Source organism: Xiphophorus couchianus, chromosome 21, assembly GCF_001444195.1.
Source record: "Xiphophorus couchianus chromosome 21, X_couchianus-1.0, whole genome shotgun sequence".
NCBI classification, from domain to species: Eukaryota; Metazoa; Chordata; class Actinopteri; order Cyprinodontiformes; family Poeciliidae; genus Xiphophorus; species Xiphophorus couchianus.
The window spans coordinates 4,297,239-4,873,954 of NC_040248.1; the positions used below are offsets into that span (position 1 = coordinate 4,297,239).

The window sequence follows — 576,716 nt, forward strand, 5'->3', positions numbered from 1 at the left end:
ATTCCTGTTCTGCTCGAGTGAAAAAGAGTAATTTAAACTCAGCGTGCAGCAAACTTTTGGTTAAAAAAAATACTTTGCCCCTTTTTTTTTTATCTATCCTTCCAGTTAGTTGCCATACATGAATACATTTGCTCTGGTCTTCTCGCAGCTCCGTCTTCCTGTAAGGTTTTTCTCATTTAATCAATATACTGAACAGCGGGGAGCCAGGCAAAGGAAGGCCCATATCTTCCTTTCTGTTTCACTCTTTTTTCTTCTTCTTCCTTCTGTTGCTTTCTGACAATGGATACATTATGACAAGACAGATATGCAGGAGGGAAAAAAACAACAAAGAAGCTTGGAGCCGTTGAGGGATTTGACAGGGACACCATGTAACATAATTCAAACGCTGCTGTGAACAGCACTTTCTGTTCCAATGTTGAAAAAAAATACTGACATCTGCTATTTTATATATACTATACACTATTTACATTAAAATTGCATTAACATATATTTGTAAGAAGAACCTTATAGAAAGGTCACTGCAATTTTAACATGTTTTAGGTTTTGAAATAGATAAAAAATGTTGCTTCATTGATTTGCACTTACGAAGGACAACAATCTTTTTGATTGTCAGTCTTTATCGCATTTGATTTGAGGATTTAATTGTTATATATTTTTATCAAGAACCAGTATATGGCCAGCAATATCTTGCAAATTTTACAGTGGAATGTAACAGGAAACAAGATTTGCTGATTGAAACCTTTGCTCTACTAAACTTTCTACTTCTCTCAGGTCAGCATTACTAACTTTCCTGCAGTCAAATTGGACATTTATTTCTAATGCTTGAAAACTGCCATCATTCACTTGTCAAATAAAGAGTTAAATATAAAAGAAAGCATGAGAAAACTGCTCTTTTTTCAAAGGTAGTGCAATCTTCTAATACGTTTCTCTTTCCATAATGAGTCACAGCTTGCATAACTGATCAACTTCATTAATTAATTATGTAAATTACAGTCATAAAAAAATGCTTTGATCAAGCTTGCATGCTAAGTAGGCCTACATCAGATATCTTCTAACACAGCACTGCTGCAGCTGCAGTTAGACACACTGAGAGCTTTGTAACACTACAAGACCGATGCTCTAATAAGTCATATTTTCCTTTCTGCTCTGCCAGATGCAACATCAAGAAGCTAATTGGTTCTGGAAGCTTCAGTCAAGTTGTGGATGCACAAAATGGAGTAAGTCACCAGGTCTTCTCCATAAAAATGATGGGGATAGAGCTGCCAGAGTGCCCTGAAGTGTGTGACTCTAATGCGATTTGGCTAATTAAAGTGTTTCAGTTTCCACAGTGGGTGTACATAATGGTGGAACTGGTAAACTACTGGACTGCATGGTCAGCTGGGGCCTCTTCAAAGTGAGAAATGCCAAACCAGGTCCTCTAGAATTTAATTGCCGGTGTGACATACCTGCACAGCCAATGATACTTGAAGTCTAATGATCACCTGCAGCACAGCCCTGGAGCATTCTCCAGTTTGTTGGTGATAGACTTTGGATTGGCCACTTGTAGAAGTACACCATCAGGATTTGATGTTCTAAAGCCTACTCAAGCAGTAGAAAGTTAGCCCGGATAAAATGGTCATACTGATGAAGAATCCCTCAAATGACTGCAGAGTACATGGCTGATTAAGGTTTGGGGAGGTTCCTAGGGAGATTTCTTTAGGGATTTGTGGTTGATTGGCTATAATGTTATTCAGCTGCTGAGCATAATTCAGATCTAACCCGTTGTTGATTTAAAAGTTTGTGACTTTGTTGTGACCTTTTGTGTTTTATTGTTTTATTGTGCGTGTTTTAGCCACTATTTAAAGCACAAGTCAAATTTCCACATCTGTGGACAATAAAGATTATTATTATTAAAGTGCTACATGACTCCAAACTATTTACAGATGACTGTCATGACCAGCTACACAACTACATCATAAAAGATTAACAGTACTGAGATGAAAATGTGAGTCTTTCTAAGTCTTTAATGATTGTTTACATTTTTCTGTTTTTGCTTACATTTGTACTGAACCGAATTTTGTGTGTTGGACATTGTTTATACTGTTTTGTAGTTAATCTTCTTACATTTAGAGATGTCCTTCATTTGAATCTCAACAAGAAGAAAGCTGTTGTTTGAAGGAAATCCAGTTTGAAATTGGACGAGACAGTGTATTTTTGAAGAAGATACTCTGGTTAGAGTAGATTCAAACAGTTTGGGTTGCATTGAAAATGTTGAATCAACAACATAAACACACTCCTCTTGCATGGTAGTGATAATATTATGTTGTGTGGATGTTTTTTAGGGATGCAAGTGGTCAGAGTTGGAGGTAAATGCAGGGCAAGAAAGCATTTTAGAGGCTATGAAAGAGTTGAGACCGGGTGGCATTTTCACCTTCTAGAAGGACAGCTACTGTAGACACACAACTGTTCTGCATAAAGAATGGGCAACAATGTGAGTCTGTAGAGAAGATAAGCTGGTAGAGACATTGAACCGACTTCAGGATGTTTTGGTCTTTACATTAAATCCCAATCCACAGACATTTGTGGTTGAAAGATGACAAAATGTGAAAAAAGTTCAAGGGTTGTGAAAAATCTTGGCAAGGCAAAGTAAATACTTAATGAACAGAGGAACTCACCTTAACATCGATGTTTGGTTGGTGGTTTATTTGCATTTTTAGGTTTTTACAAGTTTGAAAATGTGTTTTGGAGATAAATGCCACTAAAAACCAGTGGAGACTGTTTAGAGGCCACGGCCCTCACTTGGCGTTTAAAGAGTGGTTGTGCATTTAGCATTTTGTTTAAAGGGTCGATGAACTGATTTTTCAGCCCTCTGGAGGCTGTTGCTTAGTTGCGATTCATTGGCCACCTGAGATTTAACTCAATGAAAGAGTGTTGCTCTAACAGCGGCATAAACGAGCTTGAGAATAAATCCCCCATGTGCCTTTTTGCATCCAGCCCTACAACATGAAATGACCTTATACCTATAAATACATTTATTCACATAAAACCACAACTGCTACTTGCTGTTAAGAAATGATACCATGAGCACTCACAGGAAAGACTTTAACATTCCCGCAATTTTTTCCGTAGGAGGAAAAATATCATCCAAACATGATGATGGGATTTCTTTCCTCGCTTCTCTTTTCTTTTTCTTTGAGAGCCTGTAAGGCACATGAATGGATGTGAGAAAGTTTGTTTTGGTGTGTTGAGTTTGACTCAGTTTGGCTCTTTGAGAGTACTTGAAAATGTGGGGTAAGGGAGGCTCGCATGATATTTTTCTCCCCACTTTCCACTGTCAAACATCTGAAGTGGGTATTTTTTACAGCATTTTCTGTCAGGCAGTGGTGAGTTTGGGTTTGTTCTTTCACGCTGATTACACCCAAGGCAGGATTATTTACTAGGATTTAAGCCTGGCCCAGTGCTCAGGGATGCGCTTTGACATTTAGGCTGGCATGCACTAGGCTGCCTTACATAGGCCCCTGGACTATTATCTCTGTGTTTACCGCTGCACTGACCACCAACCAAACAATAGTGCAGAATCCATCTGGAGTTTATGCACAGACTCATCCCTTATTTTTTTGTAATATTTCATGGAGGCTTTAGAAGCAGCTCATATGTAGGCAACACTGACACCACTGAAATAATTCCCTGTGTATACTATCCTACATCCAATTGGAATGCAGCAGAGTGATCAGCCTGTAAATTCATGCGGCTACACAATGAAGACATCATTGATGGCTGACTAGCAGCTCAGAGCTTAGTAGATCAACCATCAATCACATTTCCAAGCTGACAAGGTGCTTGCTCTCTGTCATGGGAGTATCTATCCTCTCTAACAGACTGACAACATAGCTAAAGACACACACATGCTCCAATAATAAGGAGACGAAATGTGTGATGAGGGCTTACAAGTATCCAGGATATGTGGACTGTCGTCTAAAGGTGTTCGAAATATCATTCAAGAGTAGAAGTGGGCGATATGAACTTAGACTTTTATTGCAATATTTTGTGGTACTATTGTGATAATGAGGGATTACTGTTTGATTTTCTTTTTAAAAAGCATTTATTACTACTTTTTTAGGTACCTGTATGGCTGTGACTGCATGACATATAATCCATTGCCCCACAATGTCCTTGACAAACTTTCCCATTTGAAATAAGCTTCTTTATGGTGCCACTTACTTGTAATTTATATCACTAACCTGCACATAGTAACTTCATTTAACCATGTTTTCAAATTTACTGCCATTTATTGATGTTCTTGTGGAACGAACAGTGGGAAAAAATAACATTTCATTTCTGATTAAGCTGTCAGTGTTGTTTATTTTGTTCACCATCAATAACCGGAATTTATCATGAAAGCAATAAATCAAAATTCTTATCAGAAATGTAAATAAAAATAATACAATAAATGCCCACCTCTGCTCAAGAGGGATGGGAAGAAAAAAAAACATGCCCAATGAATTTCAATGAATACCAATTAGAGTTAAAATCATCTCATTTTCTGAGAAAAATATGTAAAATAGGTTGTAAATAACTTAAAAACAATACATTGCAGTAAAACCACTACACACCAGAGTAGGTTATTAGTATTGAGCCACGATTTCATTGTTTACATCAATGCAATAACTGCTCCTGCATGTCAAAAAGAGATCAGTGCTTAAGATGTGGTAATATCAGTAATTATGCATGCAGTTGATATACCCAGGCAGGTTTTCAGATAATTCTGATGGTGTGCTGTGAGGGAGACAGAGACGACTCGAATGTGATGCAGTGAGGTGGAGTGATAAATGTTATACAACATGGATTTGACTTTTTTGTACAATAACACTAACAACAAAAAATAAGTTAATTAAAGCTACACCTGGATCCTCATTTCTCTGCAGTGGCTCCTTTTTCTAACCATTTTTCCACAAAACAAAAGACTATGCAACCATATGTATTCCATATTTCTGAAATATCACGCAGATACATAGTGGCACAGGGAATCTTGACACCAAAATATTTTCAATGTGTTTGTGAAATTCCTCCCAGTTTACTCTAATTACTTGGCATCTCCAGATGACATGCCTTTGAGCGGCTCCATTGGTCACACAGAGTCTCCAGCAGGCATCCCCACAGCTCTCTTCGATGTAATAAATAATCTTACAATATTTCTTTCCAGCAGTACACTCACCGTGTATTTGGCTCAGTGAAGCTCTATTGAAGCTGGCGTATTTTCCTCTTGTTCTATGTTGGAATCTGCTAATGGATTTCTGCTTGTTGTTTAAATAGTCTGTACTCAGCTGCTTTGACAGCTGAATTATATTTTATGGAGTTGAAACCACTTTATTGCACGATCACAGACGTCTAAGAATACACTTTTTTTTTATTTTGGTTGAAGTGGTGTCTGACTATATAAAAATCATCTCTTCCTAAGCCTTATTCATTTTGTAAAACTTAAAAACTTCTTATGGGATGTCAAGGATCTTTTTTAATCTTTCATCCTTTTTATTGGGGTCAAAGTCAGAATCACAGACACATCATCTCAAAGTTTTTGCTGTTCACAATGGCCCCTTCACAGGATGTTGAACATAAGCATAACAAATGTCTTAATTATTTGTGCCTCTCATTGTTGTAGTAGCTCTGTTATGTTATTTCAGATTTCTTCTTTTTGTAGACTTTTTTTCCATAATCTTTTTGGTTGAGGCGTTGCATGTTTTAACGATTACCCCCTCTGGTTTCGGATGCTGTGCTGCTGGGAGGATTTTTGCTTTCGGAAAGTTGTAATGATACGTTACCGTGGCAACACGGTATTGTTTTCGCAACTGGAAGCAGCTAAAGCTAACATATCATCTCTGCCGCCCACGTGACTGTCACACAGCACCAATCTTCAGTTAGAGGCCTGATCAGATCTGTTACAAGACTGACTGCTACTGCTGCTTCTCTGCCTGTAATATTTTTGTTTGCTTCTAACTTTTTTTACCTTCTCATTAGAATATTGAAATTAATATGAGTCATTCTTGAAAATAGTTTGAGGGAGTATTTTGACTAAAAAAAACATTAAAAATAATAAAACAAGAGAGAAATATTAATTCAGATTGATTTTATTCTGAATCTTAAGTTCAAGCAGGTAATTATTTCTCATCTTTGCAGGTCTGACTTTATAGTTAAGATTAAAGGCCGGTGGTTAACCTCAAACATCTGAATAATCCTTATGCAAAGTCATCCTCAAATTTAATGAACTTACCATCCCAGTTTCAATTATACATATTTTCCTAGCTCTTAAGGTGGATTAAAGTTGTTAAACATTTTTTAATTGGATCCTGCTGTATAAATGGTCAGATTTTAGTTATTTTAGGCACTAGTGGCCTTTATTGAATAGGAAAGAGGGTGGAGAGACATGCAACTAATGGTCTGAGATCACAAATCTAACTCAGGACAACTACGTTGAGGACTACAGCTTCTGCAGATGGTACATACGCTTTACCAACTGATCCACCCTGCGTCCTATTTATCCAACTTTTACATAATTGACATGAAACATATATCATAATTCTGCACCAAAAGAAGCTGGGTGGAATAAATCCCGACATCAACACAACCTGAAACTCCTAATTCAGAAAAAAAAAAGTCTGCAAAGCATGTCACATCGTAATCCCTCCACAAAAGGCCACTGATGATACTCGTGCTTTCTGTTTTCTTAGCTTCTGACTTGTTATGATCTTGTGACAATATTGCTGGCTCTCATTGTTGTTCAGGCAGGCTTTTAAAATCAAAATAGCCCGGAGAGGGGCTGCCCAGATTTTCCTCTTGAAGCTGTTACCTCTGGAGATGAATGATATACAGAAAAATAAATGCATGTACCTTGAAAAATAACATCAGAGAAACAAACAGATCTTTCCTATAACAATATTGCATAATGATAACACAAATTGTTTTTAGGTATATATTGTAAAAATAAATCTACACTAAAGGAACAAATATGTTTTCCAACACATAGCAGAAAACATAGTAAATGAAAAATTTTGAATGCAACCTTGGTGACCTTGTTTCTGACCGTCACCCACTGAGAAGCATATTTGTGTCCATTACTTTAGCTGCAAATGTGAAATGTGGCAAACATAACAGCATCTTTCCACCACCAAGGTAATTCTGAAAGAGACATTAGCTATATATTTCACATGTCTAAGCATGAGGTGCTTATTCAAGAGACTGATCAACATAAGGACAGAGGAAAAACAAGCAGCAAAGAAAGCAAGAGATGGCAAATAATTGAAATTAAATGGGGAAATTCAATAAAACAAATTAACATACGACATAGAAGATAAACTGCAAATCTTTCCTGCCTCAACATGTTGAGTTGCTCATTTCAAGGTGTATAATTAATCTTCTCCAAGTTCATATTGTGGTTCTTCCAAAACTGAAAAAATTAGATGTGGAAAAGATGAAAGGATTTTCAGGGTCGAAAGTCTGCTTTTTTAACAATCTGCTTTCTCATTTATGGCCATTAAGGGATGGAATAGAGTAGACTTACTGAAGGGTTGAAGACTTGTGAAGGCTTTCAAGTTTTATTTTTCTTTTGAGGTAAAAAATTTGAGTTTAAGGAACCAACATTAATGAGGAGGCTATGGCTAATGCCAGATGGTTTTTAATGTTTTATTCACTGCAGCGATGTTCTTAGACAGAATGAGGAAGTATGACTACATGGTTAATTTTATGCTCTGTGTATGTTATTTGAATATGGAAGTAGTGTTTGTTTGTGCATATTTTCTGTTGCTTTTGGAGACCAGCTGTTTGATGTATGTGTTAATTGCAATTCTGTGCATACCTGCTCTGGGACCAAGGGTGGAAATTGGCCTGTGGCTCAATCTGGTGCAACTCAGCTCTTTTCTTATGAAATTAAAGTAATTATGCATAATTTCATCAAATGATATGTAGACATAACTGAATCATGCAGCTGATGTGCAGCTGATGTGCAGCTGATAATGATGCCAAGTAGAGAAGCAAAACATAAATGTTGGGAAGGAACAGAGTGAAACACCAAGACTCAAGCCTCATTTAAAAACTGAGAATACTTTGTAAAAGCAGTGCATAAAGTATGTAAACATTGTTGCACATTGTTTTAGTTGCTGAACTCGAACAAAGGACTCATGTGTCCAAAGCGCAAACGCTATCCGTTATGCTGACCGAGCGACTGAAAACTGATCGATTCGAACTTGTACAAGTACCGCTAAGCCCATTTTGCTTACAAAATAATGATAACGGGTAACGAGCTGGACTCGAACAAAGGACTCATGTGTCCAAAGCGCAAACGCTATCCGTTGTGCCGACCGAGCGACTGAAAACTGATCGATTCGAACTTGTACAAGTACCGCTAAGCCCATTTTGCTTACAAAATAATGATAACGGGTCACGAGCTGGACTCGAACCCATGGTGCATGTGTCCGAGGCACAGACGCTGACCGAGCGACTGAAAACTGATCGATTCGAACTTGTACAAGTACCGCTAAGCCCATTTTGCTTACAAAATTATGATAACGGGTCACGAGCTGGACTCGAACCCATGGTGCATGTGTCCGAGGCACAGACGCTGACCGAGCGACTGAAAACTGATCGATTCGAACTTGTACAAGTACCGCTGAGCGGATTTTGCTTACAAAATTATGATAACGGGTCACGAGCTATCCGTTGTGCCGACCGAGCGACTGACAACTAATGCCTTCAAACTTCTACAAATACCACTACATAGGTTTGGCTTTTCATCTTTTAAATTGTGTTAGTGATATCAAAATTACTTGTGTAAAGTAATGTTAGAGAATTGTTAATGTAGAGTGCTTCCTTTTCTAGCAGACTGTTGTGTGTCCCCTGCACAGGAACTACCAGGTGTGAATGAGAAGCTGTACATTGTTGTCCTTGTCAAATAAACAAACATATGAAATATGACTGAAATGTGTCTTTGTTGACCTTTCATTTTCAATTTGGATCTGTAGTTAGGTGTAAAGCACATGTTTTTATGCTAAAGTTACACAAGACTTTATCTCAAAATACTTACTATTTTGGGCCCGTGCAGCGACCGGTCTTCTGGCCCGAATGGGCTTCGGCACAGGCTGTAAGTCTCCTTCGGTGATATACTGGAAATCGTCCGCGGTTGCGGTGCCGAGTTTCTCCGAAACGTCCTCTAAAGCGGCCAAAACTTCCTGTGAAAGACCAGGAAGCGCTGCTCGAATGGCATCGTGGATGTCCTTTTGTGTATCCGTCGTATCTGTTGAAATACAGAAAACTAAAAAAAGGTTGATCTCTGAACCGTTAATATCAAGCCTTTACGCTGCCAAAACACTGTGCTTTAATGGTACAAACCGATTCCCATCTTTTATGCAAGATGATAATGGCCACGTGTCAATCGGTTTACTAATGCGCCTGCATTCTAATCTTCTTCTTTCATCCTTTACAAAGTACATGTGGTAGTGTGGAAGAAATTCTCCACGATACACTCTCATCAGAACATGAAGTGCAGATTCATCCTTCACCAATGTAAGGATGAGTTCAACAAACTCCAGTGACTCATCATTCCTACTGACTACTAATTGGCCCTTCTTGTACGTTATTCCATTATACTGCACGTCTGTGGGAGTCATTGTATCCTCACTGTAAAGTTCTAAATAAAATGGTGAGCCATCTTTTATTTGCAAGGTTGGGAGAGTCACTGTTCCGGCAGAAAGAAAGGCCTGTAACATTTGATGTCTCTCTGAAAGAGTCAAACACAGATGTTTGAAGTTTTTCAGTTGTCTGGCACATCTTTTGAAGTAACTATGTTTGCTCTCGAACCGCATGGTCCGGAGCCCGATGAGTGGACCGCATTTCGGAATTGGCCCTGGATAGTGCTGTAAATAATGATGTTTAGGTCTCGCTGCGTTATCTGGAAACAATACCTTCCTGGTTTCCAAATATTCCCGGATGAGAACATTCAAATATGCAACCTGAGGATTGGAAATTTGCTGAGCACAAATCAGGTCAACAATATCCTTAAGCTGCAATGTTAATATCATCTTGTGAATCCTGCACCTTATCACCAATTAACAGAGGCAACAGTCTCAAGAAATTCCAGTTTTGTACTGCTTGTCCACTGAGTTTCAGTGCTTTTGGAGTGACAGCACAAGGTTTGGAACAAGCATCTGTTGCTTTGTATTTGAATTGTCTGATGCGCCTGTTCAAAATTGTGTATGTCAGCCATTTCTTTTTGGACAATCGTGTATTTGAGATAAAGGGCGACATCGTATGAGAGGACACCCTCGAAGATGTCACGGCCAAGACAAGGGGGCGTGCCTGGTGAACAAACATTAAAGTTCTCTAAAGTATTAAACACTGACCTGAACTTAATCCCCTGCACTTCTGTCACATCCTCTCTTTCCAGCTGTTTAGTGGCAGATCGATACGTTTCCGGAGTCCGCTCTGGTCCGATGATAGCTGGATTTTCACTCTGAAATTCAGACCGAGTAATCAGACAATATCTGCAGAAGTACTGAGATGTACTGACATTTTCCGTAAAACCCCCGATGCGGCGAGAGCCCGGGTTGTCTCCGGCAATGCGATACGGTGCTCCTTTCGCGACTGATTCATCTGCCATAGTTATCCCATTCTCCTCTAGTATTTTCAAGTCAGTCAACAGTTCTGAAAAAACTCTGGAATGGCCAAATTCCTTGAAATCCTTCTCTCTACACAACAAGACCGACTGCATATGATCGGTATTTGATCGGACATGGGGTGGCATATGGAGTAGAGAAAAGTAAACGGCAAAGATCTTGTGCTTTTTTTTTGCAGATCCCAATGGGTTCACAACTTCAAATGCATCTTGATAGAGAACCAGCTTGAGAGATTTTTGGTTTTCTTGAAACAATACGTTGGACGTAAACACCTTACCGTCGTCACGGTCGGAGAGAACGTCGGCTTTTGAAACGCCGTGAGCCATCGTTAGGCCCTGCCGATATTTGGAATCTAACATACCTTTTAACTAGGCCTGTCCCGATAAACGATAAATCAATTAATCGTACGATAAATTAAAACTATCCACGTCATTTCAATTATCGGCATTATCCTTTTTCTCTTTCTGTTGATGACACCGAATGAAAAAAGGCTCAACTCCGGTGCTCTCCACTGACCCTCCTTTCTCATTTCCTCAGTGTAAAGCCCAGCGCACACGACACGATCTTAGAGCTGTCTGCCGATTGTCGGCCCATTTTCAAAACCTGACAGACCACACATTAGCCGACAGAAATCCTAGGTATAACGGTTCGATCGGGTTCGTTCCTGCCGTGTGGTGTCCAACAATGGGCACAAAATAATGGCTACAAGTCCAATGAACTAATTTTAAAACCAGGCATTAATCAATGCTTTACTGCAATCTACCTGCAATGCATGTGGCTAGTGTCAGCGTAAAGTCCTGACTGAATGAAAATCATTAGGAATTAGAAAGAGAGACATACAGAGACTGAACCGCCTCATCTGCAGAGCTGGCTCCGTGGTCGGTGTGAGCCTGGAGTCTGTGGAGACGGTGGTGGAACAGAGGACACTGTCTAAACTCAGTCTAATTTTGGAGAACACCAGTCATCCTCTGTACACTGTTTTCTCCAACCAGAGGAGCTCCTTCAGTGACAGGTTCCTCTCACTGGGTTGTTCAACCGAGAGGATTAAAAACTCCTTTGTCCCACGGGCCATTAGGCTTTACAATGCTGCTATTTGTGGGGGAGGAGGGAGACGGGGTAGCTTTTAACATATTTAAGCACTTTTACTAGACTTCTTTTAGTGGGAATGTATTTATTTATTATATTCTTCTATCTTGTATGGTTGTCTCCAGATGTACGATTTTAATGTTGTGTGGATGTGAATTAATGTGTGAGCAACAGATAACCTTAATTTCCCTATGGGATTAATAAAGTTTAACCTAACCTAACCTAACCTGTTTACGTCACGTTAACGAAGAACAGCTGAAAAGTTACCGGGTTTATCAACTGCGGTAGCAATTTCGCTCCAACTCCTCCTCTTGTCAGTTCGATATTCTTTGCATGTTGAATAAACATTAATGTTGTTTCCACATATCATCTCCAATGTCCGCTGGACTTCGGGTTGCGCCGTGTCAGCTGTTTGGGATTCCCAGACGTAATTTCCCCTCAGAAAGCACGAGGAGAATCCGCGCTTTCCGATTGGCTGCCTGTCACATTCAACAGGCTGCGTTAAGATCCCAGTCGGGAAAAACCCCTGATTTGGATCGGAGCGGCAACGACGATCTACCGTAACACACCACACAATCTTAGAAAGACCAACGTTTCAAGATTGTTGTATGGGGAAAAATAGGAGCAAAAAATAGCACTTGCAGCACTCTGAGTATCTTCATTACTTGTTTCACAAATCACATTTTCCAAATAATTTGTATGTTTCCTGGAGATGTGAGAGGTAAAGGAAGATTTCACACGAAACACAGAGGCGCACCCTTTCACTGGGCAAGTTACTTGGCGCCCCTCTACTATTATGCTCCTTCAAGTGAACAACCAAAGCTTTTATCCCTTCACACTGCCATTTACAAAGTGGAACTGTGCATTTTAATTTCGTTAAACTTGTGTCCAGAGCAACTCTTGGCATGCTATTATGATGACGATAGAAGTGAACGCACTTGAACATACGCCTCGGTTCGTTGCGATGCAGTTTGCGATGGAGAACAAAGGCTTTAACAGATTTAACTGTTTCTGCACACAGGTTGCATGAATACATCTTAAATATATTACTTCGATGGATAGCTTACAGCGATGGCGATACAAAACGGATGTAAGCAATAGCTTTGTGGAGAGGCTAACTTTCCACAACTTCTTTTTCTCCTCGTTTCCCCTGAAATGTCTTTTCAACCAACCGAATGCAACTCAAACTATTTGTTTTCTGAAATGTTCCGCAATATTTCCTTACCTGAGAACGAGAGCCGATCAGACGGAGAAGGTTGGATGATGAAGTCTCTGCACAATCTGAGCGGAATAGCTGGACAAAAACGCCAACCACCGAGTGCGACGGGTCCTCAAATGCAGCGCGCTGATCGGTCCGCTCAAATCCACCGCTTCCAAAGTTCCGCCAGAACTCAAGTTCGCCTGTCCGCGCGGACCAGGTGCAGTGGCCCCATTAATTAAGACTGACTACAGGCTGCCTGCCAGGTCTACAGGCAGGAAACTTGACTTACATGACTTTTGCTAAACCGAATAAATTATATTACAATATAGACTACAAATATCTCTAAAACATTTTCTGTGACTAAGTACAGATTATTTTAATTTATTTGTTAATGAAAAAAATCCAATATTGGCAACAAGATAATTTACAGTACAGAACATTTCGTGGAAAGATATTTAATTTCCATAATTCCATTCAAAAAGTCAAACTTTAATAGATTCCAGATTCAGGACCCACCACTTAAGACGATTGCAAGTATTTGTTTATTTTTACATAATTTAGGCTATCAGGAGAATTAAATGCAAAGGTTACAGCGCTACTACAATTTTTGTTTTCATTTCCACAACAGTATGCATATTGAACAGTTTTGAACTGTATACTTTAGATTAATTATAAATGTAAAAATTACGATATACACTGCTAGGAAAATTATAGTATATTTTTGTAATTGCCACAGCAGTATGCATATTGAACAGTTTTGAACTGTATACTTTATAATTATTGAATACAAAAACTACGGTATACATTGCTAGAAAAATTACGGTATGTTTCTGTAATTGTCACAACAGTTTGCATTTTTAACAGCTACTAACTATATTAAAGATGAGTGCAAAAACTACAGTATGTACTACTAGAAAAATTACAGCATATTACTGTTAAAAGTATTACAAGACTTTTTTTAACAGCAGGGCAATGTAAATTTTCTGATAACCCCCCCCCCCACTAAAAATGACATTTTTTCCTAATTATCTTATTTACGGTAATTACTTGTTAAAGAAACAGTCTAAAACTGATTTCCAATTTACGGTTTTAAATTTTCATGGTTTACTTTATTTAACTGTAAAATTTATGGATATTTTTGACAGTGTAGGAAGTATGGTTTTATTTTCGTCTGAAATAACACTTTGTCTTTTCTAGCTGTCATGGTAACTCAAAGCGGAAAAAAAGAGCCGCATTTGCGCATGCGGTTGTGACGTCAGCGCGGCAGGTCCAAAGAGCTGTCCGTTATCCTGCAATAGCTAGCCCCGCCCACTTCGTCACAATCCTCCGGGGCTGACTACTGACCAGTTCTCTGTCTAACAGGTCCGGAAAATCTCTAAGACCTGGGTATTACCCTAAAAGAGATCTATAAGAGATAATCTATTTAAACTGGTGTCGAAAGCGATTCGTCTAGCTCTAACTACCTCCAATCCAGAAGTTACGACCCTTTTCAGTTAAGAAACAGTCAGCTGAGTAGCCCTCACAGCTGCATAATTCCAATAACCACTCCTGTTAACGGTAGCTCGCTTTCTAAAATATAACTTGCTCTTGGAACCGACTAGACTAGATTTAGTGACTTGGATGTAAGTCCCTGGGTCATTATTTTACTCTCACCAAAGGAAATTATGAAGCCTCCTCTTTACTAGAATCATGTACATTAGTTTTACCTTTATTAAAAGAACTGAAAAAGGAGTAAATGACTCAATTAATTCCAATGTCCACCAACCTCATTAGAATTTTAGAGTATGAATTTATTAAGCAAGCTTAAGCAGGGATATGTGACATACAGATCAATAATCAATTGTATATAATTCAAGAGCAGTGTAATAAGATCAACATGTACAATCATACCCTACTGACTCTTTTCCCTAACCTATGTCGCAGATTCTGAGATAGCTTTTTAGGAAGCAAGTTTGACTCATACCCAGTTGGTGGTGGATCTTTAGCAACAGGAACGTCCGAAAACCTTGGTCTGAATCTTTGTCCTTTGTGTGGAAAATCCTCTTTAGAATAGAAGCAAAGTAGAGAGGGTTCAATTGTTTTGAAAACCCAACTCCTTATCCCTCCGGAACCTTTGTCTTTTCTCCAAGTCTGTTGCAATGTTTGGGTTGAGGCAAGACCGACGATCGAATCAGAAACCCGGGTTGGACGATTGGAACTTGTCTCCCTTTGGCGGCACGAAGCTTCAGCTTTTCCCGTGGCTTCAGGGTGTGGTCTGCTGTTGTTTCCTCGATCTGCTTCTTCGTGTTAGCTCTACTTCGGTGCCGCAGACAAAGAACAAGAACTTCTCCTTTTCCGTCTGCTTATATACAGTTCTCTGCCATATATGTGTATGGGGAGTGTTAGTTTACGTGGTTTCTGCCCCTCCTGTCTGCTGGCTGGGATGGAAAGTACCGTCCTTTCCTCAGCGTGTTGTTCTTAGCCAACCATACCGCCCCACCCATCCTGTGCATCTGGCCATCTGTTCAGAACTGCTTGCGACAGCAGGAACTCACAAGTTCCCCTTCTGCTTTTTCCCTTTTTCTTTTTAACATTAAAACCTATGTGCTTTCCTCTGATTAACTTTTAAACACAGTCAAATATTAAAAACTATGTGCTGATTTCCATTAAGCATTAATCATAATCATAAGCATTAATCACTTCTTTCACTTATTATAAATCATCAAACCTTAATCATTTCATTGTTGTCATGTTATTACAGATCATGATTCGTACACTTCAGAATCATTCAGTGAATCATTCAGTGATTACTTACATACAGTCATTTTACCTATAGTATTCATCCATGTTCAACTTAATCATTATCAAAACACTCAATCATTATAAATCAAAACACAAGATTGCTTTATTTCCTTCAGGCCTTCATGCACCTTTTTCTGTGTGTACCTAGATAGATCTCAAACCTCATACCAGTTTTCTTGACACCCCCTCCTTGAGATCGGACGGTGCATCGCAGAAAACACAAAGTCCGAAGTCAAAAGAGGTCAAGTCCATCACCGCAATCCGCAGTCAAGATGTCCTGTTCGTAGCAGGCAACCGGAGATGATGATGGTGTCCAGGCATCCACAACCTCATACTCCGTCAGATTGGACGGCGGAGAAATCCAGCACTCGGCGTCCAACTGTGGAGGAAGTGGAGATCCTGCTGATCCGGGAGGGCTAATGTCCTCCAGGGAAGACTGCAGAAGCGAAGACAGATCCATCTCAGAGTCTGGCAGTGTCGGTGGGTTGTCACAGAATCCCTCCAACTCAGTCAGCAGATCCTGAAAATCCATATCGGTTGAAGGCGGATCCGGTGAAGGAGATGACACGAAGAGGGTGTCTTCTGTCTGGCACGCTTGGTGAGATGAACTGAGAATCTCAGTTTGGGTACCTTTTCTGTGAGTCGCACTGCTGGTTTGGCATCCGACATCGATAAACATATCCGGCGACACGGGACACGCTGGTGGAAGGTACTCGCCCACTGCCACAACTCGTCCATCGAGAAGGTGTAGAGTTGGCAGGCATTGTCGAGTAAGCTGGTGCTCCCATAATTTCTGGATCACGGGCAGCAGGAGTCCCGTGTGCATTGGAGATGTTATAAGGTCGTCGTCTACTTGGCCAAAGGCAGAGGTCCACACTATTTTGTGCACCCGTTCCAGGGATCGAGATGTGGAGGCCGCTATGTAAGGCAAATCTCCTTGCCCTGTGGCGCAGAGAATTGCCGTTACATCGGTGATACGGCTGCTCACGCAACGGTGACACCAGCGGGAGGACGATGCAACCCATATGAATCCATAGGACTCTGCGGCGATCCCACATCCCACACAGCAGGTTGGTGCCTGAGAAGAAACAGCAACCTAGGTAACTTCACGATTAGGGGTTTCGGATTAACAAGAACACAACAAATATGCGAAAGCGGAGAGTGTAGCTGGTTTAAGCTCGTGTGCCTGCTTGGGCTGCCAGCCAGGGAGAATTAATCACAGGAACCGGAATGTCATGATCTGGAGCTGGTTCGCCCCTATCATAGACATGAGCGGAATCATGGAATATTGCAGCATAGGTCATCATCCATACAACGATGGCTAGGTCTGAGGTTTCCTGAAGCCAGTAGAGGACCACCAAGATCCCCCAAACCGTTGCCCAGAGAGCCAGAACTATCCACTTTTGCAGCCATATGCGCCTGCCCCGACCTTTGATGGACAAGGCTTGGCGCGCTAAGTAGACGAGGATAGATACTGCGAAGAGCCCTTCTAGAATAGCTGTGAGGATCTTAAGTGGGGCGGTTCGAGTGGCTTGACGACCCCCAAAGACCAACTCCAGTATCAGGGCTGTGGTGTCGGTGACGAGCCATAGGCAGACCACAACGCCCCTGCGCCAGTTGATGCGGGTACGGCCCATCAGGTAACAAGCGAAGAGGGATGAAGCTAACCCCCATTTCTGGAGGATGATGGGTCGTAGGATAAGCTTCACATATCCTTGTAGCGCAACGAAGATCCTCATAGGATGTCCCCTGGGCCAGGAACCAGTGTGGCAGTAGAGTACCCAGGCCAGGGTAACCCCTAAGTGCTCAAGGGTACTCACTTGAATTGGAGCAAAAAGTGAGTTGGGGTTCGATGTGTTGGTCGAAGAGTTAGATTCCATGATGTCCGATGGTGGTTCTTTTGGTTCCGGTGCTGTCGGCAGCTGCAGCGAGGATTGAATGGCTCGCAGGCACACGGCAGCTGTCTTTTATGCAGAAGCAGGCTCCTCCTTCGGGGGGAGGGGCTGGTACTCCCTCTTTTTGCAACGACAAAGTGCTTTCAGCCACACCTCCAGGACAACTTTGCCGACGATTAAAGCCACGGCCACTCCCAGTAGGCCCAGGATGTATGGCCACAGCATACTCAGCGCACTCAGCAGCCATTGCTCAACAATGTGGAGGCCCCCTTCCACCACACTAGCAGCCTCTTCGACAACCTCGGTGATTGCGGTCACGATGGTTGCTCCCATAGTTTCATACCAGAAACAGTCGTGTTGGTCCGCTCCTTCGCCACATTTCTGCCAAATCTCCTTAGAGATTGTGCAGGTGAGGTTGGAATACAAAAGATTAGGTCCAATCCAGTCAAACCCGGGGTCTACTTTCCCATCACATATACTCTTTCGGAAAGCATGTCCTTCGGCGATGGCTATAAGGGGGTTTGGGATGAAGGGAACTGGCAGACCCAGAATACTCTTGCGCTTCTGGAGGTGGTAACCTAGGATTGCGTCGGTACAGGTCTTTCCGCTTACAATAGCCCTCCGCCATGTACCATTTATTTTGCGCCAAGTAACTTCTGAAGAGTGAGTGTCATACTCATCGGCATAATGTTGGTTGCAGTAGCTCTCCCAACCTCGAACCTCATGGCAGGGTCTTCTGGCTAAACTTATGACACACTCAAGGACTTGTCGCGTGTTATTTTTACAAGTCATGCGCCAGGGTCTGGGGTTGACGTAGTTTTCAGGTCTCCAAAAAACCCCAGGCCAAATCATGCGGTCCTTAGAATAAACTGTGGCGAGGTACTGGTACTGGATCCAATAATTGGTAGACTGACGGAGACAGGGTATAACCCAGGCTTGAAGTTCTTTTTGCTGAAGTCCCCACCATTCCCAGTCCCAATTCCGAGAATAATCCTCATACCAGGCCCGTAAAGCCCATTTAGCGGTCGGAAGGACGTCAGGATCAGGGCAGTGATACCTCCAGGTGGAATAGAAGGTCTTGCTAGTTTGTACGAGGTCACATCGTGGTGACGAGTGGGTTTTCACCCAACAAGTGTTATTAAGGCTGTCAAAAATACTGCGCGCAACACATTTGTCAATCTTTGCAAAGTCGCCTTTAGGAACGCTCAGAAGGTCATCAGGAGTTGGAAGGGGTTGAGTACGTAAGTTGGCAATGTGAAAGTCCTCTAACCCAGCAAGAGAGCGAACCGCTCCCTCGGGGAAGTCTCCCTCAAAGAACGTTTGGTCTTTGGCTATATACGTCCATGGGAATGTGTGATTTAGCCAGGTTTCAATTTCTGTCCGTATTGAGCGTACAGAGTGCCAGAAATCCGACCGGTATTCCTCTACAGCTGTGACAATATAATTTTGGCCCCTGCATTTGACAAACTTATTCCAGAGGCAGGCATTTAACCACCTAAAGTGGTTCCTATAACAATGCTGCTGGTCAGATTGGTACATAAACCGTGTTGGACCTTGTCGAATCAGGAAGGCCGTAATGTTAGTCAAACTGTCGTTGGGGGGTGGCCTCGTTGCCCAATCGAGAAAGTCGTTTCGGGAGGTGCTGTTAACCCGCGATCGCTCTGTGATGTTGACATCCTCTCTGCAATTTAGGTGATAGTCACCCCAAAACTCCCCTCGTGGGAGCCAGGCCCGACAGCCTGAGGACCTGTGCGGGGCCGGGTATACTACTTCGGTATCCCAGTACCCCTGGTTCGGCAACAGTAGTAGTGATCGACAAGCCATGTTGCAATGCCATTCTGGAAATCCTCGATCCGGATGAATCCAGTTACACCTGATGGTCCGTCGTTCCTTGCGCTGTAGAACCCGTATCCAGCAGAGCGCTCCGGTATTGAGGAAGTCATAGGCGTAGATCTCCCAGGTCCGATTCAGGAGGTCGTCTAGAGAGGAGTCGTTCAATTTGTAGGCTCGGCTTTCTACATACTTTTTGCCGTTTTCTTTGGCGAATAATCCGGTTCGATTCTGGGCAGAAGTTTCGTTGTCCCATGGCACAAAAATAGCCGTGGTGCTTGTATTCCAGCAGTTGAAGGTGGCATACTTGGAATGTCCATAAGTGACCTTTGTATGCGTAAGGTACCACGGTCCAACTCCGATGAAGTAGAAGATCGTAGCGAGAACAGCAGCAGCAAACAGCAAAGCAAGAAGCGTCAGCAGCCCTTTCAGGCAAAGGGATTTTTCTGTTATCGTAGTCGTTTTCCGCAGCAAAGGTTCGTTAGAGGTGTCCGAGTCGTCGTCAGCGTCGGTAGAGCTATCCGAATCCGATGTTGAGTCCAGCCAACCCTGGTCTGTAGGTTTGCGCCTCATGCCGATAGCATCCATTCTGGCCAGATTAGTGATTCTCTGGGATCCGGTTCATCACGCTTTGTACAAATTTTTCTTACAGCCTTGATACAGCCTCGGTGAGCAGGGTTCTTCGCAACCCGTCTGGTGGCTCTTCTGTGTTGCAAGGCTGTAAATATAGGAGAGGGGTAGGGTAAGTCGGGCTCCAGCCCCCTCCACACCCACTTCCAGTGGAACACCCTCCAATAGTGCGGCCGAGGAAACGGGCCTTGGGCGGTGCCGTTTTTCAACGCCTGGTCATACCAAGATTCGTGATTGTACCCTATTGGGGCGGGTACTGAGATGTAGGTGTACAAAGGTTGCCCATGCAAAGTTAGTCTGGTGCGGTACCCCCAGGTTGACGGGGTAAAAATCCTCTGGTGTGGTGGGTTGGGGTAGACCCTGTCTATTTCCAATTTCAATGGAAGCCTGGTGTTATTAAATATATAACATTCTGGATTCATTTCCCTCTTTACTATGGTTTTTGCCATACTTGGTGATGTGGTCCAAATAATCATGTCATTAAGTGAAATTTCACAATACAGTCCTTGCAGTGGTTCAAGGTAATGGGGACCCCACCTTATCCGTAGTTCGATCCCCTGTACCCTGTGATACACTGTATTAAAAGTCCATGGCAGAGATCTTGGGCTCATAGGTGAAATTGATGCATAATGGACCGTGTTATTGGACCCTCGTCCTTGCCAAGCAGGCGGTGCGGTGGGGATGAATAAATGTGGCTTCGTTGGAGGGGGTGACGTGTACTCTTCACTTTCCCCCACCTGTTTGGTGTTCTGAAAATCAGTGGGTCGAAGATATATGAGGTACTTGAGAAAATATGCTTCGGTGAGCGGATTGGAAGGAGTGAAATCTTCTCTTGGCATATCCAGGAGAATAGAGGTAGTAGGGAGTCTCAGGAACGGACCTTTATCTGATAGTCCCGACGAGACTCCAGCTCCTACTTTGAACATTTTAGTTACAAAAACCTTTGTACCTGTCCGTCTTGTGGGTTTTGACTGACGTTGGGACTTGACGACTCGTTTTCCCCCTTCCGGTTTATCCGTTAGTCTTGGTTCTTCTTCCTCCATGGAAATGCTGAAGCGAGCTTCTGCCAGGCGTGGGTCTTGGGTTTCTTCTTAGGAGGCTCCGGTTCGGTGTAGGACACGGTGGCGTAATTCTGCTCGTCTGGCACCACTTTGATGGCTGCTCCGACGGAGTAGATTCCTTTAAAGGGGACGGTGATCATGCGCACTGACAGCTGAATCTGGCAGGAGGTGCTAGGATCGGAGGGCGTACCCGCTCTGTGGGCCACGCCTCCCGGGTGCTGCAATACTCCATCCCGAAACTGGGACTCCGCTGTTATCCAGTACAGGCAAGACTTTTCCTTAGGTCTTACCGCATTGCTGCCCCACCCGTCCACCTCAGTGGTGTAGTAATACATATCTGAGCAGCGTACTCCATCTTCCCTTGGCACGTCCGGTAAATCCACCACAGGAATTGTGCAGTCATTGATGACTTCCAAAATCAGATGTGCCCATGTGGTCAGCTCCCAGGGGCCTGTCCAACCCCCATTAACGGCTTGGTCTCTGGTGTCATCTGGGAGTGCACTTAGTCCCTCAGCTGATGGTTGGTACGCGTGAGGCCGATGTACCCGGAAGATCACAGGGGAGTGGCTGGTGTTCAATGGTGGAAATGACAGGGATGTTCCGGCAGCTTCATACGGCCAGGCAGCATGAACAGAATCCCACAGGACATCATGGGGCCCTTCTTCCCTCCTCCACACCCATGGATCCGCTTCTTCTGGGGTGTTCGGGGGAGCTGAAGGTCCCGGTAATATTATCGGTATGGGGCTCCCGTGATTTGGTTGTACTTGGCCATATGTTCTGTAATATCGCAGCGAGCTGTAAAACCTCGTCACCTGCCATCCCTCAGCCTGACCTGTCAAAGTCAGTTCTCCTCTCCCCAGCTGGTCTTCGCAAGTAGAACAGTGATGGAGATCGTCCCCATCCCAGACGCAATAACAGCTTTTTGGTTCTTCATTCTGCCAGCTCCATTGGGTCTCCAACTGAAGTCGGGGCAGGTAACCTACCCGGCAGTTCCCACAGATGGTGTTGTTCAAAACCGTAACCGGAGAGACGCGGAGATGTTGTAGTATCTCTGCGGTGGCTCCTTGTTGCCTGGGTTTCTCACGGCCCGGTCCCTCCCAGGTGATGGGGAGTGGGTTGTTTACTAAACAAACCGGACAGCGACTTTTAGCTCTTGCCCATATCAGCATCTCTCGCTCCTCCGACAGGACTCCCTTTTTAGCCCAATCCAATTTCTTCAGGGCTCGTCCTGCCCAAATCCCTGAAGGTGTTCTTCTAATTATAACCACCCCTTTCACGGTGGCCAGTCCGATATAGGGTGGAATGGTACATGATTCACTGGCCATTTCACCGGCTTCTGTTTCACTTTAGTCAGGAACTGGCTTGAGCTGCTCAACTCCTTGAATCCCTTTTCTTTTCAGCAATACTGTGTTCCTATCCAGTACTTGCTTGACAATGTCAGTGGTCTCAAACTTGGGTTTTACTGCTGCATTTACAGGTTGCTCTCTTGCTTTGACCCACACGCGCTGTCCCTCTCGGAATGGCACTCTGGGCGTCGGCTTCTCCTTTTTGTCGCTGGAGCTCCGCCCCACTTCCTTCGTGGTGAACGGCCGTTGGTTGAGCTCCATTGCAGGGGCGGGCCTCTCGGCTCTGCTTCTGTCGTTCAGGGCCTGCCCTATTTCCACCGCCTGTGTGCTCCAACTGTTGGTGTTAGCATTTTTAGCTATCCAGCTTTTCACTAACCCTATGGCTCGTTCTACCACTCCGTTAGCTTGTGGGGTATAGGGTGGAGAGTAAACTCGCATTACTCCAAACTTTTGGCACCATTGGTCAACCTGTGAATTACGGAAATGAGTCCCATTATCCGTGCGCAGCTCTTTCGGGATTCCCAGGGCACTGCATACTTGTTCCAGCATGCCGACAACACTGTTGCCGTTTGCTTTCCTGGCTGCTTTTGTAGTTACAAACCCCGACATAGAATCCACCAGCACTAAGAGGTACTTCTCACCTCTTCTTCCTGTTATCCCCATGGGGCCTGCAACATCCATGCAGACTGAACCCCAGGGGACCGTGCTTTTGATGGATAACCCCTCCATCCGCTGCCCTCGGCGACTTGCGTTGTATTGTCCACATACTTCACAGTCCCTTAGCACACGTTGGACTTGTTTCACTGGGATCCAAAGATCCTGCTCCTCCAGCTCCTTACGGGTAGGTCGTACGCCCGCATGTCCAAGGGCCTCATGCACGCTCCGCACGACCTCAACCACGTACTCTTCTGGGACCTCCCGTCCTCTGGGAGTGCTGTCCCACTTCTCGGTACCGACAAAGACGATCTTTCTTTGCTGGACATAACAGTCCACTTCATCATTCCCACGCCAATGAGCTCCCTCATGCGTGTGTGCTTTTTGATGCTCAACATCTATTTCCAGTTGTAGTTTTAGCTCAGCAATCTTTTTCCACAAGTCTCTGTGTGCCACTGGCTTGCCCTTCGCTGTCTCGAAACCATTTTCTTCCCAAATGGCCAAGTCTTCTCTAAGGGCTTGAGCGCAGTAGTAACTGTCGGTTACTAACCTGGCATTCTTGATTTTCCTTTTCACCAGCTCCAGCAATCCTTCCAGTACGGCCGTTACTTCTCCGGCTTGAGCACTACCGGGAGCTTTTCCTTTCTGACGGCATTTTTCCTTGCCGTCTTGCTTCAGAATAAATCCCCAGTATGCCGACTGGTCGGACCCCTTTCTGGATCCATCGGTGTAGATTGTCCATTCCGGTTGTTTTGGCTTCTCAGATGTCTCTGGCGGTTTCTTCTTACTGGTGGGTTGTGCTGGCCCAATCTCAAGCTCCGGGTCCAGCAGGATGTCTTCCCATCTTCCCCACCGTGTGTTAGTTGCTTTAGTACTTTCCACGGTACCTTTTCTTAGATACTTATGAACTTGGCTCTGTGTGATGACTTTAACTGGTTGTCCTTGTGCTAGATCCTTCAGCACACCCCAGTAACGAGCTAACACCGCTAGCTCTTTCTCCTCCTGCGGATATTTCCTCTCAACAGAAGTCAGGGTGTAACTCCACAGGGTAACCAAGCCTCCATTTTCATTACTCACTTTGATCATGGCATCGTCATTCTCACAGCTGATTTCTGCCACCAGTCTTTCTGACAAACTTCTTGGCTCCAGTCTCACAGCTGCTTGAATGGCTTTTCTCAAGTCTTCCAGGTTCTGTTGATTCGCTGCTGTCCAAACCCAGGGTCTTTTTCCGTCCTTTTCGTCCTCCTCACTCTTTCTCAGGCATTTGTACAAAGGCTTGGCATACTTCTGATAATTGGGTACGTGGTCCCGGACGTAGTTGCATAGTCCTAATATTTTCTGTAAGTCATTCTCTGACTGAGGTGGTTGAATGTTCGTCAGCTTTTCTCTGTACCCGTCTGAGAGTCCCAAGTCCGACGTGACTTGGAAACCCAGATAATTCACTTGGAACTGTCCAAATTGACATTTCTTGAGGTTTAGCTTCAAGCCTGCCTTGGTGAGGTTTTCTACCACTTTTTGTAGACTTTGTAGGTGTTCTTCTTCTGTGTCATCAGCAATAAAGACATCATCAATGTACACAGTTGCACCTACGTCCCCCAGTACTTCCATCACTGCTGACTGGAACACGTTTGGGGAGTTCTTGTATCCCTGGGGTAACCTTTGCCACACATAGCTCTTGCCTTTGTGGGTGAACGCAGTTTTACCTTGCGATTGTCTGGCGAGGCGTAGAGAGAAAAATCCATTTGCTAGGTCGATGCATGACTTGAACTTCTTGACTCGAAGAGTTTTCAGCGCTCCTTGGGGATTGATTAGACTGGCTCGGTTTGCTATTGTTCTCCGATTCAGGGCCTTGAAGTTGATAACTGGTCTCCAACCCCCTCCAGCCGATTCAGGTTTCTTCACCGCCTGGATGGGGCTGTTGGTGATCGGGTTGAGCTCCTCTCTGATGATTTCCAGGGCGCTCAGCTCCTTCACTATCTTGTCCATCTCCTCGACTGCTCCCGGATTCAGCGGGTACTGCCGAACAGGTGGATGAACCCCACCTTCGATGTGATGAACAAACTTTGGACCCAAATCCCCACAATCGTTCTTGAACCGTGCCACTTGCGCTGTAACGATGATCTCACGCAGCTTCTCTTTCCCAGCCGGGGAGAAGTCACTCTCTGCGATCTTCTGTTCTGTCACCGTCGGTATGTCAATCGGTTTGTACCAGTCCTGCTGCCCGGATCCGGTTTGGGTCGGGCCGACTTTCACCAACCTTGCTTTCAAGCTCGTCAGCCTTCGCTCTAGTCGGCGATGTGTGCCTTTCTTTTTACTGAGTTCATCTAAGTCTTTTACTGTGAGTAGATTGTAAGGACCTTTCACCCACACTACTCCTTTCCATGTCCCGTATGGCATTTCTTCTATTTTTCCATTAGCAAACTGAACCTTCAGGTGTCCTGCTGTTTCTAGGTCTTTGCGGGTCATAGACACCTCCGCTCCGGTGTCCACCAGGTAGGGTACTCCCTCCACTTTGGCGTAGATTTCGTCCCCTTGCCAGTAGGCATTTTCTAAAATAACCCGCGACCTGGACGCCATTACTTTGGTGACCCTCCGGCCCCGGCTTTACGGGACTCACGGAGGGCCGTCCTTTGCTCTGGGCTCAATTTCCTATATTCTTCATCCGTCAGGAACTGACCTTTCCCTGGCTGATTTTGTGAAGCCGGCGGGTTGGTCGGTCTTCCTTTTGGTCCTGGTGGTTTCTGCTGGAACGGCCGGTTTTGGAAATTGGATGGTGGTGCTCCCTGTTGAAACGGCCGGCCCTGGAAGTTGGATGGCTGTGTGCCCTGCGGGAACGGCCTGTTCTGGAAGTTAGATGGCTGTCTGATGTTGACCCTTCCAGGTGGCTTGGCTGGTTGGCTAGCCTCCTTCTTCCTTTTGTCCTCGTAGTACTGCTGCTCCAGGTCGAATCCCTGCACTGCCACATCCATCTGGGCCACGGTTGTGCTTCTCACTGGTAGTTTCACAAACACAATCTCTCCTCTTCGTCCCTTTGTCACCTCACGCAGTACCTTCACATACCTCGCGGGAGAAACGGTTTGCTTTAGTGTGTGCCAAAGCGGTTCCAACCGGCTTCCTTTGTCCAGCCGTCCTCTAGCCCTCTTCACCTGGGACTCTTCGTCGTCCATGTCCTCCAACACTAATCTCTCATAGTTGCTCTGTGCTGACTCTGTTCCAACCATCGGGTCCGCAGTCACGCTGGTCAGCCACAACTTTTTGGCCCCTTCGTGGTTAGTGGTAGATAGCACAGTTGGCCAGACATCTTTCAAATACTCCTCATTATTTTTGTCTGCGTTTTTACTCCGAATCACCAGCCTTAGATTCTTTAGTTCTGCGTATGCATCTTGTCCGGTAGTAGTGGCCGGTGGCTGGGCTGACACTCCTTGTGGTCCCCGCGGGATCTGTGGTCCTGGCTCTGAAGACGTCACCTGCGGCTCCTCTTCATCAGCCGACACCTCGTCCAGCTTCTGTCGAGTCTCCCTGGAGTACTTGTAGGCCGCTTTCTTCAGTCGTCGCAGCATCACATCATACATAATTCCCATGTATGCGTTCCTGAAGTTGGTGGTCAGGGAATAGTGTGCTGTCAGGGTAGAGCAGGATGGTGTCATCAGGATGTTAGCCCACTCCCCGACTGTCACTTCTACCTCGAGCAGCACCTTGTCTCCCAGCCTGCTGGCCCATCCCGCTGGAATCTGGTACTCTGTCTGACCGACCTCTGGTACATACGTACGCCGTCCGTCTTTAGCCTGTACGGGGCCCCAGGTCACGTCTCTCGCCAGTCTCTCAGAAGAACCCTCGATGTCAAAGGTTTCTATTTCTTTCTTCTTTCCTCGGTGCTGTCCTGTTCGGAGTGTCTTATGCCCTGTCGGTGGTTGCTTTGGGTCGGAGAAGATGCTGCCGTGATCACTCTCTTCCTCTTCTTCTTCAGAATGTTCGATCTCCTGTTGCTCTTCTCCTTCCTCCGAGTCGCTGATGTCCTCATACTGTTGTTGTCGAAGAGGTTCCCTCCTGGGGGAGTTCAGCGGTTGAATCCTGGCTGGTTTCATCGGTCCTACTTCTCTCTGGACCGTCGGCTGCTCATCCTTGACTCTGTCCGCGTTGGGTTGCCTCAGTTCACTGCTGCTTCCTTCGAATGAGAATTCTTTGACATATCTTGCGGCTTGGGACTCTGGCCCGACTGGTGCTTCCCTTAACTTTATCCTGATTGGCTCCATAACCTTGGCCTTGCCGGTCTGGGTGGTGTTTGAAACTCCACTCTGGGGTATTTTTAAGGGATATTTCTTAATCTCCTTTGCTGGGTGGCTGATGCGGCATTGTTCCTCCATTTCAGTTGCCATTCGCACACCTTGCTCCGTACGGAGTCGATGCATACGGGGGTCTACCACCACCACCACCTCTTTGAACACAAAGAAATGACTGTTGGTCTTGGCTATGTTCACCACTCCGTTCTCTGTGACCGCCCTGGCGGTGTCCCCTGGCAAATCTGCCGATCTTAGTCCCTGCACGCTCACCATCACCCTTCTCATGCTTTCGTTGCTGGCGGTCACCAGGCCCCTTTCGAGTCCATGCCACATCTTCTTCCGATACTCCTCCAAACTCTCTCCTTTCTTGTAAACATCAATTGGGACCAGGATTACGGCACCATAAGGAAGACTGTAGCCCTTCATCATCACTACGTCTCCTCTAGTTTTTTCACCACAGGAAGCCTCCAACACCTTTGCATCCTTTTTGTAATATTTCCCAGCCTGGTTTTTAAGGCTGCGTCGGAACTTTCGATTGTGGATCTTGTATTTGTCATTGGTGAACACAATCAGTCCGTCACCTTCAAGGTCCCATATTCCTCCAATAAACTGATAAATTATGAGCCCGGATTGCAGCCTTATGCTGATGGTTTCTGATGGTATTTTGGCCAGCTCTCGGGCCATCCTCCATACATCCGATTTCTGGGTCTTTTTCTTGGGGCGGCCGGGGTCCCACAGCTCCTCCTCCGATTCCTCCTCGTCCTCGTCAGAACTGCTGCCCGCTGAAGTCTCCGTAGGTGGCGGTGGCTGCCTTCTCTCCGTGCTGTGGACTCGGGGATGAAACCCGACCCCCCGATCCCGTTGAGGGGACCAGTCCCTGGCCGCTTGCTCCAACTGCTCCTTGGTGAAGCCGTCGATGAGCGATCCCTCATGATTTTCCTCTCCTGACTGTTCAGAGGGGATTTCGTCGTTTCGCGATGATCCCGGTAGAGCTGGGATGTTGTCGTCATCGTCCGTCAGGTCTATCAGGTCCTGCGGAGCTTGCTTCGGCTGGTTTGTCGGTGTTGTGTCTCTGCTGGGCAGTTGAGAGGGGGCCTCAGCCATCTCCGATTCCGCTTTGTCTGGGGCCTGCTCTTTTCCTCGGGTCTCTTTGAAGGCCGAAAGTCTCTGCAGAACCTCGGCATATTCTTTGTATTTGCGCACCCCACTGGCGAGAGGGTTCACCAGGATCCCTTCGATGCCCGCTGCCAATGTAGCTGTCTTCACTAGGCTGTCATATTTCTCGGAGGGGCTGTAGACCATCCGCAGCTCACCAATCGTCCATCCTTCAAGGAGTTCAGCGAACCATTCCAGCCATTCTCTGATCTCCGATTTCTTGGTTACCTTTACTGGGCATTTAACGACTCCCAGTCGGTGACCATGTTTAAGCTGTGTGCAAAAGTATATCCGAGTCTGCACTAGGTACTTCATTAAGTTCCGTGCCATGTCCTCTTTGATGGTGTAGTGAGATTCAAAGAAAACCCTCCTAATTACCTCAATCCAGGAATCCAATCCATCACCGAGTAATATCAACGATACAGGCAATTGTGATAATGTGGATTGGGAAAGATGGGATTGATGACTCTCTCCATCCCGGCTGATGTTGCTTGCCTCTTGTCCCTTTGCTGGCTCTTGCAGGGGATCCAGCTCCCCCCTTTCTTCTTCATTCATAGTTGTCTTTGTCTTCGAGTTGCCTATCCCCCAAAGCCTCTCTTTGCGCTCTTGAGTAGGGATGGGTCCAGGCTGTGTTGGCTACTGGCTTCACTGTCTGGATATTATCACTTATCCTCAGTAGAAGCTTTCCCTCACCTGCATGCTATACAGTTACTGCAAGGGTTGTGACCGACGGCCTTATCAGTCACCGTTAACTCTATTCCCTCAGAGTTAATCATCCAAGTGAGCTATTCAGAATCACACTTCTGTTTTTACTGACTTGGTTTATTAGGGCCCGCCTACTTGGCTCCGCCCCACGTTGGGCGCCATGTCCGTTATCCTGCAATAGCTAGCCCCGCCCACTTCGTCACAATCCTCCGGGGCTGACTACTGACCAGTTCTCTGTCTAACAGGTCCGGAAAATCTCTAAGACCTGGGTATTACCCTAAAAGAGATCTATAAGAGATAATCTATTTAAACTGGTGTCGAAAGCGATTCGTCTAGCTCTAACTACCTCCAATCCAGAAGTTACGACCCTTTTCAGTTAAGAAACAGTCAGCTGAGTAGCCCTCACAGCTGCATAATTCCAATAACCACTCCTGTTAACGGTAGCTCGCTTTCTAAAATATAACTTGCTCTTGGAACCGACTAGACTAGATTTAGTGACTTGGATGTAAGTCCCTGGGTCATTATTTTACTCTCACCAAAGGAAATTATGAAGCCTCCTCTTTACTAGAACCATGTACATTAGTTTTACCTTTATTAAAAGAACTGAAAAAGGAGTAAATGACTCAATTAATTCCAATGTCCACCAACCTCATTAGAATTTTAGAGTATGAATTTATTAAGCAAGCTTAAGCAGGGATATGTGACATACAGATCAATAATCAATTGTATATAATTCAAGAGCAGTGTAATAAGATCAACATGTACAATCATACCCTACTGTCTCTTTTCCCTAACCTATGTCGCAGATTCTGAGATAGCTTTTTAGGAAGCAAGTTCGACTCATACCCAGTTGGTGGTGGATCTTTAGCAACAGGAACGTCCGAAAACCTTGGTCTGAATCTTTGTCCTTTGTGTGGAAAATCCTCTTTAGAATAGAAGCAAAGTAGAGAGGGTTCAATTGTTTTGAAAACCCAACTCCTTATCCCTCCGGAACCTTTGTCTTTTCTCCAAGTCTGTTGCAATGTTTGGGTTGAGGCAAGACCGACGATCGAATCAGAAACCCGGGTTGGACGATTGGAACTTGTCTCCCTTTGGCGGCACGAAGCTTCAGCTTTTCCCGTGGCTTCAGGGTGTGGTCTGCTGTTGTTTCCTCGATCTGCTTCTTCGTGTTAGCTCTACTTCGGTGCCGCAGACAAAGAACAAGAACTTCTCCTTTTCCGTCTGCTTATATACAGTTCTCTGCCATATATGTGTATGGGGAGTGTTAGTTTACGTGGTTTCGGCCCCTCCTGTCTGCTGGCTGGGATGGAAAGTACCGTCCTTTCCTCAGCGTGTTGTTCTTAGCCAACCATACCGCCCCACCCATCCTGTGCATCTGGCCATCTGTTCAGAACTGCTTGCGACAGCAGGAACTCACAAGTTCCCCTTCTGCTTTTTCCCTTTTTCTTTTTAACATTAAAACCTATGTGCTTTCCTCTGATTAACTTTTAAACACAGTCAAATATTAAAAACTATGTGCTGATTTCCATTAAGCATTAATCATAATCATAAGCATTAATCACTTCTTTCACTTATTATAAATCATCAAACCTTAATCATTTCATTGTTGTCATGTTATTACAGATCATGATTCGTACACTTCAGAATCATTCAGTGAATCATTCAGTGATTACTTACATACAGTCATTTTACCTATAGTATTCATCCATGTTCAACTTAATCATTATCAAAACACTCAATCATTATAAATCAAAACACAAGATTGCTTTATTTCCTTCAGGCCTTCATGCACCTTTTTCTGTGTGTACCTAGATAGATCTCAAACCTCATACCAGTTTTCTTGACAGAGCCCACTGTAATAAACAAAGATGATTTTCTTTTTGTTCCTCTACCGCCCTCTTGTGGTCGCAACTGATAATGATCCATCTAGCACGCAAATGCTAAGATGACGTTCGGCGTCCAAACAACAATGAGAAGAATCATGGATGAAAAAGCCAAATTTCAGCACAAATTTTAAACATTATTCAATACACAACTTGTTGTTTCTATATTCTGTTTCACATCTTTCAGAAAGTAACCGATAATAATAACTAAATGTCTATAATACTTGTGGTTTTCTTTACATAAGTTCTAAACAAATCAAATCATAAAAACGCTGATGACCGCTGACCGCTTCTGTACTCAGAAGCTGAGTTGATGCTTCCGAGTACGATTCGCATATTTAAAAGCGAATCGTGTCCAATTTCCAGCACCGGGCTCACTTATAGAAGTGAGGATTTTTCTGTTCTAATTTGAAAATGAAATGAGAAAAGAACTGGGAACAAAAACAAGATAAGAAAAAAAACCCAGAAGGTGCAACAAACCTTCAGCAGCCTCATCTTGTTTATGTCAGCTAATGACGTCATCATTTACAATAACAAATAGCCCATAAAAGCATCACTTGGACCCAGAGTCTACCTGACTTTTGTCAATTGAGTTGTTCTACATTAAACCCACAGTCCATTTCTTATTCTGTATACCATCTGAGGCCCGATTGTTATCCTGACCGTATGGGTCCGATTTGAAGTGATGTTATTTATTATTTAGCGTTTGGTGAAATATGCATTTTCATATCAGTCAGGTAATTATAAACCCCGTATTGTTAACTATTACATCATAAATATACCATATATGATGCAGTTTTTTCCTATTTCTCTCTTTAATGACACACTTCCACCCCTCCTAGATGAATTAGATGAATCGGTTCATTTCTACAGCAGGTAGAGATAAGAGAGAACCAGCAGGACACTGACCAGCCAATCGGATGTTCTCCTGACTGAGAAAGTGGGATAATATCTCATCTCTGCGGTAAGTTGGGTTTTTAAAGCTCTTCGTAGCCTCTTAAAACATCCTGATGAAAAATGAATCAAACCTACTTTAGACAACTGAGAATCAACAACCAGACAGTCAAGACATAATATGTTAGATATCACTGTTTTAAATTTGTTTTAAATTTAGGTGGGTTTCCTTTTTTTTAAAAGAAAAAAGGGAAAACTAGAAAGAAAATGTATTTATAATAAAGCAGATGTTGAGTTTCTCTAATAAATGAAACCTGGACTCTGAAAACACTGATATAAAGGTCTAATAAAAACACAAGATATTTATTAAGTTTTATTGTTACAGGAGCAATGAAGAAATATTTTAGTAAACAATTATATGGTTTCATATTCTGGGTTCTGACTGTCGTTTGTGCTTACGGGCCGAACGACAGTTCAGATTACCCACCTTTTTTGGAGTCCTTAGAGGGGGTACTGGAGAGTGCTCCTCCTGGGGACTCCCTTGTTCTGCTGGGGGACTTCAACGCTCACGTGGGCAACGACAGTGAGACCTGGAGGGGCGTGGTTGGGAGGAACGGCCCGCCCGACCTGAACTCGAGCGGTGTTCTGTTGCTGGACTTCTGTGCTCGCCATGGATTGTCCATAACGAACACCATGTTCAAGCATAAGGGTGTCCATATGTGCACTTGGCACCAGGACACCCTAGGCCGCAGTTCGATGATCGACTTTGTCATCGTTTCATCGGATCTGCGGCCGTATGTCTTGGACACTCGGGTGAAGAGAGGTGCGGAGCTGTCCACTGACCACTACCTGGTGGTGAGTTGGCTCCGGTGGTGGGGGCGAAAGCCGGTCAGACCTGGCAGGCCCAAACGTGTTGTGAGGGTCTGCTGGGAACGTCTGGCAGAATCCCCTGTGAGACGGAGCTTTAACTCCCATCTCCGGCAAAACTTCGAACACGTCCCGGGGGAGGTGGGGAACATGGAGTCTGAGTGGACCGTGTTCCGTGCCTCCATTGTCGAGGCGGCCGATCGGAGCTGTGGCCGCAAGGTTGTCGGTGCCTGTCGCGGCGGCAACCCTCGAACCCGTTGGTGGACACCTTCGGTGAGGGATGCCGTCAGGCTGAAGAAGGAGTCCTATCGGGCCTTTTTGGCCTGTGGGACTCCGGAAGCAGCTGATGGGTACCGGCGGGCGAAGCGACATGCGGCTCGGGCGGTTGCTGAGGCAAAAACTCGGACGTGGGAGGAGTTTGGAGAGGCCATGGAGAAAGACTTCCGCACGGCTTCGAGGCGATTCTGGTCCACCATCCGGCGTCTCAGGGGGGGGAAGCGGTGCAGCACAAACACTGTTTATAGTGGGGATGGTGTGCTGCTGACCTCTACTCGGGACGTTGTGGGTCGGTGGGCAGAGTACTTCGAAGACCTCCTCAATCCCACCAACATGCCTTCCACTGAGGAAGCGGAGCCTGGGGACTCTGGGTTGGGCTCTCCAATCTCTGGGGGCGAGGTCGCCGAGGTGGTTAAAAAGCTCCTCGGTGGCAAGGCCCCGGGGGTGGATGAGATCCGCCCGGAGTTCCTTAAGGCTCTGGATGTTGTAGGGTTGTGTTGGTTGACGCGACTCTGCAATATCGCATGGACATCGGGGGCAGTTCCCCTGGATTGGCAGACTGGGGTGGTGGTCCCCCTGTTCAAAAAGGGAGACCGGAGGGTGTGCTCCAATTATAGAGGGGTCACACTCTTAAGCCTCCCTGGCAAGGTCTATTCAGGGGTCCTGGAGAGGAGGGTCCGTCGGATAGTCGAACCTCGGATTCAGGAAGAGCAGTGTGGTTTTCGTCCTGGTCGTGGAACACTGGACCAGCTCTACACCCTCGGCAGGGTCCTGGAGGGTGCATGGGAGTTCGCCCAACCAGTCTACATGTGTTTTGTGGACTTGGAGAAGGCGTTCGACCGTGTCCCTCGGGGAGCCCTGTGGGGGGTTCTCCGGGAGTATGGGGTACCGGGCCCTTTGATACGGGCTGTCAGGTCCCTGTATGACCGGTGTCAGAGTCTGGTCCGCATTGCCGGCAGTAAGTCGGGCTCGTTTCCGGTGAGAGTTGGACTCCGCCAGGGCTGCCCTTTGTCACCGATTCTGTTCATCACTTTTATGGACAGAATTTCTAGGCGCAGCCAAGGTGTTGAGGGGATCCGATTTGGTGGCCTTAGGATCTCATCTCTGCTTTTCGCAGACGATGTGGTCATTTTGGCTTCATCAGATCGTGATCTGCAGCTCTCGCTGGAGCGGTTCGCGGCCGGGATGGGGATCAGTGCCTCCAAATCCGAGGCCATGGTCTTGAGCCGGAAAAGGGTAGAGTGCCTTCTCCGGGTCAGGGGGGGTGTCCTGCCCCAAGTGGAGGAGTTTAAGTATCTCGGGATCTTGTTCACGAATGGGGGAAGAAGGGAGCGGGAGATCGACAGGCGGATTGGCGCAGCGTCTGCTGTCAAGCGGGCGCTGTACCGGTCCGTCGTGGTGAAGAGAGAGCTGAGCCAAAAAGCGAAGCTCTCGATTTACCGGTCGATCTACGTTCCCACCCTCATCTATGGTCATGAGCTTTGGGTCATGACCGAAAGAACGAGATCGCGGATACAAGCGGCCGAAATGGGTTTTCTCCGTAGGGTGGCTGGGCTCTCCCTTAGAGATAGGGTGAGAAGCTCAGTCATCCGGGAGGGACTCAGAGTAGAGCCGCTGCTCCTTCACATCGAGAGGAGCCAGTTGAGGTGGCTTGGGCATCTGGTCAGGATGCCTCCTGGACGCCTCCCTGGTGAGGTGTTCCGGGCACGTCCCACCGGGAGGAGGCCCCGGGGAAGACCCAGGACACGCTGGAGAGACTATGTCTCTCGGCTGGCCTGGGAACGCCTCGGGATTCCCCCGGAAGAGCTGGAAGAAGTGGCCGGGGAGAGGGAAGTCTGGGCCTCCCTTCTGAAGCTGCTACCCCCGCGACCCGACCTCGGATAAGCGGAAGAAGATGGATGGATATATGGTTTCATTTCAAAGGTTAAGTTTTAATGTTTTAAAACTTTCCTCTGACAACTCCTGATAGTTTTTTATGTTTTCTAAACTCTAAGTGTTTAGAAACGCTAACATGTTGTACATATGTGTAACTACTGTATGTAGTTGTAAATGATTGTCTCAGAGCTGAATCCTCTTTGGTTCTGATTGGTCCATTCAGAGAGAAACCAGCCGCTGAGCTGCAGTAGCATCGAGGTCCAGTTCTCCCAGTGCAGTAGTTCAATCAGCCACTAGAGGGCGCCGGACGACTCCAGCTCCTCGTGGTTCTTCTTCAGCTGATTTTCTGCAGGTTTTCTGCTTTCTTGGGTTGATAAACAGGAAGTCTGAGGATGGCAGCTTCACCTTCATCATCCTCCTCTTCCTCAGCTGCAGCATCAGTGATCCTAGAGGTCCAGTTCATCTCCTGCTGATGCTTCCAGTTCTTCTGGGTTTCTGCTGCTCAGCTTCTGATCTGCTTCACTGACAGCTTCAACTTTTCTGTCTGGACCAACAGATGATTGATTTGCTGCTGGAAACGGTGATGGTGCAGCAGATCCTGCAGGGGGCGCTCTGGGGCCTCAGTGTTCAGGTCGGTTACAGTCACATCTCCCAGACTCCTGAAACTATTGGTTCCTTCCTGAAATGATTTCCTGCAATAAAATGTTGGCTGGCAATGACCTGAACACTGAGCAAAACCTGAAAAAGTTCAAATCTGACCTACAGTTTTACAGCTCAACTCATGACAATAAAGGTGTTTGTTGTCACCTGAAAGGGGGAGGAGCCTAAGGTGTTGGTGGTTTCAAACAGACCTGGAGCTCAGGGTCTGAAGAGAGCAGCGCTGGCCGGCATCCAGACCAGGGTAGGTTAGGATTCATCCTAATTAATGTGAAGTTTTACTCATCTCTGTTTTTGTCTTCCAACAGGTTGTGGATCACAAGCTGTATGGCAGCAGAGCTGAGTTTGATGCCACCATTGACCTTCTCCTTAAAGAGTTTGGAGTGGAACTGGTCTGCCTTGCTGGTTTCATGAGGATCCTGACTGGGATCTTTGTGAAAAAATGGCATGGTAAAAGTCTGTTCATGTGTAAAGTTTTATTGTGTTTAAAAATAAAATGTATTTTTGTGCTGGTTTTTTCTTTTGTACCCAAGTAACTGTAACTTTAACTTTAGGGAGGCTCCTCAACATTCATCCCTCCCTGCTGCCTTCATTCAAAGGGGTCAATGCCCAGCAACAGGCTCTCCAGGCCAGAGTGCTGATAACTGGGTGCACCGTCCACTTTGTAGCTGTAAGTGTTGCGCTAACACATATAAAGCTCATCAAATAAATCCACACAATAAAAGTTCTTCTGTTCTTCTAGGAAGAGGTTGATGCAGGCGCCGTCGTGGTCCAGGAAGCCGTTCCGGTGTTGGTTGGAGACACAGAGGAAAGTCTGTCAGCCAGAATCAGGGAGGCTGAGCACAAAGCGTTCCCTAAAGCTCTGGAGCTGGTGGCCAGTGGAGCGGTGCAACTGGGACCAGATGGAAACATAGTCTGGAAGCAAGAGCGTTGAAATGTCTCTACTAATGCATGTCTGACTAATGATCAGAAACCATAGTTTACAATAAAGTACATCACTGTCAATTGTACTCCTTACATTTAGGACTCTTACCCGTCACCTCTGCTGGTTTCTATGGAAACGCAGGACCGACAACCTCTCATTCCCAGCTCTGGTTGACAGGCGGGTCTCTCCTTCCAGCCCAAACTGGCTCATTAAACTGATAATCTCCTCTGTGGGGAAACAAAGCCTTTAGTTTCTCATTAGGATTAGTTTTTGCATCATAAGCTATTCTACTGACCTGGCTTGTTCTCGGCGATGGTGACGAGGTAAAACAGGCCTTTACTGGAGAGCAGCTGAGGAACCAGAGGGAGGAACCTGTCGGTGACCCGTCTGCCTCGCTCTCCTCCGGCCCACGCCGCCTCTACACCTCTGCTGCCCACCTGAACGGTTCAACAGGTCATTAGATACTCATCTAAGAATTTATCTATCTAGCTACATACATACATACCTCTTCTGATGGAGTGACCACATATGGAGGATTGAAGAGGACGACGTCCACCTTCCCACTAAGCCTTGGCAAAAGACTCTGCACCTGCAAAACAGAGATCATGTTACTATTTCAAACATTACTAATTGCTTCCTTGGACTTACAATGACACTGTGTAACTCTTTCCTTCATAATGCTTTGCTTAAGTCACACTTTCATTAAAAAACATATGCATAAACTTCTGGAACTTTTCTCCGTGATCTGTACCAGGTCTGTGATGACGGGCTGCAGGGCGACCCGGTTACAGCAGGCGGTTCTGGCTGTGCACTGAGCTGCAGCTGGATTCACGTCGGTGCAGCTGCAAGTCACAAATAACATTAGAAGAGAGCTGGTTTGACTTTACTGTCATCATGCAGCACTGCTTACTTTTTTAGTGAGTTTCTACATTGCACATCTTCAGTTTTTGTAATGACGTTCTTTTCTGAAGCAAACCATCATACTATGTCATTCTTTATCTGCATTAAGAACATGGCACTGTCTCTTCAATGATTCCTATCAAAGTAGGCTTCATTTCACAAAATAATCTCCATGTTCTTAAAGAGCAGATTATGCTCTAACATACTTTAGTGTTACAAGATTAATACGTAGCTCTTCCTGAAACCTTTTCTGGTTATTCTTACTCTATTTGAGGAATTTCTTTTTATTTACTACATGTATTGATAACAGAGTGAAGTGAGGTGAAGGAAGCAGTAACTTTAACTCCATCTCTTTTACTCATTTGGAGTATAGAGGCCCACAGAAAGAGCTGAGACCACATTTGACTTTGAAACATACTTTAAGGTAGATCAATGACAAAATAATATATTTACACCATGGCCTAAACAACTCTATATACAGAATCCTGATGACTCTCAAGAGGGAGGAGTTTGTCTGCTATCCCCAGGCTTTGTGTTAATTGTTGCCTGCCACCATAGAGCTACTACTGACAGTGAGAGGGAAGCTGTGAGGTGACATGAAACATCTCTGGACCAAGTCTATTGAGTCTTAATGTGTGGTAAATTCACTACATATTTATGTATGTAAAAGACACACTCTACTGTGATGACACTACACTTTTATATAATAATAGATAAAAACACACATACATAGACTGCTCTAATCCTAAATACACAGAGAATCAGTTGTGTCATTCATAGTGAATGTGGCGCTGTGGCTACATATATTAACATTAACTACCTACATTCATATTATTATGTTCTTCAGTATTTGCCAATAAACACCACTCATTATTTCACAAGCTGGACTCGAACACAGGATTCATGTGTCCAAAGCACAGGCACTATCCGTTGTGCCAACCACGCAACTGAAAACTGATGGATTCAAACTTGTACAAGTGCCACTAAGCAGATTTTGCGTACAAAATTATGATAACAGGTCACGAGCTGGACTCGAACACAGGATTCATGTGTCGATTCAAACTTGTACAAGTACCACTAAGTAGATTTTGCTTACAAAATTATGATAACAGGTCACAAGCTGGAATCGAACACAGGATTAATGTGTCGATTCAAACTTGTACAAGTACCACTAAGTAGATTTTGCGTACAAAATTATGATAACAGGTAACAAGCTGGACTCGAACACAGGATTCATGTGTCGATTCAAACTTGTACAAGTACCACTAAGTAGATTTTGCTTACAAAATTATGATAACAGGTCACAAGCTGGAATCGAACACAGGATTAATGTGTCCAAAGCACAGTCACTATCCATTGTGCCAACCAAGCAACTGAAAACTGATCGATTCACACTTGTACAAGTACCACTAAGCAGATTTTGCTTACAAAATTATGATAACAGGTCACAAGCTGGAATCGAACACAGGATTCATGTGTCCAAAGCACAGTCACTATCCATTGTGCCAACCATGCAAGTGAAAACTGATCGATTCACACTTGTACAAGTACCACTAAGCAGATTTTGCTTACAAAATTATGATAAAATGTCACAAGCTGGACTCGAACACAGGATTCATGTGTCCAAAGCACAGTCACTATCCATTGTGCCAACCATGCAAGTGAAAACTGATCGATTCACACTTGTACAAGTACCACTAAGCAGATTTTGCTTACAAAATTATGATAACAGGTCACAAGCTGGAATCGAACACAGGATTCATGTGTCCAAAGCACAGTCACTATCCATTGTGCCAACCATGCAAGTGAAAACTGATCGATTCACACTTGTACAAGTACCACTAAGCAGATTTTGCTTACAAAATTATGATAAAATGTCACAAGCTGGACTCGAACACAGGATTCATGTGTCCAAAGCACAGACACTATCCATTGTGCCAACCAAGCGACTGAAAACTGATCGATTCGAACTTGTACAAGTGCCACTAAGCGGATTTTGCTTAAAAAAATTATGATAACATGTCAAGAGCTGGACTCAAGCTAGGCGGAGAGAGGGAGCCCCCTCGCTCAACTCTAAGCAGAGGGAGAGACCCCCAGGGCCCCTCGCTCAAGCTAGGCGGAGAGAGGGAGCCCCCTCGCTCAACTCTAAGCAGAGGGAGAGACCCCCAGGGCCCCTCGCTCAAGCTAGGCGGAGAGAGGGAGCCCCCTCGCTCAACTCTAAGCAGAGGGAGAGACCCCCAGGGCCCCTCGCTCAAGCTAGGCGGAGAGAGGGAGCCCCCTCGCTCAACTCTAAGCAGAGGGAGAGACCCCCAGGGCCACTCGCTCAAGCTAGGCGGAGAGAGGGAGCCCCCTCGCTCAACTCTAAGCAGAGGGAGAGACCCCCAGGGCCACTCGCTCAAGCTAGGCGGAGAGAGGGAGCCCAGGGCCCCTCGCTCAACTCTAAGCAGAGGGAGAGACCCCCAGGGCCACTCGCTCAAGCTAGGCGGAGAGAGGGAGCCCAGGGCCCCTCGCTCAACTCTAAGCAGAGGGAGAGACCCCCAGGGTCACTCGCTCAAGCTAGGCGGAGAGAGGGAGCCCAGGGCCCCTCGCTCAACTCTAAGCAGAGGGAGAGACCCCCAGGGTCACTCGCTCAAGCTAGGCGGAGAGAGGGAGCCCAGGGCCCCTCGCTCAACTCTAAGCAGAGGGAGAGACCCCCAGGGTCACTCGCTCAAGCTAGGCGGAGAGAGGGAGCCCAGGGCCCCTCGCTCAACTCTAAGCAGAGGGAGAGACCCCCAGGGTCACTCGCTCAAGCACGGCGGAGAGAGGGAGCCCAGGGCCCCTCGCTCAACTCTAAGCAGAGGGAGAGACCCCCAGGGTCACTCGCTCAAGCACGGCGGAGAGAGGGAGCCCAGGGCCCCTCGCTCAACTCTAAGCAGAGGGAGAGACCCCCAGGGTCACTCGCTCAAGCTAGGCGGAGAGAGGGAGCCCAGGGCCCCTCGCTCAACTCTAAGCAGAGGGAGAGACCCCCAGGGTCACTCGCTCAAGCTAGGCGGAGAGAGGGAGCCCAGGGCCCCTCGCTCAACTCTAAGCAGAGGGAGAGACCCCCAGGGTCACTCGCTCAAGCTAGGCGGAGAGAGGGAGCCCAGGGCCCCTCGCTCAACTCTAAGCAGAGGGAGAGACCCCCAGGGTCACTCGCTCAAGCTAGGCGGAGAGAGGGAGCCCAGGGCCCCTCGCTCAACTCTAAGCAGAGGGAGAGACCCCAAGGGTCACTCGCTCAAGCTAGGCGGAGAGAGGGAGCCCAGGGCCCCTCGCTCAACTCTAAGCAGAGGGAGAGACCCCAAGGGTCACTCGCTCAAGCTAGGCGGAGAGAGGGAGCCCAGGGCCCCTCGCTCAACTCTAAGCAGAGGGAGAGACCCCAAGGGTCACTCGCTCAAGCTAGGCGGAGAGAGGGAGCCCAGGGCCCCTCGCTCAACTCTAAGCAGAGGGAGAGACCCCCAGGGTCACTCGCTCAAGCTAGGCGGAGAGAGGGAGCCCAGGGCCCCTCGCTCAACTCTAAGCAGAGGGAGAGACCCCCAGGGTCACTCGCTCAAGCTAGGCGGAGAGAGGGAGCCCAGGGCCCCTCGCTCAACTCTAAGCAGAGGGAGAGACCCCCAGGGTCACTCGCTCAAGCTAGGCGGAGAGAGGGAGCCCAGGGCCCCTCGCTCAACTCTAAGCAGAGGGAGAGACCCCCAGGGTCACTCGCTCAAGCTAGGCGGAGAGAGGGAGCCCAGGGCCCCTCGCTCAACTCTAAGCAGAGGGAGAGACCCCCAGGGTCACTCGCTCAAGCTAGGCGGAGAGAGGGAGCCCAGGGCCCCTCGCTCAACTCTAAGCAGAGGGAGAGACCCCCAGGGTCACTCGCTCAAGCTAGGCGGAGAGAGGGAGCCCAGGGCCCCTCGCTCAACTCTAGGCAGAGGGAGAGACCCCCAGGGTCACTCGCTCAAGCTAGGCGGAGAGAGGGAGCCCAGGGCCCCTCGCTCATCTCTAGGCAGAGGGAGAGACCCCCAGGGTCACTCGCTCAAGCTAGGCGGAGAGAGGGAGCCCAGGGCCCCTCGCTCATCTCTAGGCAGAGGGAGAGACCCCCAGGGTCACTCGCTCAAGCTAGGCGGAGAGAGGGAGCCCAGGGCCCCTCGCTCATCTCTAGGCAGAGGGAGAGACCCCCAGGGTCACTCGCTCAAGCTAGGCGGAGAGAGGGAGCCCAGGGCCCCTCGCTCATCTCTAGGCAGAGGGAGAGACCCCCAGGGTCACTCGCTCAAGCTAGGCGGAGAGAGGGAGCCCAGGGCCCCTCGCTCATCTCTAGGCAGAGGGAGAGACCCCAGGGTCACTCGCTCAAGCTAGGCGGAGAGAGGGAGCCCAGGGCCCCTCGCTCAACTCTAAGTAGAGGGAGAGACCCCACGGGGTCACTCACTCAAGCTAGGCGGAGAGAGGGAGCCCAGGGCCCCTCACTCAACTCCAAGTAGAGGGAGAGACCCCACGGGGTCACTCACTCAAGCTAGGCGGAGAGAGGGAGCCCAGGGCCCCTCACTCAACTCCAAGTAGAGGGAGAGACCCCACGGGGTCACTCACTCAAGCTAGGCGGAGAGAGGGAGCCCAGGGCCCCTCACTCAACTCTAAGTTCAAGAATAAAAAGCCTCTACCACAGCTGCTATTAAATCTATTTAACAATATATTGTTAATGAACAGAAATATATGTTTAAAATGATCACTCATGGGAATTTTGAACTTTTTCTTTTCTAACTTTGTGCAACTATCTAGGCATACGCTAATACTAGCTTGCACTTGAAAATGAAGAGGTGATACTTCTAAAGTACTTGGAAGTAACACTTGGATTTGGCTTTATTTGTGTTATTCTCCTGATAGTCCTCTTAATCCTCTTAATTATAAACAATCTCATGGAGTCGTTGCTTCATTTCTAAACTAACAAGCAGAAATGAGTAGAATAGATAAAAACTGAACTCAGAAAAGAACTGCACCAAAAAAAAAATGCTCAGGGTAAAAAAGGCTACTTAAGTTTAATCTGATTTAATTTGTGAAAATTATGTAATATGAAACCCAAAATATGAAGTTATATATGCAAGTTCTGGAAAAATAAGAATAAAAAAGTAGAAATGAATCGCATCATTACAAAATAACAATGCATATCCAAATGTTAGTTAATCTTCCTGTTAGCTAGTGCTGACAGTAGCTAACAGGAAGCTAACACTTGCTAGTGTCAGCACTAGCTATTGTTGCTTGTGCTGACACTAGCTAACAGGAAGAAGTACAGATTTGGTTTTACTTTTTTATATTTGTTTTCCTTGTCCTCTAACTAATAATAAGGTAAAGAAATCCCTTGGCTTTTGAAGCAATCATTCACGGAAGTGTAAAACTGCAATATTTTAAACTTCTTGTAGCAGCTAGCAATGCTACAGATGCAAGAATTGGGGAGTCCTTGTATTATGTTGATGTTTTGTACTAAATCTCGAGTCAATGCTTTACCTAAGAAGTAACAACTCATTGAATTTTCAATGTTTAAATTTCTTTTAACAGTCAGTAGTGCTGTTGTGGCTTATAAACATGTTGAAAAAATAAACATTTAGATGGTGGTCCAAGTCTGTTGAAACAACTTGATTCTATCTTCACCTTATTAGAGACAGAGTGGAAACTTCAGAGTTCCTGCATCAAAACTAAATCTTCACTGCACTAAAACATTTCTGTTCCCATCACTCAAGATCAAGGACAAAAGGCATCTGCTAGCCACAATGGCAATCAAATGTGCTTTTCATGCCATGGAAACAAGGACTCTCACTGAATCACCACCGGAGCCAAATGAAGAGGAAAGTACAACTTGTTAGTCGTAGTGGGAGCTCAATCAAACACTGTCACTCTGCCTTACCTCTCAGGTGTGAAATAACAGCAGAACGAGAAGAAAGTTTGAGCAAGAGGGTTCTTTTTTTCTTCTTCATGAGTCGTTTTGGCTGTCAGCTCCACACCCTGCGCTGCGCTTGCACACAAGCTCCTTTCCAGTCAGTACACTGAGAGAATAGGCAACTCCCTGCTTCTTTGAATTCATCTCACCGGCAACACTCTTGCGATTGTCAATTTCATGCTTGATTAGTTGTCATTACTCTGCAAGAGACAAAAAATGGGGAGGGAGGAATGCATTTCAGGATTAAAATAGAGAGCGAGACCTCCCTAAAGAGTCAGGTCTTTGCAGGGTTGAATGAAAAAGGAGAGAAGTTTTTTGCATGCCTTTACTGAATTCACTGTTTTATTCTCGTCTGCCGTACCTCCTTGAGTGGTATTGATGTTGCCTCCACTGTTCTTAATTATATAAGTAGTTTCAAAATAAGTAACTACATTATACTCATTTCTTCTAGACTTTAGCTATAATAATGAAAAGAACATGTAGCGTTTTGACACTGATATGTTATTGTGATGTGCCCCAGCCTCCATATCAAGTTGTTTTTTGTTTTTTTTCAATCTGTTGCCACATCGATCTAGTGCAATGTCAGTAATATTTTATTTAGAAAAAGATGGAAGCACAAAAGGTCATTCATTTCCCAAGGCAGGCCTCCACAATGTTGTCTCGGTGACAGAGAACCACAGCGGCAATGCATAATTTAATATTTCTGAAATATGATAATGATCCCGATGCCTTGTCTCCCACTGGAAAGATATCGGGGCAGATTTCAAAGCACTCTCGAATGTCAGCGTGGGTTGTGACGATAGGAAGAATTTGCTGTTTTAATCAACAAAGAGCAAAAGGGCCCCAATGAAAATGGTCTTGTGCATCCTTATTATGAAGCTAAGCAGGCTAATAATAAGCATGCACCCAAATCCCACCCATACAGCTGAGCTCGCCTTTACCTCCCAGACTTTTATCCACCCGGCTTTGACTGCAGCTTGGTGACATTTTGCTTTCCCTTTGAGTTTAGTTCTGCTTGTTAGGCTTGCAGATCACGTGGGATCACAGTTTTATTGCTTTGTTAGAATCGAAATCTTGCATCCATAAGCCTTTGAATCAGCGCAGGTCTGTGGAGAAGGGTTTTCAGAACATTTTTATTGAGACTGAATTGGCATCTTCCAGTGTGAGTGCTTTGATATTCAAACTAACAGCAGCCCTGTGCTGCATTTCCTCTATGACACTGCCATGACCATCTGTGTCCAACTTTAATGTCTGTTGGTGTTGGACCCATAAATCCCTCTCCTGATCAAGCTATGACCCACCAGTATGCAACAATCATCATATCTAACTCCTCCATAGCAAACTCTCCGTTCTTAATTTTCTTTTGCTTAAAATAAATTTAAGTCAATTTCAGTTTTAAGCCATTTTCCAAGACAAACATCCAGTTCAGATTCAAATTTCAGTCAAATCACTCAAATACGATCCAGTCAAATCATAAAGCCACTGATTATGTAAACCTGTTAAATTGTTTAACACAAATGGCAAGTCACATTCCAGCATTGGGTGAATCTAGCTTGGCGATTTAAGTGATTTTGCACCAGATATGGTTGTTGGTACCAGACGGGCTGGTCTGAATATTACAAAAACGGCAGATCCACTGATAATTTCATGCATAAAATATACAGTGAGCAGTTGCTGTGCAGATAAAAGTACCTTTCTATTGTCAGAGGGAAATGGGCTGGCTGGTTTGAGATGATACCAAAGTAGAAAGAAAAGTCACAGTAGCTCAAATACCCACTTATTCCAGCCAAATAGATGGGCTACAGTAAGAACAGACTGCACTGGCATAAGCATTAGCATTATGCCCTAGCTTGTTGCAAATACTGAACCACAAATAGGTGTAGGTCTGTTATAGCATGCAGAACCCCATGGTATTACATACAGTCAGAGAAGAACATGCATATGGGGGAATTTTTCTGCAAAAGAAATTCCCTTGAAGATTCAGCAGATTCCCTTAAATTATGGTAGAAAAATTCCCCCATGCATGCATAGAGAAAGCAGTCACTTTTCAACAACAAAAAGTTTTTAATTGCTATGAAGTACAGCTTTCTATCAGTGTGATTACCCAGGTTCCCCTAAACCGCATTCTCTTCTTTTATTTATTTCTTGCGAGTGAGTATGCCTCCGCTTAGAAGTCCAGACAAATACACAGACAAAGCTGTCCACCTACACAAATTGTCTAGCAGTGGATGATTTACAAAGCTCAAACCAAAGGTGCTATGAGTCAAAAGGACGTTCCTGTTTGGAGATGTGCTCTAAAAACTGACAAAGCATGTCTTTTTAGGATTCGGGACTAAACTTAGCCAGCATATTGAAAAAGAAAGACAATAATTGGAAATTCAAGTTCCTTTTTTGTTTTGTTTTGTTTTTCCACCTCTGAACAAAAGAAAATTTGACTTTTTTAAATATCCTGCTAAAAAGATGACAGATCTCTTGTCTTTGCCATTGTTACTACTCCTCCCACACAGGAGCACCCACAGTTCTCTGTCACCAGAAAAAGTATAATTTACATATCATGTGACAGGCCACCATCAAGTCATAATAAAGCTCCAGCTATAAAGGGCTCTCTCCAGTCCCCAAAGCTTCATGAAAGCTGTAAATAATACCAATTAGCGAGATTTTTCTTGGGGTTTTTTTTATAGCTAAATTTTGAATATAATTTCTTTATTGACAGTACCACTACGAGCTCAGTGAGTGGTTTATAATCCAAGCAAAATCACAATATGTACACAACATGGAGCTAATTAATTTGTGTTTATCCAGCCATCGAATTAACAATGGTGGCAAAAATGTAAAGCAGGTGTATACAGCTGCGTCTCAAAAAACGTGAATATCATGAAAAAGTTCAGTATTTTTGCAAAATGAAATCCTGTGCCATAGTAATGGGGATCCAGCCTCATGTAAATGGAAATTTAATTACCACAAGGGACTTGGATCACTAAAATAATTTATTTCACAGCATTCACAAACTAAATTTGAATAAAAATCCAGTAATTATTGGATGAAATAATTAGAGGAAAATTAAATGTTGATCTTATCTCTTTGCTGCAGGCTTAATTGTTTCTAATGATCGCTACGTTCCTCTGATGTGGGGTGAAAGGCAGGTCGCACGCAGGAAAAATCATCAGTGGGACTCACACACCTTAAAGCGTGCGTTGTTGTAGCCAATTTTGAAACTTTGGAGAATGTGAGGAAGCACAAGCACCTGAAGGAAACACCCAGCAGGACGTAAAAACCTGCTGGAACAGAGAAGTACAAGCTGTTCTCTGGGTTACAAACCATTTGGCTGTGAGAAAACTACAAGTTAAAAATACAGAAAATACAAGAAAAAAAAACAAGTTTAGAAGTTATTAGCAACATGTAGTTAATTAAAAACTTAACACTGTTGAATGGATGTAAGAGTGTATTGAAACTGAAAACAATCATGTTCATGCAATAAGATAAAAAAAAATCACAGATGATCACTTATTCATTGCACTGCGTAAAAGAGAATGAAGGAAAAATAAAACTAAGCAGAGCAGTTTAAATTTCTGAGATTCATTTCCAAATTTGTCAATTGAAAATTCGCTTTTCAAACTCAGTTTTTTTTTAGATTATCTCAAAAGTTGTTCTTTATTTGCAGAAATTTATTCCTACTTTTTTATATCTTCAATGTCCCTAATACTCCGTTGAAAAACCCAAAACCAATGGAACTTGGTATCTAAGAAAAATCAGGTTTCTTAACCTGATATTTAAGAAATATCACCTGTATTTCAAATATCACATCAGATTTTCCAGCTTGATATCCTGAATAGTCCAAAGTTGTCTTGACTTATCTGAGTTTGATTCACTCCAGAGTGGTAACAAATATAAGAAGGAAACATTGATGTCTCTTTGACCTCAATATTTAAGCTGTTGGATCAACTGAACATCAACAAAACAGAAACTCTTTTGCTGTCGTGATTAGCAATCTTCCTAGAAGATAAAAGCTGAATAAGGGATCTTTAACGTGCATGATGTTGCTATTTGAAGTCGACTCAGAGAAAACATTCTCAAAGTTTTAAGCACTATGTGAAGTTGAAAAGTTAATCCTTCTCATTGGTGCCCATAATCAGTGACCCAAGACCTCCTTCCTTCTAGGAAGAACCCCAGCGCTGATGGTGTCTGCTGAAAGCACTGTGTCAGCAAGAGGAGCTGCAAACCAGTAGGATGATAGTGTAAGCAAGGAAAATCTACTTAAAGGCTTGAGCTAACACTATGTGGTCTCCGATGCTTTGATAAATAGGTTCAATACACTGCTTTAAAACAAGTTTGTAGTCAAGCAGAAACATAAAGCCTGAAAGGTTTTCATCCTGTGGTGCAACTGACTCAGTATCGAAAGTTATCAGACGTTTGTCTGCAAGGCTAGGGGAAGATGTGATTTGTTCTGCATCCATTTTCCAACCTCCTGCTGCAGAATTCAAGTGACAGAGTAAATCTGAATTAAATTAAACCAAAGTGAAATGATAAAGAAGTCTGGTCTTTGTTTCTGTTTGTCTCGTTGTGCTTTATCTCTCAAAAGGGGAATAACCTTTTCATGCTCCCCCTCCAGGAGTCTTCATCCCACCCATCCTCCTCCTCCATTTTACATCTATTTTATCCCTCATCCTTCTTTAATCTGCCTTTTCATCCCCCTTTTTCCATCTTCTGACCTCTATGTTTCCCATCCAACCTCATCCTTAATATATTGTATTTAATTTCAACAGCTAGAAATATGTTTATTTGTGATTGCACTTTACAAAAAACATCCAAAGCAGATATTCACCATAAAACTAAGTTTAATTAATCATATTACTTAGTGTTTCCTCATTTCTAATAACATTCATTCAATTTATTGATTTTTTTTTCTCCTAAGGTACCTTTGAGAGGGTCCAAACTAGACCAAACCAGGGGATTTCCTGGGGAGTCTCCTTTACTGTGTGTCTCAAATAACATTCATGTTGGACAATGGCCCTGTCCCAGTCCTCTCACTACACTCTACGCCTCTCTATGAAGTGTATACTCTGCCACAGTTCACTTAAGGTTTCTGGTGCGCAAATTACAAGCATGGAAAAATTGAAAATTGTGTTAATACAAGTTATGTCATCGACTTGAGCCTCTTTATCGAAACTGCGACATCCAAAATAGCGATAATGGTTGTTGTTTTGGCATTTCTCCTGCTAAGAATTAAAGTACAAGTACAACAAGCAAGTGAATTTAAATGTACAACACAAATATTTTTGCTCTTGAAAGTGTTTTCAAATGTTTGTTGTTACGACTTCTTGAATACGAAGCAAAATTGTATTGCATTCACACATGGATAGCAGAGCAAAACAAAAATGAACTACTTTACATTCGAAAACTGATTTGTTTTTGCGACAGACACAGCTTGCTCGGTGAACAGTCAATTTTTGGATTTTAACTCAAAGCGTCATGCACTGCAAAAACACAAAATCTTACAAAGTATTTTTGGTCCAGTTTCTAGTGGAAATATCTTAGTACACTTCAAATAAGAGAAAACTAACTTACAAGTAATTTTTCAACAAGAAATATGAGCTTGTTTTCTGTCAATAATTCCTTAATATTGATGAAAAAGTTTGTTCCATTGGATTATTTCACTTGTAACATTGAAAAATGTCTTGTTATAAGTGAAATAATCTGCTAGTACATTTTCATCAATATCAGTATTCAAGTGTACTGAGATATTTGCACTAGAAAGTAGACAAAAATACTTGGTTAGATTTTGTGTGTTTGCAGTGTTGTGTTTTATACATTTGGCTGAAGTATACTTGGATGCAGGTTTAGCCAAAGAGTTAATGGAGGGTCTGAAACGGTTGCAGCTGGAGAGCTCCTTCAGTGATAAACTGAACAAAATAGCATCATCAGAGATCCTTCCTCTCAGCAACTGTTAGACTTTATAACCATCACTGCTCAAAGAGTGTTTACTTCCCAGCTTCTTGTAAAAATATAGAATTATTCTGTTCTATTCCTGTGTGAACCTGAATCTTCTGAACCATCTGTTGCATCATCCTTTTTCCTTCTTGTTTACCAGTGAACTCACATTGCTGTGGAGTGATCCAACTTTAATTCATTCATTTTATATCCCTGTTAATTCAGTTGTTGTAGAGCCAATGACTGAAAGCTACTTGGGCTTGAGTACCGGTAATTATTTTTTAATGGTTGCTTCTATTTTTAAAACAGATAATTTTAACATTACTTGTTGATTAGAAATGATTTTTCCAGCAACAAAAAGAACATTCATGATATTTATTTATTGTTTTCACTTTGAAGTAGACCCTAATAAACAGTGTGTAATAAAAAAAAAAAAAACACTGTCCAAGCAAAGGGAATTAGCCTCTGTGCAGCTGGGTCTTTCTCCCAGCTTTAGTCTCATGCAGGGTCAGCAGGGCAAAACAATCGAGAAAGCAAAGCAAAGCGAAGATAGCTGATAGCCTTTTCTAATAACACCCGGCCACTTGTACATGAGGAAAAGTTTGGCCAAAAGTGGCTTTCTGTTTTTTCGCCTTCTCTCAGCAGAAAGCCAGAGACTTACTCTTTTTATCTCTGGCCTTGCCTGAAAAGATCATTTGCTGCTCAGAACCCAGAAACATAAGCCAGCAGATCCGCTTGTGGCTGCAGTAAGAAAGACTACCCTATTCTCCGTCATGTTTTTCCTTGCACAATTGAATCAGTCAAGGCAAGTGCCTCTCCAGTCTGTTGTATAAACTAAACACCTAGTGGCTCAAACCTGCGCTCTTTTGTGTGCTTCTCAGTGTAGAGATTATTTTCCTTAAACAGCAATTACAACTCCACTCTGCCTTAATGATTGGAGCGGGAAGAGAGGTTCACGTTTTAGTCCGTAAATTGCTTTTCTGCTCCCCCCTCCTTATAGGCGAGCCCGCTGTTTGCTGTTCCCTTGTTATTGTGCTGCAGATACAAAGCCACAGGAACCCAAGGTGGGTCAATACTTTTCTCATTGTGGATGCAATGAAAGCAAACTGTCTCATTATTCTTCCTTTTCAGAAATTCTTATTTAGATTGTAGCCGAGATCCTAGCGGTTGTGTTTGCCGTTGAAGATTTGCACGGCTCCCCTCATCGGGGGCTGAGCACCGCTGCTCTAAAATGCAGCACAGATAGACAGATGGTGGATGCAGCTTCACTTCTTCATCTTATGTGTATGTAGGATTTGATTTGATTCCTTCAAAGCTTCATAATGTTTGGATATAAATGGTCTCAAACAATATATAATCAAAAATATTTACTATTATTCACGCTAAGGTCAATTCCTTTCAAGAATCTAGCTAAGTAGAAGCAAAACATGAACATGATTCTACAAACCTTTAAAATAATAGACAGTGAATTAATTTCTTGTTCATAAAGGAGTCAGTAAATTTCACAACCCTGAGTAACATTTCTGCCCCTGGTCCAGATAAACAAAATTTTTTTTTAGAGTTTCAAAAACTTCATGAAACAAATTTGTTTTGTAGAAAAATATTTTGTATTTCATTTTTAAAATAAAGGCAAATTTTACACAAAAAGATTGAACACATCTTTTCAATTTAGTTGACAATTTTGATGAAAAAAATGTTCTAACCATAGGACAAAAACAGTTATTTCATGAAAAAACGCATTCCTTACATTATTAATGTCATTATTTGGCGACATGATTTACAGGTAGAATTTTTTAGCACTTTTATATTCTAAAACAATTTTATTTTTGTATTTTTAGCTAATATTATTAAGAACCACAGTGGATAGTCAAATTCATGGTTAGGGTTTCACTGCCGGCCCATCATAGTTTTTTATGTGGCCCTCTGGACTCTAGAGAGCCTTCAAGATAACACTTGTGTGCTTTTAAATGTTATTTTATCAATCAAATCAAACCAGTTTTTATTTATATATTCCCAAATTAAATCAATGAAATGACATTCAACATTATTTTAGTAGTACATATCATATACAGAGACAAAAACAGCAAAGGGTGGTGGCAGAACCGTCTCTGCTTAGACAAAAACACTTTCAGTTTTTCAACAAAAGTCAGTCAGGGGATGAGGAAAAGCTCAGTATGCTAACGAGGTGAGTGGCCTTGAAAATTACTCCCATGTTTCTCTTAGCTCTGTTTAATTTAGACCTGGGAAGAGATTTTTCAGTAGCCCCAATCTGTTGTTTAATCAGGATGATGCTTCATTTGCTAATTGCCATTTGTCATTATATTGCAAAAGCTAAGAACTTGATAAATATGCTAAAGAAATCCTCATCAGGCTTTTGCAAACACGCATTTGACTTGAATCCTAATTTGTGTTTTCTAAGCAGTGGCAACACCAAAAAGCCATTAACATTGTACAATCCACCAAACTATTGACAAAGATTTGAATTACATGGAACATCTTCTGCTGTCATTTGCATGCTTAATGTTGAACTGTCATGTAAACACAACATAAAACGCTAAAGGAAGTACAGAATTTAGCCGCCTGCCGGTGCTGGATGTACGAGGCATTTTTAATTCGATAGATTTGCATATTTACTCTTACAGCTGTGTTGTGTGAAAACAAACACACAGACCAGCTGCTTTTCATTGTGGTATTCAGATCCTCTCTCTAGCTCTGTCAATAGCTGCTTTGCTGCTACTTCTTGTCAGAAATTACTGTTTTGCAGAAAGCTAAAGCCTAATTTAGGAAAAGCTGTCTAATAGAAAATGATTTTTCAATTATTTTTGCCCTCTTTCAGAAGAATGTTTGTTAAAGTGACAAATTGAACGTCTGTGTGTGTTGAAAGAGATTTATAGAAGTGGGCCAGGGCTTTTGGGAGCGATGTGAGTCAGACAGCCGAGCAGAAGCCGTCCTGGAAGAGCCCAGAGGAACCAGTGTCCTTCTAAAAGACCATCACCTTTGACCTAAAACAGCAAAAACATAAACGATTGGAAGGAAAGAAGCAAAGTGAACTTGATTACAAATTCATTCCTGACATCACTGCTTCCAGCTGTATGCTGACCAAAATATTGGCGTGTCGACATTTGCTTTTACCCACGCTTGAAACTGACATAAAACTGTGTCATAGCAATATAACTGTGGATATTTATGGCTGTGTGAAAGGTCACATTTTTGTTTGTCTGGAAACAAAAATGTGACATCCACCACCATCTTTGCTGAAGTCATGGCAACCAAGAACCAAACAGTAGTGGTTTAAAACTTTAAAACAAACACTCTCTGCTGTAGAAACACGTGTGTATATCAGCATATTTAAAGGGGACTAAATACATTTGCATTCCACACTTTCTTCCACTGTCTGCCTAAAGAAAATCTCTTTTGAAATAAAATTTCAGCTCGATTTTCTCCCTACTTTTCATGGCTGCACCCTCTTTTCATTGAAGCCCCTTGTGTCCCATTCACAGTCACACACCTGGGAGCAGCAGCCCAGCGCCATCATAATCTTTACTATTACTACCGGCACAAATGGAACAAGCCAAGGATTAAGTGTTTCGCTCAAGGACAACTGGTAGCCAGTAAAATAAGCAAGGGCATTAGTTATTCACTTTCCTGTCAGCAAGATAATCACTTATCAAAACTTTAGGCTGCTTCACACTCCCCTGCATTTATTTCCACTTCAATAGGCTTTGCCGCATCCTGCGAGGATGAAGGTGATGCCGTACGTCATCCCCACAAAACAGGAAAAGCTGAGAAATCTCTATAATAGGGCCAAGACCCGTCCCAGCAGCCCTCCCCTCACCTGCCACTCCATTCTGAGCCCTAACAGAAATCTTTTCACAGAGCCGGCAGGAGAGGGGCAGCGATCCCAGTAACCTGGATTCAGCAGAGCAGTGGGCTGGATGCTCCGATGCAACCAGGCATGTGTGAGGTACTGTAAGGAAGCTCAGCAGGGAGCGGCTCTGCAATACGGAGATTGTTGCTTTCATTCAAGTGGGCGTAGTGTGGAGGAAGTGGAAAGACTGCAGACAATAGATGAGAGGGCTTTTCAGAACACTAAGCTTCCTCCAGGGATGCTGCTCCAGTTTTTGGGGAGTATTTTCAAATCATTATGACTTTTCAAATATGGAATTTTGCCTGTAATCATTTCATACAAGAAGGTTTCAGAAAAGCCCCAAAGCACATTTAGTGTTACTCATGTGTGCAGCCGGAAAGGTGACGGGTGAAATGATATGTGTTTGTTTGTTTGGTAGTCGCTTGTCAACAGGTGTGTTTGCTGGAGTCGCCAACCGAGGGGAGAATTCAGCTTCCAAACTCTGCAGACTCCTCTAAGCAGAAAACATGTAAACTTTTTAAAGATGTTTTGTGAATAAATGTAGGTTTTATTTGTTATTTTAAAGTAAACTAACACTAAATCAGAGTTTCTGTTCCTTTAACTCAGTCCCTAGCATACTTGATTACAGCATATTAAACATTAGGGTTTATAATTTGGCAGGTCATTTCCCTCTAAAATACAACTTGCCTAAAATATGGAATTCCTCAAGGTTCTGTCTTCGGCCCAGTATGCAGTATTCCCTCTAGAATAAATCCTACACAAATACGGTGCATCTCATTGCACCGTATTTGCGCTAAACTGTATTCACATTTAAAACTGTTTTTGTGATCTAAAACGTTTAAGAGTGACAAATAAAAACAAAATCAAAAGAAATCTCTAAGGGGCCAAACTTTTTCACAGCTTATGCATATTTGTTTCTCTGACCTGTTATGTGACATTCAAAACATGGGAATTCACATGCAGTCAGACCTGAGTATTTCAGTAATCCCAGCTGCAGATGTAATGAATCTGCTGGCATTCATTTATTTCCAAATGCCAGGCTTGAATGTTTTTCAGATTTTCCTCTATTTGGACAGAACTTCTGAGTTTTAGGGCATTTTTGTTTGAGCTAAGGTTTGCAGAAGCAGAGCTCAGAAAAATTGCAGAGAGAAGTGGGAGAGAACGAATCGGCAAAAAGGAAGGGGAGATGAACTTTAACAAATAAAATGACTTCCACCGAGTCGGCAGTCGGTCTCTCTGTTTTGTTCCCTCAGCTTCTCTGGTTGTATGCTTTACAAAATCAAAATATTTTCCACAAAATAAATGGTTTGCAAGTCCCAGTGCACAGATGATAGTATCAGTATTCTTTTGAAGCCCAACTAACAGGATCACAGTGTCCTTGCCCCCCCAAACCTTCCCAAAGAGATATTATGGAAGTCTATCCACTCATTTTATTTCTACGGTTCCAAACGCACAAACAGAAACCACATGCTTCCTTTGATAGAGGTACATTTTGTGCTGTAACTCAAATGTCACTCCACTCTGACAGAGCTCACGTGTACTTTTATACGGCAGCAGCTCTCCCAACATGACACCTCAGTGCATTAGACACACTTACTAATATAAACCTTACTGCAGGGTTCAGCCATTTACACCAGGTTTTAAATTGATTTGTATCTGAACTGACTTCGTGAACTAAGATGTACAAACAGTCAATTCAGTTCAAAAATACTTCATTAATCCCAGATGGAAATGAAATGTTGTAACTTGCATAATGCAATTTTCTTAAAAAAGAAAAATAAAAGAGTTGTTGTAGACACTGTGGGCAGGAAAGATCTCCTGTGGCAGTCTGTGTTACAGCTGTTTTAAAGAAGCCTCTAACTGAAGACAATCTGTTGTTGTAAAAACCCAACAGATTACACATTATAATTAACTATTAAACACAAAGACCAAAATAAAAAGGCTATTTGTGTAAATAATAAATAAAAAAAAGTACACCCTAAGAGAAGTTATGGTAACTTTTATGCAGTTAGCATAAAAGTGTGTTAACACAATGCCAAGTGAAAAAGATAACAGAAATTAGGTTAGACAAGCAACTGTTGCTGCTACTGACTTGGAAATTGCTAAATTGAGTAATTTTTCAAGGAGCAAAAGACAAAAATTTCAATCTCTAGAGGTGCTAAACTACCAGAGGCATACTCCAAAAGATTTCCAGCTATAATTGAAACAAAAGATGTTTTTACAATAGTTTTTTAATTCTATTTGGCTAAATACAAACGCATGCTACACTTGTTAGGTTTTTATCTGTAAAAAAGAATCCAAAAACCATCTATTATTTTCCTTTGTGTCCTCAGTTGTGCACTAGTTTGTGTTGGTCTCTCACATAAAATCTCTGCAACACAAAAAACTTGACAACATGCAAATTATTTCAAGGAGCAAGCACTTTTCTAAGTCACTGTATGCGCTGTGTACGGAGTACGCAGTGTCCATGAGCCAGATATTGAGGCGCGTGTTAAATTGATTCCTGTCTGCAGTTCTGGCGATGTAATAGAGGTCCGTTCTGCTGCAGAAAGAAGTAAAAAAAAATGAGATTTAAAGGTCAGCTTTTCTGAGTGAAGAAGACGCTGACTGGCATTCCCCTGTGGGAAACAGCTGGAGTGTTTATGGAGTGATTCAAACCAAAGCTTTCATCTCTTAACATCATCATGGGTGCGTGCAGGTGCACTTTAGTGGGTGTGGGGGTGGCATAAAGAGCACCAAGCCGGTTCTGTTTGTGAGTGTATATATTTAACCCAAAGTGTTAGACATCCACCTCTCCCTCTCATTACACTCAGCAGAGTGTCTTGACCTCGGTTTAGTCCAGGCCGTTGTCAGATGGAGTGAATATGGATGCATTATTAATCTGTTTCTATCCAGATAAACTGCCGCTCAAGACTGAAAATGGACGCGTAAAATGCAGGCGCCGCTCCTCTCTGAACGGTACTTGTTTATCTATTTAGGGAATGGAAGGTCTGTCAGGGAGATTCAATCAAATGAGCAACAGAAAGAGTCGTTAGATGGGCGGGAAAGGTGACGGCAGCAGTAGAAGAAAGAGGAAAAGCATGCTTAAGTGCTGATTACTCATATATATTCATGGCTGAATGTTAGGCGTCGCATTTTGCGGCTGGTTTGACTCCCCTCTGTCAGAGCTGCCTGTCAGTGGTTTATACTGGCACCATGCTGATACAGGAGACGCTCCAGATCATCTATGTCGTCTCAGAGATTCATGCCATGAATCAGATAATCTGTCAAATTGACCAAATTATTGTTATTCATGTGTTTGTTTTCCTTCACGATAATATTCACAATTAAAAAAAAAAAAAACAATGCTCAGAGTTTCAGTGAAACTTTAGCTGTTTGTCTATGTTCCAGCTCTCACCAATGGCTGTCCACCAAAAGATCAGGATGATGAGTACAGAGGGTTGATCTGAGATTCTTTTTGAAAGTTGACTGGGTGAGGAGCTCAGCTATGAAAGAAGGGATCAGAGTTTATGTTGGAAAGTGTTCCAACAAGAACCGGTACCAGGGATAATCTAGAACTCAAAGGGAGACTACATTTGATTATTGGTTGCTCTCCTTATGTTATGCCAGACAAGATGAGTGGAAGATGCTGATTTGGGTGCCTAATGATGGGTGGATGGGTGGATTAAACTTCTTAGTCTTTCTTACAAGGCCAGATGAGATGCGGATGTACAGTGAACCCCCACCAGTTCATTATCCATGGATATTTCTGAGGAACTTAAATCCAAATTATTTGTGGGACATCTGCACATTCACTGATCTTTTTTTCTTAAATATTTGAAAGAAAATACAGCCTGGGAAGCTGAAGTACTTCGCCACTATGCTGCTTGGCACGCTATTGGTTGGCGTTTGCAAAGCAGCCAATCCAGGAACAACATTCCTTTTCCTTTATACTGATTGGCTGTGGTCCCAAAATAAGGAAGATTGAAGAGATGTGGTACGCTGTATTTGCCCACAAAGATAGAAAGTCAGAGTTCAAGTCAGACTTTTATCTGTAAGACAATTACCTGTTGCTATGGTGTTGGCAGCATCATGCTGAGGCGCTGTTTCCCTGCCACCATAAAGCACGTTGACAATCAAAAATGAGGAAGAACAACAAATACGTCAAATCAACATCTTCAGTTAAGTGTAAAATTATTCTTAGCCCCAGCAGATTTAGGCTTAAAGCAGTTTTTAAAATATTTTGCCATAATTTTCTTTGGACTGGGAGGATGAATAGGGTCTAGCAATTATTAAATATGTTTTTTTAGAACTAGCATGATGTAAAGGATTTCTGGAATACATAGACATGCATTTACCAGTCCCCATGATTTAAAATTACATTTATCTTCTGCTGCTGGTCTAATGGAAGGCCTGCTGAAAACAGTAGCTGTTAGAATAAGAACATTTAATACATGCCAAAGATATATAGTTGCTTTATTCACAGGTCAAAATAAAAATGTCCCCTACATGTCCAATTAGATCGTTTTTCTTCAATTTCCTCAATGCCCTGCAGGTAAATGGTGTAGCGTATGTTGTTAGCAGGGCTAAACTCCCTTCCAACAAATCGTCATTAGCCCCATACGTGTGGCCTGCTGACATTACTCGAATTTAGGAGGTTAACTGCTGTATTGACTGCAGACACTGACCCCTGAGTTAGTTATGGCGAGCAAAAACCTGCTGCTGCTGTCGCATTTACTATATTTCACACGTCTGGGTCCAAAGGCCAGGGCACGGCACAGAGTAATGGAAAAGGGAGGGGACACAGGTACTCCCACATGTTGTTGGTTGACGAGACGTGCACCGTGAAAGGCTCTGCGTGTGGCAAATTTTGTAACTGCTGCTGTTAGCATGCGGCCATTTGCAGCTGAGGCGGTGGTAATGCTAATTATGATTAGCTCATTAGCTCATTAGTGTTGAACCAAATTGGGATTCATTAATTGGTTCATTAATCTGCCAAAGGAATTCTCACTTCCCCTCAAGGTGAGCTTTCATGTAAGCAATGCAGCCTCACAGTGTGGGCCTGCTTCACAAAGACCATCCCGGTTTATTATTAGGCTCTAAGGCTGCAGAAAGGAGGCTGAGGATTCATTGAGCCCTCTTATATACGTGAGAGCTTGTGTGAAGAGGACGTGGTCCCTACATAGACCGTCATGTAGCTATGGAAACAGCCTTCTGAAGTGGGGCACATGCAGGCAGGTGAAGTAGCTCCAGTTTTGGCTAACAACTTCAATTTTCAGCTTATTAAATAGAGGAAGCAAGCAGCAGATGTTTGTATCTGTGTTGCAAATGTAAAGAAGGCAGAGTTTAACATTTTGTGAATGCCATCAGGATGTGCGGGAAGGTTAATTTGCACATATGCTGCTGTGATAATGTGCAAAACGCTTGGAGGTGACATGGAACGCTGGTGAAGGGTATCTGTATCAAACAAGCAGCATAAAAGCCAAGCATCTTGAGGGGCACTGGGTGTGTGGCGCTATAGGTAAACACTAGGACTGCTGGGTTTGATGAAAAGGTGTGTGATGTGACTAAGACTCTGAATTTTGTGGCTGAACAGTGTCCTCACAGCATGGAGTCTAGTTCTTTTTTAGAAAAAACAGATGTGACTGTAGCACTTCTACTTGTTATGGCATGTGCTTTATGAGTTCTTCTTGGAACCTGGATCTTTTCTGTCATGTGTATTTTTGGAAACTTTCTTCACTTCAGCAAAATTTATTTCTTTTATGACACAAATTCCCAGTAATCCCAAGTAATATCTTGGGACTACACCTAGTACAAGTCCAATTTGGTTCAAATGTGAATGCCAATTGGTGTACAGGTGACCTATCCAGGGTATACCTCACCTTGCAATTGGTTAAAAAAAAGGTTTCCATTTAAGGAATCTCATCTTCTTGCAATGAGGAATTGACTTTGCAGCAATCCCTCATCTTGAATGTCTTTGTGGTGACAGTGGAAAGGAATGAGAATAAACTGGTTTACTATGCATGTCCATTTGTTGTAGCTGGCTGGAGGTTGAGAGGACAAGAAGAAGAAAGACACAAGCACACTGGACCAGGAGTTCTTTCTATGAAAAAGAACAAAAAAACTAAAAGACAGTATCAACTGTCATTTAGTTTGTCTAGGAAAGAAGTGCAGAAAAACACAAAAGCACTAGAGAATACAGCGAAACCCCGGTATTCATGGGGTTTAGGGAATACAACTGCTCACTAACAGATGGAATCCACAAATACCCCAGACCTTTTATAAGCCTTATATAAAAGTGCTTATAACTATTTTAATAGTTTAAACACCATTAGACATTAATATGCATAAATACACAGTCTTAATTATCTCTGCTTCTGGAGTTACAGCCAATCAGTACCAAGGGAAATGAATGGTTCACCTGGATCGGCTGCTTTGCAGACACCAGTCAATAACATAAAGTAGCATTACACCCAGTTATTTCAGCTTCCCAGGCTGCATTTTCTGTTTTTTTAGATGTGTTCCATGAAAACATCCGCAAATAGGTGAATCTGTGAATACTGAAAGACAAAGAGCACTGTAGATTCTCTGGGAGAAAAACACAAACACACATGGCAGCAATAGCTCTATCAGGGAATTTGAATCCCTACTGTAAATAGAGACAGTTAAACTCAGAAAACGATACGCCAGGTTTATTTTCTATGGAAAAAACCACAAAAGAATTATATAGAGTTAATACAAGCAACAGATCCATCAGAGTGTTCACAGAGCCTAACTCAGATGTAGAGGGACAGGCACACCTTCTACTGAAAGAAAGGAAGAGAGAACAGAAAATTAATATTAACAATAAATGAAACAAATTTAAAATCCTGTTCCCAACAATTACAATCAGGCAAATTAGTGAAAAATTGTCCATATAAAAAAATTGTGTATGGGATTAAATTTTCACTTAAATACTCACTCAGCTTGATCAAGAACAGGGTAAAGACTTAATTTGAATTAAACAAATCTCCAGCAGAATATACAACTACATATTGTAGTTTTTAATGATTAAATTGTTGCTAAATGTTGTGTTCCATTAACTTTTTTGCTAAAGGTTTCTCCTGATTACAGCGACGCATACATGGAGGGGAACCTGTATGGTCCTCACTAGGTCATTGCAGAAGTATGGAGCCAGCTGATTTTGCTTCCTGATAAGGCCTGTGGTAATGGGGACCTGTAAATCTCTCCTCTCAGTGACCGGCAGCAGGCCCCAGTTCATCTATCCATCCTATGCCCAGTTATGAACAAGTCACTAAGGAACTCCAGAAAGTCCTTGGTCTCAAGTGGATCATACAGAAAAACCTTTTTACAGAGGTTCCCAGGGGGGCATCAGGCTCAGATGCCCCTAACCAACACAGCTGACTCTTTTTGATGCAGTGGAGCAGCAACCCTTTTCTAAGATCCCCTGGGAAGACAGAGCTCCACACCGGTAAATCGAGAGCTTTGCTTTTTGGTTCAGCTCCTTCTTAACTGTGATAGACCGGACTAGTACCCCCGTTACTGCAGACAAGGCCCCAATCTGAAGGGGGCAGCCCACCTTTTTCCAGTTGAGAACCATGACCTCAGACTTTGAGCTCAGACTCTCATCCCGATCACTTTACACTCGACTGCAAACTCACTGAAGGTCATGGACTAAAGTGACAACTAAACCACATCCATCCATTTATTTCCTGTGCCCTCTTTACCCCTGTAGGGACTTAGTGTGGGATAGTGACTATCTTCTTCGGTCAACGGATAAGAGGCGGGGTACACCCTCGAGACGTTGCCAGTCCACTCAACAGAACCACATTTTTTGTAAAAAGCATGGAGGAGTGAAATCCTGAGGATCTCAACTAGACACCCCCTTTTAGTGACTAATTTGAGATCCTGTCCATGAACACAGCAAACATAGTGAGTCACGAAGAGCAGACCTAGCAGAGTTCAACCAGAACTAGAAACAGGTTAAGAGATGTGCCCCTTTAAAACAATAGTAAAGTGGACACATATCACTTCAAGTGGTCTGTACATTCTCCCAACCTACTATCTGTCACCTGAATTAGAACATATTTACTGTCTTGAAAAGATGAGAACCGCCTGATAAAGAGCCCTGACTTGTTTTGTCTGTCGAAAATGCTCACAGGTCCAGATGTAATCCTGATCGCCGCACAGGTCTCGGGCTCTGTTGTGATGCTGGGTTTGGCTTATGTTGCTGCTATGGAAACTGCTCAACAGCAAATATGACCGGAGGGAGTCTGTGTAATTCCAGTAAGAGCTGGAGCCAAGACACAAGAACAAGGTGAGCCCAAACAAATCCATCTGTCAGGGGCTGTCTGTCAAAGGAGACTGTGCAATAAATGTCGGAATTTGTCTTGGTGACACTTCTACATGGACACACTGACAACTAAGACATTAAAGCAAGCTGACAGAGAGGCAATATGAAAGGAAAGACATGATATGTTAGTAAATGTTTGTATATAGTAAATGATTAAGACTGGTGCACAGAGGTAGGGTTGGGCGCTAACGGCATTAAGGGGTGGCACCTGTTTCTTCTTGCAGTTCCATCTAGAAGAGTACAATCTTGACAGCAGTCAACCCAATGTAAAGAATGATGATAGCATCCTTGAGACGAGGCATGCCTTTCAATTGAGACCCCTGTTGTGAAGAACACTAAAGCAGCATCCTTCATCTGAAACGCTGTCAGCAGATGGATCCAAATTGTATGGCAAAGGGGCAAATGTCTGTCTTACTCTCCTTTGATCTCAGCCCAGACTGGCAGTCTTGAACTCGTCCTCTCAATGCATTCCCCTCACGCGCACAAACTCAAACCCCTCATAAGCTGCCTTCTGATAAAAGGCTACTTATCTGCGGGACACATTCAATGTTAATGTCTTGACATTAAAAAAAGATTCAATAAGGTTAATTAAATATTGTTTGATATGTTTTAAGAAAAATCTTGCTTGAACGCTGCCGGCTGGCTCAGATGTGTAACTTCAGTCTCAGAAGGTAAGAGATAGTGAAGTGAGCAATCTGCTTTATGCATTGTAATTCAAGTGGAAGCACAAGTTTTTTCCATGGGTCTGCACTGCCCTCTGGATGTTTGCAGAGGGAAGTGTCATATCTAGTAGCATGAAGCACCTTGCTAGTCCTTTACAGTTCACTGCAGCCGCAGAATCTGCTATTTTTGACACCAATGCAAGAAACAGATACTCTTGCATAAAGCTGTTAGACACATTTGCTCATTCTAAAACTAATGCATTGCAAAATCCAAACATAGTCAACCTGGTTGTGCACTGGCACTTTTCCAATGCAGTGGCCTCAACATAAAGGTTGTATTAAGATTTTCTTCAGTCAAGAGATGGCTGCTGATGACCTCGCTGGGAGGGCTGAGCAAATCTCCCTCTATAATACATCTGATCCAGAAATCTTTCTTTGTGCGAGGTGTGCATGCAGCTTTAACATCAAGGGGCTGACAGAAGGAGAGGGTGAAGCTTTGCAGCTTTTGTATGCCTCCACTATGCAGTATTCTGTTTCAACTGTGTGTGAGCATGAAAAAAACAGGAAAAAGGATCATGTGATGCAGTCAGAACAGCATCAGAGGAGGCAGCAGGGGCAACCCTGCCCTGCAACAGGACTCATCTGAAGGGGCACAATGAGGCATGAAGGGTAGTGAGGGTTACATAACAAAAACTGCATCTTTTCTTTACAAGAATAGTGTTGCTTATTGAACCCTATGTTGCAAAAAATTAGCATTTACAGTTGGAATTCCTTGTTAAATGTATTTTATTTAAATTTATATTATTGTGTAATAATATACATTTATTTAGTATTAATAAATTTATTTTGTATTAGCCATAGTTTCTTGTTTCTAATTACAATATTGATCAGCATCCTTCCATGCTGGTCATAATAATAATGTTTTCATTATTATGTTGCTTTTTTATATAACAATCATCACCATAATTAAAATAACTGTCAAAAATAACATTGTCAATTAATGTTATTATTTATATTATTGTCATTGTTCTCACTAATATTTGTATGCTTATTATTAGTAATTGTTATTTTTGTTTCTAGTTAACAAATATTTCTCTTAGTTTTGTTTTATAATTATTATGATTATTATTATTTTATTTTTTATTTTTATCTTTATTGTTGTTGCTGTTGTTATTGTTATTACTACACCAAGCAGAGGACAACCAATAAGCTCATGTTCCACTACAGTTCTCCACAGGTGATTGGTGGAAGCTGTCATCCAATCACAATTCGTCTTGAAAGTGGCGTCTTGGTCAGTTTGGATCTTTTTTTTCACCTCCTCGAAACATAAATCTTAATAACTACCCTAATGTACCTTTAGAAGCACGATATACTTTTACTTGCCAAAATGTTTCTTTTCCATTGCCCTGTCAGGCTAAGTTAATGGCACTTTTAGAGATGGAAAGAAGCTGAAAGTGTCTTGTATTTAGTCGTCCCAGTGGGAGCTAACCAGCGTTAGCATTTGGGCTAGCATGACAACCAGTGGAATTACCATAGTCAGTATGTTTCCTTCTGATTTTCATTGCAGCGGGTAAGTTGAAACTAACACTTGGGGTGATTTCAGCCGTGCGTCGGCTTTATGTAATGTATTTCAACGGTGGATAACATAATTTTAGAGTTCAGGGTCAGGGTAAGTGAGCTAATGCTGCTAGCAGCTGTGTGTCAGCTAACTGCGGTGTCGATGTTCCTTGTGCAAACACAGCCGTAGGGAATCTTTGTTGGTCAAACTGTCCCTAATTCCAATATAAATGCCTCTCAATCGAACTCCTAGTGATAAATATCACACATATGGATTTGATAATGCGAATGTTGGTTAACTTTTTGCTGTATTGTCCTGAAATTCACATCAGTTCTCCGTATATGGCGTTGTGTTGGAATGTTCTTTGTATTGTTGCAGCAAAACTTATTACATAGCCCAATTCAAAAACTTATAATCATGATTGTTTAAACTTATATACAAGGATTGAATAAGATTTTGGAAAATGAATAAAAATTTCTTGACCTACTGAACAAATTTGTATTTTAATTTTAATGAATTTGTAATCTTATATTTTCAGTTTTGTGGTTTTGTCTAGTCATCCCCTATCCTTTTTTTGTTAAAAGGCCTCTACTATGGACTTTAGAAGAAATCGTGTTGCTTCCAAACGGATGATGATGTCGCCTCTTAGTCTGGATCATGATGGTTTCTATGGCAATCGTCAACCACTCCTGCAGGTTATTTGCATTTTTAATCAATGTTCTTTGACATAAAGTACATACGTTTGAACAAAGCTCTCCAAAAATCAATAACTGGTTAATGTATTCCCAGTTTGGGCATCATTTTTGTTTACCTCTTAAAACCCAGACTATTGTGAAGACAATAAAGAGCTGTCAGTGAACCCCTGGCTTTCACAAGAGTTAGGGACCACTAACTCTTGCTTAAATCCAGCAGCTTAAATCCAAGAATACAGTAAACTCATCTGAAACACTTATAACTGCTTATGTTAATTGTTCAAACACCAACATTTACCTCAATATGCTTTGATATTCACATTGGAAACCATCTTACCACTACAGCAGTTGCTAATGTGTAATAATAAAAATTGGAATGAATGGCTCTCCAGGATTGGCTGCTTTGCGAATTTAATCATCGGTATCATTAACCAGCTCCTAGTTTCAACCCAGGACTGCACCGCATTACACAGAACAATGATCCATTTTACCACCATTCACACCAACTTTAAATCTTTTCTGAAAGTATTTGCAGAGTTGCCATGATCTCCATTTTCTTGTTAAATACCTTAAAATCGATCTAGTGAGTACTTACAGCAGGTAGGATAGACCTTCCAACCAGAGCTTTTGTTTCATTTCTTCGTCCACACATAACTGTGATTCGTTTTTCCTGGTAATTTTGCTACGTACGAGTTTATCTTGGTTGTGTTGACCCACAATACCCTGCGGTGTATTTGGTTCACTTCAAGTGGCCTGTGGTTTTTGGCGGACCCGGGTCGTTTCTTTGATCTCCACCTTTGTTCGATGGCACATTCGCATCAGAGCCGGACTTTCTGTGCAAACGAGCTGGAGTTGGATTCAAACTAAACATTAAAGGGACACAAGAAAGGACTGAGTTTTTCAGGTTTAAACAGACCCAAGGTGGTCTCCATGCCAAGTAAAGCAGGTTTTAAAGAATGTGTAATTAATGAAGACTGATTAATTTAGCTTCAACCTTTCTAAGTATGATATTTTGAATTGAAGAAGAGAAAGTACTCTGAATTTTATGGTTCAGGTGGGGGGGGTTATATTCTGCAGGAATGTAAGATAATGATGTTCTGCCATCAGTGAAAATTTAGATTTTGAGACTGTACAGGTGAAAATTCAGACACAGAAAGAAAAGCTTTTGACTAATGTACTAATTTGAAAGTTACCAACCAAATTAATATTTAGTTGCTGTCCAATGACAGAATTGTTTACAATACACAATAGAAAACAGGTTGCTGATTTAGAATTGAGCTTCATTCTGGTTCCAACTAACATCTTTCAACTCCTCACTGAATGGTTCAGCTGCTGCAACATAAATTCAAGAAGCATTCACACATTTGTCTTGCTTATTGACATGTTTGTATTCCAGATTAATTCTCCAATAGCAGAATACTAAGTAATGTTTGTTGCTTTTTAATAAATGTTTTCATTTTTGGGAAGGGCACACATTGGGACCTATGTTCATCTATCCATGTAGGTCTGTCTGCTTCCTGTTTGCATTCTGTAAGATTTTGCTTCATGATTTTAAATAACTTTCTGTAAGGATTCTGTTGTTGATAACCTTTGCTTTCCTAGAAATGTTGTGCCTCAATGAAAATTCCAGGTAAATATGAAAGGTAATTTTATTACAATATTTCATTAACTAGTTGCACTGCAGCAGGTAACTATTTTGATTTACTATTTGAATAATATTTCACATTTAAAGTGTTGCTACTGCAGAAATATTGGCCATATATTCCTAGAGTAGTTTGTTTATTCTTTTTAAAAAATGGGGCAAAACAACAAACTTTAGAAATTCGAGTTTTGGAAATGTGGGAATGACTTAATGTATTTCTAAAAATTCCTCTTTCTAAATATGGAATATGATGAATTAGTGAATTTTAATTTCCAGCAGGCATTTTTCTTTTGATCCGTTTGTGTCCCGTTGTTTTTGTGCCACTTGGTGGCGATATATGATGGACATTTGAATCAGTTGGGTAATAATATAGGTGTTGTCTAACTTTCATAATGTAAAATTGCTAATAGATATAGTAGTTTATTATGCCAGGTTTTTATGGGTTTACTTTTGATTTTTTTTTCTGACCGTGTGTATAGTTTTTAATCATTGTTAGTTTTTGCACAATAATATGTTGGGAGATTTACCCTGGTTTTGCTTTAAATATGTATTTATTTTTAAAATCAAACTCTAGTAGCATCCTGGTAAATAACAGCATAACATCCCAAGTCTGGAAAGCTGGAAGTTCCGATCCCATCACCAGCATCATTTCCCCTCCTCCTCCTGTTTCCCTCGCACCCCAAGCGTTTCTCGAGCGCGCACGCGTGCGAAGCTGCGTGGGAATGGCTGTTTGTGTGACCGAGGGGGCTGGGCCGCTCGGAGCGAGCACTGAGCTGCATGAGTTTGTAATGTCCGCCATGTTGGCCATGGCGTATTGAACCGGGCAGGAACAGCGGAGCGCAGGAGCGAGAGAGACCGACAGACGGCGACTGAGACCCGGGCCTGCCCGGCTCTGTTCGCGCTGCTAACCGGACCTGAACGACTGCCCTCAGAACCGACTCTAAAAGAGACCGCGACAGATTCCTCAATGAGAACTCGAAGCAGACGTGTTGTTACTCCAGGCAGTTCCCAGAGATTTATGCTGCATCTTTTATTATAAGAAATGAGTAAACTGTCGTTTCGGGCGCGGGCGTTGGATGCTTGTAAGCCCCTGCCCGTCTTCCGCTGCGAGGATTTGCCCGACCTGCACGAATATGCCTCCATCAACCGGGCGGTGCCGCAGATGCCAACTGGGATGGAAAAGGAGGAGGAATCGGTATGTTATTCTAAAAGGCGATCTGCCGCCGCTGGATTTCTTTGACAGTGTTTTTCGGCGCCACAATGTTACCTGCGCAAGCTTGTGCAAAATGGCCGCCATTGCTGCCGTTTTGTGCGCACGACAGATCTCGACGAAGGCTTTAATTTACTACACTTTACCTACACCAGGGGAATCATAATATCGCTATATTGTGGTGTTTTACTTAAAAGTAGTGTTTTAGCGGTCTGCTACGCTGCAAAGGGCGCACGAAGGCACAAAGAAGTCACGTGACTTGTGTCGGCGCCACCATTTTGTTGACTTTTTGCTAAAGGCGGGCAGAGGCCTTGGTTTGTGTGCAATTCCGCTGCTTGAACAGCAGGGGGAGACAGTGGGCCTCCGCCTCGGTTTGACATCTAGGAATTGGTGTGTTGACAGTTGCAGCCGTGCCATGTGTGCTGTACTGGGTGACTTGGTGGAAAATGCTGGCAGAAACGTCTTGAAATCTCACATTTAATGTTAACGTGCTGCAAAACTTTATTCAGCGTTTATTTATCGACTTATAAAAGCGGAATTTAAGCTTGCATATAGTGTCTTGGACTTAGTAAAACCAACGTGTAGGGTGTTGTTTATAGCGATTGTAATTTGTGATGGTAATTTTGCACAATATATTTTTTAAAAACGTTTATTTGAAGTTTCCATTCATGTATTTCAATTATATTTATAATTGTGGTTATAGATGGATATATTTTTAAGTGGTGGTAGGAATATTGGCTTCAACTGGCTGTTACCCATTTTCAGCTTCAAGTAAAATAGTTGATCTATGCTTGGGGATTTTGCTAATTTCATATATCTAAATTTCTTATTGTAAAACTTTGAAAGTTATTTACGTTTGATGCTTAAACTTAGTCAAAGCCTGCAGAATATTCTTTCATATAAACTAGTATTGGCTGACCCCGATTATTGGCTAAACTAATTTTCACCCAAAATTATAACTGATTAAGTTAGTATAATGGGTTAGATGCATGACATGATTTACATGTCATGAAAAACAATTTGTAAAAGGGGAAAAAAAATAGTACTGGTATTCTTCTAAATGTGTAATGTATGATAGTAGACTGTTAGGAAATTGGATAGAAATAGGTAGTTCTGGGATTGATTATTAGTATATTAAAAAAATGCAATAATATTGCACAATGTGCATCACTGTTATAATTAGCCTCTGGGTTTTAGCATGTCAGCTACTAAAACAAACGCTGGATATGAAAATCGAAAGCAGTTGGAGTTTATCTAACTGGCCAAATAGGTTATTGGCAGACAGTCTGTGAATACATGGCACTTAAAAATATAATTGCTTCATCTGTGTCAAGTAGGGCCATTTATTGAAGTGATACTCAAACAGACTGACAATCTGAAATGCCAGGCAAAATGTGTCGTCATGACAACCGTCATAGTTTTGTAATGTTAGTCCTTTACAGTTATTTAATTACTTTAATTATTATTTTAATTACTTTTGGGGCTGAATCCTGATACAAGTTGTGTTGTTGTCAGTTGCTATGGTAACGAGTCTACGTGTAGTATAAAGCTTACAGAGCGCAAAAGAATGAGTAGTTTTGAGTTATTATCCCATTGCATAGCACTAAATGAATAATATCTACATCTCCAGGTTTCACTTTAACGGACTAGTTCTACCGCTGCAGCGGCTATGAACGGCAAGTAAAAGAATAGTCTGATTAGGTGGCGAAATAAATTTGTGGTACAACCTCTCGTGGCAATCGTTTTAAAACATGTTTCACAAATTACCTAATTTTGTTTGACATCCTCCATATAAAATCCAAACTGTTTCTCTTTGGAACTAGATTAGTTCATCTGATTTGTCTTCAGTTACCGTCTCATTCACGACTCGCCTCAGACTCTCGCTGTCACCATGTTTGTTTTCTCCATGCAACGTGATTGGTAGAAAATTTTCAGGTTGGGAGTGGGGAGGGACTATTGATACATTCATAGGTTGTAGGATAAACCAAACTCGCAGTGAATTTGATGGCAAAAGTTTATTATTTCAAGGACAATTTATACTCGATAGTTGCGATGTAGCCATTTTAACTATTGTAAACAGAAAATATCACGATACACCTAGTATACTCGATACATCGCCCAGCCCTAGTACAGGCGTCAAATTTTAAACGAGATTATTGACCTACATCCACATGTTGCCCAGTTATGAGGTCTTTATTGGTATTAAAATTTTTTTTTTTTTTCCAAGTTAGAATAACTGGAAAAGCAGTTTTCCAGATGTTTTTATCTCTATGCTAGTTTTTATATAACCTATGTTTTCTATATAAATATTTCATAGCATCACACTTCAGTTTTTCCCCAAGTCAATATATTTTGGTTACTGACATATTCAGAGAATAAATGCATAAAAATGAAAGACAAAATCAATTTTTTTCAAGATAGATTTGTGGTTACAAACATTTAGTTTATTCATTTTTTCACATGAAAATAACAACATTTTGATCCAGTATGGTTTGTAGGAACCTTGTTGTCACTTTAACAGCTGGGAAACGTTTGTTCCTTCAGTTTCATTTCCACTCTGAGCTCGGAGACTTCTCCTTTGGGATGCCACAGCAGACAGAAACACAAGGAAAACACTGACACAGTGCAAAGTCAGCAGAAACCCCGTCTCACCCCCACGCTGGCCCTCTCCCACCTACTGTACACATCCACACGGTGTCATTACATAACAGTGTGACAGAAGAGATAAAGAGGGCAGTTTTACTACAAGGCAGCCACGGCTTGGCTCCCTGACCCACATCCTCTCCAGCAGCAGCGGGGTTGTTTCTATTCTCAGTCAGCTAAATGACCGCACGTGGAGCTGAGTTACTTTGATACTAGTTAGACTTCTTAGGCACTTCAGCAACTGATTAAAGGTGTTAGATGATGAAGCATTAAACGAGAATATCCTAGGGTTAAGACTTTATTTTTTTAAAGATTGTAGGTCCCAGTTATACTGAATCAAAAGTAAATTCAGTGTATTTTATGGAAAATGTTCTATTTTCCTGTCACTATTACCTTATTGATTGACCAATCCAGCTGTTTGTCCATATTTCCAACTCTGCCATCCATCCTTGGTCTGTCTGCTCCTCCGTTTATCATCTATCCATTCATCCTTCTGTCCCTTCACCCATCTATCTGTGTCCCTTCATCCATTCATCAGTTTCTGTCCATCACATCATCTTTCATCTATTCGTTTGGCCATCATTCAGGCATCTTTCCGTCAACACATTTTAATGTTTCCAGATTCCATTTATAGTTTTATATTTTATCCATGTATGGATGAAGGGAAAACGGACGTGAACCCAACAGTGAAACTAGTCCTTAAAATAAATTTTCGCACACAAATTACATACAACATTTTCCCATTTATGTCCTGCTCTGTGATATTTGCCTGTTACAGTCAAAACTGGACGTCTTAAGGAAAAATTGCTCATGCAAGTTGGTGATGAAGTGGAAGCATGCTTCCATGGTGAGTTATGTAACCGTGGTATTTCCTGTTTGGTACCAGTGAAACTCGGCTCCAGCCTGAGGGAACAGAGTCTGGTATCAGTTGGACCGTGTTTGTGTTCAGCCAGTGATGCTACCTGTTTTATTTCAGTCAGGAAGCAACAAACCTCCATAAATGAAGTTTTCTGTACTTTAAATGCTGAAATATATCACTGTCCCCAAGACTTCCTCGGCTTCTCCTGGCTGGCATGCACTGGAAACACCGGCAGGAGGCCACATTTCTGTTGCCATGGCACCCTTTACAAGTCTCATCCATTTTTCTTGGGTATATTTATTACTAGGAAGGTGTGATGTGAAAAATAGATTGTACTTCCAGCCTATCTGCATTTATGACTGAAGAGAAAAATGATGTTACTGCTGCTGTTCCAGGATGTTTACGTGGAAAAAATATTGAACCTGTTGGTGCGACACTTCTGTCAAGGGAAACCTTAAATATTCTTTTTTCTGTTTAATATATACATCTGTGAAAAGACCAATGATACCAAAACATGTGATATTTACGTGTTTTTGAAGAATGCAAGAAAGTATTTGTCCTAGTAGATTGTTGCTTCAGGCAGTATAATTAGAAAAACTGGGCTGTTTGCTTTTCAGGCCTGTGTTCCAGTGGAAACACTTGATGCAATACTAACTTCAAGGAGTTTTCACAGCAACAGTTTCACATGATGCAAGGATTAAAGGAAAATTGCCTTTGAAACCACAGAACATTCTCTAAGGCCTTACATTAACGCTATGTTCTAAATCAGTCATTGGCATTGGCTTAATTTGCTCTTTTAAGGCTAATTGCGATCAGTATTTGCAATATCAGTCATAAAGGAGTGTGGACACAATATTTTATACATTATATTTCATTTTCTATGAGTTCAAGTTCTGCATATCAATACCAGTTTTTGTCTGTTTGATGGATTTTCCCTCCATAGCTAAACTTGATGTTTATCTTTAAAGGCTGAGATGACAAAGCTCACAGATAGGAGGTGGGACGTGTGGAGGGAAAAAAATTAGCTGTTTATTTGTAAGTGCCCTTTATAGATTCTCAAGGTCACCTTTATATTATGTACGCTCAAAACAACATTATTATTGGAATACATGTAAAATATAGCCAGAGGTGTGTTAGTTTGGATATTCGAAAATCTAATCAGCTGTGTTTTGAGACGAGTCTCTAATTTCTGATCGTTTAAAAATCTCTGGATGATTTGATGGAAACATGTTTGCCTTGTTAGCTCCCTTGTCGTGTAGTCATTGTTGCTAATAACTTGCGCTGCTGGGTAACATTGTTGCATAACTGAAGGGAAGATCCAATTTAATCTCTGAATTTTCATTCTTGTCATCTACTAAATTGCAACTCTATACTAGAAAGCTTCCATGAATTCAAAATATTGTGGTTGTTTTTTGAAAAGCTGCATTTGAATTCGGCTGCCGAAGTATGAGAGCTGTTAGTTTAAATGCGTTTGTTTTCACTGAAGCAGCCTATAAACGTCTCGCTCATTTTCTCCTGTTTTCAGACTGCAGTGCAGATGAGTTGGGATGTGTCACTCTTGGATGTAAATCCAAACGATGAAACTGTAGCTGTTGCTACTAAAATTAACCACTTGAGTTTTCCTCCGTATTCCATTCACAAAAGCCCCTAATCTACGCTCGGCAGAGGAAATCCCTGGGCTGTGAAGCGTGGTGAGAATCAAAGCTGAGAAAGATCAGGATGTGTTTCAGGTCAAAGGAAGGTTACAGTGCCTGGCTGAAACTCGCCACGGCAACTTAAGCTTCATTGTCTTTTTACATGCACTATTTATGCTGGTAACACTGGTCTGAAACCACATGGTTTACCTGCTTGTTGATTTGTGAGGTTGGAATAAATGTTGTTTAATTAAAAGATAAAAACACAAACTCTCAGATGTGTTGGTTGAAACCTGGTGGTTTATTCATCTCTTCCTTCCCTTTATATTTTCTTAAATTTCTTTAAAGCTGGCTGTGTTGATTTTTATTGTTTGTACTGTTTTTTTATTCCAATAGAAAATGAAGCCTTTCCCAGATTTTCTCCACATAAATGTTAAATCCCATATCTCTAACCTTTATCTGAAAGAAAAGTAAAATACATGAGGGAACATAGTACTGGTTGATGTGTTTACGGTCTGACAAATGGGAAATTTAGTGTTTTTTCTGTAGAATGAACCTAAAAGAAATGATGACGTCTTTATCTAAAATGGAAACAGCGTTTTAGGGTTCCAGAGGGAAAATGTTTATCAAAGAGTATTCATGCCTGTTACTACCCTTACTAATAACCCCAAACACGGCATAAATAGTGACAACAATGGCGTACCACACGTTTGACTAATAGTTTACTAGTTTTAGAATCAAATATGACACAAAAAAACTCAACTTCATCACTTCACATCAAAGACACTACCTAAGTTTTGTTGTTTGCGTTTCTTGTTTACTAGTAACCCGATATGGAGGCTTCAAGCACATCAGGTCCCAAACTCAATGTTTAGTACCACTTTTAGGTTTGGGGTAGTAAAAACAGTGGGCTTTTTTGAGGGGCCGGGGGACTACTTGGATGGTTTGTCTCCTTTAACACATCAGGATGATACAAACATGTTTGTCTTAACCTGTAATTTTCGACCTGATCTTTTAGAGTTTTAGCCTGAATAATCATGTTTGGTTAATGTGTTTGTGTATTTCTGAAACTGCAGTGAATATTGACAAACTGATGGAGCAGCAGATGAATCTGTCTTTGGCTTGTTCCTCAGCCAGATGTTACACATACTGAGTGCCTGAAGTGTAAAATTGCACTTTGGGATCAAATGATTTGAGTTTAATTTTTATAATTGTTCTGCTGATCCAAGATTGAGCTTTGCAATATATTGACTTGCTAAAATCACCACTGTAGCGTGTGACATTGCATTTTAATGCAGTAGGTGATTATATTTCCAGTTCCAGTTGCCTATTCCCTTCTCAACTGCCCCTCATTCAGTTTTATTTAGATTTCTTCCAAACCACTTTCTCTATAAAGCTGAAAGATGGTTTGTGGACGAAGATGGATCAGCTGTTTTATGAAGTATTCCTATGCCATGTACATTTTTGTTGTAGGGCCCAAAATCCCTAAGCTAAAAGCCAATGCAATAGTTTTAACATAAGAATGGCCTTTTTTCTTTTATTTTCCCAATAATGTATTAGATGAAACAGAGTTACATTTTTGTGGACAACTGTTAATTGTTGATCTTGAGTTATGGTTTTATTAAAAGTCTAGTGTATAATTTTTTACATTTTTGAGGTCAATTGTTTTCATTTTTGGGCATCTCTTCTTGGCAACAAGAACAGGGTGAGATTAAAAGATAAGATGCTTCTTGTGCCATACTGTTTTTTCTTGTTAATATCAAGATTTTATTTGTCTGGGAAAAATCTCATTAAAAAACAAAACTGTCCATCAGCATCTTTGTTTGCAGGCCAGATTGGCTCCATTCTTAAAACTGTGACTGGGCTTTAATAAAGCCATTCAGAGGGCCACAAACGGCCCCCAGGCTGCACTTTGGCCACATTTCCTCTCTGTCACATCTAAACACTTATATGCATCAGGTTCCTACCATGTTACTAATGGATTCGATGATTCTCGTCTAATCTTTTTCAATTTGACTCAAGAAGCTGCTTAATTTTGCTGCTGAGGTGAAACATTGGATTTTTAACCACTTTCCAATCGATAGAAAACTACTTGGCTAAATGCTGACCCACATTTACTTACTTAATGCTGACCCACATTTGCGAATCAAGCCAGGGAACTGGTTGTGAACAGCGTGCGACGTGTAAAATGAGTAGGAGCTTTGCGAGAAGATTTGTTGGTGCAAGATTGGCCCAAAATCACGGCGGCTGTGTCGGCCATCTGTTGCATAAAGCTCAGAAAAGCCCCAAAAGACTCCAAACTACAACTTAAAAAGCTGCTTTTCACTTTCCCAAGGCATTAAGAGTGCCTTCTCAATGTTTATCAATCTATGTGAGTTATATTTATGAAAGGTGGTCTGTTAAACATTATGAAAGTAAACCAGGAAGTTTGTGTTTTAACCCTCTGTTCCCTTCCAGGAGCACCATCTCCAGAGAGCCATCTCTGCGCAGCAGGTCTACGGAGAGAAGCGGGACAGCATGGTCATCCCGGTCCCCGAGGCGGAGCGCAACATCCCGCACTACGAGCTGCTCTACCCCGGGGACTTCAAAATGCCAAAGCAGCTTATTCACATACAGCGTGAGTAGCAGGAGGAGGGCCCGGGGTCAAAGTTCAGCTCTGAATCAGGACTTTGGTTCAGATGTTCAGTAGTTGTTTACTGATAGATGGGGACTGATTAAATAATTATGAAGGTTTGACAGACTGCCAGTAAAGTTCAAAAATGTGGGAAAATATTAATATTTCCAGGTTTTATACCATAATTTAGAAGTTACATCTGTCTCATCTATTTATCCCTCAACTGTCTGCCCTTCATTCGTCTTATTCCAATCTTTCTCTGGCTTCCAGTGTGCATTTGTCCCTCACCTATCTGTCCTCCATTCATTCATGTCTTCCGGTCCATCCACTGGTTTTCCTCTGTTCATCCTTAACCAGTCTGTGCATCCTTTCATGCGTCCTTTGCACACATCTGTCACCCATCTTCTGTTTGGTTTCATATTTAAAGTTTGTGGAAACTAGAAATATCTGCCGTAATTTCACAGTAAAATGAGCATTTTGTGCTTAAAAATATAATTTAAAAAAAGATGGACTGGGAAATTTGGGACGTCAGGCCTGGAAAAGTTTGGAAATTTAACAGCATGAATCTGACATTTTGAGAACTGCAAGTGCAGACATGTTGAGTCACATCCATCTGTTTCAAATATTTAGATTTTTTTTCTTTAAGGTGACTAATACATCTGTTTTTTAATTTCAGATGCTCTTAATCGTTTCTAACTGGAGGTAATAATGTTCCCTGTGTTTCTCCAGCTTTCAGTTTGGATACGGAGCTTCCGGACTACGACCTGGACACAGAGGATGAGACGTTTGTGAATAAGCTGAAGAAGAAAATGGAAATCACGCCGCTGCAGTTTGAGGAAATGATCGATCGACTGGAGAAAGGCAGCGGACAGCAGGTAAAAACACAACACTGCTGGTAGCACCCTGACCTGGATTATTACAATCACTTTAACGGGTTAATTAGGGGTGTCAACCTGGTACCAAAAAAGTGTACCCAAAAAATTATGACAAAAGTTTTGTTTTGTTGTAATTGGAAGTCATTGAACGCAGCACAGGAGTATGAAACATTATTAAACCCAAACATTATTGGTGCAATGTGGCCTCTTATAGCAATCCTGAGCAGTTGATTGGTCGGCGTGACTGAAAAGAAAAATGTTTTGTGGTAATTTGACTGTAATCTGATTGTTTTTAACATAATTTACCTGAAAAGTGTCACAGGGCTGATCTCTCCTCTTCCTCTGCAGCTCGTCAGTCTGCAGGAGGCCAAGCTGCTGCTGAAGGAGGACGACGATCTGATCAAGGAGGTGTTTGACTACTGGAGCCGCAAGAGGAAAACCTGCAAGAGCGGTTCGCTCATCCCCACCGTCAAGCAGGAGAAGAGGGACGGCTCCAGCACCAGCGACCCCTATGTGGCCTTCCGCCGACGGACTGAGAAGATGCAGACCAGGAAGGTTGTACAAAAGACTCTAGTTGCTCTTCTGGGTTTTTGTTACCGTGGTAACGTGCTGGGATTGACGGATAGGCTTGTTGACTACTCTGTTGTCAGAATCGGAAGAACGACGAGGCATCGTACGAGAAGATGCTGAAGCTGCGCAGGGATCTGAGCCGCGCCGTCACCATCCTGGAGATGATCAAGAAGAGGGAGAAGGTTAAGAGGGAGCTGCTGCACCTCACCCTGGAGGTGGTGGAGAAAAGGTCCGACTGGCATCAGAGCCTGCTTTATTTATACGTCGCATAGCTGCCCTCAGTCAGTTGTATGTGAAACTAAACACCTTATTTTTCTGAGAAAAATGTAGAAGAACAAGTTGGCTTAGGAATCTTTCCCGTCAGGAAAGCAGTCAGGTTGTTTCCTTCTGGCTTTCAGCTGCTATGTTTTTTTTAGATATTAGTTTTTCTGTCAATCAGCTTGTTTCCATCTTTCCATCCATGGTTTGTCCATTTATCTATCATCTCATCAGTCTGTTTTTATCTTTTCTTCCATTTTCCAATCCAAACTTCTTTTGATTTTTCCACCTCTGTTCATCAGTACCACAACCTTTACATCCATCAATTTTTCCATGTATTTGTTTATCGATTTATTTGTTTTCCCATCGTATTCCCATCTATCAGTCTATCCGATTTAAAATTTGTAGGTTTGTCTTTGTCCTTCAATCCATGTTTATATATTTGTTAAAGCTTTTGCAGCTTTCTTATTAAAATCCCGCCGACTGCAGAAGTTTCTGCCATAAATTCTCAGTGAACTTCAGTATGTAGAAACATTCATAAGTTCTCATAATTTCATATAAAAATGCTACTTGAATCTAAATATTACTTTCAAAGGATTTTTGATTCCCAGTGGTAGATGGATGAAGCTGTGTATTAATGGATGATTAGGTGGTTGGTTTTTGCCCTACTGGCTCCTAACAGGTTAATTGTTTTACATTAGCAGCTTTAATCAGGATCTGTTACAAGTTTGTGGAAGTTTGGGAATCAGTGCTGACTCTTAACTCCTGCTTCACTGCTCCTGTTAATTGTTGGTTTACTTCTGGAATCTTGTTTCAGTGTAATCAATTTAGAGTTTGTTTATTGAGCCTTACGTTCAGGTCTCTGAGCTCATTTCCTCTCTCCTCCTGGGGAAGATTTCTCCTCTCCCTCGTCTCCAAGGCTCTATCATAAAATGTTTACTTTGTATAAAAACAATATTCTTCCCCTGACTTCCATTTAAGTCGTATATATTTTTCCTCCCTCTGCTGCGATCCGTCCACACGTGAAACCAGAATGAATGTCCTCTGAAAGCAGCTGTCAGGCGCAGCGTAAATTGGAGCCGTCTCCTTGAAGTGGCTCTGATTCGTAGTGACATTTCAATTTCCTGCCGTTCCCCCGATCCGCTTCCTGTCTGTGCATCACAGCTAGTGTTCCCTCCCTGACCGCAGCACTCTGCTCCCATTAGACGCCCGCTCTGCCCACCACTTCATTATGGGATGCTTGTAGAGCGCCGTGTTCTTGTTGTTGGCACCACTAGGAACAGGAAGTCCTCCTCCTCCTAATGTCCTTGGTTTGTCTCTCTCGTCAGGAATGTGATGCCTGACTTTGGCTCAGAGGTGATGGCAGAAGCTCAGCAGCGGGCACTGGTGAAGCCCGTCTACACCATCCCCATCATCCCCCTGTCCAACAGCAACCAGTACCGACACCAGGACCACCACATGGACATGAAGGACTATAAGAAAGTAAGCCAGTCCACCTTCACCGCTCTTAACTTCAATTCTACTGAATTGAATAATTGTATATCTTTAGCTTTTATCTTTATCTTTAGCTATATATTTTCAGCTGATTTTGATTATTAGTCATAGAAAATTTGAGCAATAAATCCAGAAATATGATTTTTATGACCTACATTTGAGCTGAGGAGAGTTCCAACAGACCTGAGTCAGTAGTTGGTCGTCTCTGTAAAGACCTAGTTCGCTTTGGGAGAAGGAAAGATGGCTGACTTCACGTCTCAGTGAAGTCAGCCAAAAACAAGTGAAAAAAACTTCACTTGTTTTTTTCCTTATAATTAAGGAAAAAAATAAAGAGCTAAAGTGGCATATTCTAGTAGTTTCCACCATATTCTAGTACATGAAGTCGCTGCATAACAAATGTTAACTCTTTGGTTTTTACTCATCACTTCACACAACAGTACCTACTGGTCGCTGTTTTGGTTTGTGCTGACTCAGTCCCACATTTTGGCATTTCTAAATGGCAGCCAAGTATGAATCATCAGCGTTCAGTAAACACTTTATTTCAGAACAATCATTTCAGTTTCCGTTTATTTTTACTCTAAAGATGCAAGTTCCATCATTCCTCCTTGAAGAGCGATGATGATAGAACAGGGTGGAGCAGCAGCATGAGTACCTAGGGATTATTTGCTGCCTAATAACTACAGGCCTCCTGTTGGGGGTTCAGTTTCCTCTTGTTAAATTCTCAGTGCGCCCATGGGCAAGGCACTTAACCCCAGTTTACCTCTGGATCGGACGAGCTGCATGTGAATGCCCGCATTTTTCTGAATGTGATTAGTTTATTATAATACTTCATCTGTGCTCCTGCATGTTTAGCTTTGAGATGCTATTTTAGGCTTGAGTTTCTTTGCTGATAGGCTAACTCCTGTTAGCACAACTTGCACACAACAATAGTGTTTTCCATTGTTCTGTCAGATCGATTTTTGAAGCAAAAATTAACCCCAGTGGGACAAGAGAAGCGGCTTTGTCCTCCATCGCTGTTACTGCCACTTGTACTTCAAATTTACACACATACCAGAACAACATTTCTGGCTCCTGTCTCTTTTGTGTATAAAATATATATATATTTATTTATATATATATATATTTATTTTTATTTTTTTACATGTTAAAATTAATATAATTAATCAAAATTAACACATTTGGTGATATTGAACACTATTTGAGACTTATCAGAGACTAAAATATTTTTCTAACTTTATTCCTCATTTGAAACTTGACCTGCTAGTAAATATATACAATTATAGTAGTTAATTGAAACAGTTTTGGCCTCATTTCTGTAAGTGTTATTACAAAAGTAAGTCAATGTGTCACTTGCACGTTCTTGAGGCTTTCAATGAAAACCTCTAGAAATGATTTTGCTGTTCCACAGAAGCTTTTAAGTTAGTGTTCATTACTGCCTTTTCCATAGATGCAACGAAATAAATGAGAGCAAATCTACTTTTATGTGCCAAAATAAACATGTAAAATGGTTTCAAAGTGCAGACATCAGGGCATTTGTCTCTGGTGATTGACTTAACTCACAAACTTTTCTCTGATGAGATTTTGTCCAACACCAGACCCAGAATGTTGTTAAAGGCAGCTTTAACTAGCAACTTGTGGTTCTTTTAGAGCAAACCTGGGCATTGTACGGCCCCTGGGCCGCATACGGCCCTTTGATTGACTCTGACCGGCCCGTGTAACGTTAATTGGAAATTACAAAATAAACATATTTTCTTATTTTACCTGATGCATGGACTGAAGCTGCATTGCTTTTATTTTGAAGTTGTTTTTTATTTACATACATGATGACGCAAAACGTATATTGAGGCATGTGCGTGATTTGATCGTTGTCACTAGCAATTCACAAGAGGACTTTAGCCCTCAGAAATGTCTGCTCATGCTAAAAAAAGAAAGGTAGATGCCGAATGCAGGGTTTTCAACAAAAATTGGACTGCTAAGTATTTATTTACTGAAGTGAGAGGTAGAGCCGTGTGTTTAGTTTGCGGGGAGCAGATCGCCGTGTTTAAGGACTACAATTTGAGTCGGCATTACGAGACAAAACACGGGGAGAAATACAAGAACGTGACTGATGCTGAAAGGGCGCGGACATCGGAAGCTTTGCTAGCTAAACTGCAAAAGCAGCAAGGCTTTTTTACCAAGCTTCACACATCCAGGGATGCAGCAACCAAGACCAGCTTTGTGATGGCTCACAAAATCGCTAAAACCAGTAAGCCATTCTCGGAGGGGGAGTTTATCAAAGAGTGCTTGGTGGACTCTGCAGCTTTAATATGCCCTGAAAAAAAAGAAGAATTTGAGAAAGTCCCGCTCTCCAGGCGAACCGTGACGAGAAGGGTCGAGGACATATCGTGCAATCTGGAGCTTCAGCTGCAACGTGAAGTGGCAAATTTTGACTTTTTCTCCTTGGCTTTGGATGAAAGCTGTGATGTCCGTGACACAGCCCAGTTACTTGTATTTGTCCGCGGGATAACGCCGGACTTCAAGATTACGGAGGAGCTGGCAGCAATGCGGTCGATGAAAGGAACAACTACAGGGAGCGATCTCTTCATGGAGGTGAATGCGTGCATGGACACACTGGGACTGAAATGGGACAGACTGGCAGGTGTCACAACGGACGGTTGTCCAAATTTTACAAGGAAAAATGTGGGACTTTTAAAAAGTATGCAAGATAAAGTGGCTGAAATCGACGCAGATCAGGAATTAATTGTTTTGTGAAATTCGCTTGAATAAATTACATTTTTTGGAAGGCAACCTCATGTTTTCATTGCTTAATTATAACATGTACTCTTACCAGCTTGTCAAAACAATGCTATTTACTGCTTTTTACAAAGAAGTACAGTTCATATTATGCAGAATTGAGATCAGCCTTTTGGCCGGCCCTCCACAATATTTTCTGTTTCTCATGTGGCCCCATGGAAAAAATAATTGCCCACCCCTGTTTTAGAGGAAACCGTGAATTATGGTTAAATATTTGCCTTCTGACATTCTTAGAGAGTCAAAGTAATATGTTATTATTGGAGCTGATGGTATAAACGACAACAAACACATTTCTCTGCTAATTAACTCTAAATTTGCTGAATTTCTAGATGTTTTCTCATAAAACGCTGTTGATAAATGCTCTGGTTCTTTACGGTCTCGTTAGTCAGAACCTCTGTGAGCTCACTAATGCCAGAGAGCAACATTTCCTCTCTACCAGATGCCTGACGTCTGGTGATGCAACTATCATTTCGAGTTATATCTACAAACATTTTTTTTCTCCCCTCTGTTGATTCGTTCTCCATCACAGAACCTCTCCCCGCTCTGTTTGCTTTGTCTCCAAACTCCGAAGGCTGACAGGAATCCGACTAATCACGGTAGAGTCTGTTCAGACGGGGAAGTGTTTTCCCGCTGGGGGAGTCTGGGTGAAAGGTGGCACGGGGCGAATAGCTGCCATCTGGCTCGGCGGCGGCATCTGCCACGTGCCTCAATCTGCATATCAATGCCTGCTTGGCTCACTGTTGTTCCTGCTGACTATTAATAGGCTGTGCAGAGACTCTCCCCTCTGAGCTAGCAGCTATTATTGATTCTGGTTTGAAAATGTCACAGGGTTTGCTCAGTCCGGAGGATAAACGAGTCATTTCTGTGTCTGTCTGTGTTTGTTTTTTTCTAGCCTGAGAAGGCAGAGGCAGTTCGAACCAAAAGGAAATATGAGAAGAAACCCAAAATGGCTCCGATGTTGGCGCCTCAACATTCAGGACCCTCTGTGTTCAATCCCAAGGACCTCAACCAGTATGATTTCCCCAGCTCAGACGAAGAGCCGTTCTCACAGGTACTTAAGACAGTCAAGTACGGTCTCTATTTAGCATTAAAAAATAAATAAGAAGCTGTGATTGCTTTCATATAAACAATTCCTATTCATGTTGTTTTTGGTATGAAATATTACCATTTGAAGTCTTTTTCTCGTAACTGACTTGATTATTATTATTTTTTATAGATCCATTCAGGTTCCTCGGAGGCAGAGGAGGAGAATGACCCAGATGGCTGCTACGCGTTCAGGAGAAAGGCTGGCTGTCAGTATTACGCTGTAAGTGCCCTCCTGTGACTCCTGGCTTGTTTCTATTTATAGCGCTAACAACAGGCTGCCCGCTTGCTGGGCTCCCACACAACAAAACAAGAATGAACGGAACTAGAGATGCACAAACTGAGATTCTTTAGCTAATTTCTGACTGCTATGGTGATAAAGGGTTAGGCTAAAAAATATTTTGACATTTTTCTGCCCTTGAGATAATCACATTTTTACCATCTTCACAAACCATCTTCTATTGTAGAATAAAAATATATATATATATTTTTTTGTTGTTTATTTCAAAAATCAGTGGAAATCTACTTGTTAAAATGATCCAAGTTTCTGATTGTAAATGGTAGTTCACATTTAAAGGACCCCATCATTAAGCATATTGATTTAAATTCTTCTAATTTAAGGCCTGTTTAGCTAAAAGACTAAATTAATTCCCAAAAGGTTATTTCGAGTTTCTCCAGCTTTATAGATTGTGAAGAAAGTTTCAAACCAGTGGATTCTAATCGCCTGTAGAAGTGTAGATTTGATTTCTTCCCATTTTTAATCTTCTGTTCTTCTTCTTCTCCAGTGTCGTCCAGATAAGACTGGCAGCTGGCCCTGGGTCAGCCCGTCAGAGGGTGGGCTCGGTGACCCGCGCTACCGCTACTGTCTGACCTCCCTCAACACGCCGTGGCGCTGCATCGGTTTGGCACGGCGCCGCGTGGGCAGAGGGGGCAGGTGGGTTCACCACTCCATCCTGAGCTTCCTTGCTTAATTGCTGCAAAGAAACACACAGATATGATGACCTTTATCTAAATGAAATTAGCTAATTTTAGCATTCTAACTTATTTGTTGCATTCAGAATAAGAAAAATGGTCCTGTGACCAGAATGTGGGATTCATATACCTTAAACATGTGGAAGAAGTTGCTCAATTGAGACCAAAACAAATATGGTGGAAGACTCGCTTTGCACATTGTCATAATACATGGTAAACATGGTGGTGGCAAAATCATGCTGTGAGGATGCTGTTTGGCCGAGACGAAGCAAAAGATTCAGCTAAATACAATCTGATTATTAGAGGCAGACCATCAACATTTTCATGCTAGAATGCCTTAAATCTACAGATGCACAGAAAAGAATATTTGGGCAGCAACTATCAATTTTAGTTTTATTTTAGTAATCAATTAGTCTAGCAATTATTCTTAAGATGAATCGATTAATTGGATCAAAATAATATCATATGCTGAAGATTTTTCATTTAAACCTTTCTATACAATATTAGAAGTACATTAAAGGTTTCAAATAAATAAATCAAATTATTTATTTTTTTTGTAAAATGTCAGTTTAGATATATATATGTAAAATATACATATTTTTTTATACGGTTTTGACTTAATCACTACTCTTTCAACAATTGGCTCTTTCTGAGTCTGTATTCTCAAATAAACTATTACTAAAACAATTGACAGTTATTTTAATTTGATTAATCACAATACTTCTGATTAATCCTTTCAGCCCTAATCAATATCCAATATTAATGCTGCTGTGATTGCTAATAACTGATTATATATTTCTCCCTGCTGCCTCCAGAAACAAACCACAAGATGGAAACAAATGTTGGTTGTTGATATCAGCCCGGTTGTATTTATTGTACTGATACCAGTATTAGTGCTGATATATTGTCCATCCCTACTTAAATATATGGAATTTGCAGCAATGCTTAACAAAATGTGCTTGCAGACGATATCGGTCCAAACTGAGCAATTTTTTTGTAGAAGAAAGATGCAGTTTTAGCCCATAGAGGGGCTACAGGGAACTTGTAGTTGCAGTGAAATAAGATGCTATTGATAGTTAATTTGCTGCTTTGTGTTGGCGTTATCCATAAAAACCAACTGAAATAGAATGAAGACTGTTTGTAAAGCAGCATTATATGAAAAGGGCATACTGTAGAGCAGAGAACTGTAAGTTGTGATTAGAATACCAAATATTGAGCCGCTTTCTGTTTTCAGTAGGGAAGATGAGCTGAGGTTTAGCGTAGCATCTCTTTACCATCCTCCCAGCAGCCCCAGCTGGCCGTTTGCAACTGAGGTGATGGTCCTAATGCTGGGTTCTGCTATGGGCTGGTACCAGATCGTAGCTGCAGCTGAGACGCATGCTGCAGCTTGGTCTGTTTGGGTCTAGTGCAGCTTTAGTGAGCTCTGTCTCGGTGCCAGGTGTTGTTAACGAGAGCATCTGGGTTATTTATTATCTTGTTCTCAGGCGGGGTTCCGTTTCTGTTTACAGCGGCCTTATCAGCCGACCCCAGAGACTGAGTGATCCTGCAGTCTCTCAATTAAAACGTTCTTCTTGGTGAAAGGAGATATTTGCTCTTGATTTATTAGAAAAATAACCATCTTGCTGTGTTTGGCGTTAACATTCAAAGCTGTTGAACGATTTTGTTCCTGATCTCTCCATCAACGTCTATGGAATATTTTATCCTGACATTTCTTTCCTGTCTGTTTGCTTATACACTCAGGTGCTTCAGATGTCCCATGTTTTCACATCCAACCTTAGACTTTATTGTAGGTTGTTTGAGTTTTATGTTGAAACAATAAAAAGCATAACTGTGCAGAAGTAATTTTTTTTATTAATTGATACTTGGAGAGTTGAAATGAAATTCTCCATTCAAGTCAGAAATGCTGGATTAGGAATTAAACCGTTAATCGTGATTAATCAATTATTGAAATTATAGCTAATTTAGCAATTGATTTATCGTCAGTAGAGTATTCAGACTAAAAAAATACCATTTGCTGAAAGGATCTCATATTTACAGCAATAAATCAAAACTGTACAAAAATTTATATATTTTTCATTTAATATTACAGAAAAGCTTTTGTTTACCCAGAATTCCTGCAGTGGCAGTTTTAGTTCAAATTTTGTCAAATAAATAAATGTCCTGTTAAACACTTCTTGCCATTTAATTATTAATTTGGTTAATCAAAAAATAACCAATAGATAATTTGAGCAAAAAAGGCTGAACTTTTCAAGTGTTGATGTTAGAAGTACTTTTTAAGTATCCATTAAGGGAATGTTTTGTTGTTTATTTTAGGCAATAAACTATTTATTTTCTTATTTAAAAAGGGAATTGAGTCATTTGCATTTCAACATATTTCTAATTTATAAAAACAGCTAAAATGGTGAAAAATGTGCATAATATGGCATTTTTTCCGATTAATCGTCAGAAAAAATCCTATACTGGATCGATTTATGTGAAACCACTACTGATTGCCACTGACATTTCTGGACTTTGACTGGGCCGTTACTACTGTGATGTTAACTGGTTCCTAACCTCCTATTGAGAGCTGTTATTTACATAAACTTCAGATGGACGCTCTCATATGTTAGCATGCTTACCTTACTAAATAAGCATGTAGTAAGAAGCCTTACACGGCATGAAGCTGCCACCACCGTGTTTCATCATGAGAATGTTGGTGTTTCTACCTCATACAGTAGGTTGCATTTTTCATCGACAAGATGAACTTCTTCAGTGTTAGCCGTTTCCCCTTTTTACTATACTTATGGGGTATGAAAACTTTTCAAATGCACCGTTACATGTCATGTGAAAGAAGTAGAGGCTTAAAACAACTTTTGTCCTCACCTTGAATAAGACACATGGCAATTATTGGATTATTTGTTGGGTTCGTGGGGTAGACATGCGATTTCACCCAGGTTGTCCTTCCACTGACTTTCCTGCGTCTTGTTCCAGGGTTCTGATGGACCGAGCTCACACCGACCAGGGCGTCCTCCAGACCGCTGACTCCGACCCGGAGCCCGAACCGCTCTCCTTGCCGCTTCGCAGCTCCAACACCAGTACCTCAGAAACTAATACCTCGGACCCCACCGGGCCCCGGCCCTTGTCGGCGACGCCTGTGGACCTCAGCCGGATTCTTTTGAACATTAAGGCATGCCGCTGGAGGCACTTCAGACCACGGACGCTATCCCAGCACCCCGCCGGGGGAGCGGATATTTCCCGCAGTGGATTTAGGGATTTTGGCCGAACTGTGTCGGGATTAACTCGGACTCTATCTGGAGGCTCCGGAGCCCAGAACCGCACTGGACCCGCCACCACTCCTGTTAATGGTGAGTCTGTTTGTTCCTCTTTTTCTGTTTAATACATTTTGTTACTTTATTTTGGTAAAGAAAGTTTTGTTGGCCTCACAAGAAGCTCGTTTAATCTCACTTAGAACGCAGGAATGTTGCTGATTGTGTGCAAAAGCTTCGTTCTTCCTGGGATAATTAAAAACCGATTTTAGTTTGAGGATCATTAAGAAATAATTGACTGTTAATTTGGATTAATTTGGACATCCTTTGTTTCTCCAGCCTTCACACTTCAGACTGATCTTTTGTTTGTTAATGCTTTAAATGTTGTTTCATATTTCTGCTGCCATAGGCCGGGTTTAATAATTGCTGTTTCTTCTGTTTCTGGCTTTTAAGATGCTTTTTATTTTTTTGGATATTTTCTGAGTTCATACTTTAATGTAAATATGAGGGAGGCTTTGTGTAGATGGAGAGGATTGCAGTAATTCACCTCCTAACTGGATTGGTTTTGCTGCTTAGAAGGGAAAAGATATAAAAAAAAAAAAAAGTTTGGATGTTTAATTTACGCTTCATATACACTAAGAAAAGGGAAATTAATTAAACTATAGCAGCACATTCCTGGTAAAACTGAAGGATGTGTAATAAGTGTCTTGTTTCTGCAGCAGAGTGAAGGGCAGAAGAACTAAAATCAGTTCTTTTTGTCACAAAGGTGAAGAAAATCACGTCTTGTTTTTCTCAGCCTCATGTTGTCCGACCCTCCATACAACCACGGCCTTGGTGAACTTTTTCCTTCCACCTGCAATCGAAACTTTTGTGTGATTGGTCAGAATTTGGTGTTTGCTTATGTAGTAAACAGTCCCAACTACGAAACGTCCAGAAGCCAGTTTTTCAGCCACAGAGCAAGATGGATAGTTTTGATATATATATATATATATATATATATATATATATATATATATATATATTGACATATGACAAAACACTGTGACATTATCACTACACTCTAAACCCAATAAGCTTAAGAGTCCAGCGATGCATTCAACTCCGTTATGTTGCGTTTGTAAATACGAGATTTAACCAGTATTTCTGTTAGAACCAGAGCTAATGTGTCTTAAGATCCCAGTCTGTGTTTGTCTGTCAGTGTAGAATAATTCAGTTTTCTACTGCAGATTCTCAGCATCGATCTATCTCAGTTTTCACAAATAGATTCAAGGTTTCCACAGAATCACTAACTTTTTTATCATGTTCCGTCCTGTTTAGTATTTTAATATTTGGAATCAATGGCTAGCCAATCAGAAGTTGTGCTCTTATTTAATAATTTGGAATAACTTCATTATCAGATTAGTCAGGAAGGGATCTTTATTGGTAGCTTGATGGTCTGATTGTTTCCTCCTTGTGTTATTATATCTCTTATTTCGTGCATTTTAAAAGATTTCCTTCTACTTTCACACGTCCTGCATGACACAGATCTTATGTGAGTGTTTCTTCTCTTCACATGTGATATTTGCTATTAACTGCATGTGTAAATGTTATGACCCAGGTCACTGATTACTTTTATGCTGTTAAGATAATTGAGGTTAATGGTCAGAATCGTCCTCATCTGCGTCTCGATCCATCGTAAAAATATTTATTCTTTTGCTAGTACATATTCATTCTTTATCTTTTATATACCCTTAGAAAGGATTTTGCTCTTGTAATGTTTGTGTTTTATCACGTAGTGCAGACATCTGCAGGTTTCTACAGAAGAGCTGAATGCCAGCCTAACCTGAAGCTCTTTGACCTCCGAAACATTTTTCTGTGATAACCTGAACGTCTTTCCAAGTCAAATAGAAAATAGACAAACTTCTCCTCTGAGCTGAGCTAACGTCTACTTTCAGGGCTAGAAATGTATTAAGAAACTTTGAATTTCTGGATTAAAATGTAGCAGTGTCACTAACATGCAAATCCAAATTTACTCCAAAGATATGTCTTTGGATCCAGTTGATTGTCTGGTTTATTTCAGCATAAACCTGGTCATTTATTTATTTGACGATTTAAAGGTGTTGAAAAGTGTTTCACCTAGATAAAAAGATTTTATCCACTTTCTGCCAATCAAAAACAAAGGCTTAAAAATAAAAATTGTTGCAGTCTGTATACTAATTGTGTAGCAGTAGTTGTCCTGAACTTTAAAATTATTTTTTCCCCTCCTGTTTTCTCCACTTTATCTTCCACCGTCCTTCATAACAAACATGTAAGCAGAAACATGAATTCATGAGCTGAATTCCAGATTTTCCTTTTGAGAGTTTCTGTTTGAAAGCGCTGAACCTGAACTGCTGGAGGTGGACAGACGGAGCGCAGCAGTTGGGCTTGTTTTATACCTGATGATTAAATCACATAAAAGAGCTTCATACTTGTTAAGAAAGTTTGTTTTAATAATTTCAGCTCTAAACTGAAATATAACGCTTAAAGCAGTTCAATCAAATATTTAAACAACTTTATTTTATCTGAGAATTGTAACTATAGAGAAATTAAAGTTTTTCTAAATGATTTTCTCAAATGTACAAAGCTACATCGATGTAATGCGACTATTTAAGTGGATCTTGTGTTAAAATGGCTTTGATTCTTCCTGAATTACAGAGCAGTGTGGCATTTAAAGAAACTTTGACTAGACCAAGTTATTGACATACCACAAATTAAAGCAACAAGGAATATTACTGATGTATGTGACAAAAAACACAAAGGCTTTGCAGCTGTTGGAACAGTTTAAAAAGCCGAGAACATATTGATGTTGCCAAAAGCTACCAGCTTTACCTTCATATGTCCAAACCCTTTAAAGAGTGCCAACTCTGTTTATTTTATTTATTTATTTATTTTTTTATGGAAATGAATTAAGGGTTTTGTTTCCAACTTGTTTTTGGAGGAGAGTGATGAGCATCCAGTAAATATTCTGGTGTGTTTTATAAACCAGCTGGTTTCCTAATCTGAGATGGTATGTTATAATAATATGCAAAATTACTTGCGTTTCCAGTTTGGATTTTCAATATAGAAGTCACACATCAGTTTTCAACAGTTTTGTTGGTATATTGTGACCTGAAATCATAGAAATATTGAGCTTCAGAAGCTTTTATATATATTTTTCCATAAACAAATAAACTTTTAATGCCATCTTGTTACAATTCTTTTATTCGGCTGAAAGTAGGGATGTTCTGATAAATCTGCTCTGATTCCCTTAATTTTGTGAGTTCAGTGATCATTCTATATTTGCATGTGAAGCCGGTCTTATCAAACTCTGCAAATGTCTAACAATTATTTAAAAAATATGTTTTTGCTATTGTTGAATGGGACAGGTATGCTTTTGTCTTGTTTAAATGTTTCAATGTAGATTTTTCTGTTGAACTTTGACCTGTTGAATTAGCTTTGAGTATAGAGTTTAATGTCTAAGTTGAGAGTTTTTGTTTCAGAAATCTTGTTCTGAGTTTCATTGATTCCGGCCTGGGGCTTTCTCACCTATTTTGATTTAAATAATCGATACCAAAAATGAATACTCTGTTCCCGTTGCTCTTTGTTGTGCCTTCTGTTTTGCTTTTTTATGCAGTTAGAGAGAGAAAGCTGAGACCTTTTTCTGGAGTCGTATTGAATTCAGCTTTTCCAGTTTGAAAGTTTCTTGTTGAATAGTAAAACCAGCTGATTAATTTCCTCTCTGCTAAAGGAGACTGCTGGAAAACATTCAGGATTGTTTTTTTTTATCTGCATAACAGATTCTTAAGCAGTCAAATCTCTTATTCCATACTGATCCTCCAAAGCTTAGTTCCCTCTGCAGGAATCAGTACTTTTTCTTACCTCTGCATATTTAGAATTAAAGCTGGAGTTTTCTGGAAGATGCTAAACATTTCTCTCTGGTTCTGGATTTTTGTTTGCAAACACATTTCGACCCAGCTACCCTTCATAAATAAAGATGTTTTCACAGAGTTTGAATCAAATGCATTATAAAATCTACCAATCTTCAGCAGACAGTTTTAATTAAAGGAAGCACAAATTTCCATTTGCAGCATCACCTCAGATGCCTCTTCATTCCATTTTTAACCTGCAAAGTTTGAATATTTTTCAGCATTTATTCTCCAAGATGCAGATGAAAGTGACCACATCTTCTGAGATGGATTGTTGATCACTCACTGATTTTTAAGTTGCTAAAGCAACTCTCTCTGAATCAGTGGCATTGATTTTAGAATCCGTTGTACCGACATGTTCCCGTAAAGCCATTGTCTTGCCATCATCTGGTTCTGATCTCCGCTTCTGTGTGTCTGCAGCGTTCACCGCTGAGCAGTACCAGAAGCACCAGGAGCAGCTGGCTCTGATGCAGAAGCAGCAGCTGGAGCAGAGCCAGCAGCAGAAGCAGCAGCAGCAACAACCGGTCAACAATCCGACAACCACCACCACCACCACAAACACACAGGTCAGTAGGAAGACTCCACCTGATCTCATCTCCTCTGAGCAGATAAAGTTGTACTGTGGGGTGGTGAGGGAATTGCCTGTTTGGTATCAGAGATTCTGAGTGCAGCTGTTTCAGTTCTTTCTGATCACACGTTTTCTCTCTGTGTGTCGCTGGTTTCAGACCCTTGTGTCGAAAACGCTGGACCAGGCTAGCGCCCAGTTTGCTGCCTCGGCCCTGATCACCACAGATCAGCTGCTCGGCTTCAAATCCAAAGAGGAGTTGGTGCTGGCGACTGGAGTCAACGGGGTTCTGACCGGTTCTGGTGGGTTTCAGGCTTTTTGCAGGATGCCATCCATCCATCCCTCATCCAACTGCAAAACCATTTGTTAATCCAACCACCCATCCAACTAAACCATTCATCCATCAAACGTGGGGGAAAAAATTCACCAAATCATTCATTCACCCACCAAACTGATCATCCATCCATTAGTTTATCCATCAAATTAGTAATTTATTCATCAAACCAACCAGACTATCAGTTTCTCCAGCCAAACAACTGTTCATTTGTCAATCCGCCCATGCATCCATTTATCATCTCTACACCTATTCCATTAAAGCCATCTTTTTCTAGATTTCAATATTTAAACTAATCTTCTTTTGCTGTTTATAATTAGTTTTATACTTTAAAAGTTGGCAAAAAGGATGGAGCGCTCTGGGAATATAATGTTGGATTTTTGACATGATATAAATGTGGATTTCAGTGGATTACGCCACAGATGTAAGTTGATGTCTCCTAGCTCTACCCATCCTCCTTCACCTCCAGCACTGCTGGCAGCTCATCATTTAGTCGTTGCATCAGCGTTTAGTGTCAACCAGACTGAATAATAAGCGAGATAAACACTGGATGTGTTGCAGCACTGCTGGAGGTGGATTGCATTAGATTATTTAGGTGTTTCTCTTCTTCTGCTAATGACTCAGTGAGGTAGTTTGCAGATAAACAGGAAGTGTGTGTTTCTCTTGTGGATCTTTAACCGTTTCTTCTGTTTTTCCTCACCAGGCGTTTATAAAAACTTGCACCTCAGCAGCACCGCCTCCACTCTCCACACCACCAACCAGTCGACACACACTACCACGGTCGCTGCCCCGACCTTCCTGCAGCCCTCCATCAACGCCGCCGTCCCTGCGCCTGCCACCGTCGTCCCCGCCTCCATCAACGCCACCCCCAGCACCCACACGGCTGCCACCGCTGCGGCTCTGGGCCTGCTGGGATGCGGTGCCGCTGGGGCCACCCCCACAACCACTCAGGTCCTCATTGGGAACAACATCTGCCTGAGCGTGCAGTCGGCCGCCAGCCTGGCGGGACGCCACATCCCCCGGGGCAACGTGCCAGCCTCTGCCTTAAAGCTGTCCACCTCCACCAACCTGCAGATACCCAAAGTCTCCGGAGCGTCGTCCATGGACATGAGCTCCAGGTGAGGACACTTCTCAAGAGTAAGTTGGGTATTTTGGAGAAATCATATTTTATGAACAGATTAAATTCCTCTCATCAGTTCTAGTCAGAAGAAGCCACATAACCAGGCGAATAAACCTGCAAGAGTAGCTCTCATTGTTTATTATTATTATTATTATTATTAAACGTTTATTGAACCAGATAAAACCCACTGAGATCAAAACCTTTTTTTATAACAGACCAGGAAAGCCAGCACCACACAACAGTGGAAAAAACAAATGGATAAGAACTAAATAAACATCAAAAATACGCAAAGTACAGGAGTTATTATAAAACATTGGCATTGTTCGATTGAATCCCATTTTTGGTTTCTTAACGGGGCAGTATTATGTATTTTTCAGTGCAGGTTTATATATTGATCAAGTAACTGTTAACTTCAGTTGTTTAAAACTGCTTACTTAAAATAAATTTTACTTTATATTTTAACACCTTAAAATTGCACCTCTGTCTCTTTAAAAACTCCCGCTCTTTCTGAAACTCCGTCTTCAGGATGCCATCACAACGTAGCTCCACTGTTAACCCTCTAACAATTTCACCAGCATTTCACTGAGAAGTGGCTCCTATAATGAGCTCAGCAGATGTGCAGTTCCATCAGGTGTTTGCTAATTGCTGCTGGCTAGTCTGAAGGAACTGAGCTCCAAGGAGGAGTGTTAGGCCCACCCAGGCGTTTTACACAGCTGAATGGTTGCCGTGGAGATTTAAAGGATTTCTCAAAAATGCATGAAAGAATCAAAGCAGCATCCAGGAAGGTTTATGATTAGGAATAACACAATATGATGTAAAGCTCAAAAAAGTCAATTTTACATAACACTGTCCCTTTAAGATGGAGCTGAAAGCTTTTAGTGAAACAAGTTGTGACACTTTGAGCTCCTATTGGAAGGCTCTCCAAGCACAGAGGAACTGAAACCTTTCTTTCCCATTCCCACATGTGGAAAAAAGGAGACAAAGAATGTTGTTTGATCGTAAACAGGAACGGTTGCATTTCGCTGAAGAAAAGTTAATTTATAAGTAGGAACCGAGCCAAGAAGAGCCTTGTAAACCAGTCATCCAGAGTTAAATGATGTTCAGAGAAGAGACGCCATCTTTTAATCAACTTTAATTATACCATTAGGTAGATTTGGTTACAGTGAGGTGAGGCATCTTTTGTGCCAAACAGGAAATTTGACACAAACACAATAAATATAACATAATTAAAATGTTAAATTCTTTAACATTAAAAACAATAAAATGCAAACACACTGACTTAAATATGGCATCTTCATTAGGACAAGATTTAAAAAAATGAAATAAAAACATTAAGAAAAATGTTAAAGCTATTCCAGATTAAATTTTAAGAACTTATAACACGAACAAAACGGGTTTTATAGAACCAAGTTTGACATTTTGGCAACCAGATATCTGCATCCAGGTGGGAGCAGGTAGAAAAATTATTAAATCAGTAAATCAGTTTTTTGCAAGTTGAAAATCCAAAATATTATTCAGCTATTCTGAGTCAATATATTTATGGCTGTCATCCTTCTGGAAGGTGAAGCTGTCTGTTTCAACGTGTATAAATCTGTCCCTTAATAATTGCAAAATAAATCTGTATGCCAGTATACATTAACAATATAAGTTGCAGTCAATAAATCATTCTTCTCACTGAGTCAAAAGTGTGTAAGATGTTTCCAAACTTTTTTTTTCTTGTAAAATGTTTGGAATTGATTTATAGTGGGCTGTTTTTTCATCTCATTCCTGCCGATTGAAAAGCACTCTGATGTGTTCAGGGTGATAATGTAGTTTTTCAACACACATCCCACTTTCTTTGTATTTTTGCTGTGTTCACATATACTTGGAAATATGTCAAAATAATGAATTTTACTACTTGGTCACCCACAACAAATCCCAAACAGATCTCTTGGGCTTTGTACTGAGAAGATGAAATGATTGAACATTTAAAAAGTTAAAAATAAAAAAAGCTAAATTTACATATCCAGTTTGAAAAGAAGTAGGAAGAAGCCAGATCTCATTAAATTAGAATGTCTCACATAAGAAATATTTGCACATCTAAATTTTACAAATTTTATGTCACAATTTCAACTCTTTGTCCACGCCATGCTTATTATCTACGAAAGATTCCTATACAGTTACATTCATTAACATTAGCAAAACAACCAAAAGCATTCAGAAGGATAAGGGCCCCTGGTTTAGAGCCAGTTTTGGTGCCGAAAATGAAAATAAACATGTACATAAATAAATAAAAGTAAACACTGTAGTCATGCAACTTCCAAAACATTAATGGATAGGTCTACACATCAGCAGGTGTTAAAACGTCCCATGTGAAATGGCTCCATGTTGGCCCCAAAAATGTCAATTATTTGACAATTGTATATCTTAGTAAAATGTAACTATAGTAAAATACAATTTATATGAGCCTGAGTTTTCTATAAAGTAAAATGTTTATAAAACTCACATTTATTACAAAGAAATCCAAAATCTTTGGGCAACCCCAAAAACTTGTCGCCCTGGGCTACTGCCCATCCCAAGCCCGACCAGGGGGATAACGTCTCTGTTTATCTCTCTCAGGGACAACCACGACGAGGACAAGCCGGCGCTGAACAGTATAGCAGACAACACAGTGGCCATGGAGGTGACGTAGTGTCGGCGTGTCGACGTAGCGCGGCGTTGGCACGACGACGGCGGCGGCTCCACTCTGTAGGTGCTGTGCATCGTAGCATCGGGGGGCGCTAAAGGGACGGCAGGACTGGAAGCGGGCGGAGCGGAGAATCATCTCTTTTTACACTCTTTTTCTTTTTTTGGTTTTGTTACCGTCAAGAAAATATTGACTCATGTAAAATATAAATATGACATAAATTAGTATCTGTACAGCAACTACATATTTGTAATAATCCCCCTCCCTCTTCACATGTATATATATTACTTGAATACAGAACTGTCCATTTGTGATGTTTTGCACTTGGGAGTCAAACTTTAAAGGAAAAAAAAAGAATAAGCCAAGTTGACTTGTGGCGAGTGTGAGAGGAGATGTACAGAGAAGAGTTTTATCACGTGCATGGTGCGGAGCCTGCTGGTTTTATCTATTTATTGTGCTGTGTTTACAATTTGTTTTGTTTTTGTTTGTTGCTTTCAGTTTATTTTTTTTATTTGTACACTGTACCTTTGTTGGTTCCTGTGCTGTTGTGTATGTTTGATAGCTACAGACTCCTGGGTATTTTTGTATTTTGTGAACACAAAGCAGGTCCCCCCCCACCACCACCCTCATATCATTTATTTTGTGCTTCGTTTTTTTCCCCCCTGGATCACATTAAAGTGAGCTGTGATACAGATCAGAGGAGGAGGAGCAACTCTTCCTCTTCCTATAATGTCCCAAACACAAGTAACAAAACAGGGATGAAGTCTCTTCCCAGAAGCTTCTGCTTCTAATTTAAGCACTATTGTTTTGTGACTTTTTGTTGTTTTATATAAATATCAATGCTGCTTTTGTATTTTTTTAAAGGAGTCGTCTGTCATTTTCATGCAAGTGGAGTCTCCTTTAATTGTTTTATCTGACTTTTTTTTTCTTTTTCTTTTTTTTTTTTTACAAAACAAACAAAAAAACTATTTTTGTATTTTGTTTTTCTCCTTGTGGTTAAATTGATTGTAAGATTTTTTTAAGACTTCATTCTTTTGTTCATTTGTTATTTGTTCTTGCATAGGTGATAAGGGAGGTGAACGGGCAGTAATCGCTGTTTCATCATTCCAGTTTTTAATATCGGAAAGAGGAAAAAAAAAATCCCAATGAGGGGTGTTTGTGAGAATTTCTTTTCTCACTTCCTATTTTCTTTCTATTTTTTTCTTCTTTTTATTTCTTCTTGGTAAAACGAATCTCCAGATGGCTGCGAGGCCAAAAACCACAAGTATTTGGTGCCTTCCTTTTGGGGAAAATGTATGTCGTCTCTTCCGTGAAGAGTTAGAGGCACAAAGGCAGCATTACTTAGTAGTGCTTCTTGTCTTTGTCAGAACCTGAATGCCCAGTCCAATGGCAAAATATATCTTTGAGGTTTACTTGTCCCACCTGGAGGCTGAAAAGACTTAAAAAAATGTGACGGAACTCTCACTAAAATAAGAAAATAAAGCCCAGGGCATTAAATGTGAACTGCTTGGACTCCTGTTTTATGTGCCTGGTTCTCTGCTTGTGTTGAGATTGTTGTTTTTCTGGTCAAATTTACTTCAGTTGGCCTCCTGTATTTTACACAAGATCTCCTGTAGTGGTCAGTATTACAGCGGTTTTGAAGAAGCCTCTGACTGAAGATGGCTTGTTTTTGTATTCTAGTTTAAAAATGATGCTCAGAGTTGTCAGATTGTCTCCAGACGACTTAAGATCAAAAACAAAACATTAATATCAAAGAAAACCCATGTGAACACAAAACAAGGTTTGAGATTTTATTTATGTAGGAGGGGAATTTAATTTGGAATATCTCTGACTCAAATATCTTTGCTGACGGATTAAAAAATGAGTAGCATCGTCTGTGCTGCCTGGGTATTGAGCTGTTGGCATGTAATGATCTTCAGTCAGAGGCTTCTTCAGATATGTTGCGAGACTGACTCCTACTGGAAATCCTTCCTGCCCACAGCAACTTTGAAGATACTTGGATGATTTGAGTTGCATTTGTTTTCCCTTTAAGATTTGATATGTTTGAAGTGCCCCAAGCTATAACAATATTGTTGAACAAAATGAAAAATTAAGAGCCTTATGACATTTACCTGAACACATTTCTGTATTTGTTACCTTTGCCTGCTTCAGTTTTGGTTCAAATCAAAACCTAACTTCCATACTCGTTCTAGGATTGTTTACGGATGCATAAAACGCATCAAGCTCCTTGCTGATGCCCAACACCATCGTTCTCTCAACAGTAATTGCTTCAACTTCTCTTTTTGTGTTTTCCGGAGCACTCCCAGGTTGTTTCAGTCTCATTATTCATGCTGCAGAAAAGCAATCAGTCGTCGGTGAGACAGCTGGCCCACCTAGCAGTCTGCAGGGTGGGCGTTAACCCGGGCTCCTCACCCTCGTTACGGAGCCATTTTTCACTGCAGATCCGACAGAATCTCGTTTTTCCTCATCAGCTGCTCTTGGTGGCAACAGAAGCTCTGAGGAGGAAATAAAACTCTCCTAATTTAATTTCAGAGCTTGTAATTAATCACATTTTCTAAAACTATATCGACAAAATAAATGTTTTTTAATCTTAAAACTTTTTACTGCTAAATTGAATAACATCTTTATTGTTTTTAGTCTTATTCAGGTCATTCTACCATCAAAATTGGTGCAAAGTGCTATTGTACTCATTCAGCTTACAAACTATTGATCAGTCATTACACCTTTTTGATTAAATACATAATGCGGACTTTAGCATTGAGATGGTATTTTAGGCTTCAGTAATATCCCAACTCCTTTTAGCATGACTTGAACACAACAATAGTCCTATTCAGTGTCCCTTAAGATCGTTTTTGAAGCAAAAAATAAACCCAGGTGGACAAAGAAAGCGGCTTTCTTATAAACCGTTGTTTGCGTTTGCCGCTTGTGTATCAGATTTATAGGCGTACCAGAAACGTGCAAGTACAAAAGTTCCGACCAAAACAATAACATTGTTGATAAAGAAAAACTAACGTTTTTTGACAGTTTTTTCATAGAACGATAACTTTTGTAAAGATTATTCTTTAATTAAACAGACTAAAGCAAAAAAAAGTCCTTTTATCAGGATGTATTAATAACAATCCAATCCTAAATAATTGGTTCTGCCATCCTTGCCTGCGACAACTGACATAAAGCATTTGTTATAACTACCAGTAAAATCTAAACCTTCCTTTTCTTTTGTTTTTGAGGAGTTCAGAGGTTGTTTTGCCGATGTGCTGAAATTAGCTTTTGCTTATTGATTTCCAGCAACAAAAGCCTGGTAAGCTACCATGAATAAGCTAACCAAGCTCTTTGTTTTGTTTGAATTAAAGAAAGGAAGCTAACAATGAAACACACAGGCTGTGATGTTATCTGTGTTTAGTGCCAGTTGCTTTACCATAACTGCGCCACTGACGCAGCAGCACAGTCAATAAAGCCTGAATAGCTTTCTGGATCAAACCACAAGGGTAGTTTATGCTAATACCCCTCAAACAAAGTTCTGGTTCCTGTGTTTGCTCGGGTTTAGTGTTTCTCTGAGCCAGAAATGAGCTGCCACTTTGATTACACATTCAAAAAAAATATTCTGACATGAGAACAGAGGAAGTCCGTCTCCCCACTGACTGCTGCCACTCGCAGCAGAGCAAATGTAACTGTTGGGGAATGCTAATGAGGTGCACGCTTATTAGTTCTCCTCTATTATGCATCAGGAGGTGTTGGCTATGGAGGCTGTTTTTGTTCTTCACAGAGAGAGGATCTGAGGATGGGGGGTGGCAGATAACTGTGATTAAAGTATCATCAAATAACCTTTTACCAACAAAAAGACAAACTTTGTATTCAAAGTTTATCTTCATGTGGATGTTCACCCTTAAAGTCCCACTGTGCCTTGCAGTGAGGCAGAAACAGCACAAAGGGTGAGCTGGTCAAACTAAAACTGGTCATCAAAGAGAGTTTGGAGGGTTCTTGATATCTAGACAGCAGAAGAAGTCCCTAGAATAAATGATTCACTGTAATGCTCTAAAAATATCCCAGAATGAGTCAAAGTAAATGCAAATATATGATATTGGAAAGTATTTCAAGTATTAAAAGTAGAAGAATAAAGGAAAATGACGTTAACGATCAGCTTACCTTGGCTTTTCTTTTTGATCTCTCATTTGAGGAAGTTACTTTGTATAGTTTCCAGGAATCTCAGTTCAATCATGGAAAAAACTAAATATGTTGCAAAATGTAACTAATAATAATAATAATAATAAGTTCATCTACAGCAGCAATAACAGTATCAGTGTCTCACCATAAAGTGTTTGGATGGAAATAGATTTATTCTTGCACTACTCCCTTTGTGTTTAACCAAAAATGGCAATTATGTTGAGGTGCAAACTTTAACTAGGCCACATGAACACATGAATTACTTCTCTTTGTGTGAAATTCTGCCATGTTCACAACTATGTGTGCCAAACTTTGTAGATAGAAAAAAGAAAAAAAAGAGTACATTTCATTTCTGCCAAAAAAAAATCAGAAATTTTGAGATTAATCACTGAAATATTCTAGAAAAAAACCTGGGAATTGCTCAAAAATGTCAATGTTTTTCAAAGAAATTCTGAGATCAATCTGAAAATCTTAGGTATTTCTAGCAAATAAAAAAATCCGCAAATACTTGAGACTAAAACGCTAATAATTGCCCACTTTAATAAGTCAATCATCAAATATATCTTAATAATATACCGCAGAGGGTAATATGTACAGTTCTCCTTGTCTCTTTTCTTGGAGGTTCAGCCAATCAGCGCCAAGGAAATGAAATAGTGCTCCTGGATTGGCTGTCACGTAGCATGACTCCTGTATATTTTATCTTCCAAAGCTGGATTTTCTTTAAAATATTTTAGATATGCTCTTTGAATCACAAATAGCTCGTTTTTTCATGAATAATTAGAAGTCTGGGATCCACAACATACATCAAAATCTTATTTATGATGGTTATAAAGACCTTTAACAGAAAATAAACATCAGCAGACATTCATTTCTGGTATAAAACAGTCGATGTTCATCATTCTGACGAGGCAATTAGCGCCTCGGACAGCAGAAAGCCAGCCTCCGATCTTTGAAAATTCAGTCACGTCACATCCTCCCTCCCAGGGCTGTGACACGGTAAATGTATTCAGCTCCATCAGCTAAATAAACATGTGATGCTCCACCCGTTATCCTCATTCTCATTTTATTATGGACGTCACGGTGCAGCTGACAGCATCTCTCAGTCTAAACCAGCACGGCAGAGTCAACATTGCATATCATTTCATTTCAATTTCCATCACATTATTTTTTATAATACTTTTCTGTTGAAAGAAAAAAAACAGTTAAAAATACTCATTACGTGGTGTGAAAAATCTGTAATACGTTCTTACAGCAGCCTGTAATTTAATCACACAGGTTGGAAACAGATTAAAGGTTGGGGGGAGGAGGGGGTTGTTTTTGTTGTTGTTGCTTATTTTTGCACTGAAGTCTGAATATGATGTAAAATTATGTACTTGATGAATATTTTATAGTGAAAATATGGGTCAGAACTCTTGTGTTTTGTTATAGGAGATATCGACCCAGTCAGAAATGCATCTCTAAAACAGAAGTAAAGTTCTCAGATTTGCTGTCGTGCAACTTTTAGACACGTTCTTCTTCCTACACACCTGAATCCAATGAATGACTGTTTAGCAGGCCTCTGCAGAGCTGAATGAATGCCGAGGAGGAGAAACATGAGGACAACATTCAAAATACAAGGTAGGCTTGAAAAAAAACCTCTGAAACTTTTCTTATATTGTAGCTTAAGCAAATGTCCAGTCCATTTAACTGGACCAGTTAAATGTTTGCTTGAAGACTTTTGTTAGCTTTAGACCGTCTGATTTGCATTTGATTAGGTTTTGCTTGTTTATTTTTGCACCAGTACTTTGTTGTGTAATATAATTTAATTGCTGGTGGTTTTTCTCCTTTACATTTTTCCGATCAATTTTCATGCACTGATAATTAAAGCTTCCTAGCATTTCTGCACACTCACTGCTAAAGAACTCAGAGAGATTGAATATTTTGATAACACTAGTTATAGTTTACTCATATTTTTCCTTACAGTATACATTTTTGTTATCCTACTACATTTACTTCTCAAACATTTCTTTCTGTTTCTACTCTTTTGTTAGCATGGAGTTTTTGATTGGGTCTGACCTGATTCAATCAAATTATTTTGCAAAGTTTTATTGCCTCAATCTGCTCTCTTTTTGCTGGAAACTGTGCATATTGGTTAGCTATAGCATCAGAGGATTTGCTTACAAACGTCTTGCTTAACCGTTGCATGTCAATGTAATATGGTTAACATTTACTTAACATTTCTAATGATGGTTTGCTTCAAAACTGGTTACAAAATGTATTAAACTGGAAAGGCCTGTCACATTAATGCCTCATTTTCACTGAGGCACAGGTTGGTGATGCTTGGTTTGCTATTTTAGGGGATTTACAGGGAGATGTTTTCACTGCCAGTTGGACTCTTACTGGGTCAAACCCAAACACTTACCATGGTGCCTTGCGGTTGTATGTCTCATGCTTGTTGCAAGCAGTAATGTTTTTCTGTCCCCAAATTAATGGACTGTGTGTGGACCCCCAGTCTGCATGTAGACTAGACTGTGTGATGCTAGTAGATCCACCCTAACTGAACCGTATCATTGTCCTATGGACATACAAATGAAGGAGGCCCAGGAATGGTGTGTTACAGGTTGGTTGTATTAGCAGCTTTTACCATCAAAAACATACAAAATGGCGTACTGATCCCTACCGCATTCTTCATCGGAAACAAAGTATTAGTTTATTACTGTAATTTAGTGGTTTGTTGCCCCCTAGTGGTAAAAAATACAGACATACCTGTTCCAGGGGTAGTTCATGGTAGGCCAACTTATTAATGACTAAAGCCCAGGACTGACATTAATAAACAAAGTGGTTGTTTTATTGTTCTGCTGTTCACAATTAAAGATACGTATCCAAGTTTTCCCTGCTTGATCATTTCTGCTACTCTAACCAAGAATATCACAATTAGTACAGTTGACTCACTGAAAATTCACCTATGATGAATGTTACTGACATGCTATTGACTGGCGTTTTCAAAACAGCCAATCCAAGAGTGCCATTTATTTACTGTAGCACCGATTGGCTGTACGCCCAGTAGCAGAAATAAGGAAGACAGAGTATATTAGCTGCTGGTGTAGTGCTGAAACTGTTTCCACTGTGCGTATTAATGCATATGAATATATATTTGGTGTTTGAACTATTAAAATAGTTCTAAGTGTTTTAAGAGGAGGTTTCCAATATTCCAGTGTCACTCTGGTCTCTAATCCCACTGTAATAACTCATTACAGTATTAATTATTTATTTGTTTCAAATCCTTAGAATATTTAACCCAGCCAAAATCTTTATTTTGCCCGTTTTTACATTTTTATTTGCTGCACTTGCTTTAATCATTTCTGCAACATTTACACACACAAATCACATTCACTTGGTTTATCTTGTTTCATTCATGCTTGTGTTTTCAATCTGTTTTTAAACTGTTACTCTTGATTTTTCTTTAAAGCACATTGGATTGTTTTGTACATAAATGTATGCAATACAAATAAAACACATTTTCGTTGGTCAGAAAGCTTCACATTAAAGGGAAAGTTGAGAGCCAGAGCTGAAGAAGAAATTCCTTCCACCAAATTGAAAATGAATGCAAGAAACATTTCACTGGTTGAAGAAGAGCAGAGCTGAAAAGCAGCAATTTCAGATCAGAGCGGAAAGCCTCGCTTGCTGCTGTTTGTGCTATATTTGCTCGTGTGGCTTCGAGTGGATTCCCATGTGGGCTCCATTGTGGAGCTTTTCAGGAGTTGTCCGCCTGAAGTGGGTGAGTAATATGTTTTCATATATAGAAGATGGGCAAAAATATGAGCCCATGACCCAGTTGGGAACAAAAAAGGAAGCGCTGAGTAGTAGTAGCACTTCATAGGACCCTCCTGACTATTCATAAAACAATATAGAAATGCAATCGGCAGCATATTCAGCCTGAATTAAAGCGAGTGGATTATTATTGATCAGCGGCCGTACCTCCAATTAAAGCGTGCCGAAAGCAATATGCAGAAAATTCCAGCTCAGATGCACAAACGCAGAATTTTAATGATGTTCAGAAAACACAATCTTTTCTCTATCAGACTAGATGAAGAGGAAAGTGACCTTTCACTCATCTCTTCAGGGACGCAAGTGGGCGGAGCTTCTCCCTGACAGAAGATTGGGGGGGGGGACCTTGCTCAGGTTTTGTTGCTAGGCAGCGAGACCCTGCAATGACAGTGTGTCAACAATGAGATGAGAATGAGAAAGAGATTGCGGCTGGTCGCTTCAGATGAGGAAGAGGAGGGGGGGGCGTGGCGGGATGGCCTTCGCTTTAGGGCAGATCTGTGTGTGAGTGTGTGCTCAAGGTGAGGCCTGTCAGAAAAACTATTCATGAATATGCTCTTTAAATTCGCCTCGGCATCACTTATAATTTTCTTCTCCTCCATAATGCGACCTTTATGTTGTATGTATGAGTCATTTCAAGTGTTGGGGTGTTGAAAATCCAATCCAATCCACTTCATGTTTGGTTAATGAGAATGGGCGGGGCCTAATTTCCTCGGTCTTGACTAAGGAAATGTTATTTACATCTGAATTTTAAAAATTTGAACTGATTTTTGATGAATTTCTGTTAATTTGTCTTCCAGCAAAGATTAAGTCCTTGAGATAAACCTGAGACCAATTCCTTCCTCTCCATTCTTCTGTCTCCATTGTTGCTTTCATCCAAGGCTCAGTCTGTACATCCATTTGTCCATTCTTCTCTGCTCATCCATCCATCCATCCATCCATCCATCCATCATTTGGTCGGTCCATCCCTCCATCCACTCGTCTTTCCAGAGCCAGTTTTTATGTAAACATTAATTTAAACAAACAGGTTATCTAGATTTTAATAAACATCTCTAAAACCACCTTCAACTGATTAAAATGACATTTTAATTAGCAATAATATTTAGTCAACAATACTTAGTCATTTCAGTTTCTTTTTCTGGTCTTCTTGATGTGTTCTATGCAGGCATGTTGACCTCATTCTGACCTCCTGTCCTTTATGTGAATAATGGTGTACAACACTGGCTTTAAATCATGAAATGGAAATGAGAGGATTTTGATTTTGGTGCTTCTTCAACTATTGTCATTTGGGTCACATTTTAGTTCCCTTAGTACAGCAAGCTTTGTTTTGGGGTACCAAATGCTGCAAACTGCCACAGGATATTTATATTGACCTTAATTCATACGCACCAAATGGATGTTTAACCCACTTGACAAAATGTGACTTAAAGTAAAATCAACCTACCTAGGTTTGCCATTTAAAAGACCACTCTTTATATAAAAAATTTATGGTGTGACCTAAAGAGAAAAGACTTAAAATGGTTGCATAGTGTCCATATCTTCAGATTGATTTAAAGAAAGCTGAGGTGATAGGTTCTTGTTTGTGCCTAGTGGGGGTAGGACTGATTGGGACCAATAATTGACTGGCTCTTCCAGAGCCCATTACTGGAATCTATCAGAAGCATAACAATGGATTTAACAGACTTATTGGCAACACAGCTGATGTCCATAATGATGGATGGGAACCTCTTGTTAGATGGAGAACAATAAAGAAAGCATCTTGTTTGACAGGGTTTTTTTTCCATCCTGGCTTTCATAGTGTTTCCATGTCAAGGGCTAAAACCTATAATCATTAAACCTGTTGCACAAATGGCTTTGGGTGGATAAATTTTCTAATCAAAGATTAAATGGAGCTGCACGTTTTGTGGGGGTTGTATGACATTTCCCTGCATCTAAATTCAAATTTACATCGAAATTAAACTGGCAATCTTTTTTTCATTTATCCCAACAGGAGAAATTGACGAGAGACGGGGGATCACACATGCTTATTTGTGATGAATTTTGAGGTGGGAGGGAGGGATACAAATGAGTGTGGAGAGACTCTCAGCAGGGATCACAAGTGGTCCACTGTTCCCCGACAGCACCTGCCTCACCGCCTCCCTCCTCTTCATATCCCTGCAACAGAAAGCCTCTCAAAGCCACAGCACGGGGGGACTCAAAGAAAGGGGGACGGTTGTTTGGGTGTCTGTGCATGTACGCATGCAAAAGCAAATACAAGGGTGTTACATCACAAAGAGAGTCTTTGACTGTCCAAGTAGGTAGGTTCCCACCAGAAAAAGCAAAAATACTGTTAATTAAACTAGCACTTTTAATCTTTAGAAAGTAAATATACCTTACTTACCTTACTTTTTCACCCATGCTCTTTGTCAAGAGTAGATGAACTTCACGAAATTTCTTTATATCTTCAGGTATTTAAGGATTTAGCACATCCTAAATGCTAACTTATGGTCAAGCATGCCGTTTGTTGTAGTTTCTAGGCAAGTTTCCAAAATGTGTTGGTAAGTCTGCCTTTCAGATGGCAGCCGTGGTTCTCTGTGTAGATCTCCTTCTGAATCAATGCTGTGACAAAACTCGACCTTGTGAGATTCAAGTGGTTTTCTTTGTTAAATCAAGCGCTTCTTCACTTCACGCCCTGCTTTAAATGAGAACTGGTAAAACCTAAATTTGTTATTGACTGTCCTATTGTTACAAGAAAATCAATGCAAGGAAACAAAGAGGGGTTTCTGAAAGGCAGTTTTTCTGCAGGGATTAATTCCCCCTCATCACTCAGTGGCAAGCTATGTTTTTACAAGTGGCCTTTGTGGTGTAATTGGCTTGTTGATTGGACAGCATTAGTAAAAGTCACTGCTGTCCAGGGACGCATGATTCATAAGGATCCCTGTATTTGAGCTGTGAGTGCGGTTAAAGCAGATGTGTACTGCTGGTTTATTTTATGAAAATAGGACTGAGTTTAATGGTACTTTCAGTAATTGTGAAATCCCAGCCTGAACAGTAGGGATTTCACAGAAGAAAAGCAAAGTCAAAGATGTAAATCTGTAACTGAAAGAAGACGGTACATCCATTGGTTTTCCAAGGCTTCAATGATTAAGCCACACACAACTACAATTAGCTTTAAAAGCAACAACTCGATGCATAAGTTTGGATTTATTACAAACTTTGTCTAATCCATAAAGGGGGTGGATCAAACACTATCCTCACTAATGTCTGATTTAATTTCTGTTAGGAAGTTGTATCTCAATACGGGATACTTGTCGCCATCAACAAGCTTCAAGTGTAACTCCTTCTGGTTTTATTTGAGGCTGCTGGTTGTTTTAGGGAGTCACTGACCCAACATTGAAGCACACTCCACAAATTATATGTAAAGGTTGGGATTTTTCTAAGGGTATTTCTAAAGATTGTCTGCTTTGTCTACTCTAGAACCAGTTGGGATGTTTATTTGGGATTATTTTTCTGTTGGAACACAATTTTGAGGCAATCTTCCTTCATTACTTGGTTCACTTTCTGCCACCACCAAGTCCGATAGTTGTTAGTGTTTTATGATAAATCTTCACTTTAACAAACGTTCTCGTAACGTTCTTGTACCAGACACCACAAGCTTCGTCTCTTTTGCCCAACAGACTTTTTCCAGAGGGTATTTGGCTTCTCCCTTTGGGCAGCTCCATCTTTCTGGGTCTTCCAGTCTTTGTCTTTGCCCAAGATGTAACCAAATGAGCTTCATTGTGGAAATTGACTGTTCCAGCAATGTCCAGTACAGTTTTGATTGAGCCTTGGTGATTCCAGGGTTCTTTCTGGACATCTGAATCTCTTTCTCTGATTGTAACAGTTTGGTCAGTTAAAACTTGGTTGACAAGTCAATGATCTCAAACACAAAGAAAAATTGGTTTGTGGAGTGGCTACCGCTTATAAAATCGACTTGATATCCAAGCTTGTTTGGGTCTTTTACCAAACCTTAGCAAAGTGGTTCAGTGTTTCGGCTGTTTGAACTGATAATCTTAGAATCTGCAGCTGTTTAGACTTTCTTTCAAAAGACTTTAAAACCTGTGTAAATCTCATTCTGTTTCTTTGGATCCTGACTTCCTGGGACTCTTAACTTCTGAGAATTTTATGAATACAAAGAAATCACGTTATGATGGCAAAAGGGAAACTACTAGCTCAATCACAACTCCTTGGTTTTGTCAACTTTAAACAAACTATAACCTTCATTAGCACCTGAAAGCATTTAGATAACTTCATATTTTAACCTTTATGTATTATTTTGAGCTTGTATGGATTAAACACTAAGGTCTTGTTTTTATAAACATCAGAATCCATTGATGGTCTCAGAAATTCCTACCAGCTCTGAAGGGGTTTGAGCAATTAGACCCCATCAATCCTGGACTCACTCACTTTGAAGAGGCAGTTGCTAATGCCAAGTGTTTACCTTATCTAAAGAAAATGTTCAAAAGGTTTTTATCTCTTAAACATTTCAGCTTTGTTTTGTAGACCTAGAAAATACAAGCCAGGCTAATAATAGGAAGTATTTTAAATCCTATTGAGGATATGAAAGTTCTGCACACACATTAAAAAAAAAAGAAAATCTAAGAATCAAAAACTTTTTTTTAATGCCAGATATTGGTTTTGAGCTCATGGAGCAGAGAAGTTGTAAACATGTCAGCTCTTTCTTGACAAGGTTTGATTAAAAAAGGAGACAATCCAAAAGACTAAAACATTTATTTTGAAAATGAAATGTGGACTGTCAGGAAGATGACAAGCACAGAAGGAACTAATAACATTAATTACAGGCCAGTTCCATTAAAAGTCTAACTAGGCCACATGAGTAAGATAGAATAAATGGTTTGGAAGCAGATTTGACCAAAAAACATCCATTTCACACCATGGAGACTGGCAGATGGATACAGAGACGTAGCAACATTTTCTTCATTATTATCTGATGGAAAATGAATATCAACATTAAGAAATGAGGTGACATTAAATGGATAAATAGATATAGATAAACTAACTGAATTTATTTGTGGTGCACTGTTGGAGATAATGTATTGTTTGCAACATTAAAACATTGAAAGTGAAACTGTTTGTACCTTTTGGCATCCTGTTGGTAAGTATATGTATCTCAGCTCTAGATATGTACATATGCTTTGAGGGGGGATCATCTGAAGAGGATTTATAATCATAACAGATGAAGTGTGTACCTCACACACATACACAAGCTTTCCTTGTTAATGGGAAGGACTCTGCCAGCTGGTGCAGCTCACTCACACACACCTAATCCCCTGTTCAATTTGTCACCCCTCCAAATCCTATTCATCCAACTTCCTACCCACTTCGTTAAAGCCTCTTGGTGACGTCTCCATTAGCCCTTCATCTTTGTTTTTGTTTTTTGTTTTTTTTGACCGTTCAACAACCAGAACTTGCTTGCTGTGTCGCAAAAATTTCAGTAGCAGTTGAATCATAATTTCCACAAATAAACACGGTTTTATCCATTGATCAAGCCTTATTTTATTCCCTGCTTAACGTAGGGTAATTTAAAAGTGGAACAACAGTTGCTCATTTTCTTTGGCCTCTCAATATAGCTAATGCCAAGAGGCTAAGCTAGCTTAGCTTGTCTCGTTTTAGCATAAAAAAGTAAACTAGCTTCTCAGCTCAAATTAAAAAGCTTCCTTATTCTCTGCATTAGAAGATGCAAAACTTAACAGAAGCTCTTGGTCCTTTCTGACCAGCATTCTAATGACCTCATAGTACTTTTCTTAAACTTTTCATGGCAGTGTAATGGATTAATCTGTAGCAACTGTGTAATATTGTCGATTTGGACCAAATTAATTTAAGCATTTCTGAAAGCAAGAGTTCTGACTGCAAAAGGCCATGCAGCCTCAAGTTTGATATCCAAAATGGCTGCCATGTCTAAGCATTACAAGCATAAACAATTTATTTGCACTTCTCTCAGTTTGTGTCCCATTAAACAAGAGGCACACAAAGCTGCAATAAATGTATTTGGGACCATGTTGCGTTAGTCGTTGAATACATAAAAGTAGAGGAAATGTACAACCTAGCTTGTTATGCTTGTTAACACAACAAATAGAAAATCCCTCTGTTTTTCTGACTTTAAACTAGAAAAGTGCTTACAACTTTGGTCTAACATTATTACCAGATTTGAGCTCTGACTTCCAACACAAATGAAATACAGAATTATTACTAAAATGAACTTTAACTAAGAGGATGCTAGCTTAGCTTAGCTTTAACTTCTTGATTTTTGGATTCTTATGAATAAAAGCTGATTCTTTGCTTAAGCTATTTTAAGAATTATTTAAAGTTACAAAGCAAAAAGTCTAGAAGCAAGAAATAGTGGTTCTGCCTTCTTAAAGGTAAACTCCAATCAGTTCTCAAGTGAACAAACCAATTAACTGTAATCTTGAGCCACCTTATGTCTGCTGCACTAAGACAATCTCAGTCTGATGGCTAATCTGCCGCAAACTACCAGCGATGGACCAATGGCAGAGCTGGAAAGACTAAGGATGAACTCATAATGCTCCATAATATAATGCCTGCAGGGTATCCAATAAAACCATCTTGATGCCTCCAATGATCCTATCCAAAACAAGGGCGGTAAAGAAAGCACTGAGGTGTGTTAAAATCCATTTATTAAATATAAGCTCTTACTTAACAAACATGGTACATACTTCTGGAATCATTAAAGTAAACATAACGACAAAAACATTTTTTTTTCTTTTGACTGATTCATTTATGTGTATGCAGAAAGAAATGTTTTGAAAAGTCTGTCAGTATAAGATTCCAGTTACTTAACAATGACCAACAGCTCTGAAGTTGCACCAGTTATTCTTAGTGGGACTAGACTGGTTTGCTACCTTTTATGGTTAGCTAAACAAAGATCCTAAAGAATACAATTCAAATCTGCCCTTATGGTTTTTAATATCTATATTCTTATTTAGGAAAATGTTTCACATTCATAGATTAATTTTCAATTTGTAAATAGCACTGGCTTTTAACACTGTTTACATTAGCTTCTTGAGTTTCTCCCTAAAGTACCTGGAGCTTTTTATTTATTGTTGCCGTCCATTTATAGTCATCAGATTTAGACTTTTACTAAATGCTTTAAAAGTTAATTGAATGCTTCAAGATATGTCATGGTGTTTAAAGTCGGGATTTTGCAAAACTCTTGATTTCCATAAAAATGTGAAATAACCAAATAGATTTTATGTTTTTTTCCCTCTACATTTCCAAATCTTGGTTCTGACTTTTAATGTAGAGCATCACCAGATGAAATCTCAGATTTGGGGCTCCACCACATGGAGTTGATTGGAACTGCACCTAAAAGTTCTAATAAAATAAATAACTAAATACATGAAATCCTTGCTGATGCGTAGCTCTAATTTTCCAATAAAGATTAATTGATTTCTCTCTCTTCAACAACAACAACAACAAAAAAAAAAGTAGATTATGGTCTTTATTGTATGATTTCTTTTCACTCCACTTGAGTTTACTGGAGTTGCTTTCTAAGGATTGTAACACAGGCTTTTTTATGAATGCCAATATTATTAGTCTTCACCGTACACAGCAAATATTTTATACATATTCAAAATTATAATTTACTTACTGCAAGTTGTAGTTCTAAAAGTATCTTTTCTTCATCCTCTATATTTTTTTTCTTTATTTATTTTTTAGGGTTTTGAGGAACTTAAGGGCTTCTCAATTTGTTTCAAAACCAGGAAATGTGGAGAAAGTGTAGTTACGGTAGTTTATTTAAAAATACATTTTAAATTGTAGTCAAAATTTTATTGGACTAATTCCTTTTAAAAACAACTTGAATTTAAAAATATTTATATAATTCACAGAAAATTAACAAATCTGGCCAAATTTAATGTATGAAAGGTCTCAAAACTTGTCTTTTCTGATTGCATCTGTATTATTCCATCTGTGATGCTTCATCGTCTGGCAATATTATTATTATTATTTTATTTTATTTTGTCAGGCCTTCACTGTGGTGTGGCTGAGCTTATTACTACAGAGGTACAAATACAGTATAAGGGTCAGCTTAATGATGTGCTCTAAATCAAAGTTTAACACATCACCTTTCTATAGACTCAGACACTCAGTTTATAACCCATATTACAAGTTATGCATTAGCTAGTTCAGTAGTTTGTCAAAGGAGCAAAAAGGGTATTTTTACCCTTTTTAGGTTCTATAACAATTGGAGATTACTGGTTCTGTGGTACATGGTCTGCTGCTATCATATTTTCTTTACCCCAGTTGATATTTTTACCCATATTTACTTCCATGTCATTTCTGAAAAATGTTTTTTTGCTTCTTTGTGGCATTTCTTGATCGTTGTTTAGCTTTGGTTTCGTTTTTATCTTGAGTTATTACTTTTCTCTCTTTGTCACTTTTGGTATTAGGCTGGTGGTCATTTAAGGTAGAGTACATGTCTTCATCGGGTGAAAAACATGTGGCTCAGCTTGGGTAATTGTCAATCCACCTTCTGCACCTGCTACACATTCCTGATGTGAGTAAAGGCGCATTTGTTTGCACTGCCACTAGAGGGAGTCGGAGCTTCACCGCTGTTAACAACCCTCAACCACGTAGCTCTCCAGAAACAGAAATGTACATTCAAATTCAGCATCTTCTTGTGACCCAGTAGATTAAATTGGGTTTTTAAAAAATATTTATTTGGCAAACGTAGATGTATTCAGATCCTGGCAATGAGGGCTTCTGAAACAAAGTACCTGTTACATCCAAAAGCAGCTGGTTTTCTGTGTGTTGTTGCTATTAAGCAACTATTTATGTAAACTAAATAGTGCGTTAGTCTACTGAGGCTTTGAGCTACTCATTATGTCTTTGTTTCATCTTCCACTTCTCCATTAAAGATCTTCTCTGTTATCAATTATTTTTCTTTTCCTCTTCTAGGTATCCTTGGATCCTCTGACTAGCTGTCATTATTGTCTACTCTCATTTCATTTGTCTGTGTGCTTCCTCTCCAGTGTTTATAACTCCCACTCATAGCCTTTTCTTTTCATCCATTGCTTTTCTCTCACTCTCTGACTCATCGTCCTCATTTCTTCTGCCTCCACTCTTGGACGCGTCTTCACCCGGCCCCCCACCTTCTATTTTTCATCCGATAATGAATTGGACTCATCAATGGGAGTGCACTTTATCCATCTCACTCCATCGTCCTTTTTTTGGAGTTCACCGTCCTCCTCAACCCCCCGAGGCTGTGACTCATGCTAAACACTCAAGTTTTGTTTATTTTCTCCCCTCCTACTCATTGTGGATTGGGAAGAAATGCTTCAGTAAATGTGGGGAACGCTGATTCAGTTGGGTATTATCCATCTGTTTCATCGTGTGAACAGATGCGGTGCAGGAATCAGAAAAATCCCAATATGTACCAATGGTCCCACTTTTCTGCTCATCACTGGGGAAAAGATAATTGACTTTCTCATATCTTGAAGAACAGACCATTGTTCTCCAGAGGCCAATAAACCCCAAAAAACATTCCAAACATCTAGTACAAGGACAGACATTTTAATAATACCAAAGAAACCAAATCTCCTTTTATGGCTTTCACACTTTCCAGTCAAACCAGGAAGATTAATGCAAAGTTTTGACCAGTCGAAACATTCTCAGAACAAAATATCTAATTGACCATTTATATAGTTCCCTCTAGTGGTAAAAGCAGGGACTGTTAGCAATTTAAAAGCCAGTGTCTTTAAAGTTAAGAAGCAGAGGTCCCATCCCAGTCCTCAAATTCATCCTCTTGGTTAAGATTTAAATATTCAAACGTCATATTTCTCAATTTTCATGCATCATTTGCCAGTTATATGGATGGTAAAATAAAAGTCTGGGTTAGTACAATGGAAAAATATAATTAGTTCAAATCTAAGATGATTAGCTTTTTTCTGCCCATTGTGGTGTTTAAAAGATGAACAATCTCCTACTTTTTTATTTATTTGTGAAATACACATGTACCAGACATCGTAGACCAACCATGCCAAAGCAAGATGCCCTGCCATGGTGGGCATCTTTCTGGTCCAGAAAGTGAGGCAAAAACCACAACTGGATCCAAGGTCTTGGATTCAGGCCAGTTGAGGTTTAGCATCCATTGACACTAAACTTCTGGTGTCTAGGTTGTACAACAATGCCATAGACACTCACTTTGACCAGGTCTGGTATCGTTTTCTTTTCTGAAAACAAAACAGTGGTAGAAAGGAAAAGAACACTCAAAACTTTCCATTATAGCGTAGCTGGAGGCTTATTTTTCTGCCCAAAAACTCAATATGCATGAGTAAGAGAGATCCAAATGGAGCAGAAAATAAATTTGATGCTTTGGACTGTTTACTTGGAAAAAGCTAAATCAGCATCTGATTCAATCTAGCTTAAAGTTTTGTATCTGTCAGATGGTAATTTGAATATCTTCTCTGGCCTCAGGAATAGTTAGAAAAAAAAGCTGAAACAATTCTGCATATAATTATTTTTTTCATCAATATTTGCAAATTGTCTCAAGCTCTGTCTTTGTTCACCAAGCAAATCTTTGCTTGCAGTAGCAAGTTGTAACATAATAATATGTTGAACTGCCACTGCATTCTTACGCCTGCTACTGAAAAATGTTGCAAAATTAAAACCATGATGAGTTTAAATGTCTACAATTTACAAAATGGGGTTTTGGGCTTTAGTTAAAGGAACTCTGTGTTTCAGCACCTGTGCAGTTTTCTAGAAGTTTGTTCTAGAAAACTGTACAGTTTTCTAGAACAAACAATCTAGTCAGCAAGATTTATACCCAAGTAAAACAAATTTTTTAGATTAGAAATGAAGTGACAACAAGTTAAGGCTCATTTTATATTTGTGGGATTTCAGACAATCTAATTAAATTATATTAAAAAATGTAAGCATTGTATCGTTGTTATATAGTGATAATGTTTTAGTTTTCCCTCTAGAACGGATTGAAACTTTACTTTGTGTGACACCATAACATAGATAAGTGAAAATATTATCCTCGCTTTCCCATTTTATTTTTATATGTGAGGTCACTTCCTGTTGATAAACTAGGTTTATTTTATTATTTAAACGTGTGATGCGACTTTCGCCAGCAGAGGGCGCTCGGTGCCATATTCTACAGTTGCTGACGCTCTGGCCGGCAGAAGAAGTTGGCCATTCACCGAGTAGCACCTGTAACCTGCTGTTTACTCTGTTTTACAGGTAAGCTGGGTGAGTATTGATAATACATGATCGATAACAGCAGTAAAGTCTCGTAAGTCCCTTGTGGCATAACAGTCAAAAAAAGCTAAGGAGGGAAATCATACGTTTAAGCCTTTGTGAAGTTGTTTTGCAGCAGCGTGGTGAAAATGGCGGACTGGTGGTCCGAGGCGGTCGCGGTGATTGGCCGCAGACCATTTTCATGTCTTTCTGAGGTAATAGATAGAAGCTAACTACCGAGATATGCAAGTAGCACCAGTGAAAGCATGAGTTTATGAGTGTAACCTACTCTAAATGAAATAAATGTTATGAGGTGCTTGTCTAAAACCGAACTACTGAGTTAAATGTGGAGTCAAATTGAGCATCGGGCTAGGACGTGGAGCACACATGTTCAGTTGTTTGGCTGTAATTAAAGCCTGTATTATCCATATAGGTATTTTTGGTCTAAAGCTGCACTATATATTTTTTCATTAGAGGAAATGCAAACTACTTTCTGTTCATTTCTTTAAGTTGTTTACGTTTTTACAGTACACATGTATTGTTACTGTTATTGTAAAGCAGAATAATAATTCCTTTATTTAATCAGGTAAACCCCGTTGAGATCTAGATCTCATTTTCAAGAGGGACCTGAAACAAACTTCACTCCCCGTCGGGGAATCGTACCGCATGACAGGCGGGGATACTCACCACTGTACTAACAAGGCCTAACGAAGACGTATAATAAGTTGGCCAGTGCTTCATGGAGCAGTGGAGAGATTATGCACTGAGTAGCTCCTATCCTATGATCTGCTGTTTTCTCTGTTTTGCAGTTTATGCGAACAAAATTTAATTTTCAGCAGTGTAACATTTGCATCCACTTGAGGAGGGGAAGTGCTGACTCAGCAGGGTGTGGAAGCAGGGTTTTGGACAAAGCACACCCCAATTTGCAACAAGTCAGTGCACAGCAACCCAAAGAACACAAACTGGCTTCAAATTCTTATCTGACCCATAACAGGATTGGTGATGTTTCATAAATGATGGTTTTTCTCCACTCTTCTTGTGAGTCAGACATTATTTGTGGCCATAATTGTCATAGCAACACTGGAAAGCCCCCTGATCCAAAGGTTATGGATTTCCTGTTGAAGACTCGGCTTCATTACTTTCCTGCAGACTACAAGAGAAACTCAGGACGGAGCTGAGCACGGTCTTCCACTGACCCTGTCTGACACATTTATCCCTGGAATAGGGTCTATATTTTCCCTTTAGACATCCGCTGCTTCCATAGTCCACCTTAACAGGAAATTGGAGTCAAGAGTTTGTAAATGAATGCTGGTCAATCTGTGTTGAACTGTTTGGAAAGCCTCTGGTACTGAGCAGACTGTGGAGAGGCAGTCGGTGTTCAACTGTATGCTTAATAGAAAAGAAAGAATTGTTAAAAATAAAAGCCCATCTGAGGGCTGAGCATAAAAGGGAAAACAGGTTCCCCATTAAAGCTTTTTGTTCATTATTCATGCTTTATATTTACACAAAGACTACAGCAGCAGAAGTGTGGTCTTGTTGCCAATTAAAACTTCTGGTTTAAATCCAGCCTGCCACATTATTATGCTTACATGTATTTTGAAAATATGCAACTTTAGTCTGTTTTCATTGGGATTTAAGGCTGGGAACTAATGTGGCTATGGAGGCAGGTTGATTTTTGTGCTAACCCGTTTTTGTGCTCATTCAGACATAGTTTTTGGATTATCCGAATGATAAATTCTCAGTTCACATGATTTGAAATGAGTTGTATTCTAGTAGGGTTCTCATGAGCTACAGGCTAACAGAATCACATATCCTCAGTTGTACTTTACAATGGATACGATTGGCTTCATCATATCCATTGTAAACCTGCAGAGGGTTTTGTTGCTCAAAAACACAATGTATATTTGGTGAAGTGAAACTTTTTGAATTCTTACAAAACTGGAGATAGCCAGCTCCACTAAAAGGTTTAGTGTAGACCCATTTTAAAAGCACAAGTTCAATGGATTTGCTTATTAATTTACACTTTTTTTCTCCCCTGTTGTGTTCTAGTCAGCAATTAATCTTTGAACCTGAAAGCTGAAAAGTTTTTTCTCCAAACCCCTGGGAAACCCACCCTTCCCCCAACAAATAAACCACAGCAATAAACTTTAACCACTGTGGAGATTAAAGTTAAGAAAGTGACTGATGTAGTTTCTTTATGTTTATTGTAATTGTTGACGATAAAGATAAGGAACACATAGCCTTGACTGCTGGGAAGCAAATTGTGCAACAATAAGAGAAATTGGTTAAACCTGGAATTTGGCCTTAAGAGGTAAACATTGAATCCAAATGCAGTCATGGTTTCGTTATGAAGCAGTTTTCACATCATGGGGGGTCTACAGAGCTGAATGTTTTCCTTGTTTTTAGAGCAACGCTGGTGGTATTCACCGGTTCCCTTTAACAATGATGTTTTCTCCATTTACTGTACATCGCTCAGCTGTTTCATGACTATTCCAAGAAAAGCCTGGGTTCAATTCAAGTTTACAGTAAGCCTCTTGCACAATGTCACAAGAGCTGTGAAATGAATGTTAAGAACGGGATACATCCCCTGCCAACAGCAGCAGTCCTTAACACAAATTACAGCTGTTTTTGTGTGTTTGTATGGAAAACTGGAGCCCTGTTGGAGGTGTATCCCATTCTCTTGGTTGTTGAGTGTTAAAACAGCCTTCAGACCTCCAGTTTGTTCCCATTTTGTTCCTTCCTGCTTCCATTTTGTACACATAAACAAATCACCGTGTATCAGAACATTTAAAAAAATTATGCATGCAGTTAGGGCTGGACAATAAAAGAAACAATATTTATTGTGATAGCCACCTGATCAGTACCAATAGATAATACATCTGATCAAATATTCAGTCATTTCTCTGAACTCTGATCAAAGGAAAGGCTTTAGCTACTCAACCTCTCACAGCCCACTAAGGAAATTTGGTGGATTCAACTAACTCACTCAGTCTTTGGTTACCTAGCAACGACCTGTTGAGCAACTTGCGCAACAGCAGTTTCAGGTTTCGCCACTGTGCCTCGTAACTGCTTAAAAATAAAAAAAAACAATGGTCTGGAGTGAGAACTGTGGGTTAAACAGGAAAGGTCACCCCATCAGTTTGGAATATTGCAGATATTTAAAACAAAAAACTAAATAATTATCAATATTGGTTGATATGAAAACACTTGCATCGTGATATTTTTCAGCCATATCATCCAGTCCTAGATACAGCCATGAAAATGCTTAAATCTTATGTAAAATTGTATATTTTCTGAACTTGTATTACACCCTGTTTCCTGTGGTTTTCATTCAAAAGATTCTCATGAAATGTAACCCCTTGTGACTCTGATCAAATCCAAATACCTGCAAGCCACTTCCTGTTGATAGGAAATAATTATCAAAGTTGCAAAACCACATTTCCTTACAGTAGATCATAGAATTCATTTTTTGTCAAAAAACGTCATCATTGGGGTATGAATAAAGGTTATGAAATATGTTGTGACAGATGGCAGCATTTAGTACCCCAAAACAAAGCCTGGGCTACTAGCTAAACCAAAGTGAAGGTACAAACTGAAAAGGGGGCAAAAGAATCAAAATCCTCCCTCTTTTCCATTATATAAATATATAATTTATATAATTATATAAACCCAGTTTCTTACACAATCATTCAAATAATGGATGTCTGATTAATAGTACCTTGAATCCACAAATTCAGTGACAAATGAACATGTTTTTTGGCATTAAGTAGGATTCCTAATGATACTACCAGGTAATCAGAATTCACTTTACACAACAGAATGAGGAATCTAAAATGACTAGACATTGTTGACAAATTTCATTTCAGTCAGATAAAGTTGCTTTTGAAGCTATTAGACAATCTGTTCATTCAAATCAATGTTCTACTAAGAACTGGCTCTCTAACTGGAATACTTTCTGGATTAGTTGTGTTTGACTTTTTACCTGCTCCAAAAAGCATAAGGTTGAAAAAAGTTACTTTTTTTTTTTTCTTTGTTTGTTGCCATAAAAATCCATCCAGTCTCCCTGCCTGCTGGTATGAGTGTATTGTTCTCATTGTCGCCATAGCAGCACTCCACGGGAAAAAGCTCTCTCATTGTGCCAGCTGTGGGGAGACTGTGTCACCTAATCTATATGCCATTGTTCTTACACTACTCCTACAGCGGCACCCATGATTCCTGGTTGCTTAAGGACATAAAAAAGGAAAACATTTAAACAGAAGAATGAATCATATGTGAAAAATGCGAGCAGTAGAAGCTCCCTGTGGGGTATTTATGTCAGAACTGACTCACACTGCAATATTTAGTCATAAAACCGTAGCATTTAGCATAGGGTGCTTAAGTCTTTTTATGTATTTGTTTTTTTGTGTTTCTGTATATTAGGCTATGTACATTTAGTATAAATATTAAGGGGAAGGTATTATTCAAAATAGACTTTATTGAGGTATATTTCACGCGTTTGAGGAATCCTTGACACGTTTGGCATGGTGCCTAAACTCGTCCTCTCACAAAGCCCCGCCTATTTACACAAAGCTCCGCCCCTTTTAATCAATACATAAATGCTCATGTATTTGACATTACTTCAATTATTAACAAATTACATTTTAATGTTCTCTAAAGTTACAAGAAACTTGTTCACACTTTATTTACTTTCTAAAGAAAGTTTGTTTCAAGTTGAATGTGTGGATCATCCATGTAAAACAGGGATCTCAAACTCCAGTCCTCAAGGGCCGCAGTCCTGCAGTTTTTACATGTGTAACAGGTACAAAACACTGAAATGAAATGGCTTAATTACCTCCTGCTTGTGTAGATCAGTTCTCCCAGCCTTGCTAATGACCTAATTATTCTATTCAGGTGTGGTGCAGCAGAGGCACAACTAAAAGTTGCAGGACTGCAGCCCTCGAGGACTGGAGTTTGAGACCCCTGATGTAAAGTTTTTTGTTTTTTTCAAAAATTAATAGGGACCCAATAAAACTACTTCAAAATAAGTTGTTGACGTTGGCATCAGATGAATCTGGATGAACTCTGAGAAGAAAGTACTGCGGTGCTGACATTTTGGTCTCTAGTTGCCCTCTAAAGTGGAGTAGTTGTTGGTTTTACTTTTAGCCTTTGGTTTATTTTCCCATCTGAACTATCTTACTCATGCTTGTGCCTCTCTTGCTGCTCATTAAGCTGCTATGGATGAAATGACACAGCAGTAGTCAGGGCAAGCCATTGATCAAAAGAGATCAGTCCACTTGTTTTTCATGAAACTTGTGAAACGTGTGTTGTTTACATTCAACAACATGGAAATTTAGTTTGTGTTGGATACTAATGTAGAATCCAGAAGTCCAGCTGGAAGTACTCTTAAGAAGCTTCTTGACATGAATTATTCGACCCTGACAATAAAAGTCTCACAGGATCCCGCCTAAAAATAAAGCTCCTTGTAACTGTCAGGAACATTAATATTTGAATATGTTAGCAAATATAACGTGCCATTATCGAACATATGAAACCATATTGCTCATGCAGCAATTAGCATTTATTTATACAATTAAAACAGACTACGCAGAATTTGCCAATTAATTTGGGTTTTTATCCTGATTTGGCCCTCTTGCTGAGTCATGTCCCTGTGGACTCATGAATGACTCTTCTTTCCTACAGACTGGCCTCTCCATATCCTGGCAGAAACCTGTGCCTTTCAGGGAAAACAAACCACTGCCATAAGCTCGGTTCATTATTGTTCATAAGATTAAAAGAAAGGGCAGCTATATTTTAAGCTGCGTCCCTTTTTTTTCTACTGCTTCCAAAAACAGCCCAGCCACTTAAAAAAAAACATGCAGCTGGTTTTTGGCAATAAGTTGATGCTTTTTTTTTGCCTGGAAAATGACTTGTTTCAAAAACCTCGTCACAAATCGGAAGGCACTGCCCCATTACCTAGCAACACCAGCAAAGCCCAGTCCTTTAGCTAGCAACCCAAGCTTATTTCAAGTGTACTAAGGCGCTTGCACTAGAAACTAGACCAAAAAAGCTTTGTGTTTCTGCAATGAGGATGCGTGGTCTGCTGTATATGCTGCACAAAGGCTGCTGGAAAAGTGAACAACGAAAGTATTTTGTTGTTCACTTACCATCCAGAAACCACTTGCTGCATTCTTGTTGGCTGTGCAGGAGGCTCCACTGCTGCTTTTCAAAGATGTATGGTTGTATAATTGCGCATCTGTTGCAGCCATTTTCATATGCGAGTGTAAATGTTGTGTTGGGGGCGTTGCCAGCAGAAGCTTAGTTGGATTTAAAGGGCTCCTAAAGCAGCTCATTCTGAATGGAAATCAAAACAGGCAGAACTAAAATCTCATTATCTAATGATTTTGTACAAAAAAATGACATCTTTTGTATAGGTCATAGTCCTAATCTGTTCAAAAAAGCAGAATGTGTCACCTTTAACATATTTATTGAAATTCAGAAACCAGTGTCCCACTGTCTGAGGGGATACCATGAGGAATAGGTTGAGAGATGAGTGATAGTTACTAATATGATGCATGTTGCAAGGTGAAATTCAAAGGATGATTTTACTACCTCCAGAGGATAGTCAGAAGGTAGGGAGGAGTGAGTAAAGAGTCTTGGGGTGTTGGTGTATTTGGAGGAGGTTTAAATTGTTCAGAAACCAGAAACAAATGTAGTGTGCTGCGTATTTTCCACTCCACTTCCACTTTGGGATCACAATGTTGCTTCGACCTTGCATAACCTGAGGATTATCTCATTTAATTTAAGGGAAAACACTAATCAGCTGCCTATTTCAGCTTCCTCTTTATGTGTCCAGTTATGTAGCCAAACATCTTCAGCTGTCACTAATTAGCACTCAGCCTGCAATGACTCTAATTTGTGTACTTGCACTTTAATTTGAACATTTCCTGTGGCAAATAGAACATAATCATCAGCAATGTGTCACATTCATAGAAATTCACTTCTCACCCTCTTATTAATGTCTTGCTGATTCACTGGTTTTGTTCTTTCTTACTTTTTATTTCCGCAGAAACGTGAAGTCAAGGACACAACTCGTTCACCTCAAGTTGATGGTTTTCCAGAAGTACTTTGCTGTTACCTTGGAGATAATCCAGCTCTGCGGTTTGCTTTAGCCTGCAGACACACATGGATCCAATCACAAATACACAAAGTTGTGGACAAAAACACACTCGGTAATCCCTGTGGGAAAGGTATTACAGGGTTGGCAAGTATTTTTTGTTTTGTTTTGTTTGTTTTTTTTAAGAAGATGGGGGTAGGGGTAGTTATTACCTGTAAGCAATATTCTTAAAGTCTATTTCAAAAATCAATCTTTTTACTCTTTATGTTCCTTTTAATAGTTGGGAATTGTCAGCGAGATGAATCTAATGTGTGTAAACAACCAAAAAATGATTATTTTATTATTTGTTTAATACTCTTCCTGTATATGGAAAACCAATAGTGTTTTCTTTTTGTGTAATGTTCTAAAAATATTCCAAACAAAGAGAACAAATGTTTGCAGCCCATTAAAGAGGAATATCCTTTCCTTGGGCATCAAACAGATTAAAGACGGATAAGTAACGATCTTGACCAACTTACGCCCAAATTCCTATAAAGTGTCTGGATTACAGCCAGACGCCTCATTAACCTCCTCTCCAAAGGCTTCCAGATTTATAAACAGCTTTTTTTTTCTCACTTTGCTGGCTTCTTCTCCTCTACACACACTTTGATTAATTTGAAGCTTACGTTTTTAAGCACGGATCTTGGGAGACAAAGGTGGATGCAGCACACCAGAAGTGATACATTTCTGGGGATTTGTCCTTGTTTTTCTTTTACTCTTTAAGCAAAATTAGCTAAATTTATTTAGTTTAATTTAAAACCCTTATTTATGCAGGCTAACTATGCAGAAGGGGAAAATATTTAAAGGTTGAATTGCCACTATAGCACTAACTGTTGGTTAATGACAAACCATAATGCATACAGACTTTTCCTCAGTGTAAAGATTATACATACAGTGGATAAAATAGTTCCTTGGTGTTGGTTCTTTGACCCAAGGCAGAGAAAACATTTTGAGAGCTACTATGGTAGATTACACAAATAAATACTCTCCCTTCTTATTAACTTCTTTAAAATCTGAATATCATCTTAGAGTGGGTCCTTCTTTTGTCCAAAACAAACATTCCTGTTATGATTGCATGGTCCTGCTGTTATTACTATATTGGTTTGTTCATTAGTTCATTTTGCCTGGGGTTTCTATAGAAAAGCAATGTGTGTGGTGCATTGCTTTATATGAAAGGTGCTTATAGTAAAACTTAGTAATAAATAAAACCTGAATCCTAAGTTTTATTTTAAGTTGCAGACTGGAAACTGAATGCATTTACAACTTAATTCTTTGAAAAATTTTTATTTCTTGCAAAAATATAGACCAGCATCAACCGACAATTCCTCACAACTTGGATATCAACAAAAGTTAACTTAATCTGTTTCAGAAAGGGGTCAAGATATCATTTTAAAAATTTCCTATTATCCTACCCAATATTTGGCAAACATTTCCATCTCAGCTTCCCAGCGTGATCTAAATCTACTAATCCAGATCATATTAATTAGTGTCATGATCCTCACCTCTTTGTGTTTCTGTTGACTGCACTCACCTGTTGTGAGACAGATAATCTGTGAAAAAATTCAGCTTCTCTGCCTTCTCCCAGAGCTAACTAGAAACAACCAATCAGAGACAGGAGGCGGGTCCTAGAGATGTCAATCACAATCTGATATGGTGCTGCTCATCCCACCTCCATCGTCCCCCCTTGCTCTCTGCTATACTGCAGCTAGCATAGCCTGTTATGAATGCTCATGCTAGTTAGCATAGCCACCATTGACTGAATAAACGGTTTTCCGTTAGTAAGTTGTTTCTCTGCCTGTAGCACATTTATCAACGTGTACATGAGGATGATTGACAGCACTAAGACCCTCCTCTTGGCACTGATTGGTCGCTTTGAGTCCGGAGCAGAGCATTTCTTTAGACAGCAATAGTAGCTCAGGACAGAGATTGATCTTGTCAGATTATCTGTCTCATAGAAAATTGGTACGACATGGTGACAGTTTTAATAAATATGTAAAAAAATATTTTTTTTAAATAAAAGTTTGGTAATCTTGATATTCTGTTCACTTGTTTTCAGGTTGGACTTTTCCCAGTTGCATCCGTTACCTCAACTCTGATCTCTCTGGATAAAATCTAGCATTTCTCACTCACTGAATTTGGATATCTTCCGAATTTTCCGTGTAGTAGTGGCAGTTTTTTGCAGCCAAGTTTAGCTTTGTTTTAAGACTGTTTTAATGGACTGTAAACTCTCGGGTTGACCCCTCTAATGGTAGTGAATGTCAACACTGAGATCGCTCCCCGCTCTGTAACAGACAGGGTTGTATCTGCAGACAGTATTTGTTATTCCTTTAAAAGGACGAGAAGGTAATTGTTATAGGAGTATAACACGAATTTGATCAATTTCAGCGGGGGGAATCTAAGTCTCGCCTGTTTTCCATGCGTTTAGTTATGTTGACGTTCCACCCACACTTAAATGGAAGGGACAGCTGTCCCTTCCCACTCTGTCCTTATCGACTGCAGAGCCGGCTTTTCCTGCCGCTCACTTCCCCTCAGAGGTGGGCTGGAAAGATTCTGCAGGAAAAACAGGGAACCATAATGTACAGGCTGATAACGAGACAGAGCTCATTAATCATCTTTTATTTATTAAAGCAAGTCTTAATGTCAAGTGAAACCAGCTGCCACGGATTTCTTTGAAGCTCACATCTGAATGTAAAACAAGTGATAAGGCTTTTTTTTTCTGTGCTCATTTATGGATAAACATCTGCTTATCTGCAACAAAACATTGAGGCGTTTGATAATCTGCTTAGAAATGTTGTCCTCTTATGGTTTCAGGGATTCTCACAATATTAGCAGCTCACAATAGCATTTCTATCAAAGTACTGAAATTTCCTTTAAAAGAAGGATAAGAAAACAAAAACAGTGGTCTGTCTGTAGCACAAAGTCCAAATAATTTACTGTTAGTAAAACTTGCAGCTAAAATGGAAACATATTGAAAAATGTAAGTGGTCATGGAGCGTTTGGTGATCAATGTCTTCATATGTAAACAATATTGTCCATAAATATAGTTTGGAAAGGAATTTCTGGGGTTGTTATTGGCCTTTATAAAATTTCCACGTTTTTAACAATTAACTGAAAAGTTTAAAATAGACGGATAAAGCCGTACAGCTGATGTTTGGCTTTGACATGGGGATTCCCTTCACATCCTGCTGAGTCACACACATTTACAAGATGGGGATTATTTTTGTTCATCCAACTCCACTATGACGAAGCAGTCTGCCACAGCCAGATGGTGAGAAAACAATGGCTGGGTTGGAGGTGAAGCCAAAGATTTCCTCCCGTGAGGCAGTCACCTCTGTTGTTGCATGCCATTGAAGTTTATTATGTCCAAGTTGGGCTATTTTTCCTGAATTTTAAACTTTGTTCTCCTTTTTTTTTAGCTCTTTGTAATCTCAAGACTCCTTTTGACAGTTGGTAGCTTCAAAGTTGATTCTAAGACATTCAGTTCTTTTCTTGGCCTTTCTTGTTTCCTTTAAAAATGTGCGCACAACTTTCTTGATACCCACAATTCTTTGACTGCGGTGTTTTGATCGATAAAAGTAATTACAATCACACGTGAATAATTTTGTTCAGGTGAAAAGTCATTTAAAAAACATCCTCATACTACTTTTTGTCTTCTTCGTCATTTCGACCAGTAGTAACGTTCGGTTGTTGATCTCATAACTCGTGTGATGCAGTTTTTGAGAAAGTTTCAATACGGCCAAAAAATAGCCTATTCCTACATGCAAAATTTTACATAAAAATAAATTTTTTTGTAAATTGCTGTGTTTCCATTAGGCAAATCTATATTTGAAATGTCAAATTGCACAATTTTAAGATTAATGGAAATCAAATGCTGTCCTGTGCATCTCCATATGGATGGATAACCATCTGAAACAAACGAATTGATATTTTTGTAGTTCAAATTTATTACAATTTTTCAAGCTTGTCATAAAACCAACGGGACTGGGGATAAAGTCTGGAAACAGTTAATAGTTTTTAATTTTAAATATCTACAACTGTAAGCTCTGTCCTCCAAAATAAATTAGATTCATGCCTCTAAAATTGCAAGGATGGAGATTTTTGTACAGTTCAAAGGAATGCTTTGCATCTGGAGAAGCTCAAGGCTTTTGTGAGACAGTTGGCACCAGCAGCACCCCGCTTATCTCTATCTGCACAGATTTATTTGGTCTGCGAGGCTTACATTCTTGTGTCACTAAAAGTAGGTCCTACGAAGCTTTTTTGTCTGTAACGGCAAAAGAGAGGGATGGAGGATGTAAAGTGGAGATTAATCATGGCTGCTTTGATGAATAAAAACCTCTCTATTATCTTTGCTTTTGGAAAGAGTAACATTGTTTTTCTGAAATTTATGGTCACTTTTTGACCTAATTTAGTTACGTTTTCCTTTATTTTTATGTTTAACCCAATACTTTTTGTAGTTGGTCTTTATTTCCCTCCTGTGTGATTCATAACTTCTGGCTCCATTGCTCTGATTGTAGAGTTTTAAACTTTACAGTTTTTAACATTCACTGGAGCCTTATTGGGTCAATGTGTCAACTAGTGGTTTAATAAACCATAAATGAAATTCTCAATTTGCTGCTAAGATATTAGGATTTCAACTTTAACATCTTGAGAGAGATGTGAAGGGACTGGCATCTACAAATGAATCTTTTAGTGAACGTTGCATACTTTATGAACCAGGCAATGAAATTTTAAGCTCAATAGAGTGGATAAAAGTCTCAAAGGAGTGGATTTAGTCTTTTCTTGAAATATTAATAACAGTAGTAGCTGCTGAGTAGTCCTGAAGGGCAATGGATCATTCACTGGGGAGGCAGCGCATCATCTTGAGTAATCCTATCAACAAATAAGCAAAATGCGGCCAAAGTGGGAGACAAACTCATAATAAGGAATGTCTGAGGCTATGAGAGTAAACATTGATGCAAATCTGCCTGCTGCCAGCTTTAGAGTCATTCACATACAGTTTTGAAGATCATTTTCTTTGCTTTGAAAGAACATCAGTTTCTCCTTCAAAATTTCTTGTTTTCTGCTTGGCCTTTAATTATTTTTCTCTTTTCCCCCCCTAACGTTGTAACACAGTTTTGCATTGGCTACTGCTCTGCAAAAGCACCTTTTGATTTAGATTTAACTTACAAGGAGCCAATCTTTGACAGTGGTATTGATCAATAATTCTCCAGTCTAAAGGTCTTGAAGTTTTTATTTGGACTTGTGCTGCTTCTTTTCTAATTTCTAGTCCAGAGCTTACACCGCCTAACCATGAATGAAGAAGCCTTTAGTTTGCCGAGCTATGGACTTGAGCTGTTCATCTCAATGGCTGTTGACCTAAATAGTAAATTAACTAACCTTTGACATGAGCACCTATTAATCAAATTAGCAGGTAACTTGAGTACCCGTTAGCAAGGGTTACCTTTAGATAGAGTATCATTTGGGTTGAGTAGTCGTTAGCTTAAGTAGCTGATGGCTTCACTAGCCTTCAGAGTAGCTATTAGAAGTGTTGTCGTGAATAACTATTGTCCAAAGTAGACTTGAAGTTGAATAACCCTTAGAACAAAATATCCTGTGGCTTTACTAGCCTGTAGCCTTTCATTGAATAGTTGCTAGCTTGGGTAGCTGATGACTTTAGAACATAGTTACTCATAGAACAGTGTAAACCAATAGGTTTCTTAATCAAACTGGACAGTTAAATTTCACAGTCTAGGTACAGGAAGAGCCCAACACAAAAAAGGATGCTATTGATTACAGAAACCAGGTTTAAAGGGAGAAAACAATTGAATTCAAATCAGGAGCAAAACAAATAAGCATAAAACAATTTTTTATGCAAACAAATCTGCAAAAGATCGACCAATGCTCCACCTTCTACCAATCAAAGGCAACTCTAAACAACTTGATTTAAAGGATGGACGGATGGACCTTGAAATGTAAAAGCAAATTTGGGTGTAAACTCCATACCAAGTAAAAATCTAATAAACTATTTCAAAAGTATTGTTTTCATGAGATAAAAACACATTTTTTTAAGTGGAGCCATTAAAATATTGATGCAGCTGATGGAGAGAATTAGTCGTGTCACAGATACAGATGGCTATAGAGTACAGTAAAGTTATAGCTTCTGCTGTGACCCAGACTTTCCACCACTTTAACAATAACAGAGTCATTAATCTCCTATATCCCATCTTATCTCTCCCAACAGAGGCTAGATGCTCATGGCACAGTGACCACATCCTGCTGTATGTGTGTGTGTGTGTGAGAAGCGGGGAAAAATTGCGGCATTCTGTCCTACTTCGCACTATTCATCTTCATTAGGCTGGAATTATATCATCAGTCTGTGTTATCTTTAAATTGAGACCGAGATTTAATCCATCTTTTTCTCATAACTACTGTGTGTTTATGCTGATGGTGGATATACTGCTCCTTAGATGAGTAAAAATCCACATCTATTTTATAGAAAGTCGTCAGATGATTTGTTACCACAGCTTAAACCGTTTAACCAAATATCTCCTGGGATTGGAAAACGACCAGAAATTTTGCTTTGAAGCAACATCTCGATTACACACTTAAGTTGCTGCAATAAGTTTCCAAAATGACTTGTTAAAAATTGAGCCAGGAGACATAAGTATCAATTACAGATTGGCCACATTTTTCAATGAACAGAACAAATGTATCAAAGTTACAGTGATAAATGCTTACAAATGACAAAAAGAATAAAGAATGTAGAAAACGGAAAATTGTTAGAAGTTTATCTTTTGTGACTTGTAAGACAGGCTTTTCTTTGATTCAGAGATTGGTTTCCTGATTGCAGGATTAATTAGGAGCATGATAGGACTCTTCATGATGTCAGAAAATAAGAAACTGTTGTGCAATTTGTCAGGTATTTTAGAAAAGTTCTTTAAGAATCCATCATATCTTTGGATTTTACTTTTCAGGTCTCATAACTTTTAATACATGTGCTTACATTTTCATTTTGAAATCAGGATTTTGTGTCTTTCTTCTCAAAACTTGTAATGTTTGTACTCAAAACTTCTGCTCTCTTTCAAATATTCACTGTGTTTTCTCAAACCTCTCTGCTCGCTCAAATCATTTTCTGCTCACAAATAGTATCGTCGACAGGCAACCTTTCAGCCAGTAGAAAGTATTATACTGGGTGCGCTTGTTTCCTTCTAGTGGGTGTGCCTGTGTGGCTTTGAAAGCAAAAGACATGAAATCCTGCTTTCAGACTAAAATTGTGCTCTCTAGAATTATGGCAGAAAAATTCCCCCATAGTGTCAGGCAGCCTTGCAATTTACACACAGGCTAACAGCTAGCTTAACAATTGGCTATTCACCCCAAAGATATCAAAGGTGTCTCTGTTCTACTCTGATTATAGGAACATTTTGTGTTTGAACTATTAAAATGGACAGTTAAATGCATTTTTACAAGAAATCTCAAGTATTTATGTGGTTTTGAATACCAGGAGCTCACCAGAATCTCCCTAGTCTACAACCAGGCTCAAAATTATTTCTTTTTACTTTTTTAAAACCAGTTTTATTTTTAGGAAGTTGATTTATATATATAAATAATTTGAAAACTGTCACATGAAGAGTCTGAAAACGGATGCTTTTATTTAAATATCCAAATTTATGCTAAGAGCAAATTCCATGATCTCCTATTTCTCTGAAGGATGTGTAGGAATCCTGTCGGCAGTCGTTCAGGAGTATAATCATAAATTTACACGAGCAGTTGCTCCAGTTAAGGGCCACAGACTTTCAGGTCTGCAGGTGGAAACAAATAAATTCAAGCAGAGCCGTGAATGCAACCTTTGCACCAGTTAACATCTGGTGCAAAAGTTCCTGTCCTTACTGGGAGCAGGACAGGAAGAAATAATAAAACGAGACGCAGAACTCATTGATTGTTCTTTTTTATGAGTCTGTGTGGAAATGCTGTACAGTAACTGGGCCCATGTGTGTTTGATGGTAAAACACCAGCAACCACAGGCATGCCGTTTGATTACAGGAGACAAAAAGCAATGTGGCTTCCTGTGGGGAGCGGGAGGTGCGTGGTGTCTAGGTCCAGATTTATTGCAGGAGTCTCCTCTTGTCACAGCCTCACAGATAATCTCCCAAAACAAAGAATGTAAGGTGTGATGGAAGTGAAGTGGCCAGACGCTGAGCCCTCTGCCAGCATGAAGGCGTACGTCCTCTCATCTTCTGACGAAACGCCCACTGAACCCCAATCCTTAAACTCTGAGCTGTAATGGAAACAGATTTACATAATGCCTGGCAGAACTGCAATGTCTGGCAAAAACATAGCGTGTGTTGATTCTGGTTTACTGGAAAAAGTCTACCCAGTTGAAGACAGAAACTTTGACAAAAATGAGCCCAGTTGAAGACAAAATAGTCTCAGAGAAATGGCTCGAACAATAAAGGTACTGAAAGAGTGATGTTTGTTTTCCACTGAGCTAAAACGTTTAGCAATCCTGACATTAGATGCACGAGGAAATCACAAACCATACAGGATTATAAAGCCATGGGAAACAGAAAATACATGGAGATGTACTGTAGATGGTGTATGATTGGTGTATGATGGCTATTTTTATTTATTTATTAATAAGCTGCTGCCAATTTAACATGAGTTTCCTTCTGTTTAAAATCAGGAGAAAGTTTTTTTCTGGCAGACTCTGCTTCTAATTTATATTTCATGCATTTCAGGCAAAATACTGTAAAACTATCCAATACCGTTCTCTCTTTTTGTTGTTGAATGACTTTGTTCTTTGTTTTCATGGCATGCTTTTTATTTCTTCACTTTCACTTGGATCCAGACTGCATTCCTTCAAACTAACAAAAAATTAATTCAACCTGTAGAACAGTTCACATTTCACCTCAAATGCCACGAGAACATTAAGCTTTTGATTTCTGTAATGATCCTCTTTTGGGACAGAATAGATGTAGAAAATTCACTTTCGCAAGTGGAAAAAAAAATACTGAACCCATATATAGAGAAAACATATATCCAAACCAATTTGGCCCTAAATGGAAAAAATAGCCTTCCCCCCTGTAGGTTAGTAATTAACTACTTTTTCTGGAAAGATTGGTTCAATTCATCAGCCACACTTGGGTTTGATTTGTCAGGAAAAGGTTACAAATGTAATTTTGACACAGATTGTGTATTGAGTAGCAGTGAATATCAGCAAAAAAATGGCCTGGAAAACACTTAGTTTGAAAAGCAGTTTAAATTTTACACCCTTCATCCCAATATACAGGCAAAAACACAAAATATCACCAAGTAGTTTTGGTTTGGTTTCTAGTGCAAATGTCTTGGTACACTTGAAATTAAACAAAACTAACTTAAAAGTGACTTTTCAGAAACAAAACAGTGAAATAACCTGCCAGTGGAACTAGTGCTTTTCATCAATATAAAGGAATTGTTTACTTAAAACAACTTCTTATATCTTACTGAGAAGTTACTTGTAAGTCAGTTTTCTTATTTCAAGTGTACTAAAACATTTGCACTAGAAACTAGACAAAATGCTTGGTAAGATTTTGTTTTTGCAGTGTACAAACCCAGGTGCATCATAAATTATAAGCATGTTTTCTTTTATGACTAAAATTGACATTTTTTTCACAAGATGTGTCAAATTCTTATATTTGAATTTGCATAAAACGCTTTATTGGTTTTGATTGTGTATGAAGTGGATCCAAAATGGAAGCTGGATCCACTTCATACATCATCATTTACCTCCAGGAAGTGGATGATGAAGAGTTTTAATAAAGAAGAGAAAAGCAACTTACAAACTGCTGAGGTGATGAGGATGGAAATAAAGGCAAGAGAATGGAAATAAATATTAATCTAATTAATCCAAGCCAAAACAAAAACAGGAGGAATAAAAATGTCAAGATTTGAGAAAACAAATAGTAAAATGGAGAACCAACAAAGGATCGTAACTTTATTAGGTTTTCCATCTTATATAGATACATAAACAAAATTGTTCAGCTGAAACTCTGCGTTGTGCTGCATGTTAAAGAAATCCCACAGTTTAAATTGTTGCTCTGTACTCTTAAATGGCCTCATGTCTGAATGTTGCTATATGTGTTGTGGTTATTCCCTATCCCTCCTGATGCTGTCATTTCATCACCCTGTCTGTTTATTTTTTTAAATTGTGGATTAATTAGCAAAAACCCAGAACAAGAATCTAACATGGAGAACCAACATTTAGCTTTATACTCTACAAATCTAGAACAAACTTAGAAAGTATTATCTACTTAGCAACCCAGAACAACTGGAAGCAACATTTAGATTTGTAATCAAACATGGAGAACAAACCAACATTTAGCTTTATGCTTTTTTAGTTTATTAGTTTTATAAATTGTGGAGTACTTATTACTTCTGACCAACATTTAGCTTTATACTTTTATACCTAGAGAAACTCCTGTTAGTTTACTTAACAACTCAGAACAAGAATAAAAAATGGAGAACCAACATTTAGTTTTATACTCTACAAATCTAGAACAAACTTAAGATCCAGAGAAACTCCTGTTGGTTTATAAATTATGGACTACTTATTCTTATTCGTATAAAACACGGGGAACCAAAATGTAACTCTATACTTTTGCCTTTTTGTCTTTCTTTTGGTTTGTGGCTGTGTTTGTTTTTCCTTCTAATTTATGTGAAGCACTTTGAACTTCCTTGTTGCTGACAATATGCTATATAAATAAAATTACCTTACCTTACATTTCCTAAATCTTTATAAAGGTCGAGACTCTATCATTTAGACAGTCCTAATCTGATTTTCTGAAGTGCTGAAAAGCTTGAAGCAGACTTTTGTTTTGGAAAGAAACGTTTGTGTAATCTTTGTCACGTCTTTTCTCCATCAGAGCCCCACATCCCACTTCACCTGGTTGTAAAAGAAGAACTGGAAAAGCCATCACCTGCCCATTTAAGGAAGCGGTGGCTGTGTGGACTCCAGCAGGGCGGTGGCCCCTCGCTGAACGCTGAGTGACTTTCAATATGCTTTCTCTTCACAGATGTTTGTGGAGCAACATCACCCACCGTTTGTCCTCAGGCGTGTCCTTGAAGAGGATCGAGGATAATGGGTTGCAATGCTCTACTGGCAGTGAGCTGATTGAGGTATTTGCTCAACACAAAGAACAAAGAACGCATCAGTCAGTAAGACTAAGACCTGAGTTTGGATGGTTAGACACTTTTAGGGGACAAATCCAGCCTATAATTCTCTTTCTGAAAAAAAGGATCTCTGTACCCAAACTAGGACTGTGGTTCATTGTTCCTGCCGACTTTCTTTCTTTCTTGTTTTTAAGTGCTATGAACAGAAACAGAGCACTATAACATTTACGGCCTTGGCTAATTTGCAACACACGATTTAGTGTCTTAGTCATATTTGAAAGTGCAAATGCTTTCTAATTGCACACCAATTAAAGTTTTATATTGTCATTCCTCAAAAACAAAATCCCTATTTTGTCAGAAGCTGGTAATAATTTAAAGAAGGATGCCACATGGAGGTCAGCAACCTGACCTCCATGTGGTCAGGTTGCTGGTTTCCTGTAAACTGTAAACACCATCCCAGCTGAAAGGCAGTTGTGGACATCTTGAGTCAGTCGGTTGTATAATTTCAAATTGGATTCTTGATGATAATCCACTTTATTTACCACATTTATTTTACTTTTTGACCAATTTTTGACAGCAGTGTTTAAAATCTGTAATTCTTCCTCATTTATGATTAGGTTCATTTGACAAAATCTGTTTTTGAAGTGTTTAATTTTCCAGTTGTAGGTCAAGCCAGTCAAACAAAGCCAGTAATCTGTAATTGACCAATTGACCGACATATCTCTAATTCTAAAGATTTTAGATGTTATAAATTTTTGTAACGTAATAACGGTAGCAAAATGGCAAATCTCAGAGAATCTCAAATTATCCAAGAAAATACATACTTCTTTGGAGAAATGTCTATCTGTGTGTCTTGTTTCTTGTTTTCAAATAAAAAACAAAACAATTATACTAGAAGGCTAACAATACACAGCTTTGGAAAAAAAATTAAGAGATCCTGCAAAGTTACCAGTATCTCTGATTTTACTCTTTACAGGTACATGTTTGAATAAAACGAACATTGTTCTTGTATTCTATGAACTACTGACAACATGTCTCTGAAATTCCAAGCAAAAATGTAGTATTTATTTGCAGAAAATAACAAAAAGATGCAGTGCTTTCAAACATCAAACAATGCAAAGAAAACAAGTTCAAATTCATTTAGAAACAACAATATTAAGGTTTTAACTCGGAAAGAGTTCAGAAATTAATATTTGGTGGAATAACCTGGAGGTTTTCAGTGATGGTGTTATTTAGGACATGTTGCTGTGAAATATAATCTCCTCTGCCTGGATATTTAGCTCTTGGCATGTCATGTTACAACAATACGTAATTTCCATTCAGGATAAATAAATCAGTTTTGAATTAGATTGAGTTGACTGCCATGTCTGAATCCGGCCTGAATGTAATCACAGTTCTCCGTGAGGTAAAGGGTGTTGGTTGGTGCAGGACTGAGCTAATGCCGGCCCATTGCGTCACAGAATCCAGAAATATGCCAAAGCAGTCTGAGCCAAGACATGAAGTAATGATCTTCTGCAGATCCTTGACCTTTATTCTTTCACTTCCACATTTTTTTCTAGGCAACACCTGGGGCTGTTTAGTCAGAGAAGAGTTTTCTATTTCACATCTTCCTCAATGTAGGTTTGGTACAGTTTGACGAAATAAAAGATGCTCACGTTAGTTCATGATTGCCTGTCTGTCTGGAAAGATGTGAAGCAAACATTAATCTTAAAAAAAATCTCCTTTACATGAGTTATGTGCATTCTCAGTTAACTAATTGTCAGACTGGGAAACAAAAGTCTTTAGCAGACTCAGACCAACCACAGTTTAAGGCTCGGCTGTGTGTCGAGCAGAGCAGCGAACGTTGCAGATGTTTTGCATCATTTCACTCGCTTTATGGTCACTTAGTGTAATTTTGCACTGATTACATCCTTGTGGTCATTTAAAAAGCCAATTTGTGGTCGGCGTCCTCATTTTTCTCATTTTTAAGGTCAGGATGCACCTCTTCTTGGTTGTCAGATGTAATTTGTACATCTCTCTGTGATTATTTACATCTGATGCTAGTTGTGCTTTTGGCTGCATCATGGTCCCTGTAGAATCGCTCCTCATTTAGGTTTATTCTGCATTTAATTGCGCCTCTGTGGTCTTCATGACATTGGAACACGTTGCTGAGTTTTATATCATCACAAAAGTGAATCGGGTTATCTTGAGAAAATTTTAACTGATCATAAAAAAACAAATTAAAAATGATTGTTTTAATGGAAAGCGTAGTAAAAAACTGTCTTTAAATTTGTTTTTCAGGAATGGTTTGTAAATATTGGCAGATATCAGCTTTGATATCTTTGTGGGTGTGGATTACTTGCTTTTTTGCTGACATCTGAGAATTCAGTTAATTTTAAGGGAATCCCTAATCTTCTTCGTTACACCTTTGTTTTCTAGAATATTGATGTCATATTTCTCACTGTAATCTTCAGTTGGACATTAAAGTCTTTAAAGAATTTGATGGTTGTTATATTCCCATGCAATTAAGATGAAAATCTAATCTAATAGTTTACCGTAAAGTTGAACCCATACATTTTTTTTTAAACATGCATCCTGTCATTTTGCGGCTCATTTGTCACCGCCACTCCCAACATAGTCATTTTTTTTTTTTTAAACATTATTATGTTGTTAGAGTTGAGATTTGAATCTGGTCCAAACAAATCAATGCTTCATGCATGCTCTGAACTAACAGGCCATGAAAAACCGAGTGAAAATCTTAACGTTGCTTTCCATAAAGCTAAGTGGTCCATCTGGAAAAGTTTTGTCATTCAGTCCGAAGAATCGGATTCACCACCAGCTAAGGCGTCAGCTGTCGGCGGTCCGACTGGAAGAACTGGAGTGAGTGATGAAAGTTGAGTTTTTATGATCCAGTGGGTTTTGTCAGGGCAGGAAACAAATTGTCCAGAGTCGGATGTTAATACCAGACGGTTGAACAAAACTGATACCAGAACTCCCACTCTCATGAAATAGAAGTTCCCTAATGGCAATTCCTCACCTAGACAGAGAATCGCTTTATGATTCATATTTATTTTTCTGCAGCTCGTGACAAAAGATGGATTCAGGATGTTTTTCAACAAAGATAGAAGTTTGAGCCGTCAAATGCAACTGTTATTTCAATCCCAAGTTTTCATATGTAGATTATATTGAACGTGTGCGAACAGGCTTCGTTATTTACTGAAAACTTTTGAATGGATTGTAGTTGAATTGCAGAAGCCCTGCCCTTTTAATGAGCCTGTTGACATGTGCTGGTAGACATTAACAGAGGAAGCGCTAAAATAAAGCAAAGCATGCAGAGATTTAAACCTGTGAAGGAGATGATTTATAAAAACATCCAAACTCTCTTTGCTTCATGTAGTCATTGGCACACAGACGAGCATGTTCTCACCTGACTGCAGTGTGAAATATATCAGATGTTTATGACTGAAGCTCTGATTTTATTTTGTGAATGAGCAGCAGGTACGAGAAGGTCGACACCTGTGCACACACTCCGATATCCAAATACAATCCAAACGGAAAAATACATTATAAGTATATAATGTATTTTTCCGTTTTTGTTGGTGGAAAAATGTGTACTGCTGCTGATTTGTGAGCTTTCAAACTTTATGTCTCCCTTGTCCTAAGGTGTAGTCCATACTTTTTCAAATTGCCAGAATTTCAGTCGAGATTCAAACATAGAAACTCCTCACAGACTGAACTTGATTTCTGTTGTTAAAAACTGAGCTGGAAGTCAAATGAGGTAGGTTAGATTAACAGTTTATTCACCCTGAGGGTAACCCCTTAATTATTCCTCAAGTATTCTTGTAAATAACACATAGGTGCACCTTAAATACCACATGAATAACTCCATTATTACTTTGCTACTATCACTGTTGCTGCTGTAGTTACCTTATAAATGCCCCTTAAATACTGTAATCTGTAGTTACCCTCCTAGCTGTCCATATAACTGCCCCCTGGCTGCCTTTACACTGTGAAATGTAAATGTATTTAATTGAAAACGACGGCTGTAACTTGACCGGTCAAGGTTTTGCTAACACTCAAACTAAGTCCAGTGAATTTTTGGGTGCATAGTGAATTACAAAGTTGATTTTAATCAAATAAATGAAGTTGATTTAACTTATTTCTTTGATGTAGTTATGATATTATAAGCTATTATTAGCTGTTTCTTAAAACTGCACAAAGAGTGAGTTGTGTTCAATTTCATAACGCCCTGCCTTAGAGTGTAGCCTTGCATATGATTGGGATTGTTTTACTGAAAAAAGTGAGCAAAATATCACTGCTTTTTATATTTTCTGTTTGAATAGAGAAACAAATAAAAAGCAGTCGTCGGGAGCACAAGTTTAATGAAAACTAAATAAATTTGAGATAACTAGTTTGCATATTTTTAAAGTAAGGAGAAGTAATTGGGTGTATACTGGTGAAGTGATGTATACTCATTAAATGGGCTGTCATGTTTTGGACTGCCTTACTTTCCTATGCAAGCTGCAGCATTGCGCTGGATGAATGAACAATACCTGGCTATTGCAGAAACCTTGACTGACTGTTCCATTACAGCCTACACGTCCTCTTTCACTTTACAGTTCTTGGGAAAATCTTAACACTTTAAGACAAAAAAGCTCAATCCCTTGCAAACATCATGCTGTCGGGAAGCGTTGGGTGTCAGTTCAGAGGACAAACAGTTTGCAGTCAGACTGCCAGGAACAAAAGCGGTAATGTTTATCTTTTAGCTCGACTGTCAGGAAATTCATGACAAATTTGTACCAACAGTGTTTTTAATTATTCAAGATGAGTGTCACTAACCACAATTTTGTTTCATGTATCCCATTCTGAAAAAAAGCTTTTCATTCAAAGAACTTAACATTATATTTGATCTTAATTCCCAGTCTGTTATTGTTTATGCAGGGATTTGCATTCCCTTTGAGCCTGAAAAGGAAAAGAAAAACCTCCTCTTTGTTCCACGTTTTAAATTTGGGTTTAGATGACTCAGGCATGACTTGTTTGTTTGTCTCTTAAGACACACACATTGATGTTCTACCATTATCCCGACCGCTCAGATAATGTGTGACCCCTGAACCCAGAAAACCATAATATCATCATACTAGCTCGTCTGAACTGTACTGTAATCTCTGTACATATACAGTTATGGATTAAAATGTTTTATTAAAAATTATCTGGAAATAATCCACTAATTTAGAAATGTAAATAAATTTGGTTATTATCACTAAACCAGATTTAATATCAGACAGTTTGGGGGAAAACTTGTGTTTTTATTTGGTGCATGTCTTGTTTTGGTGGAGTTTTTCAAAATTAAGTATTAAATTCGCTGTTTGAGTAAAGCTGCTTAATTTGTTAAAACATAACTCATCCTGGTTTTAGCACAAATTTTATGGTGACTCCTGGCATTTATGGAGGAAATTCATGTGATTTCAATAAGCTAGACCTAATGAATGACAGAGGCCTATGATAAAAATGGTGGTGAGCTTTGAGCAGCTTAAAAATGCGATAATCAACTGTTCAAACAAATCCAGAAGGGAGAAACAAATGGATAGCAAAACGAGCTTAAATCAAACCAAAAAAGGGATTTTTTTATGGTGAAGGAAGCCAGTAAAACGAGTCTAGACAATTAAACAACTTGTCTGTTTTTGATTGAAATTGCTTGACATGAAATGTGATATAGAAAAATACCAAGAAGTTCTTTGAAAAAGCTGCTGGGTTACGATAATCACCACCTTAAAAGTGCTGCTTGAATTCCTGCACCGCCAGCAGATGATTTTGCTTTTGCTCCTCAGTTTTGATGTCAGCCGGGGCGGCTCGGTCTGCTTTCTCACGGCCGTCAGCTGAAAAGCAAGGACGATCTGGTATCTGTGACTCACACTGCCGAGCCCCGAGACGGGACCCTTTTTATTCTGTTGCCACCCACAGGCTCAAATCCTTTGCACTTTCTCGTTTGCATTGGTGTTTTCTTTGCAGAGAAACTCCAACCTGTTTCTGTTGTGTCTTGTTCTCACTACAAAGACTTGTTCCGCCGTTTTAATTCTTAAAAGTTGAGGTTTTGCAATTCTTGGTTCCATCCAAGGTATGTAACTTTTATATAAAAAGAAATGAGACACATAATATGTAGAAAGATCAATCTCCTCTCCCTCCTCCTGCTGCTATTATTGACATCCAAAGAAATGCACAGCTCTCGGTCGAAAACAACCAATCAGAGCCAAGAGGATCTGTCAATGATGCTCGGGTATGCGCTACTTGGAGGAGAAACAACGTACTCTTCCAGGAAAACAGTTTGATTTGGTGATCAGTGCAAACAGAAAAAATATTTTCTGGGTTTCAGAGGTTGAAAAGCTTCAACTTCTGAAATGTCCTTGTTTTTTTAAATGTTTTTTTTGTATTTTGTTTTTTCAAGAAATTTGAGATTAATCCCAAAATTTCAGGTTTTTTTCCTGGCAAATTTATGATTAGAAACTCAGAAATTTCTGTTTTTCTAGACTTCTGAGATTAATTCCAAAAATAATTTTTTTTCTAGCAAATTTACGACTTTAGAAAGTCAGAAATTGAAAAGTTTTTTTCTAAAAAATTTCTGAGATTAATCTCAATGATTTTTTATTAATTCCTCTGTTTGTTTTTTTTAGTAAATTTACAACCTTAGAAACTCAGAAATTTCAAAAAAATAATAATTCTGGAAACAATTTTGAGATTAATCTAAAATTTAATTTAATTAAATTTTTTTTTTTGCTGAAAATTTCCCCACCTTTTTTATTTATTTTTTATATCTACAACTATGACCTAACATGCCTAAGCCAGACACAGAGCCAGCTTGGATTTGAAAAACTGCTTTATTTAAAATCCACTAACCTGCTCAAACATCAACTACCTTTTTGCAAAGAATATGCAGAATTTGCACAACACAAAACTGATTTTAACCACTGTGTAACGAAGACACCAAAAGCTTTCAGAATGAAGCTGAGAATTATAGATGCTGTAAGCATTATTTCCCACTCAGCTTTGCCTTTAGAGAGCCATTTGTCGGAGGCAGTGAGGTACCAGCAGTCACTGGAATGTCAGTAGATAGCAGTAGTGGTCAGGCTGCAGGATGGCAGGGGAGACCGATGCCGTCTCTTGAACAGCGTCGCTCATGAACCGTGGTGACTCTTATCCGCCTGAGCTGTCAGATACGAGGTTCGAACACATCCGTATCTGTCCTCCAGTCTGCCACTCTGCCTGCTGCTGAGGTTGTTCCTACATTTCCTGGCAGATCCCATTTGGCACCAGTGAAATGCAAACTTTAGCTGCTGAGTTTAAAACACCAAAATGTCATTTATCAAATTGAATGTCTCCAATTTAAAACAAAACTATAAGCAATTTATAAGACGTCGCTCTTTTGTTGGTCTACTTTGTTCTCAATATGAGGCAATTTGAAAGTTTTTGTTGATTGCAGTTTGTTGTAGTGATTTCAGATTTAAAATTAGGGGAATCACTTTAAATGGCTAGTTGTTCACCTCCAAACTAGCTGCTGTGAACAAATCTGTGAAGGCAGGAAAAGAGACATCAGTCCTGTTCTGTTTGCCTGAAGTTCAGTCATGGGGAGGAAAATGTTTCCATGAGAAGCCCTGCAGTCATGGGAAAAGCTAAACAGACACCATGACTCAGTACCTTGTAGAAGAACCTTCAGTTTGAAGTAGTTCTTTTATGCAAGACCTCATCAGTTTTCACATCATGCCAGAAGAATTTTTGCCGTCTTGTCTTGACCGCATTGTTTCAGTACATTGAGGTTTGTTGGTGTTCGCTTTCTTAGGTCCCACCAGGCTGAGCTCTGGTCTGGATCATTAAAACACTTATTTTCCCTCACTTTTAACCATTATGTTGTAGATTTACTGCTTTATTTAGGATGTTTGTCCCGTTGGTCATCCAATTTGGGTCGGACTTCAGTCATCTGACAGATGACTCCATTTTCCTCTAAGATGCTTTCATATACAAAAGAGTGTATTATTTATACAGCTATGTGAAAAATTAAGAGCCCACTGCACTGAACCCATTGAAAACCTCCTGGTTATTCCACCAAATATTAATTTCTGAACTCTTCCTGAGGTAAAACATTAGTATTGTTGTTTCTAAATGAATATAAACTTGTTTTCTTTGCATTATTTGAGGTCTGAAAGCTCTGCATCTTTTTCATTATTTTGACCATTTCTCATTTCCTGCAAATACTAAAGTTTTTCTTGGAATCTTTGGAGACATGTTGTCAGCACCTCAAAGAACAAAAGAACAATGTTCATTTTACTCAAGCATATTCCTATAAAGAGTACCCCAAAAAGTATGTTTTCTATAATTTTTTTCAAATGCTACAAAGTCTAGCATTTGGTCAATCAACATATAAGATTTCTATAATAAGAAGCTAGCAGATCTAAGCTAAATCTGTTTTAGTTTTTATTTTTAAGTCCATATTCTTTATTTGGGAAACTTCTGCATATGTTTCAGTGAACTGCAGTTCCCATGCTTATTCAGTGTAGGAGTTTGGACTGACTATACCCCTCATTAAAAATGCTTCTGATGTTGCAAACATCAAGTGTTCTTCCCACAACAAGCCAAGGCCACACAAGGAAAAAACAAAAAAGGTTTACAAGCTCTGGTGAAGTGAGAGAAACCGCACCGGTGAAAGGAGGAGCAGGAAGACCGTGGGAGGAGGGCCGGCTCAGCCGGAGTGTGTAAATTTGTATCTGGTGCTGTGAAGTCTGAGGGGAGGGCTGCATTAGAAAGCGGCGGTCCGTGGAGAAATGGGGAGGGGGGAGTCGGGTTTCAGACCCAGTCCTGATGCACTGAAGCTGCCTTTGTTTGACTAGGAACCAGAGGGAGAGCAAGAGTGAGGAGGAGGAGGAGAAGATTTTAGCTTGGAGGGAGTGAAAGAGCGACAGAGTGGGCTCCATCTCTCTCTCTGTCACCATCAAATAAATGAAAAGGGAAACTTTAGTGTGGATTTAAGCTCCCCATCAGTGAAGATGGCTTCCTGGTAAATTAAACACGGCATATTTTCTGGGAATAAGTTGATTTGAAATAGTTGGTTTCAGTTGGTTTTCTCACTCTCTGGATGTGCTTTTGTGCAGCATTCCTCCCTGGTTCTTTGGATTATCTCTCCTCGCTCTCCTGTGCTGCCATCACTCCTCTGCCTATCAGCTGCTGGACGGTATGTGCTCTCTGCTACTGGAAAAAGTTCTCATTTTACCGCGCTGGTGGAAAAAACTACAGATTCAGAAGTTTGCTTTTGTAAAAATGTGCAACTTGACTTTACTTTTTGAGGAGAACTGTTTTGTTTGTGCTTTGGAACTGGAATTGGCACCATGAACATTTATATTACAGAAGAATTACGGAAAAGCATGCAAAGGTGTCAGTTTACACAAATTCTGATTTTTCTTGCATAATCTCACCAAAAGCTCAGTTTTACTTCTATGAAACCACCTCATGTATTTTTAATCAAAGGTGTTAAAGCTTTCTGCAAGTCTTGGGTGGTTTGAAGGTACAGATCATTTAGAGAGATGTAGAGATCTCTGAGGATCCAAATTTGGACTGGTTTTAGACTCACTGCACAAAGCAAAGATTTGCAATGGAAAATAAGTGTGTGGATGGTAAAACAAAGCCTTCATCAAGCTCTGGAAAGTTTGCACTTCATAGGTTGGAACTTCAGCCCTGGCAACAGGGTGAATGATGAAGCACCTTTCAGTGCGGCTGTTTTACGAGGGTTTTAATTATTTATGAGCTGATGTGTTTCTCCATACTCCTGAGAATTTGAACTTCACTGCTTTAAACCCAACACCCTGACAACGGAGTGCGTGACGACATTCCTGGCAGTTGATGTTTTGATAATGTGCTTATGGACTTTTTGAGCCAAGTGTTGAAAAATCTGTAATCCATTGCTTTTAATGAGATGTTTAAAGGAGCAGTTTTAAGTAAAATCTGCTTTTTTCAGCTTTACATCATGTTATTCCCTCATCAAAAACAAATCTGGAGTGTTGCCTTGATTCTTTTGTGCATGTTTGAGAAATCCTTTAATCTCCATGGCAACCATTCAGCTGTGCAAACATCTGTGTGGACATAGCCCTGCCTTCAAGGACGCATCTCCTCCTTTGAGCTGCAGCTTCCGAGCTTCCACCTTACACAGCAGCCCTCCCTCACTCAGCTCCTACAGACTAGCCAGCAGCAATTAGCAAACATCTTCTGAGCTCATTATAGGAGCCGCTTCTCAGTAAAACGCTGATAAAAACATTTTTAAAGGTTTAATAGAGAAGCCATGTAGGTTCAAAAAGAGCGGGAGTTTTTAAAGAGACAGAGGCCCAATTTCAAGGCGTTAAATTATGAAGTTAAGTTATATTTGACATGTGTAGCGTTTTTATAACAACTATAGTCAACATAGTTTCTTGATTATGCCATAAAGCAGCACTATGTGCCTGGAAAACATAATACTGCCACTTCAAGAGTTCTTCTGCAGGATGCTGGAACTCTGGCTTCAGAAAGTTTTCTTGAAATCCCTGTTGACTCTGTTGGTTTAATCTGGTTTTAATTATTTTCCCAGCTCCTGCTTTCGGAGTGTTTTCACAGCTTAAGACACATTTTCGAACCTCGAGCGGTGGATCACTTCAACATGTTCCCAATTAAGCTTGAAAGACGCACACATTTGCTTTCCCACTGCAATAGCAAAACCCTACAATGAGCTTCATTGTGTGATAAAGGCTGGAGAAGATGATGCTGAGTCTATCATGGCTAATACTCCGTCATCACTTTCATCACCATTCTGGAATCCACATCGACATTTTGTGGTTTTTGTTTTTTTTGTTCGGCTATTTTGACCTCAGACCTCTGATGTCACAGAAGCACTATTGTCCAGAACTAGTCAGATGATTGTAGGGTCTCATTAGTCGATGGAGATTAACCGTCCATCTGATATTTTGTACTAAGCACCACTCAGGCTGGAACTTTCCACAACTGGAGGCACTTTAAAGAAAACTTTGGCTTAAATTATGAGATGATTAGAATATGATCTCTAGAAAGAGATTTTGTTCTGTTAAAGCTACAAAAATCAATGTATTTCATAATGTACACAGTGGGGAAGTACTCAAACACAGTACTTAAGTAAAAGTACAAATAAAAACAAAAATGTCCTCTAGTAAAACTAAGTACTTGCTCTAAAATATGCTTAGATTATTGAAGGTAAAAGTAGGTATTCGCTATTGCGATGGTGTAGAAAATAATTACGTTTGTGTACTGTATGTGTTTTTCCTTTAATGCATCAATAATGTTGTGCCATTTTAATGAACAATCCTGCAGATTGTTTTTATTGTGTTTACCATATGCGACACTTGGACTTGTTCTGTGCATCATAATGTCAAGGATAACCTGTAGAGCTAAATGCAATTAAGCCAAACCAAAGGGTTATTTTAACAGCAGTAAGCACATTCTAGTAAATAAAATTTTAATTTCCTGGCTGCATTTTTAAAAAAAAAGTCTCTTTTTGAACCAGTTTACTCAAATAGGTCACAGATTACTTTTAAGCTAGTAAGCAGATAAAAAAAAAAACATAATGTGATGTAAATGTAACATGCAACTCAACACATTATCAAAATGTAATGGAGTAAAAGTTGAAAGTACCCATGATTAAATCTAATTAAGTGGCAAAGTAATGAGTACAGTAACAAAGTTGTGCTTCACTACATCCCACCACTGGATATGTACCAGCACAGCTTATTAGCACATTATTCTGAAAACTAGGAGATTATTAGTCAAAGAATAAGTCAAAAGGATCAAAGTAACTCTGGAGGAGCTGCAGAGAGCCACAGCTCAGGTTAAATGCCAAGTTTGGCGTCCCACAAATCAGAAATATAAAACAATTTTTTGTTAAACTGCTTGAAATAAATTTTCCCACGAACAAAGAAGGAAACTTAGTCGCTCTGGTCATATGACCCCGAAACCGACTTTGCTACATTCTAGCATTAAGAATTCACTGCCCATAACCCTAACGGTGAACACGGTGGTGATAGCATCATGCTGTGGGCACATGGCTGTAAAAACGTTTTCCAGGCTCTGTGTAGCTGTATGTAAAGTTGCAGTGTAAGACCTCAGGGTCCAGTTTCCGTCTCTACAGATGTTGGGTTGGAGCGGTGGCTCCACTGTCAGGCTGTTTGTCTGTTTGCCATATTTACAATCCACTGCCATGATTCCAATGTTTCTTCAAGACGTAGAGGGAGGGAAAAAACGAAGTGTGTGTGTGTGTGTTGGAGTATGCAGGCTGGCTTGCCAGCGAAGGCACCAGGGACAAATATTTCCAGACTGCATGCTGTAAATACTCCTAAAAACAGAGCTGTCACCACAGCAACATTCCCATTTGTGGGCTTGATTTTTGAGAAGAAGGTGGTATAATGATTTCCCTTTGTTGGGATAAAGAGCTAATAGTTTCCTACAGGTTTGTCTGTTAGCAGTTTATCCTGCAGGACAGTTTCCCTGAAAGCTCTGGCTTTAATTTTGACCCAAATGTACAACAACTCCATTCAGACAGGACTGCTACATGTTTTAATTCATTATTGGCCTGATTTTACTGAGTTTATTAGGAAATCAAATGATTAATTACGCATGAAGTTTGGAAAAAACAGCAACAAATAGTGTAAGAGAACTATGAAGAATAAACATATGGAAATAATATATTAACAAGAGAATAAAGCTTTTTATTGGTATGCACAATCCAAAAATGTATATGTGGGATGTTTTTGCAGTTTGGTGTCAACATGAGCCCATATAAAATCACATAAAGCATCCCATTAATTTCTCCATTAATGCAGACAAACACGCTCTTTAGCAGACATACACACCTACACTGGCCAAACGCATAAGCAACAAAGGTGATGCTCTCCATCTGCTCCACACATGACAATTATTTCCAAATGATGATGATGATAATTATCTGGGACACTGAGGGCGCTGTTGGTTTGTGGGGAAAATGAAAAAGATGTTGCGGTTGTTGGTGTTGAGGTGGCTACCCTCAACTGATGAGTGGAGGCTGATGATTATGATGTGGATAATGAGGAAACTATTTGTGTGTGCGCGGTGGAGGGCCTTCGTGCCATTTAGATGTGTCGTTCCTCATCCAATGCCCAAATGTCTTGTAAAAGAATGACTCAGGGTATTTGTTTTAAAGTGGAGCTGCTATCAACAGTATCCTAACTGCAGTCTGATTTAGCTCAGTCAGAAGAAATGCAGAGAATTTGTCACCATGAGAAGTCATAGTATTTCCCAAATTAAGCAAACCCAGGTAACTTGTTATATATGGAAAGATTATCCCACTGATTCCAATTTGGTTGAAGGAATGATGCACAACAGCCACAATATGTGGCCACACATATGGTCAAAGTACCATGAAGACTAGAGCTGGGAAACATGTCTGTGGTTATTTACGCTAAAAATCATGCATATCCAACGTTGGTTGTCAATAATGGACCACAAATCATTTCTTACTGTGTATGTTTTGTTTGAATTAAGACAAAACTACCTGACAAGTAACTTTTCAGCAAATGTAGGAGCTTATTTTAAGTTAATAGTTTCTCAATTGGTAGATTATTATATGGCAAGACATTTTCCCCATGTTGTAAGTGAAGTAGTCTGACAATGGAACTAGTACTTTTTTTTATCAATATTAAGGAACTTTTGACTTAAAACAAGCTCCTTTATCTTGCTAAAAAGTTACTTGCAAGTTGGTTTGTCTTATCCAAGGTGTAATAAGATATTTGAACCAGAAACTAGACCAAAAATAGTTGCTAAGGTTTTATTTTTGCAATGTGAGAACCACATAAAGAGTGTTTTTAAAATCTTTCCTTGTGAACTGAGCATTAATGTGTTTCATAAAAATTAAGGGTATCAATAAATATGATGCTGGGTGATTTTGTAGATTCAAAATAATCTAAACATTTTTCTTTTCTCCTCTGTATGTACTTCCTTAAATGAAGAGTTGGATTTTTATAGTTTGTGTCTGTGTAAGATTTATGCTGCAGCAGTAAAAGCTGAATTTATTTCCAGGCTTTTTGCACATCTCTAAAGGGACACCAATCACCATGGAGGGCAATTTAATGCTAAGAGTTTAACTACTTCTAAGGCTTGTTATCAATTCTTTAGTAGCCTGTAAATCATTCATGATTCAGGAGTAATGGAGCAAAAATAATCATGTTTAAGATGAGCAGGTCAAAGCACCTTGAAGAGTAGAGCTGGGAAGCATGTCTGTGGTCATTTACATTAAAATCATGTTATCAATAATGGGCCACATATAATGTTTATTTTAAAATGGATCTTTCTGCAGTGTAAACGGAGGTTTGTGAGACAGAAGTTGGATGCACCACTGAGACATTGTTGAGACTGTAGTCGTTTTAAAATGAGAGCAATCTGCTGCCGTTAGCTTTGCTGTCAAGTTGAGATGCCGATCTGGCATAAAGTAGCAGATTTGGGATTTTGGTGTTTTTGGCCGTTAATGTCAGAGTTGAATCCAGAAGTTTGCATACGTTGAATAGAAAGATACATCTTTGTTTTCTCACACTTTGCAGTTAAACCAGACACAATAATGAGAGAATATATCAGATTTATTTATTAATGTCTTCAAAACCAGAATTTTCTGTAAATGTTCTCACTTTTTGTTGACGTTGCTTTGAACCGAATGACCTTGGACAAACGTTCTGGGTTTCCTTCCACAAGTTTCTCGCAGTTCTGACCCATTCCTCGTGACAGAACTGGTGCAACCGGGTTAGGTTTGGAGTTTGCCTCCCCTAACTTCTCTATCAGATTGAGGTCAGGACACCGAAACATGGACTTTGTTGCCCTTAAGGCACTTTGTAACCACTTTCAGGGTTATTGTCTATTTGGAAAAGCTTTACTTTCTGGCTATTGTCTTCAATAGCTTCAATATTTCTACATAATGTTCTTTCCTTTTGATACCATCTGGTTTGAGAAGTACACCAGTTCCTCCTGCAGCAAAATAGCCCCACCACATGATGCTGCCACCACCATACTACACAGTTGGGATGGTGCCCCAAAAGGTTTTTGTTTTTCCTCCAAATGTATTGATGATTATGGCCAAACCCTTCCACTGTAGTATCATTAGACCACAGAAATGAAGTTCTTGTATGCATTGGAAAACTGCAATCTTTCGAATAATGGCTTCATTTCAGCAACATTTCACCCCATGTCAATACAGGCCACAAAGCATTGCAGATAATGATGATGTGCTGCCAGCTTCAGCAGCGTCTTCACAAGATTTTTGGCTTTTATTCAGGAGTCAATATGAACGTTTTGGACCAAAATACATCCTTCTTGAGTGGTACCATGGTTAGACATTCCCACCATGTCAACACTTGCATATAATTGATTGAACAGATGAACTGGGAACCTTCTAGCATCGGTAACTTGTTCCCAACAATGAACCAGACTTATGCAGCTCCATGATTCTATTCCTGACGATTTATTTTGACCAGAAATTAGTGCGTTTCAGGTGTGGCATTAGAATACATCCACAGATGAGCCTCTAGTTTACTCATATGAATCAGTTAACCTATCCGAAGTAGCCAAAGCCATCTAATTGTTTCAAGAGACGGTAATCATCCTGTGTGTAAACTCCTGATTTTAGCAAAATGCTAACAACTACCAAAACCTTCATCTAAAACAAAATCCACATTCTCCCATTAATAGTTAAGTTTCTTGACTTAAAACCTTTTCTACATCTTAGTCACAAGCCTGTTCTTTGATATTCAGGTTTGAATCATTTTGCTGTTTATCTGTTTGCTTGAGGAAGGTTTGCAGATGTTGGTTACTCCTCCCATGTTTCTTTGCTTTTGTTCTGACAACTTGCATCTGGATTTCAGTCTTCTTGTTATAAAACAGACCAACACTGCCAACTTTTTTGAACTGCGGTAATAAGTCCATAATGTGATTTACATAACCTGGTCTGGGGCAGTGGAAACCACAAAGCAAAAAGTAATAAGTTATAGAAAGTTTAGTTGCTGATTATCTGATTTAGACTAGCTTGTTATTGTTAGCAAAAGTTCTTCCCATTAAACAGCTGAAAACACTGCATTAATTGCAGTGATCAATAGAGTTCTTGGTAAAAGATTCAGCAGTTTAGTGCTGACGAGATTTAGGAGAAAAGGTTTTTCCATTCTCGTCCATGTGGCCATGATTGTTTCTTGGCAGCAGTTTTGATGTAGGTCATCTGGAAAGCTGGCCTGCAGAGTCGAATCCAGAGAAAAGTCCAACTATGATTTCATGAATAAGCAACAATTTAAAGGAAAAAAGAGAGAAAGCCACTCGAGGCTTTTATAAGCTGGATTTCCCCCTGTGTGCTTGTTTCCATCCTCAGTTCATGACATAATACACAACCGAGTCAGAATCCATCCAGTTTCTACACGAAACGGTGCAGGTTTTAGAGGAAAACATTGAACTGAACTCTGCGCACTGAAGCTGAAACAAAATATGAGCGATTACCATGACAACCAATAAATGTTTGCTAACGCTAAAGAAGTGGAATCAGATGTTTCCTAATGTCTCTTTGTTTTATAAACTTAAATTTTTATGTCAAACATGAAATTCATAACACATCAGTCACATCCTTTCATATATGATCTCTTATTTATTTTGTTTATAATAAAACATCTTTCAAGTAAAAATGTCCATAAAACGCAAACCAGCTCTTTTAAATATTTCTTTAATGCAGAGTTCAGTCATGTTTTCTGCTCAAATGATTCCCTTTTAGAGCTTATCAAATTCATATTTAATAATATTCCCTTGAGAATGTTTTCTTTTTGTCTTTAAGAGACTGAGACAAACAATTGCGGTTATTGACTTTCTTGAGTCGACAAGCTCAAACTAGATCAATATGTTTTGTATTTGTGTATTTTATGCACAACATTTAGAGCTGTTATTTTTCCCCACCACAAAACAAACAGATTTATTAGCATAAAAGTCAACATGTGTTTTCTCTCTAAACTTTGGCAATTCACTTTTCTAAATGCTAAATTTCTCGTTAGACTATTTTGTTGTTTAAATTGCTGTAAAGTTACTTGTAAGTTAGTTTTGTCTTATTTAAAATATAGTAAGATATTTGTAGTAGAAACTAGACCAAAATGCTTGTGTTTTTGCAGAGAAACCTGTAAGAAAATAGCCTTTTTTTTTATACTTTTCAGTGGGAATATACCAATTAAACCCCACACAGATGTGAAATCCGATCAATTAAGTTGATTTTCACAAGAAAACCAACATGACTAAAAATGCAGATACCTGCTTCTTAGTGACAAAATGATCTAAAATGTATAAACCAATCACATAGGAGCCATCAAACACAAATAGCCAAACTTGTCCTGGACAGGAAGAAGTCAATATTTTAGGACATGGAGCCAGTTTGACAGATGTCTACTCAAAAGCATGAAACACAGGATGTGGTAATTATAGGAAGGTTGGCGCATAGAGGGCAAAAGTTTGACGCCACATGTCGCCCTGACCTCCATTTCGTTTGACCTAAAACTCTTGAAGGTGGTCGTAAAGGGATCAGAGGAAACCCTGCGACTCGTAAAAGCTTCATCCGTTAAATGGTTGTTGTGTTGAATCTGTAAATTCCAAATATGGCTTATCTGTGCTTAATTTCTTCTCTTTTTATCAGAACATCCATTAACAAGTCAAAACTTGGACCATCAAAGAGTTTTCCTACTAAAAGCAGCTTTTTTACAGGATGCTGCTTTCATCTCCTGAGCTTTTGAAATTAAGCAAACTCACTGCAAAAACAGAAAGTCTAGTTTCTAGTGAAAATATCTTAGTACATTTGAAATAAGACAAAACTAACTTAGAGGTAATTTTTCAGCAAGATACACAAGCTTGTTTTCAGTAAATAATTCTTTAAAGTTGGGAAAGAAGTACTTGTTCAATTTTCATTAATATTAAGAATTCACTTACTTAAAACAAGCTCCAGTATCTTGTTGAAAGGTTATGGGTAAGTTAGTTTTGTCTTGTTTTGTACTAAGATGTTTGCACTACAAATTAGACCAAGATACTTGGTAAGATTTTGTGGTTTTGCAGTGACAGACTATGGCTTTAAATCATGTGTTTTTTCTATAAAAACAACAAAATTGCTGATTAAAAAGATTCTTTACAGACATAAAAAGATACCAGTAGCTTAAACGTGGCGCTGGTATTCCTTACTCTGAGATGAGTAATCCAACCAACGTTCCCGATCTTTTGAGGGTTTCCTTTCCACAATAAGCATTCTGTTTCCAAGCTGTGAATTTGCTGCACATATACATTCCTCCTTAAAGAAAAACTGGTTATAGATTTGATCTTGTGACATTCTTTTGCTTTGCTGCCATTCATCCAGTGTTTTCGTTCGTGATCAAATGCCTGCTGAGAGAGAAATAAGTCCCAGGCCAGCTGGAACAATGCATCTGGGGGGAAATGTGTCAAAAGGCAAAGTACTGCTGAGTGAAGACTGAAGGGGAGGGAATGAGAGCAAACAATTTTAAAGATAATCTAGAAATCAAAAGTATGTTTAAAATCATGATTTCGACACATTTCTGTGGCCATATAATAACCCTTTCGTTAAATCATAAATTGATGATTAACCACACTTCTTAGAAAACAGAGTTTCAGATCAGGAGCCGCAAAAGCCAAGAAAAGTCAAGAAATCAGTTGTGCAACAAAATGAAGCACTGCAAAAACAAAACCTTACCAAGTGTTTTTGGTCTAGTTTCTTCTGAAATAAGTGTCGGGTGTTTTTGGATTTCATCTATTCACAAACGGTTGTAGTTGCTGTATCAGTTAACTATTTTATTGTCCTACCAAATCCTTTCTTGTCTGAACTGATTAATCCCTCAGGAATCAGCTTGTTTTCTGAAACAGTCCCATGGCGATAAGCAATATATTTGTCAAAATGCGAGCATTTATGGGATGAAAAATCACCTGATGGTTTCAAACCTTAAGATATGGAACTTGTTTTTTATTTTTTTTTAAATCAGTTCTTTGCAGCTTCAAATGGAGCCAAGTGTTCAAGAGGTGAAAGTTTAGTATTGCAGCCGCATTACTTGTATAAAAAAGTGCTCAGTTTCAGGTCCATTTTTTGCAGAGTAGGCTGTGATCTGAGTGTCTACTAAAGAGTCATAAAGTTCTGCTTCAGTAAATGCTGTGAAGTGTTTATGTTTATATTAGTTTCCATTCAGCAGCACATCCAAATCTTCTGCTTATTCACACCAGTTGGAGTTAATTTCCATTACGGTTGGAAGGAAGATCTTTTGTTCTTGTCCAGATTATTTATTGATCACTCTTTCTTTCCTTTGTCTTTATTTTGTGCCTTTTGTTTCCACAGAAAGCCTTAACTTTAGTTTCACACCTGACTACCTTGAGTTTCCCGACTGAGCTGGGTCATAAGGTCGTTGCCCACACAACAGAACCTTTAACCTTTGACCTTTGAGCTCCTCACAGTTTGCTGCGATGCAGTTTGGAGCTGCGTCTCCCGTCTCTGTGATGGACGACTTCTGGAAGTCAGCAGAACAAACAAAGTCTCAAGTTTAAATTTTTCACCACAGAAACTCAGTCTCTTAATTGAAGATTTTTTTTGTTTGTCGTATCTTTCCTGATATTAGATCGATATTTGACTGCGACAGAAAGCTGTGGATGACTTTTCTTCTTATTAGAGGAATCGGCGCTGATATGTGGATGACAGGAATCATCCGTGGGGGAATCAGGGTTTTTCTCTTCAAACTGGCAGGTGGGATTACTAATGCAGGCTGTCTTATGTGTACTGTCAGCTGGCCTGCAGCTGTGGTTCGTGAGCACGCTGCCGATGCATTTCCCCAACGTCTCAGCAATAAGTTAATTTACAGCCTGGTCTTAATTTTCCTCATTGTTTCACCACAGCTGGCAGATAAACGTCAACAAACGTCTGTCTGATTTCCCTCTTCACCTCCTTTACAGCCAACATTCACTGCTTAGTCTCGTTTGTAGCTTTACCAGAGAGTTGAACCTCAGTCAAAATCTTTAAATACAAGTTTTAAAACAGTGATTGAAGGGATAAAATTGTCAAACTTGTTGTGGAGATCATTTTTACACTGCAAAAAACACAAAATCTTACCACATATTTTTGTCTAGTCTCTAGCACAAATATCTTAGTACACTTGAAATACAGCAAAACTAATTTTCAACATGGGAAAAATTATTTAAGTGAAATAATCTGCCAGTAAAACCAATGGTTTTTCAACAATATTAAGGAATTGTTGGCTTAAAAAGAGCTCGTACGTCTTGCTGAAAAGTTACATAAAGATTGGTTTTGTTTTAATTCAAGTACGGTATACTAAGATGTTTAGACAAGAAACTAGACAAAAATACTTGGTAAAATTTTGTCGATTTGAAGTGTAACTTTAAATATATTTTTGAAAATTATTTCCATTTAAAAATCTAAATGGAGTTTAATGGTCCAATCTAAATGGTCCATTCAGATTTTAGATAAAATCTAAATGGATCATTTAGATTTTAGTTAGTAACTCACACTATTGACGTATTTTCAAAGAGTCATTGAAGAAATCTGAAGACTGTTAATTTATGACAATATTATGACTGTTATTACATGCTAACAGCTCAAAATGTCCTGGATGACACAATCGGCTGTTGGCAGGCACTTCTAATCCACTTCCTTTGCTTTTGCCGCTCCTGTCTGTTGTTTTGGCTGGAAAAACAGACGTAGACGTTGGAGTCGGGAATGTAAAACGTACTTATTACTATCTATGGATTTGTTGTTCAGGTACGATTAGCTTTTGAGATACTAAACGGCTGCACTAGTTTGTAAAAACTATACCTTGTTCAAAAGGTGTTTTGACAAACTATAAGTGCAAATTATAACGAATTTAATTGAATTATTGTGTTATTCAAAAGCAGAAAAATGTTTTGAAATTATTTATTTTTTGCCACACAAGTCATGCATTTTAACAGGGTTGTGTTAAACTACTTTGGTGAAACATGTTTACACCATAACATGCCTTTTACAGTCAGTATAGAACTGTTGTTATGCAAGCTGATTAGTTTGTCTTCTGCACAACATCAGAGACCCAAATGGATCCCATTGGAGTTTCTGTGGAAGAGAATTAAAATGTAAATATGCAGCAAACTGCAGCCTTGAACTGTAACTCTCAGCCAAATAGAGAATAAAACCAGAAAAGGACTTGGAGACATTTTGTCTATCAGAGGAATAATGATGTGTGATTGGATGCTCTGCTGAAGCTCACTGGCTTTAGTTGAAAAACACCAATGACTGATTGCATTGTTCTAGAAATACTCTACGGTTTCCATTCCACATTAAAGTATTTCAAGAACTACAGTAGACAGAAAGAAAGATGACACACGCACTCTCTCTCTTCACAATCAGGCTGTAATTCATTGGTTTCTCTGTGTATCCGTCACACACCTGAATCCTTGCCGTCTCCTTCTGACCCAGAAGCGGTCAGAGGTTCAACTAGTCCACCCCACCATTTCAAATCAAATGAAATTGGTGTCCATCAATTGTGCTGGCTTGTGCAGCAAAAATGTTCAATTTGTGCTGCTGTCGTTTAAAAATATTAATAAAAAAAGTTTCAAGAATTCAACCAGCCCCCCATTTTTACAAAATCAAACCAAATTGGCGTTAATGTGCTACGTTTGTGAAATAAAAGGTTTTGTTTATTGCCACTAGCATTTTCAAGATATTTAAAAAAAAAAAGTTTCCAGAGGTCAACCAGTCACCTCACATGTACAAAATCATCAATCATTTCTGCTGGGTTTGTGCAGCAAAAATTTCTAATTGTGCTGCTTTTTGTTTGTTTGTTATTTTACTTCAAGCTATTTAGTTTGTTGGGGTTTTTTATGTTGAGTTACAGGTTGGCTTTTTGACTTTAAAACTTTCATTAATATCTTCCAAGCAAAAGCAGCATAAACACAGCACAGTTGATTGACACCAATTTTGTTGGATTTGTACGTGTTGGGGTTCTTGTTGTGCTTCCATGACCTCTGGAAACATCGACATCTTTAAAATGATAGCGGCACAAACGGTTGACACCGAAATGTCTGGGGGATCAGCTTCACTCAGACGGGAGACGTGCTCCATTGTTTATGTCAGAATAATGATCAATAAACCAGCAAGAGACAAATAACTTTGCACATTTTTTCCATGTTGAATAATACTGGTGTTTGCTAGATGATGACCACTTAATCCAGGCCATTGTATTATGTTCTAAAACACCATTCACGTCATAGATGAGGTGTTTACGCATATAACGGGATGAAGCCTGGCAATAAGCGAAGGTCTTTTATGGAAAAACGTGGTGGGCAGCAGGACGGCTGTATCAGGCGAATAGGGTCTTAAATTAAACGCAAGATTGAAATGTTTGTGTAATTGTGTGTTTTCTCTGGCAGGCTGAGCAGTGCCTCTGCTAGAGGGCATTTTTAAACCATACACAGCTGCAGACAGTTTGTTTTCTGATTAGATATTTGTAAAAATGCCAACAGATTTCGGTTGCCACCAGGTTTTTGTGCAGTCGTCCCAAAATTTTCTTTGGAATTTTTTTTTTTTTTTTGCATCAGTTGTTTCAGACTAAATTAAGCCAAATCTACACATCGGGAGTTTGGCCCTGTTTTTGTTTAAGCAATGTCTCTTTATCGTCTAGTTTTTGACCTGGTGGGAGAAGTGAACCGATACTTTGGGAGAATGTGCTTGTCTGAGGAAACTTTTACTTATTCAGCAAGCAGCGCTGCCTCTTAAAACTCTCACACTGGCAGCAAATTGAGAACTTTGCTCCAACTTTCTCCTCAGCAATTTAAAACAAACTGGGAAACCACTTTGGTTTTCATTTGTTGTTTAACATGAGCTAAATGTTAGATAAAAAGCTTATCTTAGCACAGAGAAACCAGATTTATACTGCAGATTCAGTGAATCTGAAACTTTTAAGAGTTGTAACCAGTTATGGTCACTTATTGCTTGCTTGAGGTTTTTGTGCAGAAGTGCTTATCTTGTGCTTAGTGAGCAAACAGAGAAACCTCAGATGGTTTTGGTTGGGTGTCATGAGTAATTGTTTCCTATGAAGTTTCCCATGCTAAAGACATGGCCCACTCATAGATTTAAGAACATCTACTTTAATCACTTTGTGCTCTTTTGTACCTCAACATCTGTAATAAGCAAATTAGTTCAAATTTAGTTGAAGTTTAACCAGAAAAGTGGAGTGAGGGCAGTCCGTAACACAGCAAAAAGACTGTTGACACAACGATGAACTCAAGTCTTGCTATATAACACAATGCTCACCCAAGATTAAAGAAGTATCAACTAAAATTTCAGTTCATAAGTTGAAGATTTCTGTTTTCATTGAGCTGGTTGAGGGGAGTAACTTGGAGCCCTCACAAACCAGAACCCCAGGGAGGGATTTAAAAGCTCTTTACATACAGCTCAGTCTGCCTGTAATACACCACAGCCGATAATTTACTGGTAGTGACACAAATTGTAATTGAAAACATCAAGATTCTGACAGAATTTGAGTTAGCATTGCAATTTCTGCTTCAGTTCTGACTCACATTTTTATTCTGAAGCCATATTTCCATAAAATTTATGCTTGAACAGATGTGGTAATTAAAATATCTGGCTGTTGACGCTGCTCAAGCTACTATTAGCTGTGTTGTGTCCTTTCCCTTCAGTTTGGGGCACACAAGATGGCCCAAACTGAAGACAGTTGCCCATGTTGCCCATATCAAGAACCGCCACTGAGCAAAAGCTCTTTATTTTTGTCTGTGTTGCCTCATATCTTTTGACATACTACTTTTAAAATAGGTGGTTTCTATGCAATATTGAGGAATAAAATACTATTTGTCGACAGCTACAAAGAGTGAGAATCATCAAGACCTTGTGCTAGCTGATAATGCTAACACATACATGTTAGCTTAAGAAACAGTACAATAGTTGTAATTATTTTTTCATACTTTGTAGATATTTAGCATTTCTGGTCCTGGAAAATGATAGCCTTGTGCTAGCTGATACTGAAAACATGCACATGTTAGTATCAAAAACAAAAGGGTAATTATGAATAGTTTTTTCATGCTTTGTTGTTATGTAGCATTTCTAGTTATGACCATGTGATAGCTGCTAATTCTAACACATATGTTAGCATTAGCCTGTGTTAGCTTTTAGGATGAGCATTTTTGACTATAGTAATGTGAGCAAAGCTAGTGTTCTATGCACTTTCTAGATGAAAAATAAACCACTAAAATATGAATTGCTCTACAAAACGCATCACTCACTCTATAGTGGGCTTCTGTGTATAGTGAATGCTCTCATTTTGGTCTGGCAGAAAGAATCTCTGGAAAACCCGAACATCCTTTGATGTTTATGATCGCATACAAACTGTCTTGATTTTTACCGTCAGCCCAATGCCTTCACCGGTACTTCCCAAGCAGGTGGTTTTGTCTTCCAAACATGTGTTACCAATTTGTAAGGATTATCATGACAAAGTATTGGCGTTCACACTTATTTATTTAAAAACGTTACATACTGAGCACATAAAAGGCTGGAAGCAATTTGAGTTGGAACAGATCTGGAGATCATTTATATAAATGGCACTGCCGCACAAAGTTGACAAAGGTTTCTTTTAGCATATTAAAAATAAATATAAAATAAACATTTCAACAGACTTAGTCTGTCAAAGCACCAGTAGAGGAGTTTCACGGACAGCTACCTGCATAATCCTCTTCTCTTTTTTTTTTAAGAGCTTCTGTTTGCAACAAGAGAAGCCAACTTCCAAATCTGGAAGCCTTTAACCCCCATGCAGAAACTCACACTGATAGTTACACCAGCTGAATGAATCACTGAGCTGTAAAATTTTTCTTTTGGTTCAAATTACTTCAGCATTAGCTCTGTAAATCACACAACTCCTTCTGTACACGACTGCATGTTTTTATTAATCAGCTCATGTGATGGGAAACATTCATGTGTGGGATTTAAGTGTTTTCAGGCTCTCATATTGCAAGGAATCTAATGTGGCAATTGGTAAAATATTAAGGTTTTACTTGAAAATGCATCTTAAATGGAAGTTTAGAGCAAAGTTTAGACAGGAAGCAGTTATATTGTCGGTCAAAGTGATGAATTATCTTGAAAATTTAATTTAATCTTGAATCTTTTTCCATTTATTTACATTGCAGAGGTTTGTGAGACAGGTGAACACCCAAAAGTGGGTGTTCTCTACACTTTTGCCAGTTATATGTAACTACTATTTTCTATTAAAATTGTTGGGTTTTCTTTACACAAAAACTAAAAAGCAGATGGATATTTGTAAAACCACCCATCTGCTGCAGATACAGCTAGAGGTCTTACAAGCAATTTTTAGCTAAGCTCTTTTTTTGCCATTTTGAATATAATGAATGGATCTTTAAAGTGACAATGAAGCACTTTTCAGTCTTTGTCACAATCCAAAGGTTACCATCCTGGGTGAACGGAGCTAGCCTGTAGCATCTAGTGGGCGTTATCTGTGCAGGATAAACAACATGGCTACATCCAGATGGCATTTGATATAAATTTCTAAAAACTAATCAGCTTTTACAACTGAAATATTTCTCAAATAAAGTCTATTGTTAGATTGTGGATCCCTTTAAGACAAGGGGCATCAAACTTGTTTTCATTTTGTGCCACATTAAGATCACGGCTGTTCTTAAATGGCCGGTTATGCCATAATGTGTCAATAAACCCGATAAAAAAACGGTTAGAACTATTTCTGCATCTGATAAGTTCTTCTTAAAATTAAATAATATTGAACATCTTTTCATGTCAATCAGTCCCTCCATAATTTCTCAATTTTATTTTGGATTTTTTGCCATGAAAATCTAAATGTTTTTGGTGCTAATTTAGAAATATCTGCAAGAAATGTTGCAATATTTGCACTTAGGTATGATAATAAATGTGACTTTCTATTACTTGCAAATATGTTTAGAAGTAAAATATACTGCCACCTGCAGGTGGGAGTTGGCATCACTTAAAACCAATGTTTTTGACCATTTTTCTGGAAAATTAGCAATTAACTCTGTTGTGCACAAGCACAAAAAATGATGAATTTTGTTGATTTTGCATTAATTTTTGTGACCGCAGTAAAACTAATTATTGGCTAATGTAATTTGGCAGTAAACAGATAAAACCCACTTTGATTTGATTAATCTAACAATATTTAAGCACACAACTGTTATCTTGAAGGTTATATTCATGCAATACCTCTGGAGTCTTGAGGGCCACATTAAAAGCTCTGGAAGACCAGATTTGGCCCCCGGGCCTTGTGCACACATGTGCTTTAAGAAGTACATTTTTGAGAGTTGAACTCCAGTCAGTTCTGGGTCTTCATGCTGTCATGAAGGGAAAACCCCTCCAAAGAGAGACATCCTGAATGACTCCAGTGGCTTCGCAGCTTATCTCTGAAGCAGAGGCCAAACCACCTGGAGGAGGAAACTCATCAGAGGCCTGTGTATCCACCATTCCTCCCATCTCTGGACCACAGGTGAGAGTCTGAACAGAGATGGACCAGTAATTTGAGATATTCGCCTTTTAGTTGAACTCCCTTTTTTGTTTTTTCCCCAACACAGGCTTCTTAGAGTTCCACTTCTCCATATGTCTGTTGCTTCATCCTGTCACCCTGTCTGAACAAGACACTTTAACGCCTCCACTTTGATCCAGATGAAAGCATTCTTACTTTTATTTTCCACTACAAACTGAATCTGTAACAAGCCCAAGGCTGATGGGCAACTTTGGGATGCTTAAAGGTTTTTGTTGGTCTTTTATCCTTGCGTGTATAGATAACACAAAATTCTCTGTCCATTAGTCCTCTTTAGAGGCTCTAAAAAAAACGATCACTTTGGTTGTACAAGTCACCCTCACCTGGGTCGTCCAGGCTGGTTAAGCCTCTTTAAACACTGACAATCAAGTGGCGTCCCATTTGAGTTGGTGAATGGACCGAGCAGCCAGTGTTTTGGCCCCGATCCCGGTCTTCAACTGAGGCAAACCTCTCAGAGTGTGGAGCCAAACAGATGGTATTACTCAGATCCTCCCCTGTCTCTGCAGAAACACTTGGGATAAGTTTCAGGAGCTTTCGTCGCTGTGATGAAAGCAAATATGGCAAACTTTCTGCTGCCCAAGAAAAATTATTTAAAAGGGATTTTTTTTGCGTGTGACTTGATAAGCTGTGTTCATCTGTCAGTTACACCTGAGTTTATTTTTTCTTTTTCCGTTACTTTTTAAAAATCACAGCACACCATGGTGGTCTTTCAGTTCTTGGCTCAGGTTTTTATCCACACTTTAAAATACAAACCCTTAGCTTTGGTTCCAAGGTCTAACTTGAAAGGTTTTTAAACTTCATTGGATTGTAATGTACCCTGAACAATGGACCGGTTCTGCTGAACTGTAGGCCATGATCCTTTTGACACTTTGGGCCCTACAGCTGGTTAAACATGGCTTGGTGTGAGCAAAAACAAGATTGTTTGCACAGCCTCGTGACATCTGACCTTTGTGGATGGCCTCTTTCAACTTTGGTTCTGTTAATTTACTTAAAGGTGACACAAGAAACAGCTTTAGAAAAGATGCAAAAACCATTTGTGCTTTTTATTTTTTCATCATCCCATCGCAGTATTTAATATGCTTCTGAAAAAGAATAATGACTTACTAAGGGGGCAGATTATTTAGAGTAAAATCAGAGTGTTTGAACCTCTTGTGGTATTTTTTTAGCAATAATTAAAGTTCTACTTGTTTTATTATCCATCTGGTAGATTAAATGGAGTATCTGAAGCCAGTAAATGAGAAGGTAATGTCTTACTTGGCAATCTGTTAAAGGAAATATGAGACTTTATGAACAGGTCTGGCACCTTAAGATGAGGTAATTTATTCATTGTGTCCAGAAAAAGGTCATGGAGTCCACGCCATTTGTTTGGAAAGTTTCAAAAGGTGAAAATGTTTTGACTTTTCAAACTTAAAAATTTCTAGTTTTTTTTCCCCCCCGTTTTTTTTTTTTTTCAGAAAAATGTCTGAGATCCTTGGTGGAAATTTACTCCTCCTTTGTTTTGTTTTCTACCTACAATCACCCTAATGCACTCTTGTACCGAGACACTGACAGACGCAGAATATCTCTATAATACTCGTCTCCATTTATCCAAAAGCTCAAATTAACACCTCCCAGTCAAGGCTCAGTGGTGTTAATTGGCTTGTAGGTGTTAATTTTAACTTCTGGGGCACTTCTGTATGGCCCAGAAGTGCCACACATTTCAAATTAAGACTGCGTGAATGCAGCATAGCTCCTCCAGAAAACGAGATGAAAACTTTGCCGATGCAGGTGACACAGATTTTGTCAAGGATAACGTCGGTATCAGGGTCTCTTAATGACGTCTTCAGAGTTAAAAAAGGAGGAAAAAATTGAAATATTTTGTCTTACAAAGGTGATATTGTCCTGTTGCTGCCGTGGCCTGCTGAGAGGCATGCTTTAGGAAGGCAAATGTGAATCCTGGAGAGGCTTTGAACAGTGTTTTAGTTAAGGTGGGCAGGAGGAACCACTTGGCACCACTAACCTGACCGCCTGAACTATTTGGCTTTTCGCCCTCAGCCTCAGATCTGCCAGGAAAAAACATAGCAGTAAACTTTCTCTTCTGGAGCCTCTTCAGGGCAGATTAAAACTTCTCTGTAGGTTATTAGACCATCTGTTTTTACATAAAGTTGAGTTTTATTTTATTATGGCAAATGGATAACACTTGAAGGTTATTCTGCATGACTTTACAGCAGCCCTTCCCTCCTTGACGCAACACTTAGAATGTTTTCTTTAGAAAGTCCTCATAAGCCCTTCTGTTTCACGGTCAACCGAGACACCTGGAGCCATTTAACCCTCATAAATCTACAAGAGCACTCCCGTAAACCCCAGCTTAGAGCCGGAGGATGTGCACAAGAGTCGAGCTGCTTTGGAAGATGATAAAATGTGATGGTGAATGATATTCAAGTTAGGTTTTGACATGCAGGGGAAGATCGTCCCACAATTTAATAGCAGATACAGCAAAAGCTGTATCTTTACAGTTTACGGTTTGTTTTTGGTGCTGCTGGTAAGTGTATTAAATATTTTTTCGCAACGATCCTAAATATGCAGGCATCTTGTGAAATTAAAACAGGAGTCATGACCTCAGACTTTCATCTAATATTCAGAATCTGTGGTATCTGTAAGCACCTGAAGACATTACTAACCCTCAAATAACAAATACTTTTTAGTAATAAGTTGATCTTTTCTGTGTCTGTAAAATAACCTGTTTCAAAAACCTCCGGAATGTATCTTAGCAAATCAGCAGGCACTTCCCGTTACCTAGCAACACCAGTGAAGCCCAGCCTATCGCCTAGCAACCCCAGCTGAGCTGCGGCATGTTTAGTCAGCTGGTTTTACCACTGTACGTACTGTCCAATGGCTGCTGGAAAAGAAAAATGTTTTGTTGTTGATTTAGATTCCAGAAACCGCTTGTTGCATTCTTGTTGGTTGTGCAGGAGGCTCCACTTCTGCTTTTCAAAGATGTACAATTGTATAATTGCGGCACCATTTTCATGTGCGAGTGTAAGGGTTGAGTTGGGGGATGTGGCCAGCAGCAGCTTAGGATTTAAAGTGACAGAGGCCTTGAAGCAGCTTATTCTGACATAGAACTGAGCAGGCTGAAATCACATTATCTACAAATGATTTTGTGCATAAAATGTAATAAAAATGTTTTGTATAGCCCACAGACCTAATCTGACCTCTTCAGGAAAGCATAATAAATCACCTTTAAAATATTTTGTTTTTCTAAAGAGGCAATTTCATAAAATCCACTTGGGAGACAACCTGTAATTTGCGAGAACAAGTTTCTTCATCAGCAGTCGAATTACATCACATTTAAGATTTTCAGTGTTCTAGTGTTGTACCTGAAAGATAAGCTTGATTATTTTCACATAAGAAATTAATCAAAGTTCACATTTACACAAACATGTTCCCACTGTCTACATCAGCATTTATTAAAGGTAATGTCTAAGGCCACCAACACAGAAGAAGCAGATCGGTCTCACTGAGAAACTGTAGACTGCCTCTGAAGCGAAAGTTGGATGAAATACAAGAATGCCCTGAACTCACCACCCAGCCCCCTTCACCCTATTTTAGACATCACTTTACCTGTAACACATAAAGCTCCCATTGTGTGTGCAGGCCAATCTTAGAGGATCTCAAGGAGATGCATTTTAAAGATGGCTTCATTTTTATGAAGTGTTGCTCTAGAGGTTACCATAGTGGTGGAATTCAACAAAGATCTACAAGCAAGATTGTTCTGACAAAGCAAATGAAAGTTAGCATAAATTGTGTTTAGTGAAAGTTGTGATTAGTCATGTGGCAGCCGTTCGACCAAACTGCATAAGATACTGTCTCAGCTGGTGATTGGCAAGCTTTGATTATGAACTTCTTCCAAATTTTAAATTCCAGAATTCTGAGTCCAGATATTTCACATTTGTAGGCAGAAAAGTATCTATAAATTTAAGACAAAAACATATCATGTGTTTAGGGTTAAAAAAAATATTTTCCCCTCCACAATTCTTCCACCACAGATATCAAATCTACAATTGGATGTTTAGAATCTGCTGAACTTTTTCTATGTGTAGGGGTAGTTTATGCACCTCCACTATCAGATTCAGTCTTAATTCACAGAAATATAACGTCATTTTCTCCAAAGATCACTCTGCACCACTATATTGTAACCTGTCGCATCTTTCATATACCTCTTTGACGACTGTTGGAAAGGAACTCAACACAAAATAAAAACCTATAATTGACTTAAATCATAGGTTTTACTTATAACTTGTAGCAAGAGGAAATAATCTGCCAAGTGGAACTGGATGGTTTGGTGGGAACATTTTGTACTTTCACACCAAATCTTACAACTCGGCTCTGCAGTCCACTCCTATGTCGCAGTCATTTCTTGATGCATAAAGAAGAAGCAAAAACATATATATGGCTCAATTGTGCAATTATGAAGTCACTAATTTGGCAACTATTCTGCCTGTTGTTGTAGAAGTGGTGGAAAGTTCTTATCACGGCCAAACAGAATTACAACCACGGCACGAAACCTCTGCAGTAATGAGTACCATCTCTTCACATCGGCTGTTGGGAGGTTTTGACACTGTGGCTGGCATGAAGAGTAATTAGATGTTATGCATTACATCATTTTGCTGGGAGTAGAACATTACATTTTGATCAGAAATGGATCCACTGGGGGTTCAGATGTTTCAGCTGTTTGCATTTAGACTCTTAACTGTTTTATGTTTCTTTATGCTACAATATTTTTGTGATTAATTTGGATTGCTTGGCAATTAAGAAACACAAAATAGTGTATAATTGTGACTAAAGGAATAGGATTCCTGTTGTTTTAGTTTTTTATGCAAAAATGTGTCACAATAAAAAGAGAAAAACTAGGAATACTTTTTATATGTTCATGAAAAATAAGTTAATTGCAGGAGAGGGACAATGTTTGGTTGTTGAAGGATTCTCAGCTGTAAACATTCCCAGAGCATGATGCTGTCACTTCCATGTTTCACCAGAGCAGTGATTTGTTCAAAATGTTGGTTTTCATCCCTACATAGCATTCTGTATACAGACCATAAAGTTTGAAATTTGTCTCATTTAACCAAAGTATCTCCTTCCACATTTTCTTTCTCTTCTTGATTTGTATCAAACTCTGATCCAGACTTTCTTTTTGTTACAAGGCCAGGCTGATAGCTAATAGCTAACAGGTCTGCAAGTTCCTGTGTTACCATTAGACTGTTGCCATGTTGTAGGTCTAGTTGGGTTGGGTTTATTTTCAGGGTAAAAACAAAAAGTAGTATTTTCATTCCTCTGGAATTTCCCTGAAAACATTCAACTCTTGGGATTCATTTCCCTTAATGCTAAGCGTAATTGCTTCAAGTTTTATTTATTTACTTTCCAGTATTGAGCATTAACAACACATTCCAGAACAATCAGACTCCTCACAATGCTGGAGGGTTTTTTTTAGTTTTTGCCGTTTGTGACCAAAGCCATTAGCAGGGGTTAACTGAGGATGTGAAGCCCACTTTTACTTTGTCAGTGCTGCAGAAAGGCCAGGAATGTGATTTATCACAGAGTAGAGATGTAAGAAATCCCTCATGCCAAGTTTGGATGTGATTGGTGGAGATGTCGCGCGTTGAGGCACTTTAATGCAGACAGGATTTTCTGTCGTTCTGGAGTTGGTTATTATTTAACTTTGTTATGACTCATGTTTTGCAGCTGCATTGAGTGCCTTTGTGAAACCATTCTGTCAATAAATACAATAATTGTGTGGTGACCAAAATTTTCAAAGGAAAGGGACGAAATAAAGGTTTCTAATCGCCTACTGTTTTTGTAGTAAACGCCGTTCGAGCAAAAATTCTGGCTTTGTCAAAGAAGTGGAGACGTGTATTTCACATTTCAACATAATTAATGGTGCATTACCTAATTTATTTATGTTTGCGTAAAAGATCTTACAACTTGTTGACAGCCAAATGCTGAAAAAGCTGTTTCTACTTTGTGGTTCTGTCAGTATTTCAGCTGATTTCCTGACACTCACAAATCAAGCTGAGATTTGGCAGATTTAAAGCTCTGTTGGAACTTCAAGGAATAAAAGACATTTCTTTCTAGAACATACAGCAGCATGACTCTGGTCAAATAAAAATAAATATCATTAAAAAAAAACCTTCCACTACATTTATTCAGTGAGCAGAAAAATATGCTAAGAAATAAATTTTACTTTCAATTGTGTGCTTCACCAATATTTGTACCCCTGTAATAACTATATAAATTTTCTCTTGGCAATTTAAATAGCTTTCTCTATCTTATACTTCAGTGAAACTAAATGAAACTCTGAACAACTTAAAGCAAAGTAGAAATAAAATATGATTATTTTAAATTACCTAGACATGGTGGAAGTAAAATGTTTTGATTTGGAAGGAGTAGTTAGGGGGTTATTGACTTTGAAATTTTCTGATTTTATTTTAAAAATGTACAAAAATTAAAAGGTTTTCTAATTTTTTTCAGTGTGAGGTTGTACTGCTGCCAATAAAGATGGAGGACGACGTGTTTAAGAGGCTCACAGTTAACTCGCTTCTAAGAATCCCGCCACCTTTTTACATTGAGCCAACTTCCTAACCATGATGACATTTTCATACATTAAGCAGGTGGAGAACAGACTCCTCTTATGCAGCTGCTGAATTTTAAAGCTGCATGGAGCAACTACCCCATGCAGCTCCTCACCTCTGTTTGCATCTTCTAGCATATGAAGGACTCCTTTGTAACTCTTCCTCTTATGGCCTATGCAGGAATATATTGAAAGAACATTACCATGATGGTTGAACAGATAGACTGTAATGCAGAGGAGTAGACGGATGAGCTGACAGATGATGATGTGAATCCTTGGTTTTTGTTTTTTACTGTATTTATGGCAACCAAGATTGGAAACAGTAGGAGACATTTTCCCACAGCAAACCCCGTCCTCATGTGTGGCTCATGTGGTTCGCTTGCAGCAGCTAGGTGCTTGCAACACCATGTAATCTTCTTCCCCTCTGGGATCAGTAAATAGAGGCAATATAGACCACAGGCTATCTGTTTTAGATAAAAAAACCTTTCCAAAAAGCTGCATTGAATTCAGCAAATCTGGTAGCAGGCTGGCTTGAACCCAATTTCTGCATGTGTTTCTGTTTCTGTGTACACAAGAGTGTTGCCCTGACAAGTGCTTGACTGGCAAATCGTTTGAGACGAACCAGAATTTAGCTTATCCCTAATGTTAGTGTGTCAGTTTTTATGGTGAAAATTTGCATTGAGCCTAGATTAATTGAACAGAAATGCAGTCCATTGCATGATTCTGAAAATTAAGAGAATTTGTCACGTAGCATACTTTTTGTATTTTCTTTTAGAATATGAAGGAAGTGTATAAAAAGCTTCAGGTTTCTTCTGAGTGCTCACAAAAAGTATTGAAGTATTTTAGTTGATGGCACCAGCCAGATCCAAATGACTTCATGTCTGATGGGTTTTTTCCTGTCCTTTCCTTTGGACTCTTCCAGGCTTGGCACCTAAGCTCAGTTCAAACACAGCAGCTTTGTGCTGAATGAGGTCTCACTCATGCAAATATACATTTACAATTTAAATACCCTCGCTGTGTGGTCTTAGCAGTTTGTCTACAACTTCCCCCATTCGTTACTGTCAGCATATCCTGTCCTCTACCAGTCAAACGGTGATCCGTTTCATTGATATACCAAGCTGAAAGACACTTGAGAAACATGTTTGAGAAAATTTCATCCTTCGGTATTCATGTGGACAAACAAAAATACTTTTTTTTGTGTGAAAATGTTGATGTTTTAGCCCAACCTCTAATCTGATTTATAACCTCAAAAGGACACATTTGTCACAGTAACAACAATTCACTGCAAAAACACCAATTTTTACCAAGTGTTTTTGGTCTTATCTTAGTGCACTTGAAATAAGACAAAACTAACTTCCAACTTTTCAGCAAGACATGGGAGTCAATAATTCCTTAATATTGATGGAAATGGCATATTATTTAATTTATAACAAGACATTTTCCCCATGTTGTAAGTGAAATAAGCTTCCAATTATTGACCCAAAGTCATCTCCTTTTTCTTGCTGAAGTTACTTGAAAGTTGGTGTTAACTTATAACACCAACTTGGTCACTTACTTGGTCTCTCAAGTAAGTGAGACCAAAAAATATTAGTAAGATTTTATGTTTTTGTGGAGGATCACATATTCTTTAAGATACAGCAGTGAAACAACGAAACTCAACTTTGTCATCACTCTAGTCATGTTTTGTTGTTCTCTATTCTTGTTTTCCTATTTGCTTTCAACCTTGTACACATGTCCCATACTTTGATGCATCAAACACTTCATGAAACATCATTGGCACTCTTCAGTTACAGTTAATTTAAAAAGGTTTTAGTTTGAGTATCGCTTTGTTTAATTAATAGAAAAATTCCAGCAACAAAATCATCAAATTCCTCAAATGTAGCCTGAGCGATGCAGCAGCTACAGATGCTTTAAGCTAATATACAGTAAGTTATCTTGTTGGTAGGGCTTCCACTAAATCAGATAAAATACTAATTTCTATCTGTCAAACTGTTTTAATTTTGAAATGTATTGAATTTACCTGAACAAATCGTCTTTGTGATAGATATTTTGCCCCTTGCTCAGGATGGATTGCTCAAGATTTATTCACAGTGCTGTAGAGGCAATATGGCTGAAAACCGTATCGCAACATGAGCATTTCATGTTGGTTGAAATCAATACTAATTGATTAGTTTTTTATTTTAGATGTCTCGAATACTGCCAAACTAGCGATGTGACCCTTCCTGTTTGATTTTCTCATTTTCTCCTTTTTTCTCCCCGCTGTTGTTTATTTTTAAGCAGTTACAAAGCATAGTGGTCAAACCTGAAACTGCCGCTGCGCAAGTTACTCTAACAAGATGTTGCTAGGTAACCAAAGAGTGAGTGAAGGAGTCGTTGCTAGGTAACCAAAGAGTGAGTAAGTTAGTTGATTCTACCGACTTTGCTTAGCTGGCTGTGAGAGTTTGACTTTGGCTTTTTTTCTGGATCAGAGATCTATGGGACGTTGATATTGATATATGTTTCTACCGCAGTATATGTTGTTTTTGATTTATTGCCAAACCCTGTATGATAGACATATTTAGTAGTCAAATGATTAGAAAACGAGTGGTGGTCAAACAAGTAGTCTTTTTCCCAGGAAAAGGGAGTTCACCTTATCATTCTGGTTTAGTCATTCAGTGATTTTTCAGCCTTAATCCCATGAAAGCAAACTCTTTCATGAGAGCTTTTTACTGTAACCCTCTTTTGTTGTGTTCCAGTGCAGGTGGTGCACAAATTCATCCAAGCCTGATTATTTTTCAGCGACAACGCCCTGAGTTTGATGAGGATAAAATCCCAGAACACCAAATTCCTTGATTACAACTTGCTGACATGTCATTAGTTAAACATAAAACGGGACGGACCCTTGCTGCGTCGTGAGAACTTCGCCAAACGCAGAGGTAGCGGCCCCCGTTTCCAAGGCGACATGTCCGACCCAGAGGAGCAACATCTGTGGTGAAGTCACACCGAGGAGCCGGAGCTCGAAGTGACGAGCCGAGCAGTGGGAATTCTAGCTGACACACTTTGGCTGCGAAGAATATTGAGCAAAGTTCGTGTCCAAGAAGCAAAGCTGCCAGGAAGCCAGTCACCAGTTTCTGATTCCAGGATTTTGTGTTTGGAATCCGATGTGGGTCAAAGAGGACCTGGAAAATATTTCCTACTTCAGCTTGAGCTTAGATAAATTTTATCGTATCAGCAGAATAATCTTCTTAACGCCATTCAGCTTCCAAGGGGTTTTAAGATGCTTATATTTGCAAAAAATAAATATTTAATAGTTCTTGGGATAACATCTTACCCTTAATTTTTAAGTGTCTAAAATTAGAGGGGGGAAAGGTTAGAAAAAAATAATATTTTGAGGGAAAATACAAGAACATTTTGAAAAAGTCAGATTTCTTTCTATCCCGTCCCCCCATGACCTGAATCCTCTGGTGTTGTAACGAAAAATTCAGATCGAATCCCGTTAACGTTTTTAATTAGCCCAGACAAAATTCATTTGAGAATCTGTGACGAGACTTAACCGTTTCTCAGAGACTGAGCTATTTTGAAACTTCAGAACAGCAAATGTTAAATTGGTATCTCAAAATACTTGCTGCTATAATTGCAACAAAAGTTGTCTCTTGCAGTTTGTTTTCTAAAAACTGTTCAATAAAATCCCCCCCAAAAAGCTGCATTTTTAAAGCAGAACAGTTTAAATTACAGTCCGATAAAACTCTACAGACACTTATCTGTTTAGAGTTCAAGTTAAAGTCTTGGTGATGTTACCTTCTGCCTCTTTACCACTTTTTCAATGTTTTTCTCCTCATAACACACTTTACACACAGACAGGCACACGCCATGCGGTGAGTCTCATTTTCAGGAGCTGCCACTGCACAGCATGTGTGCAGTGATGCAGACTAATGCTTTCCAGGTGCCCAGAATGCATAACATGCAGAAGAACAGGCCATTGTTTCAGATGGGCTTCCTTATAAGGAGAACCAGGTGATTGAAGATTCCTGTCTGCTTGTTTAAAAGTAAAACGGCAGCTCCTGTTTAAACACTCATGAGGAGAAAAAATAATCTGTAGCAGTTAATTTCGGAGAAGGTGATGAAATGGCATTGGACAGACGGAAACCTCTTCTTTGTCTACTGGTTGGAGTTTATAGGGTGATGTTGATGATGTCAAATGTCAGAAGTGCTGAAGATGGAAGTGGAAAAGTTTGGATCAGACTGAGAGATTAGAGAGCATGTTCTGGTGTGATCGAGTAACTGTGGGAGGGAAATGAGCTTGTACTTAAATATGTCGTGTTTGAGTCAAATATCCAGCTGCGATACTTATGCCAAACAAGGATTAAATCACTGATGAGTGAAAAATGAGCTGTAAGCTATGATTGGCTCCTGCTTTCTCTGTTACCTTCAAAGTTGACAGAATTCAGAATCCTTTTTTTTTGTGCTTTCTCGTTTGCCAAACTTTGCTTTTTACGTTTTTGTAACTCAACCAAAAGTTGTATTGTTATCGAATCTTTCAACCAGGTTACCAACAAGCAAAGCGACGTAGTAATCATCTAGGTTAGCGCTCTGGTAAAATGTTTATTCATCATTCATAGAATAACTGGAACAATTATTTAGCACCACTAGAAAGAAAGGAGAACTTGGAGTAACACATTCATTGTCAAACTCTAAAAAAAACTCTAAAAGGTTTTTTTCCCTATATTTGACAACAAAAGCAAGTTAGTTAGTAGAACTTCTTTTTTTCTTTTCACCTGTTGTAGTGACCTGCAACTTAGACATAAAAGTACCGAAAACTCACAAAATAATATTTAGCATCACAAGTACCGGCTTAATTTATTGTTCCTTTACGTCACACTTCATTTTTCAAGAGTTTTCAACTGAAAATAGTTTTTCATCCCAAAAAATATTGTTTTCTTATAGTGCAGGATCCTACATATTCAGATGAGCTAAAGCTATTTTCAATATATATTTTAAAGGGTCTTTTAAGTTCCTATGAAACTATATGAAAGATATGTCACATATAATATAACATCTATCTTTACAATTAAACTAAAGAACAACTTAGTTGTTTTTTAGGATAGGGGAAAACTCTCCACTGACCATCGATCCTGGACTTGTTTTCTTGCAAAACCCTGTAGATTTTATGCAGAAATTGACTGTTATTCTCCTGTTAGTGTAGTGTTTGTTAGTGATGTGCTGCGTTGTTTTTGCTCCAACTTGCTTTTTGAATTTGTGACTAAAAGTAAAAAAAATGTTCTGGGTGTTATAAGGCCTCTGTCTCCCAGCTCTGCTTTTTAGCTTCGACTTGTGGAGAGCAACAGATTCTTAACGCATGTCGAACAAAAAAAGTTGTTTCAGTGCTGCTGGCGATCTCTTGGCTGCTTCGCTTCCCGCCATTTTGACAACTTTATTCTTGTATTATTTTGACTTTATGCTCGTACATCTTTATTCTTAAATTTTTTTTTAAGCGTACGGTAATCCTTATACTCCGTCGCAGTAAATTAAACAAATTAAATATTTCATTAGGAAACTAAATATTTTGCTCCAAACTATTTAATTAGCAAGCTATGTAGTTAACAAGCTAAACATTTTCTTCCAAGCTAAATTCTTAAATGGAAAGCTAAACATTTAGTGATATACTTAATTTGCTAATTAGCTAGTAGGTTAAAGGTTTAGCTAAATATTTAGCTTGCTATTTAACTGTTTAGTTAGTAAGCTTAATATTTACCTCCAAATTAAATATTTAATTAGAAAACTAAATATTTTGTTCCAAATTAAATGCTTAAATGGGAAGCTTAATATTTAGTGTCATATTTAGCTTGCTAATTAGATCGTAGGCTAAATATTTAGCATAACTGTTTAGTTATAAGCTAAATATTTAGCATAACTATTTAGTTTAGTAATTAAATGTTTAGTTTGAGACTGGCATTTATGAATGACTGGATATCATTGTGAAAATACGACTTAATAAATAAAACCTGATTTTTTTCTCTTATGACAGACAAAGTAACCCAAATAATTGCTTATAATTTTTGGCTGTGTGGCTTTACAGACCCAAAAGCATCTGTCCTCTTTTATAATCACATTTTTTTTTTTAAGTTTTGAATGACCAGCTGGAAACTGTGTCGTTTTCTGCTACACTTATACGTTGAAGCATGCATGAATGCATGTTTCCCAGTCTGGAGTGAATGGTACCACTGGGTGAATCCCAGTAATGAGAAACTGCTAATACAAACTCCACTTCCTGCTGTCTGGAGTCTCTTTCATTCTAAGCATTTTCCCAGGTAGCAGCTGCCAGTTTCCATGTAGCTTTCTGGTCGACCAGTTTGTTTTCTTCTGGGTTGAAGGTGGCCGGTGATGACCTCTGAACTCTAGTGGAGAACAAATGCTTTCTTTTTCTCCTCCGCTTACACACTTTCCACCTCTTCTGTTTGTTTTGTGGCAGACCGGGGTTCTCAAAGCTCATTGGATCTGACGGAGCTGATCGGCGTTCCCCTGCCCCCCTCTGTCTCCTTTGTCACCGGATTCGAGGGCTACCCGGCCTACAGCTTCGGCCCGGGTGCAAACGTGGGCCGCCTCACAAAGTCGTTCATCCCTGATCCGTTCCATCACGACTTCGCCATCACGGTGACGGCGAAACCAACCACGCGTCGCGGCGGTGTGCTTTTCGCCATCACAGACGCATATCAAAAAGTGAGACGTTATCTGTCGCTGCTTTTCTATTACAAATGTGCAGAAAACCTTGTTGATCTTCTGCTAATGTTGAAAAAAAATCAAATCAACAGAAGTGGTGTTTCCATTAAATACAAGATTCAATTAAATTCACCTGATAGGTCAATAGAAACCATGCTGAGACATTCTCCTACCACTTCCTGTCATCTTCTCCATCATTTCCAACATTAGCAAGATCTGGTTGGGATGCAAAGAAATGTTTCCCTCGCAATTTTGTGAAATTAATGTTTTAGGGCCGTTGTAGATATAAAGGAGTACATTTCCACCAAAAAACTGAATTTTGAGATAAATCTGAGACATTTTCTAGAAAAAACAAGACATTTCTGACCCTGAAAAGGAAAAAAAACAATGCTAGAAAACACTCAGAATTTTAAGATTAATCTCTGAAATTTTCTAGAAAAAAGCTTTCGCAAATTTTCACAATTCTCTAAAAGTCAAAACTTTTCTACTTCTGAGACTCAGAAATTTGCAACGTTTCTTTATTAATATCAACATTTCAGAGTTTTTTGGCAGAAATTTACTCCTCCTTTTCTGGAAATGTTTCTACAACATTCCTAATATGGCATCGCAGGAAATACAACTCATCTTAGTGAAAAAAACTTTTTTTTAATAAATTGCCATGTTTCCATTAAGTAGATTTATTTTTGTAATTCCGACTTGCACAATTATATAGTTTGTGGAAACGCAGTTGTTATTTTTCAAGGATTCCTGTTTGCAGTAATTGATCCATCAGTACCATCTGGTTGATGCCTTTTTTTGTTTTGGTTGATAAGGTCGTGCAGCTAGGTGTCGCCCTGTCAGAGGTGGAAGACGGCGCCCAGAACGTCATATTGTACTACACCGACCCAGAAACCAGAGGTGGAACCAGGGAGGCCGCCTCTTTCAAAATGGGGGAGCTGACAGGACGGTGGGCGAGGTTTACCCTGACTGTGCAAGGAGCAGAGGTGAGCGGGACGGATTTGTGTCCTTTTTAACAACACTGAGGATAAAAACTCACATGTTCAAAAGTTTGTCCTGTTTTCTGTATATCAAGTAGTATTTAGTTCTTGTGCCTGGACTGAATATCAATATTTTTAGCATAAAATGTCCACGTTGTTGTCTTCAGACTTAAAACAAACTGAAAGGAAATTAGAGAAGAACCAGAGTGAGTAATAGAACGCGTTTCATTTTAGTTGAATAATCCGACTAATCCAACGTCATATCTGAACTGTGCTTCGCTTTAGCTCTGAGGAATAATGAGACTTTGAGATTTTTCATAAATAAATTACTTTATCAGCGATGAAAGTTATGCTTTTTTTATTGTTATGACACAAGAAATATAATGTATTCTTACTGAAACAGTCATTGTTCTGTTGAGCTGTGAAACTCTGGGTAATGGCTTTGAGGGTTTTTTCTTAGAAACCAAAAAAAAAACACAAGCTGGTTTAATTTTTAATAACACAGTGAGAATAATAGTCATTGAATGTTTCTCATGAATAAATATCAGAGAAAAAGAAACTCTTTTTCTAGTACACTTGTTCAGACTAATGTTCAGCTGTGCTTTAATTTACAATGCCTACAAAAAGTATTCACCCTTTTTACTGCTTTTAATAATCGATTATAAACAATAAAATGACAACAAATTTACAAAGTAAACTTTAGAGATTTTTTGTATCCATGCACTTTTCAATAATAATTTCTCTGATTTGTGCGGAGTGTTTTTTTCCGCTTATTTTGAAACTATTTTCACTGACTAGTAGGACCTCAGTTGAATTAGGTCAGTTATGTTAAAGATGGTGAATCTCACAGTCGCTTATCTTATTTTAAATGTTTTTATTGAATTATTATTTTTTAGAAATAAGTTGAAATTAAAGTTTTTTTGTAAAACAAAAAACAACACATTTTGTTGATCATGATTGACTTATAAAAGCAATAAAAAGTGTAAACCATCCACAGGATGAATATATTTTTTAGGCATTGTGGCTCTTCAGATTCCTAGTACACACTTTCTATGTTCACATCTTACACACGCAATTTTAAAAGTTAAACAATTTTTAAAATTACTATAGAAGCTGATGTGCCTAATTTACAAATTATGACTTCCATAAGATATTTTCTTTCTATAGAAAGTATTCCTGTCTCAGTACTTCTGTGATTGTTTCTGTCTTCTTGTGCAATAACACAAAATCTTACCAAGTATTTTTGTTTAGTTTCTAGAGCAAATATATTATTACATTTGAATAACTCATAAGCAACTTTTCAGCAAGATGTAGGAGCTCGTTTTAAGCAAATAACTCCTTAATATTGAAGAAAAATACCAGTTTCGCTGGTATTTTTTATACATTATATCCATGTATCCATCCATCCTTACATCCATTTTCTTCTGCTTATCCGGGGTAGGGTCGCTGGGGTAGCAGCTTAACAAGCAGCTTATACATTATAGTGAAATAATAACCTGCTAATGGATCTGGTGTGGTAAAGTCAAAATTCATTTCAGTCTGATGGCTGTTTTGTGTCATATTTTGACTGAATGTATGTAAGCATTTAGTTTGTCTTTCAATGCTTCTAGTTTTCCTTGTCATTTCTGTTGTCCTGTCCCTTTAGATCCGTCTCTACATGGACTGTGAGAAATACCACAAAGTGGCCTTCACGAGGAGCGCCCAACCTCTGACCTTCGAATCCAGTTCTGGGATCTTCGTGGGGAATGCCGGTGGAACGGGTCTTCCTCGGTTTGTGGTGAGTCTTTTATTTACCATGCAAATGTGCACACGAGTGCAAAGTAAAGCTGCTTCCCATCCATCATTTTAAGTAACGGAGAGCCCCGTACGAAGCTCCTGCTCTGTTTGTTCTTAGACGTGTTTGACAGCTGCAACTCCGGCTAGCTTCGCCCCTCATTCCTGATGTCATTGCGTTTGGATCAGTGAGTTCACGGCGGTGACTGAATCCAGACCCAGAATGCAGACAGATGTGATGTTTGGGCGGTTGTCTCCGTTGCGTTTTCTGATGTGAACACAGTCATCTTTGTTGGCAGCTTTACGGCCACCACAAGAGACCCCAGAATGAAAGACCACATGTGTCTGAGTGCTGTCTTCTCCGATGAGAGCTCATAAATGGCAAGCTGTTTGTGATTTACAGGTTTGAAATATGGCTGAGCGTCTCTCTGAGACGTTGAATTGAACCAAATCACTGATAAATATGCTAGGATAGAAAGCCCAATCCCCCACAGTAGCTGTTAAAAATACTCTGGAGTTTAGCTGATTAGAAGTGCAGGAGGTGCAATCAGCCCTCAGTGTTGTTGTAACGGACAATAAAACAGTAAAAGTTCCAGGGATTTCCTGACAAAATGCATTATTTGTCTAATAATAGTGGGGAGAAATCATTTGAGGTGAACTGAATATCAATTGTTTGTTTATAGTTGGCGGTTTTTCTAGAACTGATTTGATCTTTTATCAGGATCCTCATCAAAATATCAGGTTTATATTATGAACACCAATAAAACTTCTGAAGATTAGATCATTTTTACACATTTTAAAACATTTTTTTTTATCCCCAGCTGTCCATCCATTCTTACGTCCTTCTTTCTTTTAATCCACATGTGTCAAACTCCAGGTCCACGGGCCAAATGTGGCCCACCATAGCTTTTTATGTGGCCCTTTAAACTCCAAATTACATCAATAAGTCCTTCCAGTTTTTCACAGATCTGCAAAATTCACACAAAATCAACAGATCCCTATATTTTTTCTGATTTTGATCAAATTTTCTCAGAATTGGTTAAAATCTTTGGGTTTAAGTAACTGTTGCCTCAGCCTTACCTGATGTCAAGTTATAGTCTGTAATTGATACCGTAGGTAATAAAAAGTCACATTAGCGCAAATATTGTAAAAATTTCTTACAAACATTTCATCACAAAATCTGTAATTTTGATTGCAAAAAAAATATAAAAACAATCACAAAATTTTTTATCAACAGCAATTTGTTTATATTTTGACAATTTAATTGGTTTTATCAATATACTCTGTCATAACCGGCCTTTTAAGGACAGTCAGACTTTCGATATGGCCCAAAGTCATGCTCCACCATCTTCATTCTGTGACTCGAATGTTGAGGCTATCGCTAATTAGCCGCTAATGTACCCTTGCTAGCTAGCTAGCTTTTTGTGTCTGTGATTGATTGGTGTTTGACTCAACATACAGAGAGCGACAGCTTACAGTTGAAACACAACAAAAGGGACACGACAGTCTAAATATGTTTAATAAAGTTGAACATTTTTTAACGTTCATTACAAGCTCACGTTTGCACATTTACTAGCGGAAATTTTCACTTTTATGAACGTCGCCGGTTGCTTTACTGGAGGAGAGTTAGCGATTGTCAAGCACTTTTAGCATAAATTTATCTCCAGTTGATTGGATAAAGTTTGTTTTCGCCACTAGCTCATTATGTGAAGCTAGCTGCATTCTCTGCTAAAAAATATTTAAGGTTAGTGTTTAAGGTTAATATTTAAGATGCTGCTAAGAGCCACAAACAAACCCCAGAAATTTTGTAATTTTGCTAATTATGATTGACCCTCCATATATACTGTAGCTTTCCTGTCTTAAATTTCATTCAAGTTGGCATTAAAACTTGGTGAAACCTGCAGATCCTCTTTTGTCCATCCATCCATATTGTGCATACAGCTGTCAGCTTGTTTCCTTCCTGTCTCTGGTTTATTATTTAAAATATCAACCCTGTATAAACATCGACCATAATTTCATAGTGAATTTGGAACATTTGTAATTTATAAACAGGAGAAAATGGACTGACATGAAAGATGGGAAGCCTTCCCTGGCAGTTCACTAAAGCAAGTTCATATGATGGGAAAACTATAAGTTCTTAGTGGAAAGAGGAGGAAAAAGGTTCCTATCGTAAATGTTTTACGTGGTTCATATGTTATTGGAGAAATCTGAAAAGCTTTCAAAGAACCAAGGAAGGAGTTTGTTTTTATTGAAGGCTCCTTGTTTGGCTTCAGACAGAAGTCCATTTAGGTTTGGAACAATCCATCTAACAGTTGTTTTTCATTTCCAGTTGAGGAATTTAAACTAACTTATGTGGATTTTTAAAATCTAAACCAGCACCATCTTTCTCTAAACGCTTTAAATCCTTAAAAATACAACTCTGCTTTTATTTTCTGGGGACATCAGGCATTAAATTAGAATCATTTCAATCTATACTATTGATTATTTCAAATAAACTTTGTATTGTTTAATCTGTTTCAATCAAACTCCAGTCCATTTGTCTGGAAAGTCCGGTTCGTTTGGGGAGGTAAGAATGATCGAACTCTGATGCGGACCAAAAGAGTGAACTTTGGTCTGCCTACAAACTTAAGTCTTGGCTTGGTTGAAGTGAAGTTCAAATGTCTATATGAGTGCCAAACAATGGCATTCTGGGTAAACACAACTAAAACAAACGTGTGGCTAGCGCTAGCGAGAGAAATGGCTTGTGTGGGGCGTGCTGTGGTGGCGCAGGGGGTTAGCACGCCCCACGTTTGGAGGCCTTAGTCCTCGTCATGGACGTCGCGGGTTCGACTCCCGGTCCCGACGACCTTTGCCGCATGTCTTCCCCCCTCTCCTCACCCTCCTTCCTGTCTGCCTACTGTCAGAAAAATACGAGCCACTAGCGCCGCAAAAACTCTTCGGAGAAAAAAAAGAAATGGCTTGTGGTCTTTTACCAAAGAAAAAAAGAGGAATCCTACAGCTGCTAAAATCTGACGCTACTCCATTTTTGTTTATATTTTGTGAAGAAGGAAGTTGAACTCAGTGTCTTCTTCAGAGGTTTTTCTGTCATTTCCTGCAAAAGTGCCTGGTGCAGCGCCCTCACAGGCGAGGAGGAGAATTGGTGTTTGAATTAGTTTGGATTGTTTGACACAGTCTAGTGTGGAAGAAAACTGCAGCAAGAGAAAATTTAATAAATGTTGCAGTTTTGGTCCTGATAGTCTACCGCACCATCAAGTATGAAAAGACCCAAAGTTTATCGAATGCAGGGTTTCATTTCCTACTTTCAAAACTTAAAATTTTTTTTAAAGTATTTTTTAACCCAGGGTCTAACTTTTTATAAGTTGGACGCTGTGACTTTTCTCTGTATCGTCGTCATTCTTTGTCATCCATCATTGTGATATTTTTATCTTTTTTTTTCTCCAACCTTGAGGGAAAGAATGTAAAGTATTCAGACTGCTGTACAACCAAAGCATCTTTATAATTTTGTACATCTAACTGTAAAATACTGTTTGCAATTAACTTTGCTTTTATGAAAACTGTAAATTACATTGCATTTGGTGAATGAACTGCTGGATTCCCTCCATTCAGGGGGGATTTGCATGTCCTACCTTTGCTATTTTACCGTTTCGGTTCCCTAACTATACAATGAGAGGCAGATGCTCAGTTATGAAGATTAAATATGGTTGCTATAAGACAAGAGAACTGATTCATTGGTTCTACTACCTCTTCAGAGTAAGCCCCATGTATTTCATCACTCCTCTTCCCTGCTACATTCAGACAAGGAGGAGCAGTAGTGTCTGTTCAGCTGCTCAGTGTTTGAGTTGGCAGCTCAGTCAGAGATCATCTCTCAGAAAGCAATAACAGGCCTGATTCAGCAGTGGCTCTCTGCAGCCGTAGCCTCACTTGTGGCTTTGAATGAACACACAGGAAGAAGAAAGAACAATAAAAGTTTAACTTGGTCTTACACATGGTCTCATTCCAGCTTTCCAGTTTGATTACATCTGTGTCCATCAATTTATGAACCCATCGCTACTGTTGAAAGCTTCCTTCCTAAAAGTAAAAAGTTTTTTCGTTTTGATAATAAGGTAAAGATCTTAAGGACACATTAGGTCTAGAGATAAAGACGCAGCCTGAACACATACACAGTATTATTTAAGGGTTTTCCAGGTATTAAAATGTCAGTAAAGGAAATGAAAAATGTCCATCCATCGGTCCACCCGCCTGTTTCTTCATCCAACCATCTGTTAGTCTTTGCCTACGTTTTGAAGTAATTGCGAATGGCTGTTTAAACTACAAAAACCTGCACAGTGCTAATGAAGCTAGCACTTACTGCTCCTCTAACTTCCTCCTCCTCTAAGGAATACATGTTTTGTAAACAGAACATAAGTCTATACCTCACTTTTAATTTAACTGCCAGTGGGAACTTCTAAATTTCTGCTTTTCTAGATTCCTGTGGCAGACAGCTGTGCTGCAATGTTGATGCTAAATGTAATTGTTGTCCACCTCTAAGGGAAAAAAATGCATTATAACCAATCTGATGAGCCTTTTAGGCAGTAGATATTAATCTACTTGCTTTTCTACCTTCCTGCTAGCTGTGCCGCAGTTCTGATGTTAACTTTCAATTTGAAGATTCAGTTTCAGCTTACAGGAGAAAAAAAATCAGCCAACAAAAGAATACCTTCCTAATTCCTGAAGTAATGCCACTGCAGTACTTTTATCTCAGTTACAAAATCATCTAATTATGGAAATTATGGGAAAAAATCATAATTTATGAAATGGGAATTCTGCATATTCAGAAGGAAATTGATATTGTATCTTTTGGAAACTATTGCGGATGAAGAAAGAAAATATTTTCACCAACCCCGATTATTATTTAATGTAAGATTTATAAATCAACCTCATGCCCCATTTGGATCCTTGGACCCAAACTGTGTATAATTGTTTACATTAATTTAATTAATTAGCTGAACATGCAAACCAATGGAGTGAACGAGTGAATTCTCATTTTAAAGCTGCAGAATGGATTACGTGGCACATTCTTTGTTTCAGATGTGTTGTTTACTGCACAAACAGATGTCTGTGATTTGGCTCGCTCCATCGGCTCTTATCCGCCCATTCCTCTTCTTTCTCTCTATTTGTTCCATCCGTTTCTGTTTATCACTTCTCTACCACATCAGGATTTCACAGGCAGCGCCTTGTTGCATTAAAAACAGGTGTTTTTTTATCTTCTGGCTTCATCTTTACGTCAACAAAATTGGCTGAATCTCCTTTGGGAAGACTTTTTAGACTTCATTCCCACCTGTGTGATCCCAGCAGCTTTGACCACCTTTAAGGCAGTAATCTGTAAATAAACAGGAAAATAAAAAATAATGTCGCTATAACCTAAGATTTAGATCTACATGTCAAGCATTTGACTCCTCTGGATATCTTTAGGGCTCACAAATTGAAGTCTAAGATTTCCCCCAAAGCTTTATCTATGAATGAAATCAATGTACAAAAATAAAAGTTGGTTAATTTTATTGCTGACCAAAGCAAGAACCACATTTACAGCTGCCAGTATTTTTCGGTCTCTCTCTTCTGGCTTTACACATCATAAAACCTTTTATTTTGTCCTATTTTTCTTTGCAAAATAGCCAAAGCTCGGTCAGGCTGCCTAGAGAACATCTGTGTGCACAAGCAGAGAGATTTAAGTCTGGACTTTGACTTGGCCCATCCTGCAATGCGTTTCCATTATAATTGTGCGCAAAACTTTTCCGATATTCCGCTAATGTCAAAAAATCTAATTTTCGTAATTAAATAAGAAACATAATTAAAATAAAAAATAAAAAAGTTTGGATATTAATGAAAAAGTACAATTTTCACTGGGAGATTCATCAATAATAAGCAGCTATTGACTTAAAACAATTTCTTGCTGAAAATTTAGTTTTGTCTTATTTCAAGCATACTAAGATGTTTCCAATAGAAACTAGACAAAAAAAAGAGTTTGTGTTTTTGTAATGTTATGAAAGGTTTAACTCCACCTGCACAGTGAGAATCCAGCTGGTGGTGGAAACCTCAAACCATAAATAGTGTCAATCAAAACGAGGCAACGTGACAATGTGTTGCATTTGATTTAAATTTCCTTGAGCTGCACTTATTGTGGTCTATTACCTTGAAGTTTGTGGTTTACCCTTTCATGCATGAATTATGATCCTTTGTGTCAGAATTTTTTTTCCATTAAAAAAAATAAAAATTTTAAGGCATAAAAAAGGTAGAAATTTTTTTTGTAAAAATAATTTTTTTAAATTTTTTATTTTTATGCGATCAATTGTAATTTTGTCCAAATACAAAGTTGCTATTTGAAAAATACATCAGTAGTGTTGTTCCTTAGGGGTTATCTGATGTCACAATATTTTTTTTACTTGCAAGAGTCGTCTACAGTAGAAGGAGGGACCGGGTCGGTTCTCATGCTTTTTTGTCTGTCGGCCATATTGTATTTAACAAAAATAATTTCTTGCATTTGCAGCTGATGGCCAGTAGTTGATGGTATATTTTATGATGCATTAGTGTCCACTTCAGTGGTCTGTGTGCATTTATAACATAAACATCCACAGGAAGCACAAGAAAATGGCTTTTAGATAGCTGTCCACTGTAGTGACCACTATGCATGAAAGGGTTAATGTGACTTTATGTAAAAAGTTTGAGAAAGGTTTGGGTCTCCAAGTATAAATATTAGAGCGACATTACAGTTAAGCATCCATAAAAAGCATATATGAAGCACTGATGTTCATCGCTCTTCACCGTCTGCAGGGCTCCATCCAGCAGCTGGTGCTGAAGTCGGATCCCACAGCTCCAGATGACCAGTGTGAGGAGGACGATCCTTACGTGAGTCTGCAATTAAAAACTCTGCTTCCCTCTGTAGGAGAGCGCAGGAAAACTGCTCAAAACCCATGGTTAGTCCGCCCTCTGCTGGTGGGAGTAGAGTATTGCAGTATACTCTATGAATATGACAAAATGAAAACAAGAAGCAAAGAAATATTTTCATTGATTAAAAAAAGTTAAGACTTTGCAGAACTAACTGGACCTGTATTCACAAAACTACTAATATGCAGAAAAAGTTTATTTTTTTGGTTTCTCATAAAAAAAAAAATAACATCTAGATTCCAGTTGGGTTTTTCTTTCAGTTGGTTTATCAGAATGGCCATAACATAAAATAATTAATTCAGTAAATATGTGTTATTTAAATTATGTAACATTTTAATTTTCAGAATTTCGGATTTTAATTACTTTCTGTGAGCAATAAACTTACAATAAAGAAAAGCTTGAAATATTTTCCTACTTATGTGATGAATCTATCCAATATATGAGGTAGGCCTGTCACAATAAACAATAAATCAATTAATCACTTGATAAATTAACAAAAACTCAATAATTGTCATTTGCTTGATTTATGTTTTTTTCTCTTTTTTCTCTCTTTTTTTTTTTTTTTCTTTTACCAAAAACCAAATGATAGATCTGGTGCTTTGGTCTCACCTAAACCTTTTTTTGAAATATATTTCTGTTTACAAAGATTTCATCATTTATTTTAATTGTTGTCTCTGTTTTCTTAATTTATTTTGGATATTTCAAGTGTTTCCCAGGTCAAGTGTTCTAATATCAGGTTCATTTTCTGAAATGTGACAAAAATACAGAACTTTTTCACAGCTGTGACATGGCCAGTAAAATGATCAGCTTTCTCTTTACACAGGTAGTCTAACCTTATATGGTCGTTGCTCTCTCTCCTACAAAGGCTTGGCTCTTTTGAAGCACTTTGTGACAAAAAAATCTATATTTTGATTGATGTTTCTGGCTCTAAAATGTGTTTTCTCCTAAATATAATCGTTTAATCTTGGAATTATGCTTTAAAAAATCTTTTTTTTTAGAGACTGATTTTCTTTTCTCATCCTCCCGCCTGAACTCTGATTATTTTCCGTCCATCTTCTCTGTTCTCCTAAATGTTTATCTTGTGACTCCCCTGCTCTCATGTTTGCTTCAGGCGTCTGGTTTTGGGAGCGGAGATGAAGATTATGATGACTCAAAGGAAGGAGATGAAGTTAAGAAGATTGTGGAGGAGAGAGAATACCCCATGGTGCGTTCGCTGTTCTCCTGGCTTTTTGCCATTTCACTGTGCTGGACCCAAACCAAAGAAAACAGCTCTTATCCTTGCAGGCCTGTTGGAGACTGGAACGCCCTGATATATGCTGCTGTCTGCCAATTCAGTGCTCTCAAACACACACCGCAGGGTGCCGGGTTGGCAGACAAGGGGGGAAAGTCAGCTACATTATTACACGTCCAGAAATAGCTCCACAGGGAAACCTGTCGGATTTATTTTACCGGCCGGATGAAAGGATCAGTATCCGCAGCTGAAAGTGTGTCTTGTTAAATTAAATCTCTTTGTCACCCAGTTCTGACGGTGGCCACCAGGAAAAACGTAGCTGTAAAATATCAAATTATATTTCAAGTCACTGTGAAAAAGAAAGCTTCTCCCAAATGTCTATGATATAAAAAGACAGTTAATTTGTTAAATACAAAATGTAGTTTTATGTGTTGCACAACATTTATTGTTTTTTTCAATATAGTTCTGTAAATGCCACGTAAAGCACAATGTTCAGAATTATTTCTGAACAAATCAAGAATGGTAAACATTTTGGCATAAAAAGAAATAGAAATTGTTTTTCTCTTAATAAGGTTCAAAACCCTTTTTATGGTTTGGATTTCTGACTTTGTTTATAAATAAATACATTTTAAAAGGAGCTTATTGTTGAGCAGATAAAGCTAAAAATAATCACAACTTTAGATTCTAACTAAACACTAAGTGTGCTTAAATATTTTATCAATCAAATCAATGCAGTTTTTATGTGTTTACTGCCAAATTATATCGGTTAATCCCTCCAGTTTCCTGAGAATTATCGTGGAAATTCACACAAATCAACAAATCCCCGCCCTTTTTGCTCTAATAATTGGGAGTTTATTGCAGATTTTTCTCAAAAATTATATAAAACTTTCTTACTTGTACTAAACAGCTGCTTTAGCTTTAATTCATGTCAGATTATAGTCCATGATCTATGCAGCAAGTAATAAAAAAATCACATTTACCGTCATACATAAACGCAAATGTTTCCAAATTTATACCACAAACACTTTGATTTTTATTGCAAAAAATTACGATAAGTATCACACTGAAACAGTGCTCAATAATATTTCATTTTAAGAATTCATTCATACTTTAACAGTTTGTGAAAAGGTTTTATCGATACATTCTGCCCTTCAAGAGCTTTTATGATCTTTATTTGGCCCAAAACAAAAAGGAGTTTGACACTCCTGATTTAGCATCATTTAAACCATATTATATTCACATCAAACTAAAATCCAACATCTGAAACATGGATGTTCTTCTGGTTTAGGTGTCATTTGCCTCATCAAAGCTTAAAAAGTGGTTTCCGTTTTGTAAAGACATCTTGAATGATGTGTTTTTAATCTTTTTAACTGCCTGCTAATTCACAAGCAGCCATATTGTCGATGTTTGGACTGATGTTTGCCAAGTAACTGCATCTTTGCTCAAAGCTGTAATTTGCTCTTTGGCTTTCCTGTCAACATTTTGATGGGAAAATTATGCAGCAGATCAGGTTTGCTTTGTAAACATTCAGTTGCAGCCAGTAAACAATTAAACTGTAAAATCTGGAGCGGATGTATAATATAGGCATGACCTCAATAGACTTTAATGTAGGAAGGAAGTGGCAGTCCTCCATAATTTCTATTTTATTTTTATTTTTTACACATTTTAATGTTGTATTTTTTAATATGTGAGCTTGTATTTCTGGTTTGTAGCTTTTTCCAGCACCGGATCCCACATATGGCGTCCCAGTCCAAGCTCCGCCCACTGAACCGTCACTAATCGTTGATGAAGATGGAGATGATGAGGAGTCGTCTGGCCATGAGTTGGAAATGACCACCGTAAAAGGTAAAACATTATTATTATTATTATTATTATTATTATTGCAATTTGATTATTAACCAGCACTTAATTTTATAGTTTTTTAAAATATGTTAAAATGTATTTAAGTTATATTTCCTATTCTTATACAGTACTAGTACATTTGATTGTAATTACTAATCTTTAGCAATATTTTATTTTTATGTATTATTATTGGACATTCATTATTAAGTTAGTTAAAATACATGTTTAAAACTAAATTAGCAAATATGTTTGTATTAACATGGATTAATGCATTAATTTCTAAGTTTCCATGATTTCTATGCAGAACTAATATTTGATTACAATTACAATTGTTTTCATTATAATAAGTTTCAACTTTTCATTTATATTTGAATGAAAACATTTATTATTGTATGTTTATTATAATAAATATTTATGTTTATTATCAGAATTGTTAATATTATTAATTTAGTTCCAAATTTATGCATGTATGTTTATCAAACATTTGTTTAGTTGTAGAAATGAATTAATTTGTATGTTTCTAATATTGTTGTAGCATATGTAATAAAATTTGATTACAAGTATTAATATTTATTAATATATTTAAATGTTTAATTTATATTTATGCATTTATATTTTGATATTATTATTGATCAATATAATTTCATTGATCATTTACATGGATATGTTATTAATAGTAATAATAGTATTATTTGTATTTATTATTGAGTATTATAATTTTAAATATTTTCTGATATTCTCTTGAGCACCTGTTGTATTTCAGAAGATGGCCACCAGATGGTGCTAAAGAGGCGCTTTACCTCTCTCGTCACTGTATTCTTTTCTCTTGACCTGCAGCAAACCAGCATGTCTTTCTGGTCTGTTGTTTCATAGCTGAAACTGAACTGATCAAATATTTTCCACGTGTTTTTCTGACAGCAACAACATCTCATGCGGTTGCCTCTGAGAGACAAGCCGACGATGTAAGTTGGCTTCTTCTCCTGGACACGTTTTGCACTTTAAGCACGTTAAAGTGTAGCTCTGTGAAGCAGTCTGTCCCAGATACACGGAGCTGAATCTGTCCTAAAGTTACTGCAGCAGAAACCTTCCTTTGATTACATCATAACATAAAAATGACAGATTGACCTGACTGTATTTATTTATTAGATTTATCGTTGATGAAGGTATTTACCTGAATTCTCTTCAACATTCAGTCCCTTCAGGTGTCTACAGCGCAGAAGGGTGAACCAGGTGAACCAGGTCCTCCAGGACCTCCTGGCCCTCCAGGACAAGCAGTAGGTGGGGGTGGGGATGGGGATCCTGGACCAAGAGGTCCTCAAGGGCCAAAGGGACCTGCAGGCCCAACTGGGCTTCCTGGGAAAGATGGCGAGCCTGTGAGTTTTTTCATTGAATCTTCTTGTTTGTTTGATTTACAGCAATCAGCAGCTTTCAGTTTTTTTTCCAGAGCAGCAGTGATGTGTTGTTTATCAGCAGAGTACACACTGATGGATGTGTTTCTATTTTTATCTGTTCTCCAGGGGATGAAAGGTGAACGCGGGCTGCCAGTGAGTAAAAACTCTTTCACTGATGTGTTATGTTTTACTGTTAAAGGTAAAATCAAATGAGATTATGTAGGAATTATCCAACATGGAGGACAAAACTTAGGAAACACAGCAGTGATTTTACATATAATGGATGTGGCTCTCTGCCCAGGGCATCATCACATTGGGGGGAAATAGTTAAAACATTTTTTGTTTGTTTTTAGGCCCACACTCTTCTCTCTATGACACAATACTAAGAACATTTTAGATGGAAAAATAGAAAAGTAAATTTCTGCCAAAATAGTCCAAATTCCAAATATTCTGAGATTAGTCTCAGAAACCTTCTAGAAAAAAATGAAAATTTCTGAGTTTGAAAAGTCAAAACTTTGCTAGAAAAAGCAGGGAAATTTTGAGATTCATCTCAGAAAATTTGTATGAAAAACAAAAGAAAATGTTTGAGTTTGAAAAATAAAAAAATTGCAATCTATAACTCAGAAATTTTGAGATTAATCTCCGAAATATTCAGAAAAAAATTAAAATGTCTGAGTTTTTAAATTAAAAAAATGTGCTGAAGATAAAGACATTTTGAAATCAATTTCAGAAATGTTCTAGAAAAAACAAAAGCATTTCTCAGCTTCAAAAGTTTAAAATTTGCTAGAAAAACTGACATTTTGAAATATTCTGTTTGAAAAGTCAAACATTTGCTAGAAAAAACATTTTAGCTTGAACATTTTTTAAATTGCTAGAGTAGCTCAGAAATTTTTAGATTAATCTCAGAAATATTTTTCAAAAAAGTTTGAAATTTTCAGCATCTGAAACTCAGACATTTCCATGTTTGTTTTCCCAAAATATTTGGTGGAAATTCACTCCTCCTTTTTATTCCATCTTTAGTGGCCGTAATACTCTGTTGTATCTTAATGATCTCCATTTTTGTGCTTATTGCATTTGACATTTTTAGTTGTTTATCTTAATCCTTAATTTTCTCATGTGGGTTGTTAGCATGGTTGAAATGCTGGTTTTTGTTTTGTTTTTTTCCAGGGAGCAGCAGGATTCCCTGGACTGCCAGGAGATTCTGGTCCAAAAGGAGAGAAAGTAACAAATAAAGTCTAAAAAATGAAAGAAAAACATCCTGATGGGACTTTGTGTTCAAATACTTTCCAACAGTTAATGTTGCTGCTGTCTTCCTCAGGGTGATCCTGGCCTGGGGGTTCCTGGTCCTCCCGGGCTTCCTGGACCTCCTGGTCCACCCAGCAAAGCTTCCATGGTTTGTTCCTCATACATTTCTTCTCTTTTTAAGATGTCGATACCATAAATTCACGTTAAGATCCTGGATTTTACACAGGAGGGCTCTGGATTCGAAGACTTTGACAGCGATACAGAGGTTGTCAGGGTAAGGAACCAAAACAGTTTTTATCACGTTGCAACCACAAAATGTAATGTAATTTATTTAGATTTTATAAATTAGACCAACACAAAGTAAGAAATGTATAAATAATTTTCCTTTATTTTTAAGAAAAATCTGTTATCCAGATAGTAGATAGAGATCACCTTTTCGTTAAAGGGGATCTATTATGCAAAATTCATATTATGCCCTTTTTTGTTATTCCATTAGGGTCTCAACTGCTTCTAAAAACCAATCAGATGCTGTTTGGTGTCTGGAGCCATTTCAGAAACTTCCCAATTATTGAGTCACACTGATCCGTTACCTAGCAACCCAAACAGAGCTGATTTTACCGCTGTATGCGCTGTACAATGGCTACTGGAACAGACAAGGAATTTGTTGATCACTTGTTGCATTCTTGTAGGTTGTGCAGGAGGCTCTATTAATGCTTTTCAAACATGTATGGCTGTATAATTGCTCATCTGTTTGCAGCCATTTTCTCGTGCGAGTATAAACGTTGAGTTGGGGGGCGTGGCCAGCTTCAACCCTACTGAAGCTCAGTAGGATTTAAAGTGACAGAGACCCTAAAACAACCTCTTTTCAGCTCACTTAAAATTTTTGTCTATTTTGCAAAGAGTTTACAGTAGATGGAAACTTCGTGGTCTAAGAATGAAGTTTGTGCAAAAAATGTACTGAACATGTTTTGTATAGACCGTAAACATAACCTAACCTGTTCAAGGAAGCACTATAGGTTAAAATATTAATTGTCAACATTATTTTGTGTGTCCTCAGGGCCCCCCAGGGCCTCCAGGCCCCCCAGGGCTGCCTGGCCTCCCAGGATCCTCAGCTGGCGGTGTCGTTCCGGGGCCTCCTGGGGCTTCTGGGAAAGATGGAGAGAATGGAGAACCGGGACTCGCCGTGAGTTTTTCACCCCATCTCATTTTAATCTGGAATGGGATTATTTAATCTCAGCACTAAAATTCAGTGAGATCTGATCTGAGCGGTTCTATAAAGTTCTGCCCATCTGCTAAAAATAAAATAAATTGTTGCCTTTATTGCAGGGAGTTGATGGAAAAGACGGCGACCCGGGCCCTGCAGGAGAGAAAGGAGACAAGGTGAGTCTAAAACTCATCACTGAGAAATAAATGCACCACTTTAAGAGAACCCATTAACTTTGTAAATCCTCCTTTTTCACATGTTTACATTGTAAATATCTACGATTCCTGTCCTGACTTGAAAACCTGCCTCAGCGTAATTTCTGCCATGGCAACCTCTGCACAGGGCAACCCTAATTTACCTTCTGCAAACACTCTGGTTAAAAAAAAAACAATTACCATCCATCCAGCATAAAAAGCCTGGCTCTTAATGAGGTGACCCCACGGAGTAATAAAGCAAGGGAGCTCGAGTGTAAACAAGTCTGCGCTGCTTTAAAAGCCGCTCCGCTTTTTAACGCCAGCCAGAGCCATCTGCAGTCAGCAGCACCGCTAATTTAATTTCATTATTTTTCATTTGTTTGTTAAAAGGGAGAGCCTGGAGCGAGCGGGCCACCAGGACCAAAGGTACCATCTATTTACTGCTCGTCTGAAAGGATAATGAACCATTAGCAGCAATAATTAGGATGTTTTTTTTCTGTTGGCTGGAGAGCCAACGAGGGGATTCGGAGGTGATGATTTAATACTCAGTTTGTCTCTCAGGGAGATCAGGGTCCAGCAGGGTTTCCAGGGCTACCGGGGTCAACTGGCACCGAGGGGCAGCCCGGTCCGAAGGGTCCGCCTGGACCTCCTGGACCGCCCGGACCCTCGGGAAGACGCTTCGCCATGGAGCTAGAGGTACAGTGTTTCTTTGATCAACGCGTGTTTTATGGTGAACAAATTCATCAAGTTTGACTTTTTCTACATTTTTTTCCCTTTTAATCTCAAACTTAATGCATTTTATTCTATTGTGATTTTCAAATGATTTTACAAATTCAATCTGAAAAGTGTGGCATGCATTTGTTTTTAATGCTCTCAGATTTCTGTCTTCACAAGAATGGCTGGAGTTAGGCCATTTGGACATATACCTATTCAGGCTAGAGATAGTCCAACTGGCCTGAGGATTTTATCTAGCAGGTGTTCAGTAAATAGGGCCATTACCTAGGCCAAGTACCCTGGTAATGGCCTCAACGCATCTCACAGTTGCACAATTGTTCCTTAGACTTCGACTTCGACTTAGACTGACTTTGTTGTCATTTTCAATGCACAGGGTGTATACAGAACGAAATTTCGTTGCATACGGCTCAGGATAATGTTTGAGGTTCCAATGTTGTGAGTAAAATAAAATACAGTATAAAATATGAATATAAATCTAAATATAAAATATAAAGTGCAGGACTGACAGTAAAATAGAAGTTATTTAGCTCTGTACATATGCAAGGTATAAAGTGGAGACCAGTTTTTGAGTGCAATCCAGTTAAGAGCTCAGCAGTCTGATGGCAAGTGGGAAAAAGCTGTTTCGGAACCAGGTGGACCTGCACCGGATGCTGCAGAACCTCTTTCCAGAGGGCAGCAGGGAGAACAGTCCATGGTGGGGGTGTGAGGGGTCACTGATGATGTTTCGGCCTCAGGACACGCATCCTGCATCGATGGTTGACCTGACACTTCGCCCTTTTGCCTGAGCTGGGTGTGGAAGGTTGTTGCCGAAGCAGTTTCTCCTTGTGTGCCTTCTTCTCACTCACATGAGAGTTACCGAACTCTTTTGCAAGCTCAACCAGGAAGTCCACCCGTCTCTCCTGCACCCCAATGCATGCCTGATAAAGCACATGTGCATTCAGTGCTGCCATGTCAATCATGTTTGCCAGGTTTGCTGACCAGCTGTCACATAGTGATGGAACCTTGGTCACCCCCCGCAAGATTATGACTGAAATAAATGCCATTAGTTCTTGTGAACTAAATAGGTGAAGCAGTCACCTATTTATCCTCCACAGCACAAAAGGCTGCATGCAAATTTGCATGTGCAAAGTCTCCCAGATTTCTTTTGCTTACACTTTTTGCATGATTTTTTTGAGGTGGATCAACACAATTAATTTGGTTAGTTTATTTCTAAACTGTCATTTTATACCCTCTTAGCTTTATTTCAAAGAGAAACATTACTCATTTCTTTTAGAAAAACCTTTGCATATTTTTTGAAACAGATTGTATGTTTTGCAAACTCTATGTACATTTGGCAAAATGACCTGGATAATGCAGCACAACATCATGGATCAGCTGCAAAAGGTCACATCTCTCCAAAAACACTTCATGTATGCTTCAAAACTAAACTGAAGAGCATTACCTACAGGAGATCTGATCTCCTGCAGGTATCATAGATACCCACCCCCAACATGGACTATTCACATTCCTACATTCTGGCCTGACGGTCAACGGCCACATTTACAATTGAAGAAGAATGCTAATTTGAGCCATCAGAGTCGTCAGGGTGGACTCAGGGCCTTTTGGCCCTGTTCAGCCATTCTAGGGAGAAATCGAAAACCCAGCCATTCTAGTGTAAAGCAAATCAAGCATTTCAAAAGGTATTACTGATTAAACTTTAAAAATGATGTGTTATTAAAGCTAAAGTTTAATCAGTAATACTTTTATAACAAAATTATGTCAGATTATGATTTCTTGGTTAATGTCAAGTAACGGAGACATTTTGAATAATGTCAACTTTGTATTAAAAGTGTCATGATTTACCGAATGACACTTTATGACAACAGTCATAAATAATCATGGAGACTCACTCATGTTTATGATGGTGTCATAAAAGTCTTGTTCACAACCCGTCAAATAAAGTGTTACCAGAACTATTCTTAAAAATTGTTCTCTTTTTTTAAAATTTGGAAATCGGTTTATATCTCATCTCATTATATTGAGAGAGTTTCTCATTTTATATGTTGGTTAATGAGATATAAAATCTCGTTTCAGTATGATCAGAATTTTTCACATGTTCTGCATTTTTTTTATTTTGTTTTAATGAAAATATTTAACAAATTCCTGAATTTCTTAAGTTGCAGTTGCAGAAGTAGCTCACCTAATAAAAAAAATCCACTCTTTTCTTTACGAAGAATCAATTATTAGGTCTGAAAATCTTTAATTTACTCCATAAGTTTATAGTTGAGGTTACAAATATTGATGTATTTTTAGCCAAGTTTCAGCAGAAATATATTTTAAATACCTCCAGACTATTTTTTTTAACAGTTTAATCAGTTTATGTTGTGTTTAAGTTATGTTTTGTGCCTCTCTTAGGACCTGGAAGGATCCGGCCTGCTGGAGGATTTCGGAGGCTCCCTTGGTCCTCAGGTACAGAATAAATGTGATCCATTTCCTCATGTAGCATAATCATGCCACAAGGGCCGACTGCTCACCTTATTTATGTTTATAGGGCCCGCCAGGAGTCCCCGGACCCTCAGGCCCAAAGGTGAAATATTTTTGTGTGTGTTCATGTTGACACTTATTTGATTCTGGGAGCGATCTAACCGTCTCATTCCCCCCTGAAGGGTTTGTTTAATGTTAGGCAGGCGCTCAGTGACACAAATATTTTTTGCAGACGGACATTTTTATTCACACATAGCTCAACTTTCTTGTTTGTCCCGTCTTTATTTTCCCCTTCATGCCTGTTACAGGGAGACGATGGTTTGGAGGGAAACCCGGGAAAGCCAGGTCAAAAGGTGAGCCTGATATCTGCTGCACCAAATCAGACAAGCTTCTTAAAAGTGTCAGTAAAACGCTGTGAGATGATCCCTCGTTGTGACACGGCTCGCCAGATTCCAGCCACATGCTGCTAAAGATGCTGTTCGGATTCTGGCTCCTTGCTGTCTGACCTGAACTCTGTGGAGAATAAATGAAACCAAATCACAGAGGCACAGGGAAACGTTGCCGTTTTGTGTTAATCTCTGAGTGATGGCGTTAAATTCTGGAGATTTGTTCATTATGCAGGTGTTGTTTTCTGTCTGCAGGGGGAGCTAGGTGTTAGAGGACCACCGGGACTTCCTGGTCTGGATGGAATGAAAGGAGAAAAGGTGAGTTTTTATTTTTATAACAAATTATTGCATACGTAGCAAGAATATTGAAACTTTATTCTGTTTATCTGTATACTTGTGTGTGCTTGTTATCCCTTTATTTTTACATGCATTTTTAAAATTATTATTATTATAATTAATACAATTATTTTTTTATTGAATCTTGATTTGATTTATTTTTACACTAAGCGTTGATTGTGGGTGAGAAATGTTCAATGTTTGTTTGAATGTACAGCTTTAGAAAAAAGACCAATTAAAATGATCATTTTCTATGACTTTACTTTTCATAGGTATATGTTTGAGTAAAATGAACATTGTTCTTTTATTCTATGAACTACTCATATTCCAAGTAAAAATTTAGTATTTATTTACAGAAAATGAGAAATGGGCCAAATAACAAAAAAGATCTAGTGATTTCAGACCTTTTTTCAGAAGTTTATGTTCATTTAGAAACAAAAATACTGATGTTTTAACTCAGGAAGAGTTCAGAAATCAATATTGGGTGGAATAACCAGGAGGTTTTCAGTGGGGTTCAGTGCAGTGGGCTCCTCGTTTTTTCCAGAGCTGTATGTTTTCTATGTTTCATACTTGCAAAAACTCAATAAATATATTGTTAAAATAAATAGATAAATAATAATAATAATAATAATTGCATACATGCTATGTCGGATTTGTTCAAAGTGTGGCCCGGGGGCCATTTGTGGTCCTCAGACTGATTTTGTGCAGCCCCCAACTGCAATTCAAAAATTATATAAATAAAGGGTCCTATAGTAAACCTGTTGCTAAGCTCTTAAGCCACGCCCCTATTTTGGTGTGTGACAAGCCCCAAAAAGGGGCGTGGCTTAAAGACTTATGAGGAAATTATTGATTGGTTTATAAAAGCACTTAAAAACAAGAAGCACTTAACAATTAAATCACAAAGGTTACAGTAAGAATCACATCAAAATAAAAGAAAACAATCAAATTTAGCAGAACAATGACAATGCCATCCTGCAATACATGAAAATACATTTATTTTTGCTTTAACTTGCTGTGTGCGTGTGTGTGTGGGCGTGTGTGTGTGTGTTCACAGGGAGCAAACGGGAACAAAGGAGATCCAGGAATAAAGGTGAACCAATTACCAATAGATACGTAACGCCCAGTGGTTATAACCGAGAAAAAACTAAACTCTCATTGGTCTATTTCAGGGAGAACGTGGTCGGGATGGAGTCGGTGTGCCTGGTCCTCCAGGACCGCCTGGACCTCAAGGACCGGTTATCAACCTCCAGGATGTAAGCGGCATCAGGCTCTCAGATTGTAACACAGATTCTGGTGTGCCTAACCTTTGGCCATTTTCTTGTTTTCTCAGCTTCTGCTTAATGCTACAGATGGTGCCTTCAATTTCTCAGGAATATTTGAAACTCAGGTTCCTGCTGTGAGTATCATAAGATCAGTTAGTTCTGAATAAAGTAGCATATAAAGAGGTTTTGATTGTGTGCTTTTTTAATACTTAGTTTCCAATATTCTTATAGGGTCCAAAGGGTCCAAAAGGTGACATTGGATTGCAAGGTTTACAGGGACCTCAAGGGATAAAGGTGGATTTTCATACATAATAATTTTTTTGAAAAATTAGAATAAATAAAACTTGGTCTGTTGCTGTTCTCCTGTCACTTATTGTTGCCTGGTGTGTTTGTCTGCAGGGTGAAAAGGGTGAACCCGGATTCCTCACTGGGCCAGATGGATCCCTAATGTCGGATCTGGCTGCAGCGTTGGGAACCAAAGGAACCAAGGTAATAGGTCCTGTCAGCACTTATAAACATTTCACTTGGTTCCCATTCTAACACGTTAGACTCACAAGTAATGGATGTGAGTGAGATGTTTGGATGTAACTACGCTAGAAAAACCTTTTAAGTCACAGCGCAGTGCATGTATCCATATTGGCAGGGAGACAACGGCGTTCCCGGAGCCCCTGGAGTTTCTGTAAGTTTCCCCAGAGAGCAAGATACATTTGGTCTGCATCTGTAAGTAAAGCTGGATTCTGTGGGTCTTTCACCAACAGGGTCCAGTTGGACCACCAGGACCAAAAGGAGAAATCGGTTTCCCTGGTCGACAGGTGAGCACCAGGAGTGAAATGTAAAAACGTGCAGCTATTAAATTTAATTAAAAGTTCTCCCAGCGATTGATTTGGTTTCAGTCTGAGACGAAACTTGAACTTTTTGTAGAAAATGTTTCTGTTTTTGTTGGCAGGGTCGTCCGGGGTTACTGGGTCCAAAAGGAGTGAAAGGAGACCCTCATGGCCTACCAGTGAGTTTGGCTCATTTTAACAATGATTCATCCACTAAAAATATGATCCTGCCATAATTTCTTACATGATTACAATTCCAAATTACAGTGCAACCAGAAAGTATTCACACCTTTACATCCTAAAACACATTTAAGTATAGCTTTATCTCAGAAATTGCAGTATTAAAAAGATAAAGAAGCTTTTCCTAAACCAGGTACTGTCAGCCCCAATCTGATTGCCCGTAATATCTGGTTCAGATTGCTAATCCCAAATCAGCTGCCTTACAGTGAGTATAAAATGTTTCTACAACGGGAGAAATCCCTGCAGTGCACAAAACTTCTCATTCATCTACATTGATAATGATAAATGATGTCTTTATTTCAAACATGCAAAATATCAGAGAAACAAAATAAGAAAACATAATAATCAAACATTAAAAAACAAAGCTTAGAAAAAGCCAAAACTTATTAAATCTCGTCTTGTCACAATTTCCACTCTTTGCAAATTATATCAGATGTCAAAGTACAAATTAGGAGAAGAAACCAGAACATTTCAACATGGCTGAATATCCCAGAAAGCACCTTGGTTTCAATTGTTTGAAACAAAAACCACAATAATTGCTTGATAAACTCCAGTGGTCCTCTATGTAGAAGAAAACCACCCAGACAGTAAAATGCTTATCATTTAGTGCCCAAATCAAAGCAACATTTTGCCAAGATGCACCTTATTGTCTCAGATTCTCAGAGTAGAACAAACAATGATTTCTGGACTTATGAAACAAAAATAGGTCATGTTAAAACCACTGCTGTGGAGCATGTTGTCATTAGTCCTTTGGGAAAGTTTTCTTGCTGCAGGAGTTTGGCAACAAAATACATAGTCACTGATTCAAGAATAGAACATTTTCGCAGCTTGCGAGCCGTCACATGTAGCTGCGTTTCCATTACAAATGTGCATAAAACTTTGTTGATATTCCGTTAATGGGAAAAAACCCACAATTTTGCAATTGCAGTGTTTCCATTCAATAAGAAATGCAATTCAAATTACAGGTGAAAAGGTTTGTTCACGTGATAAGTCATTGAAAGACATTCTGCGTCATGATTCCTCCTACCACTTCCTGTCGTCTTCTTTGTCGTTTCTGCCAGTAGTAACATCCTGTTGTTGATCACATGAGAAAAAAGGGTTTAATGAAATATACCTCATCCTACTGCAAAAAACGTAAATTGGCGTTTTTCCATTCAACAAATTTATTTTCATAATTCCAATTTGCAAATATATGGTTAATGGAAATGCAGAAAGTGATAAGATGACTCGTGAGATGTAGTTGTTCACTTTGAGGTGGAGCAACAACTGAAAATATTGTTCAGCATATTCTCAGCTTTAGAAAAAATAATAAAAAAGAAGTTCCCACTTTCACTTTCTGTTCTGACTTTTTCCTTCTGCTCCCTTTCAGGGACCTCCTGGACCTCCAGGACCCCCAGGCAAGCCAGGAATGTTCACCTGCCCCAAAGGAGTAAATATCCATCTATTTGATTTTTCTCAACTGTTTTGTCTTTTTTTTTTCAAGTTCACCATCATGTTTCTCCTTATTTTTGAAGACAGTGTTCCCCATCCCTCCCAGACCTCACTGCAAAATGCCTGTAGGTTACAGTCCTCTGAACGAAGCATGGCTCCACTAACCGTTTTGTTTTTCACGTTTTAATCGTTCACCTTTTAGAGTTTGGGTTTTTCCTGCCTGTCTGGTTTTCATCATTAATCCTCCCATTTTCTACCAGTAATGTGCATGTTCTTCTCACACTAACCAACCTTTCATCCCTTAGAAATTCTTCAGGATCCATCTGAAATATCGCTGCATGCTGCATGGGAGCAGCGGGAAGGTGAAAGTTCAGTGCCACAAGTTGTCAGATGTAGAAATGAAACCACAGTTTCCAGTTTGTCGTTGCATGGACTGTAACTCATCACGGAAAGAAAGCATAATCGAATTTTTTCATTATTATATTTATTACTTGATTTTTACACATTTTAAATCATTGTTTGCAGCTTCATCCCAATGGAACAGTTGCATCAGGTCTGTCTGACTTTCTTTTCAGTAGCTGCGGTCAGAATTAAAGACGGGAACACAACAGAAGTCATGTTGAGTTTTTTCTATTTAAGGAAACTGCCATCAAGGAGCAAAAGGAGAGAAGGGGGAGAGAGGACTTCCAGGGTTTCCAGCTCCCCAAAGTAAGTAGAAAACAGTTTTTTCTTAAAGATTCAACCAAATAATGAGATTTGAATATTTGAGATTTTGTTTGTGCAGCCCAGGTTTATCACTGTAACAAATTTGGCAGTAATTATTGCGATAAATGTTAATGTTGCTGTTTTGAAACCATGTTCAATGACATAATAATGCAAGTTCACCCTTTCAGAGACCAAGAACGTTTAATTTTGTAAAGATAACGGGAAGATATTTTAATCATCCAAAATAAAACCTAACAACAAAAATCGAACAATAAAAAGAAAATATAAATCATTACAACTGAAACCATAAAATAAAATGGATTATAACATCTCTGTCAACAAAACTGACCACTATACAGTACTAATCATCAGAAGGGAAATTATTGAGCTTATTTTTTAGTTCATTATTGCAACAGGCTCAGATAAAACAATTAAACTGGGTTCTGAAATATTCTGGGACTCTTAATGACTAAAAATATGAAGAATCAGCTTTCAGTTTTTATGCACCACAAATCTGAAACAAACTTCCAGAAAACTGGAAAACATCGAGTTCCTTTAAAGTTGGATTTGACTGATAACAACTGAATATTAATCAGCATATTTGATGTGTATTTGCTGGGTGATTTTGATGATGGTTATTGCTTGTTTTATAATTGGTTGCAGTATTATGTTTTTATTGTGTGAAGGACTTTGACAAATAAACTTAACTTGACTTAAAAGCCATTTTCAGCTTTTTTCTTTTCCTTTTAAAGGTTCATTTCTCCCCACAGGTGGATGGGTAAGTTTCTCTCTTTCACTTGTTTTCTTCAGCTGATGTTCTTGAGTTGTGAATTTCTCCTATGTGTCTTTACAGCTGATTAAGGGTGACCAAGGCATGAAGGGAGAGAAGGGAAGAAAGGGGGAGGTCGGGTTCCCGGGCCAGCCAGGCATACCTGGGAGGTCCGGATTGGTGGTGAGTCGTCGTTTGTTGGGTTTGTAAAGAAATATAATCAGTAGCTTCTTTTCCTTAAATTAAAGGACTAATTACTCAGCAAGATCTAGAGAAACTCATCCATGTGTTTATCTTCAATTTCATTGGTTACTGCAAAATGTCTGTCTAAAAAAATCCTCCAGCTGCAGCTGATCCAGAACGCTGCTGCTGGTGTTCTGACTAAAACCAGGAAGCTAGAGCACATAGGTTCTAAAGTCCCTGCACTGGCTCCCTGTAGCTCAGAGAACAGACTTTAAAATACTGTTGTTAGTTTATAAATCACTGAACGGCTTAAAGATCTGCTGTTGTTACAGCAACCTTCCAGACCTCTCAGAATCAAACCTGGAGAAGCAGCATTCAGCTTCCATGCACCACAAACCTGGAACAGACATTAAGAAAACTGTAAAACAGCTGAAACACTGAGTTCCTTTAAATCTAGACTAAAACCCACCTGTTAAAAGTTGATTTAATTCATAATAAACCAACATTTTGATATTAAATGATGACTTTTGGAGAAATGTAATGTTTCAGTTGCTGATTTTTGTCTTTTTATGATGGAAAGCACCTCCAGATTTGCCATACAAATAAAATTGTATAGATTTTTTTCTTGATATCATTTAGGGACCTAAAGGGGAGTCGGTGCTTGGACCACCTGGGCCCCCGGGGATGCCTGGCCTACCTGGGGCTCCAGGCTACGGCAGACCCGGTGCTGTCGGTCCTCCTGGTCCTCCAGGACCACCTGGACTACCACAAAGATACAGCTCAGGTAAAAACCTTCTAGGATTGTATACAGAAGACACTGTGGATGTATGATGTCCTTGTTTTGTGAAATATTACACAGAATAAAGAGCTGGTGATTTTTAAATAACGAGGTAATAGTTTATTCTGGAAACAAATTTATTTATCTCATTAAAGTACTTATCTGGACCAATGAAGGATAAGAAATTAACTCAAATGTAGCCAAGTCTATCTATTAGTGTAGCTGATTATATGAAGAAAACCTTCCTTCATAATCAATGCTAACTGTTGTGATTCACCAGCTGTGGCCGTTGCTGGCCCTCCTGGACCCCCGGGACCGCCTGGAGCCCCTGGGACTTCAAGTAACTCTGCGTTTGTAAGTTTATCTATCATTTAAAAATTTTGTATTAATGTTTAACATCAATCAGATGCGAAATTAAGAATTGAATTGACATGCAATAGAATCCACTAATAGCAGAGCTAATTTTTTTGTTTAGCGCTTTTGCTAACTTACTTAGCTTCCCCTAAGTCAAATTTTCCAGATAAATTGTAAAGCACTAATGAATTTTTTAAGTTTTATCTATAAACTTGACTAAAGTTGTTACTGACGGCTAAGAATTCTTTGAATAGTTGCACGTTTATGTTCATGCTCTTATTTTGAAGTGGTTGAGGAATGTTTATGCAGCTTGTTCTCCACCTGTGATGCGATGCTACAAATGTTTATTTTATACCCAGAATGCATTGCTGTAGCAAGAACAGCTTAAAATCTACTGATTTCCTGCCAAGTCCTACTGTGTTAAATCAGCAACAGAGTTAGCGATACTCCACAACTATAAAACTGAAAACATAAGTGAAAAGTCTGTTCCAAAGAATCACTTCCTGAACCGCAAACATTCAGGTGTGTGTACATTAACACAATTTAACCCACTGAGGGTAATATGCTGTATTCAAACAGCATTGACACATGCTAGGTGTCAATATAGCATGCTAAAGCATGTTAGCTTCCGTGAAATGCTATGTTGGTATATCGCTTTAGCATTACCAGGACTAATATAAGGGTTAGCGCTTTAGTTAGCGATGCTTACTAGAAATTGTAATGTAAATATGCCAAATTGTAAAATTTGGCATATTTGGACATAATTCTGTAGATCAGATCAAAACTCTTCTGATATTAAAATGATAAAAGTTCATACTGTTATATGTATTTCATAACCATTTATGTAAATGTATGGACATTACTGTAGGCTGCTGAGACTATGAATGAGCTCTAGTCTATTCCTTTTTTCGTAAATTACAGGTTTGTAAATCGTAAAGTAGTATTTTGTTGTTGTCTTTTTCTCGAAATGCTGTCATTTTACCAAAATAAAATGAATCTGTATCTTTCACCGACTTGTCCAACTGTTTTTAGCTGAAAACCTTTTCAACTCGAGAGAGCATGATGCAGCAGACGTCGAGGGACGAAGAGGGAACTCTGGCTTACGTCAAAGCAACAGGAAACCTCTTCCTAAAGGTTTCCCAAGGCTGGAAGGAAATACAGGTACTAGCAAAGAGTAATGGCAAAAAGGTTTATGGGGGTTATGTTTTAAACATTGCTGTTAATCAAATAGCTTTCATCCTGAAAGGTTTCCTATGAAATTAAAGAAGCATTTTTGCCAAACACTTTTTTTTTCTTGCTGTGAATCATCAGAGAACATTTCTGAAGGTGAACCAGCCGATTTGAGGGAATGATTAATGTTGTGCTGCTGCTCCCGTTTATAAAAATCAATGACCTCATATGCTGTGTGTGATGAAGCATTGTGGCAGTTTGACTTTGGAAGCTTGTTGAATCGCACAATAAATGATGGTTTTATGTTGTTCAAACGACGTATTTATTGTCCTGAACGAACATGAGCCAACTGGGTCAAAATATGAACGTGATTTGCTTTTTCCTCTCAGCTGGGCAGCCTCATCTACCTCTCCAGTAACATCATCCCCCAAGATGAGGTACATACAGCACTTTTTTATTTCACTTTTAACTGCAAGCTGTGTGTACAATGGTGTATTAGCCATTGTAGACTGAAAAAGAAGGGAGAGTACATTTTTACCAAAAAGATTAATTTCAGAAAATCTCTAAGCATTTTTTTTTTCTCTAAGCATTTATTTGCAAAGCCAAAAAAATATTCTAGAAAAAATATCCAAAATTTTCAGATTAATTTTAGAAATTTTCTAGAAAAAAATGTATATTTATGAGTTTGAAAAGTTTAAAATTTCCTAGAAAAAACTTCTGAGATTAATCTGAGAAATTTTCTTTAAAAAAAAAACAAAACAAAACAACATGGAAATATTAGTTCCAAAAGTCGTATATTTTCGTTATTTTTTTTAGAAAATTTCTGAGACTAATCTTAATTTCTGAGTTTTTTTCTAGGAAATTTTAAACTTTTTAAACTCATAAATGTCTTCTTTTTCTTTTTTTGGAACATTTCTGCATTTTGGAGGAAGTGTTCTCCCTTTTCTTTTTCCTATGTACAATGGCCCTAATATTCTGTCTTACCAAGTGTTGTAATGTTCTTCTAAAGCCTCTTGTGAACTTTTCATTCAGCCTCGAGTTGCATATCAAGTAAGAGGAGAGACGATGCAGAGAGTCCGTTCAGTCAAAGAAAGGGTAAGTTCAGGATTCAGGTTGTTTTTGGATCTGATTTTCTTTGCAGAACTTTTCAGAGCTGATCCTTTTGTTTGTTTGTTTTGAATCCTCATCCATTAGCTAAACTTGGTAGCGTTGAATCAGCCGCACTCAGGGAACATGATGGGGCTCGACATGGCTGACCGGATGTGTTATGAGCAGGCCAAGGCCATGGGTTTGGCTCCCAACTACCGCGCCTTCATGTCGTCCCACAAGCAGGACCTGGTCCATGTCGTCTATCCCGGTTTCCGGGACTCTCTGCCAGTAACCAACCTCAGGGTGAGTGGGCTCTCCAAGCTTAAAAGAAACGAACAAAAGCTGAATAAATCGCACTAAATGAATATTTCCCCTCAGGGAGACGTGATATTCAGGAACTGGCAGTCCATCTTCATCGGCAACGGCGGACCAGTGAATCCCAGGATACCCATCTACTCCTTTGATGGCCGGGACGTTTTAGCTGATCCTTTCTGGTGCGTGAACCCACATGATGGGTGTATGTAAACTTCTGGCCAGCATATAAAGCCGTGATATTCTCTGTGCGATAGGCCCAAGAAGAGCATCTGGCACGGTTCCAGCAGCAGGGGTCTCAGAGTGGTCGACAAACACTGCGAGACGTGGCATGCGGACGACTTCTCCGTCATGGGCCAGTCCTCCAGCCTGACCTCAAGGCTGCTGCTCGGCCAACAGACCAGAAGCTGCTCCACCGAGTTCATCGTCCTCTGCATCGAGACCTACAAAAACTCTTAACTCTCTCAGACAAAACCCAACTTGGACGTAGTAAACTTTAAAGACTCTTTGAGGACATAATTTTAGCTGTTTGTGGTTTTAAACCGAAGTCATCTTTTAGTTTCCTGATTTCTGAGACCAGTTAGAGGACTGGGGGTCATGGTGTTCTCTCTCCGAACAAGAATCACAGAATGTCTTTATTTATTACAAAGCAAGTCAAAGATTTCCAACCTGGTGGCACATACAGCGATGCAGGATAAAACACAGAAGTTTGACACTATGAACAAACAAATGCAAACTCAGCGACAATGAATTTAAACATGCAACACAGCAGCTGCATGGATATAAAGTAGCACATATTCCTTCTGTTATACGTTAGATCAAAAATACGAGAACCTTGAGACCTACTTCTCTATTTGTTTAGGAAAAGGTTGTTTCAGAAGGTTTCTTTAGTGTTTTTTCTACTTCATGGAAGACCAGACAACCAATGTTGCCACCAAAGACATTTGTGATGCACTGTACTTTTTTGTTTTTTTCTAGTTCTGTGTTTGTTTGATGACCATTCTTTTTAGGAGCTTTCTCTTTAAAGGACTTATTTAATTTAAATCTATTGATTTATTTATGCTGTCACAGCACATAAACATCAGACATTAGACAATAAAAATTGAGAATGTAATTTATCATTTGTTTATTGACTCTCTCTTCTAGATTTGGTCTATTTTTGTACATTGTTCTTTAACAAAAAAAAAGTATTTGAGTGTCAATAGAAGGTGATAAATGTATCAAACCATGCAATACAAATTAATGTTTGAAAGAACAAAACAAAGTGGAAATGTGAGAGCGCATGTTTTGTACAAAATGCAAATATTTGTGGTTTTGGGAATAAAGCTATTTCTTTTCATAAACTGTTGTTATAGATGTGTCTGAGGGACATTCAGTGAAAAATCAAGCAGGAAACGTTTTACCAGCAGACTTTTTAGTAAAATTTTAAGTAGTACTAACGACTAAAAGTATGGGGCTAAAACAAAACAACTTAAAATTAAACTGAAAAGGAATATTGGCATTGAGAAATATCAATGTAACTGAAAATATTGAAAAGAAATTGGAACAAAAATTGATAGTGAAAAAAATTAATTGAAACTAAATCCAAGTTTTCATGCTTTTTTCAGTGCTGCTGCTTTCAAATTCAGTTTTGACACTTTTGGCATTCCGTAATTTTAGACGTCAATGTTAAAATGTTCAGATCCAATAAAATGTTTATACTTTTTAATGCCAATGACTTTTTAATTCAAATGAAACACTTAGTTTCATTTGAAGCTGTTATCATTTTTAGCCCAAATAAGAATAGTACATAAATGAAATCTACTCAATGTAAACTTTAGTTTTTGTTTTGTTTTTATTTATTTCCAAAGTGGAGAAAGTTTTTGTTATAGTTTACATAAAATTACTTCTTTTTTTAAAGTAAAATTAGCTTAACTTTTCATAACGCCTAAAAACAGGGAAAAAAAAGATGATTTAGATGAAAAATAGTATCCAATGTGAAATCTAAACAATGAATACATTTATTAGAGAACTGGCTTAAGGAAAACAAATTATTTGTCTACTTGTAGGCCAGGTGTTTTTGTTCACACGGTTTTATTTTTGTAAATCCAGAATCAAAATCTGTGCTTTTATTCTGAAAGCAAAAAGCGGAAGGGATGAGAATGGTTTTATCAACAACTAGTTCCTCGCTGGGCGCTGTGACATGTTTCCGTCTACAAAAATGCTTACTTTACTTCTTTTTATTTCGCTTATTAATCTCCCATTTTGTTCATTAACTGACAGAAATGACGAACCTATAATCGGTGAGCTTATTTACACAGTTTCCGGTTATTAAAACCACGCACCAGCGACCTGCGGAGTTTAAACCCCGGTTGTGTCGAGTCATGTTTCGTCTCTTGCTGTAGGTGTTCTGGCTCAGGAGGTCACATCCCCGAAACCGGACCAGACGGCCTACATCGCTGCCTCCTATGTGAAGTTTCTGGAGGCTGCAGGAGCCAGAGTTGTACCTGTCATGTGAGTTGTTGTCTGACGGTCAATGGATTCTTCTTTAGCGATATTAAAACCGGTATGAACTTAAATATTATCTGGTTACAGGATTAACAAGACACTGGAGGAATACAAGACTCTGTTCAGCTCTATTAATGGGTAAAAAAATAATTATTTTAAGCATATTGGCTGTGATTTCAAGAATGATTAACTACTGTTTCTAATTTGTTGCTGACATATTTTACAGTTTAGATTATAATCTTATTTTTCCAGGCTTTTAATATACTTTCTTCACGATATTCACCGGTATGGCAAGTCAGTTTATCATATAATTAGAGCTAGTGGCTCTGCAGTGCCAGACCAAGGCAAAAATAAAAGACGCTGCTTTGGGAAACCAAACCATCAGAGGAAAAATATTTGTTTTATCAAAGTAAGATTTAAAGCAACTGGCAAATTTACTTCATAAAACTGTGATGACTCATCTTCATTGTTTTATTGTTGTTAACATTACTAGTAATTACTAGGCTTGTCACAACAGTAAATTTTGCTGTACCACAAATTATTGCAATAAATTATATTATTGTTTTTAAACCATTATCAAGTAATATAGTGAGAATGGAATAATGATGCAAGTTCACCCTTTCAAAGACCAATACATTTAATTTAGTAAGGAACACTGAACATTAGATCTTTAAGGCATTTAAATATCAAAAATAAAAAAACAAAAACCACTTACAGCTGAAATCATAAATAAAATGGATTACAATGTCTCTGTAAACAAAACTGACCAAGAAAAAATATTGTCAGCTCATTTTAATTTATCATGCGATTAATAGCAACAAACTTAATAATTACAATAACAAAAGAAATTCATCTTTTGTATCTGAGTTCAGTTTATTCACAAATAAATCTCAGGAAATAACCAATTATCCTGATTAAACCAAATCTGTATTTTAAGTCTTAGTGGCAGCGGTGGTTTTAACAGGAAGTGGGCCCCCAGGCAGCTTTGGGTCAGCCCTGGGCCCTTGAAATGTATCGAACACTTCTGTTTTTTCACATTTTAGAAGTCTTAACAATTTTATTCTATTTCATGTTTGTGTTTCAAAGCATTTATAATCCACCACATGTTCTTATACTTTACAATCTCCCATACGATAAAAATTATGTGAGATTAAGAGTATGGTTTGAGTATATGACACAACATTCTGCCTTATTTTATTGATAAATTTGTGAAAACTGATTTAAATTGACACCATACTGGGGAAATTAATAATGAGCCTATTTCTGTTTTTATTTTTACTGCTCTATTTTCAAGTTTTGATTGGGTTTGTGTGTTTTATGCGCGGCAGGATCTTGTATCCAGGCGGCGGAGTCAGCATCATCTCATCTGGCTACCAAAGAGCCGCCAAAATCTTCTACGATCTGGCCATTGAGGTGAAAGGTTAACCTGCTAGTAGCTGTGTTGCAGTGTGTAGATGGAACAGGTTTTTTTTTTACAGTGTTTGGTGTTTCAGGCGAACAAGAGGGGCGACTATTTCCCGGTGTGGGGCACCTGTCTGGGTTTTGAACAGCTCATGTATTTGACGAGTGAAAAGAGTCAGCTGTTTCACACCAACACGAGCGGTGTCGCTTTGCCGCTGAACTTCACTCCAGGTGCGCCTACGTGTTAAATATCAGGGGAGTCTGTTTAATATTTGTTTAATTCTTTTGGATATTAGGTGGTTTCATTCATACCAGAACTAAATAACTGTTGTTAAACCGTTTATTACATAAAATTATACTCCAGTACCGATGGAATATGATGGTAAAAGTTTTTAAAGTTGCTATAAGAACGACTGATGACGGATTGTTTGCTCTCCAGAGGTGAAAGGCAGCAGGATGTTTGAGGATTTTCCTCCTGACCTCATGTCAGCTCTGTCCGCCGAGCCACTAACAGAAAACTCCCACCAGTGGAGCCTCGCCACGCTGGTACGCAGACCCTCACTGAAGAGACCTCAGGGTGTCAAGAAAATGTTTAAATAATCTGTGGCAGGAAAAGGAGGATGGAAACAACCATCCATCTGTCCGTCCAGTTACTTCATCATCCTTGAAACCTACAAAACTCTAGGATTCAAGACCAGTTTTGAAACTGTAGACCTAAAAGAGATGTAAACACCCTTAAAATAAACCATGAGTCTTTAATAAACAAATCAGTCACGCAGCAACAAGTGCTCTTAGTTTCCTGTGACTAATCACTTTTGTTTGTTTCAGACTTACAACACAAACGAGGACCTGAAGAGTTTCTATAAAGTCCTCTCAACAAACACAGACGGAAACACTGAGTTTGTGTCAACAGTAGAAGGTGATTGAAGCAGTCTCAGTGATGTGGTACAACAGGACAGTTGTCATGACGACTGCTGTTTTCTTACCTCCGTGCAGCTTACAGTTACCCCGTTTATGGAACGCAGTGGCATCCAGAGAAAAATGCCTTTGAGTGGTCCAGACCTTACATTCCTCACTCCCCATCGGCAGTCAGGACGACCTTCTACACGGCCCACTTCTTTGTGAGCGAAGGTATGAAAACACAACAGGTTTGGAGTCCTAATGCTGAGTATTTGCTCGTCACTTAAACTCTGATCTGTAAATCTCTCTGTAGCGAGGAAGAACTTCCACAGGTTTCAGTCTAAGGAGGAAGAGATCAAAGCACTGATATACAACTATAATCCTGTTTACACTGGAAACGCAAGTGCCTTTGAGCAAATTTATTTATTCTGAGATTCCTCTTCACAAAGCTGTTCTGCTTCAATATGGACTTGATATTTTTAGTTTTCTAATTATCTGAAAATGTTGTTTTGCACTGGAAATTGAATGAAGCGTCTGTGTTAATGATCAGCATCACTAGCTTCTTTTGTAAATTAGTTTTTCTGTTTGTTTTAAACACTTTTTGCTAATTTCTTGATTGTTTGAGACACTAAGTTGAATTTTTCTGGAGGCTTTGACTTTAAACACTCCAACTGGATCTGAGTATTGAATCAGAAACTGCTTATTTATACAAAAAATGTAAAAAATTGAATATAATAAAGAAGATGATGTTTATTTTTTTTGACAATTTGCAGCAGTTGACTTTCAATTAGATACTTTTCATTTGCCAATTTTCTTTTTCTAATGCAAAGTATTTGTGGTATAAAGTTTCCTAAAGGATTCATCACATGTGGTTTTACTGGCACACAGCTGTATGTTGACCTTTCATGACACTAATCCTCAAAATTTAGAAAGACTAGCACTATTTCAGCATTATTTCTACTCGAGCAAAAAGTAAAATGTATTTTGTATGCATAACATCTAATGTAACATTTTAAAATGATGTAAGCATACTAAAAAGTATAAAGTTATGTGCAAATTCTGGGAAATTTTGAAGATTTAAAAAATAGACTACAAATAAATACAAAATAACACATTTAGGCAAAAGAAATGGTTCCAAATATTTATTTTCTATAAAAAGAACAGGATAAAGAACGACCAGTGTTGATAAATGTTGTCTACTGGATGCTACAGGCTCAGAAAACATTTGAACTAAGACTGAAACGATTAATTGTCATAAATCAACTATTAAAATAACCAACTAATCGATTAATCGTTAGGCCATTTGCTGAAAGACCAGCACAGCTCAGAGCAGAAAGTCAAAACGGCATAAAAATATTTTCATTTCGCACTTAAGCAAGAATTACAATATATTATGGAACCATTGTAGATGGAAAAAAAAAGTTAATTACAAAGTAAATTTGAAAAGTCAGTAACTTTTTTGAGAAGTGGAGAAGATTTTTTTTGTAAAAGTTTGGCATTTTTATAGCAAATTTTCAACTTTGCACACTTAGAAATGTTTTTTTGAAAAACATTTCTGAGGTTTTTTTTGGGGCAAAAATTTACACCTTTTTTTCCCAATCTATTAATATGTTTCACTCAAAAGTTGTCAGGCGGAATCGTTTTAGCTTTACTCCGTTCACATTCTGTCTAAAAAATTTATTTCCCCACCTTTTGTTATCCATTTCTAAACTGGTTAGTCTAGTATATTAACAATGTTTACAAGTGTTGGAATTTTTTTTTAATCAGGTTAATTTATAGCAAATATAATCATTACTTGCAGTATTGTAATATGTTGTGTTATAATATGTATGTGTTGTTGTGGAAACTGTTGTGAAGAGGAAAGATCAAAAAACATTAATGACTGATAAAATATCTACTTTTTTTATTCTAACACTTACTTTCATGCCACAATCTGCCAATGACATCCCTGTATGCTTTGGATAACAAAGTTGAACATCTTGGAAAAAGTCCTCCATGTGTAGAAAGAAAGTTTGTTTCCATTGGCCATTTATAAAGTCCACTTCCAGCTCAATTCAAAGACGGCAACAGGAGAACAAAAATGAGCAACCGAATGTAACGTCCAAAGTAAGTTATGCACTAATAACACTCAGGTAACATTGTTTTTCTTCCTCTTCTTCTCAGAATAAAATGATATTAGAACATTTACACATCAAGCTAACGAGACCGTGATCTCAATCACAATACTACTGCAAATATAGTTTATGCAGTTCTGTAAAAAAAACATTCAGGATGTCAAAATTTACGATGACAAACTGAGAAATGACAGATAACGTAGCAAAGCACATTGGAACATGCACTGGAGTGCAACATAAGACAATATAAATAAACTTGTGCCTGGATATATTCATTTCAGTGATTACCTTTGCCTATTCTGCAGACATGAAATTTATGTGTAATCTGGTATTTACTGTCCAATGAAAATAATCCCAAACTTCATTCAATTCACTCAGTTTTCAAAATTATTAAAAATAACAAAATTTCTCATTTTAAAAACCATTTGGCATACCCCAAAATATTTTTCTGTCATATGCAAATAGTTGCATTGAAATTAACCTAATTTTGGATATCTTAGAGAATAATCATAAATTAGCATAAAGATGTCAGCCAAGTTGAACAGCTAATATGAAACTAGCAGAAAAAAAAATTACCCGCACTGCTAGAAAGTTAAAAATACTATTAAAAGAAATAATGTTACACTTAGCATTAGAAATGCTATTAAAGGATATTTAGTTTTTGTGCAAAGTAAAACAAGCACCACGCTAATCATTAGTGCAAAATAATCTAAACGCTATAAGATTTTGCAGCTTCGCTTTGCTCTGCTTTTAGTTTTAAAACTAGTGGGCAAAAATGTCAGTTTTTAAAAAGTAGTTGTTGGAAATCAAGCAAATAATTGTTTTTGAAAGCTAAAAACAACCTAGATAAGATCAGGAGTATTTATCCTTAGCATGGCCATGTAAGAAGGAGGTACCGGTAATATAAATATTTTCAGAAAGAAATAAGCTACTTTTTCTAAAAAAGCAAAAGTAACTAAGTGAACTCTAGATGAAAAAAGACCCTTTTATAATCATTTATATTTTTATCCCCTTGTTGGGAAGTTTCTATGTTTGTCTAAACACCATTAATGTATGCTTTCCAGACTTAAAACGGTTAAATCACTTATTGCAGTAAGATACTGTGGCAATGTGTTGAAGGTCTGAACCACTATCTTGGCTTTTTTTGTAATAGATAAATTTATCTTCATGTTTTCTGATAAAGTAAGGCACCGTGAATAAATCAAGAAAATGCTATTGTTGGAGGAAACCGAAACGGAACGATGTCAAATGTATAATCTAAACAAAATGGCTTATTTCTTTCCCCGTAAAACTCGTCCCAGCATAATTGAAACAGATACTGACCTAAAACATTGTTGACGCAAATAAAAGATGAGCATTTGTGCGCTATTTTACATACTGTTAACAACAGAGACAATCACAGTCCATGAAAAGTTCATCACGACTTTAAAAATAGTAACGTTCCCTATATCCACGCAGCTCCAGACGCCCCTTACGAACACTGCCGATCAGCGCCAGGGTTCTGAATTTCCTTTATATACAAACCCATGTAGGTTGTGTGCTATAACGTTTCTTCTCCTCACAACCTGAAAGTCAGTGTGCAGGGCTTAAGCTTTCTCTCCGCTGCTTTTAAAGACGTCCATCCTGCTGTAAAGGAGACTGTTACTGGAATTCCTGTAGGTCATCAGGCCTTTGGAAATCCATCGGATGAACAGGGGAGGACAGATCCGTCGTCTGCTGGACGGCGTTGTAGACGCAGCGAGTTCGACCGAAACACACGGAGGATGAGGGTTGCATAATGGACAACTTGGTCGCTCTCGGGCACGGATACAACACGGAGGGAATGTCGGACCAAATGGAGTGAATGAGAAAAGAGGAACGGCAGCCTGTCGAAGAAAATCTAACCCTCGTCTTCGACCTCCTCTTCCAAATCCTCCTCAAACACGCTTTCTGGTAGCCTGAAGCACTCCTCGAAGAAATTCACCAGGGACTGACTCAGGTGCTGCCTTGTTGCGTCGCTGTGGATGAAGTGGCCCTCGTCTGGGTAGATCTGACAGGAACAGAGTGAAAAAAGGTTGGGTTTGAAACTTCAGCATCAGCTGAATAATTATTTATTTCAAACAAGTTTAAAAAAAACAAGAGGACAAGCAATCAGAAGGACAGAGAAAAACCAAGAACAAAATGATTAGTTTACTACTTTTGTTTGAAAAGGAGCACAGCTCTGGAAAAAACGAAGAGACCACTTCAAATGATAAGATTTCTCTGATTTTACTTTTATAGGTAAATGTTTGAGTAAAATGAACATTGTTCTTTTATTCTGAGGTACTGACAACATGTCTCTGAAATTTCAAGCAAAAATTTAGTATTTATTTGCAGAAAATGAGAAACGAAAAAGATGCAGTGCTTTCAGACCTCAGAAAATGCAAAGAAAAGTTTATGTTCATTTAGAAACAATACTATATATATATATATATATATATATATATATCTGGTGGAGCATCTTGATGAAAGCTGTAATTCTCTGCTTGTGAAAGTAAATCTGTTGAGTCTCAAAAAACAAAAGTTGTAGCATAAGTTGACCAAAAGAGAACCAATAATTGGTCCTTGTGGAACTCCTTCAGACATACAGATATTTGCCTGATTTTAATTTGCCAATTAGACACTGACAAAAATGTATATAAACAAGATACTGCCTTTAAGTGTACAAAATGTTCGAGGGGAACAAGAATAGAAAGTTTATGGTTCAGGCTATTTTTAAAATTAATTATAACTTCTGCATTTTAATTTTTTCCATAATGAGTTTTCTCACTCAAAGGAAAAGACAGGAATCCTTGGTTGTCATCCGTCTTTTGTGAGAGTTGAAAAGTGAAACCAAGAATCAACTGGCATTTTTGTGAGAGTTTTTATTGCAACTGGAAATAAATCTGGTGTAAAAGCCGAGCCCAGATGTCTGTGAGCCCTGATAATTATTCCGCTACAGTTCTGTGATAGTTGAATAAAAGACATGAGATGCACTTGCAGGGATCAGAAACCTCCCAAAGGCTGACAGATTTAACCAAATTAAAAATGAAACGACATACCTGCAAGGTGTAGTTGGCCTTTTCACTAATGAGCTGGGAAATGAATTTCGCTGTGTGTTGGAAGTGAACTTTTTCTGAGGACACAGAGACAAAAATGTCATTGATGTTTCTTTATAACATTAGAAATGAGAACTTTGACCTGCAGTTGTACCATCAGCTGTCGGGTGAACGATAAGGAACTTCTTATCCATGAACCGAGACGCTCGGTGGGCTAAATTTGCCATCTAAGACCAGAAACAGAATCGAGTTGATACTTGTAGTTTGAACCACAGGCAAACAGGAGAAGTCTTGAAATGAAGACCTACCGTGTACGCTCTGGGATCCGGTTTAGGCAGACCCAGATATCTTTCAGAAAAAGCAGAGGCTGGAAAAAAACATGAAAATAGAAATGTAAAATAAAAGCAAATCTGTCAAGGATTGAAAACAATTTCGGGGTTCTAAAGGTGAGTTTGAAATGCAAAGAAAAGTGGTCTAGATTTACACTAATTGCTTATTGGTGGCAACAAAAAATCTTGACCCTGGACTGTAAAAACACAAAGTCTGACCAAGTATTTTGGTCTAGTTTCTATTGCAAAAATCTTAGTACAGATAAAATAAGACAAAATAAGTTACGAGTAACTTTTCAGCTAGATATAAGAGTCAATAATTCTTGAATACTGTTAAAAAGTGCTGGTTCTATTTGCTTGTTTTGAGAAAACCAACATGTAAGAAAACTGCCAGCCCGTTTTTTGTTTTTTAAATTAACTCCAGTCATCCATTGAACAGTTCAAATACGGAAAAGCATAAAATTGATGACTTGTGTTTGTGCAAACCTCCTTTTCCTTTGTTGTACCAATTCAAAGTGAGAAAAATGGCCCCGCTTCTCTCTAATTTTCAGTTTCTCGACTGTATTTCTATATTTCTGCAGCTGAAACAACCATCGCTCTCCTGATACACATCTCATTCTACGTCTCACACCTTATATTCCTCAGATGGATGAGGTGAGGCGGTGTATGATTGGGTTCTGAGTGCAGCTGCTCCAACACACCCGCTCCAGATTCCCAGAAAGGGGGCAAAGGTGCTGAAGATGCTATCTGTCTTTATTTCACCTTCCAGAACATTCTGACGGCTCCGGCGGCCGTGCCGAGCTACTTCGACACGTGCAGCCGAGACTGAAGCATTTTGCATTTCAGAGCGCAGATAAAAACGAAAAGAACGAAGGGCTTACCGTATAATTCAAAGTCGGTGATGGGTGAGAGGACAGCGCCGCATTTTATTGGAGACTCCTCGCCGCTGAGCAACAGGCTGGTCACGTAGCCGCCGAACACCTGAGGAACAACAACTGTTATCACACACAATGCAGCAACAGCAGCAAATACAAGAGGCGAGGCGACGCTGAAGTGAATTCTGGGTTTTAGACGCCGCAGTCTGTTTGGTTCTGAACACCAATATGCGCTTAAGCAGCAAAGTCTACCACAGAGCAGGATTAGTTCGCTTGTGAAAGCATCACCCCAAAAGGGTTTTTCCAATCTACTTCAACAACACTTCTCTGAAGAATCAAATTATTTCTTCTTTTCTCTCAAGTTAGAACTTTACGAATGGAATCACATCAACCAAGAGGCGTCAAACATAAAGCCAAATCTGGCCCGCTGTAGCTTTTTATGTGGCTCTAGACTTAATAAATACAAATACAAATACAAACCTTCCAGATAACAGTTGTGTGCTTAAATATTATTTTACTAATAAAATTAAAGGGGTTTTATCTGCTTACTACCAAATCTAATTAGGCAACACTTCCAGTTTTGCTACGATTATGAAAATTCACACAAAAATCAACAAATTGCAGCATTTTATTAGCCAATGCGTAATTATGTTTACTGAAGATTTTCCAGAAAAATTATCAAAAACATTGGCAACTCCCACCTGCAGGTGGCAGTATGTTTTACTTCTCCACTTGTAGTCTGTGATCAATTATTTGCGAGGAATCAAGTCACATTTACCGTCATACATAAGAGCAAATATGATTGCTTGAAATTCCTTGCAAATACTTTTAAATTAGCAATTTATAGCAAAAAAATACAAAATAGGTCCTTCAAGATAACTGTTGTGAGCTTATTTTATTAATCAAATTAAAGTGGTTTTATATGTTTACTGCCAAATTACATCAGTCAATACTTCCAGCTGTATTATGATTGTGGAAATTCACACAAAAATCAACAAATTGAGCCTTTTTTTAAATGTGTCAATGAATAGTCTTAAACTTATTTCACCAATTAAATGCTTGAAATCCACATCTGATGGTAAAATATGTAAGGCAGCAAACAGACAAAGGCAACAAGCTGCCTTTTTGAACAATTACCAGATATCATTGCTGCTTAGTTTGAACTTGGTTTTCCTATTCAACAATGTCAAACAAAAAAAGTTAACATCTGAACCAGATTACGTTAATAATCTAGTTTTTGCACTTGGATGGAGAAAGGCACTATTGTTTTATTTTGGTCCAGTTCTGCTAAAATCAATCCAACAAAAGTTCAAGATGCGTTCAGGAGCAGAACGGAACGAGGCTTGTCTTACCTGTCCGAAGGCGCCAACTCTGGATTGGTCCACATAAGGCTCTTTCAGAATGAAACTGAGGGAAAAAGTCACTATTAAGATTGTGTGCAATAAAAGTCTGTAAATAAAAGCTTAAATTGACGGTGAAAACAAATTATTTGCCACTTTCATACATTTTACATTTATACTTCAAATTTTGCTAGATTGATGTCTTTATTTGTCAAAGATTATAGGAAATGGTAAAATATGTTGTTTCATGGTGGAGATTTTTGTCCTATCAAGGTATGCAAAGAAACATCTCAGTTCAGTCCAATTAAACTGGATTTTTTTTTCTTTGCTCAGATAAAATGCAGCAGGTTCTGCAGTCCGGCCCAGTAACAGTGAGAAGAGGCTCGTACTCAAGAGCGTCCTTCTGATCCTGCTCCTCAAACACGCCCAGCTTTTTATGGATCCGGTGCAGGACGTTGGTGCCCTGAAAGTCGCTGCCCCGCCCGTCGCAGTGCACCACGATGGCGCCGAAGCTGCTCACCAGAACCGTGGCCCAGTCCAACACAAACCGCTCCGACACCGTCTGGCCACCAGGTGTCCCGTCACTGCACCAAAGAGTAAATGTCATCAGCTGATGATAACGTGAGTATTTTATTTATTTCACAGATACGTACACAAGCAGGAGGAGCGGGTAGTGTGACGTATCCATGAAGCCGGCAGGTTTCAGGATCTTTAAAGACAAAACTGAAATCCAGAGGAACACAACTGTTTTATAAAGCTTAATCAAAATAAGTTACAAATATATACTGCACCAACAACACTTATTGGCACCCAGGTAAAGATGTGTGAAATAAATGTTTATAACTCTCCTTCCAACCCATTTAATTAAAGCCCCCATTTCAAACCACCTTCAAAACCAACTTCCAACCCTCCTCCCATACATGATTTTCCAGTTTATTTTACTTTTCACTCTTTATTCAAGGTGCCTATAACTGATGAACTGTGACATACTGTAGTCGTCCATGTTGATCTCCCTGTACTCCACTGTGGGCATCTGCATGGAGTCCAGAGTCAGCCGGAGGTTTTCATTGCTCTCCAGTTTGGAAACCTCTGAAATACCTGCAGACAGCAAACGATCAGAGGGATGAAACACAATCCAAACACAGAAGATACAACTCTTCTGGCTACAACATCTGTCCAAGGTCTCCCAACAAAAGCCAAGAAGGAAAAGAAGAGGTAAAACACCTGACGCCTGCTGAAAATATGACCTTGATTTGCTGTTACAGCTAGCTTCATTTCTTTGAAACACACAGGGAAGCAGCTGCTTTTATTCATGGAGCACAGCTGCCACGGCAGGCGAGGTCAAACGGGCGAACATCGCATGTTGGAATTGGTTCGTCCTCGAATGTCCAGAAACAAGCGACTTCCAGGAGGGAAATCAACTCAGCGGCTGCCACAGCTGCTCCTGCTTATGGATTCAGATAAACATTCCTGAGCTGCTGGAAGGACAGGTCCAGTAAAGCGGGAGAGGGACAACACATGCTTCAGCACCTACATGTAGATGAATTCATTTGACCTCGTTTCTGTGGGGACTGTCGTGAAGGCTTTAACTGACCATCTCCTCCTCAAAATGAAGTATTTTATCTCTCGGCTCTAGAATCAGGTCAGAGGAACACAAAGACAGTCAAGTATAAGAGGACAAATAAATTAAAGAAAACATTTTGTGAAAATATACAACTAACAATATAGACGCATGTATCACTATGACTGCAGGGTCTATGCACCTTTTCACAGCTTGAAGACAAACTGCATTTTTTTTTCACTTTGGGAAATCATTGTTAATCTCATCTGCTTTATCCCCTTAACTTGGAGCGATCAAAGTGTCAGATAATAGTAAATTAGATTTGCTTAAACCAGTCTTTCTCAAACTGGAGTCCCCGGACCATAGTTTGGTACAGCTAGCTTACCAAAGGACTGTGTTAAAAAATAATAATTGGGCTAAGACAATTTATACCACAGCAGATACAGAAAACTACAAATGAAACAATTCAATCATATAAAAATCTATTGTCAATCTCTTTATGTTAAATAAATTTAAAAAATATGACATTATTAAAATAATTAGTCATTATATCATCTATAGTTTGAGTCATGCAGAACTGATGTGATCGTTTCCATAGCAACGATCAGAAGCAAGACCTTGCACCAGAACTCGAGTGGGGTCATTCATGACGTCACAGATGACCTCATGAGGTCATCATAGAAGGTCTATGAGACTTTAAATGCGTGTAACTCAGTTCATCTTCAGTCAGGATCCAAACAGTTCTGTGAAACGCAGCTTTGTGTCGGACAACGATTTTTAGGATTTCAGAGATGCCTTACCCCTTAATTTTTCCAATCGGTTTTGGACTTGGTTACCTGGTCACAACAGGTATGAAGAAACTGTTTGACCATTACCTTCCTGGAACGGACTTGGACCAGAGTGCCTCTCAGGATGAGAGCACTTCCTTTGGGAACAAACTTTCAACGGTTCCCCAAGCCAGCCAGAAAGTTGACTGTAAAGCCTCTGCTTTGGATTTGACTAAGACATCGTCTTTCGTCGCTACTCAGGATGTGAGTTCAGTCTCTGGGAACAATTTGCCCGTTGTTCCCAAAGAAAAAACTGACCCGGCTGGGAAAGTTTTTTCTGTCAAGAAGAAAGTTGACTGTAAAGCCTCTGCTTTGGATTGGACTAAGACAACGTCTCTCGTCGCTACTCAGGATGTGAGTTCAGTCTTTGGGAACAATTTGCCCATTGTTCCCAAAGAAAAAACTGACCCGGCTGGGAAAGTTTTTTCTGGGACTGAATTCACAGAGAAACCTTTGATTTCGTCGATTTCATCTCTGGCTTTGTCAGAGATGAAATCGCTAGATGGCAGATTTTCCAGCGCCTCTGACTTGAAAAGTTCCTCGGACGAGGAATTTATTTCAGAGGGACGAAGAGTTTACAGTGAAAACAGAGTCCTTGATCTGTCTATGACCTCATTGTTAAAACGTAGGGTTTCTGTTGATTCTGAATTGAGCTGCACTCCGGACGGGGAAGCTGGTTTGACGGACAGGAACAGCACTGAAACCCCAGCTAATGATGGTTCTTTCACGTTTCCCAAAGACAAAACTACCCCAGATGGGGTAGTTGTCTCTCAGGATGAGAGGAAAGTCTTCGGAAACCATTACTGCACCGTTCCTGAGGATCAAACTGACCCGGATGGGAAAGTTATACATGAGGAACAAAGCAGAATAAGACGGACAGAGGGCGACATCTGTAGATTTGCAAACCGATTCAACAACAGCTGGATGAGTGCCTGTTTTCAGAGCATTCTCAACCTGAGCGTCACCAGACGGTGTCTGGCTCAGAGACACCCGTTTAAAGAGGCTTCTTCTACCCCGTACTCTGCCAGTCTGATCCACACTGCCATCCACCAACCAGGGAAATACTTTTCCCCAGCAGAAATCTCCCCAGTTTTGATGGAACTGAAGGAGAGAGAACCGTCACCGGAGTTAGGAAAACAATTTGAAATCTCGTGTTTACTGGAATCGGTACTAGTCTGGCTCGACTCGTACGGTGGCAGCACAGATCGGGAAATGTACTGTGAAAACACCTGCACCGGATGTGGGACGTCGTTCTCAGAGCTCCTGAATAACGGCCCCCTTGTTGTGCTTCCGTCCTCGACATCACTCAACGACACCGCTTCACTTTTTAATAACTGGATAAATTTGTGGGGCCAGCCTCACTGTTCAACCTGCAGGTCAGGCTTAAATCGGAAAAACGTCCTCAGCAACAACAATGTGATCGTCATGTTTCTGTCACGGTGGTCCAAAAGAAGATACCCAGTGATTCCCAATCCAATCATCGAGGTTCCAGGAAAAAGTGGAACCGAGTTGTACAGTCTGTCGTCCGTCATTTGTGGTGATGCTGAGTCAGCTCACTTCTACAGCTATTTGATTCGGGGACAACAGACAGTGAAGGTGGTGGATGAAGATGTCCTCACTGCTGGTACACCCTGCAGAGAGGACATGTATGAAAGGGGATTTCTTTATGTTTACGAGAAGCAAACGAATGCAGAGGAACCCGACACTGACCACCTAAACACACCCAGTCTGACGGTTTCTCCTGCCCCTCCTCTCCAAAATCATGAAGACTGTTCTGGAGAGGAGCCAGAACTGCTAAATTTGAAAGAAGAGAATAGCGCAGAAGACAAAACAAGCGGCCATTTTGAGGGAGAAGAAATGAAAGTGAGTCAGATAGAAGATTGGGGTCCTGAAATATACAGCAGAATAGATGAAGAAACTTTTTGGGAGGATTTAATGCCAATGTTTTTGTTTTTGTTTAGTTTGTGCTGTGTGATATTTCCTGGTCTTGTTTTTTACTGGGCTGGTTATTCCACACTCTTCTGTCTTACCATTGCTTTTTTCTGTTTACGTGTTTCTATATTGGGATTTTAAATGGAAGCATTGGCAACTTTTGTACCACTGGTAAATAGATTTTACCAGTTTTTTGTCTGAAGTTTCTCTCCAGGCGCTGCGGCTTCCTGCCATAGTCCTAAAAGATGACTGTCAGGTTAATTGGTCAAAATAAATTCTCTTTAGGTGCGAATAAAAAAAAAATGTTGTAATTAAACTTTATAAATAGTTTACAGGTTTCTCTCCGGGTGCTCCGGCTTCCTGCCACAGTCTAAAACGTTTTAGTGCACTTTATAGTGGATACAAATTGACACTTGTTTATAATATCAATACTATATGTATATAGATAGATATCTATATACATATACAGTATATCTATCTATATATATGGACATAGATCTATATCTATCTAGATAGACACGGATCTATCTCTATATAGATATCTATATCTAGAGATATAGATATCTAGATCTAGATATCTATATCTCTAGATATATATATATATCTAGAGATATAGATCTATATATATATATATAGAGAGAGAGATAGATATCTATATATCTATCTAGATATAGATCTCTAGATATATATATATATATCTAGATATATAGATCTATATATATAGAGAGAGAGATAGATATCTATATATCTATCTATATAGATAGATATATAGATATCTATGTCTATCTAGATATAGATAGATATCTATCTAAATTGATATATCTATATAGATCTATAAATATAGATCTATAGAAGCATAAATAGGTGCCACACTATGAAATTTATGCAACTACTATATCTCTCTAGATAGATATAGTAGTAGTATCTATCCATCCATCTATCTATCTATCTATCTATCTAGATAGATATATAAATCTATATACATATATATCTATATATGTATATAGATTTATATATCTATCTAGATAGATATATAAATCTATATACATATATAGATATATATGTATATAGACAAAATTTACGCAACTACTGCTCAACTACTGCAGCAATAACCCTGTTGGTTAATCTCATGCTGTGTTGTGCAGGCAAAACACTTGAAGTTACATTCATTCATCAATTATTTGGCCTCTTGGGGGCGCTTAAATACAAAATAAAGATGATTGAACTGTGATTGGTAAGATAATCATTGCTAATTAAAGAAGAAAAATATATTAAATAGGTTTATTTTCTTCATAGAGCATGTTTGTAGATGCATCATGTGAGCAGCTACAGTTTTTCCTCAGACTATAAAACCTATGCTCTGAGTGTTTGCCATTCCTAATCAGGTTAATCATAAACATTAGATGCTGATGTGATTTACAGCAACCTATACACTTTTTAACGTTATACAGGAGAGCTTATGTTATTACTTAAAGAGAAAAATCACATTACAGTATGCTGATATTGCTGTTGTGGCTGGTCATAATGTAATGAGCGGGAATAATGTGATTACCAACATCATTTCTGGCTTGGCTTGCAGACAACCAGTGGCTCAGGTGGTGATTCTGCACTGAGGACCCCCTGCTGTCAAGGTGATTTTAACGCTCTCAGTGTCGGGAACATAATCCAATAGGTGCTTTAGTAATAGCACCTGCAGGGTGTACTCACTTTCTCTGTCTTGTGTCTCACTTTCTGCATCTCTCTGGGTTTTGTACACGGCCACAAAGGGAATCTCCGGACCTGGAAACACAAATTAAAAGAGTTACGGCTGAATTTTGCTTTACAGTGCCCTGTAAAAACCATTAACAACCTCTGAATTTTTCTAATTTGAATCATGTTACAGCCACAGATGTCAATGTATTTTATGACAAACTGGGGCTGCGATAAAGTTGGTGAAATTAACTCAAATAAACTGAGGTCATTTGTTACATGTAATCAAAATGATTTGTCAAACTTAATTTATTTACATTTATTTAATATGACAACTTAATTAACTTAATGCATTTAATTGGATAAACTTCATTTGATTACTTGTAAAAACTTCTTTTTTTTAAAAGTTGGATCACCTGTTTTAATTTTTCAGTGTATGGAAAAAAGAACCTCAACAAAATATGTTGAATTTCTTTCTGAGATGCATTAATTACAAACATAAACGCCAGTTTTGTTTTTTATTTAAATCAACAACAAAAATTTTATTTCCATCTCAAAACATAATTTCATACAAACAGTTTCAATCTGCTGATTTGACACAGAACAACTAAGCTGGAGTTTATGATTCACTAACACTTCTTGAAGCTATAGACCATTTTTTAAATATTTCAATAAAGATAGCCAAGGCATGGTAATTGCATAACTGCTCATTTTTATTCAAGTCCAAACTATTCTTTGGTAAATTGTGCAGCGATTTTACCAAACACAGCAAAAACTCAAAATCTTACTCAGTATTCTTTGTCTAGTTTCTTGTCCAAATATCTTAATCTACTTGAATTAAGACAAAACTAACTCACAAGTAACTTTTCAGCAAGACATAGGAGCTTTTTTAAATAAATAATTCCCTAATATTGATGAAAAAGATCTAGTTATAAGTTAAATAATCTGCCAGTGGAACTAGTACTTTTAAAAAAATAAATTTTAGATATATAAAAGTAAGAAAAAGGGGAATGTATCATAAAACACTATAATATTTGTGATTGACAACATAAAATGTGAAACATTTTAAGGGTTATATGCTTTTGCTGGCCCCTGTAGATAATGGAAACAATAAGAGAAGAATATATGCCAGGATTTCTGTGCTCCAGACAAATCTTTGCTTATTTGATTTATTTAGTGCAATAGCAGCTTTTCTGTATCTGGGCCACAAACAGAAACAAAGCCCTGAAACTGCAGACGCAGAGGGAGGAGCAGCGGCAAACCAAGTGATCGATGCACTTAGCAGATTGAGAACACAGAAACATTGCTGCAGCATCCGCTGTAAATCATCTTTTTATGCCTTCCTCTCATGATGATGATATCAAAACCTCACCAAATGTGATCACAGGCAGGCTGCGAGGCAGTGAAGTGGATTAAATATCCATGAGGTACAAGCTCAGACTGCAGAGCAGGTCAGCAGAGTGGGCTTTGATGTCATTATGGTCATTTTGTGTCTGCTCTTAAATTCAGATTCAGAGCTGATTGTCACTAAAGCGCTGCGTGGGTGATTAAATATTGAAGCTACTGTCTTCAAACCTTTTTCCCCACAACAAAGGCGCTTCGACATCCAGATATTTCTCTGATCTGGGGATGGTGTTTTATCCGTTCTTTGGGCATGTTCATGTTTGACACAGCAGAAGGAGATCAAAGATTTCCACATCATCATCCTCCTCTGCTGCTGCTGCCTCGTCATGAACGGTTTAAAGAAGTTGGACGGCAACTTTTAAGTCACAGAACTTTCACCACTCTTTAGAAAACATGTCGATTTTTGAACTCACACGCAGATGGAAACCAAACTGTTGGAATTAAAGCTACAGTATGTAACTTTTATAAAAAATATATTTTTTTACATATTTGTTAAATTTATCATTGTGTCGTGATGGTATAATATAAGATGGATAGTATGTGAATAAATTGAGATATTTGCCTTCTCCCAGTGCTCCTAGTACAAACTGCAGAAATACACAATCATAAATAACCAAGCAGAAGCAGTAGGAGGGACTTAGCGCTGTCAATCACTCTCATGCTCACCACCTTCTCCCTTCCTGTGTGACACAGGAAGCTTTAGCCCTTCATGCTAAAGCTAGTTAGCGAATAAACCGTTTTCCAGTAACAGCAAGTCATTTATCTGCCATTAGCACATTGAGCAACACATACACACAGTGACTGACAGCGCTAAGACCCTCCTCTTGGCTCTGATTGGTTGTTTTTGACCGGGAGATGTGCATTTCTTCAGACAGCTGTAATAGCTCAAGGAGGAGGGGGAGGAGATCGATGTTTTCATAAACTCACAAAATGGTGATCGTTTTAAAAAATATGGAGGAAAAAACATATTTCTGTAGAAGTTACAGAAAAACTAATAAAGGAGATCAAAAGCCCTGAATTTGGACACACTATGGATGTTTTGTACCTTGACAGTTGAGCAGGAAGTAGCTCATGTTGTGGCTGAAAGAGCCGCTGATGTAGCCGCAGCTGTCGGCCAAGGCGCACGACAGGCACCGCCGGTTGAACGATCCAAACGTGTCGGCGCTGCACAGACAAAACCCAAACCTTTCATGTTCAGCATTTTCAACAGATTTAAACAGTTTTTCTTCAGAGAGACCATTACCTGTACAGATGTCTTCGTTTTGGTCCGTCTTCAGTACTCAGGAAGTATCTGAGTTATCAGAGGGAAAGGACGTGGATATAAGAAGTAATACACTGCTGTCGAGTACGGCTCTAAACTTTTCAGCAGCGTTCACAGTTTACATGTGTGACTTGTGAAGAAAACCACCTGGAACCCAGCTGCTCACTGAAATAGATGCTTCATACATGAAAAATAGTGGAAATAAGAGGGGAGTGGCCGCCGTTTTTAGAAAAGAAGTGGGGCAGATCTTCACCCTCAAAAGGAAAAGCTGTTTTTTCTTTTTAGAAACATTTATTCTCATGTAGAGTCTTGAAGTTAGTTGTTTTTCTAATTTCGTTTATTGGCATATTTGCACGAGAAATCACAATTGCTTTATTTATTAACTTGAAAGAAAACTCCTCATGTGGGAGTAAAATTAACAAAGAGGAATCAGAGTAAACCAGAGGAAGCTGTATATTTAGGACACTGTGTTGTCAGATTAATGATTTAAATGGACTGGCAAGAAATTTCAAACATTTTACTTGAAGCAAAAGTATTTATAGAGTTAAAACAACAGAAATACTCAGACAATGTAGAAATTTGCATATTTTGCACAAAAAACAACCATACTGAGGTTCTAAACAAACTAGAGATTTGCATATGAGGTACAAAATAGCATTATTAATCTTGAAATGATTACTTTTTAAAACAGAAGCAAAAAAAGATAAACTTACATGAGCTGGTTTTCCTCATTGTAGGCCAGAACCTGAGTGACATCCCAGTCTCCAGATGTGATGGACTGCAGCGTGTCGGTGCTGGTGTTGGGCTTCAGGAATACAGAAGGAAAAAAAAACGTTAAAAAGGAAATATTTCGATACCAGCACCTTTTGATAATAGTGTTATATACCTTTTATTGAGCCTACATTTCTGTATTAAACTGTGATCCTTATTGGCCTGATGTAATAATCTAATAAGTTTAATGAAAAATCAGCAGAAATTAAGGCTTGAAAACATCTGTCTCTGTAATTAATCTATAAAGTGTTTCACTTGCACAGCTGTAAGCCGCTGTAGTGCTAAGATGGTTTCCACTGTGTGTATTAATGCATATTAAGGTGTATTTAGTATTTAAACTATTAAAATAGTGAGGGAAGTATGAATGTTTTTTAGGGAGGATCTAAAAAATTTATGGATTTTAGCTTTTCATTTTACCACACAATGATTGTCAAACCACATGAATACCATAATGTGAACAAAAAAAACTTTAGGTTCTAATGAGATGATAATACAATATAATATAATATAATAAGTCCATTTAATTTGAAACATGTTGGCAAATTGATTAGAAAGTGTTTATAAATACCATCTTTCTGGAATATAGTGTGGTAATTTTAAGAGCTGTGCTTTAATGTAGATAAATTATGGTGACATGAGAGTTTTGCCACTCAGTTATTTTAATTTTGATCTCATTTGACTAGATCCTTTCATGTTTGATTTGTTTACATGAAACCTCTAATATCTTTCTTTTAAAAACTTCTCCAACAAACTCCGAGGCCTTCACAGAGCAGCTGAGATGAAATTATATATTTTTTAAAAACATTGATTGCAATGGATTTGTCAGATTTGATCTTTTTAGAAAGAAATAATGTTTTCACCTCAAAAATATGCATTACTTTGTGTTGGTCCTTCACATAAAAATCATATTAAAGTTAGTGATTTTAATACTTTTGAATATATATAAGAAGACATTAAGTATATCTTCAATACTGCAAGATAAGATAGACATAAGAGTATATAATGGAGACGATCTTTATACCACCAGTAAAATCAGTTTTCAGTTGAAATGTGAGCAATAAATGGGAAGAGTAACTTTATATTTAGACTGATTCCTTCTACCAGCTGATTTTTCAGATTGCTGAGTGTGTTAGGTGGCCATATATTTGCGTTCCCTTCACAGATACCCCGGGCGTAGCCATCGGCCAGACAGGCAGTCAGCATCTAAACTAGAGCAACTTTCACACTTTACTTTATTGCTCATTTAGGAGGTGCACAGCTGCTGTTTGTCTATTGCAGCTGAAAGCCTGAAGCACATTCATCTACCTGCTGGCAGCAGTTACTGCACGTTGCGCCGTGCTGCAGGGATAAATCTGAGCATCCTTAAACTGTTCAACGGTTTAATGCGTTATATGTTGAAAAATGCAGCCAGTGATGGAGGGAGAAGGAAAGAGGACTGGTTTACAGCCAGTTCAAGGTCTGATTCTAACTTTTTTCAATGCTATTAGGAAAGAAAGTGCACTATCCATCCTGTGGCTGTAGCAGCTTTTCCCTGCAGGGTCGCGGGGGCAAGTGCCCAACTCCAAAAGTCATTAAGTGAGAGGCGAGGTACACAGAGGCACACTGCAGAAACAAGCACAAAGCATGCACAAACTACCTATTTTAACCTAAAAGCCTCTCTCATGCAGATCGCTACCTAATTCACAGCAGTGCGTGAATTAGCATCATGTTTGTAGCACATGTGCTGCAAAGAAGCTTGCAGCACATGTGCACATCTACATGCATAAGCTCAAAATTTCACACGCATAAGTTAAGTCTGTTGCTCGGCTGGATGAGGACAAGTGACTGTCGCCTAATCGCACCAGTTCCATAAAATGAGTGAATGGAGAGTTTCTAAAATGTTTAAAACAAAATGGCTTCCTCTAACCCAGTGGTTCCTAAAGGTTTTCTGGTTCTCCCATGGATTAGAATAAAAACCCCCAAAAAAGAAAAAAGAATCAACTGGGCACACACATCATTCAACCAGACATAAACCTATACACATACAGTTTACACACTTCAGCTTGCAACAAAAAAACTACAAACCATCTTTACAGTGAAACAGTTTTGTGTAACCGTTTTTTTTTTTCATTCATCCATACTGCTCCCCGTGGCCCTTCCCCCCTCATGGCACTGCAGACTTAGGACTCAAAGGGGTAAACTTTCCTGAATATAAAATCTGAAAAACTTTTCAGACATGTTTGGTTTGAGACAATAGAATATTTTTTGAAAACTTGCAAACAGTGATGGTTTTTGGGCAGTTATCCAGGGCGGCATCAGAAACTAAAAAAGTAAGTGAATCTGTCGTTTCTGTTTGTTGTTCCTGAACAGGTTTGCTACTGTTTGTATGCGTGTGTAGTGAAGTAAGTTTCCCTTAGTTGCAGAATACATCACCTGTTTTATGCTGCAAAAAAAAAGAAAAGAAAATCTGATAATTACTTGCATTTTAATTGGTTGGCGTTCAGCAGGAGGAGGGTTTTGCCCAGGGAACCATTCCTGTAAGAACCACGACTGCATGCATATTTATATTTGTAGCTTACATAGAGATTAATCGTGATTAATCAAAGTGCCAGACTGTGATTAATTTGATTAAATTTTTCAATTGACTGACATAACTAATAATAACCTACACCTGCACATTTCTGGACTCCTTTTAGTTAATAAACTCTTGCAGACTGCAAAAACATAAAATCTTACCAAGTATTTATCTAGTTTCTAGTGTAAATATCTTAGTTTACTTGAATTTAGACAAAACTTTTTTTTTCTTTTTATATTTTATTGAAGGTGTCAAGTTACGGATGTTGTAGGGTTGTGTTGGTTGACGCGACTCTGCAATATCGCATGGACATCGGGGGCAGTTCCCCTGGATTGGCAGACTGGGGTGGTGGTCCCCCTGTTCAAAAAGGGGGACCGGAGGGTGTGCTCCAATTATAGAGGGGTCACACTCTTAAGCCTCCCTGGCAAGGTCTATTCAGGGGTCCTGGAGAGGAGGGTCCGTCGGATAGTCGAACCTCGGATTCAGGAAGAGCAGTGTGGTTTTCGTCCTGGTCGTGGAACACTGGACAAACTCTACACCCTTGGCAGGGTCCTGGAGGGTGCATGGGAGTTCGCCCAACCAGTCTACATGTGTTTTGTGGACTTGGAGAAGGCGTTCGACCGTGTCCCTCGGGGAGCCCTGTGGGGGGTTCTCCGGGAGTATGGGGTACCGGGCCCTTTGATACGGGCTGTCAGGTCCCTGTATGACCGGTGTCAGAGTCTGGTCCGCATTGCCGGCAGTAAGTCTGGCTCGTTTCCGGTGAGAGTTGGACTCCGCCAGGGCTGCCCTTTGTCACCGATTCTGTTCATCACTTTTGTGGACAGAATTTCTAGGCACAGCCAAGGTGTTGAGGGGATCCGATTTGGTGGCCTTAGGATCTCATCTCTGCTTTTCGCAGACGATGTGGTCCTTCTGGCTTCATCGGGTCGTGATCTGCAGCTCTCGCTGGAGCGGTTCGCAGCCGAGTGTGAAGCGGCCGGGATGAGGATCAGTGCCTCCAAATCCGAGGCCATGGTCTTGAGCCGGAAAAGGGTAGAGTGCCTTCTCCGGGTCAGGGGGGGTGTCCTGCCCCAAGTGGAGGAGTTTAAGTATCTCGGGATCTTGTTCACGAATGGGGGAAGAAGGGAGGGGGAGATCGACAGGCGGATTGGCGCAGCGTCTGCTGTCAAGCGGGCGCTGTACCGGTCCGTCGTGGTGAAGAGAGAGCTGAGCCAAAAAGCGAAGCTCTCGATTTACCGGTCGATCTACGTTCCCACCCTCATCTATGGTCATGAGCTTTGGGTCATGACCGAAAGAACGAGATCGCGGATACAAGCGGCCGAAATGGGTTTTCTCCGTAGGGTGGCTGGGCTCTCCCTTAGAGATAGGGTGAGAAGCTCAGTCATCCGGGAGGGACTCAGAGTAGAGCCGCTGCTCCTTCACATCGAGAGGAGCCAGTTGAGGTGGCTTGGGCATCTGGTCAGGATGCCTCCTGGACGCCTCTCTGGTGAGGTGTTCCGGGCACGTCCCACCGGGAGGAGGCCCCGGGGAAGACCCAGGACACGCTGGAGGGACTATGTCTCTCGGCTGGCCTGGGAACGCCTCGGGATTCCCCCGGAAGAGCTGGAAGAAGTGGCCGGGGAGAGGGAAGTCTGGGCCTCCCTTCTGAAGCTGCTACCCCCACGACCCTACCTCGGATAAGCGGAAGAAGATGGATGGATGGATGGATGGGTGTCAAGTTACAATTACAATGACTGCAATGCAAACAAATGTTCAAAGGAGAGTCCACTTCCCAAGGACTCAACACCCAGGATGCAACAAAACGTAAAAGTAGCTCATCAGCAAGATATAGAAACTTGTTTCAAGTTGATATTGATTAAAAAACACTAGTTCCATTGGCAGATTATTTTACTTATAAAATGGGGAAATTGTCTTGTTAGGAGTGAATTTATCTGAGAATGGAAGTAGAACATTTTCACAAATTTTAAGGAATTATTTACTTAAAACAAACTCCTATATCTTACAGAAAAGATACTTGTAAGTTAGTTTTGTGTTAATTCAAGTGTAATAAGACATTTGCACTAGAATTGAGAGTAAAATTACTTGGTAAGATTTGGTGTTTTTGCAGTGAATGATGGAGACATTATGTGAGTTTATTTTGTATTTTGATGTTCCAAGAACCCCAGTGCTTAATTTATGCCATCATCTATTATTATTTTAAAACTTAAAATAACAGACAACTTAACTGAACTATTTGGCTATTATTTTTCTAATGATCGGGTGGTGCCACAACTTTGTAATTTTACAAAAATGGAAGTATTAAGTTGTTTGAATGAAACTGAAATGAAAAGCATTGCCAAATGATTCTTGTCTCATAAATGACCCCTGACCTGGGAGACGGACATGGAGATGTGGAAGAACTTCCCCCGGCCGCCTTGGGGAATGGCGCGCGTGAAGAAGAGCTTCAGGCCGTCTTTAGAAAACAGAGGCTCCTCATTCTGAAGAGAAAGGAAAGATTTTCCACTTCTGTTAGGGAGAAAACTGCAATCAAACGACAGTTAAACATAAAAAAGAACAATGACCCAATTAACAATGAAACAAAAAAACGATAATCAGTCTGTAATCAGGCAGAAAATGCGAGAAAACAAAGCAAGTAACTCTAATTTACCAAATTAAACCATCAGTTTGAGAAACGAATCCCTGAAGATGTTCATCAAAAGCCCCAAACACGAGTTAGAAATGTGTTGAACATCCTCACCTGCCTGTAGAGCCAGCCTTCGCTTTCATCTTCGTGTTTCTGGAAGAACAGATTGCCAGTTTTCAGTCGACGCACGGAAACCGCCTCAGGCACAAACAGCTCTTATAAGACGCACGCCGGACCGTACCTTTGTGCAGACTCCTGTCGTGGCCTCACACAGCGTCAGCATGGAAATGTTCTGGGCTCGGTTCAGCCAGTTAATGGCCAGTTTGGTTGTGGTGGCCCACTTCACCATTGTCACGTAGTACTCACTGAAAAACACAGTTAACAGCTTCACGCTGTGCAGTTTGAATAAACCATGAGTGGATAAAAGCACTGGAACCGTCCATTAGCTGACTGCAGATGATGGCAAAACTAAATTACATTACAAAAATCACACAGAACGATATAATAGAGAAGCACATGGAGAATGCATAATGAATATTACCTTTATTAAGATTTAGGTGCACATTAAAGTAAAAAAAGGACAGACTGTATCTCAAATTCAGCTTAACAGCAGCACAACATTTTTTTTTACACAAATGAGCTCAAATGAGGACATTCATGTGAAGCTTTTTGGTTTTTTTTACCTGACAAGTTAATTTGAGGCAAAGAAACTTGTTTACAGTAATAACGTAAAAACTATTAGAAAAAATTTTACTTAAAAAAGTTGAAATATTTACATTTTTTTATTTGAATGTTGTTGCTTTCTGTGTATTTATTCAGAGGTTAGTTTTTAATAAACTATAATTAGACCTGTCAAAAAAACAAAGGTCACTGGACGATAAATTGTCCCAAAAACTATTGCAATAAACAATATTATTGTTGTACTGAGATCATTTTAAGAGACGTTTTAAGGCTAATTAAAAAAAAACCTAACTTCTTACACAAATGTAAGAAACAGACGTTCAATCAGGTGAGACAAACATTTGCTCTGTTTTATCCTGATGAAGTTGGAAAATTCCATAGTAAAGAAAAGCATCTACTACATATGTGTGAAATACGAGGTCCGTGGGCCAAATCCGGCCCGCCACAGCATTTTATGTGGCCCCCTAGATTCTATACTAAATACTAAGTGTGCTTGAATGTTATCTTATCAATCAAATCAATGTAGTTTTTATAGAATAGAATAGAAAGCAAAATTCTTGAGAATTATCGTGGGAATTCACACAAACTCAACAAATCCCTGCACTTTTTTTGCGCTAACACATAATTGGGAATTGGGAGTATTGCAGATTTTTCTAAAAAATTGTCAAAACCTTTCTTATTTGTACTAAACAGCTGCCTCAGCTTTAATTGATGTCAGATTATTATACAGCGAGTAATAAAAAGTCAAATTTACCTGTATAAATAAGAGCAAATATTTCTAAATTAGTCCCACAAACACTTTAGTTTTTTTTTTTTTTTAAAAATCACAAAATCCTTGAGGAACTGAAAAGATGTTCAATAATATTACTTAATTTTAAGAATTCATTGATATTTTAACAGTTTGTGAACAGGCCTTTCAACACATTCTGGCACAACCGGCCCTTTAAGAGCTTTTATGATCTCGATTTGGTCCAAAACGAAAATGAGCTTGACACCCCTGACATAGTACATTCTCAGATCAAATATACTCTCTGCTTTTAGCAGCATTAACCACTAAAACAAGATGCTTTATGGCTGTTAAATAACTTTTTGGGCAATTATAGTTCTACCTTTATTAAAGTAAAAACTGCGTTTTACAGCAACTGCTCCCCGTATAAATTATTAATGATCCGTCATGGCAGAAAAGCTAAAAACATATTTTCAGGGCTGTTCTTATCTTTTTTTTTATGCTGTAATTGTTCAAGAGAAACAGGTTTAACTCTGTTTTTGTAGGTCAAACCATCACAGAAACCGCAGATCGATACAAATGGCCCAGACAGTACAAATGTGAACGTTAATGGATTTGGCCTGAAAAAATACCCTCCAACTGAAACTCTTATATTTGAGGCGTTTTACCGCTGGAGCTAAAAAAAACAATCAAATCAGTTGTCCAATAACTTTGTCAGATAAAGTTTTTTAACATGCTTTCTGACCACCTGTGAGGCCTGGTGCTGGAAATGCATTTGCAGCATTAGAGACCGAGCAGCTTTCTGTAACTGATTTAACCGTGAAGTCCACACCATGCAGCTGCCTAAAAAAACAAGTTAAGAACGTCCATTTTGAAGCTGAAGCAGTTCTCAGATGGCGCACATCTGATGCCAAATTATTCTGGATTCAAAAGCAAAATAAGAAAGGAGTACATTCGGTTCACCAAGTCAATTCCTGCTGATTATGTTTTCCAAGTTTGAAATGATAATATTTACGAATGCAGCCAAAAAGCTGAATTTGTCTCACCCGATCCTGGGATCATCAGGTCGTTTCATCTCGATGGTGTGCAGAGGGCCGTTAAGGTTCACAACGTACAGCGTTATGACCGGGTTTTCCTCCCCAGCCTGAACAGGATGAAAACATCTCGTTCTGATTTAGTAAACTATATCGCAGCAGTGTTGTAGTAGGAGTCAGAAATCATACCTTTGGGTATGGATATTCCTTCCCCATAGGGTATGGTGATCCGGTGAACATTGGCAGCTCCATCTTCGGCACTAGAGTGTCGTTGATGGTAGCGTAGGCTAACCTGGCTCCATCAGGAGACCACCAGTGGGCGATATGTGAGTGGAAGATCTCCTCTGGAAGAAGAAGAAGAAGGAAACCAATCAAAATGACATAGAACGACATTTCAAACTGGGTATAATTATTATTAGCAGAAGTACCTTTTATTTATTGGGTTTAAATCTAGAGTTTTTTGAGAACAGGACTGGTGTCCGATCCAGGTATACAACCTTACAAGGTGTAGAAAATGGATTACATAAAGTAATCTCTGGCCCTTTAAGTTTTGGCATTAATGTCCAATCTCAGGGGTGTGGCCACACTTTAGCCTGGCTAAGTTTACATTTAAACAAACTCAAGATGGACTGAAGTTTGTCCAGGCTACTTCTGGTCTTCTAATTATTTACTTAAAACAAGCCTCTATATATTGCTAAAAAGTTACTTTGTAAGACATAAATTTTATTTCTAGTATTTTGGTGGTCTGGAAATTGTCTTTGAACTATTTTAAGAACTGACCACTGGTTTTTCCTGTTAATTTGGTACAATTCAACATGTATTTTAGAGAATATTATAAAGAAGAGCTGAAAATTAATAAAATAGATTAGGGAACTTTGTAAAACAAAACTAGAGAACCTCTTGCTCAGAAAAAGTCAGTAGATTACCAGTTGTGTCACTATATTATTGACAGTGTCATCATTTTTGAGGACAATAAATGTATTAGTGAGTGGTTAAATAAGTAAAATTAGAAACAAGAAAGATGTGAACAGTCATAATAGAAACTCTCTTGTTGTAACTAAATTATATTAAATAAATATTTAGAGTTCTGGGCAGAAAAATAAAAAAATTACAGAACTCCCTCTACCTGGTTTAACTGCTGCAATTTGACAACAAATACAAAGTTCTACCGCAAGTTTTTATATTACCATTTTCCTGACTGACATCATCCATTTAATCTTAGTTTGTCTCTGTGAAACCTACACACTGCAGCACAAACAGCACCGATAGCTGAGATCATAAATCACAGCGGCTTTTAATCTCCACACACCCTGTTGACCGAAACACAACTCGGCTGCGTTCCTCGAAATGAACCCAACAGTTATTTCTCTGCTGGTGCAACAACTGCACTGATAGTTGTTTTGGCTTGTTACTCGCTGCGTAAAGAAGCGTTCCTGTTCGCTGGACTGACCGGGAACAATGTGGGCTCAAAGCAGAGTTGATGCTGCATCATCTGTGCTGTAAACAGGCACAGACGGTGACTTATTTTAACTAATAATGCAAATAAAAGTAGGATGAGGAAACTTTTTTGACAACAATCCCACTGTTTTATTTTATAGCATCAATGCAGTTGGTGCTGAAGTAATTACAATCACAGGAAGATAGAGCACATCAATCCCATTTTTAAGTTTATATTGACATTAAATTAAACCAGCGGTGTCCAAACTTTTTGCCAAGTGGGCCAAGATTGTAGACTCACTGTAAAAAACCCCAAAAATCAAGCAAATAAAGTAGCTTGTTATTTATTGTAGATCCAAAACTTGACAGTGATTTCAGTGTATTAGGGCTACTGTAGATGGAAAGAAAGGAGTACATTTCATTAATCTCAGAAAACGTTTGAAAAAAAGAAAATAAATTCTACATTTGAAATTTAGACATTTAAATGTTTTTGGAGAACATTTCTGATATTAATCTAAAAAACTTTCTTTTTTTCCCAGTAAAATTCCTTGTTTTTTCTAGAACATTTCTGAGATTACTTTAAAATTTTTTTGGCAATGATAATAATAACAACAGGATTTGGGTCACTTTGTTTCAAAACACTTGCTATATTTAGCCAAGTTTAATAAAGAAGAAAAGTCTCCATCTGCATTTATGGGCCAAATTTGTATCATTTTAGAATTGCAGTCGGGGACCGCATAAAACCAGTCCAAAGGCCACAAATGGCCCCAGGTTGCACTTTGGACAGCCCTGATTTAAACAGACAAAGCTGCATTAACTGGATTTTATTACGGGTTGCAGAGTGAAACGGGGTGAATGCATGTTACACTTTTCTATATCTGTATTTCTGAAACATTTGCCGATCATTTTCCTTCCACTTCACAGTTATTCACCACTTTGTGTTGCTCTCGCAAATAAAATACATCTAAATGTGTTTTTTAATATAAATTGAGAAAAAGGTCAGGCGGTTCAGAAATGTTTGAAGGGCACTGTACACAAAGTCTAAAAAAATCCTCCCAGTGGACGCTGTAAAGCTAATTAAAACACCTGCTGTCCTTGTGGAGGTGTGAAGTGAAGGAACAAGGCTGGTAGCCGGAGAGCAAAGCACCCTGCAGGCGTAGCGCAGCAGGATCTGAAACAGCCAGAGCAGCGAAGCACCAACCAAAGCTAAAGTACATTTGCAAATATATATCTATAAATTTCCCCGCCGCATGGTTGTCTCCACCAGCGGCAGCTTTAAAAGGTCCTTCATGCGGACTAGAAGCAGCAGGCTGACAAATTTACTCGTCTGGCTGGCGCCCAGTCACCTTAGCTAGTCAAGGAGAACACAGCTACCTTTCTCAAAGCATCCTGATTTGTGTGAGGAGACGAAGGCAGCAGTGGGAGAAACACTTTTAATGAGCTAACTCTCATTTTCCCTCCTAAGTAATGGGGCTGTCTCCTTTTTTTTTTCCAGTCGCCTCATTGAGACGATCACCAAGGTGAGCTCATCTCCTTTTTACTCGCTCTCTGGCTCGCCGTGCAGACTACATTATGCAGCGAGTGGAGCGCATTATTAATGCATGAGATACAATGAGTCGAGTGGCCGGAGGGAAATAATGAGTGCAAGGTGACAGACTTGGTAGAATGAGCTGATGAGATCAGGAAAATCAAACGTTTCGGGTCGGGTTCGGATCATATTTTCAACAACTCGTGCAAAAGTTTGCCCTGAACATATTTAGTCACATGTTTAATGGGGAAAAAGTTAAAATGTTAACCACAGTCATTAATGTGACCAACAGAGGGCAGCAGTGCAGCACAGAAATATTAATACTATATTTTTCGAAATCTAACCACAGCTTCGTTTTGTTCTGGATTTTTATATTAAACCTGCCGTCAGACATCTGACAAATGATGTAGATTGATACTGAAACATAATTTAACTCAGAGGAATGACAGCAGAGCCGTAGCTTCAAGCTGCCTTAATGATGTGCAAATTAATTAGAGGGCATGTCAGAGAAAGATCACTGTCTGCGGATTCATCTCAACATAACAACGCATAATTGAAGTTCACACACTATGGGAATGTTGTGAGAAAGCCTTTACCGTCTTACAGATTTCGTTTGTATTAAAATGTTTTAAATAAAAACAAAAGCTGTTTTTAAATGGTATGAAAGGTAACATTTTATTTTATTTCAAGATGTTTAAATGAGTTTTAGATGCCTAAGGCAACCAGGAGAGAAACAGAAAACTGAGAAACCAGATTTATGGATACAGTCGCTTTATAAAGACAGTCCCACAGCATCACTGATGCACCACCATACGTTACAGTGGACCTGAGGTGTTTTCCCACTAATTGAAACCCACCTACTGCAGTTTCTCTGTTGTCAGAGTTACAATAAGATGTAACAAGTTACATCTCAGCGTCATCTGAGGAAAGCATTTGGTTTTAGTTAAAGTCTCAACTGAACTGACCAAACTCTGCATGTTTAATTTGTAGGAAAGAAATGTAAACACACACCTGGCATGTAAAGCATCAGATGATTGCTATGGAAACGTAGCAACCAAGAGATGTTACTGTTTTCTACTGTTTTTACCTGTATTAGCATTTTTGTTACTGTAGGTGAGAAAAATGGCAATTCCATTAGTTCAATGTTTTCATGTCTTTCCCAAGAAAGAAAGAAAGAATGAATGGATGGATGGGTGAGTGGGTGGATGATGGATGGATGGATATTATCTATATCTGTATCGTTCATGAATCTGTAGACCTTCTTCAGTTCTCCTTGCCAACGTTTCCAAACCAAAATATTTCAGATTTTGGTCCAAACTAAAACATTTCCCCCTGAATTCCTTTGATAAATACAAAAAACAAAACATCCTGGCACCTATCCACCAAGACGTCCCCCTAAAACAGAAAGAAAAATCCACATTTCCATTTCCCCTTTGTTAATCTTTCCCTCCTCAGTAAACAAGTGTTGATTATGCAGTTACTTTATGCCCTGCAGGCTCCGACACAAACAGAGCGATAAACAGAAGCAGCCCAGAGAACGAGCCTCTTGACGCAAACAGCCATCTCGCCAAACATCTATGAAGCAAGAAGGAGCCGAATCAAAGCAAAGGTGGGTTTTTATCTGGGAACGACAGAGCCCAATAAACAGCTGTTTCCTGTGGCCGCGCTGCACTGCAGGATGTGTCAGGACGTCTGCCGCCTCAGTAATCAGACAGCCAACAGATGACAGGACACCTGAGGTGTTTTGGACTGTAACACAGCTGCTGTTGCTACTCCTCAATGTGTCCTCACTCCTTTAATTTTGCTTTTAATTTTCTCTTCCCAACTCACTTCAAACACACAAATTCGTGGATTAAAGCAGAACAGCAAAACCAAGAGGATATCGGAGCCTGGGAGATTATTTGGCAGCCTTTCGCCCCCTCTGCACCCAATCTGCCACCGAAGGACAGGCAGACCGAGCCTCAGCTTGACCTTGGCCAGAGGAGAGGCTGAGTCATTAGCATGGAAAATGTTGTGCCTTGCAGTCTCACTGGTCATTGTAAACATCACAGAGACTGGCTCAGCTTATAAGCTTCCCCCTGCAGACACTTGCATCACCACTGGGCCAAAGCCAAATCTTTTTACAGGCTTACAGATACAGTTTTTGAGAAGGGATTTTTCTCTAACAGGAATGAAAAAAGGGGCTTACACTTTATTTACAACAGTAAAGAAATAAACCCAGTTGTCAGCATCAGCCTCTGGTGAGGAATGTTTGGCTTTTACACGCATAATTTACCTCAACGTCTGTGAAAAAGTTCAATAGTTTTGGTCACTCATTTGAGAAAGCAAAAGTCATACACTGCAAAAACACAAAATCTTACCAAGTATTTTTGGTCTAGTTTTTACTGCAAACACCTTAGTATACTTGAAATAAGACAAAAATAGCTTACAAATAACTTTGATCAAGAAAAGTTGCTTGTTTTAATTAATAATTTCTTAATACTTCACTTATAGCGAATATGAAGGATTATCAATATGAAGAAATTATTTACTTAAAACAAGTTCCCATATCTTGCCGAGAAGCTACTTGTAAACCAGTTTTGTCTTATCTGAGTTTATTACAATATTTCCACTAGAAACTAGACCAAAATACTTGGTTAGATTTTGTGTTTTTGCAGCGTATATTACATAGATTTATTAGTCAGAGTGAAATATTTCAAGCTCGCTTCTAGTAGTTCTAACCAAAACTCAAAATTCAGTGTCTCAGAAAGTTAGGATATTGTGAAAATCTTATTGAATGCTCATAGAAAGTTGAGTGAAAGAAAAAAATGTAGCAGGAAAATGTTAACGAGCAACAGGAAGGAAAGCAAGCATTTTTGGGTTTTAATTAACTCTAAAATTACAAAAAGTTAAAGATTTTAAATATTTCACTCTGTTTCACTTTCTTTCTAAAATGAGTGACAAAAAATGGGATCTTTTCAGATTACTCAAATTTTTTGAGTTGTATTCTTATTCCCTCGTAATGGGGGAACAAAACAGTGGCTATTATGGTCGACCAACTTTAGGATTTACTACAATTTAAAGGTATCCAAGATTAGTTGAAGATTAGTTGCCCTAAATATATTGTAATTTTCCTGTTAACTAAAAAATAGCTGTTTGTGATACGCCAAAACTCATAATTACTTCAAAAAGACGTAAATCTTTCATTATATTTTTCACCCTTGGAGGTTGTCATTTTTTTACCCTGTGGGTTGTTGACACATAATGGTCCTTTCTACAGTATACTGGAATCTACAAAGTAAACACCGGAAGACTAACTTTACCAGAGTAGTTGTTTAGCGTTTGACTGGTGTAATTTTTGATAATGCCACACTGTGAAACTATCGGCTGTAATTTAAAAACAAACAAACAAAAAAACTGTGAGGTGAATCTGGATCATTTCCCACATAAAAAGCGCAGTGGAGAGAGCCGGAGCTGAACACAACTTCCGAAGAACAAACATTCGTGCTCTCAACATTTCTCTCCAGAAGACTTTCAGTCATTTGTACGAGCAAAACTAATAAAGGCTCTAACAGATACCTTAACTAGCGAGAAAAGAAAGGTTTTATCCACAAAGCGCCTAAACCGTGCTGTCACTGAAGCGAAAAATGCTAGGAGAAATATCAGACTGACAGCACTGGAAGCTCTTTAAATGCTAACAGAGCTCTGCGGCAGTAGTACTGGTGGCACTACTGCGCGCTCCGTTTCAAATCAAAAAGGCTTAAAGACGCTGCTTATCACTGTTTTGGCTAGACAGAGCCAGGCAGTTGGACCATTAGACGTCATTTATCCAGAATGTACTGCAGCCTGAACAGCATGGTGAGGTTCCTGTGACAATATTTTAATAAAATTTATAAAAACTAAATAGCCTACAGGATTATTACTGTATTGTTTCTACATCTAAAATAAATATTTCTCAAAGCCTATTGTTAAAACTAATCATGGATCCTTTCAAGGTCTAAATTTGGAACAAACTACAACTGAACCCAAATCATTGACAGTTAATTACTTAGTCTAAATCATCTGATCAATGTGTATAAATTATCACCAGCAGAAGTCCAAGAATGAGCTACGCATTAGACGTTAGGACATTTACTGTCTGCCTTTCTTCTCTCGCTGTCAGTTTTCTGTCTAGCTGCTGTAAATTAGGACCACAACTGTCACAACACACAAACTGCAAACACAGATTTAATGTCATGAAACATTTTCTTGGTGAAATCATGGTTCCAATCCTTAGAGCAAACTCTTATTTGCAGATGAAGATTCCCGCTGTGGTTGTAATGCTTGAATTCAAACTAATTATTCTGTTATAATAAGTTTCTCCAGTTCGCAGTAATTTTTATGACACTTTCACAGCGTAACAGATCAGAAGATATATTCCTCAAACCAAACATTTTTAAATCTGAGCTGGAAGTATCATCCACTTTAAAGTTAAATTTGAGCCTGAAATGTGTCTAATTTATCCCTGCAAAATTCCATATTTAACATTTTATTCACATTTAGCTATGTATTATTTCACAGACTTTTCTAATACCATTCACATTTACCAGACTGTATTGAAGTTGAAGATGTGCTTTATCTCAGAGTCAAAGCTTCATCCATCAATAAATGATGAGTGTAAATTACTGGGCTTTCAGCGGTCCATAAATAGGAGTCACAAGGTTAGATGTTGCCGTAACTCTTTGATAAATGTTTAAATGTCAAGGAAGGAAGAAAGAAAAAACAAAAACCTGAAGGATGGACCTGGATTATTACATTGCAGGTGGACAGCGTTACGAATAAACAAAGCTTTGCATGTCTTTTCTTGATGATGAGGTGGGATTTGATGCATTAAGCTTCATCTGAATCATCAGAGATTCCATTTACGTTAACGAGAAGCAGAAATGTGAATTATGGCATCATGTATTTCTATCACAACATCCATCGGTCTGCAGATCCACATTTCCCATGCTCCGTTGCTGCGGCAGTTCATGCTCCGTTCATATCAGAAAGAAATCTATCAGCCGAGTGCCAACACAGTTCCAGTTTAAAAGTAGGAACAAGCAGAAGAGCTTCGATCAGTGAGAGTTACACCGACAACTGACACACACATCAGCTAAATTAATGCAAATGACCGATGTACAACATTCATTTATTTTCTAGTCTGTGTAAAGAAGAAGAAAATTAATAGAGTTTTTAATTTACCTGGAGGAAATTAAGAGCTACATGTCTTCAATGAAAGTGGAGCAACAGACATTTTTATTACTCATTGCTAATAAAACATGTCAGGGCATAAGGAGGGAAGAGTAGAGAAAGCCTTTTAGTGTACATGTTTACAGCATAATTTTTTACAGGAGATTAACTGCTTCCTTTTATAAGGAGAAGATGCAAATGTCAGCTTGTTAATATTTGTTACTGCCATTTCATAACTCTAAATTTCACCTTAATCAAGGGCAGTAGACCCTTTATTGCTAATGTTTTACATGTTTCACTTTCCAAGGAGTCGATAAAAAAGTCAGTCTTGAAAGTGTAAAGTAGAGCAAAATAAATTCTTTAGTGTACATATTGAGATATTTTTTTTATCCTTACATAGTTTTTATTACTATTGGTGTACATTATGCTAGTATTATTTTTACAAGGACATATACAGCCTTTTTCCAGTGGTGGAAAAAAAACATTTCAGTCCCTACACTGAAGGTGGCTAAAGGTGGTTAGCTTAGCTTGATTTAAATCCCAAAGTAAACCGAATATGCCTATTTCCATATCTGAATACTACAAATTAGAACATAAGGAAAAAGGAGGACAGAAATGTATTTATGTTTTACATAGTTTTACAAGGTTTTTATTGCTTCATGTGTGAGAAGTAGGTGAATTCTGTCAATTTCTACATTAGCCTACATACAAAACCACAGCCAGCATCTGCTTGCTTCCTTAGTTTAATCAGATTTAAGTCCCAGATGGATTATTTCAAATGTAAATATCTCTGTATTTGTTTTGTTTTCAATAAATGAAATGACTGATATAAAATAGACTATTAATTAATTGATCTAGTGAACAAATGATCTAAATATCTATTTAATTCCCAGTATGAAGAGAATGCAAAACAATTAAAAGACTTAATAGAAATGGATAAAATGACAGAATCTCTCATCTACCAAGATTCCACTGCATTTTTTAACTAAAAGAAAGAAAATAAATAATTTACTAAATATAAAACTTTGCCATTACCTTCATACAGCCAGTCACTGAGTCCATTGAAGATGACGCTTTCCTTGCCTGTAGACACTAGACGAATCGAACGACTCTCCACCTTAGACCGATAGTAGATGTTGTTCTCAAATATGAATATCTACAGGGGATAAAAACAGACAAAATATGATTAAACTGATGCCAACCAACAAGCAAAAAGCTTTTATAAAGCTGAATTGAAGTGTTACTAAGCAATTAACCAATTAATGTGATAAATTAAATTGTACTCTGTAATTTCCATTCTGATGATTCATATTTTTTGAAGGGCTATTTTGTTTACAGAGTCTTAATCTTTGTTTTATGATTTTGGTTGTGTGTGTGGTTTATATTTCCTTTTTATTTATCATTTTTAGTCGCTGTGTTTTATTTTGCATATCTAAAACGTTCTGTACAAAATTAAAGTTTGAGGCCATTGTGCCATTATCACTATATTACTTGAAAATGGTGTCAAAACAACATTATCATTATCGGAAAGATAAAAAGACAAAATGTTACTACACATTTTAAAAAATGTTAAATTATGCACCTATTAGTCCAGTTTGGACAATTCATTGTGTCATAACATTATGACACAATGTTAAAAATACATAGTTTTTCTCAGAACAGTTCTGTTACAATGCAAATAAAATGGAAGCCTTTTAAAGTCTTATGAAACTGCAAACCCTAGGGAATGAGATTTTGACTTTGACTCCAACCCCAGATAGTCCTGCAGGGCTTTTAAGATAACTGAAGGTCAATTCAGTCATTAAGGAGAATAATGGACCATCAGAGCCTTACAGTAAGCGAGGAAAGGCAAGGCTGCCCTTTGGGTGAGAATTTTAAGATGTTACTGCTTTAATATACCACATGAAAATCAATGCTGTTGCAGAAAAAAACTAATTTGGCACGTTAGGAAGTAAATGTCTTGGCCTCAAGGCAGTGTCTTGGTAGTGGTTTGAGAGAGATTCTCAAATAACTATTCACTCTGTGCAGCCTGAATGATAAAGCTTTGCACAGCAGGATGTCCACTTCTGTTTCAGCCTAAGATTTTTCCTTCTTCTAAAGCAGGGGCGTCCAACTTGTTTTTATTTTGAACCACATTAAGATCATGAATGTTCTTAAAGTTGTGCCTGAATGTATCGATAAACCCGATTAACGGTTAAAAGCGTCTCTGCATTTGAGAACTTCTTCTAAAATTAGATAACATTTATCAGTCCCTCCATAATTTTGCTAATTTTTTGTCATTTTTTTTGCAATAAGACTCAACATTTTTTCTGGTGCTAATTTAGAAATATTTGCAAGAAATATTGCAACATTTGCACTTAATTATGATAACAAATTTGACTTTTTATTACTAGCATCTAAGTGTATTAGTAATATACTGCCACCTGCAGGTGGGAGTTGGCATCACTTAAAATAGAGGTTTTTGATAACTGTTCTGGAAAACTTTTAATAAACTGTTCTGCAGAAGCGCAAAAAATCACTGATTTTGCGTTCATTTCTGCGACCTCTGTAAAACTGGAAGTATTGACTGATGTAGTTTGGTAGTGCAGATAAAAACCGCTTTGATTTGATTAATAAAACAATATTTAAGTTATCTTGAAGGTTCTATTTATGCAATTCCTCCGGAGTCTTGAGGGCCACATTAAAAGCTAGGGCGGGCCAGATTTGGCCCGTGGGCCTTGTGATTGACATGTTGTGTTTGAATAAAAAAAACAGCCAATATTTCAGCAATCTATCCACTCGCTACACTGTCTCAGCAGTTTGACATTTAGTATTTGAGGTGAAAAATTAGCCACTTAAGTTTCTTCAGCAAATCCTGCATCTTTAAAAAAAAAAAAAAATATAGCAGAATCTGTCACAATTAGTTTCTGTTGAGGAGGCGCAAGCTGTGGGCCTTATGTGCTTTGGTGACACTCCAATGCACACCAAGTCCCGGTATAGAAGCCAATCTAGGACACAACAAAGAGAGGAGACCTGGCCCCGTTCTCTGAGGGAAGGTGAAAATCTGCTCTGAGGATAACTGGAGCACAAAACAGTTTGAAGACAGAGGATAGTTTGTTTGGATTATGGAACTGAAACTAAAACAGCTGCAGCAGCATTACTGTGCTGTACTCAGACAAAATGAACTGCAACTCCAGTGTTCCTGGACATTTGTTTCTATACCTTGCTAATTGACTGTAGTTTGGCCTCTTAGTGTATTTCTGAGTTAACATGATTTCCACATTTTGCCAAATTTTTTTAACATGTTGATGCGCAAGTGTCAACATAAGTAAAATTTTAGTCTGTTCACTGTGTCTCCAAAACGACTAGTGACAGACTGCAATGGTTATTATTTAATTAGGGCTGGACGATATGTCTAAGAATCACTTCATATCAATCGATAATGGATAATTATTGATTCGTTTTTGCTTTAAATATCCAAAATATTGCCAAACTGGTGGCATGACCTTTCATGTTTTATCCACAGTTTTCTCTCCACATCATTGTTTTTTTTTTAAGCAATTATGAGACACGGTGGCAAAACCTTAAACTGCTGCTGTTACTCAACAGGTTGTTGCTAGGTAACCATAGAATGAGTGAGTTACTAGGTAACCAAAGAATTAAGGTAGTTGATGCTATCAACCTAGCTAAACTGGCTGAGAGATTGCGCTAAAGCCTTTCCTCTGCCTACATCCCCCAGAATGCCGTGCTGTTCTGGATCAAAGGTCAGTAAAATTATTGAACGTTCTCTCAGGTGTATTATCAATTGATATTGATCATGTGTCTATCATAATATATATTGTTAATGATTTATTTCCCGGCCCTAATTACTGACAACTTACTTTATTTTGGCCTATTACAAATAAATATAAGGAAAATATCTTGAATTTAGTGTTTGCAACCTGACAAAATTTGAAATAATTCAAATGGTGTTAACATTTTTGGTAAGCAAAGTAATTTAGTAGCAACCACTAAATTGATATTTTTTGTAAAATATGGATTTTCTTAAATAGACAGCTTAATTTCACGACCCGCCATGGTGTTTTTGAACCAATAAAAATGTTCTTGTACATAATGTTCATAACTTTAATTCTACAAGTAGATATCTCAACTTAACAGATGATTTTACGCTACTTTCTGCACATCGACTTAGCAGAGCTGCCAATCAAAATCAGTGATTAAAAGCATTTTAAATTGGTTTTTGTATTTACACTCCACAGATTTACAGATAGAGAATAATCAGTGGACAGAAATTAAATAAAAAACGCTTTATATATCACATGCAAAGCCAACTGGAATGTATTTTTTTATGTGTTTTGACTGGCAGTCAGCTTTGTTAAACTCATATAAAAAGTGGGGCACTAATATGATTTGACGATGCAAATCAGGCATTTATAGTCTGATTAATTAACAGGAACTGTGTTCAGAAATTAATTTGGGAAAATGCCTGTTTTGCAATTTCTGCCCTCTTGTTCATCTCTGAAAAGCAACAGAAGAATTAGGTCTCCTGAGGCCTCTGTAAGTATCTGTACTTCTGTGAAAGAGAATCGGCTCCATGTGGAAGATTAGCCGCCTACAAAGTGCAAGGAAAAAAATTACAGGGGGATTTACTTTTCATGGTAAAAGGACTGTAAGAAAATCTTTATGCTGCAAATTTTCCAGACTACATGATTTTCAGAGGCTAACAAATAGCTCGATGTGAGTAGATGACAAAAAAGGAGGTTCAATCAAGAACATGAAGGATTTGAGTTGACTGATTTACAATGATTAGATGTAACATTTAACAACAATTTTCCCTCATGTTTGGCATTGTTTCTACTAAAGGCCACTTCCTGTTAACATCTCAGCTGCTAGAAGCGAAACCACAGCATGAACGATGAAGCAAAATTTGAGCCCACATCAATCTACCAGCGAGTTAATTAATCCTCCGATCAGATAACGGGTAATTAATAGCATTTTGCTTCAGGACGTAATCACTTACATTCTGACCGCCCTGTAAACCAGCCCGCTGAAGCTCATTAAGACTCCAGCTGATCTGATGGAGCGATGAGGGAGAAGATGGACAGCGACTCAGTAGAAATAAACCACGACTTCCTGTGCTTCTTTAGTTTAACCTGAATCAGTTTAAGTTAATTTTCTTAGACAATAAGTGCTAAACTACTATAGTATGTAGTCATTATGTCTCCAGAGGGTCATAAATGTCGTCACCAATCAATGATAAATCTGTCTCGTGAACCAGAGCAATGAAAACCACTTGAAGACATAAATTATGGATGTTAGGAATAAAACCTTGGTGCTTGTCCTTGATAGTCAGTTGGAAGGCCACGAGTATTTTATATAACTGGAGAACAACTTTGGGAAGGACAGGACTCAAACATTTAGCAGTAAAATATTTCAAGACGTACACGGCAGAATGTAAAACCAATACTTTCTTGTAATCTTTTAATGCCAAAAAATAAATAAATGCAAACAAGTAAGGAAGTCCATAAAAAAACAAAATAATTGATGTGTTAAACCTTCTTGTTCGAACGTGTCTGCGACAGTACAGTTTTACAATTTGCAGTACCGTGATTCCGCCACACTTTGCGCTATCTGAAATATTCCAACGGTTTCTGAAAGGGGAGTCGTTGCGCTTTCCAGCCAACATCGAGTTATTACGGTAATTTCACTCCTGCTTTTGCAGGGAGCATTTTTTACTTCGGTTTAATCTGATAAAACACTCTTAATAGAAGGTGAATTGCAAAAATAACTAATAGATAACCCATAATAACCCTAAAAAAAGAAGCAATGAATATGTTTTTGTCATCATTTTTATTGTTATCACAATAGAACTACAAGATATTGCGATAAAAAATCTACCCACTCCTAACCATCTCTTTGATGAAAGAAAAGCATTTTGCAGCAAATGGAAAATATTTTCAACCTCTGTACTCTTCTCATGTGTTTATAAAGTTTCAGTTATTAAAAAAAACAAAAAACGCTGAACTTCTGATTTACTAATAAATCACATTTTTATGGCACAGAGATGCGAGAAAGAAATCCAAGCTCTTCAATAACATTTTATTTAATTTCCACATTCTTACAAAAACTGATTTTCCAGCAAGAAATACAGTATATTTAAATATATCATAAAATACTTGGCATATCTTATCTTTTATGCATAAAGCATCTCCTTTATTTTATAGGCGACTGCAACATGGCCACTATTAAAACAATGGAAACCCTCATGCCACCCTGCTATAATTTTATATTGTTTAAAAACAAGGAACATTTTAATGCACCATTTAGTTTGTTCTCTTCCAGTCTCTGTCCTTAAGGGATGAGGAGCAGATGGCTCTCAGCTCTTTGTAAGAAAAACAGCTTTTATGAGTTTCAGCCCTTAAAGCCACAAGACATCTGCACATTTATGAATAAGTTTCAAGTTCAGAAATAAGAGGAGGAAAATGCACCGTCTAAATTGCTGTTACCTCCCTGTCCTTTGTCTACATTTCAAGGAGAGTTTAGAGTAGATTTCAGAAATATAAGTATTTGTTAAATATTTCAAATAGTCCCCTTGGTTCCTAGAAGTTAGCATCTTTTCATAGAGCATTCGATAAATCCTAATTTCTCACCTTTCAGCCATGTTTTTATGCTGTTAAAAAAAACCTAATATCAGGTTTGTAGCCCACAAACACTGAACTAAAACGCTGTAATTCTAAACCGAGTTCAGTTTGCAGACTTCTTTTTACAATACATCACCAAACTGGCAACTATAAAGGCACTAGCAGGAATAATGGTGCCCCCTGTTTGTTTCTGCTGAATTGCCTTTCTGCTTCTGGTTTTAAATCAAAGGGCTAAGTCAGTGCCGACGTGTTTCTCCACAGCTTTTTACTGCAAACTTCAACTACAAAGGAGAGAAATCCTAATCCTGCTTTTGTTGTTCTTTAAAGAAACAACAGCTTTATACAGTTAATCATAAATGTCTATTAAAAAGTAACAGAAAATATGAATTTGCTTTTTGTCTGGGGAGTTGTTGCCTACATTAAGACATCTAGAGGCTTTTAGAGTTGATCAAATGGGCTCACAAAACCTCACTTTCTTTGTTTAGGACAAGATATTTTCAATCATAAAGGTAAAAATATCACATTTGGACAAAAGATCTATCCCCATTCTGTAAAGTTTGTTTTTTTTCCAAACCTGTTCTTGATTATTAAAATTTAGGATACGTTAACCAGTTATGAGATGTAGTTAACAAGATAAGCACAAACACAAACAGATGCAAAGCTTGTTTTAGACAGAGAGGATAAAAATTCATTTTTTTCAGATCTTAGTCAAATCCCTAGTCAAGTCTTTGATGAGCAACTTTACTTGTCCAATGGCTGAATTTAACATTTTTCCATCAAAAGAATGACCCTGAGGTTTTTCCCCGTCAGTCTGAGCTGGAGAATTTTAAAAAATATTGGAAAACCAAATAAATCCACATTCAAAGCCTTTATTTTCATTTGCCAATAGTGCATATATTTTTGATATAAATTACAACATAATGAAGTAAGTACATCATCACTGTTAAACTTTTGAATAAATGGAACAGAAAGTGCTTTTATTTTGATATTTCCGACCAGCTTTTAATGATGCAGCCAGTTTAAGAGTGAGAGAACGGTGGCGGTAAGTTACATTTTTATTCTAAAATGAACCAGTTATTTATTATAAAGTGTAACCCTGACTTTAATAAGTCAGTCGATCATATTCAGTTAGAAGAAAAGTTGATTGGATCACACCAGTACTTTTTTAAAAATCGATTTTGTAGCCTTACTGATCTTTCTGAATTGATCTGCTCATAAATCCTAAACTGCTGCATTGAACATTTATAATGGGTGTCCAAAATGCAGCCTGGGGGTCATTTGTGGCCCTCTGAGTGAATTTGATTACAGAATAAAAATGGCTCAACTTTGGTTTGTCCACTCAGGAGGTTGATGCAGAAACATTTAAAATAATTAAGGGCAACTTTTCAATGTGGCAGCAGACAAAATGAAGTCTTCTAAAAATGAAAGATGCAACAAAAACTTTTTCTGTTATCAGCCATGTTTGATAGAAAAACAGGATCACCAACTGAAAGTTTTTCAAGATAAAAAACCCCCCAAACATTTAGGACACTGTTTGCATTGTTTTTGCTTGTTTTTAAGAAGAAATATCTGCAAGATTTGCAATAATTTTCAGTTTTTCTGCAGAAATCCGACATCTTTAATTTACTAAAATATTATCTGTGAAATAATTAGAAAAAGATAGTTTTTGTATTTTTTTAATACAAATTTTGTGGCCATGTTGCAACTAGTTTGGACACTGATAACATCTGTACATAAGGCGCATATTGTATCACTTGACCAAGAACATGACTTTTAATCAATATTCTGACTAAATAAATGGCAAAAATTATTTTAGAAAATTTAGAGAATGGGAAACCAAATCCCTCAAAGCATGTTTGTGTGAAAGATGAAAAAACATCTGTAAAGAAAGATAAAGTTTAAATCTGAAATGACCTGAAACGTCATATTTTCCACTCTCTGTGCTTAATAAAAACTGACTCACTAAAATAATATTAAAGTTTACCTGTTGTGTGCGCAATGGGAAAAAATGTTTTCCAGGAAAGTTAATTGGGTAAAAAGTATTTAAAATACACAAGCAGGCATAATGAGCATAACAAACAGAGACTCATAATTTAAAACCTCCATCAAAAATAATACCGGAGATTTTATACGGAAAAACTGTAACTTGAGTAGGCGTGTGTTTTTAATTAATACATTCTTATTTCTTTGACTAAAAAGCCAATATAAAGTCCCAGAGGAAAAACCCTGGCTTCAGATGTAATTAGTTTTATCCTCTATTAAAAGTATAAACAGACAGTGAAGGGCATCACTTTTCTCTGCGTGCACTGGAAAAGTTTCATGTTCACTTTGTTAACTCTGAATAAATTTATCTTAGAAAACAATCAGTCAGAATCAGGGTTATAATAGTTTAATTTTATTTCGTTGTGACTTTTAGTTTGTCTAATTCCTTTAGTTTTAAGAAGATTTTAGAGTGTGCTTGCTGCTTTTCATTAGTTAAATATTGTTTAGTTTTACTTTAGTTTTATTTAATTATAGAAATAGTTTTACTCTTTTTATACTTTAGTTTTGGGTGGGAAATTCAAAAAAGTCAAAGTATTGATTATACATTAATTAGGTAATTTAACCAACTGTTGCTGTTTTCTCCCAAATTTTGCCGTCGCCATTTTGTTTACCAACGTAGCCGCCAGAATGATTATGGAGTGCCGTAATTTACCGACAGCCGACGTAAACTGCTTGTGAGGGTGGAAAAATTATAAATTGTCATAACATAAATAATAAACAGGTTAATAAACAGAAAAATGAAGTATGTCACATCTATATTTTCAGTGTATTTTAGTTCGTTTTGTAAACGCACAAAATAGTTCCTGTTAGTTATACTTTTTCCACATTAATTACTATTTTTCAATGAAAATGTTTTCTCAATTTCAGTTATTTTGCTAGTTTTAGATAATCTTGGTGGGAACAGGTAAAATATAAACTTTTTTTTACCAGTTGTTGATCCTGGGGACCCCAGCCTGCGAACTGCAGCTGAGCATTTCGCACCTCCGGAGGGTTCAGGTTCCAGGTTTCTCTGGGGGGGAAACAGACGTGGAGAAGTTAAGTGAAGACACCTGGACACAAACACAATGACTTTCAGCTCCCACCGCCGCAGCAGCATCAGCAGAACAAGTGTGGAACATCTTCGAACAAAGGTTTAAGTGTCTCCATAAATAGCCACAGTGTGTAAGGGTGTCACCTCTCCTTATTGGGAACAGTGCTGTGCAGTGCAGGAGGCTGAATTAGAGGAGCTGCTGACGTTTTGTCTTTGTCTGGTGCTGACGATGAATGAAGTCAACCACAGAGATGTGAATGTGGCTTTAAAGAGGACGACACCACTGGGTGGCAGCACATTATATCACATATATAAACAGATACAATGCTACCATACTGGGACCTGCAGCTCAGATAAATCACCAAAGGGAAAAAAACATAAACTTTGGGATAAAAATTCAGATATGCGGGGAAAGACTTCAAAAAGCAACAACCTCTCTGGGTTAAAAATCCCATCATTGAGATCTGAAGGTGTTTTATCTGTCTGTAAGCTTTGAGCTTTTACTGCGGGATGCCAAAGCTGTAGCATGACAGTATTTTCATTTTCTTGTTACGTGCATCCATGAATGACAAAAACGACAAAATGAAAAAAAAATTACAATACAAAATGATTTTAAATAAGGTCACTTTCACTGCAAAATAACAAAATCTAAGTATTTTTGTCTAGTTTCTAGTGAAAATATCTTAGTACAAATGAAATAAGACACAACAAACTTACAAGTACATTTTCAGCAAGATATAAGAACTTGTTTTGGTCAATAATTCATTAATATTATTGAAAAAGTATTAGTTCGACTGGCAAATTACTTCACTTATAATAACTTGGTATAATACTTGGTAATATTTTGTTTTTGCAGTGTTTTTACTCCGTACTCATATGCTTAAAGATGCAAAATACTATTTTGAAACTAATGTCATACATTTTGTTTATCACAAGCAAGAGCCATATTAAATAGAGTTGTAAATAGCTCCTCTTTTATTAAGATTTAATGGAAATAAATTACAGCTGCAGGAAGTGCAAACTTGCATTGCTTCACTAATTTCTATTTCTCCCCTTCAGCCATTTAAGTGCTCAACATTTAGATTAAATCAACTTTTGTTGCAGAGTTTGTTTAGTGCATTTCCCCAAAGGCCCAGTTTACAACTAATTAAGACGATGGGGTTCCTGCGGAGCAGGAGCCTGCAACCACATCAGAGCCACATCAGGCTGGCGGCGCTCCAAGAAAGACACTTAGTGGCTGTTGGGGGCGCGGCTGCTAATCTGCGTGTGTCATTTGCGGCTCCTATCACTAAAATTGACAACCCACGCTTTCACACAAAGACATAGGCCTGAACTTTGTGCGAAAGGTACGCACACCCCCAAATTGCACCTATTATCAGCAGTAACTGTTGCTAGGACACAAAGAAACAAGCCGCAGTTTGAACTCATTTTTGTTTTGGGCCAAATCGAGATCATAAAAGCTCTTAAAGGGCCGGTTGTGCCAGAATGTACTGATCACAAACTGTTAAAATATCAATGAATTCTTAAAATTAAATAATATTATTGGACATCTTTTCAGTCCTTCCAGGATTTAATGATTTTTTGCAATGAAAATCAAAGTGGTACCGATTTAGAAATATTTGAGCTTATGACAATAAATTCGACTTCTTATTACACACTGTATAGATTATGGACTATAATCTGAGATCAGTTAAGGCTGAGGCAGCTATTCAGTACAAGTAAGAATGTTTTTGATCATTTTTGAGAAAAATGTGCGATAAACAACCAATTATGTATTAGTGCAAAAAAAGTGCAGCGGATTTGTTGATTTTGTGTGAATTTCCACGATAATTCTCAAAAAACTGGAAGGACTGACTGCTTAGAGTTTGAATCATAAGGCAACAATCACCATCAACACATTTGATGTGTACTGATGATGGTACTTGACAAAATGTAGTGACTATATGTTGTTTTTATAATATAAAGCACTTTGAACTGCTTTGTCACTAAACAAATATACTTGATTGATTGATTACTGTCGTTTCTTTCTCCATAGCTTTGCTAAAACTGATGGTGGAAGTTCTGAAATCTTGTGTATTTTTAAGAAAATGCAACAGATTTTGAGAGACCTGTGGTGGTGTAATTTGACAAGGTAAATAACTCAGAGATGTGGTGCGATCAGTCGTGGCCACACCAATACTGATATAAGTACACAGGCACCTTAAGGGAACAAAAAAGCATCTCAGACATGCAAAAATAGCTCTAGTCTAACAAGAAGTTGAAGAGACAAAATGCTGAAAAGCAGCTAGCTCTGGTTTCAGATTTACAGCCAGCTTTCTGTGAGGTTCAGAAATAAACAATAAGGTTGATTTGAGGTGATTTGCTGGATGATTTTGGAATTAATCTTCTTGAAAGAAGATCAGATGAGATTTCACATAATAAAACCCAATGAGTCTGTCATAAGCCGACTTACGGAGTCTCCAGACTGCAGATGATGTAAAATGCCGTATAGGAATGCTGGTACACCTGCAAAGAAAAATACTTTGTTTAAACTCCTTTTCATTTACAAAAAGTGTGTGTTTCTTGTTCCTCTGTTCAGTGAAATCACTAAAGTATTAAAAGTCCACAGAGGTTAAACTGGACAACAGTGTTTTCTTTGAGATTAAAGAAACCACAAACAGGATTAATAAATCCTTCAGAGGGACGGAGTTGTTAATGAATAATACAAAGAAACAAGCAATATCTAAGAAGCTTTTAAAATATTTGCATAAAACAGACACTTTTAAAATAATATTGATGCAAGCTCCAACTTGTTACTTCATTTTTTATTTATATAGAAAAACAGAGTAACTCCCAATCCGTTGAACATTCAGGTTCAGATGCAGGAATTATTTATAGCCAAGTCCAAAATAATTAATTCCTCTGGCAGATTTAGGTTTAAAATAACCAAGTTCATGTAGTTTCTTATTACTGGAAGTAAAGTTAATGGAACCTAAAATATCTGCAGCTCATATAGAAAAGATACATTTTCAAAATACTACTTTACAAATTATCTGAAATTTTACAGTTTCGTTACTTTTTGAGAAACTTCCAGCCTAATTTCCAATTAGAAAGAAACATCTTAATTGAATGAAGTTTAAATTAAATCTGAATCTGCATGAGGTATGAATAACTTTGGCCTTTTCTGTACATTTATCTTTAAATGCACAAAATCCCACCACAGATTTTACGACAACACACCCTGATGGACGAGTTCCAACTCTTCCTGATTCAGTAAGACTGTGCACCACTGAACAAAGCAATGTTCATTTGTTTTCTATCACATAACATTCCAATAAAATGCAGTAAAGCTTATGGTTTAAATGTAACAAAATTACATTTTTTAGGGTTTAAAGGCATTGTAAGTACCTGCAAATGTTAGCAACCAAAGTCAAATAGCAACAATTCACAGATCCCATCTAAAAACTTTAAAACTGTCTATTTAAACAGCTCACACACCAAATAAACCTTAATAATCAGAACTACACAAAGTGGAAACTGTGTATCCATAGTTTTAGTCAGCAGTTCTTATCTACAGTCTAAAAAATGTCCTGAATTACATGCTAACTCAAGATTAGCTAATAGCACATTAAGTAGCATTGTCATTATTTATTTTGGTTTTCTTATAATTATTTTAGGGAAAAAAGCCCCAAACAGGCAAATTTCATGTAAATAATTTGGAGTGACGTTCCAAAGAAAAATCTGCGTATATTGAACTGTGAATTTACTGTAGTTCCTAAATAATTTACATACTAGGGTTGATAGAATGTTGCGTAACTACACAGGTAAACCATCAATTGAACTGATTTTAATGAGGGTTGCATTGAATTAGTTCTAATATGGATATTATGCAGATACTGTTCTTGTAGTTTTGGATATATTTTCATTAATTATCTACTAATCTGAGTTCACTTTCCGAAAGAAAAACAATAAAATTGTAATTTGGAAGAGCTACGCACGTCTTGGCATTCTATCACGTTATTTGGTACGCATTACATCCATCCTGCACGTTACAGAGAAATAAAGCATGAATATGTGACTGTGCGCTGCTTCAATGAGCATACAGGAGGAATGACTGTCATCTATCAAAGTGATGGGGAGTTCAGTTGGATAATAAATGCAAATACAAACACTACAACACCATCCAGTTTGTCATAATATTCTCTATTCATCTCAGGCAATAACAGCAGATTATATATCTGCAAGCATCTTTCAGAGCCTAACAGGAACAAACACTCTGGCTGCAGCAGAATAAAGCGAGAACGAAGGCGAACACCAGGTAAGCAGGTGAATGATTCAATATATCTGATGCGGCTATATTAGGAGGCGAAAGTGCTTTGATCCATATCATCCAGTGCAGTTGCGGGGCACTTTATTCAAGAACCGCACAGAAATGATATATTCCCAGCCAATACGTCCTGCTCTCGCCCGTCGATCTCATCTGCTGCTCTGTGAGCCCCGCGAGGCGTCGAGGGGGTTGTTTGTGTTTCTGCCTCCCTCGCCGCAGTTCCGCTCAGCTGTGCTCGCCCCTCCAAACCCGACACCCCCCTCCCCCACTTCGCCTGTGTGCGCCAAACCTTCACACCTCGCCGTGATTACTTCCCCCACCACCTTCTCTCCTGACATATTTGGCTGTCAGTTTGCCAATTCAAAAAACAAGCAAACAAATGAGAAGCTCACCGCAGCGACGTTGTAGGCCAGCAGCACATGCTTCAAGTCCGGGGACATCTCATACCTGCTGGCTTTGTACATTTCCTGTGAATCAGACGTAGATTTCAGAACAGAAACACACATCGCTAACCATGCATGCTATTTTTATTAAGCCAGTCCTTAAAAGCCATCTCTGACAAATTGCCTTGCTTCAGATATAAATGGGGGTTGCATTAATCTTTGCACTTGTGCTTCGCCAGTATGATTGCTGATATAATGTTATTGCATCTCTATCTTGACGTCTGCCCACATATTCGAATCACATTTCACTAAAAAATGATGCATGGTTTGATTAAATTTTCCAACAGGAAGAGCTGCAGGAGGCTGGATCTGCTGACCCAAAGAAGAAGAGCTAGGTTTTAATTTAAGCCCTTCCACCGTCAGCAGAACTGTCTTGTCATCATTATAATAATACCTGAAAAAAGCAGAAAAAGGCGACTTACAAATTTCTTGTTTTGGACCAAGACAGTTTGCTCGTCGGTGTCGACGTTGTACTTGACGACGTCGCCGTCTCGGTTGCGGTACAGCAACTCATTACCTGTGAAGGAGACAGGGCGATGAGGAATGAGGGTAAAGTTATTAAAAACATTTCATCAAACGAGATATTGAAGGAAAATCTCAGTAATCTATCTTTTATTAAACAGCAAACACAATTTTCCTCCCTTCACTACTGTCCCACACAAAGATATAGACATAAAAGTCAGACTTTAGATTTATTATACATTAGGGCCAGACGATATGTCTGAAAAATGTATCACAATATAATGGTTTGACATCAGTCAAAATTGTTAATTATAAATCAGCTTTTGATTTAAATATCTGAAATACTGCCAAGCTGGTTTCAACTTTCACTCCAGAGTTGTTGTTTTTTTAATTGTTTTTAAGCAGTTATGAGGCAGAGTGCCGAAACTTAAAGCTGCTACAGCACTAGTTACTCAACAAGTTGTTGCTAGGTAACCAAAGAATGAGTGAATTGCTAGGTAACCAAAGAGTGACAGTTGGTTAATGCCACCAACCTTCCTTAGCTAGCCTTGAGAAATTGAGCGGCAAAATGTCTTGTACTTAGTAAAATAAATAATAATAAGTACTTTTTATTCAATATTAAGGAATTATTGACTAAAATCCAGCTCATAAAGTATGTTGACAAGTTACTTGTAAGCTAGTTTTGTCTTATTCTAGAAAAAGACCAAAATTACTAAGATTTTGTGTGTTTTTTGCAGTGTGGTCTTGCAGATTCAGTTTTAAAAGCCGGAGGCTCTTGTGACAGAAAGGCAAAGTGCTGACTTCAAGCCACTAAAAGAAATCCTTGAGAGGAACCATTATTTGACAGTTGTATGAACATTGGTGCAGCTCTTCATCCATCAGGCCTTTATCAGCGAAGGACACATTTAATATGGCAACTGCCCCCTTTAACCTTCAATCTATCCCTGCTCCCGTGTCTTATTGCTCTTGTGATCCACAGAAACATGAACAACCACGCCATTTGGTGAGGTAATTAGAACCCAGAGATTGTTATGCGGAGTGCTTTCTATCTGCTAGCATATCTAATTGTCCATTAGGGGTGACAGAATTACCATCACAATGGCTTTAATGCAGAACGTGCTAGCGATAGCACTTTTAGACAGTTTTAGATCTGCACAACCAAACGTCCTCTCAACAGCTTTTGTCCCCTTGTTAAAAACACCTGGCAAACTAAACAAGGATGGAAAATGGACTCATTTATGTTCTCTCTACTGTGCAACACAATCCACTTTCACGTATACCTGCAAATGGCCAGGTAATGTACTGAAATTGAGTGAAAAAGCAGGCAAAATCAATAAAAAATTCAAATAAAAATGGGGGAAAAATGAAAATGCTTGGAAACTATTGATTTGAAGCACTTTAAAAATATTGAAAACAGAGTATATCAGTATGAGGTCTTTTATCTGACAACATCATTATATCCTAGACCTAAAGACAAAACATCTGTCTCTTCATTTTAACAAAAAACAACAAATATTTATGGAAAATGTCAGATTTTGTTGTCATTTCATGTGTTAAGTTTTTTACTAAATGTTAAAATGTGATTATTTTAAAGTATGAAGTGTACAATATGAGATTATATCAAGAACCATCTTCAGACTAAAAAGAAATAAGGTGTGCTTTAATGATTTAGCTCTACTGCCAGAACCTCGGGGCTAAGATAATTAAAACCTAAAGCAATACGCTCAGAGAAGAATCGATTTGATTTACGGAGTTGAGTTGTGAATTAAAATCCAAACTTTTTGCCTTTTTCTGTGATCACACAACTTAAAACAAAGAAATTTGGGGAAAATATTTCAAATTCCCACCATCATTATTTAAAGATAAACTTTCCCACTAAGCTGATCAGTTTTGACCTCGTCGTTCCTCCTTCACCTTTTCAGCTCTTTGTCTTCTCTCTTTTCAGATACACATTCCCATACAGTTCTCGAGGCATTGCATCTTCCCTTCGCCCTCTCTCTTTGTCTTTGTTCCCTTCTCTTCCATCTTCAGTCACCGAGCATCAGCCCAGGGCGCTGTTTTCCACTCTGATCTATACCTCTCATAGCAGTATGTCTTATTAATTCAGCATCCTGCCCTCGGCGCAGCCCTTACCCACCCTCACGGCGGGGAGGCAGAGGAAAGCTTCAAGTAGGGGGGTGGAGAAAAGGAGGCACACAGACTCACAAAGATAGGGTGGATAATCTGAGAAAGTTGGAATTTGTTAAGACTGGTTGTAGTGATGTAGCTCTGTAAAGGCACAGTTCAAAAACGATGATATCCTGCCGTCCTAAAATAAGTGCACATGCTCAAAGGTTAACTGGGGGATTTGCCAATTCTTAACTTCACCAACCCAGACTGGTAACTGGTAAGTCAGAAATTTAGAAATCATAACTTTTACTCATTAGAAGCTTGATTCACAAAACGGTGGGCAATAAAACGGTATGGTTTTCCTTCAGACGGAAACATTCATGTCAGTTTTCCAACTTCATATGAAATCTTGGAGTTGGAAAACTTCACTGTGTCTGATGGTCATTGGTCATCAGACACAATGGCCAATGAAACGGTCATTGTGAAAATGATCATTTCTTTGGTCATTGTCATTGACCATTGATAATGACCAATGACCATTTTATTGGAAATGGTCATTGGTCATTGTGTCTGACCAATAAAATAAGCATCATTTCATCAAATCTATAACATATAGTGCCTCTCTAACTCTATATTGCTGAAGATTAGGAAGTTAAACCTGTACTATTTGTCATTTATGAGTCCACATCTCGAGTCTTTAGTTTGTAAGAAAGTCCGGTTCAACTCTGATGTGGACCGAAAAAGCAAACTCTGGTCTACAAACTGAGGTTTTTGGTTGCTTGAAGTGAACTCCGTTGCGGTACAAGAGTTCAAATGCATATGTGAATGTCAAGCGGACTGGAGACCGCTCCAAAAGCCGGTAGCAGACTATAGCATTCTGGGTAAAAACAACCACTCAACAGCAGGTTGCTTAAAGAGTTTGGATTGTTTGCACAGTGCAGTGTGAAAGCAAACCACTGCAGTTGAAAATGTAACAAAAGTTGCAATTTTGGTCCCCAATCAAACCGAGTTTACCGGACTATCAAGTGTGAAAAGACTCTAATCTATCCAAGTCCAATCTGAAGTCATTCATTCATTTTTGCGTCTTGAGTCAGAGTCTCAGACTCAAGTTGCCATCTTTGGATTAAGACAATCAAACAGATATGATTTGAGTAAAACTAAAACAGTTTTCAAATTCTGAAAACAAGAAAGCTCTCCAAACTAACCTGGCTCTATGTCAAAAAAGAAATTGGCTCCTAAACTTATACCTGGATGTGCCACCATTAGCAACAACTACCATCAAGTGTTTGTGACAACAGGAAGTTTGTCTTTTACATTTCGCTTCAGTCGCAGTTGAGTTTTCCAGCAAGAATGATCAGTTAAAGGTTACTCAATAGTAGATTAGCCCAGTCCAAAACCTTTAATTTATATTAGTTTTGATTGTAGGTCGATGTCCTGGTGTGCTTTGACTCATTGTCCTGAATGAATTGAATGTTCTTGGCCAGACTTTCTCCTTCAGGATTTTCTGCTAGAGCAGAATTGATTGTTCTATTGACTACTGCTATTGACTACACTCTAAAAGTGAAACTGTTCTCCGTTTTGTTAGGTAAGCAGTTGTTTTGACCTTAGATCTCTACCATAGAGGCCATTTTGGCAAAGTCTCTTTCTTTAGTTGAATTAATTAAAGCAAGTGAGTCCTGCAGTGCTTTAGCTGACTGGGTAATTTTGGGACTTCCTGGAGGTGTTATTGTGTTTTTGGGAGTAATTTTGGTAGCTCAACTGCTCCTGGGAAGAAGTCATTTGTGAAGAGTAGTTCTCCCTGTGTTTCACTGCAGTCAGAAAGTACAAACAATGAATTAGTAATCATTTCCATACAGACTTTGTTTCTCATTTAATGTTTTAATTGTAGGAAAGATCTGGGTTCTTCTGTCCACTACATGTTGTCAGACAGATTTCAGTTTTGTAATTGTTTGACCCAACAAGTCGGACAGTAGTCAGACCTGGTAGAGGGCGTGAAATTCACAACTGACACATTATTTAACCTGTGGAAAATAATGTTTTCTCATAGGACCAAATTTTTGTGTAGTTGTATTTATTTGAGTTATTGCTGTCTGAGGTTAAAAGTCCTTTGAACGCCTGAAACATTTAATGGAACCAAAATGTCAAAAGCAGCAGACACCTGGAAGGGAGAAATACGTTTGTAAAGCTTCAAGTAAGTTTCACCTGAAGCTAAAATGTTAAATGTCCAACTTGGAATAATACACTGCTCATCAGAAAACTGGACTGTGGAAACAGACCAGTCAGAAATGTTCCCCACCAATAAAAATAACAGAAATCTACAACAAAGAATCAGGCTGTTGGTGAATTACTACTTTAGGGTCTCTAATCCCAAAGCATACCGTCCACATAAACCACCATCATGTGATTACACAGTACTCTGATTGAAATAGCCAGTTTCTGTAAGCTGTGCTGTTAGCCGTGAGGTGAGCCGGGCCAGGGTGTTATGTTCTGGATGAAATGAGATTTTTCTTGTCAGTTCCGGGTCATTTGTCCCTGCTCACAGCTGCGGATGATGGCCAGTTTGATGGAAGTGGCACAAGTTGTTGCTGAAGACGAATAGTTTCAGTCCCACAGTGTGGGAACGTTGCAGCCGCTGGCTTATATGGGCTGTGAAAAATTGATTCATAAAAATTTAAACTGCATTTTAATTAGCAATCCACCTCTCGTATTAATAGCCATTTGATTCCTCGTAAAAGGAAATTTCCTTTGCACATTTCCCAGTTGCAAAGTGCTGCATGCTGGATTGTTGGAGCCTGGATTTAATTTTCAACAGGCTTGACAAATGAGCAGAATAACAAGTGAATGATGGGCCAAACAAATGAGCAGAAAAAAAAAAACCCTTGAATTTGAACTTGCTGACAAAACAAAACCACCCACAGTGAAACCAAGCTGCTGCTGGCCGGTTTTCACACAGGAAGGCATTTGTTTTGATCTGAAATGTCAATCACTGCAGACATTTTCCTTCATTAGTCTCTCTCTGAGCCAAGTTGATTTATTTTCAGCGTAAAATCCAAATGATTTTCCTATCATTAATCCACTTGGATCTTCTGTACCTTAAAAAAGTTGCAGGTTGCCTCCAACCCCACTGTGCTGCTTTCTTAGAGGTATGCATGGTTTAAAGTGAGTTTGTGGAATAAAATAGTAACGTATTGAGGCACCTCGGTGAGATCAGCAGAGTGATCAAAGATGAGCCTCTTCTCTTCAGACTTTCTGCGTCGGGGTCCCGTAAATAAGCAGCTTGAAACAGAAAGACCGCTTTCATCTACAGCGGGGGCTTCAGAGCTTCTGCACTACTCAGAATGATCCAGGATTAAGGTTATGTACAATAAAACATCTTTTTAGCAAATTCCAAAAGTAAACCCTTAAAAACTTCTAACTTAATAATGAACGGGTGAAGAAAAATATTTAATTTCAGAGGTTTCTGTCATATGTTTCATCTGAGCCATTCATTTTGATGCAAACAACTTGAGAGGTTTTTAATTTATGATTCGGTTTTGAAGCCAAATGACTCAGCAAAGATCTTCTTTAGATTGACTTGGTGTGGTCGTTAGTTTAATTACAAGATATTCAAATGTGTCACAACTTTGCCACGTCGTTGATAAAGACTCAAAGTGTGAAATGGCTGAAAGGCTTAATGAGAGAATCTCTAGGATTCTCTCATTTGGCCACATCCAGACTCTTCAAATTTACAGCTGAATGGTCAAAACATAACATAACGGTCCACCAGCAGGATAATAATCTCCTAATATTGTTATCTTCATATTAAAAATTCAACCTGACAATATTTTACAAAGAAAATATTCATTTCAATACAGCAGCAACACTCTGTGAAGGCACAACGCTGCTTCACGTTAAGATTCATCGCAATATCCCAACATTTTACTTCCTTATTAAAAGTGAAATCAACAAGCAGAGGAGAATTCAGGTGTCATTTATTTAAAAAAAAGTTAATATCCTTTATAGAAGTATGTACTTTTTTATTTTAATCTTAATTATAAAACAGAAACATAAAAGCAGGGTTTTGCATTTTGGTTTTATCAATGTGCAGACATACAATTTCTTGATTTTTTTTCTTGCATTATCTGGGTATGATTTTTTTAAATTTTTTGGCTATTCTCATCAAAAAGAAAGTGGATTTTTCTTCCTCCCAAACACTTGCTGTAATTAGCTAACTTTGATGAATAAGTTGCCCAAATCTGGTTTTGATTAAAAATCAATGAAGATCCTATTTTCCATAAAATTAAAAAATAAGATAAAATAAAAAAGACACATACTTTGTGTTGTTTCTGACATTTTCTTCTTGATAAGATTGTAATTTGTCAGTGAAAATCATTTGGGAAATAAACCATCCATCTGCACTAAAAATGCTGCAATCTGCCCATTATGGAAATTAGCTAATGATGTCATTTAATAACTTTTAAACAGCCAGTTGCCATTTAGAGTTGGCATCATTGTCTTTGAGTTAAAACTCTAATTAAAACATTCAGAAAACATCTCTATTAGGGGTGAAAACACAGACTGCAGAGGAACAGGCTAAGCTTCCTCCAAGCTCATGTACTGAACAGTTGCTTTAATCATTTAGCTGAAGTTATTGTTGTAAAAGTCACCACACACTGTGAAAGCACTTTAAAGCATCACTGCACATCATTCATCACTTACGCAGACAGCTAAAATCCCAGTGATTAATGCGTTCTCAGGTTCCAACCTCCTTTAACAGTACTAGAAAATACATTTACAACACAGAATGAGAGCAAACATTTAGGCAAAACCTGCCAGCCACAACATTTAAACAAACCATAAAATGGATTTCATGCATTCACAGCCTCTACTTGCTATTAGTCCTTAAACGGTGCATAATTGATTTACCTCACGACCAGTGAGGTGACCTTCATGTCAGCTGTTTACGCTCCACATCAGCTCCTACAGTCGCTCGTTTTAATCTCTCTCTGTGTGTTTGTGCGCCACAACTCTGCTTTGAAACTAATCAATGCAGTTGGAGAAGACATGTATGTGCGCCTAATGGAGATCATTAGTGGGGCTGTTGCGTGTAAAATAACAATTATAGCTGCAATAATGACAATATAAACCACAATGCGAGCGTGGGTTTCTTCATCAAACCCTGTACATGATCTCACTTGTTTCAAATCATGAGAAGAAACTATAGTTGGGCCATTTAAGGACCTGGAGTCGTTTGGCAAGTGGCATAAAACATCAAACTGATACATGAGATCTAAAATTCAGACTTGAATGGGTTTGTAGAGACTTTACAAAACATGAATTGGCAGAAATATCCCCACTTAATCAAAGAGTTACTGTGAACACTTTGCCCTGCTCTCTTGTGCAAAAACACAAAGTCTTACCACGTGTTTTTGTGCAAATATCTTTGTACGCTTTAAATGGCACAAACTAACTTGAAAGTAGCTTTTCATCAAGATAGAGAGGCTTGTTTTGAGGAAATAATTCCTTAATATTGATGAAAAAGTGCTAGTTCTATTGGCAGATAAACTTATAACATGGGGAAAATGTCTGGATACAAGTCAAATAATCTGAATATTTACTTATCAAACTTGCTAATATCCATTAGGATCGTGGTAAATAAAGGAACTTTAGGTAATCAGTACACTCAGTACACTCGAGGGCGTCTAGCCCTCTTTCTTCTCCATCTATCAGTGCGGGTCAGAGAATGGCTTTGACATGTCGGCTAATCCCACAAAGTCAGAGAGCCGCTGCTGAATCAGCAGGGCATCAGAGCGCTGAGTTTATCTGTAATCAAATGATCAGTTCATAATAAGCTTAGTTTATTTTGTTCCAGAAGCACAATTGTGCTTGACGTAATAATTTGTGTAGCCATCCAAAATGAGCATATACCCGATCACCCATTCCTGCCGTTGTTCGGAAGGTACTGATGTTACTGACTTGCTGTAACATCAGTACCTCATGTTACTGACATTTTCTGACTTGCTGACGTCACCGCAGCAAGTCTATGTTGACTTTTGTCATGTGGATGTCGACTTTAAAACAACATGAAGTCGTGTAGCCCCTATTCTCGTCCTTATCAGCCCGTTGTCACATGAAAACCAGTTGGATCTGAACACTGTTTCCACCGACAGAGAGTACACGTACACTGTCATAAAAGTGTATCTTTGAGCGGACATATCCATCGGACGAAGTACAGCCGGGTATGTGGAAGCCTTAAGTTAGCCAATAGCTGCTTTCCTTGCTGAGGAGTTGGAAACAGAATAAGGAGCTTCCACAGTTTGGGCTTTAGGTTATTTAGTTTGTTTATAATATATTTTATCTCAATGTTGATGAAAACAAGATGAGTTTATAACGACGCTTCAACTGAAAATACCTTAAAGGGGTGTGAAGAAATTAAATTGGATTATAAATTAAAATTAGTAATTGCATAACTGCATTTTGCTAAATAAAATGTGCAACAAACTGAGTGCTGGTTCTGTTCTACAGCTGAACGCTGCAAATTTAAAACAATACTGTACTGTTAAGATGAAAACGTAAGCAGATTGTTGCAGAGTGTGAGCAGAATAATAACAGAAGATTTTTTTTCCAATAACAGCTCGACAAGAGCAAAGTTAATTGCTGAATTGATCGTCTAATTTCAGAGCTATAGGTTTACAGCCATACAGTCGAGTGAAGATCAATCAGTTATCCTGCATGGAGCAAACGCATTTATGTATGAACGCCTTGGGATTGTAGCTGGATGTTTAAGTGACAAACCAACACAAAGTAGAACATGATTGTGAAGTTAATGGACTCTTAGATGGAGTTTTCAAAAATTTTTCAAAAAATATCTGAAAAGTGTGGCGTTCATTTGTACTCGGCTGCCATGAATCCTTGCAAAAACATCTGCTGTGATTTAAAGCATAAGAAATGAACAAAAGTAGAGAAGGAAAAATGATAAGAAAAGAGGAAGGAAGAAGGAATGAAGGGATGAATGCAGGACACATGGAAGGAGAGAAAATAATACAGGAATGGTTAAAGAAAGAATGACAAGACGAAAGGAAGGTTGAAAGAAACATTAAGTAATGAAAGAACAGGAATGACAAAAGGACAGAAGACAGGATGAAATGGATGAACAGATGAAAGGATGGTTGAAAGAACAGAAAAAAATAAGGACAAAAGATAGGATGAAATGGATGACAGAAAAGACAAAAGAAAGGGCAAAAAGATGAAAGGAAGTTTCAAACAACAAAAGACAGGATGAAAGGGATGAACAATAGGACGAAAGGAAGGATCAAAGGTCAAAGAAAGGTTGAAACAAAGGAGGAAAAGAGGAAAGATAGGAACAAATGAAGGATGAAAGAAAGAATGAAAAAGGACAGAAGACAGAGAGGACAAAATAACAGTAGGAAACAAATGGAATAAATAAATAAAATATAAGAAAGAAAGGATGGAAAGACACAATGAACAAATAAAGTAGAGACACAGTGAAGCGTAGAAGGGAAGGAAGAAAGACGAACAGAAATCCAGACGTTCCCAGGAAGCCTATGAAACAAAACACTGGTAAGAAACACGGAGCTAAAGGTTCATGTCCGACCCAGAGGTTCTACATCCTTAGGTTAGTTTCTGCCCTGTTTCTCTGATGAGGGTGGAACACATCTTTAGTCGTACAAAGACTCAAAAAACGGACCATTACTTGCAGAAACAGAAGTCCAACACATCCATCAAGCCTGTACAACATTCATAAAAACCTTTGTATAATATCTGTGTCAGCAGGAGAAAGTTGACTATTTTTAGCAACATCCTTGCAGCTCAAACTTTGATCAAAGATAACACCCAACTCTTCAGATGTTGTGCCTTGACGTTTGCAGCTTTGGAGCAAAGAAGCTGATAAATTTACCATGAGATACACACAGACACACCACTCCTGAGATCAGATTTGTCTTTCTCCTCCCCGGGTTCTTATGACTGAACAACAAGGAACTTCACAGCTGTCAAAAGACTTCCTCGCTTCCTTGAAAGACGAAAGAAATTTCCCTTTGTGCCAGAAAGTCATGTTAGATTGAGGCGTCACAAAACTAAACTTTAATATTTCTCTCCCTGTGACACTCACTAAATAATTAAAAAAGACGCTGCATTATGTAATAATGTACTAAAAATGAGCTTTAGATGTAATAAAACATTAAAACCGCATTATGTAATAATTGACACAAAAAGTTATAAAATCCTGGCAATACTTTCTGCCAAATAAGTGGTAACATTATTACATTTTGCGCTAATTATTACAACTATCAAACTGTTTGTGTTCACATTAATCATTATATTTCTAATAACAATTATTGTAGATCGTATACCCATTCAAAATGAAAATTTTAATAAATAAATGATAAACTTTTGGTCATTTAGTTTCCTTTCCAGACTCATAACAAAACCCTGGAGGTTAACTAAGGTCGTTCAAATCAAAACCATTAATTCATGGTCAATTATTACATTACAGAATTTTAATCATGTTTTCTGATTTTATTGAATTAATACATAATGTGGCGCTACAGCGTGGATGAAGACAATGTTGGCTAGGGAAACAGTAAGGCACAACTGGATAGAAATGGACAATAAATCAGTTCTAACAATATATATCGTGACAAACACATGATCAATATCAATCAGTAATATCTGTGATAGAACATTTAACAATTAAAATTAAACCGCACAGTATTCTGGGGGATGGAGGCCTTAGCCGCTCAACCTTTCAGAGCGAGCTAAGCAAGGTTGTTGGCACCAACTAACGTTGAAGTCAGACGTTCGACATTTTGCTCAACGGAGTTCAGAAGAGTCGTTTTCCGTTGTCGGTCTGTTTGTACTATGAAACACGATGAAATTGAGAAAGTGGCACCACAATATAATGTAGTGAAAGCTTCTGCAATCTCAAAGGAGGTTCAGATGTCTTTGCTGAACTTTTTGTGTTCAGTTTCAATTGAACAAACGACGGCGACAGCTGATAACGGCACAACGCGCTTTGGAGCCTCTTGCCTTTTTTCCGCTCCCGGTTACTTTGAACAGTGGCGGACTAAATATTGGGAGTATCCAGGTTTTATTTGCTGAAATAAATAAATAATTGATACTGATATAAAATGCTTATAAGTTTCTCAGCCGTATTGTCCAGCCCTACAACTTTCCAACTGCCTCCAAACTGAATCCATTTTAATAAACCAAAACAAGAGGCTCTGTGTCAGCTGTAAATCTCTATTACACATAACGACAAAGCAAACACGCCTCGCCCTTATTAATCACAGCCATAATTCCTGCCTGAAGTCACAATAATGGCCCTTTTCATTGTCCCAACCGGTCCATTTCGTCTCAAAAGGTTCCCCCCTTTATCATATTTAACAAACATTAAGGAGGGAAAAAAGGGACTCCTTGAGTGGCAAACAAGAGGAGCGTGGCTATTAAAATGGCAAACAGCTGCCTGTAGAGCTGGCATCACATCCCTGAGGACAGCTTTCACCTTGGTGGGATGAAAAGGATGGGGACGCTGTGTCGGATTCAGATGGAGCGCTACAAAAACAGGCATCTGGGCGATATCAGTGGTGTCTGCTAAATGTGCAATTACCAAACCAAGGCAGGCAGACTTGGTGAAGGTTTCCAAACATGATTAGAATATTGATGCAGCAAAACGCAGTTCATGGAGTTATAGACTGTTCTTCAAAAAGGTATTTGCTGCCTTGAAGATTTACATTTTTTAATGTTTCAGATTATCAAGCACATTTAAATACCGGAGATGTTTTGAAAAAAATCAATTATGAAGGCCAGAAATCTACGTGAACCAGGATCTCTGTGAAAAACTATCATGCAGGCATGATAAAATTTAAAAAAAAAAAAAAATCAAGAAATCACTTGAGTAAAAACTCAGAAAGCAAAACTAAAGATGCATTCGCACCAGCTTGTTTGTTTGCCAAGAAAGTTTGGTTCTTATGGGTTAGGTATGAATGCACTATCAAACTCTAATGAGAACCAAAAAGGTGAACTCTGGTCTGAATAAAAAAGTCAGTGACCTCTAATCCAGTTCAAATGCATATATGAATGCCAATAGGACAGGAGAATGCCCCAAAAGCAGGAACCGAACTATAGTGCAGGGCATTGTGGGTAAATACAACCAAGACAAATGTGGGAGGCTAGCGCTAGCGGGAGAAATGGCTCATGATCTTTTATCAAAGGCTAAAGAGAAATCCTACAACCACTAAAATATGACATGTTTACATTTTGTGAAGAAGGAAGGTGCGCTCAGTCTTCTTCAGATGTTTTTGTGTTGTTTCCTTCAGTGGCTTTTGGTACAGCGCCCCCACAGGCGAGGAGGGGAACAGATATTTTCAAGGGTTTGATTAGTTTGACACAGTGCAAAACACACAAACTTTCAGCTCTGAATAGCACAAAAACAGAGAACGGTTTAGACGGCCAAACATAAAACCAGCTTGGTTTTGGTAGCTTACTTCTTTTAATAAGTGACTCTGTCATTTGAAAACTGCAGCCTACATCGACTTGAGTCACCACCGTCAATTTGTTTGCAATTTGTTCTGATCTGAAACATTTAGGTTTGACGATGAAGCAAAACCCAAAGAAATCAGTACTTTTAAGAACACTGTACCACAGAAGTAAATAATTGATGATGTTCAGGTCTGATTCAATAACTTTGATGCAACATTTAAAGCTTCATCATCTTGTTGCAACAGGTTATTCGGGGTCCATGCAATAGGAGTGAAACAGCACGTTGTACATGGTTTGGTATGAGTCAGTACAGCAGGCAAAAAAATAATAAAATAGCTGTTTTCTTTTCTTTGGATATCAATAAATAATCCTCTCAAAGAGAAAGAATGAACATCCTTGGTTTGAGCTATGCTCAGAGTTTTCTTTGTGTTCCAGCAAGTTAAATTAAAAATAAGAACAGTTTGTTTTTTCTGTACCTAAAAAAGGAAAAAGTAAAAAAAAAAAAAAGTCAAGCAAACTGTTTTACTAAGCGGAAGGTGTATTACGCAGGTTTGTAGAATGAAAACGTTTCACACGTCTGCAAATTCTTAAAGTTTAATTTTAAAAACAGGCGGACGGATTCACTAATAACCAACTTTATACTAATGATAAAAACCAATTAAATAACTGACGCTTTTGCGTCTGTTTGAAGTAACAATAGAAAACGGCTCGATGAAGCGGCTGTGCAGACAAATGGCCCAATAAGTGATGATTATGGCCTCTCCAGGTCATACTCAGTCTGTCTCTGGGGAACTGAGAGTCTCAGAAGAAATCATAAAACGAACAAAACAAGTTTTTCTTTTTAAAAAAATAAATAAATTTCAACCTCCAACCAGAAGAGCCTTCACAGCTAAACCAAGAAGCAGCACTGAAAGCACAGATGTTGGTTTATCTCTGGGGGGAAAAAAAAGAAAAGCAAAGCTAACGGAGACAAACTAATCAGCTTACGGCTCTCTCTAAATCTCCCTCTCCCATTTCTCCTTTTTGTGAGCCACACTTAATCATTCAGCAGAAAAACACAGATATCATGGAGGAAGAGAAAAGATGACACGCTGAAGAGCTTTCAACAGGGAGGTCTAGTGTTTTTCAGAGATTGCTCCTGTGCGAGGACGGCTACAAAACCTCCTTCAGTCACCATGTCTTTTATCAGCTCAGGTCAACTTTTGGTTCAAGAGAAAATTTATGTGCAAAGCAGAATTTATTCTCACTAATAATGATCTTACATAACTCCAATTTTTGTTACAGTTGAAGCCAGAAGTTTACATACGTCAAATAAAAAGACACATTCACATTTTTTCCTCACTGTGATGTTTAACTTCTCTTGTTTTAACTATCAAAATAATTTCTATTTGCTAAATGCCACAATAATGAGATTTACTTATTAATATATTTAAAATCAAAAGTTTACATACAGAATGATTACTATGTATCTGATATATTTTGTCGTTATTGTGGAATTTAGCAAATAGAAATAATTTAACTTATTCTATTTGACCTAAAACAAGAAAAATTTGATTTGACTCCAGAAAGTAAGAAAAAAGGTGCATCTGTCTTAATATTTGGTGAATAAAAACTTATATGCACAAATATTAGCATGTCTGGTAACAGAGAGAAGTCAGAGAATATGCTTTTTTATTTTTATTTAACCATTACTTTACCAGGAAGTTCTTTCAGAGACCTTGTCAAAAGGTGTGTAGTAATTAAAAATTGCAGATGATTAAAACATTATAAAAACCTTAAATAAAACCCAGAAACAAATTATGTCAGATTGATCAACTTAAAGTAAATAAGTGCAGAAATGCTTTCACAACATTTATATGTTGGGAATTGTTGGAAATTCAGCAGTAATTATGCAAAAAGTTATTTATTTTTAATGTTTGAGTTTTATTTTGATTAAATAAATGTATTTTCTTGTCCCATACCGAGATTTTGCTGATACAAAATATTAATTTTTTACCATTTTTTTCTTTTCCATTGGTTTAACTGGTAATTCTGAGGAACAGATGTTGTCTTCCAGATGTGTACAGTAGAACAGCAGCTTTCTGTGCTTATCCAGGCATGATCGATTTGTTTGCACCCTTTGGGTCGCAGCCTGTAACAACGACAAATCAACTACATGAGGGGAATCTCTTCACCCAGCACATATGGGGGTTTGCAGATAAAAATGTATTTTCCTCGAATGGTGTTGTTTTACTGTCACTAATATAATTAACGCAAAGTTTCAGCTTTATGGCTACATGCTAACACGCTTAGCTCCTGCCATCTCACATGGGCTGGAAGGGGAAATGTTTGATCACTTTCTTTAAGGTCAAACTGCAGCATGGAGAGCCGACTTGAGCCAAGATCGTGAGAAACAAACTGGGTTCCTGAGATGCTGTAACAGAGAAGAGGTTTGTTTCTCTTGTTACTGTCTCAGCATTAATAAAAGACAAAGCGTCTGATGGATCGGAACAGCATCGACATTAGGAAGTATAGAAAAATTTGTGTTATAGTTCCAGGTTATGAAGCAGCTACTGAAGCATGTGGGGAAAATGTGGTTTGGAATAACAGAGAGAAATCAGACGGTGAACAGTGAATGACACGGCAAATATAATCATGATTTAGATGTTTTTAAGGCTATGAAAAAAAGAAAACAACACATTTTCATGGTGTAGCGGATGCAACAGTAGAGTGCTGATGGTAATTGTTATGAACAGAAAATAGACTGCTTCATTGTCTAAAATCAGTTTTCTAACAAGGCAAATGGATGTGTGGTGAAAAAGAAAAAGTAAACGTAAAATAAAAAACATAGATTCACAAAGATCAACTATGCAGAAATCATTTGGGAGCTTTATGAAAGTAGAAACGTGATCTCTTCCTTCCCCCTAAACAGTTTCTCTATTGGAAAGAAATTATGAAGCAAACTGTCTCCTGTTTGAACAGGAAGTCAACAGCCAGACTGTAGACCGTAGGTGTTGTTTGTGAGCATAAAGTTTCTCATATTAAGTTGATATACAGCTCTAGAAAAAATTAAGAGCCCAGTGCACTGAACCCCATTGAAAGCCTCATGGCTATTCCACCAAACATTGATTCCTGAACTCTCCCTGAGCTAAACCTTAGTATTGTTGTTTCTAAATGAACATGAACATTTTAATTTGATCATTATTTGAGGTCTGAAAGCACTGCATCTTTTTTGTTATTTTGACCATTTCCCATTTCCTGCAAATAAATAAACATTTTTTGCTTGAAATTTCAGAGACATGTTGTCAGTAGTTCATAGAATAAAAGGACAATGTTCATTTTACTCATACATATACTTATAAAAAGTAAAATCTGAGAAATTGGTCACTTTTCCAGAGCTGTATGGAAATGATTCTGGACGTACGACATTGCATCATGCTGATCGCAGATGTGAACTGAATCAAAATTGATCATAAGAGACTTTGTAATGTCAAGAAACATTATATTGGCATGAAAATGCATCAATTTAATATTGTATTGTGATAAAGCTACTAATAACACAGTTGTTAGAAATGTACCACACAGTAACAATAATTCAGATACAGCGTTTATCTGAATGCCACCAAAGTTTAGCTTTTTGAATTAGTTTTTAAGCTATTTACCTCTGCGGTGACTAACCACAGAGAGCTTCTAAATCCGTAGAAAAGATGCCGGTTTGCTAAGTGTCCAAGCTACCACTGTAAGATTTTTCGTCTTCTTCAATCTAATAGTTGCATTATGCACATAAATATTGTCTTCAATCTCAAGAAACTTTTGGCAATTTTCTCACCTATGTTTTGCTCAGTTTCACTTTTTAATTTTTTTTTTTACAGTTTATCAACTTTCTCCTAACTTCAATCCTGAATGCAACTTAAAAAGAAAAACTTATAAAATGTTTAACATTCCAGTTTTTGCAGCATTTAACTCTGCTGACACCACTTTGACTCTAAAACTGACATTGTTGATTGACATTTTTCCTTTTATCTAACTTTTTAAGTTCATTTAAACATTTAGCAGCTAACGCTTCTGGATTGTAACTAAGTAAAACGACAGTCGTGCTGTGAGTGAGTTTGAGTCGTGCGTGGATGTAAACAGACTCATCCTGTGTTTATTTCCTTGATGAGGATGCAGCTGTGACTCAAGATGCCACGTTAAAGGGCGAGAGCAGGGCTGCATTCACTCAGACAATGTGCTGTGTGCATTATGGATGAGGAGTGCCATGATTTCTCTATTTTTAGGGGACGGATTAGGGGATGCACACCAGCTGGAGGTGCGGCAGAGAAGTTGTAATTCGCAAAAACAAAAAACACACACAGATGGAAGATTTGTTGATTGTTGTATTAGGATTGTGTTACTGTGTTGCAAGACTTAAGGAGCTGGTAAACTTTAACTTTTCCAGTGATGCATCAAACTTCGTGTGCTGTTTTTCTTGTATCCACATAATGTCTACACCCACTTGTTTCCTTAGGGTAGCTGTGCTGAAAGTCAAATGCTATGCTGCAAGTTTTAGTTGCATTGGTTCATTAGCAGACCTGTGCAGAACTTTATTACATGCAGAGGAGGTAGTTGAACCAGTTGAATGGGCTTTGTAGGTCCAAAGACATCTAAAACTGGCAGAAAACTGCAACACTCAATGGGCAAGAGCTTGGGTCGATGCCGGTCCACTGATATGAGCCAAAAGAAACATCCAGACGCATAGTATCTTTTACTTATCCAACTTTTAGAGCCTCTTGTCACTTTAAATACAAATAAGCCGCTGCTGGCCACGCCTCTAACTCAACGTTGACACTCACACATGAAAATGGCTGCAAACAGATGCGCAATTATACAATCGTACGTCATTGAAAAGCAGAAGAGGAGCCTCCTGCACAACCAGTAACAATGCAGCAAGTGGTTTCTAGACAGTAAGTCAACAACAAAACACTTGTCTTTTCCAGCAGTCACTGTAAAGTGGTAAAACCAGCTGATCAAACATGCTGGAGTTCAGTTTGGGTTGATAAGTAACGTACTGGAACTCAGCTGGGGTTGCTAGGTAACGGGGAGTTCCTCCTGATTTGTGCCGTTATGTTCCAGAGGTTTTCAAAATGCCTCATTTTCCAGACACCAAAAAACATGAACTTATTTCCAAAAAGATGACTGGGAGGATTTTCTTTTTTTAAGTGTTTGAACTGTTTTTAGAAGGAGTAGAAACCCAAATATAAGAATAAAAACCTGCAAAATGTGAATTTTACACAATTCATCCCCCCTTAAACAAGATAAAAAACACAGTAGCGCCTCCACTTGGTGAGGAAACTCCAAACCTTTTAAATCGCTGAGGACATTTAAACTGTGGCCTACAAATCACTTACTGAATCAATCCACCTTCAACATTTCCTCATGGCTCAGTTTACTACCAAACATAAAACAAAACTCATTACATAATTAATGAGGCCATTAAAACAACCCAACTCTTGGCTGCTCAACTGAAGAACCTCTCCCACCTCGTTTGCTATTTCTGTTGACCTTTTTTTATGTGTTTAATGGTTTTAAACGTGAAATCCTCCACAAAGTTCTCTATCCAACACGGGGGTCAGCGACCTTTTTTCATTCAAAGAGCTGCTTTGAGCCACTGAAAACATGTTTTTAAATACAAATTACCATAAAATGCTAACAAATTAAACTAAAATAACAATACAGCAAATCATCTATTACAAGAAAAACTAATTTACATTGAGTGTTATCTATAAGTATTGAAAATAAAAGAGACAAAGCATAATCTAAACACTTGATGTAGATATTATGTCCAGTTTTTGCATGAGAACTCAAAAAACCTTCTAAAAAACAAATTTTTTATTGCATTCATAATGAAAAGCGTTCCATTTTTGGCTTTGTAAGAGCCACAGGATGATCTAACCTATCACTTATTAATAAAGATTAATAAGAGCAACTTACTGCTGATCCATTTGGCATTTGGTTCATGAACCTTGAATTCTTTTCGGAAGAGGTCTCCAACCGTAACCTTGCCTTTCAGAGCCAGACGGTCGTCTTCACCTGCAAAGGAAATGACTATTTTAGTACAGGTAGGTGTTAGTATGCAGAACAGTAGCAGAGTGCAGTTCATGGAGGCTGGGATGAGGCTCAGATTTTATCCAAAAAAAGTCAGATTCCCTGGTAACCAAAGAAATAAAAAAAACCTTTATATAAATATATAAAAAGCTCTTTTACCCAAAAACACCCAGAGATTCTTGATTTTTGCTGTGAACTGATTGTATTTTTTAGATTATTACTTGCAATAAAACATCTTCAGTAAAAAAAACATTTTGAGGAGCTGACTTGACTTCTAATAAAAACATGGATATGTCTTCTTTTTGGTAGCAAAAGAAATGTTGAGAAAAAACTATTTGTGTTCCTAAGTCTTTAATTATTTCATACACCTTCCAGATTTAAAGCTTCTTACTGACGGAATAAGAACAAAGACAGATGGATCCCAAAAATAATGTTTTATTGCTTCACACCTAAGAATTTAAAAATACTTTTACTATAGATAGATTCTACACGTTGTTTTGTAAATGAGACCCATAATTATTATAAATATGAGTTGTTTTTATGTTTTTGCTCAGTCTGAATCTCAGATTGAATCATAAAAAATCGAGTGCCGAGAGCAGTAAGTACAAATAACTAAAAGCTACTTTTTCATCTTTTAATGATTCAAATAAAGCCAAAGCAAATTTAATGTCCTCGTTTCACTTTTAGCGCTACAATATAATTAAATCCCTTCCATTTGTCACATAAATACAACAAAAAGGGCAAAATAAAGTTGCTGTTCTGATAATTAAACGCTTAAGTTAAATACAGGGGCTGGTTTTGTGGTTTAAAAAGCTTTTTGAAGCAAGCAGTGAAACAGAAAAAGACCACAGAGATAGAAAAAAAATCTCTTTTACTCCTGACAACAAAAAGCAGAGAATCTATAACATCAGATTTTTTACCTTAAACTGCATCTTAACAACTTTCTCCCCACAGGCTGTTCACATTTCAAAGAAGAATACCTTATATGAGAAAAAAAAAGGGAAAGGAAGCCACACACGAGCATAATAACAAAGGCTTCATCGTATAACTCCCTCGGGCTTTTGATAAAACTGGGATGGGTTCTATTTGTCAGCACAGACTCTCATATTTACCAAAAGTGCCTCATGCAATTTATTTCAGCTTAATTTCATCCATCGATGCTCATCATATCATCTTTGGCTCCATAAAATCACTCATTGCAGAGCGAAGGGAGAAGGCAAAAAAACCAAAACTGATGCAGTTGTGTTTTGAGTACGAGTTCAGCCTGTAATATTTTATTAAAAACTTACAATTTTAGTAGAAAATTATAGATTTTTCATCTTATTTTCTCTGACATCCACCTCTCAATGACATCAAACCGTCTTTCTCTTTATTACTGACATTTCATTAAAATCTAATCCAGTCAAAGCTTCTTGCAATGATATCATTTAAATCAAGGACTAATTTGTTGGAAATTAACATAATCTTTTATTATGGGCTCATCTGGTTAAGAACCAATTATTTCAACTTCCTTTGTTTGCTACAAGAAAATTGTTTCTACAACCAAATTTCCCTGATATAAATTGACTGTTAAATGACAAAACATTTATATTCTTACATTTATTGAATCAGTTAATGTAAGCAGTTTATAGTTACTGTCTCTAATCTCCAGATACAATACATGTTTGCTGAAAGGTGATTAAAAAGTAATAAATTTCAGCACCTGAAAGATGTGGGTTGAAGGAAAGGCAACATCATTAAATTCCTTTGCATATTGAAACTTACGAGTCTAATGCTGCGCCTGGTTTACATTCAAAGTCTACATGGAGGCGCGTCGAGGGCACGTTTCGCACGTCAAGCACTGCGATGTGAAGCGTCTCGAGCGTTTGACGCACGTCCAACGCTGGAGTTGAAAAATCTGAACCTTCGTTGCTCAACGTGGAGCATCAACCAGCACATAGTGGTGTATTTTCTCAGAAAAAAACTATGGAGGATAAACTAAATGACGCTGTTTACTCTCATCCTATAACCTACGACCACTCAAGTTATGACTACAGAGACAAGAATAGAAAGAACGTTGCATGGATGAGGATCAGCAAGGAAGTTGGAATGTTGGATGAGTTATAACTTTTACTATTAGAAAATATTTCCCTGCATTTGAGCTATCCAAATCCGTCCAGCAAAAACATTGAGTCACATTAAATAAATGATGTATTTATTTAGACGAAATATGCAGAAGATGGTGGAAGAGTTTGGAGGACACGTATGCCAAGGAGTTTCCTCTCAACGCTGTCTAGAGCGATTTTGACGCGTCTAGAGCAAAAACTGTCAAGCATCTGACTTCAAAGTGCACACGCGTAGAACTTGAAGCATCGAACGCGTTCGGTGTGAACGCGCCACTAGTCACATGCAGATGCTATCCAACAGTATGTCAAGTAGCTTTGAGGCTACTTTAGCTTCCCAAGATGCATCTTCTTTTTAAAATTTTAGAAACGTTCTCTGAAAAAAACAACAACACACAAATAGACAAACTTTCCATCAATAATTTGGAGTTAGGTTCCACAGAAAATAATAAGCAGGGACTTTACGTACTTTCTGGGTTAATAAACGAGAAAAAGAATATAATTCAGTCTATCATAAGGTTCATAAGAATTGTGTTTAGACCATAATAAATATTTTTAAAGTTGTTTTATATATTGCATATTGTAAATTCTGCATTATATGACTACATATTTCAAACTCTAACCTCTCTTCTCTAACCTCACTAAAAGGATTTTCTCTGATCCACCAGGTGTTTGCTAATTGCTGCTGGCTAGTCTGAAGGAGCTGAGAGAGGGAGGTCTGCTATGTAAGGTGCAAGCTCGGTCGCTTGGAAACTTCAGCTCTGAGGAGGAGCTGCGTCTCAAAGGCGGAGCTAGGTCCACCCAGGCGTTTTGTACAGCTGGATGGTTGCCATGGAGATTAAAAGACTTCTCAGAAATGCATTAAATAATCAAGGCAACACGCCAGGTGTGTTTTTGATGAGGGAATAACATTATAATATGATGTAAAGCTCAAAAAAGACAATTTAGCATAATATTCCCTATATTTTCCAGCTGTATAAGACTTTCTATATAACTAACCAACCTGCTACTGTTTCCCCTTTTTGTAAGTTTATCTAAAAAGGTGTTTTATTTTCACTCTGACTGCATGTCGCTGTTTCACTGAGCCGCACACCGTCTGTCAGAAAACCAAAGTGGCAGCAAACGTATGACCTAGATGCGCCGAAAAGAGAGTAACCTCTTAGGTATAGAAGTTGCACATTGTCAGAGAAGGAGGAGGAGGAAGTGGTGTTCAAAAGTCAAAATGTGTGTGTTGGTGTGTGTGTGTGTGGAGGAGAACAAAGTGGCTGTCAGGTGCACTTAGAAACCGGTTGCCAACCTGTACGGGGAGCATCCATCAAGCTAACCCCTTAACTGAGTGGAAACAACTCCTCAGACAAAAAGCAACGCCACAATTTGCTGCTCAACGTTTCCTCCCTTTGTTTCGAAAATGGTTCTCCAAGTATAATTGGAGCAAAACAGAATGTACTGAATAACCACTGGTTCAGCATTTTTATAGTAAAATTATCCCCAAAGCATTTTAACTGTGAGGCAATACTTCACTTGAGTCCATTTTCACAACAAATTCAATTTCTTTCCTGCAATTTTAAATCTCTGACGCATGTTTGTCTTAAAGGGAAAAGAAAATCACCTAATTTAAAAGCCCACTTTCCTTACGTCCACAAAAACAATCTGCTTTTATTGTTTACAATTTGTTCAAAACAAAATGTCTTCTCTCTTCAAATAGTCTGCGTTTTAGTTTTAAATAGCCCAATCAACATCAGAGAAATTCCACCAAATTTCCAACAAAAATGGAAAAAATTCACATTTTAGAAAACAGTCTTCATTTTTGGGGGTCACACTTGAATAAAAACCTACAACAGCTTCATGCAGAAAAAAAGATTCTTCATATTTCAACAGGTGGGCCTCTCATTCTTTAGCAGTATTCTGCAAATAAAGCGTTCGTTCTGACTGAAACCACATTTTTTTTCTGCTTGTGATGAATAAGCAAAGATGAGAATAAAGACTTCAATTACCACCACACAGGGAGACACTCGTTTTAAGTGGCAGAGATAATTTCCTCACAGAGAGGAGCCAGAAAATATTCCTTTGTCACACAGAAAGGAATATTTTTGCCACTGCATGTTTGGAGATCAGCATTAGCTCTGGAAAGAAGCATCCTTTCAAAAGTAATTTGAATACTTGAGAACAAAACAACTGCGCTTTGTTTTTCCTTATCCTAAAAGTTAGGCTTGACAGAAAATAAAGTTTATCTTTAAAAGAAAAGGAGAAACTGATGAAGCAGAGCGAACAGCCGACATCCACAGAACCAGTTCACCCAGTCATCCAGCAGCAATAACTCTCAGTAGTTGCTTCCTGTTTGACCTCATCAGTCTCTCACATCGTAGTGCAGGAGTGTTTCTCCACTGTTTCTTATAAAGTCGCTCCAGTTCATTAACGTTTGCAGACATTCATGTCCACGTTGCCTTTTTCAAAGCAACATTTCAACGTTTTAACTGGTTTAAGCCCAGGCTTTAACTGCACCACTGAAATCCAGTCTACGGTCATTATGTTACAGCATTGTTCCTGTGTTTGGGTCAAAACTGTACAAAAAACATATCAATTTTGCATTTAAGATAAAAAAAAACAAAACTCCTTTCTGTAAATATATTTTACAAAGAACTACTCAAGTAGTCGAGTTTTAGCTTCATCTGGTTGAAAATCGTTAGAAACATTCTCCTACGATGCAACTTTTGATGTCCAATTATTAATTGTTTAATTGAAAAAACAGTCAACCGGTCAGGTAAGTCGAGAAAAAAATGGCTGAGGTTTTCACATGTTGATGTTAGAAACATCTTTATTTAGCTTCAGTTGCAGATCGATTGCTACAAATGATCAAACGTTCACCAAAGGAATGATTTGTTTTTGCATTTTAGGCATCAAATGTTTATTTACAGATCTAAAAAAGAACATTTGTTCATTTGCTTTGTCTGCATTTAGAATTTTTACAAAATAGACTTCAATGATTAAATGAGAAATCTGCAGAATGTGCCAATATTTTTTATCTGATTACTCGATTAGTTGTCAGAATAATTGATTAAATACCAAATTAAAATAAAATTAAAGTATTGCAGCTATACTGGGTAGCAATATTTGGAAAATATTTTTTTATATTTTCCATCTTTATCCAGAAAAATATTAAAGCAAATGTTACACTTTTCCAGACCACACACACAGAAACCTTTAAAAAACTGAATTTTAAAATCTTTTAAAAAGTTGACCTCATCGCCAATTTGAGTTTGGTTCATCTTTAAATTTAAAATCTGGCAAGAAAATATATTTTTTTAAAACACCTACTGGAAGCAAGAAACATTTTTATCTCCAATAAACTACTGAGATTGCAACGCAAAGGTGCAAAATTCAAATATGTTCAGGATTTCTCAAATTATTCTGACAAATGAAAACTAGTGACTAAAATTTCATACCTGGCAACTCAAAAAGTTAGAAAGACTGTGTTGTTAAGTCTGTGAGCACAAAAAAAACGACAACACATTCAACTTTGGAGAATTCAGGAATCCAATTAAGCAACCATAACAACCTCCTGGAGGAGTAAAATAACCCGTTTCTGCACAAGCCGGCGCTTTCCTTGAGGAAGGATTCTTGGAGCCTGCAGTGTCTATCGGCTCAACTCCAACGCACCAAAATGCTAATTGAATCACACCAACTTTCACAACCAAATTTGACAAGGTCAGCACTAATATTAATATTCAAAAACCCATTAAAAACACAAAATATTATTTCACTTAGCAGGCTTGTCTGCTTTGGGGACAGATACAGACTGGAGCGACGTTTCTGTTTAAGAACTGAAAGGCTGCAAACTGAGGGGACAGATTGAGGAACGGGGAAAGACGGAGACGCCACCTGCCTGCTATCCAGGTTTTTCTGCTTTACTCCTGCTGTCCTGGTCTGTTTCAGTCCATAACAAACATTCAACATTTAACATTAACACTGTGAAAAGTGACTTTAGAGCCAGATTCACATAATTCACTCATTCATAAGCAGACTGGGAAGCAACAGAGGAACTTAGCAGGGGAAGCAAACAAACTTTTAAGTAACTTTTCAAATAAAATATACATGTTTATTAATACTAAATAAACAATAAGACGGTAAACAGTGAGATGAATAAAATGCTGAGTAACTATGCTCAAATTTACATAAACATTAGCTCATATGTTGCAGAAATCTAACGTTTCCAATCTGTGAAGTTTATTTCTTTAAATGCTAAATCAATCTACTCAAGTAAAAGAAAAGTACAGAGCAGTAAAACTAGTCCTATAAGTACCATTTTCCCCAAAAAGTTACTCAACCAGTCTTACTCACTGGTTACATTTATTACTAATAGATAACAACAATATTAGTAGCCTATTCTTGCTAACAAGTTTAACATGATATCGGCATTAGCTAGTTATCATTTAGCTAACATGACCTGCATTAAACTTTTACTAAGTCTATTAAGCAGAATCAAAATAGCTATTAACAGATCATTTTTCGTGAGCAGCGGAGAAAAGTTCGCTGCACAAAGTCGGGCCTGACTTTTTTCTTTCTTTTTTTTTCAAACAACAGCTGATACTGATGATCTCTGGATAGCTGCATGTATGGGAGTCAAATTATTACACTGACCACAATGGTGCTTTTGGAACATCACAAACCAAACGTATTACGAACGGATCCCGTTTGGGTACAGTTGAATTCAATGAAGCCACCTGCTGCTCCTCCACCCGATGCGCAGCAGGAAGCTCCGCTGACTCGGCAGCGGTTCTCTGCGGGATGAACAGACATGCAGATGGCGGCAGAGATTGCCTCTATCAGATCCTCAGGATGAAGCTCGGACTTAGTTTCCAGATGTTGTCAAACAGTTGTTTTGTGTTGTTTTAGGCACTAGTTTATTTGACAGCAATCTGACTGTAAGGGGGCAGAGAGAGCGGAGCGGGGGAGAGAGGCCTGGGCCCAGCGAACCGAGGACGGGAGTCGGACTCCAGACTACCCTGGTCTACAGTCTCTATACACGGGGCGCCGCGCTAACCACTGCGCCACAGAACGCCCCTGTTGTGGTAGCCTATGCTGAAATTTTCAGTTTCTCTTTGGTGAATTATTTACATTTTTATACAATTTGAGCTTTCTGACAAACTCATCTAGTTCACCTTCTTTCATTTCCTTGGAAAAAATCAGTTTTGTCACGTGATTGCGACTAGTCGACTGGCCCAGAAAAAAGTCATTGAAGAGAAAAAAATCGACTAGTCGACTAATTGGTGCAACCCTTATTGAGAAAACAAACTTTCATTATGTCATCGTCAATATATTAGTTGAAAATATTATCAAAACAAAAATTAGCAATAATTAACGGGACAATTTGTTGCCCAACCAACAAAAATAAAGCATCCCTGCTAAAAAATTTATATTTATAAAAATATACATGAGCCTGTTTGTTTGTTTATATCAGAGGGACATTGTGCATTAATGAACATTTTGAACAGCACAAATGTAAATGCATCCAATTACATCCAACACTAATTTACATTGTTTATGGCCCTGCCAGATGTTACAGGCTCAATATACTGTAATTAAAAAATAAATAAATAAACAAAAGAACAAGAAAGACGTGAATAGAAAACATCAAGATAGAATACATTATAATAAAAAATAAAAATAAAAACTGTCAGGTTCCACATACAAACCATAATTAATGATGATGTGTAATCTGGAGCATTTGGACTACAGGAACACAAAATTCAAAATCGAGCAAAAACTCACTTTTAATATTTAAGTGTTTAACTTAAATACGTTAAACACTCAGTGGGGAAAATGCTTCAGATTCAATTCATCTGCATATAAATGTGTGTGAGTGTGTAAGGGTGAAAAGTCGGGACGACTAGAAAAGTTCTGTGTAAGTTCAGTCCATTTCTCGTTTAGTTCTCCAGAATGATTGAACTGCACTGCTGAAAACCCCGCTGTGACCCTGTGGACGAACAAGGTCACTTTTTGCTTATTGTAGTTGCAAATTAATTCTAGTGAGCGCACGATGAAGGCCACATTAACCTGATTTGACTCCTGCAGTGCATAAAACCGTATCCAGGAGCTTTATGGGCTTGAATGCAAACAGATAGTCGTCTGATTAAACTTTTATAAAATCATTTTTTAAAAAGACACTCAAGGTCAGCCACAAATGAAACTCAGAGGGTTTAAAACAACTAAACAAAGACATATCCATCCAAATTACACACTTCAGTCAAAAGAGGCACATGGGCTTGTTGGGAAGGAAGTGATGCTGCACCAGCTGAGCTTAATGAAGTTCCCTGACCTTGACTACATCTGTTAAAGAGAAAACGTTCACGTGGAAACCGGGAGGGAGGGCGAGTGTAAACACCTCGGTGGATGGAGTCAGCAAGACGCCGGCACTTTGTTCGCTCCATTGTTTGTGAGGAGATTGATTGTGAACTCTAATGGGCATGTCTGTGCATAACAATGGCTGTGTAAACAGAGCGATGTGGAGCGCACGCTGTGGCGGGGCCCCACCCCCACCCGTTGCTGTACCTGGTGTCAACAGGATGACGGAGGTGACGATCAGCGAGCAGATGACCAGAATGACAAGGAGGGCGATCGCTATTCCCTTCCAGTTCCTCTGCGGAGGGTTGCTGCCCACCAGCTCCTGCAGAAGACGAAAGAGGAGAAGAAAGCTCATCAGTGAACGATAACATGAAGCTAATTAGGGCAAAAAAAAGAGAAAACGAACAAGAGAAACTAAAAGAGCAACATCAAAACAGCGGATGATACGTAAACGCTCCTGGGAAGACGAGATTGGGGTGTGAGTCAAGGACGAACATGAGTCAGAGTCGCAGCTTCTCAAGGAGACGCGGCGGCAGCAACGGCAGAAGGAGGAGGAGGAGGGGAGAGAATCCTTAATGAGCCGAGCATCAGCAGCCATCACACGCAAACGAATGTGACAGATAAAAATGGAGCTCATGACACGTCGGTGAATTGCAACGCTTGGTGACGGTGCAGAGAGGAAGCTTTGGGGGCTCGCAAAACGGCTCTGAGTAATGAGCAACCTTGAGGCATATTTTATCTGCCTGACCTATGAATCCAAAGAGCAACGAGCTGATTGGGGTTTGGTGTTGTTCTCTACGAGGAATGGCTCTTTAAAAGCTAAGACTAAACAGAGCAACTCTCCCGGAACAACATGGAGCAACTTAAGGAGGTGTATTTATACCCAAAGCAAAACAGAATTAAATGGATTTGACACATGGTGATCTGCAGCAGGTGGTTCTGGGAAATTACTAAGCAAGCAGTAAATTTGCTCAATTTATTACAGAAAATTTCCAAACAGTGCAGTCAGCAGCTACAGATTATTATGAGTGTACTCTAAGTTTCCATTGGGAAGCTGTTACGGCCTCTGCTTTGTCTTCGTAAAGCCTGGTGTCAAACCTTGTCTAAAGTTAAACCAAAGCTATTGGTCAGTACGCCGATGACAAATGAATTAATCTCACCAATTTTCTGCTACTGATACTTTTTAAAATGTCTTGTACAAGAAAATTTAAGATTATATTCAAACTTTATGTATAAAACATCAGCAGAAACAATGAATAGTGAAAACTGTAAGAGCATTCATGTCTCTTCACATTTTTGTTGTTGTTATTCATTCTCTTATCCAGTTATTTTGCACTAATTTGTTGGTCTGTAACATTTGTTCTGTGTGCACAAATCGATGAATTTAAAAAAAAAAAGTAGAGTATGGTTGTGAACTCGAAGGAAATGATTCATCCCCCTTTACTATGAAAGCCCTAAATAAAATCCAGTGACCAGGTTAAGGGCCACAGATACCGAGAATACATCAGACTCCCTATCAAAATGATAACTTCCTACTTTAAGACATTAGACAACAAATACAATTGAATATGCATTGATATAAACAGTGTAGATCGTCTTAGCACTAGCGCAGAAGCTAACATCTACGGTTTCTCTTATCTCCACTCTTTGGGGTTCAGCCACTCAAACCCAAGAAAAATAATTAGCTGGTTTGCAAATGGCAGCCATTGGCATTTCAAGAACCATTGGGTCTTCATTTTCTCTTGAATATTTAAGATATATGCCACGCCACACAAAAAAATCTGTGAATTTGCAAAGTTTACGCTAAGTTTACGCTAACAAGTTATGTTCCAAAGAAAAATGGATGCCCAGGGTAGTCAAAGATTCCTTAAAGTCGTACAGCAGACACATCAAATATTATTTAACTATATGCAAATCACAGTTAAATAATATTATAATAATAAACTAACAATGTATTTGTGTTACACATTCTGAAATGCAAACATTATGACAATATCAATATGTGCAGAATCACAATTAAAAAACACTTTCAATATTTGTTCTCTGATTTTGAGAACAAATCCCAATTGGATAAACTCTAACTACTAACCCCTGATTCCTGTGTATTAGCTAAGATTTTGTGTTGTTGTGCTGCAAAAATAAAAATCTTACCAAGTATTTTTGGTCTAGTTTCTAGTGAAAATATCTTAGTACACTTGGAATAAGACAAAACTAACTCACAAGTGACTTTTCAGTTAAATATATAAGCTTGTTTTAAGTCAATATTTCCTTCATATTGAGAACTAGCTCCACTGGCAAATTATTTCAATTATAACTAGTACATTTCCATGTACTTTAAGGAATTATTGACTTAAAACAAGCGCCTACATCTTGCTGAAAAGTGACTTGCAAGTTAATTTGGTCTTATTTCAAGATATTTGCACTGTAAACGAGACCAAATTAGATGACATATAAGGTTTAAAGTAATTTTAGCTGGGGATATCAAAGTAAAGGAGGCTAAAATCTAGACAAACTACAATGACGTTTGTTGTAGTAACGTGACAAAAGGTAGAAAGATGAAAAATTATGCAAGATGTTTATGAAAAAACTTGAGCCCACCAATAAGTCCTGAATGTCTCCCAAGCGCTAAATCATTAATAGCAGGGAATCTGCCAAAAGCCTCATCAAGTATAAACTGTTAGAGCAGGATTAATACGTTTTTTAATCTATTTGTAAAGGAGAAAATGTCGAAGCAGAGCATACACTTCAGGGACCTATGACTGCGGTGTTAATGAATACACACCGAGGCTTTAATGAAGCTGAATGGCTGAGCTGAGAAACAAACCTTTTAGTGACCTCTTTCCCAACATAATTGAAAAGAGCCCAGGAAATCATTAGTCTGCAGATAAGGGCAATCAGGCCCAGACTGTCCATTACCCACATTCATTAAACCCAAGAACCAGTTCGTTAGTGGTACGCTTATTTGATGACCAAGAAGGACACATCAAGCAGACACAAGAAGGAGAAGGTTATTAGGACTTGGATTCTGATGCGATACATCTGTGAGGTCTGCTGGGTTTACGGTGTTGAGTTTGATTTCCTTTCATAGGCTAATAACTAGAGCTGTGTGTTTTGGCTGACCTTTACAATTTAGCTCACAATCTTTATGTGTTGAACTATAAAACAATGAAAAGAAACAATTATTCCTCCTGCTACTAGACTGATAAAACATGTTTATTATTATTTTACACTGTAAACCTCTGGAGGTCAAAGACCAAAGCAGCAAAAGAAGCTAAACACTACCAATACTTCAGACTAGTAGTTTAGAAAATTTACTTATAATAATAGTAATAGCTCACTTTCTAAGTTAACCCAAAGAAAAGTTATACAAAAATCTGAAATTATATTCAATAATAAAGAGGCAGGCTCACAAATACGCTTATAAAAATGTCCATACTCCAGTCTTTAGTTAATGTTTTTATGTTCAGGCAATTTAATAAATGAACTCTCACCTTGACCAGACATTTATAGCTTTGTGTCCATGTTAGCGACGGGATTTGACTTCTTCGTTCGTCACACAAAGAAACACATCTACCAGCTATGTACCACCATGACGCACTCCACCACACATTTGCTGAGACTGGGGTAATATGAAATTTATTTTAGGGTTCGTCTGTGAATCTACACTTGCAATAAGCATCACCTACATAACAGCCCCGTGCCGTGTTCAGTTTATCTGTTCACCTGTATAGATACACCCGCCGCGCTCTTCACTGCCACCAGGCAGCAACTCCAGCAGGAGAAAAGCCGCCGTACAATCATCACGCCAGTTATTTTAAGGATGCTTATTGGTCCCCCACAAAAAAACTATAAAAACCCAGACATTAGTGAAATCCTCCCAGACTGGACTTGAAAATTGGACATTATGCTGCAAACACTTGGCTTTAGTCAACAACTCAGACGGAAGTGAGAACGTTGCGCAATATAAATAATCACTAAGCCAGAACACAGTGCGCTAATTAATAAAACATAATTTAATTAAACTTTGAGGCAGATAAATTTTCCTCAAGAAATGTTAATAATCGAGTTACTCAAATAATTTGAGGAATCGTTACCGCCCTACTTCAGACCCATGGTAAAATCGCTTAAAACTGTCTACTTTAAAAGTTCAAATACCAAATATACCTTAATATTAGGAAATGTGCAATATTGCATAAAATTCTTATCACGATATATATTGTGATGGGTGGCGGTAACGATACATTACGATATGATTTGTATAAAAGAATAGGAACGGGGGGAAAATCACATAATTGAATGGAGTGAATATATTTGTATGTATTTAGTGTTTGTGTTCTGTGTATCTTTTATTTGCGTTTTAGAACCCTTGCTTTGAGTGAATGTATAGAGAATAAAGGTTGACCTGTAAAGTGATGGAAACAGATCTCTATTTTCCCTTTTTCAGCATGCAGCAGCACCAGACTCACCCCTGGCTCAGTGTCATGTTTCACACTCTGTGGCTTGAATAAACAGCAGTAATGTCTGTGCTCACTCTGCACATTCGCACATGACAGTTGGTGAGAACTGAAACAGACTGGGATCTTGTTTTTATTCAGGTTTGGGGCTGTATCCCTCACACTTCTGCACCCTCTCTGTCATGTTTTGGTCACGCTTCAACCTTCCCTGTCAGCGAATCTTCCCTTCAGTCTCTTAACATTTTATTTATTCAATGTTCCGGCAAGGTCTGAGGTGCCACTTGTTCCTTTTTTTTCTTCTCCTTCTCATCGGTCTTTCTTTTTTTTTATTCTTGTTCCTACCGGTCGCTTGTAATCACCTCTACATTACTTCAGCACATCAGGTCTGGCTAATTAGTCCATTTGTTATTATAATTATAGATCATAGAGGGGGGATTGGGAAGGTTAGGCAAGGTTTTCAGCCTGTCTGTTTTCCTGAGTTCAGTGATTAGCCCTCAGGATTAACACAGAAAGCTAATTTTGCTCCTTTTTCAGCAGCCTTGTTGTTAGCATAATTTAAAACATTATACTGTGTTGGTACAATTTCTCTTTTTGAAAAACTGTTTAGTTTATTAGTGACAAATAAGAGCTATTCTAGCTGTTTTGCAGCTTCAGGTGTTTGTTTAGTCTTAATTGGCTGTCGGCTGAACTCTGTTTCTAATTAGTCAAGCTGCAAACGTAGGCCGTCTGTCTCCGACTGTGGAAATAGAAAGGGCACAGTTGTTTTATGAAGACTTTATGCTCCACAGTCAGAAGAAAACAGGATGATGTCTGTTATCTCGATGTGAGTTGTTGAAGTTTGAGGTATTGTATATCAGAGAACTGTCAGTGCATCACCAGATTCCTGATTGACCGACAGCAGCATCAGCACTGGCATCCCACAGGGGTGTGTTTTCACCCCACTGCTTTTCTGAATGTACAAAAATGTCTGGACCTCAGTGAACTGTCTACGAAACTCTTGATCAGTGACAGTGATGAGCCTTCATTCAGACAGGATTAGACGGTCCTCACTAGATATCGATTAATAAGTTAACCCAAATTTGACTAAGAGCATGTCAAAAATATCTAATTTAGCTGGACAATAAATTATCCCTGAAACTATTGTGATAAACAATAATAATGTTGTTTTTAGACCATTTTAAAGAAATATAGTTTTCCCTCTCAAAGACCAATAACTTAAACTGGAAGATAATTTAAAAAACAATAAATAAAACAGAAATAAAAGACACACACACAACCAAAACCATAAACAAAATGATTATTATAAAAATATTGATCACCAGAATGGAATTTATCAAGCTCATTTTCAATTCGATTGCATAATTATGCAATCAATTTATAAAATGTAATTTATACGTTTATAATTTTTATATTTCATGAAAATTCATGAAAATATTGTCTTATTTATATAGAATTTTACATGAATCTATATATAGTTGGCAGAACGTTGGACGCCATGTTTTTTAATGACTTACTGCATGAACAAACTTATTCACGAGGTTTTAATTGCGTTTCTTATTTAGTAGAAACACCACATTCGCAAAATCGTATTTTTTCAACATTGGCGGAATATTGACAAAATTTTGGGCACATGTATAAAGGAAACGCAGCTAATAACAGGCTGATAGCAGGCTACAATCATGTTAGCTTTATGATGCTAAACTGACTTCATGTATTTTACCTGAAGACGAGAAGATAACGTCTCTAAAAACATTACAGTGTGAATAATTAGTGCTTAACTGTAGAAGATATCTGCAACCTACTGAATGCAACCTGGATTTCTGGTATTGTTCATATTTTATATTTTAAGCCGGTTGTACGACAATGCAGGGAAAACCACATCAGTGGAGAGAACTGCCATGCAAGGAGACTGCAGCAAATAAAGAGAGGAGCATTCCTCTGCAAAGAAAATCTCAGAGTGCAGCAGCACTACGCCAGGAGTCGATCTGCAGAGAATAAGGACTTCTTCCCTGATGCTCTGACAGACACCTGCTGTTCGCTCGCACAAGCTCCCAACTGAACGGATCAAACTTGCAACAGGGCCCAGACAATTGGGAAAGAGATCCAGCTCATAAAATAATAAGAACCATGTCTCTCAGCTCAGATGTAGACTGAAACATGTAGCTGGGAGAAATGGAGGAAGATAAAAGTCTTTTACTCTACAAATTTAATAGGAACTAAGGATGCCTGAGGGTTTATGAAAGGCTTTCTCTTTGAGAAACTTTTGTAGATGTATGGCTTTAAACACTGAGGTGTACCGATAAGAGACAAAAACAGAATGATAGATTAAATTGCACACAGACGTTTTTTTTGTTTTTTTTCCCTCCAGTCGAGGCATAACGAGATCTTGCAGTAACGAAGTAACTTCTTGGGAATGTCTCTACCAGCTTTTCACATCTCGATTCTGTCATTTCTGGCAGATTTTTCTCTGATTAAAAGCTCTGGCTCAGTCAGACTGAATGGAGATCGTATCCTTCCCAACTTTCTTGCCAAAAACTGGCATAATTTCTCAGTTGGATTTAGGTCTTGGCTTTCACTGGACCATTTTAGCACATTTATAAGCTTTTATCTAAATTATACCATTGCATTTCTCTGTGTTTAGAGTCATTTATTGTCATTTGATTGCTACATTTTGTGGTATTACAGAAATAACAATAAGATGATAAAAAAAACGTACTTCTTTGCATTCTTTTTAGATAATTCAAATGATCAAATCAAGTTTAAAAAAACCCATATCCATTCAAAGTGAACTTCATGAGGACACTAGTTTCATAAAAATAAATTGATATTTACCACTAAGCTGCTCACAGTACCTGCATTTAATCATGTTTTCAAATGCTTTGATATTTATTGAAAAATGCTTTTAAAGTGGAACCATGTAAAAATAAAACCCCACCCCCAAAAGTGGGCGGGGTCAAAATACAATGAGAGGATGGTCTAAAATGGAGATGAGTGGAAAGTTGGGGCGGGCATTTATTGTATCGTATATCATTTATGGTGTAAATTTTGCAAAATTTCCCTGATAAATTTCAATTATTTATTGTAAATTACAAATACAAAACAGTATGAACGGAAATGTTATTTTCGCTTTTTAATCCGCTAGAGCAGTGGTTCTCAAATGGGGGTACGTGTACCCCTGGGGGTACGTGGAGGTACTGCAGGGGGTACGTGAAGCTTTTCAAAATATCTTTAAAAAATCAGAAGGCTCCTCATAATAAGTCTTGGGAAAAATTAGTTTGTAAAAAGTTCGATAAAATATAAATGTGTGTTCATGCACTGAATTATTATTTATGTATATATTTAATTTTGTACCATTACAGAGACCAATATAAATTAGCAGCGTTTTGCATACTCCTCCATGGGCTGCCACCTTATCGTGGTGGAGGGGTTTGAGTGCCCCAATGATCCTAGGAGCTATGCTGTCTGGGGCTTCATGCCCCTGGTAGGGTCACCCAAGGCAGACAGGTCCTAGGTGAGGGACCAGACAAAGTGCAGCCTGAAGACCCCAATGATGAGTAAAAACATTGGACTTGGTGTTCCCTCGCCCGGACGCGGGTCACCGGGGCCCCACTCTGGAGCCAGGCCTGGAGGGGGGGCACGATGGCGAGCGTCTGGTGGCCGGGCTTTTACCCATGGAGCCCGGCCGGGCTCAGCCCGAAGAGGAAACATGGGCCCCCCCTCCCATGGGCCCACCACCCGTGGGAGGGGCCATAGGGGTCGGGTGCACTGTGTGATGGGTGGCAGCCAAGGGAGGGGTCCCTGGCGGTCCGATCCTCGGTTGCAGAAACTGGCTCTTGGGACGTGGAATGTCACCTCTCTGGTGGGGAAGGAGCCGGAGCTAGTGCGTGAGGTCGAGAGGTTCCGGCTAGAAATAGTCGGTCTCACCTTGACGCATGGCTCTGGTTCTGGAACCAGTCTCCTTGAGAGGGGCTGGACATACTTCCACTCTGGACATACTTCCACTCTGGAGTTGCCCAGGGAGAGAGACGTCGGGCAGGAGTGGGCATACTTGTTGCTCCCCATCTCGGCGCCTGTACGTTGGGGTTCACCCCGGTGAACGAGAGGGTAGCATCCCTCCACCTACGGGTGGGGGGACGGGTTCTGACTGTCGTTTGTGCTTACGGGCCGAACGACAGTTCAGATTACCCACCCTTTTTGGAGTCCTTAGAGGGGGTACTGGAGAGTGCTCCTCCTGGGGACTCCCTTGTTCTGCTGGGGGACTTCAACGCTCACGTGGGTAACGACAGTGAGACCTGGAGGGGCGTGGTTGGGAGGAATGGCCCGCCCGACCTGAACTCGAGCGGTGTTCTGTTGCTGGACTTCTGTGCTCGCCATGGATTGTCCATAACGAACACCATGTTCAAGCATAAGGGTGTCCATATGTGCACTTGGCACCAGGACACCCTAGGCCGCAGTTCGATGATCGACTTTGTCATCGTTTCATCGGATCTGCGGCCGTATGTCTTGGACACTCGGGTGAAGAGAGGTGCGGAGCTGTCCACTGACCACTACCTGGTGGTGAGTTGGCTCCGGTGGTGGGGGCGAAAGCCGGTCAGACCTGGCAGGCCCAAACGTGTTGTGAGGGTCTGCTAGGAACGTCTGGCGGAATCCCCTGTGAGACGGAGCTTTAACTCCCATCTCCGGCAAAACTTCGAACACGTCCCGGGGGAGGTGGGGGACATGGAGTCTGAGTGGACCGTGTTCCGTGCCTCCATTGTCGAGGCGGCCAATCGGAGCTGTGGCCGCAAGGTTGTCGGTGCCTGTCGCGGCGGCAACCCTCGAACCCGTTGGTGGACACCTTCGGTGAGGGATGCTGTCAGGCTGAAGAAGGAGTCCTATCGGGCCTTTTTGGCCTGTGGGACTCCGGAAGCAGCTGATGGGTACCGGCGGGCGAAGCGGCATGCGGCTCGGGCGGTTGCTGAGGCAAAAACTCGGGCGTGGGAGGAGTTTGGAGAGGCCATGGAGAAAGGCTTCCGCACGGCTTCGAGGCGATTCTGGTCCGCCATCCGGCGTCTCAGGGGGGGGAAGTGGTGCAGCACAAACACTGTTTATAGTGGGGATGGTGTGCTGCTGACCTCTACTCGGGACGTTGTGGGTCGGTGGGCAGAGTACTTCGAAGACCTCCTCAATCCCACCAACATGCCTTCCACTGAGGAAGCGGAGCCTGGGGACTCTGGGTTGGGCTCTCCAATCTCTGGGGGCGAGGTTGCCGAGGTGGTTAAAAAGCTCCTCGGTGGCAAGGCCCCGGGGGTGGATGAGATCCGCCCGGAGTTCCTTAAGGCTCTGGATGTTGTAGGGTTGTGTTGGTTGACGCGACTCTGCAATATCGCATGGACATCGGGGGCAGTTCCCCTGGATTGGCAGACTGGGGTGGTGGTCCCCCTGTTCAAAAAGGGGGACCGGAGGGTGTGCTCCAATTATAGAGGGGTCACACTCTTAAGCCTCCCTGGCAAGGTCTATTCAGGGGTCCTGGAGAGGAGGGTCCGTCGGATAGTCGAACCTCGGATTCAGGAAGAGCAGTGTGGTTTTCGTCCTGGTCGTGGAACACTGGACCAGCTCTACACCCTCGGCAGGGTCCTGGAGGGTGCATGGGAGTTCGCCCAACCAGTCTACATGTGTTTTGTGGACTTGGAGAAGGCGTTCGACCGTGTCCCTCGGGGAGCCCTGTGGGGGGTTCTCCGGGAGTATGGGGTACCGGGCCCTTTGATACGGGCTGTCAGGTCCCTGTATGACCGGTGTCAGAGTCTGGTCCGCATTGCCGGCAGTAAGTCGGGCTCGTTTCCGGTGGGAGTTGGACTCCGCCAGGGCTGCCCTTTGTCACCGATTCTGTTCATCACTTTTATGGACAGAATTTCTAGGCGCAGCCAAGGTGTTGAGGGGATCCGATTTGGTGGCCTTAGGATCTCATCTCTGCTTTTCGCAGACGATGTGGTCCTTTTGGCTTCATCGGATCGTGATCTGCAGCTCTTGCTGGAGCGGTTCGCAGCCGAGTGTGAAGCGGCCGGGATGGGGATCAGTGCCTCCAAATCCGAGGCCATGGTCTTGAGCCGGAAAAGGGTAGAGTGCCTTCTCCGGGTCAGGGGGGGTGTCCTGCCCCAAGTGGAGGAGTTTAAGTATCTCGGGATCTTGTTCACGAATGGGGGAAGAAGGGAGCGGGAGATCGACAGGCGGATTGGCGCAGCGTCTGCTGTCAAGCGGGCGCTGTACCGGTCCGTCGTGGTGAAGAGAGAGCTGAGCCAAAAAGCGAAGCTCTCGATTTACCGGTCGATCTACGTTCCCACCCTCATCTATGGTCATGAGCTTTGGGTCATGACCGAAAGAACGAGATCGCGGATACAAGCGGCCGAAATGGGTTTTCTCCGTAGGGTGGCTGGGCTCTCCCTTAGAGATAGGGTGAGAAGCTCAGTCATCCGGGAGGGACTCAGAGTAGAGCCGCTGCTCCTTCACATCGAGAGGAGCCAGTTGAGGTGGCTTGGGCATCTGGTCAGGATGCCTCCTGGACGCCTCCCTGGTGAGGTGTTCCGGGCACGTCCCACCGGGAGGAGGCCCCGGGGAAGACCCAGGACACGCTGGAGAGACTATGTCTCTCGGCTGGCCTGGGAACACCTTGGGATTCCCCCGGAAGAGCTGGAAGAAGTGGCCGGGGAAAGGGAAGTCTGGGCCTCCCTTCTGAAGCTGCTACCCCCGCGACCCGACCTCGGATAAGCGGAGGAAGATGGATGGATGGATGGATGGATGGTGTTTTGCATATTTCAGTTTTGACTGGTTTTATACCTTCCTGGTGGTCACCGTCTTCTGTTTTTCTTTTTTGTTTAACCATGCAATGTTTGCAATATGGATGTATTTGTCAGGTTCACTGATATAAGTTGTTTGGCTTTAATAAATCAGACAGTGATTTTACAGCACTGTACCTCTTTTTAATTCCAAAAATGTTTTGCCCGTGTCAGGGGGTACTTGACTAAAAATATATTTTTAAGGGGGTACATCACTGAAAAAAGTTTGAGAACCACTGCGCTAGAGTATCAATAAATTTGAAAATATGATTAAATGCTGTTACGGTGTGCAGTGCAGTGATATAAATCAACCTTTTTTAAAGTAATTGTTTCAAATGGGTGTTTTTCAAGAACAGTATTTGTGTTTGTGGCTTTATTATTGCAGTCACAGCCCTACAGTTACCTACAAAAAATAAGTAATTTAAATTATTTTTTATTATCCTTATTATCGCAAAATATCGCAATAATAATCTAAGTCCATATCGCCCACCCCTCAACTTAATTATATTTTGTCACTAAATATATTGTTGCTATGTTTAGCAACTTTCCAGGCCCCTATACTGACTTTTTGTTTATTCTACACAAAAGCGTCTAGCACTAACACAAAAATATCCCAATAAAAATGCCTCTCCAAAAGTCCAATTAAAAAGTTCCATCTGAAAAACAAAGTTTATTTGGAGATTAGTTGCTCTTAAGGGATTTTAAATATTGTTAATTTAAATTTATTGTAACAATACATCTGAGCAGCATAACTTCAGCATGTTTGAACAACAGCTTTCTTCTTGCCACTCTTACACAAAGACAACAGTTACAGTTGTTGTAAAACAAAATAATAACATTGCCATGTACATATAATTATATAATAATTAAATGTTTTGTGCTGGGAGTTGTATCCGCCTCTCAGTGACGGAAAATAAATAAACGCTTGGCAATGAAAGGGTTAATGATTAAAGCAGAGCTTATTATCTGATGGTTTCAGTTTCTCTCTTTAAAAGTTTCTTAGTTTAATTTCTGAGTAGAAGATGTGGTCCAGGCCCAAAATTGAGGGATTTAGTATCTCCGCTTGTTTAATCCTCCTCAAACCGACTTGATTTCTGCAGAACCATGAACACATTAATCTGAAATCTTCTCCCTTCTATAATTTAAATTTTTTTTCTCAGTTTCCTTTTCCGTTTCCCCTCTCACCCTGGTTTGTTTTTCTTTAAATTAAAGATTTAAAAATCGAACTCGCCTGGGTTTATCTGTGTTTCACAGGTCAAAAAGCATCCGAATTCCTCTAGGCAGGCTTGTCATTCTTGTCCATGCCGGGCGCAGCAATGGGCTGCAAACAGACAAGCTGTCTTATTTGTTTTTCCAAGACAGGAGAGAGCTAATTTACAACCGGACGGGGTGTGTGTGTGGATGCAAATGTTACTTTTTGAGGTTTTCCCACCTGATTTGTTTGATTTGAGTATGAATCTCTTCCAGTCCATTAGAGAGCACCTGACCTCTCTCTTCCGTCTGAAATCTGCTTGTTTTTAATACAGCAATGAATATTCAACAAAGTAAAAAGGACAACATCATATTTTATCTATAAATATGATTTTTACAGTCCTATAAATTCAGAGCTCCTTTATATGCCAGTCCACATTGTGCAGAGGCAATTAATCACATTTAGTCTGCTTGATCATCACTATGGAAACAGTTGAAATAAACAGGGTATTTATCCCTATGGCTATAGCTCTTCTGCATGGTAAACACTTAATGACACAGCTAAGCAAGCGATGAGGCACACGCGCATGGGGAGCGCGTCCCCTGCTTGCATCTCATGCATAACGCATGAGGGCAAATTTCAATTTGTCAGTCCTCACACAGATTCTTCTTCTTAGGAAAACAAAAAACAATACAGCCAGAGTGAGTTTCTACTCGTTTCGTCACCTTTCCACGCAGCGGTGAGCGTCTCCGCGTCTGTCAGATGAGGAAAAGTATATGAGCAAAACTTTATGAGGCTCTGCTCAACAAAAGATCTACGTTTATTTCTCAGGGTGGGAAATAACCAGAGTTATTCCTCAGTTTAACTTTTTGTGCAGCTACTGTTTAAGGACCATTAAATGTCAAAAAACTGTTAGAACGTAAACGTAATTTGCTCTTACATTCAGTTTATGCAATTAATTTGCTTAGTGCTGTGTAAAAAATGGAGAATACAAAATATATATATACCAAGTAGTAACAACTTTCAACTTTTATTACTTTCATCTTTTTATATGTAGCTTTATTGTAGTAATTCATTAAAATATTGTCTTAAATATATGTAAGATATGAGAAAAAGATGTCATTTTGACACCTACAGTTAAGTTACTTTGGTTAAAAAGATTCAAACTAAAATCCACTGTATCATCTCAGCTTCCTTTGAATACTAAACATGACATTAAAGCAGTTTGACTCCGTCTGACTTTGTTGAGAACTGATCATAATTTATTCATCTAAATCCGTCTGTAGACGGTTCCACTCACAAAAGGTCAAGAGATCAAGTCGCCGGCAGAACCGAAGAGATTAAAGAGCAAATGTATTTATTTTTTTATGTATGAGACCTTTTTGCTGGGATGTTTTTTCAGTTGACGACTTATTTGGAAATATATAACTTATAAAAAAAATGTTTTTTTTATTTGTTTTTCTTTCATTTCTAAAACATGTTTTAGTAATGTAATGAAGTGGACTCCTGTACGATGCTGCAGCTAAATGTAAATAAACTAAACATTTCTATATTGCCTAAAAACCAGCTGTAGTGTTTGTGAGCATAAAGTTCCTCAGATAAGACAACATGTTGGCTTTCTTTAGTTTCTACTTAGATTAGCCTTTCCAAATGTTCCTCCTGCATGTTTATCCGCAATAGGTTGCAGTGATGATTTTGTTTCCCCCTGTGTCAGAACCAAATTAATAAGTCTGTGAATCTATATTTTGACGATTCTTCTGCCAACCACAATAGCCGGATTAGCCATAGCAGCTGTCACACAGCAATAGTCTTTAGTCAGAGGACTATTCATAGTCACTGCAAGATTGAGTGCTTCAGGAAATCCGTCCCGCCCACAGCTTCACCATTCACAACAAGATAATTAGATGAGTTAAAAACATTTAATTTTCCTTTGGGATTAAATAAAGTAATTTTGAACTGAATTTACATTTTCAAAGACAACCAGACTGCACACATGACCTTTAAATTCCTGGGTAGGGTGCTAGGTTTTGAAACTTTCTCCTTACTTTGTCTTCACTCTTTCTTAGGAAAATTTATAAAAATGAAAAGATCAATGATCTCAGGTTGAGCCCTTTAAAAACAGCCTGAAATGTTTTTTGACATGTCCACAGAAAGTATTGTGGATACTTTGGACTGAGGATGAGTTTTAGAAATGTCAGGAAAGAGGAAGACGACACAATTAGTTTCTCCAAGGTTTGAAAATCTGAAACCTATCCTCTGTTATTTAAATTAGATCCACATAGATTACAGACAACAAACTCTATAATAACCTGTGTGGGTTAAGTCAATATCACTCCCTGCAGTTTTTCCATCTCAATACGCCTCAGAAGGCAAATCCACAGTGTTAACTTAAAACGCATGCACTCCATAAACAGATCACCAAACAGCAAACTGTTTGCACAAGTTTTACCCCAAAGACTGGGAGCCAAACAGGTTTATCATTAATGGTTTCTGTTTCTTTGTGTAAACAGTGGGTAAGGCTTCAATTAGGTGCAAAACCTGAAGTGGTGAATGTGCATAAGCAGCCGTTAGATTCAGTCTGTTGAGCTCTTATCAGAAAATAACAGTTTCCAAAGAAACCAAGAACAGGCACATCTCTCTGTCTGCCACTCTTTGAAAAGCCTTTAGTTGGAAATGAAACATAGCATGAAGGAAAACGTCTGCCCTACCATCAAAAATCTGACAATCAACAAAAATATTTGCCCTTTTCACATGAGAAAGTTTCAGCTCCAGGTGTTTCTGCTATGAAACAGAGGATGAGTGTGTTGGAAATTATTCCATGCCTACTTTTAGGTACAGTAGAGGACAAACCCCGCTGCTAGGAAAAGCCCTGGGAAATTTCTTAGACAGCATGGCATCACTTGCTCTTTGAAATACAAATATATTTTAAATTGCTCTAAGTGTCTACTCGGCGACTTAAAATGGGCTTTCACTTGGTTAAATCAACAAAAACAGGCTTTAGCAACTACAATTTAAGTCTTTAAGACCTCTTCAGAACCGTGATGAATACAATTTAAGTCCTGTATCAAAACAAATCTAGAATACTTACATATACAGTACAGACCAAACGTTTGGACACAACTGTGTGTCCAAACGTTTGGTCTGTACTGTAAATAAACATGTATAAAGAGAGATTAAAATTGTTTTGTAAACAGTTACACTTATTAGTCTGTTGACGCAAAAAGCTAGCTAGTTAGCTAGGGTTTATTAGCATGTGACTTAAACTTTTACCTGACAAAAACGTCTCGCAAGAAAAAAAAAAACCCACTCCACATTATAATGATAAAAAATTAAGATATCTTATTAACCTATTTATAGTTAAATTACATTTTACACAAATTTAAGACTTTTTAATGCCTTAATTTTAGATATATGAATTTAAGACTTTTTAAGGGCCCTGAAGAAAGCATTTTTTTACGACCTTTTCGGTTTTCAGACGTACATCCTAAAGAAAACCTGCAGGGTGAGCAGAAGAGGAGACAAATCAGGAGAATTTACATAGTTTATGAATCGGAGGTTGGCATTTATTGCAATGTTTATTATTTATCGTGATAAATTTTTATATAAGAAAAATATTGATTTATTCTTGTCATGACAAATTCCAATTTTTAATGTTTAAAAGCCACTGAAACTGTGGGTATTACCTGGATAGTTATTTTTTGCCATTTTTCTCCTGTGCTTTTTCATTAAAAGTGTCAATAAATATTAATTAATTTGAAAATATGCTTAAATACAGTCATAAAAATCACAATTCTTTATGTGACTGGTGTCCTAAAGAAGCGTATTACAAATGAGAATGTTTTTATAGAGCCGTATTTGTCCTTGTGGGGCAGTGATTGCTGAGTCATACTGCCATTTTGTATCGTTATCACAATCGTATGACAAAATATTGCTGTAAAACTTTAAGCCCGTAACACCCACTGCCACTGCTGTACGTTACAACTCCAAATTATGAGCAAAGAGCCTCCAATCCAGAGATCGGTTCCTTCCAGCTGTGGCTGCTCGAAGTCAGGAGGGCACAAAAGGAAATTCACCTCCCACCACTCAGAGTATTGGTTGCATAAAGATCAGTTTACTCTTTTTATCTGCTCACCTGCCACTTAAGTTTTATGAGATGCAGGTTTGCTGCTGCTCAAGCTCACTCGAGTGTTTTTGCATGGAAACTTTCCATCTGCAAACTAACTAGAAAGTCATCTGAGCCACTGTGGAAAACGGCGAGTGGGGTGGAATACAGAGCGGATACAGACTGGAGGGAGCACTTCACTGCAGAGTGCTGTTTGTCCCCACAGCCCACACCCACTGCCATTGGTATTCACTGCGGCCAGGCGGCAGCGCCAGCGTGTGCCGCATCTCTACAGCCCAATTTCAAATTGAAAAGCATCTTTCCCTATTGTTCTTATCTATCAGCCTTCATTCAATAACACACACTTGTTGTCGCCCTCCTGCAAAATAAATTGCAGTCATGGAAACAATATGCGGCAGCGCCAGCCGCTGCGCTCGCTTCCGGGAAATAAAACGCCCCACAATCCAATGCTTCCAGGAGCGGGGGGCTAATAAAAAGAGGCTGCTGCTCTTGTTGATGTTTATCCAGGCTAATGCTTTCTGGCCTGCTGTGTTTTTTTCATCCCTTCCTCAGACAGGAAAATATGACCATTGATGTCCACAGAATAGACTCCCAGTCTCTTTCATATCAGAGTGTTTGGCTGAAGAGTTCTCAGAGCGACAAAGGCCCCGATGCTGAAGAGAAAGTATTTTTCTTTCTGCTGAGAATAAAAATGAAAATCACCTGATTTCACCTGCAACAGAATAACACCAGCAATGCTTGGGGATCTTGCTCCGCTTTCAAACAGAGGAGGGTGGTTACGCATTTATAAGTGAGGTCACATATTATGGCCACAACACTGAGGGCACAGCAAGTTTTCTGCAAAAACCCGAAGGACGGGAAAAGGACATGATTGCTTTTCTGGGCACTGCAGAGTCCAAACATGGACTTCTCGTCCATTCAATATGCTTGTGTGGCCATATCGTCACATTTCCACAGACTTTGCAGAAACTGGCATGTTCCTTTAGCTTTTGTCACATTTTGTCTCATTACAAGCAAAGACGGACCAACAAAACATAGCACTTAACAATAATAAATAAATTAGTCAGGTTAGAATTTGTAATAGTCTTGAAAAAAATCAATAACCTTCAAAAGTCACATTTAAAACTGAATCCCAATATAAATCAAGCCATTCTGTGAACAAAACAGGAAGAGAATGACTTAGTTTAGTCCATCTAAACTAAGAGACAGTACTGTAACTCTAGATGAGCTGCAGAGCTTCACAGCTCAGGTGGGAGAGTCTATCAGCAGGTAAACCGGTCTGTCTTAGTTGAGAAAAGAGTAAACTTTACATTTTGTGATGTACCATCATCAAAATCATTAAAACAAATCAAATATGTTGTCAACGTTCCAGTGACTTAATTCTGAACATGCTGGGTTTTATAGGAACTCAGTGTTTCAGCTGTTCTGCAGTTTTCTGGAAGTTTGTTCCACATTTGTGGTGCATAGAAGCTGAATGCTACTCAGTTAATTTTTCAAATAGTTTAAGAAAAGACAGCAGATTGCATCAAGTCATTGAGCATGCATGGAGCGACAGTGGAGAGGAAAAACTTCCCTTTCACAAGAAAACAATCAACTGCAATTAAACCAAAATTATTCACATCCCAGGCAGATTTTCTTTAAAAATCTAATTGTTTTGTTCTGGTAGGAAATGAGATGAGATTCACTCGTAAAATAAAACCTTCTAGAAAATCACACACTTCCTGTAGTTGCCGCTCAGATCTTTGTATATTTTTGCTTTTCTTTTAATCAAATTATCTTTGGCAATAAACTCCAAATCTATGAGGTTGAAGGCCAAGACCTAACGTATATTTTATGTTAAAATGAAACTTCAAGTTTGTTATTTAAATCTATTTTCTATCTGCTGAGTCTTTTCTTCCATTTGGAGATCGAGAAGACGCAGTAAACACTTTATACCGTTACTGAAATTATTTCACCCTGCTTCTCTCTTCAGTTCTGCCTCCATCTTGGCCTCTTGTTCGTTTGACTGCGACCATCTACAGATAGATGCTGATGAATAAATTATGATCAGTTCTCAACAATATTAGAGAGCTTTAGCTTTCAAACAGCTTTTATGTCATGTTTAATATTCACAAGGCGTTAGAAAGTAAACTGGACTCTTAGTATTCACAGAGTTAGAGCTGATGTCTGCGAATAGTCAAGACCGCTATTAAAAACGCTTAAATGCAAAAGTTATATCTCATTAAAACCAAAAATATTTTCTTTTTTAAATAAGATACATTGTAAAAGTTAAACATCAACACCTGTTGGGATTTTTAGATGTAATCCAAAGCAAATAATGTAAGGAGAGTCAGTTATGCCTCTTTAACTATTTGTATTATATCTCATTAAAACCAGCAAATGTTTCCTTATTATGATATAAAATTTGTTGCGTTACAATGAGAAACATTCTTGTTTTAACAAGTTTCGCATCTCGTTTTGAGACACCACTCCTGATTTTTTATTGTTTTTTTTCCCAAGCTTTGGCAGCTAAATACTTCCCTACATTTCAAAGCACATTCACAAGCAAAAATGGCCCAGTCAAAGTCCAGAGGTAAATTCAACGGAAAGTCTGTGGCACCCATTCTCGCTTTAATTTTGCAAAAATAATAATAAAAAATGGAGTAGAATATACTTTGCGTATTCGTTGACAAGCTACTCCATCCAAGGTGTTAAATGTTAATAATACAAATATAACTACAAGAGATAACCTTTAAAATATATACATATATATACCTAAGTGTGATGTAAGTAATTCCATATGACCCAATATAAATAAAACATGAAAAAAGTAAATAAGCATGCACATCTAAATACGTTAACCTAAAAATAATCTATAAATGAGTGCAGAGAAACTTAGGTTTAAGTTACTCAGATTTGGGCATAAACTAGATTAAAAGTAGAGAAATATGTATTTTTCTTGTATTTAATATTTTTGTTTTTATCAAATGAATTTCATTAAAATAAAATGAACTACAACAGCAGTGATACTTATTATTTACCATTTGCTGACGTTTCTCGGATAAAAAAAAGAGCCATATCTTGAAATCTTAAAAGTGAACCCAGGACGATTCAACAAGTTTCCAAGTGGCGTATTTATTAAATAATTACTCGTTAATAATTACTCGCCTGTGCTCAATCTTCATTTCACCATATGGCTGCTCGTTAAACACGCCGTCCTTCAGGAAAGTTGTGCTGCAGGGTTGAAAGAGTTCCAGTTGGTAACGAGTATTCAAGCGTTTCCACAAAAAAAAAAAAAAAAAATCACACAAACTGTTTACATATAATTATTATGACCTCTGCAAACACTTCAAATTTTGATAAAGATTAACCGTGGCTCTCATTTCTGTGAAAATGTGTCAAAGAAATGTTTTTTTTCTTAGCCAAAGTCATTGAAACAAGCTGAAATTAACACTTGAAATATTTTATTTTGTGTGGAAAGAATTAGAGATGCACGATATCGGATTTTGGGTCGATATTCGATATGCCGATATTTTTTATTTATGCCAATATTTTTTTCCTATACCTGCTTACTTAACCAAACTATCTGGCTTTCTCTACTGTGGAATTAAAATACTGCATTATCTTTGTCAATTTAGTCTGGTACCAAATGCAAATGCTAAAAAGGAGGCTAACACTTCCAACTTGCACATTTATTCATGTCATTTGCTCTCCAAGACAATAACACTCAAAACATGCAAATTTGACATTGTCACTGACTTGTCATAAATAACAAGACATTTTATATCAGTGAGTTATTTTGACGGAATGTCCGATATTAAATTTTACTGCTAATATCGGTACATACCGATACCATGCTGATAACATCGTGCATTCCTGGAAGGAATCAACTGAATAAACTACATTTTGGACTATATCGTAATGTTTAAAGATGCAACTGTATTTGTCAGGGGTATTACAGAAATAAAGACGTTTTATTTTTAAAGAAAGAACGATAAGCCTGTACAGTACCGTCCAGCATGGTCCACTGCTTCTCTCTGTTTGAGAGTGGACTCAGCTGTTTCAACAGACGAAGAGAAATTAATCTGAGGTTTGAGTGCTTGCTGTTCTGATTGTTGGGTAAATGTAACAGCCTCCACAGCTAAAGTGACCTCAGTGTGTGTACAAGAGAAAGTACAAGCAGGCTGCTCTGCGCTCGGCTGCTGTGGAGGTTTTATAGATCCTGCAGCTCGCTCCATGTTGGGGAACACGCCTCTTTGAACCCAGACGGCTCATTAAAATGTCAGACTATGAACCGCTCTTCCTACGCTACACTCACTGAAACATCACATTAGAAAGTTGGGACACTTTCCATACTTCTACAATACCTGATAGGAAATTTTGACATTTCTAACAAGCGATGCTGTGGAAAAAGAACCCGTTACTACAACTTTCTTCTGTTCTTATTTTTTTAGTCAGAATAAATTTCCCTTCATTATAGGAAAACCAACTGAACCAACTGGAGAAGAAATCACTCCTTAAATCCAGAAGCTGCTTGAGAGAAAACTGAAGTGATGACTGCAAACTGGTCTTTTACATGGCTGTGGAAAACGTTGTGCCCACTCTTTGCAGAATAAAGGTTTATTTCTGATGGTTTTGAAGCATCATCTGTAACTAACGCACAAATTAACTTTTTTATTTTTTGCTGATAAACTATGGAGGGATTATTTGTTTGTAAACACAGAGGATGCGTGAGCGACTTGACTGCAAAAAGAGCCGCGCCGGCCTTTACACTCTCACTGGTTGCCATAGTTACCTGCATTGATCTTGTTGTTTTAACATCAGCTAGCATGTGGTCAGCGTACTTTGACTATTTATCTCAGCGTGATTATAAATACATTATTCTATCAAATTGCCATTAGTGAATAAGATGCGTGTTAATAACCTGTAAGCGTTAAATGCAGGTGAATCAATAAATGACGAGAGAAAATGACCCAAATGTCGGATATATTACTACATGGTGAGCAATAAGGGCACGAGATTAGGGTTTTCCTAAAATGAACATATTTATTTAAAAAAGAAAATGTAATTTATATTCAAGAGACAAAGAACAAATACAATAAATTATTCCTAATTTGGTCACAATTAAATAGAAAATGAAAAGTGTAGCTGCATCCATAAAGGCAGGTGATAAATTAAGCCTTCAGAAATTAAAACTGCAGCAGATTAAACAGGAAGCAGTGCTAAAAATATAACCTCTGCTTCCTGTGGGAGTTGCGCCAGGCAAAGAGATGTGATCCTCACTGGTGGCTGTTTGTAAATAATTTTATTAGCTTAATTATAAACAGATTAAATAGTTACAATAATGTGTTCTGACGGCGGCTGATGGAACGTGACGTTCTATTTAAATTGGATCCCATCTTGATGTTACTGTGCAAATTGTGACCTTTTCTTATAAACGTATTTAATTCTGCGATATTTAACCTAAAGCCATCTTACTGCTGCCCTCTTTGGGTTGAACAGTGGCTACTGCAGTTGAAACGATACAACTTGGTTAAAGTCGATGTCACAGTCTGCCGTTTGCGTAGAAAACCATGCGAGTCACGCCACCGCTGCGAGTCGGGAGTTGAAATTGTGAGAATTGATTGACAGTTTTTCAGTTTTCCACGTGTGATTCATTTGTTCTGTGGACACAAAGTGGAGCATATCTGATAAGAAAAAACTTGCCACATTTGTCGTTTTCTGAAACAAAAGAAGATGACTTTCCTTGTCCAGACCACACATTTCTGGCAGTCGATGCTGTTAGAAATGTGTGGCCCATACTTAGCCACACCGTCAGTGTCTTGTAGCTCCGCCCACTTTGGTGGAGTTTTTCAAAATGGCATGCCTACGCTTTCAAATTGGTTTTAGTTCCACGCTAATGTCACAATGCTGAAATGTCAAACTCAAATGGTTCTTTCTATGTAGGAGCAAAACACAATTAATTACAAAATAATATTTTAGCTTCTTCGATCCGGGCGACACCAATTAGGGATAAATTAAATACTTAATTGATCCCAAAGAGAAATTAGATCTTATTGTAAGATCTTGTTATTAGATCTTTGCTGCTTGACAACACAGAAGACAAAATAACGTTTTCCTCTTTGATTCAGTTGTGCAATCACTTTATTTTAGCCAAATAAAGGAATCGGTAATCGCTTTCCAGACAGATATATGTATTTCTTAGCTGGTGTTGCTTTCAGGGATATTTTTTAACCTACTTCATGTTGTCAGAAAGGTTCTAATTAAGAGATTTCTTGATCTTACCGATCAGATAGTAATCAGGCTTCATGAATCTGATCTAAACTCCGAGCTAACTGATGATTTTTACAAAAACGGAAGAGTAAAACTAACAAAAACATGAAAAAACTCATTAATCAGAAGGAAATATTAACAGAAATGTTGAATCATAGCTTTGTGATCCGTTTCATCGATTCAAGATTTTTTTTACGGCAGACCCTGACGCCAAAAACCCGCTGCTCTTCTTTTGAAAAGCAAGACGTAACGAGCTCTCTGAGGCCTTGGCACAGATGTTACGGATGCCTGCAAGTCCGGCAAAGTGTAAGAAAAGACCTCCAACCTGTAGAGAAATAAATCATCCAAGAACTCCAGTCACACGGATTTAAAAAAGAACAAACGGCCTCAACGAACTCAGCAATTTCACATGAAGGCAACTTCTGCAGCTGCTCGGTGTCAGAGAGCAACTATCTGGCCTCCATGTTGGAAAGAAAGTTTTAATGTCACAAAAGGAGCTCAGTTTGTCGGATTGACATTGATTGCTTCAAGTCGAACAGCACTTTGATTTGACACCAATAATGATGAGTTTTCAGACTACCAGCTCCTTCTCCACCTCTCAGCTTCGCTCTATGCTTTTATTTCTGCAGAAAGCAGAAAAAAAGCAGTTTATTCATTTATTTGAGTCGGTTTTTCCAAATAGAATCCCTCGATTATTCCCTATACATGATTATCATTGTTGCATTTACCGCAACCTGCTTTATGGTTAATTATTATTATTATTAAAGATTAATAAATTATATAATATAATGTAAAATCTTAACAGATGGAACAATTACTACTTTCAAAAATATATAATTGCAAAAATAAATTTACCTTTGGGTCCAAACTAAAATTATCAGGCTATTCACAATAAAGCTCAAATATAGCCTTCAAAATAAAAGCATAGACATTGAATGTAATCAAATTCTTGAAAAAGTAGGTTCAATTACAAGAAAGGGGAATTATGCTGCCATTTCAAAATAAAAGCTTTAGTTATTTATAGTATATATTAGTTCAGAAACAAACATTTGCACTAAGTTGACTAAGCCAAAGACAAAAAACTAAAATGTTAGTCTTTCAAAATAAAGCACTCATATATTCTCTTCAAAATAGCCTTCAAATTAAAAGTTTAAAGATGTAACACAGTAAATTCTTTAAACAGGTTGGCTCCACATTAACATGACATAACCAGACCTGAATCTGTGATTATGTTGCCCTTTCAAAATAAAGGTTTGAGACACTTTACAAATTAAAAGTGTTGATACGTCACAGTTTAGGTGTTTGAAATGGGTCTATATTAGAGTAAAAGTTTGGAATTTCAAAGTTACTATTAAAGACACCCTTCAAAATAAAAGCAAAGATGTCACTGGGTAGAACTTTTGTCTTAATCTGGGCGCCTTTATGGGTCGGCTCTGGTTTTTCCTTCATTACTCTGTGGCTTCATTCTGAAGACTTTGTAAAAAGGTTTCCCACAATGTAAAAGGGAGTAGAAACAAGCTCAACGTTAATAATGAATAAAACAACAGGAATAGAGGCATGCATTGTTTTATACACAGAGCTTGTGGCAGCAAGAAAGGAATTCCTATTAGGCCTCCATATTAAAATATTGAAGACGACGATTCTTTGTATCCCTGCTGCATTTCTGCTTCTAACATTTTCCAAAACAGAAACCAGCGCTCTTGTATTTTTTCTCCACTTTCCTCATGCTAACCATACTGTAGCATAAGAAAAGGTGAATGCATTAAGGTGGTTCCCAGAAAGTAAAAAACAGAACAAATTTAGCAGGAATGTTTCTGCACAGAAAGCAGAACCAGAGATTTTAAAAACCTGACAGATTCTGACAGTCAGGAGTGAAACGATGCATGGTTTTAATTTTTTAAATGAAGATAACAAAGGTTTGCTGTGCATCAGGCCCTCTGAGTCGAGACTTTGCAGAACCAATTCCAGCTGCAAGGTTTGAACCTGCCAACTTTGCACATCAGGAGACTGAATTTTTTTTTGCCAAGCTCCATAAAAATGGACTGAACATCAATTTTCAATCTATTTTTTCCTCATTTTAGTAACTCCACATTATTTACAGAAAACCTGCTTATTGAAGAAGATGAAGCTTGACTCGTTTGCAAAGCTGACCTAAGGAAGAGCGTTGATGTTAGCTTCTAGAGTAGCAATAAGACGCTTTCCACTGCTGCATGCTAAAGTATATTTGATGTTTGACCCATTAAAATAGTTCAAACTATACTACCAGAGGTTCTACTGCATTTACTTTTTAGGATGCAGGTTACTCTGTGAGATGTTTTTTTAACTCCACTTTGCTTTAGGATTCATGAACACCAGCCCTGTTTAGTCCATTTTAATCAAACTTTAGTTTATTTGATTGGAAAATCCGGTTCGTTTTTGGAGATGTGAACAAACTGATGCACACCAAACCAGTGAACTCTGATCCACCTACAATTAAAGTGAATTTTGGTGCGGTTTGAATGCATATGTGAACACCAAGTGAACTGGAGACCACTCCATAAGCAGGAAGGGGACTGTAGCGCAGGGCATTCTGGGTAAATACAACCAAAATAAACAAGCAAGTCTACTGCTAGTGGGAGAAATTGCTCGTGGTGTTTTACCAAAATGAAAAAGAAATCCTACAACCACTAAAATCTGACGCTACTCCATTTAGTTTATATTTTGTGAAGAATGTCTTCTTCAGAGGTTTTTGTGTTGCTTCCTTCAGTGGTTCTTGGTGCAGCTCCAGAGGTGAGGAGGGGAACAAGTTCTTCAAAATGTTTGGTTCATCTGACAGTGCAGTGTGAAAGAAAACACAGCAGCTGAAAATGTAACATATGTTGCAACTTAGATCCCCAATCAAACCGAGTCTACCAGACTATCAGGTGTGAAAACAGCCTTAATTTTCTCCATGATCTGTCTGTTGTGAGCGTGAGTGGGAATAAAAATAGCAACAGGTATTTTGTTCCATATAACACAGTAGGAGTGTAACCGGTAAACCTTTTATGGATGCAAACTTGACTAAAAACCCACCTGTTTAGGATTGTATTTGAAACGTAATCAATTACAAATTTATTGATGGAACTTGACTTAATGTCGTGTTTTGATTGTTGATTCTATGTTGCATTGTGTTTCTGTGTTTGATATGATGTAAAGCACTTTGAAATGCCTTGCTGCTGAAATGTGCTATACAAATAAAATTTGATTGATTGAGTGATTGTTGTGTTCCTTGGTTTTATGATGCTGTTTGTTCACCAACATCCTCTATTTACCAATTACCTCTAAAGCCAGTTGGTTATTTTATTCATGGACATCAGAGTAAAAGGGGTAGTGAAACAAATCCACACTTCACTTTTCAAACGTTTATGAATAAAAAATAAATAAAAAAAAACTTTACATGGGCTGCACAGTGCAGCAAGAAGGTCCTGGGTTCGATTCCCGGTTCAGGGTCTTTCTGCATGTTCTCCCTGTGCATTGTGAGGGTTCTCTCCAGGTACTCCAGCTACCAAAAACATGACTGTCAGGTTAATTGGTCTCTCGAAATTCTCCCTAGGTGTGAGGGTGTGTGTGTGTGCATGGTTGTTTGTCCTGTCTGTCTCTGTGTTGCCCTGCGACAGACTGGTGACCTGTCCAGGGTGACCCCACCTCTCGCCCGGAACGTTAGTTGGAGAGGCACCAGCAGCCTTCCAAACCCCATTAGGGGATAAGGATGTCACAACATAAACATAAATTATTGTCCATATTGTCTCAGAAAATCCCAACAACAAGGTTTGTGGTTGGAACTTAGAAATTTCAATCCAAGTCTGGCTCTTGGGTTGCCAAGCAGTCAATTACTGGTGAGGGGAAATAAGGATCCTTCTAAAAAATAATTTCAAACCAAAAAATAAAAGAAAAACTTGACATTTTCCTTCTACTTCAACTATTGTCTATGTTGTATCTTTTGCATAAAATCCCAATAACACAACAAAGTTTTCGGTTGTAACTTGAAAATTGTGAAACAAAAATGTTTACAAAGGCTTCATTATCATTGCAGGAGACAGTGTTTGCTTGTTGCAATCCCATTCGTAAAGATAATTACACTCATCACGTCGTTTCGCTGGCCAAACCATCTCCATCTGTGTGGCTCTAAGCTCCTCTATTGGGCTTTTCCACACTGACACAAAGCCTGACATTTCAATTCAAGCCTGGCACTCAGGTTGCCAAGCAGTCAATTATTGGTGAGGAGAATGCACTGAAATAAGGATCCTTCTAAAAACAACCAGCACTCTGTGATCCTGAACAAATCCTCAGCTGTGTGCCAAAACAGTTAGGGCAAAGTGAGAGGCGGACGAAGCTCTGGGCTTTGACGGACACGCTCAGTAGGCTGCAGATAATGAGCCCTGATTGTCACACCTGAGGATTAAGGTGCCCGGCCAATTGGTAGACTGAAAACATAAATGCGTTGCAGTAAGTTAACTTGAGTGTATCTTCATTTATCCTTAAAATGTTCTGGTTATGAGTGACTCAGCATTTTATTCTACCACAACCCTGCAGCAACAGAATCGATTTGTCAATAAAAACATTCATTCTTTACCCTCCTCTTTATTCCACTCCCCATTTTCTAACAATCTATATCGCCGATGCTTCCATCTGAAAATAGCCTCTCTTCTTCCACAAGAAGGGAGCAGTTTGGTCTCCCACCAGCTACAGAAAAAGGAAAGGATGATGCAGAGAAAAGAAGCAAGCATAACTCTCCATCTGGGCATCAGATCTGAACACAGAGACGCACCCGGTGGTCAGTCGCTTTATGATGAAGATCAACTATCAAAAACAAAAAGACGGGTTTTTGTAGGACTAGAGATGAAGGATTGATCTCTGCAGGCGATCAGTTGGATTCCAATGTTCTCAGAGATCAGATGGGCAACATCAAAACCACAGTCGTTACTTTAAACGCTGATTTTTTTTGTAAAGTAGCTCCAAGATATTTCTGGAACATTTGCTTATTCTTCTATTTTTAAAAATAAATGCAGCTTGGGAAGCTGAAATCCCCTGGCCCAACGTGGCTTGTCGCACTATTGGCTGGTGTTTGTAAAAGCAGCCAATCGATTAGCAACATTCATTTTCTTTGTGTCCCCCAGAGTGTAAATAGGAGTGACTGTAGATATTAGCTTCAACAGTACTGCCAAGATTGTTTCCACTGTGTGTATCGTTGAATATTAAGGTTCATTTGATGCTTAAACTGATAAAAAAGCAGAAATTAGCGTTTTAGAGAGTTTCTCAGCTGTTTCTCAAATACCTTTGAGAAGTGCTTTTCTCAGATGTGCTTACAGATATTGTCAAATGTCATTTTCATTGTCATAATTCAGATTTTTTTTTCCTCAGAATTCTGAGATTAACCTAAAAAAAAAGGTCAGATTAGTCTCAGTCCCACACACAATGCCTTCTGTGTGGTGAAGGCAGTGGAGGACTGTATGCATTCATGCATATTGTTGATGTCACAATGTGCAGAAAGAAAGAGTTTAATCTAAAACAAAAGAATTCTGTCCAATTCTTCCTCATGGCTCCCTGTTGTATTATTCAGTTACTACATTGCAGGTTTTGTGTATTTTTAGCTGACTTATCAGCATGGGAATCCAAACAAATTGAAGAAAAGCTTTTGTGGCAAAGAGCTGCTTCTCCAAACCCCCAGAGGGCCTGACGAGGCAAATATTGCACTGTTGCCTCCAGAGTGTATTTCAGAACATCTTAGAGCGGCTTGGCATTGGGTTGGACTGCACCACTCTACTCTCCTGCTTCACAACAATAAAGAGAAAAGAAGAGGGTGAGAGGAGAACTGGGAGGTAGGTCAGGAATTGAAGGTGTTGAGCAGGGTTGAGTAAAAACAGGGGGAGAAAAGCCTGAAACAGTATCTGTGGTGAAGGCAGTGGGGGACTGTATGCATTCATGCATATTGTTGATGTCACTATGTGCAGAAAGAAAGTGTTTAACGAGGTTTTTGTTCATGCAGAATGCCTCCTGGACTGGAATCAATAGAGTATGTCAATTACTTGAGGGAAAAGCTATTGATGCTGTTTTGTCAATTTGTCATCTAATTATACAAGCCTACACAGCACTGCACAATCCTACAGCAGAGGAGCTGTAATTAAAGGGAACTATGTTGACTTGTTGCTGTTATTGCTACATCTCTGGTGGCGGCTAATGCTTGGTCCAAATTTTAATCAATACCACAGTACAAGAAATTATTATACTGGTCTGCAACTCATAGGAAAGCCCAATACATTTCTGTAATTTAAATGAAATAACAAAACTTCCCCATCTGTGTTATGTGGAGACAATATGCTATCTCTTATTTGTAATTGTGAGTGTTTCAACTCTGGTTATGGAAGCTTGTTTGTATTTCTCTCTATGTTCGCTTGTTTATTTTCAGATTTAATGGAAATTCAGAGCATTTCTAAGACAAAATGTAGACTAGAGTGTATTAAAATTAATTTGTTTAATGTGCTTCTTGCAAACGCTGGTGCTAATTTTCCATTTATAAAGTTGAAAATGAGCAGTTGCTACGGTGGCTAGCAGGTGCAAACACATCAATGGTGCAAAATCCATGAAACAAAAAAAACAAATGGAAAAGAAAAATGCTGCAATCACAGAAAATAACAGAAAACCTACAATCAACAAAGCATTTCTTCCATTTCCTGCCACCACAGGAAATGGAAGAAATAGGGGAAACCCTAGCAAAAACAGCAGCAAATATTAAATGCTTCAAACTTTGTCTACAAAGTGGAAGTACTCCTGGAGTAGGTAATATTATTTACGTAAAATTTGCTGCTGTTCTAAAAGCTTGTTTTCTTCTGAACATCTCATTAAATCATAAAATCCCATCTTTACTGCCAATACAGTATGTACATATTATTTGTTGGTTGGCTCCCCCTAGTGGTGTGGAGTACTTCAGCTCTGTGGAGCAAGTTTGCAGCATTTCCTCTTTTGCTTACATTTCCTGTAGTTACAACATTTGTCTGTGATTGCTGTTTTTTTTAGCTTGTATTTGTTTTGGTTTTTGTAGGGTTTTGTTTCTTTTTTCTGTATTTACAGCAATTTTTATTTGCAGCATTTTTGTTGCATTTGTTAGATTTTTTCCCACATTTTCATTATTTGTGTGTTTACACATTTGCACTTGTTGGGCACATAAGTTTACCATGTTTTGCTTATCTTAACTGTAGTTAGGCTAGTTACAGCTAGCGGTTGATGAGCTAGACAAGACGGCTTTCGAATGTACTTTAACAAGTTATTTCATAAGAATATTTATTATTAGGTTGAACCAGTATGAGTTGCTTTGGTGTGGAGGCCACTGAATTTTAAGTGAGAACCATATTTTAACTCACAATAAAGCTTGCCTGCAATTTTAATGACCATGGAGCCATCTGGTAAATCCTTGGAATAAGTGGAATACAGCCTCTTCTCTTTGCCCAGTACAAATTTAACTTGATTATAATCTTGAATGAAAAGCCTTACTCTGAACTCTAATAGCCTGTTCATCCAGTCTGATCTCAAAATCAATGTGGGGCCCAGAATGAAGAATGCAATCCATTACTTCTCACCGCTCCAGAATCTCAAACAAAATGCTGTTTTCATCCAACCAGGGAGCTGCATCTCTTGTAGACAATCCACCTCGTTTCATGGTCAGGTTGCACTCACAAAACCACACAGCTCAAATTAAACTGGCGAGAAAAATTATTCTTTAAGCCTTTCTGTACTTAGACATTTTAAAATATCCTTCAACGGAAACAAGCCAAGTTACAGTAAACAACAACCACCTACCAAGAAGAGTTATTAATTTTTAAATATAGTGAACTAAGGCTTCTAAAATAAAACTTTACTTTTTAACTCACAGCCTTAGGAGTGGCATGCTGCTGGAAACCAAATATAGACACAGGGCTTTGGTCATAATTGGCCGTTTCATTGATTTCCGGACCTCTCGTTATTTCTGAGGTGACCTTTTGTTTGAGAATAATTGCTCTATTATAAGGTTTATACAGGCATCTGCTGGGTATCTAGGCTACTATTATTGTCCAATAAGAATCATCAAGTATTAAAGTAGTGACCCGGCCCTGAAATGTGGAGGTGAATTGAGAGGTTCTGACTCCTTGGACTCACAAGCCCTTATCTTCAAATGAGAAACCAGGGATGGCTGCGGAAAATATGAGCCAGGGAAGTGAGCAGGAAGTGCGTTAGGGTTGCACTGTCTTTGAATTTCCAATGGTGCAAAGAAAAAAGTACAAGAAATGAGAACTGAAATCAAATCTGAAAGTATTGATACTGCAGAAACATCAGTTAGTGAAAAGCTACCAAAACATCTCACAATTCTCTGACCTAAAACTTCCATTGATTTGTTAATAAATGCAGAAGTTACCGTTTACGACTACCGTAGTATCAAACTACTACTGTTTGATGTCAAGTAATTGATACAGTGAGTAATAAAAAAGTCACATTTAGAATCATACAGTAGCGCAAATATCGTAAAATATTCTTAAATATTTTAATCGGCACCACAAAATCTGTCATTTTGATTGCAAAAAAACCCCCACTAAAACAATCAGAAATCCTGAAGGAAAAGCTATTTATTAATATTTTAAGATTTTAATTGGTTTTATCAATATATTCTGGCACAATAGGCCCTTTAAGAACATCCAGATTTTTGCTATGGCCCAATTCCAGTCTCTAAAACGACTCTATTCTCCAGTTGTTTACTTGTGGAAATAACAGAAGATGCCTTTGAAGAAGAAATGCACAAAGAGTTTAAAGGAGTGAATGATATTCAACCAGAGGTGGAAAATATAAACTTAGAATTTTATTGCAATATTGTGTGGTACTATTTATGATAACGATAAAAATTATGATAAAAACAAATTATTACTACTTTTTATTGTAACTTTATGAATTTACTGATATTTATTGATGTTCCTGTGAAGAAAATATTATATGTATATACTTCATATAATATAATATTGTAAGTTTTGGTTTTTATTTAACATTATTATTTTAAATTTAGAGACAATAATGATAAGACGTGTTTGTGATACCACTGCATATAATCACTAATCAAGTGAAAACTGTCTGAATTTGGATCTTGGTGGTCAAGATCCAGAAGGGCAACAAAAAAACGTGAATAAATAACGCTGAGTACCATTCTACGTTACAATTTGTAATGTACAATTTGTGGATTTAGTGCACACACCTGTAAGACATGCTTGAAATAAACTCCTGGTTGTTTTGTTTCGTTATTCATCTTTGTTTTGAAAGTTTGGATTGTAATTTTCCTGGATCTAAATCTGACGTAGCTTTTTTATCTTTAAGAAATCAGATTTTTGTGGTTTTCCAGCCGACAGTAAACCGATGAGAGCAGAATCCAGATTTTTTTATTTTTTCTTACTTCTTTTTCACCAACAGTGGCATTAAAATGTGACTCATGTTCTCTGAGTTTACTGGGGAAACTTCCTGAGGCTGTGACTGCCCCCTCATCCTCAGGAGAAGCAACCAAAACTCAATAATTAAATAATAATAAAAAAAAGAACTCTGTTTCTCTGGACATGGCTATTTCTTATTTATACTACTGGCAATGACCAGAAGGCACAAACAAGTTTGATAAATCTGAAACTAAGATGTGTGACATGGCGACTGTGCTGGTACGCTGTTAAATAAAATATCCACGAGCAAAAACCCAAAACTTTTCAGTGAGACAGATAACTTTAGTACACACTGGCGCATATTCGTAGGTAGAAATATCTGTTTACCTTCACATCTTGTCAAATAATTCAACATCACATTTCACAAGGTTCCACATTCTGCATGATGCAACCTCCACCATGTTTCCTGATGCGAAACATGTCTTCAGCAGGTTAGTTATTGTCTAAATAACATTTAAAATACACACCTGTATGCATGAAAGGTTATAAATGGTAGAAATGACATTTTCTGGCCTTCCAGTCACAAGTGCTAATTCATTATTCATATTAGGATCAGAGGTGACGTTACACAAGGTTTTAAAATGGCAAAATAATTAGAGTTGATATTTGAAACTATTTATAATGTCTTATTTTAGAGATTAGTGCAGATAGTATTAATAAAACAGGCATTTCCATGAGTGTTTTTGGAAATTATGGGCCCTACACTAAAGTCAGGGGTCATGCTAACTTTAAAAATGTTGACAGAAAAATCTGAATGCCATCCTTCATTTTGATGCATTACAGTCCAGATATTTCACCACTTGGTGCAGACGTACAGATCTTTCCAACTTTGTACATTTATCATAATAATTTTCTAAGAATTCTGATTTATAGTTTTCACAATAAATTCAAAGTAATGACCTTTAAAACACCGCAAAACCTGTTCGGATTGTCAAAATTGTTCTTTCTTTACAGTTTTCTCCACCATTTGTTCAATCTTACTATTGGCAGCTCTTTGCTAATTACATTAATATGTACCAAATTACATCTAAACAGGACCGTCCATATTTGTTCATTTTTAAAGTTTGCCTATTTAATTGTATGACAACAGAGAAGCATAACAGAGGCTTTTATTTAGCTTAACATTCCCTCATTTGCCTTGAGAAGGTGTGCTTAAAAAAAATTTGAGATACTTTAAATTAATAACCACTTAACCTTAAAACAATCATGTGTACATCGTGTTTTTCTAAAAGAAATAAAGCTATAACTTGTTCCTGTAGTGTTTAGAACAGGAGAGTTTTGATGTTTCCATTCCAGCAGAGCCGGAGGAAACAGACTGATGAACACCAAGGTGAGTATTTGTCACTGTGGTATAGATGTCATATTTTCCCGTCCTTATAATGCAGGATTTGTATGCTCCGCATTCCCTCTGGTGCCGCAAACGGATGGTATCTCTGGGTTTTGGAATAAACAGCTATGACTCATGTTTCTGCCGTTTCTGGTGACACCATCATTCCCATTGGCTTTTTTCCTTCGCAGCGCGGCTATAGAGAGCCATTCCTTACACTAACTAGCACAAATCCATCTCTGGTCCGACTCCAAGCAAGTAAACACACATTCTCACACAACAGGACCATCACAAACATGAATAAAAGATGCGGAGGTTTAAGCTGCCATTAAAAATTGCTGGCGAGGCCTCTTTGAGCGTTATGACGGTGCCAACATATGGGTAAAGCTGCGTTCAGTGGTCTTAATGTGCTAATGTTTTCTAATGCACTCTGTTGCCACAAAGCAGAGATTTGAATAAAGGTTCTCAGCGTGATGAAATCGATTTTCATCATTTTATTTTGACCCCTGCTGGCTAAAATGCATCAGACAAGCTGCAAGATTCTTTTCGTTTACCGAAGCCTATTGCTCTCTTGCAAAAGCTCACCTTAAATACAACTTATTTAATATAACAGTAAAGCTCTTTGCTCACATGTTGTGATGATTTAACATAAAGAGCATCAGAGCTGAAAAGTTTTACCAAAACCCAAATATAATAGTCAAAGATTTACAAAGCAATGTAAAATCAGGAGGAAAACTCAGGTTTTAGATTATTTTAAAATCAGCAACCAAAATATGATCAAGGTCACTACCACATAGTATAGCTCCGGAAAAAATTAAGAGACTACTTAAGATGACCAGTTTCTCTGGTTTTAAATTTTACAGGTATATGTTTGAGTAAAAAGTGGTTCTTTTATTATATGAACCACTGACATGTCTCTGAAATTTCAAGCAAACATTTAATTATTTGCATAAAATGAGAAATGGTCAAAGTGATGAAAAAGATGCTTCCAGACCTCAAATAAAGCAAAGAAAACAAGTTTATATTAATTTAGAAACAACAATACTCATGTTTTAACTAAAAGAGTTCAGAAATCAATATTTAGTGGAATAACCAGGTTTTCAATTGAGTTCAGTTCATTTTTTACAGAGCTGTATAATAAAATACCAACAACAAAACATAAATTGTCATTATATTACAAGTGTTTATGCACCATATAATAAAAATCTGCGATTTTTGCAATATTTTAGTAAAATATCTGAAAATTACATAAAATTTCTTGCTGTTCTAAAAGACTGTTTGAAAAAGATATGAATTGTAAAACACCTTTTCTTCTGGACATGTTCTGACGATCTGGTCTCATGATTTGGTGGTTGGCTCCCCCTAGAGGTGTGGAGTACTTCAGTTCTGTGGAGCAAGTTTGAAGCATTTTTTGCTGTTGTTATTTTTGCCTTTTGAAGCATTTTTTCCCGTTTACTTCCATTTTCTGTCGTTACAACATTTATCTGTGATAGCTGCATTTTCAGTTTATATTTGTTTTGCTTTTATTCTTTTTGCTGTATTTACAGCGATTTTCATTTGCAGCATTTCCTGTTGAAGTCTTTTTTCTTCTTGGAGTTTGTGTCCCTCGTGTCAAATTGATCATTTATGCAAATCAACTTGATTTGAATTTTGGCAGCCAAAATATGATAATTTAGTAAAACACCAACCACACCACTAATAACAAAAAAATAAACAAATTGTCATTATATTCCAAGCACATCAAAATATAAAAACCAGAGATTTTTGTAATATTCCAGTAAAATGTCTGAGAATTACATAATGTAAGTCTATGGACTGAGAAGAAAACCTAAACTTTAGTCATTAATGTTATAAGAAGCTTATATGTTTAAGCATTTTAGTGATACTTTGTTTGTTCAAATAAATAAAGTAAACTATTATGTTATGTCCATTTATTCAGCTGACATTTTTGACCTAACCTCATTTCCCAATCCTTATCTCAAGAAAAAAATAAATAGGAAGTGTTGGAAAAAGAAGAAACCAAGATTTGGAGGAATTTAAATTCAATATGAAGCCATTTTTGGAAGATTTGACAGTTTGTTTTTAAGTGTTTTGTTGCCTTCCAAACCCTGTCAGATGGGATTAATAATCCAGTCTGCCAAGAAACATCAAAATGAGCTAACTGACGTCTACCAGAACGTCCTTATCTTTGTTCCTGTCCCTGTCTTGTTTTGCTGGCTTCCAGGTTTCACACCTGTATCACAAATTTGGAAGCATGCATTCAGTTTGTTGAGTGCAAGTTTTAAAATCTAAAGAGTCAAAAAGTTCATGAAATAGTTCAGAACTTTCTCTCTTTAGTCCTTCTGAAATAAGTTGACATAGAATATATTGCAACTCGGAGCAAACAAACATGGCCACAAGGCAGACAAAATCTACTCCAGCATGTAAAACTAGAAGCTGTGTGGACTTTGATTAAGTTGGCTTAACGCCACTGAAAATAATAGAGGAAGTCAGTCTGACTATGCAATAAAACTGCATGCCAAATCTTATTAGAGTGATTACAGGACCCACATTTTTCTGCACAGAAAACAACCCTGTGTAATAAATAAAGAAACGATAGAGTGCACAAAACACTCATTTTGTAATTATGTATCACTGAGCTTTATTGCACGGGATGGATCTATTCGAAAAGCTTTTCTAATATGTGGCACAGACTAGAGGTGGGCATGAAAAAATTCTCATGATGGGAATTTGGAGTTAATCCTGCTGCAAACACTGGTTGCTTTGACAAGATTTACCAGCACTTGAGTAAAAGTATGTTATTAGAATCACACTTTAATAATAACATGCAGTAGTTAGCATGTCTGTTGATAAAATAAACACAGCTTACTACCTGAAGTAGGTTTGTATTACCGACACAATATAATTTATCATATTGTTAACAGTTATTTTGATTATACATGCAAAGATTAAAAGCAGAAAGATATTGAGGCTGTTCGGTTTCTTCTCCTTTTTTGTAGCTAATTGACGCAACAGCTTAGCTTAACAGAAACCTTATGCTCAAAAAATCAAAGGTAAGAAAGGACACTTACAAAACATTCATGACAGTGTCTTAATACAACTAATTAGTGTTAAAAAAAATAAACAAAAATAAAACAACTGTAAGCACATTTCAGCCTAATAGACACAAGCTTGAATTAGCATTGCTAGCAACCACTGCTAGCTTACAGTTCTCAGGGAAAGTAATCATGTTTTACTTAAATAAATCTCTGCACACACCCATCTATCTACAGTATTTACCTATTTGGCATTTATTCTGTTAGCTATAATAGTGACAGTAAATATTTACAACCAAGATATAATAAATGCCCACCCATGAGCAAAAGGTTATCCTCAAATTACTGCAATATTCTGCCTTGAATTCAGTTTTAAAATGAAATGACTGAAACTATAAACTATGGCGCTTTTTTTTTTTCATTAAACCATAAAACTGAAATTCTTGCACAAGGATTTCAGACATCCCATGCCTAAACTCTTATTCAAATCTGTGTTTTCTTTTTGCAAAAACCTTTTTCAGACACATCGCCATAGAAACCAGGCGACCGCTGGGCTTTTGGAGCGGGCCCAGCAAATGTCATGATGAAAGTCAGTCTTTCATGCACGGACACTAAGCACCACTGAGGAGACACGCAATAGCTGCCAATATTTTGACCATGGGAAATCAGCGGGGGGCTGACATCGTCGCCTCTGACCATGTTTGAAAGCATGAGGAGGCAGCGGCGCGGGATGCGCGCCAGCTGATCGGCACTCATGGGAGGCAAGCGGACAACGCGACTGTCAGATTACACAGATGCACGCTTTTCAACTCGCCAAAGATGATACTGCATCAAGTCGCGACCCCTCCCTCACTTTCACGCTCCTTTCACCATAATGTGATGGGCTGTCACGTTAAAGTTCTCGAGCTGGTCAATTCGAAAGGATATCAGTATTCCTCACAGGAGACTCACTGCAGCCATAACAATAACACCAAAGGTTTGAGGCGTTAAATGTCAGCAGGAACAGTGGTTGGAGGACTCTGAAAAGAAAGCTCATTCCTCCACATTTGTGCCCTGGCACGGATGCCAAGTTCTGGTCATAGCCTTCAGGCCACTGCAAGCTATCGAGTGGCTCTGTGTGCCGCTTCATAAAGCAATTAGGAGAAATCAGAAAACAAAGGACGAATTTATTGTTCTGCAGTTTTCCTATAATAACTCTGCAAATGAGGTTCGGTGATAAAGCGAGAGAAAAGTATTTCAAATTTGCAATCGAAGCTTGAAGAAGACAAATTTAATGACAGTCCTAGCTTGTTGCAAAAGTGTGCATCACTTTAAGCCATCATAACTCCTCCAACAGCGCCACAAATAACCCCTGGCAGCGTGACCAATGAAGCCGGAGCACAAGCTTCGCCTAATTTGCATCCCGGCCCACAAGCAATTACCTGCTTATCGTTTGTGACTAGCACTCGCTCTTTTGAACGTTTGTCGCAGACGTGGAGGTGGCACACAGACAACAAGAGGGACCCGAGGGGGGCTGGGAGGTGGCGGGTGGTGCGGGGTGTCAGACAGCAAGACCTGGATATGCCCGGCGTATCAATTAGAGGCTCGGTGGAACATGGCGGCTCCTGATCGTCTCCTTGCTCCGCAGCTCTGGGCCCCTAATTACAGCCGGTCGATAAGGCCAGAAAACACAAGCTCACGGACTGAGGCGAGGAATAGATAAACAAGCAAAAGTGGACGAGAATACAAACGTTTCTCCACACACACTCACCAACGTTTGGTATATCTAATGCACATGAATATTACACAATAGTCTGAAGATGATTAATTTCATCAGCTACAAACTGAATCTTATTTATCGCTGTAAAATAAACATTAATTGACTGAATACAAAAGGTACAGTTACTAAATAAAAATTAAAGGTTGATTTCAGGAAACTGACATATTTAAAAAATGTCCTCTTTAAATTTTGTATCCAAAATTTTAAAACCTAAGCTACAATACATATAATGGATTCTAGCTATAATCCATTATTTGTAGCTAGAAAGACCACGATAAAAGTGCATATCTACCTCAAGAAATAAAAAATAAAATTACAAGAATAAAGTCATAGTATTATGAGAATAAAGTTGTAATAGTACAAGAAAAAAGTCTGAATAAGGTAAAAATAAAGTTGTAGTATCACAATAATAAATTTATTTTATTACGACTTAATTTTTGTATTATGATGTTGATGATGTTGTTCTTGTAATATTATGACTTCATTCCCATAATATTATGACTGTTCTCATAATTAAATCTTTTTCGCAGTATGGCCCTGATACTCCATCAAAAACATTTACTTTTAATTTTTGTAATATTACATCATTCTCGTAATTTTATTGTATTTTTTCTTAGTGTGGCTCTAATACTCCATTGTAAAGATTAGCTTTTTTGCTTAAAAAAAATTGTCATTTTCATTCCACTTTACAATCATTCACTACTGTGGTGGTTTATTACAACAAATTTAAATTAAATATATTTACGTTTCTTATTGTTTTGTATCTCCTAAAAATAAACTCTTAGGACTTATAAGTTGAAAATCCATTTCTCAGTATTGACAGTTCCAGTATTCGGTGGAATATACATCCATGTTTTGCACTGAAGCCACAGCCTGGCAACATTGCTGACCTTTTCCTTAACAAGATAGTTTTACACATATTTGGGAACTCTCTTTCCAGAAAACGTCCAACATACACAGCCCACCTGACCGCAACATCGACTATTATTGTCGTGACATTTAGTTCGACCGTTTTGGCGAACGCTGAATATTTATTGGAAAATTAAGGCACCCCTCGCGTCTCATAAGCCGTCTCGGCAAAGAACATTTGAATCCTGACAACAATCATGATGGATCGCCGAGGTGGCCGTCCGGCAATCTCGCCTCTAATCTCCACTTCAGGCCCAAACATCACGGCTCAATTGTTCATAATTGCCCTCAGCATGAACTACGGCACAAACATTAGGGGCATCCAATCCTCCTCTAAATCCATCTTCCATCCCCTCTTATCAGTCAAGGGCGCTCACCAAACACGAGCAATTGGTGCATTATCTATTGAGATTTCCAAAGCGAATAGTTGTGCTAATCTGTTTTGTCCACCCCTCCTTCCCTTCGCTGACTGATGTAATAAAAACGAAACACAATCAGTCTGATGTGGCCAATCAGATGTGCGGTTTCAAATGAATTCTGTGTATTTCATCAGAGAGATGTGCTCGAGTGAATCAGCCTGAGCTTGAAAGGCAAACAAAGCACAGATTGAAGATTAGCTGGGAATATTCAGTGAGAGGTTTAGCAGAATCTCAAATATACAGTCATGGGAAAACTCGGTACATATTCACTGCTTCCACATGATTAAAGCCGGAAGGGGAGCAGCAAGGTGCGGCTAATCAGATTCACTTGATTATCCAATCATCAGCAATTCGGACCAAGTCAGTGAAGGCAGTAGTTTTTGAAGCATACAGGTGCTTTGTGTTAAAACACAAAGGTGGAAAGAGATCAAGAACCACCTTAGAGAAGCAACTGTTGCTGCCCATCAATCTGGTAAGGGTCATGCAACTATTCAAAACTATCTAGAATAAATTTGTTCAAACCTGAACTGTGTGACTAGACTTCAACGCAACTTTTACCTCCACCAGCTTCCTGACTTACTGGCGTCGTCTCCTGAACAACATCAATCAGCACCGGAGTCTCCCAGGGATGTGTTCTCACCCCACTACTCTTCTCTGTACACAAACGCCTACGTCCAACTATGAAACACCTGAAGTCATTGGTCCGGTTCTAAATATTTTGAACTTTTTCTTCATCATAAATGAATTCCAAGAACAAATAAATTTGTGGAGCTACACAATATATCGTTATCACAATATCAATGACAAGACAACATGGCTGAAACATTTATCATGACATAAGCATTTCATATCAGTGGATATCAATAATTATTGATTTGTTTTAAATATCTGACCTGCCAAATTTGTGACTTGATCTTTCCTGTTTAATCCACAGTTTTCACTCCACGGCATCGGTTTTTTATTTTTAATTTTACTCAAAAGGCTGTTGCTATGTAACCAAAGAGTGAGTGAGTGAGTTAGTTAATTCCACCACCAACCTAGCTTAGCTAGCCGTGAGAAGTTGAGCAACGAAAGCCTTTCCACTGCCTACATCTCCCAGAATGCTGTGCGGTTCTGGATCTGAGTTCAGTGAATATCCGACATATCGCAATATATTTTATTGTTGATTTGTTCTCCAGTCCACATAGCGAAGGACTATTTTTTAGTGAAATAAATGTTGATTAATGCATTTGTAATGCCATAAACCTTCATTTTCAAACAAATTAAATATTTAGTTGGACAGAGTCTCACGGCAGCAGATATTAACACAGGACAACAATGACTTTACCAAAGAAGCTAAAAGTGACAGAGGAGAAAATAGGCAACTGATAATCATCACAATATTTACCAATAATATCTAACATCACAAGTTTTTTTTAACATGAAACTGATGTGCTTCTATGCCCTGTAAACATGGTCACACATGCATACTACCGTGAAAAAAGATTAGCTGGGAACAGCTTCCAGAGCATTTGTTTCTACAAAGACCAGCTATCTACCCATCATAGTGTGCATGCAACAGTCCATTGCAGATTTCTGGTTGCATACAACTTTGACAGACATATGTTGAGTCGTAAAAAGTGACGCTTAGGAAGCAATGCTGTGTCATCTGTCAATCGAGAAGTTCTTGAATGGGATTTTCTGAGTTAATTGATGTGAATCAGGTTATTAAGGCAAGAACAGAGCTTACAAATAGGGTTTTGTACGCCCTCTAGGCTTTTAAATGTAAAATTCAAACCTTGGATAATTTTTTTTGCATAAATCCCTGCATCAGGACAGACACACTGAGTCACCACAGTGGTTTTATCTGCTTTGGGGCATTGTAGCAACTCTGACATTCCTGACATTCTTCCAACTTGCTGCAGTTTGTCATGTGTTTGCTTCAACTTCCTGTATACATTAAGTAATTTCAATATACAAAACCAAATAAAATACTGTCTTAATTGCAGATATTGTACGCTTAACAGACTAAATGTGTGGTTAAAGGTCACTCTGCTTGATGCACAAGGTTTTTCATCCAGCAGGTTCATTTCTCCCTTCATGCTTTGCGTTTTTCTCCACAGGTGTTCCAAGTCGAGTGTTGTTGTGTTACTTTACAGCTCCGTCTGCTCCTTTATCACTCCAATTGATTGGGACCGTTAGATAAACCTCCTTTAATCCGTTTCTGCAGGACTTTTCTTCCTGCATTGCTTGGACAACTGTTAATGATCTGGTTTTATATAAATATTAATGTCCTGACTGTACTTTTTCTTGGGTTTAATTGTAATTTGAGAAAATTGGGCTTTATTTATTTAAGTTGACTCAATTATAGTTAAATGTGTAACTGCATTTTAATTGGTGGGAATAAGACTTTTCTGATTGGACTTTAATTGGTTTGTTTACTTTCAACTTAATGTGCCCTGAGGTGACTTTTCTCTTAATTTGGCACTTCACAAGAAACTCAAACTACAGTAAAATACAAAAAACTTTCTTGCATGCTTTTTTATTTTGCTACAAACCGTTGCTACAGGGAGTTCGGATGGAAAATCTTTCACAACAATCTAATCTACAGAGGACATCTCTCCGTGTGTGGCCACCTCGTTCTCTACCGGGTCACCCTGACTTCTGGTGTGGCAGGACATTTTCACTAATGGACAAAGAAAATGAACTCAGTAAAGTCCAATATCCAATTACCATGTATTCATGTACAGTGTAACTCAGAGATGATCAATCTAAAAACATAACTCCGGGTCTTTGCATGTGTGGGTTAAGGTTTCTGTGCAGTTTATCATCTTTGGAGGAATAAAATCAGATACTTGTTGGTTATCCACCAATCAGTTGGCCGATTTCTCCTTTTTCTGCAGATCAAATCCTGAATAATTACAAGGGTGTAAGAAAACGGATGGATGGATGGGTCCACAAGAAAAAGGAGGTTTTAGCAAGATTTTTAGAAAAACTAGCCTGGCGGGATTTTTTTAATCGACATTTCTTCCTAAAAAAACGACAGGTCCCCATTTTGCTTCCAGTTTTTAATAAACTTCTCAATTTAACTGGTTTCTGTAATCCTCTAAGATGTTTTCTCCGCTTAATGCCAATAATTTGACCCACTTTAAACATCTTTTCCAAACAGAATGCATCTTTTAACATGGTTGCAAGGTTTCCTCCAGAAAATGTTCTAAACCCGGTGGTAGGCCGCCATTTTTTTTAGTTAAAAGATTTTTTAAAGTTGACAGGAAATTTGAAAATATCACTTTATAATTATGAGTTATTGGAAGATTAATACCTGCACACCAATGATAAAGTCTTTAAAAAGGGCAAATATAACAAATTAAAATAAATAATCCTTAGCCTGGTGGGGGCACAAGTAAAGCCTGGTGGCCCGCCAGGCTTATAATGTACTGGGGGAAACCCTGTGTTGTTTGGATCGTTGGATTGGTTGGGGTTAATCAGATTATTTCCCATATAACATTTGAAAAATGTCTTGTTATAATTGAAGCCAAAAAACTAAATGTTGAGTTATGACAGCATTTAGATTCCGTTTGGGATAAATAAAGAACTTCTGGTCTAAATTAAATTGAATTCAAATTGGTGGCACACCTTTCAGGTTTTCATGTGGCGTTCCAGTTACTTGTAAATTAGTTTTGTGTTATTTCAGTATATTTGCAGAAGAAACTTGACTAAAACACTTGGCAAGATTTTGTGTTTTTGCGGTGACATTGCGACTCGTTTTACTCACCTCACTTTCTCATTCTGAACTGTTTTCAGAACTTATTTACATTGTCGGCCATTGCCAAGAAAGCTACGAGTTGGTATGAGTGTATAAAAAAAGCAAGTTCTTAATACCTGACAGCTGAGAGCTCAGCAAAGTGCCGCAAGAGCAATAAAATATAACAAAGGACATATCTCATGGCACCAATAAAACCTAAAAAAGGCTGAGTGTTGTTGCGTCCAAGTCCGGCTGTGGCTCTGTCGATCATTGCTCTCTTCCTCTGGCCCCCGAGATGACCATTTAATTCAGCAACACCCACAGGCTGCTCCCCTCAGCTGTTACTCAAGCTGCCGTCATGGCACGATGTGAGGGTTTGGCTGCAAACACTCCCAAAGTCCTTTACTCTTCTGCTGGTGTGAAATGCTGCACAACTCTACTTCTAGCAGACAGATTGTACGTTTCAGCTCTTCCTCCACGGTCTCCAGGTTTATAACTTCAGGCGGTTAACAATTCGCCACTATTGCCAAGTTTTACAGTCACATAAACGGCTATAAAAATGGAGAAAAGGTGAATTATTGGCTTGAACGATAGAGGTGTTTTGGCTGCAGAAGTGAATATTAAGAGTCGCTTTTAAACCAAAGAGGACTTGAAGTTGAAAATAATTAAGAATGTACCCCGTTTTATGTAATTTATAGTCCTTTTCATGTTTCACCACAATCCTCAACGTGTTTTATTTGAGTTATCTGCTTTAGACGAATCCAAAAAGGTCTAAGTTTCAAACAGAATCAAAATGTTTGGTTTTCTTTACTGCTTTTAATGCAGTGATTGTTTACAAAAATCCACAGTAAGTCTCATCTACAGTTTGTCACAAGCAAAGTTGGAAATATTTGGAAAAATTCAAATTCACTGCAAGACTGACTGCTACCGGAGATCTGTCTGTCTCACAAAGACTGTTTGAAGACACTTGAATGATAAAAGTTAAATTTAGATATATAAAAGGACTTCTAGACTAAATTAAATTTAATTCAAATTGGTGCCACACCTTTTCAGCTTTTATGTGGCGTTCCAAACTTACTCTGCACTGGTTTATTATCCAAATCCCAATAAAATCCTTTGGAAATTGTTTTGAAAGTCATTGTTTAGTCAGCAGAACAAACACTTTAATTCAAAGTCTGTTGGTTTGGGGAGATTTGAGGCATAAACTTTTGATCTTACAATCTTTAAAAGCTGCAATAAATTGGTCTCAACTGTCTTGCCTCTGCAGATACATCACCTGCCCCTCCACCACTCTCACCTTCACACCCTCCACCTTGTTTTACTAATGAGTGTTAGAGCTCTGTTGATTACAGAAGAGCTGCTGCTATCTCCGGAGAGCTGCCCTCTCACTGTGTTCCCTCTAACTGGACCACAGGGCCTGAAAGCACACCATCAATCAGCCGGTATCAACAGGACCTCACGCAATCATCGGGTCTCTGGATGTTTTCAAATCCCGGTGTGTCGACATTTGTGCAAATAGACATCTGTGGATTCTACAACCTTAAGGTTGCTTTAAGGCAATTTTTCACTTTGTTGCAGGGTCATGCTGACACAAAAATCCACAGAAAGCAACAATTACTCTAACGACCCGCCGATGTCGCAGCAGCTCCGCCAGGTTCCTAATTTCCCCAGTAATTAGGAAAAAAGGTCACTTTATGCTTGTTTTAAAAGGCAATTTCAGCTTTTTGTCCAATATCTGCCAACATAAAAGGGTAATAAACCAATGCTGGGACTGTAACTGATGGTTTAGGATGCAATATTTAAAATTACAGTGTTAGAGTATTTATCAGTGAAGCCAGAGCAATAGTTGAGGATTAAATTAGATAAGTAAAACATGACTAAGCTCTTTTACCACTAAACAAAGAGTCTTTAATCTCAAATGTAGAAATTTTAGACAATTTATTGTATATAAATCAGATTTTTTAAAACAATAAAAATATTGTACTGGCTTTAAGACATGCTAGATAATGGAAAAAATATTTTGGAAAGGCTAGTCTTAAAGCACACTATTAGCCTAAATAACATTTATTATTTTACCTTTTTAATAACGATTGGTAATAAATGTAGGATCTGGTTTCCTATTTATTGCCATAACATTTCACAGTTTTCCAGACCTGATTTAAGACTTATCAGACAACGGCGTAATTGGATAAAAAAAAAAAGATAAAATAAAACATTGGTAAATCTAACATAAAAGCAGTATTACTATTGCATATCAACATCTGTCCAATTTTTTACATTTGAGATTCCCTAACAATTACTTTTCTGTAGTTTAGAAAATTAACTTGTAACAATAATAGCTCACTTTCTAAGTTAACCTGAAGAAAAGTTGTACAAAAATCAGAAGTTATATTCAATTTAATAATAAAGAGGCAGGCTCACAAATACGCTTATAAAAAATTTCTGAACTCCAGCTTTTACTTTATGTATTCGTCTTCAGTCAATTTAATAAATGAATTCTCACCTTACCCAGACATTTATAGCTTTTGAGTTTATGTTAGCGACGGGATTTGACACCTTTGTTCGTCACACACAGAAACTCATCTACCAGCTATGTGCCGCCACGACTTGCTCCACCACCCATTTGTTGAGACCGGGATGATATGAAATAAATTTTCCGGTTCGTCATAAAGCTACACTTACATTAATCATCTACTGCGCAGCCACCCGTAGTGTTCAGTCTATCCGCTTATCTGTTTTAAGGATGATTATTGGTCCCCAGAAAAACGACAAAAACCCGGACATTATCATCAATCACTAAAATCCTCCCAGGCCGACGTTATGCTGCTAACACTTAGTTTTCGTCAACAACTTAGGCGGAAGTGAGAACGCTGCGCAACACAAGAAACAACCCGGCCGGATGCGCTAAATAATAAAACAGAAATTAACGAAGCTTTGAGGCAGATACATTTTTCTAGAGGAATTTTAATAGTCGAAGTACTTGAGGAATCGTTTCAGCCCTACATCCAAGCAATAGAAAACATGGTAAACACCTGACATATCTAATTTTTTTAAATCAAGTGGACATGACGCTCCACAGTTTTTGCCTCTCTGAGTGGTGAGCCATATCAAAAAGCTATCAAATCAACCAATTTGGTCTTGATCGCCTTAATAGTTTAGAGTTAAACAAAAATGGAAATGCTTGATGAAAAGAAAGGAAACCATTTTCTGGCATATCTTAATCTTTTTCCTTTTTGTTGGAAATTAAGCTTAGGATGAAACTGGTGCCTTTTTAAGCAAAAAGAGATTGCAACCAGAAATTCTGGTTTAATCCTGACAAATAATGAAGTTTGAAATTCACCACTTCTCCGGCGTCCTGCAAATTCCCAGTCTATCACCCAGATCTGTAAAGTCTCGACGGCGTGCGCTGCATACACAAGAACAGATCGTTGGATCTCTGAGCTCCTCCGAGGGTGTGACTGACAGTTTGCTGCTACAGCTAAGCAGAGGAGGGCTGCCCACATGGCAGCAGAAAAAAATACAAATAAATAAATAAAAAACCCAAATGTCCCTGTCACCTTTTCTGTCATTCCTAGACATGTTCTGCACAGCTAGAGAAGCAGGTGACAGATTTCATCCAAAGCTGACAGATGACAGTAGAGCTGAGCAGAATTTGGAAGCATTATTTTTGCATGTTGACCTACAGACTTATGTGAATATGCATCAGCAGAGAAGCATGGTAATGCATTAGAATGCACAAATTTGACTTTTTGGCTCTTTTTGCACGCAAATGTTTAAGATAAGTTAGCATGAGGCAAAAACTTGTGTTATTTTTAAGATATTCTACTTTGAAGCACAACTCTTTTTCTAGATCATGAAGAGATAAAAGCGTATTTCCTGTGTGATTTGACTAAGTTTTGCAGGCTCAGGTTTCCCTGTGGAGAGGGCATTAACAGATGCTCCATAGAGACAGACTGATGAGGAATGAGTAAAAAGCAGAACAGAACCACAGCGCATCACAAAGACGTGCAACAGTGTTAAAAAGGCTCCAGCCTGCGAGGGAAACTCGGGTTAATTGAGTTCTATTGAAGGAAAAGCATATTTAGGATGTAATTAAAATGTGCTGCATTATCGTCAGTGGCAGTTTTGCAAGCCTGATTAAAGTTGGCTTCATTGGGATCGTTTGCGTGTTCAGCTGAGAGGTGATGGAAATACATTAGTCACTGAAAAAGCGTCAATGCATGGCAAAAGATAATGACAAAATAACCATTTTTATAGGAAAGTGTGGAAATTATTCAGTCGTGATGCACAACTCCGCAGACAGCAATTCCAAATTGCCTCTAACTGTAAATGCATATTATAAGCAGGGTAATTTTACAATTAACGACCATAAAGAGTAACATATAAATCCTACCAACAGTGCTGGGGGAACTCCTAAAAAAACCTGCGCAGGTAAATGTGCAGGGAGACAATAAATAAGCTTCTCTCTACCTGGTCTTGCTGTTGAGCCGCTTTCGACGGCGCATTGCCTTCCTTCGCCGTGGTCATGGTTCCCTACCGGGGGGTGACAAACTGTTGTTCCCTTCTCGGCCAAGAGCAGAGGGAAAAAATACCGGCAGAGAAAGGTTCAAGAAGAAAACAGTCTATTCGCGGAGCCTGCAGGGAGCCGGGCAGCGAGTCAAGGTGCGAAATGACAAAAAAAGAAAGAGGGAGAGCAAGAAAAAAAAAAAAAGAAGGAGGCAGGAAAGATTCAGTAGTCAGTGGAGAAAAAGGAGGAGAAAGAGAGGCAGAGAGAAGCCGCGCATCTCCGCTTTAAACGTTCATGCGGGACTCCGCGCGAGACTCGCGCGTGCACACGCCGGCGCCTCCGCACGTTGCGCACGCGCGCAGGCATGGCTCGCAAATCAGCAGAGGGGAGCCGAAGCTGAGTGAACAAACTCCACGCTAATCTACGTGTTTATGCTTTTAGTCTAGAAAATATTTATGACGTCCAGGGGCGAACCAAGATTGTTGGAGGTCCAAAGCACAACTTCCTTTGGGGCCCCTCTGCTAGCTAAGCACACTGCAACTACAGAATTACATCTAAATGTGTTTTCACACCTGATTGTCCAGAATTTTAACGTCTGCTATATTTTCAGCTTTCACAATGCACTGTGTTAAACGATCCAAAATATTTGAAAATGCTGTTCCCCTCCTCGCCTGTGGTGGCGCTGCACCAAGAACCACAGATGAAAACAGCAGGAAGAAACTTCCTTCTTCAAGGAATGTAAACAAAAATGGAATGACATCAGATTTTAGCCGTTGTAGGATTTCTCTTCTGTCTTTAGCACGTCATGGCAGTGCAATTATTCCAACAACGCTAAACATGCACATTTGTTTTGGTTGCATTTACCCAGAATGCTCTGCTCTAAAGTCCACTTCCTGTTTTTGGAGCGTTCACATAAAAATAATTAATTTCAACCAAACTGTGGCCTCAAGTTTGTAGTTTTTGGTACACAATTTCACATTCACACCTCCCCAAACGAACTACAATTTCTGGGCAAAAAAAGCTTCAGCCCAATTGAAGCCAACCAAACGGAGCTGATGTGAATGCACTCTGAATAAATCAGATTAGTGTCACTACCTTAGATCATTTCTGTTTCTCTTTCTGTTTATTTAGATGATCAAGCTGCTCAAAACAGTAACTGTAAAATACACAAAATCTTACCAAGTGGTTTTGCTCTGGTTTCTAGTGCACTTGAACTAAGACAAAACTGACTTTTCAGCAAGATATCTGAGCTTGTTTTAAATCAATAACTCTTTAGTATTGATTTAAAAGTACTAGTTCCACAACTAGTACTTTTGGTCTTTGCGCTAGACTATTTTGTTGTCAGCCATTTTGACTAACAGGATTTTAAAATAATTCTGTTTTTACCTCTCAATTTTCAAAATGCTAATAATACTCAACAGTATTTGATTTCTATCCATTTTAACAAATCAACCCCAAACAAGCTGAATGGTGCACAAGTACATTTATGCAATGAAATGTAAACTATTCCACTTTAATTGAAAATGATTCGAACGCTGTGGCCTGAACACACAGTCTCACTTTCTCAGGGAAACATGGTCGCATGTAATATTTGTAATTTTCTGAGGACTTTTTGGGCCATAAACTTCACAATCAACCAAATTTAAAGCTTGAAACATTTATCTTTTGATCTGAATTATGGATTGCAGTATTAACGATGCTGCATTCTACATCAAAAAGTTTCAGGGCAGTTAATTAAAACGTTCTGGGGATAAGGTTGACATGAACAACAAGAAAACAAAACAAAAAGAAGATCCTGAGCATGGCGAAGGATTCCGCACAAATAAATGTAGCTCCAGGTTATTTTTTGATTGTTTTTACAGTTTTCCTCCGGACATCCGACGTTCTCGATGGAAGAAGATTAGAGCCACTGAAGAAAACAAGAATCTCTACTTCTGAGTTTTTAACAAAATGTCTGAATTCTTACTTAAGGTTGAGAAATATCAAAACCTCAAAAATTTAAATTAAAGTCATAATTTTGAGAAGAAAATCAGAATTTCTTGTTCTATGTTTTCAATGGCCATCAATCTCTTCTGTATTCTTCAATTTACTTTGGAGATGCAACAGAAAACAAGTCTGAAAACAGCTAAATCGTTTCAGTAAGCACTTGTGGTAACACACTGGGCCTCTAACTAATTATTTCAATAATTCTTGGTTGCTCAGTCTGCATGAGATCACTAAAAAACATGAGCTTTCTTTGAAAATCGGGCTTATTTTCACCAAACACTCAGCTTGTATGTATATGGGGTTGAACCACAGCATAAATTGTCCTAGTTAGTTTGGACAGAGCCTTAATCAAACCCCAGCATGCTGGCTCAAATTCACTTCTGTAAATAATTGGAACCAAAAAGCAAAAACAAATCATGTGGAGGGAGTCGATGACTATTAAAAAGAAGGAGGCGGATTGAAACAAAGTTTAGGTAGTTATAAAATCTTGGCAGGAAGTAGAAAAAAAAATGTTAACACCAAATTAAATCTTAACAGCCTCCCATGTCGTCAGCATTTCCCCAATAAGGACCCCGCGTCTTTTTATTGCTCGTTCTATTAATTACATCTGCAGGAGGTGTTTTACAATCTCGGTTAAACACAGGGAGGAAATGACTTACTTTGATTTGTTCAGAGATGTACTTAGAGTTAATTAATACCCCAACTCTCCGGTAGGACTCCTGTGTACAGCAGATCTGCAGCTGAATGTACCGCGCTGTTAATTAAAGTCAGGTGGAGACTGGGCGAAGTCAATTACCTCAGAGTCCCGAAAGAATATCTGTTGTTTCATGTGACCAGCGGGGCCAAACATGCAAGAATTTAAAAATGAGCTGTTGTTGACAAAACAAGGTCTCAGCGGAAATCAAGCACTTTCAGTTACCCTTGGATGAGATGTTGTCAACTTGTGGAAAAACTGTCAAGCTACGTCACAGGTTACGTTCTTTCCTCATCGCGTGAACATTTTCCAGATGCCTTCTTCTCGGTTTAAAGGATAATAAAGGAGTAGCGACACAATAATTAGCTTCTTGGCATGTTTTTATCTCGGCACCTCTTTAAAAAATGCAGTCAAGCCTTACGAGTTCATCTTTAAGGTTCACATTCCAGGTGAATCAGCCGAGGGTTTGGGAGGTTTCATGTAAAATCACAACGGCCTGGCTAAAAATGATTTTACTGTGCAGTTCTGCAAACATTACAGAGCAAAACCAAGAATTTATCCCATGCAAAAACCTTTTGCCAAAAACTATGTTCTGATAATAGCAGTTAAAATTTTGATTGTAGATGCAGTATTTTTTTTTACCTTAAGCTGTTAAAGTATGGAACTCTTATTAAAATATAATATGTATTTTCTTTTGACATATTTGTTGAAACTGTCACCATGACAGTATGTTATGAAACAGATAATCTGGGGGAAAAAAATCAAGCTCAGCACTAACTAGAAGCAACCAATCAGAGCCAGGAGGCGGGTCTTAGTGCTGTCAATCACAATCTGATTTGGTGCTGCTCATCCCCCATTTTGATGCTACACCCAGCATAGCCTGTTGCGAATCGTCACGCTAGTTAGAGTAGCCACTGATGAGAAACAGTTTTCCTGTAACGATCATCTATTTCTCCACCATTAACACATTTAGCAGCGTGTATATAAGGTTGATTGACAGCGCTAAGACCCTCCTGTTGGCTCTGATTGGTTGTTGCCAAAACTTTCTCCAGCTGAACACAAACAAAACTGAAGTTATTATCTTTGGACCTATAGAGGAACGATCTAGAGTCAACGCACAGCTTCAGTCATTACAACTGAAAACCAGCGATCAGCCCGAAACCTGAGAGTAGTGATGAACTCTGACCTTAACCTCCAGAGCCACATAAAGACAGTCACAAAGTCAGCCTTCTATCACCTGAAGAACATTTCCAGGATTAAAGGACTAATGTCTCAGCCAGATCTAGAGAAACTCATCCATGCCTTCATCTTCAGTCGTATTGATCATTGCAACAGCGTCTTCACAGGTCTGTCCAACAAATCAATCAAACAGCTGCAGCTGATCCAGAATGCTGCTGCTGGCGTTCTCACTAAAACCAGGAAGATAGAGCACATAACACCAGTTTTAAAGTCCCTCCACTGGCTCCCTGTAGCTCAAAGAATAGACTTTAAAATACTGTTGTTAGTTTATAAATCACTGAACGGCTTAGCACCACAATACATTAAAGATCTGCTGTTGTTGTATGAACCTTCCAGAACCTCTCAGGTCTTCCGGTTCTGGTTCTGCTCTGCATCCCCAGAACCAGAACCAAACGAGGAGAAGCAGCTTTCAGCATCTATGCACCAAAAATTTGGAACAAACTTCCAGAAAACTGTAAAACAGCTGAAACACTGACTTCTTTTAAATCTCAACTAAAAACCCACCTGTTTAGAATTGTATTTGAAATGTAATCAATTACAAATTTAATGATAGAACTTGACTTAATGTTATGTTTTGATTGTTGATTCTATGTTGCATGACTCTGTGTTTTTGTGTTTGTTATGATGTGAAGCACTTTGAAATGCCTTGCTGCTGAAATGTGCTACACAAATAAATTTTAATTGATTGATTGATTTTTGGTGCATTTCTTCAGAGAGCAATAGTAGCTCAGGGAGGAGGTGAAGGAAATCAACCTTTTTACAGATTATGTCTCTCATAAAGTTTTATCTTTTCAAAAGTTGCAAACTGCAACTTTGCGTTCACAACAAAAATGGACAAACTGCATATCTTCCACTTATATCTCATCTGTTTCCTGGATATTTGTGCACCAAATGTGAGATTTTCCTTTGTGAACATTTTGTCCAGCAGTGGTTTTCATCCTGGAAGGTATAAGTGAAAATCCGAGCGGGCTTCTGTCTGCTCTTATGGATCCTTCAGCTCGCTCCATGTTGGAGAACACGCCTCTTTGAACCCAGACGGCTCATTAAAATGTCAGACCATGAACCGCTCTTTCTACACCAGACTCACTGAAACATCACTTTAGAAAGTTGGAACTCTTTCTGTTCCTCTAGTTTAACAGTTCATATTAAATATTGACGTTTTGGGAAAGGATTTGTCTCCACAACTTTCTTCTGGTTTTGTTTGTTAGTCATATAATTTTAGATCCTTACATTTTTATGCAGTTTTCAGAGAAGAGGTCCAAACCAACCTGTCCGTAGCTGGAAAATAATTGCACCCTAAAAACAACTGCTATCGAGATTTACTGAATACTGCAAATTAATTTAAGCCACATGTGTCAAACTCGAGGCCCGCTTAAATATAAATAAAATAAAAGCTTAAATATTTTGTTATAACTCAAATCAATGTAGTTTTTATCTGTTTACCGCCATATTACATCAGTCAGTCCCTCCAGTTTCTTGAGAATTATTGTGGAAATTCACACAAAATCAAAAAATCCCCACAAATTTTTATACTAATAATTGGGAGTTTATTGCAGATTTTTCTCAAAAATTGTCAAAAACTTTTTTACTTGTACTAAACAACTGCTTCAGCTTTAATTGATGTCAGATTATAGTCCATGATTTATACAGCGAGTAACAAAAAGTTGCGTTTACCGTCATAAATAAGCACAAATATCTCAAATATTTCAAAATTAGTACCATAAACACTTTGATTTTTATTGCAAAAAATCACAAGAAGAATCACAAAATCCTGGAAGAGCTGAAAAGATGTTCAATAATATTTAATTTGAAGAATTCAATGACAATTCAACAGATTTTATCAATACATTCTAGCACAAACGGCCCTCTAAAAGCTTTTATGATCTTGATTTGGCCCAAAACGAAAATGAGTTTGACACCCTGATTTCAGACGTCGACTTGCTGGTGGGATTTGGGTTGTTATCCGGCTGGATCACCAAAGTGAGCTTGCATCAAAGGTCATCAACTAGGACATCACACCAAACTATGTTTTGGTATTTTTCTGAAATATTAGTTTTACAACAGATGATCCAACTTTAGTTCATCACTCCACAGAATATTTTCCCCAAATCTTGGAGATTGTGATGTTTTCTAGAAACTGTGTGTCTTAAAAACTCGTTTGAGTTTTTAAGACACACAGTTGTCTTAAAAACAACTGTGTCTTAAGACACACTGTATTACAGTGTGTCTTAAAAACTCTTTTAAGACACAAATGTGAATACATTTGGGTAACCGGTGGAAACACTGCTGTTCTGAAACATGTTATCTCAATATTCGCAAAAATATCTACAGTTTTGCACACATTTGTAATGGAGGCGTGTCGTAAGTTTATCCTGGGATTTGTTCAATTGAGTGCAACTGATCGTTTCTTCCTGTGTTCGTTTGAGTCCTGAAGCCTTGGAAATGTCTTTGTAAGCCTTGATGTGTTGCTTTTTGAGTCCTTTAAGCCTACTTCATGTTGTGAGACAGGTACTACTCAGGTGATTTCTTGATTCTATCAACCTGGCATTTTGTCACGACTGGCTGTAGCTAACGTAAGGTTCCTAAATATGTGGTACTTCATGATTTAACAATTGGCGAGTAGTATTTTCTTTCCTTAATAAAAATTGCTTTGTGTATTGAGTCAAGTTATCTTTGTCTGATTGACTTTAATATCTTGTGAATGCAAGAAAAACCTTGGGGACATCAGATAAGACAAAAACAGTAACAATACAACAGAGATGCTAATATTACCATCCGGTCCAACAGTGTGTGAAAAGAAAAGGTAAAGGTAATTTTATTTATATAGCACCTTTTCAGCAATAAGGCAATACTAAGTGCTTTACAGGAATTAAAAGGAAATACAAACAAAATAAACCAAAGGAAAGAGCAAAAGAAAAAAAAAATCTAATGTTGATCTAAAGCAGTGGTTCCCAAAGTGTGGGGCGCGCCCCCTAGGGGAGGCACCATGCCATTGCAGGAGGGGCGCGGGAAGTGGTATGGATAAATGGAAAAAAAACAAAAAACAGTTACACAAAAGTGTTTCACTGTAAAGATGGTTTGTAGTGTGTTTTGTTGCAACCTGAAGTGTGAAATAAACATCAGTGGAGTTTGAAAACAAAATATGTGTTTAGGTTTATGTTTATGGTTGAACGATGTGTGTGCCCAGTTGATTTTTTTTTCTTTTTTGGGGGGAATTTTATTGTAATCCATAGGTGAAAATCTGTGGGAACCACTGATCTAAAGTATGTAAGCTAGGCGCTCCTGTTCAGGGTTGCCAAGTATCCTCTGGAAAAGTCTACTGAGAATAAATCAAAGTTCTGATGAATGAGGAGGAATAAAAGCAACCGAGTTGCAGAAACCTCTGCAACTCACTCCATGGTAAGGATGATGTATGAATCCAAAACGGCCCCTCAGCAGCCAATCAATCAGCTGCAAACTAATGACGGCCATTTTCAGCCCCTGCCCTTTGGCTCGTGACGAATGCGCCAGGACTGCGGCGGCCGGGCAAGACAATAAGCACCTCTCAGTGGTTTGTGTTGGAGTCAGTATACAAACTTCCCTGGACTGATGGTGACGGATGGAGAAGACGCGGCGGTGATGAATGCTGCCGGGTTGGCTCCGCTTAAACACACCATCCAGCAAAGTCAGGAATTAACTGCAGGATGGTGCCAAACCGCCCGGGCGAATGGAACCATTCGCTCCATCCTGCCTCATCATTCGCTCACCAACGGCATCCAGCTGCCAGACCTCCTGAACCGAAAGCCCTTTTTCCTAATTAGAGCTTCAATGCACTTAATAACTGTCGCTTTAATTTCCAAATAATGAACAATTATTCTTTGTTTGGCTTGGGCTGCAGCTCTGGAAGGAGGGGGGGGAACAGAAAAAGCGGGGTTGGTGCATTAATAGAGATGATTGGCGTTGCTTTAAGTGGCGTCTCCAATTAATCCTGCAGCATTCAAGTCTCATATGTGTACCTACGCTGCTTCAGTGCAGCCAAGAGTCCTAACTGACTCGCCGGATATCTGGTGTCTATTTTGTGATGTGAATGTAGTAAACGTCCAATCCGAGGGCGAAAGGGATCAAAAGAAAATGGATCAGGATAAAAAAAATCAGGAAAGAAAGTTTCAGAAAGGGAGGATGTCTGGATCTGAAAAGCCATCAAAAATGATTGCATGGGTTGGATTTTGGTAGCAAAAAGCCAAACTAAGATGAATAACATTTTGCATTGTGTTGTTTCCACAGGTATTCAAAGGTCACGCTCTTCTGTAAGCCCGTCCACAGGAAGGAAACATGCCCCAACTGATTGACAAAATAAAATAAAATATTTTTTTGGAGAAAAAAAAGAAAAAGTTACACTCTGCCAGAAAACGCTCTGCCACTGCATAAATTTGAAGCCATCTATCAGATTTATTTTATTCCTGCATCAATCCCTTCAACGCAACGAGTCCCCAGCGCTCTGGATAAAGGAGATGCGTAACGGATCGGCTCAGAAACAAAAGGTTTTTCTTCATGCCAAAACTTTTGGGGCTAAAACACGTTAAGAAAGCATGAATTTTTTTTCTTAAAGTATGATTTTTAAACTTGCATACAGCCAAAATAATCACTACACTGCGGTGAAACGACTACATTGGCTCTGACATTACCCCAGAGGTCTGTAAATGGCGTGTTCGGTTCTCTGTGCTTCAATTTTCTCCTTGTATTTGCTTGACGTATGATGGCAAGCATTAGAATATTGGAAGTAAGCAATTTCTTTTCCATCAGCTCCTGTTTGCTCTCTCCAAGCGAATAGCCTTCCTGCACACTGCGACATTTCCTGGCACCAACATCCAGACAGACGCGTAGTTTTCCTTGTCAGCATACAGCACTTTCTGCCAGGCATGACTGATACTTCACAGCTGAGTGGTGTGAAGTATCAACAGAGTCATGCCTCTGTTTCGGGGAATAGGCCAAGGTGCACAGCTGTGTCGGTGAAGCAGAAACGAGCAGAAATGTCTTTTCAGGATGGGAAAATAAGACCTGAGGATGGATTCACCAAGATGCATACTTGCTCGAGTTTTTTAGCACCTGCTAGCTACTCCATCTTGGAATTGCAGCGCAAAAAGAGTGCAGAATGTTTTTGCAAACACAAATATCACTCATGAAAACGGATTCACATGGACGGTGATATGGAGTAGAACAGAAATATCCTTTATTGTCCCACAACGGAGAAAAGCAGAGTGACAGGCAGCAACAACAAATAGACTCACACAGAGATGGAATAGAAAATTATGTGAAAAAATAATAAAAATACTGTACATTCAACATAAATACTATAATATTTACATTTACTGAGGATTTTTTGAATGGCAATATTTACAGGTGCGACAACAGTTTCATCATTAATTGAAATTGTAATAATTTATGACGATAAGAAATCTTTCACGATAAATGATACGATCTTGCAACAGACTTTAGAGTATCTAAAATCTTACATTATGTGAGTCTAAATGTCTACAAGTTTATTTTCTGCAAAATCGTTACAGTTTGTTTGTTTGTTGTGCTGCTGTTTTGTTTCTAGTGCGTATTTTGGGATCAAGAGTGTAAAGTATGCTACTTTAACGATGATGTCTTCTTTTTCTCCTTCCCCCTGCTAAATCATCTAGAAACTAAAGCGTAACACCAACCTACACAGTTTGTGAGCGCCCCCATGTGGTCAGACTCTTTTATAGCTGAATTACTTAATTATATTCTTTTCAAACCAGATTAGTGGACTTTTCATCAGTGTAATCCTCTAGATTCATTTGGTACAGTTGGCGTCTCAAAGTTTTTCAAAATGTTGTTTAAAATCTGTGGTCAAACTTAATATTCGATCGGAAAATATATAAGAAGACGACTTTAAAAACAATTTAAACAAATATATTATGTGTCCACACTGCAGAAAAGGAATCGTGTGACAGAGGTTTGGCAATAAATAAATATTTTATGTAGTTTGAGTATTACAAAAAGCTCTGGTTTTGAAGAATCTCACACTTATTTTTTGCTCTGATTCAGATTTTTATTCCCTAATTGGATTTATAAAGCCTAAAAGAAATGGTGTCAGCAGAACACATCTCAATCTTTGCGATTGAGATGTGTTCTGTGTAAAATATGAACATTGTTAAACAACATAGACAAATGCTTTGTAATAAAAGCCATGTGTTTCTTGGGTCTGAACAGTATTATCTCTGCAGAGCTTTTGGGAACATAAACATTGCCTGGAGCGAAAATAAAACGAGCATCTTGGAGGTTTGGCATGCTCGATTCTGCAACTCTCCTTCACTGCAATTTGCAGCAGCAAGTTACTTCTTTCTCACTTTTTGGCTAGGATTTAGTGAAGTATGTACTTTGTTTTTCAAGTTAAGTGGACAATCTTGGTTTTTTTTCTCTCTTTTCCAGCCTCCTTTTCTTTTGTTGGATTTAAGTTTTGGGTCCTGGTGGAATAAAAAGAGCTGGAGCCTTCACCTAAAAGAAAATAGTTTGTAAAGTCCTCTGCTTCAGCGCGTCCTTCACTGAATTCACCGCCTGTGGTGCAGAATTTAATTCATCAACTAACTGATTACATACAACCTTCATCTCTACCTTTAAACCAGTGGTTCCCAAAGATTTTCTTCTGGGCCCCCCTATGGATTACAATAAAATCCCCACCAAAAAATAAAAATAAAAACAATATACTGCAGGAATGTAGAACATTTATTGATCTTTTGTGAAGTCTAATTTGGATTCTTTTGTGTGTGGGTTTCTTTTATTAACTGATAACTGCAGAAGCAACACTCCAGGCTGATTGAGAAACATCTCGGAAATCATCCACTGTGGCATCCTGCTTTCTGCATCAAACGCCAGTTGGCGTTCTTTTACCTCACGAATGAAGGGACTCGATGGAAATGGTTTTGAAACCACAGTTATTCTCCTGCTACTCTCCAATTATGCAGTAATTGGAGTCATTACTGCCGTTAATTTTGTGCTCTCGTTCTGTTTTAAAAAAAATAAAAAGTACTCTTGGCTCGGCGCTTTGGCATTTAGCTGCAACTCCATTCTGGACGGCGCTGTGGTTGACATTAACTCTGTTCCCTTTGCTTTTCCTCCTGGATTTGTTCTTCTGTGTTTAGCTAACTGGACAGAATCGTTAAGCGAGCTACTGCTGCCATTACTTGTGTGTCCTTTAACTATTTTAACCTAGAAAGCAAATATTCACCATTTGATTTTCCTTCCTGATGTGAATTAAATCTGAATTTAACTGAATAACGGTTGGATATTTGCTGTGTATCAGTTGCACTTTAAAGAAAACAAATGTAAAATACAGAAAAACAATAAACAAAAACCTTCGATGGAGCTTCTGGAAATCATGAAAACAGAAAAATAAAGCACAAGTTGAGGGCAACAGTTGCAGGTGGCGGCCAATACTCCAAGGAAGCAAAGCATTTCCACCCTGTGTTATTCAGGCGCAACAATGCTGCTGAATAAATCATAAATGCAAATACTGTGACATTCTGGATCTTCTGTGCAGCTTTGTTAGTAGTTCTTACTGCTAAACTCTGCTGCTCAAATGCATTTTCCTTACAAATGTGGGGTTGTTTAAGGGGAAATAAACTAAACTACTGCAGTGATATAAAATATGCAATCAGAATGCATCGTTACAAAACAGGCAGAACTGACCACAACTTCTTAGTCGATCATCCTCTAAAAACATTTATAACTACCTACTTAAAAAGTTCACAGCCCAAATATACCTTAATATGCATTAGTATGGAAAATGGAAACTATATTCAGGCTAATATGGATGGTCCTCCAAATTCAATCAACTTACTTTATTTTGGTAAATTGTCAACATTTAACACAGGAGACAAAAAAAACAACAATAAACAAACCCATAATTTACCAAAAAAGGAATAGGCTGAAGCCAAAGCTTATACTTGCCTACCCTATTTATATTCTTAGCATCCTACCAAGATATCTTCACAATACATATATACATCTACATAACAGAGTAAGATTTTACCATTTTACATTTTAAGGCTCTTTTAAAGCTCACCAAGAAAGGACATCATTTTAAATCCTCATTCAAATTTCCACCCTTGATTATACAGCCAATCAGTATCAAGGAAAATAAATGTCGTTCCCTGATTGGCTGCCTTGTAGTTATGTAGCTTTGGGTTTAGGTATTTCAGCGCCTCAAGCTGCATTTTTTTATTATTATTTATTTTTAGGATTTTGTTGGCTCTAGTGGCCTTTATTTGAAAGTAATCCAACAGGACAGAGGGTAATGAGAGAGAGGGAAGACAAGCGCCAAATGTCGCCAGGCCAGGAATCGAACCTGTGACTACCGCCACGAGGACTAAGGCCTCAATACATGGGTGGTGCTTTGCCCCTGTGCCGCCACAGCACCCACTCAAGCTGCATTTTTATCAAATATTTGGAAATATTCTATGAAAAAAACTCATAGACAATCTGCGTTGCTCATTTTAGAAGTTATTTAGTTTGTTAAAATAGTAGCTATGCCACTTGCTGGCACAAATAGATAACTGTAATTGTCAAAAATCTGACATTTGTTCCCGACATGTTGCACTTTGGGCTCCTGTGTTTGTTAATTTGGTGCTAAAACTAAGTTTTCTGTTTGGTTTGCCAACTACCTAAATTATACACTAAATTATTTGTATTATTTTGAGTTCGGACTCAGTTTGCATGGCGTACAGTTTCGGCTCCTCTCTCCAACACTTTGCTTTTATTCTCACCTTGCGTCTAATGAAATGGTCTTAAAAACACACAGACGTCATCTCGTTTTAAAAAGGGGCTCCATTGTCATGACAACAGCTGCTTTGTGCTAAAAATAAAAAGAAAAGAAAGAAAATAAATTGGATTTTCTCAGGATTCATACTTTTTACTTTGCATCTCATAATGCGCCTCGAAAACTGATCCCACTGTGAATAGCTACTTGAAATTATCTTCAAGCGCATCTGAGGGAGAAAGCAGAAACATTTCAGCGATGAGGCGACGGGCCTAAAGTGCAGCACTAACCCGCTTTTTGTCATTTCCACACAGCCTAATCAAAGAAGCTGTGATTAATGGCATCTCACGCGCTCTTTGAGGAGATGACAAGCGGCGGATGCGGCTGAACGTCACCTCTTCAAGGCCCGACACTTCCTGCTACAAGACGAATAATAACACGCTTTCCACACAGCAGCACCTGCTCACGCAGCCAAACCCCCCACCGCCGCCTGAAAGGCCGGCAGATGACTAACACGTCTCAGCAACCAGGCAGGAGGACAGCTCCCAGTACTGATCCGGGCACCATTAAGAGCCAGGCTGAGCTGAAATGGATTTCAGCGGCGCTAAATGGACAGCTCCAGCAGAGTATTTCACTGCCACGTCCGCGACTCCTTTCACGGGGAGAAGTGGGACCCTGGAGAGAAAATCGCCGCCACAATGCACTTCTTCCACTGCAGGAGGCGGTCGGAGCAGAAAGCCGAGAGGAAATGATCCCGAATGGGCCTCAAATGTCATCAGGCTCCTGTCATTATTTTAAATTGGTGTGAAGGGTGAGGACTGGGGCCTGTATGCCGGTTTCTATATAATAACATTATTATTTGGAATTGCCATATTGAAGAACTACCCTGTATTTGACAGGGGGGAAGTTTGTTTAAAGCAGAAAGAGTGGCAGAGTTGGGTAAAGAATGAACATGTGGGTTTGACATGTTTAAACTAAACTATAAGAATAAAGTTAGGGACCGCTCCAGTTTTTTAAATTTCCAATACCGATATCTTGCTGATACCGATTTGATACAGAAAATCGGTGCTTAGAAGTTTTTGTTTTTCCCCCCCAAAAAATGTACTAAATTACAAATTTATTTGATAACTGCACCAGTACAGCACATTTAATTAGCTTCCAAAGCTTGGTCAAACATGCGAAAAAATAAACTACAACAAACTTTCTTTCAAATAGTTTGGAGTTAGGAATTAAAATAAACTATAAAGCATGACATTACTCAAAGCACAAAAATAGAACTAGACTAAATAGATCTTTGGGCACCGATGTCGTTCCACGAGCAAATGAAGGAAATGACATGAAAATATCTTAAGACATTGAAGGCAACTTCCTGTTTCACAAAATGTGAACAAAATGGAGTAACGTTTTAGCAGCTGTAGGATTTCTCCTTTGTGTTTGGTAAAAGAACTTGAGCCATTTCTCCTGTTGGCAAAAGAAACGCTCGGGTTTGTTTTGGTTGTATTTACCCAGAATGCCCTGCACTACAGACCCTTTGCACGTCACTTTTTTTTGAAACTCGGCCCGCTCTGCCATGACGGACGTCAGAACAACCAATGCGCTCCTTTAAAGCCTGTCTAAAAACGCACATCTGTAACATAAAACTGTTTCTATTCAGTTGATTTCACTTTAAAAATTGTTATAGGAAACTCCGCGGTCGGCTGCACAAACAGACAAAGATAGAAACCAAACTTGTCATTTTACTGTATAACTTTAAATGAGGAAAGATACAGTGGTGCTGGATTTCAGCCGTCAATAATAATGACTGGCAGCCCTCAGTGTAACCACAGATTTGCAGTGAACACTTTTTACAAGGTAAGAAGACTGACATTCATTTACTTTATAAGTAAGTGTGATTAGAAAAATATCAAATATTATGGAGAAGGTGTGTCTAAACCGTTAGTAACCATGGAGACAGTGCCCTACCGTCATGTAGCCTAGCATGTATGGAAAAAAACTGGTTAGCATCTCGCCTTCTGTACGTTTTTAATTTTGCTCCGGTTTAAGGAAAAACATAGTTTATGACATAATGACATAAATCATGTGGTGTGAATTCAGGTAAAGTCGTTAATTTAATCAAAATGTCAGGAGGGAAGAGGTACGGGTCGGTTTCTAAGCTAGCTGTTTCCAACTGTTTTAAATACCGCCGTCTTTGAGCCCCAACCACAGACAAATTAGCTCGACTCGAACAAATAGAAGCCACGAATAAACTGGAAAAAAATAATTTGGAAAACTATTTCTGTCACTCTGTTCAATACTCCCGTCCCTCACTTCCAACGTCCGTCATGGCGCCTTGAATGATTAATTAGCTGTAAAGAGTCTATAATTTGCTTCCTCCATTCCACTAGGATCCACGTGCATCCAGAGTGATTCTAGGACAAACCAAAACAACTAAATGCAGAAAAATGCCACTAAGTGCCACTTTTAGATGGATATCTGGGTTCAATCAGGGACACATTTATAAGTTTCAGCCCTCAGACCCTGAATGCTGTAGATAAGTGGTCAGACTCCTGCAGCAGAGTTTATCCTGTTCTCTGCATGTAAAACATGATACAAAAAAAGAGATGACATTTCTAATTTGTTTTATCTGAACATCCACCATGTGAGAGTTACCAAAACATTGCAGATGTTTTCTTTAATTTAAATGGTTGGAATATTTTTCCAATGGCATTCTGAATAAGCCAATGGTAAAATTTTCAATCACAATTTCAGAGTTGTTTTTATTTTTCAACCACAAAGAGCAAGAACACCAATCAAAAACTTTGTTTTGAAGACATTTTCCCAGAATGTTACTAAGGCAACCGAACTAGTCCATTTAAGGTCACTCTCTTTTGTTCAATTTGGAGATGTGGGCAGGAAATAATTCAGTTGTTATTCGATTGCAATGAAGGAAATTCAAAACTGGAGACTCACAGTGGCGATTACTCCTTCAGATCAGGTCAAACGTTCCTGCATATTTCATTCTGACTTATAAACCTTATTAAACAAAGATATTTCCAGAATACGACCGTTTTCTCTCCCAAACCAATTCAGAGACTTGACTGCACACTTTCGTAACTTTCAGTTTAGATTAGTGTGGCTGCTCTGCAGACGAAGAGCAGAAAATGAGAAATATTTGCATCATACAGTTTTATGATGGCTACATTAAAAAACACAGTTATTATAAATAAACTCAGTTAGAAAAGAGTTAACTTGAGACACATTTTAACAATTCTAATAGTTCTTTTTTATTTTATCTATTTTTTAAATTATTTCTAAGATTGAATTATTAATGCACAAATCTTCATATTTATTTTTTATTTATTAAATTTATGTCATGAATAACTAAGTGCCTATTGCATAATTTATTTATAAAACATTCATATTTAACTTTTATCTACTTAATAGATACATCATCATATTTATGCATTTCTTTAATTATTTTATGAACACATATTAAATAAATCAACTTAAATTAAATAAATCCACATGTCTGTCATAACAAAATATGAAAACATGAAAAATATTTCCATATATGTTTGTCATTAATGAAAATATGTATATTTAATCTACATATTTTTACTAATAAAAATTTTTATGAATATTTTTTTATTTATTTTATAAAAAATATGTGTCATGTTTATTATAGTATGAAATATTTTCATAAAATATAAAGTTGTATTAAATGCAACTTAGTTTTTATTCCAAGATTATTTGTTGATTGTTCAGATCTAAATTTATAAAATAATACATCTTCATAGAAATAAAATGTATTTATTTCCATGAATATTAAACAAATGCACCTTCATTTATATTATGAAGACTTATTTACTCATTAACAGAAATACACAAATCATCCTAGGATATTTATTTACGTATGAATGTGACTTTTCTGACCAGTAATATCACCTGGTCGTCTCTTTAAAAACATTTTGTACTTTGACTGGATACATACAGACCTAACTGCAGTTCAAATGCAACAAAAACATAAAAATCCAAACAACCATTAAACCTGCTGGTCTTTGCAGCTAAACAACAGAAAAATGTGCCATGCCAGTGCTTTTTGAAACGACAGTGACAAATGTTTTCACTTTCAAAAATAGCCGCAAAGTGTGAGGTGGCTGCAGCGGTGTCTGACGGAGTAAATCACAGAACTTGTGAGGACATTTTATTTTCATTTTGTTAAAATTAAGCTTTCTCCCAGCATACACAAAGCTCGTTTTTGAAGGTCGACTGTGGAAAAGCCAGTTTTTACAGTTTAAATAGGGCTGCGGGTCGCTGTAAAAGCTTGCAAGGAGGACCTGAAGCGTACCCTTCCTAATCTGTTACAATTAATCACGGCTTCATGTTAGGGATCGTTACCTTTTATGGCTGGAAAGCAATGGGCAAAGACGCAGCGTATCCTCACTGTTCTGGATTATTTACATCACTATTAGAAACTTTCTCAACATTCTGGCATTAAAGCGATAAAAGGAATAACTGCTTCACTCTATGAGCTCTTTTGGAGCATATTTTGTAAATTTAAAGACAAACACACCAATCTGGGAATGCATTTGTATGATGCGCTGCGCTGGTTTTGCCTGCGTTGCTCCCCCAGCCTCTTGACCGTGATGAATCGCATGCAGAGCGAACATTTGTCACAGTGGGCCACATGTCCTTTCATCACACCAGGTCTCCCCCTCTCTCTTCGTCTCACTCTGCCTCTCACCTCTCATTCCTTCAACCTCCGTGGTAGTTTCATTTCCCAGAAAGAAAAAAAAAAGCTTTGTTGTGAATTTATCACCATGCTAGCCTCTGAGCTGCATTAGCTACGCCCTAAGGCTTCCCATAGGGACCGGCGGCGCATGGTGAAGCCGAGGTAGACGCTGAGCTCTCTAACCTGACTAAATGGAGAGCAGAAGGACATGGAGGGATAATTTCCACTACAGGAAAAGCCTCTAACTGAATAAACATGCGGCATGGTGGAGTGAAAGAGTCCCCCAATGTTACACACTGCTCAAACTAGTTAGATTTTATGCGACAGAAGAAAAAGTAGAGTTTCATTCTGAAGCAGAAGGAAAATGATTCATGTTTGTTCACATCACCATCATTTAGTGTGATTCAATAGGACTAAAGTTCCTTTGCCTTGAAAGTCCGGTTCGTTTTGTGAGGTGAGACTGCGTAATCGACCAAAAAAGCTAAATCTGGTCTGGCTAAAAACCTCAGCCTCTGTTTGGTTGAAGTGAACTCTGGTGCGGTTTGAATGCATATGTGGATGCAAGTGGACCAGAGACCGCTCCAAAAGCAGAAAGTGGAATACAGTGCACTTTCGGCTAGTGCAAGTAGGAGAAATGGATTTGTGGTCTTTTACCAAAGACGAAAGACAAATCGTATAACCGCTAACATCTTATGCTACTATGGGGGAATTTTTCTGCCATTTGGAGAGCACTCATTTTCAGTCTGAAAGCAGTAATTAATGTCTTTCTTCTCAAAACTTGGAGTGCTTGTACCCAATTCACAACAATTTTTTCAAAAGGTTTGTTTTGTTTGACAGTGTAATTTGAAGGTGTACCCTACCAGCGGAAAATTTGACAAATGTCGTAACTGTGGTCCTCAGTTGAATTGACTCTATTGGACCATCAGGTATGAAAACACGCTAAAAATCTTAAAAGTGTGGCATACATTTAGGGGAGAATCTGCAAAAAATTGGTTACAGCAGAAAGTTGAATGGGACACAGGAAACATGTCGACTTTGGTCGAATGAGACCAAATTTTTAATAATTGAAACCTAAAATATGCATTAATACACACAATGGAATATAAAACAAACCAAAGGTTTAGGTTTTGGTTTCTGTAGTTACAAAATTAGACACCGTTTCCTGGAAATAACTCCAATTACTTGCAGCCGAGGAAAAAATCTTTAAAACGGAAGCTTGCATCATTTCCATCTGCGTTCCAAGAAAACAAAGCAAATTTGATAAACTTTCCCTTTTTACTTTGAAGATGAAACAAATTGCCCCAAATCACGATCTTATTGGAGAGGTAATTATACGAATAAAAGTCCTCCAGAAATTCAGCTTGAACCTGTGGAGATTTTCTTTGTATGAGGAAGATTTGAAGGTGAAATATTAAATATCTGAAATATGAACGGTGTGATTGCCAGGAGGAGGGCGCTCCCTTGAAGGAGGCAATAAAACAACTCATTAAAACTTCTCGTCTGCTAAGACAGAAGATAAGAAACTGGAAGAGGTGGAGGTGGTGAGAGAGGGTAGATTCTAACAAAGAAAACCCAAACAGGCTCTGAAACCCACCATTTTTATCAGGCTTTTCAGATTCAATGTCAAACCTACTCTGCATATCAGTAATAACTGGGTTTTTAATAACAAGGAGTGCCTGAAAAAAGTCGATAATAGATTACAGACGACGAAGACTCGCTGTGTACAGGCACATTCAGGATGACACTTCTTAAATGGAGCAATCAGCGCAGAAGATGTCGAGCAGCACAATTATTGACCTTGAACTGAATACCAGCGAAGATGAATGGACGCAGACAGAATTACTGAAAACCAATTTCTGGTTTGATAAAACACTTAACATGTAGCGAGTTTATGGTGTTACATTAAAAGCTTCTTTTTTCTGAACTACAACAGGAGTCTCTTACAACTCTGGGTAGAAAGATGCTTTTTTCTTTGGTTACAAAGAGATTTAGAAAACACTTTCTGAAACTCAAAGTTTTGGGTTCTCTCCACTTCAATGGTCCGTGATGTCGTCAAATTACTTCAAGTTATACTTTTTTTTTTTTTTTCCTCCGAAGAGTTTTTTGCGGCGCTAGTGGCTCGTATTTTTTCTACAGTAGGCAAACAGGAAGGAGGGTGAGGAGAGGGGGGAAGACATGTGGCAAAGGTCGTCAGGACCGGGAGTTGAACCCGCGACGTCCGCGTCGAGGACTAAGGCCTCCAAACGTGGGGCGTGCTAACCCCCTGCGCCACCACAGCACGCCAAAGTTGGACATTTTTAATATATTCCCAAACCTTTTAGATCGGAAACCAAACAATATAATATTTTATCAAAATAAAATTAATCTATTGACTCAGTAGAGTGCTGCATCATGACAAATATATATTTTCTTTACTTTTTATATATGCACACATTATCTTGTACTTGATTGTAGGGGTAGATTATATGATTTTTTTTACTTCCAATTACTTCTTTTCATTCAAAACTTTTGTTAATGTTAAAGTTGTAAGTGAATGAAATGAACAACAGATTGGCTTCTGTGGTAGAGATAAGGCGGTTTCTGCTATTCATACTAAGGTTTATTTGGTGCTTAAACTATTATAATAAAGAGTTTTTAGAGCAGTCTCAAATATGTGAGGATTTTAGTTACGTGTTCTTAGATAATGAGATTTCAGTCTGATCAGTTCTGCCTATTTTGAGTTCCTTTTAGATTGAGATGTTTTAGGGCGTCTTGTCACTTTAAATTCAAATAAGCTGGCCACGCCCCCCCAATCCAACTTTTACACTCGCACATGAAAATGGCCGCAAACAGATGCACAACTATACAATCATATATCTTTGAAAAACAGAAGTGGAGCCTCCTGCACAACCAATAAGAATACAGTGAGCGGTTTATGGATAGTAATACAACAACAAAACACTTGTCTTTTCCAGCAGCCATTGTACAGCGCATACAGCGGTAAAACCAGCTGACCAAACATGCGGGAGCTCAGCTTGTGTTGCTGGGTGATGGGCTAGGTTTGGCTAGGGTTGCTAGGTAACAGGTAGCGCCTGCTGATTTGAGACATTACATTTTGGAGGTTTTTGAAACGGCTCATTTTCCAGACACCAAAACACATTAACCTATAGCCAAAAACCAGTCGGGTATTTTTTTTTTAGAAGCAGGAGAAACTCAAATGGAAATATAAAAGCATGCAAAATGGGAATTCTTTCACAAATACAATTAAAATACTAATTGTATTTCCATCTCATTTAAAAAGTTAGTTTGTGGACAGAGCTATAGGATTATTAGGGTGAAAACCAAAAGTAGATATTGTGTAAAAAAGATGGTGGTCTAAACTGATTTGTTTGGAAAAACCTTTCATACCTCAGGATGCGCCAAAGAAAACTGCTGGCTGGTTAGACGGATGAATGGATGAATGGATGAACGGATGCGTATACTGGTAATCTGGCTCAAAGAGAATCAACAACAGAAAGCAACAAGCCTTTCCCGACAGCCTCCCTCTGTGATTTGCTAACAGAGAACAGAGAGTTCACACATCACTTGTCTGGCAGATCTGAGCTTTCACTGTGGGGAAAAAAAAAATGATGGCCATAAATCAGAAACTAATATCTGAAACCAAAGTGACAACTGGAGGTGCATTCAGGTGGTTCTGTCTCCTGCGTGGTGGAAATAGCCTCCTGGAAATGCCAACGCGCAGCACGTGTCAGCGAGCAAGTTGTACATCTGAGGGGAGGGGGAGGGAAGCGGCGCAGCCAGACTGTCAAATCAAAGGGAAATCAAAACACGACACGGTCGACCAGTCAAAGTGTCAATGAGGACCTGTGAGACGGTGCCGCTTCCTGCTGGGCAAAAGTACAAGCTGATTATGTGAAGACACCGGCATCTGGGGAGGACAGACAAGCCAGGAGAAACATCAACAACACAGATAGAAAACATCATTTATTCATCGGGTTTGTGGGGAAAAAACGTAATATTATTATTTGTGGGCAATTGATATGAAATTAACTCAAACACAGGGTTAATTTTGCTTAGACAAATGAGCGAGTCTAAGTCTTCGTTCTTTAGCCCTTCTAGGCCAAACATGTCGGCAATGACACATTTACAAGCCAACTTTGTGGTACCGTAACTCTGCATTACTTTGTGCCATCTGAAAAATTACAACAGTTTCTGGAAGGGGAGACGTTACGCTTTCCAGCTAATATCGGGGTATTACGGTAATTTCACGCCCACCATAGCAGAGAGCACGTTTCACTTCAGTTTACCTTGATGAAACACTCTTAATAGACTGTAAATTGTGAATATTACTGCTAGATATTGAAAGTTCCAGTTGTTAAAGAGAAAAGGCAAAAACATTTAATCACAGGACATTTAAAGAACTTCATACAATTAAAAAAAGAAAAAATATCCAGGAGGAGATTTGAAACTTAGGCATTAAAGGGTTCAAATATGTTCAAAATATCAAAATATTTGGACCAAGACAAGAACTAAGTACACATATCGTTTCTAAAGAAATGAGATAATAAGGTCTTTTAAAAATAAAAGGGAAATAAACTAACAAAAATAGGATTTGAATGAATCAAAGAGACCTAAAGCCTGCAGAACAAAAAACAAAGCAAAAAACTCTATAGCTATTTAAATAAAAGGGGAAAAATTGACAGAACTGCAACCAGAAGTAAACAAAACAATATCTGCGTTTCTTATTTGTATGCTAAATATTGCTGAGCAGGAAACAGTGAGACATGGGGGACGTTGTTATGGCCACGTTTAGAGGCCCGTTGTTTTCACTGAAGTATTTGTTCTGACATGCAAGCCAAACAAGCACCCTGTGTGCCCGGCTGAAAAGACTTCCTTCATGAACAGCCTGACAACAACAACAACTTATCATTGAAGTAATTATGAAAATGCCATTAGCCAGCTGCGATACTCTAATCAGACGAGGCAAAAAACAAATGAAGGGAAACTATCTGCCCGAGTTCGCAGGTTGATTCGGGGACACAACTGGGACATAAAGTCCAAACCACGCTCCCACTCTGCTCTTTACATCAAATGGATAGACGCAAAGTGTTGGCAGCAGGGCAATAATTAGCAGCAACTGGCGCCAGAAGAGAAGAGTGCCTAATGGCATTGTTGGGAGGCTTTGTACGTTTTATACCCTCAACACTCAGCGGGAGAACGAACACATTCATGGAGTTTGGATTAGCAACTACGTGGCAACTGATTCTTTTATACGCACAGCTGTCTGCATACAGGAGAGGTAAAATACTGCCAACTTTAAATTATTTTCCACACAGCAATTTGCAAGATAATGTGCATAACCAAAGAGACAAGCCATCATATTTCTCTGAAAATTATCTTTATCACTCAGAGTGAGAAGAACATAATTTCTTTATCTTGTCCCTTGTTTTATTTTAACAAAAGCTGCATTCAGTGATTAAATTATGCAACTTCCAATCCACAGGGGAGATTTCATTTCCACCCACTGCCTCATATTGATGTAGTTAGTCTGAATTTTACCCCTTATTATGTTTCAACAGTTTCATCCACACACAATTACACAGATTGCTTTGTCTTAGTTCATTGCCTAAGTACAGTAAGCAATAAAAATATTAAAGAAACATGAAACTTAAAGAGCTCGAAGATTCAAGAAGAATCCGGGTTTCCACTGATGAAAGGTTGGGCAGTTGAAATGAAAATGAAAATATTCTGTTATCTTAGACACCCACAATGCTTTCGATACAATTAGTAAGAGCATTCAGGGTTTATTTCTTTGGTCTTGATCTTGTAAAAATTAAAATGCTGAACCTACGTCTATTTTTATACAGTATACAACATATTTAGCATATTTGTATAATTTTCTGTTGCATAATAGTCGCCACAATAATTACACATACATACCAAAACTCACAAAACATAAATGCTGGGTGTTGAAAAAAATCATTTGTTAGAGAATCACAAATTGAAAGAAAAAGCAGAAGTAGAACTTTATCTACCTTCCAAAAGTGATAGCATACACAACTTTTTCACTGTTACAAAACTCAATCATATTATTTTGAACATATTTACTGTAGAGGATGTTTGGGTGGAAATTTGTCATGAGGAGGGTTGTACAAATGCTATCAGAGTCCTACATTAAGAGACCAAAGTCAGTGTCTGAGTTGGTGTGACAACTTAATGACACTGCAGGACCACAAGGTTGATTTCTGGCGTCAGGCCGATGGCGCTAGCAGAGAATGTAATCATCAAGTCTGTGTGGGACAAACAACTCGGCACATATGGTGTTTCAGAAAAGCAGGATTTCAAATGTCAGTAACTATCACAAAGGGCAAAGACAACCAGTCGAGCGTTTATTTACATTTGATTGCACTGAATTAAATTTGTTCTCACCAGTGTTGTTCAATGCTAACTAAAAACAAAGCTGTGCTAACCCTAAAGCATTAATTATAAACATTAGTTCAGTTAAAGTGGAAGCTAATGATAACGACAGCAACCACTCAGCTGTTCTGGTTCTGGTCTGTTCTGCATTTCCAGAACCAGAACCAAACAAGGAGAAGCAGCATTCAGCTTCTACGCACCACACATCTGGAAGAAACTTCAAGAAAACTGCAAAACAGCCAAAACACTGAATCCCTTTAAATCTAGGCTAAAAACCGTTTGTGTTTTTTTCTGTAGGTTTGTGGTGAAAACAACTGAAATTAAGTAGAGGAGACTTCTTCATCCACTTCTAAATAAGAGCACAAATATAAACATTTAGCCACTCGAAGGATTCCTAACAGTCAATAACCAAAACTTCAACACTGATGTTAACCTTTATTCAGCTGGAAGTCTATAAAACAGCAAAAGAAAAATGTATTTAGTGGAAGATAAATGCGCTAAACATCTTTAAAGTTAGCTAAAGCGCTAAAGGAACACTTAGCTCCGCCCACCAATGGTTTTCACCGCAATCATTGCCTTTGTGTAACCAAAAAAATCCAGTTCTTCCTGCTTAAATAAATCGTTAACAGAGAAGAAAGTTTGCAGTTATCTTATTTGCATTAAACAGACACTTTTTTGAACATGTGGATTTCTAGGAAATAATTTACTGACCAACAAAAAAGAACAAACTCCACAAAAGTCCTCTTGTAAAATTGTAGCAGGAAAGCCAGAGAAGCTATTTTAAGTCAGATCTTTCTCGAATTGAGTTTGACAGATGTGTGAATACACACTTTCACTCAGAAGCACCCCTCAGAGAAAGCCTGGATTAGTGCAAACAAGCCCCCACAGAGATTCAATCAAACACCTACGTCTCTCTGGAGAGCAGTGACATTTGAAGGGAGAGCTCTGACTAGGGGAGCTTATGCCATTTCATTCTAAAATTAAACCAAAATAAAAATATAAAAATCTCAGCCATCTACACCAAAAAGCTATAAGAAAAGTGCTCTGTTTACAAACATTCATAAATCTCATTTTTAACAAATGTCTTCATCAAAGCTTCATGGTGCCTTTATAAGCTAAAGGGTTTTGAGATCTGTTCCTCGTTCAACAATATGATGGTTGCTTTCCTTAAAGCTGCATGAAGGCATATATAACATGAATATTTGATTACAACATAATATGTCTCTTGTAAGTTAGCTTGACCATGCATGCAAACAGACAATGGAGTTCTTCACAGGGCTGTGCACCACTGTGGATCCAGCCATTTTCAAAAAACATAAAGCCATACTGTTCTCTGGAGCTCATTAAATATTAACAATGCTTTTGCAAAATCTTCTAATCAACACTTATTACTGCTGGGTTCATCCCTGAAATCTGTTTCCAGCCTGCTAACGAGACAGGAACAGCAGATTTAGGAAGTTTCCAGCAGCTTGTGAAGTCCACATTTTGCTCTTGTTCTCATCTATAGTGAATATATTCATTATAACTACAGAGAAGGAGCAGAGTGCACAGCAATGTGTTCATAAAGAGCGTTATCTGCAAAGGCTCAGGAGGAAAAGTGGGTTCAAGCTAATCTTCATCACAAATAAACCAACTTGAGCCTTGAAAGAAAACTGAAGCAGCTTCAACTTTTATTTCCTCATCATGTTTCCTTCCAACTGAAAACAAACTAGCTTGACCAATTACAAAATAACTTCATTTAGGACTTTATCTTCATCCCTATGAATGGAGGTGTTTTAGAACTGTAAAGCTTCTTCATTGACAGACTGCTGCATCCTATGTGCACAAAGAAGCATCATCACAGATCCTTCCTCTCGGTAGATGACACTGTAAAACCACACAGGCTCAGATTTCTTGTGAACATGAACCTCCTCACTGTAGGAGAAATAAATGATATTTCTGTTAGATCAGTTCTGGACAAACAAAACCAGATCATTCAGGAAATGCTTGGTTCAGATATTTCATTATATTTTTATATGAAGAAGTCCTGGATTAATCTGTTAGTGTATTGAAATATTTCTTCCATTCTGTTTTTTCTTGTTGGTGACTGTTTCCTTGCGTGACAGCAAAATGAAAAAGAAGACACAATTTCCAGATGCATGAAGGCCACAAACAATTATATGCAGGTGTTACATGAAGAAAATGTCAAAGCGTCATAGAAATCAGGATGAAGACGGGTTCTGATGGCCCAAAACAAAAGATAAAGATGATGTAAAAACGCTGGTAAAAGTGTGTCACTAACTACAGTGAAGTCTTGAGCTCCACAATATTAGAAAAACCTGCTGACGATCTGACTCATGATAAATGAATATTTGACTAAATAATGTAGTCCATGTTGTCTATTTACATCTCGACAGCATAGATTCATTTTAAAGTTGGATGCATTGAACTAGCTAATATTAATTACAGATCAATCTGTCTTAAAATTTGACGTTCATGAACAGATTTTTAAAAAAGAATGGTCTTTAAAAAGTTGCAACTGAAAATATCAAAAGCAGCGAACATGTGAACGTGTGGCAGGTGAAACAGACGACATGTCTTCCTGACTGACGCTTCAAATTAACACACAAAAGCCGACTCAGTTTGCAGCTGAAAAGACTGTGGCATTCAGCGTATAAATTGTAGGAGTTGCCCTCTAATAAATTTCTCTGCAGTGACCAGAGTCTCCTGCTCATGAATAATAAAGGGGGCTTTACTGATCCTATTTTTCACTCAGACATCCAGCTCATCTAACATTTGACACTGCAATATCACTCTGAAAGAGCCCGGTACCGGGGCCCCGAGTCTCCAAGCTGCACACACAGCAGAGTCGCAACCGAGTTAGTTTTCATTAAAGTGTCACTTACAAGGCAAGGTGATGGCAAATTCATTTGCTCTAAAGGACTGGGTCTTCTTGTCAGGCAGGTTTATAAAGACGTACTATAGAAGGTGGCGAGCTGCATGTAGAAAATGAACGAATTAAAGCAGCAGCTATTTTTCAGAAGTGATGAAAGCTTTTATTTAGCTTGCCTGCTGAGGAACCGTTGAGTTTGAATTAAACAGCTCAGACCGATCATTTCCCAGAAAGTCTGCTGAAGCTATTAGCAGCTCAACTGAAAGACAGATTTCTCCAGAGCTCAGGTTCTTATTAATATGTTTATTAGAAAAATGTGAATAAATTCCTTTCCATTCTTGTAATAATTCTGCTGTTTCTCGGTTTGAAATGTAAAAAGTTTCAACTGAATCCTGAACTTCCTGCACAAGCATTTCACAATACATGAATTATTCCAGCTTTAAAAACAATGAATGTTTTGAGTTCACAGATCAGCTGATATCAGTCATTGTTATTATCATCTGAACATAATTGAATTAAAATAACATTTAGGAATTGGTCTGAAGAAATAACTGTACAAGGAGTTATTGCATCCCTCACCAGCGCTCACAGTTTTGTCCTCAAAAGAGAAAATTACAAAAACATGACAGAAAAAAGACAATTCTATCAAGCAGTCCCAAGTGGATGTATAATCACACAATAATGAAATGAGTAAGCACTCTTAAAATGAAAACTGAAGGATGAGGACAACGCCTCTTATCCCAATGCGATAACAGATAATCATTCTCATTCTCTTAAGGCTTTAATACGGTTTCATTTGTCTTTTGTCAATAGACTATAAATAGTATAGACTATAAATAGTCTACTGATGTCCACAAATAGTTTTATTAAATAAATCTAATGCCAACATGTTCATTTCACTGCAGCACCAACCAATTTTCCTCAGTGTCTGAGCCAAATGGATGAGAATGTTTGGCTGCATCAGCATTTTGACTTCACTTCCCAGCACAACATGCGTAGCACGAATGCAAAGTCACTTTTTAGGGCTAAACATGTTAATAGCAAGACCTTTTAGCACTTTAGAGGCATAGAAAGCAAAAGAGTAAGGTACTAGGAAAACAACAGATAGATGACGTTACTTGGGAGTATTTGTGTTTAAATAACTCAATAATGTCTCTAACTTGTACATAGTCTTTTAGGAAATTCAAATTGCAAACAAAATTGAGAATTTTAGCTGCTTCCTTTCACTACTGCTGCATTTCATACAACCACAGATTGACTCGCCAGTGTAAGAATCTTGGTGAAACATTTGTTTTAGAAGTGACAATGCTGACAAGAACTGGAGCCAAAATTACACTTTTCCTGAATAATGCCGCAGTTCTTCTTTGATTCCTGCTTTTCTCACAAACAATGTCACCGTAGTGAAGCACAGACACACTGGGGAAGCAACAGCGTGCTTTTAAATCCCTGGGTGGGGTGCCAGTATATGTGTTGGAGCTAAAATCCGCAAATTCTAGACACGCCGTCTAAAAACATGACTGCGTATTTTAATAGTTCAAACACAGATAATACCTCAACGTACTTTGATACGCACAGTGAAAATCGTCTTCAAACAAACACAGAAACATCTACAGTCTTTGTTACTGCTGCTCTTTGGGATTCATCCAATCAGTACCAATGCTCTCCTGGATTGGCTGCTATGTTAACACCAGCCCATAACATTTCCAGTAGCAGGTGTTTTCGTGTCAGCTGCATTTTCTTCCAAATATTTTAGATGTGCCATCTGTGGTCTTCTTGGGTGGCCATTGTGTTGTGAATTGAGGTCAAATGATCGAATCCATTTCTTCACATGTCACCCTTCATCAAATTTCAGTGGTATTGTTGGAGATAAATGTTTTTATAATGCCGTTGTGCAAGGAAAACGTTATGACACAGATCCAGGTCACTTTGCTTGGCTAGAGCCAAAAGAAGTCAGAAGGGAATTTAGGACAAATCAGGAATAACAACTTGACAGATTTGTTATTCGACGCCTTTGAGATGGAGCAGATTTCGATTCCCAGAAAATGCAACACGCATACCGTATATGTGTATAAATTGCACCAGGATAACTGCGCAAATGAAGGGAAGCAATGTCATTGGTGGAAACCTTCAACTGCACACCAGTAGATATGAAATCCTATAAAAACTGATGTATCCAGCAAAAAGAGAGATCACATTGTAAAATATGTGATGTGTTGGACTTGTCTCAGATGTGTAACATATCTCTCCCGTTGGCTGAACAGAGAGAAATCCGAGTCCTGCGTATTGAGTGGTTAATTCTCCGATAGTATTCTTACGAGTTTTCCATATCATATTGTGATCTATGATGTAAAACATACCGGATGTAAACTATAACCTTTGATCGGGTCAATGTAAATTCTGACAAGCGTTCCTGGGTTATTTTGTGCAGTAGTAATAGGGAAACAGAATAAAACGCCTCCAGCTTGGTCTGCGCCTTTATTACAGCAACATCACAGACATCACAATACCCGCTGGATTCTCCGATCTGACCATAACCTCAGAATGGGGCTGAATACACACTGTATATTAATATTGCATGAAGCTATAAAGCCCCCTGTCTGAGTGGGTCATAAATTATATGCACGCATTAATTCTCCAACCACAACAGATGAAATATGACCCGAGGAAGAGAAAAGGACAACAAAATCCTGCATCAGTCCAAACATGATTGATGCTCCACCTGTGGAGGTGGGGAAGTGTCTTTATACAATAATGTCTGAAGCCAAAAGGATAGGTCAATTACAAAAAAAGAGAGATGAATCATCTATATAATGTCTCCCAAACATATTGATCAATCTTAATACTTCAAGCTATGCAGCCGTTTCTCAGTTTCATATTTCACAGTAGCAAAATGAAGCGACTGCTCATGCTGCTGGAGGTTTTACTATTTCTCCAAAAAGACTTCTGTTCTTTAATTGATTCCTTTATCCGTATAAACCTAGAATATTCCCTGCACCACCGGCTCTACGACTCGTCCAAAGAGATTCGATTCACTCCGGCGCTGAAAAGCTAACGAGCTGGAAGGGTTTTCTATTTTTTTTATTTTCATAAAACCCTACAGCAGTAACTCCAAACTAAACATTGCTCAATGCAGAAAAATGTTCTGCCATGATTCATTTATAGCGTCAATTATTTTCAGTTGATACCAAGCTTTTCAGAGCGGTCCAAAGCTGATAAGGAGAAGATTTGCCAAAGTAAAGTTGTGTGTCCAATTTGGAGTTTATTTACAAGAAAGTTATGGACAATCTGATGGGATGATGGAAAAATGGATGAATGGATGGTTTATTTTGTTGAATTATTGATTTACTTTCAGGTCATGAAAGTAAATCAAGTCAAGTTTTCAGGTTCTACATCGTCCCATGGAAAATAAGCTGAATTTCCTCCCATACTTGGAATAAAACAATGTAAAATAATCAATAGGCAGTAGCTGCGTTTCCATCAATCATAAAACTGTGCCAATTTTAATTATGAAAACAAATTTGCTCAATGGAAAATTGTCCGTTTAGAGAAAAACTCTTTTTTGATGAAGTTTTTGTGCCAAGAAGACATGGCTTTTTCAAAACTGCAATGGAAACGCTTTTTTCGCATAACGAGTCACATGACCAACACCAGGATGTTACTACTGGCGGAAACGACGAAGAAGAAGACAGGAAGTGGTAGGAGAATGATGGTTTGTTTTTGCTTTTTGCAGAAATTGTGTAGCTGAATTCATCACAGCCCTGACAGCATCGCACAGTTCATGTAGTTTTTCATTTGAACATGTTGAATCTGAATTTTCACATCTGTCGCTGCCATGATTTTTAATGACTTATTGCGATAAGACAAATACCAATTTCCCATTTATTGAGTGGGAACAAGCCATTTCTTGGAGTTAAACAAGTTCAAATCATGCTAAAAGATCACCAGTAAAGATTCCTTCAAGCTTCTTCCAAGACATAAATTCAAACTTGACGACCTGAAAACCTATAATTGTGTGAAATCTTTGAAATGCCTTGTTAAATGAGAATTCAATAATTCAATTAAACAGCTACAAATGTGCTCATGTTTCACTGTTCAATTAACTGACTAACTGCTGCAGGAGTCACTGGGAGCGCGTTTTACAAAGGTAGAAACGGTTCACAGGCTCCCATTTTCCAACCATTAGTACATTCTCCTGTGCAGGAAGCCAATGACACGCTGCCAGTGATTCCCTGCAATCAGACACACAATACCTTCCTGTCAGCTGCGGCACTCCAACAAAAGACGATGGAGGAGATATGAAGAAAGGGAGCTGGGAAAGGGAGCAGAGAGGCATTGACAAATGAGGTAAAAAGGTACAGCGTCTGTTTTATGAGCTGATGAAGAAGACAAGATGGGGAAGAAGGAGCACTTTGACACCGTCGTTTTACAGAGAGCAGCATTAACAAGCGCGCATCTGGTGGAAACAGAGAAGATGCAAATCGATAGATCTCCGATCAATGCAACGTCTTTCTGAAGAGATATCAGCTTCTGCAGGGAGATACAACTCTGACAATACAGAGATTCACTTTCACTCAGCTATGTTGCAACAACAAACGTCCAACTCTTCTTCTACACCAGGTTTGGCACAACTGTCAGAAAGAAGATGTTCAAGAATGAGAAGAAGATCTGGTTCCAAGCAGAGATGTTCAGGTTTCTCTGCTGGATTAATGAACTCCATCTTCTTTTGTTCAGTTTAACATGTTACACAGAATAACGGCTGCTTTCACAAAATATCAAAATTCAGCTTGTTTTCTTTCTGGCTAGCATTTGCTTCTTAGGGGAAAGAAGAACAGAGTTAGAAATGAAATAATAAAGAAGTTAAAAAAAGAAGAAAATGTGGTTGATTTCTGACAAGCAGCTAGAATGTCGCTTGAAACGTACAAGAAAGAGCGAACAAAAACAAACACTGAACGTGCAAAATTCATTACAGCCTACAAACAGAATGCTGACAATTTGTTCAATATACAAGCTAATCTGCAGTGCAGGGGAGGTTTCCTGAGATTTTCTTATTGATTTCCGACATAAAGTAAAATAAAACAAAGGGATCTGAAATGTGGTGGAAAAATATAGTCACTTTTGAATTAATTGCAGTCTAAAGGTCTTTGTAGCATCTTAATTTTACTGAAACAGAAAGCATCTGGATACTATTGATTTGGTTTCGCATCTTTTTATTTCTAATTCTGTGCACTCCATATATTCATAATGCTGGAGAAAATAACATTTTCTAAGGTGCTTGGTGTGAAACAGATGAAGATTTTTGCTGCGGGAAACATATAGTGGAAAGAAATACAAGTAACAGAACAAGCAAATAATATTCTGATAACGTACATGTTAAAACCCACCACTAACCTAATATTGCTTTTTATTATTTATTCAAGTTGTTTCTATAAAAGACTAGAGGGACTGGCGTTTGTTGTCCATCAAGACTGAAACTTCACATCTTGTTTGTTGTCGATTTACTTTAATATACCACAATCTATTTACAGATTTTTCCAAATTATTTGCAGAAAATTCACCTACTTGGAGTTTTCAAAGCAGCCAATCCAGGAGCGCCATTTATTTTCTTTGCTGCTGATTGGTCAAACCCCCAAGAGTGGAGATAAGGAAGACTGTGGGAAATAGCTTCAGTAGTGCCAAAACCTTTGAGCACAAACTTGTTGTTTTCTCTATGAAGATAGGCAGTTATAAGCAATTTAAAATGGGTCTTAAGTATTTAGGGACATGTTTTTATGGCTACTTAAGTTCAGAAAAATATATCTTCATTTAGCCTGTAAAAAAGGGGTTTATAAAACAAAGTAGTAATGACCCAGGCATGAGTAGTGTTAGCGTCAGGTAACAACTTTAGCTAAACAAAATCTGCTATAAAAAAGGACAATAAATATTCTAAAAAATGCGGTACTTATACTTCATATTGCAATATACTTTGTAGTGGAGCATAACTAAAGCAGAAAATGAAATGAACACCTGGTGACCTTCGTAGAAATATCTTCAATGGAAGCTATAATTAGCTGGCTAACTAGCGGGACTTGTTTAGCTGCAGACAAGTAATGTAAACAATTAAAAAATGTAAACAGCTTTACAAATTGTTTGCATCAACAAACTGATTCACAAAGCAGGAAAAGTTATTGGTCACAACCTTGAGACACTTTCAAACTTTCTCTGGTATTTTGTGTGAGAAACTTTCAACAGCAGGAAAGGTATGATGGAAAATTTATCTTTGGAAGCTGTAGTATAGGTTCAGAAAAGTAACCATCCCATACTTACTTTCCACTTGTTGTAAACATCACTGCTCTAACATAAAAAGGCCAGCAATGTAGAGGTTAATAAAACGAACCACTGTCAAACACTTCAAATTCAAGCTTTGTTCAAATGGAAAATCTGCGTTGGAACTGGTTGTACTCTGAGGAGTTATCTTGACTTTCCATTCAGAACATGAAAGATGGGATGACTGAGAACCATATGCTGCAGATAATGGCGCTATTCATTTCCCCCCCTCACAGACAGGAGAAGAGTTCCAAACCCAGCTTTGGAATCTAAAGTGACTGTCACACTTTTAAAAATAAAGCAATCCAGGATTTTAGGAAAACCCTCCACTCAGCCCACTCAGAAAGAAAATAAGAAGAAGCGGAAGAAAATCGTCATTTTGTAAGGAGGATATTTTCCAAGCATAATATCTTGGTGCATTTTAAACCCAACAGCACACGCAGGCAGAGGCTGGTTCATCCCAGGATAAAACCCCCGAAAACAAGCTCAGCGGTTTGGTATCTGCACTGCATTGCAGAAAGCAATGTTCAAACTTCTACACTGGAGAAAACAAAGCAGCAGATGGCCCAACAAAAAAGAGCAAACCCGTCGGCTCACGACTCATTTACATCTGAAGAACAAGGAAGACCAACATGAAAACAGAAATGTGCAGATTTTGGACGGGCAAAACATGGTTTGAGAGAGAGGAACGAAAGGAGACCTCTATGTTTGTGATTCAATTGCAAATGTGTGCAAAACTTTGTAGATATTCCACAATTAAAATCACATGTGAATAACTTTGTTTACGTGATAACGCCATCATCCTCCAACCTCTTCCTGTCGTCGTCTTCGTATTTTCTGCCAGTAGTAACATCTGGTTGTTGATCACATGCAAAGCAAAAGGTGTTTCCATTGCAGTTCTGTGAGACACATTAATTTTGATACAGCTGAAAAACCACAAGTGGGTAAAGGAAATGACATCATGTATGGCTCTGGAGCGACTCGCTTATATTGTCAGAGGAAAGGGAGCGAAATTAGAAGAAACATGGTCACCATTGACCGAGTTTCTGAAACTCTACAAAGAAAATTAAGAGAACAGTGCAGATTGCTGAGTCTTTTTGGGTTTTGTTTATTTCTCTGTTTTTGTTTTCTGATATATGTACTGTTGAGTTTTGTTTTTTTAAATTGTTGTTTCTTTATTATTTATATTTGTTTACTTTGGGGACTAAGTTGTTTAATGTGAATCTTATGTCAAATGTATCACTAACCCTTATTTTTTTATGTTATAAAATTCAATAAATATAATATTTTTAAAAAATAAAACATTTCCCCCGGAAATTGCCGTGTTTCCATTAAGTGAATTCATTTTTATAATTCTATTTTGTGCAATTCTATTATAAATAGATACAGTTTGTGTTAAACATAATAAAGACAGCCCTAAACGATTTAATCTTTCTAACACCTACTCTACATCCCTGACTCATCTCTTTATGTGGCTTTTCATCTCTGAACATGTTCAAGAGACAACGACCCAAAAATGTAACCATACAGAACAACACGTCAGTGACTCAAATGTCCTTATTGCTCAATTAATTAATGTTCTGACAACAACTTTTGCATTTTACTGAGAAAGTGCTTTGGATGAGAGGAGACAACAAGAGAAGAAGTCAACTGGACTTCTGTTTGGGATTGTAAAGTCTTGAATGACGAACTCTACACCACTCATCAGTTTACGGACCACAAAAACTTGCTAAACTTTATTGTTCTAGTTAACTTCTAATACGCAGAAAGATACATTTATAGAAGTATCAAATTCGTCTTAAATGGGCATCAAACTCCAGTCAGTATTCTGCTGAATAATGTAATTAAGTTATTGGTAGGATTTAGTAGAACTTGTGTGTAATGAAAGGTAAATGAATAATTTGTTAGTTGTGTTGGATTTTGAACAGATCAAAAAGTTGCAGGACTTCAGCAATACCTCCCAGAACTTTGTTTTAATTTAAGTCGGCAATGAAAAAATGTCACCAAACGCCAACATTAACAAGCCATAGTTCACACAAAATAAATGTTTGGAAGGAAAACGATTCAGAAATATTTCAAAGCATGTCCTTGGACAGTCCATTTTCCAGCCATTCAAGCCTTTTGTTACAGATTAATGCAGAATGCCAGCCAGAGTCATATTTTTAAAATAAGTTTTTGAGCTGAACAAAAAGCAGTTTATCCACATCCTGACTCACAGCGAACGCCAAGTCTGCAAATTTACACCGGCTTCTGTTTTAGTTGGTCTCCTAAAGCACTTCACAGAAAACTCCGAGTCAATTTTAGTCAGATGAACAGAAAAGATATGCGAAACTTGGGAGCAGAATGCCTGAAAGAAACAAACCAAAGGCGTCCTGGCATCCATAAATTGCAGAAATGTCAACTGAGCACAACTAAAAGGCACTAAAGAGGTCTGAGCAGGAGAGTCGAGTCTCTTGTCCACAGACGCCTGTCCAGATTGACACTTAACCGAGTGCGAGTCAAGCGAGGTGCAGCGCTGCAAAGTGCAAATCAAATAGCAGAGAGTAAAGGTCGACAGTGTGAAATGGGGAGAGTTTAGCCAGCGCGCACGACGAGTGATGGAGATTAAAGTGAAGGGAAAGCTCTTGGGTATCTAAAGACAGCAGCGCTGATGCGGGCTGAAGGAAAAGAAAGCAAAGAGCAACCCAGACACGGTGAGGATCAAGATGCACTTCTGAATTAACTCTAGATTTTAAAGCGAGCCAAACTCCTCTGTAGTCAGCACTTGACCTCCAGCAGAAAGAGTATCTTTACTCTTTTAAAGCCACTGTCAGCACCGTAATGCAACATTGACTGGCCTCTGCTGTGCTTCAAACAGCCACTCTGTTAGGAGCTCTGGTCGTATTTTTCACTGAGTTTTAATACACCTGAGGGGATCACCTCTAAGGAAGACGACAAACTTTGAGGCAGACTTTTTTTTCCTGAGGGTTTTATCCAAGTTAAACCTCCTTCAGAGGACGGCTTTTCAGAAAGGCCAGAAGTTAATCTGCCAGTCAGATTGGAAAAGAGTGATAAGAACGAGTCTTTTATCAGGCAGCAGAGATTAGAGTTGGGTATTTATCGTATCGTTTATCATTTATTGTGATAACACTGACAATAATTTCAAATTAATGAGGTTCAGACTGTCTGCATTGTTGGGAATGTTATTTTTAATATTTTTCTCCACTCTTTGCTCAACAATATCAATGAATATCAATTAATTTGACAATATGATTAAATGCAGAAATTGTGTGTAGTTTCTTTCTGTGACTGCTGTCCAAAAGTAGTGTATTACAAAAAAGTTTATTTGTATTGCACATTTACAACAACCTCAGCTGACCAAAGTTATTTTGCAAGAGCAGTATTTGTGTTTAATAACAATAATAATACAATTTTCTTAATTACACTCTTAAAATGTAAATTAGTGCTACAAAATGGCAAATTAAATTCACCAACATAAAAACAATACAAACCATCAAGAACAAGATTTTAAGAGCAAAAGTGTTTGAAGGTCTTTTGTTTGTGGGCCTCTGATTAATTTGTCATCCAGTCTCAACCCCACAGCTACCTAAAGAGGAAATAAATCTTGTGATAAATCTTTACGTCCACATCAACCAACCCAGCTATAAATCTTCAAGGGTATTTAATAAACATTCATATTGAAGCTCTTTTCTTCACCTCTAAAGTGAGAGAGAACAAGGCCGGCAAACTTGCACAAGCTAACTACTTTCAAGGTTGAACCAACACCTTCCAATCGCTTAAAAACAATCAAACTCACCCTCCAAAATCTCTTGGCAGTCTCCACCTTGGAGGGTTTCCTGTGAAGGCCCAATGGCGTCGCCATGGAATGATCGAACATCATTTTGAGAAGGTCCGGATCAGCCCGGTTAGCCTCTCTCCGCCTGCTGACGCTGGCCGACTGCTGCTCTTCTGGCGAGCCGCCGTCTGCCTCCGCAGCCCACCGGCGTTTCCCACTCAGGCACAAGCTGCCACACCCAAAACCATTACACCGTCCACTTCCCGCAACCACAAACAAAAACAACCTCCTCTCAAGGATCAGCCATCTGCAAACTCTGCAGCATGGCATCACCATTAGCGGGCCTTAATGGGACGGACGGCGGGGAGCAAGGCCAGTATTAACTTTCATCTGCTCAAGAGGAGTCCTCTTAAACAATAACTTACAATTATCACAGGGCCAATATGATTACAGGGTTAAGCTAATGAGGAGGAGGGTGGAGATGCAGCAGGAGAGGAGAGGGGTGATGGAGGGTGAGCGGAGGTAATTCAACGCCTCTGTTTGAGACGCCACTGAGGGAACAATCAGTGCTAAACTGTTTATTCAACCATTAGAGCTCCAGCATGGAGCCCCGGCAGGTGAGCCGCTGATTTGAGATCAGAAGTTTGCAGCTGTGTTGGTGGGAAACAACAGCTGTACAGTCTGATTAGCTCTGTTTTCTCTTGTTTGTGCATTTAGCTGCTAGCTACGGCAGCCCCTGAATTGCAAAACAGAAACAGCGGCGAAAAGATGAAGAGAAAACATGGAAAACATTTGACATGAAATTATATGCAAACCATTTAGATCCTGAAACAGGAAATAGTTTTGCATATGTACTGTCAAGAGAAGTGGAGTTTTGATGACTACACCGAGCCCTCTGTGAAAACTGAGGATGAAGAATCTGCATCTTCACATCCCAGACGAACCTCTTCTCTTTCTAGGGGATGAGGACGGCGAACTGCAGGAGGGTGATGGACTCCCAGCATGTGAAAGGTCTGACCTCGTGGAGGGGGTGTCAAGAAAATCCGAGCTCATCCCACTTCCCCATGCTGGAGATTTTAGTTTAACAGTAATAATAAATAAAATTATCTTTAAAATGAATCACTCAAGTGACATCAAGGCCCAACAGTAGACTTAAGTGTCAATAAAATAAATCTGGTTGTGTGTGTTGTTTTTGTCTCATGCAAACTTTGCTTTAATTCTACTTTTTTCTATCTAATCATAAGAAATCATAGTCAGTCAGAGAGAGTCATTAAACAGGAAAAGCAGGTTTCCTGGAAAAAGAGGAAGTTTCCAGCCTGCAGATTTATAAAAATAGCTGAGACTATTTTAAAGCATGAAAGTTTTAAAAAATTAAATCTAAACATTTTGAATAATTTGATAAGATTCAAAGTAAAATACTTATATTAATATTGATTTACTTGTAATAATACTTACACTTATATTTGTGGGAACTACAAGAAAAACAAGTAACTGTAACTTTAGTAGTAAATAATTAGAATCATGTATTATTCTTGGTTTCTTTTCAGAAAAACATCTGTAATAACTCACATTAAGATCATAATAAGAGTAACTAATAAGTTATGGTTATAAAATCATAAATGAATGATAGATCAGAGAAGCTGAAGAAAATAAATGTGATATAAGTTATGGTTATAAAATTATAAATGAATGCTAAATCAGAGAAGCTAAAGAAAATAAATGTGATATAAATGTGATTTTGACATTGAACTTGAAATGGTGTAAAAGGTTGTAAAACTGCAATTAAACATCACTGATATGTTGGAGGAAGATGGTAGGTGAAAGGTGACAGGAAGGGAAAAAGGGGAACTAACAGGAGAGCAGAGATGATCAGCACCTTATATGGAAACAGGAGGTTGAGCAACCCTGAGACATTGGCACAGACATCATGACATGATGTCTCTTAAGACAGTGACGGATATGAGATCATCTGTCTAAGCAGACAGATGAACCCTATATAAGGTGGGTGCAAAAGAGGAACCGTTCGTTGGATCCTCCGGGCAGCTTCGAGCCAAGATCGAGATGGACAAAGAACTCTGCAGCTGAAGAAGAGCCGGGGCCACGGAGCCGGAGACTGTCCTGCACATGGAGACCAACCCGTCTGGCCCACAATCTGTGGCTTCGAATCGCACTTCTCTCATCGGCTGGGTTCTGACCCCAAAGACAAAGATGAAGACAAAGACAAGGAAGAAGAACTGGTGCCTTTTTTCCTGCCAGCACCAAGTCCTGTGTGACCTCAGCATCCATGCGGAGAAGAAGCTCATCGGACCTGCGGAGATCCTGGCCTTCGCCGATCAACATCTTCCTCCTGCTGCCACACCTTCTTCATCATCAAGCCAGGTCTGGGGTTCGAAACGCCAAACTCCGTCCGTCTCGCTCTAAGGTTCCCTTTTTTAGTTCTCAGGGTCAGCGGTAGGGAAAGATAGACTAGATGACTGATTTTACTTATTTGATTATTTCTGCTACTGAATTAAGCTGTACTGACCCTTGCAAAAATGCCTTACTAATAAAATATTTAGCATAAAGAAAATCTAAAAGATGTTGTGGACATTCAGTTAATGAGTCACCTTAAAGTTCTTTGATGGTTGTAAAATAGCTGTGATGTTTGATTCTGGAGAGGAAGAGGTGGAAAATGTTTTTAGGTTGCTGGTAGCCCATATTTAAAACCTCATCCTTGGGACTCGCCCGAGTCACTAAAACCTACCTGGTTCAATAACAAATGCAAGTTGCAAAATAGAGAACGAGCGACCGTTAACAGGTGTGCTCTGTGAAACTAGTTGGCTGTAGGCTGCTCAGTCTGGCTAATTCACAGGGGGAAGAAGGGTGGGACACCTGGATGTAGGCCGTCAGATAACCAGGCGAATCGTTTCTCGAAACCAGCTTAAACAGAGTTTACTTCAGTTCTGGACAGGGTAAATCCCAGCAGATTTAGGAAACTCAATGGACCCGTTAGACGGAGAGCTGGTAGCACATCTCCCCTCTCAGAAGAGGAAGTACGAGAGTGAGAGAGTAGAGACAGAAAGGAGGGGGGGGGGTGTTGCGCAACAACAGTTTGTGTCTCCAAATGATTTGTGGAAAATACGCCAATTTGTGGAGGTTTTCGTGGAACATATTTATTCTTCAGCTGAAACCACGCTAACTGGCTGCTGTTCGCACAGCAGAAAATCCAGAAATGCCATTTATTTTACTTGGTGCTGATTGGCTGTATAATAAAGAAGACAGATATTAATCAATCAATCAAGTTTATTTGTGTAGCACATTTCAGCAACAAGGCAGTTCAAAGTGATTTACTTCTTAAAAACACAAAAATATTAGCTTATATGGTAGTGCTAAGACATTTTCCACTATGAATATGAATGCATATTCAAATATATTTGGCGATTTAAATATTAAAATAGGCAGTTATAAGTGTTTTTAAAGGGGATCTGAAAATAAATGTTTAGCAATTTGCAGGCAGTTGTGATTCCCCATAAATACCAGATGGTCTCCTCAATATTTGCTGTCAAATGATTAAAAATATCAGAAATATCCTCAATATATACTCAAATATAATTACTTGAAACTATGTATAGATATAGCAAAGGTATTTGCTATATCTACTTGCTGGTGAAAAAGTTTTCTGATTATAGCATCATAGTGAAGCTGCACAAGTCCTGCAGTGTACTTCTTGTAAAAATTGTATAAACTCCAACACATATATTTTTGTACTGCATAAAAATCATACTCTGCTACCCTATAAACTCCACTTCCAATCTAGCATCATCAGTCATGTCATACAACACATTAAAACAACACAAAAAACTATTATACACCATTAAAATGTGTTTGTCTCTCCCTTATCTCTACCCAGGAGATGCAGCGGGGGTAACTCATCTCAGCACAAGTCCGATAATAACTATTCCAGTCTTGTCAGGAAGTAATCTTCTTACAAAGCCAAGGCCAATAAATTAAGATAAATCTTCTTTTGATATCCGCAGCAGCCATCATTAAGCCGTCTGCATGCTTTAGAGGAACCGCTCTTCATATTTTCACTGAGCTGAAGTGACGCTTGCTTGAAGGGATTTTCGTCTGCAGGGTACACCTGGGTGTTGATGTGCTAAACTTCATTATCTGTCCATTTCAGAGATTCTTGGATATATTTAGATTAACAAAATAGCCACAGATTTGCCTACCAGCTATTTGAGTTGCATCATTATCCCAGAGATAAACAGTGAAGCAAGGGCATCATTAAGGCAGTCTTGTTGTTGCTGCAAAATTTACTTCCCTCTTATGTTATTAATGTTACTACATCCTTTATTGGTTCAGGTAAAAGTCTCACTGAGAATAAAATCAATTTTTCAAGTGAAGCCTGGCCAGAATCGGTCTGCATAATCAGAGAAGCTTTTCAAGATGAAACTGAGTCATGGGTTGAATTTGTTTGGTTTGAAACGATCAACGATGCACCATTAAAGTTGGATGTGGGTCACATTCGCCTGCAGTGTGAATGTTGCCCAAGTCAGATCTCAAATCTTTAGATCCAAAGTCTAAGTCTGTACTTTTAGTTTTGACAGATTCTTTTGTTAAAAACCTGACAGGGGAGAATAAAACTATCTTTAAGGCTTTATTCAGTAGCACCACCCACACTGAAGATAGTTGATGTTGGTTCAACCTGCTGATTATAGGGGAATAAAAAGTGGCAAACTTAAGGAATATATAACAAACACACTGGACTCGTATTCCTCACTACTCCTAGCCAAACGGAAGGAGATTTATTACACATCTGCGAATTCACAATTGAACAATACAACATCTTCTACAAAATATTAAAAATCTTCATGAGTTTGCCACTTTTATTCCCCTAGATGATCAGTGATTGTTTTGAGTTTCTAATCAGGCTAAAAATAAGCCGAATTTTTTCTGCAACTCAACTTCTACTAGCAGTAGTACTAGTTTTTCTGCACTGATATCCTGTATTGTAAATACTCTGTCTTTAGCTGTGTTCCCATTGACCTTAAAATTGTGCAAACTGGGAATGAAAAAATAAATCTGCTTAATGGAAACATGGTAATTTAAAAAAAACACACACACACAAACATCTTGGGTGTTCAGCTGTTTCAAATTTAGTGTTTTTCATAAAACCGCATTGTAAAATTTTATTTTGCATCATACGAGTCATGCGATCAACAACCAGATGTTACTACGGGCAGAAATGAAGAAGGCGACTACAGGAAGCAGTAAAACGATAATGTTTTTTAATATTGCGTTAAACTTCATCATGTGCGTTTTTAATTGCAATTATTATTTATTGGAAACACCATAATTGTGAAATTGTTGTTTTGTTTTCTTACATTAGCAGAACATCGACAACGTTTCACACAAATTTGTAATGAATACGCAGCTGTGTTCAGTGTTCAACACACATGCACATAATGTACATCTTTTGAAAAGTCATCCAACTTTTTTCCGTGGATTACAAATCCAATGTTTATTTTTAGTAACTACTCAGTATTTCCTGTTATTGTCTTGTACATTATACTACTGGGTTTTTATTTATATGTTTTTAACACTTAAAGAGCCACTATTTCTGATGCTGCTGTTCAACCTGAATTTCCAATTTGTGAGACAATAAATGTCATTTCTATCAAATTTTTCTAGTAAGGGTTTGACCTCTCAGTATTGATAATTAGGCATTTAAATGTACAATTAGTTTGGCTTTGAAACCTTATAACCAACAAAAATACAAACGGCTGTAATTACAGACTGGTAGAATTTTTTTCTCAACACAGGACTCCACTCAATCTTCTTGCCTTTGACACATACAACATTACAGTATTTATCAGTGGTGTGTATAATTCAGAAACTTGTCCAGCTGCAGTTCCAGTCCAACGCCAGCCCAGAGGTGACAAACTGACACATAAACCAGGCAGGCTGCTTTCTGTCGGAGAAAAGGATTACTAATGGATCAAAATGGAGACGCAAACCGAGGGAAATCACCAGGGAGGTCCCTGCCTTGACTTTGAAGGAAGAGCGCTCCAACTTCGCCCCTGAGGGAGAAAACCCCGCTGGGGATGGCTTCCATCCTCCAGCAGACAGCGTAACCGCACCCCAGCAAGCCGAGGCGCTGCCTGAGCCGAAGGCAGCCATTAACCTCCCGTCTGCGCTTTAGTTCCCTTCACATCACAAGCCAAGAAGATGCAATGCCCGCGAGGCCAAACACGCTCAAAATCCGTACAAATAAAGAAAAGCAACTAAGTGAAGGTGTGAAAGTTTCGCACATGTCCCAGAGTCCCTGCGTGTTTCCTGCTGTGCGTCTTTGTAAATGGTGCCGACACAAGCCAAACGGTTATCACCAGGGAGCATCGGCGGCGCAGCAATCTGGCCCTTACAGGCCCAAGCTCCACAAAGCTCATTTACAAATCCTTTTCCCCTGATGGCCCTGGAATCACACCGACAACACGCTATGATCAGTTAATAACCATCTCATTACAGAGTCCCCAAGGGAGAGGACTTAAATATGAAATCATGACTCTAATTTGACATTTTACAGCATCTCAAAGCATATGGATGTAGTTACATCTGTAGATGGGTTCATTGATATTCTCAGTGGTAACCTGTTCAAGAGTGAACCACATGTGAAGCTTTATTTCTCAGCCTTTTAGTCAGGACTTATCGTATGTTTTTCAAGCTGCCAGAGTGGTTCTTCCTGCCAACTCTCCTTGGTGGGGCATTCAAGGACACTCGATATTGCAAAGTTGGCAGCTAACAAGCAGCCAGTTTTGTTCTCTGTTATCAGAAAATGTAACTCTGAAGCCAAACATCAGGAAGCCAAATACCAGGGGGATGACTCCGCTTTAGGAATGAGAACGCTCAGATTTTTCCATCTGAATAAAACATGAGAAAAAAAAAGTTTTGTTTTCAAACGTTGCTCAAACAGAAGTGAAGAAATTTCAACCCCCGAATGTTTCTGTGTGTCTGGTGAACCCTTTGACTTGATTTGGGCTTATGTTCTGGATCACAACCCTACAAAAGACATTTTCAGGGTTATGGCAGAGGTCAGATGTTAATTAATAACATCCTGAAATAATGAAGCTGCTATTACAAACGTCAAAGTGGCCTATCATGCTTCCTTGAACTGTTTACAAAACATGTTCATTACATTTTTTTGCACAAAATCATTCTTAGATGAGATTTTATTCTCAGTTCTGCCTATTTTGAGTTCCTTTCAGAGTGAGCTGTTTCAGGGCGTCTTGTCACTTTAAATCCAAATAAGCTGCTCTTGCCCACACCACCCAACTCAACATTTACACTAATAAGTAAAATGGCTGCAAACAGATGTGCAATTACACAAACGTACATCTTTGAAAAGCAGAAGTGGAGCCTGCAACACAATCAACAATAAAGAAGTAAGTGACTTATAGATGGAAAGTCAACAGCAAAACACTTGTCTTTTCCAGCAGCCATTGTACAGTTGTAAGAAAAGCTGACCAAATGTGCTAGAGCTCAGCTTGGGTTGCTAGGCAACGAGCAGTGCCTGCTGATTTGTGATGTTACATTCTGAAGGTTTTTGAAATGGCTCCTTTTCCAGACACCAAAAAACATTAACCTATTGCCAAAAAACAGCTGGGTGTTGTTTTTTTTTAAGTGCTTGGGCTGTTTTTAGAAGCAGTAGAAACACAAATGGAAGTACAAAAACGTGCAAAATGCGTAGAAGAAATGCCATATTTATGCCCTCGGGACATGAATTTAGAAGAAAAGCTTGCTAATCTATATTGCAAAAATGTTGAACTTGTTTGTTGCTTTTAAGCTTTCCATTTCTAAACCCTCCACCACAGGCTGTGTTCAAATAAACTGCATCCAAGAGCACTTTCTGGAAAACAAACTCAATCCACCACCCTTCACCAATCCATCAAATTATCTTCTGTTCTGCTTGTTTATGTGAAATCGTGTTATTTATTTCTTTTCTCCTCCTCTTTCCCCTGAGGCATCTTTGCTCCGAGCACGCACAAGAAAGCAATATTCTCAGTCGAAAATAAAAACCAACATTTCTTCTTTTTTTTCTTATTTCCTTCAGTTCATATCTGAGACCAATTCTTCAAGCACCTTTACAGGGAACTGTTCTGACGGCGAGCGGCGGCACGGCCTCGCAGCGTTATGTGATGGCAGTGTGGAGCGAATAAAAGAGCCGAGGTCATTTGTTACGGGCCATGAGTCACAATGGCCGTCCTTGCTGTCTGCATCCTGTGTGTGTGTGTTGAGGCAGGTGTTGGTTACAGTCAGAACAGATGTTCACGTGTCTGCGAGAAGCAGAAAGGTCGTCAGAAAGGTGGCGTATTAATAGCTGTTGAAAAGCAGTGAACATCCACAGAGATGAAACATGAGGGGGAAAAATTAATGTCTGATGAGAGGCCACAGGAGATCTTGATCTATGACTCAAACAAATGTGGGAATAATGCGTCGACACTGTGTGCTGCTATGGGAGGGAGGCAGTAAGAAGGCCTGTGATGAAGCGGTGCTGCTGCCTCTGTGCTCTCAATTCATCATTGTAAGCAGGACACCCACACTGCTGATAAAACTGATGACAACAACACAGGATTTAGCATGTGGAGCCGAGTAAAACTCAATTTAGATGCTTTCTACTCTGACCTGGCTGGTAAAATATTCTCTCATTAATAACATGATATCCCTCATTTGTGAGGCAGACATCCATCAAACATCATAATTACCTTCCACTGGTAAATCATCTCCATCCTGCTATTTTAAAGGATGCATGTGAGCTGCAACTACCACAACATTCCCAAAGACTTTGGGAATTCATTGCAGAATGACAAGAAATCAGTAATGCATAGAACTTGCATCATGTTTTGACTGACCTGTTACAGTTCATGTTACTGTCAGAGGACTTACAAGTTGTTTCCCTGTAAGTTGGGGGTTGCTTTGCAGGAATTTACAGGGTAATATCATAGAATAGTGTAATGCCTTATGAAGCGATAGTGGCCTATTTTGTTCCTGGTACTTCTGTAGAACCTACAGGGAACTCCCTTGTAGAGATTACGTTGCAGGAACTTACATGGCACCATGTTGAGTTAGATTCCCAGCAATTTCTAAAACTTTGATTGGTGTTCTCAGTCTTGTGTTCACACCAAATGCGATTCACGAGACTGGTTTATATTCAAAGTCTATGTGTAAGCCGTGTTGAAGGCCCATCGTGATTTGAAGAGTTTGACAAATAGGGCAGCAACAGAAAACAGTGGCTAGAGCGATTTTGAAGCGCCTCCACATAGACTTTGAATGTAAACCAGACGCGCCTGACGCACAAAACGCTGAGTGTAGAGCAAAATGCCAAAGGTCTGCATTCAAAGCGCACACGTCGAACTTGAACGCGTTTGGTGTGAACGCACCATTACTTCCAGGGTGCATACCTGGGTGGTTTTAGGAAGGATCTTGTAACTTGTTCATTTCTAGTTTTTCAAGATGCTACAGGGTAATTTTCCAGAATGTGCAGTTTACAAGGCTCTAAACACATTATATTCCAAAACTTTACAGAGTACTCTAACGGAACCAGTCACATTTTGTTACCAGGTACTTTCTTGGTACTTGGTCAAAACTTACAGGCTACCTTTTCAGAACAAATATCTGGTTCTAAAAACCAGATATTAGCTGGTAGTTTCAAAGAAAAGTCCAAATTACAAGCTGAATTGCAACACTGTACTTTTCTGAAATGTATGGATGATTGTTCCTAGTTGTTTCAAGCAGAGTCTTTGTTAGCCATCTTGGTGCGGCAAGCGCAAACTAATAGTCCTAATTTCATTGCTTGACTTATTACAAAGACAAATATTAAAATTTGTTAATTTAATGCCTTTTCTGACCATTTTTCCAGATTTTGCAGTGTGTACCATCTGTTTTAAGAAATACACTAAAGCTGTTTTGCAAATGTTAATGGTGACATGAGAAATACACCAAAGCAACTGAGAAAAACTGTAAAATCAAAAATACTCAACAGTCTGCAGAACATCTTCACGTTAAACTGCATATTATTTTAGACAATCAGACTAAAACTGCTGTTTCAAGTAAATCCTTTTTGAAGCAGGACAGATTTAACAGACTGAACATGGGATCATTTCTCATGTCTGCTTTCATATTTATCTTTTAGTCATTTGTTTATCAATTTAGTATTGCTTTAGTAGTTCATTTAAAAAAATAGTCAAACAGTAAAATAATTCTCACTCGTTTTCCTGTTCTTTTCCCTTTCTATGGTGTTTTTTGTGCTACAAACATGAGCGCACAGTGAATAATCTGCGCATGAAGTGAGATTGATTGAAGCGCATATATCTATGTGAATGAATAATAATTTAAATCGCACACAAGCTTACTCAATATTGTTCTGACACACGCTCAATACAACATTTAGTCACTTTAGGCTCCTTCAATAAAACAAGTTTAATCGTAACTAGAAGCTTCCATTAGACAAAAGCAATCCCATTTTTTATTTGACCAGGATTTACAAAACTTTTCAATAATCTTTTGGCACATCAATATTGATCAAACTTCAAGTCTTAATCATGCACATCTGTGGTTTACCCATGAATAAGAGGAAGGCTACTAAAAATAAATGGTTTCACTTAACACAAATGATCCAGCCTATTTTTTCTTTTGTGTTAAAAATGAACAGACTTGACCAGGCATTAAAAAAGTAAGAGCACTTAGAGGTAATCAGATGGTTAATTAGACAGTAGTTATTCACTAATGTGCTGTAAAGTTTGTTAGTTTTTCATTTTTCCAGTTAATTATTTAAACAAGCATAAACCAGCTGCAGTAACAGAATGGTCAAGGTGTGATTTCATGTAAAGTTATGGCCAAAACTTCCTCTTCTACCACAAGCACCTTTAATGCCTCACTCAAGTTTTACAACAACAGAGCTGAAAGGGTAAAAGACAGAGGCCAAAACCCAAACAATCCACTTTCATGCTTGGCAAACCTTGTCAGGACGGATTTCTTTTGTTGAATTAAAGGCTGTTTGGAGGAACCTGTACGACGCCACTCTCAATCAGTGCATCTGCTGCTACATTCAGTGCTTTTTAAAACTACTGCCCATTCAAAACTATGGAAGAATTTTTCTGGATACTACCAATTGTAGCAACCTGCGCCGCCCTCTGGATGGAGGGAGAAACAACCGCTTTCAGTATTACACTAAATATCCGCCAGGGGTGCGCTACTGATCTTAGGAAGGAGTTTGTACACCCAAACAAAGAAAATGGATCCACAGAACCAAAAGTGTTACAACTTAGTCACAACATTCTATCTATCTATCTATCTATCTATAGTAGCCGCACAGGCACACCCACTAGAAGGAAACAAACGCACCTAGTACAACACTTTCATTCTATTGGCTGAGAGGTTGCTAAGCAACGGTACTTTTCTGTTCCAAGCGCGAGCAGAAAGGTTTGCTCCGAGTAGAGACAAGTTTTGAGTACAAACATTAAAAGTTTTGAGAAGAAAAACATGAAGTTCTGCTTTCAGACTGAAAATGTGTTTTCTCAATTAATGGCAGAAAAATTCACCCATTTTCATACACAACAGCTTAACTGGACATTGTCCTACAACTTGCATACCATCTCTGGCAGGCTTCAGGATTGTGCTTCCTTCTTTCATAAACTTGATCTAAACCAGTCCGAACACTGGCTTACCTACTGTACATATTCTCACTTTTCAGTTCCTTTTCTGAACCATCTTTCTTGAACAGATGAAGAAAATAAGAGCTTTAGGAGAGGGAACGAGGCGAGTCGCAGCAGTCCAGCATAACAAGAGCTGAACAAAGACATTCTGGTCAATGCGACTCATTTCAGCTTGGAATACGCAGCCACGACCCGAGCCTGTGTCTCGGACAAAAGGCAAGCTCGCAGATGTAATGTCACGCTTCAGTTGGCCGGTGCCCTTGAACAGAACAACGGGTCGGCAAAGGTGAGCGATGAGGAGAGGTGGGGAAGAAAAAAGGAAATAGATCAGAGGAAGGAAGGACGGTGCGCTGGTGATGATCAGGATTCCTGGTTCTATTCAGGAGCTCGGCACGGGTCAATGGAAAAGGAAGAGGGGAGCAATTCTAGTCTGTGAGGAAGTCGTAAAACAAACAGGGACAAAACAGGATCTTGTTAACAAACGGGGCATGTGAAGCTGCCGCTTTTAGAAAAGAGCAAGCTGCTGGAAATTTATCTGAACAACAACAGAAATATGGGCTCAACACTTTCGCAGCAACAGAGTGAAATATAACACCAGGTTCATCCATTATGGGAGCAAAATCAATGACTCCACATATCATTAAAAACCAGGTGATTACATTTCCCTTACAGAAAAATCCAGTGAAATTGTCACATTTTCCACATGTGATTAAGTATGCTGTTGATGCGTTTCCTATTCCATTCAACTTATGATTACATGTAAAAATAAGTGAAATATTCTTTATTTTTACCTTGGGTTAGGGTTAGGGTTAGGGTTAGTGATTTACCCACTTGTGCATAAATCACTTTATGTTGTTTTCTGTGAATGTGGCCTCACACATGTAAAAATAAATCACACAAGAAATGTGAAGTATGTAAAACACACAATTCACTGTTATTTTGTTACTTTTGTACATGTGAAACACAATCAAGGAAATGTTTCACATGTGAAAGGTTTTTCCAACTAAGTTTTTAGCCATTTTCTTGTGTTTCTTGTAGATTTTATGTTATAAATGCACACATACCACTGACTAGTGTGTCATACAATACACTGCCAACTACTGGTCATCCACTGTAAGTGCAAGAACATTTTTAAATCCAATATGGCAGGCGGACGAAAAAGCAAATCTTAGCAGGTACACCTACTGTGGTGTATTCTCCCACACATTTTATCTAATTTTTATTTAATATCACATGGTAATATGTGAAAAACATTTCGGGATGAATTGCATCCCTTTTAGATGCAATTCACATGTGTAAATTATATTGGATTGTTGCCTGGGAAGTGTTTTACATGTGGAACGTTACTCCAAAAGTATTTAACGTTATTTAAACAACAAAAGTGAAAGAGCTTCTAAAAACGTTGCTGAAGATGTAAGATAGTGTCATCGTCAACGGTGAAACGTTTACGTACCAACGTGGGATAAAATGCCACACAGCAACGAAGAACAATTACTCTACAAAAAAAATAAACAAAAAACGGATTGGTAACTATAACTGACCTGAAACAAGAAGTTAGGTTTGATTTAACTTCAGAAAGTGAGAAAAAAAATTGTCTTTTAATTTGGTGAAAATCACAGTTCTTCATGTTGGTGATTCTGTGATGTTATTTCCAGTTCTGTTTACATTTCTAATAACTAATAATAAACCCAAAGACCTGATCTCAGTTTTATGCCACATGTTTTTAGAAGAAAAAAAAAAACACAAAAAAGGTGAAAAGTTGAATACAGTAAGTATAATGTAAAGAAAATAAATCAAGGAGGTCAAATAAATAAAATGCTGCTTGCATATTTAGATAATATGAATTATAACTCCATTTCTCCTCCTTGGCCATTTTCCATCCTTCTATAATGACCGTTAAAATGCGACATGTCAACATTTTGTTTAGCGAAAGCCTTGCACCATTATTACAGCTGAATGCGAGCCTCACATTTTAGCCCCAACATTTCATTCTCCCAGCCCACCTCTTATCCGAAACATGAAACTGCAGCCCAGTTCTCCGCTCTGGCGTCAAAGATAAACGCATTACTCCCTCCCAAAGATTTCAGTAATTGATGTTAGGTGCTGTTAAAAGCCAGAGAGAACCAGGAGGATTTATTGAAGAGTAAAAGCAAAGTTTGAAAGAAAGAACAAAAATAAAGCTACAGAGAAATGCAGATTTTCTGTTGTGCATATGTGCAGAGAAGCTGACAGATTCTTCTGGGCCCGGGGCAGAATAGTCTTAGATGGGCCCCTCGGCCATGGCGTTCTGAAACTAGCAGAAAATGAGTTAATATTTATTATTTTAAGACATAATTAATCTTCAGTAATAATAAATACAATTGGTAATTTCAATGATATAAAGCAAATAAATGCTCTAAAGTATTTCAAATAAATCCCAATTTAATGTCCAATATTTCAATTAAATTGTAATTAAATTAAAACTTGACATACGTAAAAAAAAAAAAAAGATGCATGATCAATTAAAATGAGCTGATAACTTCCTTTCTGATAATTAATATTTTTTGAAGTTCAATTTTGTTTAGAGAGAGACTTCATAATCCATTTACGGCTTCAGTTGCATTTTTATTTCCTCATTGTTTATTGTTTTTTTGTTTTCTTTTGGATAATTAAATTGCCTTTGGTTTATTAGTCTTTGAGAGAGTGAACTTGCATTGTTATGGCATTATGACTATATTTCTTGAAAATGGTTTCAAAACCAACATTATTGTTTATCGCAATAATTTCCATCCGTCAAAATTTGTAACAGTGGCAGATTTACAGATTGAAGCTGTTTACCTAAATGAAGCATTTGTCTCCATCATCATATTTTTCTTTTACTCACCTCAAATCATTTGAGCCAGATGTTGATATCTATAATAAAATGGAAAGTCTGGATTTGAGTGATCTCTGGCCTAATGAAGATCTCTGGCCTAATGAATTCTCTGAGGTCTAAGAAAAAAGCTTTATGTTGTCTGAAAACATTGTTGCCTTTTCTAATTAGAGAGCTGAGAATAATCTCTGCTCTCTCAAATAACAGAAACCATCAAACCTCAGTCTCTGACCTCCCACTCTTCTTTAACACCCTGCAGATCACCACAGAGTCAAAGCAAAACCAAGGCTGCCCTGGTTGGAAATTAATGATGAAATCTGAAAATTAGCCAGCTTTAAAAAGAGGTTTAATTAAAAACATATTTACATATTTCCTTCCTGCAAGCTTGTAATATTTCATTAAAATAAAATTAAGTACTAAAACTGTTTCCACAATTCCGATGAAGTTGGGATGTGGTGATAAACAAATAAAAACTTAATTTTCATTCTATACTCAATGGAATACCCTCAAAAGACAAGACATTTAATGTAAAACAGATAAACTATATTACATTTTTTGCAAATATTCCCTCAGGGACAGCAGACTGGAAAAGTTGAGGAATGCTCATAAAACATTTGTTTGGACTGTTCCACAGGAGAACAGGTTAACTGGAAACAGGTCATGACTGAAAGGATGGGGGAAGGTTGACCACTTCAAAAAGTTTCTCAATGTACAATTTCAAATTATTTTTGAAAATCACGGATGTTGTCTCCTCTGAGCCAAAGCAGAAAAGGACTGTACATGTTACCTGCAAAAACAAAACCTTACCAAACATTTTTGCAACTATCTTAGCACATTTGAAATAAGACAAATCTAACTTTGTCCTATTTATAGAAGCTTATTTTAAGTAAATAGTTTTGTAGTTCTGATTCTTTTAAAAGGCGCTGGTTTCATCTTTGTAAGACTTTATGTTTTTACGTTGTTTTACTAACGATTATCTGTTAGTCGGTCCTGGTTATTCCAGCAGCACAATGCTACTCTACATCCTGCACGTGTTACAACTGGGCATGTCACAATAAACAATACACCAATTAATCGCATAAATTAAAACAATTTTCATATTTCCATTTATTTATCCTTATTTATAAGAGTGGCTGAGAGCGCAAAGGAAGAACTTGTTAAAAAAAACATCAATTACCAAGACTGGATCTATTTCTGCAGGATGCAGGAGACGTTACTTCTAGTAATGCACTTTGACTTGTGCAACATTATCTGAGCCTCTGCACTAAAACGCAGCTGTCAATGTGAATCTCATTTCCTGAAGCTGTAGTACAGGGAAGTGTACCTTTCTGGCTCTTTGCGGGGTATGCAAGTGACTGTTAAATGGACAGGATTTACATCATCCAGAGAAAAAAGCCCTTTACAGTCAGACTCGCCTTTATCTATTGAGACACTTAAATACATAATGACTGCAGATTACTGTGCAAGTTATTGCCTTTTCTCCATCACAAGTCAAACCCAAGCATACCAAAGCATTGAATGAGCTTGTAATTGAAGCTGTATTCAGTTCTCGTTTATCATAGGATCCAATCTTGAAAAGTTACACCGATTCAGACATGATTGTGTGATTTACTCCTCCCACTGAACTGAACCAACAATTTTAGTGACTTTCCAGTGTTTCTGCTGCTGACGTACCCCTCAGTGTGAAGTTGGGTCAGCTAGAGCTTGAACTTAAAAAATCTATCATAGAATGCTGCATTTCCATTGATCTGTTCAGACTTACTGTTGACTGTTCATAAAAAATGAAAATAAGTGTTTTACTTTAGCTTCTTCAAGGGTGTTTTCTCTCCTGATAGTCTGGTAGACTCGGTTTGATTGCAATGTTTGCTTCACTTTCACACTGCACTGTGTTAAACAAACCAAACCCTTTGAAAGACCTGTTCCCCTCCTTGCCTGTGGGGGCGCTGCAATAAGAACCACTGAAGAAAACGACAAAAAACTCAGAAGAATACAGTGAACACAATTTCCTTTTTGACGAAATATAAACAAAACGGAAGTGGCGTGAGATTTTAGCAATTGTAGGATTTCTCTTTTGTCTTTGGTAAAAAACCCTTTCTTTCTCTTGCGTGTTTGTTTAGGTTGCACTTACCCAGAATGCAATGAGCTAAAGTTCCTTTCCTGCTTTTGGAGCAGTCTGTGGTCCACTTGGGATTCACATATGCATTCGAAATGTGCCAGAGTTCACTTCAGCTTAACTGAGACCAGAGTTCGCCTTTTTGGTCCTCAGAGTTCGATGACGCATTCACACCTCTCCTGACATTACTGCGCCCTCTACAGGACACGTTTAGGTCGTTTGCTGTTCACACAGGACATCGCTATCTTAAGGCAGCATCTAGTCCTCCACTGCTCATCAAATCCAGCTAAGAGTTGAATTCAATCCAATTATAAGTAAATCTAATTACAAGAAGCAAACTTCCAGTTTTATGAGCAGCCTACAAGTTGAGCCAATTAAATATTTTTTGCCTTCAAGCTAAACTCGGCTGATGAAAACTGAAAAACGTCACGATATTGACTAAAACTTTTATAAAATAAGATAACTGCATAGAGAGAAATGTCGCTTTTGTCATTAATTATAGCCTTTGAAAACCAAACCTCCATCTTTTATATCCATTTATCATTGGGCGAGAGGCAGGGTACAAACTGGACAGGTCAAATAACCACACACATGCGCACACACACTTTCCATTGACTTCAATTCATTTCTACAGCCTAAACCTTATCCTAACCCGAACATACCTAACTCTAACCCTACCCAAAACTCAATTCACACCTTAGTCCCAAATCTAACCCCTGACCCAAAAACGTTTCCCCTTGTGGGGACCAGGCTTCAGTCCACACACACAGAGACACACACCTAATGACAATTTAGAAACACCAGTTAACCCAACAGTCATGTTTGTGGACTGAGGGAGGAAACTGGAGTACCCAGAGAGAACCCATGCATGAACATGCAAACTTCATACAGGACTCAAACCCAGAAGCATGTCAGAGAATTAGACACTTTCATTTCTATATTTTTTTCCTTTATATTGATAACTGCAGGCGAACCTTTCTACTAATGTATCATTAGGATGAGATAGTGAGTTGTAACTGCAGCCGTAACAAATATTCCTTTTCCTCTGTACAAAAATCCATGAAGGGAGGATCAATAACAGCTCGAGTGCTGATATGATCATACATATTCCCATCTTCATTTGGTTAAGTTTAGTTGAATTTACCAGGTCACTGCTGTATCAAAGTGCTGGGTCACGTCTTCCTTTATCTCCTGAACATTTTATCGTTCATTATAATTACGCGCAGCCGAATTATCCGCTCCGGTTTTGATCAGGAGCCTCCCTCTGCTGGCCCCTTTCGCCTTTAAGGCGAAAATCGTTCAGTGTCCGGCCTCTTCCCGCCTCCCTGTTCCTCTGTCTCGGCTCTTTCCTTTCATCATCCCTCATCCTCTGTATCATTGATTTAACCTCACTTTGTATGACTGGCCTCGAGTCCCAGCAGACCCTCCTTTCAGGACGATATATGATTCAACCCTCGACTTTAAGAGGGGCTCACCGTGCAGCAGGAAAAGGACAGCCTCTAGAGGCGCACGAGGAGCACTTCAACCGATTTGGGTTTGTCTTGGAGACACCGACACGCTGGAATGCACATAAGGTTTTCTGAGCAATTTCATAGATATTAAAGACGAGCATCTGTCAAGGGAAGCTATAAAAGCAGAATCGTTCTGTTTTCTAAGCTCCATATGCTCGGCTCGCCTGCAGCATGCTGTAATTTACGTCAAATCGAATCAATCCGAGCTGAACATCCGTTCTGACATTAAAAACACATCAATATGCATGTTGACCACATCTGCAAACAGGCTGATGCACACCTGAAGCAGACGGGATGCTGAATGAGCAAACACAACCAAACCTTTTCAAGATGCCTTTCCACACAAACCTGTTTTATTTTTGATCTTTAAAGTTTGGCTTGTCCCTGTTTTGTTCCAGGTACAGTCATTAATAATAACTAAATCAGCACTCTGGATTTCTGACACATAAAAGTGAGGCTGTGTAGCTCTTAAGGCCTCTGCTTGCATAATGTGGCGACGCGTGACGGATAAAGGGAGAGGAGTTTTGCCTAAAAACATGAAGAAAAAACAGACTTCAATTTGTCCCCTTCCTCCCCTTCCTGTTGCCTGCCTCTCCTCACAGTGAAAACGGCTCGTGAAGAGGCCGGATATGAATTCATTTTACGCTGAGATGAAGTTATTAATGCCCGCCATCTGTTATCGTCAGCTAGCTGCCAGACTGGAAGCGCCAACGCAGAGAGGACTAGCAGCACCAGTTGGGAGAGTCGCAGACGTCAGTGAGACACATGATGCCACCTTGTTATTGATGAATGGCCTGTTTTCAGAAATATCTATAGTCTGGAGTGCATCCACTGAGCCCCAGCGCTTCTGTTTATAACAAAGCAGGGAGGCAGAGAGCTTTAATAAAGGCTATTATTCCTATTTTAGAAGTTGTAACAAGGAGCTAATAAAGTTCTGTCATTGTTTTGTTTGAATGTTATCGACTCATGTAGCCTCCTGTTCATTTACTGGTGATTTAAACTGAAATGTATGAACATATATAATATTGTAGACCAAAGCGTTGCCTGATTGCCGTTTTCGGCCTTTTGGAATAAATATGTGGGCCCAGTATGCAGTTCAAATGAAGCTGATACTTTTAGAATAATATTTTCAGTGAGAAATGTATCAATTTATTTATTTATTTATAGTGTGATAAAGTCTTTTTCAGTGATGGACTTCTGCATCCTTGGTGCGCTAGACAATGTTCTCACAGATCCTTCCTCCCAGCAGCTGTAAGACTATCACAGATTTTGAGTGATGGCATCAAAATGATAATATTCAATTTAGCAAATGAATACGTGCAACTTTTTCTCTGCAGTGACAGATATCCACCGACTCTTGCCCCAATAACTACATACAAACAATTCAATTAAGTGACAATGCTTAAACTATGAATGATTCGCCTGCTGTGACCTAAAATCACAATCTCACAACTTCCTCACACTCCACATGGAACTGAATTGTGGGTAATCAAATGTCACAAGGGGGTTGCTTCATATTGTCAATTAGTTTTGGACATTTGGCCTTGGAGAGGACACTGGTATGGTGTCGATCTGGAGGATAAATCTGTACTCTGCTGCCACACAGGAAACTGTAAGTATAAGCATCACTTCAGCCAAAGTTTTGAAATTGGGCAACATTTGTGCAATTTACAATTTATTTATCTGAAACACTGGAAACTCAAATTACAAGCACCACTTCTGCAAACATTTTGAATCAGGGCACATTTCTACAATATACAATTTACTTTTGTTTTTTAAGGGCAAAATTACGGCGGCTCTGAAATGCAAACCTCTTCAACAAATCATTAAATACAACTAGAAATTAAGAAAACTTTGTAATTGTGCTTAATTAATGTGTCTTTGAATGTGGTGTTTTTCAATTAGCAGTTGTGTTTTGTGATTTGTTGTAGTGGTTTATACCGTAAATAATATAATTATTTTTAGTTACCCTCCTATGGTGTTCATTTATTTTAACCAGAACGTACTACTTAATAACTATACAGAATTATTTATCTTATGTTATAAATTAGTCCTTACTGTACAATCTTAATTTTATCATTTTATTTTCTTTGTAACTTTTTGGTGAATATGTGCTCCCACTTGTGCTAACTTTCTGATTACATTTTCCTAGGTGGAGTAATTTTACTCTAAAATTAGAAAAACTAATCATGTAAGGCCTCACCTGATTGGTCATTATTATATTATTGCCTCTGCAGTCTATTTTCTGCTGCATCACTGCTGGCTTACATGCACCCCCCACTATGTGCACCTGGTTGAGACCACTAAAGCTTTTTTTATATAAATAAACCATAGCACTACTTTGTCACGCCGCTGGCTGCATAATTCATCATGTGGGGGGAAACAGAGCATGTGCCTGTGTGTCATGTTTGTTTGTCAGGAAGTGTTTGGGGGTACTTGGATGAGGGAGAAATTAGCTGGATGAGAGATCTGGAGCTGGAAGCCAGAAAGCCTCCTAACACCAGTGATGGTGAGACATTGTCAGCGACGGACAGGTGAGGCTTTCTAAGCGAGTCCAAGTCGTACATTTTTCATCCTTCCTCTTTTATTTCTCCAGGAGGAATCTGACAGGATTTCATCACCGCTAACTCGCATCAGATGTGCAACATTTCCAGATGTCACGTCGAATCAAGATCGCAGGCTGATGACTCTATCCTCCCAGCGCCGTTATTGATTGCTCAGAGTATTTACCAATTAACACAAAACAAGGCGAATTCTGTTTCTGTAATCAGATGGAATTAGACGAGCAGCAGCAGCAGCTCATTACGCTGAACTAATTAGGACCAGTTCATTGGGACCAGGATACAAAGAGTAAATACTTTTGTTTGCAGGCAAACACAACGGCTGGTTAAAGAATCGTAATAGCATCAAATTCTGTAAGGACACAACAGATGCTTGGCATGTGACCAGAACCGGCTGGTTTTCAGCTTATCAGGCTTAATCCATGTCCAGATTTCTGCTTTTCTGCTACAGGAACAACAAAAAAAACCTGTTTATTTCAGCAGTTTGATCCTAAAGCTATGTGATTTTAAAATTCTGAAGCTCTCAAAGGGCAATTCTGCAATAAATCCACAAATAAACTATTTTTATTGCACCCATTACGATATAGAATGATGTTATGCAAAGACATAAACTTACATATAGACCTAAGAAAAAGTATTTTTCACCTCATCGGATTCAACTGTTTAACCTTTTTTGGTCACAACTAAATGTTTCAGATTAAACAAATTTTAATGTTAGCCAGAAAACTTTTATTAAGAGGAAAAGAATCTATCCAATCCACCTAGCATTAAGTGAAAAAATACCTCCTTCTTCTTCAATGTTAAATTATAAATTAAATTAAATGAACCACATGAGAGAAAAAGTCATTTCTGAACCTGATGAAACTAAAACTGAAATGTTTGGCCGAATGTAGGGTGCACAATACCTGGAAAACATGCGATAAGCGACAACATTTCTTACAATAAATAAATGTTTGGATAGTTTATGCCTTACTGCTCCAGGTTTATAGTGAGAAAAAGTCTAGAGAATGAAAAACCAATAAAACTTGTGAGAAAAAGTTAGAAAAAAAGAGTAAATTTACATCACAAAACTAAAATTTTAAGATTAACCTAAAAAATGTTGCCGTTTCTGAGACCTAAAAGACTAAAAAACATTCAAATTTTGGGACTAATGTCATACATTTTCTAGAAAAAAAACATGACATTTTTGGAAGCTTTAAAAGTCGAAAACATTTAACTTTTGGATTTATTCAACTTTGCAAACTCAAAAATTTCCTTGTTTTTTTCTAGAAGATTTCTGACATTTTCGGCAGAAATTTTGTCCCTTGTTTCTATCTACTACAAATACGTTGTCGTAGGTTTTAGTTTTACTATGGCTGACAATTTAAATTTGTGGTTGCTGAAAAATAAATGTTTCTTACAACTGTTCAAGTTGTAAGAACAGTTGCTCCAGGTTGCACTGAATGGAGACTTTCTCCTCCATATCTGGTTTATTCTGAGTCTTTCCAACAGTGCTGGAAATAACAAGAACAGATTTACAAAACGAGCTTCACAGATCCTGACTCTGCTGTTTACATTTGCTCAAACGTTTGAAGCTCTTTGTCGCCGATTCTGAACTGGTGCTGAGGACATCAGTTCAAGCAGAAAGCTGTCTCTGTGGATGTTCCTAACAGCAATGTTAATCTTCTTGCTTGCAGAAAAAAAGAAAGACATATAGCTTTAGCGGTAACACGCCTGTCTATTCTGTTCAGCAGCATTTTATTCAACAGATCAGGTGGAGAACGATCGGAACAAAATGTTGCCTGTCTCCGTTTCCGTCTTCCAGCTCAGGGAAAGACGCTGCAGACAGCCTGAATGTGAAACCTGCTCCATTTATTAGCATGCGGCCGGATCCCTCCCAACATTTGAATCACCTTCAGGAACCACAGAGAAGTTCTGCATGCAGGTTTCATTTGGTCCCACAGCACCACAGGCAGGCCTTCACAGAGGAGGAGTGAATTTTTCAGCAATGAACTGGAAAAACATTCTGGTATGAAGCAATATCTGGGCTGAAAAACCGATTCTCATGTCTTATTTATGACATAACATTCAAGAAAATAAACCCACTATCTGCTGACTCGGTTAAAAAAATGGCTGAAAAACCCATAAAAAAACTTTATATGAAGTGTTTTGTTTAACAGTCCGCCATGTTTATTATTTTTCAGATAAACCCAGAATCTGATATTGTGTTGCTTATTAACTTGTCCAGCTCATAATTCAAACCCCAAAATAAAATAAAAAACATCTGCTCTGTTTGTGTGAGCCAAGTTTTAGTTAGTTGTTTTAGTTAACTAAATCTAACAAAAACTGAAACATTTTCATTAATTGAAATTTAAAAAATTTAACTAATAGGGAAAAAAATAAAACTGTGCATTTACAAAACTAACTAAAACATATAAAATCATAGATAATATCCTCAATTTTTGTGTTTGTGAATCTATGTATTATATTTTTTTAACTGATATGAAATAGATTTTTCTTTTCTTCCCTTCGTCCCCACAATTCTCAGCAAATTACAGCGATCCATATTCCTCCTGGCTGCTACGCTACGCTAGTCCGCAAAATGGCGTCTAATCAATACATACCTAATCACAATGCAATACTTTAGTTCATTTTTAGGTGCAGAATTCAAAAACATTAATGCATTTCAATCAAAAATAAAACAACTACTAACTCTATTAAAAACTAAACAAAAACTAGAGAATATTTATTTAAATAATAACTCAGAAAAACTATCAAACACGCTGAAAACTATAATGAAAAACTGCAAACTGCTTCTCAAAGCGAGAGTTTATCTTAATCTCTTCTTTTGATTTTGCTCCATTTATTTTTCTTAATGCAAAGACTGGGAGCAAAGCCATCGTTAGGCAGCACACACACGTACACACACACACACACACACCCAGAAAGAGAGAGAGAACTCAAAATGACAAATCCCATCTCCTCTTGCGTTCAAGGTGCGATTCCGGGCCGTATCCCTCCCGAGTCTCGTTATGGCGCTGCCCATCGGAGTCGACACAAACACGAGGAAACGGATCCGCTTCCTGTTCCAACGCCTCTGTGGAGACAACGGAAATCACGCCGCGGGGACCGGGAGGCTTTTCTGCAGAGAGTAAAGATCTCCTCGTGTCCTGTGCTTGTTTTAAATGTCTCTGTAAAACCACCAGCTTCAATTATGTTACTTTTAAATCAAAAGTTGGGAAATGAGGAAAACATTTTTTTTTCTGGACGTCATGATGATAAATCCACATAAAGAGGTGTTTGATTAAAACTTAATGAGTTGTTCCACCAGCCTGGAATGACAATCAAAGCGGATTTCAGCCTGAGATCGCTATCAGACGTATCGGCAGACAGGGATTACGCCAACAAAGGATCAACAGAGGCGATAATGAGAGAGAAAAACTCATCTCTCTGGTTTGTTCAATTCATCAAACGGCACTAAGCAGCAACTTATTACATGATCATAAATACAACCAACACACCTGATATGATAACGATGTAATTCTCCACTTTTACTGCAGCTAAAACATCACATCTGTGATCAAAACGACTAAAAGCAGCAGCTGGTTTAAATGTGCAACAAAAAAAATTATGCAGACATGTCCTTGAAGATGAGCGGAGAATAAACTTCAGTTTACCACAAGAAATAATCAATAAACAGTCTTATGTTTATCTCCTGACATATGATCCTTTTTCCTTTATTTTCTCAACAAAAGCAGAAGAAATAGGTTGCAAATTTGTTTATGGACCCTTTGCAGCTACGTCACTAAATCATTCAAGGCACCATGATGGATGTAGGAAGTGAGGGACGGGAGTGTTGAACAGAGCGACTGAAATTATTTTCCAAAAGTTGTTTTTTCCAGTTTATTCGTGGTTTCTACTTGTTAGAGTCGAGCTAATTTGTCCGTGAACGTAACACACCTGGTTGGGGCTCATAGACGGCGGTGTTTACAAAAGTTGGGAACAGCTAGCTTAGAAACCGACCCGTACCTCCTCCGTCCTGATGTTTTGATTAAATTAACGACTTTACCTGAATTCACACCGCATGACTTACAGTATGTCTCCATGTCATAAACGGCGTTTCCTCTTAAACCGGAGCACATTAAAAACGTACAAAAGATGAGATGCTAACCAGTTTTTTCCATACATGCTAGGCTACATGACGGTGCGGCACTGTCTCCATGGTTACAGTTAGATGCGTAGTTTCTCCACAATGCGATATTTGATACCTTTCTAATCACACTTACTTATAAAGTAAATGAACGTTAGTCTTCTTACCTTGTAAAAAGTTACACCGAGAGCTGCCAGCCATTATTATTGACGACTGCTTTCCATCACCGCCACATCTTTCCTCGTTAAATGTTGATTTAGGGAATATTGATGTAGGGATCAAATCTTTATCTGATTTTTACTAACCTCAGAGAAGCTTCTGTGTTTTACATGTGAAAGTTCATGTGTTTATTGAAGAAACACATACACTTTCACAGTATTTCATTGTAATTCTTTTAAGAAAAAGAGAGGAACATTTCTGTTGCTTTTATTCTCATTTTTTCCTTTTAAAAAAAACATGAATTCTTCCATTTCTGGCAGAAAAATTACTTTTTTTGGACAATAACACTCTCTGGTTTTGGACGCTATGCAACTGAAAAGAGTTTTGTACTTCGGGTCATTCGTTACGATCCGTAACCATAACAACAAGGTGGTTAACAACTGGGAAAAGCTTGTTAATAATATCACAAAAGCTAAAAAACAAACCCAAAAAAACTCAACTTCCATTACAACAGGCAACATACAACAGGGAAACATTTTATGAATAAATGGTTCTTCATAAAATAGATAACATTGAGGACAACACACACTGCTAAAAAACAACGGAGTGTTTTAAGACAGACCTTCCTTCAGTTTTGGTGTCATGAGGTTTTGATTATATATCAGATTGTGCAGCTGGCTTGGTTAATGTTAAAATAGTTTCCTTTTGTTTGTTGTTTCTGGCGTTATGCTTCATTCTGAAGTTCCTACTGTCGCAACATCTCATGCATTTTATATATTTCAAATAAATAACATTACAAGATGTTAGGAACTGTGTTGTTGTGATGAGAATGGATCCAAATAATCTCTAGATAGAGTATGCAGACTGAAAAAGGCAATTTGATTGAAGAACAATGCTGTCAGAAAAAGTAATTAAGTCAAAACTGCATTCAAGATAAAAAAACAAACACTTTTGTCTGTAAATATTTTCTACCCAGAACTCCTTAAGGGTCATATTTTTAGCTTCACCGGATTCAAATTCAATAAATTGTCTCCAGTCAAGCTCCTTTTCTATCCAATTATTAATTGTTAAATCCAAAAATAGTAAACAGTTCAGTTCTACACTGTACTGACGTTAAGTTTTTCACATGTTGATGTTAAAAGCATTTTCCTTTTAGCTGTAAATTCCTCTTTTGCTACAAATGTGCTGTGTTGCATTTTAGGCAATAAAATGTTGATTTTCTTATTTAAGAAAGGAATCACTTGTGTATTTGCATCTGTTAGTGTATTTCTGATATTGTTTAGAAAAAGGCTGATGTGGTTAAAAGGAAAAAATGCAGAATGTGCTAATTTTTTTATCCAATTAATCGTCAGAATAATTGGATTAAAAAACATAGTTACTGCTATTTTCTGCTTATACCTACTGTTGCCACAAACCAAAACACTGCTCTCTTCTGATATTAATCCTAAAACCATGCAAAGAAAAATAATTTAAAAAAATTTATTTTAAATATCCTAAAACCTCACAGCGGGTTTTTACTTGCTTTACTCTAAGGCTGGGTTCACACTGTACCCTGAAGTGACCCAAATCGGATTTCTGTTTTATTTTCGCTAAGATTTCCAAATATAAACAACTTGTATGTGATCTCCAGGGTGAACTGCAAATGTCCTGAAAGTGTCACGCATGCGCTGCAGAGGGCGTGCTTTGTGTTTTGCCAACCGCCATTAAAGAGAAGAAGAAAGTGCACACAGTTTCCTGATCGACACTCCACTCCAGTTGGTGGCAGTATTGCACATAAATACGTTGATTGCCAACCGCCAACAAGAAGAAGAAATGCTCAGTATTTGCGGAAGTAAACATGGATGCTAACGGTGGAGCATATCTTACGATTTTAAAGTTGTTGTTCGACTGGAATCAGCATATTAGCAAATTAATCTTAATTATCGTTCGCCATGTTTGTTGTTTTTGTTACGCGTATCAGGACGCAGAATAGTGAAGTTAGTTGAGTATCAATGATGTTTAGGTCGAATGAATGCCACCAGCGCCGTACAGACTCAGGTTAACATTTAAAAACATCAGATACGCATCAGATTTATGACCACATATCCAAGTAGTCTGGACCGGATTCGAAAAAATCTGATCTGTGTTGTTCAGACTGTCATGAAAAGATCCGAAACAGGTCATAATTGGGTCACTTCAGGCTTCAGTGTGAACAAAGTCCAAATCTCGCCCAGCAGAGCAGCTCTGGATGTTTCAGTAAACCAATCCAGAACTTCAACCTGCTCCTCTGCTCCGTCTCGTTCTGAACTCACAGTGACCTTTTAGCAGCTGATCAAAAACGATGAGAAACGACGTGCAGAATCCCTTTCGACCGTCTCCACAGACGGGCTCTTTATCCCAGTGGGCTGCGGTTCTCACTCACACAGCACAGTGGAAATGTCACCAGGGTCCAGCCTCATTAAGGCCTAAAAAGTGGGAAGAAGCCCAAGCTTTGACCCGGATCACAGACGTGCGAATGCAAAGCTCATTGATTAAAGCCCCTCTAAACCACAAACAAACTCACTGGATTTTAGCATCATGAATGCATCCTGTGATCAGCGCTGCACAAACAGGCATCTTCAAAAAAAACACTCTTTGTACTGCAGCACCACCCAGCTCCAAATCACACTTCTAAGCTGACCCGCATGGATTATACATCTCGGTTTGTATTGATCTCAGATCATGTTGAAGTTCTCTGCACCAACAAACACAAAGGCGAGACCGCCGGTCAATAAATCAACCTCATGTTAAATTCATGCACACCTCAACCAGTGTTTTACCTTCTGCACCCTTCAACGCGGCTTTGGAGCAAAGCACCTCTGGCCGCCGGCAGCAGCAGCAGCTCACGTTTGGGTTTCAGCATGAAACGTCTGAGAAATATTCGGGTCAAATCAAAAAGCCAAAACAGAAACGGATGGTGATGTTACGTTTTCAAGCTAAATCGATTCTCTGAAAACAAAATCTGTATTTGCAAAGAGTTCAGTTGATTTCTAAAGGCACAAAAGCTATTATATAAAAAAAAAGAAAAAAAAGTTATTTTTAAATGTTAAACATTTGACAAGATTGGATTAGCGTAGAAGTTGTTTTGGTCTTAATCTTTAAGAATAGCATCTGTTGATATCCTCCTTTATAACATAATAAATTATATTTGTCACTAAAAATCTAGATGTAAAAAAAACTTGTTTCCTTCCTCTCTTTTCTTAAATATCTTGTACCGTCACTTAAACTTAATATTTAAAAAAATCATGCTAGCAACATAGCATTTAGTTTTGAATGAAGAGAGGAAGTTAGGGGTGCGCTTGAGTAGACTCAGGAACTTTGTTCAGTAAAATTACCTTTATTAATTATATTCAACCTAACTACAACTAAAATCCATCATAGATTAAGTCTAAAATCATAGTTGCTGTTTTTCTAACTTCCTATGTTGGCTAGCTGTACTGCAGCGCTACAGCTAGCAATGTTAGCCCCTTAAAGTGATTGTCTTAGGCTTATGTTGGAGTAGTGATGCTTGGGAATTTTACTGCACTGCTTTTCTAGCTTCCTGTGCTACCTGGCTGTGCTGCAGTGTTAATGCTAGTGTACATTTAAACAATTCAGATCAGACCGTAAACGTTTTGCCGTTTAATTACTAGCTGAGGTTTTTCTGGCAGCAGCACAGCGTTGACCTGGGAGAGAAATTAAGGAGCAGTAGCTTTAAATTTAAATCTAATTTCACCACAAATCTCGTTTTAACAAAACATAAATCTCATTTCATTAATAAAAGAAAGTTTCTCATTTAATGACGTATATCTGTCTTGTTTCAATGAGCTACTGCTCCTGGATTTATTTTCTTTCTCCAGCTGTTAAATGCTTCTATACACCATTTTGCATCCAAACAGGAAAAATAAAAGATTACAAATTAGGACTTTTTGACATTGTCATTGAATTTTTCATCGCAGTAAATATCTTAAATTTTTCCAAATTGTGCTTGATGAGAGCTTTATACATATATCTTTATCGCTAACTCTAGCTAATACATGAAAACAGCAGGTGAAGCTTCGTCTTATAGCTATGTGATAATAAGAGCAAATTTAGCTAACTATTTAGCTAGGTGGTGTATTAAAATCTCTAAATATTATGTAAATGCATTACAAATGTGGCCAAAATGCATATTATTGTTCCTAAGCCAGTTGTGTCCAAACATTTTGGCATAGCGGCCAAAGAAATATCAAGTTGAAACTACTCCAGGGGCCACACTTCTACTTAAAATCACAAAAACTATTGTATTTTTAATTTTTACTTGCTAAATAAACAAACTAGGCGCATAATATTTAAATGAAATATGCAAAGCAGTCAGATATCTGCAGCTCTTTGCAGCTTTGCCAGATTAAAAATTATCAACCATATGCTAAACTTTTCATCTTTTTTGTATCTTTTTAGCCACAAGATCTTGCTTTATCAAACAAGTCTCCATTTTAGTAAAACCCTGGTGAATAATTTGTGTTGCACATTACATTTTCCATTTTAAGATTTTAATTGTATCTTTTTTTGACCAGCCTAGCTGGTCAAAATGTACAAATGTCACCAACATTGATTTTAAATGTGGATCCGCATCAACTGTCTGAACTGGCTAACCAATTTCAGGCAAGGGCCGCCCAAAATTGTTCTCAGGGCCACAAATGGCCCTCAACCCGCACTTTGGACACTCCTGTACTAAGAAGTGAGTTCATGAACAGTCACAATAGAGAGAGAGTGACAAAAACTAGGGTATTAGGTAATATTTTTTGTCATTATTGTAATTAATAGAATCTGTAACATCTTTAAAATAACTAAAATCATCCAGTTGTATTATATTTATTGAACTTCATGTTGCTTTAAGGTGAAGGATCTTCGCGTCCCTGTTCAGTTCTCCACAACCTTTCCTGATTTTCAGTACCTTGGACAGCGCTAATTATTCTCTCTCCTGTAACATTTCCTGTTTTTAGAAAAACCGGAGCTCTGCAAATCACTTATATGAGCTAAAACATTTAATATTTGTTATTTTAGGCATGCAGGGGAAAACAAACTAGGTCATCAGCAGATTAAACAACAGCCTGTTGGGATTCATCCGGATTTTCACCCCCATTCCTGAAGCAGACTCAGATTTTACACCTATATAATCATATGCTTTTACCACTGGCGCGCCAATAAAAAGCTTTATGAAGCGACCGAGCATTGACGCGTAACTGACACGTCACGCATTGACAGGTAATCCCGCCAATTGAAGCGATGACGCACCGTAGTTTGACAACTTCACCTTTAAAAGTCACAATAAAGACTCCGTCTATCAGACATATTGAACCATAAACCGGATTGAAACGTAAAGAAACGCGTTCAGGGTTCAACCAGGAGGAGTTTCTTACGTCCTCGTCCTCGCAGCGGCGGCGGCGCTGCGGCTGGAGCCGGGCTCGCTGGCTCTCCGCCGGCCTGTCCCCCGGGTCGCCGGCCCGTCCCAGGAGGCGGCTCGCCTCCGGGGGCTCGGGGAAGGTTTTGTTGGTGTTGATCTGACCGCTGAATCTCTGGTACAGAGACGCCATGTCGGACAGTTTACAGCTCAAGCGGGAGGAGGAAAAAAAAAAAAAAAGAAGAAAAGTTGGGGAAGTGGAGCTGCTCTACTTCAGCAGGCTGGAGGAGAGAAAAAAAAATTAGATTCCGGGATTTTAAGGAGTCAAAACACGCACCTCTATGCTTCCTTCCTGGTAGAGACGCTGTCTTTCTAACACTTTACAGATAAAATAAAATAAAATACAAGCGATGAGAAATTCAGCATGTGTAAAAGAAAATCCCGATCAGGAAAGACAAACTGAGCGGGATCTCATCCCCGTCCTCCTGCGCTGTGGCTGAGGAAAAGTGACCTCCAGGGACTAATGGCTGTCTGCTGTAAGCACAGCAGGGACACAACCTTCACACTTTAGATTGGAAAGGTTTACACTCCAAACTTATCATGACTGTGCACTTTGAGGAGTTAACACGTCTCCATTAGTTTCTTTTCTTTTTGGGTCAGCGGAGGAGCTGTTGGGAGAGCAACACTGCCCCCTTGTGGCTGAAACAGCAAACTGCCGCGGGTTATTCACAAAGGGAACAACAAAACAAGGTCAATCCCACGCAGAAAGACACAGAAAAATGATCATAATCTATTTTATGTTGATTATATTTAATATTTTAAAGATGTTATCGTTGATATCTGTGGCCAGGCTTTAAATATGAAACCATAAAAATTCAGAAAGAGGGAGAAATGAAGCTACTGTGCATTCATCCATCCATCAGTCAAAATAAATCTTTCAGTTTCTTGATCAGTCCATCCATCCAAACTAAGTCATCTTCACATCCATCAACAGACTTCAAAATATAACAAGCCCCATTTGAACAATTTGTTATGTTTTACTTAATATTCAGATATTTATGTAAAATCTCAGTTTATTCAACATCTGGTAAATAAAGTGACTTAGCAGTTAAAAGAAAAGCTCAAGAAATTAAAAGAAAAGTGGTACCTACTTGTTAAACTTGTGCAGATAAAAAATGTAAAAAAGAAATAAGAAAAATAATGTAAAAAAGGAAGAAAAAAAAGAGTAAGTAAGGGGAAAAAAATAAAATAAAAGACAAGAGATAAAAATTTTAGGATTTATGGAGACTTCTTTTAGCATCTTGCGGTTTGTTTTCAGAGTAAACTGTCTTTCATGTCCTCCATTTTAAGGTTTTAATAAAGTCAAATGCTGAAATCTAATACTTTTAATGCCTTTTTAATCCTTTTCCAGACTCATTAGTTTCCTTTCTGGATGCCTCAGACAGATGTTGCAGCGTTCCCTCTCACTTTAACAGCCTCTTTAAAGTCTGACATTATCCATAAAAGCGTCTGTTCCTACTGACGAAGCCAAAAACTCGCGCTGAGTCGGGGAAAAAGAGTTCAAGTACTTCTCTCTTCCTGGCTGGAATCAGATCCAGAATGAGAGGAACTCATCCTCCGGGTGATTCGTGAATTATTTAAATACAGTTTAATGTTATTTTTACTTTTTATTTACATTTTGGTGACATTCTATGCTTTATAAATTTAAGAGTAATGGCTTTTAGGGCTGTTTTTGTTCAGGTAACCTTTATAAATGAGATTTTAAATGTTGAATATTTCCTGGTTGAGGTATTGAAAGTAATGACTGAGTATAATGAGTTTAATTGCTACATTGTTGTAATAATGCGGACCTGAAATGATTCACCTCAGTCTGAAAAGAATGTGGATGCCAAACTTATTCGTCACCAGGAAATGCATTTTTTAAAATTACATGTCACAAAAAAAGTTTTAAAATGTTTATTTTTGCTGTTTCAGTATAGAAACCAACATTAAACATCCATTTGTCAGAATCTAACAGAAAAACAAGCATTTATGTGTTTCTCATTTAAGTAAGAGTACTTCAACATATTTTTACTCAAGTAAAAGTAAAAAGTATCTGTAAAAGAAATTACGAGTAAAAAAGTATTCGGTAAAAAGTCTACTCAAGTACTGAGTGACTGATCAATTTATCATTTAATATTTAAAAATAACCGATGGCAATATTTCATATAATTAAAGTAAGAAAAAATAATCAATCAGGCAAAATAAATGTTTCCAAATCAGTTTCTTTCAATAAAAAACTGATTAAACTTTAACAAAACTGCAGGTGTGTCTGTGTCTGGTGAATTTTTGGTTAAAACATATTTGTTTTTCATTCAGTGAGTAAGAAAATCTAGAAATTTTACTCAAGAGTAGAGATACTTCATAATAAAGTTACTAAAGTAAGAGTAAAAGTACTCCTAAAAGTACATTTTGTCAAATCAGTTACTCAAGTAAATGTAATTTTAAACTCTGGTAATGACTTGTCATTTGTAATGTCTAAAAAAGGTGAAAATGTTGCAGAAAATGGGAGTTTAGTTGTTAATTGTGTAATTTTTGGACTAACAGGGAGAAATGGATTTCCTGATCACTGCTTCCTGTTTGGATGAAAGACGCGTGCTGCGTCGGGGCAGCAGAGGGCAGAGCGGCTCGCTTTAATACCCCGGCTGTGACGCTCCTTCACCCAGCAGACCTCACAGGACAACACAGCAGCTTCACCTGCTTTAAGGGAAACTTTTCCACTGATTCAGAAGATGCTAATCACTCTAAAACCCAATCATTACCAGGAATCATCCTGTTTATCATTCTGCTTTTCTCCCACGTCTAACTACACATGCAGTTTGACAGAAATTAAAGCTCTAAAAGAGCAATCAGGCGCCTCTATCAGGAGAGTTGAGTTTCGATGTGTCTGTGCGTCCCAGGCTGTCAGGCCGGCTTATGATGGATCGCCTCTCATTTCGTCCAAAGCTGCATTTATCCTGCAACACGTCTCAGGAGAGCCGCGCTCTCGAAATCCATTCCTCCTCCATAAAAACCGAGGCGTTACAGAAGCAGCACAGAGGTGACGGAGTGAGCTGCCACAGTCCAGAACACTTTGAAAAATAACTAATATTAAGAACAAATACAGCCACTGGCAGAAGGTTTCCACTGGGGGCAATTAATCCAAACCACTATCATCCCAGCAACCAGGAAACCGGACGGGTTAAACAGCAATAAATGAAAAATAATTAAAGGAAACAATGTGTGTGACATTTCCATTAAAGCTTCAGTAACTTTTTATACGAGATAAAATGTGAGAAATATTAAGCTCCTCTGACAGCATTCAATCAGAAACAACCAATCAGCACCAGGAGGAGGGTCTTGGCGCTGTCAATCATCCTTGCGTACATGCTCACTCCCGTCCTCTTCCTCCAGTACAGCTATGAATGCTAAAGCTAGTTAGCATTTATTTTCCACAACTCTGATTGGCTGAGACAAAGGAGGCTAAAGGTGTTAGCTTCTGTGCTAAGACGTTTTCCTCAATGCATTTTAAGGTATATTTAGTGCATAAACTATTAAATTAGTCAACTATAAGCATTCCTAGGAAATTCTTAAAGTATAAATTGCTACATTTATTGGTCAATAATTGCAACAAATCTGAGTTTCAGAAGAATAAAACCTGTAATCTGAGCAAATAGCCAAACAAATCGCGACATACACTAAGAATACTGAAATATTCTTAGTATATACAGCTCTGGAAAAAATTAAGAGACCACTTAAAATGACCAGTTTATCTGATTTTAATTTTTATAGGTACATGTTTGAGTAAAATGAACATTGTTCTTTTATTCTATGAACTTCTGACAACATGTCTCTGAATTTAAGCAAAAAATTTATTATTTGCAGGACATGAGAAATGGTGAAAATAATAAAACAGAGGCAGAGCTTTCAGACCTGAAATAATGAAAAGAAAACACGTTTATGTTCATTTACAAACAACAATACTAATGTTTTAACTCAGAAAGTGTTCAGAAATCAATATTAGGTCTCTTTTTCTCCAGAGCTGCATTTCTTCATGTGTTTGGCTATGAACTCAGATTACAGGTTGGATTTTCTCTTCTTTTTTTTTCCCTGTAAGAGATTACGCTACTGCAATAAAAGATGAATATTTTAAATCTTTTTATGAACATTTACAGGATGTGTCAATAGTTCTGGAGGGATTTGTGCTTAAAGCAGAGAAAAGAAGGAAATGACTGCAGTTGAATACCAGAGAAGGAGTTTGACCTTGCCTTGTTAGAAGTAAATCCCTCTTATTGAAGCTGTGACGGGCTCGGGCATTCGCAGCGGGAGCAAAGGTCACGGCGAGGGCGAGGAAGAGCCAGAACTTCTGAATTTCTATCGCGGCGTCGCAACCCCTCTCTGCTGCAGTCCATCTCCAGCCGAGACGAGCGTCATAAAGCTCCAGCTTCAATCGCCGGCTCCGCAGAGGGCCGATCAATCCGGCCATTACTCGGGATGCCCGGGTGTGCTTTGCCACCAGAGAACCCAATTTGCAACTGCAGCGGTTTTACACACCCTGACATCTGCTCCCGAGCCGCGGCAAGTTGTCGCAGCAGCAGTTTTAAAAAGTGGAGCGTCTGATTGATTTAAAAGCCCCACGTTTTTCAGGGAAGCAGCAGAATACGTTTCAGCTTTAGATTAAAAGCCTTTTAGCGAATGTGTTGGCTCCTGTGTGTGGGTGTGTGTTTGTGGCTGCCGGCCTGGGGGCTTGTTGTGAATGACGGGGGGAGATTGAAGGTGCTGGAGCCTGACGCTGTTGGAGTTAAAATTAAATGGACAAATTAATAGGTGCTGTCACTTTGCTGGTGCAAACCACCAACTCGCCTCGGCACCAATCCGACTGCAACACCTCGGGTTTGATCGACACCCCCATCTGTCCTCTAATGGGGGATGGGGGTTGTTTTCTCTCTCCCCGGCTTGCCTTCATAGCATTGCCAAGGAGATATATTACAAAAATGACAGAATACAAGTAGTAAAAAGTTTCAAGTCACAATATTTTACGCATGCTCCAGCTTTACGATGCAGAATTCCTCTGCAAGGCGATGTGAAGCGTGGAAAATTGAGTCAAAATCTCATTTGAAATGGGCGAGATTAAGTCCACGGGAAATTTAAAGAGGCGGCGCGAGAAGCAGAGGAGCAAAATGTTTTCAAGCTGCAACTTCCAGCACACAGACACTGAAAAAAAACTAAATATTACTAAGATTTTAGTCCATTTTCTAGTAAGATATCTTACTAATTACTAATATGAGCTTATTTTCACTCAATAATTCCTTAAAATTGATTAAAAAATGTTATTTCTTCTATGAATTCAAGAAAGACACTTGTCAAACTCAAGGCTTGGGGGCCGAATGTGGTCCGCCGTAGCTGTTTATGTGGCCCTCTAGTCTCCAAATTACATCAATAAATCCCTACAGTTTTTTGCCAATCCTCAAAATTCACACAAAATCAACAAACCTCCGAATTTATTTTTTATTTTACTGCAAATGTTTCTCAAAATTGACCAAACACATTGGGTTTGAGTGACTGCTGCCTCAGCCTGACCTGATGTCAAGTTATAGTCCATGATCAATAAGACAATTAATAAAAAGTCACATTTAACATCAGATTCATCACATATCAAAAATACAAATATTCTTAAATTAGCACCACAAAATCTGTAATTTCGATTGCAACAATCAAAATTCTGGATGGACTAAAATGTTCAGTATTATTTAATTTAAAGGAACACTTATTGAATGCAGAAACAAACAGCTATTTATTGATATTTAATGGATTTTATCAATACATTTTTGATACTTTCTGGCACAACCGTCCCTTTAAGAACTCTCAGATTTTTGATTTGGCCCAAAATGAAACCAAGTTTGATATAAAACAATATTCGTTTTTAAACTAAAGTCAAGAAATACAATTATTTTTCATAAATATTTGCTTAATTATGCTTAATGTGTTTTCCTGAAATAGTTTCAGTTCAACTTTAAATGTTATTATTGTTACTATTTAACAATAAACTAAGTATTGGCAGAGCTTAGTGTTATTTTTATATTCAGGTGGTGAACTAAAATTAACTTGTAATCTAACTTAGTTACTTTCCAAATCAAGTAATCCTACATATTGAAGGAGTAATCAGTAACTTAGAATTAGTGAAATAATCTGTACTTTTCTACCAACATTAAGGAATTATTGACGTAAAACAAGCTCTGAGTTGTGTGAAAAGTTGCTTGTAAGCTAGTTTTTCAAATGAACTATTTTGCACTAGAAACTAGACAAAAATTATTTGGTTAGATTTTGTGTTTTTGCAGAGTTTAGAACATTTATATATATAAAGGGTTAGAGGGACAAGATGTGAGGCTGCAGGGGAGAAGAAGAAGAAATGCCTCTCAGTTATCTCCTGCTCCTCTGTTGACTTGGATCCTATTTCCCAGACAGGGCCAAGCAGAATAATTTCACGTATGGCGGTCCAAGTAAGGAGGGGGAAAAAAACTCTGTTTGCTGAGGGTTGATTTGTCATTCTGGCAGCTCGGCAATAACCCAACAAAGTCCAGCAGCGGGGACAGAAAAAAAGGAAGAGAGAAAGAAAGTGGGTGAAAATTCAGAGTGCCAAAGCAGCAGCCGCCGTACGAGCGTGATAAATTTTTTTAAAATAAAAAGAAGTCACAAACCACTGAGTCGTTTCAGACAATAAAAGCCAGTCAGATGAAACGGTTTTATTTGTAGCTCGACTGAATAATAAAACACAAAGTTCAGTTCAGTTTTCAAAAATGATTTAAGAAGCAGTGAGAGTGGGAAAGACTTAAAGTTTGACGCAGAGAGAGCTGATGAATCTGAGCGCGACGCGGCTACACCGCTATGGAAGAAACAAACATGGCTGCTCTCCTAAACCAACAGGTCAGGCAAGAAGAGGAAGTGGTAACTCTGGAGGAGCTGCAGAGATCCAGAGTCACAAATCTGCTCTTTGTGAAAGCAGAAGTTTTAGGTACGTTCCAGGCACATAGTGTCATTTTATAGCAAAATCAAGTAGCTACATTACCTTCAGTTGTTAGAAAAATGCTCTAAATATAAAAATGTGACTTTAAAAAAAAAAAAAGACAACTTGAAATTGAGTTTCTGTTCCTTTAAGAAGCTTCTGCTCTTTCCAACACTCCCCTTTCAAGAAGTTATCACAAAATGTTTTCTATATAAAGCTGTTGGACTGAGAAACCTGCTGGAAACTACATACATTTCCAACAGGTGTTTGCTAACTGCTGCTGCTGCTAGTCTAGAGGAGCTGTGCGGAAAGCGGTGAGAAATTCAAGGATTTCTCAAATGTGAATGAAAGAATCAAAGCAACACTTTGATCATAAAGATAACATAACATATGTAAAGCTCAAAAATGCTGATTTTATATAATACTGCCCTTTATAGGGGACAGGTACAATACAAACAGTTGTTGAGATTCCATTTCAAATGTGCACCAAATAATTTCTAAGACACAACCTTCCAATTATTTACATTAAATAAAAAACAAACCTAAAATCACACAAAAAAAGTTTGTAAACACAATAAGACATTAAAAATCGCTTACAAGAGATTATTATTTATATCTCATGACGTTAGCGACGTTAGAGTTTTTTTCAGCATGTCAGAAAACTCCTTATACTTTAGAGCGTTGTTTTTGGAAACCGAGGCACTTCCATCACTTTCAGTTTCTGTTTCCATTGAGTACATTTATTTTTGTAATTCCAATTTGTTCAATTTTATGGTCAATGGAAATGCAGCAATTGGAACCAACACAAACCAAACCAACTTGGTTTTTAAATTCTCATCCATGTTAATGCATGTGTCAAAATCAAAGCCCGGGGGATAAATCTGGCCCATCAGAGATGTTTATGTGGCCCTCTAGAGTCCAAATTACATCAATAAATCCCTCTAGTTCTTCATAAATCTGCAAAATGTATATAAAATCAACATTTCTGTCTGATTTTGCTGCAAATGTTCCTCAAAACTGGCCAGAAATATTGGGTTTAAGTGACTGCCTCCTCAGCCATGCTTGATGTCAAGTTGTAGAAACGGCAATTAATAAAAAGTCACATTTAACGTCACACATTAGCACAAATATTGCAAGTATTCCTTACAAATATTTATAAATTAGCATCACAAAAACAATCATGAAATCCTGGATGGACTGGTCAGTGTGAAAATATTTTCAATATTTCATGCTAAAACTGAATGCTGAAACAAACAGCAACTTATTACAGATTAATGAGTTTTAACAATACATTCTGGCACAACCGGCCCTTTAAGAACATTCAGATTTTTGATTTGGCCCAAAATAAAACTGAGTTTGACGCCCCTGCTTTAATGCTTATTAAGGTATTTTAGGTATTTTAACTATTAAAATATGCAGATATGGGTCTCTAGTATATCTGTGGTGACTTCAGCCATTTTGTACAAATACTCAAGTACTTTCCAGTTTGTAGTCGTGTTTATTGTCGAGGTTTTAACGTATTTTCTAACGCTACACTGAGAATTTTACCACTGAAGGACAAATTAAATACTTTTCTATTCTACTGACCGCAAACAAACACCGTTGTTATCATAAGTTCCCATTTAACAGAAACAAACTCACAACTTAATTAAATGTTTCTAATCAGCTCTCCTGACTGCAGCACGATGAGAACTTGTAACTACAGAAGCTAAACATTGCGACTGCATTATCTGAGCAACTTCGTAGCGTTCCTTTAATGGAAGAGTTTTAATTCTTCCTGATGAACAGTTAAAGTGAAGCGCCGCACTATCAAGGCTCTGTACGGTTACACTTTGAATTCAAACCAATTAAAACCTCAGATCAATTTGTTTTACTTGGCAACACTCCTCATATCCCAACAGAGTTCTTAATTTAGCCGTTTCTAACAATATTTGGCTGTTTGGAAAGCACACACCATATGGTTTCTCCTTATTAAACTGATTTAATGCTCTACCTGTGGCCTCATTAGGAAGGTTGTCCAAGACAAACATTTAAATGTATAGCTCTGCAGCTCTTTTTCTTACTGTATTTCTGCTTGTTTTGCAGCAGAGAACCACACACTGACACACACCAGAGCTCATTGTTAATGTGTCCCTTCAGACCTGCAAGACGTTTGCAGGCTGGCCAGAGGAACAAGAAAAGCAGAGTCTGAATGGGGAAAGAAATGAGAAAACAGAAGGTGGGACTTAAAAAGGATGAACCGTTCTAATAAATGAACGCGCCAAACCCATGACTGCATCGGGAAGACGAAAAGAAAAAGCAGAGTAATTACCTGATGGCTTTTTATGTTGTTTTCCTGCAGAATTCAGCACAAAAATAATCAATGCATTCAATCTAAAACTGGGCATTTCCCCAATCTTTCATTTTTGTTTTTGGCTCGGAAAGTTAAAAATGTTTTATGAATGACCACAAAGGTTGTAGAGGAAAGGTGCACATTTAATGCAATTATCGATTTCTTTGAGGAGAAGTAGGATTTAAATGTCATAGAGGAACTGGGCCAGAGACAAATGTCTGCAGAGAAAATTATTTATTCATGTTTCAGCCGTTGCAGTGTGTTGCAGTCAATCATCTGTCATTTCAAGAAGAATCGATACTAAACGTAGCTTTTCTCATTCTCCAGCACCAATCTGCCACTTAGAGCCGAAAAAGTGTTTTTCAATAACATTCTTACTTCCATCTGGACGGCATTAAAAGGCATTCCAACATCCTTCACTTGCGAAGACTCTCTGGTGTTTAAAGTGACAGATTTCCATCAGGGACGGTGCCGCACACGCTCCGAACCATTTTAATTTTACAGAGCGATTGGAATTAGACGCATTAGGTGGGAAATGGGACGTCTTCCTGTAGAGGAGCAGAGACGACTGCTATCTGCCTGAAGAGAACTTGGAGAGCCTGGTGTTAAATCTCAGCCCATCAAACATCCCAAACAGGCCCGGCGGCTGGTTTTTCAGCTCTAAATCTACCGATACGGCAGTAAAAAACGGCGACGCCAAAAACGGCACATAAAGGAAGAGAGCAATGGAGACGAGGCAAGGTCGCGGGCGACTCAAGGTTGTTGGCAAAAAACGTGCAGAAAAGTGGAATTTCACTGCAGTTTTTTCCACTTTAATGCTGATTCTCAGAGTTATGAGGTAGTTAAAAAACAAAGCCACCGAGTTAAAAGTTAAAGTCAATAACTGGCTCTTGATGGGGTAATTAAAACCTCCTCTGATGCTTCACGGGACAACGCTGTGGTTTGTAAATGTTGCTTGGCAGGAAAAGTTGTAAAAGAAGCATTTTTCAGTGTGAGCACCATATTTTACCCAGATTTGCATCAATATTCTCCAACATATGGTTGGTTATTAGATTGGTCGGTCACAGATGGCCAAAAGCTGGAACTAAATCCCTCTGTTTATATTTAAGCAGATATTGCCCTTATTTTTGTTTCTGACACAGCAAAAACACAAAATGTTTCCAAGTATTTTAGTCTACTTTTTTAGTGCAAATATTTTTATTTCACTTGAAATAAGACAAAACTAATTTACACCTAACTTTTCAGCAAGTTTTAAGAACTTTTTTAGATCAATATTTACTCATATTAATTAAAAGTGGTACTTATATTGGCATTTTTTCCACTTATAAGACAATTCTTATATCTTATACGTGAAAAAAATCTGCCAATGCTTTAAAAAATACTTGGTAAGATTTTGTGCTTTTGCAGTGTATGAAAGTTTAGTGCTTAGGAAATTTAATTATACTACTTTTTACACCAATGCAAAGGAAGGCAGATGTAGAGATTCTTAATTTGGGATGACTGGCGATCAGCCGATACTTTCATGTAAAATCGATCTTATCCTTCAAAGAAAAGATGAAAAAAAGCAATAAATTAAAGACTAATTGTAGTCTGGACAGCAATGCTCTAAATCTAAACCGCTCAACAACAAATTCCAACTTCTTATCTTTATAATCAGAGTTCGATGCACAAGGAGGAAACCGAATTAGAAAAGTGTGAAAACCAGATGAACAAACCGGTAGGTGCTCATATGCAAAAATTAAGTTAATATCCTGCAAGAAGAAATTAAATCCCATTTAAATCCCTTAAGAATGATACAAGCTCATTCTTAAGGAAATATTTAGCTATGCCAAGAATCTAAAACTGATTTTCTTTCAAAGATAAAATCTTTCTGCTTTCATTCCACATGGCTGGAAATGTTTCTCTGTAAAAATCAAAAGTCAATATAATCAAAAACCTGCAGAGATCTTAATGCTGGTTAAAGAACATGTTGACGTTTGGTCTGGGACGATGTTTTAAAAAAGGCTTTTAATATATTATTAACAGAGGCACTTGAGAATTTAAATGTAGGTCAATCATTTAAAAAATTAAAATCAGGATTAGCTACCAATTAGCTGGTAATTAATTGAATTATTTGAGTGAAACTCTGAGCTTTGCAAACTGGTCCTCACCACTTCACCTTAAAGTGTGTAAACATGCATTTTAAATTTATTTTACTGATAATTTTAGGCTTCTGACTGAAAAAACACAATCTTACCAAGTACTCAGATCTATTTTTAATATTCAGTTTTACACTTGAAACTGTTTTTTTTTTAGTTATAACAAATTTTTCCCATGTTATTAGTGAAATAATCTGCCAGTGGAACCAGTACTTTTGTTCCATCAATATTAAAGAATTACTGACTTAAAACAAGCTCTTAAATTTAGTTGAAAAGTTACTTGTAAGTTAGTTTTGTTTTATTTCAAGTTAACTAAGATATTTGCACTTGAAACTAGACATAAAAACTATGGTAGATTTTGTGTTTTTTGCAGTGCAGCATAAACAACAGATGGATGGATGAGTTTCAGACTTCAACCAGCTGTTTTAGTTTTATTCCAAACTTCATTTCTTGCCTCAGCATGAAAGTTTGCAGTAGATATAAACAACCTTTTCCAACAAATTACAAATAACTCCTATCTGAGCCGGGGCTGTTTTGTTTAATCTCCAAAATGTTCTGTTTTGCTGCACTGCTGCCTTTAATTATATCACCCACATTTTGCTCTGAAACACCTGGAGGTTTCTAAGTGTTGATTTCAGAGTCTGGTGATCAACCATGAAACATTTCCGACACATATCCTGCAAATAATCTGAAACCCAGCGAGGGATATATGACTAAATGTGCTGCAATAGTAAACCTGTGGCCCCTCCAAACACCCTTTGACCCAAGCGCTCCATCAAACCCGCGTATGAAACACTTTTAAGGGTTTGAGATAAAGACAGAAAAGATAAAGAGGAGGGAGAGTGATGCAATGGAAAACAGAGAGAGACGTTTATTTTATCCTGAGGTGCCTGGAGAAATGCCATGAGAGTTATGAAAAAAACCCCTCAGGGATTCAACTCTTGTTTGTTTCGTCATTGACACAACCCTCACATTGACAGCAAAAAGGAATCAGACTTTAAAGATTGATATCGTACATCGCAAAGAGAGTTCTGAACGCCTTACCATTTTGGAGGTGGTGGTGGGATCGATCCGCTGAGTAACAATTAGCATCGACATGACTGAAGTTGGAGAATGAAGCGCTCCGTTCCTCTGGTCTCCTATTCCTCAGTCACAGAAAGTCCTTAATGATCGAGACTCCAACCCGGAGTGGGAGGATTAGCGTAGCCTGAGACCCGACCCGCCAGCTGACTGCCGGAGTCTGAGCTCAGTTCCACGTTGGCCAATCAATCACGTACCGACACAGATTCAATGAGATACGCGTCGATCCATTCACCGGGATGGACTCAGGAAATCACTCTCTCCTGCAGCTGATCCGTCCCTCTGACCGCTGCAGACCTCTTCTCTGACTTTCCTCAGCTTCTCGATCTTTCTCATCAGCGATTACGAGGCTTATCAGTCAGTGTCTCCTCAAGATGTCATCTTCTCCAACTCTCACTTGTAGTGGCTGCGTCCAGCTTGTGTGTTTTGTCTGAACACTCCCTCCCACCAGACTCATTCTCAGTCTACTCCCTACCTTTCTCTCCTCTTACTCCTCCAGCGTGAGTCTGGCAGTATCTTTTCGTCAGGTTCTGCAGCCCAACTTAATTGGAGGTTCAAACGTAATCTGTTGGTTTGGCCATGAGAGAGACATCTGCCAGGAAGCGTGGCCAAACCTGGACTCTTTACATCTTCATCATCGCTTCAGTGAGATTAAGGTGTGCAGCAGTGTGTGTGTGTGTGTGTGTGTTTGGAGCAGGCAGGTGGGCAAAGAGACAAAAAAACAGGAGGGAGAGGACGGATACATGAACAGACGGGAAACAAAACCGTCTTTGCCAAGCTGTGCAAGAGAATGAACCGAAGAGAAGCAACTGTATATGGAAAAGTTGCTTCAGGAGTTTCAATGAGTTCATCATCATTTTAATCAATCTGTGTGATGGGATGCAATAAAGAGGCCACATATTAAAATGTCACTGACTGCCCTTCACAAATTAACCCGACCTCTTTGGAAAACTGACCAGAACCAATGGAAATCCATGTTGGGTTTATAGCAACACATCTGAAAAGTTTTCCACTAAACGTTTGGATCCATACGAGTTCAACTAAAATTTCTCAGTTCCAGTTAATATTGTTTAGAGGACAAGAGGAAGAAAAGTGGCAGCCATAGATGGCGATTTGTCACAAACACTGCAAAAACAAAACATTACCAAGCATGTCTGGGTTTCAGATGATGTAGGACGTAAATGCGCCCCGTTTACTTCTGTTGATCCAGCTTCAAAATGCCTAAAGTGTGCGTCGTGTACGGTTGTTCAATAGAGAGAAAGATGAACATTATTTTTGTGTTTCGAAGGTAGTTGGTCACAAGCGAGTTATTTTTTTTAAAAGTTGATCAACCATCTACTGCTAAAAGCAGGAGGTATGGAAACTAACAATGCCAGAGTTTGCAACGCCCACTTTCTAATAGGTAACGATCACATCATTTAAATTGTATTTTCAGATGTTTTATTGGACAGTTACTTAGATAAGCATTCACATGTAAGGTAAGATATATTGTTTTTGCTCCCCAGCTTGGTCGAACCATGTTTTTAATGGGGTTTCTTTAGATCGCTGCGAATGGTTGACTTAACGTTAACATACAACTAGAGCAGCGGATCCAAGCACATAGAAATTATATGGGTTAGCCTATTGTTAGCATTAGCGATAGCATTCTTATCATAGACTAATTACTTAAAATAGCACAACTCACTACTCACTACTCAGAAACAAGCCAATAACCATTTAATGCTTCTTTTGATCCTAGTGAGTTTGTTTTATTAGACAGAACAAACTCCTGCCTAAGCCCAGTAGCCGTTAGTGTAGCTCACTGCTAGCGGATGTTTAGTGTAATATGGAGCAGAAAGCTTAGCCCGTTGTTTCTCTCTACATCCAGTAGGTGGCGCAGGTTGCTACAATTGATAGTAGCCACACAGGCACACCCACTAGAAGGAAACGAACGCACCCAGTACAACACTTTCATTCTATTGGCTGAGAGGTTGCCAGGCGACGGTGGAGTTTTGTTCCAGAAGCAAGCAGAAAATGTTTCGTAAGCGAGCAGAGACAGTCTGAGTGTGAGGAGAAGTTTTGAGCACAAGCGTTACTAGTTTTGAGAAGACAGGCATGAAATCCTGCTTTCAAAATGAGCATGTAAGCAAAAGTATTAAAAGTTTTGAGAACAAAAGACATGAAATCCTGCTTTCAGCAGTAGAAATGAGCAGAAACTGAGCTGACATTCACCAATCATTTACTCCAATAACACCTTTAGGTATCTTCTGTTTGCACAATTACGAGGGCCTTGGAAACAGCCCGACACACGATGCTTGTCATAACGCCAATCCATCTTTTTTTACCCCCTATCGCAATTTGAAAACACCTCTGGGTAACTGCCAATACGCGGCACAGATCTAATATCGTTTCCCCTGATTTATATTCCATACGCAGCTCAACGTGTAAGCCGGCTGAATAGTGGTGGCTCTAAAAAATGGACAGCATGCATGCTGCGACTGGATGAATATATGCATGGATACCCAATCCCATTAGCACAATATGGTCTGTGTTGGCGCTCATCCTGATTCATGCTACCAGACTGGCAAGTTGGTGTTGGTCTGAGAACGTCTTTAAAAACTCCTGAAACGTTCCAACAATCTGAACAACGTTAAACTGGAATGTGAGTTGGGCAGTGACTAGTTTATTTGAGTAACTTTTGGAAAAGAAAATTACTTTTTACGTTTGCTTGAGTAATTTTATTAAGTGTTTCTACTCTTACTCAAGTAAAAAATCTGGATTTTCTACCCACTGAATGAAAAACAAGCATGTTTTAACCAAAGATTCACCAGGCACAGACACACAGCTGTAGTTTTTGTTAAAATTTCATAAGATCTTTTATTAAAAGAAACTGATTTAGAAATAATTTCTTTTGCCCAATTTTTGTCATTTTTACCCTTAAAATACCAAAATTTCCACATAACTTTCTATTTTGGTCCATCTAATTATATAGTTGTTTAAATATTAAATTATGTTTTGAGCAGGTCCTCATCAGAGCTGCATTTTTACAAAATACTTTACTTCAGTAATTTTATTATTAAGTGTTTCTACTCTTATTTGAGTAAAAATTTCTGGATTTTCTACCCACTGAATGAAAAACAAACATTTTAACCAAAAATTCAATAGACACACACCTTTCACACACAGTTTCATAAGAAACTGATTTGGAAACATTTCTGTTTACTTGATTTTGTTATTTGTTGTTACTAATTTGAATTTTTGTCATTTTTGTCCTTAAAGTACCAAAATTTCCACCTGACTTTATATTTTCACCTGATTAAATGATAATTTGATCAGCTACTCAGCACATTTTTTTACCAAAAAGATTTTAGTCCTACTTGAGTATAAATATGTTGCAGTAATGCTACTCTTGAGTACTATTTTAGCGTACTCTGCCTGCCGCTGAGATGTAATTATCCCCCCTTAGCGCTTCGTTCCTACCGAGGTAAGTAGGGGCCAAGGTCCCGTCTTATTTAGCGGTCACTGGGCAACATTTGCATAAACCTTAGAGCAACCTAAAGTTGCCAAATGACCTCACACAAACTTGAGCACCCCTGAGAAAACCAATTTAACGAGGGAATACATAAGTAGCATTAGAAAATGTCTCAGTTCAAGCTCTTTGTAAGGGCAGCCCCCTCTATGAGTAATTTATTGATCCCCTGACATTTTATCCTGCATCAAAATCAAATTTACTTTCTTTGATGAAAAGCTTGGGGGCTTTTAGCTAATTCAAAGGATGAAGAGAAACAAATCACTGTGACACATTTATTAGGAGTCCGATGGTTCTGTAAAGTGAAAAGAACATCACCCAGAATGGACTCGGTGGAATGTCATTCCTTAGACGTTATAGTCCCAAAGCTCCCTGGTGCTGGCGCTTACTGCTAACGTTTCTGTAACTTAACCACAACTTTCAGTATCATTAAAGCCGCAGGATTTAACTTTTACAAAAATAGTTTTTTTTTTCCCCATGGTTTTTAAAAACTGTCCCCATGTCGTGATATGAAACAGAAAATCAGTGAGAAAACCAAACAAACTGAGCTCTTCCACTTCCTTCTAGTATCACAAGATGCAAAAATGTCCTGCTCCAGGTCAAAAACAACCAATCAGAGCCAGGAGGCGGGTCTTACTGCTGACAATCAATGCTGCTAAATGTTTTAACTTAACGTTTTGTGAAAACTGTTTATCTGCCGGGAAAAATCCCATTTCTGGGAATTTTTCCCAGAAATCGGAAAAACCAGTTGAACTAGGTATTATGGTTTTTTACATTTTGTCTGTCTTATATTCTACTGTAACAACATTATGATAATTTTAACAAATATGTAAAAAATAAACCTCTTTTTTAAATAAAAATTTAACAGAAAAACTGAATAAGATTTGAAAAAGTAACCAGTAAAATCCAGTAAAAAACCTGAGAAGTTCTTGTAAAGTAACTGGGTTTTTCCAATGAAAGTACATTGAAGTTTCTGAAAAGTAACTTCTGAGTTAAGAGGAAGTATCTGTAAGCTGCTCGGATTCTTGTATGGCAGAACCCGAATAGTTCTGGGAACCAATAAGTTCCCAGACAGGTTAAGCAATTACCAGGTAAAGTATGGAAATCAACTTTTGAGTTTTAAATCTCAAAGCTCTGAAAAGAATTAGCCATTTTATGAAAACACTGCAAGCAGAATAAATATTTAAATATTTAGTAATCGTCAACAAATAAAAGTTTGGGAGTTTTTCTGATTCTAAAATGTTTATACTTAAAGTTTTCTTTGCTACTGAAGTGATTCTAATATTTAAATCATATCCAGATATTTTTCAAATATCATATCAAAATAGCAGAAAACTGATATTTTCTGCTATTCAATGCCAAATAAACTGATTTGCTAAACTGGTGAATATAAAACGAGGAGCAGCTTTTCTTAGAAATCCTGACCTCCAGCTTCACTGAGCAGCTGGACTTTTTCTGGGTCAGCTTTCATCATTTAAGATCCTTTTTTAGTTCATTTAACAGTGAAAAGTGAACAAGATTTGCTGCAACTGCTCAAAAATAAACCTTGAGTGTTTGTTTAATAAGGAATTTAGGCAGGATTACAGACTTCAGTTTTCAAGACGGATTAATCTTAAACTTTAACATTCCTGGTTATTGTAGCGTTAAAGCCGATTGTTTTTCAGACATGTCAGGAGATTCTTCTGACATTAGAAAATTATTCCACTTAAACTTGAGAGAAAATTTGCAGGTGTATAAAATCCAGTTGAGAAAATTGGAATACATCAGATGATTTAAAATTATTCATTTCCAATTAGAAATGTCTTTATTTAAAGCAAAAATACCCAAGTTAAAGCCAGATATTTACATACAAAAATGTTTTTTTTCTCATTGTCTGAAGTTAAATCAGACCAAATGTTTCTTGTTTTATCTTAATTAGAATTACCAAAATTATTTCTATTTGCTAAATGCCAGAAAACATGGTGAGAACATTTTGTAACTTATCTCAAATCTTGTTTTTTGTTTGTCTGCATGACTTGCACTGTAAAACGTAAAAATGAAAGTCTATCTGCTGCCTTCAAAATGCAATTTAATAGAGAAATGTGTGTTCTTTAAATAGGAGCAGGCAGTTTTTTTCTTACATATTGAGAAGTTATTATTTGGTTTAAATTGCAGAATTAAGTTAAAACTCTCCATTCAAGACTAATGAGCTGTCAGAAATGAAAAATCTTGCCTTTTGTTGCTAAATCAGCTTCATGAACTTTAATTTTCTTGTCGACTTAAATTAAACCACCTTGAAATGTTTTACAGTGCACCCAAGAGGTTTGAGCCAAGTCATGCAGCTTAAAAAACAAGATTTGAGAAAAGTTTTTAAAATGTTCTCGCCAATTTTTCTGGCACTTACCAAATAGAAATAACTTTGGTAATTCTAGCAAAGCTAAAGCAAGAAACGTTTGGTCTGATTTAACGTCAGACAATGAGAAAAAGATGTTTGTGTTTGTAAATATCTGACTAAATGTGGGTCCGATGTTTTACAGTGTGTATGTTAAAGTTTTGGTGTGACATCATCACTGTCACATGGACACTCCAGGAAATAAATCTAGACGCTCAGCGTGTCCATCTGGTCCCTCGGAGGTCTGCTTCAGGTGCCGTCCAACGATTTTTCATTTTGATGTCAGATGTTTCATTTCACACCAAAAGTTATTGCTGCTGCCGCAGGAGGAGAGCATTCACTCAGCCCGCAGTGACTGGATTCAAACGGCTCATATTTTCTAGTTTACAGACGCAGCCGACTGTGTGATTAGTTGGATTTCATGAAAAGCAAAACTGACTCGGATGACAGAGTTTCTTGTTTTGAATAACATCGATGAATAAGCGACTGCTGTGACAAAGTGTCTCAAATACTTAGGCTTTTGTGAATAAAGGAAACATCGGATGAGAGTAATTTAATTAAAATACAGTTAAGGACAAATTAGGGAACAAGAGGGAAACTGATGCAAACTGTCAGAGGAAAGAGAAATTTTCGTTAGAGAATTACCAGCAAGAGAAACTGAAGGTGATTCAGACGGTTTGAGTAAAATATCAAAAAAATAAACGTAGAAAGTAGCTGTCCAAGAAATTACTCAAGTAAGAGTCAATAAGTCTACTCAAGTACTGATTAATTTATCAAATTACTCATTTAATATTTAAAAATTACATCATCAGTCAGACTAAAATTTAAAGTTCAGTGGATTTGTTGGTATTTTAAGGACAAAAATGGCAGTAATTTACTTAAGTAACCAAAAAAATAACAAAATCAGGCAAAAGAAAATGTTTCCAAATAATGTTTTTTCCAACATAAAGCTTATGAAACTTTAATAAGGACTGCAGGTGTGTGTCTGTCTGGTGAATTTTTGGTCAAAACATTTTTGTTTTTCATTCAAGCAAATGTAATTAAGTAAATGTAACTAGTTAGTACCCAGCTCTGATCGATGGGGATCGTATTGTGGGTTTACTGTAACGGTCTGATTCTTGCCATGTTGGGTTTTTGCTTGTGTCCCATCAGCCAAACGTAAAACAAACGACTCCAAACCAGAAAATGTGACCCTCTCTCTGCAAAATGCTGCCTCATCCATCCGTGATTCATCCTTTGTCTGGGAAACCTTCGTTCATTGTTTCAACGTCAGATGTTTCATAAACGGCCAAACAATACGGCTGTGAAGCAACGGCTCATTTTTAACATTACAGCTTCTGGCAATTTGAAGGAGAAGTACAGTTTCTCTTGTTTCACTTTTCAAAGAATGAACATTGTTCTTTTGGTCTACTGACAACAGGTCTCTGGAATTACAAGCAAAAATTTAGTATTTATTAACAGAAAATGAGAAATGCTCAAAATAAAAAGGTGCAGAGCTTTCAGACCTCAAATGATGCAAAAAAAACCAACAAGTTTATGTTAATTTAGAAACAATAAATTAATGCTTTAACTCAGGAAGAGTTCAGAAATCAACATTTGGTGGAATAACCAGGAGGTTTTCAGTGCAGTGGGCTCTTATTTTTCCATATCGTGATATTAATTTTATGCCATTCTTGCCTCGTTTAACCCCCCAAACAAAAAGCAAAGCCCACTTCTCGAGTTCATCTCAATGAAAATTGACCTTAATGCAGAACATATCCATTTCCAAATAGGCTTCCTATTTTTTGATTAGCTAGCAATTCAGCATTGTTCTAATTTAATCTGACTTCTGGATTGAATCTGTGTTGCAGCCTCGGCTAATAACTTGACATTCAGCGAACGGCTCTGCGCTATTTAGATAAGTGAGGCGACTTTTTTCAACACTCAGATTATTCTAGGCCAGATTGCTCCATTGCTCATAATAAAACCTACATCCAAACCACTTGGTGCCGTTGCATTTTGCCAGAATTGATATTAATCGGACCATCAGAATGTAACGCCAGGTTTATACAAACAGAAAGAAGAATGAGGAGGGTTTAGAAAGACGTCTAAAACAGCACTCAGGTCAGGGTTTTTAAATGAAACATGACATTTTCTGACTCACTACTCCCTTTTGTAGCTCATTTCAGCAACACAGAAGCACTTAAAAAGAACAGAGTAGGTAGCAATTTTTTCTTTTTAAATGGAGTCGCTCAAGGAAACGTCTCGTCTTTGTTACATGGAGGACAAATACTGACACTGAAAGAAGTGTCAAATTCCCAAAACATGGATCAGCATCATAATAAGGCGTGGCTCAGCCTGCAGAGCATTTTCAAAAAAGAAAAGTGAAGCACTTCTATCAATCACGGCTGGAAAAGCAGAACTCGATGTGCGCTCCATGTTTTAAGGGCAAAACAAAGCAGCTCTGTCCATTCTGATGATAACGCAGCGCAAATATTGATGTAGCAGGAAGATTGGAGTATGAGGCCTTGAATCAGAAACGTGTGTGAAACTTAGAAACACATAAATGTTGTTTCCAGGACGAGAACTGGCCTTACCGAGCACCAGGGCCATAGGAACCAAAGAAAATATTAAATTATGAGAATAAAGTCAAAATACTGAGAATAAAGTCAATTTTACGAGAATAAAGTTTTAATATTACTAGAAGAAAGTCAGTATTGCAAGAATGAAGACAATTTTACAAAAATAAAGTCAGTTTTACGAGAATAAAGTAACATTCTGAATTTATTCTCATAAAACAACTTTTTTCTGTTACTGATTTCATTTTCATACAACTTTTTTCTGGTAATGACTGTTTTGTAATCTTATTACCATTTTCTTCGCTTAAACATCATTTGGTTCAGAAGATTATTGAGCTTTAAGTGAGGTTATGTGGAAACGTTCTCTAACAAGACAAAAAGAAAAACCCAAACGAAGCTAATTTACAGAGAAATGATCAACTGATAGTATCAATAACGGGGCTTCCTGTATTTTTCCTGCATTCATATACTTCCTGTTTGTGTTTAAATTATATCCAACCACTGATGCTTGGAAAAAAATTAGGAAGTGTTTATTAAGTAGCGCTTTAAATGCAAAAAGCCTCTTGCTACTGCGATCTAATACTTAAGTCTTCTATATAGTGAATTTGATGAATGTAGCACATTACAGAGGTCAATAAAGTCAATAAATAAAGCAACAAAATGGAAAACAATTTTCCTTTTCACTCCAGGCTGGAGAGAATTAATTAACTACAGGTTTTATTTAAAAAAAAATTATCAGCAATTGAAACTTGGATCCTATTAATTTCTCAATTTTTATTATTTGAAACCATATTCCACTTGCAAATAAATATATATAATTTTACGTGTAACACACGGGCGCAACGCAGTGTTATCCTTCAAGCACCAGACTTTGTTTCAGGGATTTGTTACAGTTCATCACACAGGGGAAATACTGGTACACATGTTACTTCTTCATTTTAATCAAAGTCATACTTCAACATGGAGGAATAATATTGTTTTCCACATGAAGCGGCATTGCTCTCCAGGGGACTGCCCACCATGAGCAGCAGCAAATAGGCTTATTCCCGAGTTTCAGTACAACAAATAATTCATTTTAGCTGGAGGCTGTGAAACAAAATCACAAGTGTGTTCTTTTATAAGATGCAAATGGAGGTGATGAACATTTAACAACACCGCTACGGCTGTAGGAAGTTGAGTTTTGTGGATAAAAAGTGGGATTATTCACAATTCAAACTGCCTTGGAGAAACGCGCTCAGCTAATTAAAAAGTCAACCAGGACCTCCGTAGACATTGTTGTTATCTCATCATTTAACTGTAAAAAATCCACATGAGACGCAGAAACAGAAACTTTTATCTATTATGTTGCTTTAAGGCTCATTTTATACTAAAATACAATAAAAAAGAGTGGCACAGATTAGAGATAGGTTTACTTTTATCTAAAAAAGAAACCAAGAACTCCACTTGGGTGAAAATATAAACTATCCTGGTGTGCAATGTGAAATCCCTCAGGGTTGTGTGTTTGGTTTCCTACAATTAAAACTGTTCTAAACTAAATCTTACAAACAGTTGAAATTGAATTATTTTATGAAAAGTATTTTAATTTGTAATTTCCTACAAAGCAGATATTTTATTTTGCCACTGTGGCTCACTTCATGCCTCATGACATTCCCGTCTGTCTTGGTCGTCAGAGTTGGGTAGTAATTAGTTACATTTACCTGATTAACTATTTTGAAAAGAAAAAAAATACTTTTAGGAATATTTTTACTTTTGTACTTTTAGTTTTTACTTGAGTAATTTTGTTATGAAGTATTTTTACTCTTACTCAAGTAAAACTTCTGTATTTTCTACCCACTGAATGAAAAACAAACATGTTTAAACCAAAAATTCACCAGACTCAGACACACCTGCAGTTTTTGTTTAAACCTCCAAAGTTTTATTTTTGATAAAAACTGATTTGGAAACATTTTATTTTTTCTGATTTTGTTATTTTTTTGTTTCTTATCTGAATTATTGCCATTTTTGTCTTTAAAGTACCAAAATTTCCACTTTACTTTATATTTCAGTCCATCTGATGACGTAATCTTTAAACATTAAATGAATGATAATTTGATCAGTTACTCAGCACCTTAATAGACTTTCAACCAAATACTTTTTTACTCTTACTTGAGTAATTTCTTGGATGGATATTTTTTACTTCTAAGTAAAAATATGTTGAAGTAGCGCTACTTTTACTTGAGCAAAATTTTTGTATAATTTATTCATCTTTGCTTGTAGATTTTTAGAACGTTACAGTAAAGTGCAGATCAATTTTTTAAAACAATATCCTCAGCAGTAAAGCCACAGGAGTATTTCTACCATTTGTGTTATGCACTATTTCAAGTTTTCAAGTGTGTTTCTATTTTTCCAATCATTAACATTTAACTTTCTGTAATCTGTCTTTTTGAAGTTGGTTTTCACTTTTCAAACTAACAGCAAGCATCTGTCCAGTTGTTTGACTGAACCATGCACAACCTATTAACACATGTTTCAAACCCACAATAAAACCTTACTGGGAACAAAAAGATCTAATATCACAGATTTATCCGACTCCAGTTGAGGAAGATTCTCAGCTGTGAGAAAATATAAATTTATTGAAAGATCTTTGTGGGGAAAAAAGAGCTCAACTTTAAACTGCTCTCAATAAAACAATCCATCTTCAGAATGAGAGAAGCTGCTTTTGACTAATTGCTTTTTGAAGCGACTTCTGCCTGATGGAGAAGGGCAAAGCAATTTACCCACAAATAACTCAAAAACCTCACTTGATATAAGGGGTTTCAACCAAAAGGCTGAGATATTAATCCATGTCCTCCATTAGCCTCAGCTTGTCAGGACCAGGATTTAGGGAAGAAAAGTCTATTTGACTAAAATCTACTTATCTTACTGCCTTACTGGTGAATGGACTGATATTTCACGACACTGCCAGAAGTATTTGCTCACCTGCCTTGAGATTAAGTGACTCCTGTTCCTAATCCATAGGGTTCAGTATGACGTTCACATCACATCGTTCACATCCTTTGCAGCTACAGCTTCAACTCTGCTGGCTGACCACAAGGTTTATTTGGATTTTTTACAGTTCTTCCTGAAGCGAATTTCTGACTGATGTTGGGATGAGAAGGCCTGGCTATTGGTTTCCGCACCAATTCATCCCAAAGATGTTTTATCAGGTTGAGGTCAGTCCGTTCCAGTTCATCCACACCAGACTCTGGGCCTTGCTTTTTGAAGAGGAAGGGGCCAGATCCAAACAAAGTTGGGAGCACGGACTTGTCCAAAATGTCTTGGTATGCTGACGCAGTCAGAGTTCAAATTTTACACTTGGCACAATGCAGTCAGACAAGGACTGTTCTGCTGGCAAGCGCCAAACCCAGACTTGTCCATCAGATCGCCAGATGGAGAAGCATGATTCGTCAATTCAGCGAACGCGCCTCCACTGCTCTGACGTCCAGCAGCGTGCTTTACATCACTGCATCCGACGCTTTGGTGATATTTGGCTCGAATGCAGCTGCTCCACCATGGAAACCTGTTCCATGAAGCTCTCTGCGCGCTGAGCTAATCTGAAGGCCAGATGAAGTTTGGAGGTCTGCAGCGATCGACCTCTTCGTGCTACGGATTTCAGCATCCGCTGAGCCCGATTTGCCAGCTTACGTGTTCCCAAACACTTCAATTTTCTTACAACAAAGCTGACAGTTGACTGTGGAATATTTATGGTGCGTTCACATCAAACGCATTTCGCAAATCAGGTTTACATTCAAAGTTTATCCAGAGGCGCATTGAGGGCGGGTTGAGGGCGTGTTGTGGGCGCGTCTCGCACATCTACGGCAGTGCGATTTGAAGCGTTTGAAGCGTTCGACTCGTCGGACGAGCGAAACGCTGGAGCAGAGCAAAAGGTCAAACGTCTGCATTCAAAGTGCACACGCGTCGAACTTGACGCACGTTTCTGATGAGGAAATTTCAAGACTGGATTTCTTGCACATCCTATCACAGTTTCACGATGGAGTTCACCGAGGTCACGAGAGCGACTCATTCTTTCACAAATGTTTGTAAAAACTGTCTGCATGCCTCGCTGCTTCATTTTATACACCTCTGGCCGTGGAAGTGATCGGAACACCCGATTTTGATAATTTGAATGGGTGAGCAAGTACTTTTCCAAGGACTTGTATTTCTAATGTTCAACAAATATTTTTGGAATTAAATGTCTCTTTTCACCTAAATTAATATTTGGTTTGAACGGAAGCAATAAGTCCACGGTTACCCTCCGTTTGGGAACTGATCCGACAAAAATCTGGGAAACATGATTGATGACGACCCGAACCAATCAGCTTGTTCAGCCAAGAGAGGCCAGGACTGTGACAGATGGAGGAACATGTGTACTCTGTTTAATAATGTAAGGCGCTTGTCATACAGCGACTCGAGGTAAATGACAGGAGGACCAGAAGGGGAAATGTAATTTTCCCACAGCAATGTCAGACACAAGCTGCTGATATGATTCCCTGCCTCTGCTGGGCCTTCGTTGACTTTCAGCCAGGAAGAAAATAAATTATAAAAAACACAAACTCATCCACATTAAGAGCTTCAGCTAGAAAAGAAAGCGTATTTAGTAGAGTGGATCTTTGATATGATTCCTTTGAATCCACTTAAATTAAGCACTTTTGATAGAAAGTATGTAGAGTGAACCAACTTAATGAAAAAAATCTGCTGTTCACATTCATTACATCTATAAAATTAATACCTTTTAGCACATTTTCTCATTTAAGTTAATTCTAAAAACCAGGTAAAGCCATATTTAAGCAAATATAAGAAAATTATAAAAACGATTAGTGTTTTTTTTATACATTTTTTTTAGGTACAAATTGAAAAAAAAAAACAAAAAAACAAAGACAGGAAAATGCCTCAAACCGAAGCAACCAGGATCCAGAAAGAGAAACACTCTTCAGTGCAGAAGTTGCTTCAGAGGGAATCAAACTTAGGATTCACACATAACAAAAAGGCTGAATTGAGAGCATTTGGGGGGTTTTTTGTCCTGTTGAGCTCTATTCTGTAAAAAATCCAACAAAAACTGATATTTGAGAGGTGATGATTGAGCTAATTGCTAAAATAAGATGAACAAATTGTTTGAAATCTCAACTCAATAATAATTTTGTCTTTGCTACAACAATAAAATCATTCACTTCTCACGTTAAGAACACTGTCGGTAAATATTTTCAATGCTGCTCTTATACTACAGTTTTTCATTTGCTGGGTTTGGTGAATAAAAACTTTATGAAAAACCGTAATATGGAAATCAGCTACAAATCCTAATACATTTTTCAAAACATAACATTTATTTCACCACTAATTTAACTGCTAAGTACTTAAGTAATTCGAAAGTAAGCACTGGGAATACTTTCCCACAGAGATACATCAGTCGGGTTTTCCTGGCCAAAAAACCACTTTTGTCTTCGGGAAATTATTTAAATCTAACAAACATTAATCGTAAAAGAAAAGTTTAACTTCTTCTGCAGGTTTTAGTGGAAAAAAAGGAGATTATTTCAATATGTGCAACAATCTTATTTTTTTTAGTTGGCAAGTTTATTGACAAGAATAAAAACCAGTAAGATTTTTAAAAAATATTACGGGTTAGAGATGATTGAGAGAAAACTGGCAGATTTCCATCACAACCCGACTTGTTGGTACATTATTGCTATTATTCTTAATCTTAAACTACAAAAAAACATACAAAATTCTCTATTATATTTAAATATTCTGAAAGTCTGAAGAAATTTCAGTACAAAAAGTGATTTTTTTAAAAAGTGATAAGAGTGAATGATTCGTATGTACTGGACATGATGTTTTTGGTGGTAAACTCAGGATTGTAATTTTTTTCACCTGACAAAGTGGGGAAAAAATATTTAAATTCTATTTTAAGCATTTTCTCTTTAGGTTTTTATGTGGTGTTGCTTAAGCCATGCTCAAATTAGCCCACCAACATTGATTTACAGGAAGCGAAGGATGTTTAGTAGCAGGAAATTCTTAATAAATCATTTTTTTAATCTGGTTTTGATCAGTTTTATTAACATTTTTCCTAGCTAGCGTTAAAATAACTCTTTTCTACTTTTCCCGCTGCTTTGGCTTCTAGCTGGAATTTAATTTCGCCTTTTGCTCTGTGACTGTGGCTTTACATCATAAAGCCCCTCAGCCTTTTTTAGGAGCATCTTCCTCCCAACGGCAGCACAACAGAAGCCCTTCACTGCGGCTCGACAGCTACAGAACAAATCCCCAGTAAATCAGCGGCCATTAAAGCTCTTCCTCTCCTGATGCGTCCAGCTCATCCTCCGCCTTTATTCTGCCTCATTTACACTTCTGCTCACACATAAAAAGTGACAAGTCCTTGCTCCCACAGCAGTAGTAAACAACACAACTCTACCTTATAAACAGTCTGTGTCTGTATTCAATCTATAGAAACTGATGTTGTAGGAGCTGCACTGTCAGATTCTCTCAAAACAACAAAAAATTAGCATTTTATTAATCCTACAGCACAATTTTTTATTGTCAAAGACAGTATTAGCGTTTTTTCCGGTTGTAAAGTAGCTCTAATCATTCACCACCTGCTGCTGTATGTCAACTTGGACATGTAAAATATTTGGTACTTACGGGCCGCAACTTCTAAGGTCCAACATCCTAGTGTTAGCATCTCTGCTTTTAATGAAAAAAACAATACGTTTTTACACCAGTTTAGAAATATTTGCGTTAAAAGTGGAATTAGGGTCAACATGGTAATATTAGGGATTCCCACAGTGTATTATAAGCTTGGCGGGCCACCAGGCTTTACTTGTGGCCCCCGCCAGGCTTAGCGTTGCTTATTTATTTAAGTTTTTTTTTTAATGTTTGCATTTTTTAAGACTTTATAGTTGGTGTTCAGATATTAATCTTCCAATCTTCCTATAACACATAATTATCAAGTGGTATTTTCACATTTACCGTCAACTTTTAAAAAATTTAACTCAAAAACACGGCGGGCTGCTGGATGTTTGACTGCCGAGCGCCTCAACCACCAGGCTTAGCAAGTTTTCAGGGGGAAGCTTTGTAATATTGTGTAAACATATGTCTTTTAAACAAAAACACAACCATTTAATTGCTTTTATTAAAAACCTCTAAAAATAAATCATTTATACTGCTGCCACAGTAATATCTTGTTAACATACTACAGTTAAAATAATAAACATAGGATGACATTTGCTGTGAATTGGCGCAATATAAATAAACTTAATGTAATTATTCCTTATTGCGCAGATTATTACAATTATACCAACTTGGTTTCACTCTGTACAGAGTAACAAGTTTTACAAAAACATATCAGCTGGTTAATCAACTCAATGCTCCTGTAGTGAGACTTTAGATGCAGCAGTGATACTGATGTGAGCACATAGATCTTTGTGAACAAAGAATAATGTAAAATGGATAATGATAAGCTAGCATATTTGGATGCTTACTTCTTGTGATATTAAATTTTATATTTATTGTATTAAATTCTTTCTTTCATAGTAATACTGGTGCAGTATTTTAATTTGCCATTTGTGATTGTTATTTATCAAAGAAAATGCAACAAATGCTCTAAATGAAAAAGACCTGCTTGTGATTGGCTGGTGGGGTGTTTTTTATTTTTATTTTTTATTTTTTTAATTGCATTAAATGGGGAAGCATGTGAGATTTAAGCGCAACATTTCTTTTAATTTTAAGTTTTCATCATTATTTTAATATGCAATGGCTGTTTACTTGATTAGGATTTAACGTAAGTGCAAGAAATTTTATATTTCAAAAGTTTTTATTTCCTTTTTTAAGACTCTATAGTTTGTGTTTAAGTATTGTCAATGTTTTTGTAGAAGTAAGTAAAGTTTATTTACAAAGCGTTTTTCACAGACAAAATCAGAGAGATGTACAATAAAAGCAAACCTTAAATTATACAAAAAATAAAACAAGCATAAGAAGCTAAGAAAGCCTTGGGAAGTGAAGGTGTTTTCAGTCGGGTTTTAAAAACCTCCAGAGTCAAAAATGCGTAATTATTTAATCATATTTTCAATATTTCTGGAAATTTTTTTTATTTTTTAGAACACTGAAAGTTTTCTGGGGGAAACCCTGAGTGTAGTTGGACTTTCACTGAAGGTTATCATAAAAAGAAATGCTTTATACTCAGTACTGGTAAAAAAAACATAATAAGATCATCCTTAGCTCATAACTTGATATGACTTTAACTTTGTGCAATTACTCTCAAGCTAAATCTGGAATACTTCAAAAGTTTCAAATCACACACCACAGAGAGTTAAATTGTTTCACTGAGTGCAGTTTTAAACCTTTTAGTACCCAACGGAGAGCGATGGGGCGTATTAGAAGCAGCTTCGCTCTGTGGGTCCGAGCTTCAGCGAAAGGCTGAAGAGATACCGAGAGAAGCACGGTGGGCAGGTAAAGAGGAAGACAATGAGGCAGAAGAGGTTGTGAAGCAGAGGAAAAGCGGTGGAGAGCTGACAGTCAGCTGTCCTCTTGTTTCTTTGTCTCCAGAATCTATACATCTTCCCTCCTCTGCGGTTCTGATTGCATTCTCCACACATCTCTCTAGAGATTACACCAGCCGCGCCATTTGAGGGGTATATGCTGCGCCGCACAAAGAAATGCCTCAACTCTCCGTCTCTTCTCTTCTTCCTCTGTGAGCGCAGCGCCATAAGCGCAGACAGACATGTCCCTCTCAGATGAAAGGGGCATTTCAGTCACAGAACCCAAAGGTAGACGTGGTCGGAGTTAGCAAACAGCTCATTGCTTATTGTAGGGGCTTGAAAACGCCTCTGAAAGAAATAAAAGGCTAAGTTGCTTTGTTCAAACTTCTGACAGGCAATTTGTGGCTCTCCAAAGCCATAAAGACGTATGCTTATGCGCTTTTATCTGCTGCTTTCATTTGTTTGTTTTCCCGTCACCCTATCACAGCGTTTGCAGAAGCGATGCCCCGCCGGTGATCTCGGCCCATCACTTATTGTTTGCACAAGCGATTATCCTGAAGATGCACACGACGAGGTGAAATCTCTTTCTGCTGTCTGGAGGTGTTCAGGTGAGCAGTGCTTTAGTTTTTCCAGGCAATCTCCACAGCAAGCTGCGATAAACAAACTCATTTTCTGTAAAAAGACAACATCCCACATTTATCTGAGCTCCTATTTGCAGTGCATTGTTTGATAAGAGCTACATCAGGGCTGTTTAAAGTGAGACCCGGGGGCCATTTGTGGTCCATTGGCTGATTTTGTGCGGCCAAATTTGATCAATAGATGCTGGTAAAATTATTACAGATATTATTTTCTTACAGTGTAAAATGTAAAGTATGATACAAAGTGTTTTTGTTTTTAGAACCAAGCGTTAACAAAAATTTGCTTTGACTTAATTTATCAGAAAAGGTTTAGAAAGAAAGTGACCCAAATCCTGTCCCTATTGCTGAAAATAAATCTGTCAAATTAAAAGAAACTGAAAACTAGATGCTTTTCTTTGAATACATCAAACATATGAAATCTATTACGTAGGTTTTAAAAACAAGGAAAAAGGGAGGAGTAAGTTTCCATTTAAAAAATCTGAAATTTCCAGAGTAATCACAGAACTTTTTTACAAAAATATTTGGAAATGTTCAACTTTTGAAACTCAAGAAATTTATGAGGTTAATCTCAAAATTTCTGAACATGGGATTTCCATCCCTTCTAAGATATAAACAGAAACTTTCCATAAGAAGGAAAAGAAAAAAATACATCCAAACTATTTGGACTATTTATGAGTTATTTTCATTGGTAATAAAATCATCTGACAGTTTTAATTGTGTCTTTTTTGTGTTTGTAGTATGAATGTTTAATAAAGGGCCGTTTTCATCCAACCTAGGCAGATGGATTCAGCTAAATGCAGAAGAAAATCGGTTTTATTTACCAATAATGTAAATAATGCAGATTGATGGCAGTAATTTTACTAGAGAGCATAGGAGGTTCAATCTATGTGCACAACACACTTTTCAGATTTTTATTTGTAATAAATACTGAAAGTCATGTATTTGTGTTAGGTTATCCAATCAAATCCAAACAAAACACCAGGAAGTTTGTGCTTTTCAAAGAAAACGTGAAGGAAGTTGTGTGGTATGAATACGTTTTGATAGCCACTGTGTTTCTCAGGAACGACCTAAATGGAAAGTGCGAGCGTCTCCATCTGATTGATGATAACCGAGTCGCCTGAGTTGCTCAAACTGCTCCAGCGCCGAGGCGGCCGCATGCTTTTGTGTTGGCACAAAGAGACACGCAAAATGTCAGTGATAAATTTATCTCTGGATGCAACAAGCACAGCGAGACGAAGCGTGGACACCCGAGTCTACACACCGCGGTAATGTTGATATATTTCCCCAGAGACGCCGCGGCTCTCTGCGCTTTCATACAACACATTTCAGCGACGAAGCAAAACAACCCAACTTTCAATTCCCCTTCTGTGAATTTCAATGAGCGTCTTAGTTACAGTAAAACCATATGGAGTTCGGAGCTAATTGCACAATTAAGTTGCGGACTAAATAGCAAGCAATCAGTGTGGCGTACAGTAACAGGAAGCTGCAGCGGTGAAACACCTGATGCGATCAGATATGCAAAACAATTTCTACAAATTACAGCCAGCTCATTATCATGGAGGCTTCCTGAGGAAAATTTGACAATATGCTCTAAGTGACTGGAAAACATTTCAACATGTCGACAACCATCATGTCATCTGCATATCCTGATTTGAAGAAAAACACAAAAACTCCACCGACAGTTTATTATACACAAGCAGCTTTCCACCAAATTCAAGCTTAGTGAGGGAAAGTTTGTTTGTTTGTTTGTTTTGCGACATGAACAAACTGTTTCCATTTCTCTCCTGGTTGCTTTGGTACGTCCCCTGAAATGTCAGCAACTTTCAGAAAAGTTGTCATGTTGCAGGAAGCAGAGCTTTTAATAATAACAGCTTTGATGGATTGGACTGGGATGCTTCTCAGCAGAGGAGGGTAAACTCAAATGATCCCACTGCACAAACACATCAAATAATTTAAGTTTCTGTGGCACTGAATTCAAATAACCAAACAGAAAACAGAAACAAAAGCAGCAGAGTAAAGCAGGACTTTTTTTTTTTGCATAAAACAGCAATTATGAGAATTATGAGACACTTTTGTGTAACTGTTTTTTTTTTTTCATTCATCCATACTGCTTCCCTCGCCCCCCCTGCAATGGCACTGCGCCACCCCTAAGGGGCGCGCCCCACACTTTGGGAACCACTGCTTTAGACCAACATTTAAAACAGAAAACTGTTTAGTTTATTACTTTGATAAACTGTAGAGAACTTATTACTTTAGATCAGCATTTAAAACAGACACCTGTTCAGTTTTAATCATTTTAGAAATTGTGGAGTACTCACTACTTTAGACCAACTTTCTACTTTTAAAGAAGCTCCTGTCAGTTTACAAATCTAGACCAAATTTGGAAAGTACCATCTACTTAACAACCCAAATCAAAAGTCAAACATTCTTGATCTGGAGAAAAAACATTTAGCTTTATATTCTACAAATCTATAACGCAACCTAGAAAAACTGGAACCAAAATTTTGTTTCATCAGAACAAGAATCCTGAGAAACTTATTTTTATAAACATGGGGAAACGATATGTACTTTTTACCTTTTTGTCTTTCTTTTGGTTTTGTTGTTTTATTTGCATTTCCTTCTAATTTATGTAAAGCACTTTGAACTGCCTTGTTGCAGAAAACATGGTATAAGTAAAATTACCTAACAAGCCAGATATGAGTCAACATTTTTCACAATAGACGAGAGCTTTTTGTATGTTTATCCATGTCAATTTAACCATTTTCAGTCACTTAGTATTATTTTATGATACAACCACAAACTTCAATGCATTCAACTGAACTTTTATTGGAGTGACCAACACAAATTAGGGAATAAAAGTTACAAATAAAAGTATTTAGATTTTTTTTTCAGCCCCCAAAGAAAAGTTTCTAACATTTTTTAGCATGTAATTTGCTTCTGCTTTGTTTCCCTTAACAATTGTCTCGTTTGACAAGAGCAGTTACACTTTTTTTGTAAAACACAAATGTCATTTTCCTTTAGAAAGCTTTTCTATTAGAGCATTTATTGTGTAATTCAAGCCAAAAGTTTCAAGTTTTAATAGGTAAGAAAAACTAGAGACAATGAAGAAACACTAATTGTTTCTCTTTAACTTTACATACTCCACATACAATTCAAATCAACTTGTAATGAAATGTTTAAATGTTCAAGGGGTTATGAATATTTTGCAGAATAACTCTCTATTTTCTATATGTGTAAAATATTGCATTTATGACACAAACAAACCAGAATTGTGACTCTTAACCTCTGCTTATCTGTGAGCCGCCAGCTGCCAGTTTTAACTTTTTCACTTACATAAAGTGCTCTTTTATGCGTATCTGTGCTAATTTATTTATTGAAAAAATAAAAGCGAAATACATGTATAGCATTAAAATAAAGGCAAAGTTTCCTTCACTAGAAATAAGGCCAATTCCAAACTAAAAATATGAGAAATCGTCATTTTCAGCAGCTAAGTGGATACTCAATGTGTGATTGTTTTATTGTGTTGGCGGCGCTCTGAGCTGCTTTTACAGAGTGTGGGAGGCACAGAGGAATAAAAGCTGCTATTTACAAACTTGACTGCAGGGAGCCGAGCAGAGGAAAGATGCGATCAGATGAAGATGAGAGAAAACAGACACGGAGGGCAAGGCTTGGCGTCGGCTCATTTCACTGCAGCCAGAGCGCCAGCTGGCTGCCGTCTCTGGCACTGGTCACTCTGACTTTGACTCAGAAAGACAAACACCAGCAAACAGAAGTTTGTGTTTTCATTACAAAATATTCTGCAAGTTAAGGGACATTCATACTGTGACGTTTGTGGGGGTTCTAAGATGCTGGAGTCAATCAGAAAAGATATGCAGTTTTCCAAATATTAAAAATATTAGATTAGAAATACAAAATTTGTAGTCAATGAAGAAAACAATGGAATAAATTATAAATGTTTGTGTTTGCATTAATTTAACAGTTCAACATTTCACAGACAGCTTTCAGGCTAGAGAAAAGTTAGCTGGAATAACAGTTAGCTTGATAAACGTCAGCTTAAATAACGTTTAGCTATACTAAAAGTTAACTTGAGTTATAGCTAGCTGGCATAACAACTTGATAAAACATCAACTTTAATTACAATTATCTTTAGTACCAGTTAGCTTGTGAAGCCGTCAGCTTTAATAATCTTTAGCTTTAGTAACAGTTAGCTTGTTAAGGCATCAGCTATAATAATTTTTAGCTTTAGTAACAGTTAGCTTGTTAAGGCGTCAGCTATAATAATTTTTAGCTTTAGTAACAGTTAGCTTGTTAAGACGTCAGCTTAAATAATTTTTAGCTTTAGTAACAGTTAGCTTGTGAAGCCGTCAGCTATAATAATCTTTAGCTTTAGTAACAGTTAGCTTGTTAAGCCGTCAGCTATAATAATCTTTAGCTTTAGTAACAGTTAGCTTGTTAAGCCGTCAGCTTTAATAATCTTTAGCTTTAGTAACAGTTAGCTTGTTAAGACGTCAGCTTAAATAATTTTTAGCTTTAGTAACAGTTAGCTTGTGAAGCCGTCAGCTATAATAATCTTTAGCTTTAGTAACAGTTAGCTTGTTAAGCCGTCAGCTATAATAATCTTTAGCTTTAGTAACAGTTAGCTTGTTAAGACGTCAGCTATAATAATTTTTAGCTTTAGTAACAGTTAGCTTGTTAAGACGTCAGCTTAAATAATTTTTAGCTTTAGTAACAGTTAGCTTGTGAAGCCGTCAGCTATAATAATCTTTAGCTTTAGTAACAGTTAGCTTGTTAAGCCGTCAGCTATAATAATCTTTAGCTTTAGTAACAGTTAGCTTGTTAAGCCGTCAGCTATAATAATCTTTAGCTTTAGTAACAGTTAGCTTGTGAAGCCATCAGCTATAATAATCTTTAGCTTTAGTAGCAGTTAGCTTGTTAAGCCGTCAGCTTTAGCAACCTTTAGCTTTAGTAACAGTTAACTGGGGTGACAATTAGCTGAAGTTACAGTTAGCTACAGCAGCCACACAGTCGCACCGTGTAGAAAACAAGTGCATCCAAAGAAGGCCATCATTCTATTGGCCGGAATGGTTGCTAGGCAACAATACTCCTTGAACATAATTTAGAGAGAGCGGTTTCAAAGTGCAGCATAAAATAACGTAACATGTAAATAAAACTTAAGGAAGCACAATAACTATACAACACTACAACCAAAGAAAAACATTCACAGACAAAAACATCGTCAATGGACGAGAATTGTTTTTTTTATTTAGTTTGTTTTCCTGAAAAAAAAATTAAACCAAGAAATGCATCCCTTTTTGATTGGTACCAAAGTATTTGGTTTATGATTTTTTTTCATATTGGGAAGCTTGCTAAAAAATACTGCTTTTATAGAATCGTTCTAAAAAAGAAAAGCGCAAAGTGCCTTGAAGACAGTAATATATGTCCTTAAATGCTCAGATCCTGATACCGTTAAATGTTAGATGAGTCAGTGGCAGCCAGCTCTATAGAATAAGCAATTTTCCAGGCTCAGCAGATATGACAAGAGTTTTATTATTTAGTACCCTCTTTTTTCCCCCAGTAATCACATTACCATTCTCCGCTTCTGAAAGCGAATAAAGCATAAAAAGCTCCTTTCTTTCTTCAATGCATTCATTGTCAGCACCATGGTTAGTATTCCACAGATATGTACATCTGCAACTTTTACTCCTAATTACTTTCCCGTAAACTTTGAGAGGCAATTATCTTCTCTCCACCTCACAGACGCACTATTTAAATTCCAGGGGCAAGCTTTGATCACCACTACATTAGCTTTACATTAGAAACAATCATTACCGAGGACATCATCCCCACGACCAATTTGCCTTCGGAAAATAGTAGTGCTGGAGCGTGCTGCAGCCCACAGAGGACCAATGAGCCACACCAAACTTGATTAGGCCTCCCAGTAATACATCGCTCCTCCTGGCTCAGGCTTTAGAGATGAACCACTTGTCTCCATATTAAGCGCTCCATCTGGAAAGGGGCTAGAAACTGGAGTGGACTCATTTTCCAAAACGCGCCTGAAGAGCCCGAGACAAATGTGTCAAAAGGTAAACGTGTAATGAGTTTCGCTTGTTCAGACGAGGCGTCCCAGGCGAGCGTTTCAGGCTTTGATTGTTCAAAGAGGCACTTCTGAGGCTATTTGGTTGGAGACGCTGCGTCACACTTGCACAAGCTAAACATTCGCAGATTCTGGGGTTTATTTCAAAAGGCAGGAGTTTTCATGAACAGCCTTTTTCGAAGCTTGAGCATTTAGAACTGTATACATAAAATAAATTGCGTTTTAGAGTCAAAACATGGAGAATTTAACAGTTCAACATTTTCCAGGAAGCTCTGTTGTGCACTGAGCACTAATTAACATTCATTAGACACATCAAACATGCACTGTCCCATGTTTCTGGCATAAGCGCCTATCAGATTTAGCTCAGCTTCCTCGGAGCAAAGCTGGCGTCATATTTTGTGGCTCGGGGTAAGTTTCAGGGAGCAGATGGATGCAAACTTTAAACTCAGCAGGGAGAGAAAGCAGAACCGTCCATCTGACAGCGGACTTGGCCTGGCTGATGTTTGATTAAGAGGCACGTTGACCTTTCTGAGGCTCCAGGGGGCGCTGAGATAAACTCTCACCTGACAGCCCGCAAGTCAGAACCTTCTAATTATTGCTGGAAACCATCAGTCAAGGAAAGAGCACTTTTATTTATTTATTTTACTTCTGGCATGTCAGGAGAAAATCTAATGCCAGAAGAAGATTAAAGAGGGACAAGATGTGAAAGATGAAGGTAAAATATGGGAAAAATGGGAGATAAATAGTGAAAGCTGGAGAAAATGTTCTTGTGAATCCAAACCCAGAGGCTCAGACTGGCGATATGGCTTCTGTGATGAACACAAAGGAAGGTTCTGAACGCGGACGTGTCGCCTTAATCTAAAACTATAACTGATGGACAGGAAGAAGCAGATGGAGGTCGATACGGTGATGAATCGAGCCGGTGGAGTGGCACTGGGTGTGTACTGCTGCCGTTCATAACAAATAAGGCATGTAAGTCCAGGTACTTCCCTTACAATCAATACATTCTGACAAAGATGGCTGCCAAGGCCGGCTAAGGAGATTAAACGCCATAAATTTGAGATAATCTCACAAACATTTGATTAATGTAAGTAAGCTATTTCACATAAATTAATTTTGTTGTTAAAGGCCCATCTGGAAATGTGCATTGCAAACTAGCTAAGGCTATAAGTGTTAGAGTGTTCAGTATTAATTTATATGAAGAATAAAGAAATAAATGCCAATAAATAGCAGCATTTGGTTAAATATTAGAGAGAAAGCAACCAATTTAATGTGTTCAACTCACTTTATTCATAGGTTTAAAGCAAATTAATGAAATTTTATTCAAAATTTTATATTTTTTCTTTCAAAATTTTACATTTTTACAGTTTATGTCTCAAGTTTAAGATTTTTTATGTCAACTCTAGGCTTAAATGCAAGTATCTTTTTTCAAGTGGACTAAACTCATCGGTTTCACACTTATTTAAACACCTCACTAATTCAATTAGGTAAACAAAAGCATTTTTAAATATGTAAATTGTTGATATATTTGAGTTCCAAGTAATTTCACTGGCTCTCAAGTTCCAGTTTTTCTGGGGTATAAATATTCAGTTCATCTGATCACCAATCAGTCACAGATTATTGGTAAAAGATAAACCTGAAAGCAATTTGAAAAGAAAGGAAAATAAAATATATTCAGTAAAAATAATGTAAAAGTAAATATGATCTAAATTACAAATGTTAAGGTTTCCAAACCAGGGTGTATGCGGATCCTTAAAAAGTCTTAAATTCATTTTTAAAAGTAAGTTGCCTTAAATATGCTAATCACAGGTCTTAAATTTGTAATTCACTGCTAACTTACTCTTGCTAGCGAGCTAAATAGCGTTTTGTGTCTGTTTGGGGTAAGTGTAGATTTATTGTCAGTTTATAGTTAGTTTATAGTAAATTTATAGTCAGTTGGCTGGATTCAGTTTGTACATTGCTGTGGACAAATAGGTCTTTTATGAAATCCCATTCATAAAAGGTCTTAAATGTCTTAAATTTGAGTTGGTGAAACCTGTAAACAAGACTTAGGTAGAAAAAGGGTTCACAAGATAGAACATTATTCTTGTTCCATGACTAAAGTTTCCCATTTAAATCCTGTATGCTGAGGTAGAGAGAAAGTAGCATAAAGGGGAGCCCAGGATCTACAGCAGACCCCATTTAAATTCTCCAATCTGCAGATAAAACAGAATGTCCTGCTTTTATTTTGAAGGCAATGACCATATTGTTCTCCTGGTGTGGATAGCTACCAGTGAGCATCTGCTCCACCAGTAGGTTCTGGAAAAATGGACCCAGGGTGCCACTGTAATCCATTAATTCAGCCTCACTGGACAGCATGTACAGTATGAGAAAGTATGGCGTCATCCCTGATGGATCAGTCCGTCTCTGTGTGCAGTCTGACTGCTTCATCTCTGCAGACATGTGATAGTTTAACCGTTCATCTGGCATTATCTAATCTGATTAGTTTAAGTGTGTAGTATCAGCTCAACTCACTGTAGAGCTTAAGTTCTGTTTGTAATGTGTACAACCTTTACTCACCAGGTACTTTCCCAGATATATTCTTTAAATTTTTCAGTTAGTTATCACAAATATTGTGAGGAAAATACCGGGTGAGTACCAGAAAGTGCCACCTTATAAGTCAGCCTGTACACTGCTGTTCCTGAAATACCCAGTAAGCTCTGGGAACGCTGGTCAGTACTGGAAAAGTACCAGGTAAATTCCAGGAGAGCACAAAAGCACTTCCAGCAATGTATCTGGTAAGTTTAAGAAAAGTACCTGTTAAATTCCTGGCACAATAATTGGTTAATATCTGGTAAAGTTACAGTAAATTATCTTGTAAAGTCCCAGGAAAGTATCTGGCAAATTCCAGGACAGTATTTTGTAAATAACTGCTGGGTCAAGTAGCTGATAAGGTCCGGGAAAGTGCATGGTAAATTCTGAGAAAGTAGATGCTAAGTGCCTGGCAAGTTACAGGAAAGTAGCTGATAAGTTCAAATAAAGTATCTTATTCAGTTAAGGGAAACAAGCTGATAAGTTGCTGCCAAGTACCAGGAAAGTATCTGGTAAGTGTAGGAAAGGTATCTGGTTCAGATAAGAAAAACTATCTGATAAATTGCTGATATGTTCCACGAATATGGCTGTTTAGTAGCTGGCAAGTTCCAGGAAAGTATCTGGTAAGTTCTGGTAAACTGGCTTATCCGTTCTAAGAAAATATCTGTCTAGTAGCTGGTAAGTTCCAGGTAAAATATAATCCAAATTCTAGAAAGGAACAGGTCAGATTATGCAGTGGTGTCAATTTGTTGAAAGTTAGTTCGCTGGACAGAAACACATTTTGCAGGTGAAAAGGTGAGCAAACCTCCAGTTGACCATCATACAAACAGACACGGGGACTCCTGCATCGTGTTGCCAGTGTCATTATAAAGATGCATTTAGTGTTTTATACCTAAACAAGATTGGAAATATTAAAAACAAACATTTTAGTTTTTCTGTTAGCCTTAAATTACCTTCGGGTGTAAGTGAAAGTGTTTCTCCATGCTGTCCCTGAAATGGACCCGCAGCCTGTGGCGTACTACATCGCCCCCTACTGACTGCTCAGATGGACTCCAGGCCTTCGTGACCCTGGACAGAATTTAGCAGGCATAGAAAACGGATTGACAGATAAAAGAGAGTTTCACACTGAGGAGGCCTCCAACCTCACATTTTCCCCACCTTCAGTCGGTTACTTCGGCTTTTGCAGACTGAGGTAACCGTAGGCAACTGGATACAAACATCACATTGCTTGTACCTTTCATCTATCAGATTGAAAATGTGATGAGCTGATTTCATGCTCAGACTTTAATGAGCAACATCCTGACTCACTCAGAAGTGAGTTAGGATGTACTTCCCCCTTAAAATGTAATTAATTTATTGCATTTTTAAATGCTTCAGGTAATCAGACAAAGTTTAAAGATGCTTTCAAATAATGATTTCCCTCATTAAGGGTAGAAATCTGTCCCCTAAAGCAAATTACTACACTGGGTCCAGGCCTGTTCAAGGTTCAGTCTGTGCATTTTCCTGAGGAAGAGAACTCTAAATTAGTTTAGAAAAAAAAATTGTAGAGCATATCCAAAACATATGAAAGAAAATACCATTGGGAAGCTGAAATAACCGGCTGTGATTATACTTTGGACAACAACGGTTGGCATTTGCAAAGCAGCCAATCAAGGAACTCCATTTATTTTTATTGGAGCCAATTGGTTGTACCAGGTAAACTGCAGATGCTGGCTTCAATGGTAGTGCTAAGAGTTTAAACTAATCCTATTAATGGACATTGAGGTAGATTTAGTGTTTGAGTGATTACAATAGGCAGTACTTGGAGCACCATTTGTGGGAAATTACATTTTCACCTAATGCTATAGATTTCTTGATAAATATTTTCCCTTAAAAAGAAGTTAAACATTTGAAAACTGCTTTTTGAGTACTTAGCTTATCTTCGGGTGATTTTTACATTTATTTTATGAACCGACGTGTTTTAGGGTCACTGCAGATAGAAAAAATAGAAGACGTAAATTTCCACCAAAAGACTCAAATTTTGAGACTAATCTCAGAAATTTTCAAGAAAAAAACTTTTACATTTCTGAATTTGAAAAGTTCAAAATTTGCTAGAAAAATAAAAGCAGATTAGATTAATTAGATCTAAATTAAATTCAGAACTTTTCAGGGAAAAAAACATGGAAGTTTCAAAAGTGTCAAAGCAAAATTTTCGACCTTTGAAACTCAGTAAGAATTTTCTAGAGATAAATCTGAAAATTTCTGATGTTTTTCTGGCAACTTTTCAAACTCAAAGTTCTTTGTTTTTTTTCTAGAGATTTCAGAGTTTTTTGGGTTTTTTGCATATTTTTTGTCTAGCTACTATGGCCCTGAAATCCCATCAGGCCTTCTCTATTTTAAGCTAATTTTGTGAGATATTTGCATTTTTTTATGCCGAAACATCGTCTGAAAGGGACAAATACTTTTACACATATGCAGAAATACATTTTTCACCATAAAACAATTAAATAAATCCGATGTTTATGCAATATGCTATTGTGCATGTATGGAAAATGAGACGGTGTAGCATTTATCAAGCCAAAAATTTAATTAAAATATTCTCTTACATATTCATTTTGTAATTAATATTCCATCAGCTGGACAAGGCATGGCTATACAAAAGTTAATTTAGCTGTCTCTTCACAGTCAATGAGGTAATATCCCTTTAATGTTCAGGGAATACACAACATTCCCCTCTGTAACAGGTGCTTTTTCATTTTCTGTCTGGCTAGCTTTAATGATGTCATTAGACAGACGCTCTAGCCGAGGAACCGCCAATGGCACACGACAGGAAGCGCAGCAACAACAGAGCAGAAGACAGAAACCAGGCGTCTTTCTGATGTCGCAGCTGTAACAGGAGCTGCTTGCTTACACGACAGGCATGAATCTGAGAGGGGCTGGAGGAAAAGGGCTAATTGAATTCCTTGTGTACATCCGTGCACAAAGCACTGCCCTCCCTCCTGCACCGAGACTGGAGAGGCGAGCCAGGGAGCCTCGACTGAGCCGTACATCATTACCCAAGATTCCAGCGGGCACTTTCCCCGACTTCCTCTGCCAGGACGCAAATGGCACAAATTAATCACAGCTTTTCCTGATGGAAATACAAGAGAAACGGAAAACATCTCTGTAGTCTGCACTGGAGGCCAAAAGCCTCTAAAGCAGAGAAGAAGAAGAACAAGAAGCACGATAACGAACCAGAGCCTCTCTAGATAGAAAACACAAGGACAATTCTGAGCTAAAGAGTCAAATATTTCTGAATATTTTTAGTAAGAAAAAAAACTCACAATTTCTAGAGACAGTCTTGGAAATTTCTCAATCTGAAAAAAATCAAAAATTTGCTTGAAAACTCATTTTCCAGGAAGACTTGGAAATTTCTGAGTTTGAACTGTCAAAAAAAATCGGCAGGAAAATAATAAAATTTTCTAGAAAAATACTTGGAAATAACAGAGAAAAGATTTGCTAGAAAAAATAACGAATTTTGTAGAGAAAGACTTTGAAATTTTGTAGTTTGAAAAGTCAGAATTCAGTTATAAAAAAACAAGAAATTTTGAGATCTCAGAAAATTTCTAGAAAAAACATCTAAGAAAATCTGTCACAATATTGATCGTTTAAAATTTTATGACTTTCTAAAGTCGAATATTTGATCCTTGAAACTCAGAAAACTCCATGTTTTTTTTCCCTAGAAATTTTCAGAGGTTTATCTCAAATTTTTTGAATTTTTCCAAGCAACTTTTCACTCTGAAATTTCCACGTATTTTCTACAACATTTCTGAGACTAATATCAAATTTTCAGAGTTTTTTGGCAGAAATTTACTCTTAATTTTTTGTATCGACAATGGCCCAAATAGAAATGTTCATAAGCAACATCCGTTATTTAGAATTAAAAGTAATTAGGTTTTGCTGGTTCTACATCTGCTGTCTTGACTAAAATGTTAATTTTTTTAGCTTATGCCCAGCCATGACAGCTTTATCAACAAAAAACATAATTTAATATTTCAACTTAAAGGAAAAGCTTCCACTGAAACTGTATAACTGTACATAGCATGAAAAAAAAATTTAAGTAAAATTCTTATAACCGTTTTTATGGAACAAGTTTGATGTACAGGACAGATAAATTACAAAAATATTAAGATAACAAGAAAAAGCTGAAATATTCCCATAGTGTTAGTAAATATGTGGGACAATTACTGAGAAAGTCTTCCTGGATCAACAAGTTTTTAAAAACTGGGAAAAATAAAACCCACTTTTTTATTTTACAATTACTGAAGTTAATTTGGGAGAAAGAAAAATATTCATTAAAAATCTGATCTACTTATTTCCTGTGTAATGGACATGCATAGATTGAGAATTTTGTGTCATTTCAAGTAAAAACACATTTTCTTCCGTCTAATTTTTTATCCTTTAAGTGCCAAAACCCATCACAAGGTTGAGGTTATTAAAAATCTAATCACTGATTCTATTTTATTAACCCTGACATTTTACCCAGAATAATCGATCAGAACTATGACTACCATCAATAATGGCCACAGCCCAAAATGAAGCAGCAACGAAAACAAAGCCGATGGGGTAAAATCTGAATGTCAGCTGTAGATTTAGGTCAAACGTCCAAATCCAATTCTATATGAAAGATGTCAACATGAAAACTCATCAAGTAGTATTTCCTCTCTCTGTAAATTTCCCTCCTTTTTACTGAAATCTCAAGCAAGAAACCATGTTTATGTTCTCGAATCTTGCTATTGTTAGTCTCCAAACTTTATATCGAACCGTGTCGTCCAATCAGAAACCTATTTCTGCATCTCCCTGATGGACCTCATCAAGAACATTTAAATCTATCTGGAATCACACTCTATACATACTTACCATCTTAACAATTGTGGTGATATAATAAGACTCTGATTTCAGATAGACTGAGCGCTCGCTCTGCGCTCCTCACCTCCCGTCTCCCTGTGAAATGCAATTACATTCAATGCCACGGGTAAGTAGTGGAAACCAGCTCATCATGTCAGACCCTTAATGAGCGCCACTGAGGGAAATTATTATGAACGCCGAGCACAAAGACAACGTTCCTCTGTAAAAGCAGCAAGGCGGCTTTCATGAGGCTAACCTACAGGAACCCATTTTGCAGTCATATAATATATATATATATATATATATATATATATATATATATATATATATATATACATATACAGCACAGATATATATATGTACTGTATATATATTTTAGATTTTTTTGTAAATTGAAAGAAATGCAGGCATGCAGTTAGTAATCACGTATTTCTTCAATTCTCCATAATTCGGGAGCACACGTGGTCAGTTTGAAAGCAGGATTTTGTGTCTTTCTTCTCAAAACTTGTAATGTTTGTACTCAAAACTTCTGCTCTCTTTCAAATATTCACTGTGTTTTCCCAAACATTTCTTCTCGCGCTTAAAACTCGTCTCTGCTCACATTAAATCTGCGCTTGCAAACCTCTCTGCTCGCTTGCAAATCTTTTTCTGCTCACTTTGGAACAGAAAAGTACCGTCGCCTGACAACCTCTCAGCCAATAGAATGAAAGTGTTACATTGGGTGTACGTAGTGGAAACCAGCTGATTGGTTGACGCTGTGCATCAAGACACGAAGGTTCACATCAGAACACTTGAAACGGTTCGATTGCGCAGTGCTTGACGAGCGAAACGACCCTAACCCGCTTCCACATAGACTAAACCAGATGCACCTGATGCTCAAAACCCGTTAGGTGTGAACGCACCATAAGACCTTCCTCCTGGCTCTGATTGGTCGTTTCTGACTGAGTTGTGTATTTCTTCAAATGGCAGTAGGACTACAAGGAGTTGTATGATACCGTCAGAACACAGGACAGTTTTTTTTAATATATAAAACATTTATTTTTGTAAAAGTTACCTAATGCAGCTTTAATCTTCCACACTTGGCATACTGTCTATGATTAAATTATGGCATTTACTTTGTTTTGTTTTTTTGTCCCTAAGGGCAGTCAACATAAATTCCACTTCAGTTTTATGTAAATTAAGCAACAGAAACCTGACGGTTCCTTGTGAGGGGTAATCCATCACGTTTACCTCACCTTTTGGTTTTTATGAAGGTTAATTGGTTATGTGGCTGTGGAAAGGTTTGGAAAACCTGGAAACAGAAACACTTTTATAAAGGAGCGAATCATTTTATGCAACACCTTTGTGTTATTTGTCTTAATGGTTTAATAACTATGGATCATTTTTGATATAATTTTTTAAGTATACAATTATATTCACCCTAAAATTATAGACCTATTTTAAAAAAGATCCATCGTTTTATTCTTTTCTTCCCAAAGTGACCATTCATCTTCATCAAAAACAAGAAATTTTGTCTTATAAACTAAACTAAACATAATTTATACATTAACAGGCTTTGGGAAACAAATTACTAATCTGGAGAACTTTAAAACAAATGCACTAAAATCTATAAGTGCCAAAAAACTAGAGGTATAACGATACCTAAAACTCTCATGACACAAACTGAGTTCACAAGAACAAAACGAGATTTTAATAATACGTTCAAGAAAACTTTAAGGATTAAATATATGCAGCAAAAAGAGCTATATTCTGCATTTTTATTGTTTGTGTTCCTGTTGTCATGGAAACCCAAAGTTTCAGGAAAAATAAATTTAACGAATTCTGAACCTACTTCTATTTACCGAACGCCAAAATCATCATCTTACCTAAATTTAACCATCACCACGCCTCACTACAAAAAAGGAAACATAAAAACAAATGCATAATTCATAAGCGCTGACAGAGCAAACTGGGTCTATCCCAATTTAACTGATGAAAAATTACTCAGCATGGCTAAACAGCCCCAATTAAAGCAGCTGCTCATGAAAGCCGAACATCAATGCTGACAAACCTTAACAAGCCTGGGCCCTCAGTTTCAAATTGCAAAAAAAAAAAAAATTCAAGCATGTTGTATAATGTATTCACCTTGTGTAGACTCATTATTTTGCTGAGACACTATATGCGTAAGCCTGGGTAAGTGGGGATTGATTTCCAAGAGCCGAGGAGAGGGCATGACAGATAACACACACCGAGGCTAAAAGCTACTTTCCCCAAGGACTTTTGCATGCACAAAGCATGGGAGAAACACGGCGGGCCACCATGTCATCACGCTTAACAAATCCAATTAGCTACTAAATAAGATCAAACACAAGGAGCAACAATGAATACAAGCAAATACTTAAACATTTTAAACAGATCAGTTTAAAATCTCAAGTTTGATAGTTGCTATATGAACCACTCATTCTAAGAACTAAAAAAACTGATTTGCATAAGTTTAAAAGTGGAAAAATAAAGGGAAGATACCTGATTTATCTTAAGTTTTTATCTAAAAATAAAGCAGTTCCCATCCATCCATTTTCTAACACCCTGGTGGGGTCAGGAGGGCTGCTGGTGCCCATCTCCAGCTAACCCTGGACAGGTCGCCAAGGCTACAAGCAATCATGCAAATATGAGGGCTTTATACACGACCAGTCCGTCACAAAAAAGCCTTTAAGGACCGCAGTTGCTGCGGCACAGTTTCGATTGGCTTCTGCAATGTCAAAACATTTTTTATCCTCTAGAGTGCCATTAATTTTTCAGTGGGATCATGAGGGAATCAGATTCTTTTCCAGCACGTCCCAAAGAGGCTCAGTAATGCTAAAGTAAAAATGTCTCCTGCTTTTTGAACAGCAGCTTCTTACAAATAACACTTAAATATTTCAGTTTCCAGTCGTATAAAGCTGCAAAAGGTGCAACCCAGACTAGCAGCTACATCTTTACATGCCACACGTTTCAGAATTATGTTTGGAAACAATTTAAATCAGGCGTCTGTTAGCCTGAGGAAATCATTGGCTTTAGTAGTAGTTAGAGTGGCTTTTAGCCAGAGCAGAAGTAAACTTGAGTAGGTTTCCTCCTTAGCAGCATTATCCTGATTAAGGTTTATCATTTGCAGCATGATAAATGCAGCATGATAGGATTTGCAGTCCTACATCTAGTTAGATGTAGGACTGGTTAGATCTAGTTAGCTCTAGATCTAACCAGTCCTACATCCCTTTTTAGCTCTTAATCTATCCTTCCATCTCTCCCTCCCTCCACTGTCAGCTCTCCATAAATCATTCCATCTGTCCTCCTTTCCTTTCCTAGCTCTAAATCTCTAGATCCATTCTTCCATCTTTCCTTCCCTCTTCTAACTCCAACTCTCCATCTCTTCCTTCCTAGTTCTAGCTCCATCCATCCAGTTGCAGTTCGATCTCAGGTTGCATTCCAGTTGACTTTTCTATTCTGTCTTGGTAGCAAAGCGATATTTGTTAGGTGATGGTCTAAATGGTCGCGATGGGACTCTGCTACTGGTTTATGTTCACTCTCCAGGCATTAGAGAAAGTATTGGAGAAAAACCTGGATTTTCCTCCTTAAAAGCAGTGAACCTCAACATTGTCAGCATAGACAATGGAGGACGTTTTAAAAGAAAATAAAAAAGAAATTGCATTAACTTGATAAATCCTGGGTGGATTTGTCCTGCAGAAGCGTTTTTGAAAAACCAGCATTGTGCTGGAACGTACTGGCCTTAATGCTTTTTTAATGGACAGGATAAAGAAAAATAATGGCTCATCATAAGTTGCTGTCAAGTTGGTGTAAAATAAACACCATTATTTTTCTAAATAATCGGTGATGCGGTGAAAATATGAGCCCTGTGCGTCTGGGATATTTATGCAGTTGACTGGGATTAGCTCTTCGCCCAATCAGAAATGCAGCCGTTGGAGACCAAGGGGACTTGATTTATAGTGACCTTTATGCAGGCCACAGTTTTTCAGTGGTGACAGTGCACAACAGCAGCATTTCATTACCCAAGCTGGAATCCATCATGCTGAGCTTTTTTTGTGTTTTGTTTTTTCTTCTTTGGCTGCGTTTTGTTTGTCGAGCAATCAAGCAGCAGCTCTGGCAGATGGCTGCAGTTATCTTTTACTGACAACTTATGACAAAGGTGGTTAGTTCTCTAATTTCATTTGATCTTCTGATGCTGGTATTTCTTTTCTTGCTTTCTATTATTCAGCAGTCATTTTGTTCAGACTGGACATTGGGGTGAAGGGTTGAAGATGCTGAAAATGGCTGCAGTCAGGGCTTGATGGAGCTATTGATCAATACCAGTGATTTCAGGGTTATTCTGAAGGCTGTTTTCAGTTTCAGTGGAAAACAACCTTTTTGTTCATATTGGTTCTGCTCTACTTTCGCTGTCAGGCCTGTTTGAACATGACAGATCTGCAAAGTTGTTTTTTCTGTAGCAGAATGTGTTCAGCCAGGTTCACTGCGGTTTGGTAAAAAGAAAAAACTGTATTGTTTTAGCTGAGTATAAATTGGTTATAATGTTTAATTCAATTCAAAATACTTTATTTATCCCAAAGGGAAATTAAATTTGCACTTGAAACATTTTTTGCTGGTTTTCTGTCCAGTACATGACAATTTTCATCTAAATATTTTTAAGGTTCTTAACTTTGAGCTATGAATCATTCAACCACAAATAAACTCCTAAACATGAGCAATGAGTGTAGTCGACACAAATTATTTTATTTTAATTAGCAATCTATGACAGAGAAATAGCTTGATTTTAAATGAGTTATTAGCCTCAAAGTTGTCATAAACCTTCAGCAGGTATCAACAGAGGCAACAAGGTAAAAACTCTTTAGGCTAACTGCTAATAAAACAAAAAGTTACTCAAGCTAACTGCAATGGACAAAACCTACTCAAGCTAACTGTTACTCAGGCTAAAAACTACTCAAGCTAACTGCTGCTAAGGCTAAAAGTTACTAAAACTAACAGAATCTAGAGCTAGCTAGCTACCTTGCTAAATAGCTAAGTAGTTAGCTAGGTTGCTAAAAAGGTAAGGATGAAAATATGGAAGGATTAGCTAGCTAGCAAAAATAGCCAGATATCTAGCTAATCCTAGCTACAGATGGAAGCTAATCCTTCCATCTGCCTACGTACCAAGCTAGCTTCTGTTAAAATTTAAGAGTTTAACAGAATCAAACGATGGCAACAAGGAACATTTAGATAGTTTTACACAAAAACAAAAAAAATTCAAATTAAATGACACATGAACAGATTTAGTTAGTTTTTATGTTAAACCTAAAAAATACTTTACACATTCAGAGAAGATGGAGAAGTGAATAAAATTCCCACCGCTTTGTTCTGCCTGAAGCTTTGTCTTTGGCTGCATTAAAGTTTCTGCTTTGTACTTTTCAGTCTCCAGTGTACAGAGAGATGGTTTCTCTTCCAGCTAATTGCACAGTAAGTGTGTGGACATTTTCACATCATCTCTACTCTGAAATGGCATGTGTGCGACGATGTTTAAGGGCTACTGTAGATAAAATTTAAAAATTCTGCCAAAAAACTTTGAAATATTCTAGAAAAACAAGTAAATTTCTGAGCTCCAAAAGTTTGACTTTTGCGAGAACAAATTTAATTGTAAAATAAATCCCTAAAAAACAATGCAATTGTCTTGAAGTTGAAAATTTGTGGGGAAAATAAACTCAAATTCTGAGACTAATCTCAGAAATTTTCACCAAAAAACTGACTGAAACATTTGATTTTAAGCTCTAGAAAAAAATTGGGATATTTTTCAGTTTTGAAAATAGAAAATTTTACACTTTTTGAGTTTTTTCTAGAAATATTCTGAGATTAATCTAAAATTTTTATTTTTTTTAGCAAATTTTCGACTTCAGGCTCAGAAATGTCGCTGTTTTTTCAACATTTGAAGTTTTTTTAGTAGAAATGTACTTTTTTTAATCTACAATTGCCCTAATCATTTAAAGTGTGTCCCTTTTACGCCACAAAAAAATCTTTCAAAATGTGAAAGTTTTTGACTTTAGACTTCCAATTTCAGAAATTTCCAAGTTTTTTTTCTGGAAAACAGCAGAGAAATGACTAAGCTCAGAAATTTACCTTTTTCTAAAAGAATCTCTGAGATTAATCTCAAAATTTCTGATCATTTATGGCCTCTATAATGGCCATAATTATTGTAAATATGACACCAACTCACATTTAACACATCTTTAAGATTTTGCCCTGAATTTCGGTTTGAAGCATCCAAACAACAGAGGAAAAGGACTGATTGTGCGTCTGACTCACTCCCTTTCTCTCTCTCGCTCCCAGATGTTGGGTAACAGGTGCACAGATATCAGATGTCTGGAAAGCCACGTTGCAGCAAGCTTTGCACTGCGATCGATAAAGCAGCATGCATGTGGAGGCGGTCAAACAGCGCTCTGATTTCAATTCCTCTTTGTGTGATTTGAGCACAAAAACAAGCGAAGTGAGCTATCGACGTGATTCCTACCAGCCGGCCTGCAGCCATGAAGGTTTGTATTGGAAAGGCGTTAACGGAGTAGCGGAGCACCAAATCAGGCGCAGTGGTCCTCCATCAAAACGCAACCGTCAGCCTGGAGGCGGCTGTAGTTCGCCCAAACAGATGTTTGAGGTCCAGAACAGCAGCGTTCAGCGTGTTAACAGCTGCTGCCAGCGCGCGCTCCGGGGAAAACATAACAGCAGCAAATTAGTCTGATCTTCAATAAAGGTGGCAGTCGGTGCATTCAGCTTATCGCTGCTGCTGCTGCTGGGGGGAATATTATTGTTCTTGAAATGTCACCTGCTTGTTGGTTGTGTTTTTTGTATTTTTTTTTTTTTTAAAAAGCATATTTCTATTTACTTTTTAAAGATTTTAGTTCGAAATTTAAGCTTCTACTGGATTTAAGTGCTTCTGATGTTCTTTTTATATGAATAAATAGCCTGGAAGTGAAGCCAAATACTAAAACGGAGTAAATAAAAAAATTAAATTACAACCATAAAGTCATAATATTATGAGAATAAAGTCATAGTATCATGAGAAGACATAATATCACAAGAATGAACTTGGAATAAGAGAATAAAATCATAATATATGAAAATTAAGTCATAAGACGTATAGAATAAAGTCATGATATTACGAGAAAACATTACATTAAGAAAATAAACTTGAAATATGAGAATAAAGTCATAACATGAAAAATAGAAGTTGTAAAAATGTAAAGAATGAAATCATAATATATGAAAATAAACTCAGAAGATTTATAGAATTATAATTCTATCTATTAGAATAAAGTCATAATATAACGAGAAGACATACTACTACAAGAACAAACTCAAAATACGAGGATAAACTTGTAAGACTTATGGAATAAAGTCGTAGTAATATCTTTTGACCAACTGTGAAGCATGGTAGAGAAGGGGTGGTGATGTGGGCCTCTCTTTGATTCTGAAACCGAACCGTCAGTTTAACTCTAGTGACTCATGTAAACATCTAAACATGAACTTTAGGGTTGACAGCACTGGACCAACTGGAGATCCTTCACCCCAAACGGGTCGAGACCCAAATATCAACGCAAACGTAATGACTAAAAGGTCTGACCCTGACTGATACTTTGGGATTTTTAGAGTGACGTGCAAAAAAGAAAAAAAAACTTTTGCTTGAGTAATTAAATTTCTGGATTCTGACTTCATCGTTTGTTTTAACCAAAATCCACCACAGAGACGTGAAGTTTGTTCTTTTAAAGTTTCCTGAGTTTTATACTGAAAGAAACGGATTTGGAAATTTGTTTTCTTTTGTCTGATTTTGTCATTTATTTTAATATATTGTCCTTTTGGTTCTCAAAATTACAAAATTTCCACATAACTTAACATTTTGGTCCATCTGATGATGTAATCTTTAAATGATTGATAATTTGATCAGTAACTTAAGTAGCCTTTCTACCAAATGCGTTTTTTACTCAAATATATTTTACGTTTCACATGTTGAAGTAGTGCTACTCTGTGAACCTCCGCTACGGCGCACTAAGCAAAAACAGAAAACATTTTCTGTGGATTTATGCTGCGATTATTAAGAAACGCCAACCAGAAATCTGTTCATCGCTGTGAGACAATAATTACCTCATAACTCAAAGCAGTTCGTCTCTTCAGAAACTGAACGTTTGCATCCAGCAGCGAAACGTCGCTACAGGTGAGGTGAGAAAACTCGGAGCCTCTGAAGGCCGCGTTCCTTTCTCTGCCCACTTCTCCATCCGAGAGAAACAAATCATCAGATGCTCAACGCCGCCGTCCTTGAGTGGGGATGTTCCGCCGTGTCACGCAGCAATTACGCACCAACATCATCAGAAGATTGTACATGTGTACAGCAAGTTCGCAGCTCCAATAGCGGTATCCCATGGCAACATTTACCCTGTCGTTACCACTTAGGCATCAGCACGAAGACTCAATTATCTGCAATTTCCTGTGCAGGCAAACACCTCGAGGTGTTTTGCCACCCATTTTCACATGCTACCACCTTGACTGGCGTACAGCGGACAACAGAAATCACGCTGCGCCGATTTCTGTCCGCTATTCGAGCTCGTTTCTGTCCCAAGAGAACGGGACTCATTGTGAAGTGAGCAACAACCGGCTGCAATAAAACCGTCAAGCTGAAGCTGAGGAGCTTCCTCCTGCAGATCAGCGCTAAATCATCCCTGAAGGTGGAATAATGTCACAGCTGGGAATACAGAGGAACCAAAGGGACAAAACAGATCAAAATTAAGATTCTCTCAGTAAAATCCAAGGGTTTTATGCAAGTCATGGACTTTGACTGGGCCATTTTAACACTTATTCTCTTAATTTTTTATATATTGTCCTGTTGGTGACGTCAGCTTCATTACAAATTTTCTTTTTTTTATATTTTTGAGATGATGGCTTCCTCTAAACACTGCAAAAACACAAAATCCAACCAAGTATTTTTTTTTCTCGTTTTTGGTGCAAATATCTTATTACACTTGAAATAAAACAAACCAACTTAAAAGTACATTTTTATCAAAATATAGAGGCTTGTTTTAAGCAAATAATTTCTTAACATTGATGAAAAAAGTACTTGTTCCATTCCACTTATGACAAGACATTTTTCAGTTAGTCTGGCCAATAAAGCTAGTACTTTTTAAATCAATATTAAGGAATTACTTACTGAAAACAAGCCTCTATGTCTTGCTGAAAAGATACTTTCAAGTTGGTTTATTTCAAGTGTAATAAGATATTTGCACTACAAACTAGAACAAAATTACTTGGTAAGATTTTGTTCTAACTTTTTATTAAAAAACTGATTTGGAAACATTTTCTTTTGCTTGATTTTGACATTTTACTACTTTTTATTTTTACTTGAGTAAAAATATGTTGAAGTACTCTTATTTGAGTGCAATTTGTGAGTACTCTTGAAACAAGAATGCTACAGCAGCAGAATCAGAACAAAGTTAGCTTAGTTTGTTTCATTTCAAGTGCACTCAGATGTTTGCACTAGAAATTAAACAAAAATACTTGGTAAGATTTTGTGCTTTTGCAGTGAAAACATTACAGGAGAGCTTTGCGAAATAATAATGAAAAAAAACCCAGAAATTCCTCAGATTTTATTTTAAAAAAAAATATTTCAGAAACTGCATTTTCACTACAAATGTGTGCAAAACTTTGCTGATATTCCACTACTGTTAAAAAAATTTATTTTGCTGTTTCAAGTTCCCATGAAAGAAGAATAAAATAAGTTTGTTCATGTAACAAGTCATTTAAAAAAGAAATGCTGCGCCATCTTCCTCCTACCACTTCCTGTCGTCTTCTTCATCTTTTCTGCCAGTAGTAACATTCGGTTGTGATGCGAAAAGCGCAAAATACACATATTTTGATGCAGCCGAAAAACCACCTCATCCTCAAGTTTTTTAGAAATGTTTCCATTAAGAGAATTTATTTTTGTGATTCCAATTTGCACAATTACACGGTCAGTGGAAACAAACCAAATCAAGACAGTGAGATAGTTAAACACCCGTCTCTTTTGTTCCAATACAGTGTGACGTTACATTTATGTCACCAATCTGAACATCCAGTTAATCACATATCAAAATTAACAAACAGTATTTTCTAATTTGTGCGTTAAAATCTCCAAAGCACCATCGGCTCTGTCGCTATGCCAACGCGCCGCTCTGACTCTCCTCAAAACAAATTTTATTTGTGTAGCCCGTTTCAGCAACAAGACATTTCACAAACACAAAAATATAAAGTCAAAAAACACAGTTAACACTGGAAACATTACATTTTGTCAAGACTCTGCTTCTTGTGCTTGTTACAAAATGTTAAACTTCACAAAAGCAAAACGACAAATCCTTTTCATCTAATCAAAATATGTCTTGCAAATACTGCAATCAGAATCTGAATATTCACAGAAACAATTAATCTTTGTGTTCACTTTGCTTTGAATAAATACTTACAATATCAGAAGGGTTTCCCCCAGGGTATTATGAGCCTGGCAGGCCACCAGGCTTAGCATTGCTTATTTATTTTATACAATTGGCTTTTTTAGGACTTTATAGTTGGAGTTTAGGTATTAATCTTCCAGTCTTCCAATAACACATAGTTATCAGGTGATATTTTCCCATTTCCTGTCAACTATAAACATTTTTTAACCCAAAAACACATTGAACAGCTGCATGACTGCCTAGAGCACCATGCTTAGAAAGTTTTCTGGGGGAAACCCTGATCAGAAACTTAAGAGTTTTCTTTCAACAAGAACGAAAATCTATTTATCCTTTTTCATAAAACATGGTCGCCTAAAATAATTTATGAATTAAAAGCAGTGCATCACAAAAGTATTCACTCCACTTTAACCTTTTCACTTCCATTATTGTGTTGTTCATACTGTGAAATCAAATCATAGATCACTGAAAAGGGACGCCTGATTTAAATTGTTTCCAAACATAATTCTGAAAAGTGTGGCATGCAAAGTTGTAGCTGCAAGTCTGGGTTGACTTTTCCAGCTTTGCACAACTAGAAACTGATTTGATTTAACTGTTATTTGCAAGAAGCTGCTGTTCAAAAAGCAGGAGACATTTTTACTTTAGCATTACTGAGCCTCTTTGGGACGTGCTGGAGAAGAATCTGGTTCCCTCATGATCCCGATGAAAAATTAATGCCACTCTAGAAAATAAAAAATGTTTTGACTTTGCAGAAGCCAATCGAAACTGTGCCGCCGCAACTGCGGTCCTTAAAGGCTTTTTTGTGACGGACTGGTCGTGTATAAAACCCTCACATTCACATGGTTGCTTGTAGCCTAATAAACCTTTTACTTTCTGACAAAATAAATTTTGGTAAGAGTCCAGCATCTCTCTCCCGGAGTCGATAAATGGCTCAAAGATTGAAGAAAGCCAGAACGGCCGAGCAGATGCCAAACGTCCTTTCTGTTTTAATAACTTTCTGGCTCCAAGCAGAAGAAGGTTGCATAAGTAACACAGATTGCTTCAACCTGATATCCCACTCTACAAACGAACTAGAAATTCAGAAGCTCCTCACACCAAAACATTTATGCTTTTTTTTTTTTCTAGGACAAAAAAGAAAGCTAGAAAACCACATTTCTGCAGAAAATAAGGCCACAGGCTGTAGAAGACAAGCTTCAGTGAAGGAAAAAGCCTGACTCCACACAGCTGTGCCCCACATCTTCAAAAAAAAATTGCCCAAAGTGTTTGCAGAGTGAAGCCTATTCAGCCAGAAATAAAGCAATCGTAGGGGCGAATCAAGGAGTAAACATTAAACTTCAAAGTGTGGAGCAAAAGAAAAAAAAAAAGACCTGATGAGAATTTTAATGCAGCAAACAGCTTCTATTAAAACCAGCAGAGGCAGAATAAAAAATAATTCAGAACATCTCAAAAACTGGACACCAAACGTACTTATTGAGGGATTTGATAAACAATAGAAATCCTTCAAACTTCCAATAAATAGTGGACCTCCAGTATTCACATATGTTATGGTCACAAAGAGCTAGAATCAATAAATATAGAAATACTAATAACTGATTATTTTAACAGTTAAAACACCAAATATATCTTAAGATCCATTTTAGCACAAAAGGAGTATAAACAATCAGCGACAAGGAAAATGAATCGTACAGCTGGATTGGCTGCTGTGAAAACACTAGCCAATAGTGTGTGAAGTACAGAGCAACATTTTCTTCAGTGTTTTCAACCTTATAGACTCTGTTTGATTGGGGACCAAAAGTTACAACATTTGTTACATTTTCAGCTGCTGCAATTTGCTTTCACATTGCTCTGAGTCAAACAAACCAAACGTTAGAAAAACATGTTTCCCTCCTCGCCTGTGGGGGCGCTGCAGCTATAACAACTGAATTAAACGACTGAGCACAACTTTCCTCTTATAGATGTAAACAAAAATGGAGTAGTGTCAGATTTTTACGTCTTTTGTCTTTGGTAAAAGACAACAAGTCATTTCTCCCGCTAACGCTAGATTCATGTTTCTTTTGGTTGTATTTACCCAGAATGCACTGTGCTGTCGTACACTTTCTGCATTTGGAGCGGTCTTAGGTTAGCTTGGCATTCATATATGCATTCAAACCCCATCAGAGTTCATCTCAAACAAACCAAAACTTGTTTTTAGGCGGAACGGAGTTTGGTTTTATTGTCTGCATCAAAGTTCGACTACACGTTCACATCTCCCCAAACGAACCTGCGTGTGATTAATCAAACCAAACAGGGATCATTTTAAATATTATCTACAAGAGGAAATCCACAAATACGTGGAAATCTGCAGTATCAACACCCAAACATGGTGGTGGCAATATCATGCTGTGTAGCTCTTTAATTGCCAGAAAACCCAAATAATGAAAATAATCTCCAAATCCTTCAACATGTGTGCAGTAAAAACTGTGATCCAAACACAATCCTAATGAAATGTCTGGAAATTTAGAAGAGAAGTTGAGAAAATAAACTAATGTCTGCCTCTGCAGATCGCCCTGAAAGCCAAAATGCACAAGGAAAGGTCAGAGTTAGAGAATAACAACAAAAATGAAACTGAAAAAAATCTTCAGGAGGTGTCATAACCCTTAATATCAGAGATATCCGCCCACCATTATTAATGCCTGCAGCTTCCTGCAGCTGTAATATCTCCCTGCACCCCTCAGCTTATGCAGTAAAATATTAATGGGACCCTGTTGGGCTAAAGGTTACCCCTCAGAGGCTAAAAGCAGAGAAGTCAGCAGTCATCCTAAACTTTCCCATAAAGAAAGCCGGATAAACTTTTGATCATATCCATACTGGTTCCATCAGCGCCAAAGGAGACCAGGATTTTAAAGGGGCGTGAAGAAAAATAAAGGAATTTAACATTTAAAAACAGGAGAAAATGTGGAAAAGCACGTATTCCCAACGCATCCAAATGTGCGTCAAAACGCACAGAGATATCAGAATCAGCACGTTTACCGAGCAACAAAAGCGCTTATTTAGCGTCAAACGGGAAAAGGGAAGCACTTTACCATGACGTTGCCTTGCATCTTCGCGGTCTCGATCAGGTTCTTTTCCTTCATGTTTCGGCTCCAGACGGGTTGGATTCACGGACTTTTACAAAAACAGCGTCTGCGTGTAAAGCTCTCCGTCCCGCTGCGTTTCCAGACGGAGCCCCTCAGATTGTGAGCAGCTTCATGACTGGGTGGGATTACAATCTAACGGAGCGATTAAATACTGGCCAAAAAAAACACCGCGATGTCCGCACGAGCGACCAGAAACGCACGAGACAATGAGAGGGCTTTTATTTAAGATCCTGAAGGCAGATTCATCAGAAAAAACACAAAATACGTCCATCAGTTGATAACCTCCGGATGATCTCAGATCCGACACACCTACAAACCTCCTGCGCGTCAGGATTTATGGAAAACAACGAATTATCACCGATTAAATAAAGAAAACGATTAAAAGTTTCACTCCAGTCGCCAGAAAATTGGAATTAAGTCTATTACACTATATAGCATTGCAAGTATAAATTATATATATATTATTTATATATATAAATGAGACTTTTTCCTAATCATTTTTTTATTTTTCTTACACTGTGCAAAAAAAAAGATTAAAAATTAGAAAAAATTAGTAAAAATTCCCTTTTATTTTTCCCCACAGTAAATTTTCCATTGCGTTTTCCAGTCATTTTAACACATTTTAAAAACTAAGCACTTTTAAGGGATTTTAAAATCTAAAATGCAAATAATTTTAAGTGTATTTGTAAAGTTTCTTTACTTAACCTTCAATTGTGCCACATTTGTAATGAAAAGGCGCTCACTTGAGCAGCAGAGTGTGACAATAGTTCCCAGAAAATAAAGATTTTCTCCAATGATCCAACAACAGGAGCCGTCAAAAGGTAATTTTACATCAGATTTGATAAAAATAATATGTACTGTTACCCAATGGTCCATATTTGCACCAGTTTTATTTATTCTCTACATGACCTCTAAAGTTTGGATTAGAATAAGTAAGATTAGCTGCCATAACTACATATTTTATACACATTTCTGTCACCAGTTGAATATGAAACCATCCAAAAGATGCTTAAAAACTATTCAATGTGGATTTCAAGACTTTCTAGTTGAGCAGAAACAAAATTGAAGGCATCTTTGGCTGTAAATAGGAATCTAGATTCATCAAGCAGCTTCAGTTTTTACAGCTAAAAACCAGACCTCACCCTCCGGAGACACATAAAGACGGTTACAAAGACAGCCTTCTGCCACCTGAAGAACATTTCAAGGATTAAAGAACTAATGACACAACAATATCTAGAGAAGCTAATGTGTTTATATTTAGTTGCATTGTCTTCACATGTTTGCCTAAAATAAATTTAAAAAATATATAAATCAATCCTCCAGCTGCAGCAGATTGAAAACGCTGCTGCTGGCGTTCTGACTAAACCCAGGAAGATAGAGCACATCAGCACAGCTCTAAAGTCCTTTATTGCTTTAGTAGATAATTGACATTTCTGTAAATAATAATAATCCAGAGAATCTTAAATTTTGAGTTTCATTAAGTTTTCTATAAGCCATAATCATCGAAACTTAAAATATATCACTAGTATATTTAATATCTAAGCCTCTCTTTGAAGTGAATAACTAAAAAAATTCTAATTTATAAATATTCATAATACATAATTATTAAGATAAGAAGCTGAGGAATTAATAATAGGGGTAGAATAAAGCATGAAAATAACTGATAATCACATGATAATTAAACACATTGAGGCCAATTCAGCTTCACATGAAATCCCATTTTAAAATCAGTTTTAAAAAGCCTGAAACTAAACATAAATCATCCCCAAAAGAAAAGGAAGCTTTAAACTTTTAGCTGTCTGTTCTAAGCAAACCAGAAAAAAAACAGTTTAGACAATAAATTTATTAGAAATTTACATTACAAATAATTTAACAGAAGCATCAACACAAAGAATAGCAAAGCAGAAGACAAATAGAAAAAAGCAGCAGTGTGTAGTTGTCTGGAAATATCTGAAAACATGCATGAAATTTTATTTTATAATGTTTCAGTGCTTTTTGTAAGTTTGCCCTCTTCTCATTTGGCTTTCATGTGGAGCGCCGATTCCCTTCTGTTTCAATCCAAAGCTCTGCAGGAAGCAAGAGATCCTGGAGTTTTCAAGTTCACAATAACCCAAATAACAATGTTTAAAGCTTCAGCTGGTGCTGAAGGCAGAAAAAGGGGATTGTGCAACATGAGATGCTCCACTAAAGCTGCCACTTAAATCCTCTATTTATTTTATTTATGTTTTAATAACTAGCTTTGGAAAATTAAAGTTGCTGTTCTAGTTTAAAGTTTGATTTTCCTTCTTTGTGAGATGACGGCGTAATCTGAAATCGCCACCAGAAACTTTCTAAGAAATAAAAATTGCAATTGTTTAGAAGATGTTTGACTTGTTCTCCACAAAATATGAATTTTTTATTATTATTTCAACACCAGGAGATGAAATGTGCTGCCTGTTTACAAAGTACTCAAACATTTGTATGCAAGTAAGAGTACCTGAGTACATATTTTAACTCAAAAGTCAAAAGTAGCCATCCAAGAAATTACTCAAAAGTAAAATATTTGGTAAAAAGTGTACTCAAGTACTGATCAAATGATCAATCAGTTAATATTTTAAAAAAAATACATCATCAGATGGACCAAAATATAAAGTTTAATAGAATTTTTTCTATTTTAAGGATGAAAATGACAATAATTCATATAAGTAGCAAAAAAAACAAAATTAGGCAAAAGAAAATGTTTCAAAATTTACTCAAGTAAATATGATTGAGTAAATGTAACTAGTTGTTACCCAACTCTCTGTGTTGGTACTTCAACACCGCAAAACAAAATTTAACCAAGTATTTTTGGTCCAGTTTTAAGTGCAAATATCTTAGTGCACTAAAATTGAGACAAAACTAGCTTATAAGAAGAGTTGAGTAGGAACTAGTTACATTTACTTAGTTACATTTTCTAGAGTAATTAATTTTAAATTACATTTAGGGCTATTCTTACGATGCTGTAATTTCTACTTTAACCAATAATTTTATTATGAAGTATAATGTCTTCAAATAAAACAAACTAACTAAAAAGTAACTTTTCAGCAAGATAGAGGCTTATTTTAAGTAAACAATTTCTTAATATTGATGAAAAAGTACTAGTTCTATTGGCAGATAAATTTTAAGTTAAATAATCTGCCAATAGAGCCAATACTTTTTCGTGAATATTAAGGAATTATTTACTTACAATAAGCTCCTATATTGTTCTAAAAATTTACTTGTTTTTGTAAGTTAGCTAAGATTTTGTGTTTTTGTAGTGATGGAAACCAAATAACTAAAATTGTATGTTTTGCTTCAATGTCCATCCTCAAAACTTTACCTTTAAAAAAAGTAACCTGAGTAAATCTAGACGCAACAAAAATAATTCATGTTAAAAGGTAACTGATTAGATACATGTAGTTACTTTTAAACGTGTTTTGAGGCATTTCAGGCTTCATACATATGATTTCTAATCCATTTGCAGTGGCTGCTTTCAAGACTGTTTTAGTTTCAAGATCAATATTCCTCTGAAATCTTCTGAATTTATGTGTTTACTGGACTGAATCAAAGAAAAAAAAAATGAAAAAGGAGAAGAGCGGCACAGATGATGCAGCCGAGGGAGCAGAGCGAGAGAGAGAGGCCTAAACTTCCCACCAGCTGGGAGATGCAAACAGCACGCCTCACGTAAATCTTATTTAAGAGAGCCTGGTATTAATTACAGAGGATATGGCTGTCAAAACAACCTAATGGGGGGAAATCAGGCTCCCTCAACACCAGCTGGACTGCTGACAGAAGAGGATCGCAGACAGGTAGGTAGGTGGCTGCTTCATTACTGAGTCTGCATTTCTTAGCGATTGTCCTCAGAGAAATGCTTAACCATCACAACTTCTGCTTTCTAAAAACAAGCTTAGTCCCACATTTATAGCACGATTATTAACAAAGGAATATTTTGACTACATCTTAATTTCTAATGAAGATTTTCCAATGCCAAGCTGGATGAACTTGAACACCCAGCAGGTGATGTGTATCTGGGTAATGAGGGATTAACTTGTGATGCTTTAGGAGGAAAATATCCAACATGCATAATAAATAGGTAGCAAAAAAAAAAAAAAAAATGGAGTCAAAAATGACCAAAAGTCACTGAGTTTTAATTATTTAAAACTGAGTTTGGAAGTAACTATATTTACTCACTTTTTTAAAGTACTTTTAAGAGAATTTTTACTACATTGTACTTCTACTTTTACTTCAGTAATTATATTATGAAGTGTCTCTACTCTTACTTGAGTAAAATTTCTGGATTTTTTACCCACTGTATGAAAAACAAACATGTTTTAACCTAAAATTCACCAGACACAGAAACTACAGTTTTGGTTTATGTTTCTTATTAAAAGAAACATTTTCAAAATCTGTTTATTTTAAGGAACGACACATTAATACTGTCAGCAGACTTCCTCTGATCATATAAATAGTCCTGGCGTTGTTTTCTTTCCACCGAAATCTTCAGCTTTTCTTTTGAGTGACCCGGTTCTAAGCCATTTATTCGTCATTATTTTTAAATAACGGTAAGCTAGCTAAGGCTAAACTAGCTGTAGCGTCGCACTTTGAGCTGACGTCACGGTAATTTAACCGTGACGTCGCATGCAGTACCATGCTGACCACTAGGGGGCGCATGGGGACCACAGTTTGAAAAAGACAGGTTTAAGCAGCTGATATTGCCATCAGCACCGGATGAACTCTAAGTTTTGTGTTTGTCTCTGACAGGCCAGGCGGCCCTTTAGACAAAAGTGATTAAAACTCGTCCAAATCCAGGATTGATTGGCCCCGATTCCCACTGGAGTTAGTCCAGAGAACAAGCTTCATTTTGGTGACGAAGAGTCATCCGGCACTATAAACCCTTCTGAGAACTTCAGGAGGAAAATCAATGGTTTCATTACCAATGTAATTACTTGATAACATGATATCCTCTGCACTGCTGGGGTTTTTTCTTCTTAGTGCTTTAATGACAAACTGGTAGATACTGGATTTGTTTCAAAGGTGAATAAAATTACTGTCAGCTATATCACTCCTAAACTAAATTGAATCCCAGAAATTGAGACAGTCGCTAAATCCTTTCCTGATGCTGCTGATGTTTCATTTCATTTGGGCCAAGAAGCTGATAAGTAAAGGTCAGTTTAAGCTGAAAAATTGACTTCAGCTCAGTTTAAGATAAAAAAATAAAAATAAACAACTAACTATTACCCAACAGCAGGATGAAACCATTTGAACGCAAACATAATTAAGTGATTTGCATCTTTAAAAAATGTTTTAAATAGACAGTCTGCACATGAAAACAGCCTTTTTAGTGACCTTCAGCAGCCTGGACCACTGGGACGCCAGATCGTTACGATCTTTAATGAATTCAGGGTGATAAAAAATGGCGCTCTGATATGGAAAGCTTGCCAGAGGCATACCTACCGCACAAAGAGCTAGAAATATAATGAATAGTTGAGACAATGAGTATGATATAGGCTTTTAGCTTCCTTCCAGAAGAGCAGCTTTGCTATCTGTATTTCAAATTTAAACAGCACATTGTAGTTTGCATCCTAGCAGCGCTGTAATGACAGTTCCAGCTGTCAGGACAGTGTGGGAAAAGTAACTGCAATTAATTTTCAAGTTAAAGAGGTTTTTGCTTCCCACTGTAACATGACAGAACCACTAAGCATGTCTGAATATTAATGAAATGGTTGCCTTGAACAGCAGGCTTTTGTCAGGACATTGGATCAGATTGATCACTTCAGCCTGCGCAGAGTTCCCGCAGCATGGTGGCGCGTCGCCATCGCCAAATGTTGATGTGCTGATATTTATTTTAATAGTTCTTATCACTATCCTCCAGACAGAGTCGATTTTAGGGCAAAGATTTTTTTTAAAACTTTCACTTTCAACACATCCAGTCAGAACCGGCAGAAATCTCTGCTTCATTATGGTTTACATTTCCTTGCCAGTCTACTGTCAACAGAGTAAAAATGATGAGGCCTAGTTAGCCAGTAATGCTAACAACCATTAAAGATGACTGATGGCGCTGGGCACTTGGCAATGCGCCGCATGCGTGAAGCGCATTTATCCATCAAGAAGTTACAGCCGAGTGAATCCGACGACACTTTCCCTCTTCTTTACGACAATTTTCATGAGATGAGAGGCTAGCCGGGTTCTAGAGCAGAAGAGTTATTTTAAAGTTTCACGTCTTGGTAAAAGTATCAGAACATACATTATGGTGCTGTAACATCATTTAATTAATCTAATAAACTTATATTATTCATGTTTAAGTGTAATAAAAGTAATACCTGGTGCTGCCTTTAAATGTATTGGGGAAAAAAGGTTCTCAATGTACCTAAAAACTTCCCTCTGTCATTTTTGCTGCTTTGAAAAGAACTCTATTCAGTGTAGAAAAAGGCCGACTTTCATTACCAGTCAAGGCCCGTGCATGCCAGCTATCTGCCGCACACGCCCATTTGAGAAGATTAACTGCAGGAATATGCTTTAGTGTGTGATAACAGGGAAGTCATATCACATCACACAAGGTTGTTTCTTGGGCAACAGCATAGCCATCAATCAGGTGGGTTGTAATCTCGGGAGAAATCGTTGTCAGCATGCAAATTATTGTGACATTTTACACTGCCTGCAAGTGAACGCACGCAAGAGGGGGAAAAAACTTAAATAGGATTGTAAAATGAGGCAGTATGTGTGCTTTCTAGGGAGCTAATATGTCAATGAGGCATTCGATTTAGCCCTGAGCAAACATCAGGGTCATATTTCACCTATGAATCAGTCACATCAACATTTGACCTGCATGCGAGAGTCACATTCTGCAGTGGAAATCTGACACAACGTGCAACATATTGATGTAGGTTCTTGAAATGGAGAAAAGTGATCATGTTGTCCAGAAATTTCCTTCTATTGGACAACAAAGGCTGATTCTAGTCTACTCAGTAAAGTTGAACCAAAGCTTATACTCATGATTGATATTAAACTGTGTAATTGCCCGTTCCATTATATATGCTGATTGTAGGTTGTTATCTACGCCACAGCAAGAGGGGGAAATAACGCAGAAAACCGGTTAAGTACAACTTTAAAACCACGTTTTTTCCCCCTCTCTGCAGACTCGTTTCCATAGCAACTGACAACGCCACTTCATGTTTCAGGACTCAACACCTAAAAATACTCAAACATTTCCCACACAACAGAACAGAATATTCAGTCCGTTACAGTACTATGTTTTAGGCTCGATGATTATTTTGCGATTATTAATAAGTGACCGTTGTGATTGATTAGCTACCGCTGCTATTAGCTAGCCTAACTCTGCGGTGATTGATTAGCTACCGATGCTATTAGCTAGCCTAACTCTGCGGTGATTGATTAGCTACCGATGCTATTAGCTAGCCTAACTCTGCGGTGATTGATTAGCTACCGATGCTATTAGCTAGCCTAACTCTGCGGTGATTGATTAGCTACTGATGCTATTAGCTAGCCTAACTCTGTGGTGATTGATTAGCTACCGATGCTATTAGCTATCCTAACTCTGCAGTGATTGATTAGCTACCGCTGCTATTAGCTAGCCTAACTTTTTATGACCTTATTATCTAGCTGTTTTAGTGTTGACAATTAGCAAAGCACTGTGTCCCTTTCTTTAATACGTCAAACATATATTTAAGATTTAGCGTGTAATATTGACAATTTAACAACTAAAACCAATAGTTGACAGTAGTACCTGCATTTCTACTATAAATGTCAATGTTCCACTAATGTCAAAAAAACACAATTTTGCAAATGCTGTGCTTCCATTAAAAATAAATGCAATTAAAATCAGACGTGAAAAAGAAAAAACATGCCACGATTCTCCAACTACTTCCAGTTTGCTTCTTCTTTGATCATGTGACTCGTGTGATGCGGTAAAAGTGTTTACATCGCAAAAGAAAACTCATACTAGTACCAAAACTTACCAAAAAACAAGACTTTTTGAAACTGGTGTGTTTGAATTAAGCAAATTAATTTAAAAAATGTGAAGTTGAGCAATTATACGGTCAGTGAAAACACAGCTTTTGTCTTTTAGACAAAGTATGAGTCTTCATTGCTCAACAAATGCGTCTTCTTAATCTGCAGAATCTGTGCTACAAAGGACACGAAACATAAATTTTTACATTAAGAGACGAGTTAATGTTGTTAACTGAGTTTTCCCTGAAGATCATCACGCAACAGACTGCACTCATCCTCCACACAACAAACCAGGTTACCCACTGCGACAGCGCTGACTGGACTGTTTCTGGACAACACACCTGCTCATCTGTCCCACTTTTAGCTGCTGCACACAACTTGCTGCTGATTTTAGATTGCACTGTCTCCGGGGGCTCAAGCTCATTAAACGAGAATAATAACAAGCAGCAATGTGAGGTTAAACAGTCAGAAACACTTAGAAACATCATGCTTTAGTTGCACTTTAGTGACAGCTCTTGCTAAAATGGCTTCATCGATCCTCCATCTTTCAGACGGTATTCTGCTTTCAGAGAAAACTGGACTCAAGTAAAGCAGCAATATTTTAACATATTTTTACTCAAGTAGAAGTAAAAAAAATAGCCATCCAAGAGATTTCTTAAGAGTAAAAAGTATTTGATAAAAAGTCTACTCGCGTACCGAGTAACTGATCAAATTATCAATCATTTAATATTTAAAAATACATCATCAGACGAACCAAAATATAAAGTAAAGTGGAAATTTTGGTATTTTAACGATCAAATTGACAATAATTCATACATGTAGCAAACATTAACAAAATTATGCAAAAGAAAATGTTTCCTAATCAGTTTGTTTCAATAAAACCTTATAAAACTTTAATAAAAACTGTGTCTGGTGAATTTTTAGTTAAATCATGTTTGTTTTTCATTCAGTGGGTAGAAAATCCAGACATTTTACACAAGTAAAAGTAGAGATACGACATAATAAAATTACTCAAAGTACAGCGTAGTAAAAATACTCCTAAAAGTAATTTTTTTCAAAACGTTACTCCAGTAAATGTAATTGAGTAGATGTGACTACCCAACCGTGCCTGTGTTGTCCCTCTGCTCTGTATCCGTCGGTATCAGATCAGATCTGCGTTTCCTGCCTCCTGGGGATTAACCAAGCATCGATCTGCTCGCTCAGGGACCGAGGGCACAATAAAACTGTTGTTTTATGTTCAACCTGTGCATGTTCATCGTCAGCTGCCTTGGTACGCATCCCTTCTGTAAAGCTCCGGTAGCGTTAACAGCACATATAACTTCCTTTAAGCTGTCAGGGATCCGAGGACACGGGACAGCGTGCGGGATCGCTCATGCAGCAGCGCTGGGTGATGAGTCAATGAAATCGCCTCCACACAGCAGGGCCAAACAACATATTTCAATAAAGGCTGCAAACTGGAATGGTGGATACAAGGACAGGGCTTGGAAAACATTGTGTAAAGTCACGGCAGAGTCGCGGTGGCGCTACAACGGCCTTCTCACTTTACGTTTGGCCAGAGATACTGGAACGAAGGTTTAGGAAAGCAAAAAACTGGTAATTATTTTTGCACAGTTCCACCTAAACCACTGATTGATGCCTCACATCCATCCGATATGTCAAACTACAGATGCTTGTAGGAAACAGTGAGTCTTAAGATCAAATTTCATCAGATTAATAAGAATAAATCAACAGAAAATTATAGATGATTGATTGTCAAATGTCAGTGCAGATCATCTCGTTACCAGGCTCCTTGTTAATACAGTTTTTAGGGTTTTTTTCTACAAACCCATTTTGTTTGTGCTGATAATTTGATCAGGGTTTCCCACGGTGTATCATAAGCCTGGCGGGCCACCAGGCTTTACTTGTGCCATATTGTTTTTTTTTTTTACCCAAATTTTTTTCTGGTTGATCACATTATTCTTAATTTTTTGTGTCTCTTTGGTTCACTCTTGCTTTATTTTGAAAATTTTATTAAGCGAGAATGTTTCATTGTAGTAAAGGTGAATGTTTTTACAAACAAATTCAATCAAATAAAAGGAACAAATTTTGTCGCACCTTTCATTTTCCTTTTTAAGATTTAAAATTGTCTGTATTTACTGCCTGAACGGATAAACCAAATTAAAGCTACTCTTGAATTCTGATCAAGGGCCGCCCAAAATCCCTCCAAAGCCCACAAACGGGCCTCGGGCCGCGCTTTGGACACCCCTGAGTCAGATGTAGGATTCATGCATGGAGGAACAGGACTTCCATCACCCGGCAGCTTTAAGCTCCTTCACGTATTTTCCCAAAGCTGCGCTTTTATTTAGGATTCATTTCAGCAGACGGCAGTAAAAGCAGTAAAAGTGTCCACTGAATGCGCCTCAGCCTGGAGGAGCCACTTTGGGAGCTTGATGGGTATCAGAGCCTCTGGGGACGCATGCTGGACGTGCTTGTGATTTCAGATCCAGCTCGAGTGTCTATCTTCCGATCCTTCGCCGTTGTTTACTGCCGAGGCGTCGTTTGTCCCGTCGGGGGCCGTGTTGACTGCCTGCGATGCTGCGCCAGATGGGCTGTCACGACCTGGCTGGCGTTTTGCCGAGCCGACACTCGCTGGAAAGCGGCCCGGTAGGTCCCGGTGACTCGTACAGTTACACTCCCTGTCGTATCAATCATCGCCTGGAAACATCGCAGAAACATGGCGGCGTTTTGTTTCTGCTTGTGCGTAAGGAAGGAAGGACGTGTTTGTACGTTTTGTTTTCCCTCTGACGCTCCTATTTCATGCAGGATTTCTTCTTTGTAGTAGGAGCTGCTGCAGAAGTTACACTGCAAAAACACAAAATTTTACCAAGTGCTTGTGGTCCAGTTTCTAGTGCTTCCTTTGAAATGAGACAAACTAACTTAAAATTAACTTTTCAGCAAGATAGAGGCTTGTTTTAATTCAATAATTCCTTAATATTGATTTTAAAAAATTTGCTCCATTAGCAGATTATTTAACTTACATGACATTTTTCCCATTTTTAATTCATCTGCCAATAGAACTAGATTTTTTTTTATCAATATTAAGGGATTATTTACTTAAAACAAGCCTTTATCTTGCTGAAAAGTTAATTTTAAGTTAGTTTGTCTCATTTCAAAGGAAGCACTAGAAACTGGACCAAAAATACTTCGTAAAATTTTGTGTTTTTGCAGTATTGAAGTACCAGCACACAAACAGGCAGAGTTTCATAGTGATTAGCTCCATTTACTCAAGTAACCTTTTGAAAAATAATTTCTTTTAGTAGTTTTACTATGCTTGAGTCATTTTATTATAAAGTATCTCTACTCTTAATTGAGTAAAATTTCTGGATTTTCTACCTACTGAATGAAAAATAAAGACGATTTTACCAAAAACGCTACATTTTACTTTTACTTGAGTTAAAATATGTTGAAGTACTCTTACTTGAGTACAGTTTTTGGGTACTTGCTGTAAACAGGAATGCAGCAGCATAATTAAATGAACATGTTTAGGAAGTAAACACATTTCATCTCCTGGTGTTGAAATAATAATAAAAAAATCCATATTCTCTGTTGCATTATTCATTCCAGAGGTAGATGTAGCTCCGGGTTTTATTTCTCCGAATACTCCATAAACAACTACCCCCATATGAATTCAGTATATTTGTTTTTTTTTTTTTATGTTCACACTCAGGACATCTCATCTCATCGACTGTGTTTGAGAGCAGCATGAAACGGCATCATCAACATGCGAATGACAAATCCGATGGTGTGGCTGCATCAGGGGAACAAGAGGAAGGAGTTTATGAGGACGAGTGCAACGGAAATCAAAGCGCAGAGATGATTGAGGCAGAAACAGTCTTCCTATTTCACCAAGAAGGCAAAAAATAATAATAAAAAATAGGGCAAGAAAAGGCTAAATCAATCTCCATAGAGCCCAGAGAAGAAGAGAGTGTTAACTGTGCATTACAATGTGGAGTCAGGTTCAATGAGAGCCGAGATCAATACTCGGCAAATTTGCATTCGTGTTTGGCCTGCAGTGGCCCAACAAAGCCGCTGTAATTAAGGAGTCCAGTCGATCCAAATGCATGTAAACTCAGTTTCCTTTCTGGTCACTTAGCAGTAAACATTTAAAAATATAAATATTAAAAGGTATAAAACCCAAGTAGCAATCACTTTCATTTAAACATTTTAAAAACAGTCCTTGCAATTACGCATCTCATAAAACCAAGAAACCACTGCCATAATAATAATAATAAATTACTTGGATTCTGCAATGTCTAAGAAAAATATGTCAACAGAAATATGATGAATGGATGTGTTGCTGCTAGTTGGTGAAAGAACAAATGACAAAGTGAGCATTTTGAAACAAAGATCTACGCTGCATATTCATATTCAAAAATACTTTATTAATCCCAAAGAGAAATTAAATTAAATATGTGGTTGAATTCAACTGAACAAAACAGTGACGGCGTGCAGAGTACATTTCTGCCTGAAAACTGAAACTTTTAGATTAATCTGGCATTTTCTAGCAAAAAATTAGGAAATCTTGAGTTTGAAATTTTACTAATATTTGGTTTTTCATATTCTAGTAAATTCCTTAAAATTTTCTGAAATTAATTTCATAATCAGCTGGTAAACAATTTTACAGAAAACAAGTTAACAAGTAGGATATGAAACTGTGAAAAGAAAAATAGAAAAAATTATTTTTTTTCCTACTTTTTTATAGTTTTTATAGTCTATAAAAAATAATATGAACATTGTCCATGTGTAATGTCATTTAGTTAGCAATATTTAATGTTATTTTAAATATAAGTTATGCTAGCTTGGTGCTCCTGGGGGCCCTCTGGTGGTGTGGGGGACCTAAGCAGCCTCTTAACTCGCTTATGTCTTGGGCCAGCTCTGCTTGAATATGACAATATAAAAACTTAAAGGAGTGTAAATACTTTTAAACTGATTGGGAGTGAAATGTGACGAAATAAGGTTTGGACAAACAGGTAAGAAGGACAAAAATGAAACTTTCATATTCTCATCATGGATCTGTAAATCTAAAACGATCGCAGGGTGATCACGGGGGGATTTTCTTGGCTTTTGCTGATGCAGAGATTACCAAACTTCTGAAACCGGAGGGAGCTAATTGGGATTTAGTGTGCACATGCAGTACCACAGGGCCGTCAGGGGCCAAGATAATCAAACTATCCTGCTGTGACCGAGAGGAGGTGAGGGGAGGGAAGAAAAGGAGCAGCAGGAACTGGAGACACAAACGGAGGGCAGGTTATACGGTGGAGTGATCCAGGAGAGGAAACGGGTTCTATAAAACCAAGATATACCATTTATACATCTAAATTTGTAGCAAAATCATTTGAAAGTAATGCTTATGTTAGAAAGAATGAGCCAAATATTTACCAGATTAGAATTAAAAACAGATTGGAAATCTGATCCAGTCCAGTAGAGTTGCTGTATGATGAATATAAACAGTAAAAACAAATAAACATGGCAGAGTTGTTGTTTGTTGAATTCTCAGCACTCACTTCCTTACAGTGCAACACTGCCCTCTAGTGTTTACCAGATGTAATCTCATCTCTGAGATAAACCCAATTCCTGCTTTCAAAACACCGTATAACTTTCATTATTATTTATTAAATTTAATAGTGTTTTGTCATTTTATCAAATTAAATCAAACTGCGACGTGTTTGACTAAGATAAACCAACACAAAGTGGTGTATGGTTGAGAATTGGAAGAAAGATGTATTTTTAAAAAAAATAAAGAAAAAAAAGATGCCAGACATTTATTCAACCCCTTTTACTCTGGTACCCCACAACTTTTATTAAGTTGCTCCCCAACAGAAAACTAATCTTTCCTCCAGCCATTCGGTTTCTAAATTCTGGTTGTGAGTAGCCAAAGATCCTGGGTTTTTTCTTGTCTCTTATGAATTTCATAAGAGTCTTTTAATTTTTGTTGAACTGTCAGAGTTTGTTTTGATCCCGAAATGGCTGCATGAGATTGTATTTTTCTCTTCGTTTTGTTGTGAACGAAACCTGTGAACTGAATTACCCTTTTTGTGATAAAGTTATTTATTTTCTCTATTTAATCAATCGATGAGAGTTAACCTGTGTGAAAGTATAAACATGTTGGGAAGAACAGTCATGTAAACACATAGTACGTATACAATAATTTAGTTAGAAATTGAACAAAACAGTACCTTGATGAACTCAATGACTGAGACTTCACCAGTTTATCAAGTCCGACCACAGCATCACCAGTAGCCAAGTTTCCATTAAAAATGTGCGCAAAACTTTCTCAGTCTTTCCCTAATGTCGAAAAAACTCAATATCACACTGTTGGTGTTTCCATTAAATCAGAAATGCAATTAAAGTCAAGCAATAAGTTCAACTTCCTGTTGTCTTCTTTGTCGTTTCCGGCAGTAGTAACATCCAGTTGTTGATCACGACTCGTGATGCAAAAAAAGTGATTCCATTGCAGTTTTGCTTGAGCTGTAGGGGGAAGTATGTTTCCTCTGTTTACATGAACATATGTTAAGGTATATTTGATGTTTGAACTATTAAAATAGATAACTATAAGTTATTTATGAATGGGTTTGGTCCATGCGGATATCAGGTGTATAAGTTTCATTTAAAAATCAGAGAAATAGGTTCCTTTTTTGTTCAAGTAAAATTAAAATCTCTTTTTATAGGGATTTTTAAAACTAGCAATGCAGTGCTGGTTCAAATTACTTTGTAAACAAGCTCAATTCAAGCAAAAATTTACTATTTTAAAACCTCTGAAAGTGTAATTTAAATCATGGGATTGTTACTTTATGACTTCCACTGATATATTTTGAAGAAAACAAATCACAATTTTCGCATAAATTAATGCTTTTTCTTTTTCTCCGTTTGTGCTCTGCCGACTTGCGGTCAGTCACATAACGTCAACATTTCATTACAAAACCTGAAGTATATTTATTTAATCAAATCCACACTTTAGTCCATCATACAAGACTCTAAACTGCATCGTTTATAAACAGAAAATTAATTATGAGTAATAACGGCAACCAGGAAGATCATGAAATTACTGAAGGAAAAACATAAACATCCGAGTGTTTGCAGCGAGTCATCAGGTCAGCCAGCAGGGAGATGAACCGACTCAGAAACTCCTGGTTTGTGTACATTTTGCGCGAGAGAAGGAAAAACATGTTTATACATCAGCAGCTGCAAAAAGGGCAGATTCTCACAGGAGCGTCTGCAGATCCTCCCAGGAAGGATTTATATCAGACGATTCAACAGGCGACCTTTTACCGCCACGTCCCGCCTGACAATCAGACAAAATCTGAGAAGATTGGCTTGTTTTATTCATTTGTTTTCTCGCTCACAGCATAAATATTTCACCACTTCTCTATCTGAATATTGAGTTTAACAGAAGAAGCCATTTAAAAAATATAAACCCAAACTATCTCAATGTATTTGGAAACATAGAGACAGGATAAAGGATTTTCTTTCCTCCATCCATTCATCCTTTCGTCCCACGTATTGAATCGTGTTAAAGAGCCGCTGATAAATCAAGATATCTTCTCGTTTAAGTTTTGAAACTGGATGTAATGTGAAAAAGACCTTGACGTTTTAAAAGGTCGTTGCCGAGCAGAGCTCATTTAAAAACAGCAGACATGCACAAAAGTGCCGAGCAAAGAATGAATAAAATTTGAATTTAAAACAAGTGAAATGATTAAAAGTAGAAATAAAAGCAACACTAAAATATAGCAGATGGGGAAATAAAATCAAATCGACTTTTATACATCAGAACTACATTAAATTAATTTTTAAAATAAAAAAATTATACATTTTGTTGCTTAAAATGCAACGATTGTTTATTTTTTGCATTAACCAATTAATTAAATAGCAAAAGGTGCTTAATATGAGTATAAGTGAATCTAACTATACAATTTTAAGAACTTTATCTTAAATGCACAATATGTATAAATATTGTACAGTCTTTCTTACTTAATGCTCTTATTACCTCAGAACGTTTCCCTTTTTTTCCAAGTTTGTACTCAAACAATTAATCAATTATTAAATTACTTTATTATTCCAATCAATTAATTGTCTCAGAACAACTTTAAGACAAAGAATATGAACTCAAACATTTAATTTATACTGCCACCATGTTTGAAATAAAGAATTAAAAGTGAAATAAAATAAGTAAAAGTCAGGATAACTGAATCTGTACTGGAAACACCTTAAATAGAGTTGAGTTGTAACTAATTTTTGGGGGAAAAAATTACTTTTAGGAGAAATTTTACTACACTGTACTCTTACATCTACTTCAGTAATTTTATTATAAAATGTTTCTACTCTTACTTGAATAAATTTTCTGGGTTTTCTACCCACTGAATGAAAAAACAAACATGTTTTAACCAAAATTCACCAGGCAGACACACACCTGCACTTTTTATTAAAGTTTTATACATTTTTTATTGAAACAAACTGATTTGGAAAAATTTTCTTTTGCCTGATTTTATTTTTTTGCGACTTGTACGAATAATTTTCAATTTCATCCTTAAAATACCAAAATTTCCACTTAACTTTATATTTTAGTCCATCTGATTATGTAGTTTTTAAATGAAATTATTGATAATTTGATCCATTACTTAAGTAGACTTTTTACCAAATACTTTTTTTTACTCTTAAGTAATTTCTTGGAAGGCTACTTTTTACTCTTACTTGAGTAATGTTTCTGGATTTAAAGTTTCACAAGTTTTTGTTGAAAGAAACTTATTTTCAAACATTTCTTTTGACAGATTTAGTCATTTTCATCACTAATACGTGAATTATTGTCATTTTTATCCATAAGAATACCAAAACTTTATATTTTGTTCCGTCTGAAGTAACGTTTAAATGGTACTATGATTAGTTACTCAGCACTTGAGTCGACTTTTTAACCAAATATTTTTACTATTGCAGCTACTTTTTACTTTTACTTGAATGTTGAAGTATTGCTACTCTTACTCTGGTTTACTGTTGGTATCCCAGTGCAGTCTCTGTTACAAATATCCAACAGCAGCAACAACGCTGCTTCCAAAAGCATCACCAAAGTCTTATTTATCCGCGCTGTCACATAGATTTCTCAAGTATCCAAAAATAATCTAGAGAAGCAGCCCAGTTGCTCTCTTTTCCTCTCAGGTGTTTATGAACCTGTCAGGCTGCCGTCTGGAGCGGACAGCCGTGACCGTCGGAGGCTTATCCGGTCCAACACGCCGACCCGAGCAGAGCCAATAATCCACAACGCAACATCTCAACACGACTGCAAACCCAAAACAAAACCAATCGCTCATCAAAAGAGAAATTTTCTCACTCTCCAAAGCTTTAAAAATGGGCACGATTACAAAAAAAGAGCAACAATAAAAGAGTTTGATGCTGCAGATTATTGTGGCTGAAACGGAAACAGATACTGCTGTCTGGAGAGGCGCTTTGTCTCAATCTATTTTTCCTCACACGTCGTCGGTGGGAAAGATGAGATGAAACGAACCGGAATTAGAAACATGCTGGGAGAGAAAGGACACCATAAATATTACATGGATAATAAAGTCAACCTGCTGGGAATAAAAACAAAAGCAAAGAGGAAAAACACCAGCAGCAAAACAAGCTAAACACTCAGAAACATGTACCAAAACTCTCGATATTACTCTACATTTTTATGTTTACCTAAGGAAATATACATAAAACACAGTAATTCATTATAATATAGTTTAAAACATTAATATTTACTTTTACTAAAGCTGGGACAGCAAAGTTTTAAGTGTGCATTTATCCAATTAATCCCAAAGGAAATTTAATTTAAATCATATTTTACCCCTCTCCCCCAAAAAATGTCCATATTGTCCGAATTGTTAGTTTTACTATTTTCTCCAATGTTTGATCAATGACAGTATCAATATGACAATATGTGTGTTTAGTGATAGAAATCACTTTTTTATATGACTGGTGTCCTAAAAAGAAAAGACGGTTTTAGCATGTAGCATCACATTTCTCCAAGTCAGAGAGTCTGTATTTACCAGAAGTGAAATACAGATTTCACTTTTGGTAACCTGAACACAGTTCACTGATTCCTCATAGGAATCGGTTTGGTTCCTAATGAGGATTAGGAACCAAAACAAACAAAAAGAAAATACATGAGATCCTCTTTAAAATCCTTTTAGAAGTTCTAGTATTATGTAAAACTCACGTTTTTGTGCTTTACATCATGTTTTAATGTTATTCCCTCACCTGGAAAGTTGCTTTGGTTCTGTATTTCATGTTTGAGAAATCAGGTTCACACAGTGCATTATAAGCCTGGCAGGCCACCAGGCTTTACTTGTGCCCCACCAGGCTTAGCATTGTTTATTTATTTTTAGTAATTGCCTTTTTTTTAAGACTCTAGAGTTAGTGTTTAGGTTTTAATCTTCCAGACTTCCAATAACGAATAAGTACCAAGTGATTTTTTTTAATTTCCTGTCAACTTTAAGCATTTTTTTAAAATCAAAAACATGGTGCTGTGAGCACTGCGCTTAGCAAGTTTTCTGGGGGAATCCCTGGAAATCCTTCAATCCCTATGGCAACCATTCGGCTGAGCAAAAGGCCTGGGTGGACGTAGCCCCGCCTTCTAGACACAGCTCCTCCTCTGAGCTTCAGTTTCCGAGCTTCAGTTCATGAGATGAACCCTCATTCAGCTCCTTCAGACTAGCCAGCAGCGATTAGCAAACACCTGGTGGAACTGCACATCTGCTGAGCTCATCATAGGAGCTACATCTTAGTAAAAAGCTGGTGAAAACTTAAAGGGTTAATAGAGGAACCATGTTGTGATGACTTCCTGAAGGCGGAGCTTCTGAAAGAGATTTTTAAAGAGACAGAGGCCCAATTTCAAGGCGTGAAATTACAAAGTAAAATTTTCTATGTACATACCAGTGATGTGCAGTGAGGCTCATGGCTGGTGACGCACTGACTTAATCACAAGACCCCCTGCATCTTCTTGTTTACATATGGAAATTTCACGCATGCGGACAACATTGAAGGGCAAAAATACTATACTTTCACATGCCATCCATAGCCGCGCTGCCAAGGTAGAATAATTCCATTAACTCAATGAAACTTGGAAATATAGATATTATTAATTTAGTGCTATGCTGCACAGCAAAGGGGAAACCCGTTGAAGTACAACTCAAACCACCTTTTTCTCTCTCTCCGTATCGGCCAAGCTTCACGTAGATTCGTTACGTGTAGCTTCACTTATTTACTGTATGGCTAGCTCGCTGTTACTGTCTCTTACTTTGCAGTTGTGGGTCACAATGTCTGGGATCATGAGCGCCCCCTGCCACAAGGCAAGAGAACTGCCTTTTCCAGAGCTGTATAGTTACAAATAAGATAAAACTTCAAAGAAAAAAAAAATTCAGTAAAAAGTATTTGAAAAGCTTATCCAATCCTCTCCTTAAGTACAAATGCCTGCAGTGGGCTGAGCCCCCACTGTCAGGATTATCAGAGCACTTCTGGAGAAAATGGGAAGAAATTCTGGGAATATTTAACTGCTTTGAGCCTCTTAGACGCATAAAAAACAACTAAAATAAGAATATCCCAATAAAAAGCAGAAATTAATGGAAACATGTCAAAAAAAAAGTCCCTATAAATCCATTGATAAGACAAACAAGTCTGTCAGTTTTCATTAAAGCGAACACTAAACACCTCAACAGCATTTCTTCAATCCAAACCATGCGCCTGTCACTTAGCAGACTTTCTACACAGAACCTCTTCCATCAATGCTCTTTGCAGTACAAATCGATATTTCCACCAGCAAGGGGTCTGCTTGTGGAGGCTCCCTGCAGGTGTCATGTATTCTCATGATAAGCATTCATTCGTCACCTGCGCTGATGCTGACAGAAGCACATCTGTAGAGGAAGAGCCTGGTTCTGTTCCTCTTTGAGGAAAAGACATCCATGCTGTCCCCACTGTGTCCTCCCACATCCTCCATCTCTCCTCTCAGCAGCAGAAGTAATGTAGGTCACAAAACCGGGAAAAAACACACGAGTTTGGACGAGAAACAGTAAATAAAGAGGGGAAAAAATAACCAGAACCAGATCATTTCACATTCCTGTTAAAATGGTCCAAACTAAGCAGATAAATCAAAAAGAAAATATAAAAACATCAAAAAGAATTGAGAAAACCAGTGAGAGACATCGCATTTTGTCAAAGCCCATCGCTAAAATCAACTATATTTTAAGAAAAGTTTTATATAAAAGTTCAGTTTTCATCAGTAAAAAGTTTAAAATTAAATGTTTTGTGCCCGCATTCATTACAGATGTCAAACCGAGCCGAAAGCTGCGTGAAGCCCCAACTCTGAGCTTCCGCCATGTCCCCTCACCCCCCCCCCGACACACACACACACACCTACACATGTCAGAGCGGCTATCTTTGCGGGGACTTTCCATCGACTTCCATTCATTTCTACAGCCTAACCCTTACCCTATCCATTACATCCCTAACCCTAACCAAAGCTCAATTCACACCTTAGTCCTAAATCTGACCCCTGACCCAAAAACAGCGTTTCCCCTTGTGGGGACCAGGCTTCAGTCCCCACAACGTAGTATGTGTCAGGAAAATGGTCCCCACAAAGTATTAGAAACAAACGAACGCCCACGCGCACACACAGACACACACGCGCTGCAGCGGCGGGGGCGTTAATTAGCAGCGCGTTCAGACCAAATCCAAACTTGTCACAGAAAGTTCCGCTCACCTTCCCTCCTTTGGAGCATCTGCGGTAGGCATTGGTGGCTCCCGCGGTTTGATTCATGCTGGGAAGTTCTGCAAAAAACAGCAAAAAGCGAAGCGTTGGAGAAAAATGAAGTTGGAGCAGAGAGCGGTGCGGAATTTGGGTGATAATTACCAGGTGCGCAGCGCTGATTGATCGCTTATTGATCCTCCTGTGCGCTAAGATGAAGTCCAGCTCTGAGATCTGGTTAAATAAGAGTAAAATCCGTGGATAAGTTCACTACTCCGGGTTAGAAATTCCGCTCCGTGCGCGCAGTTTGGAGAAGCCTTGGAGCTCCAAGCAGCTCCGGCTGGTGGAGAGACGCGTTTGGAATTGCGCAGAAATGCGCAAGCGCATCTCCGCTGTGACGGCTCAGCCTGTCTACATCAGCGCCCACTCCACAGCAGCGACTGCTGGGCAGAAAGCTGCGAGTGTTCACCACTGTAATGCCACACAGCTGAAAAAATACAGATAATCAAAAACATTTATAGATTGGTGTTTCAGTAAAGTAAAACTCAGAGTGATGTATTTCCACATTTCCACTGTTTTTAACTTTATGCTGGAATATTTTTGCAAAAACTCCTTACAGAAAAAGGAGTTATCAAAACTTTCTCATCTTTAATAATTCAGCCTTTTCTTCAGATTAAACATATAAATCTAGTTATAATCCCAGCAAATTTTTATGTGAAATGAAAAAAAATTCCCCTCATTTAATAATTTTAAAGAAACTGACTTACAATCATGTTGCCTCTGTTGAAAAACTTAATCAGAAACATGTAATTATCTCTTCTAATGAAATTTAACTTTATCTTATCTTTTATTTTTATTGTAGCAGACAGTTTATTTTATGTACTTAATGTATTTTTGCACATTTATTAAGAAAATAGTCACATTTATTTTAACTTAACAGTTCATATTGTTTTATTTTATCCATTTCACTTTTTCTTAACTTTACTTAAGATCATTACAAAATATTACCAATGTTTTTGCTTATTATTTTATATTATTTATATATTTTTATTCCTCTGTTTATTCTTCCATTATTGCAATGATGATTTCTATGATTTAAAAAAAATAAAAAAACAGAAAATGTATTTAAATTTTTAATTCTATACTCCATCAAATTCCATCTGTTTATATTTGAATAAAAAAAGGTTTCTGCATAAATTCTGTAACTTAAATTAAAATTATTAGGCTATTAGGTTAGCTTAGCCGCCCAACTTTTTCTTAAATGAAAAATTGACAATCAACTGTTGACAGTCAAGTAGACAGGAATAATGAGGCTCTTTGGTAAAGAAGCTGAATGCATTCAACTAAATAAAAAAGTTGAGTGGAAGGAAAAAATGGGTTAAAGAGATTTTTGATCATTTCTAATTTCTGTGTTTTATTTTACTTTTTTCAACTAGAACGTTTTCTGATTGTTGGTTTGTTTAGTCAGCTTTTTAAGAATTGATTTAATTCATATTCCTGTGTAAAATAAATGAATTTTAAGTATTTTTCACAGCAACTTTGTTTTTGCACTGAAAGAAAGAAGCATTTTTAATGAATCAAAGTATTCTAGATTCCTTAAAAATAAAATAAATATCATATGAATCTGAAATGTATTGGTTTTTTTGTTATTTTTGTAGAAAAAGCTGCACGTCTGCTTCAACTGGTTGCCCAGATGACTGACACCAACAGCTGAAAGTTACAAATTAGCAGTGACAGTTACAATCATGATCTCAGAGAGAGGAAGTGGATCAGTTTGGTCTCAATTAGTAGCTAATGCTCCTAATAACGGGGCATTAGGAGGGCAGGCGTTCGCTGAAGTGAGCCAATTAGCTGGACAGATTGGTGCCGAGCTGCGACTCGTTTTCACCGCGATGCTCTGAAGTGTGCAGAGAAATAAACATGTTGCTTTCAAACCAGCTGCATGAGAGGCTCTGGATCATCAGTGGAAAAGTCCTAATTAAAGCCCTGTAGAAAAACCACCCGGTAAGTTGGATGAATATTTAAATGTGAAGAAAAACATTTCTGATATTAATATTTGTATCGTTCCGGTATCGACCCTGATGGACGTCGCAAGAGAGGGATGGGAGTGTTGAACAGAGCGACTGAAAATGTTTTCCAAAGTTGTTTTTGCCAGTTAATTCATGGCTTCTACTTGTGGTTCTGGTTCTGGATGCAGAGCAGAATCAGAACCAGAAGACCTGAGAGGCCTCGAGGGTTGATACACCAACAGGTTCAGCCGTTCAGTGATTTATAAATTAACAATAGTATTTTAAAGTCTGGGTGACACGCTCTATCTTCCTGGCTTTAGTCAGAACTCCAGCAGCAGCGTTCTGGATCAGCTGCAGCTGGAAGTTTGATTTTTTTTTAAGGATGAAACCGTTGCAGTTATCAGTGCAACTAAAGACAAATGGATGAGGTTTTCTAGTCCTTTAAGACTACATGATATTCTACATGAAAGATTTCATCATTTTGGTTTAGCGCTGTTCTCCGTAATGTGTAGCGCTCAGTCCTCTCCACCTCTCTGGTGCAGCCTGTCTCCCCAGCTCCTTTAAATTAGTCTGTTGACAGAGGCTATCGGCTGTCGGTCAGTCTGGACGTCCGGCTGTCAGCCGCTCGGCGTTGCTGAAGCAACCTGACAGGTGAGGACATCAGAGAGGCAGGTTCACCTCTCTGCTGTCAGAGTTCCCTCTGACCTTCAGATCATCTCAAAATAAGGACTGGATTCTGGACAACAGAGACGAGGAGGAAAACCTCCTTTATTTCGATCCTCAAAGAAAAAAAAACTAAATTTTATCTCTTTAGGAAAACAGAACATAAACAATTTGGTTTTCTGGTTTTTACGGATACATTAAGTGAATTTTCTAAACTCCAATAAATCCATTTGCTCATGATTTTCTCAATGCATTCTCAATACTTTAGTGTTAAATATTCCTGACCACACTGATAAGTGATCAGTGGCATTTCCTCCCTTTCCAACCAAGAAAATATCGTTATTTTGCAACAGCAGCTACTTTATCAAAATGTAGCCAGTCCTATCAGGTCAAACTCCTTTGGTTTCTTTCCTCCCTCATTTTTTCTTAAACAAAACCACTTGCCAAAGCGTCATCTGATGTGTAGCTGCAAATTTATGTGAACTGAGAAAAATTATGTGGTAAAATGGGTACAAAACAGAGGAGAGTAGAGTACCAAAGAAGTATATTTAAGAAAAAGTATCACTACTTTAATGTATTTTTACTCAAGTATAAGAAAAAAGTAGCCATCCAAGAAATTACGCAAGAGGAAAAAAGTCTCAAGTACTGAGTAACCGATCAAATTATCATTTAATATTTAAAAATTACATCATCAGACGGACCAAAATATACATTTAAGTGGAAATTTTGGTAATTTAAGGAGCAAAATGATAATTTATGCAAGTAATTCATATAACAAAAAATAAAATCAGGCAAAAGAATAATTTTCCAAATCACTTCTTTCAATATAAAGCTTTACTTATTTTTTTAAACATAATAAAATTACTCAAGTAAATGTAAAAAAGTATCCATCCAAGAAATTACTCAAGAGTAAAAAAGTATTTAATAAAAAAAACAATATCAAACAAAGATAACTTGCAAATTCAGTTTGCAAATGATTTTATTCAGGAGGCAAATAAATGTGACAAGGTTGACAGCAGAAACTATGATTGTACTTTAACTACTATTTAGTCTTTTACATGGAGAAATTTTAGAAATTGTTTCAAAACTGCTTTTTGTAGTTATATTTGTGTTTTATTGAAACTTATTTGATAATCTGAAACATTTAAGTGTGACAACAAAGCAGAAAAAAACTGTTACAGTGGACCAGTCCTTGCTTTAAAATCCAGTCTAACTGCCTTGAATATAAAAATGTAGCCAAATAAAATTATTGCAATAAATAACAATATTGTTGTTTTGTGGCCATTTTCTAGTCATAAATTAATAATACTGCAAGTTTGGCCTCAAAGACCAGTAAACTGTAATTTATTTTATCCAAAATAAAATAAAAACAACCAAAAACAATAAATAAAATTGCTTTTCAAAATATATTAATAATCAGAATGGAAATTATTGTGCTCCTTTTAATTTAAAATGCAATTTTTGATTACTCATTACGGCAGGAGCAGTTCTATGTTAGATACTTTACAGCTTCTGCAGCATAAAATGCAGAGGCATTAACTTAATCGAAAAAGTTTGATGTTAAATTAAACTCAGTTCTGTTTAGTGTTTAACGGGATTCAATTTTGCAGTCTGTGCTGACCCATCAAGTTTTCCCATTGGGGGTAAGACAAAAAAATAAAAAATACAGAAACCAAAAGATTCACTTAGTGAGCTGTGAATAAAAAAATTAGCCTACATGCAAGGAGCCGAGTTTCTGCTGCGCCTCAATTGTGTGTTTACACTCCATTTGCCACCAGTGCTGACGTACAATAGTTTGCCTGCTTGGTATTCCCAGTCCCAGCTGGGAACAGGGGCCGCCATGACAACCTTATTGATTGCGAAGCATGATTTCTAGTGTGGAAGTTTTTGTGTGAAATTAGCTGGTGCTGCTTGAGGCCGTTTAATTAAGGGCCAATCTGTTCACACTCATTTGTATGCCTTCGGGTTTATCCCGCTATCACACACACTTTCAAAAGAGGCAAACTTTCATAAAGATCCATAGGGTGGATTAATAAAACTGTTAATGTGATGTACACTAATTAATAAAGGGGCTCGATAATGAATTATACCAACGGGGAAGTGGCGTCGTCTGAATTCTGATGGATCAGACCGATTGGAAAATGAGTATTTCATACACACCCATTGGCATTAAAGGGGACGTATTTTGCAGAATTCATATTTTGAACGTTTTGGTTTCTACTGCTTCTAAAAGCAGCCCAGGTACTAAAAAAAAAACAAACAAAAAAAAAACACGTAGTCAGTTTTTGGCAATAAGTTAATCTTTTTTTGATGTTTGGATAATGATCAATTTCAAAAACCTCCGGAATGTAATATCATAAATCACCAAGTTCCGCCCGTCACCTAGCAACCCCAGCAGAGTTCCGCTTGTCACCTAGCAACCCCAGCAGAGTTCCGCTCGTCACCTGACAACATCAGCAAAGCCCAGCCCATTAGCAGGCAACACAAGAAGAGCTCCAGCATGTTTGGTTGGCTGGTTTTACCACTGTATGCACTGTACAATGGCTGCTGGAAAAGACAAGTGTTTTATTGTTGACTTAGCAGCCAGAAATCACTTGCTGCATTCTGGTTTTTTGTGCAGGAGGCCCCACTTCTGCTTTTCAAAGACGTACAGTTGTATAATTGCGCATCTGTTTTAAGCCATTTTTAGGTGCGAGTGTAAACATCAAGTTGGGGGGCGTGGCCAGCTGCAGCTTATTTGGATTTAAAGAGACAAGACGTCCTAAAAGAGCTCAAAAGAGGCAAGACGGACCAGATTAAAATCTCATTATTTAAGAATAATTTTGTGCCAAAATGTTATAAACATGTTCTGTATAGCTCATAGACTTATGCTAACCTGTTCTAGGAAGCATAATATGTCACCTTTAAGTAACTTTTATGTTCTCACACAGCTCAATTTGGACAAGTTCAGAGTAAGGGTGACCTCAAGGTATGTAACAATAAAACAAAAAGATTGAATTCAGATTGAATTCAATTTCCAACATCTAATAGAGCCAGATTCTGTTTCTTAAACTGAAAAACTGAAAAAGCCTAATTAAAATTTAGTTTTGTGTCTTGCTGTTTGAAAAGTTTTGGTCAGTTTTTCAATAAAAGCTGCTTTTCTTCCCATTCTTTTATTTTTCTACATCGGCATCTCATAAATCAGATTTATTTCCCAACTTGTTGGTGTGCAGGTCTTGGGAGATTTATGCCTTCTTTCTTCATCCCGACTGTATCTTACATATTTATTGGACATGCTACTTTCTGCTTTGCTACTGCCAGACTTATGCATAATGATGTTTGCTTGAAATAATCTGATTCTGAGACTTGCTCTTTCTTCCCAGAACGTATTCTAATTTTATCAAATATGTTATTTACTTTTTATTTTCTGTACAAAGTTGTTGTAAAGAAAAAAAAGCTTTCTTAATGCATCAAAAAAAAAAACAGAAGCACAAAATAAATCAAAGTCCTGATACCAGATTACAGAACTGCTTTTTTGTTATTTATTGATTTCTGATGGATAAACTAAACGGTGTAATGGTTGAGGCGTTGCATATTTGGACATGTTTTCTCTTTTGGTTTTGGATGATATGCAGCAGAAAGGATTTTTATCTTACTATTTTGCTTTCAAACGTTTGCTATTACGTGTAACAGTAGCAACAAGGTGTTTTTAGCACTGGCAGCAGCTGATTAGCATCTCAAAATCTGAAATAAATTTTACCAGGATTTTCATTAGTCATTAAAGTCATTAAATTTACTTTGCAAAAATGAAGACATTTAGCGTAAATGTCTTTTTAGGATTTACCTGCTTATTCCACTTTTTTTTTTAAAAAGAATTATGTGGTTTTATGTCTGTCTTTGCATATTACAATGGTGTATCAGGGTCATTGTTGACAAAAAATCTCCGAAATTTTCTAGAAAAGAATTCTGAAATTGAAAAATTAAAAAAAAAAAAAGAATGTGCAAAATAAACAAAATTTTGAGATTCACTTCAGAAATGTTCTAGAAAAAATGACATTAACTGAAATTTTGAGATTAATCTAAGAAATTTTCAACACAAAAATAAAAATGAGTTTGAAAAAATGTATATTTATCTAGAAAAAAATTCAGTTTTGGCATTTATCTCAAAAAGTTTCTAGAAGAAAATTATAACTGAGTTTGAAAAGTAAAAATTTTTCTAGATAACAGAAATGTTTATATTCATCTCAAAAATATAAAAAGCAAAAATTAAAATTTTTGAGTTTGAAAAGTTTAAAATTTTCTAGCAAACCCCCAAGAAAAGTTTAGATAAATCTCAGAAGGTTTAATCGAAATCTCTCTATGGACGCTTCCAGAAGCATAAAAACACAGCAACTGAAACTGCAACACCAAGAAAAATAATCAAATATATCCTAAAATTAAATCATTATGTTTAACAATGAGCTAAATCTGAACTCAGTTTTGAAATTCAAAGCCCCCCGTAGGTTTAATTTACATTAAACTGCAGCTGTGTGTGAATTTATCACTTATTTGTAGTTCAACTGGTGAGTTGCAGCAGATAAGAGCAGATCGAATCAAACCAAAAAGACGAAATGTAATTATCTGATATGAAGTGAAAAAGATACAAGTATAAAAGTTGTCTTTGCTTCCAGTTCAGTGTGATAACTGAACCAAGTTGTGAATCAGAGAGCGGTGACAGCCAGCACAGGATTTATCCTAATAGTAGAAGAAGACGAAGGTAGGGAAAAGGAAAATCAGCAAGTTTTTCTTTTCTTTACCATCCTTCTTCACCTCTTTCGTCTTCTACAATTTGAATCCACATCACTTTCTATTACTAGACTGTCAATGGATTTGAGCTGAAGGGCAGTCATTCATCCAGCCAGCCGCCATGTTTTTGAGTTAAAAAATGAATAAAGTTTACAGGAAGTTTGAAAATATTACTTGAGGGTTATGAATCTTTGGAAGACTGGATATTAATACCTAAACACCACCTATAAAGTCTTAGAAAAATGCAATAATTAAAAAAAAGAATTGTGGGGCACAAATAAAGCCTGGTGGCCCGCCAGGCTTATAGAACACTGAGGGAAAACCCTGATGTAAAAAACAAACTGCAACAAAACTTTCAAATGGTTCAGAAAGTCCAATAAGGAACTCTAAATATAATGTAAAATAGATAATAAAGCGTTTTCGGAGCACAAAGCATAGAATTATACTGAAAAGATCCGTCGCTATGGGCACATTATCACAGATAACCAATCTATATATTTTTTCCACATCTGGATCAATACAGGTATTAATATCAGATCAGTGCATCTTTACTAAAAATCAACCGACCGGAAGTGCTTAAAACAAATAAAAAGCCTTAATTCTTTTGGCCGGAATGTGACCCCATACATTTCTGTACCCATTTACTGGCTGTATATGAAAAAAGCATAACCGCCTCACTTGAATTAAATGCGTTCTTGTTTTGCCCATTTTAAAAAGTGACAGAAAATAAACTGCTGTGTCTCCAAGTTATCCCAAAATATTAAATCTAAAAAGTGATTCAGTTATTTCTTTAGGGCACCTATCATGTAAAAACACAAAAATAACACAAAATTTGTGTGGACTTCATTCCCTTACTAAGTAAAAGTTTGATTTCAGTGCCGATGCATTAAAAGACATCTGAATTTTAATGCTTTGACAACATTGTTAACAAAGATACCTAGGCAGAAAGCAGGATGAACACATGTGAAAGCGATGTGCAGGTGTATCAGATTTTTGTCAGCAGGAGGTAGCCGTATCTGTGTCCAGTGCAGAGAAGAATAAATCACATAAAAGCAGCTCTGATCCAGGTATAACGCTTATCTTCAGCTTCAATAAGAACAGCAAGAAGAAAGAGCTGCTGCGGGGATCAGTCGGTGTCTGAAATCAAGACAACTTCAGGACTTTTTCTGTAGAATAAAAAAGAATATTCTTCTTTATTTTGCTCCTTTTTGTATATTTGTTAAAACAGAATTACCTTAAGAAAAGATAAATGACGTCAGTTCAGTTTAACTGGCGTCTTTTGTAGACTATCAAATGATCAAACTGTGGGGTTTTTTGCCTGAAAAGTAAACATTTCTCATTTTTCATGGTTCAGGTAAACAGAAAACCATGTTTTATTCGTGCTTCCCCTTTTACTTTTTCATCTTACTCTGAAAATCCTAAATAAAATCCAGTGGAACCAGAAACTATTAATTTGTAAGACAACCTCAGTATAAATTCGGCTGTTCTGTGAAGGGCTCAGAGGTTTAGAGAACTTTAGTGAACATTAGTAAGCAGAGAACATCTCACAGAACTCTGCTCGATCAAGAAAAGTAAAGTTGTACGGAAAATTTCAGACGTGGTGACTTTCATGTAGCGAACGATCCAATTCCAATAATTTCACCTCCAAAGAACTAAATTTGTGCCACTTCCAAAAGTGGAACAAAATCAGATATGTATCCGATAGTTTTGAATTAAACTCCTGTTTGATTAACCATGTCGCATATTTTACACCATTGCATCATAACTCTGCATCCAAACAGACTTTTATCCAAAAAATGCATTCAATGCTCCGCAAAAGACCATCGTTATGAATTGTACTATATTTTTTTCTTGGCTTGTTATGATCTTACCAATACAATTAATCCATTGAGAAATTCAAAGGTTACTCATTTACATATTTTCCCTCAATTACACCTGATCAGTTTCTCCTTTTTCGACTGTCCTATTACCAACTAAACATGTGATTATGAAAGTAGGAAGTAAATTCTGCATATTTGTATAAATGCGGTGTAAAGTGATAGTAAATAGAGTCTCTACCAAAGTATCTAAACAATCTAGTGGAGCTCATTCAGTCAAGTCTTTGTCACTCAACTTTAAAATCGATTCCTAGATGGCAGCTAGTTAGCCTGGTCGTTGCCTTCCTACTCAATTCAGCTCAATTCTAATCTCGCTTTACAGACTGTCTGGGCTTTCTCCCATTCACTTGGATTCCTCTGTTAGGGTTTCTGCCAGAAAAATTAGCGAACAGAAAGAGAAGTTGTGAATGATGGTGTTGATTTTCTGTGCTTCCTGTAGTTTTAGCACGGCAGCGTGAACGACAACATTCAGTCCGAGTTCGCTATGCTTCTAAATGACTGAGCTAACGTTAACAGCCATTTTGTTCGTCTCAGCATTTCTGTTTCCTCCAGGAAACAATCGTTTCTGGACAACCGAGAGTCAGACCCTCTGAACAAAGCAAAGCGTAGAACCAGGTGCACCTGTGTGACATCGACATTCTTCTTCTACGCTTGTGGGTTGCTTTTGCGTCGTGAACCGTTCACACAGAGGTTTGATTGTTATCGCATTTAAACCAGAACTCACCATCAACATCTGGCGTGTGAACGCAGCTTTAGAGAAGCAGCCGGCAAAAACAGAAAATTCAGCCACATACCTTTGTGTAGTTTCTAGCGCAAATGTCTAGAAATAAGAGAAAACTAACTTACCAGTGACTTTGTAGCCAGATATAGGAGTTTGCTTAAATCAATAATTCCTTAATATTCATAAAAAATATTAATTCCACTGGTAGATTATTTCATTTAAACATGAGAAAAATATCTTGTTGGATTAAAACAATCCTCTATATTTTGCAAAAGGTTATTTGTTAGTTAGTTTTGTTTTATTTCAACGGTACAAAGATATGTGTACTAAAAACACTTGGTGAGATTTTCTGTTTTTGCTGTGCAACACATATTCATTTCAATGAAAGCATCTTAATTTGAGGCATGACTTAAAAAAAAATGTGCCAGCTCATATTCTCCCTTCAATCTAACTGATCTTCAGTTTGCAAAGAGGAATTAGGAAAAAATGTCTGCCTCTAAAAACCTCCAAAGATTTGCAGCTGGAGTTGCATAAAATGTTGAAAACTGTGCGTAATTTTTATTCCAAACTCAAAAAGATGAAATCAAAAGTTGTGAATATTTTTGCAAAGAATTGAATTACAGACATAATACTGAGACGGGTTTTACCACTAGCTGTGCAGAGGATCATCAAACATGTCCTCCTCTGCTGTTTTACAAGCACCGCAGTAAACAGTGGCGCAAACAACTCTATTTCACATCAGACGCCGATATTATCATACTGCTCTGCACACCCAGGAGCAGAATCACCAATTTCCCCACCAATATGCTGAGAGTCATAATTTATCTTTCCAGTCCATGACACAGTGATATCAGCACCATCAATCTGCAGTGTTACTGCAGAAGGATAGTTATTACTGCAGATCAGTCAGCCTTTTCTGCTCCGTGAGAACTGTCAACAGACAAAGGCACATTATTGGTGTTAACCACCTTCACACACCACTGGCTGGCACAGAGGTGTGACATGAAGATGGATGGCCTTCAGGGTCTTTTTTTTCTTTTCAATGAGTCTTCAATGTGGTTTTGTCAAGTACAAAATAAGTAGCTTTTAAAACAGAAATGTTCTTATTTCAAGTACTGAATTATCATCACTTTCCTTCCAGGCTGAGAAACGGTTTGCTAAATATTACCCCAAAAACATCACATCAGTCAGGTTTTCCTCACCAAAGGTTACTTAGGTTAACAAAGGTTAGGTTAATATCTACAACAGGGGCAGCTGGGTGGAAAATCTGAAATGTGTTACATCATAAAAACACAAAAAAAATACAGTCAAAGAAACATGGTCAACAAATGAAATAACATTTTGTCTGGTGGCAGTATGACAGAATTTTAAAGACCATTCTCTTAGTGGAAGGACTTTAGAACTGGTGTGATCTGCTCTAACTTCCTGGTTTTAGTCAGAACGCCAGCAGCAGCTGAAGGATTGATTTGTTTCCATAAGACACTGTTGCAGTAATCAATGCAACTAAAGATAAACACATCTAGATCTTGCTGAGACATTAGTCCTCTAATGCTGGAAATGTTCTTCAGGTGATAGAAGGCCAACTTTGTAACCGTCTTTATGTGACTCTGAAGGTTCAGGTCCATCACTACTCCCAGGTTTCAGGCCTGATCGCTGATTTTTAATTGTAATAACTGAAGCCGTGCATTGACTCTAGATTGTTTCTCTTTAAGTCCAAAGATAATAACTTCAGTTTTGTTTCTGTTCAGCTGGAGAAAGTTTTGGCTCATCCACACATTTATCTGCTCTAAGCATCTGTTCAGTGATTGGATGGGTTCAGAGTCACCTGGGGACATCGTAATGTAGAGCTGTGTATCATCTGCATAGTTATGACATTAAATAATGACTCAGATTTAATCTTGACATTATGTGTCTTCTCACTACTGACCCTTTGTAACTACTTCACTTAATCACTCGAGGCGCCATGACAGACGTCGGAAGTGAGAGACAATAGCATTGAATAGGGTGACAGAAATGGTTGTTTTGTTGTTTTTGACAGTAACAGGCTAGTTTGCAGTGTTGGCTAGCTAATTCCATGCTTTGGATATTTTAGTTATATGATGATCAGAAGCCTGTCATTCAAGAAATCAGTGAAAAAGAAGATTGGAGAATCATTATCTGTCTATCTATGTGGTTACAGCAAAAACTGAAAACACAAAGAAACTTCAAAACAAAAAAAGCCAGAATCTATACAGAATTTCTCTAAAGAACAAAACATCCTGGCCCAAAACTACATTACTTCATCAGATCTGTGACACAAACTGTGAGTAAGAGACGCAACTGTCCGTTAATGAAAGTGAAAATGCTCAATATTAGTCTCAGTTGGTGAATAAGATTCATAAATGACATTAACACCAGCGTGTGCTTGATGTCAGCGACATAAACTGTGGCGCTATTAAAGCAAAGTGTGATCATTTTTATCTCGTGGGCTGTAGTCGTCCTTGAAGCTTAACGACTTTTCAACAGCTGCTTGATGCTTCGCCATTTCCAGGAGATTTAATTCCAAACAAAAATCTCTTTATCTCACTGAAAAGTGAATGAGTTTCCAAATTTAGAAAAATGTTGTAATTAATATTATCTGCTGCGCAGGAGGAAAACCTGTGGTGAAAGTGGGATTTTTCTCAAGCATGTGTCTGAGTTACTTAAAAGAAAATGTCACAACAAAAACAAAAAAGATGTCTTCTTGATGCAGAGGCAGTTCTGCTGGGGAGTTTGGATTGCTGTTGCACTTTAACTAAGACTCTGCTACCAGCTGAGCTGCCAAGCCTCCTGTTCCTCTGCCTCATCTGCAGCTTTTCCAGTTGGAAAACTGTCACAAAACGAAGGAGGATTTGGAAACTAATGAGATTCTCACACAGTTCAACAAAGAAACTTGTCACGACTTTTGGTACTAGGATTAAATCTAGGATTAAACTTGACTTCTTTCCCACGTGCAAGACAATGAAAAGGGTTTCTTACTAAATTTGGATAATGGCAGCGTAGACATTTTATTTCCAAAATTATTACATACATACTTGACAGGCCTGTCACATTAACATTTTTTTCTGGATGATAGACTGTACCAGAAGTTATTGTGATAAACGATTATGTTGTTTTGAGACCATTTTTATGTAATATAATAATGTGAGGACACATTCTCAAAGATCAATAAACTTTAAATTCTAATGAACATTTAACACTGGAACTGGAGAACATTTTAAATATCCAAAATAAATAAACAAAACAACAAATAAAATTCATTATGAAGTCTCTGTAAACAAAATTGTCCTTCAAAAGAAATAAGTTAGTTGAGTTTAAAACACCAAACTGAAGATTTATCATCCAGTTTTTGATAGAAAGAGAAAAAAAAAGAGATAAATGATCAATTATGCCAATGGTAATTACTGAGTTTGTTTTAATTTATCGTGCGATTAACTGATTTATTGATTACTGTGATAGGCCTTACCTGACGGTATCAGTTTAATAGAGTAAGTACTTAATACCAATAATCAGGTCAAATTTAGCAGTCTTGTCCAATATAAACAGCTTCTGATAGTAAACAAATTAATATTCTGTATGTGTAAATCAGTTTCTGTCCCAGTGTCCTTATTCCTTCCCTCTGATTGCTTAACTTTTCACTGGAACTGACTAAAATCACATGCGGGGTACTGCAAGTTTCCATCTTGGCCACCTCTTATTTAACATCTGCATCGGAGGAGTCCAAAAGGCGGCCCGGCGGCCATTTGCTGCCCTTCAAATGATTTTGGGCGGCCATCAATCAGAATTCAACACCAGCTTTCAATCAATCAATCAAATTTTATTTGTATAGCACATTTCAGCAGCAAGACATTTCAAAGTGCTTTACATCATAACAAACACAGAAACACAATGCAATATAGAATCAATAATCAAAACAAAGCATTAAGTCAAGTTCCATCCATAAATTTGTAATTGATTACATTTCAAATACAATTCTAAACAGGTGGGTTTTTAGTTGAGATTTAAAAGAAGTCAGTGTTTCAGCTGTTTTACAGTTTTCTGGAAGTTTGTTCCAAATTTTTGGTGCATAGATGCTGAAAGCTGCTTCTCCTCGTTTGGTTCTGGTTCTGGGGATGCAGAGCAGACCAGAACCGGAAGACCTGAGAGGTTCTGGAAGGTTGATACAACAGCAGCAGATCTTTAATGTATTGTGGTGCTAAGCCATTCAGTGATTTATAAACTAACAACAGTATTTTAAAGTCTATTCTTTGAGCTACAGGGAGCCAGTGGAGGGACTTTAAAACTGGTGTTATGTGCTCTATCTTCCTGGTTTTAGTCAGAACGCCAGCAGCAGCATTCTGGATCAGCTGCAGCTGTTTGATTGATTTGTTGGACAGACCTGTGAAGACGCTGTTGCAATGATCAATACGACTGAAGATGAACGCGTGGATGAGTTTCTCTAGATCTGGCTGAGACATTAGTCCTTTAATCCTGGAAATGTTCTTCAGGTGATAGAAGGCCGACTTTGTGACTGTCTTTATGTGGCTCTGGAGGTTCAGGTCAGAGTCCATCACTACTCCCAGGTTTCGGGCTGATCGCTGGTTTTCAGTTGTAATAACTGAAGCTGTGCATTGACTCTAGATCGTTCCTCTTTAGGTCCAAAAATAATAACTTCAGTTTTGTTTCTGTTCAACTGGAGAAAGTTTTGGCACATCCACACATTTATCTGCTCTAAGCATCTGTTCAGTGATTGGATGGGGTCAAAGGTCACCTGGTGACATCGTAATGTAGAGCTGTGTGTCATCTGCATAGTTATGGTAGCTAATATTATTTCCTGTTATAACCTGAGCTAGTGGGAGCATAGAAATACTGAATAAGAGAGGCCCTAGGATTGAACCTTGGGGTACCCCACATGTGACCTTTGACCTCTTTGATGAAAAGTTTTCAATTGAAACAAAGAAATTCCTGTTCTTTATGTAGGATTTAAACCAGTTAAGCACTGGACCGGAGAGTCCGACCCAACTCTCCAGTCGATTCAGTAATATATCATGATCAACAGTGTCAAAAGCTGCACTGAGGTCCAACAGAACCAGCACTGTGGTTCTGCCACAGTCCGTATTTATATGGATGTCATTGAACACTTTGACTAGGCCAGTCTCTGTGCTGTGGTGAGCACGAAAACCAGACTGGAAGGAGTCAAAGAGGTTGGTTATAGTTAGGAAGCTAGTTAATTGTTTACACACAGCTTTTTCAATAACTTTGCTGATGAATGGGAGGTTGGAGATCGGCCTGTAATTCTGCATTAGTGATTTGTCCAGATTGTTCTTTTTTATAAGTGGTTTGATTACTGCTGTTTTCAGAGCCTGGGGGAAAACGCCTGATGAGAGCGATGAGTTTACTATTTGGATCAGGTCAGCAGCAATAACAGGCAGGACTTTCTTAAAGAAATGTGAGGGTAAAACATCCAGACAGCAGGAACTTGAGCTTAGTTGACTTATAATTTCCTGTAGGGTTTTATAATTAAGTAGTTGAAATTGGGTCATTTTTCCTGTATTTGTTTTGTTTGGGCACAGCATTGGTACTGACTTTATAGTGGATGTACAGATTAATCCTCTGATTTTTTGAATTTTCTCTGAAAAGAAGCTGGAAAACTGGTTGCAGGCGGCAATACATTGGAATTCAGGCGGTAAAATCACAGGAGGGTTTGTGATTCTGTCAACTGTTGCAAATAAAGCTCGAGCATTGTTAATGTTTTTGTTTATGACATCTGCAAAGAAAGCCTCTCTTGCATGTTTTAGTGTTAAATGATAGTTACGTAGTCTTTCCTTATATATGTCACAATGAACGTGGAGTTGAGTTTTACGCCATTTTCGTTCTGCCCTACGGCAGAGTTGTCTTGCAGATCTAACTGTTTGTGCATTTCTCCATGGAGATTTCTTTTTATCAGACACAACTTTCATTTTAAGTGGGGCAATGGAATCAATAATATCTGAGACTTTAGACTGAAAATTATTTACCAACTTAATCATTTACCAACTTAGCTTTATGTTGCATTCACACCAAACGCGATTTGAACATCAGTCTGGTTTACATTCAAAGTCTATGTGGAGGCGCGTCCAGGAAGCGGTTCGAGGATTTTGAGTGTCGAACGATAAATTGTCCCAGAAATTATTGCGATAAACGATACTATTGTTGTTTTGAGACCCTTTTTAAGTAATATAATGGTAATAGCATAATAATGCAAGAACACATTCTCAAAGATCAATAAACTTTAAATTCTAATGAACATTTGATACCGGAACTGGATGACATTTTAAATATCAAAATAAATAAACAAAACAACAAATAAAATGAATTATAAACTCACAGTGAACAAAACTGTAATCGAAATAAAGCTAGTGGATGTTAAAGCACCAGACTGAAGACTTTACCATTGGTAGAAAAGAGAGAAATGGAAATGATTGTTTGTTTCATTTATCATGTGATCAAGTGATTTAATGCTTATTGCAACAGGCCTACATAGAAGTAAACATAATGAGAAATGTAAAACGCATTTATTTGTATTTGGGTTTGAATCTCTGTTTGAATCTCAGTTGCATAAATTCTCCATATCTCTCTGCGTTTTCTCTTGGTATTCCAGCCTATTGCTCCCTGCAAGCATGTGAGGATAAGCAGGTATAGAAAACAGCTACTAACAGGTGTAAAACCCAGTCCCATGAGCTAGTAACTCATCTTTTGTGTGAAGTTTGGCGCAGATGTGTAAGGATGAACACAAATCCCATATTCAAGAACCCACATTTCATCATTCACCGGCGCTGACAGCCGTGCTGCGGTGTAGGAAGTCGTTCTCTTTGTGCCCGCTTTGCTCTAACCAGATTTTGTGAGTGGGAATTTTGTGATGTGGAGGTACAGTATGTGTTTGGCTTTCTGTAGGTGAGAATCAAAAAGACAGAGTGTGTTGGTTTCCAGGTTTCCTCTCTTCTGAGGAACAACCGCATCAAAGGGAATAATTCAAGTGGGAAAAAGAGAATAAATCACCTGTTGGCAACACAACCTGATCTCAACTGAAATGCCTCTACATATCCCATTCTGTTCTACTCTAACCGAATATGACCCAGGATTGTTTTGTGTTTACCTTCGCCTTTCTTCCTTCCTTTCCTTAGTCTGTAGGTTTAGGTCAAGGGTCACTTTTGCCTTCCTTCCAGCTAAAGCCAAGTTTGCAACCAAAAGACCAAAAAATAAGTTAATAAAACAAATTGCATGGATATTCTTTGGAAAAACTGCTACAGGCAGAATTTTTTATTATCTTCACATCTTAAAGGGATCCAAGATTAGTTGACCATTTAAATCTTCAGATGATGAACTAAACAGAGTGCCGTATGTTTTCCAAAGCTTAAAATATTGTTTTCTAATCTAAATCTGCTTTAAACATCTCCACAGCTTCCTCTGCTGAGTCCCTAAGTCTTCATGATGCCGTTTGTTCCCTAACAAACCTTCACAGAACAGCTGGATTTATAATTAGACTAAACTGCATGCTCTGTTTGGACTCTATTTACCAGGTTAAAAGAAGTTCACTGCAAATATGCCCGACATACTGCTGTGATAGTTGTGAAAGTCTTTTCCCTTCAGTTTGTGCTGCAGGACTGTTTGATGGCGGATATAAAAAGAGCCAAGCGCAGCAGCGCAGATTAAACAGTCTCACTTATTTCCCATTTCTTGAGATGATAGGACATAGATTTATATATATCCTTCAAAAGGTAAGTTAAAAATGCCCTTCTTGAGATAAAAAGAAGCATTTTTCTGACTGTACAGACTAAAATTAGACTAAAGCAATTTTTTTAAGCAAGAAGAGCTTTTCTAAAATCCATACAGGCTTTTATCAGTGCCTGAAATGGTGCTCTTTGTAAGATAAAAACAGCGCAGCCGCCGCCTCTGTAACCCCCAACCCCTCGGCTGTGGGATCTCCTTGCGTGGCATTTTAAGGGCTCAGCAGTTCTCATGTGCGATATTGATGAGAAATCAAATGATGGTGTCATCTGTACCGTAGCAGTGATGGATTATGCAGAGCGAGCTCTCCGCTAAGCAGCCGGCTTAAATTAAACACCATTTCCGGCGAGATGAATAGCCACCGGCTGACGTTGGAGTCCTCTCCACTCCGACCACTTTTACTGGCAAATCATAGTGATGAACCTTAATATGCATCTTTGGGCTTGCATGCTGAGTTGAACACAGGCTGGGTAATATAGCCCAGAGAAACATTCATAAGGTGTGCAGAGGTACAGAAAATGAAGTGTCAGAAAGTGGCATTTAGAAACATTTGTCTCTATAATGCTGAGAAGATGTTTCCCAGGATTGTTTCCTGTTGAGAGACTGCGTACACAAAACACAGTCAAGGTGTGTAACAGATTTCAAACAGATGAAAATGCCTTTCTTCTGCTGGTGTCTTCTGCTTGGCTCTTGTGCAGTGGAATGAAATTATGCCAAATGACACCATCAATCTCAGAGTTTATTCTCTCAGCCAAGAAATCTGGAAATTGCTTTATAGCTCTCCCTTCCACCAAATGGTGACTTTTAATGGCCCAACAGGCACTTCACCTCATTTGGCTCTTTAATCTTTGCATTTCTCAGCAATTAATGTAATCATATCGTCAAATATACCCACACCCTTGATCTGGGAGGAATATAAAGTGTAGACATTGTAGAGACACTATCTTCATTTCTATTAATCTTAAAATTGACATTTCGAAAATAAATTCACTTAATTGAAACATGACAATTTTATTAAGAAGGTTTCGGTGCGGGCGTGCCGTGGTGGCTTAGCGGTTAGCGCGACCCATGTTTGGAGGCCTTGCGTCCTCGACGCAGCCGTCACGGGTTTGACTCCCAGACCCGACGATATTTGTCGCATGTCTTCCCCCTTCCTGTCAGCCTACTTTCATATAAGGGACACTAGAGCCCACAAAAAAAAGACCCCTGGAGGGATAAAAAGATTTTGGTGCTAGGATGATATTTTTTTGTTTTGTTTTTATTTCACAAAACTGCACTGGAAACATTTCTTTCCCATCACAGGAGGCATGTAATCAATAACTGAATATTACTACTGGCAAAAATGACAAAAAAGACGACAGGAAGTGGTAAGAGGATGATGGAGGCATGATTTTTAATGAGTTATCACGTGAAAAAACTTAATCACATGTCATTTTAATTGCATTTCTTTTGCATTTGAAACACCGCAAGTGCAAAATTTTGTTTCGCAAGTGCGATCCAAGAAAAATCAGGAGAATAATTACATATTTTTTCTCCCTGGTGGGTTTGAGCTCAGTAATGTCAGTTATTTTGAGGTGCCATAGCCAATGTCTGTATTCTAATGGCCTCAATCACCATGAAAACATCCTTCGTTAGTCCTCCTTTGATGGGATTAGTGTGCAGCAGTGGGCAGGAATTTGGAAAACTCAATTTTTTTACATTGTTTTTGTTTGCATTAGAGCTTGAAGGAAAAAAAATAGACAAAATCACCTCAAACCATCGACAAAATTATTCATGACCAAACCTGACGCCTTCTTCGTGTGGCACACAAACAAACGGTGAAAATGTTCAGCAGTGATAACGACCAGAAAACTCAGACAAAACTGCCGGTTTTCAGAATAAAGTTATAAAATGTGGTGTCCTAGTTTCACTGTTATCCAAAAACTACTTATGAAAAGTAGTTTTTGATAAAACCGTGGCCTTCCTCAGCCGTTCTTACCAACCCTCCCACCCTGCTCTTACCATGTCGCCCAGTGTTTTTCTCTCTTCAAATGAAATTATTTTCTTTTGTGCTCTTGTAATATATTCATAACACAGGAAAACAAGCAGAGGATCAAGATCAAGCAGCTCAAAAAATATCAAATAGAATATATTCATGTGGCGTTATGGTTTGGTTTCTCTCTCTGTTGGGCTCACGGAAAAAGCATAAAGCATGTTTTATATGTGATATCCACACAAACCGCGCTCAGGGGCGAGTTATATATTACAAAAGCACAACAACATGCTGATTTTACTTATTTGTGTTACTTCTACTTGTAAAAAACTAAACTTATAAATCAAAACACTATGATATATTTTCTTTGTGAAGTAATTTTACAAAAAAAAGCTTCAGTTTAAAGTCAACTCAGCCTGTTACATTATTTTGAAGCAGAAACGTTTGAATAATTTCATACAAAACTGGAAGAATAATTTTTATTTTGGGGGGAAATAACTAAAAAAAGAGAAAGCAATCTGCTGTGTCTCCTGTTACTTCCAGCCTCAGAGGAGTGCATAAAGATTTGTTTGTTCCTGCAGCCAAAAAAACAAGCTTTTGTTGCTGGAGCTGATAGACAGCGTTTCAACATTTCTGGATGCGCAGAACAAAATATGGTGGCCTGTGAGGCAGTTGCTCTATTCAAGATTGAAGGCTTTTCTCTAACGCTAAGAGTGCAGCTTTGAGGCTGCAAACTTGCAGAAAGCTGTTGACATTTTTCTAAAGATTTTCACACAACAGCTCGTAGTTTGGGCTCCATTCAACTTAATGGAGGCACTTTCAAAAAGTTTACCGCTATGGAGGCAGAGGCATATTATTTCTGTCGTATAAATAAATCCTCACAGGCCCGGAGGTGGGTAAAAATAAACAGTGTTGTGCAACAACAGGTTCTGGTGTGGCGATGAATACTTATTAATAATGGCCTGAAGGCATTTAAAATGCTTTGATCAACAAACTCAAAAGCTATTAACACTAGCATGGGGTGAAAGGATGATAAAAACTGACTACTGCTAAAAATAATACTACAAGAATTATAAATAGTTCCAATAAAATTGTACAATAATGTCACAAGTCAGTATGAAATGTGAATGTTGAGAAACCACATCTATTTAAAGGGAATTTAACAATTAGTCCAAGTTAGTTTTCAACTAATATAGTTGTATTTTTATCCATAATTGTTACTGAGCCGAGTTTCAAAACTCTAAACTAGGATGCAGGTTATTGATCAATGCATTAATCTAAAGTTGATTGATCTTACCAATTCGCTAATGTCTGACCGTCTTTACATAACATAAAGTACAAATTTGTTCATAATATGCTTAATTTAAAAAGTATATAGTTAATGTTTAACATTATCTTGCGTCAGTTGTATTAAATACTTACTGAATAAACAGAAAATTGTGCTTCTCTCGCATTATTACACTCAGATATATTTATAAAATATAACAAAACAGAAACCTCTAAGGTTGCTGAAGAGAAAAATATAACATGAAAAGAATAAAATATGTGAAACACTTACAGCGAGATGTTCATACAGAAGTACCGTCTGTAGTTGCGCTTGCAGGAATAAAACTTTTCTCCATGAAGTGCTTTAATTCACCAGAGCCCTCAAAAGCAACCTTGTTTATCGGCTTCATGTTTTTCTTTTTTCACGTCAAAAAAAAAATTGCAATAATATTGCTCATCAGTCTGAATGAGCAATATTAAGGTCAAACCTAAGGAGCTTGTCGAGTGTTTATATTTCAAACCAGAACCGCATAAAGTGGAGTTCACATCCCACATCGGACTCAGTTTGGACCGTTTATCTTTCCAGCTCAGAAAGAGCTCCGCCATTTTTACTCCTTTTTCCTCTACAGATTGACCACCGGCGCCCCCTGCCGGGATGGCGGCCAAACTACAACGGGAAAAAGGTCCAAGGATTTATTGGCTAATCGATTGGAACTAATTTTAATAGTAAAGTACTCAAATATTGTACTCAAGTAAAAGTAGCAATACTTAAGCATATTTTTACTCAAGTAAATGAAAAAGTAGCCGTCCAAGAAATTACTCAAAAAGCATAAAAAATATACTCAAGTACGTAACCGATGAAATTATCAATCAAAATTAATATTTAGATATTACATAATCAAACAGACCAAAACATAAAGTTAAGTGGAAATTTCTGTATTTTAGGGACCAAAATGATAATAATTCAAATAAGTAACAAAAAATAAAATCAGGTAAAAGAATAATTTTCCCCATCAGTTTCTTTTAATATAAAATATATAAAACTTGAACAAAAACTGCAGGGGTGTGTCTGTGTGTGTTGGATTTTTGGTTAAACATGCTTGTTTTTCATCCAGGGGGTAGAGAATCCAGAAATTGTACTCAAAAGTAACAAAATTACTCAAGTAAAAGTAGAAAGTTCAGGGTAATAAAAATACTCTTAAAAGTACTAAAAAAAAGTTACTGAGTAAATGTAATTGAGTAACTGTAACTATACTATCCAACTCAATCAAATCAAATCGTAAATTAATTGATTTAAACAACCAGCTTAGACGAAATAACAAAATTTGTTCGCAATGCAAATCAGAAGTAGAAATTTTTTTTACGAAGGTAACGTTTCATTCATTACTGCTGAATTATAAATCAATGACCTTTTGAATTAATTCTTAGTCTATTGCTCAGTTACCACAGTGATGGATCTAATTTAGTAGTTTGGGATACAAAGACGGGAGCTTAAATGATTTACTGTTAAAAATAAATAAGTAAATAAATCGCTTTAATCTGAAGCATTGTAACGGACAATAAAACTTGTTTATGAGTGTTCACGGTTTCCCACGCATGAGCAGAAGGAAGCCATTTTGGGAAAGTGTACTTAAAGTTGAGCATTATATATTTAGGTATTGTGTTTTCCTTCATTACAATCATAAGTGCTTTCCTGTAAATAGATTGTAGAGGTTGCATTAGGCAATCACAACAGCAGTCTCAACCTCCACTCCTTGAGGATCAGTGTAATACTGGGTTTCTCCCAGTGTATGACAAGCCTGGCAGGCCACCAGACTTTACTTATGACCCTACTAGGTTTAGCATTGTTTATTTGTTTATTTTTATTATTATTATTATTGCCTTTATTAAGACTTTATAGTTGGTGAAGATTAAAGTATTAATCTTCAATGCATATTTATATCAAAAATCAACAATTGAAAGATTACAATTGTTACATTTTTAAGTTATATGTGAAAAGAAAAAGTGCCAGTGGAACTAGTCTTTCTTTATCAATATTAAGAAATTATTGACTTATACCAAGCTCCAATATCTTGCTAATAAGCTACTTGAAAGTTAGTTTTGTTTTATTTCAACTGTACTATGACATTTGGACTAGAAACTAGACCAAAAATACTTGATAGTATTTGGGACAAATACTGAAACTTTACAAGTTTCAGCAAATAACACATCCAATGTAAAGCAATGGACAGCAAAAAGCATCAATGTTCTTCTCCAGAGCAGATCCTGGGGTTTAACCTGGAAGATTGTTTATCCTATCCAGTATAATGGGATACAGAGGTATGTTTGTCACGGATTACAGAAAATCCCACCTAATCGTCTTCCATAAATGTCAGATAAAACCGGCGCCATGACTGCAGAGAAAGGCTCAGCAGGGACTCCGGTGGAAAAACCGAGCATGCAGAGCAAAAAGGTTACACGTTTTACGGGGCTCCCCGCTTTCTCCCGTTCGACATTTCGTTCTGATGATGATGACTTGAACGTGAGGATAATGTCAAAGCTCTTCTGGTCTGGCTACAACAAAATGACTGGTGTGGGTTTTTTTTTTACTTATTTAGTCAGTGTTAAAACTTTGCCTTTTACAAATAATGCAGAATAGGAAAGAAATATAACAGAGTTGGATTTTAAAACTAATCTTGTCCGCCTGAATTTATATGACTTCACATCGCTGCACAGAAGACTCGCCTGCCTTCATGTTTTACCCACTGAGCGTCTCAGGCGCTCTTGGGTGCCTCATGAAAGCTTTTGCATAGATTCTTAAAGCACCGAGCCAAATAAAGAATCTTTCTGAGCCAACCTTTTGTCCTGCAGGATTTAAAAGAAAATCCTGCTTGCTGGTGCTCTTGCAGTTGTGCTGTTGCAGAGGGAATTTCTGTGCTTTCTCCAGGACACTCGGGTCAAAACAGAAATCTAAACTCAACTTCTTCAGCAGCTACATCTGCTGAAGACAAAAGGAATCGCTTAAGTCAATCTGAAATGCAACAGAAATTTGAAATTCTTCAAAAATACCTGAACACACAGAGATGCTTTTCGTGAAGAGTGGCTCAATTTCTTACATGAATCACCTTAAAAGCCATCCTATTACAGAATCTAACAGCAGTGGAGTGATGACAAAGTCAAGCTTCTTCTATGTTTAATACTGGATTATAAAACTAAAACTACAAATGGAACGTGTAATCTGCCATTGTTGGTGTTATATATGATTAATATGACACATTTGGGGTTGTAAGTCAGGTTAGCGGTTGGACTAATACATACAGAGTTTTCAGAAAAAAGGTATTTGTGCCAGAGAACAAACAGATCATTTGCTTTTGAATGAGAAAAGCAGAACAGTGATATACTGCATGACAGTAACTCTTGGTATCTACTGTAAATCCAACATACAGTACAAGAGAAGAAAATTGCTTTGGAACTAAATACATCATAATCCAGGAGTTACAAGTGCTTGTGGTGAAAAACCCCCAAAGCTAAACAAAACCCCATCCCACAAGATGAAATGTACAACTTTTAAACTATTGATGCCCCCTTCGCCAACACATTTGATACCTTCTTTAAACAATATTTTACATTTTCCACTTTGGAAATTGGAGGGTGATTGACAGCGCTTAGACCCGCCTCCTGGTTCTGATTGGTTGTTTCTAGTTAAAACTGGGAGCACTGGGAGAAATGAGATGAGCTTGGTTTTTTTCAGTTTATTCATCTCATGTCCTACTTTCAAGACATAGTGACAGTTTCAATAAATAGTTTTTATAAAGTTACATTCTGCACCTTTAAATGTTGATTCCTTCTCTAGAGACTTCCTGTTGCCGTTGACTGAACACCATGTTTTGTAAAGTTCAATATCTAGCGACCATCTGGGTCGTGTACTTCCTCACATTCAAGCATTTGTAAGGTGAAGCTCATTACCGTTGATAACCTGAAATAAGAGGCTAACAATTCACCCGACTTCTTGGAGCACACTTAAGAGGACTGAACCTCTGTCGCTGTAATCGATGGTCCTCACTAACCGATCCTCAAGGTGAGTAATGGCAGCCTCTCCTTGCTGTGCTGTTTCTCACTCCATCCCATAATAGCTCCTCTGAGAGCCATAATGGCATCTGAGGAAGGTAAATCTCTCATCTTGGTGTCACTTATGGAAGCAGAAGTGACATTTCACGGCCCATGGACAGAGGTTGGTTGTCTGTGCAGAATACTTAAAGAAATAACTAATGGCGAAAGGTTACATAACGGTAATAATCCCACATTTTTTCCTGCACTGCAACTAGCAGAAAGTGTTTAGTTTAATTAGCTACAGTGGAAGCGCTGTCAGCTGCTGTAGTTATCGTTTTGTACCCTGTTTCCCGTTTGGCTGATGTGTCAGCCAGAGAGAGGGTGGATGATCCGAAATGTTCTGCTTTATTCTCTTTAGAGGCCTAATCTGAGCTGGGAGGAACCACCCCCACCAGCAGAAACGGATGTTGGGAGGTAGATGTGTTTGAAGTGTAAATATCCCACAGGTCAACAGACTGCAGCTGAGAAGGCAGATAGCAACATATTTTTATCCATGCTAAACTACTTTGAGTTTTTTACTTTATTCTTCCCAGACTGCAGACAATATTGTGAATCCAGCAGATACGAGTAACTCTTATTTTTGTCATCTTGTGACTTTAAAAGACTTTAAAATACTTCTATTTTGGCCTGTAACAGCAGAACATTTTGCTGGATGATAAATTGTCCCAGAACTTAAGATAAACGATAAAACAGTTGTTTTGAGATAATTTTCAAATAATATAATAGTATCATTTAACACTGGAACTGGAAGACATTTTAAATACCAGGTACTTCCTGAGCAGTTCCTTTGAACAGTTAATGACAATTACCTGTTAATGCGGCATTATTTACTTGGTAAAGTACTTTCATTTCATTGTACTTACTGGATATTTCTCAAGAATTTACTTTTGGTAAAACCGGCTCTGTTTCAAGATGGCCCTTTTATGTGGCCTTGTATCACCGGGTCTTTATAAAAACTAATTAATTAATTTTGCCATACTGTTTTTAAAAAAATAACATCACACACACAGGGTCAGTTTCAGAAAAGTTTTCATCCACACAGACAAGCACAAATCCGCCTAATCCGTTGTTTTAAACAGCCAAACCCATAGGGGGCAGTGTAGCGCAAAGCTAAATCCTGTCAGCCAATCAGATTCCTCCAAAACATCTACGACTTCCTGTCTGGAATTAAACAAAATGCCAGGAGATTCAGATATATAGACTGTGCTACTTTTAAGTGGATGTTTTAGCGCTTTAGTTGTTGTAGGCAGCAATGTGTGGGACACCAAATCTTCGTTGTTTCTTCGTACACATCCACATGGGTCGTAATTTTTTATAAATAATTGTTGATAGTGATATTAAGCAGACTTCTCTTGTGGACGAAATGTCAAATTTACAAAAAGAATTATTAGTTTAGAAAGAAGTATTAGGGAAGAAGGGAGCGGGAGATCGACAGGCGGATTGGCGCAGCGTCTGCTGTCAAGCGGGCGCTGTACCGGTCCGTCGTGGTGAAGAGAGAGCTGAGCCAAAAAGCGAGGCTCTCGATTTACCGGTCGATCTACGTTCCCACCCTCATCTATGGTCATGAGCTTTGGGTCATGACCGAAAGAACAAGATCGCGGATACAAGCGGCCGAAATGGGTTTTCTCCGTAGGGTGGCTGGGCTCTCCCTTAGAGATAGGGTGAGAAGCTCAGTCATCCGGGAGGGACTCAGAGTAGAGCCGCTGCTCCTTCACATCGAGAGGAGCCAGTTGAGGTGGCTTGGGCATCTGGTCAGGATGCCTCCTGGACGCCTCCCTGGTGAGGTGTTCCGGGCACGTCCCACCGGGAGGAGGCCCCGGGGAAGACCCAGGACACGCTGGAGGGACTATGTCTCTCGGCTGGCCTGGGAACGCCTCGGGATTCCCCCGGAGGAGCTAGAAGAAGTGGCCGGGGAGAGGGAAGTCTGGGCCTCCCTTCTGAAGCTGCTACCCCCGCGACCCGACCTCGGATAAGCGGAAGAAGATGGATGGATGGATGGATGGATGGATGAATTATTAGTTTTTCCAGATATCCGCTACATGTGGACTCGGCCTCACACTCAGATGAAACTTTATGAGATTTTACAAGATGCTTTCTAGAAATTGTTGATTACTTTTCAGGGAGTTTCTGGTTGTGAAAGTGTAACTTTATCACCTGAAAAGGTTCCAGGAAATTACAGAGTATTCCCAGAAGAACACCTAATAACTTCCTAATAGTTTATAGAAAGTCCAAATTAAATTCTGGGTAAGTATTGACTGAATTAACTAGTTACTGAAGTTTTAAAGCAGCGGAGACCATCAGTAAAAGTTCAGTTTGTCCATGAATTATGGGTTTTACCGCTAACATCCCATTTGGGAGACTTTAAAACATGCTGAATTAGCAAACTAAATGATCTCTCCCCATCAACCGTCTAATATTTTCGGACTCTCTAGTGACCCTGTTCAGCCAAATATCCTATTATTGCAGAAAACCTTGTTGTGGAGCCAATCTGTGGAGACATGGCTCATTTGGTATTCATTAGAAGGATTCCCACTGAGCCCAAACCACTCATTAAATAGAAGCTGACCCAAAATAAATGTTTGAGGCTAAATATTTAAAGGCTGGATCAATTATTTTAAATGATTTCTAACTTTTTGATATAATGGCTTTTAGTTTTTATAATTTCGTCTCTCATTCCAGCCCAGTGCGCACACTGAGGCAACTGATTGCTTCAAGATAATGACCCAACGGTTCCTAAAATAAATATGCTAAATATTTCACTTTACTGTGATTATATATATAATTTTTTTTCCGTGTTTTGCAGTGTAAATGTCAATTGGGAAAGTGATATTTATTACATCTCAACAAAGACGAGTCATTTAAGCTGACCAATTCACAGAGTACAAAACGGTTTGATGAAAATATAATTTTGATCAGACAAGCTAAATCAAAACACACTTTTTTCATAATCTTGTTTTTGTAAAGTGATGACTTTCCTTCCACATAATTTGTTGATAATCTAATAAAATCTGACATTACATTTCTTCATCTCACTTTCTTATTACAAATCTCCTGACGAAACGTTCCGAAACGTTTTATGTATTTAAAAAATGAAGCTATTTATGGACATAAATGCATTGGAAGCTTTTAGCTTTTGCTTTTGCCTGGGGAATACAAGACAGAGAAGACATCCACCATTGTTTCTTGTCACATTATTGTTGAGGCTCTTTTTTTGCTTTAATTGGTTCATCATTACAGGAATTTGTTCAATTCTGGGCTGTAGACGTCTGATATCAAATTAAACTCTGTTGTTAAGCTGAAAATTGTGGGGGGTTTTCACATAACTTTGAACAATATAATAAATGAATCATTTAATGGCAAATCAAGCCATAAAAGCCCAATGGGGGGGAAAAAAAGCTGGTTTTCATTTCCTTTCTGGAAGCTTGCAGTAAGACACACCATTTGTAAATCTACTTTATATTCATGGGATGTCCTGATTAATATTCTGGCTTATGTCATCAGTGTTTACCATATTTTCTATGACTTTTTGTCCCTTTCTCTAAACTTGGAGCAAAAAAACCGAAATAAAATGCAGAACTGTGACCTACTTTGACATCAGGGAGGCATCCTTCCCCAATAGTTGCAGGAGCTGGTCTGTGTTAGTATTGTTTTCATGGAAATCATCAGTAATGGTTGCTCTGACCTTTAAGACCAGAACAGGCTTCGCCAGCACCAGTTGTGCATGTAAATGCACATCCAAAACAACAAAATCCAGCACATTGAAGGAACTGCCAGAGCAAAAATATGCTTTATTTTGTCTCCAATGGCAAAAAAATGCACAATAATTTATCATCGTCTTAAAAAGATGTTTTTTCTTAAACATGTTGTAGTTTAATCATTGAAATCCATTACCAAATTCACAAGGTTAAACTTCAAAAGACAAGTACAATCATCCTTCTCCTTGTACTGAGGGACTTTTTGAATATTTTAATGTGGGCTCTTGGTTCCTTTTCTGAAACGAATCAAGCAAAACCTTTACTTTTTCAGAACAAACTGCTTAAATATCATCTACGTTCTTTTTGTACTAACAAATTAAATGCACAAAAATGTTTAATCACCAGATAACGTCACATTAAGACATGGCCGGCCCAAGGCAATGCAAGTTAAGTGGCTGCTTAGGGCCCCCACACCACCAGGGGGCCCCCAAGAGCAACAAACTAGTGTTATTAAATATATAGTTATATTTAAAATAACACTGAATATCCATCCATCAATTTTCTATACACCCTTGTCCCTATGGGGTCGGGAGGGGTGAACGTTTTGGGTGAGAAGCGGGGTCACCCTGGACAGGTCGCCAGTATGTCGCAGATAGCATTGAATAATACAAACTAAATGGAAAAGCAATTCATATATTATTTTTATAGCTCTTACACAAATAATATAAATGTGTTTACAATAATTTAGTGTTCATCAACTATTGTTACTTTAAAATTCTTGAAATAATACAGCACACTTAAATACCCCTCTGCATTTCAAAATCCAAATAATTTTTTAAAAATTTTGCTGCCATGGTAAGGTGAAAACCAGGGGGTGGAGGGGCCGGGTGAAAATCTGCTTAGGACCGCAGAAAAGCTTGGGCCGGCCCTGAGATCAGAGTAGTTAGGTGAGTAGAAATCAAAACTATTGTCCCAAGCATCGATAGCCGCATTGTTTTCTATTACAAATGTGCTAGGTAACCAATATATAGACAAAGTCTTTGTCTATATTCCGCTATTGATGAAAAACACAATTTCATAATTACAGTGTTTCCTTTAAATAGTTTTTTTTAAATCACACTTGAATAAATTTGTTTATTAAAAACAGCGACAGACGTAAACAGATACATGAGATTCATAATTTAGCCAATCACAGGAGACGTTGGAGCAACAAGCCCCGCCTACTTGGGAGCGGCTTCCATTTTGGGGAAATTGTAGTCAGTGATTTTACAGAAGAACTACGTATTCAACACGTTTGAATGACAACTTTGTATGAACTGTGCGATGCTGTAAGCGCTGTGGTGGATTCATCTGCACATTAAAAAAAAAAAAAACTATTATCATCCTCCAACTTCCTGTTTGTTGTTTTCACCATTTGGAGGTTGATCATGTGACACATGTGATACATAAAAAGTGTTTCAATTGCAGTTTTGTGAAATATGTCTGATTTGATGCCACTGAAAAACCACCTTATCATAGTTTTTTATTAAAAAACATGTTTTTTTTCCTAAATTGCCGTGTTTCCAATAAGCAAATTTATTTTCCTAATTTCTATTTGCGCAATTTGGTTAATTTTCTTTAATTACAAATTAATTGGAATTTGAATGTTCTCCCTGTGCATGTGTCGGTTCTCTCTGGGTACTTTGGCTTCCTCTCACAATACTTTTGAGTTTATTACGCAGTTTATTGTTAATCCTGATAACTGTAGTCATTTACTGTTCTGGCTGGTGATCAATGATATTTCATTCATTTCTAAGCTGTCTGAATATTTGTTCAATTTGTGCTGGTAAAGCCATTTCCACTCACTTCCTAAATTTATTTAATTATTTCTATAAACGTCACAGAATCCAAATGACAAAAGTTGAAACAGCTTTGTAACTCTAGTTAAAAACATAATTTCCACACAAAACCAAAATCTTCCCTCATAAATTACACATTAGACTCTGAGTGGCATTAAAGACTGTAACTTTTTTTTTTTTTTTTTTAGGGAAATGATTTTGCAAATGAAGATCTAACACTTTTGTCCCATTTGTCGCTCAGTGAAATAGCTTTGATCTATCAAACAGTGGTTCATACTCGGGTCTGTTTACTGTATGACTTCCCTGAACCATCACTGAGTTTTTCCCTTTTCCCCCTTACAGATAATGAGGCTTGTGATTACCATCTTAATAAGCATTAATAAGAAACGAGTGCTGGCACAGGGCAGATTTGCAAACAGTGTGCAGAGAATGGCGTATCAAGGAATTAGGCACTCTTGAGATTCGAGTTTTAATCTCATGAAAATTCAATTAGCCCACTTCAGAAACGGATTATGCTGAAGAAATAAAATTAGCACGACAGGGTGGAAAACAAGAGCACATCATGAAATTGGTTAGCAGCCGCCTGCTGACATTCATTCATACAGTGTTCAATGCCGTAATTCATTGGCTCCTGAAGCTGCTAGAGGAAGTAAACATCTACGCTGACATTTTGGAGAAGAGCTGGCATAATCTTCCCACTTGTAGGATCCCATCATTAACAATAATCCCACTGTTTTCTTCTGATCCAACTAAGCAGATGATAACCTGTTCATAATAAGACCGTTTATAGTTTGAGGAATGAAGTGGTTGTTTGGGAAATGTGGTTTATACTTCCAGTTATGAGAACATAAAACGTTGCTACACGATACAAATTCAAACTGAATATGTACTGTCCAAAGTACTTGTAAATGTATCTGTACCTTCATGTTCACACCCATATACAGCTCTGGAAAAAATGAAGAGCCCACTGCATTGAACTGAACTCCATTGAAAACTTGATAATTATTCCACCTAATACTGATTTCTGAACTCTTCCTGAGTTAAAACATTAGTATTGTTGTTTCTAAATGAACATGAACTTGTTTTCTTTGCATTATTTGAGGTCTGAAAGCTCTGCACCTTTTTTGTTATTTTGACCATTTCTCATTTTCTGCTAATAAATACTAAACTTTTGCTTGAAATTTCAGAGACATGTTGTCAGTAGTTCATAGAATAAAAGAACAATGTTCATTTCACTCAAACATAAACCTATAAGAAGTAGGTATATATGTATAGGCTGAGCTTTTCTGAAAATCTCAGACTAAATAAATCTAAATAACTGGAGCATAATTTATTACTGGGTTACATTAAAGAGTCCAAATGGCAGAAAATAGATTTTACATCTACAACATTGCCACTTGTTGAAATGAATTCTCATCTTTGCAGATTATTTAGTGTAAAGAGGATTTAAAACTGTTTGATGTTAAGTTAAAAAAAGAGAGAAAAAAGTAAAGTAGTTTAATAGTTTAAATAGTTTGAAATCTTCTGAAGAAAAAATATTAGATTCATTCATGTGCATTTGCCAGCTGTCATTTAGTGTCTTTATTGGGACTGGTCTTCAGTTGTTAAAATATATTTGCACCATCGTTTGAATATGCATCCAGATCTCTTGCAGAATTTTAATCTGCTTCAGGTTTTAAGTGCAGTTGCGTTTCCTAATGCAGATTTGAACTGAAGGTTTTCTAAATGAATGAATTCCCTCTGTGGTTCATCACCTATTGATCTTCTGCTTGACTGACAAGAATCTAATCTTTTGACATTTACAAAGGGTCAGAGCTCCATAGACACCAATGGTTTAATTTGCTTTAATTTAATAGATCTAATAGGTCAACCCAACCTTATCAATCACTGTTATATTAAAGCTGAAATGAGTTGATGCTGGCATATCAAGGAAGCTGCAAACTTCAATCCTGTGGGTATTTCTGATGGAACGTTTGACCAAAGTCTGAAAGAGTTGGAGAAACTTTAACACAATTGTGTTGGCTCAAAGAATCATTAATCAGATTAAATCTACATCATAATGGTGTGTTTGAGTACAACTCCCGGTAGAGGTTCAGTCAGGGTTTTTTGTTACAAAACAACAAAAATAACTAATGAGACAAAAAAAATCAACATCTGAGCATTGTAGCACTGAAAACACAAAGTGGATAAATTACACTTTTGGTTAATTTTACAGTGCAACTGCCAAATATTGATTTGTGAACTCTTCCTGAGCTAAAACATTAGTATTGCTGTTTCTAAATGAATATGAGCTTGTTTTGTTTTTCCTTTTTTTTGCATTATTTGAGGTCTGAAAGGACTGCATCTTTTTTGTTATTTTGACTATTTCTCATTTTCTACAAATACAAAATTTTTGCTTGGAATTTCAGAGACATGTCAGTAGTTTATAGAACAATGTTCATTTTACACATAGCGATAAGAAGTAAAATCAGAGAAACTGATCATTTTAAGTGGTTTCTTAATTTTTTCCAGAGTTGTCTATTTTTATTACACATTGGTCAAGAGTATCAAAACACTTTCTTTCTGATCATCTGGAAGCCATGGTTCATCTATGCTTTGTGCTGACCTTGCCTACCAAGATGGCACTGATCACTTCCAGCTTAGACTTGTGGGAACTATCCATTAAAGCTGTCAGGATTGAAGTAGCTCCTGAAATGCTCAACTATTAAAACGTTTTCAGCTGCAAACTGTTTCACTATATAATAAAACCTAAGTTTTGTGTCTTCGGTGAAATGGTTGGTGAATGGTGGAATGCAGTGACATGAATCACAGTCAGTCTTCCTATTTGAACATGTATGTGGTTTCTTCAATGCTAGATTAGAAAACCAAACGAGGAACCACTGAGAGCTGGCATCAACTAAAACCTGAGAGAAACGGCCGCGGTTTCAGATGAGTGGGCGCAGCAGCTCTTCCTGCAGAATTACAACTTGCTTTATTCATGGGCGCCAGCCAACACTCTGGTGATGGAAGATGGCGGCACGGAGTCGGCCCAGGGAACTGCTTGTCACTCATTGGATTTTGAGGTTGCTGAGCCGACAAAATGAAACAAGCGAAGCGTGGGGAAAACATGAATCAAGAAGATGCGTGTGGTACAGGCAGGAATTTTGGGGATGTTTTCTCTTTTTGAACACAAAGCACCATTTTTGTCTTTTGAGGCTGAGTTGAAGCTGACTTTTAACCTTCTTCCTATATCACACTTTCACAGTATTAGTGGGGAACTAGTCTTAATTTCTAGCCAAAGCTAGATGTGAAACCTTTCCTTATTTTGTGATGTTGCAAACACAAACTTCCATTTGTTCATGTAATAAACCAATAGTGCAAGGACACACAGGTTTTGGTTTGCTTGCTTAAATTGAATCACTAACGATGACTGTCAGAAATGTTTTGTTTTTGTATTTTCATTTGTATTTTCTGAAAATTAGCCCAGAAAAATATCAGAAATTGTGCCAGGGTGAACATATGAGCACATATTTATATGTTTTATGCTGTATTATCTTTCAGTGCGGAAACATAAATGATCAAATAAATAATTAAGAATCCAAAAGGAATAATGTTGATACAAAAGGTGAGCTTCTCTTTCTTCTTTTTGGGCATTTACACAAAAAGACCAAAGCATAACCATGGAAACTTGTAACACAAGAAAATGTCTTGTTATAAATTAAATAATCTGCCAATGGAATAGGAACTTTTTCATCAATATTAAGGAATTGTTTACTTAAACCAAGCCTCTATGTCTTGTTAAAAAGTTACTTGTAAGTTAGCTTTGTCTTATTTCAAGTTTACTAAGATATTTGCACTAGAAACTAGACTAAAAACTACTTGGTAATATTTTGTTTTGCAGTGCACTCTACTGAATCAATATACTTAATTTTACCTAAAACCAGAGGAGTAACGGAGGGTCTTCTTTGTTTTTACCATGACTGTGTGTCATTTTATTGAGAGAAAGGCCTGTGTACATGCACCGCCACCTTTCCCCCGCCAGTGAAAGGGCACCTTCAGAGAACAAAGCTGTTCAGACCCTTTGAACGTGGCTTTAAATATTTCTCATAGCACTGATCAGATTAGCACTGAGAGCTGATCTGGGTCGTATAGATCCCCGGTTGTAACCCCAAACCAAATCAAAGCAACATGAAACAGCCTCTGAACTTCCCATAGAGCCATCCGGATGACCTTGGAATCACTTCTAATGGATTTTATTGTCATTGAACTTGCAACAGAGACAACAGATATTTATATATTTATATAAATATAGATATATAGAAATATGGAAAAAAGTGCTTCCTTTCCTCCACAACCAAAACTAAACTATTTTCCTGCTGTTTCAAGCTTTTTCACATTCATAATCAGTCAAACCTGATCTTTATAAACACCTTGCATGCAACACTAAGTGTTTTACGGGATTAAGGCCAGATTAATAGAGACCTCCCCCGATGCCCCTAAATAAAATCCAGCTGAACTAATTGCCATCTGATTAGTACACCAATGAGCACCATTGGTGTATTTGGGATAATGTAAAGAAGTTTAAACCTGGGTTAAGTTATGAAATAATATTCATAAAAAGCAACAAAAATGTAATAAAATAGCTATTAAAATAGGACTTATCGTTTGTGTGTAATTCTGACACCATAGATTTTTTTCTGCTAAGTTTTGTGCTTTTGATGTAAAATGGTTAAACTTTTTTAATTGTTTTTTTCAGTTTAACATTGATTGTAAATATTCCTAATGATTGTTACAGTTATTCTCTGAACGATATAAACATTTTACCAAAAAGCTAACATTGATTATTGCTACGTCGCTTTGCTTATGGGTGACCTGGTTGGAAGATTTGCTAACAGTACAACTTTTGGTTGAGTTACAAAAAATTTAGAAATCAAAGTTTGGTAAACTCAAAAGTAAAACTCAAGCACTTACGTTGAAATGTTAAACTCAATAACACCCTGAAGTTTGTTGCCTTAGAAATTTGAGTTCTGACACTTTTTTACCGCATTTAAAGAAAAGGTGGCTCGAAGCAAAATCTCTCCAGGTTGCGGTTTTTGGAGAGCTGGACCTTTCAGATTCAGCATTTTACTGACCCATCCATCTAAAGTCTGGTCAATCCAGCCCATATTAGATAATATTTAGAAAAATTTGTTGAAGACTTCATTATGGCAGAGTCAGATCAAGGTTATTATATTGAACTAAAAATAAAATAACAAAAAGTGAATTTTATATTTGTTAGTTTAAAACGGTGATGAAAACAATGAATCTTTACATTTTTTCCTACAGTTTTGATCTAGATGTCACATTTTAATCCGTTTTTAAAAGTGAAGGTTTGAGTAAAATGAGAAACTTGTGTTTCTAAGTGTTTTCTCTGCCAAACAACAAACGCGAGGCTCAACGATCAGCAGGGCAGAGACGATCATTTACTGTGGATAAACACCTCTCTGTTCTGTTTACCGTCATGGAAACGGCAACATCCACCACAGTGAAAGCTTGTTTTTTACAGGGTTTATTACTATAAAATCAGATTTGCTTCATGTTGTTTGACTGATGAGCCCCTTCATCAGAAACCCCCGCATATCTCCGCTGTTTACCTTGTTTTGGGAAGTCATCACTGAAACAGTGAAAAGCTCCCAGAGTGAAAAAGAAGAATAAAAACAATGGTAATCAGTCGCAGATGGTTTATTTCTGAGGGAAAGCTGTATTACGGATAAAAATGACAAAATTCCTGTCAGCACTGTAACGCTGCTCCTCTGTTTTCTCCGGCTTTGGCCTGAAGGAGACAAACTCACTCCTGATGTCCCCTAAAAGCTTCAGTTTTAGCTTTAATTAGCCCCCCGTGGGGTTCAGATTAACGGGCCTCAGGGCCGCCGCTCTGCTCCACTGTTCACAATCCCTCTGTAAATGGAGTGCTAAGGATTACACCACATGTAGAGTGTGCTTTAAACGTTGCACAGTCTGATGCAAAAGGGGGAGCAATGTGAATTTGAACTCGCAACAAATGCAGACTCATGAACTTGCTAGCTTATTAGTAGTAGGTTACTCTTTACTGTTACAGTGGCTCTCTGGACCAAAACCCCACACAAATATTCAAAACCCCCTTTAAAAATGCGTATGGTCCGCTGTTGGTTGTACAATATTCTTCTAAAATTAACCTTTTAACACTGGTTGAAGTGGCTGACATGGATGATTTATTCCAGTCAGAAAATCAGAGACTGGAGGATTTTATCAACAAACTTAAATTATTTCTCTTTCTGAACAAAACGTCTGTCTGTTACAGCTGATGGTCATACAGGGCTCCAGGTAGTTTTTCAGATAGTGAAGTTATATATGTAGGATGGAGTGTTAGTGCCATACTAAGAAAAAATGTAAATAAATAAAAAAAGAAGTTGTATGAAAATAAAGTCATGACATTACAAAACGTTGTACTTGAAAAAAGTCAAAATAATATGAGAATAAAGTCATAGTCATAAAATTACAAGACTAAAGTCATAGTACTATGAAAAGAATACAAAATACTACAGAGAATAAAGACATAGTATTATGAAAAGTTGTATGAGAATAAAATTGTAGTATTACAAGAATAAAGACATAATATTGCGAGAATAGTCGTACAATTATGAAAGGTCATATGAAAATAAAGACGAAATAATATGAATATAAATTCATAATAACATGAAAATAAAGTCATAGCATTAGGAAAAGTCATATAGTCATAATAATACCAGAACAAAATCATATTACTATTATGAAAAGTCAAAATAAAATGAGAATAACGTTATAGCATTATAAGAATAAAAAATACTACTGGGATATTACGAGTATAAAGTCGTACTATTATGAAAAGTCGTATGTGAATAAAATCTAAATAAAATGATAATAACAGTATAATATTACAAGAAAGAAGTCACAGTAATACTAGAATGAAGTTACCTAGCAACTCCCTCATTCTTTGGTTACCTAGCAACAAGCTGTTGAGTAACTGCTGCAGTTTAAAGTTGCGCCACTCTTCGCCATTTTTCATAACTATAAAAATAAACTGCAGCGTACACTGAAATATTAAAACAGGTGATCAAACCTTTTGTAAAAGAGTTAATTTGTTAGTAGTTCATTAAGCTGTCGTGTTAAACGTAAATAAAGTTTGACAAACGTTACTTAATTATATGTAAAATTAATTAAAAATGTTTAAGTTGGAGCTAAAAAGAGCTCTATGCTGAAAAGTGGAATTGTCACTAGTTTAATAGTAATTCAGACATTTAAAACAAAAAACTAATCAATAATTATTGATATTTACTGACGTAAAACATATATTGTCCAGCTCTAATATCACATTAACTCTTAAATTGTTGGTTGATGATGCAGATAAAATTAATTATACATTGAATATCAACACAGAAGCCCCAAATAGTTTAAGTTAATATTCTCATTTTTGGAAAATCCTTCTTAATGTCTGTAAGTTTAATGTGAAGTCTGAAGGATTTTAGGGCAAAAACACGTTTTTCTCTAGAGGCGAAAATTTGCAGCATGAAAAACTGTCATGATCATCAAAGACGACTCGTAAAATAACCCTGATGGTTAAACAGGGGAAGGTGAAAGGAAGTGGCGAGACATGTCTACAGAGCTGTGTTATCTAGAACCGCTCCAGGGAGCAGAAGATGAGGATCTACGATTGATGCTCATTCTGGCTGACGACTGCTTCAGGTCAACCCCTCGGAAACTGCAGGACTTTTTACCTCGTCCTAATGAAATGAGAAGTCACAATAAGCTCAAGGCTGAAGGTGAAAACGCTCTTAATCAATAGAGCGGCTGCTAATTTCATATTCATTACCGTATTCAAGCCTGATTAAAAGTTTCGGATTTGGTATTTATCTGGGATGGAAACAGCGAAGAGAAGGAGCCATTCGTTAAAGTTATGAAGGATTCTGTTAACATATCGATTCCCTTCTTAATTAGAAATGTGAAGAATAGCTCCTCATTATTTTGAGGGTAGAAGTGGATGATTGGACTGGATGAATCAATGAGTTGCAGTGATTTTCATATCAGCTCCTTACATCTTCCTGAATGAGGAGTTTCAGAATTGCAACCCAGCGTAAAAAGTTCAAAAGCAGAGCAAAACGATGTAGGATTATAATAAAGTTCGGCTTACATGAAGAAAACCGTTTCAGACGTAAGCTGTCCTCGTCTGTCCCGTCCTCTTCGCATTAGAAAATAAGTCACTCGCTGCCAACTGACATGGTAAGCATGTCAAATCGATGATCTATTTATATCTCAAAAGCAAAGCGAAGGGACATCGTCCATTTTTTAAAAGCTTCGCCTCGAGCCAAAGCTTTCAAGGCACACATAATTCGACCATTTTCTATTAGAAAGACTTATTTATATATATATATATATATATATATATATATATATATATATATATATATACAGTATGTATGTGTTAGATTTGCTGTTCTCCAGAGCTGACAACAGACAAACATGGCTTAAAGGGACAGTTTGGATATTTATAACTGAGGTTATGTGAAGTAGTTATTGGTAGTCAATAGCTTCTCTGTCATGACTGGGTAAAGGAAGGACCCATGTGCAGAAAGCTATACAAGAAATGTTCAATTTCCAGACGAAACTTGGAAATTATGACTTCCCAGTTTGAAAAATCAGATGAAACACTCTCCGAAGTCTTCTGATTCATCTCTTTTTTATTAATTATTTATTCTTATAAAATATTTATAAGTGTACATTGACAAGAAGTTGGTAATTATTCTGATGCTGTATGACCGGTTGTTATTTACAATTGTCATTATTATCCGTAGATTCTCTTGTTTTGTTATGAGTTAGTTTGTAATTTTGTCTATTTCATTTTTTGGTTGGTTCTTTAGCGCAGTATATTAAACTGGCACATGAAAATTTTTAATTACAAATTTTTGATAATTAGTGCGTTGGTAAGTAGTATATTTCATTAAATTGAAATAAGGGGTAAATTAAATAAGCTTTCATTTATTCCTACTCTATCAAACAGAAACGTAGTGGTAAGCTAATTATTTTGTTCTTGATTATGTGTGCACATGTTTTCCTGTTTTTAAAAATAGGTTTGACATAAATAAATAAATAAAAAAGTGGAAGAAACTCAGACAATCCCCAGTTAGGACTTATAAGACTTACTTTGCATTTCAATATGGCCGCTCCTCGCATCAACAAATGCAAACTGTGGTGGAAACATGTTTATTTTAAAAGACACACTTTTGGGAGTGTGTCTGAATTCAATCTTACATGTGGAGCTTCCATTTCTAAACTGAATAAGTCAAAAGTGGTGAAAAGTAAAGCTTAAAATGATGTTCATGTTGCAAACATGTTGAAATCCCAACTTTTTAGGTATGGGAAGCTGCCAAACCAATGGTAAATAAACTGAGAAACCAGCAAGGACTAAAGTAATCTGATGATTTTAAACACTCGAAAACGGTGGAAGTGACAAAAGGACGAGAAGAGCTAATCACAGGTGAGTAGATGCAGCTGGAGAAGGGAGCAGGCAGATGCAAATGTGGGAAATGAGAAACAGCTGGGAAGCAGAGAAGAATGACAGGCTGTTGGAAACGTGAAAGATAAATAAAGCAAGACAGAAAAAAGGGGAAAAGAAACTGAAAACTTCACATAAACCGAAACAAAGCAAGAAATCTAAACACCAAGGACAAACTGCAATGGCAAGATGTGGAGAAAAACAAATAAATGATTAAAACAGAAACATACATGAAAATTAGGATGACCACTTATAAAATCACAGCTAATTCATGATATCACATTTTCCCATAGAGGCACAAAAAATCAGTAATTTCAGTTTTGATAATTATTTTTTGTATTGCTCTTAAATTACATCATCATTTAAAAATAGCTTCTTGTTTTCTTTTGGGACGGGTTTAAAAAAAACTAACAAACCCATAAAGAATAAAATACATATTTCCTGGCATTGCGTAATATTTAAAAAATGTTTTTGTGTCAAATAATTTGTAAAACAGATTTAATGGTATTTTTGTTTGTTGAGACTTTTAGGGTCTTTTAGTTTACCAGAAGATTGTTGAACTATATTTCAAACTTTCCCTTAGTGGAGGAAAGTTGACGAAACAAATCTTTGATATAATCTTCAAAAATAGAAAAAAAAACACAACAAAATAAAACAATGAAGAACTTTGCTGTCTTTCTTCTTTTTTGTTGTGTGAAACAAATCTGAAAATATTCCCTTTCGGTTGCTTCTCGGAGGGTTTCGTTGCGTTACTTTGTAATCGCCATAGCACACGTTTTGGTTAAGTTTTAATGTGAAACTTGAAAAGTAAAATCAATATTCCACAATGTTCCTGCGTGTGGCTCCGACAGGAACGCTGCTCTCCCCCCAAAAATAAAAAAAAAGAGCTCAGAGGGAGTCCAGAGGAGCGGGTCAAATATTCATGAGCCTTCAGAGCACCGCTGAGATGTCACTGCAAGTACGGACAGAGGCTCGCTGCTCTTCAAAGTGGGAATGGAAATTGTGCCGAAAAGCACATCAGGAGCTGATTTTCTTTCTTACATTCACAAAGATTGTTATTTTTGCTTTATTATTTAATGACTTGTGTAGCTCTGAAGCCGGGGAATATTACTGCACAAAGGGGAATGATGGCTGAATTTTAAAAAGAAACAAAAGTTTATAAATACACTTAGACTTTTTTTCATCTGTTTGGTGACAGAACGGGAACACGAGGATGTTAAGCTTTACTCATCCAGCTGCTTTCAGAGTCAAAAATATTAATAAATCAAAGCAAATATAAAATTATTTTCTCACAATTATGCATGTGCTGCATCTGTAATCGCATATTAATTTATTTGTGTTCTGATAAATAATACTTTTTAAATAAAAAACATGTATAAAACACACAACCCCATTAATTTTCCAAATTGAGCTCAAAACTTTTATGTAACTTTTATTTTAAAAAATGTATGATTTTAATTTATTTGTTAAAACTGTCACCTTGTTGTTACACTTCAATATGAGACAGATAATCTGTGAAAAGAATGATCTCCTGCCGACTTTCTGGGCTACTATTGCTGTCTGAAGAAATTAATCGAAAATAACCAATCAGAACCAGGAGGCGGGTCTTAGGGCTGTCAATCACTCTCATATACTCACTGTTAAATGTGCTAATTATGGAAAAACAACTGCAGGCGGTTCCACCTGGCTCTAACTTTTTCATCTGTTGTTCATGTCTTTTGTTTTATGAGAAAAATCATCTTTAAGTTTTTATTGAAGCTAAGCAAAACATTAATCACAGACGGAGTTTAATTTAGATGTTTGGCTCATTGTTATTGCTGTAAATGTGATTAAACTCTCATATCTAAAGATAAGTGGGCTTTTAGAGTTTCCCCTTAAGAAAACTAGCTAAATTATTAAGTTTCCATAAAACTTGATGAAGACATCTTTCAGGCTGTAGTTGCTGACAGAGATAAATTACTGTAATATAATAAAAGGCTGCACAACCATGTAATTTCCTCTCAAACTTGCCTTTGGCAACATCAGATGTGCCAACTACAAACTCTGAAGAGTGAACAGGAACGAAGCTTCACATTTAATTCTAGCCCTCAGTCGGGTATCATTTTATAACCTTAGCATCATATAAACCCACTTCTGAACTTCTGCACCTTCGATAATCTGGAGCCCATAGCAGCACCAATTCTCTTCCTCATATTTTGGATGATTTATTTTTATGTGCGTAGCTAAAATGGGACAAGATTTGTCTGTTTTAATCTCCTGCTATCTTGAACACAGTGGCTAAACCTCTTCAGTTTGCAGAACAGCAAAAACATCCAGCCGATTCAGCAATTTCCTCTCAATCAACAACTGATTGAGTGGTTTTGCCTCATTGATCTGATGGCTCCCCAGGGAGGGGTTTCTATGTGCTGATGCCGCATGTTATTAGCCAGCCGTTCTGTTTGCTTTTGAATAAAACAGCCCCGTTCATGCAGACAGAGTCAAAGTTGACGCTGTTTACTCCATTAGAAGCTGGTATTGCTGACTGCAGGATCAGTGTGTTCTCTATCAAAGCAAACATTAGGCTGCGATGCATTTATGGAGCCAACGCCAAATAACACATTTATAGATTCATAGATTCCAGAAGCAAGAAGAGTTGATGGTTCCTAAGCTCTAATTTCTAGGATTTTACTTCCCCATGAAGGACACAAAAGTGTTCACCAACTTTTACCCTTTTTATTTTGTCCACAAAATCAATCAACAAAATGTAGCTTTTTTAAGACAAAAAAAAAGTACCTTAATGTCAGAGTGAGAATTGATTTCTACAAAATATTGTCAGTTAAACAAAAATTATTTTGCATAAAATATTTCCACAGATATCGTCTGCTGAAGTACAAATTTAAAAATACATCCTGCTGACGAGCTTAATGAAAATGCAGATTTTATCCTCCAGCTGGATTTGGTGAAAGTAAATGGTCGCTTCCTTTCAATGAACTATACAATTGTGCTAATAGAAATTACAAAAAGTTAATTTGCTTAACGAAAACACACCAATTTCTAATAAACTCACATTTTTTGATAAAAAAGGTTTTGCGCTACGATAGCAGAACTATAGCAGGCTGTGTTAATGTTAAATATTATACTTGGCCTCACTAAAAGCTCAACAGTTCAGAGTTTCTCATAAATCCTTTATTGTCACTAGCTAAATATCATATTCATTGTTCCAGGTAGGGGAAGCCATGCCTTGCTGCATTTTACAATTTAGTTAAGTTTTATATCCAGACTATCAAAGACTCTGACAGAAAATAGCTATTAAAACAATTGAAATCTGTATTGCTTTAAATGAACCCTTAGCTTTTTCTTTATCTTGAATATGTTTATCTGTATTTGTTTTTTCTTGAGGCAGAACAAATGAGGTATAACTCTGTCGTTATACAGTGTGTCTGCGAATAAAGTTTAAAAAACAACATCCGCCCCCTCTCCCTCCCCCTCACCCAACAGACTTCTTGTGGCTTTGATGTCAAGCTGTGATGTCACTCATCCTGTCTGTGACATCACAGCCGCCTGTCTTTGTATTCCCAGATTCCACAGAGAAATCCATTTGCAGTCTTCAATCTCTAACAGAAAGGAACAATGGCAGAACAGCATTTATTATTCGAGAACAAAGAGATTATGGAGAAGAGCAGCGAATACTGTAAGCTGACTGAAGATAATAAGCAGCTTCAGGAAATGATTCAGAATCTGAGGCTGAAAATTGAGCAACTTAATGCCAGAAAAAATGACAACAACTGGCAGGCAGAAAATAAAGTGTTGGCCAATGAAAATGATTGCTTGAAACAACAAATTAGGACTTTGAATATTAAATCACAGAAGGCTAAAGCGATTATTACAAAACTTCAATTGGAGAAAGATGGCCTGTCAAAATATAAAATGGAACTAGAGCAGAGAAAAGCTGCAATTCAGAAAACATTGAAGGATTCAAAGAAAGAAGCATCGGCTCAATTGGACTGGCTTGGCAAGACAAACAAAGAGTTGACTGAAGAAATTGTTGGATTGAAATTAAAGATGGAGAGAATTAAAAGCGAGAAAGAAAATTCAAAGAATGAGCCACAAGACGAACAAAAGATGGAGAAAACAGAGAATCAGACCCCAGAAGAGGAACCTAAAGAAGAGAAATCAAATATATTAAAGGCAATTGGGAGAACATTTGTAAAAATGTATCAATCAGGGACTTTGCGATATTGGGTGCCACCCTGGATATTTTAATTTCAAAATAAAATGTCTAAATAACGACCACAAAAGCAGGGTAAGACTCAGATGAAGCTTGAGAGCAGAGGCAGAAATCTGCGGTTTCCAGCGGGAGGGACGGACATCAGAAGACCGTGACCACCGCAGGCCCCTAGGAGTCTCTCAGATCTTTTCCAGGACTGTGTCTCCAACCCGCCTGCTGGAAACTATCCGTCGGATAGTCGAACCTCGGATTCAGGAAGAGCAGTGTGGTTTTCGTCCTGGTCGTGGAACACTGGACCAGCTCTACACCCTGCAGGGTCCTGGAGGGTGCACGGGAGTTCGCCCAACCAGTCTACATGTGTTTTGTGGACTTGGAGAAGGCGTTCGACCGTGTCCCTCGGGGAGCCCTGTGGGGGGTTCTCCGGGAGTATGGGGTACCGGGCCCTTTGATACGGGCTGTCAGGTCCCTGTATGACCGGTGTCAGAGTCTGGTCCGCATTGCCGGCAGTAAGTCGGGCTCGTTTCCGATGAGAGTTGGACTCCGCCAGGGCTGAGCTTTGTCACCGATTCTGTTCATCACTTTTATGGACCGAATTTCTAAGCGCAGCCAAGGTGTTGAGGGGATCCGTTTTGGTGGCCTTAGGATCTCATCTCTGCTTTTTGCGGACGATGTGGTCCTTTTGGCTTCATCAGGCCGTGATCTGCAGCTCTTGCTGGAGCGGTTCGCAGCCGAGTGTGAAGCGGGCGGGATGAGGATCAGTGCCTCCAAATCCGAGGCCATCGTCTTGAGCCAGAAAAGGGTAGAGTCAGGGGTTTGTCCTGCCCCAAGTGGAGGAGTTCAAATATCTCGGGATCTTGTTCACGAATGGGGGAAGAAGGGAGCTGGAGATCGACAGGCGGATTGGCGCAGCGTCTGCCGTCAAGCGGGCGTTGTACCGGTCCATCGTGGTGAAGAGAGAGCTGAGCCAAAAAGCGAAGCTCTCGATTTACTGGTCAATCTACGTTCCCACCTTCATCTATGGTCATGAGCTTTGGGTCGTGACCGAAAGAACGAGATCGCGGATACAAGCGGCCGATATGGGTTTTCTCTCCGTAGGTTGTCTGGGCTCTCCCTTAGAGATAGGGTGAGAAGCTCAGTCATCCGGGAGGGACTCAGAGTAGAGCCGCTGCTCCAAACCGTCTTTTTAATAATGACCAAAATTTTGTTAAAATAGAGAAATATTATTAAATCTATAGGACATTTTGATTACTGATTCAGTGAAACTAGATGAAAATCTCTTGGTAAATAGAAATTGATCAAACAAAGGAAGTTTTCGTAAATTTATGAGATTTGTGGTACGAGGATACTTTAGCTTAATTTGAAACATTTAGCTGAGGAATTTTGGGGGTCGATGGCGGCAGCAGAGGGAAACCTACCATTGTTTCCTCAAGCAATGCTTTGCAAGTGTCACAGTTAAGACTCTTAAGTCTTGCATATTAAATGTGCAGCTATTCACATAAAACATTTAAAATAAGGTATGCTTTATGATATTTTCTTTGCAGACAAAGACAATATCTGTTTATCTGTTTTCTCAATTAACTAAGTGGTGTTAAGGAAATATGATTATTTTTAATGCTTAATACAGTTAATCTTAAAAGATATATGGAACACTCTTATTTTGAACAGGTTTGTGTTAAGCATTTAAAACTAAACCAGATGGGTAAGTATTCAGAGACACAGGAACCAAATGCAGATTAAGGGAGATCTCTCAATGGGACCCCCACTGTGAGGCCGGGCCACAGGCGAAGCCATAAAATTAGCATTTTCCTTGGGAGACAGGGACGTTAGATTTCTCAGGTATCTGTGAGGTCTTATCTCAGGATCGTTCTGTACTCAGAATGACCGTGGGAGCCACGGGGGGTCAGAGCGGTCAGAGCGCAGCAATCAGCTATCCGCTCTTTTGTTTTGGTAGAAGGCAGATGGTCCTTTGATCTTTGCGTAGATTGAGGGGAGTGTCCAAGTTTCTCTGGGAGTTTCCAGTTGGCCAACAAGAGGAACGCCTAGAATGCATAAATTAAATAGGAAAACACTCACTCAGTATAAAATTTAGTGTCATCACTAAATTGTCAGAAAGTTGCCATCTTTTTGCTTTTTTGCATTGGCTCTCTCTCCAAAGACGTCTTTGCTGTTTGTCTTTGTTTCGTGTTTGTTTTGTCTCCCCTTGTGTGTCTTTATTTTATGAGAAAAATGCATATCTCTGTTCCTCTGCAGCTTTGTTGTCGATTGCTTTGTATGAGATTAAACTCTGTGATCTGTGACGTCAACGCGCAGTGTGGTGGTTCCACTTTCTAGCGGCTGCCCTGCCCGCTGAGAGGACCCGGGTTTTAAGGAAGAAGACGAGCCAAACGATTTGTCTAAAGTTTTTAATAATTATTCTTCCTTTACAGTGGGAAGGGAAGGAAAAGTGGAAAAGACAGAATTATTAAAGTAGAAGTTTAAAGTATACCGTTGTCTTTCCCATTCACCAAGATTCCTTAAAGACTATGAAATGACCTTTTATTCATTATGAGAGACAATATAGACACCCTTATGTCAAAATTTAATTGATAGAGTGATTTATGACTTTAATAATTAATTGCTTTTAATTTCCGGAGACCGGATGCCTCCCTCTCTCCCCCTCCTTATAAAAATAATCATTCTTTTGACATCTGTTAATCCCATCTTTGTGACAATTGAATGGCCATTCAGGTTTTGTATCGTTTTTTGTTTCTTTAGGTGTTTGTTGCACAAATTCAAATATATGCTGCATATCAAACACAAATTCAATCAGTGAATCTGTGTTTATTTCTTAAATACCTTTTCTCACTCAGACTTATTTACATCTTCTATCTCTGGAAATTAAAGGCAATTAATTATTAAGGTCATAAATCACTCCATCGATTAAATTTTGACATAAGGGTGTCTATATAGTCTCTATTGTTCACCTATTTATGTTACTGAAGCCTGATTCTAATGCTGTGAAGCATTATATTTAGTATCTTGGTTAAGGTGTAGATTAAGTTTAGACTGAGGTTAGGAGTAGTTTTGTGTTCTGGTAATGTCAAGGTCTAATGGTGCGTTCACACCAAACACGTTACGCGCATCAGAAACGTGTCCAGCGCTTCAAGTTCAGCGCATGTCCACTTTGCTGCGTTCACACCAAACGCGTTTTGAGCGTCAGGCGCGTCTAGTTTACAGTCAAAGTCTATGTGGAGGCTCGTAGAAGGCCGTTGCGCATTTTGAATCGTTTGACACGTCAAGAGCGTCCAACGAAAAACAACGGCTAGAACTGACGTGCCCTAGACGCGCCTCCAGTCTTTCAATGTGCACCAAATGCTAGTTGTCAAGCATTTCGCGTCAAGAGTCCGCATTCAAAGTGCACACGCGTCGAACTTGAAGCATCGGAGGCGTTTTTGATGCACGTAACGCGTTTGGTGTGAACGCGCCATTAGAATTCAGGCACTTGACGTTTTGCTCAACACCTATCATTTTGCGCATCTGCTTTACATTCTCAGTCTATGGAGGTGTGTAAGACGCGTCAGCTCTAGCCGCTGTTTTCCGTTGGACGCTCCAATAATAGTGTGTCTGGTGTGAACGCACCATTATGGTGCGTTTACCACGAGGCAATAATCTGATCTTTTCATGACAGTCTGAACACAGGTCGGATTTTTTCAAATATGACCCGGAGCAGGAACCCAGGAAATGTGGTTATAAATTTAACATCTGATCTTTTTATTTATTTATTTTTAGTTTATTTGGCAGGGACAGACACACATCGACATAGACAAACTGAACAAAACAGCAGTCCCATGTTTGCGTCATAGTGCTAATTCGCAGCACTTGTCCCTAGATGGGCTTTTAAAAAGTACTTCTAAAAGTTAAAATGATAATCATTTAAAATAGCACAGCATAACGTTGACGACATCCACAAACAGTGAAACATCAAAAATGGGTACAGTTCTGTTTTTGACATAACCAGAGTTTTGTTTGTTTCTTGAACGTACTAAAACTGGTTACAGACTTTAAATCAACAGGAAGTGAGTTAAAACTGCAAATCCTCTCAAGGACAGGAGAGCACTTTGAGCAAAAGCGGTTCTTCGAAAGGGGACCTTACAATTTCCATCTGAAGCTGCTCTAGTAGATCTGCTATTGCCCTGCAGTCTCTGTATGCAATTGCTTAATGGTGTAGGTGCATATCCACTTAATCCATTTTCAAATGAGACCTGAATCTGAAGAGAAGGACCTCCTGCAGCAAACAGAAAGAGGCAGGGATGGACCACTGTCAGCCTCATACCTTATTTGGAAATGGGACCATTGCACTCCGGAAGTGAAGGGGGCGCTATTTCCTATATTGTCCGCAGAGGGCGAGCTCTGGGAAGATGGCGGACAGGGTAGTCAAGTTTCTCTGAGCTCCCTAAGAGGTCCCGTCTCCAAGTTAAATTATGAAGTAAGTAGGTGCCAATGAAGAACATCTACAACATTAGAAGTTCCCTGCAATGCCAACGGAAAAGCACTTATAAAGCACTTAACTGAAATAGCACCGTTGAAATACCAGAACATGTACTACTAATAAAAAAACAAGTACAACTACACAGAGAAAGGGAAAAAATACAACACCCACAATAATAATAATACAAAATATTACAATAAAACTTTTTTTTAATAAATTTGATCAGATATTACGTATTTTAGCCAATTTTCAACAACTTTACCAAGCCAACTGCCGAGCGTGCGGTCACCCACCGATGCTCCGATGCTACCAACGGCTTTCTCCGGGCTTCAGTCGCTCACAAGGGAAAACCCTCCGAGATCTAACAAAAGCGGATTTACTATTTTTAATTATATATTTTGCGAATTTATATTAATACTGTTTTTCTTATCGATTTCCAGATTCATCAAATTTCGACAAGCTCTTCACGGAAACAACCGTCAGCTATGAGCTCTCAAGCGTGTCTGACGCGTTCTGAGCAAAATCTCAGCGCAGCAGCTGAGAGGGGCGGGACAATCAACCTCATTGGCTGACGTGAAATCAGACTGTGCCAGCCATTGGTTGTTTAATCCGTTACTAACCGTAATCATCTAAAGGAATATTTCACAGTTTTTAAAGATTAATAGCACTTTTAACCTATATCTATGAACATATTTATCAACTTATTTTTCAGCTTTGCTACTTTTTAACTCTTAAGTTTTACTTGTGTTTTTAACACTGGGTTACATCTAACTATCAAATTATGGGCAAGAATATTTTTTCACACACTGGTTTGTGAATAAAAACGTAGGTCTGATGTTGACGTTAGAACATTTTTTTCTATTTATATTTTCATAACCGTCCATGCTATAGCGGGCCAAAACCCGCCTCGCCCCTAAACTCAGAAATGCTTCGGCTGCAGAGAAAACTAATGACTTTAACTTAATCATTCTGCTAAAGGCCCAGTTCGCTACAGGCAGCTTGAGTCGGTCCACCGACAGATAGAAAGAATGTCTGTCTTTATATCAGACATCCTGACATCCACGGTACCGACTGTCACCGCGAGTCGCAAAGCAGCTCAAAGCTCCAGTACCACCCGGTACCACCTGCTCTCTGTTCGCTCTGCTTCTCCTTAACGTTTCTACCAGGCGGTTTAAAGCCGCTGCTGACGGGATCTGGGCTGGAGGTTCGCGGCTATAAATACAAGTTAATGCAGAACCTGAAGTCTTAAAGGAAGATTCGGCCCATTTAGAGTTAAGAAAATAAACATCAGAGAAAATATTGTAGCAATAATTAGAGCCGCAGCAAAAAGCCAAACATGCCACGAAATGAATCAAAATGTCCCCAAAGCATCGGCCGACTGACAGGGGCCACCGGGGGATTCCAGGTAGATTCCAGGTAGATTCCAGGTAGATTCCAGAATGTGCATCGCAGCGGCTGTTCCTCCAGGGCCGGCCCAAGGTAATATGGGGCCTTAGACAGAACCCCCTCCCCCCAGAACCCGTCCTACTAAGAACCTCAGCATCACTAACATGTTTAAATATAGATAAGGTGAATCTGTGAGAGGGAGACCAGGTTTATTGGCAGAGTTTAAAATCAATCACTGATTATTGGTTATTTGCTGTGATGTATTTGTGAACAAACCCAATTCAAACACAAAGATTATACCATATTGTAGCCATGGTAACACAGCAATCAAACTATCAGGATGATTCTTTAAACTTTTACAAAGTAAACTTCCTAATTAAATCCTAAATGTACTATTTATTTTTCTCAGCTGAATGCATTAAATTAAATCTAATAACATTGTCATTCTCTATAAATGATGCTACAGGTTTAGATCTATGGTCTGTGTTACAATTAAACCACTTCGGCAGTCAGTACTACAGTAAATATCTGATATTTATCTTAGTATTACACAGAGGTGGAGGAAGAGTACTTAAAAAGTTGTAATTGAGTAATAGTTGTAACATACACTGCCTGGCCAAAAAAAAAGTCGCCACCTGGATTTAACTAAGCAAATAGGTACAAGCCTCCTATTGGATAAGTTCTGCATAGGTGATTATCTTTCAGCTGGCAACAAGTTATTTAACCCCAGCTGATGCAATGAGTAACTCCTCATTTCTTAAACAACCATGGCAAAAGACACATCCTGTGGTCGTGGAAAAGACGTTAGTCTGTTTAAGAAGGGTCAAATCATTGGCATGCATCAAGCAGAGAAAACATCTAAGGAGATTGCAGAAACTACTAGAATTGGGTTAAGAACTGTCCAACGCATCATTAAAAACTGGAAGGATGGTGGGGAACCATCGTCTTCCAGGAAGAAATGTGGTCGGAAAAATATCCTGAATGATCGTGTCCCAGCTGCAAACAGACCATTCCAGCCCACAACTAAACCGGAGAGAGGGAGCATGAGGCGTCACCATGCAAGAGTATATTTTTAATTTAAAAGTTTTTCTGTTGGTAGTTTCACTTAAATTATGGTGTTCATTGGCCAGAGTCAAACCATTAAATATATTGCAAGTATTATTACTTAAACGTTTGGTTTGGTCAAATCAAATCGAAGAAAAACAACAGTAGAACTCAGGAGTATGTTTAATTGTGAACGCAAAAGCATTTCCACACGCACAATGCGAAGGGAACTCAAGGGGTTGGGATTGAACAGCTGTGTAGCCGTAAGAAAACCTCTAATCAGTAAGGCTAACCAGAAAAAAAGGCTTCAGTTTGCTAGGGAGCATAAAGATTGGACTCTGGAGGAATGGAAGAGGGTCATGTGGTCTGATGAGTCCAGATTTACCCTGTTCCAGAGTGATGGGCGCATCAGGGTAAGAAGAGAGGCAGGTGAAGTGATGCACCCATCATGCCTAGTGCCTACTGTACAAGCCTGTGGGGGCAGTGCTATGATCTGGGGTTGCTGCAGTTGGTCAGGTCTAGGTTCAGCAACATTGTGTGCCCAAAGAATGAGGTCAGCTGACTACCTGAATATACTGAATGACCAGGTTATTCCATCAATGGATTTTGTCTTCCCAAATGGAACGGGCATATTCCAAGATGACAATGCCAGGATTCATCGGGCTCACATTGTGAAAGAGTGGTTCAGGGAGCATGAGACATCTTTTTCACACATGGATTGGCCACCACAGAGTCCAGACCTTAACCCCATTGAGAATCTTTGGGATGTGCTGGAGAAGGCTTTGTGCAGTGGTCAGACTCTCCCATCATCAATACAAGATCTTGGTGAAAGATTAATGCAACACTGGATGGAAATAAATCTTGTGACACTGCAGAAGCTTATTGAAACAAAGCCACAGCGAATGCGGGCTGTAATCAAAGCTAAAAGCGGTCCAACAAAATATTAGAGAGTGTGACCATTTTTTGGTGGCGACTTTTTTTTTGGCCAGGCAGTGTACTTGTATTGTTTACACGTTAAATGTGAACGAGGTAATCTAAGCTTGTGGCTCGTTTATTGTTGTCATAGCGACTCCATAGCAACTGCCTTCCAAAACGACTGTCAGGCACAAAGTTTACGGAAGTGCGACACATTTTTTGTTGTTGGTTCCTCACATTGAACTGAGTGGTTGTAGCGTGACAAAAAGTTTGATCATTTTGAATTTAGATTTTTCTAAATCTGGCTAAAAAAAATTGCGCTTAGAAAAACGGAAATGTGATCAAAAATAGCGAGTTTTTTTTTATTTTATAAAAGTTCTGTCATCAGACTGAAGAAGGTGTAGAAGTCTGCCTCCATGTTGATGCCGCCTCCATCCTCCCTCTCTCTCTTTCACACACACACACACACACGCACACGCAGATAGGAGGCCTGGGGGAAGACTCTTATTGTCAGTGGGCTTTACTACAGCAGGAGCTAAATGGAAAGCTGAGTCTCTCACAGAAATGCTGCTTCTTTACTGTCGATGGAGGAGACTGAACACATTTATTCGTTTCTTTTTCTACAGGAACTGAACTGGACCCTCCATAAAATGAAGTGTGCTTCAGCTAAAAGGATTTCACACTTTAAATATGATGTTAAAAAATCTGTGAAGGCGCCAGTTCAGAGACGCGAAGGAGGAAAGGAGACAAATCATGTTGCGTGAATGGAAACGTAATGGTTTAGTTTTTAGGAAAGCTGAAACAAAAAGAATATGAAGGAATTTGTTTATTGTTGAGAAATGAACAGATGAGAGTAATTCAAGTAAATCATAACATGGATGGACAGCTGGTTTCCCCGAGTGCGCGTCGTAAGTATCGAGTCCAATGCTGTTGTTCGGGAGGGGGAGAGGGAAGGGGCGCACGCGGTACTCCGATGTTGTTTTGTTACTCATTCTGCTGCAAGTTGCCTCAATTTCGACACGCTAGACGTAACCGGTAAAATCCGGTTTACGATTTTCAAAATAAAAGATCCGGAAGTAGTTCATTATTTTTTGCGCGGCCCGGTACCAATTGGTCCGCGGACCGGTGGTTGGGGACCACTGCTCTAAACAAGAGGAAACGTTCATTTTAAGCTGCAGTGACAGAATATGACCAGCAGATGGTGCTGTTGCTCCTTATACTGTCAGTTTATAAATCAAGTTCTGCGGTTTTGTCTCTTTTTATTTCGTCTTTCATTTTTTGTTTTGTACAGCCACCAGTCCAAAAGTTATAGTGAATATTTAATACCACACGAGGTGCTCTTTGTTTGTTTGTTTCTGTGATTACTGTAATTGCTTTAGAGATAATATTTTTGAGGACCAGAGTGCTCCAAAATAGACAAAACAGTTTTTCAGACTGTTACGTCCACAAAGGGCACAACATATTTGAGGACACGAAGACAAAAATGAGGATTCAAAAGTAATTTTTATTTTCAATTCTCTCGACCTTTTCTTTAAGATGAGCTTCTTTTGATTTTTCTGTGAAGAAAAAGAGAATTAAATCCTCGGTTCCCCGTGTCCCAAAAAAAAAGAAAACAAAAATCCCAAAGTATAAACAGAAAGTTGGACCTGATGAGCCGATCAAAAAGAACAAAACGGTACAGCAGGGGGCCAACCCTATACAGGGCCGTCGAAGCCCCTGCTAGTACCGAACTACAAGAAAAAAGAAACTACTGTTAAAGAAAAATCGAAAACAGGACAACCGGTCCCACCAGGTCAAAATTTACAACAAAAAAAAACATCAACCAAGCAAACAGCTAACAAAAACTACCGTGTGGCAGGCTGGAGACGTGCGCACCGCGTCAGAACGCATCCTGGGTGTTGGTTGGGAGGGGGCGTCGCCTGTACCTGGCGCAACCCAGCCTATTTATAGGCTGTCCAACAGCGTCACAAATTAACGGATCAATTACAAGAAAGAATTATCAAAACTCCAAAGTATATTAAACAACAACAACAAAAATCATACAACTAACTTCTATACAAAATAATCCAAGTGAAAAAAAATAGACAGAAATAAATATAATGTGCCGGAGCACATAACACAGACACAGATTAGTAAATTTGCACGTTCCCACCTACACTGTAGATATTTAAAACTAAAACTATTTCTGACTTCCCCTCACACATTGCATTGGATCTGCTGACAAACAATCCTCTGTCTGTGACTATTGACCGCAGGAGGTTGTCAGGCTCCAAACATGATGCGTTTGAGGTCCAAACAGGAGTCTGGGTGCTTTGTCAGCATGACATTACAGTCTACAGATTCTCAATGTCCCCTTGGTTTCTTTCACAGACTGCTACCACATTCCACCTTCAATAAATTTGGGAACCAGACACCCCCCAATATGGCAGCGTTGCATATTAAATGAACTGAAAAAAGCTTGAATGTTTTATTCTTATTTCTGAGGTTTTCTATCGTATTAAACCAACTACAAGTGAGCATGTTTCTTCTGTATGTCAATAAGGAGAATTGATAGTTTGATGTCTTTGGGTTGTATTGAGTTTTATTTTTCTTCTTTTTTCTACGTATTAGTTTAAAACTTGATCAGTTGTCTGTTATTGTTGAAAATAACTCTTGTGTAGACCCCCATTCAGTTTTTTTGGTTTTCTTTACATCTTTGATTTAAGCACGTTACCACACTGATTAAATATAATTGTCATTAATTAAAGCTTATCAATGCCAATTAATTCTTTCTTTAGGTTATTATCTGTAACCCAAATAAATGAAACTGTGACTACTTAAATCATCAGTGTAAACAGAAAACCCCACTGCAGTAAAACGACGCAGCTTACTGAGGCTTGAATGAACGACCTTGATGCTGTTAGCTGCTGAATTGAGCTTTTAAGTTGTTTTCCAGCTTCAGTAATTGATCAGTATTTGAACTATTCAGCAATAGTTACAATAGTAATTGTTGATGCTTTTTGTCAGAATCTGTGTGACTTTATCCACAACAACGCAGAAGCACAATTTATGCTGTTATGGGAAGATGTCTTACTTGGCCTCACTAAAAGCTCAACAGTTCAGAGTTTCTCATAAATCCTTTATTGTCACTAGCTAAATATCATATTCATTGTTCCAGGTAGGGGAAGCCATGCCTTGCTGCATTTTACAATGAAGTTAAGTTTTATATCCAGACTATCAAAGACTCTGACAGAAAATAGCTATTAAAACAATTGAAATCTGTATTGCTTTAAATGAACCCTTAGCTTTTTCTTTATCTTGAATATGTTTATCTGTATTTGTTTTTTCTTGAGGCAGAACAAATGAGGTATAACTCTGTCGTTATACAGTGTGTCTGCGAATAAAGTTTAAAAAACAACATCCGCCCCCTCTCCCTCCCCCTCACCCAACAGACTTCTTGTGGCTTTGATGTCAAGCTGTGATGTCACTCATCCTGTCTGTGACATCACAGCCGCCTGTCTTTGTATTCCCAGATTCCACAGAGAAATCCATTTGCAGTCTTCAATCTCTAACAGAAAGGAACAATGGCAGAACAGCATTTATTATTCGAGAACAAAGAGATTATGGAGAAGAGCAGCGAATACTGTAAGCTGACTGAAGATAATAAGCAGCTTCAGGAAATGATTCAGAATCTGAGGCTGAAAATTGAGCAACTTAATGCCAGAAAAAATGACAACAACTGGCAGGCAGAAAATAAAGTGTTGGCCAATGAAAATGATTGCTTGAAACAACAAATTAGGACTTTGAATATTAAATCACAGAAGGCTAAAGCGATTATTACAAAACTTCAATTGGAGAAAGATGGCCTGTCAAAATATAAAATGGAACTAGAGCAGAGAAAAGCTGCAATTCAGAAAACATTGAAGGATTCAAAGAAAGAAGCATCGGCTCAATTGGACTGGCTTGGCAAGACAAACAAAGAGTTGACTGAAGAAATTGTTGGATTGAAATTAAAGATGGAGAGAATTAAAAGCGAGAAAGAAAATTCAAAGAATGAGCCACAAGACGAACAAAAGATGGAGAAAACAGAGAATCAGACCCCAGAAGAGGAACCTAAAGAAGAGAAATCAAATATATTAAAGGCAATTGGGAGAACATTTGTAAAAATGTATCAATCAGGGACTTTAAGATATTGGGTGCCACCCTGGATATTTTAATTTCAAAATAAAATGTCAGAATAACGACCACAAAAGCAGGGTAAGATTCAGATGAAGCTTGAGAGCAGAGGCAGAAATCTGCGGTTTCCAGCGGGAGGGACGGACATCAGAAGACCGTGACCACGGCAGGCTCCTAGGAGTCTCACATCTTTTCCAGGACTGTGTCTCCGACCCGCCTGCTGGAAACCAGCTGCTGACGGGACGTCCGTCAAGGGGGGACAAGTGAGTAGCGTTTAAATTAAAAAGTGAGCGAACGATTGAGGGTCGTTGGGGTGTAAAACCCCATGAATCCTAGGCACTGATAGGTAGCAGAAGGACGGCGGAGTCCGCGTAAACTGAAAAACCCGTAATACCAAGTGTGTGTGTGAGTGTGAGAATACTTGGAGGAATTTAAATACCACTAGGTATTTGTCCTCATACCAAACGGCAGGAGTGCAAACGGTGAACCTCTGGTGGATGCATGTAGGCAAGAATTTCCCACCTGAAAAGGTTGAAGAGGGAATTACCACAACAGGGGATTGATCACCGTCCTGCTAAGAATTTATCCAGTCTTTTAGAGTCCACCCTATGTGTTTTTAAGACTGGAACGAAATTGACTAAATTGCTCAAAATGGGAAAAGGGAATAGCAAATTAACACCGAAAGATAAACTCCAGTGTAAGGACTGGAAGTTTATGGAAAGACAAAACCCTAACTCAGTAAAGAATTTAAATAAATTGATAGAAAAATATAACTTTCAGGGCCAATTAAACACTCAAAAAAAGAACTGACTGAGTTATAGGAGGAAGTATGACAGAAAACAAAAATCAAATCAATAAAAGATGAGTAGTGAAGGAATGGGCGAGTTAGAAAAGTGGATGGAGGAACTAAAAAGAGAGAAGAAGGCAATCAGAAAAGTTAGAATAAAACAGGAGAGCAAGAAGAGTGAAGCAGATCAGGCAGCAGAGCAGGGAGGAGCTCAGGTAGGAGTTATAAGAAAAAAGCAATGTCAAATTTATTTATATAGCACTTTAAAAACAGGCATAAAACTGCACCAAAGTGCTGCACAAGAATGACAATAACACAAATGAATAAAAACAGAGTATCAAAACACTAGTTCAATTAAATGCCAAGGAATAAAAATGAGTTTTACGAAGCGATTTAAAATGATCCAGGCTGTGGGCAGATCTAATTTGGAAAAGTAGATTGTTCCATAGAAGAGGAGCAACAACAGAAAAAGCCTGATCTCCTTTCCTCTTAAGCAACCAAATACAGAAAGAAAATAAAAAGAAGATTTTGAAGATATAGAGTATAGATAAATAAATGATTTAGTAGATAGATAAACAAAATGAAAAATAATGAATTATCTAAAAGCTGGAAAGAAAAGTAGGTATAGTTAAAGAAGGCAAGGTGTAAGTGAGTTAAAGAGGATAATTTGAAAATTAGAAAATTAGAATGATAATTGTGTTTAAGGTTCATAGCAATTTGAAAGAACTGAGAACTAAACTTGAATTGAACTGAGAACTAAAATATTAGATAAGAATGTGAATTATTCCTTCTGGGCTGAGAAGGTTGTAGAAAAATAGAATAAATTACAAATAAGTTACAGTGGGAGCATTTTATTGGAATGAGAATAAAGATAAAACAGAGAAGATCTTTAGAGAAACAGGCCCTAACTGGAAGAGTTAGACATCTTTTGACATCTGTTAATCCCATCTTTGCGACAATTGAATGGCCATTCAGGTTTTGTATAGTTTTTTGTTTCTTTAGGTGTTTGTTGCAGAAATTCAAATATATGCTGCATATCAAACACAAATTCAATCAGTGAATCTGTGTTTATTTCTTAAATACCTTTTCTCACTCAGACTTATTTACATCTTCTATCTCTGGAAATTAAAGGCAATTAATTATTAAGGTCATAAATCACTCCATCGATTAAATTTTGACATAAGGGTGTCTATATAGTCTCTATTGTTCACCTATTTATGTTACTGAAGCCTGATTCTAATGCTGTGAAGCATTATATTTAGTATCTTGGTTAAGGTGTAGATTAAGTTTAGACTGAGGTTAGGAGTAGTTTTGTGTTCTGGTAATGTCAAGGTCTAATGGTGCGTTCACACCAAACACGTTACGCGCATCAGAAACGTGTCCAGCGCTTCAAGTTCAGCGCATGTCCACTTTGCTGCGTTCACACCAAACGCGTTTTGAGCGTCAGGCGCGTCTAGTTTACAGTCAAAGTCTATGTGGAGGCTCGTAGAAGGCCGTTGCGCATTTTGAATCGTTTGACACGTCAAGAGCGTCCAACGGAAAACAGCGGCTAGAGCTGACGTGCCCTCGACGCGCCTCCAGTCTTTCACTTTACACCAGACGCACCAAATGCTAGTTGTCAAGCATTTCGCGTCAAGAGTCCGCATTCAAAGTGCACACGCGTCGAACTTGAAGCATCGGAGGCGTTTTTGATGGACGTAACGTGTTTGGTGTGAACGCGCCATTAGAATTCAGGCACTTGACGTTTTGCTCGACACTGTAAAGGAAAATGATTATTTAAGTGCTAAAATACTTACAACATGTGTAAAGGTATAGCTAACACTTTTATTGGAACAGTTTTCTGTTGAGCATGGGAGAGCTAACAATAGCAGACATTTAAACAAGCAGGGCTTTTTCCTCCCCCGCTGAAGACAGAGTAATAAATTTACATTCCGATAGGGGGCAAGAGACTTCTTGGCGCCTCTCCTCGTGCCAGACAGAGATGAGCACGAAGTGGCCAATACTGAGATAAGAACCAGACCTCTGAGCTGTATAGAGGAGTTTCCGGGGTTTCTTTGGGGCCGAAAACAGGTCTCTGATTGGTTGAACAACGGAACGCCTTCTTTGCATATATTAAAATACGGAAACTCCTCTTTGATATAAGATTACTACACGGAGCACGCGGAGAGAGTTTTTTCCATTTTTTCCTCTCCACGTTGGGCGCCGTTGTCTGTCTATGTGTTCTGTGTTCGTTTGTCTTCCCCTGGTGTGTCTTTATTTTATTTTTATGAGTTAATGCATATCTCTGTATCTCTGCAGCTTTGTTGATGAATTAAACTCTGTGATCTGTGACGTCAACACGCTGTGTTAGTTTCGTTTTAGCAGGACGCCGCCACTCGCCAAGGACTCGGGAGAAAAAAGAGGAAAGAGCCAAAACTTTTTGTCCAAAGCTAGCATTAAATGATCTTCTTCCTCAATAATTTGGGGGCTCGTCCGGTTGCGGATTCTGAGCGGGCGGCTCTGTCACGCGCTGGCCCGGTTCGGCTCAGACGCTACAGTCGGGTAAGACTCTTTGATTTGTTTCCGTGTCTACGACACGTGGGCGATCGGTGCTGACTGTTTTGGTGTGTGACTACAGGGATGGAAAACTGCAGATGTATGAAGGTACTTCTAAAAGACTTTGTTGTTAATAGATTTGAATAGACACGGGAACAGAGGACCGTGGCAGGTCCAAGCAGTCGGATTAACGTTACCGCTGTTATAAGGCTAGGTTTTAAGTGAATTTTTCCTGAAGGCTTAATTCTGTCCCTTCGAAAAAATTGGGAAAGTTTGTGTCTGGGTTGTATCACCCTTCTGTGGTAGATTAAGGACTAAAAGCGGGTTGTATCACCCTTCTGTGGTAGATTAAGGACTAAAAGCGGGTTGTATCACCCTTCTGTGGTAGATTAAGGACTAAAAGCGGGTTGTATCACCCTTCTGTGGTAGATTAAGGACTGAGAGTGCACCCGGGTACAAAGATGCATCTTATATTTTTGTAACCGGCGCCGGGTTTATATTTTCTATTTTATCCCCCCCCTGTTTTTCTCAAAAACTGTGTTGTGTGTCTATGTGTTTCTCTGTGTGGCGATCTGTGCTTCTTGCCGCCACGAGGCTCTGCGTGTGTCTGCGTGTGTATCTGTGTGGCCGTGTGTGTGCGGGTGCGAGTTCGGGCTGGCTGTGTGTTTAAGCGGAGTGTTAAGTGGTGTGAATAGCGCTGTTTGTGTGAATTCGCATTGATTTTGCTGCGTGGTGTTTTGAAAAGTGAAGTACAGAAAACACGTGGTGTTTTGGTTTTAAATTAAGGGTTAAGTAAAATACTGGTACCAGATAGCGGGAAATTACTCATTGCTGAACAATTTTGACATGTCTCTTTGTGAACGTGCACGATATTTAATACAGGTTCCTGACAACTAGAGTTGAAATTAATTAAATTAAATCTTGAAACATGTTGACAAAACATTGGTAAATTCCTGAAGCTTCACTACAATTTAAAATTAGACTGCAATTTGATAAAATAATAGGGACTGACTGACATTTTGACTGACTATGAAACTGGCCAGATGTGTTGTATGTCCTCGTTTGTGTTGTAATACATGTTGGTGTGAAAGTGTGTGTCTGCAGATAGGATACCACTTGGTATTTTGTCTCATTTAAATACCACGAGAAGGTAAACAGCGCCTCTGTCAGCAGATGCCATAGGCAAGAATTTCTCACTTGGGACACCAAGTTGAAGTAGAAATTACTCTACAGAGTATTTTTTAGTGCTGTCTCGTGGTGTAACAATTTCCAGTTTTTAGAACACCCTATGTGTTAAACTGGACTAAATTATTAAAATTAGGCAATAACAGCAGTTAGTGTGACCTGCAGTGTAAAGATTGGAAGGTTATTGAAAGATAGAATCTGGATAAAATAAAAACATCTGAACAAATTGAAAATAACTTATGGGTTCTATTACAGGATGGAATACATCAATAAAATTACATTGTGATCTCAGGGGATTGTGGAAATGATGTATTGGCAAATTAATAGATAAATACATAAATGATTAGGTAGAGCAATAAAGTAAATTAACTGAAATTTATATAGAATTGAGAACATAGTGGATGAGGATGTTAATGATTCCTTCTCAGGCTGTAACTTCTACCCCCACTAGATTCAACTAATTAACATGTGAAGCCTCTTTGCATACCACTAATTTTAAGCGCGAAGTAACCTCTGCTCACGGCAGCTCAGCAAACAAGAACAAGCAACTGTAAAGCAAAACATTGTCTCTCCCGTCGTTTAAAGTACCTCCTGACAAAATATCAGTATATAAGTTTCAATTTTAGTAGTGGAACGACAAGACGTATCCCAAAAAGGTTTTTAAGTTCAAATTTTAAAGTTAGAAGAAACTAAAACATATCTGATGATTTAAGTGCCAAAGCCTACTAAAGTATTAAAAGAATTGGGAGTTCCTCCTGAAATCCTTATTGGCTCTCTTTCCTGCCATAAAGTCGGCCCCTCCGAGAAGTCAAAAGGGGGTTTTATGGTGGGCTTAAGACTTTGTTTTATGGTCTGACAATAGAGATTGCTCGGACTAGTGTAGCGGCTTTAAAATATTAATTGGGCAATATAAAAGTACAAAGGATTTCATTTTTTAGGTGCATGGAGGTTGGCTGTTTAAATCTTGGGGTTTTCTTTGACATTATAGATTGTGGAAAGTTGTAGAGAGTCACTATCATCACATGACGCCGGATTTTGATGCAGTTTGGTTTCCTGCATTTAGTGAAACCTTTTATAATGATTTTCTGTTTTCTTTTCATATTATTTTATATTGTTTAGGGAATAGTTTAGATTTTTGTTTTTTAAGTTTGTTTTCCTTAGCCTGACTTTTTATTTAGTTATTCGAGTCAGTTCTCTGTCTATTTTGTTAAGTATTACAAATTAATTTTTTTCTTTGGAGTTACTAGTTTCCCCTGGACCCGTTCATCAGGGGACAGGGAACTTTGGTCTTTAGTTTAATTTCTTTCGTTTGTAAATTTAGTGATATACTGACCTGTATTTGTTAAGTTTTTGTGTGTTTAATTACCCTTTGGTGTGTGTTAATGGTCTGATCAGCCAGTATCTCAGTTTCCCTCGTGTCTTGGTAAGTCCGTTTGTGCCTTGAGTTGTTCTATTACTGCCTGAATTGTGTTTTGTTATGTTGATCTCAGTTTGGGCCCAATTTCTTATTTTTTGGATTTTTCTTTGTTAACTGTGTTTTGAATTTTCTTCAACGTCTCTCTGGCTGGTGTAGGCGAGACCAGCACAGTGTCTTAATTAGTAAACTTCTTGAGACGTTTTTTACTGAATTATTTGTAAGTCATAAGAATACGATGACATAATGAGCTTTAAAACTGTAATGTGAAGTATTTTGGGAACATCGTATTCTTGACGGTTTAACACATGCTTAAATGACATATTCTGTTTGTTTTGCAAACTTTACTTTTTAGAAAAAGGCAGCATTGCATATCGGTGGGGTTCTCAGCTAACATGTTAACCCTGTTTCATCAACATTTTTATTTCAGGTACTGGGAATGATGTTGCATTTAATAGCTAATGCATCATCAACAGGGGGAAAATATGTTATGGGTTTATTTTACTTAATTAGAGATTACTGAAATTTATAGTACTTAAACAAAAACTGTAATTTATAGTACTTAAACAAAACTTTTGAAAAACATGTCTGATCTGTGCTATACATAAAAGTGAAAGGAAAATATGGTCTGGTAATATATGTGCTTATTTTAAATGGATTTGAGTTGTTCTCCGTTGAAAAATGTTCTGACAATGGGCTAAAGTATTTTGAAACCAATAGAAATCTTTATAGTGATAATGAAGCATATTTTGGTTAATTAACTTGGGAAAAAATAATTATAGAAATTAAAAATATTATTGCGCTGGCCATTTTCAGAGCATTAATTTAATGGAGTAAAACGTCTTAATAAATGTTTTGAAGAATCTGTTTTTTGATTAAGTATCACTAATCAGTAGAAGCACTCAGGGGGCCTGAGATGAGGGATTATAATGATTTTTCTAAACTGGATTTTTGTTTTGATTTATATCCATTTAAAACGATTTTGAATAAAACTTTAAATTCGACAAGAAGTAAAAACACCTAGGTAAAATTGGTATATTTTGAAAATGTCTGGATTTGTTCAATGATACATTGACATTATAATTTCTCCAGGTTTAACTCTTTTGAATTTTGTTTGAGGAACGTATGTAAAATGTTTTAGACAAAAACAACCAGTAAGATCTAGTCTTCTATAAAAGTAATTTAAACTGGACTGTTTAATTCATATTGATACTCATTGTTTGATGGTGAATGTAAGCTTTACAACTACGATTTTAAGCTTTTGTTATTGTTATATTTCGTTTGTTTAATCCTATTTTTACAGATTGGTTTAAGAAAAGATCTGCATTTGTTTAACATTCTGGCAAACCATTACTTTGGACACATGTCATTTGAAGCAAGTGATTACAAGGTTTTGGCGTTTTCCACCAGATGGAGGTATGATATGAAATAATTGAAACGTAGGTTGAATGGATCACATCCTACGTCGAATGTGCAGAACGAGACACGTATGAGATCTGCTCACGGGTTTCTACATACAGACTGGACTGAAGTTCAGAGCTCCAAGTCTGACTCTGGAATTTACGGCAAATGCTGTTGTCTTAAGAGGGGGTGTGCAGCTGCTTGGAGGAGCGGTTTCACATTTTTTCAAAGATAACAGCCACAGAGCCACGAGCGGGGGAGGATTCACTCGGACACGAGTGAATTGAAGATATTTGTGTGGTATACACAAATGAATGATGCTTTTGGAGACTCTTACATCTGCTTTCTCATTTCAGTTTGCAGCTGTTCTGGTGCCTTCTGGATGTGATCTCCTTCAAAGTCTGCGTTATTTGATAAAGAGTAAGAAGTAATTCTCCTGATGGAAAATGACAAAGCACAAAATTGTTTTTCAGTGAACCCATTGTTTGATTATGATGATATTACAGAATGTTGTAATTGTGTTTCTGATGCTAATGAAACTCATGTTGAAACAAAATGTCTGTTTTACAAACCGGTGACGGGTCACGTGACAGGATCTAGTTTCTCAGGAAGAGATTTCACCTTCTTTTTGAAACTCACTGTTATATTGGCATAATAATCCAATTTTCAGTGAGCAACGGCCGCTCGGATGGAAACCTGAGGTTTCCATCCGAGGAGGTTCAGGCTGCAAGAGGATCATCATTAATTTTTTATTGCGTGTTTTCGTTCGTTGCGAACTCTGAAAAAGGACTTTCGTTTTTGCGCGCATATTTTTGAACATTTCCTGACGAAGACTGCGTATTTTGTTTTTCAGAGACTGTCGATGGACAATAAAAAAAAAAAAACAGAAAAAGACGAGCAACAGATTGTACTTTTGTGTGTTTTTCATTTTGACAGATTGTAATTTTGTGATGTATGTTGTCTTTTAAGTTGCAGAGCTTTTCTTATTAATTTTTTGTATATGTCCCTGTTTTATTTTTTGTTTCATATTTTGGGTTTTTTGTTTGTTCTGTGTTTTGGTTGTGTATTGCGCGGCTTGATAGATTTTTATTGAGGTCTGTTGTTTTCAGACCTCAACAGGGGGATTGTAAAGGAAAATGATTATTTAAGTGCTAAAATACTTACAACATGTGTAAAGGTATAGCTAACACTTTTATTGGAACAGTTTTCTGTTGAGCATGGGAGAGCTGACAATAGCAGACATTTAAACAAGCAGGGCTTTTTCCTCCCCCGCTGAAGACAGAGTAATAAATTTACATTCCGATAGGGGGCAAGAGACTTCTTGGCGCCTCTCCTCGTGCCAGACAGAGATGAGCACGAAGTGGCCAATACTGAGATAAGAACCAGACCTCTGAGCTGTATAGAGGAGTGTCCGGGGTTTCTTTGGGGCCGAAAACAGGTCTCTGATTGGTTGAACAACGGAACGCCTTCTTTGCATATATTAAAATACGGAAACTCCTCTTTGATATAAGATTACTACACGGAGCACGCGGAGAGAGTTTTTTCCATTTTTTCCTCTCCACGTTGGGCGCCGTTGTCTGTCTATGTGTTCTGTGTTCGTTTGTCTTCCCCTGGTGTGTCTTTATTTTATTTTTATGAGTTAATGCATATCTCTGTATCTCTGCAGCTTTGTTGATGAATTAAACTCTGTGATCTGTGACGTCAACACGCTGTGTTAGTTTCGTTTTAGCAGGACGCCGCCACTCGCCAAGGACTCGGGAGAAAAAAGAGGAAAGAGCCAAAACTTTTTGTCCAAAGCTAGCATTAAATGATCTTCTTCCTCAATAACACCTATCATTTTGCACATCTGGTTTACATTCTCAGTCTACGGAGGTGTGTCAGACGCGTCAGCTCTAGCCGCTGTTTTCCGTTGGACCCTCCAATAATAGTGTGTCTGGTGGGAACGCACCATTATGGTGCGTTTACCACGAGGCAATAAACTACTTTAAATAGTCAAGATTACTGTCCTGTTACCACTAAGTTACTGGTATGACTTTCATATCTATACTGCTCAAAAAAATAAAGGGAACACTTTAAGTGTTAAACACCTGTTTAAGTGTTCCCTTTATTTTTTTGAGCAGTGTATTTTGACACATTTAGAGTTGTACCCAATTTTTTATTTTACCTCCGGTGCTTAACATTTTCCTGAAGAAAATAAAAAAGTATGGTGTTTTATAAGATAATTTATCTTTTACGCTTTCAGTAATGCCGAAATTTAAAAGTAAATAATAAAGATTTTGTGGTATTCTGATTTAGAAATGTAATTATATTAGTTGTGTTACCACCCCCACGCCACTAGAGGCTGTAGCAGGCTCGAAAAGATGCGACTAAAGAGCAGATTTAGAAGAACACCGAAAGCTACAGAATTTGTTAAAAACTGTCAGCTGCGTTGAAATAAATAAAAGAGAGAAGTTCAAATACATGCCAAGAGTGAAAATCCTTCCTAAAGGTGAAAATATATCACAGATTTCAAAGAAAAATAAAAACGGGAGGCAGCAGATTATATAGGAAGTAGCGCCCCCTTCACTTCCGGAGTGCAATGGTCCCATTTTGAAAATAAGGTATGAGACTGACAGCGGTCCGTCCCCGCCCCTTTCTGTTTGCTGCAGCGAGGTCCTTCTCTTTTCTGAGCGAAACAGCAGACGGATAAGATAAGATAAGATAAATCTTTATTGTCATTGTCACAAGGACAACGAAATTTAAATATATTTAAATTTAAATATAAATAACTAACAAATTTACTCAATTTAAAACAGAGTAGCAGGAGTTTATATTTCGCAGAACTTCAATTGAAACACTTTTTTCCCTGCACCAGGAGTCATGTGATCAACAACCAGATGTTACCACTGGCGGAAAAGATGAAGGAGACGACAGGAAGTGGTAAGAGGAGGAAGGCGCCGCATGTTTTTTTTTGTTTTTTTTAATTTATGGCGTGAGTAGACTTCTTCTGGATTAAACCTGTTAAAAATGGCGTCACTAGGAGGCCATTTTAACAGGGATTTGGAGACCTTTGAGAGCCACTGTGTGTTAAATCTCAACACAATGTTGTGTGAGATACATTTTATGTTAGATTCACTGACATATTGCAATACGGAGCTTTTAAAAGTTGAGCCAAAAGCTTAAATGTGCTGCAAATTCCTTCCCTCTGAAGCTGTAATCCATCCACCTTGCAGCTCTGTGAGTTAGAAGAAGTCAGTGAAGTTTTAGTGAGTTTTAGCATCAGCTGGGGAATCACACTTCCACAGTAAATACAAGCTGTTTCTCAGAGCTTTTAAACCTTTTTACAACACATCTGAGTATTTACTAATTATCAGCTTAATTTTATGTTGAAATTAGGATTTAGTTTTTAAAACAAAATGATGACCTGCATGCTGGGAACCAGCTCTGGTGTTGAGCTGGAGCCCCCAGGGAGTGGTGGACTTTTCATTTGACCCTCATTAAATATTGATGGCCTGTAATAATAGAGATCAGAGGGAAGATTTACGTGTCACAGCACACCACTCACAGTCAAAGGGGTTCTTTATAAGCTTATTTCTGGACATATAAGCAGAAATTACTCGTAATAACCTGATTTTATTAATAAAAAGTTGCATTTGTAAGTCTTCTTTCTTTCTTTTATTCTTTCCCAAGTTGCTTTCATTATTCAGGTTGCACAGCTGCACTAAAAGTTAACCTTCATATATTTAAAACTCCTGACAGGGAAGGAAAAATATCTTCCCTTGTGATTAGTTAGTGAAATCTGCAAGTTAATTAGATAAGTGAGCAACGTTATTCTGCACACGGCTCGTCAGAATCTGGCAGGAAAACGACCTTCTGCAAGATTATTTTTTTTATTTTAGAGCATTTTGTATCCGTAGAGTGCTATTTAAATGCACAATGTTCAAAAGTTTATCTTGTATTTGTCTGCAAGCAGCAAAAAATGTCAGGGAGATGCAATAAAAGATGTAAAATTGTGGTGGAATTACACTGACATCTGGTGGAAAGAAGAGCTTTTTTTAAGAAATGTAATTTTCTTTTTAACATAACATTTACAGGACAAAAGACCGGGCAGGTGGTATTTATACACACATGTGAGGGTGAAGTGAAAACAGGTGTTAAATAATTAGCAAGGAGAATTAGAGGTTCTTCATAACAGAAAATGTTTGAAAAAGTTATTACCTGCAGGGGGTTTGGAGGATTTAAAAAACCAAATATAACTTCTGCTTTCATTGGAATCACTTTCGCTACTTTCCCCCTCTTCACCGTAACATCTGTGTTTGCATCTATCCATTATTCACGCAGCGTTGGTCCTTCCTCAGAGGTCACGCTGCTCTGTAAAACTTTTAATCAGCAGCAGCTGCCAACCCTGCTGGGCTGCAGACCAGGCGATGCTGGGCGGCATGAGGCGCTCGGCTGGAGGTTCTGGTGGGAGCACAGCGGCCGACCTGCCCATTAAAACCTGTTTGATTTAAGTACCTAAAAAATAATTAAAAAAAAAAAAAACACCACCAGGCAACTCTGATGCAAAACATTTCAAACAGAGTTGAAGTTTTTGATTATAAAGGTTTCTTCTCGTGTATCAGAATTTAATTCCCACTTTATTGTGGTTTTTATTGATTCTGCATATGACCCAAATACGATTTTTTATTCATCTTTTATTTATTTTTTTGGCGGTCGTTTATATTTCTAAATGCGACGTGTATGAGATCTCCCGTCTGACTGACAGTGTCCCGCATGCGCAGTAGAAGGCTTAGTAACGTTACACGTAGAGAGCGTGCTCAGTGTTTTGCTAACCGTCGTAAAAGAGAAGAAGTGCTCAGTGTTTGCGGAAGTAAACATGGATGCTAACGGTGTAGCATATCTTACAACTTTCAAGTTGTTGTCCGACCGGAACCAGAACATTAACAGCTTAATCCTCAATATCGTCCGCCATGTTTGTTTTTCTTCCCGCTTGCGCAGAATAATGACGTTTGTCGCGCATCGATGACGTTCAGGTCGGATGACCATGACCAGTGCCGTTCAGATTCAGGTCACATTTGAAAAGATCAAATACTTATCGGATTTGTAACCGCATATCCAAGTTGTCTGGGTCGGAATCGAAAAACTCCGATCTGTGTTGTTCAGACTGTCACGAAAAGATCAGATACAGGTTGAATTAAGAAAAATAATTAGAAATTGGGTCACTTCCAACTTTCAAATGGTTCAGAAAATGCTAAACCTAATTGAAAGATGGCTTGTTGCAGTTTATTTTTACGTTTAATGATGGTGGTCAATCTATTGTTTTTATCAGTTTCTTTATTTTACATTGAGTCTTAATTTCACTGACTGAACAAATACAATTTGACATATTTGTGAAGCTATTGGTGAATATAACTGTGCTACTATACTGGTGCAGAGTTATCAAATAAATGTATAATTCAGTACATTAATTTCTGTTTCTAATTAAAAAAATAAACGTTTTAAGTCAATTCAGCACTTATCAAATCAATATCATGCGATACTAAACCTAAGATATCTATGTCAGTATTGGAAATTGCATTGGTGCTTCTCTATTAAACAGCATATTTAGACATAAATTGCACAAAATTCTTCAGATACAAAGTTAGTAGTTGAGTTTGGCACAGTTTTATTATGATTATGTAAATTCATTGACAGCAAAGCAGCATCATGACAGTCAAACTGCTAAAAGGCTCCTATTACACTTATCATCTTACTTGCAGTTAAACGATTGAGTCTCAGCTCTAACAGTGAAATATTTAGAATTTACAGTCATAAACAAGCCATACCTCTTCTAATGTTCTTCCTGTATTATTAAAAAAATAAATATTTGCCCACCTGTCTGTCTATCTATTTATCTATCTACTTTCATTGTGGAAATAATGACATGTCTTGGTCTCCTGTAGAAGTTGGCTTTTTTCAGTCTTCCTCTGCTTTGAAATATTTTCCTCCTTCATTCAACCTTTTTTAGACTTCATCTACAATTAGCTTCCAGCCTCACTAATCTCTTCCCATCAGGGTTCGCCTTGCAGAGACGGGCTCTGCCAGCGAAACTCAATGAGGACAACGTTGCTGTTGGAGAAGTCCGATATTCCGCTAAACACAGAGCCTGGCGGGAGGAAAAACATTGATTTGGGATGTTGTTGTTGCACAGACAGGAAAAGGAAATGCACTGCGACACATACTGTTGCTGTTGGTGAGGTTGCTGCCGAGGGAGGAGCTACGGTTGCTGTGTTGATTAGGCGATGTTGTAGCCGTAGCAGCCGACAACTTGTTCTGTGTGGCAGTCCGGCTCCATTCTTTGGAAAAATACACAATTACATCTAAGTCAGGTTTTCTTGGTGTGTTTTTAGGCCCTTATAATGTAACTATATTTGGTAAATGAAATAAAACATTATTCTCATTACTCCAGTCTAATCTTTCAGTCACTAATATAGTTAATAAAGTGAAAAAGAGCAACTAAATCTAATAGAATCCACAATTTAGAGTAGAACTTAGCTTAGCTATAGCTTGTTCTGGGCAAATTGAAAACGTCCAAAGTAATAAAATACACATATTATCCAACTCAAACATGAATAGACTGTAACTTACCAGTCTTATGGACGCAAATTCTCATAAGAACCATAAAACTACCCAAGAACAACTTCTGCTGATCGGCACTGATTCCTGAACAAAATATTACTCACAAAACGGCGGCGCCACCTAGTGGCGAAGCTGAGAACTGCAACGCAGCTCACCTGAGTTCTCAGCCAGACGCAAATTTCCGCAACACAGAAACGTCCTCCACATCCTGCGGACATTTTCCTTTACCGCACAGTGGAAAATGAAGACAAACAAACCTACACAAGACATTTTTATCGATTATAAAGCAGTTTTAAAAATAAATAAATAAGGATATGTTTTGTGCTTAACATTAAGAGTGGATTAGCTCTGATTAGCGCTCACCTAGCAGAGAGTTGCATATGGTGAACAGGTATAAAAAGGCGAGCCTGGCTTTTCCCCAGGCAAACAGAGCGAAGCCCCAGGTGAGGCCGAGCAGCAGGACAAGGCCGATGATGCTTCTGATGTCGGTCATGGAGCTCCGGTTGGGAGACTGGTTGTGAGGGTTCTGCTTCTTGATCCGGGACAGCTGGACCATAACGACGATGAAGACCACCAGACACAAGACAAAAATGAGGAGGAAGTAGGCGACCACGCCCACATAAAAGGCGACGTCATTACGCAGCCAGCAGCTACAGAGACACACACGAAAACAGGCTTAATGTGGGCGAAAGACGGTATGCTAGCAGAGAAGCTAGCCAAACATAACAACATAAAGTCGGCTGTGATGCTACCATTCCAATAAAAACTTAATTTCTAAATTATGAAGCAAAATGTGATGCATTTTGAAAAAGATTTAGACATTATTCTTTGTGTTTCCACGTAGATTACGAGCAAAGACACCTTTACACAAATGTTTTTGTTTGTTTGTGCTAGCTAACTACTAGCTCAAACAAAAGTAGCTTGCTACTTTTAGTGTTGCTGTAGTTGAAACTATTTGAATTCTAATTATCATGCAAACTAGCTATAGCTCTACAGCACAACTAGCTGCTAAAGTAAGCTATAAAACGGTTAAAAGTATTTTTATTGAAATAAAATTTCAAGTTGTAGCTTTTGTTTCATACGTTTTAGCGTATCTAAATGAAGCAAAAATAAAGTAACTTCCAGAAGTTACAGCTTTCATTCTGGTGGGCTGGTTTATGTTCTATGTATTGATTAAATAACAGCTGCTTGAAATTAAATTAAATGTGTATATTATGAATGAATAAAAATTAACACCAAATCCTGTTCTTGTTTACAAATGCCTAGCATTAGCATTAGCAGAACAGCTAATTGGAACAATTAGAAAAGTGGAAACGTTTCACTTTAAAACTTTTCATCTTAAGAATTATGTTACTTATGCGTAGTTGTAATAGTAGCATAATCTTGTTCTTACATTAGCGTTAGCAGAACAGCTAGTTGGTACAGAAGGTTAGAAAAGTAGGAAGGCTCCATTTAAAAACATTCCATATTAAGAAATTATGTTTAGTTTTGCGTAGTTATAATAGTAGTAACAATTTGAAGTTTTTTGTTCATCTGTGTTGTTTAGGATAAGGAATATTATCAACTGTGATTAAACCTAGCAGCAAAACCTTATAGAGTTTGTAGCACCATAAGACAGTGAATCCTTTATTTTGAATTTGCTTACACTACCAATATCTTAACATAAATATTCCCAAGAAAATGCAGCTGCAATTTTATGGATATTTTTGCATGTTAGATGATTGAATGTTGGAGAAACTGGAGAAAAATAATAAAAATCGTACAACTTGTCAGACGTCCCATCTTCGTATTTTCCATTTGGAACCAGACCATAGTTGTTTTTGTCCACTGCTACAATAATGACCACCACAATGAGAGGGATACCTGGTAGCCACAGTAATTAGACAAAAATGGTTGTCAGTACAATAAAAAATAAACACATTTAACTTTTGGAGCCTAATTTAAACATCTCTTACCCCAACCCATCAGGGAGAACTTCAGCATGTATTTACTCAGGTAGGGCGTGAACACGCGCACGATGCTCAGGTACATGTGCAGAGCTTCAAGCCCCGCCCACGTGAACGAGGACAACAGGAAGTAGTGCAGGAAAAAGGCAGTGCTGATGCACAGGTTGACGTTTTTGTAGTTGGACAGCCAGCCGTCCAGCAGAAAGACCAGGTTGAGGAGCAGGAGGGACAAGCAGAGCTGGACCAGGATCTTGGCTGGAATGTCACGGAGGAGTTTTCTGCAAAGACAGATTCATCATTACTTACAGAAATGACCAACGGAGATGTAGAAGTCTGTAGTTTGAGTGACATAAGAAGCTTATATATCTTGCTGAAAAGTTACTTGTAAGTTAGTGTGTCTTATTTAAGTCTTTGCACTAGAACAGGGGTGTCCAAAGTGAGGCCCAGGAGCCATTTGCAGCCCTCGGAATTATTTTGGGCAGCCCTTGATTCTAAGTGCAAAGCTAGAAAATTAGCATTTTCACAGAAAATGCAGTGTGGATGCTATTTACTGAATGTTTTTGGTGAAAATGCAAACATCCCACCTAAACAGTATTAGAAATCAGTGCAAAACAGTGCTTACAAAGCTAAATTAGAAGGTCACAACAGTTTATAGAATAATAGAATTACTTTATTCATCCCAGCAGGGAAATTATTATTATTATTATTTTTTTTTAAGGTAAAATAAGATAGAAAGTTCAAACTAGCTAAAATACTAATGATTGCATCTAGGCTAGCACTTGCATGTTGACCTACGGTAGCATAAAATCAACATTGGTGACATTTTTACTGATGCCAGGTTGTTCAAAAATGATACAATTAAAATTTTAAAATGGAAATTGTAAGTGTATGTTTTGTTTTTAATCTGGCAAACTTGGAAAAAAAGCTACAGGTATCTGACTACTTTGTGTATTTCATTGAAATACTGTATGCTTATTTTGTTTATTTAGTATGTAAAAATAAAATATTTTTTGTGATTATAATTAGAACATGACATTTTTTAGACCAAAAATCCTTGGTAAGATTTTGTGTTTTTGCAGTGTAGTGTTCTTACTCAAATAACATATATGTTATCAGGGTGACGGCTAGAAAAACCGCAGATATTCCACATCCAATGTAGGTGATGAAAGTCAATATCATGGCCTGCTGTGGGTTAGGTATTCCCTCTCTGGATAAATCCTGTTTAAAGTGCAAACAGACACAAAATAATCAGACATAACTAGGTCACACCTTTGTATTATTTTGTAAAAGGAGAAACGTTTAGAAATACCAGCAGTATCGCAAAGGAGGTGAGATGATTGCAGCTGCAGGTTGTGTATTCAGGAGTGGCGCTGACGACGAAGCAGCCGGTGTCATCCCAGCCCCCTGAACCGTCTGAAACAAAAAAAAAAGTTGATGTTGAGTCAATGTCGGTTTTCTAAAGCTCCTAATGGACCTGAATGTTTGCCCTCACTTTTCTTTGTGAAATTCCAGAAGACACATGATGTGACGTTATCCTGCCAACCAAGAAACAGAAAGCAGGATTTTAAAACGGGAAAAAGAAGTCTGTTGACAGAATTTAGCTTTATTATGAGCTTACGTTGATGTTACTTGTAAATTCTGTTTTGAAGGCTTTATCTGTGTATTTTTTGCATTAATACTCACTTGAGTTAAATTGCTGTGAGTGATGGTAAACGTGATGTTCTCCTTCAGGTTGCTGATGGACAGATTAGCCACACTGGACCCGAGAACTGGACTGACAGCCGTTTGGTTGTCTAAACTGGAATCCTGCAAAATAAAATGAGTTTTTTCATCAAACATGTCTCAAAGTTGAATATATGAGCAGGGTTTTACATCCTGAACTGAGTCAAAAATATTTTCTTGAATGATTAACTGCAGTGTTTGCAAACAAATTGAATTAATCTGGAGCAGTTCTTGCAACTGTCAATGTAGTATTTATAGAGTTTAGGCAAACTATGTAAAATTAAAATCTGCGAATACTTGAGATCCCCTCTAAAAATGCTTATAAGTTTCTGCTTTAATATCTCAAAGACGTTGGACTTATTTTGGAAATGTGCAAAGCTGCTGCAAAGATAAATGAAAAGACTTGTCATGAAAGTTATATGCAAATGTATTCCTTCATCTACACAACTGTCCCCTCCTTTGTGTTGGTCTATTCTACAAAACCTCCAATAAAATACATTGAAATCCGGTTTTATGATGACAAAATGTGAACAAACTTAAAACCAGTGAGCCCATCAGCAGAAATGTACCTTAAAGAGGGAATTTGTTTTGTAGAAAGTGAACTGGACTCTGCTGGCCTGTTGCTTCTCTTCATGACTGAGACCTGATGTTATGGAGGAGGGCAAGTCCACTGAGCCCAGAGCAGGAGCTGACCTTTTGACCCGGGAACTCCTGACACGTCGGAGCTGGAGAAAAAAGGCAAAAGCAAAATACAGAACTGACTTGATGCATAATACATCGTTCCTAACTGGTTCAAATCGCAGACTTTTGACATGAGGTCGGTGTTAGGTCAAGATTAAAACCAGAATAACCAAAGTTTCCTAACTTCCCAATAACAGTAATAAGGACATCTGTTGCTGTAAGATTGTCTCTTACTCCTCTTGTTGTAAATGGGATTAATGGTAAATCTTCAGAAATGGAGCCCAACTTTATCTGTTTGAGGTTCATTGCTGCTCAGTGTTGGTGGAAGTCTGGTAAATGGCTCACACACTAGCATAAATGTCCAGCTTTTTTAAATTAGCAACTAGGAACAGTTAAAGCTCTACCATTAATACAATTTAAATACTTTTCTTATAGACTTCAGACTTATTCGTACCTGGTTTTGTACATAAGTTCTGCAGTGTCACCCCTTTATGGATCCATTTTGTACCTGTTAACCAACCATTTAATTTACTGTTTTAAGCACTTCAGTCTCAAACTCAGGTCTGTTTGTCAAGTATTCCTAGTGAAAGTGTCTATCTGTGTCCTACAAAGTAAATCAGGACCTTAATCAACCTCCAGATGACAGATATTGTCTATTAGGCTAATAAAAACACATGAAACCACGAGAAGACTATAAACAATACTTTAAAAAATGGTTTGGAACTGATAAATATTTGGAACATATGTATACCATGATATGCAAAAACACAAAATCTTACCAAGTATTTTTGGTCTAGTTTCTACTGCAAATATTTTAGTACACTTCAAGTAAGACAAATTAATTTAAAAGCAACATTCTTGCAATAAATAGAGGCTTGTTTTAAGTAGTTTCTCAATATTGATGGAAAAGTTCTAGCAAAATTGCAGATTATTTTGCTTATAATAAGACAATATTTCCATTTTATAGGAACTATTTACTGAAAAAAGCCTCTATTTCTTGCCAAAAAGTTACTTGTAAGTTAGTTTGTCTTATTTCAAGTGTGCTAAAATATTTGCACTAGAAACTAGATCAGAATACTTAGTAACATTTTGTGTTTTTGCAGTATGTAAACATTTAAAATGAACAAGTCTTTTATGGATTACCTGTACATCATTGATGTCTAAAATCTCAACAGAGGTTTCAGGAAAGTTGGTCCAGTCCACTGTCTTTACTGCCAGAACCAGAGAGGCTGAGGACAAGACGGCGATGTCGGCAACTTCCAGCTTAAGAGCCAAATTATCGACCATATGAATCAATCTGTCATCAACAAATCAAAAAAACACATTATAAAGAATAATAATGGCTGTAGTCATGAGTTGGTGTTTGAGGCGTATATCAGTCAGACCTATTTGTTGATCCAGACAGAACCTCTGGGTCACCATTTATGAGGTTGCTTATGACATCAAGGACTTTTTGTCCCACTGATTGAGATACAGTTGGGCCCACCAGAATTTCCTTCAGGTCATCCAACAATTTAGACACCTGAAATATGTGTAAATAAAGCTATACTCTCATATTTTACAAGAACAACAGAATTTCAGTTCAGCAGTTGCTTCACCTGAGAAGAGTTTAGCTTAGACACATCTTCTGTTTGATTCAACAACTGATTTGCCTGTTCCTCCTTACTTTTCGCACTTGTACTGGAATTCACAGTGGTTGTCAAAGTAGTTCCCGTCCCTCAAAAAACAAAAAGATCAACCCAATAAGTTAGAAACCTTGATGGTTTTCTTTTTGTTCTACAAAACTCTGACTAAAAATTAGAAGATATAATCTTTACTCACTGGCCACTGTGGTTGTTGTAGTTTTGGTGGTCAGGAGAGTTGTTTGCGTAGCGGATGAAGACTCTTTAGTTGTAGTTGTGCTTTGATTTGTTGGATTGTGCGCGGTCGTAGGTGTAGAAGTAGTGGCAGCAATGACAGGAGTCGCTGAGTTGTAACTTAATGGTTTATTCTCTTGAACAGTGCTGACAACTGCGGTGGAGCTGCTGTAATTTTTGGGTACAGTTGTCAAGCGAGTCACACTGACTGTGGTCTGGTTTTCAGTCCGGTTAATAAAAGAAGCTTCTGTTGGTTTTGTGTTGTCAGGAACTGAAGTCCTACTTTCTGTAGTAAAGTGTGGACGTGTAGTATTGGTAACTTTTGTCGTAGCTGCTACAACTGTCGTGCTTTTGGCAGAGGTTGTGTTTTGTTGTGGTTCTACAACTGGTGCAATAGTTGTGCTGAAGAAAGTCGTTGCCTTATGAGGTGGTTCAGTTGCTGTTGTGTAATTGATAGAAGACTTAGTTGTAGTGTACAAAGTGGTGGAATCATCATGTTTAGTTGTGTTGCGTACTGCTACAGCTTTGCTAGTTGGGTTATTGGGTGATGCAGTTGTTAAATCATGTCTTAGTGTAGTATTATACATATTTGTAAAATTGCTGGAGATGGTTGCTATGTTCGGATTTGTTGTGTAATTGTTGCTTGACGTGTTGGGTTTGTGTAAGGTTGTCAAATTGATGCTAGGTTGAGTAGCTTCGTAGGCTGTCGCGTGATTGTTTCTGGTTGTAACTTGGTGCTCTGTTGCATAGGTGCTGCTGGGTGTTGGAGCATTGCTTTCTGGTAAGTAACTCCTGCTGGATGTTTGGTCTGTTGTATGAATGTTGATAGTTGTTGTCTTGTGTTCCATTAAGTAACTGGCTGTTGTAGCAATATAGAGTGCTGTGCGGTTGTTGCTTGGTGTTGTGGCATTGTAGACAGTTGTTTCATTGTCAATGAGTGTGAGAGACTTGGAGGGTGTGGTGTTATTGTTGCTTGTTGTTGTAGGATTGGAGGGTGTTGTGTTATTGTTGCTTCTTGTTGTAGGACTGGAGGGTGTTGTGTTATTGTTGCTCCTTGTTGAAGGATTGGAGGGTGTTGTGTTATTGTTGCTTGTAGGATTGGAGGGTGTTGTGTTATTGTTGCTTCTTATTGTAGGACTGGGGCATGTTGTGTTATTGTTGCTTGTTGTAGGATTGGAGGGTGTTGTGTTATTGTTGCTTATTGTAGGATTGGAGGGTGTTGTGTTATTGTTGCTTGTTGTTGTAGGACTGGAGGGTGTTGTGTTATCGTTGCTTGTTGTAGGACTTGAGGATGTTGTGTTATTGTTGCTTGTTGTTGTAGGATTGGAGGGTGTTGTGTAATTGTTGCTTTTTGTTGTAGGATTGGAGGGTGTTGTGTTATTGTTGCCTGTAGAAGGGTTGGAGGGTGTTGTGTTATTGTTGCTTGTTGTAGGATTGGAGGGTGTTGTGTAATTGTTACTTTTTGTTGTAGGATTGGAGGGTGTTGTGTTATTGTTGCCTGTAGAAGGGTTGGAGGTTGTTGTGTCATTGTTGCTTGTAGGACTGGAGGGTGTTGTGTTATTGTTGCTTGTTGTAGGATTGGAGGGTGTTGTGTTATTGTTGCTTGTTGTAGGATTGGAGCTTGTTGTGTTATTGTTGCTTGTTGTTGTAGGATTGGAGGGTGTTGTGTTATTGTTGCTTATTGTAGAATTGGAGGGTGTTGTGTTATTGTTGCTTATTGTAGGATTGGAGGGTGTTGTGTAATTGTTTCTTTTTGTTGTAGGATTGGAGGGTGTTGTGTTATTGTTGCTTGTTGTAGGACTGGAGAGTGTTGTGTTATTGCTGCTTGTTGTTGTAGGATTGGAGGGTGTTGTGTTATTGTTGCTTATTGTAGGATTGGAGGGTGTTGTGTTATTGTTGCTTATTGTAGGATTGGAGGGTGTTGTGTAATTGTTGCTTATTGTAGGATTGGAGGGTGTTGTCTTATTGTTGCTTGTTGTAGGATTGGAGGATGTTGTGTTATTGTTGCTTGTTGTAAGATTGGAGGGTGTTGTGTTATTGTTGCTTATTGTAGGATTGGAGGGTGTTGTGTTATTGTTGCTTGTTGTAGGATTGGAGGGTGTTGTGTTATTGTTGCTTGTTGTAGGACTGGAGAGTGTTGTGTAATTGTTGCTTTTTGTTGTAGGATTGGAGGGTGTTGTGTTATTGTTGCCTGTAGAAGGGTTGGAGGTTGTTGTGTAATTGTTGCTTGTTGTTGTAGGATTGGAGGGTGTTGTGTTATTGTTGCTTGTTGTAGGATTGGAGGGTGTTGTGTAATTGTTGCTTGTTGTTGTAGGATTGGAGGGTGTTGTGTTATTGTTGCTTGTTGTAGGATTGGAGGGTGTTGTGTAATTGTTGCTTGTTGTTGTAGGATTGGAGGGTGTTGTGTTATTGTTGCTTATTGTAGGATTGGAGGGTGTTGTGCTTTTGTTGCTTGTAGGATTGGAGGGTGTTGTGTTATTGTTACTTCTTGTTGTAGGACTGGATGATGTTGTGTAATTGTTGCTTGTTGTAGGATTGGATGGTGTTGTGTTATTGTTGCTTGTTATAGGATTGGAGGGTGTTGTGTAATTGTTGCTTGTTGTTGTAGGATTGGAGGGTGTTGTGTTATTGTTGCTTGTCAGACTGGAGGGTGTTGTGTTATTGTTGCTTGTTGAAGGATTGGAGGGTGTTGTGTTATTGTTGCTTCTTGTTGTAGGACTGGAGGGTGTTGTGTAATTGTTGCTTTTTGTTGTAGGATTGGAGGTTGTTGTGTTATTGTTGCTTGTTGTAGGATTGGAGGGTTTTGTGTTATTGTTGCTTGTTGTAGGATTGGAGGGTGTTGTGTTATTGTTGCTTGCTGTTGTAGGACTGGAGGGTGTTGTGTTGTTGTTGCTTGTTGTAGGATTGGAGGGTGTTGTGTTATTGTTGCTTGTTGAAGGATTGGAGGGTGTTGTGTAATTGTTGCTTGGTGTAAGACTGTAGAGTGTTGTGTGGCTATTGCTGCGTGTTGTAGAATTGAAGGGTGTTATGTGATTGTTACTTGGTGTTGTGACATTATAGAATGTTGTGTTACTGTTGTTTGGTGTTGTGGACTTGTAGGTTGTGTGAATGTTGCTGGGCAATGTGGAATTGCCTACAGTTGTTTGATTGTCAGTGAGTGTTGTAGCATTGTAGAACATTGTGTTATGGCTGTTTGTTGTAGGATTGGACGGTGTTGTGTGATCGATGCTGGTTGTTGTGGCATTGTACACTGTTTGATTGTCTGTGAGTGTTGTAGCATTATAGAATGTTGTGTTACTGTTTGGTGTTTTGGGAATGTTGCTGGGTGTTGTTGCATTGTAGACAATTGTTTGATTGTCTGTGAGTGTTGTAGCACTATAGAATGTTGTGTGGTTGTTGCTGGGTGTTGTGTTATAGAGTTCTGTGTTATTGTTGCTGGGTGTTGTAGGATTGCGGATTGTTGTGTAATTGTTGTTGGGTTTTATAGTAGCATAGAATGTTGTATGATTGTTGCTGGGTATTATGGAATTTTCTACAGTTGTTTGATTGTCAGTGAGTGTTGTGGGATTGCTGAGTGTTGTGTAATGGTTGGTTGGTGTTGTGGCATTCTGGGCTGCTGTCTGACTGAGTGTGGTAGCATTGTGGGTTGTCTGAATGTTGTTGCGGTTTGTGGCATTGAACTCTGTTGTATTGTTGTTCCTGTGTGTTGTTGCATTATACACTGTTGTGTGGTTGTTGCTGGGTTGGGTAACATTGTTGACTGTTGTATTATTCTCCCTGGATGTTACAGCATTCTGGATCATTGTTTGGATACTATTGTTTTGGTTTGTGGTATTGTAGACTGCTGTGTTTTCACTGCTAGGTGTTAGAGGATTGTAGGTTGTGTGATTGTTGCTTGGTGTTGTACCATAGACTGTTGTGTACTGCTTGCCAGGTGTTGTAGTATTGTACACATTTGTGTAATTCTCAGGATGTGTTGCAGCTTTGCTGACTGCTGTGTAATTGTTGCTGGGTGTTGTATCATTGTGAATTAGAGTGCTATTGTTGCTAGGAGTTGCTACATGATGTTCTGTTCTGCCGGGTGTTGTAGCATTGTAGGCAGTAGTTTGTTCATAGGTGCTAAGTGTTAAATATGGCTTTGTGTAATTTGAAACAGCAGCTGTTAAAAGATTGTTTGTCTCTGTAGTTCCATTCTCCAGTTTTATTGGAGTATGGGTTGGAGATGTTACATTTTGTATGTTTGTAAAAGAGGGAGGACTGGTATTACTTGTAGTATTTGCTACTATGTTGCTTTTGGTACTTTTATTGTTTGCTGTAGTTTCATTGTCGTTTTTTGCTCCACTGTTGGTAAAGACATACTGTGTAGTTGCGTTGGACACTGCTAAGTGACTGGTGGAGGGTGTAACACTAGATGTGTCGTAAGTTTTTGTTTCACTGGATGGTAGGACATTAGTTGAAGGTGCAGAACCGAGGAGCGGATCAGTCGTAGGTCTAGTGGATGTAGTTGTACCATAAGTTTTTGTTTCATTGGATGGTAGGACACTATTTGAAGGTGCAGAACTGAGGAGCGGTTGAGTTGTAGTTTTAGTGGATGTAGTTGTAGCATAAGTTTTTGTTTCATTGGATGGTAGGACACTATTTGAAGGTGCAGAACTGAGAAGTGGTTTAGCTGTAGTTTTAGTGGATGTAGTTGGACCATGAGTTTGTGTTTCATTGGCTTTAAGGGCACTGGTTAAAGGCACATAAGTGGTGGGCAATTCAGTTGTAGTTTTAGTGGTTATAGTTGTACCATAAATTTTTGTTTCATTGGATGGTAGGACACTAGTTGAAGGTGCAGAACTGAGGAGCGGTTCAGTTGTAGTTTTACTGGATGTAGTTGTACCATAGGTTTTTATTTCACTGGATGGTAGGACACTAGTTGAAGGTGCAGAACTGAGGGGCGGATCAGTTGTAGTTTTAGTGGATGTAGTTGTACCATAGGTTTTTATTTCACTGGATGGTAGGACACTAGTTAAAGGTGCAGAACTGAGGAGCGGTTCAGTTGTAGTTTTACTGGATGTAGTTGTACCATAAGTTTTTGTTTCACTGGATGGTAGGACACTAGTTGAAGGTGCAGAACTGAGGGGCGGATCAGTTGTAGTTTTAGTGGATGTAGTTGAACCATATGTTTTTGTTTCACTGGGTTTAAGGGCACTGGTTGAAGGCACATAACTGGTGGGCGGTTCATTTGTAGTTTTAGTGGATGTAGTTGCACCATAAGTTTTTGTTTCATTGGATGGTAGAACACCAGTTGAAAGTGCAGAACTGAGGGGCGGATCAGTTGTAGTTTTACTGGATGTAGTTGAACCATAGGTTTTTGTTTCACTGGGTTTAAGTGCACTGGTTGAAGGCACATAACTGGTGGGCGGTTCATTTGTAGTTTTAGTGGATGTAGTTGGACCATAGGTTTTTGTTTCATTGGGTTTAAGGTTACTGGTTGAAGGTATATAACTGGGGGGCAATTCAGTTGTAGTTTTAGTGGATATAGTTGTACCATAAGGTTTTGTTTCATTGGCAGTGAGGACATTGCTTGAAGGTACATAACTGGGGGACGGTTCAGTTGTACTTTTAGTGGATGTAGTTGTACCATAAGTTTTTGTTTCACTGGATGGTAGGACACTAGTTGAAGGTGCAGAACTGAGGAGCGGATCAGTTGTAGTTTTAGTGGATGTAGTTGTAGCATAACTTTTTGTTTCATTGGGTTTAAGGTTACTGGTTGAAGGTATATAACTCGGGGGCAATTCAGTTGTAGTTTTAGTGGATGTAGTTGCACCATAAGTTTTTGTTTCATTGGATGGTAGGACACTAGTTGAAGGTGCAGAACTGAGGAGCGGATCAGTTGTAGGTCTAGTGGATGTAGTTGTACCATGCGTTTCTGTTTCACTGGATGGTAGGACACTAGTTGAAGGTGGAGAACTGAGAAGTGGTTTAGTTGTAGTTTTAGTGGATGTAGTTGGACCATGAGTTTGTGTTTCATTGGCTTTAAGGGCACTGGTCGAAGGTACATAACTGGTGGGCGGTTCATTTGTAGTATTAGTGGATGTAGTTGTAGCAGAAGTTTTTGTTTCACTGGAAGGTAGGACTCTAGTTGACGGTGCAGAACTGAGGAGCGGTTCAGTTGTAGTTTTAGTGGATGTAGTTGAACCATAAGTTTTAGTTTCATTGGATTTAAGCTCACTGGTTGAAGGTATATAACTGGGGGGCAATTCAGTTGTAGTTTTAGTGGATATAGTTGCACCATAAGGTTTTGTTTCATTGGCAGTGAGGACATTGCTTGAAGGTACATAACTGGTGGACGGTTCATTTGTAGTATTAGTGGATGTAGTTGTACCATAAGGTTTTGTTTCACTGGATGGTAGGACACTAGTTGAAGGTGCAGAACTGAGGAGCGGATCAGTTGTAGTTTTAGTGGATGTAGTTGTACCATAAGTTTTTGTTTCACTGGATGGTAGGACACTAGTTGAAAGTGCAGAACTGAGGAGCGGATCAGTTGTAGGTTTAGTGGATGTAGTTGTACCATCCGTTTTTGTTTCACTGGATGGTAGGACACTAGTTGAAGGTGCAGAACTGAGAAGTGGGTTAGTTGTAGTTTTAGTGGATGTAGTTGGACCATGAGTTTGTGTTTCATTGGCTTTAAGGGCACTGGTTGAAGGCACATAACTGGTGGGCGGTTCATTTGTAGTTTTAGTGGATGTAGTTGTAACATAAGTTTTTGTTTCATTGGATTTAAGCTCACTGGTTGAAGGTGCAGAACTGGGGGGCAATTCAGTTGTAGGTTTAGTGGATGTAGTTGTACCATAAGTTTTTGTTCCACTGGATGGTAGGACACTAGTTGAAGGTGCAGAACTAAGGAGCGGTTGAGTTGTAGTTTTAGTGGATGTAAGGAGGCTTGTTGTAATTGCTGTTGTCTGATTGTGGATTGCACCAGTTGTAGATACATTGTTGTTTTTTGTTTCACTAAAACTAGCAGTAGTAAACACTGTTTGATTGGTTGATATTTTGTAGTCGACTGTGGTATTCTTAGAAAATCCGGCAGCCGATGTTAAGCTGTGCAATGTTGAGTTGTTTGGTGGAGAGAAACTTGTGTTTGGAGACCATGTCAGCTGTTTTTGCTCAGCGTTTGCTATTGTGTGGGTCACAGATGTTGGTGAAGTGAGGCTGTTAGACTGAGTTGTGCTTTTCGTTTTAGGATCTGGGGGGCAACTGTCCGCCAGGAGAACAGCAAGTGTCTCATTAGCTTCACTGTGGACAGAAAAAAAAACAGAAGTTAAGAGACTGTTTAGTGATTTAAGATAACTTGTTGTTATTCTATCTGCTAGCTTTGCTAATTTAGGATCATTGCAAAACAAGATAGGAAGTGTTAATTAGGGGTGCATCAATTTATTGGAACCAATTTCTTTAATTTTGGGATATCAGCCAATACTTGCATGTGAAGTTGATCTTATCCCCTGATCTTATCTGCCCTCTTCTGTACTTTTTCAGTTAACAATGGTCACCCCACTGTTACCAACTCAGCGACTTTTGTTGTTATATTTAGCAACATTTAAGACAAAAAAAATTTACATTATCCAAAATTGGAATCGGCAGGTCAGGTTTTTTAAAGATCGGTAATTGGAGATCTGCCAGAAAACTGCAATTGGTGCACTCCTACTTTTAATGGTACATATGAAAATGGCAGTGTTATGCAGCATGTAGGGCTGTAACAAAATCTAGTTAACGTTAACATGTATTACTCTTGTTTACTGAATGTACTGTTACATCCTGTGTTGCACCCCTATGAAGCTGTAAGTAGAAGTCTCGTAAACTGAGTTTATTAACAGAGAATTTAACCTGTTTCTGGTGCTTTTAAATGGTAGAATTATTGTTTCTTCTCTCCAAGTTTTCTCAGAGAGGGAAAACTTATTGCTCTTTTAATCTTAAACTCAATGGCATGAAAAAACTTTGTCCAGAATTGGTCCAAAATAAGAAAACAAACCATTTTCTATAGTTTTTATTTGAAGTTTTGTGTAAATACAAACCATTTTATTAGAGTGGAGCCAGGCTGACAAACATCCGAGGGAAGCAGGTCAGCTTTACTCCAGTTCAGGTTGGACGCCAACAGGGCGCGACCAGACAAATCTGGAGGGCCACCACACACCACTGAGGCAACAGAGAGTTTCATCAATAAGTATATAAAAACATTTTTATATATTATCATTGTTTTTATATGCATGTGAAAACAATAAAGGCACTAACTCATTCGAGAAAGTGAGCCATTGGTCGTTATGAACTCTTCCTTTTCAATGAGGAGCTGCACAAGTTTACTGAGGGAGCAGCTATTGACGGGTCCGGACATTTCCAGCACCACCATGCAGCTGTAGAACCTGGAAAAACCAGGAAGAGACGTTCATAATCTCTAATTTATGCTCCCACCGCAGGCATTCAGTGTGTCCTGTATTTAAAATCTGTCCAGTTTTTAATCCCACTTTATGTTTTAAAATCTTTGAATATGTTTTATATGACAAAGATAAGCTCAAAAGATGATTATTTCATTTATACCAGGACAAAAACAATCCAAACCCATCTGTACTTTTGTGAAAATGACATTTTCTTCTGGGAAAATCATAACTTACAATTCGCAAGCATAAAAATAACTTATTTGACAACATGAAGTAGGCTAAAAAGTAAAAAAGCAACATACTGTCAACTTCAGTCAATAAATTAAAATATTTTTCAGATTTAAATTACCTTTTTAAAATCAACAACCTTCAAGAAAACATTAAACATACTTTTCATTACGCCACACAATTCTGTATGAAAATATTTGTTATTATTCTGATGTAAATTTGAATTTAAAATGTGGCGTTTTCTTTTAGCTGTAAAATAATGTAAGTAACAGCTTCAAACATCTTTCTGAGTGTAAATCTATATAATGTTTCACTTGAATTCAACGATATTCAGTATTTGAATATGACTGAATTGCATCATGTTTACCTCTGATTCATTTCCCCGTAACATTCCAGATGAGTGCGCTAGATAAAAAAAACAACATATATTATGATATTTTTACCTTATAAATAAGTAATTTAAGGTTATTTGCAGTAAAATTTACCGTGTGTTTTGTTACGATGTCTGAACAGTTGACTCCCCTGAAAACAAACAGTGGTTTGTATGTATAGTTGTTAACTACGTTTCATATGTAGTGCTCAGGTAATAATGAATGTTCTGGTCAAACAGATTAAACATTCAATAGTTATAAAAACTTAATCTGGTGATTAAGCAGATAGAGTCACTTACTGTAAGTTCGGGATGCACACTGAGAGGATGTTAGATTTTAATAACTATCAAACAAGAGTAGAAAGTCAGTTTCAGAAGATATTTAATGTAACAAACTATGAAAGTACAATAACTTTGCATACCAAGCGTTTGAGGTGGATAACTGTTGTATTACTGGTGATTTTGATTTTTATAGCATAAAGCTGGCCTGAAAACAGAAAGAGGGATGGATTATGAGAGATGCATACCAGCAGCAAAATGCCTGGTTCACATTTTCTCGTCTTATAATCATCAGCCGTCATATAATCTTATAATCATAAATAGTCATAAATAACGCTACAACGGCATATCGGGGCCTTTGTGGACAGGGGAAAAGGAGTAAAATTTCATCAAAAAACTCACAAAATTTTCTGGAAAAACATGGAAGTTTCTTAGTTTCAAAAGTTGAAAATGTTCCACTTTCATCTACAATGGCTTTATTACGCTGTTGTACCTCAATACCTGGGAGGTGGTAGAAAAATCCAACATTGTTTTTAAAATTTTGCTGCAGGTTTTTAGGGTCATGCTACAGGAAATTTAGAGCATTCTTGCTGCCATTCTCAAAAAAAAAAGACAAGATTTGTTTAGTGACGCATTGTTTGGACAGATATTCCCTCTGATTTTTACTTTGTAACAATATCTATGATGGGTAACCAATTAGCAATTAGATAGAGCAACAGGATGGCATCTTAAAAACTCAAATAATGAACTGCTAATATCAGAGCTGTTGATATTGTTTCATACTTTATCCTGAATAATCTGGGGGAGAATCTGAGAATGTAGTGACTGAACTATGGAGTATTTATCCCTGAGAGTTTGATTCCTTAGTAAACCAAAAATAAAAACCACAGGAGTAAACACAAAATGATGCCCAACCTTGATTTTAACTTCTCTAACAAAACAAAACCCAGATTAAAGATATTTCTCTCGTCTTACTTTCAGTTTCACAGAAAGCAGAGCAGTTGCAGAAGCGAGGAGTCGTCCCTGAGAAGCAGAAAAACCTTGATGAGAAACATCAGAGGCAAAAGTCGATTTGTTCTGGCAACACAGCAGAATAAATTACACAAACCGCTGCAGGTGTTTGGAGCCTGTTGTGGAGTCGCCACAGAGTTTGTCTCTAAGACAGAACTGGAGGAGAAACGTGTTAAACACAGAGCGTGGATTAATTAAACAGAGTGAAACTGGAGTTACTGCTCACCATGTGACATTAGTGGTCCTGTTCAACCGACAGATTTCATCCAAAGACGACGTGGACGTGCAGCGCACAAAGTCACCACTAGAGGGCAACCCGTCCTCACAGAGCGTTCTTCCTGATGTGGAAGAAAAACAGAAAAATCTTTCATTTTTCTATTATCTTGATCAACTTTCACAGATTTGGACCACACTGAACTTAATTTTACTCACATTTGCTACTGAATAAGTTGGATGTTTGTGTGTAAATTTATAGAGTTTGTTTTTACATAAAGGTGGATGTGCTTCCATGTGCAAACTTTGGGTCCAGTTTGAATGCATACATAATGTGGCATGTTTGCAGAACAGAAGCTAAATGTTAATTTGGAGCAGTGTGTGCCAACACTGCATTTAATAAAAAATTTTTTATTCTAATTTATTTCACAAACTGTTGGAGAAACCTCCAGAATTGTTCTCTGTTGTAATTCAAGCTAAAGAACTAATTTACAGCGAAGTCTTGCTGCTCCAATATATTCTGCATAAACAATTTTATGACTCAAATGATCAAACTTTGCTTTATTTTGGTCAGACAGCTGGGATAATTATAGTACACTGCAAAAACACAAAACCTTACCAAGTATTTTCAGTTTAGTCTCTGGTGCAAATGTCTTAGTACACTTGAAATAAGAGAAAACTACCTTAAAAGTAACTTTGCAGCTAAATATAGAGGCTAATTTCACTAAAAACATGGAAAAAATCTTTTGTTATAAGTGAAACAATCTACCAATGTAACCTGTACTTTTTCATCAATATTAAGGAATTACCGACTTAAAACAAGCTAATTTTTCTTGCTGAAAAGTTATCTGCAAGTTAGTTTTCTCATATTTTAAGTGTACAAAGATATTTGCAGTAGAAACTAAACCAAAACTACTTGGTAATATTTTGTGTTTTTGCAATCCAGACATAAATAATCAGAAGTTTAGAAGTTGCATCCTTGATAAAAGGTGTCTCAGTGAGATCTAGAGAAACTCATCCATGCGTTTATCTTTAGTCGCATTGATTACTGCAACAACGTCTGACTAAAACAAATCAATCCTTCAGCTGCAGCTGATCCAGAACGCTGCTGCTGGCGTTCTGACTAAAACCAGGAAGATAGAGCGTGTCATCAGACATGGAGAAGCAGCATTCAGGTTCTATGCACCACAAATCTGGAACAAACTTCCCAAAAACTGCAGAACTGCTAAACACTGAGTTCCTTTAAATCAAAGTTAAAAACAAACCTGTTTAGCTGCTTTTGAACAACTATAAATTAAACGTTAATCAATATATTTGATGTAATTTTTGTTACTCGTTTCTTAATTGGTGGCTGCGTGATGTTTTTATTTTTGTGTTTCTATGATATAAGTCACTTTGAACTGCCTTGTTGATGAAATGTCCTGCAGAAATAAATGTAATAGATTTATTTCCCACCCATGTTCCTTTAACATGTTTGATTCAAACATTTAAAATCTCAGCTCACCGACTCTCTCCACATTCCCTGTGATGTTTGCCTGCAGCGATCCTCCGGCGCGCTGCAGTGCGGCGTTCCCAGCATGCTGCAGGTCGCATGCTGACATGGCACGGCTGAGGAACAGCAACACGTTGCACACCGTCTGGCTGCAAAACAAAATGCATCCAAACCATTACGGGGAAATTTTACCGGCGTATTTTCAGACACCTAAACGGATTTATCGTTACCTTTCAGTGGCGGCAGGTTTTGCTCTGCATGTCACTTCCACGACCTGTAATGACGCCATTGTGTCTGGTTTACAGAAGTGAAAATCAGAGATGTGTTGCCATGTTTGTGGAGAAATCTGACCTGAAGTTGCCCGTTAGCTTCACAGAAGTTGCTGAATCCTGCCTCATTGCTGGTGCTGTTACAGTCAAACGCTTTTGACACCTGAGTGAAAGACGGAGAGACAGAAGCAGATAAATGGAGACACTGTTGGTTTCCATCTGCAGCTGAAACAGTAAACCAGAATATTTTATGGTAGTTGTGTAATTAAATTGTGTTTCTTTGGTCAATTATTGTTGTATTTCTGCAGCTAAAGGCAAAACATCTGCAAAAACACAAAAGGCCGGCCTGCTGAACTGTCTGGCTGCAGACGTCCAGGTTTGTTCCTCATTCCTGAACACTGTGATCCAATAGAGAGGAAATGTTTTTATTGAGAACATTTTTCTTCTTTATTGAATCATAAAGTTGAATAAAGAAAAACAATCTGAACCCTGCAGTGTTTGGTTTCGCTTCAAACCGTTGCATGCCATCACATCTTTTTACTTTTTTATCCTAAATTCAAAATTTGATGGTTCTGTCCTGCAATGTTCTGCAGAAACAAACACTTGAAAACATCAGTTTGGGTGTAATTAATCTGTATAGTGTGAAATAAATAAACTTTTCACTAATATTCTAATTAATTGAATGGATGTGTATATCCAATTCAGATTTTTATTTAGGGTATATGATGAAAAACGTTCATTATTTATTCTCAGACACTACTTTGAGTTGGTCTACATCACCTACAATCGCAGAAGTTCAAATATATTTGACAAAAAGCTTAACAGGTGTGAAGACACCAGAAGTTCTGTCACATCAGCAAAATTAAGGTTGTACAACTTTATAGCAACAGGAAGCTTGGTATATTTTCCTCCCACTAAGTAAATGTACTGATATAAAAGGTAAATTCATTTTATTTTATTTTATTTTTTCAGTTTTTTTAACAGAAAAGGAGGAGCAGGGCGGTAAATGTCAGCAGCTGCTATCTAAGCTGTCAGGTCACTTTAAAATTGCCTTTAGGCTCATAATAAAGCAGGAATGTGGTGCTGACTTGGTTCTGGTGAGACCGGTTTGTGGGAATATGACATTTACAGTACTTAAATGTGAGATTCAGCACTTCAGAAACCCATCAACACGTGCATGACGTTTTTCTTCTCACCAGATTACGGAGGTCTTGTTCTGTTTTATTGCTTTGCTCAGCTTTCACACTCATGGGTATCCAGTAGTAAGCACCTAAAGGACAAAAAAGTACATAAAGCTATAAAAATGTTCATTTAAAAGGAACAGATTGGACAAAAGTGAGTGATTCTTACTTTTGTTGGAACATAATTGACTGATGTCACAGGTAACTTGAGTTCATGAAAGACAATAAATGATAACATTTTGTTCTTTACATGAAAAACTCACCTACATTCTTATTTATGCGCTAAATATTTCCTGAATGTAGACCAACCTGCAATTGTGCTTTGTTCTGCAGGCAGCGCTGTGATTGGATGAACCCTGGTGCTTAGTGCGACCTGATTGGCTGAACGTTTGTCAGGTGTTGTGGTTCTCACCACTGCTGGAGACGTGATTTCTGAGTAACTGGTCTCTGAAATCAAATAAATCATCAGTCAAACTCTGTAACAGTGTCCTATAACGCGCAGACCAGTGGCGGTCCTGGCATATTTAGTGCCCTGGGCCCAAATGCCCCACCATGACACATCATCTAAATCAGGGGTGTCCAGACTTTTTGCCAGATGGGCCAAAATTATCGTCTCAAAATTAGTCGCAAGACAAAAAAAAAACAACTAAAATCAAGCAAATAAAGTAGATATTTATTGTAGATCCAAAACCTGAAAGGGATTTTTACAACGTTGCATTGGGGTCAATGTAGATAAAAAAAACTCAGATATTTTGTGATTAATCTCAGAAATTTTCTAGAAAATTTCCAACATTTGAAATTCATACGTTTTTTGTAGAAAATGTTTGATATGTAAAAGTTAAAGATTTTTTTTAATGGTAAATTCTGAGGTAACGCTAACACGGTTTCCTCTTTTATTTTCTTCATTTATCTTTGTCTGATATTAAAAACTGTTCAAATATTTAAGAAATCTGTAGATGAAGAACACTTTTTCATGACTGCTTCCTGTTCTTACTTCCTGTAGCAGCTAGCCTTGCAGCTATGCTAACATTAGCATAGCTAACTTTAGAAAACAAGTATATTTTTGGTTTTAGCTGTTATTTTAATTTCTGTGCTCTTCTTTCAGAATAGTTCAGCAGGCAACATGTTGGTTCCCCACAAAGAAATAACATTCTTTGTGGCTTCTGGAAATTTTCTGCGGCGCCACGTTGCTACATCCTTCTGCTACCACTTCCTGTGCTGAATAGTGAAAACTGTTGCTATTCAGTGGTCAAAGTGGGTCTTTGCTGAAAAACAATGATCATCTCTGCTGTAAATCACACAAGAAATGTTCCTTTCTGAAGATGACAAAACAAAAAATGACAAATTGGTTCTTATAACAGGAAATATTGTTCCTAAAGCGTTGTTATCCTCAGGCAGTGAATCCTATATTGCAGTTTGATAGGAAAGAAGACATAGTTCCGGTCAGGTACTTTCCCAAAGCCTTCAAGCAGATTTTCTCACGTGAATAATCCGATACCAGAACCATCCCTCATATCTTTTACATCATGTTTACAATAGCTGTAGGTCCTGCAGAGTGTAATGCTAGCTGGTTAGAGAGCCAATCACTTCACAAGTATACGCTACTTTGTATTGGTCCCACATAACATATGAATAAAATGGTCATAGTTTGGTGTGTAAGTATATTTATTTGTTACTAACATTAAAATTTTTGCCTCCTAAATGAATTTTCTTGATCTTAGGAGTCATTAGGATGATGTGCAGACATTATAAAAGTTACCACAAAACTGTCACCATGTTGAGACAGATAATCTGTAAAAAAAAAAAAAACAAATCGATCTCCTCCACCTCCTCCCTGAGCTGCTATTGCTATCTGAAGAAACAACCAATCACAGCCAAGAGGCGGGTCTTAGTGCTGCCAATCAAGCTTGTGAACACGCTGTTAAATGTGCTGATGGTAGAGAAATAACTCAGTTACGGACAAACTGTTTATCCGATGTTGTCGGTGGACATGCTAGGTAGCATTAGCATTTACGAGAGGCTCTGCTGACAGGAAGAAGCTGTACACACGGTCATGATTGTCAGCGCTAAGATCCGCCTCCTGGCTCTGATTGGTTGTTTCTAGTTATCACCGGTAGAAGGCGGATACTTTCAACAAACATGTAAATAATGCTTTTTTCATAAAATAACATAATTTTTTTAATATTGTCAATAGATATTGATAATGTAAAATGTCAATATTGTGCAAAACACTGAAAAATTGCCTAATTGATTTCCTTCACCATTTTTTCACTTACAATTTTATATTTTTGTAAAAATTCCCTCCAATGACTCTTCAAAGCAAAACTCTTACAGGTAATCTTTTTAGTCAGTTAACTTGTTGTATAAAACTAAACAGCTTGATAATGGAACCTGTGGTTAAGGTTTAAGAGTGCAGGTTAGGTAGCATGGAGTCGAATTAGTGCAGATTTTACTGCACACTCATGACTTTTTGCAGGTCAAATGAGAGATAGAGAAAATTAAAAAGGAAAAATTTTAAGTGAATGGTTAGTGTGAAGAATTGTGTGAAAGTATAAGTACGTATTGTCTAAAGGTGAGTTTTACCTGCAGGAAACACTTGACTGCTTCCAGCTCCACTGGTAATGACTGAAACAAAAGATATCGTCATTATGTCTGCTCTGCACTTAAAGACTGTTAATCACATCTATTATTTAATGTTTTCCTGTTACGTCATGAAGTCATTTCTTTAAATAAATGTAAAGTTAAATATGCATACTTAACTTTACATTGATGCAGGGATAAACACAAATGTCGTAACTCTAATTTATTCACAAATTTACACCTTTTCGCAAGAATAATCCTACCTTTAAAAGATTTTTTTACATTTTGTGATATTAGAAGCACAAACGTCAATTGGTTTTACTGGGATTGGACCATGAACTAGCTCACAATTGGAAGAATCAAGGTGAAAGATCCTTGTTTCAAATCTTAAAAGTGTGGCGTTCATCCATATCAGCGTAAATAAGGATGAATGCCACACTTTTAAGATAACATCTAATGTTTTTAGCTTTAATTAGAGAACTAATGTGCTAACACATCAACTGCTAATGTATACTTCACAAATGTAACCAATATGGAACCGAGGCGAGAAAAAAAAATGTAAACATCCTTTTACTTCCACTTCATAATTATTGTAACTATGCACTTGTTTATGTTAGTTTATCACAAACAATGTCAGATACACTGAAGTTTGTGGTCGTAACGTGACAAAATGTGAAAACATACAAGAGGCATCATTACAAAACATTTTTTTAAAAAGTCACCTGAGTCCACACCACTCGCTGTGGCATTGCTTGGATTTGTATCTCGTCTCAATCTCTTGTGGTCTACAAAACAAATAGACATGCAACATTCAACATGCTCTAAAAACATGCACTGCTAAGGACATAGAGAAGAAAATAAGTTAGTTGAGGGTTTGCATGCAGTATTTTCTCTAAAACCCCAAGGATAAAACGTAGCAGTGTAGAAAAACTTAATGGGACTTTGTTGTTGTCAGTAATCGGCTTTTGAAGAACAAATGAAACCAAAGCCTGAAAGTGATTGCAGTATTGTGTTGGGGAATAGGCAAAATAAAAGAGTGATACATTCAGTTTCAGCTGTAGGTGTTTTAAACTCCTAATTGTCAAGCTGCCTTTAGCAGCTAGCTAAGCAAAGCGCTAACACTAGCTTGTGCATCAACTGAAGCAAGAAGTTTCAGCTTTTACTTATTTTTTCCACAATCTTTACCAATAAAGAGACCCCAGACAGTTCCAGGAGTTACTTGTACTTTTACTGAAATTACTCTTTTAAGTTTCTGCTTTTCTAACCAGCTGTAACAAGCTAAAATGCTAACTATAGCATATAAAGATGAACAAACAGAGGAAACTCATGCTGGGTTAGTAAAAATGTTCTGCATAGTAACTTTAAAAAAAAGTGAGGCCCATTATGGATATTAAATTAATACAGTTTTAGTTACATCTGTTATTTTTGTCCCTTCTTTCCTCAAAATGAGCTAACTCCGAATTAGCTAGCTCTGTTTATTTACTAGCAATTCTGCTGATTGGAGAATATGCTTCACCCTCATTTTAATTGTCATGTTTAGCTACCACTTATTGTGTTAATACAAACTTTACAAAATGTTTGTTTTGTTTTTTATTTAATAATTAACAATGTGTTTGGTGTTTTTTTTTTAAATTAGCTTTGAAGTTGCTGCCTTTATATCTGGAACTAAAAACATGAGTTTAGTTATTGTAATAAATTAGATTTGATGTTAGTATAAACTGAGACTTAAATTTTGTGTTATTTGGTATGTTTTAATATTCTACCATTTTAATGAAGTATTTATTTTTTATTTTAAAATCTTAAAGTTTGAATGGGATTAGAAGAAAGACGAAGAACTTAGCTGTAGCTAAATTAAATGTTCCCTACATGAATCCCTTACTTTAAACTAAAAAAATCTATTGCATTCATGTAAAATGAGTTAATCTGAACAATATCCTGCTTTCAGTTACAAATGCAGTTCAAACATTAGCAAAAAGAATCAGTCATGCGTGTAAAAGTTAATAAATATGTCTGTTTTTCTCACCACATGGAAGAGAATGGTCCGTTTCTTTGGCGTTGGGACTGGTAACATCCCAGTAGTTTGCATCCCAGCCAATCTCAGTCCCGTCCTTGCAGGACCTGTGTTCACCCAGGTCTGCCCACATGCGGAAAAGGTACAGCTCCACCTTTCCCACGGCACCTCCTGGTGATGGGTTTCTCTGATGGCAGCCCAGCCACAGGGAACCAGACAGCGGGATGGCCTGAGCAATGACCGTCCTCTCTGCTACCATGATGTGATCAACCTGGAGCATTTAGACAGACGCTGTTGATTTCGCCAATAGCATGTTTTTATTTAGATATGCTCTACGGAAAAATAAAAAATAAAAAATCCACAAACGGGCGTATTTTCAACAAAAATTATTTGGAGTTACCCAGAAAAATCAATGCATACTGAACCACCTCTGTAGTACATAAAATATTTAGCTTATGTTTGTTTTTTTAGCTTGAATTTCTCAGAGATTACTTCCCTATTAATACTTTAGATGATGGTGGCTAATAACATGTTAAAATTAAGCATGTTAAGTTCCACAAAAGCAGTCCAAAAAACTAATTGAGCCCTTTTATTGGTGCAAATACAAATAAATCCCTGCCTAAACGTATCTTTGAGAATAAATGGACATATATTATTCACAGTCGAAAGGAGTAGTGGCAGAAAGTGAAAAGAAAACTTTTTTAACCAATTTGAATAATAAGCTGAACTTAATGCACTGCTTGATGACTAGATTCAGTTGAAACATATGTAAAATTCGACTGTAATGACAATATTTTGGAAAGTATCTTGAGATGACATGTGAATAAATAAGCTTAGCTGAACTGAATTGAAAAGGCCAGAGCACAACAACAAAAGCTTAAATGGAAGTAATGCTAAAAGGGGAATCATACTAAAATGGAAATTATGCTAAAAGAGAAGTTATGATAAACTTGCTAGCTTAACTTCTATAACTTCATAACACAACAACAAAAAGCCACAATGAAAATTATACTAAAGTGGAAATTATGCTAAACTTGCTAGCATAACTTCCATTTTGGCTTTTTGTTGTTGTGTCGTGACCTTTGCTGTAATGAATTTTGCACTTCGGTTACCCTTCTGAGCCACTGTTCATTTCATTTTTCTCAATAAGAAGAAATATAACTATTGCATAGCTTAAATTTCTTTGCCTGAATCCCCCAAAACCTTTGGAAAAAAGACAGAAACTGTTATCTTGCATAAGATTATTCACCTTTCTATCAAAATCTGTTGATATAAGCTCTAAACAAGAACATACCAGGATCTCTTTAAATTATTTGGTTAATGGAAGAACCATTTTAGGCCACTATCAAACATATTTCAGAAAACCTTTTACCAGATAAGTCCTTAAATGTTCTGATAGCTAATCGTTGCTAAATATTCAATGTTTGAATCTTCAAAGCAGTAAAATTTAAAATGACAGTCCTCCAGTTATTGACTGGTATCCCTTACATATTACTTTAAATCAAATGTGACCAGAGAAATATTTCCATGGCGCCAGGATTTATTACACCTCAAAATTATGCTCTTTTCTAAGTTTTTCCTGCCAGATCAGGTTGCCGTTGTAGCACAATAAATCCATGTTACTTTTGATTTTTGCTTTAGTGACAAATTTGTTAGTCAAATTTATCAGAGCTAAATGCTACAGTGGATTGAGCTGCAAGCACATTTTAATATTATGTAAAATTGAAAAATAAGTCACATGTCTTCCCACATATTTGTGCTCAACTTGTTAGCACCTGTAAGCTAGCAGCTAGGTTGGATGTAATAATGCAAAGGTTTAAGCTAGTTAGCCTGCCAAGCTAAAACTGTAGAGCTAATCTTGTTTTTTGACCTTTCGTGAAGTCTTACTTTTTTGCCAATTATTTTTAAACAGTTGTTTCACCAGTAGTTAGCATTTAGTTTGTTAGCAAACACTGCAAAAACACAAAATCTTTTTGCCCTAGCTTCTAGTGCAAATAACTTAGTGCACTTGAAATAAGACTAACTTAAAAATAACTTTTCAGTAAGAAATATGAGCTTGTTTTAAATCAATAATTTCTTAATATTTATGAAAATCTACTTGTTTATTATTACCAATGATTATTTCACTTTTAACAGGATATTTCTCCCATGTTGTAAATCAAATAATCTGCCAATGGAACTAGTAATTTTTCATCAATTTTAAGGAATTACTGTCTTAAAATACGCTCCTATCTGTTGCTTAGAAGTTACTTGTAAGCTAGGTTTCTCTTATTTCAAGTGTACTAAGATATTTGCACCAAATACTGGACCAGAAATACTTGGTAATATTTTGTATTTTTGCAGTGAACTTACACCTATTAGCTTAAATATACATTTATGGGTCTGATACTTATACAGTATGAAGCTCTTTATTGTTTCATTGTTGCTTTCAAATATAGTACATTGTTATTTGATAGTGGTATTGATCAATAGTACTCCAGGTGGCTGCCTTTTTACTATTTCTCACGCAAAAATATTAATATTACGAAAACAGCTTTAAAAAGCATTATGTAAAACAAAATAGTTTTTTAAATGTGAATGAAATAGTTAGTCTTAGTAGTTTATTAGTGAATATATTTAAACAAAGCCACAAGTTTTAGTGAATAATAATATGTAAAGACTGTAATGTAATCACTAGATTTGTAGGTCACTGTCTACGTAGGTTTTGTTCTACCTCAAGTATACTTGTATGTACAATCTCCTTATTTTGTTGTGTCCTTGTATTACACCGCCCATATTATGTAGCAGCAAGAGTAAACGATAGTGACAAGTGTTATTGTTGGCACGTAATTTGTCATTGTTGGTATAATTTCTTTGACAAGTTTTGCAATGAGGTAAACTTCAGCACATATTTGATATTTTCCCTCCATAATGAATTACTGTTTTATTCTAATTACAAAAGAATAAAACACAAGAGCACATAAATTTACCTCAAGCCAAAATGGGTAAAATAACAGGATTTCATTATTTTTTAAAGCATATAATCTTATTTTACTACTAGACTATTAGTTTTATACTCCTATGTGTCAAGCTAGCGTTAGCAGCTAGCTATGCTAAAACTAGCATCATCTGAAGCGAGACGTTTTAGCTTTTTACTTATTTTGTTCCTCCTTTAAGTCTCAATCTTCATCAGTAAAGAGACCATATAGTTCCAACAGTCATTGTTTTACTTTTAATGAAATGACTTTTAAGTTCCTGCTTTTTTAACAAGCTGTAGCAGGGTATGCTAGCATGCTAGCAACAGCATGTAAAGAGGGAAGAAAGGGGAGAACTCATACTAGGTGAGTAAAAATGTTATGCATGGTAGCTTTCAAAATAAAAAGTCAGGCACATTTTGAATGTTAAATAAATATCTGTTATTTTTGTCCCTCTCTTCCTCAATATTAGCTAACTACAAATTAGCTAGCAGTTTTTTACTGGTATCTCCACTGATTAAAGAATATGCTTCTGTAAAGTTTACACTAATTAGAATTGCCATGTTTAGCTACCACTTATTAACTTTGCAAAATGTCACATAAATTTGACAAATTATTGTCTTTCAGTGCAATTTTCCACTTTGCCTGTATCTTCATTTAGCAAATAATATGTTGGAACCTTTGGTGTTTGCTTTTATACACTATGGATTTGATTTTAAAAAACAAGAACCTAAACTCAGAGTCTAATCTTATTTTACTACCTCCAGGCTGAAGATATTTCTCCGTACGTCCCTCCTTAGACACACCCTGTGCCACACCATTGGGGACATCTTGAACGGAAACCGGTGCTGGACTTGGAGTAACCATCCATAAATTGCTTTGTTGTCCCCTTCGAGACCTAAATCGGGATTTAGTGTCCGGACTGAGCTGTAAGAAAAGGCCACCCATGGTCCAGGGACAACCACCCGAATATTCACACATACAGTCATCTGGGAAAGGAGTGGAACGGAGATCCCGTCCCGAAGGGCCCAATGGTCTTCACAGCCATTTAATACTGCCTTAATGTCTCCGAGGAAATATCCGTCCACTAAAAAAAGACAGAATTAATGAAAATTAAGAATTTTAATGGTTTAAAATAGACATGGTTAGTGTTAGCGATAGTATAAAGTACTAAAATAAAAGATTGGGATTAGAGTTGAGCTAATCGTAGCTACTAAAGGATTATTCAAGCTTGTAGAAATAGAAAATCCTTCGGGAATATATACATATATATATATATATATATCCTGTTGTGAGGATATGTACAGTATATATCTTTACAACACATATAATCTTCTATTTACAGTGTGCTAACTGTAAATTTCCTTCACTAGCTTTCTTAGCTAAACGGCGTACTAACATGCTTGTTTCACTTTTTCTCTGCTCTCAACCCACCTTGCAAAAACATAAATGGCATTACTTATTTGTTACTGCATAGCTACCAAACTTTCTAGCTTCTAATCACAAAAAAATGCATAAGAGCCATTTTGTGGAACATGCAAGCAATTTAATAGAGTCAGTCATAACTTGCTGGTGATAGCACTCATGCTAATGTTAGCTTGATAGATAAAATAATTATTTTAGCTAATTCTTCCAATAATATCCATGTCTACAATACTGAATGGAGTAAATCAATATTGGTCAACATGATAGTATTACTCCACATGCTACATTTTAGCTCACCTTCGCATTGATGTTAATTTTCAGCATCAAAACACCTGATTTGGGTCTGGCTGACACTACACTTTGGTATTTCAGAAATTTAAAACATTTTGGCCAGAATATTGGGGTAAAGAACTGATGCCTATCTCCAGCAGATATTGTCAACATCTAAAAACATCATCCAGACATCTGGGTCATCATCCATATGACCCAGATGTCAAAATGGGGCTTCCAAATAGACAACAACCTTAAGCAACGCTGAAGTGATTACCAAGTGGGTTATGGGCAAAAAATGTATGTTTGGCCATCACAAAGACCAGATCTCAGAGAATTTGTGGGAAGATCTGAAAAGCTGTTTGTGTGAGCGAGTTGGCCTACAAACCTAACCCAGTTCCTCCAGTTCTGTCAGGAGAAATTGGCCAAAAATCCTGCCAACTATTGTGAGAAGCTTGTGGAACGAAACCCAAAACGTTTGACCCAAGTCATACAGTTTAAAGGCAACACCACCACACACCGAGACGATTTTGGAGACGTAAATAAATAAATCACTGATACATTCCTGCTCCTAATATTGTAGCATTTAGCCAATAGACATAATTTTGGTAATTTGAACTGGACATTTTCTCTGGTTGAACTTCAGATTGTGCGTAAAAAGGTGTTTTTTCATTTTTTATTAAACTTCTGGTCATATGAGCCACAGCTAGAAAGCTGCTCTTCCTACTGAGCTCAGGTTGAAGAAGGGATTTGCCCATGGGAGCTATCTATCCAAACACCGCCACAGGGCCACTAGAAAAGTCACATGATGTCAAATTTAAAAGGAAGAGCACATATAGTATATCCAGTGTCTTTCCCCACATTTAGAACACAGTAACGCTGTATTATTTTTTTCCTAATAGGTAAATGTCCATGTCAATTCAAATTAGTAACGCTGAAAGGACAATTGTCAATTGGTGCTTTGATGAATGGACGCTGTTGTGTGTCCATGGCAACAAAAACCCTGTCAGACAATAATGAGGGATAAGTTCAGGAGTCTCTTAGGCTACGTTTACATTCGGATCTGATCTTTTGTGAAATCGGATTGTTTTAGTAAAACAATCCGTAAAACAATATTTGCGACTTGTGTGTGATCGTCAGTGTGAACTACAAGCTACCTTAAAGTGTCCTGCATAACAAAGGGCGCAATAACGTCACACACAGAGCGGGTGGCTTGGTGTTTTGCCAACCGCCATAAAAAAAGAAGAAGAAGAAGAAGAAAAAGAAGTGCTCAGTGTTTGCAGAAGTAAACGTGGATGCTGATAGTGGAGCATAGCTTATGATTTTGAAGTTGTTGTCCGACCGGAACCAGCACATTAACACCTTAATCCTCATTATTGTTGTTTTTCTTCCCGCTTGCGCGAATCAGGGCGCAGAATAGCGACGTTTGTCGAGTCTCGATGACGTTTAGGTCGGATGAATGCGGCCAGTGCCGTACAGATTCAAATCACATTTTAAAAGATCAAATACGTATCGGATTTATAACCTCTGTGATGGAAATATTACAATAAGGTCACATCTGCTAGTCATGTTATATGAAATGATTGTGAACTTTCACCAAAAGAACTATTTGGGTTACATGTAGAAGGTTGGAAGTTGTTTTCTACAGCTGCATCAGAACCAGGCTGTCTCGCCTTTGTTGTTAATTCTTTATCCTTGGTATAAAACTCATGTGTTTCTCTGCCTGGCAGCTTTTCATCCAGACCTGCTTCATTACTGACTGTCCTACAAGCTTCTCTGTATTGTGCACAATATATGAATAAACCTGATTCAGTGATTTCACCTGAACAGTGCTTGGAAATAGTATTTTTTCCACGACACCTCAAATCCAAGTTGTCTGGGTCGGAATCAAAAAAAATCCGATCCGTATTGTTCAGCCTGTCATAAAAAGATTAGATACAAGTTGAATTAAGGAGGGAAAATCCGATTTGGGTCACTTAATGCTGTACTGTGAGCATAGCCTTTGCTGTTTTATTTGCTTTAAAACACCAAGCAAGTGTTATTTTGTCAGATGCTACACAAATAAAAGTACTTTCCATAGAGCCGGAGAACTTTCTGTGGAAGAGACAGATTTGCATAATATTGTAAACGTTTCTTTATGCAAATATAAATACAATACGTTGGGCTTTCAGGTTAAACTTTTTTCCCAGGTGTTTATTGTTTGTACATAAACTTCTGCTCACCTGTGGGTGGAGCGGCTGCTGCCAGGAAAAAAAAGATGACTTGATGGAAACAAAGCCGCCGTCTCCATGTTGCTTCAAAGAAAAGGCCAAACATCCTCCTGGGAACACAACAACATAATACTTCCATCTTTTTACATTTCTTCCCTCCTTTAGCTCTCAGTTATGTAATCAAATTCAAATCAATGGTCACATTTATTTTTTTTTTGCATAGCTGAAACCGTTTGCTCAGCAGCTTCCTCTTTTTAAGCTCTTCCTCCATCGTATTCAGTGTTTCTGTAAATGGCCGACGCTGTGGGAAGCCTTTTTCACAGCTTGAAAGATGAAACAATTGAATATTATCCGCGCTTT

The 576,716-nt window shown here is 38.2% G+C and overlaps 10 protein-coding genes across 24 annotated transcripts; 5 read left to right on the top strand and 5 right to left on the bottom strand.

The window, feature by feature from the left end:
• Positions 1-8,739: 8,739 nt before the first annotated feature.
• LOC114136593 (uncharacterized) lies at positions 8,740-13,245 on the bottom strand. Of its 2 annotated transcripts, XR_003593845.1 has the most exons (3): positions 12,952-13,245; positions 10,368-10,477; positions 8,740-9,262 (listed from the first exon to the last, which is right to left on the bottom strand). XR_003593845.1 is itself a non-coding variant. In XM_028004646.1 (2 exons), exons 1-2 carry the CDS (start codon positions 10,997-10,999, stop codon positions 9,052-9,054), a joined length of 843 nt encoding a protein of 280 aa, XP_027860447.1. In that variant the 5' UTR covers positions 11,000-11,086; the 3' UTR covers positions 8,740-9,051. The 2 variants fall into 2 exon arrangements, 1 of the variants encoding a protein (XP_027860447.1); XM_028004646.1 differs by lacking the exon at positions 12,952-13,245 and having other exon boundaries at positions 10,368-11,086.
• A 21,851-nt stretch (positions 13,246-35,096) lies between these two features.
• Positions 35,097-38,265, bottom strand: LOC114136379 (methyltransferase N6AMT1-like). 7 transcript variants are annotated; one of them, XM_028004241.1, is made up of 5 exons: positions 37,393-38,265; positions 37,147-37,230; positions 36,937-37,078; positions 36,750-36,868; positions 35,097-35,718 (listed from the first exon to the last, which is right to left on the bottom strand). In XM_028004241.1, the coding sequence occupies exons 1-4, from the start codon at positions 37,501-37,503 to the stop codon at positions 36,753-36,755; spliced, it is 453 nt and encodes a 150-aa protein (XP_027860042.1). In that variant the 5' UTR covers positions 37,504-38,265; the 3' UTR covers positions 35,097-35,718; positions 36,750-36,752. The 7 variants fall into 7 exon arrangements, with proteins under 7 accessions (XP_027860042.1, XP_027860040.1, XP_027860038.1 ...); XM_028004239.1 differs by having other exon boundaries at positions 35,097-35,738; XM_028004237.1 differs by having other exon boundaries at positions 35,097-35,751; positions 37,393-38,264.
• Positions 35,749-36,726, top strand: LOC114136380 (trifunctional purine biosynthetic protein adenosine-3-like). Its single transcript, XM_028004242.1, has 4 exons — positions 35,749-35,960; positions 36,025-36,166; positions 36,271-36,386; positions 36,459-36,726. Exons 2-4 carry the CDS (start codon positions 36,127-36,129, stop codon positions 36,648-36,650), a joined length of 348 nt encoding a protein of 115 aa, XP_027860043.1. The 5' UTR covers positions 35,749-35,960; positions 36,025-36,126; the 3' UTR covers positions 36,651-36,726.
• Positions 38,266-63,532: 25,267 nt separating the features above from the next.
• Positions 63,533-96,506, top strand: LOC114136850 (enhancer of polycomb homolog 1-like). 2 transcript variants are annotated; one of them, XM_028005198.1, is made up of 15 exons: positions 63,533-63,824; positions 64,397-64,507; positions 74,950-75,109; positions 75,836-75,981; positions 76,330-76,536; positions 76,632-76,780; positions 78,138-78,291; positions 81,989-82,147; positions 82,313-82,402; positions 82,965-83,113; positions 86,122-86,495; positions 90,740-90,885; positions 91,045-91,186; positions 91,922-92,336; positions 94,937-96,506. In XM_028005198.1, exons 2-15 carry the CDS (start codon positions 64,406-64,408, stop codon positions 95,007-95,009), a joined length of 2,466 nt encoding a protein of 821 aa, XP_027860999.1. In that variant the 5' UTR covers positions 63,533-63,824; positions 64,397-64,405; the 3' UTR covers positions 95,010-96,506. The 2 variants fall into 2 exon arrangements, with proteins under 2 accessions (XP_027860999.1, XP_027860997.1); XM_028005196.1 differs by lacking the exons at positions 63,533-63,824; positions 64,397-64,507 and adding an exon at positions 66,860-67,341.
• A 44,748-nt stretch (positions 96,507-141,254) lies between these two features.
• Positions 141,255-203,540, top strand: LOC114136995 (collagen alpha-1(XVIII) chain-like). Of its 3 annotated transcripts, XM_028005460.1 has the most exons (44): positions 141,263-141,484; positions 141,579-141,658; positions 172,130-172,377; positions 173,190-173,360; positions 175,000-175,131; positions 181,935-182,009; positions 183,160-183,252; positions 184,992-185,124; positions 186,040-186,083; positions 186,315-186,494; positions 186,639-186,665; positions 187,680-187,733; positions 187,831-187,905; positions 187,984-188,031; positions 188,815-188,940; positions 189,084-189,137; positions 189,546-189,581; positions 189,717-189,851; positions 192,285-192,338; positions 192,421-192,456; positions 192,662-192,706; positions 192,995-193,057; positions 194,130-194,165; positions 194,245-194,328; positions 194,406-194,471; positions 194,569-194,631; positions 194,737-194,826; positions 194,981-195,016; positions 195,096-195,149; positions 195,284-195,340; positions 196,771-196,830; positions 196,916-196,957; positions 197,358-197,385; positions 197,472-197,540; positions 198,290-198,315; positions 198,391-198,489; positions 199,129-199,273; positions 199,548-199,621; positions 200,654-200,782; positions 201,181-201,228; positions 201,824-201,886; positions 201,986-202,183; positions 202,259-202,374; positions 202,450-203,540. In XM_028005460.1, exons 1-44 carry the CDS (start codon positions 141,474-141,476, stop codon positions 202,649-202,651), a joined length of 3,705 nt encoding a protein of 1,234 aa, XP_027861261.1. In that variant the 5' UTR covers positions 141,263-141,473; the 3' UTR covers positions 202,652-203,540. The 3 variants fall into 3 exon arrangements, with proteins under 3 accessions (XP_027861263.1, XP_027861262.1, XP_027861261.1); XM_028005461.1 differs by lacking the exon at positions 196,916-196,957 and having other exon boundaries at positions 141,262-141,484; XM_028005462.1 differs by lacking the exons at positions 201,181-201,228; positions 201,824-201,886; positions 201,986-202,183; positions 202,259-202,374; positions 202,450-203,540 and having other exon boundaries at positions 141,255-141,484; positions 199,106-199,273.
• Positions 203,541-204,316: 776 nt separating this feature from the next.
• Positions 204,317-207,842, top strand: ggh (gamma-glutamyl hydrolase (conjugase, folylpolygammaglutamyl hydrolase)). Its single transcript, XM_028005234.1, has 9 exons — positions 204,317-204,474; positions 204,577-204,685; positions 204,767-204,817; positions 206,008-206,092; positions 206,173-206,311; positions 206,520-206,626; positions 206,909-206,999; positions 207,077-207,211; positions 207,294-207,842. The coding sequence occupies exons 1-9, from the start codon at positions 204,375-204,377 to the stop codon at positions 207,410-207,412; spliced, it is 936 nt and encodes a 311-aa protein (XP_027861035.1). The 5' UTR covers positions 204,317-204,374; the 3' UTR covers positions 207,413-207,842.
• A 1,017-nt stretch (positions 207,843-208,859) lies between these two features.
• On the bottom strand, positions 208,860-475,388 carry LOC114136861 (dipeptidyl aminopeptidase-like protein 6). Of its 4 annotated transcripts, XM_028005229.1 has the most exons (27): positions 475,129-475,388; positions 474,979-475,046; positions 282,120-282,234; positions 273,355-273,453; positions 254,778-254,872; positions 254,305-254,379; positions 252,059-252,111; positions 249,504-249,585; positions 240,949-241,069; positions 231,948-232,102; positions 231,771-231,868; positions 229,558-229,681; positions 229,431-229,469; positions 229,063-229,170; positions 224,082-224,173; positions 223,351-223,398; positions 223,153-223,271; positions 220,722-220,793; positions 215,685-215,792; positions 215,348-215,417; positions 215,084-215,278; positions 214,707-214,761; positions 213,361-213,460; positions 212,459-212,517; positions 212,305-212,377; positions 212,154-212,227; positions 208,860-211,123 (listed from the first exon to the last, which is right to left on the bottom strand). In XM_028005229.1, exons 2-27 carry the CDS (start codon positions 475,033-475,035, stop codon positions 210,974-210,976), a joined length of 2,436 nt encoding a protein of 811 aa, XP_027861030.1. In that variant the 5' UTR covers positions 475,036-475,046; positions 475,129-475,388; the 3' UTR covers positions 208,860-210,973. The 4 variants fall into 4 exon arrangements, with proteins under 4 accessions (XP_027861030.1, XP_027861032.1, XP_027861031.1 ...); XM_028005231.1 differs by lacking the exons at positions 474,979-475,046; positions 475,129-475,388 and adding an exon at positions 454,194-454,497; XM_028005230.1 differs by lacking the exons at positions 474,979-475,046; positions 475,129-475,388 and adding an exon at positions 409,550-409,991.
• LOC114136862 (uncharacterized) lies at positions 215,794-219,467 on the top strand. The gene is made up of 2 exons (XM_028005232.1): positions 215,794-215,909; positions 215,987-219,467. The coding sequence occupies exon 2, from the start codon at positions 217,047-217,049 to the stop codon at positions 219,153-219,155; it is 2,109 nt and encodes a 702-aa protein (XP_027861033.1). The 5' UTR covers positions 215,794-215,909; positions 215,987-217,046; the 3' UTR covers positions 219,156-219,467.
• Positions 475,389-544,268: 68,880 nt separating the features above from the next.
• On the bottom strand, positions 544,269-555,905 carry adgrg2a (adhesion G protein-coupled receptor G2a). Of its 2 annotated transcripts, XM_028005559.1 has the most exons (16): positions 552,981-555,905; positions 551,412-552,944; positions 551,189-551,307; positions 550,976-551,112; positions 550,734-550,887; positions 549,479-549,634; positions 548,871-548,993; positions 548,680-548,722; positions 548,497-548,600; positions 548,281-548,405; positions 547,197-547,465; positions 547,005-547,104; positions 545,605-545,891; positions 545,397-545,498; positions 544,845-544,958; positions 544,269-544,768 (listed from the first exon to the last, which is right to left on the bottom strand). In XM_028005559.1, exons 1-16 carry the CDS (start codon positions 555,247-555,249, stop codon positions 544,674-544,676), a joined length of 5,730 nt encoding a protein of 1,909 aa, XP_027861360.1. In that variant the 5' UTR covers positions 555,250-555,905; the 3' UTR covers positions 544,269-544,673. The 2 variants fall into 2 exon arrangements, with proteins under 2 accessions (XP_027861360.1, XP_027861359.1); XM_028005558.1 differs by having other exon boundaries at positions 551,412-555,905.
• Positions 555,767-557,168, bottom strand: LOC114137193 (mucin-5AC-like). The gene is made up of 3 exons (XM_028005812.1): positions 557,104-557,168; positions 555,895-557,014; positions 555,767-555,787 (listed from the first exon to the last, which is right to left on the bottom strand). Exons 1-3 carry the CDS (start codon positions 557,166-557,168, stop codon positions 555,767-555,769), a joined length of 1,206 nt encoding a protein of 401 aa, XP_027861613.1.
• Positions 557,169-576,716: the final 19,548 nt, after the last annotated feature.

Coding starts and splice junctions, on each gene's coding strand:
- LOC114136593 (XM_028004646.1), bottom strand. CDS start 10,999: ATGTTAGATTCCAAATATCGGCAGGGCCTAACGATGGCTCACGGCGTT. Junction 9,263..10,367: donor GTGCAGGGGATTAAGTTCAG/GTCAGTGTTTAA, acceptor GTATTTCAACAG/ATACGACGGATACACAAAAG.
- LOC114136380 (XM_028004242.1), top strand. CDS start 36,127: ATGAGGATCCTGACTGGGATCTTTGTGAAAAAATGGCATG. Junction 36,167..36,270: donor CTTTGTGAAAAAATGGCATG/GTAAAAGTCTGT, acceptor CTTTAACTTTAG/GGAGGCTCCTCAACATTCAT. Junction 36,387..36,458: donor GCACCGTCCACTTTGTAGCT/GTAAGTGTTGCG, acceptor CTGTTCTTCTAG/GAAGAGGTTGATGCAGGCGC.
- LOC114136379 (XM_028004241.1), bottom strand. CDS start 37,503: ATGTTATTTGTGACTTGCAGCTGCACCGACGTGAATCCAGCTGCAGCT. Junction 37,231..37,392: donor AGCCCGTCATCACAGACCTG/GTACAGATCACG, acceptor TCTGTTTTGCAG/GTGCAGAGTCTTTTGCCAAG. Junction 36,869..36,936: donor CATCGCCGAGAACAAGCCAG/GTCAGTAGAATA, acceptor GTTTCCCCACAG/AGGAGATTATCAGTTTAATG.
- LOC114136850 (XM_028005196.1), top strand. CDS start 67,189: ATGAGTAAACTGTCGTTTCGGGCGCGGGCGTTGGATGCTTGTAAGCCC. Junction 82,403..82,964: donor CTGGCTGTCAGTATTACGCT/GTAAGTGCCCTC, acceptor CTTCTTCTCCAG/TGTCGTCCAGATAAGACTGG. Junction 92,337..94,936: donor TCCATGGACATGAGCTCCAG/GTGAGGACACTT, acceptor TATCTCTCTCAG/GGACAACCACGACGAGGACA.
- LOC114136995 (XM_028005460.1), top strand. Junction 189,852..192,284: donor GCTTCGCCATGGAGCTAGAG/GTACAGTGTTTC, acceptor TGCCTCTCTTAG/GACCTGGAAGGATCCGGCCT. Junction 194,632..194,736: donor AGGGACCTCAAGGGATAAAG/GTGGATTTTCAT, acceptor GTTTGTCTGCAG/GGTGAAAAGGGTGAACCCGG.
- ggh (XM_028005234.1), top strand. CDS start 204,375: ATGTTTCCGTCTACAAAAATGCTTACTTTACTTCTTTTTATTTCGCTT. Junction 204,818..206,007: donor CTGTTCAGCTCTATTAATGG/GTAAAAAAATAA, acceptor TATGCGCGGCAG/GATCTTGTATCCAGGCGGCG. Junction 207,212..207,293: donor CCACTTCTTTGTGAGCGAAG/GTATGAAAACAC, acceptor ATCTCTCTGTAG/CGAGGAAGAACTTCCACAGG.
- LOC114136862 (XM_028005232.1), top strand. CDS start 217,047: ATGCCTTACCCCTTAATTTTTCCAATCGGTTTTGGACTTGGTTACCTG.
- LOC114136861 (XM_028005229.1), bottom strand. CDS start 475,035: ATGAATCAAACCGCGGGAGCCACCAATGCCTACCGCAGATGCTCCAAA. Junction 220,794..223,152: donor CTTCCTGCTCAACTGTCAAG/GTACAAAACATC, acceptor TTGTGTTTCCAG/GTCCGGAGATTCCCTTTGTG. Junction 215,793..220,721: donor TGAGACACAAGACAGAGAAA/GTGAGTACACCC, acceptor TGCTGTCTGCAG/GTATTTCAGAGGTTTCCAAA.
- adgrg2a (XM_028005558.1), bottom strand. CDS start 555,249: ATGATCCAGAATGCTGTAACATCCAGGGAGAATAATACAACAGTCAAC. Junction 551,113..551,188: donor CTAAGCTAAACTCTTCTCAG/GTGAAGCAACTG, acceptor CACATATTTCAG/GTGTCTAAATTGTTGGATGA. Junction 548,601..548,679: donor CTGGAATTTCACAAAGAAAA/GTGAGGGCAAAC, acceptor TTTTTGTTTCAG/ACGGTTCAGGGGGCTGGGAT.
- LOC114137193 (XM_028005812.1), bottom strand. CDS start 557,168: ATGCTACAACTACATCCACTAAAACTACAACTGATCCGCTCCTCAGTT. Junction 557,015..557,103: donor GTTCTGCACCTTCAACTAGT/GTCCTACCATCC, acceptor TGTACCTTCAAG/CAATGTCCTCACTGCCAATG. Junction 555,788..555,894: donor GTTCTGCACCTTCAACTAAT/GTCCTACCATCC, acceptor CTTTACCAACAG/TGGAGCAAAAAACGACAATG.